The 465,537-nt window shown below is 38.3% G+C and overlaps 6 protein-coding genes and 8 long non-coding RNA genes across 36 annotated transcripts; 7 read left to right on the top strand and 7 right to left on the bottom strand.

Annotated features, from left to right (window-relative positions):
- The first annotated feature begins 1,329 nt into the window (after nucleotides 1-1,329).
- LOC135301881 (uncharacterized) lies at nucleotides 1,330-4,711 on the top strand. The gene is made up of 3 exons (XR_010363617.1): nucleotides 1,330-2,880; nucleotides 3,521-3,562; nucleotides 3,690-4,711. It is a non-coding gene; the product is annotated as an uncharacterized LOC135301881 (long non-coding RNA).
- On the bottom strand, nucleotides 4,043-228,773 carry DOCK4 (dedicator of cytokinesis 4). 5 transcript variants are annotated; one of them, XM_064422379.1, is made up of 54 exons: nucleotides 228,588-228,773; nucleotides 147,346-147,429; nucleotides 146,323-146,363; nucleotides 143,946-144,001; nucleotides 142,219-142,315; nucleotides 140,377-140,525; nucleotides 138,958-139,042; nucleotides 137,152-137,303; nucleotides 116,528-116,609; nucleotides 115,870-115,930; nucleotides 113,857-113,989; nucleotides 112,291-112,379; nucleotides 99,277-99,402; nucleotides 86,190-86,314; nucleotides 84,490-84,652; nucleotides 83,859-83,965; nucleotides 83,170-83,326; nucleotides 77,563-77,660; nucleotides 77,380-77,463; nucleotides 77,183-77,283; nucleotides 76,762-76,843; nucleotides 75,781-75,951; nucleotides 73,937-74,129; nucleotides 70,525-70,652; nucleotides 67,586-67,720; nucleotides 63,547-63,645; nucleotides 57,292-57,386; nucleotides 49,920-49,995; nucleotides 48,287-48,387; nucleotides 47,614-47,672; nucleotides 45,333-45,481; nucleotides 43,687-43,772; nucleotides 38,488-38,514; nucleotides 38,228-38,323; nucleotides 36,979-37,039; nucleotides 35,211-35,304; nucleotides 31,423-31,571; nucleotides 30,324-30,410; nucleotides 28,536-28,640; nucleotides 26,595-26,736; nucleotides 25,815-25,981; nucleotides 24,457-24,543; nucleotides 22,827-23,003; nucleotides 20,793-20,876; nucleotides 18,902-19,021; nucleotides 18,419-18,540; nucleotides 18,029-18,149; nucleotides 17,442-17,523; nucleotides 17,116-17,225; nucleotides 15,806-15,973; nucleotides 13,609-13,681; nucleotides 11,069-11,182; nucleotides 10,095-10,156; nucleotides 4,043-7,126 (listed from the first exon to the last, which is right to left on the bottom strand). In XM_064422379.1, exons 1-54 carry the CDS (start codon nucleotides 228,622-228,624, stop codon nucleotides 6,701-6,703), a joined length of 6,075 nt encoding a protein of 2,024 aa, XP_064278449.1. In that variant the 5' UTR covers nucleotides 228,625-228,773; the 3' UTR covers nucleotides 4,043-6,700. The 5 variants fall into 5 exon arrangements, with proteins under 5 accessions (XP_064278449.1, XP_064278447.1, XP_064278450.1 ...); XM_064422377.1 differs by lacking the exon at nucleotides 228,588-228,773 and adding an exon at nucleotides 162,880-163,030; XM_064422380.1 differs by lacking the exons at nucleotides 15,806-15,973; nucleotides 228,588-228,773 and adding an exon at nucleotides 162,880-163,030.
- LOC135301883 (uncharacterized) lies at nucleotides 113,985-135,783 on the top strand. The gene is made up of 3 exons (XR_010363619.1): nucleotides 113,985-114,147; nucleotides 114,433-114,533; nucleotides 135,305-135,783. It is a non-coding gene; the product is annotated as an uncharacterized LOC135301883 (long non-coding RNA).
- Nucleotides 228,774-228,857: 84 nt separating the features above from the next.
- Nucleotides 228,858-268,051, top strand: ZNF277 (zinc finger protein 277). The gene is made up of 12 exons (XM_064422382.1): nucleotides 228,858-229,033; nucleotides 246,136-246,334; nucleotides 249,468-249,556; nucleotides 251,316-251,398; nucleotides 253,171-253,262; nucleotides 254,649-254,759; nucleotides 256,587-256,719; nucleotides 262,796-262,863; nucleotides 264,041-264,137; nucleotides 264,649-264,691; nucleotides 266,710-266,884; nucleotides 267,693-268,051. The coding sequence occupies exons 1-12, from the start codon at nucleotides 228,991-228,993 to the stop codon at nucleotides 267,883-267,885; spliced, it is 1,326 nt and encodes a 441-aa protein (XP_064278452.1). The 5' UTR covers nucleotides 228,858-228,990; the 3' UTR covers nucleotides 267,886-268,051.
- On the bottom strand, nucleotides 264,180-266,277 carry LOC135301882 (uncharacterized). The gene is made up of 2 exons (XR_010363618.1): nucleotides 265,986-266,277; nucleotides 264,180-264,286 (listed from the first exon to the last, which is right to left on the bottom strand). It is a non-coding gene; the product is annotated as an uncharacterized LOC135301882 (long non-coding RNA).
- A 7,091-nt stretch (nucleotides 268,052-275,142) lies between the features above and the next one.
- LOC135301884 (uncharacterized) lies at nucleotides 275,143-277,859 on the top strand. The gene is made up of 2 exons (XR_010363620.1): nucleotides 275,143-275,305; nucleotides 277,520-277,859. It is a non-coding gene; the product is annotated as an uncharacterized LOC135301884 (long non-coding RNA).
- A 9,326-nt stretch (nucleotides 277,860-287,185) lies between these two features.
- On the bottom strand, nucleotides 287,186-307,701 carry LOC135301878 (uncharacterized). 8 transcript variants are annotated; one of them, XR_010363605.1, is made up of 5 exons: nucleotides 303,830-307,701; nucleotides 303,608-303,746; nucleotides 303,242-303,344; nucleotides 294,795-294,909; nucleotides 287,186-287,200 (listed from the first exon to the last, which is right to left on the bottom strand). It is a non-coding gene; the product is annotated as an uncharacterized LOC135301878 (long non-coding RNA). The 8 variants fall into 8 exon arrangements; XR_010363604.1 differs by lacking the exon at nucleotides 287,186-287,200 and having other exon boundaries at nucleotides 290,343-294,909; nucleotides 303,830-307,693; XR_010363607.1 differs by lacking the exons at nucleotides 287,186-287,200; nucleotides 294,795-294,909 and adding an exon at nucleotides 294,917-295,579 and having other exon boundaries at nucleotides 303,830-307,693.
- Nucleotides 307,702-308,591: 890 nt separating this feature from the next.
- IFRD1 (interferon related developmental regulator 1) lies at nucleotides 308,592-319,944 on the top strand. The gene is made up of 12 exons (XM_064422383.1): nucleotides 308,592-308,926; nucleotides 310,609-310,713; nucleotides 311,690-311,771; nucleotides 312,192-312,316; nucleotides 312,612-312,769; nucleotides 314,037-314,087; nucleotides 314,182-314,360; nucleotides 314,464-314,572; nucleotides 316,527-316,661; nucleotides 317,320-317,448; nucleotides 318,428-318,523; nucleotides 319,292-319,944. The coding sequence occupies exons 1-12, from the start codon at nucleotides 308,881-308,883 to the stop codon at nucleotides 319,379-319,381; spliced, it is 1,305 nt and encodes a 434-aa protein (XP_064278453.1). The 5' UTR covers nucleotides 308,592-308,880; the 3' UTR covers nucleotides 319,382-319,944.
- A 1,311-nt stretch (nucleotides 319,945-321,255) lies between these two features.
- Nucleotides 321,256-330,129, top strand: LSMEM1 (leucine rich single-pass membrane protein 1). The gene is made up of 4 exons (XM_064422385.1): nucleotides 321,256-322,123; nucleotides 324,495-324,626; nucleotides 327,686-327,823; nucleotides 329,488-330,129. Exons 2-4 carry the CDS (start codon nucleotides 324,500-324,502, stop codon nucleotides 329,673-329,675), a joined length of 453 nt encoding a protein of 150 aa, XP_064278455.1. The 5' UTR covers nucleotides 321,256-322,123; nucleotides 324,495-324,499; the 3' UTR covers nucleotides 329,676-330,129.
- LOC135301879 (uncharacterized) lies at nucleotides 327,750-332,311 on the bottom strand. The gene is made up of 3 exons (XR_010363609.1): nucleotides 331,823-332,311; nucleotides 330,376-330,659; nucleotides 327,750-327,970 (listed from the first exon to the last, which is right to left on the bottom strand). It is a non-coding gene; the product is annotated as an uncharacterized LOC135301879 (long non-coding RNA).
- Nucleotides 332,312-336,207: 3,896 nt separating this feature from the next.
- Nucleotides 336,208-373,087, top strand: LOC135301880 (uncharacterized). Of its 7 annotated transcripts, XR_010363614.1 has the most exons (7): nucleotides 336,208-336,710; nucleotides 345,052-345,164; nucleotides 345,342-345,488; nucleotides 348,809-348,876; nucleotides 350,914-351,056; nucleotides 371,120-372,143; nucleotides 372,545-373,087. It is a non-coding gene; the product is annotated as an uncharacterized LOC135301880 (long non-coding RNA). The 7 variants fall into 7 exon arrangements; XR_010363612.1 differs by having other exon boundaries at nucleotides 371,120-373,087; XR_010363616.1 differs by lacking the exons at nucleotides 371,120-372,143; nucleotides 372,545-373,087 and adding an exon at nucleotides 354,044-354,908.
- A 2,817-nt stretch (nucleotides 373,088-375,904) lies between these two features.
- LOC135301292 (uncharacterized) lies at nucleotides 375,905-380,416 on the bottom strand. Of its 2 annotated transcripts, none has more exons than XR_010363032.1 (3): nucleotides 379,219-380,416; nucleotides 378,053-378,285; nucleotides 375,905-376,341 (listed from the first exon to the last, which is right to left on the bottom strand). It is a non-coding gene; the product is annotated as an uncharacterized LOC135301292 (long non-coding RNA). The 2 variants fall into 2 exon arrangements; XR_010363033.1 differs by lacking the exon at nucleotides 379,219-380,416 and adding an exon at nucleotides 378,918-379,198.
- Nucleotides 380,417-387,798: 7,382 nt separating this feature from the next.
- TMEM168 (transmembrane protein 168) lies at nucleotides 387,799-410,782 on the bottom strand. Of its 4 annotated transcripts, XM_064422373.1 has the most exons (6): nucleotides 410,605-410,782; nucleotides 407,315-407,607; nucleotides 406,342-406,486; nucleotides 399,246-399,388; nucleotides 396,561-396,835; nucleotides 387,799-392,367 (listed from the first exon to the last, which is right to left on the bottom strand). In XM_064422373.1, the coding sequence occupies exons 2-6, from the start codon at nucleotides 407,533-407,535 to the stop codon at nucleotides 391,820-391,822; spliced, it is 1,332 nt and encodes a 443-aa protein (XP_064278443.1). In that variant the 5' UTR covers nucleotides 407,536-407,607; nucleotides 410,605-410,782; the 3' UTR covers nucleotides 387,799-391,819. The 4 variants fall into 4 exon arrangements, with proteins under 4 accessions (XP_064278443.1, XP_064278440.1, XP_064278442.1 ...); XM_064422370.1 differs by having other exon boundaries at nucleotides 406,342-407,607; nucleotides 410,605-410,779; XM_064422372.1 differs by lacking the exon at nucleotides 410,605-410,782 and adding an exon at nucleotides 410,159-410,401 and having other exon boundaries at nucleotides 406,342-407,607.
- A 1,377-nt stretch (nucleotides 410,783-412,159) lies between these two features.
- BMT2 (base methyltransferase of 25S rRNA 2 homolog) lies at nucleotides 412,160-442,680 on the bottom strand. 2 transcript variants are annotated; one of them, XM_064422375.1, is made up of 5 exons: nucleotides 442,478-442,680; nucleotides 430,446-430,587; nucleotides 422,264-422,437; nucleotides 418,736-418,850; nucleotides 412,160-415,441 (listed from the first exon to the last, which is right to left on the bottom strand). In XM_064422375.1, exons 1-5 carry the CDS (start codon nucleotides 442,626-442,628, stop codon nucleotides 414,812-414,814), a joined length of 1,212 nt encoding a protein of 403 aa, XP_064278445.1. In that variant the 5' UTR covers nucleotides 442,629-442,680; the 3' UTR covers nucleotides 412,160-414,811. The 2 variants fall into 2 exon arrangements, with proteins under 2 accessions (XP_064278445.1, XP_064278446.1); XM_064422376.1 differs by lacking the exon at nucleotides 442,478-442,680 and adding an exon at nucleotides 442,109-442,145.
- Between the last annotated feature and the right edge of the window lie 22,857 nt (nucleotides 442,681-465,537).

Genomic DNA, 465,537 nt, shown 5'->3' with positions numbered 1-465,537 from the left:
CCAGGTCACTCCCTCTCCTTCAGCTCAGCATGGAATACAAATCTTTCTAATGAGCCCACACAGTGTTGAGGATTTGTCATTCATGCTGTGCCTGGTTTCATGTAGCACAACTGCTGAAACCTTCACTTGCAAGATGGGCTGGTGTTATCTTCAGTAAAAATAGCACTGAACCAGAAAAGGCTCACTGAGAGAATTTTCAAAATCCACCAAGTTTCCCAGTTATCAAGATAAATAAGTGTAGAGTTAGTGAGAATGATAAATAGCAACTTTGTCTTTCAATTCGACATTTTGATTGTTTCTGTGTACTTTACACAGCTGCAGCTGTTGCAGGTAAGACAATTGTGTGCCACACTGTGACTGCTAGTTATGATACTCAGTGTCCCACGAGTACATCACTGCTGCAGCAATACGGACACCAAAGAGAGGGCAGCATTCCATGGTGTCCATCCATGCCCATACCATGCCTGAGGCACATACAGAAGCACTCTTCCCACAGCAAGATGGAGCTCACCCATTTTTTGTCCTTGTGCATAGGTGTGACAGGTCCACAGTGAACTAAATTTAGCCTTTGAAGGTATGAGATCAAGAACTACCTAGAGAATAGAGATGTTTTTCTCTGAACATGGAACCATAGAATGGCCTGGGTTGGAAGGGACCATAATCACCTTGTTACAACCTCCCATGCTGTGGACAGGGACACCTTCCACTAGATCACATTTCTCTAAGCCCCATCCAATCCGGCCTTGAACACTTCCAAGGATAGAGCATCTACAAATTCTCTGAGCAACCTGTTCCAGTACCTCACCACCCTCACAGTAAAGAATTTCTTCCTGACATGTAATCTAAACCTACTCTTTTTCAGTTGGAAGCCATTGCTCCTTGTCCATGACCACCTCTGGTACTGCACTGACCAGCCTTGTCTTATTTCTGCTGTCCTACCCTGTCACAGGGCTGAAGAAAAACAAACAAAACCCTGAAAACCATTTTCTTAGGGTACAAGACAAATATCGTAATTCAAATCTACACAAACACCAGAGAAAACCATTTCCCAGCATTATCTCACACAGAGGGAAAAACCCAGTAAAGCATGTGCTGAAAATACAGTACTTCTCAAAATGCAGCAAAGATTCCAGAAGTCAAAATTGATCTTTATGGCCTGAAAACCAATTTTCTTTTTTTTTTTCTCCCTGCTTGCTCCCCTGTAGCCCCTGTCTGCATGTTCAAAGTAGCAGGTTATGACTTGCTTTGATTTTGCTTGCTTATCATCATGCAGCTCAGGTTTTACAGCTATAAAAAGTCCACTGAATTATAGCTTCAGGGGGATTGACAAGATGTGCTTTAGTTCTGAGACAGAGCTTGGAGGGGGAACTGTAGATGCAGGAAAACTCTCCTTGGCAACATAAAAAGCCTCTGTCCAGTGTGCACAATCTTCTCTTGCTGAACTTAATGGCCTGAGAAGTGCACAGCACAGTAATATTTTGTTGCTTCAACTCCTAATACACTAGCTGAAAAAAAAAGTTTTTATTGATATGTTTTGTTCCTTGTAAAGTGTTTTATGCTCATGTTAGAAAGTTTTATTTTTTTCAGAGGGGACCAAATTCATTAGGTACCAGCTGCTTTCACCCAGCTCCTCTTGGACACATGCCATTTCTAAAACCTTGGTATGAATCTTCAGATTAATTCTACTGGGTGTTGTGTCACATCCTTTATTTACCACAGCACTGTACTTACAAAGGTGAACTGAATATCTCAAAAAGAAGCACAAAGATCAGGCTGCATCAGACTCTGCTCCAGCACACCTGCAGCAAACCTTCCTCTCACAACACAAGGCAAAAAGAGACTGGCATGGGAGTTCAGATAGACAGCTGGCTCTCCAGGGTGCATTCAGAGTATAAGGGCAAATCATTGCACAAGTTACATCCCTTGAATGTAATGTGGCCCAGAGACCCAGAGGAATGATCTCTCAAATCAACTTATGCTTAAAGTGTAGATTCAGCATTTCTTCCCTGTTCCTACCCATGCTCAGCAAGCCTAAAATAAAACTTGCACCCTCCCCCCACCCTGTCTGTCTACCTGGCATTACTTTCTCCATGAAAAGATCAGGAAATAAGGCAAAGGACTCCCATTTACAGGACATGCTGGGACTAAGACTCCCCCTTTAGCAGAGCCTGTTGGACATTACCTACATCCCACCTCCTGATTTTAGTAAATTAGTTTAGTCCCTGTCCTTGAGCTACTGCTCTATCTGTGAACACAAACTCCTACAGGAATAGCTTTATGGGTAAACTTCCCCCTCAGCTTTTGTTCCCAAAACCCTTGCTTATAAGTCCCCCCTGGGAACAGTCGCTGTGCTGCATCCCATTCAGGCTGTGCTTTTGAAATATTCCCCACAGGAAAGGCAGAAGTAGCTCCTCGCTGATGGTCTTTTGAAAAGCAAGAGGAAACACTTCAAGGGAAGTCAGTGAGGTCAACAAAAACCAGCAGCGATAGTAGTCTCTCACAAATAAGCAAGAATGTAATGCAGAAAGTTCTTCTGCAGAATTTTCCAGAAGTAAAATAAATTGGAAGACAGAAGTGGATGTAGTTCCCATAGCAAATCAATGATGTAAAACATTTAAATATTTAACCAAAATTTCAGCAGCTTATGAGCTATCAGGGAAGCTCTTTATTATGAAATTTTGACATTAATTTGCTCCCTAAAATACTGAGATGTTAAATGCAAAATGCACTGCATCAGTTATGCACCAAGGGTTAAGAAAGTAACTGTTTAGCAGAGACTGCTGACCTTCTTTTCCCTTCTTCTAACAGTCTTCCTGGGATGAATATCAGTCAATTAAAGAGGAGATCTGCACTGTGTCCTTAACACAAGTTATAACCTAGGTAAGTTTGCCCATCCCCACTGAAATCTGAGCCTTCAGCCTGTCAAAACAGACACACCAAGTTCCTTATGGAGCAATCATTAAAAAAAAATAAATTAATCTTCTTTCTTCAGCAGCCTTATTTTACCACTCAGGAAGAGTCCCTAACCTCGTGCTTATTGCACATGAGATATGCAGCTCTAAACCTTTCCTATTCCTGAGGTTTGAATAGTTTAGCTGTTTAATTCCCTTTTTTTTTTTTTTTTGGTTACTGTTATCCAAACTAATAATTCTAGTTTCTTCTATGAATTATATGTCAAAAGCTGAATGAAAATGTCAAAGAGAAGGTAAAGACAAAGTTCAAAGTCAGAATCTCAAGGGATCCAGTAGCAACCATCCTTCCACAATATCACACCAGATAGGACTTTGCCCTTTGGCCAGCACGTGTCAGGGCTCTGCCTGAATCATCAGAAATTCTAGCAACCAGCAGAGTTCTGGAGCAAAGATCTGAATCTGTCAGCACCTGGGTTTACTGAGACAATGCTGCTACATGCCTCACTGACCACAGTTACATTCAAAACAAGATGCTTTTCATCATTTATAACTCAGGCACTGACTCTGCCTATCGGTATGTTTTTGCTCTGTCACTGTTCTTTTTGCAGGTGCTATTGGACAATCAGCGAACAGGAAGAATGGTCAGGCAGGTGGGCAAGGTGCCACTTTCATACAGAAGATTTTCACTGGACCCTGGTCCATGTGAGCAGGGCCATAACTGCACTGCCCTGAAACCTTTATTAAGGGGGGCAACTTCAGCTTTTGCGCTTCTTTCAGGGCACAGCAATTGGCCTGACACAGCATCTGACCTGGGACAGAGGTCAGATCATAACTGAGCTCACTCACACTAGAGTGAGCTGTTATGCCATCATGAGAACCGGTCTGAACTGCGTCATTTCAAAGACAGCCAGCTGAGTTTGAGGATGTTTCTCTGGCACCCCAGAGACTCCAGCATCTCAAATATGGTATTTGAATACAAGATTATGTCACCCATTATGCACACATTGGCTAATGTTCAAGCTGTTGAGAAGTAAGAGCAACTTGTTCCCATTGGCCTTCCTGTATGAGCTGCTGAATTACTCACCATCATTTTTACAGAAAGCAGTAAAATTATATTTATGACTACTACATAAAATTCAAACAAGACCTTTATTTACATTAGGTTTTCAAGCAGTGGGTGTTGCAACATACATAACAAAATTTCATACTACATTTTTTATAGGTAATCAGGTTGAAAATCTGATCTACAGAATCAATTTGTCAAAACTGGCTAAGCAGAAAATGTGTTAACTTGGCTTAAGAGTACTCTGTCAATTTTACATAATTTTCTATCGTTCAGAGTATTTCTGATGTCCTGGTTATAAAAACAGAATGTTCATGCAGGTTAATTTACAGTGAACTCTCTAGTAAATTTTGCGTTCTTCACTTGTTCAGAAGAGCATGTCACTACTCTTCCCACCTTGTCTCACAAAGCAATTACGAGTCCAAATAGGGAGAAAACTTGATCAGGAGATTTTTAACAAAAACAACAAAAAAAATAAAAAAGAACTTTCATTTTGTGGCTAACTGAATTAGAATCTCTCATTCTGTAGAAAACAAGTTGTACTGTAAAGATTAAGCAGGTTCTTTTATTTCATATTAACATTACGCAGCAACCAATATGAGTGTCTAGGTAAACAGAGACTTTGTGAAATGTTTTGCTGCAAAGCTGACCAGTAATGCACACAAATGATAAAGTCATCAACTCTGCTTATTGCCAGAAATAAAAAAAAAAGGCTTCAGGAGCAAATAACACTGATTCATACTGTACTGTGCTCAAGCACTAGTAAACAAAATCTATTAAATTACATAGGTGGAAAAAAATCAGAGCAGCTTTGTTATCTTACTTGTGACACCTTATTTAAATTTCAGGCATTACTTCTTTATATCAGCATAAATATGTAGCCTTCTACAGGTTTTATGATGTGGTTACAGACATAAAAATGTTATAGTAGAAAGCAAGAGCTAGTTCAAGGAATTCCAGACTTTCAAATCAGCAAGATACAAAGCTAAAATTCATATGTTCCTTTTCAAGTTATGAATACTTTCACTAAAACATAAATATTTTAACATATATTATTTTTTCTGACATTCAAAATTGTAAAGTCAATATGGCAGAATTATTGTTAAAAGCACATATTTACAAATATTCTTTTTTCCATACATAAAGTATTTGGCATAATTATAACAATCTTACTGCATACACAACTGTTTGCTTCCTTTTCACATAATGGTACACTCCTTATTAAAATTTACCAATTATGTACAAAAATACTTGAACATTTATTATAGAAAACTTCTATAACTACTGTCAACAGCTTGTAACTGCTGAAGGTTTAATTGAGAGAATATAAAAAAGTGGTCACTTTCTTCCAGTTAAACTATCAACAAATCAAACACAGCTAAGATCAAGATGAGCTTCCCAACAAAAGAGGGAGAATATTTTTAACAATATGATTTAAAATGCAGTTCACACATCTGTTCCCAAGCACATTTAAACAGTCAATAAAAGAAAGAGGATACAAAACATACATACAAAAGGTGCATTTTTTTTTTCTTTTCCCTCCACATTCCTATGTCTTGGCATTAGCTTTCCAGAGCTCTTCACATGCCAGTCACTAAAATACAACCTAAGGCCAAACACCATTCTCAACAATAACGATAACGGTGATGAACTCAAGCTAAAAAGCAAATCAAAAGCTTGGCTCCAATGGCTCATACACATCCAAGGAACTGTTCAGAATTTTTGCTAGATTTTTACAAAATTATTAATGACCTTTGCAATTAGCTTTTGAAATATATGGATTGTAAACCAGCCATTTGTATTTTAAAAAATTGGCTCATTTAGTGAATTGTCTTGATAATAGTCAGTACTGACTCTTGTACACAAGTTAAATGAACAATTGAGTTGTACCTATTTCATACACAGATAGTATTTGAGGGTGAACTTTCAAGAACAGCAGAGAGCATTCACTAGAAAACTCCTAGCTTAAAAAAAAACCCCAAAACTAAAACAACAACAAAAAAAATACATTAACTGGAAGAATAAAAGTAAATTGCACCTCAAAAAGAAAACGGATGTGTCAGGTACATACATGAATGGCACAAAACCTTTTCAGGATCACCAGAAAGGTGCTGTATGCTGAATGAAATACCAGTATTTTTCCATCTTAAAAATAACGTAAGCCAAGTGTGTGTTTCAAAAATTCCAAACCACATTCTTACAACAGTCCTCTGCTGTATAACTTGCATTTTATCTCAGTTTTGCCACATACATTTGAAATTACCAACCTGCTCATCAGGTAAGAGAAACAACTTTCAGCCTACTTGCAGAAACATCCTAGTCTACAGACTACTTTGTTAGAAAGCGTGCATTTATCTCTAGTAGTAAAGATCCAGTCAGTATATTCTGCATTTTGTAAGAAGCATTCAGCTAACTCAGATGAGAGTTGTAGGGTTTTAGATTTTTCAAATAAAAATAAAGCACAAATAAAAGCATTTATCAGTATTCACCACCATGAAATTAAAAAAAAAATCCTCTCATTCATGCTTCCTGTAATATCTGGCAACCTAAATTAGTAATTTCATTTCGAATGTGCAACATAATATTAATAAGCATTTTGAAATTACTCAAAAGAAAAGGTGGACAAAATATTAAAGTGCCTAACTAAATGAGTTTTACCATTCTTAAAAAATATTATTTCTTAAACAGTAAAGAATGTGTTGCAATTAAATACAAAAGTGGCTTCTCATAGCTGAGAGACTTTGCGGGGCAGAGGCCTGGGCCGGGGCACCTGCTCAGTCCTCCTGCTGCTGTTTTCCAGGTTGTTTGGCCGAACCAGCTGTGGCTTGGGTGGCAGTGCCGGGGGGTCTGCGGCGGGCGGGATGGAGAGGCTGTGAGGTAGAGGAACGGGGCGCTTCAAAGTCCGCTCATACACGCTGTAAGGTGGTGGGGTTTTGCTTTCTTTTCTCACAGGCTCCTCAGAAATGCTGTAGCTTGGGACAGTCACTGCTGGTTCGCTGCCTTGGCTTTCAAAGCCTGATGTTTCGGATGTGCTACATCGGCTGAGCGAAGAGATGCCGCTGCTGTAACTCCCTGACAGCGCCGGGGAGTTGGATATGAGCCCCGAGGAATGATACTCCACTGGAGACGGTGTGAATGATTGCACAGACCCCTGCTCAAAAGAAAGGGCAGAAGAAGAATTTACCTGGCATATAGGAGGGAGAGTGTTTCTGTGCTCAGACTGAAAACATACACGGATACAGTGCATGTAACTCTGAGCTTTGATAAATAGAAGTGTTTCTGTCCCCGTTTAATCAAGACCTGGTAAGAAACTGATAAAAAGCTCGTTTCAGTAGTGCCTGGGTACACCTTAGCTAGTGGTCATGCCAATAATTCATATAAGTGGAAATAAATTTGTTTTTAAATATTATCTTACTATCATAATACCCTGGAAAAATCTGGAAGTCTTTAGAATGCACCCTTAGTTTTCCCAGCTGGAAGTGAAATGCATCACTGGGCACAGGGCATACATGGGGGTATCCTGCCCCCTAACGCCAAAGCCCAGCCACTGCTGCTACTGCAGGCTCTCGCATCCCAAATTCAGTTTCCAAACCTTTTCCTCACAGCTTTTAGTGCATTGCTGTACAGTGAAAAGTGCACTTACACCATGGCATTGTTTCTGAGGGTACCATAAAACCAGTGTTGGGGGAGTAGCACAAAGTAGGTATCAAGGTAAGAGCCACTGCTGGGTGCCAGCTCCTTTCTCTGCTGTTCCTGCTCCCATTTGGAGCAGCAGCAGAATGGCAGGAGATGACAGCATCACCACCCTTCCTCTCCCCCATCTCCCACGTGTTCCTTAGACATACAAACACAACAGACCATGTGTGCCTCAGGGACAAGGGCACATGGAGGGCACAGGCGGCCAGGGCTGCACTGGCAGCCTCACAGGTCAGTGAGGGATGGTGAGGGATCAGCAGCTGAGGGCCCAAGCAGCAACAACAGTGCTGATGACAAACAAAAGGCATGGACAGTAAAGACCTACCTAAAATCACTGAGCAGTTCTAGTCCAGTGAAGCAACTTCAACTGAAAACTCTGAAAGGTTAGCCCATGCTTTCCAAATTAAAATTTTTTTGCAACATATCTAATTATGACTGGACTCATCTGAGACAATCCCAACTTATTGGTCTCAAGCCTCAGGCTAAAAAAAAGGGATGGAGAAATCAAAATAAAGGCAAATTTCTCACTCCCATTCTTGTTAGACTGGTTGATGCTCAGTTGCTCAGCTTGAGGTGAGAGTGGGAGCCATGCAAAGGATGGGAGTGGAGGAGGAGAGGGGCAGGGGTGTACAGAGCTGGCTGCACTGACTTTATGCTGTTGAGATAATTTTAGTTATCCATCTAGGACTGGATCCACAGAGCACTGAAATCAATGGAGAAAAAAAATCTTCATTTATATCAGTGGGTTTTGTACTAAGATGGTTTTCTCTGGTAGCACACTGTTAGAAGAAAGGCTAAAATCTGAGCCCTGTATATGGCTGTGGAAAAGCAAAGCAAGTTTTATTTAAAGCTCAACACCTGGTGAAGACATTTCAGACTTTCTCAGGAGCCTGTTTAACTACTCATTTCATGTTTCATTCCTCTGTATGTGAGGAAGCTCTAACTGCACTCCTACTCCCACAAACACCCAGGGTCAAGGTCTTCAAATAAATTATGTATTTGGCTCCAGTTCCAAGACCATTGGATACTTGGAGTAAGTGACTATATATAAGATTAGGACCTTTGCTTTTGTCATTTAGAACAATAGCAAATATGTACAGCCTGCACATGTAACTCCTTGGTGCTGGTAAAACAGCATAAACTACTTTTACCAGTAGCAAGTGACAGTCTAGACACCAAAACAGTCTGGAAATTCATGGATGCTCAAAGTGAGATCCAGCAGTTCTCAGAAATTTGGGCCAGCATTCCTCTTCCAAGCAGCAATCCAGACTTTGTGAAATGCTTAAATTCTGTCCAGACCTATAGAAGAAGAATGTTAGGAAGAGCTTCAAACATCCCTAATAATCATCAGTACCGTGTCCATTAAGGATGAAAAGGAAGGGTCACTCATCTTTGGACAAGATCCTAATGTTCTAAAGAGCTTCCTAGTAAGCAATGTGTAATAGGACTGTGGGGCACTCTGATGGCCAGCAGAATTGCTTTGTTATGAATTTGGACCACTGTGCAGACACAAGTAGTAATGTTACACGCTTATGGGAAGGCAAACAGGACCATGAGTGTGGACTTGTAATTAGGGACCTCAAGTAGAAAGGAGATACTTTGGGGTGCTGTTCTCCTCCCCAGGCAATGTGTATCTCTGCAGTATTAATTAGGCATTGGGTTGCTGAGGGGTTACTTTGGCAGGGCTGCTTCCCTCTGTCCTTGCATCTAAGTGCCTGAAACACAAGTTGTGCTCCTTTCTATTTGCTCTCCGTCCATGTTGTTGACTCTTATATTTCTACCTGCAGAATCATCTCTGCTTCAATGGGGTGGCAAAGGCTATCCCCAAGACCAATGACACACACTCTGCCAGCACCAGGGTTTGCCTGGAATAAGCAGGCTATGTGTTTGTGTGCTCCAATGCTGTGGAAAACACAGATTTGCCAGTCAAGTTTTCCAGAAAAAAAAGCAGGTACCGGTATGTGAGTACCAACGCATGCAAACATCTTGAAATAGAAATGAAATGTGCACATTTCAGCCTTAAATTACTTTGGATGTTTAACTACCAGTGCTTATTCACAGCCTATGCTTAATGTGTCCTACTGGCAGGTGTCAAACTACTTGCATCTTCTTACAACTGCCCTGGATCATCCTGCAGAGGAAAATGAGTATTAAAATGATTGAAGCAGGAAATACTCTCTAACAGACCCTCTAATCTAACACCTCAGAATGCTGGAGGAATAAAACGAATAGGTTGCACAACAGGTTTTCCTGGCACCTCCCCTTCTTCCACGTTGGAGACAGAATACTGGTTTTTGTACAGTATATGATAGGAAAAAGAAAACATAATATAATCCCAAATAATGCACATGAAGTATATACCACCTACCCCACAACACATGAGATCTGTCTCACAAAGGTAATTCACTGCAATAAGACAGTACCTTCATTGGTGATCTTCCAGCAGGAGAAGGGGAAATGGAGGCTATGTGTCTTGCTGGTGATGCTGTAATGGTAGAAAGATTTCAGTGCACTTGTGGCATTACAATTTTCACTAAGAAATCTTTTTAAGTGGATAGGAGATGATTCAATACATAAACATTATCTCTAGTTCTCTTGGCTGATGGCTGTAAATAGTTTTAGAAATTTTGTTTATTTTGGTCTGTTCTCTGGATTATCTTGCAGTGCAACCATGTATAAAAAGTTTCTGCATCTGCCTCTTCTGACAAATTTTATATCACTTTAAATTGATTATAATCTACCAAATGATAACAAGTTAAAAAAAGAGTCAGTATAACAACTTTTCCCTTTTTGTTCTTAAGAAATGTATTATGTATTTGTAAGTCAAATAAGGAAAATAGAAAATACATAATATACTTGTATCAAACATTTATCTCCAAATATACTAGAAATATGGCTGGACAAACTTAGAGGCTTAAGTACAATATACAAAATGTTTAGTCACTCCTTTGAGAACAAGTATATTTATAGTATCACTTGAGCAGCCTTTCCTTTAAAAGAAAATTAATCTTTTGAAAGGCAAAATGGTTATAGTAACAGAACTGATATACTTTCATGAATGTTGTGCATTTTCTGGCCAGTAAGATTCTTTGTGGTTAATGATCATTTCTGATTGCTAACCTCCAATTATCATAAAATCAAAAGACTAAATTTGATCATCCTTCCTCACACTAACACTAACTGTCTGAAACTGCTCATTCATTAGTGAAGGGGCAGAGTATTGGAAACTGCAGAGAACATTAAAGAGATGAAAATACCCACAGAGGCAGTTCTACAGCCTTTCATGTAAGAAATAAAATAATAAGCTAACCTGCCCAAGAAGTTAAACATCAAACAGAGTGGAAAGAATCTAAGCCCTCAAGTACTGGAGCTTTATCTGAGAAGTCCATTAACTCACCAGTCTGTGCAGGTCTTGGTGGTACAGGAGGAGATATAAGCTTTCCACTTTCTGATGTGTTTCTGGCTTCCTTCCCACTGTCCAGGCTCCAGCTGCTGGGGGTGGAGTTTACAGCTGGAAGAGAATGAAAAAACTGTCATAGGCATCAACACTTCTATTTCTCTGACTTGCTTTTATCCATGAGTGCAAAAACAGACAGAACTCAAATGCCTAACAACCTGCATGCCTGAAAAGCTCTCCATCTGCACTTGCAAAGCTCTTAAACAGCAGCCATCAATCTCATGGATGCCTGATAGATGCACCTGGCCCTCAGGTCAGTTTGTGACCAGCAGCAGCAGCTGAGATTGCACTCTGGTGCACTGCAAATCCAGCCGCAGAGGGAGATAAACTCATTATATTAAAAGGCTTCAAGCTTATCTTTGCACCAGACTCCTATTTAGAGGTTTCCAGGCAGAAGGGAATAGACTATTCATAAAATGTTCCCATTAACTCATTTTATATACAGAAGGGACTGGAGAAAGAAACTCTCCAAATTCCTACTGACCTCCTTCATAAAGCTTTCTGTGCTAACATTCTTGTGTTGCCTGCATAGACTACAAATCCAGAATTGAAGAAAGCTGGAAAGAAGGGCACAAAATGTAGGAAGTAAAAACTGGAAGAAATGAAAAAAAGCAAAACAGCTGACAGAAAGAAAATAAATTAAGAAATATTATGGACTGAGAAAATTTCTGTACCCTTTGTATTTGTGGTCAAGGATCTCTGCTTGATTATGTAAATTGACTAAAAACTTGACATGCATAAAAGTGGCTGTTTTCTTTGTTACCCTGATCAGATTCTATGATTTTAACTGAATGATCCCATAAGGTCTGGAACATCTTCCTTGATAGAACTGGATTATCTCATGTCATCAAGATGTCACCAATATTGGAAATAAGTTAGACAGAAGAAGAGGGCATTTAACATGGGCAGGTCAAAAGCTAATTTGAAAAATACAACTCTCACTACACATCCTTAAAAATAAAAAAAGGGGTTGAAAATAACCACTTCAAACCTTCCATTTATCTCCCAAATACACCACCAAAAAATCCCCCACCTTAAAAGCCTCAAACCTCTTGCTTTGCCATGACACTTTCCTTCTTGTTTACTTGTTTTAATTGTGAGTAGAGAATCACATGCAAGGACCCTGTGTTTATTTACAAAGATAAAAAGTAAAAGCAAAGTATTGTTGCTAACAGATGGCATCAATTATCACCATTGTAGCAACTCTGAGAGCTCTCAGGACTGCAACCCCACTAAACACCAGACTTATTACAATAAGTACAGTAAAAATGACACTGGTCTCATATCTGAAACAATATTGTTACAGTATAATTACACTTTAGTTGACCCTGGAATCAATGAACACAATAATCTATTTTCTAGAGGATAATTTTGCTTTGTTATTGCCAAAGTATGCAATACAGTATTTGGTTTTTATTGTAAGTTGTCACCCAACAGCATGGCTTTGCCCTTATCCTAAAAATCACATGGCACCAGACCTAGGTACTTCAAATGCCTGAATCTCTTGACAAGCCAATTTCTTTTCTTTTAAGTCATCCAAGCAGTCAGGTTTTTGGACTGCTAAAGCCTTCAGGAGAGAAGGCTGTCATTTTAACAGTTCTGTGATGTACTTGGCTGCATTGGCCAGTGGAAAAGTTTTGCTATTTACATGTTAAATTATTTCATATGTTTTTCAGCCCTGTGAAAAAAATCCACCTGTGTTTTCATAAAAATGTAAACACAAAAATACCTATAAAACCCAGCTGTTATTAAAGAAAATCTGATTTTTGGTCAATACTTACTACAGTATATTATTAAAATAGTTACTTTCTATACATTTATTTTACTGTATCCTTTATTCAGCATACCACAAAGGTACATTTCATAATGAAATGATGGATATTATTGATGTGAAGCACATAATAAAATCATGGCAAACAATTACTATGCTGACAGTATTGGGTTTCCCATGTGCAAAATTGTAAGAGGCAATATTTTTCTAAGGAAATACATATATTTCTCATTTATGGTAGTTAAAATTCCCAAAATGCAAGAAACCACAAATTGCTGTTTTCAGTCCAAGTGTAATCAGAAGCACACCGAGTTATATTTGATAAGCAGGACTTGCCAGTACCAAACTTCAGGACTCTGTCATCTCTTTACCTTCTCTTTGCCCCGTTCTCCAGAAGTTGGCTTTTCCCCACATATGTCTCTCTTGAGAAGCAGAAAGGACAGGTCTCACAGGCAGCCTGATGAAACCTGCTGCTCCATCACCCCCTCCTGCAAACTTCTGGGCCTAAGTTGAGTGCTAAATTCAGTTCTCCCCTTTTGGCAAGGTGTTTTGACACTTAGATTTGTTAGCATAATTTATAGTTGGTTAGAACGTTTTGACGCTTGGAGATGACAGTGTGCACTCAAAAGAACTGCATTCTACAGGAACAAGATGGAGTAATGAAGTTTTCATTCTTCAGAGATTGGCATGTTGTAGGATGTCTGCTTACCTTTGTCGGAGCCGGGCAAATTGGAATCACTTCGTGGCAAAGCACCATCTCCAATATGATTAAACAGCATTCTCTGTAAATTGAGAACAGCATGGTTTACACATAGCTCCTGTTGTATTTCAGTAGCCTTTATGAAAATAAATATATTTTTGTTATTATCCCCCCTCCAGGTCTGCTTAGGAGGCAGAGTGATAAACATCACATAAGAACATAAACAGTTTAATTAAAGTGTGTGCATACAGATAGGGAGTAGACTAATTTTCTGAAAATTGTACACACAGAAATTGGAGGGAGGATTATTATGTACTGAGTTCTGACAGTTTCCAGCACCTTAAAAAAACATAAAAAAGCTCATTCCTAAAGAGATATCTTAATAGATTACTTAAAATAATTGCAATAATTTCATTACAGAATCAGGATCTGAACAAGATAATGTTCAAGTTATGGCTGTTACCTAAGAAAAGCATTGTGTATTGTTTTCCAACCCTGACTTTTTTGGTAGCAATCTTCTTACTTCTCTTGTGGATAAGAGCTGACCCATAAAGCATGTTTGTCTTTAACTTTCTTAAAATCCATTTTGTTTACAAATCAGAGTAAATGTATGAAAAAAAAATCTACCATTGAATTAATTTGGCAGCATTCAAATAATCCATGGGTCACGAGTTCGTCTTGAAAACATACGTAAACAGCATAGAGTTAATCCTAAAAGTAATTCAGACATAATTTCCAGAGGAAATGGGAACAGATAAATGTGGGGTTTTTTATTACTTTTTTTTTTCTTTAAGAGCAAGATCAGATGATCAGTAAAATCCAAATAAGATCCTATTATTGTGTCTCTTGCCAGTGTTCACAGAGCACTGTGCCAGGTTGGTGAGGCACTATGCTGGGGTTCCACGAGATGGCAAACCCAGCTGCAAAGTGATCATCATTGACCTAATATGTTGCAGCTTTGTGTTACAAAGTGAGAAACAAATACTTAAGCTCAATTCAACTTCACTTTAAACATCTCAGAGAATGCTTTTGGTACACTTTGAGCTACAGCAGGTGTGCTGTATGTCATGTGAGAGTCATTCTGGGTCAGGAAATATCTGTTTTCCTGGAATTACCATTAAACTGAGGTGCTAAACCTACGTATGTACTCTGATGTGACAGAGAGTGTGACCATATGTTCCTGCCTGGTCTGATTGAGTGTTCACTGCCTAGTGAGTCTGCAGTGTACTAGGATATGATGGACAAGTGTTGAAGTCCATTTTCTGTTACAAAGGTAAAGAGCAACGGCTGACAAAGCAACTGAAATTGGAGGAGATAAAGAGACAAAAGCTGAATGAAATACAGAGAAACAAAGACATACTAAAGAGAATGAGATATAAAACCATATGGAAGAACAAGAGCAATCACAGGATGTTTAATGACACACAAATAAAAACCCCAAAAATGTAAAATTCAAAAAGCTCAATAGAAAAATAATAGCGCAAAAACTAAGGAGGCTTGTTGACCAGTCAATGATAGTAGCCATTCCTCTTCAGAGTATGGGAAGAGCTGGAGAGACACTGTACAACCATTCAGCCAGAGATCACAAAGCAAGCACAAATGGATGTTGACTCAAAACAGCTGTACATAACCTTGAGCATCAATTTGAATGAAGAAGCAGATGAAGTGCTGCTGTGGTCTTGTTCTGTGAAGTCCATCAAACTTCCTTAAATAAGGTAGCTATGGCTTGAAAGACTTGGAGTTCAGGAATTTGCCTGTGAATCTCACCTCTCCCAGTTGAAACACTAATGTGAAAATTGCTTTCATTGAGCTGTATCTAACAAAGTAATTCATAAATGGGTAGTCCTTTCCTCTCAGTGTGAAGCTCCAATCAACACTGTTGAAGTGGTGTTAGAATGAAAGGAGAAAGGACAAGGAACAGTTTGAGCAGCTACATTTAAATGAGAGTTGCAGGTATCTCTAAGATATCTCCTTACAATTGTCCTGAGGAATTCTTTTCCCCTTCTTTATCAGAAGGCAGAGAATTGGGATGCTGTTTCTGATCACAGTCCATTTTTACTGCCGAGGGAACAGCAGAGAAAGAAATTTCACTTTTCCCCAGAAAGATAATATCCTTATTTACGGTTATAAGGGCAGAAAGAAACCATCAGACCTTCTCATCTTTGAAATACGCTTCACTGTACGAGCAAGGAGATTTTCTACTTACCCTCTCATGGGACACTGAGGGTAGAGACAGATTGGGAGACTTTCCTGCTGGGCGAGTCTCAGAGAGAGCGGAGACTGGGCCTACGAGCTCCTCAGCCTCCCTTATGCAATCTCGGATAGAGTGGGGGATAGAAGTCGCATTCCACTTGGCAAAGCAAGAGTTTGTAGTCTGGGAGCAAAAATGGGATAATTTTTCTTTGCGGCAAACTGTAAAACCGCATTATTTAAAGAGCATCTCCTGATCTTTCCTGTCTGTTGTTTTGGCTCCACTACCACTGATGAAGTGCCCAGATCTATCTGCTCTAAGTAGTTCCTGAGAACTGTCCTTAAGTCTGGCTAAGCCTCAGTATTACTTTTAAGCCCTCAGGTAGTAGCATGAAGATTTAAACTGAAAAGAGATTAAAAATGAAATCAAGAGCCAATTCAATAACCAAAGAAACAAGGGACAAGAAAAGAGCTAATTAGAAACGAATAAATAATTTCTAAAATAAAGAATCCTGGAGCTGTTTTTTATCAGTGGTAAAACTTCTGATAGATATGAGAGTGTTGAAAGCACAGCCTTTAACACTGTATGTATATTCTTATCTTTCTCAGCTTCAGCAAGAGGTGCATTATGTGATGGCAGGGATTAAAACAGCAGCTGTGTTAAAGAAAAGCACTTTGGGAAAATAGGTCCATTAAGAAGAAAAGATGAAATAATGACTCAGTATTGGCCATCTTACCAAGCTCAATGTTGAATTTCAGAATACTCAAAAAATACACATTTCACATAGACCTGTCTAGCAGTATTTAAAGGCAAGAACACACTACATTGTTTTCTCTGGTGTAACAAAATGTCTATAATTTTTTTCTAAAATTATATTGGAAAATAGAAATTGCCACTGTTATTATCTCACAGTGGCTAGGATTAGCTTTCTTAGAAGGAAACAAAGGGGAGCTCAACAAGGACAACTGACATGATAAGAGTTTTTCATTCTTTGTCTTCTTCCCTAGATTGAACAAATGCTTGTTGTTCCACACAAGCAGGCTGTGTCATCTGGTAGGTCTCTGGATCTCTCTCTCACTTCAGTAAGTAAACGTAAAGAAACAGACCTACACCCAAAGAAATTAAGCAGAAACGTGACCCAGCACTATGTACTCTATTCATATCTCTTACATCTAAAATATTTTAGAGTATTTTCTTATAAACCACAAAAAATCCCTTGAGAAGTTACAAGAGTGAACAGGCACCGAATCTGCTCAAAGTTCAACACACATCTTTGTTGTCTTCTTAGGTATTTGTGCTCCAAGGATTCCCAGCAAACTTCTTACCTGGGAAGTTTCCAGAGGAGTCGGATAGATGGCACTGCAGGGCCTCTCTCTGGGAGACAGGCAAGAGTTTTCTCGGGAATGCTTATGTTTGTCAGACAACAGAGGAGAAGCTAGAATATAAATGTCTAGTGGTTAAATTCATGCAGTGAAACTCAAGCCATTTCAATTCTATGGTTATGACAAAAAAATCTTCTGTCTCTAATAATTCAGATTCCCCAAGTAACTGGCTAAATATGATGTCTGACCAGTGACATCATGCAGAAATTCAGCTGTGTAATGTATCAAGAGTCATTTAATATGGTTTACCACAGCAGAGAAGCACTGACCTCTGGCACTGGATGGAGCAGAACTGGTCACGTTAGGTGAAGCAGAATGAGTAGAACTAAGGCTTGAGGTAGATGGACTAGGCTGTGTATAGAAGAGATGTTGTTGTTACCCAATCACATTTACAGGTTTGGAAAACAAAAATTTATAGCATGCTTTTCACCAGAACAAAGAACTTTAACTTAGAGTAGTTTATCAGTAATACATAATAGCAAATCAGTATAAAAAGCATTAATCTAACTACACAAATACTAAATAAATAGAAATGTAATTAATACAGTAAAATAATTACATCGCAATGTGACAACTGGACAGAAAAGTCTATGCACTGTAAGATCACTTTGTATCATAGTCCATTGCTACTTACTACATTTGTAAAAAAATAATGGTCTAATTTAAACAAGAGAAAACAGTTACATTAAAAAATTATTTTTAAGTGAATGAATTTGACATCTCCTTTAAAGATTTGTTTTTTAAAAGAAACATCAGCAATAGTTATGAGATTTCTGAATCAAATAATAGAAGAATTAATTTAGTAAATAGCCTTGTAAGAAAGATTCTGTACAGGTTGAAGAATGACAAATTATACCTGCATGTTAAAAACTTCATCTGAGCTTTCTGACTGCCCAGTGATGTTGCTGACTTCAGCAGAGGCTTGGGATGACAGTGATGAGGAAGAATACCGATTGACAGCTGGGTAACTCAAGGGGCTATTATATGAATAATGAAATAAAAAATGGTTAACTCTAATTGTCAATCATAATTTCTCATGTGAGAACAGCACACGTTTATTAATCTTTAATTGGGGAGGGAATAGAAAGAGAAAGGAGAGAGAATACATATATGAACTATGTATTCAAGTGTATTCAAGGCTGAACACACTTCAGCCAGATCATACAAGAAAGCATGCATAATAGAAGTATTTATGGGCCATCTTCCATGGGTAGCAAAAATATGTCATTACTAATATTTAACTTGCCTGCGTCGTGGTATTACCCTGGCAGCATCAGGGCTCATAGAAACAGGTATGGAATTCCGGCATACACGAGGACTTCCATTTGGGAAATGAACAGGGCTAGCTTGTACACAGGCAGAAAATTCCTGGTGAGTTATTAAAAGAAGATTAATTAAAATTAACATAGTATCATTAAGCATTTCATAATATAAAGATATGTAGACAACTAAACATAAATGTAGTTACATGGTATTTTGGGTCAGCTTCATCATTAATAAGGAAAATATAATGATAGTAAAACATTACTAGTAGTAAAGCGTGATTACTTTTCTCTGCATAGTATGGGAGGTTTATGTTTCTCTTTGCTTTGTGGTACTGCAAAAAGGCTACAAGCTGTAATGGGGACAAACAACCAAAAGATGTCACTGTTTGTTGCTTGGGAAAATGTACCAACCCTTAATGCAGCTGAACAGTCTATTCTATCTGTGCACCTGCTCACGTGAGTACCTGTATTCCTAAGCTTGACTTCATCACAAAGAACTGATCCACCAGCTTTTTGTGCAATGGCCTCATGTCCTGTGGCACCACCTTCTCGTGCACCGCCAAGCCAAATTCTAGAATCTGGGCCTGCAGAAAAAGAAAAAATATTTGTGATCCATTTTCTTTAAGCTCTCATCATCAGTTAGGATACCAATTCAAAAGCAACCCAACAAAATGCACATTGCCTTAAAAACACTTATCTAAATCCCTGAAAGACCTGTAACCAAAAAAGGGCTAGGACCAAAAGCACACAAGAGGATTTACCCCCTCTTCCTGTTCAACTTTCCCAAAGGTTTCACCTACACAAACTAAACTGTAAAATTAAAAAACACTATGGATAACATAGTGAAAAATCTTACTTAATGGCAACTTTACAAAGGAGCAGTTCTAAACCCTAAATAAAAGCCATTTTCTACAAGAACATTTGTAAAAAGCATGAAACAACAGCAATGGTCAAATCCGCCAGAGACTGTAATATATTGGCAATGAAGTCCATGGTCCCTATCCTATTTCAACTTCCCAGAAACCTCCTTAAGTGGTAGCCTGATGTATATCCTTGACACAAGGCAGGACATGCTTCAGAGTTACAGTGCTAAAACTTCAATCTCGCTCAAATTTCGTCACATGAATTCAAAATATTGAATTGGTTACAGGAGGAATCAGATAAACTCAGATTTAAAAACAAAATAGCTAGGGTGTGCTGTAATATCTTTGGATGAGAGCTCCTGGCTGATGTTTTCAGGCAGCCTGTGACCAGGCACACAGCTGTACAGCATCCCTGACCTGGGGTCAGGACTGCAGCACATCCATCCACACACACAGCCGTGCCAGCCCTTCCAAATGCTCCGTGTTAAATCAGCTGTGGGTGCCAGAGAGGGTTGAGCTGCTATTGCTTGGAACCCGTTACAGGAAGCTGTTAACTCCAGTTTTACATTGTAAACATCAGTGAGATTAACTATAGCTTGAAAAAATTAAATTATAATGTCAATTCCTATACATTGTCTCAGTGAAATTAAAGTGAGCTCAGTGAATCTATTCTGATTTATACTATCTGAGGACCTGAAACTTGGCTGATCTGACCAAAAGATCCCACAATGCTGATGAAAAATGAAATTTCCATCTTGCCAAATTCTAGGTTGGCAATAAAATTTGAAACTTCAACATGCTGCCTAGAACAAAAATGGACAAATGGCAGTTTAAAAAGCTGAAATATTAGTAAGATATTTGATTAAAAAATACTCAGCATTTTCAAATGGAAACACTTTATATTTGAGGCTGGTAGGTCATTGGCTTATAAATTAATAGAGAAATAATGCAAAAAAAAAAAGCATAGAATATTCATATGCTTAATTTGATCACTTTGTGTTTCTTTTACTGCCTACCTACTTTGCCAATTACTACTAGATATCTTTCATTGAAGTAAGATTTTGAATGCTTTTGTGCTCTTATAGCAAACTTTGTAGTGAAAATATTTTCTGTAATATTGGTAAAATACAAATATATGCCAAAGGCATCAAATGTTTCAATGAAATAATGTTTATTCTGTCATAGTGATAAACTATTTTGTGCAAATATTTGTATATGAGCATGATAAGATCGGCCTCTCACTCCAACTTTATTTTACACAAACCAGTTTGAAGTGATTAAGTTGATGATGGAAAAGGACTAGGGAAAATATATTAGCATGGCCCAGAAGCCTGCTTGTATAGAAAGTTACTCTCTACTTGGAATCGAACTCAGAAAAAACACTGAAGACCACAGGGCAATTACTAACCTCTGATATTTTTTATTTTATCTAGGGACATTTTTAGCTAGAATAGCTGAACAGACCATCTTGTCAGTCTTTTCCCCACTTTACCTGCTCGAGTGTAAGTTCTCTTAAGCGTGTGATCTTCTCTCCATCTTCTGGATGGTTCAAGATATATTCTTTGACAAAGAACGCCTAAACACAATAAAATGACAAAGTAAAACTAAGTGAGTAAAACCACACCACTTTATTTATTTTTAAAAAAAGTTTCTAGATAACATTTTCAAATTATTTCTAAGTTCCTTTGAACTGCAATAATTGATAATACATATTAAATAGGTAATTAATCATATAGTCATTGGTGGAGACCATAGGCAAAAAATGTAGCCACTAGTGAATGGATAGGTTTAACATTTGAAATATGAAGGTGCTGAATAGAGATAGCATCTTCTCCCTCAGAAAAGAAAAAAAATACAGGAAATAATTTACAGAGGAAAAAGAGGGAAGAAGGAAGACAGAGTCAAGAAGGTAGCAGATGGTCAAAGGACACTTCTTAAAACTTGGAAGTTGCCTGAAGGGAAGGAAGATAATGGTAAAGACATGGTCACTCTTATCTCAAGACCAAATGCTCCAAGAGTGACTGAACTTTGAGTTTCATACAGGGCAGAAGGGAAAAGCAGGTGAAAAGGAAAAGCATTTACAGAAAACAGGATAGCAAGAAAGGTAGAAAATAAGAACTGACAAAACAACAGGTAGACATGTAAAGACTGAAAAATGGACATGCAAAGAGAAGAATTAGAGAGAAATGGAAAAAAAAATTGCTAACAGTTTTGATGTTTACAAAATGAATTGCTGAAAAGTCCTATTTTAATAGTGAGAGACAGAGGGCAGAAGAGAATAAAAACCTGAACACTGTCTAAGAGATCAAGAATTACAGCCAAGGACAATAATAAAGAGCAAGCTAGAACCTTTGATACACTTGTGAAGAATGGAAGCTTTGCAGAGACACTGAGCTAGCTCTGACACTGCTAATTCAAACCAGACATAGTTCTGACATGACTGTATTTCTCCAGGGACTCCCTTCATCGTGCTTCACTATGCTAAACAGTTTTGTTGTTGTTTAAAGGCAGTTAGGAAACAAAAAGTGTTACTGCTTTGCTTCAGTCTCACAATTTTCATAAAACTGCAGTTTTGATTACAGAGTCTAATACTATATTGGACTCAATTTCTTGTAGTTTAATTAACATGCAGTTTTATTATATTTAAATTTAACACTATTGAGTGAACACTGAATCTCTCAGCCTTTGAGACAAGTGGACAGAATGTTATTCAAACTGACATTTTCAAAAGAAAAACCAGCAGACTCACGTATCTCATAAGACTATTAGGAGAAAGAGAAAAATCAAGCTGGGCTGCAAAAAAACCTCAACTCTTTCTTTTTACTGAAGTTTCATAATTCCACAGAATTTTGTATAAATACAGCATCCCAAACATTTAAGGTTTTCCTAAGGTGATTCAGAAATGATAATAATGAGGAACAACGGTTAGAAACAAATCTAGTGTTAGACACTCCTAAATTGTATTTATTTTTTACATGTTTTTCCCTCTCTCCCCCCAAAATAGCTTTTCTTAAAACTTGGAATTCCAAGAGAAACAAGAAGGATCTATAAAATTATAATTCTTTAAGATAATGAACTTCCTGTTGAGAATTTATGTGTATATATATTTATACCCACACACACACACATATATATATATACACACATGCATATAAAAACTAGAAGGTCAGCACAAAAAAGTAAATTTGCTAGTTGGCCAGAAGTATCTCCCATCCCAGAAGAGGAAACATATTATAATAATTTACTTACAATTAACCAGTTAATTGAAAATTTCCAAACAAATCACTGAAGAATGCAGGGTAATTGTGAATTGAGTCATCATTGGAGTAAGTTTATGGTACTATCTGCAGCAAAATGGTTATTTCAATAAACCACATCGTTAACATTACCTAACCCAAAACTGCCATATAGGTATGATTACAGCGATTATTCATACAGCACTTTCTGTCCTTAATTCAGACAGAGGAGCTGCATTTGTACAGGGAAAGAAATCGGATTTTTAATAAGCAGAAAATAAATTGCTTACCTCTTGGTATCTAGCAACTCCACCATTAACTGCTGCATCAATGACCCCGTTTAGACACATTGTGAGAGGGTTAATGTTCTGCATCTGTCGAGTTTGACACTGACTAATCAATGTTCTTAACTGCTGGTTCTTATTTTCTAAAACTTCAATAGCATTCTCAAGGGGACTCATTTCCACCTGAAACATGAGTGAGAGGCATTGCAAACAACTTAATCTTCAGCTGAAAGATGAAACATTTTGCAGGTAGTTTTTGATTTCTTAACATAAACAATATTATTCTATGTCCTAGAGTAGTTTGACAGAGAAAATACTTATCAGCTGGGGGAAAGATTTGATTTTATCATGTAATCAATGATCAAAATAAACAACTGGTACTCTTTTGTAGATTCATTATCTGACCTTGAGAGATGACCCAGCCCTTGCTGCAAAACATTAACATACTTTCAGCCAGTAGTGGAACTCTTAGAACTCAGGATTAAAACATCCTTGGTAATTACCAAAAACAGGCTTGCTGTCAGGGAGCTTAATCAGTTTCAGGGTACAGAGCAGAGCTGAAGTATTGGTGAGCTAGTTTCCCCATCCAAAGTGAAGTCACCAATGAGACTTTATGGAATTTGAATGTAAGCTTTGAGCTAAAATGATGATCAAGTTATAGTCAAAGGCAGCCTTGAGCAGGATGTGCCTCTCAGCTCTCAAGGGTGGGGAAATTCCTTCAACAGGTAGTGTAAATTGCCAGAAAAACCAAATGCTGAGTGTTGGGAAGAGTACAGGCTTGCAGCTGCCTATAATTTACCAAAATATACAAGTGCAAATTCGAGTTATGACCTCATACATGCCCAGGAAAAATTATTACAGTTTACTTTTGGAAATGGTGACTGTAATGGTAAAATGGTTGTAAACTGAATGTCTTCATATCAGTGATCATACTAACCTAGTAAAGACTCAGCAGGAGTCAACTAACAAAATTTCTCATGTCACACACATTTTGATTTTACTAAACTCCACCTTTGGTTTTCTACAGGAGAATGTCAAGATGGTGACATTTTCCTGCTATTATAAAAGAAAAACTCAGCAGAGTTTTAGAGAAAATCAATTGTACTATGGTATCCTTATATTTAATGGCATTATTCTAAGACTATCTTTGACAAGAAGGAACAGAGCTACAGATGCTATGTATACTCCAGGGCTCAGCAATTGACCAATTATTTAGAGATCTTTATAGGAGGAGCAGTCCTCCAAATATATCTAGAATCTATTTAAGGATTTTTAAGTAATAGAACAAGCAATGAAGAAATTTCAGTGTGTCAATAACAGACTGGTACATTTGCTGAATTTTAAGGAAGTAATTTACTGACATTAAATGTTGCCTTTGGGTGTCCCTTATTGTTCTCAACTTCTTTTTCCTCAGCTGTTTAAATAAATCCTAAGGGTGGTTCTTAATAATACTTTTCAAGAGAAGAGAAATCACACAACTCAATATACTTTGTAAATAATTTTGTTGTAGACACCTTGAGACCTTGGTCAAAGAAATTACATACATGTAATAAATCTTAAAGCAATTCATCGAATAACATATGATTAAGGAAGTAAACCAAGCCACAGTAAGTATTGACATGAGTCTCATACTCACCACTTCACGTTTTTCTACTTCAAACCATCGAGATATTCCAGGTAAACTCTGCACCAAGATCAGTGTGGTTCTCTCCACCCAGAGACTCTAAAATATATAAAAGAAATTTATTTCCCTATTTGACTCTGTATCTTCCTTGATTATTAGCAGTTTCTTTTATGAACACCTTCACTAAAGTAACAGTATACATTAAAAAAAAATACTAACATCCAAATTCCTACTGAAAGGTCTATCCCATAAATCAACAGCACTCACTTTTCTCCTTTCTAGGTCTTACTACTAAGCAGTAATTTCTGCTGATTTTTCACTCTTAAATTTTATTATATGTTGTCCACAAACCTCCATTAGTCACTCACAACTGCATTGGTATTTGACTTTTTTTTCCTGATCTAACATCTAAGAAGAACCACAGTTCTGAAGCAGAACAACTTACAGAGCAGAGAGCATGATCAGGTCTCCTTTGTGAAGCCCTATTCAAGATTCCAGAATGCATAGCTGATGGGTACTCAAATATCCTACTGGTAAACACTTTGTGCAAGAGGTTTGTAAAATGACAAATCAACATACAGGATGGAGCTTACACAAAATATATATGTAAGCTGTACAGTTAAAACAAAGCTCAAACATACATCAGAAGACAACAGTGACTCAATTTAACTAATTTATTATCCTTACAGTTTTTTCTTCTAAATTTATAACAAAATTATTATGGGATAACTCTTTTTGTCTGTCTGAATACCAGAATATATTCAGCATCAGGATGTGCTTCTAGTGGTAAGAATTAAAATTACACCAAAAGATGAGTTTTCACTGTGACATTTTTGGTAGAAGGAACAGAAGGGATTTACCTATCAGGGAAGGAACTATTGCTTTTCCCTGAGACTATCTCTAAGTTCAGAGGTAGTTTTTAGTCTTGATATCACAGGAACAGATCATTATGCTGCAGTACAGTCAAAACTGTCTCTTCCTTGCTCTAGAAGGAGATAGCTTTAGGCAATCCTATCCATATCCTAGACTACCTCCTTAAAATTGTTTTTCCATCTGCCTAAGAAACTTTTCTGAGACTGCTCTGTCCAGTTCTGCCTTCTATACATCAGGATGAAAAAAAAAAGAATTTTTTTCAATTTTAGTCACATATACAGCAAGACCTCTGCATCTCCCATATATTTTTGATACTATTTTATTAAAAATAAGAAGGGAAATAGTCAAACCTGAGATACCATCTGCTCTAGAGAATTTGATGTACCACACTCAGCTGAATAATACAAATGCAGATAATATTTCAATAAGACAGCTTTTCTTGATGTTACAAACAAATCCATAGGTTCAATAGATCAGGAAAGGGCATGATACTTTACCTTGAATTCATTTTCCTTGTCCTTGGTCCCTTTGTGAAATGGTCTGTCATATCGGAATCGCCAGATGTGATTTACTTTGTAAAAGCTCTTGATATTATCAGGAATTCCATCTCTCTGCAAAACTTCCTGGTTTTCTGGAATTGGTGTCACTGCATAAATCTGCAAATCTATATGTAAAGTGTTAAGGCTATCCCACTTTATTCAAATTACAAAGCATATTGACTCCTGAAGCATTACAGAAGAAAAATTCTTTAAAAAGTATGCCTCATGAAATGCTTTTATACTGTTAATGGTTTGGGAAAGGAACCAGAGAGATTTTTTGATTGTTCGAGATTTCTTTGTACTGTTTTGTTGAAAATTTCATCCTTATTTTTGAAATAGAGCTACTTACATGAAATAGAATAAAAAGTAAAGGGATTTAATTGAATATATTCTTACATAATATGTCATGCCATACTAACATAATGTTGTATTATAAGAAGTTAAATTACTGTACCTTGAACTGCTACACCATTATCACAGTGGTGATAGTTCTATAGGTATTTTTAGCTAAAGAAATAATGTCAATAACATGTCAAGGAATTCTTAAATAGAACCAAAATTACACAAGGACTTTCTAAACATAATAGAGTGAACTGGGACAAAATGCAGGAAAATTCTCACCTACCATTAATTTCAGTGGAGGCACCATGTGATCGAAATTGGCTATAGGTGTACCTACATTTTTTAAAAGCATAGAAAATGTAAGTGCAGAGTATGGCTTTGTGATTATGTGGATACACTGTGCTTCTGCCTGAAAGATGGTCTCATCTGGCTGATTAGCATGTTGCATAGCAATGGCATGTGGGAACTCATTCAACATTCGCTGCTGGAAGGCCTCCAGCCTTTCATAGTCATGTCCTCGGCAAACAAATTCCTTATTCTGAGAGGAATAAGAAAACAAAAAGCAAAATCAAGTTGCATGAAAATAACTGGGATCCAAAGACACGCACTTAAATATAGATTTTCCAGACAACTTTTCTATAATTTAAAGAAGGGGGATAAAAAGAAACCAAAGGCAAGAATAAAAATAAGGAACATAGAAAGAACAGGTTACTTAGAAGAAGGACATTTTATCATATAAATTATGTTTTATTCAAAAGTCTACAAAAATGTAGTCATTACACTTCAAAATTTAATAAAAATCTGAAGGGAAAAATTTTTCTTAGTGGATCAAAGTATGCAATTAACATGATATATCAGACTGTATAAAATACGTAACAGAAATATAACCCAACAAACAGTTAAGACAATGAAATGGGTTCGAAGTCAATTCCATGAGGAACTAAGAAACTTTGTTTTGATGTTATATAATTCTGAACAAAAACATTGCATAAGAAAATTATAAAGGCATTCAATTTGCCTTTCTCTGTAAATGTTGATCAATTATCAGCCTGGAAAATTAAAATGATTCAGTTTTTACAACACAAAGTAAAAGAATGCTCTTGGCATTGAATTCTGAGAATCGAGACTTTCATGGGAATTGCTACAAAAAAACCCCTGTAACAGTATTATTGTTCAACTACAAATTAAAATGTGAAAGCTTTATTATGAAGTTTAGTCTTTATTTCTTCTAAAGCAAACACAGCCAGATTTACAAACTGCTTTGCCATAAAAAATTTAAATCAAATTTATTACGTCCGTCCTTGTTGGTGTTGCAAGCATAAATATGTGCTGTGTATATTTAACTAGAAAAATTCATATGAAGATGCATGAGCAGTGAAAGACAAGGTTTGAAAGCACTGCACTATTGTGCAACTCTTTCCATTACTTTACTCCATCAGTTAAACTCTTTCTGATTAATATTTTCAAATTGGTTTATACAGAAGTTATATTCAGATGAATATTGGGTAATCTCAAGAACTATCGTCCCATCAGCCTCTTTTTGAGCATTACTTTTAAAAGCGAGAGTTTCATGCTACATTTACCAGTTAGAAATAGTCTTTTTCCCCGCCACTAAGACAAAGACAAATCAGGCTTTTGAGGCCTCCACCACATAGGAGGCTCCTTCATCACTTATTTTAATTACCACAGGAAGGAGAACTTGGATTATGATTGCAGCTGCCCCATGAATATGATTCATTCTGTCCTCTTCCCAAGGTGACAGTCAATGCAGCTAAACTACTGCAGTGGAAGAGGGGAGCAGCATAAACACCACTAACATTTTCAAGGGCACTTCAGTAACTTCAGAAATCCAGATTAATGATCAAGAGTAACAACCTTATTATTTGTTAGCTTTAGTACATTAATAATCAATGAAATTCAGAAAGTGGAATTTCTAAGTCATTAAAAAAAAGGAAACTTGGGAATGTAATTGCTTAAATGCTAAATTGCTGATTATCCCACCACCAATGGATACTACTACTGACAGCCCTTCCCTGAGTACCCACCAGCAGGAACAGAACAGGAGAAAGGGAGCAAACTACCATGAACCATTGTCCTATGGAACAGTGTAGGTGCACAGTTTCCAACATAAACATGAATATTGTGTTTCTGTGGGACTCCAGAAGCCTAGAATTTGTCTTTTCATTAGTCAGGACTTTTTCTTAACCATGAAACATGAAGGTAAAGAATTTCTCACACAGGATAAGAACTTGCATATGGTATGAACAAATTTTAACGGAGTGAAAGTGATTATGAATGACAGCATTACTCTATTCTGTTTATTTTCATTTCACTTACCCTCAGGAAGAATGGGAACTTTTTCCCATAGAAACCAACTCTGAAAAATTCTGGCTCCAAGCGCTGTTGGTCCATAATTTTGTCATAGAGAGATGCTTCCATCATCTGTGTGAGATTGAGAAGAAACGCAATTAGTCTTTTTTGAAAGTGTATTTTTACCATAAGCTGTCACAAAAGGGAGTGTCTTTCACCTCTGGGGTAACAGAATTGCAATAAATCTCTGAGCAACAACTAGGACATCCAGAAGTTTCTGAATGCATCAGATTAAGTAATTATACCTCTTAGGGATCTGAAATTTTCCAAGAATTAAGAAATAAATCCTTTAAAATATGAAGTACCGATATTAAAGGGGTAAAATAGAAAGACAGTTTGAAACATATGACCCAGTAATCTGCTAATCACCCAAACACATGGTAGTAATGTGGTCAGTTAAATCAGCAAAGTCTGATTTCCATATTCAAGGCAGTTGTGTCCAAATCACATCATATTCCAATGATTTAAGCATCAAATATGAGGTCCTTTAGAATGTCCCAATAGCAATTAGCACAATTTTTGATCAATACATCTGGTTTTTATTTCACTCATAACACTGACACAAGGGGATCTTAATGCCAAAGTTCCCTTTTTCTGATGATATTTTCAGCAAAGTTTTCAGGACTGTGGAAAAAGCCAAACACAGTCTTAACCCTATTTTAGGTAACACAGGCAGCTATTTAGTATGCATATGATATCAATAGCTGCCTAATTATACTGCTATAAGAAATCCCCACACCTCCGTTTTTGGATTAACATTGGTGGCACAGATACAGCAAAAGAATATTTCAAACACAAAACACATTCAGTACAATTAATTAAACATGCATAAACTAATCATTTTATTCACATGATGATAGTCTCTTTGCTTTTGCTTATAGGATTCTGCCACTGACATATCAAAATCTATATGGAATAAGCAGATAACAGAGAGTCCTGCCACATTGCATAATTTTGCATAATGTTGTTAAGCAGCTCTGAATTAAAGGGACTTCACTCAGTCCTAGCAGCAAGCATCCTACATGTACAGGAAATTTAAAAGGCGAGTTGTAAAACAAAATTGAATCCATCAGAAGCAGGTAAGAAAAGAAGACTCAATAATTTTGAAAATCCACTATCTGAATAAATGAGAAACAATGTTTAGAGTTCTAAAATGAAAGAAACAATAAGACTGTACCAAGAAAGATTCATTTTACTATGTAATATTAAACAGACAATATTTTTAAGCAGAAAATGAAAAAAAAAGTAAAGTAGTGCATTGCCTGTGTCTTTGCTTGCAATTACAATTGCAAAGACATGCTGCTGCTCCTAGTGAAGGACTGCACACAACACATTTCCTGGCTAAACTGTAGGGAACTAATGAAAGTGAGTTTGTAGTGTTATTTTTCTGCATAAGCATGCACACAAAAAGGGTGCAGTACAGGTAAAAATATTGTAAGAACATTAATTTTATAATAAAATAAAGTAACCTGGTCTAGTGGAAGGTGTCTAGCAGTGGGGTTGGAACTAGATCATCTTTAACGCTTCCAACCCAAACTGATCTGTGAAGATAGGATTTTCTCATTTTTCTTTAAAAAGCTCACACTCCTTTTGTAGAATCCTTATTGTAGAAAAAACCCTCAGGGTAAAAAATAAAAGTGAAAACCAAACCTAAGGATCATTATGTGGGAAATTTAATTTCCTCAGTAATATTTTATAACCTAAATGAAAAAGCATTTGGATTCCTGATTGATGAAAAGTATTCAAGTACATTACCCTCATCTTGCTGAGGTTTCTGTAGTCATAGTAGCTCTCATATTGTTCTGCAATTTTCCTGCATAAGATAATGCCATTTTCCCAACACTGCAAGCAAATAAAAGGTGTTCAGTAATTCAAAGCAACTGTTTGACAATTTGTCATTTATTAGTGGTCTGTTCTATCTATACTAAATCTTGTTGTTACTGAAAATATTTGAACACACTGTCCACTAAACATGCTGATAGCTTCTGAATAATACTGATGAATTCTTTGAAGAATTAAAAATATATTTAGACACTTATTTAATAATTATTCTTTTTGCACCATGCACAAAATGTAAGTCATTGCAACAGCGATGGACAACTCTTTTCACACTACATGAGATGGATTCAACACAGTATGATTTTTACATTTTAAAACTGTACTTTTAATAAATCAAGCTTAATTTTTTTGAGGTTGCACTCTATTTCATTGCACTATGTAAGGTAAACTATATAATATAATATAACTATATAATATGTTTGAAAAACATGATGATCAACATCCATTTGATTACATTTATGAGGCTTACATGGATTTTACACTAGCTACACAAAATTGTAATGCATTGCTTGTCAGTAAGATGAATCAGAGCACTACATGTATATAAAATTTTAGACTGCAGGATAATTACATTTACTTAATTCAGAATAGGCATTTGCAGTAACAACAATGAACTGTGATCTCCCAAAACAAATTTTTAGTTTTTAAGAGATACAACAGGTGTAACATAGTCTTTACAAGAAGGTGCAAACATGGTCTTTACAACCCTCGCTTGGTCACTAAGTGAATTTCATTAGCTTTATAAAGCTCCTTTTCACCACCTTTAAAATGAGGAAAAATGATACCACCTTTTATAAAGTGCTTTGACAGTTACAAAGCCAACTGCTATGCATGTGAAACTTATTCTCATATGTAAGTGGGGGATTTCTAGGATACCACCACAGGATTAGAAGAAATGTACTGCATCACTAAGTTACTGCTTAATCAAGGACAAATACTTCGCCTCAATACAAGAAAAGAGAGCAACCCTGGAAGCAATATCCCAGATCCACTGAGTAAAACAGGACTATTTTACCTTTCCCCTATCAAAGTTTTGAATGATGGTCAGATGGAGACACTCCTTACGCTGCCACTCTGTTTGCATGGGGTAGTTGAGAAACTCCCTGAGCGGCCGATCCGACCACTCCAGCAGCTCGTCGTACAGCAGCAGCGTGTAGGCAGCCTCTGCAAGGCAAATTACAGCATGGCACTTAACTCCAAACACATAAATCAGACAAGCAAAGCACACAGAGATGTGAATGCGTTTCTTGAAAGGCACCTTTCTAATGGGTAATTGATTTATTTTGAGTATTAGGCAGATGGTAGTGGTGGTTTGGACAGAGTTACTATTACAGCTATAACAAAAATAGCTTAAAAAATTTTCACACACTATTTAAAGTGGAGTCACTGGGACACTTCTCCTGGAGTCTGAAAATACAAAGGAGACAGAAATTAAGTAACCATTTCCTGCTTAGCCCCAGTCTTCCTTACTTCTAAGGAGAAACCCTCAATGACTCTGGTGTCTGAAAAAAGGAACAAGGACTGGAGGATGAGGAACATCAGCAGTGAAAGAGGAAAGACAACAAGACTGTGACGCAGTCTAAAAGAGAGGGCTGGGAGGAAAACAGGGAGGCAGATGTGTGCTTAATAGAATCCACTCCTTCCATAGAGAAATAAATTCCTGATAGCTGAGCCTTACCAGCTGGCCATAACAAGCAATTCAGAAGTGCAATGTTTTTCTCTTTTTAATTTTTAAAATTTTATTTAGTTTTTGGTTTGGCAGGAATCAAACCAGTTGTTGGTCTCTACTCAGTGAGCGGTGTAGTAATCTTTACATTAATCAGTATAAATGATCTGGGAATATAAAAATTATTTTTTTTTTACTTTGATTTCAGGAATTCCTGAAATCCCACTAATATAATATAAAATTAATCTTTTTATTGTAAAGTCAGACTTCGGCAAATTACAAAACACCAGAATTACTACTGGGTACAACAATTCAATTTGGCTAACTGAGCATATGTATTATTGATTTCCAAGCTAATATTCACGGTTTTTGTTGCCACTCACAGGACCACTTTGCATGACTGAGTCAGCAGAAAAATAGGCTGTGTTCTGGAGATGTACTTCATTGGAGAACGTTCCCTACTGGACTTATTTTATTGCAGATTTTATAGGTTGTACATAAGGCAAAAAAATAACAATAACGTACTAAAGTACTTTTTGTTCTAAGCTAAGACAAATAACCATATTCTACTTCTGCCTCTGCCATATGAGCTCCAGTAAGACAGGCAACTTAAGCCAAATTTTACAGTATTTTTTCTAACAGTAGTGTTCCTCTGCACATCCAACTAAGATACTGCGGATGAAAAAACATCACTGCAGCAGATATTTGTGTGAGAGAGTGCCTTGAACCCAGTGTTGCAAAATGCTAAGCGTGGTGCAAACTGGTGCTGTGCTGTGACACACCCATGCAAGGAAAACCAGCTCGGGTTCCACAGACAGCCTTAAGTCTGGCATCACACTCAGCAGCTCTCAGGCTGCTTCACTGGTAACCACCTTTGGCATAGTTTCAAGCTACATTTTTGTACTCAAGACATGAAGCACATCTATATGACAGTTTTAAAAATCCATGAAGCTGATAATAAATTATTCAAAATCATAAGGAAGCAAAAGATAGCAGAACATAAGTATTTGCTCAGGATAGCTCATTGTGACCTTTCCTTGGTCTCTAAACTTGGCATCTAAGTCCTTAAGAAAATTTTGTCTGCCATAACAATGTAGTTTTCTTAAATGATAATAAATTTATACAGAAGGTTTCTAAAATAAGAATGACCATACTGGATTAAAAGTCTGAAGGGTTCCTCCACCCAGCATCCTATGTCTGGCAGTGGCCACCACAACAAATAAAATACTAGTACCTCAGGGAGAGGTCTGACTTGCATCAAAGCACTAAGAGATAAATAGGGTTGACTCATGATGTGGAAAATTCAATTTATACAGGAAATATTCAAAGCACTAGATATTTCTAAGGTTGATAGGTAAAAAGTCTCATTACAGATCTCAGGTGACTGAGGGGACACAAGGAATCAGTGCATTCATGTGATTCAGCCTCAAGAGAGGTATAGTTATAGCTGTAACTGAGTGCTTTGTAAATAAAGATTTGAAGCAATGCTTTGTATAAAAATGACTTCTTTTTTAACAGAGCATTTTTAGAAACAGTCCAGTAAATCATACTACAGAAATGAGAGAAAAAACATTTCATCCCTATGTTGCAGCATTAGCAAACTAATGTAGGAATGCTGCTGAAGTATCAGACTTATTTTCCTAATCCCAAATTCTCTAGACCAGCTGATTTACAAAAATCTGTATTCTCTCTCATAAGGCAAGGCAATGGACTACACAAGTCTGTTTTCTAATTATGGGTGTGCGACAAGTCTTATTAAGGCTCTTCCAGCAAAATATTAAAAAAAAAAAAAAGGAAGCAGCGAAAAGCGAAATCTACCACAGTAAAGAGCACAAAAACCACAGATTGATAATAAAAACATAGGAAATAGAACAAAGTCCTAGAAATAAATTTTGAACAAAACACTGTTTAAAAGCAAAACAATTTAAAAAATTAGGTTCATATCACAGTTGAAGATAAACTGGACACATAATAGTACCCACTGCATAAAGGGAACTCAACACTGCTCAAAGAATTACTAAGATCCACTACGCAAAATAATAGCTTGATAGCCAGGTGTGGCGAAGAGACTTCTTGATAATAAAAATTCTCTTGTGATTCACTATTGCCAGGTCATGTGAGAAAACTAAAATCTCTCCTTAACATATTCTGCCATCTAGTCCACATTTAAATCCAGGAACTGCAAAGGGAATGTGGAAATTCCAAGTGAACAATCTTTCTTATGGATAGCAGAAAAGCATAAGGAAAGTTGCTGTGACACCAGGTACCTGTAAGCTGTTTACTGGAGACCCCCAGCCAACTAATCTGCTTCTAAGAAGAATCAAAATCTAGAAATTTTGAACATATGCTATTGCAAACACTGGGCAAAAGATGGAGATATTACAGGGCCAGGAAAATATTCTGGCAAAGATAAGTGTGATTTAAAAGGATATTGATTTTATCTTCTCCAGCACCTATTGATGGCACGTAGTTCCCCACATGAAGGGCGTGTTTAGCTGTATCAACAACAGCCATGCACAATATCTTCTTATTTCTTCATGGAAAAGAACCATCTCTTGTAAAAGAACCATCATGTAAAACCACCCGTAGCACAAAATTAGAGAAATCTTGGACAATAGTACTGCAAATTGGTATGTGAAGATTTAGAAAGACATCATGAAATTCCAATACTTGTCACAGGTTTTAGGGCCTCTACCTCATCATGAGTAAGTGATATGGGTCTTCCTTTCTTTTATTTCTTTTTACAAACCAAAAATGAGGTTCTGAAGCACAGCTGTGTGACAGCACTTCACCAAACAGCCAGGAGCATTACAAAAAAATGTATGGACTCAGATACCACTAAAGGAACTCATAAAAACTTCTTCCAAACTTTACTCCTTTTGGGTGAAAAATGACCATATCACATATTTATTGCTCGTGAGTACCAACAGAAGAAATTTACATTTACAATGTCTCAGCAAATAATAGTGCTGTGGGGCTGAAAAAGAAGCAGTATTTTGAGACATCAATTAGGCAATGAAACTCATCTGTTTCCTGGGTTGTTATGTTCTCCACTGAAGATACAGCTTACAGGGTTGCAAAAGATTGCAAACCATAGACCAGTTCTAAATAAATTTTTCTAGTTTGTATTCAGTTACCTGTGAAGTTTTGTGCTTTCAGATGTAGGTCATAGAGCTTATGAATATAGCGAATATACATCTCTTCCTTGTTCAGTTCAGTCTTGTAAAAATTCTGAAATAAAATTGAATTTTGTAACAAAATGCAGTAGTCAATAAATTTATGATAATGGTTGCAAATAAAAGATTTCAAACATAATATTCTAGAACATGCATAGATTCCATTTCTGAACATATAACTGCTATTTGTTGTTACATGGATGAAATATGGACTGCAATATCATAATTCTTAGTTGAAAACATTCTTTATTGATTTACAAGCCCTAAAGCAAAGTATGAGAAAGTTCCAGGAAGAGGAGCACAGGCCTATAGCACTGTTCAAAAGTACTGCCACATTCACAATGGACATGCAGCTGAAGTCCTCCTGCTAGACATACTAGATGTTCAGAATAATCTGCTTTGGTTAATAAAAATTTATAAGCTAGAAAAGTCTAAGCACTGCTTCTCATTAGCAATTAGCAATTCCTGTTTTATTATTTAAATCACTATTTTAAACTACGCAGTTTTTCTTCTAATGTGCAGTATTCATATTCTGTGCCACTGTTTCCTAAACTGAGTTAATATCAAGGTGAAAACATAAAAAATAAAAACTTTATAGAGAAAATATTTTTAAACTGATTTGAGAAAATGTAGCATTCATTGCCTCTCTGTTGTGCAGGAGTATCGAAAATTTCTTTGAAAATTATTAGGATATGAAATCCACCTTAGTCCATATGAGTCATTGAAAATCCCCTTAAAAAGTAATATGGTGTTTTGGGATTTTAAAATATTTAAATTTTCTTTTTATACAAATCTTGGATGCTTTGCTAATAATAGATTAAAACCTCCTTAGGGATGAAAATAATCCAGGTGCTTTACAGAATTCAGATCATGGCAGATATTTTGACAGCAAGCCAGCTGCTTTACGGCTTCATAGTAAATATCATCCCTATTTAGAGCACTGTTTTCCTACTGAAGAAATCCTTTGTTCTCTTATGTATAACTGCTACTTAGAAGTGATACCAAATTGTTTCACTGACGTAAAAAATGCAAAATTACAAGTCAGCTTATTTTGGTTTTTTCCCCTCTGGCTAAAAATACAGCTTTTTCAAAAGATTCACCATGAAAATGGAAACTTTCCAAGGTTAACAGAAGTCAACAAACTTGTCAGTGGAAACTGGCCTAGAATCAAAATGCATCTTGTAAACAAAAATGACATCTCTTTCATACTATGGTTTAGCACTGCTGGTTTGTGGTAATAATGATAGCATAACAACAGGAGGTCTTGAGCAGCAGTTCTGTCTCTTCTACTGGGAAGAGAATAGTCAGCCTGCAGTATTCACAAGATATCCCACATTTTATATAAGAACCACTTGTATCAGTTATTGGAAGAAAAGAAACAAGAGAAATCATGTAGGTTTTGTTGGGTTTGGGAGAGGAGAAAAGGCATGTTTGTTTCTACAAACTGAGACTAATTAAACTTGAAAAGTAGTTTGATGAAGTTTGTCCATTAGGAAGAGACTTAAAACTGAATAATGCAGTTTTGGAGACCTTTCAGAACTAAGCTATGAAATGCCAAGGAAAACTATCTCCCTACTGTATCAATCTCAGCCCGGAAAAAATAATCAGTGGTCCTAAGTGTAGTGTTACTCTGTCAAATTCCACTCAAATTGCAACAAGAAGGAAAGTATATCCTATTCAAACATGTATTTTCTCAACTGAAATTCAAAAGAGAAAGTATTATACAAACCAAAAGGCTAACAGTGCAGCCAATCTTTTTGCCATCCACTTCTCCCATTTTCATGCAGTCCCTAAAGAAGAAAGTAATGAAAGTCAAAAGAAATGCTGTTTATCCTCTTACAGGGAAGTACACCTCAGAAAACAGACATATTTGACTTGGCAAGCTGACTGAAAGGATTGCATTTAGCTGAACACCTGACCCAAGTAGCTAAGAGATTTCATGACTCCTTTTGTAGTACATTGAATACCTCAATTGTCAAGAAAGTCAATGTTTTCTTTCTGGCTCTGTCATTATTATGTGACCTTCTTTTTTATCACACAGGGAAAAAAGTATAACCATGCTGAAATAAAAGAATAACAGGCAGATATCACCAGATAATCACTAAAATAAATTTAATATAACTTTAAAACATTCTAGCATACATGAGCTAAACAACTGCCCCAAATAACTCTCATAACTAACGGCACACAACTGTTTTGAAAGACTGGGAGTCCTAGAGGTTGTAATCCAGCTGATCCTTGAAGAGAAATAGCAGTGCCATACTTCTAGAAATTAAGAGTTCAGTCTCTTTGTTGATGAGATAGCTTTCTTTTCAAGCTATCGGTGATGACAAGTGCAGTACTAGGTCTCACCACATGTCCCTATGGAATGAGGGAGAAAACCTTACAATTAAGCTCTGGATAGTGCTACAGTTGGTGGCAATAAGCTGAAATGTGAAGCCTCTACACAGGCTCATAGTTGACTGGGAATTGCTTTTAGTCTCGCATTCCTGAAAGAGAGTACATGCTTCTTATTTCTCTCTCCTTTGATCACATGGTACAGTCAGATGTGAGGTGTTCATCCAGAGATCATGTCTTTGTATACACACTTACTGTGCCAGCTGACACTACAACTAAGCATGATTGACACAGTAATGAGAATTTTACATACTGTGTAAAACTGTCAGGTGATTAGTACTGAGCTCTGTGTCTTCAGACAGACTTGAGTCACCAACCCACTGCCAAAAGTTACTACATTTCCTGACAGCAAACTCAAGCACACCACTGGATGTTTTACACCATGGGGAGCCTACTTGGCTGTTTTCATCCTGCCAGTTGCACTTTCCTGCTGACCAAGCAGCTGCTGTCAGAGATCCTGAGCACCTACAGCTGCTGTATCCACGTATCCATGTGCAGTCACCGTTTGAACAAGATAACTGTATTTGTTTCCTAATATTTCAAAGATGACAACCCACCTCTAAATTGTGATAACCACTCACCTGTAGTCCAGGAGCCTCTCCATGAGGCGAGTCACAGTGGCAATTAATGAAACACCACTTTCCCTCCATGTTTCCCGCTCAATTTTCTTCAGCAGACTGAAAAAAAATAAGCCAGAAAAATGTCACTGTTTATTTTTAACTGTTACTATGACAACCTCTCTGCTTTTACCAGTACCTTAATACCTTAGCAACATCTTTGATAGTTATATTTTTTTTACAAACACCCTCCCAAGAAGTGCAATTTGCAAACAATGTCTTACCTAGGATAAGGACCAAAAAGTGGAATTCTAGTCCAGGAAGCATTGACAAAACAAACGATTTTTATATTAGCTGCATCATGTTAAAAATATGTCAAATACCTAATTTTCAGAGCAAATTAATATTCCAAAGACTTAACACAACTCTTCCATAAAATTTATATAGTCACTTCATGCTGATATGTCAGAAAATGAGGAATTTAATGGTGTTCCTAGAAAAGAATATTCATCAGCTCAATATACCTTCTTAATTTTTAAAAATATTTTTCTTTTTCTCCTCTCTTCTCTAATATTTCAATAAGCATGATATTTAAGAACAGAGGAGGAGTTTTAACATGATTCCCCCTCTTCACTTAATATTTCTTTCTGAGAACATACTATCATGCAAATGTACAACTCCATTAGCTTAAAGTGTCATGAGATTATTTTATTAAAAACCGTTGTGTCAATGTAAATGCATACTACACATTGAAGTGGAAAGATTTCAACATGTTAATGTTAGTGGAGCTGTCAGTAAAACTGCACAATATAATTTTCTTCATTATTATTATTCTTCGTATAATTCTGCTACAGGCCTCTGTTTTTCATTGCTTAAGTTTATCAAATATTTATCATTTAGGCATGAGTTTCCACATTTTCTCTATAAGAGTGAGCAAGGAAATATTTATCTACAGAGCTGCATTACTTTTACACTTTGGTACAGGAGCTCAGGTGGATGACATGTCCATGGAGATATTTCAGCAGTCTCCCTGAAAATGTATTCAGTTATGGTTTATTTAGAAAGCTCTGAAAATTCCCACATCCATATCCTTAGAGCTTTCAGGGCACCTCTGAACCTTCTGTCTGTCAGCTCCACTGACCTCCATCTTCCCTGAGCCTGCTCAGTCTCTAAAACCTCCTACGTGCCAACCTCAAACCTGTAACAGCGCTCCGGAACTCCTACATGCCAACTGCACTAGCTGTGCACTCCAGCTCTGCTCCTTACAGGCTCAGGGATGGCACAGATGCAATTCTCCAAGCAAATTTGACCTAAATGAAGCTGTGCTCTTCTGGAACTGAGGAGCAAATACTGATCTTCATCCTGCACTGTTATTCCAATCTTAAATTCACTTCTTCTCTTAAGGAGGCAGTCAGATGTCTTTCTCTCACAATCACAGGCTGACTATCTTTCATTGCTAGCAGGTAAGGCCATCCTTAACCAGAAAATGTTGAACCACTAAGCTGCCACCTCTGTTTTCCATACAGAATACCTTAATTCATTTTTGAACCCCTTATGTTCCTTCTAATAGAAGTTTTTGTGTCTAGTAAGAAATAAGAGTAGAGCCTGTCACATTATTGAACCTTGATCACCACAGGGATTTTTCATTTCTACTTTTTTTTAACCCTGTGCTAAAAAGGAACATTTCAACCTAGATTCAACAAAATAATTACTGATAAGTCTTCTAGAAAAACGATAGAAGTATGACTTCTCTTTCAAAGCAGATTGTTCTTATCTGCATTTGATTTATGCATTTTCTTTAAAATTGCATTGGCATGTTCATTATAAACACACAATTTCTAATAATGATTTCATACATTCAAAGTACTTATACAAACTGACATCAATATAGTCAGTTGAAAAAACGTTAAGACTTGCCTTCTGATGCATGCCTCCCTCTCTCCCTCCACATTTCCAGCACAATGCACAGAACAAACTCAGAATGAAAAAGCTACTCAAATATATTCTGGCTAAATCTAGGTAGAATTGAATCCCTGTTCTTACACATCCCAAAGCATAGCCAAAATGCTTAACTATTTGTACAATAAGCACCAAGGAGGGTTAAACAACAAAGGGAAACTATAAAAATGTTTCTGTCTATCTATGCTAATATAGCCTAACACCTCAACTCATCTGAACAATTATGGTTTGCATTGTTTTGTTTGGTGGGGGGAAAAGGGGGTGTATTTAATTATTTTTAATCTTGGGTACACCAGGAGTAAAAGAATAGTGATCCAGAGGACCAGAGCTCTCCAGGGACAAACAGCAGGCTTAGAAAAATGCTCAGGCTAACTCAATCATGTAGCAGATGGATTTTGTATGTCTAAAGAACAGCATTATTCAAACTTTCAGCTCACAGGCAGCTAATCCTAGAGGGGCTTTAAAACATCTGGGTGCCTCTTTTGGAGTTCAGAGACCTCACTATAGCCAGAGGTTCCCTGAATGAGTCATAAAGGCCCTCAAAAGACTCACTCCAGACAGAGTCTAATGAACTGGGCAGTGCTGAATTCCATCATGCATTTGGAGAAGAAATTAAGATGACTGAAAACAGCAGAGGAAAGGTAGCAGCCATCACTTTTTATATAACAGATTCAAGGCTGAAGAAATCACCCAGAAACTGGCAGAACTCAGTTATAAATCCCTGCTCAGCTGAATGTCAGGTACAATCTCTTCAAAGAGAAGCTTCATTGCCAGGCCCCCAGCAGAACTCATTAGCCCAGGTTTTGTGCTTCAATGGGGCCCCCTAACTTCCAAATCTGAAATGCCTCGTCTTAGGCCAAACTGAAATACAGCCACAGAAGTAATAAACCGCCAGCATCCATCTGATTCAGAAGAAAGACCTACTTGAGCATATACCTTGGCTTCTGAGGGTTTTATTTTAACCACCAACTGTTCAAAAAGATAAAATCATTCTTTTCCCTGTGCTAATTAATTCAGGAATTCAATTGCAGTATTACAGTGTAAATGTAGATCAGAACAGCTTTCATACCATAATTACAACGGATAGCAATTGCAACATCTAGTTTCTCATGATAACAAAATGTTCACTATTTCATGCTTTGCACATCCTTCAAATGACATCAGAAGCTAACCAGTGAATGGTCACATTCAAGTCCCTAGAAAGACATTGATTCAAAACAAACAGCAGTCACCTTCCCTCTACTTTCTCTGTCTTTTTATTTGATATAGATAATTTCATTGCAAGTAAAATTCTAAACACATAATATCTTCGCTATCTCCAGAGATGCTTATAATTTATCCTTGAAAATAGATGTTCAAAGGAAAGATGCAGTGATGCAGTGATTGTCTCGGGGGGGGGAAGCAGCTAATGTGGGAGTGGGAGTTAAGAGATTTAAATTCTTTTTCAATTCAGACAAAATAAACAGCATGACAAAACCTGAAAGTCTCCCACCTGCTGCAGTTCCCAGGCTGTATTCAAAGTAGGTGTGTGCATCCCCTTGGTTCCCACTGATCCTATCAAAAGTAACCACGCCTAATCTTCAGAAAGACCAGGTAATATTGTAGCATTTTCTTTCATTAAAGACTACAAAACCACTGCTTGCTGCAAAACTGTATTACAATTCAAGTTTTGAGTACCTGCTACATCTCTTTTAGGCTTCTCCATCAGCCTAAACAAATCTGTTTTCTTGCACTGTGCAAAGACACCCTAATATTGCTTAGGTTAAATTACCCATGGAAGAAATAAAGAAACCCCAAAAATCTCAGGCTAACCAACCCTGTTTCTTGCAGTCAACTCCACAAACTGTCCATCTGATTTTCATCATTTTTCTTCACATGCCCTAGAACAATATGTCATCCTCCATTTCAGATTAGTATCTTCTACAGGCTCTCCTCTTGAGAGGTGGTAATGCATACAGACAATCAAAGTAAAAAAAAAAAACAAACCTAATCATAAATACTACCTTTTTCATTAGCTGCGAGTGAACTTGAGCACTTATTCTGAAATTTCCCAGAGTTTAGTTTTCACTTCTGTTATACCATGACAGAAACCACAAGTATACTGATGCTGTGAGACATTTTGCAATTTAAATTACCATGACTATGTTTTCAGAATTTAGATTTATAAAAGGTTCTCAGCATTTTTCACTGTACCATGTTTTACATTCCCCAGTTGAAATCTAACTCAAAACCATAAAAAATTAGGAACTGTATTTGATACCAGTATGATTCCTCATAGAACTTTAAGTTATTTCAGTGATAGACACACTGATCTATTTGACATAGGCTTCATTTTATAATTAGAGCTTCTCCTTAAATGACTTAATTTTACAGCTAGAATACTGTATTACTAAAATATTGAAAACATCTTACCTTTTATTATCTTTAGTCAGATTATGAAAATGTCATGAATAATTATAGGAAAGTTCTGCTTAAGCATAGTGTACTGCTGTTCACTATTATTCATTCAATTCCATACTATTCTGCCTAATTTTCACCTTTGCTTCTATACATTATAAATATTTTAAAACTCTATTTTTTTAGCTGGTACAATTACAGATTAATACGTCTTTGCTATTTTCAGACACCAAGACCTGACTCTTGTTCTTTAACCAAAGACAAGAGAGCTGAAAATAATACTTAAAGAAGAAAGACTGATTAAGAAATCATATAAACAGGGAAAAAAAAAATCACGCATTTAGTATAACTGAGGAAAACATAGCAGCTTGGAATCCTGAAGAGGAACAATACATCTCCTACTAAAATAAACGCATCAGAAATAAGTGAAATCTTTCACTTTGGTGGAATTGAGCTCTGAGGAACAACAGAGACAGAGCCCAGTTAGGTATTTTTCACCTGTACTCTGTGACAATCATTTATTTCAGTCAGTGGAACAATTTATGCACAACTTTATGGACTTCAGCATTATCATTAGCTTTTCCTATTAGATTTAAGTGACATGTCATTTATTAAAAAGCACTCAAAGCTTACTCAGTAATTTACCAAAAAAATTTGAAAGAAATAATCTTATCAGAACAAACACAACTGTTTACACCACATTTCAAACAAGAAATCAACAAGTGACATTACTCAGAGGACTACAAGTTTGTAGCAATAGAAAATCACTTTTTAAATGCTTTGTTGAATTGTCATGCCTTGTTTTCAAAATGCTCCGAGGTCTACCTGCACCCTATGCAATTATGAAGCATTCCTCGCTTTTCTGATTTTAAAATTAGTAGGTAGAGAAAGAGAATGTTCTGTGATATAACAGATTTAGCCTTTCCCAATTATAGCTGCATGCAAGAAGTACTGCCAGACTTTACAGATGCTATACAACAACATGAAACATTTTATTCTGCAGATTTTAAGGAAACAAAAAAAACAGATAAAGAAGAAAAGAGCATCACAACTGGCTTAAGCATTACTTCTCTACAATGACACAACCAACCGAACTCAAGGAATTATAAGATAAACATATTACTCACATACTGTTGAAGAGCTCTCGGTATGTTTCATCACCTTTACCTTCTGACATTAGGCTGTCCAGTTTGTCAATCAGCTTTGCTTCCACCTGCAACATATAAGTGTGGTATAAACAGCTTCTTTTTCCTTTAATGAGATTAGAGAAAACAGAGGGAAGATCTGGTTTTATGTAAGAGACTTTGCTAAATGCATATTTTAGAATTATTGGTCAATCATGTGATAAGTCACTTCATCTCTTTGAAGCTGTTATAATTCCCGAGGTTTGTAGGGCTTTCTCTTTTTTTGGGTGGTGGTGGTTGTTGGGTTTTTTTTTTGGAGGGAGGGAGCTAATTTAAATTGAGCAACGTGACTTTAAAACTAGAGGCTGAATAGCATTTGCTGCTGCTAAGGCAGCTATCTATTTATGGAGTCAGAGGAAAAGCACACAGCCCAAATAAATTGCCTGAATTCTCATTGCAAGCCTATAAGCACAAGCTATTTTCTTAGGCTGAAGCAAAAATATAATATTTTTCTACCTGCACCCATTCTTTATAATTTAATATACATAAATGTCTGCACTGTTCAGAATACTTGGGAGCCCAGACTCTCCCAACACTCTTATCTGCCAGTGTATTTCATTAGAAAGCAAATTTTCTGGACTTACATATTAGCTATCAAATAAACTTCATGGTTAAGAAAATCCAGTGGCTAATGATTCCTCCAATGCATGTTTTTAAGTGCATTGATTATAAAAAAATATAGAGCTGATGCTACACTGTATATTTATATTTCAAACCTCCTTTTTATCAGTATTATATATTAACAATCACAAGTCTAGGGGAGAAAGCAAGCTGTAGTAATTATTTTATTACAGAATAAATCTATTACAACTTACACTTAAAATCAAGCTTAAAAGACAGAGTGGATTTTCTTCCTTCTCACTCCTTGTAAACATTTATGTGTAATTTTTAACAATCAGCTTATATATTGATAGTGAAAAGCTACCTACTTACATCACCTGCACTACTCTTGTTTTTAATAGTTTGGTTTGTGTTTTACATGCAACTCCCACCCTAAGCATTATGATTGCCTAGGAGTAATTAAAATACTTCTACTTTCTTTCATTTTGAAGCAGCAGGAAGGAGGGCACTGAGAATGGTTTGAGGCGGTCTGAAAGAATTGAGTGGGAGCTGAGGGAGCAGATGGCACTCTTGGTCGTTCCTTCCTAGCCCATTAAAGAATGTGTTTGAGCAACATGAATACTTGGGATCTTTACAGAAGAACACCTGGTCTTTTTCCATAGTAACCAAAAGGGAAGCTGGTTGAATCCTAGCTAACCAGCAGTCTGTACCACTGTAAAGCAGAGGTGAAAATCCACCAAAACAACCTTGTTGAAAGGTTTGCTACAAACTTTATTGCTACAAACATCAGCAGGCTATGGATTTTATTCCTCATCTCACATAACTAACATGATAGTATTGACTGGTGAATCTTACTAGCCCTGCAAAGAAAAAAAAAGGAAAGCCCTTGTAATCCCTGTACAGCAAACAGAGTTGAGGGTGCCTTCTCCACCCTGAACCACCAGTGGAACTCCAGGTTCAAGTCTGCTAGGAATCTATGAACTGCTTTATATTCAGTCCTGTTTTATAAAGAGCTTCACACAAAGTACCTGTTTAAAGTTGCCACTTCGCCTTTGTTCCCAGTCCATCATGTCATGGAAAATAGGAATCATTACATTCCTCAGGTCCGGCTGAGGGATCAAGGTCACTTCCAGGAAAGGGCCAATCAATGCTGGAATAAAGTGAAGCTTGTGTTCCCCTAAAATGAAAATGAACATAAACTTGAATGTGAATTGGGTGTCCTGTGAGTTGTCAAGCAATCCAAAAGCTGTCTGAAGAATGAAAAAATAGCATTTTAAATGCCTATAGTTTTTTTTTTAATCACACATCTATCACAGCATGGGCTATTTCTTAAGCCCAAAAAGTGAAAGCTATAGACAAAAGAAGAATATAAGGCCAACATAATTTATCAGATTTTATTATGCACTACTGAGTTCAGAAGTGACAGTGGGTTAGCTGTATCTGAAGTTAATCCTCCAGCAAGATAACAAAGACAGACAAAGCACTCTGCACTTCATTTATATTTCACAGAAATAATTTGGTTTCTAAGCTCTGCATCCTTGTGTTTACAAAATGGTTAACTGTCTGGTATTCTGTGCTCATCAAAGAGGTAAGTACTTTGATTTTTACTTATCTTAAGTTTTGCAAATATAGAAATGGAAATATATGACTCAATTGCAGGAAAATGAAAGTATGACCCAGCTGTTCTCAAAACAACTTGCTTTAAAATCAGTTCTAAGACATCTATTATCTCACCACATTCCACTTAAAATTAAGTTATTGTCAGTAAAGCTAGAAATGGCAGAAATGGCATACAGTAAACACTGACCATTCAGTTTCAGTTTTCAACAAGACTTCTGATATCCTCAAAATGAAGGTATTATGAATCAGGTTGCATTGATTTTTCCAAGCTAGGAATTAATTTACATCCAGCCTACCTCTGGATATTCCAGTGGGCATTCAAGCCTGCTTGCTGCTGTGTTCAGTGTCTGAGTTTGAGCAAAGGAAAACAAGAACTCCCTTTTCTGGAAACATCCTAGAATGCTTATCCCTATGAAAGCAAGGTGACTGTACAAGGATCAAGGCTTGGGTTAGGATGACTCTTACTGCCACAAGAACTGTAAAATGCTGATCAGCATAACACCAATTGAAATAAATATCCTAGCATTTAGTTGGAGATATTACCAGATGAGCTCCATCCTGTGTCCCACAGAACTCATCCCTACTGAAAGGCATCATTTGCCTGCATCCCAAGGTTCTACTGAGCAGAGAACAACATGAGTGGGGAGGTGATGCACACTGAGGTGCACGTGCAGGAAGGAGACAGGACCTGGGAGTACATCCTTGATACACCAGTTCTGAAATACCCATCTTGTATCCATGTAATGTAGAGGGATGTCTTAGTGAGTCAGCAATACTAAATATTGCAAAAAAAAAAGTAAAATATGCTACTTTTCAAATGTTAACAAGATATTAATAAGAAAATATTTCTTATTTGGAACATGTCTCTCCAGTACAGGCTGAGTTCAAAGACCAGTTTTTTGCAACTACATATCTTAGTGGGGAAAAGATTGATAGAACTGAAATTACAGTATCTCAAAAATCACTGATGATGGTTGCAGTATCTTTAATAAGCCCTCTGATTAAGTGAATATTGAATAGCTGAAATACAAAGATGACAAACGTAGTGTCCAAAACTTCTACTCACTTTTTATTTTTTTTCCCAAACAACATTCAGCTGCATTTCTCTGACACCCATAATTTCAAACAGTTTGCACAATTATTGCTTAAAAATATAAATGTTTTCCTAAGTTTATATTCAAGCATGTATTTTTTCTATGTTGTCCAATGTCTCATTTATACATTATTCACTGACTTGTTTATGCCTTTATATTTTAGTGCAACTAAGACTTCATAGAAGACTTGATGCAAATCCAAGATCTCAGGAGACCTTCAGAATTAAGACATTTCTTGTCCTTAAACAATTTGACAAAAGGACTAAAAATAAGAACCTAAGTATATTTCAAGGCATAATAATTCTTCCAAAAAGGAGCAGTAATTTGCTTCTTAATTTTCTCTGATGGTATTTTCTCAGTTGTCAGTGAAGAAAAGATGATGGCTCAGTTACAGTATCAAGGCACAGAAAGCTGAGTTTAGCTATAAAGAAGGGAATTATAGATAACAAACTTTTTCCTAAACTTGAATCAAGACTTCATGTCTTGAACATAATTATCAACAACTCATCTATCACTGAGAAGTAAATGTAATAGGCAAAGAACTAATAATTTGCTTTCATTTTAAGAGTTACTGATGATGTGTTTAATCACTTACCTAAATTTTGCCACATACTGAAGATTTCACATCCCATTGTTACCCGCATGTCACCATATCTGCAGTGTATCAAAAAATAAAGCAAGAAAGCGAAAGATAATTTAAGAAAATCAAGTTCATATGCCATTCTGTGTCATTATCAAATGAAATGTCTCATTTGTAGTCCACAAAAAAACCCCAAAACTTTGAAAGTGCTGGTTTCTCCCAAGTGTTTTGCTCCTTTAATTGTACCCAGCTGGATTCCTAAACCCAGGTTTATTTGAACTATTGTCAAAATGCTACACATCACTAACACAGCTGTGAAGCAAAACCTATTTTTGCCATAACATGCTCCAGTTCTCTCTCTGAGAGGAAAGAGTTTTGCTCTAGCTTAAAGAAATACAATTAATTCATACAGACAATAGCATGGCAGAAACACCTGAATAAGTTTGAGTGACTAATGCTTTCACTGGCAATGAATGGCTGTTTTCCTCCCAGTGTCTGAACCAGTTCAGGCACTCACGAAGGTTATTGGCTCTGAAGACCTGTACAAAGAGCCAGAACCAGCTCTTGTTCTAGTCAGTGGACATACCATTATGTATTTTTTTGGGGGGTCCTTTTGCAACCTCTAATGTCTTGCATTTTGAGAAATTTTAAATCTGTTAGTTTTCTACAAGTTGATAGCAATACTTACTTTTCTAAAACCTTTTTCTTCTTGGAAGGTGTGAACATCTCCAGTTGCAGACATAACTGGTTTATAAAAATGACAGCAAGAAAAAAGTAGGAATCCCATATCTACAATAAGCATATGGCATGTGGTTATTTCACTTTCTCAGTACGATCTATGATCACCCAAGATGCAAAATTTCCAATGACAGCCCTTGTTTCAGCCTCAACTGCTAAATTACTCAACCTGCTTTAGACTAAATTTCTTTGACTCAAAATATACTTTTCACCAACCCCAAGATGTTCAGCAGAAATACATCTATTTACATATCCTACATCTTGAAATGCAAAAGTTTCAAAGTTACAGATTAGGTTTTTTCATCCCTCCAAATCAAAAAGCCTAACTTTTGTAAAGTTGCTTTTTTTTAAATAGAAAACTACAAAAGTTATGCCCTTAAGCCCAAAACCCCAAAAATTCTGACACCTCAAAAGCTATCACATAACAGGACTGACATTCTCTGTCAATCACACTTTATCATACTATTTGCAAGTCTCACTTGCTGCAAGCTTCACTGGACAAAACTAAAGTAAGATTTTGTTAATATATTGCAAATATACAGATTTTTTTCTGCTTATGCTTTACGAAATAGATGTTGAATATTCTACTTAGAAGACTTAGAGATAAAATTAAAGTGAAATACTAATTACTATAAACTAATTACAGATGCTTCCTGATTGGAAGTGTAAAGAGAGCCCTATTCCAGACCCTGCAGCTCAGCAGGACAGCAATAACATTGCTAACCATTCTAAAGAACACGGAGGCCTTGTCGACAGGAAATTCTTCTGTCAGTTTTAGCCTCTGAACTTACATAAATTCATAAAGGATAGGCTTCCTCATGTTCACTTAAGTAGATAAATCTGCATTCCTGCCAATCTATCTAACAAGAGTCTGGATTTTCAGAGAAGCATCCACAACCCTGCTGGAAGTCAACAGGAGCTCAGGGTCTTCTCTAGGAAGGACATTCTGCACTTTTCATGATGCAGCAGTTGGACTAACATCTCTTGGTTGGGTAGAATATTCATTCACGTTTGTTTCCATGGAAATGTGTCTTTTCAGACACTTTCCTAGATCTTCTCATCTGAATCCTAAAAGCATAATCTGTAATTCACAATTTATTATAAATGCAGTATCTCACTGTATGTGGTATGCACTAACATCTTTAACTACATTCACCGCGAAGTGTCATAATTTTCTAATTTTAATTATGCAGCATGTTAATTGGTCTGAGACAAATTACAAAAATATAAACTGCATTTTATATAAATCTGCATTGATTAAAAAAATGAAATACTTTTTCTTTCTGCAATAACTGAAAAACCCAGCTAAATAATTTCATTTCTTTTTATGATCCAAAAAAATTGCTACATGAAAATCCTAAATAAGTAGTCTAACAAAGAAGCTCAAATAACAAAATGAAAAATTAGATGAAATTAAAAAAACCTCATTTATAAGATAGTCCTGTATTTAAGAAAAAGCATCTCTGAGCAGTTGAAATTGCAGATTTTTTACATATTCTAGCTATTTAGATGATGGAGCTAAGATTAATAATCACCAATCCACAGGATGATGTAGCAGCTATTAAGTCTATAGTTTACTCTACCTTGTAATCAAAGTTTTCATTTAAGAAGTTTTTACGAAGGGCATCCGAAAGGTACAAGACTGTAGTAATGATCACACTAGGAAGAAAAGAATAAAAACGACAGGAATTTTCATTATGTGGAAATTCATATATAGTACTCAAAGCAGGACAATTTTCCAGCGAAGAAATTGACGTAGTGTGTCTGGTGGCATTAAATACTACATTTTCAACATACCATATAAATACTTAACAACATCTATTGGCAGAAAACATGCCCATTAAGATAATGAGTGCTGAAAGAATGTGCACTGAAAATAGACATTCTATATAGAACATAACTGATCAAGACCAATCATAAACTTTGTTCTGAAAATAATTATGATTTCAGATTTATTATACACCTTATCTTAACAGTATTAATACCTACAGTTGTACAATTTGTTTTCAGCTTTCTTGGTATTGAAAATATGTGCATATAGATCATAAATGCAAAATATCTAGTAAATACCAATATTCAACATTGACACCTGTATGAAGAAAAAGTCGCTTTAATGACAACAGATAAATGCAAAACTGTGTGAGCTCTGAGAGAAGGATTTGCTTCTAAAGATCTCTATGCTGTATGTTGTAAAAAGTCATACATTATCCTACATTTACACCTGCATGAATTATAATAATCTATCTTAAATAAATATATATGACCAATATCCTCTCACAGTGGTTGTCACCACAGTTCAATGATGGCTTTGTTTATTATAGCAACCAACTTTGGTAATGTACAGGAATAGAACATTCTTTGAGATTACTTAAATGCACCTAATTTCAAAGGTTGTTCAAACCTTAAACTAAACTTTGCAGCCCTCTTGTCTTCCAACATATTTAGTCAAACTAGAAATCTATGTAAAGCATTAAATTGTTTTTAAAAATAGTCAGAAGGGAATACTTATGGAGAGGGAAAAAAAGATAAACACAGACTGATCTTTCTGCTGTTATGTATTTTACAACAATCAACTGTTTAAAGATCTTCTGAGAAAAAAGGTTATATCTACACACTTAATTTAATTACCATCTGTCTATTATTAATACATTTAGTTCTTCTTTGAACATCATTCTTGACCAGCATGTTGTTACAATGCTAAAATATGCTTCCCTTTCTATATTTTGGACTTCTTTTTTTAAACTATTTTTTGCAATACATTCAAGACAAAAAGATTTAATAATACCAGCAATATATATATATTTCAAGGTTACAATATTTTTCATTTTTAGAACACTGGAGAATTAAAGTTAGCCAAGCCACCTAGAATATAAACTGTATTTTTCTTCTAGCACTTTGAATAGTTTTCATGTTTATAAATAAAAACTGGCTATGTATAATTTAACATATTAGTAGTTTAAATGTTTACTTCCATCCTTCTACTTTTAAAATTACTGTCCCTGCCAAACTTTACCTTCTGTTTGATGTGCCTGAACACCTGCACCAGCCAGTTCTGAGTCTGCTTCTAGAGCAGGTCTTGAGTCTCTAGTTTCCTATTTATTCCTATTCCATTGCTGAAGTGCATTTTCATATGTATTATTTTCTCAAGGATTACACTCTAACTTTTCTATCCAAGCAGTGTTCCATGCTTAGCACTCATGGGTAAATTAATCCCACTTTTTAACCAATGGAGAGTTACAGCCTGGGTACAGCACTTGCTATTGCAGCATGGAACACAAAGTGAAATGTTAGTAAAATGCAGTATAAGAAAAGTTAATAATCGAGGCATGGGTAAGAACAAAGCCCTGTCATTCTTGTTGTTGTGCATGATTTAATTCAAGGTCCATATGCTTCACAGAATGGAAATAGTTTGTATATTTCAGGAAGACATTCTGGTAGAAAAAGTCAGTTTATCAGAATTTTTGCTATATGAAATTTCCACCTAAGTCCAAAGTAATAAATCCCTGAAAACATTACTCAATAGAAAATTCCACAAGATCCATAACCATACTGCCAAGTTTACATGACATAGTTCTATTTATGTCTGAGACAATTCCTATCTTGCTACATTCCTTCCATGGAAGGTGAAACTGAAGAGAAAAACCTGCTTCAATTTTTATGAAGTGAATAAAGTAGACAAATGCAACTTTTAGAATATTTTTGAAGGATTTTCCTGAGATAACAGAATAATTGCAATGCAAGTATTTCTTCCTATAGGGAACATAGCTCAGGTTTCATTTATTTGGTAAGCCAAAGATATGATATGGACTAGTTGATAAAATGTGGGTCTCTAATATGAGAGGGTATGTTGTAGATAAAAAAAAACTCAAAACACCAGATGCAACACACAAGGTAGAAGACATTGTTTTTGACCCGCCATCTGTTATTCTGAATCTACAACAGTCTAAAATCAGGTAGAACAGAAAACAAGCTAGGGCTGGGGATGCTCATCTACAAAAAAAGCTGAAATGCACAAAGCAGAGGCAGCAGCCAGAGGACAGCTGCCTGATTCAGTACAGTATTCACATTCCAAGTTGATTCCCAGCCAGTGATTGCCAAACAACAACAACATTCATTTGAAATCCATCTGAGTATCAAACTATAAACTACTCAGTTTGTGACAAGACTTGCTTTTCTTCCTCTTACCACCTGCTACATATTTGTTCAGAATGCCTGTTTCACAGGAGAGAACCCTCTACTTTTAACTGCTAAGTTATTCTGGACTCATACACAGGATGCTAACCCAATGTCTGGTAAGGCCATTGTTGATGGAATGGCTTTTCCATCACATTTTCAGAGCAAACCTTTCTGCAATAAGCTGTTTGAAAAATCCAGAAGTTCAACAACTGTTTACTGCCTGGGCTATGCTCTGGCAACTTGGCTTTTGCCTGGGCAGCCAGTGGTAGAAAATGACAGTTTTCCTTTTCCATGCTGATATAGGACAAATGTATAACATGAGCTTCTCATTCCATTCTTTTCTATTTCAGAGTGAAAAAATCCCAAGCAGAGAGGTATTCAAACAGAAAAAAAAATTATTTCATATTTCATAAATAAATGAAATAAATCTTGAATCACGTATATGTGTATGTATCTATTGTTATAGGTTTATGAGCTTATTTATACATGCATGCCTGTGTATATATGCTTTTTGTGAAGGACTGAATGCCACATTCAGTTGCTAGCAACATTTTGCATTACATAAAAGCAAAAACTTGTAGCAACACTATGTATTACATAAAAGCAAGAATTTTTGTTCATTGTAGGAGTCTCAGACTCCCACACCATAGGAGCTAACAGGATTCTTTAGAGCAGCCATTATGATGACACTAATGCTGATTTGATACCTCCCCTTACTGTGTATTCCATTTGAGTTACTTTTCTAATAATAATAGTAATAGTAATAATAATAATGTATTTTAGCCATTACTGAATTTTATAAACAAAAGGATTCTCTGCCTAAAGTACTTATGCCCAACTGTCAATAGATACATTTGTAATTTCAGGGTGAGCAACATATTATGTAAACCTTACTTTACAGATAAATTATTTTACTATTAATAGTACTATTTGTACATCTATTTGCATGCTTATAATATTCAAATTGAGGACTGGATGACCTAACATCTCTACTATTAAGTGGAATGCTAAAAGGCTATACATAGTTAATTACACAGAGATCTTGAAAATTAAAGATTCTTCTATATCAAGAAGCAGAAAATTAGTTCTTTGTGTCTCTGCCTATGATACATAGGCATAGTATATTATGAATATCAAAGATTTGCTCAGCAAGTAGTTGAAGCTCCTTTGCTCCCCAAGTCTGTTTTAATAACACAACATACCTGAAAAGTTCAGCTGAGTCTGTTAACTGCTCTCAAAATATGCCAGGCATATAAAGTATTAGACAAATCTTTCTTCTCCTAACCTTAAGGTAACTGAAGCCAGTGACCATTACACAGGGATTTCCAGTTGAAACTGTGAAAGTTTTCTCCAGAGGAAGCTTCAATTTTAGTCAGGTATATTTTGCTATAAAATTTAGTATTTCTCTCTCGCACTAGGCAACTGATCCAGACATCTTCCTATATTACGTGGTGCTCCCCTGCAGTTACAAAGAGAAGCTAGATACTACCTACTTGATGTAGAAAGAAAGTCCACTTCTAGAATGAAAGAAATTGAAATAATATTTTCCATAGTAAACATAAAGCCATATTTTTCACTTCATTCATGTTAGAAATATTAAACAACCATAAGTAATTATTTTGCTTTCCTGCACGTGTGCTGATTAGCTCAGATATTACAGGGTTATGAAGCTTTAAACAGTTATTTCTGTCTCTTTGCTCAGCTATTAGAAGCTAAGGATGTTTTTTGCAAGTTCTCTTTCCATTACAAAACACAATTTAAAAAATCCATTTCTCTGCTTTAGTGTTAAGTTTGCCTTTTCAAATGTTACTTTATTTATCAAATTTTAAAAGTCAATTGGCAGTTTATAATGCTAGCCATTAACAGTTTCGCACATTAGGCATCAGAATATTCAGAACTATAGATCATACATGTGTTATCTTGAAACATCTTAGTATCTGGACAGTTACAGATTTGACTTCTTGAGCTCATAGTACCTTCTGGTTTTGGTGGGTTTTTTAAATTTCCCAGACAGCATCCAAGTATCAGATGCTACATAATTACTGAAAACATTGCAACTAGAAAGAAGAAAAACCCCTAGGAGCCAGGGGGCAGTAAGATTTTTATATGTAAATATTTTATATTGTAAGAATTATGGCATTTTAAGACTCAGAAATATTTCAGGTAATTTTAGTTCTGCATACATAAGTAAGAGAAAAAAAAAAGTAATTTCTCCCTCAGCAAAAGCTTATTCCTTGATTACATTCTTGCTAAGACTTATTTCTTCCCTAAAGACAGGCTAAATCTCTCTTCCTGTAAATATCAGACAGTCTGAATTCTTATATCAGTCTATGGAGAGGGGGAAAAGCAGTGCTGCTGTTGATGGGATGGCAGTGATGGGTGATGTGATGGCACACACACTGCCTTCAGGTGAGCCACAGTCTCATGAGTGAAAGGCCAGACAGACGAGAAGGCAGCCATGGGATACAGGAAACATAGCACCTGGTTTATTCCTGGGAAGCAGAAGTTTGAAAAGACTCAGACTGTTACTGGATCACTTAATTCTGCTCTTAAAAAGATGGGCTAGACCTTCTAGCTTTTTCTTTTAGAGATGAATGGAGCAGAGAGTTCAAGTAGTTTTGCCTTCAGCTGTGAAGAGTCTCAGATCCCTGGAAGTGCTCTGGCTGATGAAGTGAAACTCAGGAAGAACAGCTCACTTCTCTCTGTGGGGCAAGCAGTGCCCTAATTTTGCATTCTGCCTCTACGATCTTTCCTTTGCATTTAAAGATTTAGGGCTGGAACAATTCTTGCAAAGCTACTACTCTGTGCTTTTGACCACCTTGAGGAGGAAGCTGAAGGAAGGCAGTCACTGCCATTGCACGAGGAAAAGGAAGAAGCTCCCATTCAGAAACAGCTCTGGAAAAACTATTTCTCTGCAGCTGACGAGAGAACAGATTTTCCTTTCTGCTGCCTCAAAAAGGAACAGAATAGAACATAGGAATAACGAGGCTTCAGCCTACATTCAAGTACACCTGGTCAATCCCCTGTCTCATAGCAAACTAGCACTTCCTCTCCATAGGAACAAATTCCTAACCAAGCAATTATTCAAAGCTGAATTGGTAAAGATATGCTTATAGCCCACATGCTTTGTGGGCAGAAGTTCTTATGCAATTGTGTTATCAGGATCAGTTAGCTGGTCTGATGAGCTCCTCGTGGCTAATTCCCACCAGCAGTTATTGTCAGCTTCTGCCTAACTTCTTTCCCTGACAGAACTGGGCATAGACTCACCTCCTAGATGGTCAGAAACAACATGACATGCATTAATATAGGGGGATGTGTGGTGGTTACTGAAATACTGGAGAAGAAAAGTGCTCCTTTTGCAGAACTTGGTATCATCTGAGTATCACCAGCCATGTAATACATGCCAAGGTCGTTCCTAAATCTTAGTTCTATACATGTCAGCTGTTGCAAAGCCATCTGCCAAACCAGCTGTTACTGGAATATATAAAAATTTCTTAGAGTATTTATTTTGTCTAAAAGTTCCTGTTTTTGTTTCCTTCTTTCTTGTGCTTCACTGTTTATTTCTTAAACATAATTACCAAATGCAGGCTGGTACCAGTCATACCTTATTTAATATCATACACAGAAACAAATGATCATATACATTCTTTAATTAATTTTTTTTCCTGGAATTTAAACTTGAAAATATTAGCAGCACTGAAGTAATAAAAATTAACAAAAAATTGTTTCAAGTCATGACAAAGTTTGAACAAGTACTTTGCTTGTTCAAAGCAAGATATTTTGCTTAAATATCCATACACACACATAACAAACACAGATTGTAAACCCAAGTGTTGTTAGATTTAATTGTACCAGTTCTATTGCTACTAGTAGTATGTACAGCACCACAATTAAAATTCTCCTTGAAGCTAGCAGGCACAATGCAGAATAGAACTGAATTTTTATCAGGCATTGCAATATGTATCATGAAGGTTTAAGGCAGTCCTTCATTCTGGATTCCTAGGTCTGCCCAACACAACGCTCCTCCTCTGCTGACACTGATGTTGGTACAACTGTGCTGACTGCTCAGCTGGGTTATCTGATCTAAAGCTAAGACTGCAAAAAGGATAGGTGGTGTTAGAGGTGAAATAAAACTTAATATATTGTTTCAGACCTGTTCTAATTACTTCTCAGAAATGCTGGGAACCCATTTCTTTAAAAATAAGGCGTGAGCAGACAAAGAATGACTGATGGGCTGGTTTCACATGAAAACCTCACTCAGCAGTGCTTAGAGTCTCTTGTCATTGTTGGCTTTTTGCTGTATCTCATTTCCTGATTTGTGATTTTTGTGCTTTTTCTGACAAACGCTAAATTAAAAAACATGCAAAAGCATCTTTAACAATATTACAGTTGAAAATTTCTTCTTGAGAGCAAACAGATCTTTACCAACTCAGAATTTCAAGAAACAGATTTGAAAAGAAGTTCCTCAGAGACTTGTCATTTGTTACTTGGAAAACAAAGCTGTTGATGCTTTGCAGCTCTATTCTGTAAAAGTGTTTTTGAGTTTCCAGTTATATGTGCTTACTAAAATTCAGAACAGAAAGAAGTATATAGATTAGATAAAAAAACTGCTGTATAAAAGAAGTGCAGAGATTTGAAATCTTAAATTAAAATAAATAAAACTGCAGCCAGCATTATTAAAAATACATTTAATTTTTATTACATACATCATATAACTTTATTTTTATTATGATCTGTGCATACTACCTATACATTTTAATAACATTAAAAATGCCTTACTTGTTTGCAACCAAACGCATCACTGTCCAGTCTTTTGGAAACATCTCTGGTCGTATTAGTATCCGAAATACTGTGAAAATCTGCAGCAGGAAATCCTTCGGAAGGAAAAGAAGTAGTCATATGTCTTTGCTGCTTTAAAAAGAGCAGTGAGCTTTAGAAATATTTTAATCAGAGAGAAAAAAAAAATCATTATAGAAATAGCAGAATTGTACTTATTTTCACCATAGATGAACCTCTGAATGCTTTTTTTTTATTACTTCCCAAGAATTTTCAAATAATGATTTAATTCTTTCTTCTTAAAATGATGAAAATAATATAATGTGCCACTTGATTGACAGCAGTGCATAAAAGAAATGTCAAAGATGCATTTGGTTTCCACCCATACACTTCCACAAATGCAATGTTGAGAACAATTTGCAAATCAAAAAAGCACTTTACAAACACCAGAGAGTTCAGAATATCTCCTTAATCATGCCAGGTTTTCATCACTTTCAAGATTCATTCTAAAAGCAGCAGAGAGAGTGTAAGGACAATTTTGTCATTGACTTGACAAAGACCAGTGATTCCAGTAGAGATGCCCAGGCCCCATAAGTGGCAGTGCAGCTGGCTGCTGTGTGCAGGTCACTTACCCTTTCTGCTTCATTTGTTGGATCAAAAAAAACAGTCAACACCTGTGAGCTACTTTGAATGTAGAAAGCACTGGCTGAAAGCTTTTAGCATTATCATCTCCTATGTCATGTAACTCACTAATAAATAATGAAAGTATTCCTCTCAGCACGGTTTTTCAGTTTTTCTTTTCACAAATAAAACTGACAAGGGACCATCTTGATTATGTACAGTACTGCCAGGATTCTTTTAGTACGAAAATCGAGCTGTTGACAACATGAAGAGCATGAGGCAAGTGATAGAAACACACCTAACAGAATCAGTGCAGTACCTGACCTTGAAATGTTTGGTGTTCATTCTGCCCACATCATTTGTAGAGAGTTACCTCGAAACACAGATGAGATGAAGATACAAATAATTTTGAACACCAAAATATATTCTCAAGTGCATTTATCAAAGCGTACATGACAGGCATTGCACAACAGATGTCTTTCATTAGAGAAGCACTGTAAAGGGGGATGAATACAGGCACTGGGTAAGGCAGATGAGATCCCCACATCCACCCACCAGAAAAGATTACATAAAAGAAACAACCTGTTTTCTGAGCAAGATGCCAAAAATTATCTGTATTAAAGAGTATAAATGATACTCACTGCAGATAACGTACTATTTGAATGCAGGTGACCAGTTTTACAGATAAACAAGTACCTACCTCTACAAAACAACATAGTTATGCCAAGCCATTTTTCTGTAGGTTTGCACCTTATACTTAAGTGCCTTTTTATTTTGCAGAGGTTACCTCCCTCCCCTGTGAGTAATCCCACAGCTCTGTGCCATAATCCCAACAATATGGCAATACCTTGAACATTGCTGCATATCGCCTCACAATAACATCCCAGATTCTTTCATACTTCCTTTTTATCTCCTGTCCAGACACAATACATGTTTCTGCCATTAGGGATCTCACCAGTGGACTGCTGAACTGAAGAGGCCAAATGGCTGTTATTGGGAAACCATAAAACCATGCAGTCGTATGAAGATTTAAAACCCAAGGGCTGCATGAGGTGGAAACACAGCACCTCTGAGATATTCCTAATGACTTTTGAACAAGCTAACAGTCAGAAAGGAAGATCATATGTACTTCATTTCTTTGGGTAATAGGCTAGAAGCAGAATACATCTTTTATTCCAAGCAAACTTTAAAACAAAGCAAATGTAGACTCTGGCATTTCATTTTGAATCATTAATACCCGGCTAATTATTTCTAATTTTCATTGAAAAAAATAGAAAATGGTGTCATCAATGTAGCAATATTAGCTGCAAAACATAGATTTAGTAACAGATTTTAACATTTAAAAAACATTTTTGCCGGCAGTATAAGTGAGCTAACATTTGGTTGGTTGAGTACAGATAGCATTAATGTCTCATATGTCTTCTATCTTAAAAGACAAAAAGGAAATGATTTTGTCTTTTACATATTCTAAATACCATCTCTTAATAGTTCTACTTAGTGTACATAAGGTTTAGTCCTATTTTAAGATAATACTAGATATTACCTTATTAGTAGTACTAAACTATAACGTCTAGTACTAATTCCCACCACTTAAACAACTTCACACCTGAAGGATGGGATGCCATCCAGAGGGACCTGGACAAGCTCAAGAAGAGAGCTGGTGGAATGTCATGAGTTTTACAGAACCAAGGGCAAGGTGCTGCAGCTGGGTCAGGGCAACCTGACCTGCAGCACCACAGGCTGGGGGAGGAACAGACCCAGAGCAGCCCTGCCAAGAAGGACTTGGGGTGCATGAGAGGCTGCACATGAGCAGGCAAAGTGCCCTCCCAGCCCAGAAAGACAATTGTATCCTGGGCTGCATCAAGAGCAGCATGGCCAGCTGGTCAAGGGAGGGGATTCTGCCCCTTCTCCAGTCTGGTGAGATACCACCTGGAATGCTACATCCAGCTCATTGGATCTCTTGGGGTACACATGAAGCATTTTCATCTGGGTCAACAGTCCACTTTGAAGGTAACTGCATGATACTCCATTGCTTTGATTCAGACTGTAGGATTATCAGGCTACTGGTATCAAGGTTTTGTAGAGTGTCCAGAGCGCCAAATGCCAATAAGAAAGAGGATAGTTCCACAGTGAGCTGTCAATTCCTGGGCAACTCATCCATCCCTTGGACAGCTCCTTTCCCAGGTCTTCTTTGTTTCACTGCTTTCTTAATTTACATCAGAAGCCACCTAAATTAGTGGCTTTAGAACTACCCCTCTGCCCCAAAACTCATCCTTTCACAAGTTCCATATGTGATGGATGGTCCTGCAGAGCAGGGGAAGGATGGTGGCTGGAACTGATCTTCACACCCCCCATGCCCTCACAAAGCCTGTGCCCAGGGGCCATTACAGAACAGTGGAATAAACTCCACTTGGTATTAGGCTATGGCAGCCACCTTACCCTGCTCAGCCCTTAGAGCTGAAAGACAGGAATGACAGAACTATAAGATTTACACCCATCCTTATGAAATATTATCTTTTTCTTCATCAAATCTCTATTCTGTCATGTTATGTGACATCAAACTGCCAAAGAATAAAAGCTAGGCCTTCTGGTAGGTGCTTACTTTTTTTTGTTTACTTTTAATCTCTTAATTAAAAACCCCAAACATATGGATCAAAGCCACTTTGCTGTGGTCAAAACTGCATTGTGCTAACATATACTGTTTTTGCATTCACTGATCTCTTCCTGTTCATAGACTTCCACTCTTACCTTTTGTCATAAATTACATTTGAGCTTTTCCACAGCAACAAATATTCACCTAGAAGGTTGCCTCTGTTATATAAATTAGTGTAAAATATATTTACTAGCAGTAGAAAGCGTTTTGTGGAAAGAAAAAAGAGCATACCTTTAAAATAATATTGAAAGATAAAAGGAAGCATTTAAAATTACTATCTTGTTAAAGTCAGGGTTTCAAAAAAGTGAGTGAAGTATAGCATCTGGTTCTACCACTCAGCTATGAAACCCCTGTCAGTTCTTTTATACTTCATTTGCATGTTTTCAAATATAAAATGTTTTCCCTATCTTCTGCTTTGAGTGGAAAAAACCTCTAAGAAACCGAAAAAAACAGTCACCATGTCAATTATTTAAGATAAATATATTTACAAAATAAAGAGAATATTTGCATAAGCAACCACTCTTTTAAGGCATCACTTAGATGCATGTCATATAAATATGTATACATGTCATTCCTTCAAAGTCTCCATTCTGCTTCTCTTTGTTTAACAAGCTGGAAACAGGCTTTAGTAAGTTTGGTATACACTGCTAAAAAAAAGAGAACTGCAAAACCTGCTTTCCTTTTTTGCAGGTACCTTCATGAGTCAATTTTTGTTTGGAGTTGTTGTTTGGTGGGGGTATTTTTATTAACTGTATCACAAATGCTGTGCAAACATACATTCATGCAGTACTGACATAGTCACTGAGTATTAGTCTGGAAGAAAGATGAAATGCCATGTTGTAGAAGTGCATAATCATTTAGTATAGATGGTTATTATAAGCAGAGGTAGCTACAGACAAAAAGCAGAGCACAAAGCAATTCAAAAGCCTAGGTTACACTCCCTTGTAAATAAGATAAGGTTTCCCTTAGAAACCTCCTATCAGATCTGTAACTCATAATGTGGCTTCAGGAAGACCCAGCTCACTTTGATACTACTGACTAGAGACAAAATGGGTCATCAGAAATGCAGCAAGCTGATGGTAGTTATCACTGAAGTTCAAATCCCAACTAGCCACTAGATTAACTGAGGATACCATTTTAGCTTCTACAGCATCTCAGGGAAAAAACGTCACTGATATTAACACCTTCTGAATTTTCATTTATCCATACTGATATCATTTCCTAAGATATCTCAAAGCAAAGAAAATTCCACACTTAGCAATCAAAACCAAAAAGGAAAAAGGGAAGTAGCAAGATGGTTTTGATAGCCTAGTCATTCACAATCACCTCATGATTAACAGCAGTGGTGGTCTCGCACACTAGCTCTCATCTTTCCTCTTGCTCTCAGTGATATTTGATATTTCCAAGTGAGGGGGAAAAACAATATATTATTTAAGATTCAGAAGAGAAGGCATGCTGCATTGATGATGATCAGACTGCTACCACTGAATCACTGGTTGAGCTGATCCTGATTTGATGAGATGTGAATGGAAATAAACTCTGGACTTGAGTTCTTAAGACCTCTGTTGTGATAGCTGATGGCACCAGATACAGCTGCTTTCCATATGTCTCTGCCTAATAGTAGGGTATGTACATGGGGGGAATTCAAAGGTGTCAAATCAAACAACATTCAAGCATTAATTCCAGAGATTTTTCATATTCCAAAAGAAAGAAAAGCCTGAATAAACTCAACACTGTTTTTCACAGATATATCAAATGGAAATAAAGCCTGAAACCTCTAGGAATATCTGTTCAGAACTCACGCAAAAGGTAAAATATTTCCACTAAAAATGCCTAGGTTCCACAATATTTACTAAAAATTGCCTAAGGATAGCAACTATGCTAGGTGAAAATAGATGCTGTATGCTTATATAAATATCATTCACCCTATACAACTCCTAAGTAGTGGTCTTGATTTATGATAACTTCTTAGCAGCATTTTCTATCCGTCAAGCTCTATATGACCACCTTACTCAAAGAAAAGGCCCTCACAAAAGATATGCTCTCTTCAGCTCTAAGCAGTTATGAGGAATTTAAGTAAATCTGAAATTGCACCATGACTAGACTCCCCTTTCCAGGGCAGCACTTAAGTATATCAAATGGCAATTAGGGAGTAACACCTAAAATATATTATCACATTAAGACATGATTACTGGCTGAATAATGTGCATAAATGATTACTCAATATTTTTTTCTGTGGATCAAATTTGGTACTATATAACTTTCTAGTGTCCACTAGAGTGGAAATCTTAGTGTATATGTTTATGCAGGGAATCTTAGCTTGAAGAAATTTTTTTTAATCCTGCCCCTCCTCCATCATGGAATTAAATATGTTTTATCTCCAGAAATCCAATAACTCAATTAACAAAACTGGTAGAAGTTGCCTAAAAAGACCTCCACAGCTACTGTTTTATATGATTGAAATGAGCAGACAGACATTATAAGTCTGACACATCCTCCTGCCAATGGACATGCTGCACAGCTAAGAAAAATGAAGAGTTAGTTGATTATGCATTTCTCAAGCTGCATATTTGCTATTGCCATACATAATTTAATGAATGAAAAAAATAAACAAGTATAATAAGCCAAACATAAAATCCCCCAATTGCCTGACAGTAAGAATCGAACAAGAGCAGTGGAACCTTAGACTGACACCATCTTCCAAAGTGTTTTGGTGTCTAAGTTCATGGCTTTAAAGCAAATTTATAATTCCCTGCATCCATATTCTCTCTGCTGTCATTGTGGAAGCAATAACAGCCTTGCCCCACTGTGAGAGTGGACTCAAATTCCCAAGAAAATCTGTGCAATAGTTAGCTAATCCGTAAAACATGTTGCATTGAAATACTGAAGTGATCCATCAAAGTACAGGGATGTCTTAAAGGGAGATAAATCAAAAAGAGAAACAAAAAGGCCTAAGCAAGTGGAAACACAATTCTGTTACTCACCCTCAGATCTTCCTTTGTGTTGAAGCTATCAAGAAGCTGTTGATAATGTCTATCAGTCATTTGTCGCAACAGTGACAATAAACAGGAGACAAATTCCCCCTGTTAGGTAAGCCAAGAGGAGAAATATTATGTTTTCTGCACTTGAGCTTAAACTCTTATAGTATAAGCACTTGAAAATAATTAACAAATGCAAGGGAAATTAATCTACAACTAGGCTTCAACTCCACATTTTGTGAAAATACATTGATTGCACTTCCTTCCCATTTAAGGAAATATTTTTCCCTAAATGGAGTTTATTTGCTTAGAAAAATCTATTTTAATTAGTTCCAGCAGGGCTAAACCAGTAAAATTTTTATTTGTTATTTATTTTCCTTGTATCTGTTTTTAAACAAATTACTTAGATTGCTAAAATTACAACCTCTTTAGTCAACTCAGCTTTGAAACAAATGCAAACAAACATATTTTGCAAGAATTCTGGGAAGAATGCTATTGTTTTCCTTTAGGGAAGAAATGAATGGAATTAGCTGGGAATTATAAACACATTCTGTCTTCTCAAAACCCAAAATTTGTGAAAAACAAAACTCATTTGTAGGACTGAACAAACTTTGAAAATGTTTTGATCAGAAATTTCTTTGGGTTTACAGAAGAATTTCTCATTGAAAGAGCAGAGAACTGCACTGGGTATCTCCAGTGAGCAAACAACCAAGATATTATAGGAAGGAACAGGTTCCCCCATTCACCCTTTCCTGTCTGCTTATTCACTTTTGGACTGGTGAGAAACACTGAATGGTATCAGCCCTGACTGCAGAATTTATGAGGACAGGGAAGAGTCAAAGGTTTGCTTTGCATCCCAATGCTTAGAAAGAACAGTTCTGAAATCTCATAAGCTTGCTAAAAAATGGGAAATATATTTTCACCTGTACTGGGAATGGAGAATGAGACTGAGAGGACAGGTGATAACAATACTTTAAAATGGTGTCTTTCATCTGTTTACCAAGTGAAATTTTGGGAAGATTTCCCTCCATCTTTCATTAAAAACAGAAAATAAGATTAAAAAGAAGTAGTATGTTTTCACAGGAATGGCTGTTCTAGATTTTACATTTGAAGGCCTAATTCATTTTGATTATACCTGGTACACTTGATCATGTGGGGTGATGGCTTCCACTGGCGTAAGGATTCTGAATTTCTTACTTCCCCTTGTTTTACAGTAAACATAGCATTCATAGAAACAATGAATCACAATCTCAAAACAACATCCTAAGGCTACAAAATCTCTTAATATTCATGCTCTGGGCATAAACATAAAGGTTACAGCTGCTGTCTTGTCATATCTGTATATCCAATTGCTAGCTTGAGTTACAATTCCTTCCCTGCCTAGGCATTTTAAGCAGTCCTTTTTAATCACCTTTCTTCTATGTTCCCACATTTCTTTCAACTTATATAGTAGTATATTAAAAATCGCAACCTCTTATAGAGAGCTGTACTATTATAGTTGACAGAGATTAGTGTTATAAAAGTATCAATTTAAGCTAATTGTTAACTGACTTCTAAATCTGAGCTTTTAATTTGAATGTAGGTAGCTATACAGGCTAGTTTTTAAAATAGCAATGCACATTCAGCCTCATTTGTTGAACTCAACATAAAGATCTATGTTGTACAATTTCTACCAGTATTGGCCAAAGATTAACTTTCAAATCATGCACAAAAGCAAATTCCACACACGTAACCTGGCTAAAAAACATTTAGGGTCCAACTCCAGTATCAAAAGTCAAGCCAAGCAGTATACTAAAACCACTTAGGTAGAATCCTTAAGTAATTTTTTGTGTCTTATTTCAGGAGCAGAATTATTAAAAACCATGGAGCTTTTAATTAAATTGCAGCTCATTTAGGTTCTGAGCGACTGAACTCTCAAGATCTAAAATCAATTAAAGTTCATTTTAATTGGACTACTTTCTGCCAATTCTTTATATGGAAATGCATTTTTTCTGAGGGAAGTCCAAAGGTCTAATTCAGTGACAAAACAAAACAAAGCAGAAATTTCACTTTCACCATTGCATTAAATTGCATGTTTGCCAATGCAACATCTGCAACACTGTCACCCTGAAGCTGTGTCTGCTTTGTGCTCAGTTTAAAGCATCACACCCACCTTGCAGGTTACCATTGAACAAGGCTGCTGACTGAAAATCAAATGGTATCCAGCTACCAAAGCTGCTTCAAAGAAATGGTGGAGTCATGGCAGCACAAAGCCCAGTGCTGCCTGATCTGATGCTGTTTCTTGGTGAAGAAAAACAGTGACACATGGGCCTGGGAGACCACACTCAGATGGGTTTGGGATTACTTCCACAAGGAAGACTATGTCTCATTCACAACTATGAGAGAATTTTATTAAGTGTGCTCCCATGGCACATCTCACAAAGAATTTTTTATGACACATGCAGTTTGAAATAATGGCAACATACTGGAACAGACCCTACTGCTGTACTCACATTGAGTACTTTATCATACATGCTCTACAAATAGTTCCAAGAATCTGGCTCCATGTGCTGCCAGAAGCCCATACTGCATGATATTTCTACATAAATGTATATAATTGCCTTATGCTGTGCTGTGAGTCACTTCCACATCAAATATTCTTTGAGAGCTTGCAGTGACAATAACATGGCTTTTCTGATGCATAAAAGGAAATTTTGCAACTTGAAAGCACTTCCAGAGGCTAATTTTTTGATGGTGTAAAAGAATTAGACTGTCATGATGTTTAATAAAAACTTAATCTGCAAGCAAGAGTATACCTCATAACAAGCCAATAAAATCAGAGCTTTGCTACACTAGCAATTTAACACTACCACCTTTCATTCAGCTTAGATTTTCTTGTGGTGGCCTGATATGCCACACAGCATACATTTGCAATTTTGTAATTTAAAGAAAAAAACCTTCCAAACTCTTAGATGCATATTGCTGTTGAACCACAGTGACAAAGCATAATGTTATCTTATAACAGAGCTTGGTCAGCTCCATAAAATACTCCATACACAGTTTGCTATCTGTGGGTCTAGAGTAAAAGGGAAAACAAGCCAAAAAAATGTGGCAACACTTTTTTTTTCCTGCAGCTATTAAATGCTTTTGAAATGTTTGATCTCAGAGGAAATTCTGGTTTGAAAAGCAACCCCTCTATTCATTAACAAAAACTGTTACAGTGTAAACACTGAGCAATTAGTTAATAAATGTATAATGAGATGGTAAATCACTCAGCATAGTATGTTTTCTGCACTAAATTATAACCCCTCACATCTTCTTGGGGTCACATCCCTGGCTATATTAGAACCAATTTGCCTTGAAAAGCAAAGTGAAAACCTTGCTGCAAACAAAGCAAAATAACACTTCCATTTTATTTGATCAATGCTCATCAGACTTTTCTGTAAATGCCTGTATTTCAACCTTCTAATTTCCATGAGTTGTTACAGCAGGTTCACCAAAACATCATTCGCTAATCTTCTAAATCTGTCCTGTATGCTCAGCTTCATGTGACAAAAACAAAGCTCAAATGCTCAGCCCAGAGAACAACAAAATGCCCCTCAAGTAATAAATTTAGATTAGTACAAGTTATCACAGATTCCGCAGGCATCTTTAGAGCTGTTTCATCATGAAAAAATGCATTTTAAGAACTATTATGAATTGATACTCTTCCATTTTCAGGAATTCAAACTGAAGGAGAGTTTCAGAAAGCTATTATATTGCAAACAAAAGGATCATACTGAAATCATTACTAACCTCAAAGTCTCAAAATAAGTGTTATCTTTTCGGCTTGTTTTTTTGCTTTGTTTTGGGTTTTTTGGTTTCAATCTATAAATAAACTTAATGAAAGAAATTACTATTTCCACTAAAAGTTAGTAGAACACAAGAAAGATTTTGTGAATAAAAGAGAGAATGAGGAGGACAATGAAAATCTAACACTGTGAATTACAATACAAAGACAATACATTCACAAGTCTGGTAGTCCAACCAGTGACAATTGTGAGCTCTTTCATTGCAAGAGACTTACAGTCACATCTTGAAACTGGAGGCGCATAGCGGAGCCTGATGGCTGTGGTCGGCTGGTGATCTCCAGGATGGTCCTTAATAGAATGTCTAGCAGACTGTTTACAATCACATCAATTTCTTCCAGGACTGATTTTTCCTTAAATAATAAATAAAACATTTAAGATTTTAAAATAAAAATATGACCGCAAGTATAAGTCCTTTGATGCAGTTTTAGAAACTAATTACAATTTCACTATGAATGCCACATTCAAGAAACAAGGACTAATCTCTAATTCAGATATTATTTAATTCTATTAATTTTTTTCCTAACAGTTTTCCATTAATTGCATCACAGAGGACAGTTACAGGGATGACTTTGAATATGTAAATTTTCAAATTACCATCGCTCTATTTTCACTTGACATTTAGAAGAAAGCAGTAAATAATATACAAAAACTTTTCGGGCAAGATTTTTATAGGTAACACTCATATCTTCTGGGGAAATTGCCAAGAAAAGCTTAAAATCTGAAAAGCAAAATCCTGTTTTACACTTTGAAACCATCACCAGAAATAAGCAGATGGTGCTCAACCTTCAGGACATGCTTCATCAGTAAGGCCCAGCTACGCTGCTTCCCAGCAGCTGAGTAGCACAAACAAATTAGTCATTTATGTGAGCCTGCAACTGCTTGTACACAACATCAAAACAAAGGAATCAAAGTGCTCACTGCCAAAACAGACCGTGAATACCTCAGTTACCAGCATGAAAACACTGGATAAAGTCAAGTTGTAGTTACTTCTTTTTATTCAGATGGAAATATGTTGCCCCTGCTTCAAGACTGTTTTAAGTCTCCACTGCAGCAGAAACCACCATCTTAATCTGAGCAATTTTATCCATTGTTTAACACGATCCTTCTTCACAGAAAGAAACACTTGATAATCAAATGCACACAACCAAGCTAAAACTAAACTGACAAAGAAACAGATCAACTTTGCTGACATTGAGGTGTAGGAGTGATTTGGGTTTTTTCTTTTGTTTAATTTTGCTTCCTAGACACCCTGAAGCATATGATTGGTAACAACACTCAAAATTCCTTTTTGGATTTAAGTTGAATCTAGTGTCAAGCCATGTTCTCTATCACTTCATCTAGCATCAAAGAACTGTTTAACCGGCCTATATGAAAACAGACAGTACACAGCATATTTAGGAACTGCATCCACCATGACAACCCTTCTCTTTACTACTAGAAACTATTTTTGGAATGAGCAATGGCTTTAATTTTCAAAGCTGCCTTACTGCAAATGCACTTGTTCCCTCAATCTCCAAATTATCTTGATTATAACGGAAGGAATGAAATTCTGTACTGGTACCAAGAAACATGTCAAAGTCACCAAGTCGTCAATAATCTCAATTACTCAAAGAACACTAAAATAGAAGCTGCATATCCTGAACATTTTGGAGATTTTTATGTAGATATCCACTTGTAATTGTGCACATCTCCGGCTTGGTGACTCCAAATGGAAGATCTCCTGAAATTCAGACCAAATACTTAAAGTTTTCTCCCAGGCCAAAACCACAGCTCTGCTTTAGTATCTATCACTTTGTCTTGTGATGAGATTTTATACTTATCCAGGAGCAGCTGGAAGGAATATGTTGTTACAGTGCCAAAGGTGCAAGCCACATCCATATCAAATCATTGATGGAGCAACTTCAATTGCTGAAAGTGGTATGAAATGAAGAAGCACATAAAGGAGTTCTCACTAATGCATTACAAGGTAATGTATGCTGGCCTTGTGTTCTAGGGTGAGGTTATGATGCTTGTATCCCCAGTCATGTGTTCTGTTAATGCTGGATATTATGTTCTGTGCCTTCAAGACTGGCTCTGAAGAGCAAGGTTTGTTTTGGTTTGTTATCAGCCTGCTCCCCCATGGCTGGTGGGACAGAGAGACGGGGCAGTCCATAGTGCAGCTTTTGCTTCTTGTCTTTGCTTTTTGCTGCTTGCTTTGCTTTTGCTCCTGCTGCGCTCCTGCTTCGCTTTTGGTTTTTGCTTCTGCTTGTTAGTTAGTTCAGCTAAGCAGTCCACATTTTCTCAGGACTGTTTTTTCCTTTCCTTTTTGGAAGCACTCAAACCTGCTGCGGACTGTGACCTGGGAAACACCAAGAGTTTACATCTGGTCGCTGCAGCAGCCATCCCCAGTGCCGGAGGGAGCAACAACAGAGTGACCACTCCCAGGAGAGACTTTCTGAATTGGACATCCTTTTCAGATTGGTGAAAGTGTTGTCATCTGGTATTGTTCATTTTGTGTGCTGGGGGTGTTTTGCCTGTTAAATAAACAGGTTCTTTCCACTTCTCTCCGAGGAATCCTTCCCGAAGCAGTGGGGAAGGGTTTGCCTTCTGGGAGGGGCTCCCTTTGGAGGTTTTCTCCCAGATTTGCTCTAATCCAGGACACCTTCACATGCATGTATTGCACTAATTACAGGCAATGCTTGGTTTTAATTGCCTTGTATCCTGTTGTCTGTCAGAACCTATCATCACCTTCCCACATATGCAGCTTTCACACATTAATTCACAAACATCAGAAACTGGCCACAAAGTTTATCAACTAGCAACCAAGTGCAATCTCCCTTGCAATACTCACATCAATCTCTTTATCTAGATCAGCCCTGTGTCCCCTAAGAATACACAGCCCACAATAAAAAATGCCCCTAAAGAAAGTAGACATTTCTTTCTTCCCAACACAATGCTCAAGAAGTGCAAAAGCTTGTCAGAACACTATGATCACAATTAAAATACTCATGCATGGAAAGAAAAGGGTCATGTAAAAATCAAAATGGCATGTTTATGCAGATTCATTACACAGAGAACTCCTTAAAATGCTCTTGGGCAAGGTCCAGCTTGTGTCATTAAATGTCACTGAGCCATATAAAGAAGTTCAAGTGGATGTGACATGGTGTTTACTCACTGAGCTGTTCTTCTTGATGAGGCAAAATATGTTGCTAAGGATACGGGCACACATTATAAGGTCCTTCTGCTCTTGTAAATGCATGTGGAGATGATGTAAAACTACTGGAAGAAGAATGCATCGAGAATCTGGAAAAAAAGAAAAATTTCACGAATAAGAGCGTCTCATAGAGTAATTTAATTTTAATACATCTATAACATATGTCTTCAGTCCAAAACTGTTTCTGATAAGCAGAAGCTCTTGCTAGCATTAACAAAAATTTTTGATAAGCAGAAGCTTTTACTTCACAATCATAAGCAAATGTTTGAAGAGTAAACAATATGCTGAAAGTCACTATGTTATATCACGGATGAAGAAAAACACCACTGTGTGGAATATACTACATATAAAATAAATTTTAAGTATTTATTGAACTGTAATCCAAAGTTAATAAAATGCAGAACCAAAACACCTGTATTCATAACAACGAGAAATTATGCTCTGGCGTTCCTGCCACATGACAGGATCCATTTATACACCAGGGTTATGACAGACTTCAGCAGAAACTTAGGTTATTCTACAAAAATGTTCTACTTTACAGACCCGCAGTAGTATTTTCAGATTTCTTTCAGAATTTTTACTTTTCCAGATTCCTCACTCCAACTGAGTATAAGCAACTTAAATGATTGATTTCTACATAAAATAATTTGCCTTTCCACTCTTTCATTTTCTAAACACAGCTCTTTGGTGTTATTTGCAGTCCTGATTTTACTGAAAATTATGCAAGAACATAATTAACATGCTACTTATTTCTGCTTCTTTTTATTACAATCAAACAAAATATTAAATGGGAAGAACCCTAACACACTTGTGATAACACTTTGAACACCTATTCACAACTTGATAAATGGGAAGGATATTACCTGTTTTCATTTTGTTGTTGTTTTAAAATCTTTTCCATAATTAAGAAATTATATTCCCATAGAAATGTACTTGAATAATTTCCACTATTAAAACTTTAATGATTATAAGCTGCATTATAGAAATATATTCATCTACTCCCTTTGTTCATTAATACAATTATATGCTAAAAATTGATTTCTCTAGCTGGAAAATTACTCTTTTAAAACAATTTTGCCATGCAGGTATGGTTTGTGGATTACACTTTCTATAAACACTTTCCCTACCTCAATTATTTCCTCTACTTTTTCTATGAGGAAGAAGATATATTTATTCTGAGATTTTGTTTAATGTTTCTTTCGCTTACTGAAACACAGCACTAATCTTGTTATGCTTTACTATTCCCTTGTTTTCATTGTCTAGTCATCTGTGTACAAATGGCCTTGTCCATATGATTTGTCTTTATTACAATCTATTTACGTATATTCATATTTTTGAAATAAAAGTTTGCTTGCTCTCTTTAAATGGGTGTTTCATGCTTATTATTTATTCAGGTGTACCTCTGTATCTTCCTACTAAAGAAAATAATAAACAAAGGCTGTAAGGCAGTAGGCAAATGACCATCAATCAGCTGAAAACCAGTGGTACAGAAACCCAACACTGGGCAATAAATAGCCTTTCTCCAGTGACTGCTTATTCTGCAAGTGCTTCTGCAGGTTTCCATCAGGCCTGCCATGAGATTCCTATCTGTCTGTAGCACCACAAATGGGGGGAAGTTTCTCAATGAAATCAAGGCAGCATATTCTTTTTCTCTACCTCAGAACCTGGCTTAGCCAAGGGTTGTCCCTGGTGTTCTGAGATGCCAAGTGCACACAGCTGCCACTGACCCATCCACTGCAAGACTTCTGGGGTCCAAGGGCAACTGGGCAGGGAAACTGCCAATGCAGACCTGCAGTTAGAAAAGTGCCGCCTTCTGATCCCCACTGCTAAATCTGCTTATTGATTCCTGCTGGATGAACAAACAGAGCTAATGCCTTCAGCTGAAGCAATAAAGCAGGATTTTTCTATTTGTATAAAAAAAAGACTTAGCCCCTGGATTTCAGAGGTGGCTCCTTTTCCCTGCATTCTCTTAGGCCTTACACGTATTGAATTCTTGACTATCTGGCAATCCATCATCAAGAGACACAATGAAGGGTTCACTGTGTAAACCAGCCTGTGATTCTGTGGCAGGGGTACTGTGCTGGCAAGCAGTGATAGAAAGCTTGATCCAATCACTACTCAACTCCACAACTATCACAGAGCAGTAATAGTAGCTCTTTCACACATTTTGGGTATGAGCATTATTGTTTGGGCCACGGGTCCTCTCTTGCAGCCACAACTCAAATCCCTCAGTCCAGAAGGTCAGAAGAAACCAGGAGCAGCCCTGTGCCAAGGTGTTTCTTCTTCTTCTTTAGATAGCCTCCTGATGAGCCCACACAGCATTCGGCACCTCACCTGAGGTGCCATCTACTCTGTGCACTGCTTACACATAAGTGCAGCATCATGAACTACGTTTTGAAGACCAAAAAACTTGTAAATAGCCAACTCTTACACACAACATGGCCTGAGGCATCTGAGGCAAAACTGAGCATCCTCATCCAACTGCTTCAAGTATCCCATTTTTGCAAAAGCTTCATAAAATGATCAGAAATTCTGTTTTGCCAGACCAAGTGGACTAGCAAAAAGCACCTTACAATGACTTGCATCTATTTATGGGAGGCAATAGTGCCAGTTATTGAAAAACAGCCACTACATATATCACACCTTTAGATATATTCCTTATAAGCCCAGAATCTAAATACATCTCTGTTTTGATTTGTTTAGGAGGAGAGATGTAGTGGTATTACAGAAAAGGAGAGCTGGTTCATTCACCTCTGGAATCACCAAGGACTAGGTGAGGAAGTTTGGAGAATATTTGTCTGAGGTTATTCTTTTTCCTGCTAATTGTCAGCTGCAATGTCAGCCACTAGATATAGAAAAATTAATGAGTGCAAGGAAGGGTGCAACAATCAGAACTCTGAGCCATCACTCACTGTCCTAATTTTTCTTCTATGCAGGAAGTCAAATTAGCTGACTGTTTTAAATGCTAATATTTGCCCTTTACAAATATTATACAGAAAGACAAGAAAAAAAATCATGACACAGAGCTTTTCAAGTATGTGCTTAGCATAATTAGAAAGAGGGCAATCTTAGACTCTGGGCAATCCTTGTGACTTTCCTATGCAACATTAACATTTAATACACAGCACATCTTTCCTCCCTAATTTCCATATAGTGGTAAAGCCTCTGCAGAGACATACTTTTTTCAGTTTAGCATATTTTAAAGAATACTTTCAGAAGGATGATATTAGTTTCAATTACTGTATCTAAACAGATGGTCAAACTTTCAGCCTGCTTGGATAAATTGAACCCTATTGCCTTCAGCACCTGCTGGCCCAGGTACAAAGCACACAGTGTGAGCTCCTCATCTGCAGGCAGCCCAGAGTAACCTTACCTGGGTTAGTGTACAGGTGACTCTCCACAGTTTTCCCAATGCTCTGCAGTTTAACAGCTTGCAGGGACTCATCCCCATGCATGACTGTTGGCAAGCTGCCCAAAGCATCGTGAACCAAATTCGCCACTTCTCTCACATCAAAGAGCTTCAGAAGTTCTGAGTACACTGATGGGAATGAGCTGAGAAACACAGCCTGGAGGAACAGGGTAAAAATGGACAGTCAGAACAGTTTTGACATTTATAGAATTTAATAAACCATAGAAATTTAAGTAACTCTAGAGAAATGCCTGGCTTCCAGGGTAGGTAATAGCTTTAAAAATTATCTTATTTTCAGAATGAATAGCCTCACATTCATTAATGAACTCACACTTGTGACTATTTCCTTCAAGTAATATCTAATGATTGTTAATTTCTCCCAGGACAAAGTGCAAGTTCAACTCTGAACAAAAATATTTATTCTTTAAATACACTTATGCCTCTATGAGAGAAAATTTTTAAAAGGATGTCAGAATCTAGCTGATATGATACAAAAATATTTGTGTGGTTTGGATTACTTTGTTTTAATGTAAGTAGTGCAACAGCCTCTGTATCTTCCATTTTTCAAATACTGAACATTTTTATTTTGGAGTGAGGCAGCACTGGTAGTCTTGGTTCCCTTCAACAATCTTTAAAATGGGTTAGAAAGTCATTGATGAATACAAAAAAAATATACCATAAAAATAAGGAGAACAATGCCAGAGAAAAGAAGCTAAAACAGACATTCCCTTCTCTAAATCCTGCTGATTGTGAAAAGTTACTTACAGACTCACACTGCTGGCCAAATAGGCTAATGTGGGTTAAAAATACTGAAAAAGAACTCTAAATGTATTTGTTTGCATCCTTTTGTTGTCTTTTGACTCCAGCTGGTTACACTATATGAGATGGAAGAACTTCCTTTCTAACTGCATTCTCTCTGATTTGCCATTTTCTTAGTGGAACGGTTTTCTACAGAAATTTGGGGAGCATTAATTCTTAACAGGATCTTAACCATCTCTGTTTACAGAAATGTGGGAAGAAGATGGTATATTTATAAGCATTTAATGTAGAGTGCTGTTTCCTGTGTTTTGCCTCTACAATTCAGCACTAGCCCATTTTTGTAGTCTCAAATGAAATAAAGATATCATCTGAGTATTAAACCATATGGTTCATCAAGACTTAAAAATTTTCTGTAAAGCATGAAAACTCTGATAGTAGTCTTTTGTATGGCTCAAATCCGTCAGTGCGTTGCCTTTTTGTTGCAAAGGTTTCATACCTTCTTGGTGATTTTCATGAGAGCTCCTCACAGCCACAGCACTGACTCCTCCTCTGCACAGCCAACAAACTCCATCTGACATCTCCACCAGCCAACCTGCTCTTTTATAACACCCCTCTTAATTGGATCCAGCTGTGGCCTATTAAGGGCAGGCTTGTTCTTAATGCTTGGTAATTAGCACAGCTGTAACTCCTTAGGGGTGAGATTACCTTCACCACTATCTCTATTCTTTTACATTCTATCTATCCACATCTATCTATCCACATCAGTGTGGTTAAACTTAGCAGTAAAAAGACCAAAACAGATAACTTGTTTTATTTGTATCCATAATGATTATAATTCAAAATAAAATGTCAGCTTTAGGATTATCTATTCAAAGCATATTTAGAAGGTGCTGGTATGAAAATTTCACACTGTAGGATGGAAAGCTGAAAATGCCACTTTGCTCTGGCAAAAATATATTTCCTTTCTGAACAGGCATTTATACTGTTCTTATTTATTCTGAACATTTTTATACTGGGTGTGGAAAATGCCAACAAGCCATAAAACTTACCTGTAGCTGGGACAAAGCACTAGTTCCTTTGCTCTCCTGAGACAGGAAGAAGCGTACTGACATAAGGAGCTCTTGAATACAGCAGCGAAATTCCTCCTCATTTTGTCCGCCAGTAGCAATAGAGAATAATCTTCGAGACTGAACTATGTATTTAAAGATATATTCCTGTGCCTGTAAATGCCAAAATCACAGACAACTCACAAAAATGCACATGCTTATCTCCAAACAGAACACAAGCAATGATTATATCATTCAAATAAAGAGGAGTCTGAAACAGGACCCTGTTAGTTAATTTTGGTAAATTTCTCTATTGAAACACTAATATATTACAAAAAAACCAAAACAAACAAGCAAAAACTCAACACCACTTTCCTTTCCCAACACCTCCTCTCCAAAAAAAGCTTAAATAAAGTTGCAAAACTGTTGGAATGCAAATTCAACATACTGCCCTCTCTTATTGGCAAGACACCAAAGTTCACAGCAGCACAGAAAGGTACCTCACTGATATGTTATTTCCAAATTGTAGCACATGTCCCAAATGGGATTATTGTGTTGCATAACTCAGCCTGATGGCATGTTATGCTCTTCTGATGGTACAAACCAGGGCAACAAGAACAACCACAACCACAATAATTTTTAGAATTCTGCGGTGTCAGGACTGAGCCATTAGGTGAGCCATGCGTGTCTGCCATTTAGATTCATGTAGTGGATGTTAATACCACCAGTGTAATCTATATTTGATTCCTTTGCCTCATTCAGTAAAGAACACAGAGCTCTACAGACGAATGGTAGTGAGCCTCAATGGTCAACTTACTGACAAAAGAGAATAATGAATAAACTGACTGCACTGAAAGTCTGCAGCCCTCTAGAATTAGTACTACAGTTGCATCATTTATATATATTCTGCTTCATTCCCTAAGTTAAACCATGTGTACTGTATGAATACATCATTCAACTATATAATTCAATAATTTTTATTACCTTTAGTACTTCCTGTATGTGATCATGAAGCTCCACCTCAGTGACTCGATCAATATGCCACTTCAGTACTTTTATAAGATCTCTATAATAGCACATCAGAAAATATTACAACACAGAAGTGGGGAAGGGTTAACTTTGCACATAAAATGCAAACCAATAGCTGTCATATGAGAAACACTGGCAAAATAAAAAATAGATCACTAGATTTCACTGATCATCACAGACTCAATAGTACCCTTAGTTTTAAGTCTGCTGAAGAGCACCTAATAGATCTCTGATGAATGGCCAATAATACCAGCATTAAATATGTAGCAGAATGATTTTTAACAGGGATACACCATTTCCTTAACCCAATGATTGATTCTTTTAGTACAGTAAAAACTGTCAGTATTAAGTCAGATAGAAAAAGTACAGACTTCACCTGTATGCAAGTGCCCCTGCAAAGTGACTTTCAATGTAAGTGTCCATTACTGGCTTAAAGTGGTGAAACTTGCTGTCCTGCAGCAAATTTATTATGTGAACCTAAATGTGAGAGAAAAAGAAAAAAAGCCCAACACATTTTTTTTGTTTTACTTGGCTTTTAGCTAGTGTTAAGCATGGTCACAAAATGAAACTTACCAAGCAATCAAATACTTTTGATCCATATTTTTGGGAATTTTCGTCTAAAATCCCAAATAAAGTGTCTAGTGTATCTTGAAGAAACTGATGGGAGAGAATAAGAGTGTTATTAACAAGATACTTCTGTGACATGGAAATACATTATTTCCCTCATATCATCTAAAAGCATGAAAAGGTATATACCTTCACTATTTCTGAACCATCAATTTCTTTTAATTTTGAGAGGCAACCTGCAATTTTGTCTGGGTGGGTTCTCCACTTCAGAAGGTCAAGCATATCTCCTGCAAAAACAAAATGCAAGATGAAAGTTTGAAGCAAAGCAGCATTTCACAATTTAAATTTTACTATTACAGTCCACTCAGCAAAATTTGGCATCATTACATCAAAAGAAAACACATCCAGATTTGCTACAGTATGATGTTCCCAAGAATACATTTTCATTCCATTCCGTAATTGCTCCACCAATACAAACATAAGAACATGGTCCTGGGTCAGTAAAATCACTCTCCTGTGGCCACTCTATCATGCAATCTCATTGAAGGATGCCTTCCAGAGTTACTCTCTGAAAGCTAGAAACAATGTCTTAATTGCTAGCTTGAATGTATTTGAAGCACTCATGTTTCTATGTCTTTTTAGAGATCAAACATGATGCCTCTAAGATCCCACTTGATTAACAAGTAAAAAAATCCCTTCTGGAAAATGAACGATTCTGAGCTAAAAAAATACCTGAGTATGTCCAAACTACCACCTGTTTTAATTTCTTGTCCTTCAGCTTTCTTAACCAAAATGAAAACTACATTACAGATAAGATTACATCATTTTCTACATCATTAGCAAGCTCATACATCTCTTGTAAACATCTGACATGTTCTAGAACTTGAGTGTCTTTTAGATAGACATATTTATGTCAACAATATGATGTTTCTGTTTAACACTATTCAGCTCCCTTGATAAAGAAGAATCCCCAGAAGTGTCCACTAGGATACCCTGCCTTTTCTACCATTAGAGTCAATCTAATTTCTATTCTTTCTTATTAATTATTTAAGTCAAAGTTACAATGCTTTGCTATATCATACTTTGATTTTGTCCCTCTCAACTGATGAGATCTTTCAACAACATATTAGCAGAAAATTGTCTCAGATTTTAATGAAGTTACTCTCATCTCTACATCCTTCCAGTCCTTTAAAACAGAGACAAATCCCAGAGATTTCTTCATATCTAGTAATATTTTCCATCTGCTCAGGAAATTCCTTTTGCTATAGTGCAACCTTCCACTTCCATTTTAACTTTTTTTTGCGTATTTGAAAATTCTTATTTCTAATCTATATGTTTTCTTATGTGCTGCATTGCTGAACTGCTGCATTTCCTCTTGATAGTAAATAAAAAAATTGAAAAGAAAGATTAATAAGTTTATTCTGCCATGATTTGTCTTTGAAAATTCATCTTACAGCACACCTGAATTAGTTACATGTTGATTTTTTCATCCATGATTTCTTGTAAATACTTCATAAAATTCACCGTGGACGGATGGCCCAATGAATGTATCTGTCCTTCCACACATCTTAAATGTAAATTCTACATTTAATAGTCTTTGAAAACACATTATTGCTTCACAGAGGTACTAAAAAGCCCACCTTGCTATAAGATTGAGAATTTCTTGTTCCATACCATTTAATATCCTAAAATAGTTTTGCAAACTTGGCTTGGTTTTTCAGCAGTTTTTCCTTGCTGAACTCAGACACATCTGCAGAGCTCCTTTCAGGAAAGGCTAACCATATTTTTGACTGTTAAATTAAAAAAATTTCAAATCCCTTTTATATTCAAGTTTGCTACTGCCACGCTTCACTGACCAGCTTTTCAGAAATTCTCAATGTCTAGTGGTTTGAAGCAGAAAACCTTAATCACCATCCAACCCTTATATCAGTTTAAGCTAAACTACAGTCTAGGTGATCACTGCCCTGCACTGTGTTAGAAAGAGCCTGGGCTTCTGAAGTGCTCTCAGTAGTTATTAAAGTAAGAGGTTAATAGCAAGTTTTCCTCTTGGTTCAGCATCTTTTTGGCTGCTTTCTACTACAGACTGTTTTCACACTCAAGTAATACTTGAACAACATCCATCTTTGTGTCACCTCTTTCCTGATTTGCTCCAGGGAAGTTCCTCTATCCCACAAAACATGAAGTAATAATTTTTCCTTTATTAACATTAAATAAATCTCCACCTATATTCAAATTTTGCCATAGATGTTAATGGCAAACAACTAACATAAGATTCCACAAATATTTTGCTGCCTTAATTGCTTTTGATGGGCACAGATTGTTTTGATGCATTTTTATGTTACATTTTTGTTTTGCTTCAAGCTGTGCTGGCACAGAAAAATAAGTTCCTTGAGTTGTGCTGAGTGATGAAGAGTCCCACACATGCATCAGAGAAACGTCCCAAAGATCAAGGACAAATGATAGCTCTTATTATTCTTTCTGTCAGGAATTTTTAAGAAACAAGATTTACAAATCCAGTGAATACATTTGTCTTTTGGATAATTAAATGTACTTCCACACTTGAAGCCTCAGCTCAAGCTGACAAGTAGCAAGATTAGCTGAAGCTGTGAGTTCAGAGCAGGAAAAACACTTCTTTACAGGTTTGCTGGAGGAACTTGGTAGAAAATAGTTAACACTCAATATTAGGGATTTGTTGGGGGATTTAAAAAGAAAAATAAAGCAAATGTAAGACACCCACTTCAAAGGACTTATTTCAAGGGAAGTGCTAAGGAGGAAAGACATTCTAAGATAACATTAGCAAATAGCCTAAGTATAAATGACATGAATAGAAAATCTGACATGTGAATAACAAGAGGAACGGATAGCAGTGTGTCATGTAGTAAGAGACATGAGAATATAAAATTGTCCCCAGAAATAGGCCCACTAGGAAATCATAGTTTTGGAAAAGGGCAAAAGTCAGTCATGATAAGTAATTCTGCTGAAGAATAAAGATATTTCCAATGCACTATCTTCAAAATAATCAAGGCCTGTATATTTAAAACAGACTACATCTGACCTATTATTCCTACCAAATAAAACACGTCCCTTCTCAAAGCATGCAATTTAAATCCAAAGAGCTAGGTTTAATAGAAAGTTTAGAATCATGAGTTTAAGGAAGTGGTTTGGGATGATTTCCCATCTCTCTCATATAAGTCCTGAGACGTCAGAAATTGACTTGTTATGACAAATAACAATTGACTTGTTATTACACTTCAGGAGGAAAAGACTGAATTTCAGAACTGGCAGTCAGCATGTCTCTTCCAACAGGCTGCTTCTGTGGTCACCAACACTTCCTCCATAACACGAGTTATTTGGAAAGCTGCCCAGTGCTACTTTTGTTTTATTGATTCACTGTTTTGTTTGGGTTTTTTTTAACGCAGCTAGAAGGATTACGCCTCTGCCATGCTGTATGGTGTGTTGCTCTGCTGCTGAACAGCTACTGACCAGGGATGCCCCAATCAGAGCTGAGAAATTAGTGGATGCCAACAGCTAAAATATTCAGACTTACTGGAAGGATCCTGACTCTCTTGCAACCAACAATCCCTGCTATATGTCAAAAACTGAGAATGTTTTGGTAACTACTCAGTAGAAAAATACTGTGCTCTCACTCTTTTGGGGTTTTATAGAATAATGAAAAATAACTACCCATCTAAGAATATAATAGAAAAAAAGCTAGTAGAGCTTTTGCTAATATTAACTGATTAACTATCCAGGATCAAAAGGAAAAGAGAAGGAAAAACGAAATAAGAGAAAGATTAGATAAGGATGCGTTCTTAGCCATGATGAACGCACACACGCCCTTGGTTAGAAGGTTTCTAAAATTTATTTGGAAATATTCCTAATAACCCCTCCAGAGTAGCCAGGGTAAGGAAGTTATGGATCCCAACAAATAGGAGTCAGCCTCTGTCCCCCAGTCCCCATAATTTAATATGCATGAGAGCTGATGGCATGTGGGAACAATCAATGAGAGAATGACAGCTGAGTAAAATTTCCCAGCAAGTGAGTAAAGCTGCAGCCTAATTCAGTCACGCCCTTTACAAGTCTGGGTTTGGGGTCCTTCCCCACCCCACAGCCAGACAACAGAATAATTTTTAATTCATTTTCAGACTGGACATTGTTGTTTGTAAACAATGGGTGAATCTCTGAGACATTCAGAAAAAATCTCCAAACTTCAAAACAAATCAAAAAATAACCAGCAATTTTCAAAAACACCAATACAAATGTTTACTAAGAAAAAATAAATACACAGATCTTTTTAATCCTGTATTTTTTAACACATAAGCTACATTCTCTCAGGGATAACTGAAGTAATGCTCACATGACCAAATATCCACATGCTTTGCTCTATGTTCATTTTCTGAGCATGCAATAGAATTTGGCAAATTTTTGTTTAAAAGAATCGGGATTTGGAAACTCACCAAGATGAACTTCCCAAAGAAGATCCTTGGAGAAAATATGAGCCTGTCTATTGAAAATATTTCCACCCTCTGAAGTACTGCTGAAATAATTGTTAACTCTTTCAGAGCTGAAAAGGGGATCAATATTATTCAGATATTCTACACCCTCTTACTCAGAATATGGTTAAAAATAGGAGGAAATTTTATGCCCTATGTCACACATCTATTTACAGTAAGTACAAAATAACTCCTGTACTGTAAATAAAAATTAGTATTAGAACCCCAAACAATAGGGCAAGTATTTATCAGTGAGACACTTTTAAGTTCCAGGCAGCACTTTTATGCACGTGTAAGTACCAGTAGATTAATGTAATTTCCTAAATCAAGGCCTTTAACTGAAGCAAATTTAGTCTCTGATTCCCTATTAGCTACCTTTGGGAAAATCTTTCATTAAGTAACTTTCATGACTAAGGTAATTGCTAAGAAAATACAAAATGGGTGTGTGCATGGAAACCAGCCACTTACTGGTTGCACAAAGTTCTATTTTGCACACTTGCTATTGAAGGGTGAAAATTAAGAGCACTATTTCAACTTAAAAAGCTGCTCTAGTTTTTGTTAAACATTCATAACTAATTTTGCAAGCAGTTAGCAATTTCATCACCATACACAGAAGATGGGTAAAGTCACAAATATTCACACACAAGAGAGAGCGAAGTAATAATATAAAATTATGGGGCTACCAAAAATGGTCAGAAACACATTAACAAGCAAATACACAATATTTAGAAATTTTTGGAAAATTGTTCCATAGTTGTTTTTTTTTTAGTTACAGGTAATTCAGTCATGGTAGGTAGACAAGAACCTCAAGAACTTTATACATAACACTGGTTAAGAACTTTACACAGAGCACTGCTGGAGAGTGTAAACACATGTATTTAAATCTGCTGCTCCTTATAGCCAGTGTATAAGACTGTTTTAAGTAGAAAAAATGTTTGTTGGTTTGAAGAGAAACAAACTGCTACAGCCTAAAGCTAACAATAAGTAATTAATAAAAAATCTACAACAAACAGATTAAGAGGTTTTATAAAGCAGCTGGGTTTTAATAGTTGATTCCAGAAGTGCTGCATTTGATTCCAATATCACGGTCATCTAAAAAGCATTCTCAAACTACTTAAAAACAGTGGTTCATCATGATCCATTTGTTCCCATCTGGATATAAAAAAATTATGAAGAAAACCAGTTCACAAAATAGATAGAACATAAGCTATTTTTGAGTACATCCATGCTTGCTTGGCATGGAAAAGACTAGCTATCACACTCATTTCAGCTCATCATGTTTTAAATGTTTTAAATTTCCTACCATTTTGTGTGAGTTTGGTGGAGCAGAGAAAGGATGTAATCCAGAAGGACTCTTTAGTGGTTTTTACTGCTTGGCTGTTGTTTCCTAGGGATATTCCCTTTGAAAAGGGGAGTTTGAGGTAGCGACCAGAATCCTGAAGGTTTGCATTTTCCTCACACTGTGGAAACAAACCAGTTAAAACAACTGTACTGCAGAAAACAATTGACCAAATCTCTAAATTACATGAATCATTGTTTCTCTGTCAGAAACTGAAGCATTTCCACTATGCCTGTTGCAACTTTTGTTTTAGAACATAGCTTTCAAATTTAACAAATTTGCACAGGTTATTAAATTAATAGCTACAAATTTTCATGTTGAAATCTAAACTTTATCTGGGACCACATAAAATCCTATAAACAAAGTGGCAATTCTTATATGTTGAAAGATAATTCCACAAAATTAAAATAACTTACCTTTGTGAAATTCATTGCCACACAATGTGATATAATAGTAAGACTTAGGTAAACCAATGCACTGAAATACATACCTAGATTCAATTGCAACTGTATCAGGAAGGTGAATATTAAACAATCAGCAATGGATATTTTAATGGTGACAAGATTATCACTCTTTCTCAACTTCATGTCTCTGGGCATTTAAAGTAGGGTCCAGTGGAATCATTACAGCTAATGAGTGCTAATTCAAATTACCTTGTGTACAATTAGTTCATGGGTGCCATCTGGCAGAGTCCTCCCATTTTCCTGCATCAGGGGCACGAAAGAAAAGCCAAACAACTTCTTCTCACCCTTTTCTTTTGCTGAAATGCATATATAAATAGCAGCAGTTAAAGATAATAGTGTACTTTTTAGACAAAAAGTACATATGCAACGCAACATAAGAAAGTATACTGGAGCTGCAGCCAGTCAGACAAAGATTATCTTGAATTGCTGTTCCAATTTGTGCATTATCTCCTGTAATGTTCTTTTTTTTAATCTCACTTTAAATCAGTAGGGAATATTCTGAAATAATTTAGTATATATTAACAACAAATAATGTAAGCCACCAAATAGGCAATCTTAGCAACATATAGAAGTTTATCCTCCTCTGTGAAACCTGTTCCTCATGCCTTGGAATGCAGAAGGTGGAACCTGTCAGCAATTTTTACCTCAAAATTATCTCTAAAATGTTTAATAATATTTAAAAAATTTTAGAATTTTGTTAGTAAAAAAAGCATTACAGAGAAAGTTTATGGAGCTGTCTTTTCCCTGAGGCGTTACAGAAACTCGTGTGCTGACTGCAGCAGTAAGGGGAGGACCAGCAGAAGTCATGAGCACCACTCACTGGAGCAGTGCCGGAATTCACAGCGGATGTGAGCTCCTCTGAACTTATCCACAGGAATTGGAAGTTTCAGCAGCTCAGCCCATCTGGGACCATTGTTGTGATAAAGCACAAAAGAATGGTACTCGCTGGCTGGTGGCTCTCCGGAGCCAAATGAGATAAAATCCTAATGAAGAAAAAATATGATTAAGGATAGATTAATTCACTGGTAAAATGTCAACAAGGATTGCTTTTCCAAGGAAGACTGTTTAATGTTTACACTCATATCATAAATGCCCAATGTGGTTCAATGTTCAGTATCTTGTAACCCTCAAAAACAGCAGCACTTTTTTTTTAATATTTGCAATTAGAAAATTAGAAATTGCAAGAATCATTCACATAATTTAGAACAGAAGTGTTTATCAGGGTGTACTGTACTGGGTGATCAGGGAGGCCTAAGCAACAGATGTGTTGTGGATTCCCAGGACACAACATGGTCCTGCCAATGTTATGCCCCAGCAACAAAGAATGGAACTGAGACCAGAACAGCCCAGGCTCGAGATCTTCAGTCATCTAAAACAAGCCTGTAACCCTGGCACTGTGCTGGTATGTCCCAGCATTAGAAAATAAATGTGGATTCTGTGATCAGCAAGAAGCAAAATGTTGGCTGCCTTTACTACACCCATGATGGACTCCCCAGAGCAAGGCAGACAAATGGATTTGTCTAAGGTCCTGATTCAGGAATATCTATTAATTCTCTGTGGGAAAGGTAAGGTGTACCTTTTGCCATGATAATCTCAATATCATGTTCTTGTTTAATATACACACACAGAGAAATATAAATAATGCATGTATAAATAATGCAATGTAATGCATTTAACAAATATTAAATGTATATGTATGTATATAAAATGTATCTATATTGGATGCCATGGATCAATTTGCACAATTTCACTTCAGATACACAAACACACAATTTGAGGCTATTTCTGCAACCTTTCTTCATTGTGCTACCCCACAGCCCATGAAATCATGCAGAACATATGAAAATACTACTTTCAAATTTAAAACAAAACAAAAACCATATACAAATATGTGAGGAAAAGCTTGAATGTGAACAGAAATCTTTTTGTTACAAAAAAATTTTGAGAAATAGTCATGTATTAATAATTAAAATTTAAACCATTGCCTGTTTGTAAGCCATCACCAACAGCATACAATAAAATTTGAAGATGAGAAGGAACATTAATTTATGTTTTTTACTGCTATGTTGTGCTGACTTCTGCAGCAAGAATCCCATATTTATTAAAATCAGACACAAAATTCACCATTATCAAGAAAACTTGTTCTGTGTAACATAAAAATTTGCATACTTCTAAGAAGAATTCTTAGGAAATACAAAAGTTTCCCAAATTTGATCTTGCTTCAACATTTTCCAGCATCTTAATGGAATCATCAGTTATTTGGTTGGCAATTTTATGTGTTTATCCCAATCATGCAATTCACCACAGAAATAAAACAAACATATATTAAGATTTTATATGGACATTTTATAAATGTTTTCAGCAAAGTGGAAACACCTGAATACCTAAAGACAGCAAAAGATAAATATGTCCTTTCCAAAGCATTTTTGTATTCTTCAATCAGTGCCACAAAAGAAGACTTACATATGAAAAAGTGTATCAAAATTAACTACAGCCAAGAAAAACATAAAACAAAGATACCTTTAAAATTTGACCACTGCTGTCCACCACATGCATTGTCACTTCCACATTTCTGGCCACACTTTTCCCTCCTTTCTCAAATTCTCCTCTTTCTACAGTGATATATAAATCATTCCTCATTTCACCTATCAAAAAAACAAACAGAACAATGTGTCCAAAAGTCAGTCCAACTTGCTAACATTGGCTTTCAGTACTTCAGTAGATTTTCATTTTATCACACAAAGGATAGTGCTACACCCACAATTTATCAGTATTTTTGGATTTTAAGCAATAATGGTATTCATAAACCAAGAAAAGCAAAGGTCTTCATCCCTCTCAAAACTCAAAGATTATTTTCCATACTAAACCAGTTCTAGGGGCTTCTACTCAACTGTTTGGTCTGTCTGTCTTTTCATCGCCCCCTCTATCTATACTGAATCTAGCATCTAGCTCCACCTAATTTAATTCTTCTTCTAATCTAAGGCAATGTTAATGTACTTCCTTTCACCTGTAATTGTTACAGTTCTCTGTTTAACTGATTACAACTTTTTTCTGCTTAATCTTAACAGTAAGTGTATTATTTTGCAGAAGGAAAAACCAAGAGGTTGGTGTTTTTCCCATTTGAAGGGCAGTCTTCCCAGATTGTGTTACGATTTGTAATCCAAAAATGTCTCAATATACTTTACATTAACAGGGTGTTCCAAAGCTTATGAGGAAAAAGCACGTTTAGTTATCTTATTTTTTACTTGTTGAAAAGGCTTCTAAGAAATTAGACTCTTCATCAGGACATTTAAACTACAAATCCTATACAGACACTACCAAAGTACCATATGGTATGTACAAGTACTGCTAGCATATCTAAATTTAAATTCTTTGCACATTCATGCAGTATCATGCTAAGTAATCTGTCAGAACACAAACAGATCTTATGGACTAGATCAATAGTAATTTTATTTTAGTTTCAGTTGACACAAACTGCAAAGTTTGATGAAAAGGGGAAAGAGTGGTTGCAGTGGGGACAGGACGGGGGAAAGCAGTGCTGGTGGTGACTGAAGTGCCATGGTAAGGAAGCCCCTGTTCTGTTTAAAGATGCTTGATCTATTTGTGAAGAGTCTAAACTAATTCAGCTCTTAACAAACATTACCAGAACTGCTTTTGAAGCAGCTGAACTTTCCTTGTGAAAGGCAGAACAATGAAGGATGAACAGCATCATAATTAGGAGAATTTTCTAAAATTCTTATTTCTGGACTTTGTTGAAACAGCAATTGAGAATATATGTTTCCATCTAGAGAAATGCAAGTTTAGTGAAAAGGGAAGATCATATTTTAATAAGGCAGATTTTCACTCAGCACTGCTGAAGGTGTGATAGTTTAATATATTTATAGGTGTGCCACTTGTAAGGCAACCATGGGATGTGTACTTGTATTGTGAGTAAAATTAATTATAATATATATAATATAAAAAATTAATGTAGCTTCAATTTCTAGCTTCAGTTTAATTTTCAAGTAGAATTTGACTTGCTTGAACTTTCCACAATACTCTCATGTTTCACATACCTTGCATTTTACTCCATGCAACTCTCCAGTGATTTTCAAGTAACAGAAACAATGATCTTGCTATAGCCATCTAATATTTTTATAATATTATTACATCACTAGATGCAAAATAATTAAATGATTCCTCCAAAGCACCATCTCAATGATAAAAAGAGTTAAAGAAGAAATTGCCATATCACGAATCCCTCAAGACCCGTGCCCATAAACAAGGGGGGAAATTGCTATTGTATTACCTTATTATCCATTAACTCCTGAAACAATCATGGACAGAGGCTAGAATACAGCTAGAGAGAATCAACAGAACAAACACTAAATCGTATTCACTTAAGAGTGTCTGAAGTCAAGAATGAAAGAACTGAATTACTAGTGAGAGCAACCACCAGATCAGCCTCTGGTTCCTGGTGGGAAACAGGTTTAAAATAAGCAAAAAGTGATGGTTATTCAGGTGATAGACTTGTAAGAAAAAACCCAAAAAAACAAAAAAAAAAAAACCACCAAAAAACAAAACAAAACACAAAAAAAAAAAAAAAAACAAACAAAAAAAAGGCGATCTAAAAACAAAACCCAAACACAAACCCAAAGCTTTCCAAAGTATGTTATGAATGTAAGTAATGTAAAAGGATGAAAGGAAAGGATGGAGAAATTGTGGAATAAAAGATCAGCTACCGGATATGAAAACGGCAATCATAAGGACTCAGGAAGTCCCTTGAGTTGAAAATAGCTGGAGGCTGGGAGAGCATACTCACATGTGCATACTCAGCTTTTACAAAATGCCATTTTTCCATCTTCCTTAACAGAAATTCTCACTCCAAAAACTGAGATTGTCTGTTTAAACTAAGTTAGGGCATTCTTTTGTGGCTCCACTTCCCATAAAAAACATTCCAAATCCTCTATAAAGCATTCAAATATCAGCAAATTGCTCAATCTATCTATATTCCTTTAACTGATCTTTCTCATTTATGGTAACTATAATTACACATTTGATTATAAAAATATGTATCATTTTTCTGTGGGATCTTTGCCTTCACCAGTACACCGGACAGATTAAATCAACTCCTTGTCACTAAGGTAATCAATTACAGCCATAAGTAGCACTGAAAGGCCAAGTCCTGCTGAATATCAGAGTTCTGAAGTAGACTTTGCTGAGAACAAATGTATCTCCAGCTAAACCATCTGCATGACTCAAATAATCTTACAGGTGTATGTCTATTGACACTTTACAGTGTCACACTTCACCAAATGTGAGGAATCAACACAAATAGGAAGGGCACATTTCAAACAGCACAGTTCATCAGACTTTAATTACTGGCTGAAAACACACCTACAGAATTAAATCTCTATCACACAAGAGGCTTTAGATGATATAAAAACGCAACACACTAATTCAAGCCCATTTCTGTGCTGAGAAACACAGTGTCTCCTTCTCCAAGGAAGAGAAAACATCCAGTGGCTGTTTTCAGCATGAAGTTTGGTGCAGGAATAAATAACTGAAAACAATATCAAAAATTGTGCTCAGCTTTTGAAGTGACTAACCTGCCTCTACCTATAATGATACTGAGTGGTATGAAAGATGTAGACCACCTGAAAGCATTTGTTTCAAAACAAAGGGCAGCTCATTTCTCCCTGCTCTGATGGAGCATTTCCATTCCCTAGCCCCTGTTATGACAGGTCACTTTCATCTTTCTGAATTTAAGGCATCCAGACTGTGAAATGAACATGCAGAGAGCAACACCCAGTAAGAAACATTCTTAGCCAGAGTCAAAACCCACTGTCAATCAGCTTTGTCTAGGACTGTCAGTTTTCTGGGTAAGAAATGACTATCAAATAGTGACACAGATCAACACAGGTTTGAAATCATTAAACATTTTCTGTGAAGCTAAACCACCTAGGTCTCCTTAGAAGTCAAAGATGCTTCATGTAGGTTATGAGTTGAGTCAACAGAACCTGGAGAAAAGCAAATTAAAGAAGTCTTGTGTCACAATTTTGTGTTATTTGAATGGTTTCACTGCTTAAAAAGCTGCTTATCTTGGTAAAGCTACTTACTAGACACTATTTCAAGAAAAAAATGAGGTTAACATGTTAAAATCAGCATAGATAAGACAGAGGACTATTGTACATTGGGTGTGAGATGGTAAACAACAAAGAAGAAATAAAAAAGTTGGTGTTGGTCCCTATGAAAGTGGGAAGTAATAAGCTGTTTCTTGGAAAAAACAGAACTGTGAGGGTCAAAAACTGTATCTAGGGAAGCTGTTTGTTCTTCTGACAATCATGCAATTGAATGTGTTGAAAAGGACTATATTCTGTCCTAATTACAGAAGTGACCCAATAAACCCAACGCTTTGGGACTTCCTAGTTGCACCCTATGATTTCACCTTTTCACCAAAAGCAGGCTGACAAATTCCTACAAGACCTTCTAATATTAAGTGAGGGTTAAAGCCATATGGAAACTGAAATTCCACAGAATTTAACAACAACAACGTCAAGCTGCAGGGGTGTGAATACAGATATAACATTTTGACATACCACAAGCTTTCTGCATGGACAGCCACTCTGGTATGTGAATTTAATTGTAAATGAAAGGTGTTGAATTGAAATGTCTGAGTTGCTAAATAGAAATGTGTACAGCACAGCATTGCCCCTACCTGCCTCATCATATGGTCCTGCCAATACATTACAGCTTTGATCTGGCAAAATTATCTTGAAAGCACTCTCCATGGGCTAGAACAGGAAAAACCCAACACCTCTTGTCCCAGCTGTAGGTGCTTACCAGGGATATTATAGCTCAAGAATTCTGACCTACAAAGAAGCAAAAGCTTCGTGACTTCAATCCAGCTAGCAATGAATTGCACAAGGGCAGAATGGGGGTGAGGGACAGACACCTGATCAGCATCAATTACATGCAAAAGTCTAATATTAGGAACAGGAGGAAAGGCCAATTAAAGTCAAAAACAACCACAAGAAGACTGCTGGAGGATGCAGTTAATGGGGGTCAGCCTTCCTCAACCTGCCAACTATAAGCTACAACTATTAAATAAGCAGTAAAGAGAAAAGAGCCAGGAGTAATTTCCAGGCTGGAGACAACAATGTATACTCAGGGACCTATTATGCCCACTGCAGAGTTTTATTATGGGATATCCTTCATAACAGGAGCCTCCCCTTGAAGGCTCCCTTTCCTTCATAGGTTGGAGGCTCCATCATCACTATCAAGGAGCTGTGTCTCAAGCACTGGTCTCCTGCTACTCCCAAGTCAGACCTGTGTGTAAAATGCCCCCAGCTCAGAGAGGCTTAACTGCACCCACTGAACCTCAGGTGACAGGAACAACACAGGTAATCACTAGTAAGGAGAAAATAACATCAGTACATGCCTCACGAGAGCCTTTGTATGAATATATAATTTGTACTGCTATTTTTATAGGAATATTTGCACCTAACCTAAGCATCAAAGCAATGATCTTTTGTCACAAAATAGTTTTTAAACTTACACTGGCAAAGCTGTGAGCTGCAACCACAGTATGTATATTATAACAAGACTTTTCTTGTATTTTAAACATATTTAGAACTGCAGTCTCTTGTAGCATATTAATATGCAACAAGGAAGAGATCTTCTTCAAGCAGAAGACAGCTGTCAAAGATCAAAGGTAGTGTCTCTGTTAGAAATGAGAGTTTAGTTTGCCAGTTATCCTCAAAAAGCTTTCTAGTGAAATAAATTTCAATTTGATTGCTTAGTAGGGTAACAAAACACAGCATGACTGTATTTGAACAAGCATCTCTGATAGTTACTGCTGACAACAGCCACTAATTTAAAAATAAGTATACAGACCTCACTAGGAGCTTTTGTTTGGAACTGCTTTTCTGAAAGCTTTGCACAGAACTGTAGGACCTTTGAATTGCAAAAGAGCAAAAAACGTGATTTCATTTAAAGGAAGTTCCTGTTCATCTACACCTATGTAAAATACAAGCTAATGAGATGCTTTATACTCTAAATATATCTTGAACAGCTCTTAAAAAAATTTCATTTGTAGGGACTGAAAAATCTCTGGATGTGGCACAGACAAAATGGTATTAACCCAGAATGTAAATCTTGTGGGTGAAAACATTCTAGAGAAAAGACCCTTTGAATACTACGTAGAATGGGAAAAGGGTTGTGTAGCAACTGCCAGTGGGAGGATATTAAAAAATATATAAACAGCAAAGAAAAAAAAAAAAGCAGCAGAAGGTGATTTTAACTTTTAACTTGAGGAGACTGCTAAGGAAGCTTAGTAAAGTTTCCCATCTCTCCAATTCCCTTCTGGCAGTTGAACTTTGATGATTTCATAGTCCAGCTTCCATGCAATGAGCTGGGAAGTTCAACTAGAGCAAGTTGCTCAGAGCCCTCTCCAATTTGTCCTTAAATGTTGCCAGGGATAGGACATCTACACTCTCTGTGGGCACCCTGAGTTGGCATTTCTACCCTTATAAAAAAACTGGTGTAATGTTTCCTGTTTTACAGTCACTGGGTACTCCATGTGACTGCCACGACTTTTCAAATATCATGGAGAGTGGCTTGGCAACTACATCAGCCAACTCCCTCAGGACCCTGGGCTGCATCTTGCCAGGTCACACAGACTTAAGTATGCTCAGACTCCTCAGGTGGTCACTGTTTTCCTACAGAGGGAGGAACTTTGCTCCCTTCAATCCTTGCCTTGAGATCCACAGATTTGAGAGGCTGAGGAGAGACTTACAGTGAAGACTGGGGCAAAAATATTGTTGAGTACGTCAGCCTTTTCTTTTCATCTGCTGAGACCAATTTACCAGTCATGTTGATCACAAGGAGTATGCTTTTCTTTTCTGGCTAAAATATCTACAGAAGTCCTTGTTTTTGTTTGCTGATTTCAGCTCCAACTTTGCCTTAGCCTTCCTGACCCCATCACTACATAAGTGGGCAACATCCCAATATTCTTCCCAGCACACCCGTTTGTACCTTCACTGTTTCTGCATTTCCCTGTTGTCCTTTAGTTTGACCAGCATGTCTTCACTCAACTATTCTTTTCTCTTGCCTTCCCTTCCTGACTTCTTACACATTCAATTAAAAAAAAATTCAAGTTAAGCAATCTAGGATCATTTGTGAAAATTGTAATACAGAAGAATGTTATCTGAGAGAATGACATTGTTAAGGACAGCAGCTCAGGAAGACACACAGGCATGCTGCATTTCACAAAGAATTTCATCACTGTAGGAAATGAAATCCCATTACTGAAACAATTTTCTTTTTGTTTTGCACTTTAGAAGATACTGAAAGACTGACTGGCTGCTTATCAAGGAATATATTGAGCACTTTTAAAAAGGGGGGCAAATTTCATTGACATGCTTGAAGCTGCCAGTGAACATGTTTGAGTTTTAAAGACTGTGACAAGCACCAGACAGCTGTCTGTTCAGTGCTTTTTCCCCACAGAGCATACCTTCACCTCTCCATCACTGAGGCAAAGAATAACCAAGCAAATTCTGCACACATTTGTGATATTTATGAGTTATATACACACATGACTCAAGAATGAGAAAATGTTTTATTCAGTGCTTAAATATACACTTACAAAAGAAAACCTCAGACTGAGACCTTCAGGGTGACACTTGACCAAGAATTATTTGGGGCAGGTTGTGTGTCTGTATTTAAGTATATAGGGGATAGGCAGAAAAAATTAAGGCAATTTCTACTATTTATATGCTAGCAGATACTTTATATATTATGACTGGTATTCTTGTTTATATATGGGAAACTTAATTAAAACAACTCTGCATATGTTAGATTTTGGGAGCATTGGTCACTTTGGTAACACCACTGCCTTTTTATTATTGGATTAGACTTAGGCATTTAAATGAGAGATGAATAAACTGATTTTTTTTTAGTACTCTCCTCAGTTACTTGACTTTCATTTTTTGACAGAACATTAACTGCATTTTCAGCTTTACTGCAGAAACATTCAACAAGCTCTAAGACGCACCAGAAAACATGCGATTAAGCAAATGAAGTGCCCTTTACAAAGAATTCTCAAACAAATACTTTCAGATTTCAAACGGACTGTACATTTGCCACATAATACCTAATTGTCCTGTGACTTTTTTCTCTTCCTTCTAACAACAAGATGTAAACCAAACTGTTTGAAACAAGTGAGGAATGAAAGACTTGCAAACTTTTTTCAACAGAAAACTTTGATCTGTTGACTTTGTCTAACTTCAAAATAAAGAAAATATTTCCAACAGAATTTTGAAAGACTGTTTAGTTTAATAGACCTAAAGCATTCATTTGTTAGTTTGCCAGTGTTCCTTACCCAGTTTATCAAAGAAAATCTTCCAAGCCATAACTATCATTGCATACACCTCCCATGCATCACTGCTACTTATTCTATACCCAGTAGAAAGCCAGCTTATCCTTCAAATACCATAAACTGCAGAAGACCCTTTCCCCCATTCTTAATTTCCAGAGATTTTAAATCAAGGGAAGTACAATTAAATTCTGGCTTGTCTTCCCTTTCCATAGTTTTCTTCTGTTTTTTTCCTTCCATTTGTAATGAACCAAAAAAATAAGACAGAGGGGATGGAAAGGAGAAGGAAAACAATACACAAGTTCCTTGCACTTGTCTTGTAATCAAATACATCATATCCTTCTTTTCTCTGGTGACTTGTAGAAATGTTAATTCCTTCAACAGCTAAGATTAAAGTTTTTAAAAAGTATTAAAATAGGATTTGAAAAGCAGAGCATAGTCCCCCTAGAGTACTACAGTTCTGTGAAATGTCAAAATGCAGGGTGTGTCTTGACTCCACCATATTGCTCAAACATGTTTAGTGTAACTAATATATCCAATGGCAAAAGTTAAATTTAAACTGTTTGTACTTCACACAGTATAAAGAAAAGTTTGGAAAAATTCACTCCACTGCTCAAGGGAGAAAAATGTTGAAGTGTGTCTGACAGATTTCTTCTCCTAGAATCAACAGCTCTTTACTAACTCCAAGCTCACTGGCAGATACAGACACTTACCGTGATGAGGACAACATATTCCATAGCTTCCTTTATATTTTTGCAGAATCTTTTCCTATGCTTTGAAAGAATGACTGCCCCTAGTCAGAAATCACATAATTGATAATGAACGTTTATCACAAAGATAGCATTTTGTGAGACCATTTGTATAAAAAGACAAAGATTCTATTTCTACTTTTATTTTAAAAAGCTTCTGAAAATAGTAAGAAAAGTTGATGAGTGTGTACTTGGACATGAAAAGACCTTTTAATAATCCAGATGAAAGAATGATTAATACATTCAGTAGCTTTGAAGGACAGGATTTGATGAGATTTGACTGGACCGCAAAAGGACATCTAATGAAGTTAAAAGGTGACAAACATAAAGCAATGCAGATGTAATGGTAAAAAAATTCAGTTACTTTTACAAAATTGAGCATATGAAAGCTTAACATAGGAAACTTAAAAGCATGGCAATATCCCAGGCACCTCGTTTTATCTGCTAAAAGAGCAGAAATTGCAAAAAAGAAAAAGACAATGTTGAAACAAAATACAGCTTTTCATCTTGGACAAACAAGTTTGAAAGAATGAAAGTTCCTCTACAAAAATTAATAGTGCAGCTGCATGTAGAGTTTTTAGCAATGCTATTTGTCAAATTTTTTTCACAGAAATAGAAAGAGACCAAAAAATTCTGGGTTAAGTATTACAAGCCAAGACTTCTCCAGTCAGGACTGACTAGCCCAGCTCTAGACTCCAGTAGAGATACCACACTAAGCTTGTGTACAAGGTAAACACTGGTCAATGTAGAATGATTGTAGGGGTGCACCAATTCTTTAACCTCTTCTAATATTATATGAGTTTAATAATTTGGATAGACAGGAAGAAATATTAACTCTTATCCTTAAATCAAAGCACGTGGTGATCAGCTAGCAGCAGTGGTAATGGCACCAGTTCAGATCATAAGCTGAAAAAACGATAGCTAAGTGATATCCATCTGAGAAAATCTTTTGAGATGTCAGCCAACAGGCCAATTCTTTACACACCAAAGTATATTTTATGGATAAAGGCATTTTGAGCTGCTGTCTCTAAGTCACAGAGCCTTTCAAAATCAAATCCATAGATGTTTTAAGTCAGAATTATCTTGTCCTGTTGCTATACACAAAACTGCATAGAGGAAGTTTCTAGGTAAAATTCCAGAAAGGAAGGCTTGGACCTCACTGAATTGCTTAGTGAAAAAAGTATTCTACAGGAAGACAATGAGATTATTTTAAATTCTTATTCTTATGTATCACACTGAATGGATTTTGTCTTTGAATGTACCAAGCAGTTAAGACAACAACTACCAGTAAACTACCAGCAATAGACTTAGCACTGTTAAGAACAGTATAGCTTAAATGAACGCACAACAAAGGAAGACGTGCACCTAAATGTATGCTTACCACACAAAAGTTCAGTCTATTTACAACTGGGATGCAGAGCAGGCATTCTAGTGAAGCCAGTTAAGTCCTCATTTAGACAAACAGCTGTGCTAGGGTTTATTCCAACTCTAAGAACTGCAGGCAATGCATATTAGTGATCAGGCTTATTTAAAGAATTAGATATTTTCCACAATGGTGCCAAAGAACATGTACATTCATGTGTATAAACATGAGCATGAAGAGCATTGAAGGCATGCACTGATACAGGTGCTCTAAGTCAAATTTGGAAAGAGATTACATAATACTGAGCTACATAAAATAGCAAAAAAGCTGGTAAAAGTATACACAGAAAAAGGTCTTTCACATTTCATTATCTATTACATATGTAAATTTTACTTAGAGTGCTCCTCCAAAGTATACTATGTTTGTAAATCTCAAATGCTGAATTTTATATACTAAGTAATGATGTAGTTGTCAGGAAATGGTGAACACAGCAACTCAGTGCACAAGCACAGATGTCCTTCAAGTTGTACCAAGCTTCCTGAGAATATTGGCTGTATACCTGCAGACAACCACACTAGAATGCTGGAATGGAATTTACCAATGCTTGCATGGAGTCTGCTCTGAAATCCTGGTCAAACCTAGAAAATGCACATTGATTATCTTCACAAGTTGACGCATTCACTGCCTGCCCTTCTTTTGTTGGCTAGAAGAAAGTGAGTTACCTATTTCACAGCCTTTTTGAATCACAGCCATCTACTTTTTTCCATCAATCTACTTCATTTCCTAAAACACTTGGACTTCTTCATTGAGAAATTCCAAGGGTCCTGGATAATGCATTTTGTGGCTTCAGCCTGTCAAGCTGCAGTGACACAAAAAGCATTACTCTATAAAAACATGCACTATTATTGTCAGTTCTGGTTTGGCACGTATGCTGATCCCAGTTACTTTTCACAGCAAAACCTCCTCAGAGAAAAGGATTGGTATGACATAAAAGGAGGGTCAGAGAGAGTTTAAATATACCAGAATAGGAGAGAGACTTAAAATATGGCATTTCTAAGAGAGACACTGCAGTTTAGCAGCATGAAGCATTTCTTACTGAATAATTCAAGAGAGTCTTATTCACAACACTAACCTAAGTGCTAATTAGCCACAGCAACACCCTTTCAACAAAAATATAAAATAAGATCTAATTAATGACCATTTCTAGTGGCAAAAGATGAAGTTCTCTAATTTATCTGTGGGGAAAAAAAACACTAGAAGATAAATAGAATGAAAGGGGAACTTTAAATTAAAAAAGCATTTCAAAAGCTAGGTTGCTGAGGGCATTTCAGGGCCTAGGGCATACTGCTCTGGTTAGTCCTTGAAAGTCATCATTGCAAGACTGAGATGATTATTTCTCTTTAGGAGAAATCCCTTCTATGCCAGTAAACACAGAAGTTGTACATTATTTAAACTCATGCATGCATACAATTGGACTGAGAAAGCAGTATACCAGAACCCATATATTATTTTTTAAACTAAAAGAGTGACAAAGTGAACCTGCATAATCCTTTGAAACTGAGTCAAGAAACCCCTCCAGAAGCTGATTACACTGTACTCTGCTATAACATGTTTCTTGCAGTTTAGTACATCACATTATTTCTCAAGTGGAAAATGAAGGGAAAAGAGATCTATTTATAGAACTTAGCAAATGTGATAACACAGAGCAGCAGGTCACTAAATCACAGATAACTGGGGAAATTATTCCTAATGGGAGTTACAGTGTGCTCAGTAAAACTGCTTCCACTGCTATCTGCCAGACTAGCTACAACACTCATTTTATTCAAATTTCAAATCCAACAGTAAGACAACAAATAAAGCCTAGCTAATAAGCCATAAAATTTCAATTGAATTGCTTCCATTAGGCATATATATATAAACTAACTTCAATTTAAATAGCACCTGACTCATGCATTTCATTATCCTAAATGCTGCAGTCATACTATTTTCATTGTAGTGCTGAAACTGTTTTATTAACTCGCGTTATGTGCATGTTTTAAGTGACCAGTAGTGCTGATCAAGGATGCAGAAGGACAGATGTTTAATTGGCAGTAAGCACACAAGAGTGAATTCTCAGATGTCAAGTTTCAGGCAGAAGTTCAAGAGAAATACATGCCCACAGCTAAAGCTGATCCTCATTACTGAGTTTCAAATGCCTATTTAAGACTTCCCCTATTAGTGAAGTATGAAAGTTTATTTATTCTTGCCTCAGAACCCTGGTTTACTTCTGATTTAGGTCCACAGGAATGCAAAGACAGATTTTTATACGAAGAAGATAGTCCCTATTAAAAATCTGAAAGTCATGAGGATGATTTACGTTTGAGAAAGTCAAGACTGTATGCGTGGACTCAGCTGTAACTAAGATGTGAGCTCCTCCCTGCAACATTTCTCAGCAACAACATAACACCACAATAATGCCAAACTGATCTGCTTGAAAGTATGCTTTTCCTTTAAAGAGACATTTGCTTCCTAACTTTCACCAACCCACTGAACTTTTACAAAATTTCATTTCAGGGATGTACTTATAAATTGTTCTACCATCTTCCCCCCATATTTGCTTCTTCACAATTACACAGACACAATCTTTCCACCTTCCATAGCATTGATTTAAGTATTTGCCTATTTTGTCATATAATATACACAAAATGAAGTCTCTATATTATAATCCATTTCCAGCCATTTCCAGTATTGGAGACACAAACCCCATGAAAGCAGAAGCTGTACAGTACCAGTGAAATTCTGTCTTTATTCAAAATGCTACCAGCTCCTATGAACAAAATGTTCTGCTGGTTATCTTTTTACCTGCATAGAGCTCAGTAGTCTTGCATTCAGTCACCTTCACTTCTATAAAGTGAGGTTCCATCTCCCAAAAAAGGCTGCTATAGCCATAATCTTTTTTGACACTGGCATAGCAACTGTACAACTTAATATAATGGGACCACTGAGACACAGTTTTCTTCTCTCTTTATGAAAAAATGGTAGCATAAAAATCTTGGGTACTGTTTAAGAAGTTTCAGAATACAGCATTCATTTGAAAATCACATAATTTCTCATAAGTTCTTTCTTTTACTGCTTATTGGGATAGTTTTCTCTTTAACTTACCAGGCATTATAATATTGGAAAAACCTAGTTTCCTTGTTATGGATACTCCATGGGTAAATCTGGATGTATACTCCCTCCTAATTTGTTCAATGTCTCCATGAAGCAACTGAAGAGAAACTGCCAGGCCTGAAAATGAAGAGAAAAACAATGAAAAATCACACATTCAAGATTATTGTCAGTACTTCTTAAAAGTGTTATATATTTGCAAGTATATATGCATTCTTGAGAACAGGAAATTCAGAGGAAGCCAACCCCCTTCAATTCTGAAGTGTATTTGTGAAGGGTATCAATATCAAAAAACCAGTAAAGACTTGAAAACCACTACCTATGAAAACATTAGCAAGTTATTACTGATGTGTAACTGAACCATAATGATATGAATGAAAATTATATCAGTAGGGATAGACTAATGTTTTAACTAAAAAGATAACTGGAAAGAGGTCAATCTGGAGAAATTTCAATCAGAGTATTTGCTACCATTTTAATTTTTCACTTCCTTCAACACAATTCTGCCTCTATTGACATGCAAGAAAAAGTGCACATGCATTGTCCTGAGCTATCCACAATCTGAAGAAAAAAATTCTAGTAAGCTAATATAGCATAATCAGTATCCTTAGGAACAGTAATTTCATAATGACTGAAATTACAATTTTTGTTCAACATTTAATCAGATATAATCAGTCACAGTCTTTCTTATGTTTGTATGAAGACATGCAAAATGCAAGGGTGGCCATATAATAATTTTCCAGTTTTTCTTCCTCTACAACCAAGGAAGGATAAATTCTTCTACTATATCTGCAGTATACAAATAAATTGCAAAGAGCATACTTCATTACAGTTGAGATTAACAAAAGCAACAGGCATGCCTTTTGGTTATTTCAAATATAATCCCTGAGGCAAGTGTCAGAATGACACAGCTTATAAAGATTAATCTTCCCTGACCTTCAGCGTTACTACAGCATATCCTGTGTCAACATGCAGATCAAGGAGAAGATAAAAGCAAACTCTTTGTGTACACTCAACAACTGGAGATAAATAGACAACTCAGAAGAAGAGTCATAATGAACTTGAGATTAAACTGGAGCAAATAAAATGCACAACACAGACTGAACAACAAGGTCATCAGTCCTTTTGGCTTTGAAAGAAATTTTCCCTACAACCATATTATTGTTCAACTAAATAAATTTACTTGAAGTCTGGCAGTTCCTAAAATCAGGACTCAAAACTCTGTACTATGTACTGCCAGTCCAGGCTCCTGCAGATCAGATATATAATTACCATGACAACTTTTATATTTTTCCCCTTACCTACACTTACATTTTCTTATTTTGGCAGCTCCAGAGAATGTGATACTCTGACCAAACTTTCCTTCTCATGAAAAAGAGCTCGCCTACACATCTCCAACTGGGTACATAAACAAATCTTATAAGGAAAAGTATTCAGTGAAGTATTTTCTATTTTAAGGACTGTATTTAATGCCATAGATATTAATTATTTTGTAGGGGAATTTGTTCTATGACCTTTAGGAAGAAGTGACAATCATTATTTGGGCAGGTGAGGAAACAAACCACACCATGGCTAGCTGACAGTACAGAAGCTGGGCACAAAGCCATACAGGCAAAATTTAGGCTCTGTTAGAGCAGGTGAAAGGTTTTTCATTGCTGTATGGGAAGAGCTAGGCTGGGTATAGCTCCCTGATAAATATGGATATTTAGCCCACCCCCAATCTTGCTGCTTTTATATTTTAAGAAATTGTTATACATAGGCATGTATAATCATGCCCTCAAATGCCCCCATTGCACTGTTTCCTTGGAAACCTGAAAAACCCATTTGCTATTGTTACAGATCACATCAACCACAACAGCATTAATCAGATATTGCACACCACCTGGTGTAAAGTTATTGTGTTTTCTAAACAAAGGTTGAGGACTCCAAATTCCATTTTCTTTCAGTACAAATTTCACAGACTCCCTTGAAGAATTTTATTTAACTTTAAAATCAGATGTCAAAAAAACCTCATCAATGGCCAAACAGTTTTAACTTGAAAAAAAAAAAAAACAACTATCTGTCAAGGATTTGAAGTACTTGCTCATACAAGGTAAGAAAGATATGGAGGTCTGTATTTCATGGCATTCATTGTTAGAAAATGAGCAGTCCTCCTTATACGTCCAAAAGCATAAAGAAATCTCAGTGAACATACCTGAAACACAGGTTAGTCATTTAACCTATAGTTTAAATGCATCTTTGGAATATAAATGGCATGCATTCCTCAGCTTTTCAGAAAAATGAAGAACACTGGATTACAGATAGCAAAGTTACTTAAAAATGTTATATGGTGTAAAGAGACCAGTACATAGGAAAGAGTGAAAGTCAACCAGAATGGAAACAAAGCAAGGATGCACAGAGAAGGAAATCCGAAGGACCTCCAAAAATCAAGCCTTCAAGTTAACAGTCTTGCCACTGAAGACTCAGCTTCAGTGTCAAACAAAAAGGAATTGACAAGAAGTAGAAGTGATAATTCCAGTGCAATACTAAAGCTGGGATCAGTGAAAAACCACAATTTCCAGGTAAGCATTCAGATTGCTCTGTCAAAGCTCCACTGATTTTGCAAGACACCCAGGCTACCCTCCACTAAGGACATAAAATCATAAGAGGCAAACAGAGGTGTTATACCCATGCTACAGAACAGGTTGCCTGAATTCCTCACGAGTTGTTACATTTGGGATGTTGAGATGGGCAAAAGGAACGTACTGGATATCAAAGGGTTTCCCCTGGAACTGGTTTCACTCTGCTCTCCAGCTCACACTATTTGATGACCAATAACTGGCCACTGGTGAGCTGTTCATAGGCCTCTAATATCATCCTATGCCAGTACTTTCAAAGTGTGTTATGGTCACATGTCTTTACTCTTCTGTGTTCCATTTTAGTCTAAGGCTATAGCTAGTTAACTCTGCACTGAGGAACTACGTCATAGCTATTTGTTAAATACAAAGCATACATACACCACACACGACTGCACAAAACTAAGCAAAAGCTATAATAAGGCAGATAAAATTTATTACTTTGTCATTAGATATATGCTTTTACAAGTCAGAACAAATCTCCTGTCAGAACAATGCAGGGTAAGACAAGGCCAGCCAGCCAAAGCCAGATAGGTAAAGAGGACCTTGTTGTCAGCTAAACACAAAGCCCGTGGCCAGTTGCAAGCTGCACCAATCCCATATCCATGGGTTTATAAAAATGCCATACACTTGCTAAATAAAGTAGACACCCATCATGACTGAGGAACCACGCAAATGTAACAAAAATCATTGGGAAGAGCTACTTTAAAAAATACGGAATAATTCACATTTTGCAAGGGCCTAGAGTTTGTATGCTTATTATTAACTGAGCTACCCAAATATCAAGAAGCACTAAGTAAAGTAATTTAAAACACACTGACACATCCCATTCAGATTTTCAGAAGGGTGCAGATTCAGCTTAAGAGGGACTCCCTCAGGCACATTGCAAAACAAAGTAGATTGAAGAGGAATTCACAAGTTGAAACACATCACCCTTAAACTAAAAGAGAGGTGCTTTAGGCTAAATGTTAGGAAGAAATTCCTTATGGTGAGGGTGGTGAGTCACTGAAAAAAGATGCCTAGAGAAATTGTGGATGTGCCATTCCTGGAAGTGTTCTAATCCAGGTTAAATTGGGCTCTGGGCAACCTGATCTAGTGGGTTGCATCCTTGCCAACAGCTGGGGGACTGCACACAGCAAAATTATTAGTTAAAAAAAAAAATAGAGCATTTTGTGATGGGACAGCTGTTCTCAGACAAAGCAAAATAGAGATCTGCAGCATGTCACCATACACTCCATCTGACTGTGGTTGATAGGACCACTACACCATTTATTACACCTGGGAGCCATCAAAAACTTCATAACTATACATTTTCCATTTCTAGAACATTAGGAGCTAAAACATAACAACAAAAATGATTATCCAGTCTCTGAAGGACTGTGCACATTTTTTTAATAAGGTATGTAGTCTAGCTTTGTCCCCTCAGAAAAAAGCTTCAATTGCCTTCCCAGTGATAATTAAAACCTCTTGTGTTAGCTATTATTCTTTATTTACCCCAGTTTTGAAACCACTCCAACAATAATCTGTAAGGAACTGCAAATAGATATGCTTTTATTTCTTTCACAAGCACATGACATTTCTTACTATTAACTTGTACTAAGTTTCAACACAAGACAGATTATTTTTATTATTCAGATGAAAGACAATGCAGAAAATTGACAATCTGCTGAATAAGCATCCCAGATTTTTGTTAGATTTGTCATTTTACCTTCAAACAGCTTTTGATTAATCTGCATTATTGATTTCTGCACTTAGTTATAAGAAAAGGCATCTGTTCATTATGCTTATAGACCCTTTATTTGCATTTGAGCTTCTGGGGGCAGGGGAAATAATTTACAGTCAGCTTCCATCAACTGGCAGCAGAGAATCCAAGATCATATTAAGAAGAAAATGCCTAGCAGCTGCTCAGAAAACTGATACAGAATGTTATTCAGCAATGTTTGTATTTTAAGGAAAGTAATAAAATAAGGCATCTGTCCAAATAAAGCTGCCTAACTTTTTGAGAGCTTACAGGTGTTTCCTATGGCTGGGTATTACCCTCAGGGCAGAAGCCCAGCGGGGAATGCCGGCGGCCAGGATAGCTCAGCGGAGGGCCAGGATAGCTCAGCGGAGGGCTCAGGCAACCCAGGCAAGCTATAGTGATTTGCAGCTCAGCTCTTTAGTGATTTCAGCTCTTTTAGCTTGGCTGGTGCTGTCGCCCTAGGTATCGCCGCAGCAGCAGACGCAGAGAGAGAGGGAGCAGCGCTGTGTGGGTTCCGCAGGGTTCTTTATTGGGGTCTCCGCGAAGGGTCCAGTGACAGCTCTCCTCTCTCGAGCCGGGCAGGGTTAGGGGTTTTTATACCTTACAGGGGTATTGAAAACTGTCCAATAGTAAGGGTCAGGGGAAAGTGACCTATGGATATACAGGGAGATAAACAGTGTCCAAAAGGCGGAAGAGAGGGGCTTCTAAAGCCTTAGTCATGCTGACTTTGGTATTTCCTAGCTCAGGCCTCTGACCGCCAAGGAGGCCATGCAGGCCCTGTGCCTGCTACAGTTTCTGTTTCCAGTAGTGTTTTAAGTGCGAAGGTAAAAAGGTAAAACCAGTAGGTTTGCACAAACAAATAGTTTACTGATATAATGTGATCTGGGACAAATGGTTGTATAAATCTTGGCCACAGAAAACTCTACACAGAAAATCCCACCAATTACAATGTGGGAATAGAGAGATAAAAAAGTAGAGCTAGATTCAGTCCTTGATTGCCTTTTTGAAGACTTCATTCTGATTAATTTGAATTATCAAATACAACTCTGAACTCCTCTTTCCCTCAGCTTTAAATTCTGGGGTTTAGCTCACTAAAAAAAGAATGCTTGAATGCCATTTCAACACTTTGACAGATTTCTTGGAGCTCTTTTGTCAAGACTTTTGTCAGAAATGCCCTCAAGTGTATAAAGTAGGGATGTTTTTCTTCCCCAAATGGAACAGAAACACTTAAATGCAAATGAGATTTAGCTGTCACAGGAAAATTGGCTTGGAATTTCTTTACATGGTAGATGATAGAAAGGCTAAGTTATTATTATAAGCATCTAGTCTAACTGCCATATAAAGAAAATAAAAATTTCAGAAATATTGTCTGCAGTTCTTGCTTTAGCAAGCCCACTGCTACCCTTTTCTATTAACAAGTCACTGGGCATGCCAGCACCCATTTGCCCAGTACAGTGTTATACTGCAAAGGTGAACCATCTTGCACAAAACTTTTTTAAATTACATTTTTACAAACTAGATGGTTAGCAAGAATATTGTGGAGTGTGCAAAGTACACAATTCTGCAATTACAAGTGGTTTATATTGCTTCTAATGCAGATAACAGACAAAAGGTTCCAAGGAAACACTTGTTTTCTCCTTCATGAAGTGTAGTTCTTCATGCAAACCGAATTGTATTAGAAATTTAGCTATTTGCATTCCAATTATGGGTCTTATTTCAAAGGAAACAGATGTTCAACAGGTACCTGAACAAAATGTTAAAAATCAAATCCCCACCGACATAAGAACCTAGGTAACAATTATAAAGAACTTATAAATATATTCTTTGAAGAAGTTAAAATCATGTGTATGTGTTCTATATTAATTATTTTAAATAGTGTTAAGATTTTGTATTCTTTTAGTAGATGAAATGAAGGAAGTCAACACTATCCAACGAGTAGAAAAAATTTTTGGAAAAGGCTTATAAAAACATAATACAACTCCAAGATAGAAATATGAACCAGCTATTGTTATTATGAGCCTTAGCTAGGAATTTGTGGGTTTAAATTGAGTGTCACTTGAATCACATACAGCAACAGTGTGTCCAGCAGGACCAGGGCAGTGTCTGTTCCCCTGTCCTCAGCATTGGTGAGGCCACACCTCAAATCCTGTGCTCAGGTTTGAGGTATTCACCACAGGAAGGAAACTGAGGTGCTGAAGCGTGTCCAGAGTGGGTGAAGGGTCTTGAGCAAAGTTTTTATGAGAAGCAGCTGGGGGAGCTGGGGTTCTTTAATCTGGAGGAAAGGAAGCTGAGGGAGACCTCATCCCTCTCTACAGCCACCAGAACGGAGGCTGCAGTGAGGTGGGGTCCACCTCTACTCTCAAGTGACAAGTTGCATTGGAAAAGGCTGCCCAGAGAAGTGCTTGGCTCACTATCCCTGGAGTTATTTAAAAGACCCACTTGGCAGTGCTGGGTTAATGGACTCCAAGATTCTTAAAGGCCTTTCTCAGTCTAAATGATTCTATAATTCTATCATTGCAGTACTGACTTGAACAAAAAATCATGGTTTCTACTGAATAGAAGATCTCCCTGGCAGTACCACAATGGGACATTTTTCATTCTTCTCTGAAAACAAGTCTTTTAGCAACACTTAAGAGAACAACATGAATTTAACTCTATTACACCCTTATCTCTTCAGGGCCAAATGATCTTGGAACAACACTTTATGCCCAAAAATTTTTATATGGGTAATTTTTTGGCTTTAGCATTTTTTGAGAACAAAAAAAAAAAAGCCTTAATTCATTGTATACTTAGTGAAGCACATAGGAGCAGTATTCTTAGTTTAAATGTATTTCAAACAGCAGCCTTCAGTGACAACTAATTCTTAAACACATCAAACTGGAATACACATAATCTCCTTGTCACAAAACAAAGATTAAAAATGACAGACTTATAAATTGTTCTAGAACTAGAGTAACTAAGCAAATGCACTTGCTGTTTAAATGTTAGTGATGTGAAGATAAAAAAATACATTTCAAAGCAATACTGACACCTGAGAACCTTGTTGATAAAATACAAACATCAGAAATCTTTTCTGTGATTAATTATATGCCCAGGAGTTACCAAAAAGTTATGTACTTCATTCTGTTTTATCTTCTCAGTGAAGTTCATGTTATCACTCTACTGCTATCATTCCTCCTCATTGCTCCCCAGTCATTGCTCCAGTGAATTCTCCACTGTAAGCCTATGCTTTCTTTCTGGCTAAAACCAATAGCTGTTCCTAGGGAATGCACATTTAGTTTCCCATCTGAGATTTCTTGTGCTGGTTCACAGGAAAAAGCTCTCCTTGCAACAGCTCTGAGTGTGGCAATGCTGTGAGCTGCTGGGGTAGTGTCACGTAAACACAGTCACGTTACTTCTGGTATCTAGAAAATACTTCAAGTTACCACAGCTCTACTCCTTTATTTTAAAATTTATTTATTGTATTTTATATGTATTTTATTTTAATACTATATATATTTTAGTAAAATAAAAATATATTTTAAATGTATATTTTAATATATATATTAATATATATATTTTACATTTTAAAATATTGTTTTAGATGTATTGGTTTTGGGTTTTTTTTATTGTAGACTTATACTGAGCTCACAATTCCCTGCTGCATTTGATCTCCTGTAGCTCTTCATTTCACAAGTCTGAATAAATGATGCTCCCTGATTAAGGGGCCTCTGCAGTCTCTCCCTGCAAGGTAAAAAATTACTCAAACAGGCTTCCTGCCTGTTCCTTCCTTCAAACCAAGGAATTTGCAAGCCAAAGCTTAATTTTTGTGAAAGAGGAAATGAAACAGACAAAGTATTTGTTCCCTTAAATGTCTCATTGTTTGACAGTAACCATGGAGAAATGGTATCATCAGCGTGCCAGCGGGCTGCTGAATGCAGGTAAGCAGAGAAAGCTCCAAAGCACACATCACTGTTTGTAACCAACTGTCTCCATTGTCATACCAGAACTTGCATCTTGTCAGAGGAGTTCATGCAGTGGACTGGTCTACCTCATGTCTTTTCTGTCCAAGCCCTATATGACCACTGAGCCAGACTGAGACTTAGTGGCAAGTGACTGGTATGCTGTGGAAAAAAGTTCCACATATGACATAAAAATAGTTCCCTAAACTGAAGGATGTTCTATGAAACTTACTTTAGATTGGTTGAATTAAAATTAAAATTATTTGCCTTTGAATGAGCAACCTCAATGAACTTCAAAAAAGTTTGATCTGACTTTGAGGTGGGTTCCTCTTTCCGCTGGTGTTGGACCACATAACTTCCTGAGGACTCTTCCAGCCTAACTTACTGTATGATCTGATGAATAATTTCCTCCTTGAGATGACAGATTGCCCTTCCTCATGGTGGTAGTGTCAGCAAACATCTGTTAACACATGGGCTTCAAGTTCTCCAAGCTTCAACCAAGGAATTCTACTTTCAAGCACTCCCATCAATTAAAGTTAATGTATAATTAGCAGTTCTCCCAGTGGAGTTGCAAAGTAAGTTTGTTATTGGTACCACAGAATAAACCACGCTGCACTCAGTATAAATGCAATTGTGTTACATCACTCTTGTCTAGTTCATCAGAACATTCCAAGAGAATGGCACAGGGAAAGACTTTCCCACTACATTACTTATTTTCATGGACTCCACAGGAGTTCAAAGCTACAGAGCATCTAGAGGTGCTTATAATTTCTAACATCAGTAATTTAATCTCTATAGGACATGATAGGATTTTTACTTCCTTTGCTCTCACAACTGAAAAGCACATGTATCCCTTCCTCAGCTTCCAAGAATTATTGCATGAGGCATATGCAACTTTTCAAGACTTTTTATAAGGAAATCCTAATCAGCATTTACAGAAAAGTTTACACTTATTAGGAGCCTAAAGGGAAAAACAGAGTAAAACAATGTCTTGCATCCCCTTACAAGTAACTAATTCAGTCTTCATTTCATAGGCCTGTGAAGAAAAAGAAATTTGTAGTGCATTCATCGACATTTAAATATGATTTTTATCAGGTAACTCACTGGGGAGAACATTCACATATATCATGAGATCCAGACTCAAATCTCTCCTCTGAGAGATCGGTAAGAGGACATGAAGGACATATAGATCACACTTAAGAAAATTATGCACTACTCAGAAGGCTTTAGAGCCACTTCCACTTTCCCCATGGTATCATGAATATTTTCAGATCATATACAAAGTTGAATAGTTGCTGCAGGGAAGTTGGAGAAGCCAAGCAATTAGCATGCTCATCTGGGACATGCAAGACTGACTGAAAATCCTTTTCCAAATCAGATCTCTGATTCTACAGATACAAAAATAGAAATGTGCTATTTTCCTCATAAAATTGATGCAATTAAGTGTGATATCTATGCAGGAATATTAGGTTTTCCACTGCTTTTTGCATTTTAAAACAAAGTAACCAGCTTCTAATTCAAAGAAAAAAATATTACACAAAAATAGATTTTACAGCTAGCTGTGCTCCAGATATTACTGAAATCTGGTTTGTGTAATAATGACATTCCACAAATACCAGAAACCCTATGTAAGAAATAACAAAGCTACTAAATGCAGCAAAGGTTGTACAATTTGGCCTTTGCAATATTCGTTTGATCTCTTACACCAGGCAACCAGGTGTTTTCCAGTAACGTGAGACCTTACACCAGCTGCCAAGACCAGTGGGGAATGGGAATTGCATCCACTACCTGCTACTCCACTCTGTTAGATTGGAAATTCATAGAAAAAACACATTCCAGTTCCCACTTCAGCAAAGGATACTAAATTAGCCATGAGAGTACATCCTTCCTTCCATTCCTGCACCCCTCAGAAGGGGAAAGGGGATGAACATCTGTGTCCTGCTCCTTCTGGGGCTTTATAAACAAATGACAGTCATTTGCCTTTATTTGATCCTTTTTAGACACAAGCTGAGAATAAGATGCAAGAGGATTCTGCACATAAGAGCTGTCATGAGTTGAAGTAGGAAAGGTAAATTTTTGGCAGTGGGGCATTGAGTGGCAAATAAAATGCTATAGTATGTCACTATGCATTTTACATCCAAGACACTCAAAGTACATTTTGAGTTCCTTTTTACATTGCCACAAAAACTGGACATTTTTTTTTTCTTGAAGAATATTATGAACTATCTGATAAACTATTTGAGCAGGGGGACACAATAATTTGTGGGAACTGAAGCATGCAAAATCTCCTGACTTGAAAGAAACTGTACAGGAATACGAACAGGGAACAAGCTTAGAGAACAGACACTAGTTTGAAGCACCTTTGCTGTTGTTTTTACCATGCTTCCTTTCCAAGTCTTTTCTAAGTATTCAAGGTGATTTGGAAAGGGCAAGTGTGATATAAACCAAAAAAATCAAGTTTTCCTACATCTGGCTCATACCTACAACAGTTCCTAAGGGAGAGAAAAGACTCCTCTCTCCTGTAATGCAAGGTGTTATCCTTTTTTGACAACAATAAGGTGGCAGCCAAAGCTAATGAGGCTTCAGAACCAGACACAGAACACTATCACAGAAAAAGACAGCAAATGAAAAATAAAAAGTAGTGTAACAACAATATTTTCCATGAGGTGTCAGCAGAAGTATCTGAACATATTGCAAAAAACCTTGCAAGTGCTTTTTCAGGCTGCTAAGGAGTCACAGGAGAATGAATTTCATGTGTGTGCTATAAATAACCTTCCATAGTTTATCTTTCACTTGCTCGGTGCTCAAAGTGACATTACTGCTCACTTCTTCTTTCTCTCTCCAACCTTCATATCCACTGCTGGAATTCTGTGCTGATCTTCCCTCTTTGCCTCCCTTACCCTGATAATCCTTTTCAAAATGCAACTAATCTTCCATTTGCTACCTTTTGTTTACAGCCTCGTGTAACATGTAAAATAATTAATGTCCCACAATAAATATTCACATAATTAAGAACATTCAAATTTATCCAGTGTCTCCTTAGGACTACACATTTAACTGTGAACTTTAATTTCATGAGAGAAGAATAGGATTAGCAATGTATCACAGAGTAAGCACATATTATATGGACAGTCAGAACGACCAAGAATAAGTTTTTCTTGATGAATAGTATTAACACATTTAAGAAGCCAAACATTAAACTTAGCAATGTATCCTTCTATTTTCAGTACATGATTTTTATACTTATTGTCCAATAAAATCCATGATATTCTAAACCTTAAATATATGTATATATTTGGCTAGATTCTATATGAGAAAATAATCAAATTAGAAATGGTTAAATGTATAACTTCAATCTTGATAAATGAGCTTTTATGTGCTTCTTGGTTATCCTCTTAAGGTAGTTAAACATACATTTTCAAGATAAACATTGTGCTTGAAATCAAGTTAAAGAAGCCTGCAATGTACAATACAGACAGTTAAAGAAGCAAGAACTCTGCTACATGAAAGGCATTACAAATACAATATACTGGAACTTTGAAAATTATATTTTTCTATTTTTCTTTCTATTTTTTTCATATTTCAACTAATTGACATTTCACAGGAAAAACCAACATTTGAATACAGGGACAATAGACTCATAAGCCTCCATTTCAGGTTTCATTTCAAGTTTGATGCCCCCTTTGAATGACAGAATTCAGAAAAAGTTAGCAAGTTGATATTAAAAAAAAAGAAAGCAAAAAATGCAAATTCAACATCTCCTGTGAGTCAAAGCACCATCTCATAATAACAAAGGTCAGTGTGTCCCATTGCTTAAGTCTCACACACAAATTTATCTATGTTCTGAAATTACAACTCTGCATCTTGCTCAGCTGGAATGCAAAGCTACCAGCAGGAATGCAGATTGCACATTCATTTTTTTCTCAAATGTTATATATAATTGTTCTGGTTTTGGCCATGAGGGGTGAGGGCTGGAGCCCTGTGGGCTTGTCTAGGTTGCTATAGCAGCTACATCATGGATGGTGTGGAAGTAAGGAACTCTGGCTTCCAGGAAGGAGAGGTGGGGCTACAGGTCAAGAGAGAGCCTGGAGGGAGGGGAAACTCATCCACCATTGTTGATTGTTGTCCGAGATGAGCATTTGCATGTGAATCACCCACTTTTGTACACTTTCGTTAACAATGTTGCTGCTGCTTCTGGGTTTTTCCTTATCTCATTGCTCTTTCCAGTAAATTGTTTTCATGTCACCTCAGGTTCTCTGCCTTTTGCATATCCCACCAGAGGGGGCAGGAGAGTGGCTCATGGTTTTCTTTTTAGTGTGAGTACTAAACTGGGGAATACCATTCCTAAAACATGACACTAATGTCCATGGCAAAATTTATATTCCTGGTGAAAATGCAAAGCAGAAATGTCAGGCTATGTGGATCAATAATTTGATCAGCTCCAGAACTGAACAGAACTCCAGCAAATTGTAACTCCTCAGCACAGAATAGAAGTTTATGTTATATAGTTCCTTGAAAAAAAAATAGTGATTTTTTAAAATAATTTTTAAAGGTGCAGACGAACAGCAGTATTGTACATTTTAATCTGACTATTTTTACTCTGTCCAAAAATGTTTCTTTCATAGATATTAGTCTTTCTACAATAGAGCTACTTCATTTGCAAACTAAGAAACCCCTAAGAATGCAAACAGAAAGGTGGCAAATTACTCACCTGCATTGGAGCCTGTCAAGTTGTAACGTGCATTCAGCTTTTTAATGATATTTTCATGGATCTGATACCAGTCACTCTCTGTGTTGCACCTAGAAAAATTATAACTTTTAAAATTCTGAAATGGGAACACAAGTTTATCAGACCAGTTTCACAACATATCCCTAAAGAAATTCTCTTTAGCTCAAGAAACAAATAACACAATAGGAGCAAACTGCATATCTCGATGGAAACAGTGCCCTTCCCATTTGAGAGAGGCACCATGAAATACCTGCTTCATGAGGCAAAGGTTACGAGAAAGATAGAAACAACTATGTTGAGGGACTCAGCCATAACCAAGTTCAATTCTGTATAGAACTATCCTTCAGGACTAATCCACACAGAAGTCTGTCTTGTGACACTCTAAAAAAGACACAGGACTCAGAGTTGGTCTTAGTAAACAGAAAAATCTGTGCTATACACTTCAAAGTTATTTAAAAAGGTTGTTATCTTCAGGAGGTAGTGAATGAAAGAGCAAATTCCATTTCAGTATACATTTAGAAAATAGCTGGTTTTCCATAAGGAAAACCTGTGTTCTAATGATCAAAGTGTAGACTTCAGTTAGCTGAGCATTAAATCTGATTTCTAGTGATAATTCTTCCATTGTTTTTGTTATCTTAAAACAAACAGGCAATTTTTAAAAAAACTCAAAATATATTAGGTAGACAAAACTAACAATTTGTTAACCAAGAGTGAACATTTATCTGACTTTAATGTTCTGGGAGTCTAAAAAAGAGCCAGCCCACTTGCCCAGTATGGCACTCAGCTGCTGCTCTGCAGCACTGATTCCAGCAGCTCTAATTCACCACAGAGACAGAGGAAGGACACCCATGCCTTCAAGATTTGAGTGCTACCCCTGAGAAGGGCAGAACTCTCTCATACACATGCCAATATTGTCCCAGGTATATGCAATTAGACCAGACCACTGCACAAAACAGTTCTTACTATAACGTCCAAGATCAGCACGAAATTGCATGCATTGAGTTGCTTGCTACTAGAAAATTGAACTTTCTGCCAATTGCTATCAGCCAACATCCACTATCTAATCAAGCACTTGTTTTTAAACCTACTTTTGATTTTTTATTCTCCAGCATAAACTGCCTTCTATAGTTTTGTTATCCCCATTATGTAGTCGCTTTATTTCACAAAAAGATACTCTGCCTGCTTTTTTTTCTGTAGCTACAAAGTACTTCCACTAGATGCCTTGGTAGCACAAGGCACTTAAATAAGTCCAAAAACCACTTTATGTTGCCATAAAAAGAGAGCTCCAGAATAATGTGAAAAATGCTGATACATACACAAATACCTCAAAGGATGTGGCCCACTATTATCCCACTTTATAAACACACCTGTAGTACCAGCCAAAATTTCCACACTGTGATAAAAAAAAAGGGAAAAAAAGCCAGCTACTGTGCATTTTTGGAAAAGAAAGGAGCTAGAGCTATTTAGTCACACTGCATTTAACACCACTGATTCTGATGCAAATGACTCTAAGGTACTTTCAAAAATTAAGAAAAAAACATTTCTTACATGTAGACTTTTAAGACAAGGTCATCCTTTGAATCTCCTGCCAGCAAATCTGCAATACTGAGGACTGCACAACCAAAGGGCCGTCTATATTGGACATTGCAGGCATTCTTCTTTTCTCCAGCTCCCATTCGTCCTGCCAAACAAAACACATATTTGATGCATAATCCATGGAACTGTGTCTCTCCAAACCACAGAAGGGAGGCAGCAAGCAATCCAGCTCAGACAATGCCAAGCGTGCTCCCATTGGGAACCTACCTGGTCCATCTCTGTGCTGCACTCAGACAGCAAAAGGTACAGCCAGCAAGTCCACTGAGTATGTGGTGATCTCAAATGGCCTCAGACCAGAGGCTCTGCTCATCCTCTCACGACCTTCACTCAGCAAACACCACTTTGTAACACCCAGTCATAGAATCCTCATGACACTATCAAATTAAACTTAGAGTTCAGACATGACAGAGTGTTCAAGGTTTGCTGTCTGGTAAGAATAATATTACCATGGCTGTTGCTACCCATCATTTATGTGAGAGGTGTGATTGAACCACTACAATTTGGTAATCAAATGCTGTTTCCTTATAGGCAACTGGAAAGCAAGGGGATAATTGACCAGTTGCAGAAAAATAAAGAAAAGACAAAACACAGAGAGAAAAGATGACAAAGAACAGGAAAAAAAATTTATGGTAAGGAAAGAAAGAAGGCAGTCAAGGAAAAGAGATTTGAAACAAAATATTTTTATAGCCTTTTCTATTTGATTTAAATACAATTTATCAATCTTCCCACTGTGTTCCTGGCATTTGAAACTGCCCCCTTTCTATCAATTTTATTCAATTGTGCACTAGCAGTTATGTATCTTTCCCACCAAGTCTTAATTTCTGTCAAAAAACCCCCTATGGCTGCAGTTGCTGCAGGGCAAGGTCTCCTCCAAATATCCCTATGCATCACAGCAGCTTGAAGAGTAATTGTTCATTTTCACACCACAAAGCAGATAAATGTTATTTTAATTTTTTAATATTTCAGTGGTTCACATATAAACTTGACTGTGAATATATCTGAAACTTATAAACTTGAAAAATCCTAGTCTTTAATATTTTTTAAACATTTATTCTTCTAACTGTACTTACATCAGAATTCACCATACCTTTTATAAAATCTTGCAAAAAAAAGAACACTGTATTTTGATGAAATATCAAATTAGCATAAAAATGCACAATTATTTTCTCACAGCTGAAAAATAAAGAAACAATTCAGTAACAATTTGTTACATTGTAACAAATTGTTTCTGAACTCAGCATACGTTACAGTGACTATACTTCAAACCAAAATGCCTTTCAAAAATAGGAAGAAAAGTTATATTTAGTACTGCACTGATGCAACTAGAGGCAGTTTACAAAGAAAATAGATCTAAGAGGTCAGAAGTAGACCCAAAGATTATTGCTTCACATCAGTACAGCCCAGAGGACTTCTTAAAACAAGTACACAAACATACTCTTTTCTTCTCCTCCACTTTTTTTTCTAGAGGGCTTGATATCTGTCCATAGCATCAGAGATTAAAATTTTTATGAAATATTGTCCATTTTTTTTCACCTCTCCCCCTTTTTAAAGGAGTCAGGGAGAAAACAAAGTTTATCTGAACAATATCAGATATACATCAGATACAAATGAGGTACACTAAATGTCCATACAAGATTTTCTATGTTCAAAGGATGCTTGAAATTACACTTGAGAACAAGAGTGGACTCCCCAGTGACAACTCCATCATCTTAACACAGTTCATCTTTGACACTTCCATTTTGTTTTGTGATAGTAACAAAGCATCTAAACTCAGTTAGCAGTATACTTGATAAATAACATAAAACAATGCTGAGAAATGCAAGCAAATTTCCAACAAAAACCAGGCATTTTCTTTTCCAAAAGTTTGTTCAAAAATCTAGCTGTTATAGCAAATCCAAAAGCTAGCCCCAAGCAGTTTTCTTTTATTTACTGCCATATGTCTAACAAATAAAACCTTATACCTACCTATTCGGATAATGTGCACAGTGATATAGATGTCCTTCCTGAGTTCACTGCTACCCAAATCCTGCACAAGATCAGAACCTCATTATTCATGGCTCCTGATTAACATGCAACATTTAAAGAGACCTGTACACACTGCTTTCACTGACAGTGAGTTCATTTATGCAACATTAACAAATCCTTTCAACATTGTAAACTGGCAGCCATGCACTCAAAATGAGCATCCTAAAATATCGTGGTTAGAATTTGCTGTAATGTCGCAAAATCAGTGGAAGGGCACAAGAGACTTGCTGTGTGCCTTGAACAGTAGGGCTGCATTCGTGGAATTCCAAATATTCTGGAAGTACAGAGAGTGCTGCACAAACAATTGTTTGGGTGTAAAAAGCACAAGGAGGAAACATAACTGGTCTTTGTTGCAGAGAGAATGAGTGGTACGTATACCTACATGGAAGTTCAATGAGTGTCCACATACTGCCATGAAACATTCAAACTGGGGGTTCACCCATATCCTGCAGCCCCTCAAACCAGCCTGCTGAGTTGATGTTCACTGCAACGTACAAGCTTAGAGAGCAGCTCTGATGCAACCACACAATAACAATTTAATCTAATTTCTATTCTCAACATCCAGCACAAAGAAATATTGAGATCAGGAAGAACTCACCACAAAGAGAGAACAGTGTCTTTCAGGCTTTTCTGGACATTTTGGCAAACCATTTCTATTCAGTCTTAAAAAAAATCTTTCACTGTAAGAAAACAAATATGACAGATATGTTGAACAATACAGCAAAAGTAGATCTCATTTTAATCTTATTTCCAGATGCAACCTTTCTCAAGATAAAAAAAAAAGAAATAATTTCTTTCTGGAAGTCTCAGATGTATGAATGCAAAACAAAAGGGAGACACTAGTGAAGGGTGGTGATTAACTTAATCACCTACGAAAATTACTAAAAACTCAATACAAAATAGAAGACTGATTGTCATTTGGAAGAATGACATTGTACATCGTCGTACACAGAGAAACACAAGCAATAAAATCCATTTATCCTAAAACTAAAATTAGATGTGTAGTAAGTTGGTATTGATTCTTGCTAAACAAATGTCAACATTGCTGTGTTTGTATTCAGCCAATATTTTTTTTCATATGTAGGATGATGATTGTAGGAGACATTTTTCTTACACAACTCTCTTAAAACCTCTTACTACAATACACTGATTTTAGCAGTTTTGTATGAGTCTTGAAAGTTCCAGCAGGGCAAATGTAATTTTTAAAACCCTGTTTTGCAATCTACTGTGGGGTGTTAAATGCTACAGCTGATACAAATATTAATACTGCTAGTATGGAGATGCAGAGAACTCTTATTTCCAAATAGAAGAGGGCATAAGAGCACACTGGAAGAACAATTTTCTTTTTTTATATATATTTCCATTAGATAGCAGAATTTATGGATAAACTCTATGCAAACCTGGCAATTCTTGCATGGCAATATTATGAAAAGCCAGCCTTCCATGTTCTGGATAATTTTTTCTAAGACACAGCCTCATAATAAATGTAACAATCATATTTCTGTAGTGAGAGATGTGGAAGATGGGAAAGGCAAGTAAGTGTTATAGACTTAACTTCACTCTCTCACCCCCAGCCCCAGCTGGCAAGGCACATGAGTCTGGATGTCCTGTAATGCTCAATCAGAAATAAAATTTCATAAGTACACCTAATTTTTTTTCTCAGCTTTATACACATCTTCTGCTTATTCCAGAAGCTAAACATGGTTTACCACTGGTCTACATCAAGCATAGCTTTTCAAAATGCAGCTGGAAAATCACTAGGAATATGTTGGATAAGATCCATCTCAATAGAGACTAATTAAATCTTTATTGCACCAGTATTTGCCTTGTAGAAAATCTGCATTGATCACTCACAGAATCAGTCATTCACATTAAAAGGGACCTCAAAGGGCCTCTACATCCATAGTTCTGCTCAGAGGGGGTCAGCTATCAGGTCAGATTAGCTTGCTCAGAGATTTAGCCAGTTGGGCCATGAAATCTTCCGCTATAGAAACCACAAAGGCTCTCTGGAAAACCCATTCCAGGGTCTGACTGTCCTCAACTTTTTCTTTATATCCAGATGCATACCTAACTTCAGTCTGTATCCCTTGTCCCTCACTGTCCCACCACCAATGTTACTGATCTTCTTGTAGGTAAATGGGGACAAACTTTTTACCGGGGACTGTTGCCATGGGACAAGGGATAATGACTATAAACTAAAAGAGGATTGATCCAGACTAGAAATAAGAAAGAATTTTTTACAATGGCAGTGGTAAAACACTGGAACAAGTTTTCCAGTGAGGTAATAGATGTCCCACCATGGAAATACTCAGTCGGGTTGGACAGGTTCTGACCAGCAAGACTCCAAGGCTATGATCTTGAAGGACTTTTCCAACGTTAATGATTCTTTGATGATGTCTCAGCTTGTTGCAAAGGGGCTGAATTAGATGACCTTTAAAGGTATCTTCTCACCCAAAACATTCTATGTATCTGTGATTATTATGTGATTTAGTTCCCCTCAAAACTATTTCTTCTCCAGTCTGAACAAGATCCACTGCCTCAACCTGACCTCCCAGTGCAGGAGCTCCTGCCCACAAACAACATGAAGCCTTCTGCTGAATTCACTTCAGCTCATTAATGTTGGTCTTGAAGGACCCAAAAGGGTCCTTCATATTAGGTCCATTAATATTGGTCTTGAAGGACCATGGTCTGACCAGGGCTGAGCAGGGGATGATCACTTCCCATAAGCAGCTGGCTGTGTTCCTGTTGACACAACTCAAGATGCTGTAACACTCAAGAGCACACTTCTTGAGAGCTATTTCTGGAGAACTCTTTATGCTTTTTTGTGCCAGCTATCCAGGCTGAACAAGTAAATATTTAAGACTTTCTTAATGAGATTCTTTGAAAACTTTTATGCAATCTTCAACTGTACAGCTTTTTTATGAGACACCATAAAAGGCAGAGCCTAAATAACAGTAGAGTGGCACTCACATGTCAAAGTATGTGAAAATGTTATTTCTTCAACAAAATGCTATTTTTCTCATTCACTTTTTATGATACAGCAAACTTCTGCAGCTTAGGTCTCCATGAGAACAATAAAATTGAGTTTTACAGACTGTTTATGTAATTGTATTTTTACAGAGGAACAAGCTGGTATTTTGCCATTGATTTACAACTGGTTTCAAAATAATTATGCCTTTTCATTTAGAATTTAGCTAATTTGCAATACTGGAAAACACAGTAAAAAAAAATGCAGAGCTTTGTTTATAAGTCTCACACAAAATCACTGTAAATTGAACAATAATTATTAATTATGTTGCCAAAGTAGCTAAAGTTTTAGGAATGCATTATCTGTGGCACCACTCCAAACTGGATACAAATGAAAAAGTCTGTTCCAGAAGTAACAGAGCTTCTGTGCACTTGGTATGTGTCAATAAAATTTGGCCAGTAAAGGGTTGGTCAGTAAAGGGGATTCTGAATTTCACCACTTTATCTTCAGTCTATATAACAATTTGAAAGAAATACGTACATACATATACATCACATCTCACTATGTTTTTGTCTTTAAAACAAATGCTAGGTATGTTGGTTCAAAGAAAAATAGCATTCATAAGCTATCTTCATAATTTACTTATTAACTGGGAAATTGGGAGTGTATTCTGTATTTAATTAAGTTTATATTCCACACAAACAAAGGCACATCTTTTGAAGGCTTTCTATTCACTATCCACTACAATATGAAATTTTCAAGCTCTGCTTATACTCACAGATCATGAGATTATGATTCACAACACAACTAAAAGCCAAAGACTTCTGAGATGCCACAAAGAAATATAGTGATTGCAACAGATATGTAATGGCTATGCAGATCTACTTTCCTCATTTGCATTTGAAATTTTCTTTCACTGAAGCAGAGGACTCAGTGGAAATGAAAAAAGCAAACCAAAAACAACAACGACAACAACAAAAATCATAATCCTTGCTTGGTGCTTTATGATAGCTTTTTTTTTTTCACTAGAAACATACGACAGAACCAGTTACACCTCGGATTAAAATGGTTATCTTTGAACACTTCCAGGGAGCAAATGCAAGCAGTTAGACTTGTGAGATTACAAGACCAAAATGGCAATGTTATATCTACGTACATAGAGCATGGGCATTTATAAACCATTTCAAAGGATTTCTGTAGAGACCAACAGGTTGGAAAAAGTGCAAAGTAAACAGCCTTCATAAAACAAAATAAAGACAGCCTTCCCAAGATCTGAAAGCTTGGCTTCGAACAGCAGTAAAAATCTCAGAAGGTTGAACCTAGAGCCAGTATGCCACTGCACAGCAGTTTTCTCAGCAGGCAGCTACACATACATAGATGCAGCAAATATACACAGCAGTACCACAAAACAGAAATACCTCTTCTTTGTATTAAGACAACTCGGTTTTCGTTTGTACTACAACGAGCTTCCCATGAGCACCAATCTCGCCACTTAAACATGTCATACAGATTTAAACTCAGCTGTCTTCCCACTGAAAATAAGGAAATAACTAATGCTGGAGAGATTAATTTAAGAAGGTCAACAAGGGATTTTTGTACTGTAACTTCTCATGCATTAGCAGAGTAACAACATGTTCCAAATCTGCAGGCTTAACAGATGCATTTTAAAGGAAAATGGCTGAAAACTGTTCTATTTTCATATGTGACCCCTATTTCCTTAGTATTAGCAGGAAAATATTACCAGTCACATGGTACCAGTCTAGACAGATTGCTTGCTCTATGATTTATAAACACACTATCAAAAAAAAAAAAAATCTGGCCAGATTTATACCACATGGCATATTCTTGTGGCAAAACTATGACATCAAATAGTCATAATTCTCAGTAGAGCTCCACTTTCAGACATCTTTATAAATGCTCTCTACTTGAAAATCGGTTTCAGTGATTTCCAAAGTAATAAATGAGGAGCAATAAGAGAATTCTGCTACATAATTCACCACCTCAAGTTTATTACATTCCACAACACGGATTGTCAATGGCTGTTCAGTAGGAACTTGAATCTCAATTGATTTCATTTACAGCTAAAGGCTCAGTGGTTTTGTAAAACCCAGATCAGACACAAAATGTTACCCTCACACTTAGTGGGGAAATACAGAGGAATGTTGTACAACATATCATAAGTTACTGAAAGATCATACAGCCTTCAAGTATATCCTTAACCAGAGAAAAACTGAATGATAAATGTGCCAACATGACTTAGCAGTACCAGCTGATTCACTGTAAGTCAGGTCCTGTATTGCATCTGTTATGCACTTAAAAAAACATTCCCAAATTTCTAACTGTAAAATATAAGACAATAAGCAAAGGGGAATGGAAAAGGAAGAATGAGTACTATAAAAATATCAGCCAATTTCAGATAAAGATCAAAGCAAAAATACTAACAAAAAACCACAAAACAATCTTATTACGGTACATCGAAGCTTATCTGCTATGCTGACAACATGAGGGAAGAAGAAGCAGAAAGCATTCAAAGAATGTTCATAGATTTCTGCAGTGGAGCCCAATTTTCCTTGGCTAGCTGTACAGTTAACAAGGAAAAAAGAAAGCAGAAAAGGGGATTGGAGGAAAAGCAAAACAGATTTACATAGTTAAATCAAGCTCCTGCTCTCATCCTCTTTATTAACTGAAGACAGCCTTGAGAAATTAGATTTTATTACAGATTTTATGAACATAACCTATATTATTTTAGATATTTGCACCTGTATTTGAAATGAAAGATGGCATCACACATTTCTTAAAAGAGTTAGAAAGCAGTAACTTGAAATTACTTTTTATGACGTACCAGGAGCCAGAGGAAGATGACAGTTTAAAAACAGAAAATGTTTTTAGGAATCTATCAGCGTGTATTTACAATTAAAGAAAAAACGTATACCAGAAGCTGAAGCCTTCACTGATCTTAGTCTGCCACCAGGGATAAACATTTTGCATCACAGCATTACCAGTACACAGACCTACAGATCCTTTAAGCTGAATTACAGTCTTGATTATTATCCTAGTCAATGACTGAGCTAACAGCATGGATACAAGAAGATTTGCAGTATCTTTCCCCAAAGATGGAAATTAAACCTGAAGGGAGCAGAAGAAATCGGTAAAGTGAAGGGAAACAATAGCATTTAAGAAAATTCCCCTTCCTCCAACACCTCCTGGCTTTCTACGTATTCAATGTCATTTGGAGGCTTACAAGGAGCACAGATGCATTTTGTGTCAATCCTAACAAGCCTTTTGCTGGTAGCCAGTGTGACTGCAATATGTTCCTCATGAGATGATCTGTAAACCAGCTATATGTGCACACACACACACACACATATACACACACCACTGGTGCTCAATATAGCTCACGGTGACCTGAATCTGGTGCATACATGTCATGGCTGGTTCACATACTCCTACTCCAACACTGCATTTATTTCTGAATGCAGCTAATTGTTTAACCTCCACCAGCCACATGACAGGTCACCTCTTCCATTGTTTTCATCATCAGATTTAAAACAGTTATTTCTCTGTCAGTTTCCAGTTTCTACAACAGAATCAGTAGGAGGGTTACTTGTTAATGCATATGAGTAGCATAACTGATACCACAGGTTTCTCTTGGGTTTGTCTACTTTAAAAATGTGTCAATCTATACCAGCTCAGATCAAAGATCTATATCAGCTAGCACATTTAGTCCAACTACAGCAAGTAGAAAATATTTGAGAAAGAATCTTTAAACAGTTGATAAAAAGGTGGATTTGTTTCACTGAATATGGCTCTTCTTGAGAGGAACTGAGCTATATCATGAAATACAGCTAATTCCTAACACACCCTCACTCCTGGGAGGAATTATAATGTATATAAGGTATAATGAAATGAGGCTTTGTCTACCCATAAAATACAAAACCAAACCTTCTTAGAAGCATTTTCTTGCTAGACTACACTTGTGGCTTTTTTTTAGGAGCTTATTCCTACCATAGCTATCTCATTTTACTTATTCACAACTCCAATTTGTTGTTAAGTCACATCCAGCAGCTCCCATACACAGGCTGAATAGGACAGTCTAGGCTATTAGGCCAAAGAAACACACTTGCTGAAACATCAATTCCTCAAAAAATACTTGAACTAGCCTGAATAAAAATTTTAATTCTCTTGCAATTCAAGAATGGCCAGTATTTAAAGGGCAATTTATCAAAACTGTCTCATTAATGACAATAAATTATACAGCACTGCAAAAAGTCAGATAAAATGAATGACTCATATAAGTGCTGTGGTTTAACCCCAGCTGGGAGCTCAGTCAGCAGCTCACTCCCCTACAGTGGGGTGGGGGACAGAATCAGAAGGGTAGAAGTCACAAAACTTGTGGGTTAATGTAAAGGCAGTCTAGCACATAAAGCAGAAGCCACACACACAAGCAAAGCAAGGAATTCATTCACCACTTCCCATGGGCAGATAGGTATCCAGCCATTCCCAGAAAAACAGGACTCCATGACAGGTAACAGTGAGTGAGGAAGACAAATGCCATTACTCCACTGCCTTTCCTTCTTTTCTGTCCCCAGCATTCTATGCTGAGCATGATGTCCCATGGTGTGAGATATCCATCCCTGTGTTTGGGTCAGCTGAGGTCAGCTATCCTGATTGTATCCCTTTCCAACTCCTTGTGCATCCCCAGCCTCCTCACTGGAAGGGTGAGGAGCAGAAAAGGTCTTAACCTTGTATAAGTTCTGTTCAGAATAGCTAAACCATCTCTGTGCTATCAGCACTGTCCTCAGAACCAATCCAAAATACCAGCTACTGTAAAGAAAATTAACACTACTTCACTCAAAACCAGCACAAAACAGAAACCGAAATACTGAAACTATGAGAACCTCTTACAAAGCAGGATGAAGCATTTTGATCTCCTGGTGTTGTGGGTAACCCAAACTATCATTGCATTCCTGTGGTGGGCACCATCTAGGAAAGCCTCAGATGCCATTTTCCCCTTGTGCCCCTACACGGTCAGCAATGGGGGCCACCATCTCAGGATGGGGAGGCACCTCGCCAGTTTGGGTTCATTCCCCCTTTATTCCCACTTCTTGAGATTTAGCAATTTTGTATCTAGTGAATATTTACTGGGGTTTTGTTTTGCCTGTTGCTGTTCCACTTTTCAGTAAACTGTTATTTTTTCCGCCTTATTGGTGGAAAGGGATTGGTTAAAACTAAGGGGAGGTAACTCATTTTAGAGTGCACACCTCCTTAAATTGTCCTAAACCAAGACACCCAGCAATGAAGGTGAATCTTAATCTGTAGAAAATATCTTCTTAGAGAGGCTACCATAAAGCTAAACATTTGGCAGGATACAATGGTGTCACAAACATTCCTTTCAGACATCTTCTTCCCACTAGATGAATCCTATCTGCTTATACTATTGTTGTTGATGAATATGTAAAACTGAGCTATGAGCAGAATTGGTCAACTGTGAGGGAGTAATAAAATATATATTTGCTACTGATATTGGTAACCCTGCCCATGGCAGGGAGGATGGAACTAGATGATCTTTTTGGTACCCTTCCAATCAAATCCATTCAATGACTGTATAGTATCTGAAAACTAAAAGAAAATAAAATATTAATAAGTACAAAGGAGAAACAGGACAGACCTGTAGAAATACTTGTAACATACAAACCCACTGATTTTGAAATTTCTAATTGGCTCTGCTTTGTTCCTGTGAAGAGTTTCTAAATCCAAAACTGATTTCAGGTCAAAACCTGAAATCAGACTTAGGGAAAGAATAGAAAAGACAAGCAAGCTTGAATACCCATGGGATACCTAAGAGGCTGAATTCCTGTGCTTGATTACGGAATGCTGATTACATTACAGGTCAGTATAATAGCTATAGCAAATGTTTTGCCATGTAAAACAACAAATGACAATGTACTAAACAGGGCACACTGACTGACTGGGCCGGTGCTTCCATGCTCTCACCTCTGGAGGAACTCCACAGCAGGCAGCTCAAGACAGCATTCTCAAGCAAAGAAGCAGAATTCAATTGAGGCACATCCTCCACTTTTCTAGGTTGACTTGGAGCAAGACACAATCTTTTTGCCAATCTCTACTGATAATTCCCACTCTAAAATATCTCCACATCTAGTATCCAGTATTACTACTAAACTACTCCTCCCAAGAAAAAGCTAACAGGCTCTATATGACCTGACTATATTCCTACACATAATAATTTTACTGTGCACAATGAGTAACTGGAAAAAAATTATGCACATTTTCTGAGGGAAAGCTTTTGAAGTTTCTGGAAATTCAGGCTTCTTTTTTAAGGTACTTTTTGTAAGCCAAATTACAGCTGTACTAATACATTCTTGCCTACAAGAGTGGGCAAATTACCATGTATCTTAGAGCTAGTAAAGAAATAATTAAGCCAGCCTATATATTGTGTTTATATAAACATATATCAGTATATAGGATGACATAATTTAAAAAAATAGCAACCACATTCAGAAACGTACATACCAAGTAAGCGATCTAAAGAGGGATTTTTATTCCAAATGCATAAAATTTTGGTACAAGAGTAGTGGCTGCTTTCTCATCAAAGTGACCTTTACATTTCCTTGAGGTGTTTTAACCTTCCTGCTAAAATTAGGACTAACTCTTGAATTCACAGGATGCAAATAAAGCTAGGCTGTTTTTGTTTAATTTTTGCTTCTAAGGAGTAGCAAAGTGACAGAGCAGTAAGTGACTAAACTAGAATGGAGGACTCCTTTAAGAGTCGGCCAGAAAAACCAAGATGCTTAATCTCTCCTGCATCCATGAGGCATACATACATATATATAAATGTATATAAATGTATATATTCATTGATTTTGTGTAATTCGCTGTAGCACAGTTTTAATATTGTGCAAGATTAGATATTTTTGTGAACACAGCACAGGAAATTGAAAACAACACTAAACTACCCTAAGCTGTGATCCACTATGAGTGCAATCATGCTTTTGTGGAAATACTGTAACAGAAAAGTAGCCCTGAGCTAATTCATGGTTCAGGTTCCCATGGGTTGCTCCCTTTATCAGAAATGCTGTTAGTTCCTTTATCTTAAATCCCTGCACTACTGAACAGGCACATCTGCGTGGAAAAAGTCAGGATCCAAGAGGACCTCAAGACAAAAGGCATCCATGGATAATGTGGAGGTATTGGAGCAATAATTTCCAAAGAACAATATGAAATGAAGGTTTAAACACACTAAAAATAGTATTTTATTGGAAATAGGTAGATTATCATCTAATGATAGATTAAAAATTTTAGGAGCACCTGTATTGTGCTCCTAATATAAATAATTCACATTGCTGAAAAAGTACAACAAAGTCCAGTCTGAGCTCTGCCTTTAGTCATAGTTCACACCTCCCAGAAATTCTGTGCTATTGGTACCAGATAATTATGGCTGAGGCACAGTTAAAACATATTCTTAAACAACTCAAAAATACCACATACACTTTTTTCCCCCCAGAATGATACTAATTCTCATAGATAATGTTAGACACAAGCTCCTGTCTTTATGCAGGGTTATTTATTAATAGAGCCCCTGAATTTCCATGACATTCAGAGACGCAATGTGGTGCTGCGTCAACCAAGACTTAAATATCAAACAATCAAATATAGAAAAAGAAACCATATGCAGAAGCAGAAAATCTTAATACCAACTAATGTGCATGCACGTATGCTCATATATAAAAATTTTTTCACCATCTCTCTCCACCTTTTTTACTTGAGATACACTGCACCATTTGAAATCATTTCCAAATCTGGATTTAAAGTGTCCTCATAATTATTTTCCAAACCTAATTTGTTTTCACCTCTGATGTCAGAATAAAATAAAGAAAGAAGAGTCAGAAAAGAAGACGGAAAGTAATAACAGACACACACATCACAGACACCAAGTCAAACATAAACCAGAAATGTGCCCTTGCAGTACAGGAGGACAGTGATATCCTGGGATGCATTAGACAGAGTATTGCCAGCAGGATAAGGGAAGTTATTTCCTTTTCCTCTCTCCTCAGCACTGGTTATACCACACTTGGACATGATTAAGGGACTGGATAAAATGCTCTGACAGCTGGGACTGTTTAGCTTGGAGAAGAGAAAGCTCAGAGGTGATCTTATTAATTAATTGGAATATATCTGAAGAGAGGGTGCAAAGAGGACAGTCAAGCAAATTTCAGTGGTTCCCAGTGAGGCAATGGACATAAACTGAAGCATAGAAGTTCCCAATAAGCACCAGAAAACAAATTCTTTACTGACAGATGGTGTCTGAGCACTGGCACAGGTTGACAAGGGAGGTTGTGAAATCTCCATCCATGGAGATACTTGAGAGCCATCTGGACATGATTCTGGGGAACCAGCTCTAGAGTGGTTAGACCAGATGACTTCTGGACTTTCCTATTAGCTTAACAATTCCATGATATTGTGATTATGTGTAGAGTACCACATACAGGCAGCCCAGACAGACAGCTGGGTCATTTGGGTCTTTATGGAAATATGGTTTTTTACAGTCTTCTCCATCTTCCACCTCTGAAAGTTAGTAACTGCCATGATGCAACATTCTGCCACTGTCTGCTTTCCCAGAAATTCTAAATGACTATAATTAATGAACTATCCCTCACAACAACATGTGGCATGTTTTTTGTGAGCCAGAGGGTCAAGGTTGAAGGTACTGTACCTTTTTATCAACTTCTGTAGCTTTGCAATGAGTACCCACCCCACAGCTTCACAAATATAACCTCCATCTCCGTTGTGGTCTGGAGTTCAACATGACTTAGAAGCAACAAAGAATTTATTTCTGTCTCCTGCATTTAGAGAGCTGATGTCCGGAGTACTGATTCTAAGTAAACTAGATACTGAAAGTCACGTGTAACCTATTTCTGTGCTTAAAATAATATTTAATCTTTGAGCTCCTGTACAAGAGAGATCATAGGGATATATTAGAACAAAGACATCTTGGGTTGTCAGTAGTGAACCTTCAGAGTAGAGAAAATGTATTATTAACTTGATTCAAGGGAATCCAAGCCCTTCCTTGCTGTTGTTAACAGTAATAGTGAGTTGAGTAAACTTAAGAGTGCTGGCTAAAAGTAGGGTTCTTTGAGATGAGCAGTTCTCAGGTTTGAAGATGCTGATGGAGGTTGCCAAATATGTCTTTAAAGATTCTCCTACTATACAAAAATCTTTTCAACATTATTTTGGAATACGGGGGGAAAACTGACAGTATGTTTTTTCAGAAGCTGTTGAAAAAACAGTTGTGTTATGTTGTTTTAAAAACCAGAACACCAAGTAGTGAATATTTTGACTAATTAATGTGGATTTAAGCTTTTGGCAATTGATTTCATTGAATTAAATGAATAACAAAATTGAAATAAGAAATGGATAAAAAGATTTATGATGTGGATGTCACTAAAAGGTGACATTGAGTGTAAAACAAAGGAAGAGTAATCTTATCCTTTGGTATGGTCTGGAGTTTACACAATCATTAAGGATATAATCAAAAGCTCACCAAAAAAAATGCAGTTTGCTTCCACTGGCCTTGTATAAACAGCCTATTCTCTTTGTGCTGTTGAAGAATCTCTTCTCATTTGAGGGCAATATGAGAGTAACAAACAAGGTTGTTCAAGGTGACAGTAAAAGGAGGATTAGCATGCCAACTTATCTCTGCTCCCCACACAGATGGGGCCAGAGGAATCAATCATTTCTGATAAGATGTTCCTATCATATTGACACAGACACAAAGTGGATATCAATGAAAGAAAATCTCAACAGGCTCCATCTTACTCAAGTGCTGCCTTGAAATTTTCCTACTAATAGAACTGTTACTTGGAAAACAAGAACATGATTTAGAATGCTACAGAAGAACTATGGGTCATATTACAGATTTAAGAATTTCTGCAGCAGTATGTTGGCATAAGACAGAAGCACAAACTCTACATAAATGTAAAGGTCAGCAAAGCAAAGCAGGACTGTGAGCAGGAGATGATGCAGCATTTTTATGCATACACATCAATGCCAAGAACAGAGGCCACAGTCTGAACTGAACAAATGTAGGCAGCAGCCTTAACACCTTCCATTCCCTTTTTTCTAATACACTACCCAGTGTTGCTGGTGTTTTCAAAATTCTCCTGAAAAAAGCCCAGGCAAGATCTCTAGATGGTAATGTGCTTAATATATTAATGCAGTCTTATGGCATCTGCATTGGAAAGATAGGAATTTCAGAGGGCATGGGGATAACTTGATTTTTCAAACACAGTCATCTGGTAAATGTTTTCCTTGGACTTTATGGCTTTGGTTTTTTTAGAGCAGCAGAATATTCTTACAGCAACAAATAAAGTTAACACAGCCTCAGTGAATAATGTACATTGTCTAGAAAACAGTTAAGCTCTTATTTTGTCCCTTGCCACTTGTTAAACTGATTCTATTAAAAGCTAATAAGTGAGATCTTTCCAGGATCTGATAAGAAAAAAAAAAAATCAATATATTTTTGATTAAACGATTGGTGTTCCTAGAGCTCCAGTGTAAATGGGCCCCCTGGCTATACTAAGGTCATCACTGTTGAAAAAAATGCTGTATTGAGTAGCTGATATTAGTACATGTGAACAGAAAGCACAGACTGCCATCATTGTCTTTTATTTCTCTGAAAAAGTGCAACTGCAAAATTTATAACTGTGTAACCCTTTTAAGTACTTATCATTGACTTTTTAAGTGTGATCTTACTGCTGAAAGAAAGTTTGTTTCACTACCTTCTGTTTGGGTAAAAGATATCCCCAAAGCCAACAATCATCACCACACTCATACTCTAAATGCTGGGACTCTATAGTCACCTTCATATTCCAAGGAATAGAAAAATTTCTAAAACCTCACATACTACAACTGATTTATAAAGCAGCTAATAAAGAACATCAGAACACAGGACTGTTGTAGTGTGCTGAAATGTTGCAAACTCATTTCCAGTTTTCCTTTGGAGCTGTAACAATGGCCTCTCACCTATTGTTTCTCACATTAAATCAATTGCACTCAGGGCTGTATAATCCCTTTGAACTCTGAAATTGTTTTTGCAATATGATTGTAATAGAAACAATTAAGTCCCTAAGCACAGCTAAATTACTCTGTTTTACAGAACCTTCCCCCATTCAAGCTATGATCCTGTAATATCCATCTTACATGCACTATTTTATGATCTACATGACCAAGTTGAATTAGGTGCTTTTGAAGACAATCTTCTAATCATCTCCACATTTTGTTTCACAAGCTACAGCTATGAGTCCAAACTAGAACATATGCTGCTGCCACTCAGTCCACACAACCACAGATTTAGTCCACAGTAAAATCCTTAAAACATTTGCATGTTAGCATTGGGTCTAGCATGAACTGCTGCTCTACAAACCCACTCCTACTGGCTGGCACTCCTTGCATAAGTAAACAGCAGTCTTAGACTTTCAAACTGTTGATTTCCTGACATCAAAATTAGATTATATAAAAACAAATCTTCAAGGCTCTACACCAAATTGGTAAATCCTTCTGATTTTGCTTTTCTCAAACATTTGTGCAACATGCCAGATTCCAGAACAGATTTTATAAAAGCATTTCTTTAACAACATGAAGTACCAGTACAGATCCAGACAGGGTATGTTTGAGCTCATATACTTTAGGAACAAGTATAAGCTTTAGGAACAGTAAAAGCTCAGCAGTGGTCAGAAAAAAAAGACTGAACTAAAATACAAACAAATGTCATGAGATGTGACCAGGACCTCTTTCAATTTCCAACTAGAGTAACAGCACCTCTCTACAACTGCATATGCTGAAATGCTTCCTTTAGGATTCTATACTAGTGAAATTAGTTCTAAAATTTAAGTGTCATCATTATAGTATTTCACTTTCTTAAAGAACCAAAAATACCCAAGGAACAAGCAAACTGGGCTTCTGACCTTAACAGAAATAAAAGAGGAACAAAAACATATGGTTAGAAGACATAACAGCACATAAACCAAAGAATTTTACTGGAACAAGCCATATGGTTGTACCACGTTAAAGCAGTGCCACTCACAACTTGCTCTACCCCACTCAGGGGCTATTACTGTTCTAGGAAAGAAAACTGCAAAGCAGAAGGAAGGGGAGACAAATGGAACATGATACAAAAACACACCAGGGAAAACTCTAGGAACCACCAGAGGCTGACTTCAGCTGTTTATTGTTAATTTAAGCAATAGCAAAAATCATTCCTAGCAGCTAGTTTAGCCAGAAAATATGAATATATACATATGCATACAGATCAAGTGAAATTAGCATGCACCAATTAAGTAGAAAATGAATGACTTACAACTGTAGCCTTAATAAGCATAAGCATGTCATGACTCAGATTTAACCACTTGACTTAAATACTGACAGTTTTTGTGCTTCCATAGAAGTAGAATATTCACATTCAAAAAAAGCCTTTTAGAGTGAGATGGTACACATTAGATAATTATTTTAATATATGAACAGTCTGGAAAATAATATTTTTTATTATTATTGTTTATTAACACCAAGAAAAAATTCATAGATAAACCTGTACTTTATTATTACCCCAAACTCAATACAACAGGACTGCCATTATTGTGGATGTCAACATATTTAGAAACAGTTATTTTTAACAGCAATTTCCAGCAACAAAAGGACAGTCTGTAGAAAAGTACAATCTCATCCTGTCCCAAACAATGGAAAATTATCCAAAAAGAGTATTTACTTCTAGATTAGTAAAGTTGATAGAAAACCATTCCTATTGCCCAAAGTGGGTGCTGATCTCACTAACTTGGGTGTAAGTGAGGCATAACAGCCCTTACCAATCCAGAGAAATCTTTAGATAGAAGTCTGAAAACAAAAAACCGTGAAGCATCACTGATTTTTTCGGTCACTATCTGATATCAGATTTCTGCTCTGGGGAAGTTGCTAATGCCTTTCAAAATCAGTTTTTCACATCTCATGAAGAGCCTATTATCTAATTCTCTGTACATGTTGGAAAAATTATGAGCATTTATATATGCTGTTAAGGATGAAAAAAATGTTTGAGAGTAGTCTAGCTATAAATATACTTAATTTTTCTTTTATTCATAGAAACAGAGAATGGTTTGGATTGCAGCACACCTTAAAGATCATCTAATGATGATGCATTCAAAACACTAAAGGACTATTAAGACACATTATCAAAACCAGAATAACTGTTAAATGATTTTATGGCTTTAGTTTCCATCTCTTTACTTATTTTAAAAGGTGCTATCCTAAAAATGCACTGGTAGGCCCCACAATGAGAGCACCAATGTTTATGTTTAATTAGGTGAATATTCCTTAACTGTATACATTGACTACCACAACATATCTGTTCTATTTAAACTTTAAAAAAACCCTGAACACATAGAGAAAAACAGTAAATTTGTACATATATATATATTTATCAGTTATTTTTGATCTGAGGACCCTAAATCCTTTGCAAATATTTAAGAAATTCAGTGTGGTTTTTCCTATAGATCGCACTCTTAAGGGCTGCTGTCAAAAACTCAGATAACTAATATTGAGAATTTATATTCTGTATGATTTCAATATCAACTCTTTTTGAACTTGAAGCCTCAAACTTTACTGAGATCTAAAACAGTGAAACAGAAAACAAAAAAGAAATAGGATAGATTCAGATCAAAATTACTTCAGGGTACACTGAGCAGCTCCTTAATCAATACCACCATGGATCCTAAGGAGCTATCCAAAATGTCCTAAAGCAGATGCAGACATTTCACCAGCTGAATTGCTTTCTAGGTTTTGCTGACTGTAACTAGCAACTAGTTACTGGAGGTACAATTCACACAAAGATCTTAAGCTTAGATGTCTTTGAATCTGGATTCCAATCCTAGAGTCCATTGATTCATCATGAAACCTTCTGAAATCAGATAAAAAGGAAAGAATTGGTCTGTCTTAATCTTGGCATCTTACTTGTGACTGCAGAAAGACACATCCATCTACACAGATTCCAGAGGTGATGCTGGTGGTCTGCTCCTCCCCCTGCCATCCACCTGAAGACATACTTGTAATTCATTTCAGCACTAATTCATGTCTAGTGAGGCAAAACTACTCAGAGAAACAAAAGATGATGAAGAGGAGCAAATTCTGAATTTAAATGTAGAGCGCTTTGGGGTTTTTCCAAAATTTATTTTTAAATAAAGAGGAACAAGAGTGCAATGTAGGTGAAGAATAGATTTATATTAGTAGGTGTGGTTTTTTTTCTTTAAGAGAAAAAAAGACCCATGTCCAATTTCTCACACTGCCTTTGAATATTCAAACTTACACTTCCTATCTGCCAGAGAATCTGAACTGTCTCTTAATCCACAGCAATTTACATTAAGATATTTTATAAACTGTAAAAGGAATTAAAATTACTACTGTTCCTCTTCTCATCTGCTTGTCTCTACAAAGACAAACAATCTACATCGCATCATGTTGAATCCACTTCTGCATAGAATAATTACTAAATGTAGTTCCTGTGGCAAAACATATGGATCGCAAGAATTAGAAGTTTTTTGCTGACATTCAGGCGCATAGCTTTCTATTTGATATTTAGTTTTTTTTCTATTTTATACATCTGTAGTCTTTTAACCTGTTCTTAGCATGTAATGATACTATATTTCCTTATTACACACTCAACTGTGGTCCCACTAAGCCAATGCAAGAGCTGTTAATACACTGTGCTTTCTCCTCATACCTTGGTTTGCCTCAGTTAGTACAGTATGATTTTTTTCACAGAATCTATAACTGTACAACAAGAAAAAGTTGCACTATCTTTCATTGCTGGAAGTGGATATTTTCTAAGTCTGATAATTTCTTAATATTGCACAAGAAAACTATAGTTTAAAATGGGTTAGGGACAATCCTATTCTTGTGCTATAATACAAAGCTCAGCTACCAAACCGCACATTCCCTACATTATGAAGTACCTTCCTTTTACCTTACTTTCAAAGGCATGGACTTTTCCACAGGGTTTTTTTATTAGTCTGGACTGGAAATACCATTCCTTTTTAGAGAGACTTTCCTCACATCAGTATCTACAATTGCTATTCTGTTTACTGTGACACTTGAACAAATATTGCTGCTCCAACAGTTGAATGTGTGATTCTGATAGCATAACACCAATTAAAAAAAAAAAGCTGTGGAAAAATATATCCAATCAATTATAGAAGTAAAGAGACAATGTTGCTTCTAGTCCTCCAACAATCTTTTAGAGCTGCTATTTTAATTGCATATACCTGAGGTTAGAAAAAATAAAATAGATTTATTAGAGATAGATATGTTGATAAAGAGAAATCTTACTACTGCAGGTCCACCTGAGATGAAGCTAAGTTAGTTTCAAGAAATTCTATTACTAAATCTGAATTCTTTACTCTGTCCAACTGAACTCTTTAGGAGGCTACAGAGCAGACTTGCTTTATGTCAATTTATGTGAGGTAGACAATGGACACTCTATTATGCATTCAAACAGTCTCATTAAAATAAACAGGATCATCCACCTGAGGAAAGCTTGGTACACATACAGTGCTTGCAAAATTTAACATATAAAGCAGCAAAGTCCAAAGAAATAAAGTAAAAAAAATTCTAATCACATAAGCAATGGTTTGGAGAAATACATTTGAAGTAATTTAGAGGCATATACTCCTATTTTCATCTGTGCTAGTAGCAAGTTTCATCTGTTCTTTTCATTGCAATATTCTACAGGACCAAAAACGATGACTTGGGAAACCAATGGACAAATGACAGATCCTAAGATGTAAGGATCTGTACTACAGTACACACAGCTTTTGGCCAGCACTTCTGCTAGAAATGAGCAGAAGAGTTGGAGCATCCAAGCTCCTCAACGCCTCTGCTGCCCAAAGGCTTTGGCATCATTGCAGGGCAAGGACTGCAGGGGCTGGGGACACTGTCTCCTCTCATGCACCAGCATTCTTCTGAGGGAGATTGATCATGTCAAGCATGCATCAGCAAGGGCCTAAAGATGTCTGAATATCCCACCCACTTGTATAGAATAAAAAATATACATTGTACCATACTGTTGTGCACCACAACCAACCAGCTTTGGTTTAAGTCTGTAACAAACTGGTTAAGTCACTTCCACGTCTAGTCCAGACAGACCATATAAGGATCCATCTTGGACATCTCTGCATTCCAGAGTTCATTCTGTGATATATACCTCGCATTTAATTTGTTCTTGTGAAAGCTCTCTTAGGTTTAGCTTTTCCAGTATGTTGAGAAGTCTCTGTTTGCTTCTTGGGAAGGTTTTTTTGTTGTGTTTGTTGGGGGTTTTTGTGTTACAGTATGGTATGTTTGTTTGAATTGCAGATGGTGCAAACTACCTTCACAAAGCTTATCCTGTCATTCCCCCCATACCGTAGAAGGCAGTTTGGATTTGTAAGAACACATTTCTTCAAGGCTTGCCAGTAATGGGATGAGGAAGTTCACAGCTGCTGAAAACAGACACTGGAGTCAGGAATCAATAGCTAAAGGTCAGATCACAGCAAGCACGTGAGAAACAGCTCTAGAATTTGTGCTTTCATGTAACACGAAATCAAATCCATTTGCTTTCACACCACCACCACTGCCTTGACCTTGTTTTCAGCAATCCATATCACCCCAAATTGTTTTCTGTCAGAGTCTGCAGCTCTCTTGTAAATCTATCACCTGCTGTGGCATTCATTGGAGTGAACACAAACAACATGTCCTGATGCGCATTTAATTCTCAGAAACGACAGGAAACTGAATTTTCGTGACGACTGTCTGAAGCGCAGGCCAGAATGAAATGTCAGTATTTAACAGCTAACACTGCAACACTAGCTGTGTATACATGATCTCACTAACCATAAAAGTTAATGTACTCAATATACTCTTCTTTCAAAGTACTGGTTACTTATTTTGCCTGCACTGCAAAGCACAGACATAATTTTATTGAATTCAGCCCAACTTCCATATAGCTCCCCAAATTCTTATTGCCATATTTAAGACAATAGCTGTGGAAAGGATTCAGGCTGGAGAAGTTCACAGCAAACTGCCTCCTGTGGGAGGGCCCTCCAGGCTGCAGCAGAGGAAGAGTGAAGAGTCCTCCCCTGGAGGAGGAGGGAGTGGCAGAGACAGTGTTTGACCAACTGACCACAGGTCCAATTTCTAGTCCCCTGTACTGCCAGGGTGGACAAAGGAGAGAAAATCAGGAATGAAGCTGAGCACAGGAAGAAGGGAGAAGAGGGAAGGAAGATGTTTGAAGTTTTGGGTTTATTTCTCATTATCCTACTGTGATTGGTAATAAATTAATTTTCCCCATGTCAGGTCTGTTTTATCTGTGACAGTAATTGGTGAGTGATCTCTCCCTGTCCTTATCTTGACCTGTGAGCCTTTTGTTCTATTTTCTGTCCCCTATCCAGATGAGGAGGGGAGTGACAGGGTGACCGTGGCTGGCTGGAGGCCAGGGTCAACCCGCCACACCCATCACCACTGCACAGCCATTTAATGGCTCAGACTTCCTGGCATATTCCTCAAACAGAACTTACTGAGCTCTTGCACTAACTGTACTCTCCTCCTGTACTCATATTTATTAAATGCACAGTGGTTTCACTACTCATCACTCCCATGTGCATTCTGAAAATAGAAGTAGCTACTGAACATTTTAAAAATCAAAGTTTATCAGGTCTCCAACAGAATTTAAACTCTAGGACAGAATGATTTTGACAGTTTCACTGAAGAACCAGCAAAGGCTCCTTTTATGAAAAATATGCTTAAGTCACTGACTAAGGACAGCCCTCCAACCTCATGTACCAAGGAGAATTTCTCTTATAAATATTACAGAGAAAGCAAAAGTTCAAAGTCTTGAATGAACACTGATTAGGTGATTAGGAGAGATGAAAATAGGGATACTGAAAAATGACCATTCTGTACACATACATGTATATATACTTCTATTAAAAAAAAGACAGTTGAAATACATAAACAAGACAGATGCATACATTTTTGTAAACCTTACATGACACTACAAACCATTACACATAACAACTGAATTTCAGAAGGAAGCAAAATATTCTCATGAAAAAAAACACCATGCCCTTATTTCTAAATGTGGAATTTGTTACCTGTATCAAAAGATACAGTATTTATTGTAAAACTTTTGTAAAATCAGTATTTAAATTGAAATCATATGGTACCTGATGGGTCGATTTTCTTTACTATCAAAGAGTGAAAAGATTACTTCCAGTTCCTCTCCCAGATTGGAGCACATTAAACTCTTCATCTGAACAAAGAGATGGTGGCTGCTAGCTGGTACTGGTGTGTCTTTTTTTCGATGGCGATGTTCCATCTAAAAACACCACAAAAACAGTGACCAGTTTGAGTCAATTACAAAATTCTCAAAACAAGAAGAGGTAAAATATGTAATGAGGAACTACTTTCTTATTCCAAATTAGTATTTTTTTTTCAATTTAATACTAGTATTTTTTTCTCTTTTTTTTCTTTTGCATCTGAGAAAGAAAACATAGGGAATTTACTTTCTCAGTGTTACACTTCATCATAGTTATCTCTAGGTGAAAAACAGTAATCTCTAGAAGTTGGTGTTTTTTTACTCTGGAAGTGTGGAGCCACTTTAAAGCTTTGTGCTATAACAACATAGCATTTCTTAGCTGGTTTAAACAGTTAATGATCTGATAGTCCAGTATTCAAACACATTAAAAAATGCTTTTGCAGAAGACTAAATACCAGTATTTTAAACTGGGGAAAAGCAATCATATCTGCATTTTATGATCTCTGGCAAACTGCTTTACACAAGCTAATAAATTGCCTTGCTTTGATGTCACAATTTATACCTGCATTTTAGTCACCCATTAAGAGAAGGACAAGATGAAGTTGTAATACCCCTCTCTTACATTGTAATAAAAATAATTTTAAACAGCAATCTTTCTAAGCTACACAGTCTTCATACTGAGGTTATTTTCCCCCCTTTTTATTTTTCAAAGTACACTCCATCAGTGCCATTATTAGTTTTCTGGGTTATTTTCCCTCTGTATGTTTCTTCTTATGATTAATGGTTCTTCACTGTATTTCATCTAGTGCTTCAACAGGATTCCATAATATTACATATCACTTTGAAATTACTCAAAGGTATACTGATTCTAGCACAAAGAATTTACTATTAGGCTTGACACCACAAGTCAACAATACAAGTAAAATACAACTTAAAGTTATTACAAAAATACATAATTATTTCAGATCCACAAAAATTTGTAGCAATGATGTTTTTGGGGGGTTTGTACTTAAATACAAAAGTTATAATAAATAAAATTCAGCTTAAATACAAGCTTAGTCTAAGCACACAAAGCTCAGAACTGTGTATCTGTAACAGCTGCAGTACTTAAACATGAGCCAAAGCCGATGTAAATGAATTGGCAAGTTTTCTTAGACCTCCCTGGAGATTTAATCAGAATAAGAAATATCAGTGCTGGTTTTAGTAGATCAAGATGGGCTTTTACACCCAAAGGAAAGCTTTCTTATGCAATTTAACTGCTATTTACATTAATATATTAGAAAGTACCAAGAGCCCAGTGCGATTAATTGTGACAATATTATACCATTATTATATTTCCACAAAGCTTATCTAGACAGGCTCATAAGCCAGGTAAAGCTCTAATGATAAAGAGTCCCATAAGCTTTTATTGATTATTAAATTTATATTAACATATTAACATAATTTTAAAGGTATTCAGAAACCAAAACTTTTAACAAATAACATTTAAGCTAAGCATGTGTGCACAGACAAATTTGATAAATCAAAGAATTGCATACAGATGTAGAGATGACATAGCTGTTCAAAAAAATCTTTCCTTATAGTAAAACTCATTACACTATGGAATGCCAATTTATTGGATCTAAAAAGGTACTTTTGCTTAAATAGAAGACTGGCCATCAAACTATCAGTACATAATTCGATAGCAAAAGTACCAAACATTACATTCACCTACCAGCCTGTAGAGTTCTGTAATGCTGATCTCTTCAGGATCCACCATAGCATATTCTTTTCTTGGAACTAAGTCAAGTCCCAGTTGTCTGTATGAGAAATGGAATAACAGTAAGTAGCTTCTACTTTCAAAAGCAACAAATCAGCTCTGCATGTGTTTGTTGTTTATTCCAATAAACAATGGCCACGCTAATTGGTACTCTAGAATTAGTTGACTTTGGTTTTATTTTGATGTATTTTGGCTATAACCACCATTCACATTTGACTCATTCCCTTTCTCCACTTTGCAACATTAATAGAATGTTTTCCCACAATGTTTAAATTTGTTTCACAGAGTGGACAATGTGCAATGGGCATTGTCCTTTGTACTATTGTGAACATTTCAGTGTGACTGCACTAGTACTGTCAATTTGAATAACAACCATGGAAAGGAAGATAAAAAGAAAATCCATCAGATGCCAAAACATCAGCTTATTTTCAGTTTGGAGTGGATGGTATCAAAGATGCTTGCCTGTATCCCCTGAACAAAATAAGGAAATGAGTTTGAATCAACAGGAATAAAATTTATTTCCAGCACAGCAGCAAGTAATAATGTTTAAGGATGCATAAGGACACGAAGGTAATTATGCTGAATTTAGGAAAATTCAAAAGATTATTAAGTTTTTTAAAAATATGTTTTAAAGAGCAGGAACTCTCCATGTCAAAAACCTTCAGAATTAATTCCTTTCAATTACTGCAAAATTCTAAGCAGACAGGTAATCATACACATTTAGTCACAACCCTTTCACTCTGTTAGGTATTTATGCTTTTAGACAGATGTAGAAACCCTGGAAATTCAGTTAATTCTACTACTGAATATTGCTTCCTTTAGTTAGCATTTAACTGCATAAATATATGCTAAAGAAGAGACTTTGGAAACAGCATCTAAAAGCCAGACAGTGTTTTAACCATTTTCTTGCTTAAAAAAAAGAGTAAGATAATATAATTTGTGTAAGCTCATTTCAGTTATGCAGATTAAAGAAAGATGCGCAGTAGCTGGATGTTAGAGATGCCCAAGTAGGAACTAAATTGTGTGACCAAGTTAAAAAAGAAGGAATGTCAATCAACATAGTTTCAGTTAGAAAACAAAATTCTGCTAAATGCATCATTCAGGAATCATGTGTTTTAAACAGATGCAAGATGCTGCTTCAAATATTCCAGTGCTACTGCTATGTAAATTACACTGATATAAAAAAGCAGAATGAAACAATAAGCCACTTTTCACTGTTAAAGCATAGTAGACAGAAAAACAATGAAGGAGAAAGTCCATTGGAAAAAAACATAACACTTGTTAGAAATTTTTTCTTTATTTCAACATTCTACAATCAGCCTAAAGAACCACCTTTACAGTTTTACTACAACGGGTTTATTTCCATCCACTCACTCGTTGCCCCAGTCCAGACGAGCAGTGATGTGCCGCTTGACGTCCTTCATCCGATCGTGGGTGAGGTGGCCAACAAGGACCTGCCTCCGCAGGTCCAGGATTTCGTTCATTATGTGCCACAGCCGGTGAAAGAGATCCCCCTCATTCCTCTGTGGGATAAAAATATCATTGCCTCTGCATCACCTGATAATCAGGACATCAGCTTATAGACTGATAATCCTAATGAATACGTACATGATGAGGAAATTAGGAAAACCCCTTTTTCTCCTTACTTAGTCTTTTATTCCCCATCACACCATGACCATTTTACCTGCACGTGTGTGCATGTAAAATAATTTCAGACCTTGCCACAGACCTTGCTTGTGCACCACAACCATCCCAATATTCCAGTCCAGCTCCTTGTGCCTCTCTCACTTTAACCTAATCTAATGTACATGACAGGTATGACAAAAGGTCAACAAAAAAAATGTTCATGTGCTTCACAACACAGCATTGTTTTATTCCAAGACTATGGTCATTCTGTGCTGTTGTCTCATCTAAACTGAATATATCATCTCTATTTCAAGACTATTTGAACTCATACACAAAAGGGATAGAAAAAAGGGATAGTAGTTCTGAGCATTCAACCTCTGAACCACAGTGTTAATTTAACACAGAATTAATTACCTTGCATTGATATAATTTTACACACTACCACCTAATCATAAATAAATAGTATCACAAAGACAGAATCTTGTCCAGACAGTTCTTCATCTAACTGTGAAGTAGGAGAAATTATGTGACTATGACTGCTTTGAAACCACATCCTCCTACCCTAATTATATACCAGCTATGGACATAACAATTTCCCATAAATGAACCTCTGTTCTGGAAAAATCTTAACTCTTCCTTCACTAATTCCATGAGGTTTTATATTGGTTTTTTGAGAACCTTTAGCTTGAGAAAATTACTACAACCTTCATCTAAGTGATTCATCACACAGTTGAAAAAACACTCCTGTTAAGGTTTGTTCTGCTAATTCTTGCCAAAAACCTTAAGTCCATTTCCCTTTTCCTTCTTCCTATGACTAAAATGCATAAAAATAAAGTTCAGCTACTTCTGCTGCGTAAGTTAAATCTAAAATTCATTTGGAAGTACCATTACTCTCCATCAACAACTTTTATATTCCAAGCACTCTGAAAAATCACAGTTTGATAAATCTGCTCTTTTTACTTCATATTCATTCACTTCATAAGCTCAGTAAAAGGGCATTAATTTATTGTTTGTCTTGACTATTGTTTGTCCAGAAAGGAAGAAAAGGAGGATAATTTTGAACATGCAATAACAAGAGCAGTGAAGAAAAACATTGCCAAAAAGAGAAACGACTGCTGTAACAACAAGAGGGAAATATGAACATTATAACTAAAAGAAAACCAAGGGAAAAAAGGTCACAGAAAGAGCTCTTGAATTAGAAACAAGAGACAAAAAGGACTTTGTAGAAACATTATAGAAAGCTATACTGACAGTATGTTTACACAATTTTCCATCAGACACTAGCATATAGAGCTTTCATTTCTGCAGTCAAAAACCAAAATTTAATAAACAGTAATTCAGGTGCATCTTTGGTCCTGGTATCTGATAAGTTCTACTGTAGTATATTATTATTATTATTCACGTGACTACAAGAGACACACTAATAACACTAGAGTAAGATTTCAAGATATTAATAAAACAATTAAAAAACAAACTGAATGTTTGGGGGTCTTTTTCTGAAATATATGCTTCAACTAAACCAGACCATCTAAACAACAGTTCCTTTTTGAGATTACACTAAATCAAAGCAATATTATTCCGGGTACTTACTACATAGAGTTGTTTCCACATTGTTCCCCAGTCTCTTAGAGTTGATGTCATTTCTGTAATAACAGAATCTTCTGTTGGAATAACCATTTCAAATTGTCTGTAACATGCAGAAGAACACATGATATTGCACAAGCATTACTAATCTCATTGCAGTTACTAATATGTTGACTTCCTATTGCCAACAGTGATGTCTGTCAACCTACATGAGTGCTCCTCCAGACCATGACACTTTTTATTTGTAGATTTATTGAATCCCCATGGAAAAACTTGGGGTGAAAATAGTTTAATCCCCATGCAAAGTCTTGGCCTTAGAGAAGTCAAGGTGAGATTTTTTTACTATGAGATAAGCATATAAAAACCGACTTTCACAGCAGAATAAATCCCATAGTTTCCAAAGGGATCTTGACACTTCAGCTTTTCATGCCTGGATTACTTTTTTCGTGATATCTTGTCTCTCTTACTAAATTAACATAACAATGTGACAGCTCTTAGCCATGATGTGCAGCAGGGAACATGGCCTGAATGGGAAACTAACTAACACAGGAAGTAATGCAACAAAGATTGAAATCCATGCAAATACTGTCATGGTATCCACTAACAAAAATTATTCTGCATTTAAACTTCATTTTAATTTATATTTTGTTTCACTGAACTTTCAGTTTTAGCTACAACTTTAAAAGGAAAAAAGGATCCTAGGGCATGACACACCACATGTGGCTGCAACTTCAAAGAGGATAACAGGGAGCTTAACAGTAACATGGGGACATTTTCACCTGTGACAATGGAACTTGTTATAGTGTTATTACAGTCTTCATCATTATTTCTGCCCATCATGAATAATGGATCTCAAACACATTTATACTCCCAAAACAAAGGTCACATCATGTTCAGGCATCCATCTATTATGAGAAATGTCCTTACCTAAACAGTTTTCAAACTGTTTTGTATCAGTTCTCTACTAATAAGTCCAAATAAAGGATACAATATGAACAATTACAAATTAAGTAAAACTGTGAAAAAAAACTGCTAAGATCACTGACAATTTTTTTTAAGTTAAGCTTTAAATTTTTAAAAGTGATACCATAAAGGCATAAGAAAAAAAAAAAATCAGTGTTTTTTTAAGTCAGACCACTTGAATTCCAAAACAAAATCTAAAACCTAATATTAACCAATGACTCTGGTTTTTATCAACTCTTCTACATGTGAAAAAACATCAGCTGTTGTCAAAAATAAACTCTGGCTCTCCATCACCTGAAAAAAAAAGGAAAATGTTTCTCTACTCATTTAGTTATTTAGCAAAATTTTTTGCCATTAAACTGATATTTTTAATGGGTTTTTTTGTAAAATGGCAACTGGTAGAGCTACTGCCCTCAAACAAGACAGCTAATCTTAGACAGCAGATTAAAATACAGCTTATGTACAGAATAATTTCTTCAAATTAAGGCAATGCCATTTTCAAGCCAAACGTAACATAACTGTTTCCCCTTTTCTCTAGACAATACAGAATGATATTCCCAATTGCATTCAGTGTCTTTTCTGGACACAGCATTCCAATTTTATGACCATGCAGGAGTATCAGGTTAGCTATAGACAACCATTTCAAGTCTGCTAGCAGTAAGCTGAAGATATCCTAGCATAACTAAATTATTTACTTTATAAGCAAAAGGTTTTAGTTACAAATATCTGACCAGGTTTAAATATTTGAAATCAGACCATTTCACACATACCCTTTGTTCTTAACACATGCATTCTTCAAGTGAATGTAGTTAGATGGAAATATGCCCTGAAAAATAAAAAAAAAGTTTAGGTAAAAAGCCCTTTACACGAGTTTGGCATTCCATTTAGTACAATTCAATATGCAAATGCATGCTGAATTCAAAGTCCTCCAAATAATTAACAAAAAATGCACACAAGGAAAGAATGCAATAAATACTCAGTGTAGCTCTAACAGAAACTAAAATGCCATATTCAGTAGAGTTTAAAATCTTCAACACTTCAGAAAATTAAAAGATAAACTCATGTAGAACACACAGAAGATTATTTAAGAGCTCCCTTATGGTAAATGGTTTTATTCATTATTTCCACTTTGGTAAGAAACAGACCAGCTGTGGGGAATACTCTCTTATCAACCACATCTTTAAAATAAGAATTTTCAGACAGGGATTTTTAAAATTAAGCAGAATAAATGAGGATAACAATATTCAATAAAAATAAAGGCAAGTAAACAAAGGAAATCAAATGGAGTCTAATTTGGTGGCTACTCTGCCTGCAGTGCACAGGAAAGTTGTGGTAGGTGCCCATCACAGAGCCTGGTCTGCCAGGAGCAGCCCTTTCCCAGCCCTTTGAGGGCTCCCCCTCAAAATGAGCACTCAGCACTGCTGCAGCAGTCCCACTGCTCTTACAGCACACTGGCCTGCACAAACCAGAACGAGCAAAAGGAAGCAAGTCAGCTCCAAGCCACTGGCTGGGAAGATTATACACTACAGCTCATGCAGTGAGAGAAAATGCATATATGGTCTCTTCATAAAAAGCACAGCTGCATACAGCTTTCCTTTGTGATGATGGTGTCCCGTTTTCTTTCCGCACAACCATTGAGACCTTCAACAAAACCAAATCCGCTCTGGAGAGGCAAGTACCCTTTTAAATGCTCCAACTCCTCTGTGATGCAGAGTAGTTGAGGGGAGCATTTCCAAGGACAGTAGGACATCCATCCCTGCAGGTGCAATAATGTGTCAGGGATGCAGATGCAGCCTTACTGCACACCAGCTGCCACAGATTACTTCTTCCACTGTCAAAGCTAGAAGAATAACAAGGGAAGAGTCTTGACAGAGCAATACCAATAACAAGGAGGAGGTACAAGGTGCTGTTATGATTTTACTTCTGGAGAAACTCCCTTCAAAAATCCAAATCAGAAAGCTGTTTGCATTCTCACTAGGAAAACAGAACATATATCTCATCTTTTCACACATCAAGTCATGTTTAGCAAACCTATTCATAACTTCCATCACACATTTGACAGACCACAAAGCAAGACTGACAGCAAGCATGTGGTGAGAATTGCAACAAGAGACACAGAAGATGCAATAACAAACCACTACTGCTCATTTCTTATAAATCAAATTGTAATATACATCACTGAGGTCAAAGTAGTAAACATCAAATTAGACTCTGTGGCTAAATTTATTGTTTGAATCAACCTTTCGTATAAAGAAAGGAAATTTATGTGATTAGAGACAACAGGCCTTGGCACAAAAGGCCAATGACTTGATATGAGCCCCTAGAAACTTTTCAAAATTATTGTGTATGTGCCTTTTTTGCAGCTGAAGAATCTTGGAAATGAGGACAGAAAAAAAAGAGCAAAGCTTACAATGCAAGTTAAAGGATGAACAGATAATTTAAGATCTTTCTTTCCCATAAAAAACAAAATCTGTACAATCCCAGAGGCAAGACAACAGGAGAGGTTAAGAAAATAGAAAGACAAATAAGACAAGTAAAGCTTAAACATACAACACAACAGACACTGAAATATAAATTTCAGTAACTTTTCATGTCTGAATGCAGAAGAAATAAATCAGTGGAGTCTGGTTTAGAATACTATGCTACTATGGAAAACAAAGACTACACATCAAAGAAAACCAAAATGAACCGTTATTTTACATGGCAACACATATGTTTTATTCAATTGATACTCTGCATGTGGCTCCTATAAACTAGCTGTCTCCACTGGCTGCTCTAAATTAATTCGTAGCTTCAAGAAAAACAGGCACAGTTTAACCAACTTTTCCGACAGTTTTTACAATTTTTATTCTCAGTAGTCTTTTCCCTTCAACTCAGCTTCCTCAAAGTGGAAAATGTAAAATTTGGAAATGAAAGAAAATTCACCACGGCCCTGGATTTGTGAAGTGTATTATCCTAATACATAGAAGCATTTCAAAAGGGTAATCCATGTCCAAATCTAATTAAAGTAGTACCAATAATATACTTAACACTAAGCTATGGTTTTCTTTTAAGAGTAAATATCATACCCTTACAAGCAGATTATTAACTTTTTAAAAGTAAATATGTATTTTTGCCCAAGAATGCAAAACTGCAATTGACCTTTACCTTAAGATTGGGGTTTTTTAAGGCAAATCCTCTGTACCACCCTGTGAAGAAAGCACATTTTGCTTTTTAAAGAGTGCAAATCATTTACATATGTAAAACACATTTCATCTTTCCCTTTTGGACAGATATGACAATTCCATAGTGCCATCAGACTGTATTAATTTAAAAGATTTTTCCACACAGCGAAAGGTATTTAATTTAAACCAGTTCATATTTGGATGACTTCATTCACACAATATCAGGAATTACTCTTTAACCCTAAATGTTTCTAACAATGTAACCGAGGTAAAGTCTGCACTGGACACAAATAGTTTTTTACTAACTCAATACATTTACAAATCACTTCTGGATTTCAGGTTCGACATCTATCAACCACAATGCTATATAAAACTCATAATATACCTGATTCAACAGAATAGATCCTATGCCTTCTAAAAGAACATTTCTAACAAGGTTAACCATACATAATCCTGATACAATATTACAAAAAATATAAACCCTGTATGATCCCAAATGATTAAAAAATTAATGTGTTGATTTTTAGATGTTAGGGAGGCAGATTATGAGAAGAAAATGCAACTTTATTTCTGACACTAGCAACAGACATTTGCTAAAATTATATTTGCATTCTCTAACACAAAACAGAGGAGAATGCTTACACTGCTTTAAGATTTGAAGTTGTGACTTTGAATTAATTTGAAAATGTCTCGATGGCAGCCAGGTTTCCCTCAGAAATACTAAGAAAGCAGAAGAATTATGAGAGACTCCCTTTCTGCTATAACTTTGATCTTCTGTAAATGTTTATTTAACTGACAGAGTTCAAATAAAAATTAACGTACTGTAAATTAATTATTATAGAGATTAGAGCTCACTGGAACTGTGGAAAAAAAAATTAAGAGGCCAAAACGTATTATATTATTGACTTCAAAAATGTGTTACTTTAAGAAAATAAATGAATATTAATGGGGTTCAAACCATCAATACACAAAACTTAATTATCACTGGAATCACCTGTGAACTCACCATCGCACTTCTCTAATATTTGAACAGTGTCTCCAATCTCCAGTGACAGGCCATGTGGGACTGTCCCTCGAAAACCAGCAATTACTGAAAAACATAATATGCTTCAATTATTCCTATTGTTAACAAAACAGTATATTACTATGACAAGTTACAAGTTAGAACAAACAGGCTTACTCAAATTTAATAAGCTGTGAAAAAAGTCAAAAGAAAGAATCATTAAGCCACTTTTATGAGCAGAAAATTCAAAACACAGGACTCAGAAATAAACTTAAACACAGCTTTATGATAGATGAATGGAAAGCTTGTGCTGGAAAACACTATTAGCTAGTATAAGCACCCCAAAGGACAGAAAGCGTTTTATTCCAAATGCTTACACTAACACGCATCAGACCTCAGAATTTTGCAAGCTGAAAGTGCCAATATGTGCCAATATTTTTGTTGCCATCCATACCACTCACACACCATGAAAAGAAAACCTTATTTCACATTTGCTTAATGGATGCTATAGACCCAGCACTCCATATAATCCCAAATGTGAGGAAATGGTTAGGGGGTGGAGACCACTAAAGCATGTTGTTCACTCCAATATATCAAGTGCACACTAAGCTTCCCCTGCAGCTTCACCAAAGCCATTGAAGGGAGGTCATGAGCTCAGGCTGGGACAAGAGCTACAGAAATGGAGATGGAGATAAAACATGCTTCAGAAACAAAATATCCACCAGAGCAGTGATGTTCCCAAATACTTACAATGGCCAAATATTAAGTCTTATATTGTTAATTCTAAAACGATAGACAGCTATTTTTTCACTCTGAATCAAACAGAATACCCAAAAGCCACTCACGGAGCTCACTCCTAACATGTTAGATAGAACAGGATTGAATAGCTGAATTGCTTTCTCTATTTGAAATGCTGAATTAAAATATTGCCTAATTCAGGCCATGAGACCAAGCAAGAGTGCTTTTGATTCTCTGAGCTGTATTCTTCTTTCAGAGCTGAATTTTGAAGTGGAAGAGGAAAACAGCCTATCCACTAGGGCATAATGCACAAAAAGACTTTGTACCCTAACAGCAGTCTTACTGCTGTCAAATATCTACCCATCTAGACAGGAAACCACAAATCTCATAGCAAAAAAAGAAACCCCACTAACTGAGAGGCATGGCAAGGAAACTTCACATATAAAAGCCAAAAGGACATGCATCTATGCAAGGACATATATACGCTCTTGCCTGCTGCTGGAGGTCTACCCTGCCACAAGCAGACACTACACTCAAACACAACATAACCTGTCATCCACCATCTGTGCCTGCCACATTGTTGATCAAAGGCAGCAGGAGAGCTTAGCTGTCAGCAGCCACAGAAACTGAAAATTCATTTGTGAATCTTTGGAAGAAAGTTCCAGATTTTAGGAGTAAACCTACAGGATATGACTTATGCTATAGGACGGCATATTTAAAAATGCACCAAAAGTACTTTTTTGCCAAATCCTTCTTCAAAACTCATTGTATTCCCTCATCATTTCACTCATGAGAAAATCATCACTGTGCTTAACCCACAGACTTTATCCCTGAAAAAATCCTGTGAGATTATATCCCTGGACAGTCCCTAGAAGTATGATACAACATGAGACCAGTATTTGTAGTATTGATCCTCCTCAAGAATGTGTATTGAATCAACTTCTGTTTATCTTGGTGCTACTCCCACTCTTCAAGTTTTTTTACACTGAACTGAATACTGTGAGATATGCAGTATGAAATAAAAAGTTACTTTGGTTCCACACCATGATCAAGTGCACCATTTTTAAAGCATTAGTACAGTGAGAAAGTTTGTCTAACAGCTGAAAAATCCAAGAATTTTTCAATTAATTATTTCACAAAGATCTGAAAATTAAACAGTTTATTAAATATGAAGTAATAAAAATAGGAAGCAAACTCCCTGAATATCAATGTCATGTACGTCTAAATTCTGCTGTGGCACTGGAATGACAGAAGTTACTCTGGTCACCTTTCTAGTTCGAAAGATTCAATATTTCAATACGAAGCCTGCCAAAATAGCATGTACAGCAACTGAAATAAAATTAAGGAATTAACTGAAGAAGTATGCAAAACAAACCAAACCCTCATCTGTTATTACTGTAATGAGATGTCTTATTTTTAAACTCCATGAAATATAAAAGGACAGTAATTTTCTCCTTATGAGCCAATATATCATGTTACATTGTTATGATTTGACTTTTCTGTGACATTCAGGTTTTATTACTTAGATACTACAGACGTTAAAGATCTTTTTCTCTTCTTTTTTTTTTAAGTTTAAAAAAACTTTCAGGACAAAACGAGACTGAAATCTGACACAGTGTAGAAAACAGCTAGAAATCATTTTAGAGCATGTATAGAAGAACAAAATTATACCCTGAAATATCTTCTAGAAAGATGGCCTGCAGAGTACCAGGAAAAGAAAGAAAGAAATGAGGGCATCATCTTTACCTCTAAGCACATTGACCTGATACAGTTGAAAAACACTTCCTGGATTCTTGTGGTGTAAGGTCAGGCTCAAAACAGGTAGCCTGTGGTGTTTAGCAGTGTCAATCAAAGTAAAATAAAGGGAATTGCAGAGCAGCAGAGGATTTAATGAAAAGCACACTATAAACTTACCTCACAAATGTTGACTCAGATAACTTTTTAATAACCAAATCATTCTACTGAACTGGAACTGAGACAGAAGGTGGCCATTACAACAACTGTTATAACAACTGGCAACAACAGTTGAGGGCAGAAGTACCCAACAACTTCTTTCCTCGGTCTTCAACGGCAACTTCATGAGATACACTCCAGAATCCTGAGGGAATTGGCTGATATAGTAACAGACTATTTACAAGAGCATAAGACAATGAGGCATACATACATACATAGCAATAAGACAATGAGGAATGGCTTCAAACTGAAGTAGGGTAAGTTTAGTTTATAATAGAAAAAAATTCTTTACTGAGGGTGGTGAGGCACTGGAACAGGTTGGCCAGAGAAGATGTGGATGTGGACTCCTGTGAACACTTAAGGTTTTGGATGGAGCACCAAGCAACCTGGTCTAGTAAAAATATCCCCACCCACAGCAGGGGAGGTGAAACAAGATGATTTTTAAGGTCCCTTCCACTATGATTTTGTAGATCCTACAGAACTCTACAGAATCTGCAGATTCTACAGAACTCTATGGAACCTGTAGATTCATCTGTTCTATTATTCATGTTTTTTTAGTTTATCTGTGGTGTATATATATATAAGTAGACTACAGGGAGGATAAAAATTAAGGGATGGAAGGAGGTAGCTGCTGTTCCACCAGAGAGGATCCCAGGGTTCAGCTAGGACATGGAGTTCTTAAGCAAGCCATAATATGAATGTCATGTACGAAACGTCTCACCATTTTCTCCAACATTTTTGAGCAAAAGCAGATGCTCCTTAATTCTTTTTTTCTAGTAGCAGTAAGTATATAATTAATCACTCTGCAGTGACCATGGCTTAAGATGTTCCCAACCTAACTTAGGAGCAGTACATATCTATCATGCTCATAGAACTGGACTTTTTTTATATACAGCATTTACTGAACCATATGCATCATATACGTTCCATTTTAATTCTTCTAACAACAATAGCTGTTGTGACTATCACTTTCTCTACATTCAGTGCAAGTGTATACCAGAAACCTTGAAAAGGAAGATGGACAGGAGAAGAAAAATCTACTCAAGAGTACAGTCACTTAGCAGTACCTGCACTCTCTGCAGATGGACAGTCACATGCATGCCCCAGGAAGCTATGTATCAAAACCACATCCAGATATATTTTTTGTCATTGTAGTAGCTGAAGGTCATATAAATGTCCTTTTCAAGCACAGAAACAGTGATTGATGTCCTCTTCAATCACCTCTTGGCCACAAGAGAAACATGGAACTCCACAATAAAAGTTTGCAACAGGATATGTCCTCAGAAATATTTTAGAAGCTGTGTTCAAATACTGCAGCCAGCTGGCATTATTAAACTTTTCTGTCTGCCAAAGGGTGCTCAGAGAATAAAAAAGACAACAGCATGGGATACAAAAAACCTAATCCATTACAGAAGGTGAAATCATACATTAAGAACTGTAGTGATATGCAATATTAAAGGAACTTCAGTTTTGGTTTGGTCCTAAGTTCAGCTTCTCAAAACAAAATTCATCTTTGTGCTCTCACTCAAAATCTCTGGTTGGACGTGCTCATTGTTGGACAGTTTTATATATGAAAGTGCCTGGTAAATGAAAAGATCTGTCCAAGCCCAAGATCCTAACTAAAGCCTAAACTAAGCGGGGGTTTTGGTGCAGCTTCTGCTCATTTAGAGTGTTGAACAGCATTGCTGTTCTAAAAACTGAAACAAGATATTTTCCTGCTTGCAATTAGTGTATACAAGCCTTACCTGCAAGTTAGCATTATAAAGAGGATTTGAGACACCCAGAGCAAGCTGGTTTCAAGGCTGGCTTGACTTTATATTTACAAGATGAAAGTGCCTCCCCACAAAGGGTGCAGACATGACATGGTGCTCAAGATAACCTCATCACAAGTTAGAATTAAGGTCAACACCACAAAAGGAGACACACATTACATTCAGTTCTGGGTTGTGTGGCAGGACAGACATACCCTGCCACATATAAAGGGATGCAAAGAAGTCATATTTACAGCAACTGCTCCACGTTCAAAAATGTTTGACAAAACCATATTTGGGTTTCACATAATAAAAACAGTCCTTCAACTGAAGAGAAGAGTGGGGAAAATATGTGATGTAGTATTGTATTTGCAGGGTTCCCAGATGAAGAAAGGAAATTATGAATCTGACTCCATGTTCTTAGAAGATACTACATTATGATACTAGAATATATTAAAGAATACTATACTAAACTATACTATATTATACTGCACATAAAGAATACAGAAAGGATACTTACAGAAGGCTAAAAAATACTAATGAAAAACTTGTGACTCTCTCTTCAGAGTACGACACAGCTTGAGCCTGATTGGCCATTAAGTCAAAACTATTCACATGAAACCAGTGAAACAATCACTTGTTGCATAAACAATATCTAACCATATTCCAAAGCAGCACAACACAGGAGAAGCAAATGAAATAATATTGTTTTCCTTCTCCTCTGAGGCTTCTCAGCTTCCCAGGAGAGAAATCCTGGGTGAAGGGATTTTTCTAGAAAATATGACTGCTACAATGTAGAAGACCAAAAATTACTTTAATAATTAATTATTGCTGGGCTATATTCCACATGCAAAATACTTGAGTAAAAAATAGACTCTAGTTCAATGCCCAAAGCCATGATGCCCCATTTAAGAGAGGTGGCATACAAAGCACACAGAAATGCGGTAAGTACATACTAGATGATCAGATTTGGAGGGTGGGAACACTGTGTCAGAGAGACTGGCTTTGACAGAGAACAAGATGCTCTCATAGAGAAGGAATTGATTAGCTGGCAATAGGGGTGGTTGGCCCACTTCAAAGTTTTGCTTGGGGTTATATTCTTAAAATGTTTATGCCTGAAATAACTGGAGATCTGCATATAAGAACTAATGAGGCAGACACTGTTGTTCTTTTCCTCCTAACAGATGGCCAGAAGCTATTATTGATTCCAGATATTATCTGCTATAATTGAAATCGGGTCCTCTTGGTAGCAAAAGCAATTTTTAAAGTTTTTATTCTGGACTTAAAAGTGCTTTTCTCTTAAGAGGTTGAGACTTTCAGGAACAACTATTTCAAGGGGTTTTGCTTCTGTTGAACCATTGAAAAAAATCTGTAACAAATGAAATTGGGATGTTTCTAACATTATGAAGTTTTTATATTGGTTAAAACATTCAATACTGTATTTTAACTTGATGACAGAAAACTGAACTTGCTTTTATGCAGATTTTTAGTTTTTTGATGAGTAATGACAGGTATATATTACCTCTGAGGATTCAGTGGTCTTTTTGCAGAAATATAAAAACTATCCTTTGATATGGCCTTATGCATAGTGAATGCAACAGACATCTGGCACTGTGAGCAGCTGCAGAAAGTGCAACATCATCTTCATGACAGCCATTATTCAAAAAGAATAAAAACTGTCAACAACTCTCCTGAGCATACTGTTCGCGAGTTCATGTCTGAAGCTGCTGGCCACTGGCAAACAAAGCAGGCATCCAGTAGTACAACTCAGCATTTTGAGGCACAGGAGTCTCCTGAGCCAGACATGGTATTTCTGTGTTTAACAACCATGGATGTCTTTTTCTTCTATGAATTTTCCAAACTAGAATTTATATGCATCATAATGCCAGTGTGCACAAACTCACAGTAAGCTTTCCAGTTTAAGGATGCTCATGCAACAAAAAGTCTTCATTTCACAGCGCAATTTATTGTGCCCTTTCCCTTAGGAAAGTTTGAATATGAAATCTCTTGTCAGCTTCTCTGCTGTACTTTTTTCAGGATGAAGTCTTTTCCTCCTCAAAAGAAGCTGAAGAACCTTTTCAGGTTTCAAAACAGGCAGGATATTACTAACAGCAGAAATACATGGAGGCATGCAGCTCTCCTAATGCCAAATGGCCAGAGCTGACTGTAAAAGGCCATCACACGCACAGAGCTTTGCCTGCATATGAATTGATCTGGATGGAGCAGAACGATAGCACAGCTACATGCTCGTGCTTCTAACACACGAGTTAATTCGGGCATCTGTTCATAATGCATTGTGCTGCCTACAGCCACCCCAGGAGGCTTGCTGCAAACCAGCAACAAGCTAATAAGACAGAGACAGAAAAGAGAGAGGGAGCGGGGTGGGGAATCGATTTAATCTCCTTTCAATAAACACAATATATACAAATGTTAGTTTCAATAACAGAAGTGATCCTTAAATCTCTTGCAGATTACTGAGGATGAACACTTTCAAATTTATACTGAAATAAAAGAATGTGAGTTTTCTTGTCTGTGTACACCACAATTAAAAAGATCAAGTGCATAGTTCAGATAACGACAGCTTAGTGTGACTTTTTCTCAAGTGCTGGTCACATGCAGCAATCAGTATTCTTAAGAGATGAGAGCTTGCATGGAATTTTCCTAACACAGATTTTTATTGAACAGCTACTCATGAAAATATGTTGAGGCATATAAAAAATAATCAAAAAACTTTGCATCAATGTCCAAGCATTGAAAATACTGTATAAAGTAGAATAGATACAGAAAACTAGTCTGCAGTTGCCTGTAAAACAAAAATCTGGAATTTCTACTGCTAATAGGACTGACTACCTGTACAGATAAGGCAAATACCAAGTCTGAAATACACAAAGGACATGGAGCTGCAGCAGATTGTATTCCCTCCTGTGCCCAGCTCAACATTTGAATTCAGTGTTGTAATCACTTTCAAATCCCTGATTACAACAATGCCAAAAACCATAGGACAATTCTAACACAGATAATCAGTTTTGTGTGAATGTCTGAATGCATGTCAAGCTCTCTTCATCCTGCATCTCAGCTACAGGCAGACACGTTATAATCTCTTTTATGACAGCTTGATCAGTTCTCCCACTACCTGCAAATGATTTTGTTCACTTTTTGCTTTGGGTACCTTAAGTATTATGACTACATATTAAAATAGAACACTAAAAGTAACAAGGGATGATGATACCTATTTGCTGTTGAGAATAGCTGTCCATCTAGAACACCAAAACTGCAATAATTCAGCATGCACCACCAGTGTCCCAGTCCTTGCAGGTATGAGATTTCATTAATTGTTTTCTTTCTTCTATCAAACATCTAGTTAAGCCCTTTATATTCCTTGAAATCCTGCTTGATATATTTTTATGTTTATGTCTTGTCTCTGCTAAGAGCATTTTCTTGACATGCATTAGTTCTGGAAGAAGGAATTTAAAAGGAAAAAGAAAATAAAACAAACATTCTTTGCAAGTCCAGAAAAACTAGTACAATTTAAGAGTTTATGGACAAATGACACAACTCTTCCCATGAACTTGATCAGGAATATCCTTTACAGAGAAGAAATGTTAATGTAAAACCCACCAGAGACATCATGGAAGAAGGCAGGGTGGACTCCATACAAACAGGTTTAGTCTTCATGCATTTAATCAAATTAGGATAAAGGAACAAGTTGGTTCCTTCCAACAACCAGTTGGTTTGACTTTAATTCTTTACTGTAGAGCTAGAGATGCAGTATCAATGCATTAAAACTGCCATGTTAAACAGAAAGGATTAAATGTGAATTTTCTTTTATTACTTGGAAACAGCAATAACTTAAAAATCCAGCTAGTAGAAAGGAGTAAGTGAAAAAAAGTAGGTTATGTTCAGATGACATTATCTGTAAGAACAACCTGTTTTAGCTAAAAATAACAATGTCTTTTATTAAGACTAAGTACTTCCAAAGTTCTAATAATTTTTAAACTTTGTTAAGGGATTGTCTTAATTGTTAATATCATGATCAAGGAAAAGAGTTACAACTATTTACTTGGAGAAGTATTTATGTTTCATTCATAGCCTCTGGGGAAACATTTTCTGAGCAAAATCAAATAAACCAGCAAGGGTTTTCTAACTTCCTGTAAGTGTCAGGTATGATAAAGAAGGGATGATGAGAGAACATAGGCACAAGCTGTATCAGGGGAGTTTCAGGTTACAATTCAAGAGGAATTTCTTCCCAGAAAGGGTTGTTAAACATTGAAAAAGACTGCCCAGGGAGATGTTGGAGTCACCACATCTAGAGGTATTCAAGAGATTACTGGACATGGCACTTACTGCTCTGATCTAGTTCACAGGAGGGTGATTGATAATTGACAAGGAGGTTGGATTTGATAATCTTAGAGCTCTTTTGATAATCTTAGAGCTCTTTTCCAACCAAAATGCTTCTGTGATGTGTCCACAGCACAAGTGTATCATCTGAGGCCTATCAAAGCCAACAAAACTGCAAATGTCAGCTCTCATAGCAACCCCTCAGTACGTTTTGTACTTCATTAAAGCCTACCAAAATCTCCAAAAACTTGAGACACAAAGTTGTACATTGTTTTAAATACAGATCTATGGTGTAATTTGGTATCTGCCAGAGGGTTTGCTGGCTACATGTCATATCCCTACAAAGCCAGCAGAAACTGAAGCAGAAAATTAAAAGCCTCACATGATTATAAACACAGGAGTTACCTTCCAGAAAACCATAAAACTTGTCCAGAATAATGGGATGACAATTATTTCCAAGAAGGCCTTGAATACAAGAGTATGTGTTTACAATTGAATGCTGAATAATAACGTCAGAGCAGTGGGTATGGCACGAAGTCTAATAACTACACATTTCTCTATTCTCCTCTTTCCTCCCGAAAAGCACCATAACACAACATGCTTCTTTGAACTGGGGGGACATAATTTCAGAGCCCTGAATAAACTTTAAGTAGCACCACGCAAACTCAAGTTCAGAAGAGCTGTGGTCTTACAGACTGCAAAAAAAAAAAAGAAACAACCACTGTGCAAGCTGCAAGAATTACTCTTCACAGCTATGAGAGGCACCCAAGAGGAACAAGGGTAGACAACAGTGCAGTAGCTCAAAAACTCCACGTGCTTGCTATCAAAGTCTTTGGTAAATGGGACTGGCTTCCCCTTAAAATTGCACTGTTTGCTCCCATTCAAGTAATAAGTAGCATTCCAGGAAGCCAAGAAAAGCAGAGCATAAATTTTCTTCACTAATACAAGAGACAGGACACCCTTCCTCCACAACAAAGGCGGGTCTGTCAACTGACCACAGAGATGAAACACCTTCCATGTATTGTACACAGTCTTTTATTTCCTTTGGAAGAGCAGGGTTTAATTTTGTATTTGACCTGCCATCAGTGGAAGACAAATAAAACCAAAACAAAACACCAGAAAACTCAAACACACACACAAAACCAAACACAAGTCGTACAAAAAAGTCAACACAGCCTGCAATTTTCAATGGCATTGTTCTTCAGCTTGTCTGGTATTGTATTTCAGATGAGGTTTTGCCTTCTGCTAAGCAGCATTTCTCTGACATTCAACCATATAATTATAAATGTATTTCAAGTACTTCCTTTTACCAATAACACTTCTGACTACTTTGACTTTAGCCTTCATGCAATGTTCTCTATGGCACTTTATAACTAAATAAATTATTCTGCTTTTCTAACCTATGAGCCTTAGCCACATTGCTACTTACAAAGAACACTAATTAAATATAATTTTTTGCTGCACTTCAAAAATTATTGCAATATGGTATTTTACAGAAATAAAACAAAAACCTTACCAATTTATGCAACATGGAAATTGTGCAATTTAGCTAACACAAAATATAAACTGGAATTTTGAGATTCTGTAGCCTGTTCCACAGATCAGACAATTCTCTGTAGATAAAAATATCAAAAAAATCTCCTTAAAGAAAGGAAAATTTCACAAGGTGAGGAAATAAGTGCAACTAAGGAAGACAATTACAAATCACTTACAAGTACCCTGGCATATGCTTTTTTTATCTTAAATGAGGCAGAAATTTCTTGATCCAGTGTAATTGAAAGGTGCATTTCAAATACACTGGAACACAGCTATCAGGACTAGTAAAGAAAAACTACTTCCTCCTGTGAAAATCCTCAGAGACAGCTGAATGCAAGTTTAAACATCCCACTCTGGCTTTAAGCTGGTTTATTAGGTTTAATGGTTGGAAATAACCAGTGCACTTTTCAGCCTGATTTCAACAGCTGAGCCAGCAGAATTCAGTGTATTTAGCCCTGCAGGGTTTCATCACTAATCCATAATCTCTATAAAGTTAAAATTTCAGGGATATTTAAAGAAATCCTACAATTATTTTAAAATGTGAGACCAAATAGAAACAAGTGCATACACTTTTTTCCTTACTCAAAGCTCCAAAAGTACTACCTGGATGTATTTTAAAGAGTTTCTGTGTCAGTGTGCACTTTCAAAAATCCAAGTGTAGGGTCTTCTTGGAAAGTCAGAACCTTTATTTTCTGATCATTCTTGTTTAAGAATAGTACCTATAATTCCAAAATTAAGGGTGAAGAGAGTTTATGTTCAGTTGGCAACTGTTTATAAACGCACAAAAGAACATGAGAAAGATGTATCTGAAAAGTATATGCAACCAATTAAGAAAATGAAGATTGCTGACTAGAGGGCAATCCTGTTTGACGCTATGGGGGAAGGAAATACATGAGCCAACAGTCCTCTTTCAAGGTTTATATTATGATTCATTGATTCATCTGAACTTTTATTCATTTTTTGTTGTTTTTGGTTTTTTGTAAGAGTATTTCAAGAGACAAGATAGTTCCTTTGGTTTTTAACATCTTGGAAGAATCACTAAAAATCCCTGACAGTGTGACAGTTCTAACCTTCCTCTAGAGATTTGGCACAGAAATCTAGGAACACATTCAGATAGCACAAGTGTGGAAAAACATGAAAAACAATGATGTTGTTCTAAAAAATTGGTACTGTGAGACACGCTATCATCTGGAACCATAAAATACTTCCTGAGTGAAACTAATCATGGGTTTGATGAGCAGCTGGGCAGTGCCAGGCAAACCAGAACAGGGATTTCTTGTCTTTAAGTATTAAGGCATTTTTCAACCCTTCTCCAGTTGAAAGAACATACAGGACTCCTTCCTGAAACTTAAAAACAAAAATTCCCTTTTGTACCTAAGAAAAATTGGCAAAGACATGTAAAAAGATTTTTCTGTCAATGTGTCTGGACAGCAGGTGAGGAACAATGCTGAAATAAGCTAACACAAATTAAGAGGATTTGCAATCTATCCACTTGGCCACTGTCCACACACAGTTGCACCAAGCCAGATGCCACGTGCTTGTTTTGCACTGAATCAAGGTACAAAACTCACACAGGGTTAAAGAAAAAGACACAGCCAAGCTTCACTTGAATGTGGCATGGACAAGGCAGGGAATGAAGGGACATGAAAAGTCAAGGCAAGACCTTCAGCAAGGAAGTGCAGAGCTCCTTAGGAGGGACCATTCCCAGGGAGGGACAGCAAACAAACTGCAGCTCCAGGGCTACACTTGGCCACAGTGCCACAGAGAGCCATCACACCACATCACATCACACACACCTGACAATTAATACACTGATTTAAAATCGTCAATTTTCATAAATACTTTGGGGTTTTTCCTACAATTATTAGCCTCCAAACAGAATAACAGACCTCACAGGATTTATCCAGGAGCTAAAGTAAGCACAAGCCAAAACTGCCTTTCCCCCCATGCTTGAAAAGACCTTCTGAAACAAAAATATGAAACTCATGCAGACATGTCTCGATTCAGCTTGGTAGTTTTTCAGTGTTTGTACTCCACCAAGCAGTTCCTGATCTCAACTTCAGCTTCAGTAGCAAAACATGCGTTGAACATTAGCAAATTAGACAAACAGTAGACTGTGAGGTTGTTTTTAAAAGTGAGTGAAACAAGCCCTTAGGACTGATAAGACGAACATTATGTGGCGTGTCTACTATACAGAGAATTCTTCTTTTTAAAGAAAAGACTTTCAAAGGCACTGAAAAAAACCCCCAACATTTGCTGAGAGGGAAACCAAATGGTGAAATGGAATATGGTTAAGCACAAACATATTTAAAAACAGTAACTTTCCTTAGTAATAGCTGACTTTAGAACAACTGTATGATTCAGTATTTCTGCATTATTCTCTTCCCCTCTCTCAAAAACTCTTTTGTCCAAGAACTCTGAATTCTAGTCAAGAGATAGATAGACAGACAGATAGATAGAGTCATCTAGACTGTGCACAAGTTCATGAGACCCAAGGATATTCATCTGTGGGTCCTGATCTTTAAAGCCCATTCCAATCCTTAACATTCTGTGATTCTATGAAATATTGAATCCCTGGAGCACTATACATGAACAAACACTGCTTGGATTTGATCCACATCATAATCCCACTCACTAATTAAAACAATTACAGGTGTGTAAATAATCAACAACAGACCTAGCCTGCAATGGGCTTACTTTTCCTAACAGCAAATTGAAAGGACCAAATCAAAGAAAAATGTTATTTTTCCTTGCAGAAAGAAAGTAGGAGTAAAAAGAGCAGAAAGGGATTTGCAGCACAGTACACAGTTAAACTTGACTAGGAAAAGGAAAGTAAGAGGCACATCAAGGCTTGCAACTTGCTTTTAACTTCCTTTGACAATTTCAACTCACTTATTAAAAATCTGCTATTTATTAACTCTAAAATTACCATCCAAATTAAAAGGAACTCTTTCCACTTCAGTAGGATAGCTTGAAAGGTCAGCCAGCACTGCTGGGCTCAGACTGAATTCATTATTTCCAGCCAGCAGTAATGTTAATGGCTGTGATAATTACAGTCATTGGTGATTTGGTTACTTGTTGTGCCAGAAAGAGATATCATTATGTGACCAACATAATCCTACCTAATCCTTGAAGGCTGGCATATAAACCACAGAGGTGTCACAGAAAGGAAATGAAATATGAGCAAAATCACCCAAGTGTAATGACTTTTCATACTTGTTTTCTAAAATGCATGGAAATTAGATTATTTAATGTTTTCAGTCTCCAAAAAGGATGGGAGATGTCAAGTGAGCCAAAACAGAATATTCTTGCTCAAGTACATGTTGTGGAATTTACAGCCTTTGCATTTCATGGTAAAAGAAGTGAGAAGACGCTATGAATTTTATTTGGGAATACCCTTACCAATGTTTCACCTTTTCTGAAAGTTTATTTTTGTCTTAACTCTGTCATTTCTATTTTGCTATTTCAATTCCTTACCCTCCCTTTGTCATTTTAAGGACTGAAAAAACCACCAACACTGGCACACAGAGTGATCAAGTAGTGATGGACAAATTAGAATTAAATTAAATTGAAGACATCTTTAATTTGTGCCTTTGTAAAAGCAGCACAGTAGTACCTGGGACACAGGATGTGACTTTAGGTGTAAAGACTGGTCACCACTACAAATACTAAACTGATCAATGGAATTACTGTAATAGGGCAAGTACCTGCCAAAGACTAAAATACCATCTTAACCATTTAACCCTCCAACTTGCTTTGCCCAAATTGTTCAGTTTTTGAATGTACTCCATCAGGATGAGGAATTTAGATTAAATATTCAGGGTTGACCTCATTTCATCAAAGTTAGCCCTATTTAAACTTGTCTGGGTAGGACTAGGAAGTGGAATTGGGTGACAGATCAAGGGTTCTCTGAGTTTTCTGGTTTGGGGTAGGTTTTTCTCTTTCAGCAATTCTTAAAATATATCTAATATGTTCCAAAATTATTGAAAAAGAAAAGGTCTCCAGTTTTAGCAATACAAAAGCTAACCCAAAGTATAGCAGAGCAAAAACTGGAACAGTTCAGATAGACTTATTTTATCTTATTCCTTATTAATTTAGGGTAGTAGTAAATGAGAAAAAACTTTCCAGTTTTGTCTCCTCCCTTATTAAACCCTGCTTTCCACCTTTGGAAGCTTTTGCAATTTAGCACTTCATACTTAATTTTTTTTTTTTTAACTACAGAATTGCTATTGAAAAGGAACGAAATATTTATGTTTTTCAAAACTATGAATTATTCATAAACTACAAGACATGACCCATGTAGAATCATATATTCTGATTCCTACTGAAGTAGCTTGAAATAGCAGCACCAGTGGCAAAATAGCCACTATTAAAGTCATAGAATCACTTAGCTTGAAAGGGACACTTAGGATTGAGTCCAAACATAAAATACACTACAATGCATCCATACATACTATGTACTGCACCCATTTCTCAGTAGGCTCATTAACTCCTGCCTACTTAGCACACAAAAGTATCTGATCTTAAATTTGTTATCAAGAAAGTTCTTTCACAGTAATTTTGGTGTCTCTGCACAGCACTATACTCTGCCATACAGTCACAAACACCCCAATGCCAGAGTGGCTATGGTTCATGTAGATTTTACTCTTCTTGCATTTCCAGTGTACCTAAAATGACAAAAATAAAAAGAACTACCAGACTTTGACAAAGCTGTGGTAACAAGAAGTATATTCTGGTAATGACCTGCAACATTTTGGCACAGGACAAATGTTTCCAGTTGAATTTGCCCTGGAATTCACAAGGCTGACACTGGGAGGACAAAACCTGTAGCTGCTGTATTTTGTCTGATATAAGTTAGGAACTTAAAACCATGAAAACTAGACAGTAGTCTCTGACATAATTAAAAATTATAAAAAAACAACCTCAAACAACAAGAGAAAAAACAAGAATCAAAACAACTAAGGAAAATGAAAAAATCAAGGAAAATCAAAATAAAATCAAGGGAAAGGTATCAAGGAATTAATCAGAAGCTTGTGATGAGAAACTGTGTATTATCCCCAGTAAAATAAAGTGGTAACAAACACAAGTGCTGAAACTACTGTATCCTGCAACAGGGAATTCACTGAAATTCCTAATCTCATCATAAGACTCTAAAGTAGGTCACAGCAAGCTTAAAACTTGACAGAAAACAAAGAATAAGAGGTAATAGTATGCAAATCACCTTCTTTGCAAAGTTGAGACTTCTTCCCCCTCCCCCCTTGATTTTGACAAAGCCTCAAATACAAAAGGATCCATTGTCTCTGAAAACAGAAAAATATTTCTGAACACACCATCAAAAAATACTAATGACAAATCATGTGCTTTTAGACCATGTATAATTGATCTAGAATTCCTTCAGTAATTATTTTTCCTTAATTACTGATTTACATCTGGTCAGTGTTATCTTAAATGTTGTGATTAGAAGGTATTAAAAAGACCAGCCACATGAGACAGAAATCCTAGTTGAAAATATACACATGATTATAAAAACCTTCCCCCCCCCAAATTATACTCTCACAGCTCAGGAGAATTTAGTCTTACTTTTGCACAGAAGTATGTTAGAACAAACTTCAATTAAATTATGTTCTTGTCAAAAGTAAAGAGCAAAACAACAGTTATTTATTTTAGAGCAACAATTTTAAACAAATTTAAACATTGTGCAACCAAATTCTTAACATTCAGCACATCCTGAAAATTATATTTTTTGGTAAAACAAAGAAAAATGAACCAAGAATGAAAAAGTCTGCAAAGTGTGGCTTCATTACACTAGAAATTATAATTTTCGTTACTTTATATTCTTAACATTTAGTGACACTTAGTAATTAAGTGATATTTGTCTCCTCCCTATGTCCAACAAGTTAACTTGGACTAAATTTAGGACATCAGAAGCTCAAAACAGTTTTCTTTAGTCCAAGGAAAGGTCAATGCTTGATGGTAAACTTCTCCACTATAAGTAAAATTGTTATAAGCAGCTCCAAAAATCACACTCTTAAATCTGAAAGACATATTCTGATAGACAGCTAAGCAGCTAGAGATTTTGTTTCTAGCTCAAAGTTTCAGATTTCACCCTGAGAATAAAGCATTGCACTCATGATATATTTAGTTAACTGTGAAATGTTACTGTACCAACTCTGCATTCAACACAGCATATCAATCTTATTCTACATTATTATACCCAAAAAATAATCTACCTCCTGCCAAACAATGGTTTTTTCTTTATTTCTTTTCACCCTGTTTTAAAAACAACATTTTCAGACTTCAGTACTTTACACTTAGAGGGCTTTGATAAAAAAAGGACAAAACATAAGTGGTTATAGTAGGGAAAATTATGCTGGATACAATACAGTGACCAGCTGAAACCGTGTGTGTTAAAATTTTAGTTTTGTTCTCTAGATTTTAAGAGGTCCAGTACAATACTTGCATTTATTGTCAATATACAGTCATGTTTTCAAATGTCTGCTTTATAATCAAGGTAGTTGTATGTAAGAAAATCTTTCAAACCCAAATTTTACCTAAGGTGCTGGAATGGAACTTCCTAAATCATTTCATAAGACTTTAAATATTAAGTAAATCAACTGCCACAGTTTGGAGTATCTGTCTATCCTTGCCCAGGTTATATCACAAGTACTTTCCCTATTGCTAAGAGGTTGGTGACATGTCTGCAAACAGACCTTTGGGTGGGCAATGGGAATCGAGGACCATTAAACTTCAATGACTACGTCTGTTGTAAAGGGAAAATACTCCAAGACCGAGTAAATTTTTTAAAATATTAATGCAAATTCTTCTAAACCTTGGTCTCAGGTGAGCCAAGGTGGAGAGATTTGGAAGAAGCCACAAAAGGAAGTGAAAGAATTGAGGAATCTGAAGAAAGGTTCTGCAGGAGAGAGAATGATAGATGCTTATACGAATGAGGTTTCCAAACACTCCAACAAGGTTTCAAACACTCCAGCATCAGAGAAGTTAGAAAACTGAAGCAGGGAGGAAATGTTAAAATATCTCACCTGTGAGAAATGGAACAATTATGTGGGAAATCTTTTGGGAACATATATATTCTTAAATATTGTTAGTATCCTTTCAATAGAACATTTGCTTAGAGAGGCAACTCAGTGCCAACAGAATGGTTATACCAGCATCTTTTCAGGACAGAATTCTGAGAATGTAAGTGGTACATCAAATCAGCAATGGCTCCAGGACCTGCTTTCATGAAAAAGCAGAATGCTGATAACCCACACTAGGCAAGTGCAGCTGAAACACTGGGTGAATCTACCATAACCTAAGAAAAATCTAAGACTGTCATTCTGAAGTGACACCCAGTAATGTCAACACAAGCCTACAGCTCTCACACAGCTGGATTTTGGTATTTATTCAGACAGAAGGTTATCTGCTGCCATAAAGGAAACTGCAAAGGACCTTAAATCAGAAAAGAAAGGAGAGGTGCCGAATTCAGCAATGCTGGGAAAAAAAAAAAGCATTTTGGTTTTGGCTTCTCAGACTTTTTGCCCCAAAGAAAAACAGCAAGTGTTAATGCTGTTCAGGGAGTTTTGGGGGAGTCTTGTTTTGTTGGGTTTTTTTAAAATAATATTATCATTTGCTGTCAGAGAATGAGACTAAGACCAGAAGAATAATTCCATGTAAGCCATTACACAAGGAGCAGATTGTTCTCATTTCTGCATTACATTTCACCTTTGAAATAGCATTACTATTTCAAAGGTGAATGCCCCTTCTGACTAGGCACCAATGTCCCTTCCTATTTCAAAACATTATTTATGTCTCTTATTTAGGCAGAGGCCAAAATAAAATACAGTCACCGTTTCGTATTTGACGCATTTCAGTATGAAGAGATTTGATAGTAATTACTGTGCATGAAAGCCTCAGTGTTGCAATTTATCACGACAAAAGCACAGCAACAAACAAAAAATTGGTGATGAAGGGACACTGCAAAAGGCTGCAACCCCTAGTGGGCAATGAACTTGTTGGTTTACAGCTGCACAAAGCTAAAATTTAATAGAAAGCAACAAACTAACCTAAAGGATCTGTATTTACACAAATAGATGAATTAAGGAGATTAATTAACATTATGATGTGTCAGAGAAAGCAAAGTGTCAAGATGAGAAGGGACAAAAAAATATTTAAAAGGTAAGAAATAATGTTTCTAGAAGAAAACTAATTAGCAGCTAATTTATCACATTGGAACTACCTGCCATCCTGAGGGGGTTTCAGCTAATTTATCACATTGGAACTACCTGCCATCCTGAGGGGGTTTCTGATAAGCTAGAAGGGGAAAACTAGAGAAATCCTCTGCAGCAGATCTAGGGCAGCATTCTAGGTCAGTATGCCGAGAAGCAGCACCACAGAGGGCTGAGCAGAGCGGCTCTGCAGCCTTGCAGCTGCCCCTGCGCATTGCTATGGGCACAAATCCCACCAAGGACTCATCCTCAGAACCCCAGAGACTCATCTTCCCAAAGTGCTGTTTGGGAGGAAAACTTAAGAGATGACGTGAGAAAAGTGAAGGAAAGTTGTAGCTGAGCTCCTCCTCTCCGTGAGCAGGGAAGCGCTTGTGAACCCCAGTGAGTTCCTGCTTTTTGCGCTCCCTGGGGACAGCTGCCCGCGGCTGGGACAAGGCGCCACTGATGGCTTGGCCACCATGGTGAACCTCCTGCCCTCACTTGTCCTCACCCTCAGCAGCCAGCAGGGCCCTTCGTCCTACTTTAACACCAGTGCTGGGACTTGAGAATCTCCTTCCAAAATAAGCAATTAAAAAACAAGGCAAATCAAGTATTTCAGAAAAACAGCCTAGCCTGATTTTAAAGGCTGTTTTAGCATACAAGGAAGTAATAACAGTAACAGAAAATAAAACAACAACCCCCCCATACAACCCAAAAAAGCCCCACACACATTAAAAAATCCCCACAAACCCCAGCAACCAACACAACCCTTCCCACAAGATTTGCATGAGGATCTCAGTTCCAAAAGATGACAATTCATTTCTTCAATTACCTCCCCCACACCCTTTTCTAAGCATGTGTTTAAAAAGTTTGTTACATTACACTATATTTTAAACTCAAGATGACTTAAATTATACTGCCATAAATATAGCTGGCAAAGTTAGGTAACTCCAAACTGCTTTTTTTTCCAAAATGAAAAAAATTGCAGTTTATCCTAGAGATCAGGATAGACATGCCCAAGTAAATTGCAAATATCTACATCCCAGAATAAACATTCCAGCAAAATCTGAAGTAGCAATTACAAAATAATTAACTACATCATTTTAAAGGACAAAAGGACATCAACTAGTATCTACAAAGGTATTTATTAGGCAACAAGCCTTCAGTTAAGACAAGCCCAAATAAATGGTTGCAAGATCTAGAAGGCCCTAGTCAACAGCTCAATATACATAGCACAGGAGTCCAGAGAGAACTGTTTTTTAATGAAAATATATAAAACAAATAAATTAAAATACATTAAAGATATTATTATAAGACAGCTTTAAAAGTTCAAGAGGAAAAAGCAGAAATCTGAAGCAAACTCAGGAGTGGCTGCCCATTAACTTCAATTGAGCTCAAAGTGTTTGCTTATCCTAAAGTTCAGTGTTTGGACAGCTAGTGAAAAACTTGAGTCTCTATAATTAATATTGTTTCATTCATCTGACAGACCTGCTACAAAGCATCATTCTGAGTTACTACACCTGGAACAAACAGAAGGCAGGGTCACAGGTCACAGTCAAAGCAGCCTTTGCAAGATCCAACTACCAAGTAGCAAACTGATAAAGCGTTTAATATTCTTGAATTAGTTTGCTAGTATTTTTTCTTATAACTATTTCTTAGGTACACATGATGGTTTTTGTTGCTGCCCTATTGCAAAGGTTTCATACCTTCTCGGTGGTTTCTCATGGGCAGCTCCTCACAGCACTGACTCCACCTTCTCAGCACAGGCAACAAACTCCATCAACCCTCTCAACCAACCAATCTGCTCTTTTATAATACCCCTCTTAATTGAATACAGCTGTGGCCTATTAAGAGCAGGCTTGTTCTTAATGCTTGATAATTAGTGCAGCTGTAACTCCTTAGGGGCCAGATTACCTTCACCACTGTCTCTATTCTCCTACCTTTTATCTAACCACAATTCCCCCTTTTCTTTTAATTACAAAGTTACTTTGATTCATTGCCCAAATTTGCATTACCTATCATCAGAAACCATTATAAACCATTATATTTCTCTAGAATATTGACAATATCTACATCTGTATAACTTATGCTTATGGAATATCACAGTTTGGTTTTTTTGGGTTTTTTTTTTTGGTGTGTTTTTCTTTTTTTTTCTTTTTTTTTTTTTTTCCTTTCCACATATATCAAACAAACAATCTGTTCAGCACTCGATATGTTATTTCTCATTGTGTCCCCAGCGGCTCACCTGTACCTCAGATGTTGAAATCTGTCAGGTCCAGATCCTGCAGCTTCCCCTGCTGCTCTCAATGCTATGCTGGGCTCCATCTCTGGCTGCACCTTGCCCTGCAGCCCACTCCCAATCACGTCAGGTTACTGTGGAGATAGCCACTATACAGTTTTAGAAGGCTTCTCTTACATGTTGTCTGTGCAGCCCTGACTCTGCCTCTCAGAGCTCCATGTTGCTGTTGTTCCAGTGACTTAACAAACCGTCCCCCGTACTCCTCAGGGGCCATGCTATTGCTGAGGCACCCCTTGCTGCTGTGGCTATGCCAATTGCCATTTCTGTCACACAGCTCATGTCCTGCTGCACACACTACCATTCAGGGGGAACCCAGCACCATCCTGGGTCCTTGATCACGTCGGGGTCAGCAATTGTTGCTACCCTATTGCAAAGGTTTCATACCTTCTCGGTGGTTTCTCACGGGCAGCTCCTCACAGCACTGACTCCACCTTCTCAGCACAGGCAACAAACTCCATCAACCCTCTCGACCAACCAACCTGCTCTTTTATAATACCCCTCTTAACTGAATACAGCTGTGGCCTATTAAGAGCAGGCTTGTTCTTAATGCTTGATAATTAGCACAGCTGTAACTCCTTAGGGGCCAGATTACCTTCACCAGTGTCTCTATTCTCCCACCTTTTAGCTAACCACAGGTTTTGGCTACAGTTTTTCCCCCAGCTGTATTACTTTTGAACAAACATTCTGGGAGCTTGCCAAATAATTTAATGTAAGAGACAGAAACATGAGAATACCATAGGCAAAACAAGTTATTTTGCTTCCTAATTTCCAGCTGTGGCATACTGTTAGTCAATTTAATATTGATACCATACCCAGGACCAGCCTTCCAAGACTGCAGATCTAAGTGAAATAGAGAAAGTGAGCCTCCACACTAATAAAAGAAGTTCACAAGTTACTTGCTTATATCTTGTGCTGGTTTTGACTGGGACAAAGTTAATTTTCTTCATATCAGCTTTTATGGGACAGCGTTTTGGATTAGTGCTGAAAACTGTGTGGATAACATAGGGATGTTTTAGCAATTGCTGAGCAGAGCTTATACAGAATCAAGGCCTTGAGGCTGGGAGTGCACAAGGACTTGGGAGGGGAGAGAGCTGGGGTACACTTGGCATTGCAGCCACTGCTGCCCACATGGTACAGAAGTAAAGCTCCTATAAAATACAACTTTAAATTAGCCTCTTCCTTACTAAACTGACGTAAGTATTGCTGGCAAGTTCCTACTTAAATATCTTACATCCTACTTAAATATCTTACATCTTTACTAGTTACTAGTAAAAGAGGCTGCAGATATTGAGATAACAATCCATTTAATGCTCTAAGGACCAAAAAACTGGGGAATCCCTCACTTAATAACTACCTTATTCATGAAACACGGAGCTCACTGGCTGCACAACAAAGCACTAAGAAATCAAACATAGATATAAACCTGAACTATTTCAATGTATTAAGGATTTGAGGTCTTGAAGTCCTCCAGTTTCTCCAAGAAAATACAGAGATTTGGGATCTGGCAAGACAACACCATTAAGAGTCACTAAGAAGCGTCATAATTGCATGAAATTCAGCAACTGAGATGTATCCTGTAAACCACACAATCCATTCCACACACTGATCTTGACTATCACAAGACCTACACAAACACCTATCACACACACCCACTGAACACACCTTCAGGAATAAATAACATTGAGGTAGAAAGCAAGAGTTCAAAAAGTAGAATATCAGACTGTAGAATTATTATAAACAATTAACAAAGGAACAAAAGTAGACATTGCCTCTTTAAAACACAAAAGTACGTGGAAGTACAAAGGGACTTTCTTCACTTCTTAAAATTTATTAAAGGCTTCTGCAAAACAGCAATGGGGATAAGCATATTAGCTCAAACCTCAAAACTCACTGCATACACAGCACAATCTGTTACAAAACCAGAAATACAGATCAGCAAATGTTTATCTGCAGCTTAAACATACAAATATCAGGTCAGAACAAAAGATTTCTTTTTTAAACAGCTTGACACCTCCTCTCTGATTTTACTAACTATGTCTTGTGTTGATAAGCAGGGTTGCATGCATTTTTTTCCACTTTCCATTCTAGCTTTCTGATGAAAACTTTTTGCTGTTCTAAAGTTCAGTACTTTTTATCTCTTAAAAATGTATGGTTACTCCAAGTTTAATAAGCTATATACCCTCAGAAAGATTTTTATCTGTATTAAATACCGTTACCCCCAAAACAAAGCCTAGACCTCTCATCCACTTTCTGTAGGCCACATTTATCAAGAAAAGCACATTTATTCCTAGAAATGGCCTTTGCTCAGGATTAAAAGCTTGAAAGCAACTATTCTTTATGTTGACAGATTCGTAGGAAAGAAAAAAATAGAAAAGAAAAAATTATATTCATGTAGCAGATTTGCTCACAATTTACTACAGTATGATGAAGATTGCAGGTTACATACTAAATCTGCCTTTTACAAGACCAGTTACAATGATTTCCATAGTGCATTAAACTGTATGAAATCACCTGGGAGCTTATTTGTTATGAAGGACTTTTAAAATCTTTTTAATTTATCCAACGACTTCTTACAAGAAATTCAAATTATTCCTGGAGATGAATGACATTACACGACCTGGTTTCCAATTTATTTTTTTCAATATTTCTGAATAATCTCCAAATTTCATCTTTCATCTCCATCTTTCATCTACACATCTGGGTAACAAAACTGCTTCTTAGTTGCTGGTTAGTTCTTGGCTTATCTATAATTTCATATTGTCCCAATAATAAGACTATAAACAACCATTTTAACTTGATTTCTGACGAGAAACAGATCTGATTCACTGATCAACTCTGCTTCAGTCTATGTTGTGACATTAGAATTCAACACTAGTCTGGCTGAAGGCAAATCACCATGCCAATGGATATCTTCTCCACATTTTTGCCTGTTTTCAAAAGAGCTGAAGAAGCCTACTTGCTTCTGGTAGCATAATCTTTCAAATACACTTCTAACTCATGTTATTCTATCCTCAAACAGAAAAGAACTACAAAATAACCACGGCATATTCCTTTGCTTTCCATTTGTACCAGGCTTTGAGTGTCAAAGAAGCATTATAGTTTTATACATAATGCAACCATTAAAGCATTCTTTGCCTTAGTTTCCTTTTCTGGTTACTTTTTTCATCATCTCTACAAACTTCTATAGAGTAGTGCTTGTGGGAATTTCAAAGGTTATCCATATATCACATCAGTGACACCAGGAGAGGTAGGAGAGAGGAGGTTAAAACAGAAGCTAAAGAGGGAAAAGGTTACAAAGGAGAAGAATGGAGATAGCAAACATGAGACAGATTCCTTCTCCTTTTAAAATTCTAAAATCTTTATATTTGGCTTTTAAAAGGATATAAGGAAAAGCTGTCACAATAAGTCAGTACAGCAGTGCAAGAGGTTGCTCAGAAGGTTGTGCAGTCTCCCAAATATAAGTTTTCAAGGGTACCAACCAGATAGTGTGAGTAACCTGGTCTCATCTCACAAGTGATGCTGCTTCAAGCAGAAACATGGACTAGAGACTTTCTGAGGTCCCTTCCACCCTGAATATGCTATGATTTATTCTGAGTTCCCAAGCTGAATTTGTGAATACATTTCTAAATCATGCATGCAAAGGATAAAAGAAACCTGAAACAAACAAGCAAGTAAATTCTGAAGAACCCTTTTACTATGATTACAGCCTTCCTTCCTGTTGTCATGTTCAGAAGCAACATTAAGGGTAATCTGCTTGATCTTCAAAAAAAGGAAGAAAAAAGTGTTATTCAGTATTCCCATAAAATCCTGTTTCCTTTAAAAGCTATGTTATTGTACATTTTGTACCCAGTTCAGATGAGGCTACAGTGAATATAACTTGTACTTCAATGAAGACAAACTTGTCTAGATAAAGCCTGAAGCTCTTCTGCTCTTCAGAGCAGCCGTTTGCCTGAGCCCTGCTCTCAGAGAGAGAAAGGGGAATTTCTGATGACCCACTAGAACCAACAGCACTCCCAGGTCTTGCTCATGTACATCTATCTTAGTTGTAAACACTGCTGTTAGTGACAGAATTTATATCCAAAATGACAAAGATGTAACAACAGTCTAATTACTGAAGGCCACCTAGGAAATCTTAAAGATATGTCCAAAGCAACACACAACACCTTCCCCTCCATGTAAAATCAAAATACAAATGGTTTGCGGAGGAAAAGAGTTAAAGACAACACACAAGCTATTTGGATCTGCACTTTACTGCACATACTGCAACAAAATACAGACAGACATTACACACCAAAGTAGGAAGATATAAATAAAAATTATAATAATAAATAATGACAAATACATTTTTAGAAAGTATGGTACATCCTGAATTAGCACAAAAGCACAAGCATAAGCACAGTCTTGTTGTGGAAAAAAGTAGTCCCTAAAACCAGAGAAGTGGATTGAAAGTAGAACACTGAATGACAAATTCCCACAAGTAGACCTAGAACCAGACATCTGGACTTCAGGTTTCAATGTTTCATGACAACCAAACAGAACCACCTTTCATCTCACTTTACTGTAGTTAAAAGTGTACTAAAATAAAAATAACAAAAGGAGAGACTGCATCTATTACCTCAAACAGGAGGATGGGAGAAAATGCATTAAAAGAACACCTATCCCTCAAAAACCATCAACAGAACAAAGTATCAAACATATAGAATGCCTAAAAAGCAGAAGGTCCTTCACTTTTGCACTTATAAGCTACATATAAATATATGTATAATTTTGGTAATGGGCCGAATCTTGGAAACTGAGACAGTAAGACAACAAACTTATTCACTATGAGACTGATGAAAAATAGGCCCATTAAGTAATATGTAGCATTCAAGATTGACTCCCTTTAAAACAAACAAACCCAAACATGAAAAACCACTCCAATTCCCAATAACCCCACCACCATCACACAATCATCAAGTTGTATCGATGAAAACATACAAACAAAAATCAACTATGGTAACAAGGTAATTCCCAAAAAGCTGGATTTTGACCAGCTGAACCTGTTTGTATACAAAGAACTGTACATCTTAAATTGCTACAGTTCTCTACAGAGTGGGCTGTTACATTGCCCAGAAGTCAGGCTGGAGGGGGAGAAAAAAAAGCAAGTCTTACTTTCTCTTCTACTCACATTACTCCTCAAGGAATAATTTACATCTTAAGTCTCTATTTTAAGTGAACGATAGTTAGGAAGAAAAGTTATCTATGGGGTCACTAGTGAATTCCTCTAGCAATGAAAAAAATGTACCTTGCAGTACACAACGTTTTATCCAGTCTAATTTAGATACCAGTCAATAGCACTTTCCAGGGATGATTGATTGCATATACCCCATCAGAAAAAGCTGTGCTGTTTAATCCAAATATTGTATATTTAATTTCTAGTCACCAATGACAGGGAAAAATTTCTGTCTGTGAGTTTTGTTCTCTGTAGTATCTTCCTGCTTTGCACTGCCAGCCATCTTCCACCAACTTTCACAATCCCTCAGGTGAAGTTCCCTCATCCCATTTTTTTCCTCTAACTATGTATGCTGACACAGGGCTGATAAAAGCTGCTCAGCTCATGCACCACTTTCCTCTACAGCAGCTCTGTCCAATACTGATTCAATACAGATAATGAATGCAAGGGAAGATTCTACAGACAATAATTTCATGGGACTAAGGAGTCTTGGGGAGACTGGTAACACCAGTTACAAGCAATTATGGGGAGAAAATAGCATGTAAAGTTGGGATAACAAATAGCTCAGGAGCCTTCAGCGACAAGAGAGAAAACCAAACAAAAACGACTGATAAAATAGGGTTTACAAACCTCATAATAAATCCTGAAAAGGCTCATGTAAACATAGTTCAGAGAAATCCTACCCATACCCTCTCCACACCTGTGCATCAACGCTGCTGCAGCTGTGCTGGGATTTCACCAGACTGCTCTTCCCCAAATCAAAGGTATCTGCTGAGCCACAGTTTCAGACCTGCAGCAGACTCTGCTTTCAACTCATTTGACAGGGAAGGTGGATCTCAATTCTTAACTTGCGTTTTTATTGCTGTAGTGTCACTTCTTTCAACTGAATGTTTTCTGCAGGCCCACACACATCAGTGTGTTGTGAGTGGTAGTGTTGGTGTCATTTGTGTGCTTGGTGGCACCTCCTAAGCAAATTATTTCAGAGATGACTGCCACCACATAAACTCCATGCAGCATCTAGTGCTTAGTAGAACTGTAAAATATAAACCAGATAATGAAAGCCCAAATTGTCAGCTTGCTCAAAAAAGAGCCCATGCCCTTGGGATCAAGGTGAGGCATGAGCAGAGTGATAGACTTGTCCAATCCCTATCTCACTTTGAAACAATAAACCTAATTTACTAAGCCTAACTTTCAGAACAAACCCACATGTTTAAACAAGATAGGCAAACTACCTGGCAATATGCAAATTGATCCATTATAGAATTTGCATAAAATCTGAGGGAGAAAAGCTATGAAACATTTGGCACTTATGCTTTAATCCTCATGCTGTCTCCCCTGGCAGGCAGAGAAAAGTCTCTCTTCAAATCACCACAACACTCAGCATTATTAATGGCCACCCGCCTCAGAGACACTTCTGTGGAGAGGGTTTTCATAGCTAACATTAATATCTGTGCAGCAAATCATTTTTATTTCATTTTTCTAGTGCAGTAAGCCCCAATGTACCAATTACAATTGCTTCACAGAATTGCAAGTCTAACATTCCCAGACATTATCTCATAGAAAGAAATAAAAAAGTAAAGACAAGAGAGTGTGGAGTGGAAAGAGATTACTTAACTGCAGTTATATACTTCTGTGAACTGTTACAGCATTTAGCTGAATGGAACCTGAATCTTCAGCTGCTAATAGTCCCTAAATCCACTAAGTAATGAAAGCACTGCTCTTCCTCTTGGTCCTGTCTGAACAAAAACCACAAGCAAAAGACATTCCTAGTATTTATTTTTGCACTACTTAGTCTACCTGGCCCAAAGTTAAAAGAAAAGCCATTCTGATTTCTAACTGCACATCCTTATGTGGACAAACTTGATGGAAAAATTCTCCCTAGGAAGAAATATAAAGTCTACTAAAAAAATTTCCTGTCATGGTAAGTCAAAGAAAAATAAATCAGTGCTTCTCTGAACAGAGAGTGCCTTTCTATCCCCATGACATTAACATCTTAGCAACACAGACTTCTTCAATGTTTAGGGGAGTGTGTGTCACTAAGAAATTCTGTTTTCAGCCATTAAATATATGCAGATCAAGCAAGCTCTCTGTATTCCCAGGGAGCCTCTGCACGTCAGACATGCCTATCATGAAGGCCTGTATTACAGAGAGAGCAATTTAACTTGCCCTGTGCACAATGAAATAAAATCTTCAGTTATTTAAGTCTCCAGAAAACAGAAATGGAATAAACTTCCAAAATACCCAGGAAAACAATAAACACATAAACTGACAGAGCATTGCAAACAAATGCATTGATTACTAACATTTAAACATACTATTTCTAGTAGATATTAGATTGTTTCCTGCAGTTGAAGAATGATAAACAAAATTAATATGGAAAACCTAGTATTGAAATTATTTGGCTACCACTTTATTTCTCAATATTTAAGAAAACTTTGAGACCTCAGGTACTTTTCAGATTTTATTTGGTTTTGGACACTGCATATACACTTGATTCTTTTTCATGTGAAACTTCCCAGAGAAGAGGAGATGAATGCAGTCAATAACTCAGTGTGAGAAACGATCTGCACGACTGAACCCTGTCCCACTTTCCAGCTAAAGTAGGTTAGCTCAGCTGTCAGCAAAACCACTGGGCCCTTTTGGGGAAACTCCTTGGCACACAAAAGGGTCCTCACCTGTCTTCAGCACTTAAAAGCCAAGACAGAATTCCATAAGTTATAGAATTTAAGTTATAGAATTTACTTATTTTAAAATAGTATTTTTAATACTATGACTCATATTGCTATCATTTTATGAAAATACTTGAATAGCATTTTGAAGCATCCTCCTAACCAAGTGTAGTAATATACAATGCCAATGCAAAGACTGAGTTGCACAAAATACATTTACCTTTTAATAATTAATTTCAATAAATGTATTTCAGACACAAAAAGGAAAATTACTTTAAAATCTGGAAATTCTGTTGTATTATTAGAAACCTTTACTAGAGTAGAAAGTTGTCAGCTCTTGGAATGCTGGTGAAGTGTTACCCCACACCAGGTACTGGCAACAACAAGCAGGCACAGCATTAATGAACTGCCCTCAATCTTCACATCTCACCATGACTTAAACACAATTTGCAATTCTGCTCACAAAAAAAACCCCAATCTGAACTAGTACTGACGCTTTTTAAACACAACAGCCTGCAGTCCTGAGCACCATGCCATAGCTGAGCCTCCTTTGAGCAGAGCGATTGGACAAGATGATCTGCAGATATCTTCCAGCCTCTGCTTTCCTATGATTCTGTGATCTTTGAAGAAAGCACAGCTATGAGTCAGCAAGCTGTACACATCTGCACAGATGGGCTCCTTTTACCATTCAAAACCAAGCAAAAAACAGATAAACGTGAGCAACTTTGCTATGAGTGGAATGAACAATAGACATTGAAAGGAAATGGCAGGCCACAGTTTTATTTAATCATGGCATAACAAGAATCCAGGTCAAAGCTACAGCATTCCCAGTATGGTATCTCCTAAGGATACCATTCTTTTGATACAATCAGAGCCCTAGCTAGGGAAAGATGATCTCTTTCTGTTGACATAAGATCTATCAACCTGAAGTACTAACCACAGTCAAATGTACAGCTATCACAGGTTTAAAACTGGAACAAACCCAATTTTCAAGAAAGAATACTTTTTAGACAAACAATAGCTCATCAGTCTCAGTTTCAGTTATTAGGAAAATTTCTTGACCAAGCAAACCTGCGATTAAGTAACTCACAGAATAAGCACAAATTCAGCTACTCTGCCACAAAGAAAGCAAGATAAGTCCTGCAAGTTTTCTTCTTCTGTCCTGAAGGGGTTTGATATCTGAAACATAAGTTGGAAGGCTGCCACTACCAGCCACACTCATCAGTGCTCCTGGGTCTAGCGATGACACCAATGAACTTCATTCTCTCCCTTCCCTAGACCTTTTGTACTGTTACACATGGTCAGCAGTGTTCTGCCTCTTCTAAATGTTTCAAAACCACAGAAAACAAAGTTAGAAACAGCAAGGCAGTGTTCCTGTTGACTGTGGATGGGATATCATGGGGGCTTTTCCAAACCTACTACACTTGAAGCATCAACCAACTTGTTTTGAGAAGCTTTTCATAGAAAGCTGTTATGTTCTCTCTCTTCTTACCACACTAAGGTAGAAAGACAAAGGAGGACAAAAGCAAGTAGTCTGAATAAGTAACTAGAAGCCAGTGGGAGCTTAATATTTTTTAATTCAAGTTAACGTCAAAACCATTTGTTAAGTGCACCCAATTACTGTAGTGTGACGCACCTGCATTTTCAGTGCCTTACTAGCACCAGCTTCCACTGCTTAGCAATGAGTGATAGCAATTCTTACTCCACTTAAGACATTAGATGCTCCTTATACAGCCAATGGCAATTATTAGTTCCAGAATTCTTGAAAACCTTCTTAACAGTAAAAAAGGCTGCTTGTCTTACATCAACCTCTGAATGATAAAAGAGCCTGATTTCAAGCAATAACGTTTGACAATCAGTGAATTCTGAGAACAAAGCATGCATGCTTTCAGACAGTTTTAAAGAACACTACCTAACTGAAAATGAGCATACTGTAAGACTTCTGTACTCCTGTTACATACATATTTGAAAAATATTAGAAAAGCATCAGGTCTTTAACAAACATTTCTACAAATTCAGTATAAACTTTTATAAAATAAAACAGCAAAATATTTCTATTTTGGCCTATATCTTACACATTCCTTCTGCTTTCTCAAACTGGTACCCATTTGCATTCCTTCGCTGTTTAAGCCACTTGAAAAAATAAAGACAAAATTTAAGAACAACTACTGTAGCAACACTAGTCAAAAGAATGTCATGTTCTTGTACCTCCCTTCATCAAAATTCCTGTTGACAGCTGAAGAGGGCAAGTTTAGATAGAGAGATGCCACAGATATTTTTCAACCCTTAAGCTGTTATACCTTACTGCTGCTTCATACCAAAAGGCAGCTGGCAGTCTGGTCTGCTCTCTCTGGCCAGCCAGGTACACTGGAGCTGCTCCCTCACAGACAGCATCATTATCACAGTAACGCTTCACAGCAGATCTTCACACCAAGGCTCTGTGGAAGAGGCTCCCTCCTAATGATCAACTCCTGCTCTTCAGCTCTAGATCAGAAATCTCAGTGCATTTCTCTAACCGCCTCTTTAAGAAGCAAAGAAAGGGTAGTATTGTAACAGAATAAAACAAAAAATTCTTTAGCACAGAAGTTGGAAGACATGCTCAAAACTCCATTACATTAAGTACCACATGTAGCCTAGGTGATGATATGCTATAAAGTAATTTTTAATTTTCAGATGCAAAATAGTAGTTCTCTTCTGGAGGAGGAAGTGGACACATCAGCTGCAACTCTTCTTGGTAGCAGTCATTAAATCCCATGTCTAATCTCAGACTGTTTGCAATTTAGTGCTAAGGTTCCTTTAAAAACCAAAAAGAAAAGGAATCGGAGAAAAAAAAAGAATTTTAAGGGCCTGAAACTAAACCTGTAAACCAGCTGCTCAAACAACTAAGCTCCAGTTCAATTAAATGGATTTTTCAGCTAACTTCTTCTTGCTACTTGGCATTTTGAGTCACAGGAAGATAATTACATTTTTCATTCTGTATAGGACAAGGGAGGAGCTGGTCACAAGAGCTGAGCAGAGGAAATGTCACACTTTAAAAAATAGCAAACAGCATCTAATTTTTGTAGATTGACAGGGATGATTTCACAGACCTCTGCATGAGACCCACAGGTACCCAAAGCCTTAATGAAAATTCAGAAAATCATAGAAAGGGCATTAAAAAAATCTGCATATGTTCTGTAGTGCTATTCTCATTTTTTCCACATCAATCAATTGCTGTCCTTTTCAAGAGAACACTCAGCTAGTTCAAATATCCCATTCACTCTCTACTCAATAAAAATAACATACTCCATAGTTCACTACCATTGATCTGTTGTAGATTAAGTTAACAGTCATTATGCAATTAATGGAAAAACAGATATATTAACATTGGGCTACAGAACAATGATGGCTTCTGATTAGATCTTTGATATAATTCAACAGTTCCATAAATTAAAGTAATTTGTTGTAGAATTAGTATACCTTCACTGGCCTTTAGAGCCAGCAGTGCAGTTTTATGAGAGATGCTTTACAAGCAGCTGAGGGCTTTGTTTACATTATTAATTTACTTCTGTAGTAACACCGTATATGATGCTTTCAATTATGAATTAATGTTTGAAAACAAACAAAAAACCACCCAAGCTTGTCATTCCAAGAACTAAGCCAAGAGCAGCAAGTTGCTTTTGTGTAATTCTGCTGAGTTCTTATTTTGATTTACTGCCTGTACATGGAGATATGTAAAGTGGGATGTACTTCACGTTTTTGATCAGTGTTAATTTCTCCCATGTGCTAGCAGTGCTGCAGCAATTAAATGATCATGACAGCAGCAGTAGCAGCTGGGGCCATGGCAGCAATCTCCTTCCTTTGTTTTCCTCCTCTCCTTCCAGAAAGGCAAGAGGTAAGAGGAAGGAAAAGCCCTTCATTCCCATTTCAAACTGGAGGCTTATGATCCTGTTCATAATGGTTTTGTCCCCAGGAGTCTGCAGCAAAGATCGCTCCAGACCCTCCTCTATAAAACTAAAAGCTCTACTGGGAAGGCAAAATAAGACACAATCTGCAGAGCCAGGGAGTAAATGAATGAAAATGAGAAAAGGTAGTGCAAACAAATGGAAGAGGAGGGAAAATGAGGGCAGTGGAGTCAAAGACTTTTCAATGGGTGTGACTTTTTATTAAAGAAAAAGAAGCCACAAGTGTAACAAAAAGGGACACTGAATACTGCTGACAGCACCCACCAGCTTCTGAAAAACTGCAGATTTCCAAAGCACAATGGCCAGTCACAGGCCACGTGGTCAATGCAAGGCTCCTTTTCAAGTTTCCTCCCCCATTCACAGAAGTCTGGCTCAGTTGGCAAACAACCCCAGAAATCTGTAGTGTGTTGGAATATCAAATATTAGGCAAATGCAAAAGCGTCACTAAGTTGTGTGAGAGAGGGTGAGCTCACTCAAGGAGAAGCTGGTGGTCTTCACAGGACAAGGTCCCCACAGCTCCTGACTGTGTAGCCCCAGAGAGGAACTGAGGAACCCCAGGGACCACAGAGCATCCTCTGTTTTCCCACTCACTGTGATGGGTGTGGCTGGGGAGCTAAAGCATCCTGATCACTTCCTGCCTTTACCGCACAACTCTGGGAACCTTTCAATCCATAATACATATTTAATCCCTATACAATACTATTAAATTTAATATCTCAAACAAGAAATACCAACTTACTAAACATATACACCTCAGGTGAAGAAAAAAAGTAGATCAATTTATGGAAAATAATCTAAAAATAAGAGGCAAGAAGGCCATTGGGAAATATGTCTATTATGCTCAAGTACAATCAATGGATGATTTTCAGAAACTAAATTTACTATGTGTATCTAAACATTTCTTGAATGATTCCCACATTGCAGATTTTGCTTCAGCTTCTTTAAAGCAATAAATTAGTTCAGGTTTGTGGGGGTTTGTTGGCCTTTTTTTTGAGGGTGGGGGTTTTTTTGTTTGTTGGGGGTGTGGTTAAGTTCAGCGACAAAGGAACATCCAGTCTTTATGGCTGCTGTATGTTAGTGCAAGTGCATTGTAGCATTCAAGAAAAGAATGTCTTCTACTATAGCAGGAAGCATCCAGGAGGAAGAAAGAAGCCTGTCCTCAAATCTGACTAAAAGCCTTCCAGAACTCTAAGAACTCAGCCTATTTCAGCTTGAATAAAGTAAAATACTTGTCAAAATGATACACTGATTGTCTAACACAGCAATATCAGTTCTCTGAAACTAATCTCATGTCTGATCTCTATCTTAATTGCTGTCTGAAAATTGAAAAATTAATGGAAATAATTTGTTTTCTTCAAGGATTTATGGGATTTTCAGCCTGATGCTAAAGGAACCCCCTATGTACACTGCTACGCAAATGCACATTGACTGGAAAGTCTCATAAGGCTCAGGGCTATTTATCTACATATACATTGTATTAAGGAATGCTGAGCATACTGTAATAATGCAGTAGGAAGGGCAGAATCACTTCCATTTTCCCTAACTGGTTATGTTACAGGCACATTTTTAATATCTAGCAGAATATAGTAATTAAATTACATTTATGGATATTTTCCATGTGGAACTTGCAAGACTATACAGATTTTCTTTTTGCGCTTACAACACTGAGTAAGGACTAAAAACATCAAGAAAGTTTTGTTTCCAGATGTTTAATTGCAAAAGGAACAAGTGAAAGCCACACCTAGTATGAAAAAGCCTTTACACAAGTATACACACAGAGAGCATGGGATCAAAGTAGAAGTAAACACATTAATGCAGAGTTCCCACATTATTACAATATATTGAAATGAGTGTGTACCCAACCTCCAAGTGCTGAACTACCATTACTGGAATATTACTTCAGGAATTATTTTTCCTTAAAGACTCTATTTAGAAGGTGAAATATATTTTGAGGGTTTTATTCTACACTTCTAGGCCTGTGACCAATAAAAAGTGGCAAAGCAGTTCATGTTAATGGATTCTTAATTAGTCTGGGATGCACAAAAGAAATTTAACATAAGAGCACCTTCTAATTCTAAACTTTAAAGCACCAGAGTGCTTCTCAAACACAGCAGCAGCAATGTGTGTTCCAGTGTCACAGTAAATAGGAAAGCTAGAGATTGAAAATTATACTGTAGAACTCTCTTCTGCAGAAAAATTTTCAAAAAACAAAACATCAAACATAAAAGCAATAACAACAACAAAGCCCAAAATTCCCTACATTTATTTTGCAAGTATTTGCAGCAAATTAAATTGTATAGAATAAGATCTATAAACTTATTGATGTTTTTTAAAATATAGGAAGATTAACAAAAAAAGAAACCCAAAAAACAACAAAGTTTTTCTAGAAAAAAGATCTACCTCTAGTAAATGGAGAACAGTAAGTCCCAGTGTTGCCCCAGAAGCCATCCAAACACAAGTGTCCAAATATGACTGCAGCCACGTGCTGCAGAGCAATCCAGACCTGCCTTGGTCTCCTTGCCATGGACCAGAGGCAGGAGTACAATTCCATGTCACATTTCTGCCCGGGATAAACAGAAGCACCATCTCATTCTATTGATGATCTATTGATTACTTGCAATCATACCAGCATGTTCTAACATAATAAGTTAAAACAAAATTTAGGTTAGCATACAACATATCCATGTCAAATATTGGTACACCAAAATATCACACAAAATAGAACCTTCCTCCACAAGCTGTGCCATTGTACCACTCCACTACAAATCTGAACCACAGCACTCTTTAACGCTCTTTTGTGCTGAAAGTTCTTCTACAGTACCAAGCAGGATGTTTTATTTGCCATGATGCCAGCTTTAACCTCCATCGGTGCTAAAGCAGAGTACTATTATATTTGGCTACACTGTCTCTGAGATCCCTAAGGGAAGTGAAGTATTGGCTGGACAGAGGGATCTGAGTTGATCAGACAAAAATCCCTTCTTTTGGGGTTTCCCCCTTTTAGGGGATTTTGCCTCCCTTTTTGGTGGGTTCTCCAACTCTTTTTGGGGTCTCCCCGCTTTGTTTTGGTGAGTGTCTTCCTGCACCCAGTCTGGGTCCAAGAGACAGAATCAAGAAACATTTCCTCTCTATGAATACAACAAGAAAGAACACAAGTCAGCAAGATGAAAGCATTTTCTTGGTAAGCCTTTCTGAGAGGAACTGGCAAAGACTGGAAAGCTCTAAGAGACAAGAGGACAGCACAGCAGTCGTGTTATAGCTAATCTACTGTGCCAGCACAGCTCAGGGTTGGAACTCCCTCTGCAACAACAGAGTAAGGAAAAACAAAACAGAGTAATGTTGAGTTTTGAATTAGACTGGCAACCTACAGGAGCAAAACAAATTTATATGACAGCCTTCAAAGAAGTCAGGGGGAACTAGTTCAATTAAAACCGGGGGTGGGTTTAAAGACTAGCTCAAAGAATGCAACAGAATTATTTATACTACTGTATTTTGCTTAGCAGGAAATACCCTTTTCCCATTAATTTCTCTCTTTATTTTTCCTCCTTTATATCAGCATGCCAAATTAAGATTTAGCATGTTGAATCAGTTAGAACAGTCTTTGAAAGTGTAGAAATTAAGTTACAAGCAGATATAATTAAGTCTTAACAATTCTGATGATGTTCCAACATAAATAAATTCAACACTCCTTTGCAAGTTGTTTAAATTACATGTGTGCATGCTTGTGTTTATGGCAGCCAGCTCAAAGTTATTATATCCATTTTCAAACAAAAGCTTTATCTAGCATTTAAATATGTTTTGGTAGATCCTTCTTATAATTCCATTTAAGCACAAGTTTACTTATCATTGGCAATCAAGAAAACAAAACTTAAGTGAGCCATTAGTTCAATTGCTCATTGCATCCAATGAAGCTGACTTGAAGCTAGGCATCAACACAAGATCTCTAGAACAGCAATGCAGCCACTAGCAAGTTTAAAGCTAAGGTTCCACCTCTCAACTGTAATTTCACCACTTTTTTTGTACTAAAATTGGAAACATTTTATTCAGTTTATATATCTGGAAATGTTACATTAAGTATTAATGGAATTCATAAAGGCAGGCTGTGCAGGGAGATGGAGAAGAAAAAATAAATTCTTCATACTTTGTGAGAATTGAACTTGAAGGATTTCTGGAGGTTTAACAGAAAGGGACAAGTAGGAAGATGAAAACAGTAAAAGCCGAGGGCAGAGCATAACTAACAGAGACTGGTAGGCATAAACAACTTAAATTTTTTTTTAAGTGTTTTGAATGAAATGTTAGGCTGATGTTATTTAAGGAAATGCAGCCTGAAATGCAGGCTCTGATGTTATTTAAGGAAAATGGACCATTTGGACCATTTTTCCTCAGACTGATGTAACCGAAGTTGAAGTTATTAGAGGGAAAACAGTAGTCTCAATTCTCATCAGCAGGCTTTGAACACCTTAAGAGCTACAGAAAGCAATGTTGGGAACTGCTGATTGCAATTCCAACAACAATTTCAAGCAAAGCTGTGGGCAGGTATTAAAAGTATTCTATGATAATCTTCAAAATGCTACAATAATAAATGGATTATAATTCCTCTGCCATATTTCTTTTTTATTAGGTCAGAAACCTATCTTCTTCTGCAAGCTCAACATCCTATAAACAATAATGATTGTTTTAACATCAAAGAAGTTATATCAACATCTGATATTTATTATGTAAGTAGTAGTCCCAGCCATGCCATTTAATCACCATTCACCTGATAATAATATGTGACATCAAGACATTTTCAGCAGCATTAACAGGTAACCCAATAATTCTGTTTCCTAAGAACTCTTGCACGAGACTGGTAAAACATACTTCAGGAGACAGCTAAAAGCAGATTTGTCACATTTTGAACCATCCTGTCCAGATCTCAAAAGACGAGACAGATGGTGCCTCAAAAGTCTTCAGCACATAAAAACCACTGCTTAATAGCAGTAGCTTTTGAAGCTGTATTTACTTGAAATATTTTTGTTAGTGTTACTTCAGATGCTCCAGACTGAACTAAAGCAGTAAAGCTATTTAATAAAACACATACAATTCTAGGAAAGCATAAGATATCAAGTCAGATGTCTGTATTTCTTAATACTATTTATACAAGTCATCTAGACACAGATGCAAAATAGAACCAAACATTTCTTCCTTTTATAACAAATTTAATCTTGACCCTTTCAATCCAGTTTATGCTGCCAGCCTTGCTAGAGCTTCTCATAGACTAAAAACCATAACCTGAATGAAGTATTAAAGAATTTGGATATTTTAACATCTAGTGGTTTCATTGCAATCTTTCAATCCTCAAACAGTTGCAAACTGCATCAAGCACAAATTCAGACATAAAGAAATGCCATAAAAAAATTAATTGAGTCTTAAGTTTCTATTTGCTGAAGAAAACAGCAAAATGAGTTTATCTGAACACACACACCAAGTACATCAGCTAATGCAGATAACACTGTATGTCTTCACAGAAATACAACAAATTGCTGCATCCAGACTTCCAACTGTAACCAAGAGCTAATTCAGCAGGATTTTTACATCAGCCACATGTGAAAGATTGCATGCTCTAACTATTTGTTTTTAGTGTTCCTTCTGGCTGACATACACATTACTGTTTTGTTTTGCTTCTTATCCATCTTGACAGTAGTGAAGTTCACAGTAGGAACCACAGGCTGGAACAGCAATTCAACAAGCAAATGAGATCCAGATGACTTTCTCTAAATGTTTCATAGTGGTTTATAATATGCCACAAGATTTGTTTTTATGTGCATCATCACATGCAGAGACACAGCTACAGCTGTGATCACAGAAAACAATACCATTCTTAAAAGAATGACCATACTTTACATGGTGTTTCTTTGTTCCTTTCCTCAAAACAAATAATGGCAATACAGCCACATATTTTACTATTGAGACAGTAGCTTAAGTGTTGTCATAGAAAAGTTGGATTTATATTTGTAGTATATTGGGAATTATACCCAATATACTATATCAACTGCTTCCTTTCTAACAAAGGACTGACGATGGCAGAGGCTACAGCTCTCACATAACTGAGAAAGAGAAAACATGCAAATACACATTGATGAGACTGTAATTTGTCATAGAAGAAACTGAAAAGTCTGTTAACTTATAGCTTTTGAAAACTAGATAGCTTTTGAAAAGTTTACTATAATGGAAGAAGTGGCTTTAGTGCTTCCAATCCAGGCTGACTGCTCCCATTAAGCTTCTTACACGTTTAAAAAGAAAATCTTTTAGTGTCAAAAGTGTACCTTCAAAATATACAGAAGCAGCTGGTAAGTGGAAAAAGAAGACCACATCTATACAGCTCTGTCCTAAGTACCTAAATCCTTGCAAAGCCATCTCTCACCAAAAAAGGCCTTTTGCAGGGAATATAAAATAGACCCAGACTGGGGTTTTCCATGTTATCTACCAAGGTTGGAATTGCTGTTTTTCTCCCTAATTCACTCATATTTGTGGTTTCTGTTCCATGTCAAAATCATGTCTCTAAAAGCTGCAATTGAGGATGAAAGGTCAGGGTTACCACACAAACCAAATATCCTTAGATGCTGAGATTTGATGAAATATGATTGAGCCTGTAGGGAAGAAGAATTTGGTCTAAAATATGAGTGCTTCTGATAGTCGACAAAATTAAATACTTTGTGAACAAAACAAGGAGTGGGATGGGAAAGCACAGAGAAAAGAGACAAGAAGGAAAAAACAAAAAAGAGAATTAAAAAAGGCAGTGAATAATGAATTGCTGGAGTAAGTAGAAAATCCTGAAGAGAATGACCTTACAATGGCAGCAACTGGGAAGCAGTGGGCATGAAAGAAAAGAGGCACAGCCAGTGACTACTTCTTACAGGTCTTCTCTTAGTTTTGGCAGGGTTTTTATTTTAAACACTAAGCATCAAAAGACTGGAGGGGGTTTAATACCCGATTTAAATTCATTGCCATAGATGTTTATTAGGATTGCTTTTTAATCACTGAGGTTTCAATAAATGGAGAATGACAAATGACAGGACACAAGTGTTAGTTTAAAGTTTTAATTTGTATTTTGCTCTTAATTTAGCACAGAAGAAGTTTCCTCTTTTAAATTCTAGTTCAAATTCCATGGACATAGTGGGAAGCTCTAACAGGCTCTTGTGGCACAACAGCCATTTACAGAATTTAGAGAATGCAATTCTAGTTCTCTCAGCTTTTAAGACAATTGTGAACAATTATTTTAAAGAAATGGCATCAGTAAGCAAGCCAGAAAAAATAAGGCTGAATTATGTAGGATTCACTATGTAGAACTAAATAGTAAGATGAGACATTTATGATTTCAACATTCTCTCCTTAAATTTTAGAAGAAGGCTGATAGAAAACCTAGAGAACATTTTCAAAGACACAGTCAGCTTTCAAGCATCCTGGTTAGTTTCCCTGTGACAAAGTAATAATGGCAAGGGAGGCAGAGAAGAGTGATCAGAGGCCTGGATTAACAGCTGTATCACTTCTAGTACCAGCATGGATCTGGAAAATTTACTGCCCACTTGGACTATGAAGCTGAGCTAGTTTTATGCAGAACCAGCTCAGGCGTGTTAAGAACATAATCCTTGAATTGTAACTGCTGTGGACTACGGGCTGCAGAATGCCCGAGTTCTCAGGGTCTGCCCAAGCACAGCCAAGGGATGTGAACACCAGGGCACACAAGTTTCAGCACAGCTTTGTTCTCCAGGGCACCGTGACAGGTCCCTGCTGTCCCTGCATGCCTGCTGCACCCATGCAGAGCCTGAGCACTGCAGCAGCACTTGCTGGATTTGAAAGTCACTTCAAGTCCTGTGTAGTTAATGGTGGTGAATAAAACCCATTAAATGTGAGGCAAAAATTGCAGAGTCACTGAGTGTTTCTGTGCTATGTTCCCAGCAGTCCCTAGTTTCTTAGCTTCTTTGGGGTACACCCATTTTACATAGTCCAGTTAAAATAAACAGTTACAGAAACATTTCCAGACTTCACTTAAAGAGGAACAATAGTATTTCAGTGCAAGGTCCAGGGTTAGTCTCCTGAAGGTGGCATCTTTCAGCTGGAGTCACAGCTAATTAGCCCACATCATTTCACAGCCTGCCCTCAACATGTGACAATTACTGCTGTTGGACAACTTTGTTTCCATGGTCATGGGCTACAACACACCGCCTACCTGAAAGATGAAGGAAAAAGTTTTAAGAACATACTTTAACATATTAAAAAATTAAGTTGGAGTTTTTTTAAATTGTTATTTATAATACACTGTCAATAACTTCTTCTGACACTGAGAAAATGTCTTCATCATGACATGCCTGAGATTCATATCGGAAGTTTCAGCTAGAAAGAAAAGTAATATGATTTGATTTTTCATATCCAATATATGAGAAGTCTAACAACAGCTTTCCTTTTCAAGCCTTTCCTATCAGCTGTAGACATGAGCATGTACAAGAATTAGTGTCCAAAGGGCCTAGGCAGAATTAGTTTCCATTAGTCTATATCTATATAAACATAGTGTAACATCTGCTCCAGATTTACACATATCAACAAAGAAGTTGCTTATGCAAATAATGAGAAATAATACATTTGCATTCAGGGAAATATTTCTGTAGTAACTGTTGCTCTTCCATTCAAACGGTGTACTTCAGACACACACTACCAGGTAACAATAAAGCCACAAACTCAAGTATTCATTGTAACACAGTAAGTATTTAAGCAGCTCAACAGTTAACCACACATAGTGGACAGTTTGGATTCCAGAAAGCAGCACAGAGTGAAACAGTTTTGAGGAGAGAGGAAAAAAAAAAAAAGGTGGATTTTCCACAATAAGTTTCTGCTTCTTGCATAGTTCCAAATATTTATGAGGAACAATAAATAGTAATAATTTCTGAGACCGCTCCCAGTGTAGACAGAGCACTCTAGAATATTTGAAGCTAAACAAATCCACCAAGTCCTGCATTAATATTTCAAAGAAGGGGAAGGGACATCATGTACCTACAATGCTAGAAAGCTGAATCAGATTGAAATGTAAATAGTTGCAATTGCATGTCTTTCTTTTAGGGCCTTGCATTTTAAAGTACCTACCACAAATTAAATTTTACTCTAAAAAGATTTTTTTTAAAATCCTTTTTTTGCATGGTTTGCAAAAGACACTCAGCAGAGGCACTCAAACCCAAGCACTTGCTCACAATTGTCTTGGTATGGGCTGTCCATAGGCCTTTTCCTAACAGAAAGTCTGCCCCTGAATTAATGTCATTTTTGATCAGCAAGAGCCCAAATTCTATGACTCTCTAGACAGACTCTAAAGTCCAAATCCTATTTTCGGTGAAGATAAGAATTTGACAGATTTTTAAGTTGGTGACAGAGGGTGATGAATTCCACTTCTTCTGGTGTTCAAAGTCTTCCTTATATTTCAATAGAAGAAGACACACAACTGCAGTCTGCTTGGGAAAGGCTGGGTTAAAAGCTTGGAGATGTTTATACCCACATCAAACCAAGTACATGGTCATAAATATTTCACATTTCTTCAAGGCAAGGTCTCTCTAAAATTATTATTTATTAAATCACATTAAGCAAGTTTTTTCATCAAAATTGAAAAAGCTAGATGAAGAACACTAAGCACTCAGAGTTTTAAATCCATGTACATGCACTGACAGGTTCCATACCCAGATTTCACTACTCCTTAAACAGAGCTGCCCCATCTGCCCAGCAATGTGTCCTGAAAAGCCCCAGCAAGACATCTGGAGGATTTGCTAAACAGTGGTTTAACATACCAGAGATAGTTTCTCATTTTGGGTTTTTTCCAAGTAATTTGACAGCAGTTTTTGAGCCATCCAACAGCCTGAAGGGTGCCTGAGGTGAGGGCTGGCTGTTGGGCAGCCTCAGCCAGGAAAGGCACAGACATGGACAGCTCCAACACACCTGGGCAGGCTGTGGCCAAGGTGGTGGTGACTCGGGAAACCATCTCGGAAAGAGCCAAATGCCTGAGGGAGAGAGGAGAGGGCAACGAGAGAGGAGGAAAGACTGACCCCAGTAAGTGAAGGAATGGGAGGAGTTGCTCCAGACACCTGAGCAGATATTGCCCAGCAGAAGGCCATGCTGAGGCAGGCTGTACCTCTGCAGCCCATGGAGAATCCCCACACTGGAGCAGGCAGACATGTCCTGGATGAAGCTTCTACCCATGGAGAAGCCACACAGGAGCAGGTTGTCTGTAGTCAGGGACAAGGATCCAAACTGGACCAGTTCTTGAAGGACTGTACCCTGGGGGGAACCCGTAATGGAGCGGAGAAAATGTGGAAGGAGCTGTTATGGACTTATTTAGATCCTCAGTTAGCAACTGCCCTGCACTGCTTGGGGAGATACTGGAGTTGGGAATGAAGGAATGAGGCTGAGCCTGGGAAGAAAAGAGGGATGACTGGCAAGAGGTGGTAGAGTTTTTGCTCAGTTTCTCATTACCATACTCAATTTTCATAAGCAATAAAGTATCTTTCTCCAAGTCAACCCTGCTTTGCCTGTAACAGTAATTCTGAAGTGACCTCTGTCTTTGTCTTCATCCAAAAGCTTTCGCATCTTACATTCCTCAGGGCCTGCTTGAGGGAAAGAGTGAGACGCTGGGTAGGCATCCAGCACCCATCCATGGTCAATCCACCACACCAATATATCATTAGTACCAGTTTTCCTGAAATATTAATTCCCCTGTATGACCTACCTGAACCAGTTTTTTAGCTGCTTTCATCTGCTATATACATAGAACAACTAAGATTTTGTTAATATTTTCAAACTGCAGAGAATAACAATTCTGAATTTTAATGGACATCAGACTTAATATGATAGGAAGCTTTATTCAGGGTTACAGGTTAAATTTTTACTTCATGTAAATGTCTCAATGCATCCATCATTTAACCTTTTTATATAACTTAATGTACACCTAATATACTTGAAGAAGCTATTTACTTCAAATTATCTTTTCTTGAATTATTTCTTCATTATGAAAATTATGTTGCAAAGTCAGTTCAGAGAAGTTAGCCATGACTAAATATTCATTTAAATCCTCTTAGCTCAAACTGGTACAGAACTTCATCATAAAGACCAAATCTTTTCTTATACACACATACACCTCCAGTGTAGTTAGACACTCATTTCTTCTCATTGAAAATTACCATTTTCAATGTCTCAGCAATCCTTTACACCAAGCAGTTTTTCAGCCTTTACCCTGCTGTAATCTGGCCAGCACCTTCTGAACATCCCTTGTGCTTGTGGAAACACAAAACAAACACACTCTCAGACAAAGGCAGAGGACATGGGGAAACAGGGATTTTGGGTATGTGTGCATTCACACACACACATCAAGCAAGAGAAAATACTTGTGCAGAAAATTGTTCCATTTAGAAAGACAAACTGCAGAAGGCAGAAGAACACTATATAAAGTGTAAAGTTTGCAGAAGAAAAAGTGTGTGGTTCAGTGTTCCCTTTATTTCTTTAATTTCTGCTTTGAAGCCAAGCTTCTTTCCAATGCATTCCTAATACTTTATTCCTCAATCTAGCGGGACAGCAGGAAGAAGCTCTTTTCATGCTTGAATAAAAGAAATATGTTTACAATTAATGCATTAAGAGGTATTTAGTTCTTTCATAATGTTAATATTGTGACAGAAAATAGAGGAGGTGCTCTTGGATAGACATATATCAAATGTAACAACATTTAGTTCACATTTATAACCAAGCAGACATTTTCTACCAATGGCTGCCTTCAATTCCAAAACAACTATTTTAGGTTTAAAAGAGGTTCCAATGAGGATCAAACCCACTACTTACTGAAGAAATTGATCCAAAACAATAATATGTTGAGGCAATTCCTTAACCTTTTGGAAGTAGCTGTGCATTTATGATTGCTCCTGGTGCACACACATACTGTCCCCCAAGCAGGCAAAGAAAGATCAGCAGGAGGTCCTACAATCTATTTCTAAAGCAACATTGTAGAAACATCAGAAACAACTGAAACATATTGGAAACATTGGAAACAACTGAAAAGCAGTAAATTGCAATGAGCATGCATCATAGGAAGTGTTGTTCCACAGTTGGTCTTTTTGTTTCTTCCTCCTTTTCTACCAGAGCAGTTTCTGTTTAGGGTGTCTTCCAGTTGACACTCGATGTCATCAAGTGTGCAGTAGTGTGGAACACCTATCCTGTTTCTCAAATGAAGCTTTAAGCCAAGGAAAGTCTTTCTGGTATTTTTCAACCTTATAAAGTCATCTTTTAATTTCTAGAGCACAACTGATAACTCTGACATTTCTTTGTAAAAACAGCAGATGTTTCTCATACGTTTCATTCAGCACTTTGATATTTAAAAAAACTAATTATTCCAGAAGTTTATGGAGCATTTTCTTTCCAAAATCTTTATTCAATTATCTTCCCACATCAGATGAAGTATCTTTCCTTTGCATTTTTATTTAGCTCAAGTGTAGTAAGAAACACGTGACTTCAAGCCAGAGTTCTGTCTATATCTCATCAATTCTTTGAATCAATTTCTTTAATTCTTCTCAAGAGCAATTTTTATTAATATGTTCATCTCCAAGTCTTACGTCTCCAGTTAGCCACATTAGAGATTTTAACTCAATTTGCATATGCCAATAATTAGTTTGGCCCTTCCCCCATTCCTGAATAAGCAGAAACTGGTCAGAAGGAACTAAGTTCTGGAATACTTGAAATGAAATTAGTACTCGAGGAGAAAAAAACCAAAACTCTGAGACTGAAACCAAGTATGTCAGAGAACACTCAACCAGATTTCTCAATTATGTCAATGTTGCCCCTTGCACAATGTTCAGAGCTGCTTTGAACTGCACACATTGTTGACTGCTCACCAACTTGCACATCAACAAGGCCACTGACGCTCAAATACACAGCTCATCACCAACATATCTCAGAAAATATAGAAAAAAATTGTTTCATGAATGAGACTGGTAGATTCTAGACAGACAAGGGAGAAAGTGCACAGACATTCTATATTTTAAGCCTCACTAGCATTTTGTGAGCGCTATGACCACTGTGGTAACAGTAACTCCATATTAAGTGAGAAAATTAACATTAAAGGGGACAGAGAGGAGATATCATAGGCATAATGAACTTGAACAATCTTGTTATTTCCTGTACTTCCATGTTAACCCCATTGAAGGAGTAAACAATATCATTTTTCTGAGATTTTCTTTAGACTGTAGCCACTGACTCAGCTGTGGACTGATTTAGTGCTTATCTACACACTCTTTACATCTTGCCTTGTTTCTTCTTCATATGCACATTTATTCTGAATTTACATATTCATATAAACCTTATTGCAAAATCAACCCTGGTAGTGGGAGAATGAGTTCTGTCCCAACAGCTTCAGCCTTTTCAGATTTCAGAGCCTGTCTTCTGCCAGAAACAAAATGAAGACAGTAAAAAATGTTTACAAAAATTGAAGCGATCCACTTTTTTTCTACTTCCCCCCCTTAATAGTTCATTTTCCACAGCCCTTTCAAAAAAAACACAAAGGACTCCAGTGCATATGAACATGGTTACATGTTCCAAAAGGGACAGGCTACATTGATGAAGAAAACAAGAGAAAAATAGTTTCTAAAAATACTTTGGTTTCAAAATGTGCCATGATGGAAAAAAAGGAACCAGCACTGTCAGTATCACTCCCTGTGAGGGAGTAGGCAGACAGAAGAAGTATTTCATAATCATTACAGAAGCTCATTACAGCTGGGGGCTGAGCTGCATGCCCAACCTCCCTGCTCTCCCATGGAACTACATTGAAATGACAGCCCTACAGACACATTCTCTACAGCAAGAAATTCACATTTCACCTGATTTCAAACTAGATTTCTTCAATATGACATCCCACTTCTGAGCTGGGCAAATAACTTACACTTGCAATCCCTCATACCATGACAGGGTTCCATGTCTCTCTCTTCCTAAGGCGAGATGCTCGCCACTACCATTAGGCACAAAACTTCTCACTGAACCTAGTAACACACAGACCCACACATGAACTGGACAAGGAACATGACTGCTACTCAGAGGCTATCAGTAATTGCTGTTTGGAAGATAGTAATTGCAAGTCCTGAAAAACTGTGTTGCTAAAAGCAAGTCCAAACAGCTGCTTCCAGGTCAGTTTTTCCATACAGTCCCACAGGTACAGCACCACCAGGCAGGAAAGGTTACAGGCAGCCAACATGACCACAGACAGACATGCAGTGGGCACTGCAGTGCCCCTGTGGTGCAGCACTGTCTCATGCCCTGCTGACTTCCAAGTAATGCAGCAGTTGCTGCACTCTACCTACAGACATGTTGCCATCTCAGAATATCTGTTCCAGGCAACAATTTTGAATAGCATAATATTCTTCTTGATCCCAGACTTTGGTTTTAGAAAAATAAAGCAACTTGATGACTGACAGGAAGACATATCTTCATGGTTTCCCAGAAGGAACTCTAGAAAGATGGTATTTTTCAAGTACTTTTTGGTCTATTTTCTTGAGCATCTCTTTTGATTTTATTTCACACATGCAGCCACCCAGAAAATAAGGAGTTAAACTAAGGTATAGTGGGTACCTTCATCCCTCTCTTCTCTAAATATTTTCTGAATAGGAAGTTAAACCCATTTTTTCCCTGTTATGGACTGTCTTTTGAAAAGCAAGTAGCCTGAGTTCATATTTAAATTTCATTCTTGAATTTTTAACCTCATATATAAACTCATATACTGAGATTTTGAGGGATGAGCGGATCCAATCATTATCAGGCAAAGATTACCGACATGATTGGTTTAATTTCCCAATACACAGAAACATACAGAGAAGTCCCTTTTCCTAATTGTATCCATGCCTATTCCTGTGACCATAATTAAGTTTTGTTCTGAACAGTGAATTTACACGAAAGCCAAAAGAAATCCCACACTATGCTATCTGCCAATAAAGCATTTTTGCCCATACCCTTAGCCCCCACTAAGCCATGGCAAAGTAACTACTGTCTGGCAAAGCCATGGCAAAGAGTAACTACTGTCTACCACAAAGAAGTAACAGTAGAAAATTGAGTCATGTGAATTTCAGATACCTACCAAACATCCACTGAAATGGTGCCTTGAGTTTGAGTCAGTGAATGAGTCAGATCTGTATATTCTAATGCATCAGCAGGAAAGAGAAAGCCATTATCAGAAAAGAGTTTGTCTAGAGAATGAAGTAGTACCTGAAATAGCATAGTAAATAACTGCTCCAGGTGAACCCCCAAATTCAACACCTGCCACTGCTTAGCACCAATCCAAGTGCCAGCTTTCCTAGCTGTGAGCAAACTCTCTGAAGAGGCAGAAAAAAGTTCAACACTTCCATGTCTTCTACTGAAGTAAACTCATAAAATAAGGAAAATAGTCATAAAGTCACAGCATGCTGTGATTTTTAGCTATGACTGATCTTACCTTGAGGGCAGAAGGAAAATTGCACACATGTAATTCAGTATCTAAATACAGGAAAGCTCATTCCTCTACCCTGGAAAAAAAATCCTTATCTTGCCAGAGGGTAAAAGAAATAGTGGTAAAGTATCTAGAAGTAAGAGAATCCACCTACAGCAACGTATTCCCACTCATAACAGCAGCATGTTTTATCAGTGAAATATGAAAAAAGCAGAAGAGATTTTCTCCAGGGAAATAATCTCCTTTCAAAAGCTTTCTTACCAGTAGCCAGAAAGGGAAAATAATGTCTCTGAGGACTGACAATATGGAGACCACAGCTTCTTAGTTCAGCCAAAGCAGATTTTAGATTGGAGCAGTAGAAATGTATTCCAATGAAGGGGTAGAGAAGGAGTTGTTCCCGTCGAAAAATAAAGTGCCTAAAGAGGCAACATGGTACAGATATACAGTATAATGAACAGCACAGAAAAACTAGGTCAGGAACATCTATTCAACATTTCTCATTAAATTAGAAGTAGACACTGCAACTAAATTAGTACTGGTAACAGAAAAGTCTTTATATAGAAATACTTATTTACACAATAATTATACTAATTACAAGAAACAGAAGGGAAGCACTTAGTAAAACTGCCCCAAAAATTTGGATATTTGCAAGGGTCTTCAACAACATAAGATTCAATATTTAAAATGAGAAGTATTTTGAAAGAACACAAACTCCCAGCTCCAGGTGATAACCACTACCTTGTAACAAGTGAGGAGCCTTTCCCCACTGGCAGGTTCTGTGTCTCCTCCCAAGGAACTCTCTTCACACCTCCCACTGAACAGACCCTGGCTTATTGGAAATTAATCACTCCTTCAATTAAAAATGCAGTTTCCATATACTTAAAAGAAAGTCTACATCATCCATCTGTAAGAAATAATTTTCCATATTAAAACTTTCTTGTGGGCAAAAAAGAAAAAGCTCGTTTGTTTTTTAGCATGTCTGAAATAGAGGTAGTTTTCTTCCAGTCTAATTTTATTTATGGTCAATAATAGTATTAAAAATTATAAAGAATTTTGTCATCTGCACATTCTACCTCAACTTTTCAATTTCCATTTCTTGTCAGCACCTAGGTTTAGAATTTTGTTTTATTTTTTGTGGTGACTTAGCTTTTTTTTTTTCTAATTATACATTATCAAATAGGTGGTGGAGTTCTGGGAGTCACAATAAAAAAAAAGTTGTCAGCTATTCCATTTATGTTCATTTAATAAAAAGTGAACATTGCCACACCTATGTAATTTATTAATTTAATTTCAGTGTGGTTTCATTTACAGCCTGACAAACTTTCAGGGAGACTGAGAAACAGAATAAACACAGCTAAACAAGTCAATCCCTCTAAGTTTTCAGCCTTACATTCTTGATGTTTAGGTCACAAATGGAAGCATTCTGAGTTTTGTACATGTTAACATGTAGAAGTGAAGCAGTCTGCCCGTAAGACTGATGGATAATTACTTTCCTGAGCTCCTACTACACCCTATTTGAACATTCCTGATTTCAGTTAATTTAAAGTGATTTACTGCTGTTCCAATAGCCCAGGAACAGCACACAAAGAAGGTATTGGGAACAGTTCAAAGTGATCACACACAACACTTTACTGAGCTGCAGGAAAATAAGGGGAAGGGATTGTTGCATATGGTAAAGTTACAGTCCTTGTATCAAGCAGAAAAATGGAACAGTTGAAAGATATTTAATTGAGCAGCAGGAATGTTAAAAGAAGAAATTATTTTGGGAGAGTTATGTGCTGAGATTCATTTATTATGCATTACACTAAGCTATCATTTTCATAAAACCAAGAATTACACACCTGAAGTGACACAACTCAAATTGTTCAGTGGCAAAATTTGAAATAAACCCCCAGAAAACTACCTCCTCAGTATGTTTTACTATACATTATATTGCAGTACAGTCATATTAGCCACCATTTTCATGGCTATCAGTTCCATCAGAATTCATAACATGAATTTTTCAATTTCTATATACCAACACACCATGAATAATACCAGCTATCTATCCCACAGATTTCATTCCTTACATTTTTATTGCCTGTCTTGGTCTTTGTCATCTTGCAAAGTGCTTTTTTAATGTTTGTTTTTATACATTAAACACACTCAATTGTCAGAAGAAATAATGAATACTAGAAGAGCTACATTCACAAACAGATACTCAAGAAAAACTGTAAAGGAAGTAAAACAAAAATTCTGCCCTTACTCAAAAGTTTCATCCTCACGGACATCAATTCCATGGTTTCTACAACACAAACAGTAAAAACAGCCCCATAATTCCCAGGTCACCCAATGATTCAGAGAATTTGCCACCTTGAGAAGTGTCATTGAGAACATCTCATTATTGCAGAATTCAGAGTTTGAATGTGTTGGGTTTGACACGGAGACTGAACTTGACAGAGAGCAGTGTGTGTGAATACAAAAGCAAACCTACATTAAAGAAGTTGTATGCTAGGTGATTGCTTAGTCATGGAAACATAAGTGTAATGGGAACAAAAGAGTGAAGTTTCACCCAGAAGAGTCATACAAAAAAAGCAGTGGGCAACTTTCCAAAGGGTCTTAGTCTACAAAGTTACTTATTTTAATTAAGTTTGGCAGCTCTTGAAAAAGCACATCCTAGTTCACACACTTTACATGAAATCATGTATTTAAGTATCCTTTTAGTATTTTCTTCTACTCTGGTATTGTCTTTGCATTATAACATGTCAAAAGATGGAATGTTTTCTTTTACTCAATATTCTAGAAATTGCTCAGTGACAAAACCCAAAAACATCTTCCTTCCAAGAACATCTTCCAGAGCAATTCTTAAAAGGAATAACAAAAAAAGTAAAACCAAGGAGTAATGCTTCCCTCCATATACATTTTCAACTCATTGTCACCACCAGACATTTGATGCTACAAAGAGGACATCAGATCTTTAAGACCAGACCATAAAACACACACATACACACAATTACTACAATTCTAAAAGTAGTTTTAGTGTTCTACATTAGTTCAGTATATGTTATAAACCCAGTAATTTATCTAAATGATAATTTCCACATTTGAAATTAAAGCCTTCTTTGGAAAAAGGCATTTCTCATTTTCAAAGAACAAAATGAAACCTAAATGGCTAGGTAAGACACTGCTTAGTTGTACCCAAGCAGCACATAAAAATCTTTAAACAGGAAAATAATGCCATGTACTTATTTCTAAATTAATTAAAAATTTAGGGACAAAAGCTGTATTAGGAATTCAACTGATCCCAACATACTGACATCCTGACCTATTGAAACTCACCAAAAAACCTAAAATTATAGTGAATATCATAATTCATTACAGAAATAAGCAAGTAGCTTCCAACATAGCTAAATAAGTGTAAAATTAATTGTGATCTTTCCTGTACTGTTCTTATCACTTGACAGTTACTCTTGTTCTTTTCAGACAGGATAGCCCAAGTACTGAAATTTAGTCAAAAACCCTTAACTTTTTTTCCGAAAAGTATTATAAAAGGATTCAAGAATTGTTTTGTTCAAAGACTAAAACTAGGCACAATAAAAATAGAATAGGTAAGTTGGTAAACGGCTTAAATATTATCACCTGAAGTTATATAGTCTTTTAAAGAATCCATCATTCTGTCCATCTCATTTTCCTTTGCCAGCAGAAGCAGATATAGAGAGTGGAGATACACCTTTAAACAGTACATTTATAACTTTTACATGCTGACTTATCAGATTTAGTGAAATTTTAAACACTTAATAGCATACCATTCAAGAAAATGGAAAGATTTATTCTCATCTCCCTCCCTGCTTTATTCTAGTATAAATGTCTGATTTTATATTCTGCATAAAACATATTTGTTTTAACATGAATAAGCATTCAGTCACCGTTCAGGACTCAGCCACCAACACCCTGCAATAGCTGTTTGGCCTTTGTGGAGCCAAGGAAGCATTGCCCAGCCTTAGCCCATCCTGTGAGGAGGTACAGATCTGCCACTCAGCCAAGCCACAGGCACTATTAGTTCAAATTCAGAGATGCATGCTCCCCTCAACCCTGCTTCTTGTGGAGGACTCAGGAAAGACAAAAAAGCTATTGAGCACTGAGAAAATGGTCTGATTCTTCCTCACATTTAAGGGTACACCACAGAAAAATGGAGGCTGGCAGTGAAGACTGACTAGGTCAGGCAGAATGTATTCAGCTAATAAATTTAAATGTGTTTTACCTTGACGTAAGTGACCACATTAAAAATTCTCCCCACCATTCCATTCACCAAACAACAACCAAACAGCTCCAAAGAAGAAAGAAAATTCCCTGTTCTATGCAAAGAAGCATATGTCAATGTCCATGCTCAATTATTTCAAAAAACAAAAAGCCTTAGGGCCATTAATTTTTATCATACAAGGGTAAGTTTACCAGAGAAGAAGCTGAAGTTAATGGAACTGTGGCTGTATTCAGCAGCCAAGCAGTTGACCTCCATTAACTCTGCTACTTCAAAATATGCTTTCAGAAAAAACAATTGCCATGTAAATACAATGGCTCCTTGCTATCCACATACAGCTGGGGTTTGTTCTTGGCTATCATTTCAAAATAACAGACTCCCTGGTAAACATTAATAGGGTGTATCTTATGCAGTGATCAAGTACTTTTGACAGAAGGGAGCTCATCCCTGTGAGTCAGGTTCCATGGCATCACAAATCTTCTCCTGTTGTTCAGACCAAAATAATTCACTTTCTTCTGAGCAAAAGTCAAATTAAAGCCTTGCACTGAAAGTGACTAAGTACACTTAAAATAGGACTGAAGAACAAAGAATCAATCTTTTTTCTCCTTTCACTTTGCCCAAGTATCCTATACTCTAAAGTTAATAAAAAACAGAGAAAACCCTAGATTTAGCAGTTTGTCTCAAAAGAATTACAACTGATCTTGGGAATACAACATATTTTGTCAATTTTTTTTATTAATTATGATTTAACAAACTATCAAATTTCCTTTTTTTTTGGCTGCATGTTGTTTTCAGACATTCCAAAAATATGGATGTCAGTGCATACAGTTACACAAGCTTAGCACCAGGATAAAAATTTTTTCTACTTATACTTTGTAAAAAGAGAAGAGAAGAACACAACTAAAATAGACCAAACGTTGCTTACTATTTTAATTATTTAGCAAGCAGATACTTTCACACACAACTGCATTTCAAAACTCCATGCCACATATTATTTATACTTTATCTCAACCATGACATCCATAAACTCCCTTTCGTACAAAAATATAAAAATTAGGAGTTTAATTTATTACTTTCCTCTGAAACAAAGTTTGTTTAATAGAAACAAAGATATTTGGAAGGAGTAAAATAAATACATACAGTACATGTCAATTAACTGTCTGAAGTATCTTCTAATAGTTCACAATTATAAGGATAGAATTTTTTCCTAGGCTTACAAATGAGTATATAAAGAGATCTGGTGATTTGCTGTGTGTCATAAAACCAAACTGAGGAACAGATAGAAATAGAACACAGTTTCCTTATTCTCACCCCAGGCCCTGTACATTATGGCATAATTACTATGGCTAAAACTATACTGCAAGCAATTTTTGGCTGACAGCAGCCAGACAGTAATTAAAGGACATAAATGAACAATGCAAATCCCACAGTGGAAGTCCCTAAAATACCTTTTTTAATCCCTAAAGAAATTTATTTGGGTTTTATCAAAATTGGAAAGGGCAACTAGAGGTTTTATCTCCATTAAATATTGAAATAAGAAGACTGTGATAAAGACTTAAAGGTTTAAATATTAATCATAAACAATCTGATTCTATTCTATATATATATATATTTTATATATATATATTCTATTCTATACAGTCGCCAGGTGTCCCAAAGCAAGTCTAAGAATCTCCCCCACATCAATTCTATACAAACATTTCATTTGTAGAGGGGAAATACTTCAATCCCATGAAAAACCTGCACATTAAATATTGTACCAATACTTAGACACAGGCACAGACACCCTCACCCTTCCTGGATCTTTGTTTCCGCTACAGTAACATCTGACAGGGTCCTGCCCAAAGTCTTTTCCTCAGACCCGTTCTTTAGGAGCTCAGGGAACAGGTATATGATGCAGCCATGCTCTTAGCCCATCACCCAGCAGAGATGTGAGCATCAGGAAGGAGCAAGCTGTCCAGGGCACTCCTGAAAGCCAGCTCACGTCAGCTAAAGCAGAACTGAAGCAAGCAGCTGGCCCATCACATCTTCTGCACCGTGCCTGCTGGGCTGCAGCAGCTACTGAAGACATTATGTCAAAGATAAAAAGAGATGCTTCCCCCACTTCAACATGAAAGTAATCTTTAAATCACTGTTTATAAATATGAAAAATTTTTGATCCCTTCTGAATCTGATGCTACAAAGGACAGCTTCTTTACTAAGTCTGAATTATTTGCTGTGTGCCCATAGATAAAAAGGCATTGAAATTCATCAGTGACTGGGGTAAAAAATCTGGTCTTTATTTCCTTGTGTGCAATCAGGAATATTAGATGCTCGATGACGCATGCATCACCTTCCATGGACACACTCAAAGCCTGGGGACAAGACAGGGTGGGGAGAAGTATCCCCACCTGCTACCCCCACATGCCTGAAGGCCACCTCTAAAGTCCAAGATCAGACAAGCAGGACCTTCAGGGAGGTTCTGTATCTCTGCTGTGGAAGACATAACCCTGTGCCACAGACCAGGAGCTACAGTTTGGCAAACTCCCCTACAATTGTAAAGGACATTAATTTCTACACAGTAATGCAAATATTCCAGATTTCCTTATCTTTCAGTCATGCCTACATACTTCAACTTATTTATAAATTCAGTAGCTCGCTACTGTGGCAAAGTGAAGATACCTTACTTAAAATACTTTAAACTAACAGTGCTTACTTTACAAAGTTTTCCTTAGTTTTATTCCTACAAATTCAGTGAAGAGACACACAAATGCCCTCAAACAAAGCCCATAAAATTGAAATGACCCAAGAAAATTCAGTGAAAGCACTACTCAATAAAAAAGCCAAAACTGAGCTAAATGACAGCAAAGGAGGAGATTGTAAGAGACTTAATTGCTTCAAACAGTCAAGGGCCACAGAAGAAACAGAAGGGCAATCTCACCTATAACGACTTCTTTTTGTCATTCATTTCTGTATCTTCAGAAAAAGCAGGTAGCCAGTCACGAGAGCAGAAACCTTTTTTCTATATGACAAGTACAACAGAAATGCATACAATGCACAATATTATTGCATAAACACTCTCATTGTAAAGACTTACACAAAAAGTACATAGGCAAGAGGTTTAAGGTTATCTTCATACAGTATTTTTACCATTACTTTTGCTGCAGTTAAATCAGTTCAAGTGTGTACATAAAACACATCCATTTCTGAAACCCTACAATAAGAAGTTAGTTTCCATGGCAACATAGCAACTGTGGGATGCTTTGGGGGGAGGTTATTTGTTTTTAACAGATGGGAAAAAATATAATGCTTGCTGTTCTCCAGCTTCAATTTCATTTCAGATTTGCTAATATTAAGCCTTTAGGCAGAAATCTGTGGTAGGACTTTTTAAAATTTTATATTTTAATTGAACAGTGTAAGGCTTGTTAAAATCAGCTTAATCATGTAGGATGAGACTAAGCAAGAATAGCTATGGCAGATCACTCCTTAGGTACTTGTAATGATGTTTTGAAAAAAATAATTTTAACTAGTTGAAGATGTTCCAGGGCTTGAAATTTATCATTAAGGTATTCCACACTTAATAAAATATATCTATTCCCATTTTGCACAGCATTAGTCATTTATCTTACCTAGTAGAGTTAATATCTTCAAGTGCAGAAGCCTAGGAAGTGATTTATGGTCTATACAGTGCAGATCCTGAAACAAACCTAGTAAGAGCAACACTTCAGGAGTTAGAAGTCAAACAAACACACATGTGCAAGGCACAAACCTACACAACATCCTGCTACAATACAGAGACTAGCCTGGCAGTCAGGAGGAGAGCAGTGGGTAGTGTCTACCTGGACTTCAGTAAGGCCTTTGATGCTATGTCTTGTAAGACTGTCCTAGAGCAGCTGACAAAGTGCAGGATGAGCCAGTGGCAAGGTGGATGAAAGCTGTCTGGATGGCCAGGCCCAGGCCTTGTGGTCAGAGAGGGGTGACCAGTGGCACAAAGTTAGGCTGCTAACTAGAGGTGCACCCCAGGAGTCAACACTACATGGAACCCTGTTCAACACAAGCCAAGCATACTCCCGGCAAGTTGGCTGAGGACACAAAACTGGAGGCAGTGCATCTGGGGGGAGCCTCAACAGGCTGCAGAAATGGGCTGATTGGAACATCCTGAAACTCAGACATGGGAATTGCAAAGCCCTGCGCCTGGGAGAGAGCAAACCCAGGGACCATGATATACAGGGAGTGGCGGCAACTATCTGGAAAGCAGCTTGGTAGAGAAGTATCTGGGAGTCTCAGTGAACACCAAGTTGAACATGCACCAGCAGTGTGCCCTTTTGGGCACAATGGTACCCTGAGCTGCAAGGTATTGCCAGCAAGAGTGGTGATCCTCCCCCTCTATTCAGCACTGGGGGTGGCCACACATGAAACAGATGAAAGTTTACCTATTTCTGAGCTCAACAGGGCAACAGACATGAACACATTGAAAAGCATCCAATAAAAGGTCACAAAGGTGATGAAGGGACTGCAATGAAGAGTTGAAGAAAACTTGCTGCAAAAATGCCAGTAAGCAAGGTGTAGTAACTGTGTGTTTTATCAGCTTTGCATAATTACATGCTTGTAATTCATTGTAATTCATTGAGCACAAAATTTTTTATGACTTGTAATGAAGGAAAGAAAAGAGAAAGTCTGCTGAAGTCCAGCCTATGCTGGCACTTTGTTGCAGAAAGTGGCAGGGGGAAAATACAAACTAATAGAAGCAGAATCCAGCCTCCTTGGGTTGGACTGGACCTTAAAGATCATACAGTTCCAACACCAAGAGCATAGAATGGCATGCCACCCACTAGACCAGGTTGCTCAAAGTCCCTTCCATACGGGCCTTGAACACTTTCAGGGATGGGGAGTCCACAACTTCACTGGCCAGCCTGTTCCAGTGCCTCACTACCTTCTGAGTAAAAAAATTATTTAGACATCTAATCTAAATCTCTTAACACTTTAGGCCATTCCCCCTTTCCCTATCACTGTCTGCTTGAGTAAAAATTCACTCTCCCTCTTTTTTATAAGCCCCTTTTAGGTAGTGGAAGTGACCCCAAAGCCTGAAGTGACCCCAAAGCCTTGTCTTCTCCAGGCTGAACAACCCCAGCTCTCTCTGCCTGTTTTTGTAGGAGAGGTGCTCCAGCCCTCTATCCATATTTATGGCCTCCTCTGGACCCACTCTAACAGGTCTGTCTGGGGCTGAAGACCACAGAGCTGGCTGCAGCCCTTCAGGTGGGGTCTCAGCAGAGCAGAGAAGAACATCTGAATCCCCACCTTTGACCTGCTGCCCACAATGCTTTTGATGCAGCCCGGATGCATTTGGCCTTCTGGGCTCTGAGCACACACTGCTGGTTCATCTCCAGATTTTTAGCCATGAGAATCCCAAGCGCTTCTCTTTTGGGCTGCTCTGAATGTCTTCTCTCAATCTGTACAGGGCAGTAATTTTTCTTCAATTACATCCAATATATTTGCTGAGGTAAATGGATACTTTAAACATTTAAGTTCTACTATGATTCTGGAAAAAAAAGAAAGCAAACATCACTTTGCTGCTAGAGTAGATCAAAAATTTAAGACCATTTCCACCCTTAATAAGAAGGGTTTTAGATTATTTCATTAATCACTGTCTACTCTAAAAGAACAATTTTTCCCTGCAATGAATTTGTAGAAAAAGAGACTGGCATTTATTCCTCCATAAGATAAAGGCACTCTCATATCTTACAGAAATATTGGCACAGATTAATAAATCTAGACAGTATAGATCTTCAACAAGGCTCATCTCTATCACAATTCCTCTTTTTAAAATACAAAGGCCCTACTTCATTTTGTCCATCATTTGAGTCATCATGAGCACAAAAAAGTCCAGTGCAAGAAAAAAATGACTGTACTATATGTACATTGACACAGCAAGAAATGCTAGACACATTGGAAAAAAATTCACTACAACTGGTTTTGAAAACTATCACATAGCTGTTTATTCTCTGTATGGAGAGAAATGGAGACAGTTTAATGATAAAAAAGATCTCCAAGCGCTTCTTCCAGGAGTTTTAGAAGCAGTCATTACTATTAACTGAGAAGCCCGAGTCTTTGTAGCTGGCAGTAATTATTTCTTTTCACTAGCTTGCTTTTATGAGTTAAAGTGTTTTTGATTAACATTGCATTCATTAATATATAAAAAAAAAATCTATTTAGGCAGGAATGAAATTGTCTGCTAATTATGAGAAGCTGCCAATTAAATTATAACACTTCATCAAAACTACTTGTTAAAATAATATATCTACTTGAAGTTACACCAATAATTTTTTTTTTTCCAAGGATCTGGTTTTTACTATACATTTATATCTATGAATTATTAAAAATAATCAATTGCTTATGAAAATAAAAGTATTTGGGACTGTGTCTGTGGAAAAAAGACAAGTCCTTCCCTATTTTTCTCTGGTTTAGGTAAGGTCAAGTATCTTCACTAGTATTACTTCAGGCTGACATTAAAGAACAATATTCACTCCACCACTTCCACACCCAAATGCCTTGAGACTAGCTGAAAACTGTCACAGTCTTTGGCATTATGTGAAACATGGAAAGATGACCACTTCTCACAAGGGTGAGACAGCCCCTTGGAAATCTTTTTTTGTCCTCATGTGGCAGACAGCCTTGAGGCTTGACAAAGGCACTAACCTACTAAACTCCCCGCTAGCCCAGCATAGCAGTCTTCCAAAATTTTACACTGCATGGCACACACAAACCTCAGTCCATATACTTGTGTATTGCCTAGTATGCAGAGAATGCAAATTTAGAATCAATTATTTGGAGTTATAAAAGTGCTTTGACAGATTCAAAGCATTCTCAAGTGCAAGTCTAGAGTTCTCACATCACAACTTGGGAGGTTTGCATTTCCAAATTTATTCTCAGCAATTACCTGGTGCAGACTTATGGTTGTGTTCAAGGGTCCCAGGATGAGGGAAGACATGACAATCCTGACTCCATGTTTCAGAAGGCTGATTTATTACATTATGATATTATATTGAAATGCTATACTAAAACTATACTAAAAGGAATAGAAAGAAAGGATCCATCAGCAGGCTAGAAAGGAAGGAATAACAAAATCTTGTGACTGCTCACAGCCTCGACACAGGTGGCTGTCATTGGTCATCAAGTAAAAACAATTTCACATGCTGGGTAAACAATTCTCCAAATCATATTCTAAAGCAGCAAAACATGGAGAAGCTGAAGCTTCCCAGCTTCTCGGGAGAAAAGATCCTGGCAAAAGGATTTTTCATAAAATATGTCTGTGACACAGCCTCAGGGTATCCACTGCTCGACAGAGCTCAGAAAGCTCTCAAAGTACACTTTACACCAATCCACTAATGTTTTGTGACTGCAGGTAAAAGGAATTCATACTGAAGACAAGTGTGGTCATTTTAAGGCATAAAAACTGGGTCTGAATGGGGGTAGAGACCTCAAGACCACAATAAAGGCCATTATTTCTATCACAATGGAGCCCTGAAGTCCTTCAGCTTGTTAGGTACTAAATATATTTCATGTCAGCTTTTAAGCCACCACTACTGATGTCCTCTAGGAACTCTAAAAACTATGACATGAAAATAATATGCTATACTTAATAATTTGAAGCCTTCTCCATTTTTGTATCAAAGGATATTGCAAACACTTTTCTTAGTACAGGCAGGTATTAGGAAAAACTGTCTTTGTGGCTCCTTTCCACCACCTTCCAAGCTGGTAGCAAGAGGGCCTGAGGGACAAGAGGTACATCTATGTCTCAGCACTTGCCAGGCAATCAGAAACTTAAAAGAAGCAACAGGAGTCTGTCTCCATCAGACCTGGGCTCCTGTCCATGCACCAGAGGGATGAGACTGTGTGGATGAAAAATAACCAAACAGGTTAGAACAAGGAGTCCTGGACAGGCATCTGCCCATTAGTCTGTTCTCACTTCCTCTCCTGAAGCTCTGGCCTGAGATGGTTCTGCTTTTGCAGTTTCAAGCTCTGACTTCCTCAAATCAGTCTCATTGTCTTCTTGTGACCAACTCTCCCCACAGCAACCTGCTGCAAGGCATATAGGAAGAGCTTGGAGAGGAGAGCTGGAAACAAGGACATAAGCTGGGAATCAACTGAAGATGTTAGAAAAGGGCCAAGCACACCTGCTTAGCTCAGGCTGCAAAAGGTGGTAGCAATCCAGGACATCAGCAGAACACAACATGCCTGCACAGAGCACAAACCAGAGCATCCACATGCTCAGCCTGGCAGTGCCAGCTGCACATAATCTCATTCCCACTGTCCTCTACTTTAAAATAGCTAATAATGAGGCTTCTGATAAACCACACACAACAGGTGACATTCCTAATTCAATTATCTTCCCACATCCACGGGCTAAAGCAGAACTAGAAAACACCCAAAGGCAGAAAGCTCTCCTATAGTCATTCCTCACAAATCCTACTTCTGTTGCCCCCAAGTCTTCTCTCTCAAATACTTTCCCTGACAGTTTCAAGCTCCCATTCATACATGTCTGCGCTCTGGCTTCATCCTACCAAATTGAGGTTTTCTTCCACCATTTTTCCTCTTCTCTTTGTTGCTGCTTTGTGTGTCCAAACTATGTGCAGAGTATAACAAAGTAATGGATGTAGCTAATAAAAAAGTCTCAAGGGAGGTGAAACACCTGAACTTCAACAGTGGTGCACTTCAAGGACTCCTTTTATCTATCACTTTGAGAAATAACCGTTTCATGTTAGATATAACTGTTGAGTGTTGCTCAAAACCAACAGACTTTTTGTGTTCCTGTAACTACAGGGAAAAATCTCTCATTTCCAAGTCAAATGGGAGAACTAACAGGTTTTTCATATAAACGCTTAAGGACACAATCTCAGTGCTGTCTGAAACACAGGATACTGTTAGCAACTTAAAAAAACCAAGGAAAATATGAAATTAAAAAATATTTAAAGTAATCTGTTTCTCTTAGAAAAGCAGGTACTTCTGCAGGTGATATATACCTCATTGAGCCTATAAAAGATTTCTAAGATTACTGTAACAAATCTAGAAATATATGGAAGCATCGTTGTCAGGAAATAATTCTGGTCCTGCTGAAAAATGTCAATCCCAATCCTGCATTACTGATACAATCAAAATCTTCATATCAAGTAGAAATATCATCAGGATATAAACACATTTCAAAAATACCTTTGAATAAGTGGTTATTTTTGAAGTCATTCCAATTTTACCTTGTCCTTTCTTCCAGTGCTTGCTCCCCTCCCAGCAGCTGACAAGCTTCTAGTCTAAGTGATAGCAATGGGTAATATAAGTTTGGTTCTTTTTAGGAACTACAGATCTCTCTGTCATGAAGTCTGCCTTTCTTAACAAGGCCTTTCTAAGTCCACACATTACAGAAGCTTAAATACTGACCTAAAATAAATGACCTGACTGCACCATTTCCTTTTTTTTGCAATAAGTATTTCCGAACGCATCAGCCCCTCTTCTCCTCTGAGGTGGGTCAACCCTGGCTGGAGGCCAAGTGCCCACCTAAACCACTCTATCATTCCCCTTCTCAGTTGGACAGTGCAGAGAAAATAAAACAAAGCTTGTAGGTCAGAGTAAGGACAGGGAGAGTTCACACACCAATTACCATCATGGGCAAAACAGACTTGACTGGGAGAAAAATTCATTTAATTTATTACCAATCAAATCAGAATAGGATAACAAGAAACAAAACTAAATCTTAAGCACCTTCCTCCCCATTCTTCCCAGGCTCAATTTCACTCTCAGTTTTCTCTATCCATTCCTCAGCAGCTTATGAGGACTGGGAAAGGAGGCTGCAGTCAGTTCACCACATGTTGTCTCTGCTGTTCCTTCCTCCTCGGGGAGAAGACCCTTACACACTTTCACTGTTCTCTCCTGTGGAAGGGACCCCCATGCTGTGGAGTCCTTCAAAACTTCTCCCGAGGCTGCAGCTCTTCACCAGCTGCTCCAGTGCAGGTCCCTTCCATGGGGTGCAGTCCTTCAGGAACACGCTGCTTCAGCATGGGGCCCCACAGGGCCTCAAGTCCTGCCAGCAAACCTGCTCCAGCACAGAGCTCCAGCTCCTCTCTCCACAGGGCCACAAGTCCTTCCAGGAGCCTGGTGGAGCCATGCTCCCACATGGGGCTCCCACAGGGTCACAGCTGCCTTTGGGCATCCCCCTGCTCTGGCACGGGCTCCTCCATGGGCTGCAGGTGGATCTCTGCTCCACCACGGGGCTCCACGGGCTGCAGGAGGGCAGCCTGACTCACCAGGGGCTGCATGGGAATGCTGTGGCACCTGGGGCAGCCCTTCCTCACTGCCCCTGGAGCCTGCAGATCCCTTCCTCTCGTAATCTCTCTCCTCTCTTTGGCTACAGCTGCTGCCATGCAGCACATTTTCTAGTGTTAAATACATTACCCCAGCAGCACTACCACCAGCACTTGGCCAGTATTGGGTGTGTCTTGGAGCTGCCTGGCATTGGCTCTGTCAGACAAGGCAGCATATCAAAGATCCACCCCTGTACCGCTAGGAAAGCCTGACCACGCAAACCCAATCCATCACACCCTCAACAAAATGTTGGCCATTCACACTGAAGACCGTCTGTCACAGCAAAACTAATTCACTGATGATTTATTCATGCACTGAAGACCCTTCTGGGTCTTGAGAACCAAGACCACTCTTTCTCCAGATTACACAAAAATTATCAGTAGCTCATGTATAGCACATTCACATCATTGTTAATGTGACACAACGAAGTCAGCTGCCAAATCTTCAAGCCAGGATAAGTTCTCTTTCTCCAGTGGCACTGTCTGGAGAATACCAAAGAGAATATTGACTCTGTTTCTTCTTTCTATAACCTAACAAGGTGCGGCATAAAAATGGTCAGATCTCAAACCCAGCTGTTACTACACCTAATTGCTTTTGACATTGATAGCATCTCTTATCCAAATACCTGACTGAAATGGTGAAATAAAATAAGACAAAACAGGCATTGCATCACAGAATTTCCAGATCTGTGCATTTATTTTGAGAAACAAGGCCTTAAATTAGGCACAAAAACATAACTTGGCTTTACGTTGATCACTTGCAATTACAATTGAAAAGAAATGTTTGTTTTTTCTCATTACATTTTTAAACTCTTCCTAGCAGATATGTATTGAAGTCTATCCAGGCTAAAGCCTGAGTAGGGTGAACACACAGCCAGTTAAAGAAGTACATCTCTGGAGAGCTTGGATGCTCTACCAACACTCTAAGATATACCAAGAAAAGCTGTTATTAATTACCTTAATCCAGATACTACTGTTTCAGACTGGCAGTGGCACATTGCTGACATGTAGCAATCCACTACTTGTCTGGACACTATCGTAAACAGAAAAATAATCTGCATTTGGCACAGAAAAACCTCCAACATACAAACAGCTGACAGCATGTGATTTGCACAAAACAATAACAGCAAATGGTTCAAAGAGGTAATATTTTCCTTAACCCATCTTTATAATATACAGTGTTTTACCACTTGAGAAGCAAAATCTCTATAAACAGGATGCACAGAAATCTTCCCCCTGTATCAGATGACACTAAACCAGATATTTATCCCTGCATTTGGTTCAGAGTGCTCACAAGTAACTAAAGAAAATTGTTCCCATGTGTATTGTTTAATTGCACTGTCTAATATGCTGAAAGCAGAATTCTAGATACTAACTGGTAAATGTTGAACTTGTGGTTCAACAAATACTGGTTTGTATTTTGTTGCAGGAATCTTTTGTTGAGTTCTGGTTTCAATTTGCTTTTGGTTCTGGTGGGTTTTTTTGTTTGTTTGTTGGTTTTTTGTACAAAGTTTTATCATGTTGCTTGACTTCTTCCATGGTAGATTCTTTTAAAAAGAAAGGTCAGGAAAGCAAAGAAATGAATGAACACTGTCTGAAGTTCATCTTTGGTACCCAAGAGATAAAAATCAAAAGAGAATATAAATATTTACTGTAGAAAGCTTAAGAGTGGGAGCTCAATTATTCCATTTAGGTTAAATAAATGATCAAAACCAGTAAGATATGCTCAAAGAATTCTTAATATTTCTGTTGAAGCCTCTACGGCATGACAGCTTAGATGAAGTTAAGTTTCTTGACAACATTGACTTGCTTTAACTGGCACCCTCATGACAATCCTCTAGGATGTCAGAGGGACCTGCAGACACTACAATGGCAATCCAGCAAACTTCTCAGCCCCACACCCACACAGAGCTCATGCAGACCCTCGACATCTCACAGTAGAGTCTGCACAACCACATCCTGATGCCAGATCCCCTGATCTTAACACACCAGGTACCTTCTTAAATGGTAGAACATGTAGACTTTCCAACCCGGGCTCTGTGACTCCCAGACCAAAGTTCCCACTCCAGCATTGCCAAATAACAAATCTGTCTAACGAGTAATATTGCCAGATTACAAAAATCACACTCATCCAGACAATGCTACAAGTATGTGCATAGCTGACTATATTTAGATCAGATTCACAGCCAGTGCCTGCTCAGTTCACTCTTTTCTCCTGCCTAAACCAGTGAAAAACAGTCCAGGTAGTCAAGCCACCTTTTGAAAAATGACATCCATTGTAGGCATTACAGAATGCAATGGAAACAAACACCAAAATAAAAGTGAGAGTTCATCAAGCATGTTCACAGCTGCTGCAGTACCTTCCTATTTCACTCTATCCACTCCACTAGACCAAGCCTGTGCCAAATGCAGCCTTCAGATGCAACAGAAAAAAGCAGGAGAACTTTTTTCCACGACAGAAGCATTTTTAAAATGCAAGATAAAAGCAATCCATTGGCATTTATACTGAAACCGGAAGTAATTTATGATTTTTCTTGTTTAAAATTTAATGCACCCAAATCACTGCATCCCAGTTATGTGTCTTGACAAAAATGGGACAAAAACTTTAGAAACCAACAGGAGCATTTAATGGATGAGAAGCCACAGAACAGCCACCCATTTTTCCTTTAGTTTTCATCAACCAACAGCAGACGTAACTCTTAAACTATCTCAGCTATGTCAGATGAAGCAAGTACACAAGCTTTCAGTCAGCAGTGCTAGCCTGCTTTTCAGAGTGCTGCTTTACAACCCAGGCACTGAGGTCATGTAATTTGGATGTAGCCAATGAGCAGATCAGTAGATGTGGGAATGCAACTCGCTACTGAAGATTCTCCAGTCAGCATTCCAGTTACATTGGGCTATTAAGGGATTCCTTCTCAAAAGCATTTACCATTAGGTCTCAAGGATATATTTATGACCAGTGTTTCCTTTTTTCCAGTTTTACATATTAAAAAGACATAAACAAAGACAAATAATTAAAGCTGCCTGTTTCCACAGTTAAAGGAATATCCACACACTCCCACAGCACATCAGCACTACCTGGATGTTTTCCACTGAGGACAGCTACCAAGCTCATGCAGAGCAGGAAAGCTACAGTGAGACTGAGCACAACTACACAGCTGCCACTGAGTCCTGCAATCCAAAGTGTAGGAGCATGGCTGGGGAAAGCAAGCATGGAGGTGCAGAAGGCATCATCCTCTGTTCTTTTCCAACAAGACCACACTTGAATGGCTGATGAAAACTCAAATGACTACAAGAGTCACAAAGACACCCAAGTGGCCTACAGTACAAACCTTATCCTCATAATTTGATTTCTTTTTATGAAAGACAATGAGATGCCAGAAAAGGAACAAAACCTACATTTGCAAAGGGAATGGAAAAACAGAAGCAGGTGGTCAAGTAGCTAAGCTGGCAGAGCATTTGGATGGCAGCCGAATGGCCTGAATTCAGTCTTCAGTAAGGTCACCAGTGTCTTCCACTACACACACAGCTGCATTACTTAAAAATGTACATCATATTTGTGATAAGAAAACAGAAAGCACTTTCAAACACATATTTAGGATTGCAGAAGTGAACTAGGTAAGAACAGACATTTAAAACATTCAACCACAATTATTAATTTATTATGAAACATGTATTGTTTTCAATAAAAAGGCCAACACACAAACACTACAGGCATTCATCACACTTCTGCATTGTTCATAATGACACAGACTCAACTCCTATCACTCCCTGCCACAGCCCTTTGTGATGATATTTTGAGCAGTACTGGTACACATGTACTCACACATGCTTGCCGTGTTTTCTAACTAAGAGTGCCTGCCAGCAGACTGAAGGCTCACTCTACACAGAAGCTTATTAAAATGAAAAATAAATAATTTGAAAGAAAAAAAAAACAAATCCTGCAGTCAACCTTAGTTTAACATAAAAATAAATCACAGTCACTCATCACTTCCTACACTTCTGAACAAATAAGTACTCTTTATCTTACTTAATAAATAGTATTTTTTAGTACACAAGCTCTACTAGTCTGTATTGAAGGTGAAGTGAGGTGACAATAAAGGGAATGCTAGTGTATTGTACAGCAAACAAAGCATTTCTTTTAAAGCCAAGTGAACATGTCATTTAATCAAGATAACTTCCAAGTGGTGAAACCATACTTACAAACTAATTCAAATTTGATTCCCAGCAGACACAGGACACTGACAGAATTCACTGCCTTGGTAAAAAAGCATGAACATTTTACAGATAAGATCTGCAGTGTCTAATTCTTTCAACATCTACCACTGTCTCTGTCATTTGTAGGTCACACAGTGACTGAATCCTCAAGTTGCAGCTGAATGCTGCCTATTCCTAGCAAATCCACCAGCACCTCAGTGGCTAGAGCACATAATACAGCAAACAGCATTACCCCATGAGCTCTCAGTTCTGTCACTTCTTTGGGCACAATTAAGTATTGAGCCAAAAGTTTCCAAGCAGCCTTCTGGAAATGAGAAGCTGTGTATTTTCAGGAAGAGCTCATTCAGATAGCAGGGAGCCCTGAGCCAGAGGACAAGGACTTTTGATTAGCCCAAAGCTCATTAGCAACATTCAAGAATCTCTGAGTCGTTATCTAGCAAACTAAAACCTGCATGACCTATAAACTGAGATAAAGACAACTGATTACACAAAGCTCAGATCTGAGGTCCCTATCTAAAAGCACACAGCTAACATCATTCCAAGAAAATTGAAGCTGAATCAAGTACTGCAAAATCTTGACATGGTCTTGTTTCTGAAGTGTACTTGAGTAAAATCCAGTTAGCACCAGAAGTAATCTTATGTATATGGTTTCCAAACCATAATCCCTGACAAGCACATCATCCAGAAACACTTCCCAGATCCGCTTCCCCCACTGTCTTTATTCTGTAAGTTTTGCAGCAAACCTTAATTACAACTTCCCTACTGGAAAGGCAGAGAGCAGATGCCACAAAACAGGCCATCAGTGGAGCATAAAAAAAGTTTTGTACAAACTTTCCCACACTTTAATATATTTTTCTGCCTTTCACTATAGTCATAACTCCTCTTTACTCTGTGTCTGACTACTAGGTTTTTCCCCGTAAGTTCATTAGTTAAACCTGATAAAACCACATGGCAGTTCTGACCTCTCTGCCCCTGCCTGTCATTTCACTTGCACTCCATAATCCCTCATCCAGTCTCTTCTGAAACTCAGTACCTTCAGGTCTCTACTGGGTCTGCCAAGCCTAAATTTGTAAGCACATGTGTCCAAGTCTCCCTTCATTTCCAATTGATACTGCTACAATAACATGTGTCCATATTTACCAAAAAAGCCCCTCCAAAAAATACAAATAAAATACATACTTAAGGTAAGTGTTTTCAGGTAATATAATTCATGAATTATAGCAGTTCACCTTTGCAAGGTTAACAAGATGAAAGGTTTTTAGGTAAAAACAGTTTGCAATTAACCACAAAACAATTAGCATTAGGTCTTTGTCTATACCTCCACAAGCTGCGCAGATAAATTTCTTTTTCATATTATGAGAAACTTAAGCTAATTTCGCCTGAAATTGACATTGCACAGAAAGTACAAGAATGATCATATTTGGGAGAAGCACATGGGTAAATGAAGCAGGGGGGTGGAAGTTCTGCTTCCAAGTCATTATTGTAGGAGACGTTAGAAGAGCCAAGTGCCAGCAAAGCCTGCCAAGTGCTATTCACCCACTCACGCACAAGTGTATAATGCTGCCTTGAAGAGATCTTGACATGAGATTACAAAGCAAATTCTATGAAATTCTGCTCCATCTCTAAGCTTGGGGAATTCGAGGTATTTAAATCAGGTATGCTACAGTGTTTGTGTGCTGCAACATTTCACAGTAGCAGTGTCAGCGTTTCAGTGCGGTATCTGAAGCCCCAGCATTCCTCTCACCTCCCCAGGGCCCCCGTGACATACCACAGGCTGCAGGAATGCCTCATATGCTCATTGAGTCAACATCCATACAGAACACAAATTTCTTTGTAGCTAGTACAAAATACCTAATACTAGGGAAAAGTAAAAGTATTTTATGAGTGAACTACACACTGATGAATTTCTGCAGGTAAAGTCCTCTGGAGAGGAAGAAAAATGAGTACATCATGGAATTACCCAGTATCCAACCTTTGTAACTAAAAAGAAGCCAAACCAGACCTGCTCAGACAGCTTTCCTATTAAATATAGATCTGAGGAGACCAAGCTATTCCTTTCAAAACCACTTTCATATTTTATCATGAAGTTGTCTGTATCTAATCTTCCATAAAGATATCACCCACCAAACACTTCCTTTTGCAAACCGATAGGGCAGAGTTGTTTAAAAAAAAAAAACAAAAAAAGACAACATGAATACATATGTAAAGGCTAAGGGTTATCTAAACTGCTTTTGCAAAAAGCAATAGGAACACTGATGTCTGATAGCAAATATTTGCCCCTAAAATTTTAAAGGTACTTCAACAAATCAAGACTTCATGAGATAAGTAAATATTGACATTTTCAGACAAGTTACATATTTTAAGATCACACTATAGAACTCTTTATAAACAGAACCCTGGATATGAGCCAAAAACCAATTATCAGACATATGATAGCTCCTTTTCTCTCCTCCTCACCTCCCAGTTCATTGTGATAGGGCTGAACAGCAGAGACACACAAATTCAAAACCTAGTTTGACAACTGGTCAAAAACACACTTTGTAATCAAAGTATCAGAAGCAAGGTGACTGACAATTTGAGGAAACTGAGAAAAAAAAATGCATCCACAGTTTATGTATTGCATTCCAGTTCCTATTCTCATACATTTCTATACATTAAACACACCCACTCCCAGAGGGTGTTTTAGATTTTAAAAATGCATTGAACACAGTAAAAGTCAGTTCATAACTAGACTAATTTAGAAGGGGAGAAGACACTGAAGAAAATGTGTCCAGTATGACACTAGATGTGATGCCCCAGCTTTACAGCTACCATACCAGAAAAGTCATAAGGATGCTGTTTCATATTTAACAGACACTGAGAAGTCTGGTACCCATAGATCATAGCCAAATCAAACAACTCCTCCTGTGCTGAAGGCTCTTGTTATGTATCCAAAGCTTATTTTGGTACAAAACAAACAATGCATAATTAACCAAAGAGTATTTTCTCTAAGCCCGAGTCGTAGTTTTCAGACCTAAAAAACTGACAGACAGAAGTGAGACAAATGAGCTGGGTGACAGAGGAGAAGAGCCAGGAGGGAGCATGACTGTGGCTCAGGCACTCCACTGATGGTTTCCAGGAGAGCTAACACAGAAATGGCCACAGCAAAGAAGAAATGGGAGAAGACTACTAGAGACAGTTGGGAGGAGAAACTGTCAAGGCCCCTTCCTCAAATTTATTCCCCAATCTCTGCTGACTGAAGAGGCAATGGCAACGCTAGAAGAGATGATGCAGTGTAAATACCTCCCTGCCAAAAAAAGTGATTAGTTTTCAGCCAGATCAGCTCTCTCAATTGCGCTTCAGAGAAGCTGTTACAAAGACATAGGGGGAAGCACATGGCCAGAGCTGGGTGAGCCCCACAGCTGGCCTAGCCATGGTCATGCTGGCCCCCAGACAATGATATTGTGCTCAACAAAATCTTGCCACACGCATATAATCAAGACAATATGCTATTCTGAGCTTCCTGGATTACTTTAACATTTGGTAGGATAGACGTGCATATTCATAGCCTATACAAAACCTGCTATTTGTAGCCTGCAGAGTGCTTTTTAAGGTTTTGCATAAGGCACATAAAAACATAAATGGTATTTTACAGATGTCATTAACAAGCCAAACTTATGATGGCTCCACAAACAATAAATCCACTTCATAGACTAACCAAAAGATCCTAACTTGCTTATTTAAGAGTCCATTCAGTACATATCAGCTAAATAGGTTTATTCTGGACCTTTGCCTCTCTGAAAAGAGGCACCTCCTCATCAGTCCAGTCCCTTTCCACTTGGTCACTATTTTGCTGGGGAACTCAAAAAGAGGCAAAGCACACTGATAAACACCACAGATTTCTATCATCTGTAAAACCCTATTTGCACATCAATTACGATGCTGTTAACTGGCTGCTCAAAAAGAGCTAGAGGCAATATTTATCAATATAAATCCAAACATATATTTGTAAGAATCATGATGAAAACCAATGCAATTTTTCTAATGTTGCAGCTGCACTTCTCCTATTTACTAGGTTACATTTTTCAGATTAGATTGGGAAAACAGGGACCAACATAATTTGTGCCTGCTTAACAGATAAAGTGTATCTCAGCCATTAGAACTGGTGCCACTTAATACACCTATTAAATATACATCTTTAGAGGCACTGCTATTCAAGCCCCAGCCAATTTGGCAGAACTGAGTCTTTGCAGAAGTGAAACAAAGGAATGCTTTTCTTTGCATGCAAACACATTAAAGATCGACAATTTTCAGTCTTAAAGGCTTCCTCAAGAATTTTCTGAATGTAAACAAGCAAGAGTACACTTAAGCTTGAAGATACAAAAGCAATAGATTCAGTCCAACACTGAGCAACAGAGAGGCAGAAACAGCAAGACTGACCCTACTCATCCTTCATGGCACCAGGAAGCCAAGACTTTTCATCCATAGAACAAGTTTTGTGTATTGCTTCTTGAAGCACATTATAATTGCTGAGGTTGAGATAAAGCTACTATTCATATTTCTAAAAAAAATAAACCAATAAAACAATTGTGTTTTCTAGAAGCAACCACTGACAGCAGCTTAAAAGAAGTAACACTGCAGGCAATTATGGAATGTGTGATTTCCATGTCACCGTGTCTGCGGCTGGAGAATCCATTACCTCAAATTCCTCAGAATATTGCTTACCATGTTACATTTCCAAACACTAGCTCCAAAGAAGATTAAACTCTAAAACCAATAGCTGTCTCACATGCAAGAACACCACACATTTGCCTGGAAAACCACATATTATTGTGATATTTTACATATTTTCAGTACCTCTTGCAATGCTTTTTTAATTAATTGGTGAAAAGACATTGTCTTTGGATAATTAAATCATTACAAAAAGCCTAACTTGTCTGTTGTCTTTTTCACATACAAGTCTTTTGTCTTCCAATTCAATCTGAAAAAAAATAATCTAAATTAAAGTGATTTAATTGAGCTTTCCAGTAATGGAAACAACCAGAGAATCTGTAATTTGACATGCAAGCTATTACCACTGGCATATTTCACCATGACAAATCTAATAGCAAAATATGTGCAGGCAGATATGTCTGCCCTCACTTCACCTATTTAACCTGGCAAGCAATAGGAATAAGCCCATTTGTTCAACACAGCTGAGAACTTAAAACTAATTGTCCAATGAGAAAAAAGCATTGGTCTTCTTACTCCAAATGAAAAAGAGGATATCAATATCATTTTGGCTTGACTTATAATCAGCTAGTATTTTTTTTTTCTGACAGTGGTAGGTGGAAGAATAGAGGTTACAAACCCAGTAGAGAACTGACACGTACTTCTTACACTGAAACAGAAGAACAGGAATCTTCTGTTTTCCACCTTAGGATTTCCTCTTTTTTTGTCCTAAGTTTTACAGACCAAAAAAAAAGGAAGGAAGCTGGGGGCAGGGGGAGAATGAAGAGGAATAGGGAAGAAACAGATAAGTGAAGAATGTTTAAGAAGTTTCCACTATTAACCATGAATAACAGAGCAGCTCTGCCAACTGTTGTCCATGAAATTGTTTCAGAAATACAGACTCATATTTCTTCTTTATCTGAGTAAGAGGAAACAATCTTAACACCAGAAGGAGCACTTCTAAATCCCATGCAAAGACACAAACTGCATGTTAAGCTCTGTATTCTCTATGTACTGACAGGTCTAGTACAGAGGTGAAGAAAGGAGCCATGCAGCCTAGGAAAACAGATATATTCCTTGAAGATACAAAATATTATTCAACTTTCTTTCTTATCAAAACTACCACTATCACTTACCAAAAAATAGCATTTACAACCTGTGGCCCATCTCTATCCTGCTTAGTTTCAAGCACCATACCTCACAGCTGCACCTAAAAGTCTGAGAGTGCTCCTCATAGTTGTACCTATGGATTACAGTGGTTCATAGCGACATTCAAATCACTCTGAATTTGGTTCTGCTGACATTTAAGTTACCCCATGCTGTATTTTTCTCCAAAAGATAAGATAGTGCATTTAAAACCCAATAGCCATCTTCACACAGGGCTTTTCTCAGAAAAAAAAAAAGTTAATAGTCTTTTATGGGTAACATCACCTACAGAAGTATGAATGCTACCTCATAAAAGTACAACTACTGCACACTTATATAGTCTATAACATAACTCCTGCTTGAACAACAATCAAGCTGTTACCCATTAGGTTTCTATAATAAAAATAATGAAATAAATTTGCACTCAGGCCATGGGACAAAACAAAGCATCAGAAGTACTGGTGTATCCTGTCCCAGTCTGCTCAACATCTTGTACATACTCACCTCATTACACTGCTCAGGAGAAAAGTTAAAATAAGACTTTATGGAGTAATGATTTAATTTCTGCACTATAACCTGTATTTTAAGAGTTGCAAAAGAATAAAACATTATCCTATTATGTAGTAAATTGTTTATAATAATAAAAGAAAATGCCTTGCTCTAAAAACAACACAGGAGAATTCCATAATTTCTATTATGGAGAGGCCCTATTATGCAGTTATGATGTCTTATCCACAGTGTACGTAGATTCTCACTTACTCCATGATAAGTATTCATGAAAGTGCATCAGTATACACCCTTATAGTTAAGGACTCATTTTGCATTTCTAAATAAAACTCAGAAACCATAATTTCAGTACAAACAATAAAATTTTAATCAAGAAAACCCAAGAAATGGATTTCAAAGGGCACCACATTTCTTCTCTACTGCAGAAAGAACTGAACAGATACATGATTTAGCTACTGACTGCATTAGACCAGCCACCACCTCCTTCCAGAGCCTTGAAAGCACAAAAACATATGCTTGAAATCCAATAACACAAAAAGCAGAACTGAAATAAATTTATTCCTCAAACACCTTAAGTGAGTCTAGGTAATTAACAACTCCATTTTCAGTTTTATTACCTCATCTACTAGTGTGGTTTTGTACACAAAAACTATAAAGAAAACAAAATTCTTTGTACTGAGTAAAAACACCTTACTCACTTTTAGTTGAAGTAACTTCAGTAGTTACTATTAAAGTAGATAAATAATTGCATATGAATCCAAAAAAATAAGTTGACTTGGTTCTTTACCTGGAGAATGGTGAAAGATGCAATCAGTATCAGCAAGGGTTTTTTTTCCTACAATAAGACTCGATTTTTTTTTAAATACTGCAAAACTAATTTTTATCCTACTTACTCAAAACAACAAAAAAGAGCAAGCACAATGCATGACAGATTGCAAAATCCAGGCTTGTTTCTTTGTCCCTATAGCAGAGGTGACTTTCACAGCTACACTGTTTGCACCTCTCCTAATTACCCATGAGCATCTGGAAGTTAGATCAGCATTATTTTTAAACAAAACATTTCAGGTGCCCAAAAATGCAAAATTGTCAAGTTACCATATCATCTTTAAACTATATAACTGGGAACAAACCCTGAGTAACCAGAAAAATGCATTATGAAGAGAAACTGCAAGCAGCTGACTTTGGTCTCTTGTCACTGTAAAGATCTGAAAAACACATTCCTTTAAACATACAAATGCAAACTAATGGCAAATCATTATGGCATCAAAGCATCTTTGGTTACTTATCCTGCACTGCTTCTCATAAAAAGATCTGCTTCTGCTAGTGAGTACAGTTCCTAAATTTCATCTCTCAAACCTGTCAAACAGGGTGATTCCAACAGGCACATGAGAGAAGGGAAATTTGGGAGTCAGTGTGGCTGACAAATGGAATAAATAGCATCGAAGAGAAGTGCCATTCAGTAAAGACACATAAGCAGAAATCATCAGCTGACAAATGCAGGATGGAAGAGCGACTGTCTAGACAGCCGTACTCCGGAAAAGGATCTGAAGGATTGATGAGCAGCTCCCGACTGAACGGGAGTCGGCAACGCTCCTGCAGAAGGAACAAACGGCACCCCAGCAATGACAAGCAGACAAGACACATCACCCAAAGCACACACTAAGTTCTCATGCTTTACCTGATAGAGCTTCCCTGCCCAGTTTTGAACATGGATCAATTGGTCATAGATAAGAACATATCATCTACAAGGAAAGAGTGAAATAACTGGAGCTACTTCATACTAGGAAAAAGTCCTGGCAAGTCTTCATATGTGCATAATGATATACTCAAGAGGCAAACTAATCCAGTGTTAAACACTTACTAGGTAGGGAAATTGCTAAGCACTGGCTACAGAAGTAGCAGAAGCTCTGCTACAAGCATTTTAAAAAGCATATTGCAAACATGAAGCAAATATGCTTCAGAAGTGACAGCTAGAGTTGACCTGGACTTGAGAAAGCAGTACAGATTAAATCTCCCAAAACTCTTCCTAAACATTTTTCTATATTTCTATTCATCACCTTCAGGAAAAAAAAATTACAAAGCAATCCTCTGTATTACATAATGGTAGAGACATTTAAGACAAATCAAATGCGTGCAACAAATAAATAAAAGAGAGACGTTTCCCACCAGGTTAGTCACCTGGCTTCCAAATCACTGGGAAGTGGATGATGGTCACCTCAAAGTCATTCTGCCCAGCTCCTTACAAACAGACAGCAAGAAAATGAAGGAAAGCAAAACAAAAGGTTTCTCAATTATGTCCAATTACATGCAAAAAAACCCCCAAAAAACCACAGTAACAAAAGAAATTCCATTAAATTGAAGCAAAACTTTTGCATTTCAACCCTTCTGTGAAGAACCAGGCTCTGATGGATTATTAAGTTTGTTCCCCTGTACTTTCACAGAACCAACGAAGCCAGTTTAAAAAAAAATATCCCCAAAACAACAACAAAAAAAAAAAACCACCACAACACAAAGTCTCTAAAAACCAAAGAAATGGAGTAACACATTTCCCAAGGGTGCAAACTGTCTGCTCAAAGTGCCTTGTCTCAGTCTCTGAATACATTCAAGTGTCACAAATGATCCAAGCAGTCAAATACCCTCCTCAGGATTTTCCGCTATCCCAAAACTCAAATTATAGAGAACTTTAGAGAACAAAACCTACACAGTGAATTACACTCAGAAGTGAGCTGGGAACTCTGGAAAATCATAGAAAACATTGTACCAGGCTGCAAACATGAAACCAAATTTCATTCTGCAGTTTCCTTTCTGGGGTGCAGGTTAGGGAAGCAAAGAGATGAGTCAATGGCAGACACTTGCAGCAGTGCAAAAAGCTGCTGAGCTCTGCATGGTAGGAGTCCAGTAACCAATTATAGCTTCCTCCACAGAGAAGTTAGTGACTCTATCTCATGCTGCCTGAGCGTGCAGAAACAATCACAGATTACATTAGCCTATGTTATTAAAAAAAATACCAAAAGCTCCTTTTCCACAGGCAGAACACATCCTCACCTTTGTGGCTTACATAATTTAATTCACCATTGTTCCACCACATTTTGGATAAATCCAGCCCAGCTAGCAGCCTCACAAGTCCAACAGTGAGAATAGTGGTAAAAAACCCTCAATATAGCAAAAGAGGAAGAAAAAGTGACATCAGTATACAGCTAACCATGAAACAACCACCAGAAATTTTCCTCAGTAGCTTCAGATATATAGAGAATAGGAAAAAATTGGGTCTCTGAAGGGCACTATATAACACGGTAACAAGCCAGCCAGCTCTGAGCTGTCCTTAGGAAATAGTGAAGACATTCAAAACATTGTAAACCCATAAGGAAGTATACAGATTTTTGGAGGCAAGTTTTTAAAATTAGTTTTAAAATCTAGATTTAGCCTTATTCTACCACCTAATTTGTTTAGTCTAAGACTATTCTTATGACCAAAAATTACTTAAGAACCTCAACCTCATGTTCTGTACTTCAACAGAATACAGTCACCATTTTTTTTGTCCAAAAGCTGCAAGTTGAGATAATTCCATTTTTTAAAGACATTGAAAGTTACTGCTTACATAAAAGACTAGAAAAAATACCACCTTTATTTGACTGTCATACTAAATCGATATAAAAGCCTCCATGACAAATGTGTCATGTGTCAAAAATGTTCCTATAGAAAATGTGTGGGTCTTTGTGATCTCAGCTGCAACTGGAGGAATATTTCATAATGGACTCCCACTGCCCCAGTGAGGCAAAGGCAGCACTGGTATCCTGTCAGCCTCATTCCTGGAGCCCCATGGTACCTCACCTCCACTTGCTTTCAAGTGACCAACTATACAGACAGTTACAAGCTATAACTGGAAAGCAAAAATCACCCTTCAACTGCCCCTTAGTTAAATGAACCCACAAATACATAACATTTTGCCCTGCCTCAATAGTTATTTAGACAGCTTCATAGAAGTTTTGGATATAGCTCATTTTCAGTGAATATATTAGTCTAAGACAAAAACACAAAGTGAATTCCACATAGAAATGTGAGGCACAATTAATGGAGAGGAATGGAGGAAATAAGGCTTGATTGAAGAATTTATTTGTACTGTTTGAAGAGGCACACAGGAAAAGCAAATGAAGTGCTTATGTTTAACAAAACATTATACCATGCTATTGACAGAGCTACTGTTGAGCTGAACAAACCAAGTTCATTTACAGTGAAGTTAGCTGCAGTCAAAAAGGAGATTGCAGCATGGAGATAAGGATATCTTTGCTATCTTTCAACAGGACTGCTAGCAAGACTAGTTTGGCTGCAACTCAGAACAGGACACAAGCCAATTGATGTGGCATTTGGCTATGTGCAAGTCAATACTGCCCCTGTGATCAACTAATAGGCCCATCTTCCTCCTTTGAACCTCAGCGTACAACACAAAGCCATCTGAACCTTACACTTCTCCATCTATAAACCAAGAGATGCCAAACTTCATGGCCTCCCCAGAAAGGCACATTTATGGCTTAACCACACTAAAAATATCAATCACTATTTCAGCTTGGCAGAGTTAAACTGGTGTATTTTGCTGTACAGAATAGCTTCAGCATCTGGAATACCATTCTGCTTATAAATTAGGTGATACATTCAGCAACTACTTTTAATTATTCTCCTTAATTAATCTTTCCACCCTAATCCAAAAAATGCCTTCCAGAGAAATGCTGAGAAACTTTGTGCTCAGTGAAAAAGGGTAAATTGCCTATTCTGCAGAAAACATAACTGCACCCTTACAGATTCAGGTAAATCAAAGAAATCAGATGATATGGCAATATGCAGATCTGGTGAGACAAAAAATACCCCAGATATCCTGAATATAGAGGATGAAACAGAACTTCTCTCTTTACTCCAAACAGCAGCTACCAGGTAATTATTTAGTCCTGTAATTTATTTATTACAGCTAAAATTTTCCAGTACCTACCAACCAGTAAGAGTCACTTTTGAAAGCTGCACTTAATGCTTTGCTGCCTGTAGAGCACCCAAAGCTAGGCCATCTTAAATTATTCATTTTAACAAAGCAATTGATTATTGTTCTAAACAATATTGGTCATTGGTTGGACCCTATGATACTGGAGGTCTTTTCCAACCTAGATAAATCTGTGATTTTCTTGGGTTCTGAATTCACATAGATCAGCATACAGTATTTACATAAGTCAACTCCATTTGACATCTACCAGATTTAAATATCATCAACAGCAAAAAATAATCATACCTCTCATACCCATTCAGCAGCATATTTTGTGCTAAATACTCCACATAACTGACCACAGGATCTGTACAATGCCACCACAGCTGAAGGTGTGATTCAAAACATATGCAATTTCAAAGTGAAATACACAAGCTTAATCTTCTGTTCTGAAAACACAGCTATCAAAACCCAGACAAAGCAAGTTCTCAATAATGGAGAAGTATTTCACTTCTAGCATCCTGAGGGATAATACAACATAACTGACAAAATCTGTAGCCTTGGAAATAAAAACACACAACTGTACTACAGAAGTGCAGTAGTGTTTTCCTCATAACAGCATGAATGTCTACCATGAAATGAACAAGCAGTGTGTCTGCCTTATAGTAAATGAACTCTGCGCTAAGCAACGTGCTCAGTGAAAAAAATCAACCAGATATCATCAATAGTTAGCAGGCAGAAGTTAAAAAATTTATAGAAGACTGTGACTTGTATTACCTACCCCTCAAAGTGGGATCAGCCAGGCCGTGCAAGTGAGCAACAGCCACCTGGTCACCAGCAACCCTTCAGTGCAACCAGGTGGCTGCTGTCTGGTTATTCATCCATTTTGGCAGCACAGCAGAAATGTGCAGCACACAGCATGTGCTGCAGAATTCAGACTGAAAATGCAGATGAGGTCTGATGTTGATGCGAGTCCTGAGTCCTTGCATAAAGGATACATATGCTTGGTACAACTACTCGGGATTCTCAAAGGGGTTTCCTAACACACCCATTTTCCCAGAGCAGATAAACATACAAGTATTAAAATAGCTGTTTGCAAATGTAAGAATCCTTTCAGTAAAAAAAGAAAACACATAAGTTGGTCTATGGTGCAAAATACAAGTTTGATTTATGAGGTTCACTTCATATAAAGTTTAAACAATTACACAGCAAGATACAACCCTTCCTCCTGCCTTCCCTCCACGGCTATGTAGTACAATAGCTTACAGGGTAATTGGGTGTGAAGATTTTGCAGACAGCACTCATCATGCAGGTGAGTGAGCACACAGCATAAAAAGCAGTCCAAGAGAAAAATTAATTCCTTTAGGTTAGTATTCCAACATTTTGCAATAGTCATATTGAACTATAGTATCGTTCCCATCCTAGGGGTACAAAAAAACCAATGTGAACAGTGGCTTTTTGTTACTATCTTGAATAGCCTTTGGAAGCCAAATCACAGAAAACCAGGAAATGAATTTAAATAAGAATACGCATCATTTTGGTGACTATATTATATTTGCACAAATAAAGACAATCTTTGTAGTGGACCACATTTTCTGTTTGATCCAAAGGAAGCTCTCTATTGAGAAATTGAACTGTATCCCTTTAGCAGGAGTAAGATTTCAGTGACACCAGCTCTGGTAAGCAAGGCAGAGCTGAAGAGCAATTCACCTCCAAGTACCTCAAAAGGGTTACTAAACGTAAAAAAGCTTATTTAAGGGATAGCTCTTAATTGTTTAGCAACGATGGGATAGTTATTCAAATAGGGGGAACAGTTTAATCTGCTTGTTTTCAGTATAAGAAAGATCGTGATTTTTAGCTCATATATCGGGGGCGGGGGAAGAATGCTTTCAGTTGTGAAATAGCACACTAGGAACAAAAATAAAAATAAACAACAAATAGGCGGAGAGGAGGGCTGCAGCTTGAAATACTTGACTGCTAATATCCAGCATGCCATTCCAGGGAGTCCCAGAGTGGTTTTTAAGCCTCTTGCCCATCCTTGTAAAGAAAGGCGTGTGGCAGGACTAATCAATATCTTGCAACCCAGCTGTGACCTGACAAATAAAGAAGTCAAGGGAAAAAAAATCCCATCGATGATCTGTGTCGTTTAGCATTCGGAAGACGGCCACATCTGGGCTCAACTCCAGATGGGACGGAGCGGCCCCGCGCCCCCGGCTCGCCACAGCGCTGCTATACACACACACAAAGGAGGGCTCCGCGCTCCTCCCGCTTTTCTCCAACATCAACAACTCCGCGTTCAAACGCGACGTAAACACACGGAGAGCTGCCTACTACGCCGGCAGGTCTGCACACAGTTCAGCTACACCCGTGTCAGAGGGGGCTATTGTCCGGGACCAGCGGCCGGCGCTCACCGGGTGTTGGCGTAGGCGGTGCCAAGGAAAATAAAATCACTGCGAGTGTCTCCGCAAGTCAAACCCGCGGGCTTCAGAGCCCTGCGCGGGGCAGAGGGGAACACGCAGGCGAGGCAGCGCGGCTCCCACAAGCGACACTTTGTCTGGCTTCCAGCGAAGCAGCGACAAAACCCCGACGCGCGAACAATGCCCGCGGCCCCGCTGCCGCTCCTTGCCGGGCCGCCGGCGGACACCGTCTCCCACCGGGTCGCCGCTCCCAGCGATGTTTTTAGGCTGCTTTGTTCCCCGTGAAACGTCAGCCTTTTCGCCCAGCGCCGGCGAGGAGAACCGAGCGCCCGCCTCGGAGACTGGGGACCGGCCCCTGCCCCATCCCCTGGCAGCAGCGGGAGACGCCGGAGCCGCGGCTCGGGCATCGGCCGCCCTTTGTTGTGCCCCCGGGGAAGGGGCCGCTCCCCCGTGCCCTGACGGGACCTCGGCTCCCACCGCAGCGCCCACACGCGCAGGGCGCTGCCTTCGCTCCAGCGGGAAACGGCAGCAGCGCCCCGCGGGGCGAGCCCGCTCTGCCCGGGATGCGCTCCCCGCCGGCAGCGCCGCTCCTCGCCCCACGCTGCCCCGCTCGCCTTCTCTTGCACTCACCCACGCCGTACTTCTCGTGCTCCGTGGGTATCCACATGCTCGCGGCGTGCGAGCGCCCGTTCCCCCGCCAGCCCCTCCGCCGGCAGCGGCGGTGGCCAGCAAGCGCGTCCGCTGCCCGGGGCTCCCGCCGCGCTCAGCCGCGGCTGCCCGGCCCCAGCGGCGAAGGCATTGTTCGGGCGGGCGGACTGACTGAGGCGCGCTCGCCGCCAGCCACTTATATTCCCCGTCCCGCTGCACGCCGGGGAACGTAGTGCCTCGATGCGGCCGCGCCCCTCGTCGCCCGCGGCCGCGGGAGAGACTACGAGCCCCGTCTGGCCCCGCGCTCCCCGCCGGGGCGGAGCGGGGCGGAGCGCGGCTGCGGGGGCCGGGCCGGGCCGGGCCGGGCGGGCGGAGCGGCGGCGGCATGGCTGCGGGCCGTGGGGCTGCGGGAGCGGCGGCGCGGGGAGGTGAGTGCGCTGCGGGAGGCGGGGGGGTCTCACACTGCGCTCCCCCACTCCCCTCCGTTCCGCGATCCCGGCTTGGGCGGTGGGACGGGGCTGGCGCAGCCGTCCCTGGGATGGGGAGGGCGGACACGTGTGGAGCAGCCGGCAGCGCCGGGGCCCGGCGCTTGTCGCCCGTCGGAGCGGGGTTCCGCGGAGAGCCCCGTACTCTCCTCCCGCTGGTTACAGGGACGTGAGTCGCCCCGGTCCTACTGATGCCAGTCCTTCCACGTTTGGCACACGGAGCTGTGGGGACAGGGAGTTTCCAACAGCGAGTCGAGGTGGAGAGGGAGTTGATTCCGGCAGCGCGCCAGGGCGGTGGGGCTGATGGTCCGGGGAGCGTTTTGGCTCCTCACATAAATTCGTTTGTCAACGCACACATACACAGAGGTAGTGCAAAGCAGGCAGTGCACAGCGAGGAGCACAAATGGACCGTGGGGAATTACTGCAGGGATAAGCCAGGTGCCGTAAGCAGCAAGAACAGCAGGGTTTGTGTCCTTGTCGAGAAGTCTGTATGTCTGCACCCTCCTGGAAGCAGCTTAGCTAGAGTCACTGTAGATAAACTGCAAGAAGTCCTCAGGCTACACTGGTCATTTTGAAAGAAACCTGAGTGTTTTGAGGCAGGAGCAACAGCTTGCGTTATATTTTCTGGTCCTGTGGAAAGCCACAGACAGAAAAAAGGGAGAAGAAAACCAATGATAATGGTGCTGCTTTAGAGGCCTTACCAGGTACAAGTTGTCTCTAAAATGAGTATGTAGTATGTCTGGTTTTAGAAAAGTGTTCTCCAAAGAAATCAATATTCTGAAGTGGTATCTAGAGATTTTACGGGTTTCTTTGATTTGATCCAAATGAAAAAAAAATAGTTTAATGTTTTCACATTTAAGAGAAGAGAGCAGCTTTCAGTTCAGGTTGACTTTTAACTTCTACTGTCAAGTCATTAATAGAGTGAAGGGCACAATGAAAGGAAGTCATGTGCAAGCAGGCAGTTTCAAACCTAGAGTTAGAGCACTTTTATTCTGTATTTGGGCCTTTGATAGTGAGTTGTCTTTTAAGTGACATTTGTGTTGTTTGTCTAGTACGTGCCCTTATTCCATTCATAAAAGTAATATCAATTTATGCTAGCAGTTAGAGTGCTACTCTTGCCTTATTTCTGTGCTGCAGTATGTTGGCATGAACCTCATACATGAAAAGCCAGACCCCTTTTAGAGCATTTCCACGCTGGTGTAATTGCCCCTGGAAGCAAAGCTGTGCTATTTTAACTCTTGGAAAGAACATGTGTCTGGGTCTGTGCAACTCTTCTACATAGGTCTGTGGACTACTAGAGATTATGAGGTTACCCTGAGGTTTTTTCAGATAACACCTGTAAAGACACTGGCACCAGTTCAAAGAAAAAAAGGACATTTTTTGAGGAAAATGGAAATTCAAAGGCCTGTGCTGTTTTCCTTTTACTGAGCACAAACACTCATTGAAATCACTAATGGACTTTCTCTGTCTTTGCTCCCAAACTCACTTTGAATCCCCTGGCAGATCATTTGGAGTCTCTAGGTAATGAAATATGTAAAAAGTCACTGTTGAAAATCAAAATAATAGATGTCAGGCTAAATTAACTTTTATGACAGCCTATAGACTTTCATGTACATCCTTGTGCTTCATCTCCCCATAAGACAGGTCTGCCAGCATGCTGGCTGGGAGTCATTAAATTTTGTCCCAGCCTTGTAACTGCTGCCTCATGTTAACCATGACTGATTTCAGCATTAACAGATTCCCCTTGGACAAAGGCAAGAGTGCCCAATAGCTCAAACAGCTTTTTCAAAATGATTTGTTTGCAACACAGTTACTTAGGATCAAGAGATCTTAAGAGTATAAATCACATTGTCCATGGGCAAATAAATACCCCACCCTAATATTTTTTATTTCTCTGCCTTTGAACAAAATCTTCATTCATTCAGAGGTTTAACTTCTACAAAACCATTGTCTCTAGCAACATCTTGTACTTGCATGTGCACCTGAAGTGTGTCACTTACTTGGAGGCAGCATATAAGAAAATTAAATAATATCCTATTTCCTGGTTTACCGATTCTATTTAGATGAAAGCCTGTGTTTTTATATTCTAACCCAGGACAGTGTTGCTTTCTAGTTAATTCCATCCAGCAGCCTTCACCAAGTGGCTTTTAATAAGTATATCACTGTCTACAATACAGTTTGTTTATTCTGTGTATCAGCACTTCTTACAGTATCTGTCAAAGGATTTTAAAATGAGTATTTTTTCTGAAAGTGTGTCTTTCATTGTTACATCAGTAGTCTGACATTTATAGTTTCCTACTCAAGACCTTCTTGTGCTCAAGTGCTTTTGAACACCTACTGCTGAGGTGCACCATGTCCAAACACAACATGTTTGATTCCTTCCATGTCTGTCTCAGACCCCATTTTTAAGAATATTCAGTTTACTCTGGAAAACAAAAGTTTGACTGCATGTCTACTTTTTTTTTGTTCTACCTAGAGGGTACTCCAGTGAAAGCTGGAGTATGTTCCTGATAGTACAGCCATTACTTCTTTTGCTCAACTCTTTAAATTCTCTTAAGGATGCTATCGGAGCTGCTCAACACAGTGGACTCTGGAGTGCAGGGTTCTCTCTTTCCTGGTCACTGAAAGGCAGTCCCATGTACTTTCAGACCTAAAAGATTTCTCCATACAGGTTAATGAATGCATTCCTCCTTAGATTTACAAGCATTCCCATGTTCACAGGCCGCTTTGTGTATGGATTCTTAAGTCTGTTTAAGTCCATTTCATAAAGTATACAAAATTCCCCTATCACCTTCTGATCCCATCTACAAACACCCTCAAAAGTACCATAGTACATATGATAGTCACACTTTCCCATCAGTGACAAAAGTTCATCTTGACCCTGTTCTAGTATGTGTGAGTAGTTCCTTTAATGCCATTAGTTCCCATATGGGCAGAGACAACTTACTGTCTTTGTTTTCACCTGCTCATTAACATTTTTGTGCAATCTACCATTGCCTTTGTTATTTGTTTTATACTGAATAGTCCTTAACCTGCTTCCTTATACTACCACTGCTATTCAGATCAGACTGAGTGCTTTACTTCTTTCCTCTCTAAAATACCCACAGCATTCATGGGGGTGAATGGGGAGCTGCTGGCTGCTCTGTCCATGGGTGACAACTCCAGCAAGGTGACAGAGCAGCCATTGCCCCAACACACATCTGCCTCTGCTCATCTCTTCATTCTGGAGGGAGCCTCAGACCTTAGCCTGATGAGCAGCCCATGTGTATCTGCCTGTTTCTGTTTCATGGGTTTAGAGGTTGAAACCCTTCCTTAAAAACCCCCACCTGTTCCAAATGGTCACACATGTGGTTGCATCCTCAGTTGTTTTCCCACAGAGCACTTTCAAGCATCCAGAATACCACCAGTGATCTGTTTCTCAGGTTAAATCTTTGTGTGTAGTAGAGGATTTCAAGACCTGAGGCTTCTACCATAGTACAAAGTTTGGACAGAGAGAGAGGAGGTTCCTTTTACTAGTAGGTATTATAAGCTCTGTAAAGGATGCAGATTAATCATTGTGAACTGAACAATTAGCAATTACACCTGGAGGACAGGTTCACTAATTAATTCTGGACGTGCAACACAGTTTATTTTAAATGATTACCAGAATGGATCTCCTAAAGCAGAATTATTTTAAAATATTTAAAGAGCCTTTTTTGTGATTTTTAATTAAAAATCCAATCTCAAAGTAATTTCAAACATTTACCTGATAAGCAAGTGGATCTTTTGGAGGACTGGAAATTACTAAATTATTGTTGTAAAATCATCTTTTATGTGCTTCTGTGTTTGAAAATTGAAAAGGCAGAATCCTTTCATGTATTGGTTTCAGTAATATTTTAGAGGTTTTAGCCTTCACATCACATTTCTTAGATAAGTGACGATGGGAGAATATACAAGTGAAACTAAATATTTCATTAAACAGGTCATAATGGCTTAATAAAATAAGTGATGGATTGCATTCGTTGGTAATAGAGGTCTGAAGCACCCATGATTCCTGCCATAATTTTACAAATAATTGTGTTGTAAATGTGCAGTGTATTTTACCTGAAGACAAGGGGCATCCCCACACCTCAGCATGACTGCATCATTTCTGTTAGCACAAGGCATAGGCTATGTTGTATTCCCCAAAAATACCCCATAAAGACTTGCTATTTGATTTTCTCTGAATTCAGAAAACTTTCATAACTTAAAAGCAAAGATGAATGGTCTTATCTGTGTATTTCATTCCAGTGTACCAAGCCAATTCTTGCCCTCCCAGTAGCAAGTAAAGGCTTTGATATATGAACAAACTGCATTATATCAGCTCCTCTGTACTCTAACCAGGCTCCTAATTTAGAAGTACGCTGCTGCAGACTGCCTGGTGAGCAGGTACACAGCTCAAATGTGGTAACTTGTGTGCATGTTAAAACCTTCAAGTTCTTTGAAACCTCTGCTCAGTCTTTCTGTTACCTGCAGTGGAGCAAGAATGAGTGGTGTTTCATCAGTCCTCAGACTCATGAAGACCTTTAAACTGTTTCTGTATTGGCAAATATCTGATTCTTGTCCCAAAAAAGTGTTTCTCATCACTTGAACAAATAATACATGTGGACATGCTTTATTTAGAGGTAGAGGTATAGGCTAGAGAGATACTTCAAGTGTTTTGAATGTTCTGAGTGTAACACAGGTGCCAGGATAATTTGTTATGCCTTTGTTCACTGGTTTGTTTTTACTGGGGAGTACTGGTTTTCTGGAAGAGCACCAAAGTTGTAGCTTCTTGTCAGCAATGATGACTGCCACAGGGTCTCCCCATCATTTAAACAGGTCTTAGACTTCACCCTTCAGCCAGCTTTCTTGATGAAAGGATGTAGGGTTTAAACTAGCATATGGCTGTGCATACAAGCAATAGGAAAAGAAGAAAAAAACTTAAGTATTATGAAATTACAAGCATTCACTATTTTAACTTCAGTATAGGGTAAATTTGTCTATCCAGTCTTCATAACCTTTCCCAGCCCTGTGTGCTTCCTTCCACCATGTCCTGCCTTGAAACCTCTGCTAGCACTCTGCAACTTTGTGTGACCATTTATATCCTAACACCACAGTTGTTCCCAGTCTCTCTCTGAGGTTTTTGCTTCACATTCTCATCGACAAACTCCCAGCAGGCTGAATCTGGCAGAAAAGCCTGAAAGCATTTGAATGTCTTTCTGTGGGCTTTTTAAAGTAGTTTTAAATATTGCATCAATAAAAGCCTCACACAATGGAGGAAAGAACATGACATTCAAGGAGCGGGAAGAAAAAAATGTGGTAAGTTTTGTACAACTTTAAAGCAGGTCTGTGCCTCTGAAGAGCTGGGTACATCATCCTGACCAGTGTCTCACTGAAATCAGGGAAATGTGTTTATAAAAGTTTGGTTCTTTGCAGAGTTATTGTCTACAGTACTAAATTACAGTCACTTGAATAGGAAAAGACTAGTGTTCAATGACCTGGTAATTGTTGTATTAAATAATGCATTAGTCAGTACCACTAAAACCACATAATTAGACTGAAATTGAGCTGTGGCATCTCTGCCTATGGCAGGGGGCAGGTTGGAACTAGGTGCTCTCTTTCAGGTCACTTCTGATCCAAACAATAGCAGTATATGTTAACTTTTAATGTTTCCATAGGACATGGTATAGCTGTAGTATCAATATAGTCCAGTCATTGATCCCAAGACCTGATTTTCCAGCAGGTGTTTCCATGATCACTGCTTGTTTGCCATTCTGTCCTAATAGTCTGCTGTGGTAGACGTTTAAGTTAAAAATTGTAGTATGTGTTTTGTCAGTAGCTTCAGTGGTCCACAGGCACATATTTGTTCTTTGTAATACATTTCAACTATGTTTCTTGAAACTTTCCTTTTGATTTTTTTGCCTTGTTTTCACTGGACCTTTCACAGGACACTATCTTCCAAATGGTCCTTTTTTCTAAATTTTGTATATTTTTCTCTGATTTTTAAGACTCACAAGCAGTGGCCAATGTGAAATGGCCCAGCTGTTTCTGTTTGATTCTTGCTCATTGAGATGTCATCCTCCCATTTGTCTTTGGAGACTCTGTACCCAAGGAGTAGCCACTTTCCTTGTGTGGTTGTAGCAGGCTAAACACCTTCTCTTTATCCCTCTGGTATAGAAGCTCTATAACTTGACAAACAGAAGAAAATCTGTTTCAACCTCATGATTTTTTGTGGTATGTTGTGGCTCTGTTCACCTGAACAAATAATAAGGCACAGTAGATAAAGGTGCCACAGTCCCTGCAACTGTACTGCACGGTTTGGCATTTCTGCCCACATGGAGTGCGTGTTCCCACACTGGACAGCCCCTTGGTTTAGACCCGGGCATTTCTGTTAAAGGTTGGGATGCATTTCTCATAAACCCGAGCTCCAAACAAATCCTGTTCACATGCTTTGAAACTGATCTCTAAACCCAGGCAAAGCACAAAGCAGCTGGAGAGTGATGAGGGGCTGCAGGACTGCTGTGTGGGTCAGAGCTGTGCTCAGGTGCAAGAGGAGGGACAGGGCTGGTGGGCAGCTTGGGGAAGCTTGGCACAGCTCCCTCCCTTCCAGAACCTCATGCCAAGTTTGTGGCATGTGCCCCAGGGTCGGCCTGTGAGTCCTATGGTGGAAGTGCACCAGGCTCACAATATAAAACCAGCAGTGGTTGTGAAACAAATGTGTGCAGTTCTAACTGATACTGCTGTCAGAGGAGCATTTTGCTAGCATTTGTCCTGCCAGTGTGCCAGCACCGAATTTTATTGACTCCATAATGCATAAATAAATGAGGAAGAGCTTTTTCTCTAAAGACCAGTATGTAAAAAAACCATCCTGCTGAAGGTTTTAATTTGATTTTGTCTTACATGGAATGAAAACATGCAGTCTGTGCTGTATTTTTATTATTTATTATTACTATACTAATTTAGTGTTCAGGAGCCTGCAGGTATTTTACAGTTAGCAAAATGTTGCCTGAAAAATATAAACAACTTGTATTGCTAATTCAAACATTCTAATTCTGTTTCTTGATAAAGTTAATTTCAATTATTGTATCATCCCTGTCCATGAGCTACATTAGTAGTATCAATAAGCATATATCATACTTAGGAAGTCGAGATCTATATTATATGTTTAATAAATTCATGGAGGACAGTATCACAAAAATATTCATTTCAAACTCTGGTACAAAGTCAAAATAATCTCAGAAATTTTATATGGCTTGCTGTAAAATGTCTCTGGGATCTATGAGACATAATTATTTGAGGCCTGACTTAAAAATACTTTCCTCTCAAAATAATTTTCAAAAATGTATGTGTAAAGAGTAAAAATAGTGGAATATTTGAAGTACAATCAAAGCTTTGTTTTCCTGAATCATTATATCAGGCTGAAGTATGTTGATTCACATCACTGCACACTCTAATGAACTTTCCCTTTGAGCCTCTGTTTTTCCAGTTTGGATACCAGTTTATAGAGGTTTGATTCTAAAAGTAGAAACAACTTATTTTGCTACTTTCCATCTGGAAAAGCTGCAGTTCACTGGGAAAGCAGCAACAGACCACAGAGATTCTAACATCACAGGGCCTCTTCTTCATACAGATTCTTCATTAAGTATAAAATTCACTTAATTCAGCTTTGAAGGCTCTCTGTGTGTCAGGAAGCTCAGTCAGAATATCTGAGAGAGATTTCAGCCTGTTCTGTCAGTATGACACCCACACACACAAGGATGCCAGAAACAAGACCTCTCAGGATGCATTTTGAGGTTAGTTCTAATTTGTATGAGTCTGAAAAAATTTAAGTGCTATTTAAAATAAAAGTTTCACACTATTTGCAGTTGTTTTTTTCACATATTTGCCTTTTTCAAGGAAAGTCTACCAGCAGAAAAGTTGTAAACCCTTCAATGCAAATGTTTTAGTTTGGAGCATGGTAGAAATTCCCATCATAATGATGTGGGGGTGTCAGGAACTGCTAAAGCAGGCTTTATGTTTTTAAGGCAAATCACACAGACTTTCCTTTAGTTACAGAGAGTAAAGCAATTGTTTAAGAAGACCACGAGGCAATTCTTTTAACATCAAAAGGATAAACATGCTTAGAAATTGAATCCTGTTAGAGGAAAAGAACATCTGACAAGAAAAGGAAAATCCTTGTAATAAAGCATTATTGATCACTACTAAATGATCATGATAAAAAGCAGAGAGTAAAGTGATTAACCTGCTTTACATAGCAATGCTGGCATAGATGTTACTAGGCTCAGTACAGTATTTGTTAAAGGCACTGCAAAGATAAATTATAGCAATGAAGTATTACTATCCATATTAAACACATTGTTAAGACCCTTCCTTTCTGGGAGAGCTAAGGTCACAGACACAGAATATGTAAAGTAGACATGCCTTTTTCCAGCTTGCTGCTCTTTGCAGAGGGTTAAGCAGAACAGTGGCAGTGGTAACATACACAAATACTACATTTGCATATACATTTTTTTTTACTTGTGATGCCTTCCATTATGTATTTTTTAATGTTTTCAAATTATGGTCCAGAACACCTTGACACAAAATTGTACACTTTTTTTTTCCTCTTCTTTTTTCCCCCCAGGGAGTTTTCATATGAAAATAGCAGAAATTCAAACAACATTGTTTATACTTTATTCTGATGTCTTTGGTATGCCTTTTTACTAAATAGCAAGTTTAACAAAAAAAAGCTGCTAATTTTTGTTAGATCGATTTGGGTGATAAGTACAAAAGAAGACCCTGGATGGTCCCTTTTGTCCTTCCATTTCAGATTCTTCTTTGGATCTTTTCTTCCTCTTCCTTGTAACTCAACATTCTGAGTTTCAGGCTACGTAATTATTTTGTTAATCTTTCCAGATAATAGTCTAGGGTTTAATCATTGCTTCTAATCCCTTATTTTAGTAGATAATATGGATCTCAGCTCTCCATGTCTACCAAGTCATGTGATCAGACTAAACAAGGAAAGGTAAACAGAAGTGTTGTTTAACAATAGCTATAAGAATTCACAGAAGCTCTAAAAAGTATAATAAAATTATTCAGTATTTAATCTTAAGTAGACAAATATTGTTTCGTATTTGTTACCAAAATATCAAATCCTGAATTTAGTTATCCTAATGTAAGTCTGTGTCATTTACCCAGGAGTGAGACATTATACAGCTCTGGGCTTGCATAGTGCTGTAGTGTGTTAAATATTTATAAATTGCATATTAACATCAGTACTTAAATATTGGTATGAATACACACTAGGGTGTGTGTGTGGGCATGTGTGTCCCTCTGTGTGAGAACAGGAGGTTTGCTCTGGTCTTTACAGATGTGGGGGTTTGTCTGGACTCCAGCAGAAAGACAACAAGCAGTGGCATGTATCTGCTGCTGAACTGGGCAATAATCTAGTCTATTATTTAAACGTGATCTTATTGGCAAGCACATTGGTTTTGTTTTATTAAAATTCCAGCACTTCATATTTTTATTAATCACTTTCCCAGTCCTATTCAGTTGTGTTCTGATGCCTGTGCTGCGGTACCCATAGCAACACTTGTTAATGCTAATGAAACTGCAACATCCTAAGCTCCCCGACAGAGCAGCCCTGTTAAATATGGCTATTAAGCACAGTTGTATTTCTGTTAGTTCCAGCTCCCAGCAGACACCTGCTCTATAGAAACTCTGTTCCGAGTTATTAGGATTCGGTAACTTACAGCTTTTCTTAAAGCTGTCATTTGACTGGAATAAAATTCTCATATTCCTAGACAGCAAATGCTACAGAATATGTACAGTGTCTGTAAAACTGACAAGCTTTTGCTGTAGGATTAAGTGTTCTTTTGAAGTGCTCATTTGCATTCAATGAAAAAACAGGCAGGGTTGAGACTGATTGATCTTGGAGGAAGCTACAGGATGTGTTGTCCCCTAGAGCACATGGACATTTTAACTGAATATCATTCATGGTGTGTTAACAAGCAGAAGTAATAGGTAAATAATTCCTCATGAACTCAGACTTAATTCAACTTAATAGAAGTACTTGAGGGCTTTAATATATCAGGGTAGGAGATGATTATGTACATTGATTCTTCTTTCACTAGGAAAGATATTTGCATATAGTATTGGTGAGGACCATGACAGGGTGTTTTTATTTTCATTATTCTAAGTTTTGGCTTTGAATACTGTTTATTTGGCAAGTCATTAGTCATCCATCTTTTGTGCTCTGGAAAACAAAGGAAAAATCCTGTAATAAGTATAAAATTGCTTCCAAGAATATGACCACAAATTAGGGAATGCTGCTGTGCCAACAAATAGATGCTGCAGTGCCAAGGCTGCAAAACAGGGAAGCTGTCATGCATGTATTTCAAGTGTCAAGCCGATCCTTCTCAATACTCTTACATCACCTCAAAAACAATTGATTCCAAGACAAAGCTTTAAAACTGCTCATTTCCTAAGGAGTTTTAAATGCAGCACTCTTTTGTGCAGAATTACCCATGGGAATACAGGTTGGTTCCCCAATGTACTCTCAGTAGGGGTTTGGTTATTTTGGCAACTAAATGGTTTTGCCATGCAATCGCTGGGAATTTGGGGGAGGCTGCTCAGCCTTTTTGTTTTCTGCTGGGCATCTGTTGGATTGCTAGTGTGGAGTGCCAGGTTTGCTAGGTGTCTTTTGTTTTCCTGTCATTCTTTCTTCCCTTTGTTCTTTGCATGTCTAAAAACCTGTCTTTTGCTCATTATTTGAACTCCTGTATTCACCAGTATGTCTTTGTTGTGTTCATTTTTGTTTTAGGATCATTTCAAATTCTTGTGCTAATCTCCTCATAATATTAACCAGCTGTATTAATGAGATAATAAACCAGATTTGTTGGTAATGAATTGATCCATTCAACTATTGGATTTAATTAGAAAGACACTTAACATTCCAGCAGATGTTCTTATTTTGTTTCATTATCCTTGTGTTACCAACAGTGGGATATTTACATCATAAAGTCCTCAGCCTAAGGCCTTGCTGCTGTGCCGAAGACTACAAGAAATGACAGGAAACCCATAAATATGTCTTAAGCAAATTTCTATTAATTCTTTTTTCATCATTTCAATTCTCAGGCTTTGCAATGCCCTGAATTTTCAAAGTATTCTTCATTTAATAATAAATCTATTAATCTGTTTTAAAATAGTTTGATTTCTTCTTCCCTAGTTAAAAACCCTTACCTCCTTTTCCTCTGGTCTTGTGACTCTCATCCCTTTTCATCTAGTGGCAAAGCTTTCAAAAGAAGGATGTGAGTGCCCTGTCCTCAGCATTTTCTGCAGACCAGTTTATGGAGTTCCTCCCTCAGCTTGCTGGCTGCCTGCTGGGAGAGTCTGCCGCTCCCTGAGCTCTGGCACTTGAGGCACAGCTGCAGGTCGCACCTCAGGGCCAAGCTGTGTGAGTGAAGAGCTCTAACAGTGGGGTTACTTCATTTATCTGAGCCCACAAACCTCCACTATATAGTTAGAGGATGTAGTTCATGCAGCAGTGTTCAGTTTGTCCCCAGGGCTAGTCAGAGCAGGTAGTTCAGGTGTGGAACCGAGTAGAATTGAGCACAAGACTCATTTAGTGTGTATACCCATGCTGATAGCAGTGGATCCTGCAAGCTGAAGCCAGTGCTGAGTGTCCTTGTTAGGAAGCAGTGATAAAATCTTAGTGGCTTCTCTTCCTGTGGGTAATGCCTTTAAAGACACCTCACACACTGTGGCAGGCTTATGCTCAAATTGTATGAGACAGGTGAGGATGTAAAGCTGAGAGGAGAAGGCTGAGAAGGTTCTGTTTCACCTTACTGCTTCTCACTGTGCACCCCTTAGTTTGCTCTTGCCCTTGGTGGACTCTTGTGTCAGCATTTTCAACATTCTTGAGCAAAAAGAAAGGAAGGAATGGTTCTTAATGGTGAAGAGCTGGATTGATTCATCAAAGGATTTGGCAAGCCTGGGAACCCGCAGAAGCAAAGGGCAGTGGTAGATGGTTAGGAGTGGTGGGATAAGGTGGAGAAAGTCAGGATAATGAGACATCCCTGTGCTTCTTGGTGGCAGCAAATGGTTACGCTGGGGACCATCTCTGAAGACCTTGCCTTTCAAAACCCTCATTCAAAAGCCAAATCTTTCCTTCCTTTTCTTTCTGATAATCTGCTGTATTGGCTGTAACATTGCATGGCATATTGCTTTGTGATAATTGCATGTGTGACTGTGCAGGTGGGATACATTGCCTGCTCTGCTGTAGGCTGTGCTGTAACTGTGTGGGTGGAACGTTTACTTAATTGTGCAAACGAACGTTGGTTTGAAGCTTAGAATAATTGTATTCAAAAGTAAAAATGTTCTAGTAAGGAAAATGACTCCATTTTCATCTTGTTGCTTCACTAGCTGTGAAGATTAACTAGTCTATATTATGACAATTCCTAAAATAAAATACAGCCATATAATTTCTATAACAGGCAGCCTTTTTTAATTTACTCTTTTTTTTTCCCCACTGTTGTGATGGTGTGCACAGTCCCTGTGCAGGGATCAGAAATCCATTGTACTGGGTATCCTGTGGATGCTTATAAAAAAAAAAACAGTGCTTGCTCTAGTTTTGAAAGTAAATTGTTTTCTATACCATCTCATTCTCAAATAGTTTTAAAGTATTTATTTTCCCCTAAAGAGCTTGGTATGCTTCTTAGTTTTAGTTTTCAAAGAATGTATTCCTCTGTTCTCTTCATTCTACTAATCTACATTTTTTAGCTCTGAATTAGCTGTTAAGGACCATAGTTTAATCTGTCCTGTTAAAGGTTGAACAACATGGTGTCAGCTGCCAGTTCTGTGGCTGAGAAAGGGATTTTCTTATTTTCTGAGTTCAGAGGGCTTTCTGTGAAGCCTTTGGGATATCTCTTTGCATAGCAGTCATGCTGTTTTTCTTTTAGGCAGAGAAGAAAAACTCAGGGGCGACAACGTGATTCATCCAAAACTTAATGGATGGGTTTTATAAGGCTCTCTTCTCATAGGGAGTCTCATGAGTCCTGTGCTGCTCATCACAGATGCAATAAGGAAGGGTGATATATTTTGCTGGTTATACACTTGTGTATCACTTTTGGGTGATACACTTTTTTTTCCCCAAGTGGTAAACAGTGCTATTCAATGTTAACAAATGCAGAATAACACACAGGAGTGAACACCCAAAGAATTTGACCACTGTCTTGTGCATTAACACCTGATTCACAACTTAGGAGATTGAATCATTGAAGAGAATTCAGTGGTTAATTCAGTGATCCTAAAAACAAGCAAAATACCGGAAATAAAAGGTAAACAGAAGAGAGATTGAAAAAGAAAAAAATCTATGCTGATTTAGAAACATATTTTCTTCCACTCTTGGACATTTTCAAGCTACCTCTTATCACATTACATGAAGGGTAGAGTAGAACTAGCCTCGAGTTGAACCAGGACATCAAGGAATAAAGGAAAAATTTCATAAAATCATTACAAAAATACAAAAAGTTGATGCAAGTTTTTATAGGTGTTAAAAGACCAAGAATTTCAAATAGTGCAGGAATTAGTCAATGGAGAAAAAGAAAGAAAAGCTGCTTATCTGAGGGACTCATATAGCCTTTGACTTAAATTCTCCAGACTCAGACTTCTGGAAGACTATTCTATTTGTGTGATTACTGTTTGTTTGCCCTATTTTTATACCATTCCTAGGTAATTGCTTCTCACCCTTGTCAGCCAGGGCACCAGAGGGGTGTTTAATCTGTCTCTGTGAAGTTATTCTTGTTGCAGTAGATTCTAAGAGAAAATCTTGCTACTTTTCCCTCATTTTCCAATGCCTCTGCATGTAGGCATCTTGGAGTCTGAGAATACATCTGAGAGTTTTTATTTTCCTGTTAGCCCTGAGCTGTGCTGTAGTTAACAGCTTTTATTCAGTACCTGTAGCCACTCTGCTCCAAATATAGAAACAAAATTAGCTGCTTTTGCAGAGATTTCAATATTATGCTTGGATTTATTTGTACTGTTTTGAGGTTTGTGCTACATTAGTCCAGTAAGTGCTATGCTAAAGGCTGTGCATTTGTTCAGCTCTGTGCATTTATTCTCTTGTTCAGTGTTTTTTGTAGCAGATGAGTAAAAAGAGATTTACATGGATTCCTTTTTCCTTCTCCTCTTCTTTTAAGTGCCTTCGAAAGAAATTGCATAAGCTTCTGCATTTGCAAAACTGCTCTGATAGCCTAAAGTTATTCTCTTTTAGTATTAGCTACTCTGGGCAGCAAAAAAACCCTTCACCCCAGTTTATTGCTTTCATCTGCTCATGGCTACAGTTAAAGACTTAGTGGTTCTGTTTTTCCAGCCCAAGCAGTTGCTGTTCACAGGTACCCTTACTAAACAAGGCTCCTTGTCTAAGTTTTGTACCAGTTCCTGCTACACACACCTATCTGTTGAAAGTTGGTTTCTTGAGGCAGATAGGTGCTTATTAATTTGGATTTCTAAAGGTTTAAATAGGTCATTGCAAGAGAGCTATACCAAAAATTAACAAAAAGCAGTGTTGCTGTTTACTGGGTTAAGTTGAACTGGCTGACAGTATCTTCTTAGTTCACTTGGCATCAGCAATTACAAAGGAAATTAAGTTCTACTTTTCTCAGTAATATGGTGTAATGCTTCTTCAAGCAACAGAACTGACTGTGAGAATGGACAAAGCTGGACTCTTGCAGGTACCACCAATTTTGCTTGGGAGATTTGATCCTTTGATCAAATCAATCCTTTGATTTCATCCTCCATTACTCTAGCACATGGTGTAGCCACTGCTGTTCTTAAAATAGGACAAAATTGAACAATTTCTGCAATGCCAGTTTAATAAAGTAATTTCTAAGGGAAGGGAATGGGCTGAAGTGTAGACAAAATTATGAGAATCAAAGTGTTAGATTGTGCACAGCAGCTGCGTTGCTGCAGGTAATCCCATGCTCTGTGTGCTGCCATCTTTCCACAGCGCTTGGTTTTATGGGATAAATTGAATTCAGTGTAACCCAGCCATCAGTCTTCAGTCAAGGCAGTGCCTTTCCAGGAAGTTCTATTTCTCAGAAGTCCTAAGCAGAAGCCTCAGCAGTTGTGCAGGGCATATGTATTGTTCCAGGAGCAGCACAGAGCTGATAAAGCTGTGTTTCCTATGCTTCGATACCCTTTACACCTGTGGCTCCCTGTAGCTCCAGCTTACCCTCAGTCCCCTGGGGTACCCCCACCAGGGAGCCCTTGCCTGTGCTGTGGCTGCTTTGGAGCACTGTGTGCCTGCTCCTGTGCCTGAGCACAGATTTGTCACAGAACTTATAGGTCTGCCTCTGAATGGGATTCTCCAGCCCTTCTTTGGTTATTTCAGAGTCTTGGTAGAAGGTTGGATAGAGCACTGATACATTAACATATTCTCCTAGGAAAAAAAGCTATATTACTGTGATTTTTAAAATTATTTTTCTAATCTTCCATGTGAGCAAGGTGCCAAACTGTCAGATTTAGTATACTTGCCAATGTATAACGTATATATGTGATTTTTGTAGGGTGAAAGTTGCTTCTTCTATCTGGTAAATATTAATTAAGGTTCCTTAACCATGTGTATTTTAAAATTCATGACAAAATAACAGACTTGAAAGAAGGCCTTTTTCTTAATTCTTCAGATTATCTTCAGAAACTGAAGATTCCCTCAGAACATCAGGAGATGGTTTTGCACTGTGAAGTGTCTGAGCACTGGCACAGGCTGCCCAGGGAGGCTGTGGAGTCAAAGCCATTTGCATATGGTCCTGTGTGAGAGTCCTCCTTGACCAGATGACCTCCAGAGGTCCCTTCTAATCTCATCCATTCTGTCATTCTGTGAAATTCTATTTTTCTACGGAAGTTCATGGCACTGCAGGAATCCAGAGACACAGAGTTCATTCTCCTGCTGCACAAGATAACTTCAGGAGTCCAGGGCACCCATGTTTTCAATTTTCAACTTCAACAGGGCAGGAACATGGGGAGCTTTTTTCTGTTTACCTTTTGCTATCCAAAATTTATGTATCTAAAATTGAAGATACGTGTTGAAATTGTCATTTGCTTCCAAGAAAAACCCTAAACCAAGACTGAGGTAGGATTATTTTGGAAAATGAACACCACAATTTGCTTCTGGACAGCTGGAATTTGGTTAGGCTAATGGGGCCAACTGTTTAACTCCCTTGGTCAGTGTGTCTTAATGAATTATACTAAATTATGCCAATGGAAGAGCTTATGAATTTAGACCGGCGTTGTTTAAATGGGAAACACACACATGTAACCCCAGGACAACACGTGGCAGTGACTCACCTCTGTGGGATGTCTCCTGGGGAACCTGTGTCTGGCTGCTACAGTATGGTACAAACATGGCCATTCACCTTTCCACATGAAGCATGGCTGCCCCTTCCTCAACAGTTAAAAAGTGTTCCAATGGGCATTAGCATCTGTGTGGCAGTAGTCTTGATCAAGGATAGTCTTTTGTCGTAGAACAGTAAATTGATTTTAATGGGAAAAAAAAGGCAAAATAAATGCATATCTTCAAGAGGCAGTCAGAAAATTATAGAAGTATTCTGCAATAAATAAAAGTATAATTAGGAAAATTGACATGCAAAACAGTTTGTGCTAATACAGTCTAAATCCTTCCTGATGCTCTGAGCAATGTGGCTCAGGGAGCCACAAAGAGAGTAGCTTCATTCATATCAACAGGTAGATTAGATAGTGAGAAGAAGAAAATTAGGTTTCCCATCATAAAATATCTTTAGTAGTAAGCAGAGCACTTGTGTGAGACTGACTTGGTGTCAGCTGGGAGTTTCATTTGAGAAAGACACCTGAGAGCTGTCCTGTGCTGACCTCCCACTGTCCTTGGAATCAATGCAGTCACCCTGCTTACAAGCACCTTGCTCCTCAAGTGATCCATGCAACAAAACCGAGACTCAAACAGGTTTTACGTGAGAGAGTACTACCTAAAGGTACTCCAAGAGATGTACATTTATTTACTTAGTCAAAATTAATTATTTTTGTTCTTATTTTAGATACCGAGTGCATTTTGGAGCCTCTGTCTCTGCCAGAAAGTCCAGGTGGTGTTGATGCAGTAGAAAGTTCTCCCTATGTGCCTTGTATTTTCTGCAAAGAATGCTATGTCTTAGCAGAACAAAACCAGCTCCTGAAGCACATGATTATTGAACACAAACTCGTTATAGCAGATGTGAAATTAGTGGCAGATTTTAGAAGGTAAGTGTTATGTCATTTAAAATGAGTGTGTATGTGTGCAGGTGTTATTGAAAGCTTTGGAAAAGTCTTTTTAAAAACCTGTCTTTTTAAAAAAGACATTGTGGGAGGATTTTTGCTAACTTTTCTTATGAGCAATTTGCTGCTGGGCTGTAAGGTTGTTTTCCTATTTCCTTCCCTCTCCCTAGTGCCTAGATGTTGCTGGGACTAGGGAGCTCAGTTTTAGACTTCAAGGAAATTCGTGTGTTTGACATTTTTTTATATATCCTAGGGTCTTCTCAGGTCCTGTCACTAATCAACAAGTTGTGTGCAAGCTAGAAAGCTGGTTTTTAGCAAAGCCCATTCCAGACAATCAGCTTTCCTAATCTGGGGTTTTATTTGAGTAGGGCAAAACTATTTCTATCCCTGTACAATGTCCTAAAGCTAAAGTCTTGTACACAGAAGCTGCTCAGTACAGGATCTCTCACATTCTGGGATGAAATTTGTGCTACTTTAAGGACAGTATTCCCCCATCAAAATCACATTTAATCCGTAACTGCACTTTACAGTACAGTGATCTAATACAACTGTGACTCCTTCTACAGCTGTGTCATTGATCATCCCACCAGGGTCACATTTGGCTTTCTCTCTCTTAACTTCCTCCAGTAGCTGGCATGGCCCCAGCTGGCTTGTAACTTCAGAGACAAGGTGCTTGCTTGGCATTTTGCTTTCCACAGTAATGTATGGGCCAGGAGGAAGGCTAGACAGTACCTGCCAGTCTGTAAATAGTTCTGCTGTAGTATTTAAGTGTTAGACGGATAAATTCTCAACTAAAATGATTTTTATAGTAGGTCTTCTGTCACTAGTTACTAAGTCAAAATCAAGACCTTGTGTCTATCAAGACCCAAAAAAAAAAAATAGTACAATATAATTTAGGAAGAGAAATGTAAGCCATATAAATCCTTAATCAAATGTATGAGCTTAACTTTGCTTAAAATTGAAAACTGATGGTAGTTTTTGTTTGCTTTTCTGCTGAAGGCAGGCAGAAGGAGAATGTACTGTTCTTTGGAGATAGTACTAGAATTTTTGGGTAAGTAAAGGAATCAGAGCTGCTCAGTCATGGACCAGCAGTCTAAGCATGCTTGGGGGAATTATTTTGCATTAATAGAAATGTATTTTAAAATCACCCCTTCAAAAAGGGCCCATTTAGATTCTTTTTGCTGCTAATGCCATTGGAAGGTAGCCAAATCTTATAGAAAGTGGCCCCAGGACATGAAATGGTGGAATTGTTGCTCTGAAGTGTGCTTTCTCTAATTTGCTGCATTAGTAAAACAGTCTAATACTATGCACAAAAAAGAGAATATATTCTGAAGTGTTGAACTGAGGTGTGGAAAATACAGGGATCAGCTCTGTAAAGATAGTATTAGTTTTATATTTAGCAATGAGTTACAGGCAGTCTTAGGAATACATTTCTTGACAGAACTGCAAGAAGTGGATAATCCAGAAAAGACCAATGCTAATGGAATTTTTTTTTCTTTTCTTTTTAACTTTGAAGAATAAAGATAAGTTGGCATAAGGGCAGAGGGAAGAGATAAGGGGAATAAGCTTCTGCTTTGTGACTCAATATGATCACTCATTCTGTCTCCCTGGAAGTATCACAAGGCATTGGTTTTATCTGGTCATTGATTATTTGGGTTAAGTCTTATGATATGAAATCCCTGAACTGTAATTTCTGTGACACAGACAGTTATGGGCAGGTGAGTTTGTACCAGTGTTCATTTCTCTCAGTGCAAGGGAGAGACATTTATTAAATCAGCTCTTGAAATCTCTTCATTTGCACATTTATGTCCTAAAAGCTCAAGGATGACTTAGTCTGGAAGAACTACAGTTCTGTTTAGCAGCTCTTTCAATGAGCATTGCAAACAAGGGAGCAGGCAGAGCAAGAACTGAAGACTCACCTCTCACTTAGTGACATCTGATGATGCTGCTGAATGAGCCACAGCCACATGTGCTGGCTTCACTGTGCTCAGCTGGCTGCTGCACCAGAGGTTAGTCCTCTCCGTGTCAGAGTTAGCAGAAAGAAAGATGTGCTGATTCCTTGGCCTCAAATATATTAGGTGAGAATGGTAGAGGCAGTGTGAGCCACTATGGGATGTGATAGCTGTGGCAAGTCAACTTACAGATTGCACAAGTATTAAAAGCTGCAGCTATTTAAAAATGTTCTCATATTAATTATATCTGATTTTTTAATTATCCTTTTCCTAATTTGGTGGCGCAAAATAAGAAGAAATCATTGAATAGCCTTTACCTTACCAACCCTCACATGATTTATATCATACATGAGTATAAATTTAAGCCAGCACTTAAGCATTTTCAGATCATTTTTTATAGTAAGATGCTGAATAATTAGCACAAGAATTTCTTGGTTCCTTTCATCATATAAATGAAGTGATGCTTTCTTCTTGGTTAGACAGTAGCTTCCTAGTTCAGTGGAAATCTAATCTCAGTTGTGTTCTGTTGATGCAGCTGTAATACCAACAAAGATAGTACAGATTGGTTTTAAAGAACTGTAGTTGATGGGTTAAACTTTCAAGATGTGTTTAGGTCTTTTCTTATTCTGTCTGCTGTCTTACCCCCAGGTGTTCAGGGACTTCATTTTTCTGTCTTTCTAGTTGTCTGCCAAGCTACAGCTTTCACTGTAACTCCACAGGAGACCTGCCAAAACCTCACTTTTGTCAAGTTGGTGTTTTTATTGAGTTTCAGCTTCCTGACTGCATCTTGCAGAACACAGAGCACAATATTTTGGGAATTTGAGAATGCTCTGTAATATATATTTACAATAAAGATGCATCTGAGTGGCACTTCTGTCTGTAGATGTGAATAGGTCACAGTGTTTATGCAAAGCTTGGTGCAAATCTGCTTATTGAGTTGTTCACTTTGACAGCATGGTTAAATCCAGTTTAAGTAAAATGAATTAATTTCATAAAATTGAAATTTCATAAAAATGAAAGAAGAAAAAAGGGACACGGGAGTTAAAAAAAGAAACAAAAACACATAAGAATGTACAGCATTAAAAAAAACAAGAGCTAATCAATTTTTTATTAAAAGTTTTTCTGTGTTCCCTTTTTCACTGATCATCTCCTCCTTATTTTTAAAGCTACATCCTGTACTGGAAGAGGAGGTTTGCAGAACAGCCTATCACAGACTTTTGCAGTGTGATAAGAACAAATTCAAAAGCTCCATTAGGTAAGTATGCTGCTTGCTCACTCTCTGATGAGCAGATCATGTGATAATTTCTGGCATATGCTGCTGCTTTGATCAGCCAAGTGTGTCTGACACTAGGGCAGAAAACCACAGAAATAATGTTTAACTCTTAAGCACATACCTAAACTTACCTTTCCCGAGGATTGCAACATGTGCTTCAGCGCTGTGCTGAGTGAGGATGAGATCAATACAGGCTCAGATGTGCTGTGAACTGGGCCTGTTGCAAATCAAGGCCTGGAAGCAGAGCTGCTCACAGGATGCTGGGGAGATGTTGGTACCCACTGCACAACAAATCAGTGACAGTCTTTCCAAAATGATGAGAAACATTCCCAGTGAGCTGCCTTTTCTGACTGCACCCTGCCCACCACCTGCACTGGTGCTGCTAATTCTTCTTGGGGATCAGGGCCACAACCTCCCTTCCTTTCCCCTGCCACAGTGCTCCCTGCCCCAGGAGTGTCAGGAGATGTCATCTTCACAGAAGCCATATGATTGTGCAGTTTGCTGGGCTCCAACACAAGTCTGAAACCTTAGTTCACTCTGCTGCATTGCTATGGTGGCACATTCCATCCCTGGGACACTGTTGACTGTGTGAAGGAAGTCAGAAGTAGCTTTGACTTTCCTTTTCTAACAGAAAAACACAGTTTACCTGAAATAGATAAGAACTTTAGGGCTTTTCTGCATCTTTAATTCTCAATGGAGACCTTAAAAGAGAGGAAATAATGCATACAGTTGGTGTCAGAGATAGTTAGAAAGTGGAAACTGAGTACAAAATGGATGAAAGTAATTTTTTCAGTTATTCAAAGTAATTTTAAGAAAAGTAGCCCTGAAAAACATGAAAATCCTTCCAAAAATCATAATTCTGTTTATCTTATAAACACTTACGCTCAGTTTGAAAACTGCAAATCAAGCACCTGAACAGCAGAATTATGAACTGTCAATGAGCATTTTCCCTCTCTCTCTCCTTCTCTCTCTCCCTCCCTCCTCACCCCTCCCTCCCCCTCTAGAAAATTTTTCTTATCTTAACCCATTATCTTTTGTATTTTCCTACATGCTGAATAATTGTAATCCCTTTGAATAAAATTTGCTGCCTTATTCAATTGGATATGACCATAAATAGTAAAAAGGTTACTAAAGATAAAATATGTGTAAAACACATGAATAGAAGTGTAACTTCGGCAATGTTACAATGTGTGGTACTGAACAGCTGTGTACATCCACAGGTGGAAAAATATTTGATGGTAAAAGGTAATGTGGTAGACCAGAGCAAGGGGAGGATAAACCAAATTATGATAGCTACTGAAAACTGACAGTTACTTAGGGAAATAACTGGTAAGATAAAATTAAAGGTAATTTCATATATTATTACGTGAAAGGTAGTGTTTGTGTATTACATGAAAGTGTAGTACTTAGTGTGTTCCATTAAAGTCTTTCATGCTGACTTTAATCTGTAACCAATGTAAATGCTAATTGTTTTATGTGTCCAGAAGAACCATTACAAAAATGAATAAAGCTGGTAGTGGAGAAAAACTACGCAAGACTTTTGCCTTCATTCTCCAATATAAACATGCACAAATATTTAAACATGTTTCATTAAATTATGAAAAGTAACTGACTTTTATAGGTTAAAAATCACATTCTTACATTGTTAATATATTCTAAAATCTTAGCGAATTATCTGCCAGTAATGTTCAAAGCAGCTGCAACTTCCCATTCCTTACTCACAATTTTAATCTCTTAACAGAGGAACAGGACAATTATTTTCTTTTATGTGATGTTTTACCAGAAGACAGATTACTTCGAGAACAGCTTCAGCAAAAGAGACTGGTAAGAAATTATTGTTTCATTTTTTAAGGTAAGCTCCAAAGGCATGAGGAGTCTGTTGGCAGGTGAGCATTCTTATCTGCTCTGCAAGTAGACATTTCCTCAAACTCTGGAATGAGTGGAGAATTTAACCCAAAGCAAGTGCTAGTTTTCTTTCCAGAGTAATTAAATTAGGAAAGAAAGAAATATGCATCTTTATTACGGTGCAAAATAGTTTGCAGTTATCACTGTTTCAAATACCAGAATTGTATCCTCAGTTTTTACACTGAGGATTTTGTGAAATCAAACGGCAGCTGTAGCTGGGGCTAATGGTGTCACTGCTTTAGTTACAGCAATAAAATCTGTTTATTTTTGCATTTCCTTTTGCTGCAATCTGAGTGTTGACTTGCAAGTTAAATAGATATTTTGCTTTGTAAAGCCTTTTACCTCCAGACAAGTCCAGCAATTAAGAGTGAGCTGGCAAATGGGCTCATGTGAGTTGCGTAGAATAAAGACCAGAACCATACAACTTTTGGTGATTTTTCTGCATCCTTTGAATCCTAACTGCTGTCTCCAACAGCAAGCCCAAACAAGGACAAATGCTGTCTTTAAAATGTGCTGCCTGAAGCATTTCATTCTGCAGTTTTGAAACTCCAGTTTAGGAATATTTCAGGCTGTATTGCAGCAGGGAGCTAGCCAAGGTGGATGTCATGCAGAGACATAATGGTGATTGTGATGTATTGAGAGAGGCCAAGGAATGAGCCTGAAGTAGGTTAGAAAGCACAGCTTGCTGAAATAGCTGACAAGGCTGTGAAATATAAAACAGATACAGTCTTTTGGAAAAACACAGTCTTGACAAAGATTTCGTAGTTGTAAAGCACTACCAGGCAAGGAAGTCCTGGCAGCAAAACTGAGGATACATGGAAGGGCAGTGTCAGTATAAGGCACCTGGGTGTTTTCTTTAAATAAAAAAGTAACATCCCCAGACCTATTTTTTTGAAAATACATCCTACAACAGCACTGACCTTGTCCTGCTGTCATGCATACAGCTGTTCACCCATCATCTGACCAGTAGTTTTAGGTGAAGAGGCTTCTCTTTCTCCCAGTAAGTAAAGACTCCAAAGAGGAGTCTTCACCAAGACTGCAGGCTGTACCAGCTCCCAGGAAGAGCTGTTTGTGTCTCATCCCCAATTTGTCACAATCTTAAGCTGTGACAAGGTTCAGGAGGTTGAAGATATACACTGGAAGGGATGGGGATGTTAGTCCAGTTTGGTGTAATGCAACATCAGGAGTGCTTGTGGTATGTGCCACAGCTTCTTACAGAAACTGCCAGGGCTGTGTCCTGTATGAGGAAAAAGCCCTCTAGGTTGCCTGCAATTAGCCATGCAGGATTGAGTTTGCCATTCCACGGGGGTTAGGTAAACCTGCTCATTGATACCACAGGTAAAGCTGAATCACAGGTAGTAACATTAAACTGATACATTTGATACAAAATTATTTAAATCATTGCATAAATTCTCACTGTGGATTGTATTTATTTCCATGCACCATGTATATAAACTTAAGAGAATTTTACTGGAACTTAACTGGGACACATACTGCCTTTGGAAAAACTTAGAATTTCTGTGAGAATCCACATTCAAAACATACTAACACCTGGTTTGTGCCAGCAGCACATTTGAATTTTATATATCCATTGTTACCAGTAAGGATAAATATGTATAATAAACTTATGTGGTGGAATGCTGTTATGATTATGGTTTTGTCTGAATAGCTGTACCTGTTCCTTTTCATAGAGAGAAATTCTAGAACAGCAACAACAAGAGAGATATGACACAAGTTTTCATAGTACGTGTATGTTCTGTGATCAAGAATTCACAGGAAACAGGTTTGTTTATTGCCCTCTTTGCTTTTGTTTTATTTTTTGATACCTACTCAAGCATCTTTGTTTATGTTTTCAATGTCATTGAACCAGTTAATGCATAATGGTAGGACTCAGAAGGTAGAATTAACTTTAAGGTATAGTTTACATATTTCTTTCAACTGTAGTGGCATTTTAAATAGATCCTGTCCTACTTCTCAAGCTTTTTTTATTTATTCCAGTACAATTATTTCTACTGCACAGTATGCTGGAGTTGGGAACAAATTAATTTTAAAGAGAGACTTTTTTTTTGGCAACTGTTTTAGTGAAAAAGACAGCTGTGTAAGCCATTGTGATGGTTAAATATTTTTTTAACCAGTTATATATTTTCTTGTTTAAAGCTCACCTAACTAGTGTGAATTTGAATATCAAATGAAAAAGAGGAGAGCAAAATTAGAGTGAGAACAGAGGGCTTTACAGCATCAGTCAAGTGCAAGCAAGAATTGTACTGAAGTGCATGCTCCAAAGAAACTTTGTTTACTCAAAGTAAATGAGTTTCAGTTGGAGAGGCTAAATCTGTTTGCTTGGGTAGTTCTGGTAATCTGGAAGGGTAGAAGCACCAGGGGTCATACATCCTGCAGGTCATCCCAATGTTCTGTGAGTGTCCCTCTACTGCCTGGTGACAGTAGAGGAATTTCAACCTCTGCTTCCTCTGCAGTCTTACAGGGAGAGTGGATGTTTGAAAATCATGCCTGGACAATGGTAAAAGCAAGTGTCAACATTTGGATATTTCTTTAGTCCCCAAAAGCAGAAGCTGAGGCATATAGAGAAGTTGGGCACCTAAGGAATTAACCAGTATATCTCTGTCAGAAGAATATCTTATTTAAACATCCATTATGTCTATTTGTGTACACTTTTGAATGCCATTCATGTTGCTGGTGCTGTGTGAAGCAATATTGATGTAAAAGCACATTGCATCCAAGAATTTCTGCTCTGCTAACCAGCAGAGAGAAGTCTGACAAAGGGCTTTTTAGAATGTTTCTCAAGAGAGTTGTTTGAAATGTGATTTGCTTATACAGGGTAATGAACGAGCTTTGCTAACAGTGAGGGTCAAAATAAACTATACTGTAATTTTCATTTAAAGGATTATATTTCATCCATGTGGATGGAGCAGTTGAAATGTTACTGAACGTTCAGCGGAGCTGAAAATTAAAAACTTCCTGTTTCAATAAAATTACATTCTTTATTTCCTAGCAGTGGCAGCAAGACTGTTACTGTTTATTTAACATTGGCTTTTATGCAGTTTTAGAGTATTTTAAATCAGTAATTGAATAATTCTTATGCATTCTTATAATTTGCATTCTTCTATATATGCAAAAATATGTAACATTCTCTTTTGAATGTCTTTTGTAGATCTGTTCTTCTCAATCATATGGCAAGAGAGCATGCCTTTAACATTGGGCTGCCAGATAACATAGTGAACTGCTATGAGTTTTTGGCTGTGTTACAGGGGAAGCTTGACAAGTAAGTCGAGTTTTGTTTGTTTGTTTTCAATCAACTTGGGTTGTATTTCTTCTACCTTGGAAATAGTAGGTACAAATTAATTCCACATTTGTGGCTACTTAAGAAGAAGCAAAGAGAGCATGTAAGTTTATTGAGAGTCCTCTTAGAAGTCTTTTTGTTGTCTTATTGAAAGCTAATTCCTAACAGTTATTAGTATGAAGTCAAGTGCTGTGTTTCAGTTAGGTGTTGCACAGTTTGACATCAGTAATAGCACGTGCCTTTTTCTCATAACTGTTAGCATTACTCTTCTTTCTCATAATGACAAACTTTTTGCTAAAGATCTGTTTAATAGCTGAATACAGAGTCTTTGTTCCAGTCTTCATTTGCCTCCATATACCATTACTGTGGGATGTTTGGTCTCTCCCTTTTGTACTACTTAGAGAGCAAACCCAGAGCAGAAGGGGATGGATACATGTTAACTTTTCCCAGAAATGAAGACACATTAAGAATGCCTTTTATTTTATCGTTGGTGTTGCCTTATGCACTGAATTACCATGCTCATTGATAATTTGCAGCTCTACTGTTTATCAGTAGGACATGAGGCTTTCAGTTAGAGGGAGTTTTCTCAAAGCTGATCCTCTCTGTAGTTAATGCGCATGCTGAAATTGTGTCCAGAGTAGTGAAAGGCCACTCCCCCTACGGCTAAGGATAGACATATTAGCTATGCTAGTAGAATAATACCTGAGAATAAATTACTAGAGGAGAAACATCTTGTTTCAGGCAAATAAGACTACATTATGTATGCTGACAGAAAGCCTTCTGTACTCTTCATGGGAATGCCTTTCGCAAGTAGAACAAACACTTTTCTGTTAGCAGGTGGAGCAAAGCAGATATTAAAATTCAGAGATGTATTCTGGCATCAGACCTATAATTCACCAATCTTGATTTGAAGTCTGCAAACATAGGGAGAACTCAAAACTTCTTGCATGTCTTTAAAGGTGGAATGATACTGAGAATCCTGAATTCCTGCTCCACACAAAACATCTGAGGGGAATCTGGAACCAAAACGGTTTTATGATGCTGATTTAAGGCAGTGCATCTACTTCTGTTTTGTTTGAATTGCTCTGGAAGACATACTGTGGTCAAATTCTCATTTTTTAATGAATGTTTTCACCTTCTCAAGTAGTGTATATATACACCTAAATAATACTTTCCTGTCTATGTGCATATATGCATGTACCTATGTGTATGTATGTCTATCTGTGAATTATATATACTTCTGTGTGTGTGTGGATATGAATTTACAGAATTTTACTTCTTAGGATTTCAAAACTCATTGCCCACCCTCACAAACTTTCATTTACCCTCCCTGTTGAGGTAGAACTATAAAAACTTTCTGTTTAGCTAATTTAAATTGTTTGAAAAGAAAAGTAGTATGTTCACAGTTTGTTTTTTTTTTCAATCTGAATTACAAAGAAACAATTACAGATGGATTGGATGTCAGTATAAGTCCATGCTGAGTTACAGAGCTCACACAGTGAGCAATCAGCAGCCTTTCTGTGCCTACTTTGGGTAATGAGACTTTTCTCCCACTTTGCATATGGGGCAAACAGTCATATTTTTTGCTATCTATATTTTTCATTTTTTGTCATTGTTATTTCTGTTTGATTGACTCTACTGTGATCTAAGATTATCTTGTAATTCTTTTTCAAATAAGCTTTCTGTTTCTTTTAGTTTGCTCTGGTGTGCTTAGGTTAATCTTACTATATCTAACTCCAGCTTATTTAAGTTTATTATTTTGTACTATTCTCATTTTAACATGTTGACCTATTTACCTTTTTATCTTAGCTTGCAGTGTTTATACTGTGAAAAAGTCTTCAGAGACAAAAACACACTTAAAGATCACATGAGAAAGAAGCAGCATCGCAGAATCAATGCCAAAAATAAAGAATATGATAAATTTTATATCATTAATTACTTGGTAAGTAGTTCTGTGAATAATTAGCAAATTGACTAACGAAATACAGACATTATCTAGTTAAAAGTGAATAAATCCAAACTAGTAATTAGTATAAAGGTCAAAAATCAAGTGAAGGATTCTTAAGAAGTATGCTCATTTATGGTGTGATATTCTGGATAATTGTCAAACTAAGCACTAGTAAACATTTTTTGTTGAGATTTGATTTTGAGAGATGCTAGAGTGCAGCTTGAAGAGACACTAATCATCATGTCATTAGTGCTCAGTCTCTGCTTTAAAAACAGAAGGGAAGGTGAGATAGAGCAATTAAGTAAATGGAGGTCTAACTTGAAACAAGTTGGTTTTGAGCTCATTTTGTACAAACCTTAAGCTGGGAGTGCTCTTCAGAGAATAAAATAAATGCAAAGAGGAAGAAAATGAAAGACACAGAGATGAAAGAAAAACAGTTAGTTTTTAGCCTCCAGGTAGGTGTATGTTGCTAAATATTTTTTTATCTCAGACCTCTGAGAGTGTGTGCATGTGTATGTACCAGGTTTTCATTTGCTGCCTTCAACTTATGAATATAGGAGCTGCTTCAAAAGCTGCTATGTTCTGTCCCAGAAATAACTATAGTTCACCTGAAGTAGTCTTCGTGCCTTCTGCATGTGCTAATATCCAGGTTATAAATAGGCATTCTTGACTGTTTTACCTACTCTTTCCTTTTAATTTCTCTCCATGGGTGTTACTTTAATACTGAGAACAAAAAATTGTATGTTTAGTGCTCTACCAAGTCCCTTCTACCGAAGACAGAATGAGTTCCCTTGGTGACATTTTATATTTTTCTTCCAAAGGTCAGTGATCTGAGACCTGGGGGTTTTACTAGATATTCACATTTCACAATGTTGAAAACTGACCTGTATTTGTTGCACAGTGAGGAAAAAGTTGTGAAGCTGTGTAGGGTAGATGTTCTTACATCCTCAACAGAACTGAGCATTTACTTTTCCCTTGGAAGTTAACAGATTTTAATTTCATGTAAATGTTTTAAGTTCTTAATAGTTTATTTCTTCTCTGCTTGTAATGTAATGCTTGTCCTGCATGTAATATTATGTTTTCAGAACTTGGCATCTTTTTAAATTATCTTTTGTCTCTCATTTGTATTCATTGTTCACATTTTAATCTGTTCCGTCTTAGATCAGGAAATTGAGCTAGATGACTATCCAGAATCTCTGAGAACCATGAAGTACTACTTGAGAGGCATGCAGGGAGGTCATAACATGAAGGAGGTCATGAATGCCAACACAATGGCTGTGTCACGTTAATAGGCAGAATATGCCAAAGGAAATATAACAGCAGGGCTAATGTTCACATACCTAACCTCTTTTCTCCAGTTGCTCCAAAACTGGTGGCCTTGCCCATGCCTGTCACCTGAAACACTGTGGTCTGCGTGCTTCCTGACCCACGTGCAGGCAGGGTCTGAGTGGTGCTGCTTGCGTGGCCCCAGACCATGCAGACAGTTCCGCACTCAGGGCCTTGGTCCCTCTGCCTGCAGCTGGGATTCAGGATTGGCAGCCTGAGCCAGCTCAGGTGTTGGTCACTGAGCAGCATCACTCCAACATGCATTCTTTCAGGTTCTTGACATTACAGACAATAGTAAATGTAACTCAGATAAGCTACATCAAACCACCAAAATGTTTTAAATTGGGTAGTGGCTACTGCTTATGAAAGATCTGTGCCAGTACATCTTCTGGGACATACTTGAATGATCACAATCCTTTGTCTGGTTCTACGTGCTCTGCTACAGCCACATTGTCTTTCCACACATTTTCAGTTGTCTACTCTACAGTCTACTCAGGGAACTGTTTCTGCTCAGCCTTTCTGATCCTTCAGACTATAACCACATCAGAATTTCTGACATTTCTTCTTTTAAGGAAAGAATTTTAAAAAAATTAAAAAATTGAAAACAGACTAAAAACTCTGTCCTAAACACTTATAACATAGTTCACAATAAAATGTATGTTTGCACACAGGAAATTTTTAGGAATGTTCGTACATAATTGAAAGTGTTTGCTTTCCAAACAGCCTGTGACAGACCCTTTTTTTCTGCACAGAGACAAAAAGACTAAAAGGAAGAACCTAATTTTCTTCACTAGGAGTTCAGTAGATTGGCCTTTGCATTTTATGGAGGAAATATTCTGTAGAGCACATACATGCTCTACAGTAGATTATATTAAATGTGCTGGGATGGATTTTTTCAAGCTGCATCTATATCCAGTAAATTCTAGATGTTATACAAGATCTGCTTTTTCTAATGACTCAATGTAGTGGCTTTGCTTCCTCTCCCCTAACACCTCACAACTTACCAAAATTATTTTTAATGTGTACTATCAAGATTTACTCATTTTTACCAATGAGTGTTAGAGGTCTGTGCTTCACATTGCTCTAAATGTCCAGAGGATTATACAATTTCAAAGACACAAACATGGTTTACATATCACATCATGGGAAATGATTCCCCAGTGGATTTGGAGGTCTTTTCTCTGTATTGTGTAAGTGTGGATGATTATACCAATCCTATGGAATGGCTTGAAGTGTTAATTCAGAGAGATGAACTGGTACTGGAGTGCAAAGGACTAAGCAACAATGTATCCATGTTATATAGATATAGAATTCATTATTTTTCTTTTAGTAAAAAAAAAAAAAAAAAAAAAACCAACAAACTTCCAACCTAATTTCCTTGTTTGTCTGTGTGTGTTATCCTGTGACCCCATGGCACACCTTGCACAAAGACCCAAGTAAAAATGGAGAGAGAGCTTCATAATCTGTGGTGCCTGCTGGAGGCCATAAAAGAACAGAAGGCAGTATTAATGCTCTCTTATTCCCAGAGGAACTGAGACAAACCCAGACTGACAAGGCCTTCCTTTCTGTACTCACCTGATTGTTACCAGCAGCACTTTTACGTATAGAGTATCCTTTGTAGGAAGCCCAGATGTCCATTTTCAAATTGACTTATGGCATGTGTCTACAGTATGTAGCATCAGTGAATTAATACACTTATAACTAAACTAGGCAGCTGAGAAATGGTACCTTCTACTTACTGGAAAACTTGTTTCATAAAGCCTTCATTTTCCTCAAAAATAAAAAGATGGTTTTTCCTTACTGCCAAGCTCTAGGTTGTCACTATTATGTGTTGGGGGGCAGGGGAAGAATATTTTATTATGGGAGTCACCTTTTACATTTAGCGTCTTTTGATTTGCACGGTGTGTATTTTGTAAAATAGTAAAGGGAAACCCTTCATAAGTTGGTGATGATTCAAGATTTAATAAAATCCCCCAATTGGGGAATGGTTCATATTGAAATTCATCCAACGTGGATTACCTAATGTTGGGGTAAGGCCATCTCTTCTTCCTGATGGACCATCTTGAGTTCTGCAGCAATATGAAACAGATAACATAACTCAGATGATCACAGCAAGGCAGGTGAGAAGAAGGGCAAGAGAATTTCCCCCATTTGCAGGGGAAATAAACATATGTTTGGAGTTTGTGAGCTGCACAGGCCTGGATCTCTATTTGTACGTAGTTTGGGACCTGCTCTTTAGGGAACACTGCTTGAGATACCAGCTGCTGTTTCTAGCTTCTCCCATCTCTGCACTTTTTTCAAGCTGGGGTGTGTTGCCTCAGTGAGGCACACAGACTTTCTTCCTATAGAACTGCACTCAGGTTGCAAATGTAAATTCCCAGTGAGGCATTTCATCTCTGTGCATTTTGACTACATTTTGGAACAGGAAAGAATCAAACGACACACATTTGCATATTCATATTTTTCTATAGCATCATCCTCTCTGTGAGGTATACAGAAAGTGTTTAAAAGAAAAAGTTGTTTTTTCTTGAATATATAGCAAAGCCTTCAGGGTTTTTTTAATTATGCATTTTCTAGTGTTTGAACTATTAACAATGTCAAGTCTCATTTTTCCTATGGTTTTGTTAAGAATTTCTTGGGAATCTCTAGAGATCATTCCTGGCAGCTCTTGCATCTTGGATGAAAAAGCAAAGAAAATTGAATACTTAAAAAAAGGCACCCTTAGTCCCAGATGCCCACCAAGCTGAAGAACTGACAAAGTGTTTAAAAAAATAATAAAATAAAAAAAAAAACCTGAAGGATTTTTAAGAATGTTTCAAAGAACTCTTTTCCACCCAATTGCTCAGATTCAGTCTCTTGGCACTTTCATCACGGTGTTCCTAGTTATCCATTCACCATGCAATTTTCTAGTGATACAAGACCTGGTTAGCTTTCTGCTTTTTCCTTTTTTTTTTTCCTCCTCTGGAGAAAAACAGAGGGAAACAGAGATATCTTACAAGCTCCCTCTCTGTCTTCTTCACAGAAACACCATAAAAAACATCAGCAATAACAAAGCTCAGGCATGTTTTTTCCCTTTCACCTTCAATTAAAAGGTGAAGCTTAAGGCTGCTGTTTTGAACATGCTCTCTTATGCTGATACACTTTGAGCTGGTAAAGGGAAAAATGGTGAGCGTTTGTCTTCATCTTGCAGAGGTTGTGAGCCACTATCTGCTCATTAAGGTGTTAACATTAGCAGACATAGGAAAGGAGTGTGCAGCTGGGGGAACATGTGGTGAGAGGTGTTAATGGCTTCATGATAGCTCACAGTAATGGTGACATTAATGAGTCTCCCCTCTCAGAGAGCTTACACACTGCCATGTAGTATCACTGAATTAATTACAGAATTTTCATTCTGTAATATATGATGACATTATGTTTAGAGCTGCCTAGGGATAATTGTTTATAATTTTCCTGATAGACACTAACAACTTTAAAAATTCTCATTAAATTGTTAAATGATAGATATCTTTTCTTCTTTTTCCAAACACCCATAAAGACAATAATCATGCTTGTTACTAAGGATGTTATTAAGTATATTTATTATAGGAATATTTTCATAAAATCAATTAAAGTATTATCTTTTTATTAGCTTTTTTTTTATGGGGACAGCATCATTAACTATAATCTTTGTGAATCCTCCACAGCCACAAAAGTACGGGTTCAAAAATACTATTTTGATTACTGGTTAGTTTGCTTGGGTTTGTTTTTAAAGACAAGAAGAATCCCAGGAAAGAAAAACACTAGCTAAAGATGACTGCTGGTATTTGAGTAGAGCCCTTCAGCTTTTTATTGCCTGTTATTTATATCTCAGTCATGCTGAGAGTGCTTGCCATTGTGCTGAAGGCTGCACAAATGCATTGTGATATACTTCATGCTGAAGGTCTTTAAGGTAGAAATAAACAACACAAAAAGCAAAAGGAGGAACAGAACACCATGAATAGATGTGCTTACGTTCACGTCTGAGAAGAGGAGGGAAGACAAAGTGGGGTGTATCTCAGAGGTCTGTGCCCTGGCTCTCCCTGCTGTCTGCAGCACTCTGGAGCTGAGCTGACTCCGTGTCCTCGCTGGCACAGCCTCGCCCGAGGCACAGGCACCGACTGCTGCAGCTGAAGCCTCAGCTGGGACAGCTGCAGGGAGCAGCACGTGCTGCTGGAAGAGCAAGGTGGGCAGACTGCATTGAGCAAACTTGAGAAGTGGTAACACACCTGCCTCAGGAACATTTGGGATGGTGATAAACTTGAGACAATGGTAACACACCTGCCTCAGGAACATTTGGGATGGTGATAAACTTGAGACAGTGGTAACACACCTGCCTCAGGAACATTTGGGATGGTGATAAACTTGAGACAGTGGTAACACATCTGCCTCAGGAACATTTGGGATAGTGATAAACTTGAGACAGTGGTAACACACCTGCCTCAGGAACACTTTGGAAGTGTTGCACCACTGGTTTTCTTGAGAACTCTGTGCCAAATCATCTTCCTCTCAGCTACACTGTGGGAAGTGCCCTGTTAAAAGATGAAAATAATCCTTACTTTAAAAATTCTTACTAAAGCAGTGTTGTATGGCTACCTTTTACTCACAGCAATACTGAAATGATCCAAAATAAGATATTGGTTGTGACTTCTGAGATGTTCGTTCGGTTCAGTGACAATGTGTGATGAGAATCGGGAAGTGTTCTTTTCTTTTCTTTTTTTCCCCCCAGGAGTTTGGAAAGTCCTGGGAGGAGGTGCAGTCAGAGGATGACCGGGAATTACTAGATAACCTGGAAGAGTAAGAGTTACTTATGCACCCATTACACAGACTTGCAGGACCATTATTTTTTGAAGTAGTTGCAGGGAAGATGCTGTGTACAGTTAGCACACAGTTTAACTTCATTTAAGCCAATCAAATCAACTCCAAATTGTCCTCATTAAAGCACTTCTCAGCAATGAGAGCTGTAAACTCCATATTTCATCAACAAGCCTGTTTTTTGTTTCTCTAGAGCTCAAACAAGAGCCTTCTGAGTTTGTAGTGATGTAGACAAAATGCATTATTGTTTACTTTTGCACCAGAAAACAGTCAAACAGATTTTGCTCAAACTTAAAAATTAAAAGTAAGCATCAAAAGTGTCAGTGTGAAGAACAAATTGTATTAAAAATTGATAAAAAGGTAATAAGTAGAGATTAAAGGATTTCAAAGGAAGCTTCTCAGCAGTGCTGATTGAGGGCAGCATCCACCTCCTCTGCACTCTTTGCATTCTTATGTGGTCCAGGCCCTCAGATCACTGCAGAGGTGATTTCCTTGGCCATAGAAAATTGAATAAGCAGGAAGTAATTTATGGGTATCAAGGTCCCTGATCTTCCTGGTTCTCTCTGTGACTTGAGGTTAATTTTACTTGACTCTACCTGGTTGCAGTAATAGTTCTATCTCTCAGCAGCATTAGGATTTAAATGAATGTTTTGGCAAAGTATTCTCTGTGTACTTGTCTAAATGTAGCATAAGTAAGTAATTAATATTTCATAAGTAAATAACAGTTAGCTCTGCCTGATGATTATGACTTTGGCTGGTGTATTGAAAGATTAGAAAGGTATGCAAGAATTTTAAAAGACCTTAGAAAAATAAATACTGAAAGCAATATTTAATGACTTGCCAAGCTGGATAGAAATTGAAGTTAGTATTCTGTTTATTAGTGCAGACAGTTTCAAATAGGATTAAATGGCTGTCTGCATAGAAATTACCCAATATTAACCGCTCAGTTTTTCTCAAATTTTTAATTTTTTTAGACTCTACACCAGATTGTAATCATGTATCCAGCTATAAATCCACACTGTCTTTTCCACCCCTTTAAACTATTCAGTTTTTCTAGATTTATTTCTAGTGTTGTGAAAGCAGAATCTGAATTGCCGTTTCTCAAAATGTCTCTTCTCTTGCCACAATGTAATGAATCTTTTTGACTTTTATTCATAAGAGATTGGTCTGACTGGGAAGAGCATCCTGTATGTGCAGTTTGCCTGTTTTGTGAACAACAAGCAGACACCACAGAAAAATTGTATCTTCACATGCAGGTAAGACTTCTTTTAAATAACAGTTTTTTCATCACTCTGGAATTAAAACTTGTGATTGTAAGGTCTTTATTAAGGTCAAATCAGCTGCTGCATTAAAATGTCCTCTTCAGCACAGAACTGAAGCACTGCAAGCACCTCCAGCATCTATTCTTTAAAAAATGTAGAGAAGTCAAGCTTTAGATTAAGAGTATGACTGTCTGTACTTATGGGTGTACAGACTGCTACAGGCAGTAAAGAAATAGCATCTTTGATATCATAGTGGTTTCATGATTTAATATATTTTATGGTTAGCATCTGTGTTTCAGTTTTAATAAACTAATTAACAGTATTAAATATGAATGCAAAAGTTTCTGATGAACCAAAACTTCTGTGGTTTGTTTCATACATTCATGTTTGTGTGTCTATGTGTGTGTGTCTGTGTCAGCCCATGAAAAACTGAGCTGTTTTTAACTTGGAATAGTAGAAGTAGTGGAAATAAGATTTTTTTTTCTTCCCTTTTTTTTTCCTCCAGAAATCACATGGATTTCACTTTCCTAAAATAAAGTCAGAGCATGGTGAGTAAGAGGGGCTGTAATTGTCAGCATTTGCCACTAGTGTGGAGAAAACCACATCATAAGAATAGTGGAAAACAAGTTTATCGGTTTTATTTTTGTAGAGACATTTAACTTTTCCATAATGGAAACTGTTTCTGCCAGCTTACAAAAGCGAGCCAAGAACACTTTATTTTTATGGAACTGTTGCTACTGCCAAGGATGTGTGCTAAATTCTTTAGACCCATTGGATTCTTTTGCAGAGTAGCTTCTACAAATACCTGCTCTGTGAGTTCCAGGTCTGGCTGCTGGAGATTTGGAAGTATTACTATTTTTATTATTGTTGTTGTTGTTATTATTATGCCTGTTTATGCTTGCTTGCAAGCTAGGAGCTTTTTTTGCCCAGTGTTTGCTTTCTGCTGTGGAATAGAATCATTTAGGTTGTGGAAGACCAGCGCTGCCAAGTCCACCACTAAACCATGTCCCTGAGTGCCACATCTACACCTGTTTTGAACACCTCTAGGCATGGTGACTTAACTACCTCTCTGAGCAGCCTGTACCAAGGCTTAACAAGCCTTTGGTGTAGAAATTTTTCTTAATATCCAACTTAAATCTCCCCCTATCACTTGTTACTTGGAAGAAGGGACTGACCCCTACCTGGCCTCCTTTCAGGTGGCTGTAGAGAGTGGTTAAGTCAGTCTGGAGCCTCCTTTTCTCCAGGCTAAACAGGGGGGCAATCCCTGCTGTGGTCCTGCTGGCCACACTATTGCTGATACAGGCCAGGTGCCACTGGCCTTGGCCCCTGGGCACAGCTGGCTCATGTTCAGCTGCTGTCACAGCACCCCAGGTCCTTTTCTGCTGTGCAGCTTCCCCCAGCCTGTAACCCTGCATGGGTTGTGTGACCAGTTGCAGGCCCCAGCACTTTGTCAAACACAATGCACTGACATCCTGACCCAGGCTCATCTCTAACAGGCCTGGTTTATCCCTTACCCCCTTCAAATCTAGTGTGAAACTGTCTCAATGAGCCCTGCTAACTCCTGTGCAAAGACAGGTGTACCCCATCTGTCACCAGCAGGCCTGGGGTCATGTTGACACACCAATGATCCAAATACCCCAAATTCTTCCAGTGACACCAGGCGTTGAACCAGGTATTGATCTCCTGTTTCTTCCCTCATTGTTCCTTGCAACTGGAACACTGCTTGTGCTCCTGATCCCTTAAGCAGTCTTCCCAAGGCCCTGCAGTCTCTCTCGATTGCCCTGGGAATTCTTGTTGCAGCTTCATCACTGCCCACCTGAAAAATCACTAACAGATAATTACCCACGAGGGCAGGAAGGTTTCTCATCACACATGTAACTTGAACCCCAAGGAGGCAGCAGACTTCCCCTAAGGGTGGTCTGGTGGGCATTTTGGCCTTCATTCCCTCCAGGAACCATCTGTGACAATGATCTGTCTTTTCTTCTTTATGGGAGCAGCTTTTTTGCAGGGCACAGGCTGACTTAACCCCAGTGGCACCTGTGTGCTGGGTGAACCATTGTCCCTGTCACTGTTGGGTTCCTCTTGCAGGGGCTCACACCTGTGACACCTGGGGAGGTGGGGCAGTCACAGAGGAGACAGGTCTGCTGGAAGGGACTGCCCTGTCCCTGAAGTCACTGTGCTCAGGCAGGCAGAGGGAGGGCAGGGAATCCTCCAAACCATGCATCCTGTCTGCCTGCTGGGCCTGTCCCAGGGAAGCCAGGGTGCAATGCCAATAGTCAGTCTCTCTCTTCTTTCCCAAGATTCTTCAACCTACTTGTGTCCTCCCGAAGCTCTGTCACTAAGCCTAAAGACAGACTGAGAGGAAGCAAAATGTTTGCAGTTTGCACTAAAAGAAGGGTTGGTTTCCCAGCAGCTAGGAATAAACGCTTATTAATTTGCTAAGATACAGCATGCAGGCAGTGCTGTCTTCACTAAACTCTTATAAATTCTTATGCTTAATCCAATATAGCATTTTTAAATTAAGACTTATGTTGCCCAAGTGCTTGTTCACTACCATCTCTCCCAGGTCTGAACTTCTATCAGCAAGTAAAGCTAGTGAATTTCATCAGAAGAGAAATCCATCATTGTCGTTGTTACAACTGCCAGGAGAAATTTGAATCCAAAGGAGGATTGATAAGTCATATGGAAGAGACCAAACACATTGCATTCCTGCCAGCCAGGTCTACATGGGATCAACCACAGTAAGGGCAAATACATTTCTTCCAGCATTTATACTTTTACCTGATAATTTCTATGAAACAGTAAGTTGAAAGTTCTGGGATTTGCAAATACAACAGTGCCCTGAGCTCCCTAACTCTAGTGGCCCAGATAAAATAATAAGTGGTCTCAGAACTTCTCAGAATTAGAAATCTCTATACAGTCTGAAGATAAAACTAACATAGGTTACTGCTCTTCTAGTTGCATCCAGGCTGTAGTGTTCTTATACATGGGATCTGCTCTTTCAAGACACCATCCTAGAGAAGTTTGTTGATGCAAAATTGTTCTAGAACCAAGTCAAACCCCTTCTTTTGCATGTCTAATGTACATATATGCATCATGTTTACCTAACTTTAGCATCAAAACAAGTTGGTTGTTTACCCATAGTTTTTTCCATGGAAAATAGAGACAGTGTAACAAAACACTGGTTCAGACTCTAAGTAGGCTGCATGGGTCCAGGAAATGATACTCTCTACCAGGTGGTAGAGCACAGGGAGTGTTCTAACTCAAACACCTCAGTTCAGCATTTGTTGAGAGACAAATATGGATCTGCAGTCTATTTTGTAATATCATATGGTTGAAGAAATAGGAGGAAGGGCTCGTCTGTTGTCAGCTCTTCTCTGAAACTCTTCTGCACTGTGCATACCTACACTGTGCAGTCGATTTTTTGGGTGTGCTGTGTACTGTCATTCCAGACAACCAGACTTGCTCATGTTTCCTTTTTTAAATTCTTGTCTCAGCCTCTCAAACAAAATGTGTGTCTGTCTAGTAATCGTTTTTTGTTGCTTTCAGGTATTATTTTCCTACCTATGAAAATGATACACTCCTGTGTACACTGTCAGACAGTGAAGATGCAAAAACTGAGGATCAAAGTGAAGAAGTGCCTGTTGTAAGCGAAGATCTATCCAGTCTAAAAGCTCTCAAACAGAGCAGTGTTTTAAACCAGCTTCTGTGTAAAGAGAACAAGAATCAGGGGAAATTCTGACCTGGAAGTACAGTAGCTGTCCTTTAGTGCTTTTTCTGCAAGACAAAAAAAAAAAAAAAAAAAAAAAAAAAATTGCAATATTATTGGAATACAGTTAAACTCACAGATGTTATCATCATGGGATAAACATTAAAAAGTGAATACTAAATAAATATTTAAGTATTAACTTTGTTGGTATATCTTCCTTTAAATTTTAGCTTCATTTTAAAATTGAATGCTCACTTTTCTGCTAGGCTCTTCAAATACCCTTAGTGTGTTAGTGTTACTTACAAATTTTTCATCTTTTTTTTAATTTTTCCTGAAAGAATCAGAATATGAGTTCTATTTTAAGGCCACCTTGTGAAAGGTGGGAACAACTGAGACAATGTATAAAGCCAGTGAGTAAATCTTGCGTATGTTATTGCTGTTAGAGGGTAGACAGAAAATTAATTCTTGGTCTGGTATGTGAAGGAAATCTTGCTCATTTTTACCTCAGAACTTTGGGAAAATAAAAATAAATCTGTACATCTCTATTATTAATCATCAGTATTTAAGACATATGGTGCCTATTCTGAAAACTAGCTCAGAAACATCAGCGGTAAAGCTCTGCCTGCCCCATGAATATCTGACTGCATGAAAAGTTGCCAATCCAAAGCCTAAAAAAGCATAGGAATAATTTCAATATTGGTTGCATCAAAAATGCAAATAATTTAAAGTAGATTTCTTGTATGGTTATGAACTGAGATGTTAAAGAATGGCTTAGGGAATTGCAGACACATAATCCAAATTAAATCCTAAATATCTCAAGTCCAGAAAAATTGCCATATTTCCTTTTCAAGTTCTCAAAGGGGCAGAAGGTCTTCAGCATATCCAGAAAGAATCTCAATCTTGATAGGGTAAAGCTGCTCAGAGCATAGGTCCTGCTAGGATGATCCAGACTAAGTATTCCTGAAATGTTAAGTAGTTCCAGAATTCAGGTTTAGCTTTCCATAATATGTATAACCTCTTTCAAAAGTGTTGGTACATTCTGTTTTCTTTTTTAGGTCAGTCTTAGAGCACTGGCTGAAAGAATGGAAGGCTAGTCTCAGTGCCCTTCCCTGCCTGAGAAGATTCAAAGCTTTGGCTTTGCCTTTGCACAGCCCCCATTACCTGAAATTCCTTGCTATCAATAAGAGTTGTTGTTCTTGTTTGTCTTTGTGAATTATAAAGCAGTTCCTGGGAGCAGGGGTTAAAGTGCAAAGCTTCAACCATGTTCTGCTAAGCGTCAATGTCCCTCCTAATTCACCCTGCAATCTTATTTGCATCAGGTTCTTTTCATTTGCATTCAACTGGTTTTCTCCTGCCATTACATGTGTGACCTCTAGCACCTCTCTTTGCTTTCTCTTTCATATTTCTTCTTAGGCCTGGGTGCTCTGGAAATAAGTTAGACCAACAGGATACTGAAAATGCACTGAGTGAGACAGATCAGCCACATAACTGCAGAGGGAAACAGAGACAGAAGCAGTATCTGACTCTGTCAAGAGGAAATGGGATAGAAGAAGTGCAGCAGGTGCTGAGAATACAGACAAAAAAAGGGAACAGGTGTAGTCATACGTTTGCATTGGTACAAAAATCTAGGAGGAGCAAGCACAAGCCCAGTATTTTAGAACTAAAATGTCCTGGCCATCTTAAATGAGCTACCATCTGTACTTGCATTTGTAAAATTCTTAATTTCATACAGCAATTGCAATGGCTGTTGCTGTTTTTTTTTGCTCCCTAATTTTCTCCAGGCAGTTATTTTCTTCCTAACTTAGAAATTGATTTCAGTCTTTGCTTTTTAGTCAGATTCGTAGCTGAGGGAATAAGAGTTAATGGGGCTTACATTAGTGATGTGTGTTGAGCAATGGAAAAAATCAGCAAAAGAACTATGGCAGCAGCACACAAATGAGTTTTATGGCAAGCCCATCTCAGGAGGGCACATTAAGGGGAACATAAAATTTTACTGACATATAATAAAGTGAAATTGCAAAACATTTTCTAATCATAAGGAATGTGATGCTGAGTCATTCAAATCCCTACAAAATGAAAACAATGTCAGCAATATGAAATAACTTCTGGTTCTAAGAAATTTGAAAAAGCAATGTTTCAGTGTAGAATTAAGAGACTATCTAAAGAGAAATTGTGTACATAGCACAGACTGGTTGTCTATTTTAGGTAAAGAGCAAAAGGGACTTAGAAACAATTCATAAGCAGTGTGTAACTGTTCACTGAAATATCAGGAACATGAGGAATCAGATTAGGGTTGAGCTTGTTATGAAAAGGCAACAAAGTAGGTTTGAGTCTTTTGTAGGTTCACAGAGAGCGTTGGTTATGGTTTCTAGAGTAAAAATCAAGCAGTTTCATGTGTAGCACAATGATGCTTGTCATTTTGGTGGAGCATACTTATTTGTTCATATAATGCCCACAATTTTCGCTAGGCATTCTTGTCCTCTTATCTGTTTTAAAACTGAAGCTATTTTTTTTGTCACAAATAGAGGACACAGTAATGACTGCATACAGTTATTAGGGGAAAATATGGTCTTCTAAAAAAGAGTATTTTTGGAAGCATTGCAACAAAAATAATATAATAATGCCTTAATTCTTTGAGTGGACAGAGTTCAGGTTGGCAAATACTCTTGAGAGAGTCAGATCAGGGGAATGAGTACTTCTAGTTGGTATGAAAAAATCTATACTAGTTTAACTCCAATGAACATTTCTGATAATAATTCTTCCTAACCTAGACCTGGACTCCTTATACACACTCATTTTTCTGTGTCTAAAGCCATGCTTCGAAGGACCTGGGTTAAAGGAATAAAAATGCTTGTGTCCAGGTGACCAGTAATCCTTCCTGCCCTTTTTACAAATATCTTAATTATGCCTTTGATGCTTCTCCACACTCAGTTTAGTCTGACAATTCTGTGCAGACTTAATCTGACTTAAGGCATTAATGGTTGTTGGCTTCCATGTAAGGCACTGTTTTCTGTTTCTGTCTGCATTTGCCTGGCTGCTGTGAGAGCTGTCAGTGTCTTCTCTTAGCTGGCTAAATGTACCTGATGTGAGAAACACCAGACCAGGTCCCTGAAAAGTCTCTCTGCTGTTGTCCTTTCTCAGTGTCGTCAGTCGGATCTCTACCAGTGAGTGAGGTGTTTGTTACAGTCTCTCTCTCTCCTTCTTCCATTTAACAGAGTGGTTGACCTAAATCTGACATGGGACACTGAACTTGGAGGGGAAGTAAACAAGGTTACCAGTGTCCATTCTCAAGTCCAGAGCAGACAGTGGACACAGGCCTTGGCATAATCTACTGCAAATGAACAGCAGCAAATTCCTGGCTTTGCTCATGACTTGATGCTGTATTAAATGCTCTTGCATTATTTGCATTTTACTTAGATGTATGCAGAGAATCAAAGATACCTGGAGAAAAGCTGTATTTCACATTGGCAACATGAAAAATACTTTGTTTCCCCAGGAGAGAAACAACGTCAGGATGTTTCTGAGTCTTATTTACAGTATAACAACTGAAGCATCTGCTGTTCAAATTATGCCCTCATCTCCCTCTGCCAGGTATGTCAAACTTGGTTAGATAACAGTTGTCACTTGCAAGAGGTAATCTGTAGCCCCAGAAGGACTTACTGCTTCCTTGCAGTAGTCATTAAAATCAGCTACTGTAGAAATACATGCAGCAGTGGTTGCTTGTAAAATTAATCCCTTTTTCATGAGCATTCAAAGTGCTGTTCTTCCAAGTGCAGGGTTGTTTTTTTTTTTCCTTTCTGTAGGAAGTTTTCTCCTACTAAGCTGTGCTCAATTTGACTTCTTCCACCAGGAAGAATTTTTTAGTTGCTTCTTGAATTGGATTTTGCATCTTTTGCCAAACCCTTGCTCATAAAGATCATGCAGACATGATCTACTTTGTCATGCAGACAAAGTAACTATTTTAGTGATTAACATGTAACCCTTTAGTTGAATTCGCATTTGATATTTTAAATCCCTGATAAATTCACTCTCTCCATAAGAAAAGCAGGGGAATTAAGGATATTTACAACTAAAAATACCATCAGGGTTTTTTTCGCTTAAATTTAGATAAAAATAAAAGTGTTTTTCTTCCACAAATGTACCTTTGGACACAATTCTCTCTATCTGGTTTATGATCTTGAGGCTGGAAAGCTGGCTATGTGTAGATTACATATGGGTCTGATGTCTAACCTTGCACTATCATCAGTAAATGTAGGCTGTGGATGCTAGAGCTATTCAGCTCAACCTAAAGAAGTGCCAGTGGCAGATTTCTAGTGTTACTGCTAGAACACTGACATGCTTAAATTGTAATTTTCAATAAAAACAAATGCTTCAAAATCTCACATTAGAGGGGGTCATACAAAGCATTTGGCTATGACATCACGTCTCGTGAGTGTGTAGTAAAATCCCTCAGAATAACTACAGGCAGACTTTTGGTATCACCTCCAGCCACCGCTTCATTGTACGTCAGGAGATTTGCTTTTTATTTCTGTGCTTTTTGGAAATAGCAGAACAATCTAGGAATAAATAATGCAGGAATTGCTAATTGCTCATTAGGGAGTCTGTCTTTGTAAACTGCCTGCACAGCTTTGTAGAGCCAGGTACTACTTTAACCTTTAGGTGGTTTTAAATTTAGGCTTCCAGTTGTACTGAGGTCATTTTTTTACTTTCTGATGCATATCTGTGTCTTCCCACCACTTATGGAAATATTGCTATGGATCATCACAAATATTTGACCTGTTGCAATAAACTGGTTTTTGTTAGAATCTAGGTGAAATGAAAAGCAGATAAGCAAGGATGGAGCTTAGCATTTGTGAAGAAGGATCATGAACGTGTGGCAATGCTTGCCTCCTGTATTTTTACAAACAGTGATTTGCCATGCATTCTTTGACAAATATTGTGTACTTTCTTCTGCCTCAGTTTCCTAAACAGCAAGATTGTGATTATACAATAAGAACTTTTAGGAAGAAAACCACACATAGAAGATAAGATTCCAATGTATGCATGTAGCTTATCTGCATTAGTTGGGCTTTCAAATTTGAAATATTTAGTTCAGAAGGTGACTAGATCACAGTCAAAAGGTTTACTCATTCAGGAAGAAGAAACTTAATATTGGGAGTACATTCCCATAAGGAAACAAATGTTGAACATTTTGAAAATTACTGTTTTTAAAGAAGGGTTAGCTTCCAAATGAGATCTTCAGAATATTTCCGATTTGCCTTCAACTGAAGTTTTCAAGTAGAGAATGTATATTTTGTAGAAGATCCTCTGCTTTTTAGCAATTGATCCATTGCTTTATAAGCAGACTATCTTTAAAATCCTAGCTCTTTAAGAAGGTTTCAAGTGAAGGTTTAGTATTTTTCCCAAAAAGTATACACCTGAGGTAGGTAAGATTTCTCAGATTTGCTTAAGTTTGTTATTGCATGTACTTTGCTTTTCCTTCAGTGTAGGAAAATCTCTGATTAAGACAAGACTTATTTTCACTATTAGAGCTGATACTTGGATATTATCTCCTCAAAATTTGCTGCAATGGTACTTTTGTTCATATTGTCATCTTTACCAAAGGCTTGAGTTTTTTCATTTGCCTTGAGCCACTCAGACAAACAGTTACATTTCAAGTAAGCAATCTGTGAGAGGATTCATGCTGGGATCCATGCTTCAATGCAGCAGTGTGGACCATTTTCCCATTGATGCTGGATTGTCCCTAGGTTTCTTTAAAGATGAAGGAGATGTTATTCCTTCTGCCTCCTAGGCTTTGGTGATACTGGAAAAGTTGTTTAAATGCCCCTAATGACTGATATGAAAACTGTTAGAGGATTCCAATCAATACCTAAAATGAATGTCAAGCAAAGATTTCCTGCTGTTTAGTTTTGTTTCCAGATGGAAAAAAAACCCCCTAACATTCCTTAATATATGTGACAGTGTTTATCTACTAAATTTTTGGGGCTTTGTGCTGATTAAAAACAGTACAGTTCTAGAGTCTGCCCTCTCTTGTTTCTACTGTTTTATTCCTCATCTCTGCCACCATCCCTCCCATTACCCGGGCCACCTCCCACTCCTCAGGGAGTTTTCCTTGCAGTCTTTCATCTGAAAGCTGGACTAAATCTTATGCCAATATTATTCCAAGCTAAGGATTTAGTAGATCTTCATGCATGTGCAGAATGCATCCTGTGCAGACTAATAGCTTTGCAGAGGCAGGGGAAGGGAGATGGGTTAAATGTTTTGGTGTTCTCTAGTCATGAAGTGAAGGGCAAGAATGTACATGGGATAATCTGTATAAAAAGCAGTAGTTAACACTACTTGTCTTGCAAAATGGCTTTTATTAAATCAATAATGATAAAATATGTACTAATCTATTGGACATAATATTTGAGCATAATATAAACAGATGACTGGTGTCATCTGTTATGCAGGCTGTAAATTGATGCTCTGGTAAGAACATATACTACAAACAGTAAAAGAAATCTGGATTTTAGGGTTTTTTTTCTAATTTCAAAGAACCAAATAATATTTTATTTTATGTCTTCCTTTAAGAAGACTATATCCATTCAAGAGATTTGAACTTTTTGTCCAGGTATTTGCTTGCCTGAATTTAGATAGCAATTGAAGTGGTCCTTGATGAGACACATGGTGATAAGGCAGCCATCTGTTTAAAAAGGGGTCCAATAAATCTCATTTTCAGTGACTGCATTAAAATACCCTTTATCTCATTTTATTAATTTATTAATTTTTTTCATTTATTTTTTGTATCACATTATGTGGAACACAGGAGGCTTAGAACCTGGAAACAGAAATTTAAGAAAAGGCAGAAGCCATGTAATAGTGGTACAGCTTGAGATGCAGGATTTCCAAAAATGTCAGAGGCATGCCAATAAATGCATTTTATGCAGAATATGCATAATATGCAGAATAATATAACATCTTGCAAAGTTAAGTTTTTGTTTTGTGAAATTGAACTTTAATTCTCAGGAATGGGAGTCACTGAGAATACTTAGCACACAGAAATTACTAGAAGGCCTATTTAGGAAGTAGATGTAGCTTGTCTACACTTGAATACCAAGGAATAGACAGACCACCAGAAGTAAAACCTCCCAGACCTCATGAATCCTCCCTAGAAATTTTCCTTCCCTTCCCACCCTCCTATTAGTCCTGATGTCTCAAATCTTTGAAGATTTTGAGGGCCCTTGGTTTCCCATGGTTTCTGTGGGAGTTGCCAGGAGCAGTTTTCATATTCAGTCACCCAATGTATTCCCTCCCTTTGCAGGCTGCTGCAGCCAGGAACTGCAATATGTCACACTGTAAGATATTTTTCTAGGGATCAGTGCCTGTTTTTATGACAAAGAGCCACACAAGTACTTGCAAAGGCACCAAGGAAGGCAAAGACACTCATTTTCTCCCCTCCCATGTCCAGCAGGTGAGTGACACCACTTCTGTCCTGTTCTGCAGCCAACTGGCAACTTGCCTTGTCCAAAATACACCTTCTCCTGTGGTGGTGGAAGGTAGTGACCTCCCCATCATCCAAGGACAGCCAGAATAACAAGAAACCCTCCTGATTTCTTCTTCCAAGAGCACTCTGTTTATATTCACCCTTTTCTGTTTTGAGGCAGAACACACATTTTTATCCCTGCCTCATCAGGTGGTGCCAGGGGTTGCAGGCAGATGGTTCACTGTCAGGCTCCAGATTTCTTTAATCCCTCCTTTCTCTTGAGGGCAATAGCTAATATGCCAGCTAAAAACATACCTAGAGCACTATTAACTGACATTTTTTTTTGCCCAATGACTGCTGATATGGAAGTTCTTAAATATGCACAGATTATTTTCAATTAAATATTGAATTTCATTATTATATCCAAGTAAGGTTTTGGGTGCTTTAAAACTGACCTAAGCAAGGTTCAAATTATTGGGTTTTACTCCAGTGACTGTTTGTCTGGATTTTATGCTATTTTCTGAAGCAGGAATTGTCCCTCCAGGCCGACTGCCCTCAGCATGGGGGTTTAGACCTGTGCCCGTTTTGGTGCCACATTCTTCTTGCATCTCTTTTGTGGCAAGACATCCACGAGACTTGACAATGTTTAAGATGAGGCTGCCTGTGCAAAAAATGCTTTAAACATTTTTAGGCAGAGGAAGGTGCCAGACCAAGTCCCCACTCCCTGTGCATCTGTACTAACTAGGCTCTTACATAGCAATTCCTCCCACAGCATGAAAGCAAGCAATGAACACATTTCAATAATTTAAAACCAGGTGAAAACAATCTCCAGGGAAGACTGTGAGCTCCGTATCTCACCTAGATGGTATTTCTGCAGCCCTCATATGCTAGAGACCGTGGATGCAAACACCTTTTCTGCTGGCTCCCTTTGCTGACTTGTTTTAGTGCACTTGTCGCTATGGACTGGGCAGGGAATGCAGATAGCATCTGGGGGTTCTGTATTTTGTGGCAAGGGCAGGTACCTAAGAGTTACTACAAAGCATCTGAGCTGCTCATAAAGGCCTCTGCAGTCCCCCATGTGAGCAGAGTGGAAGAAGGGTGCACCAGCACAGAGACGCTGCGGCACAGCGCGGTGACCTGGGCTCACCTGCTTTGGCTCTCTGGGCCACCACACGCTGAGTTAATAAGCCTCATCCTGGGGCTCGAGGCAGCTTTTTTGTTTCAGTGCTGTTTAACTTCTCCAGGTCCTGCAGGTAGTTGTTGCAAAAGCAAAAAGCACACAACCGCCACAAGTTTGCCATCATTGGATTAACAAGCGGCAGAGGTCCCTCCTGTCCTTTTCTGCGTAGTGTTGCTGTTCTTACTTAAAATTGGTTTTGTCACCAGTGACAGATTGCAAAATGCCTCACCTTTAGAAAGTTGACCACTTTAGGCTCTGCATCTATTACTGTCACTTTGAGAGAAATGTAGAAACATCTGCTTCCATGCAACATGCTACAAACTTCCTATGAAAAAATCAGATGTGATGTTTTGACAGCTAATACTGCTTAGCATGCAAGTCAAGTTCTACCTGAGAAAGGCAAAACCGCTGTCGCTGAAGTAGAAAACTTGAAATGTGCCAGCTTCCTGGGCTGACAGAAATAGTATGGAGCAGGAATATTCAACCCTGTTTGTTACAAGGCACAGACAGCTTAGAAACTTGTGGCATGCACAGAGTCAGACATGAAGGATAGGTGTTTGCTTCTCTTGGTCATTTTGGAAGCAGCCACTGGAGCATCTGGTTGGAAACCACAGACAGAACTCTCAGAAGAAATGAAAGGACTAAGTGTGTCCCAGTTTCTGGTTAATGAGAATTACTGGGTTTTGTGCAAAAAATACATTCAGTCGTATAAAAGTTACGTATAGACTACAATAGGTGAATGGCAGAGGTGAAAGGACAGGAAGAGCTGTGGGGCTGAAAGCCCTGTAGCCAGCTGTGCAGTGCTTCACCTCACCGTTCTTGCTGCATTGCTTTTCTTAATGAAGTAAATGTTCACAGATATACCAATCTGGGTCACTGAACTCAAATCATTCCGCAAGCACTTCAGCCCAGTAATAGTAAAGAAGAGCTCAAATGATTTTGAACCACTGATACAGCTGATGATCTTTCAGTCATTGTTTTCCGTGCATTATTGATTGTCTCTTTTGCTTGTTTGTTCAAAGGGCGTTAAATTGCATTCAGGAGCTGAAAGTTTACATCAGGAGCTGAAAGTTTGTAACACCTGACAATTGGTCTGGAGGCATCTCCTGGCTTCCAGGAGATTAATTTCAGGATGTTAAACATATGCATATTCACTGCTTTTCAGTGATCTGCCAACATCCAGGAGGTAAGATGTGGAATCTGAGCTACCCCCACCCCAATGGTTTCTGCAGGCAGCACATGCAGAGAGTGTATGTAGGGGTTCACCACAAGTGTAGGCTTACTGGGGGAGGCCTTTGGATCTTGTGCCCTCAGCCCTGCTTCCTTTTGTGTCTAGCATTTTTATATTTTGCAATTAATTTCCTGGGAATAAATTCAAGTCTCTCTGACTGTCCAAAAGGTTTTCTTGCAGGAAATCAGTTTGAGGGTTTGAGAATGCTTTCAGCAAATATTTGTATTTGTACTCAGAGTAGCAAATCAAGCACATACATTATTATCTGCTGGTCGTTCTTTTTCCTTCAACAGCCTCATGGAACACTCAGCACCAGCTCATTTTTGTGAGAACACATGTCAGACAGTCTCTCTCCAACTTGCTTGAGTGCAATGCAATTTAACGCAGGTCAGGCAATCTAAGAAGAGCATACAAGGCCAAGCAGCTGCATTTGCTCTTCTGGGAAATTGAAGGGAATTGAAAATTTCTCATTATATTTGTGCCTTTGTATTAGAAAGGCAGTTTATTCCAGCCTCAGAAGTTTGCTACCCAAAACTTCTGTGTTAGCACTTGGCTTTTTTTAGTGAAAGACTGGGGGGAAAAAAGGAAGACAGAAATGCAATTGCATTAGATAAAACTGCAAACAGAGGGACAAAAGCAGCCTAAGTAACATTGTGGTCTTTTCTGGACAGTTTGCAGAAAGATGCTGGACTTCATTTCCCTGTCCCTGTAGTGTCTTCATTTATCAGTATGACTATACTTCCTGTATTGGAGCAATTTATCAAGAAAGTTTTCTTGCAGAGAAAATTTTGAGAGTTTCAAAAACACAAAATCTATTTGTCAGTCTAATCTACTGATAACTTTCTAAAAGGTCTTTTTTTGTATAAAAAGTGGTTAGCCACCTCTTTTAATATAAAGAAGCTTATCTGATACTAATCAGGTTTTCCATATGTACAACTTGGCCAGTATTTTATATCAAGGGATAAATTGGCCAACAAACATAAAGAGAAAATAATAAGTTCTCTTGTCTAAATAACTCACTGAATGTAGTTCACAGGTTGGAAAATAAGATTAATTATAGCTTTTCTTTCTACAATTGAAGAAGAAAAAGATGAATTTATTTATAGGACTGTTTGCTTATGAAAAAAGTATTGAGGGGACTACTACACTAAAGAAAAAAAGGATTTTCTTCTATTTGTTTTGCATATTACCTTCTGGCTAATTTTTTTTTTTGACAAGTATCCTGTGACTCCATGTCAATGCTCTTTGTCCCACACTGATAAGCACCCACATATGCTAAAGAGTTCTGTCGTGGTGCCATGTTCTGAAGGAAAAGACAGGATCTCTGGGGACCACAGCCTAGAAGTGCCCTGTGGGCATGAGCAGTGATTCCCCAGATCTGGTCTGGGAACGATAACTGTCTAATGATTCACTAGGCTCTCATTAAAAAATATTTGGAAGTTTTGCTGTTCCATTTACCAATACAAACAACATTACTACATTCTTGGTCTTGCTTCCCTCTCCTTCTTTCCTCTTGCATCTTAATCCTATTTAAGTCCTGGGCTCTGAGCATCAGAAATACATCCATGTGTATTTGCAGAGTTGCAAAATATCATAAGCACCTTTTCTGCTTTGACTTATGTCTGGTGTAATATAAAAATTTATAATAACATTAGCTCCCAGCTCCTTCTTTCAAGCATCAGGTAGGTGTTTTCTTTCATCCTCCATGGGCAGTTATCATCAATTTATAATTAGGACAGCTACTTCACTGTAGGATTCTATGTAGTTTTCCTGCTGGCATGTAAATAATACTCTGTGAATACTCTCAGAAACCACACCCTTCTCTCCCTGAAGTCCTTCATTAATGTATTGCCCTCATGTTTTCTAAGATAGCCCAATTCTACACTCTTATGCTTAGAGAAGCTGTTGGATTCTCCTAAAGCAGAGACTTGAGGATAGCATAACATGAAGGTCTAACCCTTAAATGCTGGAGTCAAGTGCAAACCTATGCCTTTGTAGGGAAAGTTGTTCTCCGGAATTACTTGGAACTCAATAAGGCACTTGTCATTAAGGCTGTTAATTGGAGAGGGAGGCAAGCACTGTTCCCACAGTTTCCAGCGCTCATGCTTGGGTCCACCTAAGAGCTGAGGCAGCAGTGCTGGTTGTGAGGATGAAAAGCATTTCTAAGCATTACACTGCATTGCTTCGGCTCTTTGAATTAAATATGCTAAAATACTCCAATATAGTGACAGTAGAGCAATACACACCACAGGTATATGGCAATTAGCTTTGGGCAAGAAGGCACTGTGCACTATTATGCAAGAATCCCAGGCACACCCTCAGGATCATGTGGAACCTGCTCTCCATCTTTGCTCACTGTGTGTCTGCTTGCAGCAATTGTTTTAGGATATTATCCTGAAAACCTTCTTCTATTTCCAATACACATTCATTTGCATTCCCATGGGATAATACTCTGCAGTTTTTACTACCTAGATGCTGAATAGCCTCTTCCAAATAGAGGTATTGCTCAACAGAAGCAGAGGAATTTGAATGAAAACCCATAGTCACCCAGTGGGAATGAGGAATCATTTCTAATTTTCTCTCTGCAATCTCTATAGGTCATTGAAATGCAGGTGGTCTTATATGAAACTTCCATTATCTGTGGAGGAAAAATCCTTGCTACTTTACAATAATTGTGCTATTCTGCAAGGAAAGCTGTGAAACCATGGCTATATTTCTAGGCTCTTTAGCCAAACATTTTTTTTCTGATGTGACCTGGCTCTCCTTTGAGTTTAATTTGGAAACCTTTCCAACTCAAAACATATGGGAGTACATCTCTAGCATGAAGCAGTTCAGTAGAGGAACACCACATCCCCTCCACATAAGAGCTTTTGGATATGCTATTATGCCTTGCAGACAGTCCTCTAGCTGTGCCAATTGTTTCATGGTGCCTGCATGTTACAAAAATTGTGCATATTAAAACTGGGATGGCCATTAAAAGATATCTGTGTTAGGGAAAGGCCAAGGTGAGGTCTGCTAGAAGTTTGTGCTGACTAAACATCCTTGCTTTAAATCTTCACTGACAGTAAGAGGGTATCAGAGGCTGTATTTCTGGAGGGCCACTCCAGAAATACAGCCTCTGATCTCTGCCTACAGACAGGGAGGCAGAGGTTAAACCCTAACTTGTCAAGTCCTTTTTAAGAATCATTCATATACTAATCCCATTGAGCAGTCTGCTGTGGTTGGAGACACAAACTGATCCCCAGACATGAGAAAGAGCCCTGATAACTGCCCAGGGCTGCACTCAAAAGTTCATGTACAACAGCAGGGCTCAGTTAAATCCTCAATTACTGTGAATGCCCTGAAAATCTGGCATTTCCAGCTATCAGACATGCAAGTTAGAGGCTCTGCACAGCCTTTTGCAGACTGCTGTTTTGCAAATCAGGCTCTACAAGGCTAGAAGTAAGTCAGGAAAACAAGTGAGGCAAGGGGCAGCCTGGCTGACTGCTTGTGAAACCCTTCTGTTGGAAACAGGCTCCACGCCAGCTTCTTCTTTTCTATGATGTTTCCCTTTCAGGTTTGAGTCCGCTGTCTACCTCTGCCTCTTCTGAAGATTTTTTTTCCTTTGAACATTGCGTTCCTGCTTCACGGGGAAGCAGAGCCATGGGAACACCAGCAAAAAAACCCCAAAAATCCACGTTTGTAGCTCAAGAATCTAGAGTTCAGGCCTCTTACTTCATTTGCTTTTGGATCTTCACACATATTCAAACCCCTTACAACCTCAGTCCCTGCTGGCAGCAGTTGGTTTGCCAGTTCCCAGTTTCTTTGAGTGTTAGAGGTATTGTTAGGGCATCATCTGTATCTGGAAGAGAAGGCAATTACTTTGAAACTTATGTAGCAATTGGGACCTAATTTCATTATAAAGATGGAAAGACATTTTTTCTTTTTTCCTTAAAAAATAGGATCCCAGCTTGATAATGCCTAAGAAAGCTCTGAAACATTTGCAGCGCTGGTTGAAATAGATAAGCCTAAAATAGATTCTCCACAGGCAGTTACAGAAACTTGAATCTGAAATATTGATCAGGTAAACTGTTGGGAAAACATGGTGATTTACAGCTGTGTTACACAGCCTAACCTTGCCCATTCATGCTTCAAGTAACAGCCCAAAACAGCCAAGTGCCCACATTAGTGTTAGAGGGAGGCATGGGGGATTTTTTGGGGGTTTTGGGGTTTTTCTGTTGCTGCATTTTTTTGTTTGTTTGTTTGTTTGTTTGTTTGTTTGTTTAAAGTAACTTTGTCATGTCTCATGCAGTACATTCACACCAGGAAAAGAAAAGGAAATCAAAATCTTTCTTAAGCTAATTCCCCCTCTGGAGAGCATCACACTGTGCCTCTGGCCAGCCCAGACAGAGCCACCCGCCGCTGCCACCTGTCCCCAGCAGCTCCCTGCATCAGGTCATCCTCCTCGTAGCACCAAAGGTTGGGAACCTTTCCAGTCCCTGTCATGGGCTTTTCCACACAGAGCACAAAAGGCCTTGTCCAGGGCTGTACCAAAGCCAAGGCTAGCTTTGAGCTTTCCTTTGTTTTCTCCAGTCTGACACTTCCCAGCTAGCACAGTGGAAGATGCACCATCTGAATCCAGTTGTCTGCAGCCACGGCTGTGTGCTAAGATGCTTGTGTTTTCAGACATCTAATGTAAAAAAAGACTACACATCTTTAGTAGACTACACACCAAAAGAAGTGTCTTTCTTTGTAATTAGTATGCATTTTTTAGCACATTTTCAGGAGTTGAAAACTGCATGGATAGTGGAAGGTACTGCAATTGCCATGAGTGGTAGGTGCACAATTAAGATTTCCCAACAGAGCAATCCCAGGAAGTCATGTCTGGGGAAGAGCTTTGTGAAGATGAGGAGGAGAACATGGTCTTTCATGGCCAAGCAGAGACCACTGCCCCAGCAGCTTCCTCAGTTCAAAGCTGAACCTCAAGGCAAAGGCAGTGCATGAGACAACCTGACCAAAGCACCAGGACTGAGGCTGCTGCAAATTTCTCTGTATCCTGGAGATCTCTGGGAATTTGGCATCAAAACCACATAGACAGTCAAATAAAATAAACACATCATAACTACAGAGACTCAGAGACAGCTCAGATTTAGGTGTGTAAAACCAAGTCTTCTCAGGCTGCAGCAAGGGAGAAGCTGGTCTCATCTCTTCCTTGGTACAAGCTTCAGAAGACAGGACAGTGAAAACTGGTTTAGAACATGTCTGTGTGTCTGCAGAGGTGGTTTCAAATAATTTGCCCTTTGGGTGAACAATTACAAGACAGATCTAATAATCTGTTGTGGTATCTTTAACAATCTAGTTCCTGTGTGTTCTGCTCTTTCAGATGGTCCAGTTTTTTTTTTGTAAAATGAGATATTTTAACCCCGGTAATGGACAGGGTCATACAAACAGCAGATCATGGTTTTCATGTCTGCAGCATCATTTCATTACCACTAAAATTACTAGTAGAATAAATTAAAAGACCATAATCTGCTATTTATCTCCTGACACAAATACTACCTTATGCTGGACAGGCCATTTGAGAAAGCTTAAAATCAATGAAAAAATCTAATCCTCCATGTAAACCCCTGTCACTTGAGTAACTAAACTGCACAAACTGTAATGCTGATGCAAACCCAGAGCAGAATTCAAACCAGCTTTAAATATGTGCAACTCATTCCTTCTGTTCTGCCAAGTCATCATCCAAACAGGAACACACAGACAGACAAAATGATTCATGCAGGAAATCCAGAATACTGTAGAATTTATCTCTCTGCAGTGACAAGATAAAATACATGATAGTTTCATGTATTTTATTTGCAATGGAAATATCTTTCAAGACTCTTCTTCCATGTTTTATCCAGGCTACTTGGTATGTAGCATGAGTGACATACCTTGATACAGACAAGATTTAGCAAATACAGCACAGTGTTTCGTGAATTACGTGTTTCTGCATTACAATCCTTCAGGCTGGAGATGTCAGTGCTGAAGACACTGTTTAGACAAGAGCCAAGTTTACATCAAAGAGAAGAGGAAGAATAAGTAGAAGAAGAAGAAGAAGAAGAAGAAGAAGATACAATATTTCAGCTGGGTACTTGAAGTAGAAGAAGAAGAAAAAGAAAAGATATAATATTTCACTTTGATACTTTTTGGTACCTCACTGGTTTTTTGCCTACCCTCCCTAATCATTTGTATTGTTACTGCAGTCACTCTCTTCCATTGATGGCCTGAAAGTCCCCATCACATTTTTACAGGTTTTGAGTAGAATCCTGCAAAAAGAGGAGATAGAGTGGTTTGTCATCAGCAACTAGGATGCTGCAGGGCTTACTGGGGGTACAGCAGGACAGGGCTGCCCCCTACTTACAAAAGCTGGTGTCTGGTTGCAAGGCATGAAAAAACCACAGGTAATGAAGAAAATGTAACTGCACCTTAAAACTGATATTTGCCAGCCTCTGTGTCTGACTGTGAAATTCAATGCACTCTTATGGAGAAATGAGTGGGTTGCAAGGCAGAGTCTTCCTGGGGGTGCTGCTCTGTGTGCTGGGTTAAAAGTCGAGAGAGAGGGAAGCACTCACTTGCATGGCTACAGCAAAGCAGGGTGTGAGCTGGGCCCTGCTGCTGCCCTTCCCTCTCACCACTGGCAAAAAGGGAGCTGACAAAAGGCTAGGCACACATGCATTATAAAGGACAAAGCAACATGATCTTCTGTTGCCTTAACAAGTTTTGAAAATATTCTGCTCATGTCTCAATGTGGCAGGTTTTTGCAATTAAAATCTCATTTCTTGTGAGGGTAAATTTACACTCTGTATTAGAGATCAAAAGCATAAGAACATAACATGAATGCACCTCAGTAAGACATAAATTAAGCAAAAGTTAAAAGAAAACAGAATGGATTTTAAGTAGCATTTTAATCCACTTCTACTCCATGACTATGTCTTTTGAAGGGTTATTTTGAGAGCACAGAAATAAAAAAGGCACAATATTTTTTAGAAACATTACAAAGGCTTTCAAAAGGTTTTCATAACCTTTTAATCTTTTTAAGTACTTTGGTATTCTGACAATATTCCTCAGTTAAATACCTCCTCAGCATCAAAGATGTCACTGGTGCTCTCAGGAGAATTCTGTGGTACTTCTCCTTCCAACAGCCACCATAGTGTTGCCCACATCTTTGGGCAGATTTTCTACCAAGTCCTGTAGATTTGCCCAGCAGGGGAGAGAGGTATGAGCAACAGGCTTGGCTTTTGTTTGTCTTTTAGCTTTTTGAATAATCAGAATGCCCCATGAGTAATTTTTCCAGGAGGTTTTGGTCTCCCCACTCCTTCTCCCCTTTGATAACTGCCTGGACAATGCTCACTGCTACCTGTACTTACACTATTAAATTTTTTTTAAAATCTTCCTAATACTGCCAATATGGAAGTGCTTAACAGGTTGTTTGTTTTGTCAGTTGTTTTTGGTTTGGTTTTTTTGTTTGTTTTTTTTTTTTTTTTTTCTAAAGTGCTTTTATTTCCCCCTTTGGTCCCACAGCAAGTTTTGCTGACTGTAGTCTATGTTAACAGTAGGGCAAAAAAAATGGTGGGAAAGGTCAGGAACTCCAAGAAATGGAAGGACACAACAGTGACTCTACTAAAAGGCTTCTTTCTACTTCAGGCAGTGCACTGTGACTAAACAAATGGGAAACTGAAGATAAGTTAGAGGAGAAAAGGAAGGAGATTACAAAAATAAAGGCTGTTTCTCCTTGGGGATGATCTCATATCTGAACTCTCACTTCCTTGTCCTTTGTCTTCTGCTTGTTACCAATGTTGACATATGGAAGCCAGGAAGGAAACAGAACAAAACAATTTTAGGGTGATAATGTTATTTGCAAATATCTGAGAATGCTAGTAGGAATCACCATTTTCCTTGTTCATTAAGAGGTTTTCAAAAATATCTCCTTAGTCCAACCTAAAAATGAAGAAGTTTCTGAGGAAGATTGGGTTCTTGTGGTTGTTTAAAAGTAGCAATAAGTACTCATTGCAGAGCAGTCATTTAACTAGGACTGCCTGACACAAAGGAGATGCATTTCAGGCTCTGCCAAGAGCAGGATGGAATCACTGACTTAGGACAGTTTGCTCAGGACTCCACTCCTTCAGCTTGCTTTGGCCGTGGTGGTGGCTGCACCCACGCTGGCTACCCAAGCCTCTCTGTGGGTGTGAGCAGAGACAGAAGGGGGCTGTGCAAGGGGAGGGCTGGGCTTCAGCAGGTGTGCACAACCCAAATGCACCAGCTGCTGGTATAACAGTGGACGAAGATCTCCTCCATGCAGGCTCCCAGAGGTAGCAGTCAGTGTGTGCCAGCCTTGCTGCTCCTACTGCTGGAGGGCTCTTGCTTGCCCCACAAATAATGAGGGGTCCCCTTGCAAATGAAACCCCCAAATTCATGGTATTTCTGCATGTACTTGCAGGGGATTTATAGGTAGCTTTAGCCTTCAGAGTTTGGAAGATGGAAAAAAATTAAAATATCATGGGAGTTAGTTTCTAGATAGCTCACACATAGGCAGGTTGGGCTCTCTGTTCTCCTTGTCAATGGAAAATAAAATACCTCCAGACTGAAAACTAAAGAATCCAGCCATGCCAAGCAGGTTTTGGTATGACCATAAACAGAGAGCAGTGCCTTGACAGAGAGGTTGTCTCTGCTTTTCTGTGGACCCATGCCATTACACAGCAGCCCAAGTTCCTGCTCCCCAGAATGTTGTGATGCAAATGGCAGACATGGGCTTGCAGCATCTCTAATTTTCAGGCAGCAGTATTAGCCAAGCTGGAAGATTGAAATGGCAAGCCATGAGTGAAATTAGTGTATTGTGGTAGAGTAAAAGCATTCAGGCTGACTTCAAGTGCCATGCATAAGTAAGACACCATTCTCTTTCTCCTGCTTAGCAATTCTTTTTCTTTATACTCCATTTACCCGGTATTAAGTATTTATAAGAGATCACTTTAAATCCCCATTGCAGTCAGCATGTGTATGTCAAGACTCATGCCTATTTGCTGAGGCTGTATAGCCAGGGTTTTGGCTGAACAGGTAAAAAGTATACAAGTGCCTTTACAAAATAAGCCATTTTTTCATCTGCCCACTCTTACGTATGCCCAACTCAAATCCATTTACCTAAGAATGCTAGCATGTGCTTCAGAAATAGCTGTTAAGCTGGGGAGAACCAAGTGAATTTCATGTTTTGTAACTGGAAAATTACTTTCTGCCCATATAATAAGCCAATGTATGTGCTGTGTCTGCGAGGCGCAGCGTGCAGTGTGGTACTGCACCCTGTTGGTCTGTGGTGTTATGAAAGCCCAATTGCATTCTCAGTACCATATGAGGCAATTTCTTTTATATTAAACCTTTATTTCAGGCAAGCTGGTTCCAAATGCAACACAGGGACAGGTGGGATAAAAAAAGAAACTCATCCTGGAAGAGTGAGTGTGACCTACAAAAGTGAGAAGAAAAAGTTGTGTTAGAAAAGCAGCTGTGATTGAAGTGCTCTCACTCACTAGTCAGTGCATGGAAGCAACAAAAAATAATCAGCAAGTGAGGAAAAGGATAGCAGGTTTTCATGTTACTCATAGGGAAGCAAGAAGGATGTTTTAAGTCATTAGAAGAGTGACTCAAAACTGTGGCTCACGTGGTTCAGATGTCTACAAAATAGTGAGTTCAGGAGAACAACATTTTGGGAACTTGGTGCCAAAACTCAAATTCCAGAAAAGGTAAGGAAGGATGTGCCTGATTCAGCCTTATTTCCTGAGTACATGACTACTGAACTCATTCTAAGTCAGAAAGATGACATCAAGGTGGCCTCACAGCAGAGGAGGAAGAGCAAGCATCCTGGAAGGGGGCCAAGGCAAAGGACACACGTGCCAAGGGTCTGGCAGGCTGTAGAGGCAGCGTGTACATGCAGTTACAGTGCCATCATGAAGTAGACAGCAGGATTAGGGACATCACATCTTAAAAATCAAGCCAGGCAGAGATGCTCAGAGGCAGATCCTTGGTTATAGGACACTTTCCTGCAGAGAAGCCTTGCCCATGCACCCTGCTGATTATTTGGTCATATGTCCCTGTGCCATTAGCAGTGTTTCACAGCTGAGCCAGGAAACAGTGCATACTCATCAGGCAGCCTTTGCCCAAGCAGCCTGCAAAACTCATCTTGTTGAACCACTGTGTCAGTGTTCACATAAGATGTAACTTCACATATGTCATTGGTCTTAACAGTTCTTCACCCATTCCTACAGGTTACCTGTGTTGTGCCACCACCTTCTGGGAGGGGACTTCCCAGTGAATGCAGAGATGCAGAGATCAGCCAGTGGTTGTCATGTCCTTGCTTGCCCCCCTGCTACTGCCCATCCTCCCATGTTCCAAGAGCTCCTGGCCCAGCCTGGCCTTTTCTTTAATCATTCTTTACCTGAATGACTTACGGTAAAGCTAAATAGGATTGAAATTAAAGGCTAAATAGGATAGAACCAAAGACAAGCAGCTGGTTACACTAGCTTCTGGACTAGCACCTTAAGGGAACAGGTTTTAGGATGTCCATTTGGATGTTCAGATTCTTTTAATAGTTGTTGACAGCAGTATTTTATATCCAGTGTATTGCAACAATATCAGAAACTACATGGAGATAGGATTGGGTTTTTTCTCTTTAAGACACAAGTTTCAGTGATTCTGTCTCATTACTTCCTTGGAATTTAAACTAGGATGCAGTACAAGCTGTACATGCCTAAGCACCCAAGAACCTACTTGTCACTTAAGCACGACTTGAGATGATCTGCTGTGGCGCTGCATTTCAGGTAGGGCTCCTACCAGTACAGCTCTTCTGTAACACACCCAGGTGCTCCTCTCCTCACCTTCGAATGCAAAGCAGCCCTTGCACTGGGCAGCTTCACACAGTGTTTAAACCAGCCAGGAAGAGTGTTTGTGTCAGCAGCTGTGATCTGCTGTTCTCCAAAGGCCAACAGAGCTCAACACAGGCATACAGGCAGGAGCCATGCCTCAAAGGCTGCATGTTTAATTACTAATTTCTATGAGAAACCTCAGCATTTTCTTGCTCTCATTTTCTCTTGCACTTGTGTGTAGTCCCCAGCAGGAGACAGCTTCATCCCAGCAGCCATTTATCACACAGTGAAAGAGAGAGCTGCCACCATGCCAGGCAAGAGGCAAGGAGGGAGGTGAGATCCAAACACCCACCCCAGCTCTGGCTTCATGCACTGAGAGCAACTCGCTTAGGAGCACTGCAAGCAGGACACGAAGAAAGGCAGCACAGTGACGAGGGTGCAGGGTTAGAGCAGCCATCAGAAGCTCCCCACCTTACACAGGGGGAAAGAAAATGCAGTGTGAGAATGACACAGCACATCATTCAGCTCTGGTGAGGTTCACGTGTGCACCACAGCCACACAGGGAAGCAAGTCAGGCTGCAGCCACAGAAATAAAGCCTCTCAGGAGCCCATCTGCCAAGCAGAACTGGCTGAAAGCTGCTGGACACTCCAGGGCTGGCGGGTGCTGCCAGTGGAGGCTGACAAGCAGAGGGGATGGGGACAGCTGGAGAGCAGGCAGAGGGGTGGCCACAGTGCACCAGTGTCTCTGGGCAGCCCCGCGGGCTGCTGAGCTCCCACACCAGCCTGATTCAAACCTACACCTCTTCACCTCTCCAAGGGCAAGGTCCTTGGGTCATTAGACTTGCAAAGTGACAAAAACATGGAGTCTTCCTCCCAGGTGTTATGAATAAAAAGTTATCTATTTTTTTTAGGTTGCAGCGTTAAAAACAAGTCAGACCAGTTGCTGTAAGTTAGTTTCACTGTTAAAGAGGAGTTCTTTAATTACCTGTTAATGGTTGGTGATTAACCATTGTCCCCCTGATGCCTGCCGCTTGCCAGGGAGGGACACCGGCACCCTCCCAAGTACCAGGAGGATGGGAGTGGCATCAGAGCCAGTATGCAGATGAGAAATGCATTGCGCCCTGAATTTTTAGTTTTCACAGGAAAACCCCTAAAATTACGAGCCAACATAGAACTAAGTGACCTAAGTGACGTCTAAGGATGGGAACGTAGTCCAGTACCTGCTTGGATCCTTTTTGCTTCTCATCCTAACCTGAAAAGATGTTGATTAAAGAGACGACCCGGAGTGTTAGACTAAAAAGGTGGAATCTGCTAATTTCCCATGAGGACGGAATCCCCAGCTCTGCCTGCAGACCAGTGGACAAAGCTGCATCACCCTCCTTCTCCGTGCCATGCCTGGGAGCAGTGGCGGCGTGGGCGCAACCCGTCGATTTCTCCCCACCTGAGCTGATTCTTCTTAATAAAGGCATTAAAAAGGAGAAAGATCTCCTGCCCATTTATTTCACCAGGCAATACCCCAGGAGCTACAGCAGGAACCTTCTCCTCCTGCCTGCACCCAGCAGGAACCAGCTGGCATCACAGCTGGAGGCAGAAAGCAAAAGCAGCTATCATTTCCAGGCCCAGCCCAGAGCAGCCAGCAGGATTTTCCTGTGCTGTCTCCCGTGCTTTTGCAGCCCTCAGCCATGTGTCTCTGCTGCCAGGCCATGCCCACCAGGGCACTGACTGCCGTGGCATCCACCTGCCAGCCAGTGCTGGGAAGGGCCAGCACACCCAGAAAGTCCCTTGAGAAGTCCCCCTTGTTCACACTGAACAAAGAGCACATCAGCTCCTCCCACCCTCTCTAATTCATAGTCAGGCAGGACTTTACATCTTCCCATACTATGATCTAGCTTGAGGCAGACCTTGTCCACTCTGCTGGGCTCCCATGCAGGAGATGGGAATTTGCTCAGGGGTCTCCAGCTTCCCCTAGGGCAGTTTTGGTATTCAGAGAGTCTTGAGGGGTAACTTTGCAAGGGCCAACACCAATAATACCATGCAGCTAGATGGCTGAGCCCTTGGCCTTTCTCATGTGATATCTATATCTGCCCTCTTGCCAAACATCACAGTTATTTGGTTCAAACTAAGGGTAACAGCAGGTATCCGAAGTGCATAAAAACAGAAACAAAGCTTCTGGGAAACTCCCTAGCTCCGGTTCATTTCTGCTTTAGCAGGTGCAAACAGCAATATCCTCTGTCGCCTCAGGGCTGGATTACAGGCAGAACATAATGAGTTCTGTGGATTTGAGGAATGGATTAACATGCAAGGAGCAGGCAAGACCTTCAACACAGGAACAGAAGAGTGGAAATGGTGATTCAGCATCATAGCTCTAGCCTACTACTTTTGAAAAAGAGAAATTTTAATTTTCATTTGACAAGCTACCTGAGACAGGCAAATTTGCTAAAGAGCAGTCGTAAATATTGCCATATTTCAAGCCACTGAGAAGAGGCTTACTCTTATCTGTTTACAGTGTTCTTCATATATTCATCTTGATGAGATATTTAAGACTGTCTTTTCTTCATTTGTGAGCTAACCCCTGTCTTTCTGTCCCCCTCGTAACATGTAAGAATATCAATCACTTATCCTACTGCTCAAACTGAAAAGAAAGAAAATTTAACTCTAAGCTCACTCATTATTTTACGGTGTCACTCATCCTCACTCTCCCTTGACAATGAGAATATCAAGGCAAAGTTTCAGCCACTTCATCTTCTTCAGACCCCCTAGAGATATTATGAAAACAGCCCTTCTTGCTTTATTATTTCACTATAACAATGCTGCAGCAGTGCAGCCAGCCAGAGGGTGACCTCCTGTGCTTAGCTTGCAGATTTGCAGGGAAATCTGGAAAACCCCTGGGTTTTTAACAATTCAGAGTTTGTCTCCCTGCATTACACTCACCAGGTGCTTCCCTGGTGGTGCCAGCAGGCTTCGTGTTGCAGGCAGATATTGCTGGGGACCATGCTCCAGGTTTGCTCAGGAATTGTCACTGGGATGGCTGAGAGAGGCACACAGTCCCGGAGGAGTGCTGGCCCAAATCTCCATGACAACAGATTTGGAATTGAGACCTGGCATGCTGAGTGACAGAAGGTCATTGCAGCAAAAAAAACTCCAACCAAAACCAAACCAAACCAAAAAGGTATAGGGTGGGGAAAAGAGCAGTTGGGGGAAGAGATCAAGGGGCATCTTGCAGCATCTTCATCATATTGCAGTTCTGAGTTCATTGGCTCCATGTGCTGGGGCTTTTAAAACAGCGTTGTAAGAAGCAATTGCCATATAGAAAAAAATATTGCTAAGTCCTGTGTATTTCTATCTGTTACTACATTGATTCTTTATGGTAATAGAGAAAACAGAGAGCAAAATATGTTTCTTGCCTTGTGGATCTTGTGATACAAAGTCAGGATGAGAGACAAGAAATCTGGTAGGCAGACAAAAGGAGAGGGTACTGAGTCCAGTTCCTTATGATCCATTTTCCAAAGTAATTAATTTTTAAGTTCTATTTTCAAAGGAATTGGAGTAGTATAATTGCAGTGACTGCCTCTCCTCCTATCTGCCTTCCCACTGTGCAAACACTTCTGAAGCCATCCTGCTATTTTTACCAAATCTGCCAAAGAAGTAGGAGTCTCAAAGATATTTAGTTCCTACGAGGATCAAAAAAATGCAGGTGACTGGTAGAGAGGGCTGAGGAAGTACCCCGGAGGAGGAGAGGAAAGGGTAGCTCAGCCCTCCTCCTGCGGGAGGCACGGCTCCGCTGCGTGAACAGCATGCGCTTGCTGGCACAACGGGCAGCACCCGTGGAGCTCTGAACCCCACAGAGCATATGTTGCCTCTTGGGCTGCCAAAAATATAGAGGCATGAGAGGAAGATAAAGCACCACCACCAGTGAGGAATTAGTGAAAACGTGATGTACAGAAATGAGAGAAAGAGTAAGAGATACAGCAGAAATCTGGACAGTGAGTGCAGAGATGGTGAGCAGGTGACCAGGATGCATGGGAGGATCATTTGAAATGATCTGTAGGAACTCAACTTTGTGCATAGAACAAACACTTGGAATTAACTCTTGCATGTTGATGAAAATGTGTGCCTGGGAAAACTGCTGGGCTGGAAAACATGGCAACACTGGTCCCTTCTTTAGAAGGGGGAGAGGTATAACAGAGTCAACAGCAAAACAGCATTTACCCCATTAGTGCAAAATACCTTCAGGGAAGGGTGAGCCTGTTGTTCACTGAGCCTATTTCCCATTTCCTTGTTGGGGTTAATGCTAAAATTACTGAGCAGTATAAGTGCAGTGGAAACATTTTGGAACGTGCTCTGACCCTCACTTGCACAGCCACTACACTCAAACATGTGTGCTTTCAGCATTCCTCCTGTTCCATATGCACACAGAGAGCTCACTGAAATGCTTTGTTCAGGCTGTGATCCACCTGCAAATGCTCCCAGGCATCTGCCTGTGACAAAGATAGGGGGAGTTTTCCCACAGGTACATCTGCCATTTATAGTGGTAATGGAAAAACAAATAAACGATAAATATTTTATATTTTCTGTGTACCTTCATTCTCATCTGTTCTTTGAGAAAGCAATAAATCTGATGTTCACTGCTGTAAGCAGCCTTGAATCACACCAGACACCCGCCCAGCACCGTGGTTGTCACAGTGCACTTCTTGTGCAGTCCCTGCTCATCCTGTGCCTCCCCATGAATTCTTCATTAGGTCACTTGTCTCTAATGTGTGCTAATTTTTCTTGCCCATCTTCTTATTGTGACACATGAACTAGGAAGGCCATAAGTAGAGCAAAAAGAAGTGCATCCTTGGTTATTTTATTCTGAATAGCAGTAATATCAAAGTAAGCCCAAATTCTGATCATGGTTATTCTTGAGCAGTTTCATGAGAGCCAGTTGTATTTCACATGGCAATTGATAGTGGGATTAAAAATAGATTTACAGGTAAAAATTACTTAGTTCATTGCATGGGGTAGGGATTTCTACAGAACATTTTATCAAGGAATTTTACTTTACTCCACAATGAAAAGAAAATTAGCTCAGCTAAAAGGTTAAGTTTTATATTTCTGAGGTTTATGTTCATTTATAAATTAAAATGTTTGTTAAGCATAAATGACTACGCCCCATAGAGTGATGTGCACTGCCAAAACTTTTTTGATCCCAAAATAATTTTGTCTGATCATATGGAAACCATTCTTAACTCCAGAAACCTGGATGCCATATTGGCAGGTTGCCAGCCAGGGTAAACCAAAGATATTCTGTCCTTGGAGTGGGAAAGGTACATGGTTTGCAGAAGCTCTTAGGAAAAAAACAAAATCAGCATCAGGAAGTATCTTGGCCAAGAGGAACTTGGCAGAGCAGTATTTTAGCTTTGCTGAGGGACTGTGTATGCCCATTGAAACAGTCACATCTGTGGAGGAAGGGCAGAGAACGGGGATACAATGCAGTTTTATGGCAGCACTGCTTAGTCAGGGAAAGGCACTCCAAAGGGAGCTGATGCAGCCAGCTGGCTGGCTGATGAATGGAGTAACGATTGTGGAAGAGATCAAAAAGCTATCGAGCGCTCCATCTCTCCCACAATGAATTTCTGAGGATTAGTGAAGCTTGCAGTTGAAGCATATAGGTGGGATGTCGGGAAACATTGAGTAGTTTTGTGCATCTTTAAATCATTAAAATTTTATTTGAACTCACAAGCAAGCCAAAGCAATGACAAAACTCTAAAAAATCTAAAATACAGCATGAATGAAGGAAATACAGACAGATTACCGTGCTTTTGTTCACAAAAGAAGGGCAGAAATTCAATGTATTTTCTATTGGTATGATGGAATCCCACTGGATTCAGCTGTGCACCTCGGGGAGTTGCTCTCTTTGCAAAGCACAGCAAAGACTGGGTTTTTTTTTTTGCAGTGAAATGTGTTGAGTATGCAGTAAAAACAGCACCTGAAGATATTTATTTATTTATTGCCTACTGTATTTCTTATTTCACCTTTACTGAACTCCAGGAGATTTATTAATTATTCTTTCATTTACCACAGTTACCAAACAACAGCAAATATAGGGACACTGTCAGGTTATCTGTTCCAGAAGTGTTAATCAAAAACATTTCTAACCTTGCACCTCACCTTGAACTTTGATGCATAATTTCAATTGTTAAAGCATTAAGCATTTACCTGCTTAAACCCCAAAATATTCTCTTTTTTCCTACTCTGAAAGAGCTCTTCAAACAGCAGAGAAATTACTTCATCAAAACCATAAAATTGATTGCAGAGTCATTGTGTCAAATGCCTACCAAAACACAGAAAAATACAATTTTTTTCCATATGTTTTCTAATATCATCCTGGATGTTACATTGGTACTACAACAACAAGAAAGGCAATTCCAGGAGCATTGAAATTTCCATCTGGCAGTGGTCCTTTTGGTGTGTATTATCTTTTAAAATGCTTTCCTGGCATCTACCAGCTGCCTTCAGGAAAATTTGTATGCTATTTTAGTATGTTTAATTTCTCTTCCCCGCTAATGTGCCTTTGTTATTGCTGTGTGGAGTTCATTAACTGTGCCAGGAGATGGCAGCAATGGAAACCACTTCATGCCCTCCATTCAGAAACGATCTCTCATGCTGAGCAACAACAACACGATTGTCAACCAACGTTTAAAAATTGTTTTGGAAAACCAAGCAAAGCAGTCCTCACAGTTGTAGACACCAAAAGATATGAAAAAAAAGAGATACAAAACGTGAAAGGAACTATGGGATCCCTTCCCAGGATCTGAAGGTCATTTTTTCACCACGTAAATTCCAAAGGCCACAGATAGATGTCAATAAATAAAACTGTTGGAAGGCATGACTTTCCCAGGCTACCAAGATCAAAAAGGTCTGAAGTAGCTTTAATTCATCTGATCTTCATGGCATGGAAGAGAAAGCATTTGAGTCTACAGCAGAGGAGGGCAGGGGAGAGTCTGCAAAAATATCATAAAGGTCAGAGATGGCGTTTGGAGCTGCTGGACTTTGACCCACGTCTCTGGTTTGGTGAGAAGAGGCACAGAGAACAAGCTGCTTATTTAACTGTTTTTCTAAAACAGGTGAAGGGACATGCAGAGCCAGACAGAACATCTACTTAGGAGAAATGAGTGTTTACACAGGCAAATTACCATACATATTTCCCACAGGACACAAGCATTATTAGACCTGTTACAAACTTTGTCAGCAACCACTGAGGAAAAAAAGAATCTTATTTACCCTTCTAAATACAGACCGGTCTTCAGGGTAATACAGCTGCTGAATTTTCTGGCATGGATGCCTGTGTTACCACAGCCAGGATTTATCATGCATGATAAATGCAAAACTGTCTCAGCCTCAGTTACAAGCCTTTGTTCCAAGCATATTATTTATTTATTGCCCAAAATTAAGAACATATGGGGAAAATGAGCTTCCCCACCATGGGGTAATGTTTGTGTGCCACTGAGCAGAAGGAGTAGTGGAGTTGGGGGCTGTGGCAAAGTCCCAGCTCTGCCCTGGTGCATGCCTTTCAGCACAGCAAGGACAACCACAGGCATGTGTCCCCACAAAGGGTTAGGAGGCAAAGGTTGCTAGTTATGTACTCTCCTGAAAAGGAATTGGAGTGGTGAGAAAAGACACAGCTCTTTGTCACGTTTCTTGTCAAATTTGGGGCTGTAAGTCATCTTGCTGCCTCTGTGAATGAACAGGAACTCCCATCCTGAACAAACATGTGCTTTCAACACCAATGTATCCTCACAGAAAAGTCAGTAACACTAAAAGCTTTGGCTAATTGCTTGTTTTAATGAGACAGATAACACAATAAATCATGTTTATGGAAATCAATCTGTCCTGCATCGCACTCTTTCCATTAGTGAGAAATTAGTTGTGACTACTGGAAACAAATTATATTCTAAGGTTTTATGGGGCTTGCTTGAGTTAAAAAAGGATAATATTGCCAGGAGGAATACATGATTTTTGTAACTACAAGCCACTTCAATCATGGTAGAGACTTCCAAGCAATTTTTCCTTCTGTAAATTAAAGATACACAACCCTCAGGGCAAAGGGAGCTTTATTGAAAGAAAATCTCACTTATACTGCTCAGAGACGTCCCCTGTGCAACCCAGGTCAGTGATTATTTGGATGTAAAGCAAAACTGTCTAAAAGAAATGCAGATCAAAAGAAGTCTCCTTTAGTTATATAAAAACCTGTAATTATGAGGTTAGTTGATTTTCAGAAGAGAAGATCACAACCTCTGGGTTTGTTCATAGTTGAATACACTTTGTGACTAAGAGCACATGAGGAACGTGGACTTTTGCACTTCTAATTGTTCCTGTGGTTAGTTTGTATGAGAAGCACCCTTTCTTAAACACCTCAATTGCAATTATGTCCTATTACTACCTGTGTTAAAAATTTTACTACAAGCCACAGTGAGTATTCATCATACATGGGTCTATAATACTGTATTTCTCTTCCTTATTTCTAGCTCCTCAATTGCATCAAAAGGCAACATGATTTATATTTTCAGCATGTTATCCTACTGGTCTTAGATACTTTTAAATAAAAAATGGAAGGGAAAGTACATGTAGCATTACTGGTATGTTGATCTATAGCACATGTCTCATTCCTCCAGCCCTAATTACATAACATATAAGTAGACTAAGGAGATTTAAAGATATTTTATAATTTTAGGTACAATTAAAATATAAAAATTCTGTGGTACAGGAAGAGGAAAATAATGCCTAACTGCCCTCTGACCAAAAAGGCCTGGAGAGGTATGGTATCACAGAGAAGCATGGAGGTCCTGGACAGCAGCATCCATGAGGGGCATGCTCTGGCTTTTTTGCTCCATCAGCTTTGCCCTGCAGAAGGAGGAAAGGGCATTTGGAGGCTTGTGAGCTCCACCCCTCTCCCTACTTCAGTGTGGATGCTGGCTGCCTTTAATAGTAGCAACACAGAGCATTTCTGTGAGCCTCCTTTAAAAATGAGATGCCCTCTGAAACACCCATTCTTAGAAACAGATTTGTTATACAGACTGGAATAGTGATGGGCTCTCACCAGTGCCATCAGGCAAAAGGGAGCTTTCTCTAGGTTCAGTAGTGAAATCTAACAACAGCAAAAAACAACTACCACCAACCAAAAAACCCACACCAAAAATGACACAAATGGAAAACAACCTGATAGCATGACCTTGTCCTGCCTTGTCACTTGATCAACTTTCATAACCACAGCAGTAATATCTTACACAATACAATACTGCATTGTACTGTATTCTACCTTGCACTATCTTATCTTTTCCATTATAGCCTTGTTCATACTGTTTTCAGTCCTAACCCCAGTGTCTCTGTCCCAGAAACAGCAGGGGGACTAGTGGAGTGGACACACTAGGTGTAAGGACACCCCTTACCAGGCCTGCTCCTGACCCCACCACACATGCAGGCTGATGTCCCAGCCTGGCCTCAGGCTGTCCCCATCCCCACAGAGGTGCCTGATGGCTGGGAGTAGGGCTGCCAAAAAGGCAGTCAAGGTCTGCACAGGGCTTTAGTGCTGATATTTTGGAGATGAGGATGTGGGTTTTAATGACATTACTGGCAGGTGTGGTGAGGTGTTGGCATCAGTCTGACTGGTTTAGGGTGCTGACCTCAAGGCAGAGGAATGCTGCTGGCACTACACACTGTGATTACCACCTCAACCCGGCAGCTCATCTCTGGATACTTCCACTGTGCCTCTGCTCCACTATTCATGACACTCAGCACAGGGCACTTTGAACCCCCTCAGGGATGGGGGTGCAATCCCTCCCTGCTGCTGCCTGCAGGGACAGGCAGCAGAGATGATGGCATAGAGGCCACAGGGGAATCTCTGAGTCTGCAGGCACATTGTCTGTTTGAGAGATGCCACAGCCATGCTCCTTAGTGCGTGATGAGGGTCCAACAGGCACTATGTTCAGTGTTTTTCTCTCTTATATGAAGCAAGCTGGAGGCAGAAGATCTCACCCATGTGGAGTACACATGTGCAAATACTCAACATGAAACTGATGCAGGGACACATCTTTTTCTCTTTTTTTTTTTTTAACAGTTTCCTGTTTCTGCTTCTGTCTTAAGGGTCTTTTGCTGTGAATAATCAGGAAGACAGCATGTTCTTTACCCACAGACCTCAAATGAAATTCAGTATTTCTGACATCAAACATGCGTGTATTTTCCAAAAGTTTCTCTTGGAGATGAATATTTACACAACACTTCTCATGATAAAATTTTGCTTTTTTTAAGCAATCTAAAAAATTGCTCAAATGCCATAGAAAAACCTTGAAAGAATAGGAACATCAGGAGCCCAACAAGACTAAGATTGGGCTCTATCCTCAGGTCTGAAACATGCTTCAGAGTAGATGAGATTTGTGTGGCATATAAGCACATCAGTGCAGTGGGTGTGCCAAGGCACAGACTCAGACCAAGGTGACAAAGCTGGGACATATGGCATAGGCAACTGACGTGGCTGAAGTATTGTGGCTTGTCACGTGTCACTGAGTAGCTGGTTGTGAAAGACACTGTTTAAACAAACTGTTGTGTACATTTCCATGTCAGTACCTGTCTGTCCAGATTCTTAATTTTAAAATGCAGCTCTTAAGCATATTTGAATGAGTCATTATTTTTGGGCAGCATTGACAGTAACTGGAAAACCTAAACATTCTTGCACTGTACATCCCCTGCACTCCACAGATTGCACAGCAGTTTTTTATATGGGTTGCACCCTATTTCTGCGAGCTTTTTTTTTTTTTTTGTTAGAAAGAGCTCTCCAACTCCTGCTGGATACATACTTTCCTCCCCTTGGTGCAAGAGCTCTTCCGTATAGTTTCTCTTTGAGCAAATGGTGACTACTTAGCATTGGCAATTTCATTATTTTAATTTTATACATCACTGCTTGAAAGGGCAATGCAGCTTTTGAGTCCACTCTTTTGGGAGATAAAGCCAGGACCCACAAAAACCCTTCACAGCCATGTCTGCTTATTTATGTTTGCCTGTAATAGGGTCACTGTACAACTTGGCATTCAATCATTTACAGAGTATTGGAAGAATATTACAGACATCCTTGAGCAGGAATTGCCTGGTTCTGAGACCAGTCAACCAGAAAGCAGTAGTTGGAGCCTCCAGTTAGCATGTCCCACACTTCCAACAGCAGCTGGAATAGCCCACCTCTGAAAAAATAAGTTGATGAAATAATTGAGAATATCTCAGTCTTCTCAGTTTAAGTTCCAAGTGTTCAAATAAGTCTGTGAAAGAGAAGAGGAGCAAGATGAAAGAGAGGAGACTCGTGATGGCCATTCTGAGGGAAGAGGACACATAGGACACTGAACCACTTGAGAAAGGAAAAGTGAACCAAGATGCAGGTGGGACACAAGGCCTGGAGTGAGGGAGAGCTTGGAGACAGTGAATACAGAGATGAGAAGGGAGTCACACAGTCATCCTGTGGGGAAGAGAAAGGCAGGAATGCAGAAGTATCTGGGATGTGCCAGGATTTTGATCTTGAGATAACCATAAGGCATACAGCCTGGTACTTCCATGCTTTGACTTTGGTAGAAAAAAAGCCATGTGGCTCCCATCTCTTTTGATACCACAGAAAAAGATCTTCCTTCCTTGGAAATGACCCTGACAATTCTCTCCGTCTTCCTTAATCAGCTCTCTGTAAACCAGCAGCTGAAACAATCTCTTCCCTCCAACAATGAACCACTCTTACTATTTTCAATTTTTAGTGTAAAGAGAAGCATGAAGTCTGCATATGATTCAGAGAGAGGAACATGAGCTTCAGCAGGTCCCTACAGCTTCAGTGTGACTTGCAGTGAGAAATCACCTTTCATATACAAAGCACTTAAACAATAATATTTCAAACAAGCAGCAGTTGCCAATGATGGAATGGAAAAAACTGAAATTACATGGTAGATGGTAACAGCTTTATTGTTAGATTTCCCTCCATTTCAAGAACAGAAATATGAGTAAGAAACATCTTTCAATACTCATTATTTGGCCAGCCTGGCAAACGTATACAAAGGGGTGACTATGCAACACAAAAATGGGGACTTCTGACAGGAATTTCTTGCTCTTCAGAGGAAGCAGCCTAATGCTGCCACTAATTACCAGGACACCAGAAACAAGGGGTTGTTAATGGAACTTAAAATTGCCATGTAAATTGGAAGGTGGTACCTCTATAAAGGACATTTTAAACACTGCCTAGGAAGAATTGACTATGAAGACCAGGGTGACAGAAATAAAGTAAGAATTAATAACCCATGGTTAAAGATCAGGGATTTCAGGATTTAAAAGCATTTCAGGTGTCAGCTAGGGCGATAATGTACTCTACATCATGGGGAAGGAGGAAAGAAATACAATACAAATTTCAGGCCTGTTTAAAATAAACATAATGGCAAACTATTTCAGACAGACAGGGCACTTCCAATTGACAGAGAGATAGAAAAGCGATCAATGACACTTAGGAGAATTCATTTGGAATACTGGTCATCTATGTTCAAGAAAGAAGAATTGCCATGGGAACCAGTGCACAGAAAGAATTCAAGACCAGTCAAGAGAAAAACAACAGCACTGAAGCCCAGATTCATGCTGCCCAACTTCAGGCACTTCACAAAGACACAAAATAGGAGCATAGTCACCAGGGACTCCTGTAGTCAGTGGAAGGAGATGGTCACCTCCAGTCATTCAGCCTACCCAAGTTCTGACTTGGCTTCCAAATTAGATGATTTATTTAAATACTCTAACTACAAAGGGAGCATATTGCTCCAGGGAATATGCATAGCACCCTGAAAAACAGAGGGTCAGAAAGAAAACAGCTGCCCACAGAAGTGTAAACATCACGGAAGAGGTCAAGGTGAGGTTTAGCAGCAAGACAAACTGATATGTGCTAGGTACAAAGAAATTTTTCTGATAACTAGAAGGCTGATCTTTGGAAACAGCTTTCCATATGAAGATGGGGGGAATAAGATACTTGCTAGAATTAAAATGCAGCTGAATGTGTTCATTTAAGAGGTTATATGATGGACATACCTGAAAGAGCAAACATTTGGACTGGCAGATACAAAAAGTTCCTGTCTCATCTGTTTTGCTATGCTGTTTTATTTGGACTTTTTGTTACTGAATACAAATAGGACTAACCCTTTATGCTGGCATAAAAGGGACTTCTTGCACAATTACATGTGTTTTGAAAAGGAATTATTGAAAGGTGTTGCTGCCTTGTCTCTCTCATCTGCATCAAGGGGAAGGACAGAAAAATCTGTTTCCTGGGACCAGAATTGTTCAAGACCAAAACAAAAAACCACAGCTGAGCAACTGACCTACACAGCAAACAGAGCAAAATGCTTGCTGCCCAAGGCAAGGGAGGCCAGCTCTCCTAAGGGATGGGCAAACATGTGGTAAGGTGATGTTCAGGAGGAATAGAAATGCTATCAGCATGCTCCCAGCTGTCACTGGCACAGGCAGCATATGCAGTAGGGTGTACAGCTGATGGCAAGTTAGGGTCTTTCCAGTTTATGGCTGTTGCAGCAATGGAAACTCATTGTCTCATTGAAGTGCTTGAACAGTGCAGTTAAAAGTGCCCCAGCAAATACAAACACAGAGTATCGATCGCAGCTGTGTATTGCCAACAGGGCAGGAGAGCACAGCCAAGGGCCTGGCAAATGGATAGAAGAGGACCTGGGAATGTAAGCATAAAAGGATTTTGGCAGGAGCATTGGTAGAAATGAGACTGGAGCATTGTTTCCTGTTATTTAATCCTTCCTGATTTTCAAAAGAATGACTCTCTCTGCACACTGACAAAAAACAATGTGGCAGAAACAGAGAAATATCAGATTCTCCTACACTGATATTGGCTAACCAGTTGGTCAACAGCATTCTAATATAATAGTAACATGTTCTAAAACAAACAAGATGCATACTCTTGATTACTGTATTGCATGCTGCAGAATGGCTGTATCACAGTCCCCTAATTCTATGCATATTAAATAATATGATAAATAATCTAGAAGGATGGAAGTAATTTTGAATTTTATGTTCCAACCTGAGCCTTCATCTAAAATTACATATATATTTCATTTCAAAACAGCAAAAGGTGGCTGGTTTTCCTGGGTAATTCTTAGCATGAACTTAGTGGTTGATATTAGGAAACACAAAATTTTGCAAAAGAGAACCAAGTGAAGCAAGATACAAACTGACAACACACAAGGGCTTAAGAGCCATGAAATACGTGACCTTACAACAGTTTTACAATAACAATTATATTCATTATTCAAAGTCATTTGTTTGCTACAGCTTGCCCCACAAGAAACAATAAGCTAGAGACAAACATACAGTCACGTATGTTTTTTGTTCAGAAAAATATGTTAATCCTTATTCCAACAAAACCTTATTAGCTATTGCAAAATGTTTGCAAGGGCTTTATGCTTGTCAGAGTCTTATCTTTCTTTTTCCATGGGGGCACAGTTGCTCTGTAATGCTGTTACTGTTAAGGATAATGTTTGTGGTCAGTTGCTATTGGCAGTGACAGTCAAAGTTCAGGCAAGCAAACTTAGACATGAAATTAATAATGGCCAGGGAGCCTAAGTACGCATTGTTTTGTCATGACTTACCAGGAAAAATTCTTATTGAGGCCCAAGAAAGCTTGGCATGAATAAATCATATATATGGAGCGAAGAATCTGCCTCAGAAAATGGAGGTAAATATCAGTACAACCTAGATAAAAAAGACAAAATATCAGGATTAGAAAGGCAGCTGAAACTCCCTGCCAGGAAAGAAAGGGTAGTGTGCCACTGAGAATGTGCTCAGCTGTATAAATACACAGTGTTTCATAAAGTCTACATATACTCTATTACAGAAGTTGTTAAATTAAAAAGGATTGTAAATTTGAGTACAATATACGCCTCCAGCACCATACACATAGTATGAACAGTACCAAGGCTGTGGAGAGGATTTATCTGTGACCACTAGGCACTTACCTGATTTGCAGAGTCATGCCTCTGTCTCAGCAGGCAGACTTTCTAAATCCATCTGCTCACCATAAATAATCAAACTTCATTCCTGACTGCTTTCTTTTCCCTTCAAAATGTCTCCTGTGTGTTCATACACACAGGGCTGCTGAAATTAAGGGAAAAAAAATATGAGCTAGTTTTGTGCCACCTTACTGTTGCAGCTGAGACAAGCACAATACACAGTATTACCACACAATTGCAGAAGGCTTCAAGCATCAGCCCACACAGAGTAACACCACACAACTTCAAAAGGCTTCCAGCAGCTGCCCTTCTTGTTCTTTAGCCCAGCCTTTTATAGCCCTCATGTTCATCCACTGCACCTGTGTGTCCTCTCTACCTTTTCGTGGTTGGTCAGTGCCCCCGGGCACTCCAGGCTCATTGCTGTCAGTGCTGCTCACCTGCTTCTCACAGCTGTGCCCATTGGGGATGAGGCTCAGCCGCAGCCCCATTCCCAATTTCCACAAACTGTGCACCTACACCTTACAGCTTTGGACTTCAGCCACCTAGAGATATCATGAGCTTCCCTCAGTGTCTGACGTTAATCCATCAGTTAAGACAAAAACTCCCTCAGGAACTAATAATAGTAACTCTAGTAGTGAGCCTGCCATCACATTTATTTTATTCTGGACTTGGGGTTCTTGGATGTGCTTAGACCACAACTGATCAGGCTTCCAAAATATAAGCAAGAAGACATGAGGTAAGTAATGTAAATCTGAAAAGACCTCCAACACAGGTGGTGTGTATTTTTTGCTACAGTGTAATACTCCTGAAATATTATATCAGGAACTGCTTAGCCCTCCAATATGTGTTCCAGCATTCAAAGGGAAAAAAGCTGCACCTCTTGGCTACTGCTGCCCACTAAAAATTCATGTCACTTGCAATCCCTATCTCAGAAATAAGAGGAGTTCTGTGAGAACTAATCAGACACACCTGGAACTACATGCATTCATCTGAGCACCTTTCCAATGAAGACCTGACATGAGCTTTCCCTTCTAAGTCTTATTTTTTCTCCCAAGACACAAGACTGGGTGCCCTACCAATGCAAAGGAAGTGAATGAGTTCCTTCTGCCTGCAGAGTCAAGTCAACCCCCAAGCAAGCATTCCACAGTAGCAACTGTAGCCAGAACTGAGGGGGCTGTAATTTATCATAGGCAATTTATTTTCAGCAGTGTGACTACATGTCACTGCTGACAGCATTTGTAGCATTAAGTGTTCCAGAGAGAGGACCATGGCACTGCTTCGAGGCACACACTCTGAAGGCCTGTCAGTCCCGGCAGGTCACTAAAAACACAGGTATTTCACAATATTTTCTCAAGGAATGCCTTAGCATGGCTCCTTTTCCAGGTTTGGATGAGCTTGAGATCCTCTTTTAAGTTCAAAGACAGTCATGTCTTAAGGCTCAGCAGAAAGGAAAAAGAAAATCCAAAGAATTTTGTATGCCAAGATAACAGGAGCATTGTGTCAAAAGAGGAGGAAAATACACCCATTTGAATAAAGGATCTATATTATTCATTCAATTCTGAATTCTTTACAACATTTAGTAGTGTACAGAGAGTATGTTTGACCATGCCTCCACCTGGTCGTAAATTATGATGGTTTACATGTCTTTAAAATAAACCCTGGCACACAAATACTAAGCCACATAAACTGAGTCAGTCACATATGTATGTCCCTCAGCTGGGGTGAAGTTCTTAATGACACCTTTTCTTAGGGGGCTTAGTCAGCACTAAGCTGCCTGTGCTCAAAGGCAGCTCTGTCGTGGTGCAGCTGAGTGACCTTGGATTAGAGTGCTGTGTGAAAAAGAGCTCTAAGAATCGAGGGCCACCTACTTTGCTCAAGAGCTGTGCCTACACTGAAGCACTCTCCCTCAGTCCTTGCCTCAGCTATGTTACAGGTATGGCTGTGCCTGGCCACACACACTGATCCAGACCCTGACCCAACTGAGATGATCTCGGATCCTTCCCATCACTGTGGGCTTGTCTGATGATGACCAGACTGGTGGCTGGTTGGTCCTGGTTATTGTCACTGAACCCGATTCTGACCCTGACTCACTGGCTTGGCTTTTCTGGCTTGACCTCAGATCTCCTTGTCACTGTGTTCACTGGGATGGTTACTGGTGATCTCTACTCTTGGCTGAACTTCTAGCCACCACCAGAATTGCTTTGCTATTCTTGCTTGGGTGCTGTGGTACTTGCTAATAAAGCCACTGTCATGCATGCCTTACTGTCACCCTCCACTCCCAGCTTGCCTTGCTACTCCATAAAACACTAAAGGATGTCACCTCTCACCTACCACTGGTATCATTGGTGCCACTGGGACTGTGACACTCCTGACACCAGTAGTTCTAGCACAAGCCAGACAATAGAAACATGGAATACAGACACCACATGACTCTCCTTTTAGCCAAAGATTTTTGTTAGAAAGCTGTCTTGAGCCAGCTTACTGGCGCCATGCATTCCTGCCAATAGGATAAATCAGGAGAGTGGGCAAGAAGTCAGCAATCAAGACAAAGAGTCTGTTCTGTCACAGACACACAGCAAAACTAAGCAGTGATACACATCTCCTCTTATGTGACCTCACTTAACTCTTGGTCAAATAATGAGGGAATCTCAGTAACCTGGAGACATCATATTTCAAAAGCCCAAGCAAAATGCAAAGTGGTCACAAACCCAAAGTAGTCACAAGTTCTTTGCCACCTTTTGCAATTTATTCTAGTTGTCTAAATCTGGCAACAGCATTTCATATTTTAGCTGTTGATTTTCCCACCTCATCTGCAGCATTCTCTCCTCTCTCTCTGCAGGGCACTAGCTCCACCTCTCCTGGCAGGACCATCTGCAAGTATACACGGGCTATGACACTTAATTCTTCCAGCTCCAGCATGAGGTAGCACTGGTGTCGCACCTGAGCGGCCACACGGACATGCATAGTTTAGCACATTATTCAGACTCACACCTGCAAGGATTTCAGCATTGAACTAAATCCCTGCTGGCAGCCTCAGACAGCAGTTGGGAGACAGGGCTGTAAGCTGGAAGGCAGAAATTTCAATTCTGTTGAGGCCAGTCAGCCTGCACTCCAAAATCAATCTGTATATTACGAAGGTGACCATACAGGAAATTGTCAGGACACATCTGCTCTCACTCGAGTGGTGTTGGCATCTCACACCTCAAATACTCCCACCATACAAGCTTGCTTGGTTCATACTGGGTGTTGCAGTGTGCCCAGTGCTGCTCCCTTGTTCTAATAATGTCTTGTGTACTAAAGAGCAGCTTTTGCCTTCTGCATTTAATTGCCACTCCTTTGCCAGCTTACCTGGAAGGCTGTCCTTTGCTCTAACATTTCATCCTGAGGGAGAAAAACTAGTGCCCTTGAGACATTTACATATTGCCCTGTATAGATGCAGTGCATACTGAGGTCTGTCTCTTCTCTGCTCTTCTTAAACAGGATGCTAAAAGATCTGGCTAAGCCTTTTCAGAGATTTGAGCCTCCCACGCCTGGGGAATTGTTCACCAGGAGTCTCACACTGCACAGCAATGGGAAACATCGGGCTCAGGTACAGCCAGCTACCATTTACTAGAAATAGACACTTCTAGCATTTCCGACCCAGCACGCACAAATGGGTCAGTAACTCCTTTGTTCTTCATGTGGCATATATAGACAATTGTTATGGAAGTTTGCCTTTCTGGAAGTCAGTGTAAATACGCTTTGTACACAACAGAATTCAAACAGCGTAATCACAATTGTGCCTTATGTAACCTTTCAGCAAGTTCTGCAAAACTGCCTTCCCTTCCTCAAACACTGCAGCTCTGATACGGCCTATCAGTGAACACTTGCAAACATTCAGAGCTCAGAACACAAACCAATCTCTGTTCGGTGGACAGGAAAGCTACTGTATTTCCATTAATTAATTTATTTAGTTATTTAGTTGATGTTTAGCAGAGAACATAAAAAAAAATAATTTTGGATTAAAAAATACAAAATAAAAGTCTCTACATTGTAAGATATAATTGACAAAACTCTTTTCTGCATTGGAAGAAAATCTGCTATGAAGAAGATAAAAACAGATATGCAGAATATCTGCATATATAAGTGAGAAAGCACACTGTGGTTCTGGGCTCCTCAGTGCAAGAAAGACAAGGAGCTACTGGAGAGGGTCCAGTGGAGGCCCCCAAAAGTTATTTGGGATCTGGAGCATCTCTTTTATGAGGAGAGACTGCAGCAGCTGGGCCTGTTTAGTCTGGAGACCACAGAGAGGATCACATTAATGCATGTCAGTATTTCAAAGGTGTGTGCCAAAAGGATGGCGCCAGACTCTTTCAGTGCTGCCCAGGGACAGGATGACGAGCAGTGGCACACAAGAAGTTGCCCCTCAACACGAGGAAGAATCTCACAGTGGCAGAGCACAGGCACAGATGCCATGGGAGATCGTGGATTCTCCCTTCTGGGGACATTCAAACCCCACCTGGACACGCTCCTGTGCCACCTGCTCCAGGCGACCCTACCTTGGCAGGGGGTTGCACTGGAGGATCACCAGAGATCCCTTCCAAACCAAACCGCTGTGCGACTTGGTGAACCCTTCCGGCATTCCCCGCCTACACCGCGAGCAGCGCCGGCCCCGCACACCCACAGAGCTGCACATGGCTCAGCCGAGCTTGGCCTTTGCACTGCCAGCCGGGCGGGAGGAGCCGCGGGCAGCTCCGGCCGCTTTGTCCCCGCCCGGGCGCCCTCAGCGCCGCCCCGGGGCTGGGCGCGGGGCCCGCCGCTCCCGGCCTGCACCGCGGCGCGACGCGCGAGCCGCCGCTGACGTCCCAGCCCCGCCACTGGGCAGCGGCGCTCGCGCGTCACGAGCTCGCGCCTCTGAGTCAGCGGCCCACCGTCGCAACGCCCGGCCATTGGCTGCGGCGGCGCGGGGCCCCGCCCCCGCAGCCCTGTGGGGCTATAAAAGCGGCTCCGGCGCCCCCTCCGCGCCTTTAGCCCCGGGTGTCTGAGAGGAGAAAGATGCATCGACTCCGCTCACGGGCCTCCACGGGGATTTCTGCCTTTGCCGCCGGTTCGCCCTCCGCCTGCTCTCGCCAATCACCCCCGCTGCCCCGGCCCGAGAAGTCAGCCTCGCAGAGGCGTTGGAGTAAAAAGCGCTCCTGCTCTTCCATCGGCTGATTGTCGCTGATTCCCGGGCGGGGGGGAGCAGGGAGACCGAGACCCGGAGAGGGGCCGCGGGAGCCGAGCCGAGCGCCGCTGCGACCATGCCCAAGCCTAAGAAGCGGGGGAGCAACCACCAGCGCGGAGCCGGTGAGTGCGGCCGGGCCGGCGGGTGGGGGCGCGGGGTCTAGACGGCGTTTGCCGTGTCCGCGGGCACAGGGCCGCCCTGTCCGGCGGTGCCCGCCCCCCCGCGGCCGGTGCGTGAGCGGCAGGGCGGGCGGGCGCGGCCGCGGGGCTCTCGCTGGCCGGGCCGGGGCCGGGCGGGTGACAGGAGCCGGCCCCGAAACCGCCACCTCACGCCGCTGCGCGCATGCGCCGGGAGCCGGGGCCGGCGGGCGCGGCCGCGCTGGCGCCGCCGGCGGCGACGGGAGCGCCCCGGGACAGCGGCGGCGGCTCGGGCTGCGGGCCCGCCCGCTGCACCCGGCTGCCGTGCCCCGGAAACGCTGCTGTGGCTTTGGGGAAAAAGTCTTTTTTTCTTAGCCTAAAATAAGATATTATAAGATAAAGAAATGCAGGATGCGCGTGTCTGAGGTGCTGATGCTTGGGGCAGAACCGTGGTTTGGTGGGGTGGTGAGAAATTGCGCTTCAAGCTGGCATAGCTGTGTGCAGCATTGGTTTTTAATACCAAAGTTTTCAGGAAGTGAGCAGTTTATAGGGTGTTTTTCTGCAACTGCTGTGATTTTAGTTTGTCAAGGGCTTGGTGTCGTTCTTGCACTTCTGTTGATTCCCTGTTTGACAGCAGCAGCAGCAAGAACGTGGCCATGTGCGAGCTGTGAGCCTCCACGTTTGTTGGCTCCTGCATTGGCTGGTGGGGTTGTTTTGGGTATGGTTAATGATACAAGTGGATACAGCTAAAAGTAGCAAAACTTCCGGAGTGTGACTAACTTCATAGGAAAGCGCTTGGACTCTGATCCAACTGAAAGTTGATTCTGCCTAGATAAAAATAGTTTTTTGGGGTCTTGGTAGTCAGGCAGCCTGCTTGAAGCTGGTAATCCTTGTGTGCAGCTTTCTAAATAATGTAGAAAAAAAACAGCTAGAAGAGCAGAATGCAGTGTTCTGTAAATTTGGGAACTGTTGGAAAAGTAACAGATATGAAAAGGGAGGTGAACACCAGTAAAAATATTACTTTCATCAAAAAGTCTGAAAGCTGCTACACCAAGGCCTTCTTCATTCTGAGAGGGAAAATGTCTATCCCCTGTTGAAGCTTTTAATGTTCCAACTTGTACTTGTAATTCAGTAGTGAAAGAGTTGGACATAGCTGACCCTGCACATACTACCCCTAATCCCATATGTCCTGCATCGAACTGGGTAATGTATGTTTGCCCAGAGGTTTAGGTTACACTGTCTTGAAGTTCCTCAAAATCAAAAAATAAAGACTTTTTGGCAGTTTTTTAAGGTAGTTAATTCTAACAGTTAAATTAACATAGACCTATTTTTAAAGCATAGTCACAGAAAACTGCATTAATATGAAGTTGTAGAAAGATCCTACATTTACAGTAGGAATTCATCCACTATCTAGAGTAGGAATTGGACCAGTATTCTGATATTGGAAGATGAGCCCTTCCTCACTGCTCACAAATGATCTTCCAGAACAGAGCCAACAAAGTCTTCAGAGTAGGTGGAAGTAAAGGAACCAGCAGAGGATGTAAATGTTCTTTCTGTGGTCAGGGAAAGCAAATCTGCTCTGGGAGGGTTCAGTTCTACTTTTGGTGCTCAGTTCTTCCTTTTCTGTATGAGAAATGACCAAACTATTGTATTCATCTTTGTTTAAGGTGGTCAGCCCAGAAACGTGCAGCCTTTTAGTGATGAAGATGCTTCAATTGAAACCATGAGCCACTGCAGTGGCTTCAGTGATCCTGCTAGCTTCACTGAGGACGGTAAATTATTTATTTATATCTATTAACCTTTTAAAAACATAAAACCCAAGCTGATTTAGTAGTTTTAAATAGTAGACTGTAAGTAGCAATAATGAAATAATTACATTATTGCTGCTTACATTGACATGACATTAACAGTGTGATGGCTAATCCAGTGGCTGTTTTTTGTGTTTGGTAAGAATATACTCCAAGTTTCATGAGCCTTGTGAAACTATCAGGCTCTAGTCTATTAGAATAGAAGATCGATATAGAGACAATAAGATATAGAGTGCTGCTATAGAGACCATAAGAATTTTAAGGTGAATTGTAAGACAGGGATTTTCATAACAGGTAGTTGAAGCAGTTAGAACTGCAGAAGAGTTTAAGGTGGGAAAAGTCATATTTGCCTGTTTTGAGCTAGATTTGTGCTTTATCTCCTTTAACATCTTTGCAACCTGGACTCCTCTGTCATTTGTTGAGAGGAGGGGAGCTGAAGGCCAGAAACAGGGGGATAAGCAGGGAGCCATCTTTGGATACATGCCACTCATAGCTGAGCTCCTGTTGCAGAGCTGTCTGAGTTGATGCTGTGTGGGACAGGCTGCTTTGACTCCCTGCATCAGCTGTGAGCACCTCACAGTACTTCAGGGGTAGATGTAGTGGACTGGATGAAAATGTGTTGACAGGATTGGCTGATGGTCATCAGATGGAGAAAATTTATTAACACCTGATTTGCTCTCTCATTGATTCTTGGCATGTGTAAGAAGCAGATCCAGAAACAGCACAAAGGTATCAATAGGCCAGTTTTCATGAAAGTGTTTTAGGGCACACACTGATGCAGTAGGTCTCACACCATTATGCTGCTGTGATATTGAACAATTCTGTAGCTGTTGTCTATATTAAGCTGCTTTCTTCTTAGTGTTAAAAGCATTGTGTTGGAACTACTGTGTCTGCTAATGAAATGTGTATCAGTAGGACTAAATGATTTCTTCTTGAATAGGGCCTGAAGTTGATGAAGAAGCCACTCAAGAAGACTTAGAATACAAGTTGAAGGGATTTATTGATCTTACATTGGACAAGAGGTATAGTCTGCTTTGAAGAAACACATTCACACGTTGTTTTCTTGCTTGATTTTATAAGGAAAATACACATGAAATCGTTTTCTGTGCTCGCTGAGATTTTTACTCTGGGGAGGACTTCTGGATCTAAAAAACCCTTTTTCCTTCTACTGATTTTTTTAGGATGGGTTAGACTTTCCTTTTCTAATACATTGAAGTAGAGTGACTTTCTTTCCAGCCAGCAATACTGCTGTGAACTCTATCCCCAAAAGAAATTTTGCTGTCCTTGAGTAAGGACGCAATTTAGAGCATTTCATTTCTTCATGGTACTTCTGTGGATTACTCTTACTGCTGGGTGTAGGCAAATATAAATCACTGTAAAGCAAGGGCGGAGGTTTAGCTGACATGCTGATTTCACGAGGTGTTCCTTCTCTCTTCTAACAGTGCAAAGACAAGACAAGCAGCCCTTGAAAGTCTGAAAAGTGCATTTTCTTCTAAAATACTATATGAATTTATCATGGAAAGGAGAATGACCCTAACTGATAGCATTGAGCGCTGCATAAAGAAAGGTAATTAACATGCATGCTATTAGAAAGCAATAATCCCTATGAAATAGCACATTGTTTAAAAGATATTAAGATTGTGAGTATTCTCTAGTACTTTGCAGAGTGCTTAATAATTTAGGTAACATTACTTTGTAAATGCAGGTGTCATATTTTAACTGTCCTAGAAAATTAACTGAAATGAGCTTCTGTCTTCTGGTTTCTGAATTTCCACTTGCATGCTTTCAGACTGTTGTGTTTAAAAGATTAAAGGAGGGAGGCAGGGCAGGAGGTGGTTGCTCATCACTGTGTTAATCCCTAGGTAAGAGCGATGAGCAGTGTGCAGCTGCTGGACTGGCGTGTCTTCTGTGCGTGCAGATGGGGTCAGGAATTGAAAGCGAGGAGATTTTTAAGACCCTTGGTCCAGTTCTGAAGAAGATTGTCTGTGATGGAACAGCCAGTATCCAAGCCAGACAGGCTGTAAGTATGAAATGTTTGTTTGCCAGGCAGGGACAGAGGGCTGCTTCTGACCAGCTCACTGTTGTGTAATCCAGGACTAAAGGTTACCACACTGGTGTGTACTCATAATGTTGACATATGCCCTCAATGATGCATAGCAGTTTTCACTGGCTGAAAAAGCTCCACCTGAAAGCTGAACATGATTCTCTTCTTCAGCTGTTGTCAAGTGTCTGAAATCACTGTAGTGCAGCTTCCTTACTGCAATTCTGGGGACTGATGTTGGGGTCCTAGAAAACATTTTCCCACTTTTCCACTGAGTGATATATCCTTCCTTTATTTATTTTATTCTTGAAATTTAATTTCATTCTTAAACAGCACAGGAATGTTACTTAAACATTTACATTTATTTGTGGTAAAATCACATATAGCACGTCTGGAAACTACATAAGCAATACAGCCACTCTACCAAAGGTGTTTGTAAGTTACTTTTCCCTGGTCATCTCATGATGACCAGTATGCACGAAATAGTGGGGGAGGATTGCCCAGAGCACTTGCCAGAAGTTTTACTTTTGCTTAAACTTCAGAAATTTAGCTAATATTTTCCAACTTTTTTTTGTTATGTGGCTGGCTACTCCTAGTCAAGCTATGGCACAACAGATACTGTCAGCTGCGAAAAGGAAGGTAGTGTTAGTTCAACAGCAGTTGAACAAACAAACAAAAGCTATTAAAGTTTGTCCTGTTTAAATGTAGTTTTAAGTCCTGCGTGGTTGGCACAAACATCACTTCCAAATGGTTTTTTTCTTTACTCTTGGTAAGAGAAATTGGGCTAGAATATGGGCATAAGGAACAGACCTGCAGGAGAAGTTAGAAAGTTCCAGGAAGGGCTTTTCAAGGGCAGAATTTTCATGCTATTTAATTGAAATAGTGGTCGGAAGGAGAAAATATTTCCCACAGCTATGAATATATATAATATAATTATCATAGTGAAATTTAAAATCATTGGGTGGAAAGTAGAGCTCTTTCAAGGGCTTTGTAAGCTATTTAAAAATAGTAATACATGGAAAGTGAAGGCTTGTAAGTAGCAAATGCTGTAAAATCATCCTGGGAGTAGATGGGAATTGGGACCTAAGTATTACAAAGAAGGTGAATTAAGGATTGGGGACTTCTAGACTCTAAGGTTTTTATCTCAAGTTTCTGTTGCTCCAGATGTTAAATTTCAAAGGTGCCAGGTTTTAAACTGCAACATTATTGTCAAATACTAACACTTTCTTTTTCTTTTTGTGTCCAGTGTGCAACCTGCTTAGGGATTTGCTGTTTCATTGTGACCGATGACATTACGGTGAGGATGATTGATACCTTTCAAATGTAATAAACTGACAAGATGAAAATGTGTGACTCCTAAACCACTTGCATTGTATTTTTCCCTTTTACAGGAACTGTACTCTACTATGGAATGCCTGGAAAACATCTTCATGAAGGCCTATCAGCGGGATCGAGACACTAATGGTGTATCAAGTACCCATAATACTGTGCTTCACGTCAGTGCTCTCTTAGCATGGACATTGTTGTTGACCATTTGTCCAATGAACGAAGTGAAGAAGAAAATTGAAATGTGAGTATCTTTCTTGGAAAGCAGAATTTGTAATGGCTCTTTATATGCAATGAAACAGTGACAGTAAAATTTAGGTCTTAATGGAATATGACTTGCTCCTTAGGCACTTGCATAAACTTCCAAGTCTGCTGTCTTGTGATGATCTCAACATGAGAATAGCTGCTGGAGAAACATTAGCACTTCTGTTTGAACTGGCACGTGAAACAGATGCTGTAAGTACATGTCAGCAGGTAAACCTTTCATCGGGACAATGATAAGACAAATTACTTAACCTGTGTTGCACCCTGGATCTTAACAAGTAGCAAATAATTCCATGGTTTATGTTCCTTCTAGTGAGTCTGCCCCAGTCTAATTGGGTATAGAAATAATTCACAGCCATAATTTTTTACACTTAATTTCTATATTGCAATACAGGACCAATATAACAAAATGCATCAAATACTACTTAATAGTAACTAGAAATATGGAATGCAAGATTTAAATCTAAGTCCAACACCTGCTTTTAAAATAGAATAAAAAGAAGATACCTCTAGAGATTCCAGAATGAAACAGTATTGTTTACTGTAGCAGGATCACTCATCAGATGCTTATGCAGACAAGTTTGAGTAATTCACAGCCTGCACAATTCTGCTCTCACAGCCAAAAATCTATCATCAGGTAGAAAACATGTTGACTTTAAGTATTGTTTTTTCAGTATTCTTACTTAGGTAACTTGAGAAGAATAACTTGCATGATGGTTTCACAGCATTTGACTATTTTAGTCAGTTAAGAACTGGGCAGTTGTTTTAAGGGGGTGTTTTTTAAAGAATTGGCACAAATTTCACACAGATATCAGTAATACTTCATTTGATAGGATTTCTTGGAGTTTGCTGTTGAATTGGATTAGGTGCAAACTGCTCAATATTAGCTTGTCCACAGCTAAAGCTGCATTTACATTCTTCAATATGCCTTATTAATTTTCAGACTTTTTTCTTGACAGCACTGCAGGAAACAGCCTCCCTCTGCTTACGCATGGCACAGTTGGGGAGAGTTGCCTGAAGGGCTCCCAACCCAATCAAGGCTGCTGCGCTTTGCCAGAATGCTGCCTAAAGTGAAAGGATAACTCCATTTAAGTCAGGAATCATGACACACTAGCACAGCATAATCTGAAACAATGTTAAAGCTTCTTTATAAATGCAAGCAGTGTGGATTTGGGTCTCTTGGCTATGGAAGTCAACTTTGAAAGGAAAAAATAAATGGAAACCACAGCTTGATCCTTTATTTGGTCAAGCCAACTGCAAGTAATTAAAATCTTAAAATGTGTTAGCAAAGAGACTATTCACTATAATGTCTGCTGTTGCATTGAGGAAATGCCCCTTTAATGATTACATATTATTCTCATTGAATCCTTAATCAGTGCAGATTAAAAATACTCAATGTATGTGCTTTTGACCAGTTCTTTTCAGAAAGCTTGCAGTAAGCTCACTCTAGTCAGTTGACATGACAAAACATTCAAATTAAAAAAAAATACAAACCACAAAAACTTGTACGTAAGTTTGCATACATTTTTACTAATCCAGGTGAACTACTGCTGAATTAAGTGCAGTGGAGAAAATATTTATATATATGTAAAGCACATATTAATTAATAAGCTATTTATTACCGTTTACTTAGTATTTTGTTAAGTATTAAAAAAAAAGCTTCCTAATTTCCCATTCCATACAAGACTTACAGCTAAATATTCCATACTGTCAGTCCAGTGGTGTCTCACAGTTTGCCTCCAGCAGCAGGAATTCTGTGATAACACTGAAGTGCCCTCAGCTTGTTGGCAGGAGTAGTTCAGCAGATCTGTTAGGCAGTTTGAGTCCCTTGGAATTACTGAGTAGAGCAGATTGGCAGGTGTATGTGCACACTGATGGAGCTGTGTGGGTCACATGGCTGACTAAACAGACTTTGTTAGTGTCCTTCCTGGTAAACTGGGTGCAGTGACTTAGTTTTTGCTGGTTTCAGTGCTGCAAATGGAACCGCAGAAATGCTCTCTGTCTTTTTAAATAAAGTAAGAGGTTGTAGAGATCTACATGCCCAAAATTTAAAGAGATCCTTTTTTTTTGTGGGGAAAAAGGTTAAGGCCAGAAAATAAACTAAAATCTAAAAAAAAAACCTAAAATATTTTTTCTGGTAACTTAGGATTTCTTTTATGAAGATATGGACCTTCTAACAGAGAAACTAAGAGCTCTGGCTACTGATGGAAACAAGCACCGGGCCAAAGTGGATAAAAGAAAGCAGCGATCCGTCTTCAGAGACGTTCTGCGGGCTGTTGAGGTGATTCTTTTGTCTTAGTCACAATCCAGACCTTCAAAATGCATAGTGTACTATTTAGTGAAAGCAATTTTATTATTAAACAGAATTACTGTTTCGGTGAAGGAAACAGGAAAAAGCTATTTTAAGTGAGATTTTGTTGTCAGATCACATGTGGAATAGAACTGCTTTTTTAGCAATGTTGAACAAAGACTGGGAATAGTTAAACATTGTGGAAGCTAAAGAGAAGGCTTGGCATAATTTGAAGTCACCTTTGGGATTCTGCCTGTAGAAGGATCTGAGTCACCTATTAGTACTTGTTACATTCTATTGTCCCAAATACCTGTATAAGGCAGAGACTGAGGCTTATAGTCTGACTTAAAGGTGACTTCTGCACTTGGAACTGGTTTTCCTGGAGATAAGTCCAATTCTTAAAGTAATTTTAAAGATTAAAGTTGAGTGTTTTTCAAAAAGCTTGGTAATCATGAAGAATATCAGCCTCAAGTTCTACATGAGAATTGACTAGGTGTGCATCTGCTTTATGAACAAATACAATCTTTAGCATATGCACACTGTTATTTGAAAGGTTTTGGTGTGCCAAATTCATCAGTCAAAATAAAGCTCACTGAGCTGTACAAAGTACTGTTTAAAGTTATAGATGTTTCCTTTGATTTTTGCATAGGAGCGTGACTTCCCTACAGAGATGGTGAAGTTTGGACCCGAGCGCATGTATATTGACTGCTGGGTTAAAAAGCAAACTTACGAGACGTTCAAGGAGATTCTGGGGTCGGGGATGCAATACCATTTGCAGGTGAGCTGCTCTTTGACACTTGCCCAGACTTTTCCTCTCTGTCTGTCTTCTTTGATGGAATTCAGTCTGAATTACAAAATCCTGAGTAGAACTTAGTGAAGTGATGAGCCTTGCATTTGAGGTGTTAAAGACAGCACTTAAAAATTAATTACAGTGAGCTGAAGCTGTCTGGGTAAGCTGCATCGGAGTTGTAGCCTGGTTATACTAGCATAGTAATTGACTTCTCCAAGAAGTAAAAAATTTAAGCTGAATGTTTTTAGCTTCAGGGTTTTCCCTGAATCCTTATGCTTCTTTCAGCAGAGTGGTGTAGTTGTCTGGCTGCTATAAAGCTGCATGCCTTCACCCTTCCTGTTCAAGCCTGTAAAAGAAAGGGAAAGTTTTAGTCAAAAATAATGAACACAACTTGCAGCACCACACAATGGTGACAGCATTCCAGAAGAGAAGGCATACTTTATCTCTGTTCTGGGAACTTGTTTACTAGTCATCTGTTTACATATGTAACAGAAGCAGCAGCTGTAGGTTAAGAATATATGCTCCCAAATTGCTGTGATAATCATGGGGTTAAAATCTTCAGTCCTGTGTTAATTGAATTTCTGTGTGACTGAGGGAGTTCAAGCATGTAGCAGGTTTTTCAGATTTTTCAAGTACTACTTTCACAGACCAATATTTTAAAACTGGTGTGTTGTGAAAGCATACAGGTCTGTTCAGCTGCCTGATTTTGTGTAGAACAGAACAGTGTCTCATTTGCTGGGGCAAAAATATCAAAGGAGGCAGGAGGAGCTGTCTGTCTTCTCAAGGTGGCTGTTTTTGCTTTTAGCCTTATTCTGGTTGAAGGAGGAAGTGTTCTTGACTTAATTGCAAAAGACAGCAAAAGAAATATTAGGGTTTCTTACTGGAATACTTGATATTTCACAGTAGTCAACTTAAGAGACTTGATAATTAGAGAGGAAACTAATAATTTGGTGTGTTTCTTGTTTAGTCAAATGACTTTCTTCGGAATGTGTTTGAGCTTGGTCCACCAGTAATGCTGGATGCTGCAACTCTTAAAACAATGAAGATATCCCGTTTTGAAAGGGTAGGTTATTGCACCCTAATGAATTTTCTTTGCTTCCCACTTTAATTACTCCTGCACTTCAGAAGTTGTCATTGTTACACTGTAGTTCTAAGAGTGCCTCATATTGTCCTCAATGAAACTCAGCCTTACTTGTATGCATCTGTGAACTCTTGAATTTTCCACTGGGCATGTCTGCTTCTATATTTTTTCCAAGGGGTCTGAAGGTTGATGTGGTTGCTGATGGGTACTAGGTTCATGCTCCACACATGTGAAACTTGGTCTCTTCTGAGAGATACATGTCTTTTGGGGAGGCACCTACAGGAAACTGTGGAAACTGAGTCTTTATAAAGACAGTGTCCCAAACTCTGCAATGTGAAATGGGCTCTAGGAGATTGACCTTATTCTGTTGATAGTGAAGGCATTAATCCTGCATATAATTTGGGAAATGGTGCAGTCCAGTTTAATCTTGCAGTCAAGTTTAATCTGGGGGTAAATATAACCTACGTGCTATCTGCTTGATGTTAAAGACTGACTAACTTCCAGAACTACTCATAGTTCAGCTTTTCTTATATAGGCCAAGTTTCTTTCAAATATATCTCTGTCTATATATGTATACACCCAGAGATTAACCTTCGGTGCAAAGATAGTATACTGTAAATTTCAGAAGGCGTACCAGTTTACTTCAAAGATTAATAAAATTGTATTTTCATTTGTTTTGTAACATGAAAAATCTTGGGTATAAGTCTTATGACAATATATGTAATTATTTTTTCTTTTTTTGTTTTGTAGCACTTGTACAACTCTGCAGCATTCAAGGCTCGGACAAAGGCTAGAAGTAAATGTCGTGATAAAAGAGCAGATGTGGGGGAATTTTTTTAGATTCCCTTTTCAATGGGGTTCAATTTTCATAATTCAAATAAATTTGTAACATTTAAATGAATTTTTTAACTTCTGTAGTCAGTTTGCAGTTGTGCATGGGTTTGTTACATAGTCTGTAAATATAATGCATGTTGTTGCTTAGTTTCGTATACATTGTATATAGATGGATGTAACATTTGGTGCAGGGACACATTATAATACTATACATTAGCCCCCCCACTAGCTCCAAAGAGTCAATTATGCTGTAACTGATATATTGAATAGGGTGGATAATTAGTCAAATGCTGTGTGTCAGATTGGATTCTTTATATCAAGGTCAAGTCGTTGACTAAGTGTTCTGGTAAGAATATGAGAAGATGACCATGTTTGTGTGAAATTATTTTAGTAACTTTTTAAAACTCCAGTGACAGACAAGAAATCTCTATGTAAGTATAACTTTATCCTGACAGGGACTATGAAGTTCAGTAACTTCCACTGACAAATACTTGCCTCCATGTAAAATAAAAGCAAGATTGTGTTCTGAAATTGAATATTTAATTTTTGGAATAAAGATGTTTCTCATGGCCTGCTCTCTGTGTAAAAGTAATTACTCCATCAATTAAAAGCTCTAACACTGGCAAAACCTTAACCTTGAAAGGGATGAGTTTATTTGCTGGTTCAAACATGTGCTTGGGGTATTCTCAGTGTGTTAGTAGATACTACATCCAAGTCTACCTTTCTGTGTTTCAAAGGTGTCTTATACTTGCGTGCACAACTACCTAATCTTGATTTGTTGTTGCTTCTCTAATGGTCAAAAATTTTCTAGTTTTGGTGCTGCAAAACATGTTGTCCTTTATCTTAGAGGAACCATTCTGGCTTCCCTGTGTTCATAATGTTGAAAACTCTTCTAACCTCAATTTCTGGTTCTATAGGACTGAAATGAGCCAGTAGCTGAGAACTGACTTAAGAATTGGGGGGTGGGGGGGGGGGTGGTGTTAGGTAATAAAGACACTAAAACCTGGATAGCTGGGGCTTCTGAACCTGAAGATCTGTAAAAGTGCTTGTTTAAATAAACATTCTTAAAATGTTTGTCACCAGATGAAGTAAACATTGCATTGAAAACAACCCCGCCCCCTGAAGACTGGTGCCTGCTCTGATAAGGGAAAGTTGGGTTTGGGGTGGAATGGGGTTTTTTTTTTCGTCTCCAAGCTTCTGATTACAGCTGAAGGTATTCCAGAAAGTCAATGAATACTAATGAGTTGTACTTTCTACTTTAACCTAGTTTTGTTCCCCCTCAAATAAATCCACTATGTAAGGACTTGTTTGTCTTGCAAAACTGATCACTTGGACTGCACAAAACCTTGAACAGAAAACTGTGCTGATAGAACATGTCATTGTCATACAAGTGGAGAAAAAACTGATCCTTGATCAAGATGAAGCTGTGTGCCTGTACTTGCCTGGCCAAAAGCCATTCCCTTTGAGCAAAACTGTTTCTTTGAGCCTGCTGCTGTCTCCTGCAGCTTCTGCTGAGTCACCTTTGGTGTCCTTTGCCAGGCACTTTTGATGGCTTCCTGTCCAGCCTTTCTGCAGCACCTCCTGGCAGGGGCCCGAGCAGGTACTTGCCCTTTTCCCTGCTACGCTGTAGCTGCCACCTGCAGTGACCACCTGGCTTCCAGGGCTGTCGCAAAGGTGGCTCTGCTGCAGCCCTGCAGACATCCCTGGGTCATTCTCTTACAGTTATTTTGGTGTCAGGAGTTTTTAGAATGTCATACTGATGGGGTTTTTTTCCTTTTTTTTTTTCTTTTTTTTTTTCTGGCTTTCACATCCTTATTTGGAGGGAGGACTTCCAGGAGACTCCTGCAGAAAGGGAGCAATTCTGAGCAGCAGAAAGTGTGTCAGCTTAGGGTGGGAAATATGAGTCAGGTGATTTATTTTCTTGTTTCCTGGGAGATAAATATGTTTATGGGCAGTTTAAAGGGATTCAGAATTTTAGACATGTGATGGATTCGTGGTTTTGAGCTGCAGTCCCTCTGTCATCTGCCTGTCAATACAATGTGCTGTAACACTGCCTTCTGCAATGTCAGCAAAGAAAAAAGTGATCAAAAGATCTGTCAGCAAAGAAGCAATTACACTACTCACCACCAGATCATCAGAACTTAATCTTTGAACAGCTAAGGATGCCAGACAAATTAGTCCACCCCATAATACTGTCCCACTTGAATTCATAAAGTGTATGGCAGAAGGAGGAAAGGCCCTGGTTATTCTAGTCTATGAGTTTAAAATACTCATGGCTGCAATACTGTAGATATGAGTGTGCTGCATAGCAAGCTGGTTACTCATAGCTACAGTGTTGTAGATACGACACTTCTGCATAGCAAATGCGTTTTAGACAAGCACTAAAGCCAAGAAGTTTGGCACTAACCAAAAGATTAATGAAATACTGATCATCAGTAACAACCCTCATTCTCCATGATGAGATATTATCATGATTCCAATATAATTAAAAAGAGCTGTATGTGCTGATTTCTGGTTTAGCAGATCAATATTGCAAAGCGAGTATAGTGAGTGAGTGGCCAAGCTGAACTCTAAATATAGACTGCGAGGGGCAGTCTGTTTCACAGCTATCTTCATGGGTACTGCAGGACTCGGCAGGCTCCTATGGGACTAAAAGTAGAGAGAGGAACTGCAGAACAACTTTTCTTCACATGATTTTCATTGGCTGATTTCTTCCATACTGGCACATTACCTGAATGCAATTATGTTGTAAGTAATGTTTCATTCTCACATATTTTAACCTTTTAGATTTTATTTTTTTGGGGGTTTTTTGGGTGTTGTTTTTTTTTTTTACCACAACAACTTAGGAAGAAATTAAAAGTTGTATTAGGGAAAAAAGTCTTTGGGCAAGGTTAAAGTACAAGAAAAAGTGAATCCAAAGATCCTAATGTTTAGATTGATTTGTTGGGAAAATAATCAATACTTTTGTCCAGTGACAATCACGTTTGTATCCTTTCTCCTTTGACACGTCAATGGAATCAAACAAATGTAATATAAACTTTTTTGAATCAATAATGGTAATCTTCACTGTGCAAATACTTAATAAGTGCAGAAACATAGAATTCATAATACTAATGAATCAAAGATAGTCACATTTATTACACCTCAAGCTGTTAAGAAGAGTCTTCCCTAAAGCTGCGGGGAGTATTAATCAAAAGAGAGAAACAACTGCTCTTCAGAAGCTAAAAATAACCAGCAGCATTTGTGCATGAAGTGGTAACTTTTGGCACACCGTTCAAACACAGGGCTCCATAATGATTGTGCTGGCTGAGGGTGTGCATGTGGGGAGACAGCAGAGCAGAGCCAGCGCTGCTGGGGCCGTGGCTCACAGACTGTTGTGCTGCCTGGTGCCATGTCATGCTCTAGAGGAAGGACAGTGGCACAGCCCTCTGCCCTGCAGTTACTGCTGCACACCTAAGATCATACACTAGGCAAGCTTAACTCCTACCATGCCAGTTTTTCTACATTTTCTTTGTACTTTGAAGCAACACTTATGAACAGAGAAAAAAGTAAGTTGTGATCTTTTCTTACGGGCTGTTAAAAAGAAATATGAAAGTATCCTTATAGTCCTGTCAGTCTCTACTAGCAGGAGAAAACGCCCTTGTCAGGATTGCTTTCAGTGCTTAGTCTTCAGACTTAACTGAGGCTCATTGAGTGTCTACTTTGCAGTGTGCTCAGGTTTGGGGGAATTATAGCCATCTTCTGCATTTGGTTTGATGAGGGAAGGAGTGAGGATTTTCTGCAAATAACTAGGGTTCAAATTTTAGGTTTTTAATTTAGTGGTTTTTTAGGAATCTGGTCACACTGTGTTCTGTATTCCTTGGAGAGGAAGAGAAGGCTCAGAAGCATGTCAAGAGGACAGTTAACCCATCTAGGATTCAAAAATCACCCTTAGGTGCTTAACACATGTCATCAAGGGAGGTTTGCATCCCACAAAGTGCTGATTTATGTTGGCAGATAAAATTGAACTTGGGAGCTTTATAAAACACTGAACAGGTAAGACACATTCTAATCCAAATTTAATCTGTGAGGGCACCCTCCTTATACTCACTAGCAAAAAAACATACATAAAGACAGTGATTCCAAGGTGAGAAAGGAATATCTTAGAATAAGAAGGATATTACCTGGAGGAATATATTTTTCTTCAATAATTATGGAGGGAGTTTTCAGTGACAATTGTAGACAAACATGCCTACTTAGAGTGCCTGCATTTGTTTATGGCTAGAAGTGTAGTTTGTTTCTGGAAGACATTTTTGCAATCAGAGTCATGTAAAAAAAAAGCAAAAGACTGATAATGAATAATGTATAATACATAGAAGCCGCCTCCCTAGGTATTGGTTCTTCTTTCAAAACTGTATTTATGTTAAGAATCATTCACTGAGTTCATGCATCCAGACTCTGCAGAGAAACTGTTTTTACTAATTGAACTTCATCCAGTGCCTTTTTTAAAGCAAGAGGTACTAGTCTGAAGAAAAAGCTTTTAAAATTTGTCCGAAGTATGAAGTAGACTAATTTTTTTTCACAAATAATAGATTCACAATGATATTCTAAGGTTTATAAACAGACACATACTCTTGTTGCTTATCTCCTACATTCATACCTGCTTTCTCTGTTTTATCACTCAATTATTTCATGCTGAAAGAAGAGGACCTGAGTGACATCCTTCCTGGAAGTGTTAGTGAAGGTTTGGCTTTCACTGTGGTCAGAATCTCACACCACCTCTTATCAAGTACTCATCAAATCAAGGGATAATATACTAAATGGGTACCATTCAGATCAATGCTGGAGCCAGTCAAATTGACTATTCTCTTTCTCTCTTTCCCCATACACACACGTATGTGCACAAACACAATCCAAAAATAAAATGTTTTAATAATCAAGGATTTCCAAGAATAAACAAGTGCTATGTATTGAGCTGTCCTTGCCTTCAAGATCTAGTAAGTGTTCTGGTCCTTCAAATCTCTGTATTTTGAGGGTCATTTAGGCTGCTCAGTATTTCCTTAGAACAGGATACCAACTGTTACAAGTTATTTCCCACAGCCATATGTTAATTTACCTTTTAAATTATTGTTTATTTTAGAGACAATGGAGAAGCCTTCTTTGGAATTTAACCTGCCTGATAGTCATGAAGAAGGAAAACTTTATGTGGTTGATTCCCTAAACAACCTAAACAAGCTAAATGTTTGTCCAGATGAATCCCAACATTCACTAGGTATGTATGATAGGTGATCTGTGGATTTCTGTACAGGCAATCCATATTTAGTGTCACTGATGTCAACAGCCTAATAGGCCAATAGGTATGCCAAGCTCTGTACAGAAAAATGTAAAAAAAAAAGTTTCAAAATGGCATCATTTAATGATTTAGCTGTCCCTGCTGAGTATTTCTGCTTTAGGTTCCTGAAAATCCGTGCATTTAGTTAGGGATTTGCTTTCAAACCTGAACTTATCTTCTATTTCAGTTGGGATTTATGATGTGATCTCTTGCAGGATAATGTCTCTAGTAATGCCCGATATACACCTATTATATAAATAGCCTTATAGCTTTTCCCAAGCACTAAAATTCATACATGGCAATAGAAGCACCTGAGAATTTCTGTTCATTCCTTTAAGATGCATTGCCTAAGAACTCAAACCAGATACCTGAAACACCCTGTGAAGCATTTCTTTAAGCATTTTACTTTCTGCACTTTCTTTACTCACAGTTTCAGTTATGGCTCCCACATTTCCACTGGTTTGATAAGGCTTTTGCCTTGGATTTCTCACAGCAACAAGAATATTTTTATCCAGAGATAGTTACAATTTGAGTTCTTTGTGACCTGAAAATATCTTAAAACCTGGAGCTCTTCAGCAGCATTCCACATAACAATGTGTCTGCTTTTATTTCCCTTATTGTAATGGTAAATTTGAGTGAAGAAATTTATAGATCAACAGCTATGTTAAAATGTGGCCATACTTAATCATGCTTCTAATTATGGGTCTTAAATATTTTCTCATTACTTCTGTTTCCAAGTCCCCTAACTTTTCCTAATCCTACCTACTAGAGTAGTGCTGGTTTCCACATTTAACGCAAACATTTTAGACATAAAGTACTAATTTCTCATAAGCAGATTATCTTGATATTGTCACTTCTACACATGGAAAATGAGACAATGGCATATATAAATTTTAATTTTAAGAAACTCCTTTCAGTGTGACTGTTTTGCTTTCTTTTGCAATTTTATTGGACAGCATTATATACTTTTCATGTAAATATACAAGGTTCTGTGAAAACATATATGATTCTCTGGAATAATCACATGCATGTCCCTCCCTACATTTCAGCAGTAAAAAATGGTAGCTTAATAAGTACTTTATTCATAAATTTGTAAAATCCTTTGGTTCCTTCTAGGATTATTTTTTCAATGTAGCTTTTAAGCTTGGAGAATCTGTAGATATCTCATCCTGTCAGCTAACTTACTCAGCAGCATAAAACTCTGGTTCTCTTGCCAGAAAATCAGAGATATGTCAAAAGCTGTTTAAAATGCATATGCTGTTCGGTTGCTTCAGTAGAAGCCATGCAGTAATTTCATGTTTTAGATGATAAAATGTTCTCACTGCTTGCAGTTGGACAAGAATGTGTGCTCACCCATTCCTCACAACACTGCAGCCTGGCATGTTCAGCCTGATGAAATAGTAAGAAGTACTCATTAGGCAGAGCGAGCTCAGACCAATTTTGAGACCACTATTGATAACTTAGGATACTTGGCAGGCAGCAGAAGCAGGTCCTGCCCATCCCTATTATTCTTATTAGAAAGGGATATTGGTGCAGACACTTATTATATGGTGTATTTGTTATGAATGCTAAGGGAATAAGAATAGAACCTCAAAGGAGAAATAGGAAAATATTTCAGCTTACTCACGGACAGGAGTGTGTTAAACACAAAATAAAGAAAAACAGAGATATTCCCATAGATCTACCAGCTCAGTGGATTGCTCAGCCCTAGGTAGGGTCATTATTAAAGTCCTGTAATGGCATATGCAGCCTTTCTTCAGCTTTATCACTACAGGCTCAGTTGAAAAGACCTCAGAGATTTCCACCAACTAAAACAAGAACATGACCTAGAAATACATTTTTCACAGATGCACACACTACTCTCCATTTCAGAATGGCAAGAGAGCAATTACAGAAGGATAAATTACAGTAATTTGCACTTAATTTTAGTACGTATGAGACTGACACCAAAGTGAAATTACATTAGCTTCCTCCTCCCTCCAAAACAGAAAATAAACCCAAATCTTTGTAAGTTATTACAGTAGTATACAAACATAAGATTAAACAAAACTGGGTCAAGTGTAAATTTTTTGCATTCGCATTAATTTCCTCATGGTGTTCACTTGACTTGTTATCTTTGGGGCTTACTGCCACCTCACATTGATTGCAACTGTTTTTATGAGAGAAACTACTGAATTTCCCTATATATGCAACACATTCTTTAAAAAGCAATGAACTGGCTTGTTGAGCTGATTCAAGGTTAGCATTGAAAGAGCATTTCTTTTTCCCCTCATTCTTCCTGTGTTTAAAGGACAACGTCTGTAGTCTATGTAAGAGTCTGCTCCATTCCTGACAATTGGGAGGATAGGCGCCTCATTTTTTGAGGCACCAACAAATGTAATGAAACCAACAAATCCTAAAGATGAAAAATATTGAAAACATTTGTTTTAAGACAAACAGCCAAGACCTAGATTAATTCTATCCAACATTAGGGGTTTAAATGAGGTGTTTATTTTGGGAGATTAATCATCCCAGGGATACTTCTCATTAAAAAGAAAAAGAAGCATATCTAGAGGATGAATGTGTATGATGAATCTGTTCCTTGGTTTTCAATATGAATTTCGCTTTCTTCCCTTTTGAAAAGATTAAATTCAATCAAGCACTTATAAATCTGCCTGAAGAAAACTTCATTGCAACCTTTGTACATGTAAAACAGCTGTAAAACTCTGAACTGTAAAACAGGTCAACTTCAACAAAACACTATTTCAACACAGAAACATTTTTGTTGAATGTGTTCTAACAGCTATAACAGATGTATAATTTTTTTATATTTCCAAATTCAAGCTGAGTTCATAAAGTTGATTTCTTCCCCTTTCATGAAATATCACAGGAAATAAACCTGCTGGCCAAATATACAATGTATTCTGCATCACTTCATGATGCCAGAAGCATTTTGTCATGCTTATCCTAACCAACCTTAAAAAAACTGTATCACCAAATGGTTTGTCATCTCTTAACAGATGAGGAAGAGAACACTGGTGGTACTGCAGAAAGTACAGCAGGGAGCCATGCAAGAAACCAGCGTTTGTTCTTCGTCACCTTTATTCTTACTTTGACCGTCAGTTTGGCACTTGTTTCATTTGTAATATTCTTAATATGTAAGTGAACCAAAGAGTAGTTCTTGAAAATGTAGGGTCAATTGGAAAAATAACTTTGCTGAAACGTGTCGTGCTACCTTGTGACATGCTACTCCAGTATTTGCACGGTCAAAGGCTTTGGCTGGTTCAGGGCACTGGGTCGTGGTCCTGGGGGCAGAAGCACAAGCAAACAACACTCTCTCAGGGCTAAAAGGCACAGCTTTATTCTTAGTGCTAAGGATTTGTGAGCTTCAACAGCTGTGAAAAATTTATCTCAGCAGCATTATACTCTGTTGCTAAAAATGCTGGCTGAGAATGAAATTAAAATTTAAAGGTAATTGTACGGCAGTGAGATACTTTGGCAACGTGCCTTCCATCTCTTTCCAGATAAAACTCAGTATTGGGGTCACTCCACTGAAACTGGAATTCCACCCAGGCAAACACTTAAATCAGGCTACCTGAAAGAAGACCTGACCCTTTGTCATCAAAGTACTGCCTGGAAATTGATTTGGAACTAAGAAAGTCTTAAGCATAAGAAAAAGAATTAAGACATTTATCAAGATTTTCATGTAGCATTGAGTCTATAGACACAATTACTGTTCCAGTTTTTTAGGACTGATCAGGCATGCTTAGCTGAAGACATAGCTGGTTAATGGAACCCTTGTCATCTTGGGGTTTTCTTAGCTAATAATATTGAATAGAATCTGATGTGCATTATTTCAATTTACAAGACTACTTTGAAAGAATTTGAACCCATATGAAATCAAGGTTTCTTATATCCTGTAGTAGGGAATTTGATGAAATGTAGCAAATTGATTTTTCTTTTAGGCCGGGAGATCCTAACCCTTGATTGAATTTTCTTACAGGCACTCAAAGAAATATCAGACAGGAACATAAAGTAGATTTTAAGTAACATGATTCTAACATGGAGCTGCTAAAAGTAGAGCCTTGGTATAGAAAAATTAGAATTGGGTTGCTCTAGTGGAAAAATTATAAACTAAAGTGAAAAAATTTCTTACAAGAATTAAAGCAGTTTGCTTGCACTCAGGTTGGTGGAGGCCTGGGTTTTTCAAACTGATTTCCAGTGATGTTTCAGTTTATGTTAAAATGTTTTATTAGATACATATAGATATAGTGTGTTCTATAATCTGAGATGTTTGCAAACCACATGCATAGATTCATTTAGCATTGCTACTATTACGCTCAAGCTTCAAAACTCATGGGTAAATTTTTAACTGCAGAAGGCCAAAAGAAAAATAGCTCCAAGTGTGCATATTGGCATGCCAGAGGAGGCTGGTCCCGAAATGCCAGTATTTGCAAGAATTTTTCTTTTATTTAAAATAAAATAGATGCACATACCTCAAATTGGATCTTGAAGCCCCTAAAGAAGATATTTCCCTGTTGATACTAATGGTTATCCTCCTGAAAACTGCAAAAATTATCTGAGCCATATATGATTTTATTACTCTGCACTAAACTAAAAGAAGAATCCAGCAAATAAGCAAAAAATAATGTACTGAGCAGGTAAACCCCCCAGATGTATAACTTCTTATTATTAGGTTCTGTAGTTGTTTTCCTGTTTAATATTTTTAGTCATCATTATTCCTCACAGGAATACAAGTGAGGGTAGTGATGCCCTTGACTTAAATGCTGCCAATTTAATGTGGTACATTCTCCTTTTCAAGTTCAAACTAGAAATGAAGTGGACCAAATATCAAGCAGACTACTATCTGAAAAGAAGAACATAGAAGAGCTGAAGAAACTTAACAGTATTATATTAAAGCATCTGAATCAATCCAGAATTAAGGAAAAGCCTTCTGATCTTCGTGATTACCTCTTTACCCATGCTGAGATCAAAGTCCCTGGAGAATAAATCTCCTTTGGAAAGAAATTCAGCATATTCATAATTCAGACATGTTCACATATGGCACACAAGTTGCTGAAACATGGTTGCTGATACATTGCTGGAAAAGCCAGCTGAATGAAAAATATTAGCAATTAGTATTTTACCCTGTTTTATGTGGACATAGATTTGTAATACTAAGCCCATAGGATTCACAATAAACCATGGATTGTCAGTCTGGGGCAAACTTCCAGATTCCCTGTGCATTGTAAATCACAAGGGTAAGGGCCTAGTTTTACTTTAAATGTAAGTGAATGATCACAGAAAACCACGAGTTCTATTCACATGATTTCAGCATGACCTTGTTCACTTAATCATTCTTCTGTAACCTTTGTACAAGCTTTCTGTTTGTTTCTATTACTATTTGTATTTAAGGATAACTTCAGATTTCATAACTTATAAATAAATCAATTTCTGGTCTAGAGTTTTGTGGTTTTCCCTTCTGTGCATCTAAATATATTGATATACTACTCATTGTGTGAAAAAAGCACCCAAACTTGAATAACAACAAACCCTTTGATAATATGCCATAATCAGGCCAAATTTGTATTGACAGACTGAGTGTCCTGTTGCCTTACATGGAAAATGTGTTTAGAGGACTCAGTCTGGTAATGTCACAGCGTCATCACAGCCACTCTATCTCATAGCAATGTCAATACACTGTACTCACAATTTGCAGGTGAAGCCCAAGTGTTTTTACAAAGTGATGTGGGGAAAATACTACATGTCCTTGTACTCCTCCCCATAGTTTCTGCTGGTCACCATCAGAGAAGGGCCAGATGGAATACAGTTGGAACCTTCATGGTTTTAATGTCGAGCAATACCTCAGAGGCTGAAAGGAGCTTGAAAGCTCTCATTCCCATCCAATTTTTTCTTATATCTTCTGGACAGCTAGCACTGCAGTCTTCTTTTCAGACTTCATAATAGGCCTTTCTGTGATAACTACTTCATTGTCTGCAACAAAGGGAAGAACTAAGTCCAGGAGAATTTCTTGGTATCACTCTACCTGGATTTGCCCACAATTCTATTCCTGCTATTACGAGTGCTTTGCTTTAACCTATGTTTTACATCACCTTCTATTTGCTGATTTTTATTTTCCTAATGTATTACTGTCAAGTTATTCACATGAAAATGGTGAAGATTGGTTTCTAGAGTTCATTACTCCTGTGTTACCCAGATGCAATTTTATTTGTCTCCTCTGGACATCACAAGTGTTTTTTACAAAGTAAAAATCTCTAATACAGCTCTAATGTAGCTCTAATACAGCTATCAAAAAATGAAAAAATAAGTGTAGGAAACTTGTAAGGAAAGGAACCCTGAAATTCTAAGGAATTACATCTTTCTGTAACTGTAACTGTAAGCCGTTACATTTTTCTGTAACTGCTAATAAATTATAAAAGAAAAGGTATCTTAAGACTAAAATCATGACACTTGCAGTGTTGCTTCCCTGTTCTTCTCTGAGCTGTCATCTGCTTTTTAGTGACAGTATTAATTTCTCATCTCTCCCACTTCCATTGTAGCTACTGTAACTGCTCTCAAGATCTGCCTTGCATTGACACACATCCATACTTGTGAGCCAGAAAGAAACACTAGTATTTGGCACTTAGTGTATCTCAAATGTGGATTTGTCACATCCCTCATTGCAACAGCAGTTATTAGAGCAGTCTGTGGTCCTCTAAAACTGATACAAAGAGCCAATAGATTTTTTTTTTCTGGTATGAGACTGTGAAAAAAAAAAGTGTGCTAGAGCAACAGTCTCCAAATCTATGAAAGTTTCCTCATCTCTCTGATGTTGTCCTCAATTATTCTTAATCTGGCTTTTCAATCAGTACTCATAATAAATCCAATTTTTCTGTCTCTGCTATTGATTAGATGTGTTGTTGTTTCATTCCATGGTTTCATCCTGCAAGGTGGTGAGTGATCTCAACTGCCCCAGTCTTATGACTAGCTGAGTCATAAGAATGTACAGACATGCTCAGTATCATACAGGACTGAGGCCTCAAATGATCCTTTTCATATTTAATTGCTTCTTCACTTTCAGTGATCAGCAATTAAGATCAGTGACTGAAGAGGTGCAAAGGTCAAGTGCTGGTCCTGCTAGTGATGCTAAAACACACCTAATGTTGGGAAATACTTGCAGACGCACAGGGTGTGGGATAGCAGTGACTAAGGCTGCCCTTGGCTTCTCAGCGCAAGTTAACAATATTTAACAATATCCATTTACTGGAACTGCTATCCATTTACTGCAGTCAGAACTGCTTCTCTATGACATCAGTGCAAGGGCTGAGAGCAGAGTACCACAATCCTTCCTTCAACACTTTCTGGAGGACTCCCTACAATCTCATTTAGGGGAACTTTTCTGTCTAATCTACTGACAGTTAAATAATCCCAAATAAACCAATACTTCACTGAAAATCTCCTACAAATCTGACCCTGAAGAGAATTTCAGCCCAGTTCATAGGCCCATAATCCTTATCTCAAATAAACAGCTAAGTAAACTCCACATTCCAGCTGCATGTGATGTAACCTCTGTGCTGCACATGGATGTTTTGATATCTCCTGCAGACATGGGTAAGATCTCTGTTCCAGTATAGCTGCAAATCTCAAGGGCCTTTGCAATGTCTGGTGTTACAAGACATTGTAAGAGAGGAAGATGATCTGACAGCTTCATCTTACAGTAGTCACAGCTGTTCTTGGTAGTACTGCTTCTTCCCCTTTTCTCTTATTTGCAGGCTGTAGAGGTATCTAGCTAAAGTAATTCATTCACCTTCCAGTAATTCCACTGTAAATGAAAAGAGTGCAGATAGATTTCACAACATGCCACTGACACTCACCTGCTGCAATTATCATTGCTGAAATGACAACACGGTTTCAGGAAATTTTCTGCTAAATAAACCTGGACAATGCTAGATAAGTGCTGGTAAGCAAAGAAGAAAAAAAAATGGAGTATTTAACCAATAATATACCTCCACCTCCCATCAAAGGCATCACCATGCCAATCCCTGAAGGGCTGGCTGAATCTTTAGTTTGTTAGGTAATATCAGTAGACAAAATACTTTCTTGCCTTGGTTAGCTTGCTGATAAATTCACTCCTTTGTTCCAGATATCCACATCAGCCCTTGTTCTTGTTAACTTCAAACCAGCAGACAGTATCTGACTAGAGAATATTGTCTGACAATATCTGTGGAGAAACTGTCAGAGAATATGCATTACTAAATAGTAGAGGGTTACCTGGGACAGGCATTTTCTTGCCTTGCCTGAGGTTGTGTTACCTTGAGAATATCAGCATGTACTTGTCCTTGTACTGCTCTAGAATGAAACAGCTCAACCTCAACATCTGCAAACAGCATGTAAGAACTGAGGGCAAAATATCCTTTATAGGCACCTGGCCAGGTCAAGGGTTACATAAATCTGAACTGTGGGAACCTTCAACTAAAAATGAGGCACAGACAATAAAGAGGGATTCCGAGAGACAATCAAATCCGTCCCTCTGCGTGACAGCAGCATTCAATTTACTCCAACAATTCATAACAGAGGCTTGTCTATTTACATTGTAAAATATTCAAATAATGGACTGTCCACAGGCCTCCCCTTTTAATATTCAGCTAAATGAATATGGTTAAATCTATTTTTCCTGAAATCTAAGTAAAATTTTCCCTGGTGAAATTTAAGCCCATTATCAATTAACCAATTCCTTGTGAACATGAAAAATAGTCTGCATCTTCCACTTTTTCATTTATTTGATATTATACTAACTGCAAAGAAATGGTTAAAACCTTAAGAAAGTTTGGGTTTTTTTTTTTTCCCTCTGAGATACCTGGAATTTTAATCTAAGATTTATTCTTAGTATGAGTTCAGTTCATGTGTTTTGTTCACTGGTAACAATACAAAGCTGCACATGGGTTATAAAAAACAATAATGACAATGTGCGAACTCTGAATGTGGAAAAAGAGAAAGCACCAGAAGTGGCAAAAGCATTGTCACAAGTTTGTTAGACCACACGCTCTCGAAGGTGATGTGTTGTGTGCTGCACACAATCCAAACTCTTCAGGAACCCCAAATATAGTCAAGCTATTTGAAAAATTAGCAGAGTGCAATAATGTTGAACAAAGACAAGAACTATTGTCATAACAAAGTATGAAGAACAAAATCCCACTTCATCTGGTTTTGAAGTCTTTGAAGATCAAATATTTACTTTTGTTTTATCAAAGCATAGTCTTGTAAAATTACACAAGACCGCCTACAAATATGAATTTTCATGTCTAAAATTCCAAGTTTTCTTATTAATTTCACCCTGTCTGACTGAGGTTTTTGTTCTTGAGATACAGAAACCCCACTGGAAATTGTAGCAAAGCAATGTGCTCCGTGCAAGCTTTACTGTTTTAAAAATATCTATTTTGACAAACAAAAATGCAACTAGTTCTAATTAGAACTCTGATAAAGAAAAGCCTTGATTAAAAAAAATGCCAAGTAGCAACTAAAAAATAGATTTATGATTTGGCCAGTAACTGAAAATCATTTGTCCGAGAAGATGCTTATCTTGGTCTTCATATTGGCAGCTACTATAATTATCTTGGAGATGTTGGTGAATAATGAAAGTTGGATCAAAATCTTAGATCTCAGCTCAGAGCTACTGGGATAAAGGGGATTGTTATTTTCAATTAAGAAAAAAAAAAGCACCTTCAGTCCATTACATGTTACTGTTCTTATTTTCCTGACAGATTAACAAGAATACTAAGATTTAAAGGCAGGGATGAAGGGGGTGAGTGTACTGTCACTTCCTCTGGGGTACATAAGAAATAATAACGCTGAGGCCAAAGAACTTAGTCCTATTCAAAACCCAATGAATCTTAGAATTTAAGAAAAGGCTTTTGTAGACTCTGTTTCCGATCCTTTCTCTGGTTTCTGGGCCACACTTCAGTGATCGAAATGCTCTCCACGATTCAGTGATGAGCCAGCAAAACCCCTGAATGGTAATGAGAACCTTGCAGCAGAAACAGCCACAGCACAGTGCTGCTGCTAATTTGTCACTGCGAGGCAAACCGCATTACACACAAGGGTGAAAGGACAATTTGAAAATCGATTGCCTGCCAATTTAAATATCTATTAATTATTATGGGTTTGCTTTTGAGTTCTGCACTGCTCATTTAATCTTAATATCTTCTTCATCACATAACTGACTTTGGAAAACAGTGTCTGTCTACAAGGTGACATGAAATGCTGAAACTCCCAGACAAAACTGGGAGTTTCTCCAGTTTTTCACTCCTCAGCAAAAGCTCATGGATAATTCATTAAGTTCCCATTTTTAGGGTGGATTTTTTGTTTTGTTTTGTTGTTTTTTGGTTTTTTTTTTTTTTTAGGGTTTTTGGTTTTTTAAAATCTTAAATTTTTTTTTAAGATTTAGTTTTTTTCTTAAGGCAACATTGAAACATTTTTTTCAGAAGAAGTCTCCCTGAGTACTCAAAATTTTATGGGTGGATATTCATCATGAATTAAGGTGAAAGGACAATGGGTAAGGGTTCAAACTGAAGAGAGAAAACTTAGGTTAGATATACAGAAGAAATCCTTTACTGTGAGGGTGTTGAGGCAAAGGAACACGTTGCCCAGGGAAGTTGTGGATGCCCCATCCCTGACAGAGTTCAAGGCTAGGATGGAAGGAGTATTGAGCAACCTGGTCAAGTGGTAGGTGTTTCTGTTCATGGCAGGCTGTTGGAACGAGATGATCTGTAAAATCCCTTCCAACCCAATCCGTGCTATGATTCTATATGTAGGTAATAACAAAAATATTTTTAGCTAGTTTTTAACAGAACATACGGCGTGGATTCTGTCTTTTCATGCATTCAGATTGGTGTGCTTGAGCTGCTATTTTGATCTGAAATAGCTTTTAGTTTGCACTTCTTGCTTGGATATGATGAATCAATAGGTCCTAGTGTTTAGGAGCTGGCTTGAGACTACATTCAGCTTCATGGAAAAATCTGCAGCAAGAGAATTCCCAGCTATGGGCACCGAGTCAGCTCTCGGAAGTGCACAGGGAGTGAATGGAATCCAGGCAATTGATTCAGCATCTATAAATAAATACTGATGGACTTATTTAAGGCCTTCTTCTCGAGGAGGGGTGGTACTGACAACACATCGAGATAAACTGATAAAAGAGGAAAACCTCCGGAATTTGAAAGCTCTTCCCTAACGCTGTTCACATTTTTTTGTGAACAAGAAGCAGCCTCCAGCCTGCGCAGGTGCTTCGGGCCTCTGTTCAGCAGGCAGCTGTGCCGGGAGGCGGCCGGCTCGGGCATTCCCGGGGCAGCGCTGGCAACAGCCGCGCTCCGAGCCAGCAGGGCCTGCAGGCCATGCCCGGCGGGGCGGGGAGCCCCGGGATACCGAGGCACTGCCTTGGCACCGCCTTGGCTCCACCCTGGCACCGCCTTGGCCCCGCCTTGGCAAGGGCGGTGTGTGGAGGCGGGCCGGGCCCGGCGGCTGTGGTGGGAGCCGGGGCGCGGGTGGGGCTGAGGAGCCAGGCGTCCTCAGGGCCTCTCGCCTTTTTAACTCTCCCCCCCGCAACTCCCCGCCACCAGCACTAATGCCTTTTTAATGAATTTTGAGATGCCTGTTGCTGTTTGATGGGAGTTGTCAAGTCATGTACTGACCAGGCTTGCAGATGGAGAAAGAGCAAGAAGGGTCGGCAAAAGCGCAGCTGGTCAAAAACACTACCTTGAGGAGAGAGAAATATGATCTAGTACACGTGTGATGTATGCCGTAAACATGAACTAATGTCAGTATGCCTTTTGGTATCTGCAATCCAATCTCTGCTGACTCCATTACCCGAGGCCAGTGAAGCTACTCTGCTGTGGGCTGCAGCGGTGCACCCAGGGGGTCATGATCAAATCAAGTCTAAAAAGAAATTAGACAAGCAAGTGACCTTTGAAATGTGCCCAAGCCTTTCAGAATTCCCCTTCACGGGCAGGAGGGAAGGAAGGAAAGGAAGCAAGCAAGCAAGAAAGCAGGCAGGTGAGGCTGGAAGATGAAGCTGGACAGAGGGATCATGTCCGACGATCCTGGAAAACATGAACCTCTCAAATGTATTCTTTGGCCATGTGTGGGGTACTCCTGGGGTAGGGACTGTCATAGGAGGTGACTTATCCCATTTTAGAGGTGGGGAATGGGCATTACTGGGGCAGTGAAGCTTGTTGTGTGCATGGGGAAGGTCTGTGCTGGCCCCTAGGGGTGTGTGAAATGCAGCCCTGTCTGGGAGTGGGCAAAGCAGGAGCCCTGTGCTCAGCCCGTGGCATTGGCCAGGCCTGGGAGATGGGGTTATGTTTCTGAAAGGTGGTTAACTTGGATCTGTACCAGTCTATTCAGCTTCATTTTTTCTTTCTTTAGATTTGTGATAAAATGACATTTTGCCAGTGACCGGAATGGCCATTCACATGCTGATGGAGAATGTACTGCTAAGCCTGTTACACAGTCATAGAGGCACACACTTTAACATATGCATTTAGGCATATGCATTAATTTGGAGGAGATGGAGGCCCTCTGGAAAATTATCATAATACAAGGGACAATTTTATATCCATGATCTCTTCACTCATTTTGAGACGCAGAATTTCTTATGCCACTTAAAGAACCCTTCCCAGTACACTATAGGGCTAGTAATGATGAATCCAGTTCCTTCTATAAATGTCCTCCACTATGCTTTATGGACCCTTGCTACATTTCCCTGTCTATAAGAATCTGAGATTTGTAGTTTGAACTTCCATCATCCTACTGAAATCTGTCTCAATATGATATTATTATACGATACTTACCAAAGTAGCCAACAAACTGCCTCTTTCTGCTCTTGAAAGAAGTGGTTAAACACTACAGAGTGAACTGGGTCTGTTCAAAATGGGCCAGTCCTCTCATTTCTGAGAGACTGCAGTCTCCTCTGTATTCAGATTTCCTCCTAGGGGACCTCTGGTCTGGGCTCAGTCCTCACTGGATCACTGCCATCTGAGTGATTTCTGTGTTCTGAGCAATTGAAACCCGTTGCAGATTAAAATATTTCAAGACAAACTCTTGCTTGTCTGCTTAAAGCTGTCATAAGGAATTGCCACTACTATTTATAGTCCATTTAGCTATCCATCTTGGCCAAAAGTGAAACATCTTATTTGTAAGAGATTTCATGATGATTCTGTGCATCTCAGTGCAGAGCTCTTTTTCCATTTAAAGGACAGCAGTCTTCACATTTTTGCAGCCACAAAAGTATTACAGTGTAATTGGAAGGAACACTTACCCTTCCCAAACTGTTGATACAGTCTTCTATCCTTTACTTAGGAATAGCAAGTACTAATACCATTACTTGGCATGAAATAACTATTTGGAAAACTTTCCATCCAGGTTCTCCTTGCCAGCTCCAGGTGTCCTTGACAAGTAAAAAGTCTTTTATGGTAGTTTCCAACAATTTATGTTGCATAGCTTACTTCTAGTTCTTTGTTAGATATTTAAAAAAGCAATGGGGTTTCTCATTTCTAATTAAGTTGCCTCCTCCTGGGGGATTCTTTTATGAGCATCACAGACTGTACTCCTCACCTGCTGTTAATTTCTTGCCAGTTATTCATGCACTGTATTTTTTTGTTCCTACTGCAAAAAATCATACGAAAGTCACAGAATCACAGAATGGGTCAGGTTTGAAGCAGCCACAGAGGGTCACCTGATCCAAGCTCCCTGCTCAAGCAGGGTCATCCCTGAGCACATGGCACAGGATTGAATCCAGATGGTTCTGGAATATCTCCGGTTAGGGAGACTCCACAGCCTCTCTGGACAGCCTGCTCCAGAGCTCGGTCATCCACACAGTAAAGAAGTTCTTCCTCATATTGAGGTGGAACTTTCTCTCCATCAGGTTCTACCCATTGCCTCTTGTCCCATTGCCTGGCACCACAGAGCAGAGCCTGGTCCATCCTCTTGACACCCTTCCATCAGACACAAACATTGATAAGGTCCCCTCTCAGTTATATCTTCTCAACACTGAGCAGGCCCAGCTCCCCCAGCTCTCCTTGTAAGAGTGATGCTTCAGTCCCTTACTCACCTCTGTAGCCCTCCCCTGGACCCCAGGAGCTCCATGTCTGCAGAACTGGACACAGCACTCCAGATGAGGCCTCACTAGGGCTGAGTAAGGAGTAGGTTTACCTTCCTTGGCAGTGCTTTTCCGAATGCTCCCCAGGACACCAGGGCACACTGCTGGCTCAGGGACAGCTTGCTGTCCACAGGACCCCCAGCTCCTTCTCCACAGAGCTGCTCCCCAGCAGGTCAGCCTGTGCTGGTGCCTGGGGTTGTTCTTCCCCAGGTGCAGTCCTAACTGCTGACACTTCTACTTTAAACATTTTCTTTCTCAAATGTCTTTTTCCATGTAAATGGTACATGGTTAGTAGTTGTCACTGAGAGCTATGTTTAAATGCTCTGTAATTTGAGAGCTGTAGCCTTCACCTAGGAAATAAGAAGCAATAGCTGAAACCTCCTTACAGCTACCACAGGATAGCTGAGCCTCTTGTTGAGCCAGTGGACAAAGTGGAAGAGGGGACAATAACACTGTCACTGCCCTTCTTGTCCTATGTAAACCATGATTCATCAGAAGTGCTCTAAACACCTGAGCAGACTGGGTACTGCAGGACAGAGTGGTGCACAAACAGCTCATTTCTGAATTGTGAACTAGATGCTAACAGACCTCTACTGCCAGGAGAGACTATTAAGATGCTCAGGAAAGTTTTCTGCTGCGAAGGTGTGTTTTCTTATTTCCAAAGTTACATGACAAATTAGCTGGAGTTTTGAAGATCTCAATTTTGAACATAGATGAATGAAGTGACAGCTAGAAATAAGGTGCTGGCAAAAAGCTGCATGATGATAAGATTCAAATAATCATTATCAGGATAAGCTAAATAGTGTGAGGCATCTAGTGATAATCAGATAATGGCATTGTTTGGTTTAGTTTGGTTTGGTTTGGTTTTGTGGTTGTTTTTTGTTGGTGTTGGTTTTTTATTTTGTTTTTGTTTGTGGGGTTTTTTTGGGGGGGTTTGTTGTTTTGAGTTTCCCAGGGAAAACAGAAGGAAAAATCCTATGAGAATCAATGGTCACAGGATTTTTCAGAGTCATTATTCTCTCTGTATGATGTAAAAGAAAGAGAACTTCTTAACCCTATTACTCTTACTGCTAATCAAAGCTGGATCTGAAAACTAATTTTTTCTCTTCTAAGGCCAAAGGAAGCATCCTGCTCACTTTGGAAAAGGTGGGAAGGAAGAGGATACTCTATAGTGCGCAAGACTTTCCTGGCAATAAATAGGAAGAGGGGATAATAGCAATTGCATTTGCCTTTTATAAACCTTCTCCTTTCTGCAAGTTTCCCCTGACTTGATTTGGAATTTCAGTCTTGGTACCTAAAACACAGAGCATCCTGACACAGATGGTTTTCTGAATGAATGCAGTGGGTTTTGGCATAGCTTGCATTTGAGAACACACCTGAGTGGGGATGAGGGGTCCCTGTGAAGCAGAGGAAGGGAAACAGTGACATTCATTCGCAGATCTTCCTCAATTTTAAGTTTTCAGTTTTCCTTTCACATTAAAATCACTGAATTGAAAACACAGACATACAATTTCTCTATATTGAGATGTATTTTTTGTGGAGTATGACACCTTCATGACGAGTTTTATACAGCTTGGTACATTCACCCGTTCGTGAAAAGAAGAGAAATACATTGATAATAAGTGCTGGTAAAAGCGGCTTACAATGGGAAGGTTTAAAACAGGCATTAGGGGGAAATCTGAGCAAAGCTTTTTAGGAGACAGTACATTCTTTTCCCACTAGGTGGTGGAAATCTGCCACCATCCAGAGCTTTAAAAAACAGGAAAAAACACACATAATTATGAAGGGCAGGCTGAATTAAGATAGAAAATAACTGTAATAACAGCTTATGATGTATCGATTAAAATGAGTTCTCTGCCTGTCGACGAGACAGTCATAGAAAATCATTCTTAATGTTATCCCCGACACAAAGGCAAAAATGTCAGTTAGGGAGGTTTTCTGATGTCTTAGAAAAGGAAATGAAAGGATAATTTAATCTAAATGAATTCTCTCTCCCTCTACAGAAGGACTGTCATCTGTGATTTCAGACCATAGGAACTCAGGAAACAAAACTCTCATGCATTTATTTATCTTCAACTGCCAAAATATATTTTTTAATTAGCAATTTTAATTAACATGCATCATAGAGCTCTCACAGCTCAGGACTGCTGCCATGTAACACTGTTTCTAAAGGTATCCTCATGGTGGCAGGCAAACAATCAATTATTTAACAACAGATTTGAAAATCACACCATTTTGTGTTGATTCATGGCTGGAACAGCAGAGACAAAGCACGTGCTCTGGTGCTAACATCACAGAAGGAACAAGGCTTTGGTAACTCTTCTAGTACAGCACCAACAGACAACTGTTTCTCAATTTACTCCATGCATTTTCCTTCAAAGCTACACCCAAGCCATACCTGACATGATTTATATTTTAAGATGGAAGCAACTATCAGAGTTTTCAAAGCCATTGAGGATGTACTGTTTTCACTGAAATTCATGGCTCTTATTCAGCAACACATCCCAGAGGTGAGTGAAGTCATCAACACACCGTTTAGGAAAAAAACCCAAAGGATGAGATACCCTCAGCTACTGAGATGCAGCTAATGAGTGCTCTTTTGGTCCTGCCAGTGAGGGCCATACTGGCTTTGCTTCTCCATGGCATTCCAGAGAACATGATTTTGCTATTTGATCTCTGTCCTTGTCCTGTCTGTCTGATCTCTGAGCAGCCTCCATGTTCCACGGGTACCCACTGATGTGTGCAGTGGCTGTGGTTCTTGCTCTTACCTCCAAAGAGGTCCTGCATTCCTAAATATGACCAACACCATTTTCCCTGCCATCTTCTGAAATTCCTGTCTCTGCACTGTTCTTCCATGCTGCTCTCCTTTACTCCCAGGGTCAGACTGTGATTTCTGGCTCATGCAGGGATGTTGCAAGCAGGGACTATGTGCAGAACTAGACTCGCCTCACACCCAGTAAATAACCTTGTAGCCAGAGAGTGCCAGTCCTTCTGTCCACACACTGGTGTGCCAGGATACCTGGCTACATTTCCTACCTGACTGCCAGATATGAGCCATGTAGTGCTCGTATCTGTGAGTGTACAGTGGTTATTCTGAAAGTAGTGTAGCATACTCCTCAGTGAATCCACCATTCATGGACTTGGGTGGTTAATGAAGCTGACCTACTTTTTCTGAGAGGTCTTTAGGTTTGGTTTGTTCTTTTTCTTTGGGGGGGGTGGGGGTGTGGGATAAATATTGTGTTGCTGCTCAACTGAGGTCTAACCCAAGTGTGCTGGCTACATATACACTAAAATGGCATGCCCAGGTCAGACCTGAAATGCAGTGCTATAGTGATGAATGCAGCAAATCTCCATTAGTTAGCAAAACTTAGGTGTGATCATAACCTTTCTCTTATTAATTAAAGTTGGGGCTTTTTTTCCCAGTGTTTTTCATGGACCACTGATAGCCACAGCAAATAATAGTATGTTGAAAATTCTAATAAAGGAGTTGGATATATCCCCTTTTAAATTGATTTCTGGGTTGTCATTCAAAAAGTTATGTTTTTTTAACAACTCCAGATGGCCTTGTTTTCTGTTCTGCCTAAATATAGGGAGAGGAATTTCTGCATTCCACAGATACTCTCTAATAGTTTCCAGAAATCTATTATTCATTAAATATTGCACCTAATTTTAGGTATCTCATTTTGCAATGTTATCCTTCACCCTCAAAAATGTAGTATCAGTTACATAAAGGTTATTTTAGAAGCTCCCATTACATAGGATCACATTAGCAATCCAAACCATTTCTTCTCTATGTGGTGACTTCCAGCCAGGACAATGTTATTAAAATGCAGGAGTTACAGTACTTTTCTTCAACTTTATTTGGAGGAGAGACAGCTTCTTTGGAGTACCTAACAGCATCCTGGTAGTATGTATGGGAAATGTGTCAGGGAGAGTGAGCCAGACCCTACAATGCAATCCATGGCAGAATGATGGGAGACAAGGAGCATAAAGTGCAGGGAGAGAGGTTCTGACTGGATATACAGTGTAATTTTTTCATGAGGACAGTCAGGCACTGTTATGGACTTCTTAGAAAGGTTGCACTGTCTCAGCCTTGGAGTTTTTCAAGAACTGTCTAGATAAATCCTTAAGGAACTTGCTCTGAGCTTACAGGTGATGACCCTGCTTTGAGAAGAACTCTGGACTACAGACCTCCTGAGACATCTTCCAATCCTAATTATCCTATTATTTTGTTTGTTCATGATTGTTGACATTATTAATTCCTAGATGTACCACAAAACAGCTGTTCAGTGCAGTAGTCTTCAGTCTGATCCATCACTGAGAGGTAACACCATTGCCAGTAACTCTGGTGGCCCAAGGTCAGTTTGCCAGGATGAAATATTCCCAAGAGATTGTGGATCACTGGATTCAACAAGGCATCAGATGATTTATTGGAAAGTCTTCTTAGGGATTTCTCTAGCATCAGCACTGTAACTCTGAAGAGAGATAAGCACAACAGCAATCTGAAGAAATTGGGTTTTTTATCCATTCTTGTATGTCTGGTGTGATTTGGTAGATCCCAACATAAAGTAATTGCTCAAACTATTGACAGGTGAATGTGTTCTCTTTCCCTGTGTGTTTTTAGTGTAAGCTTTTTGTGTTAGGTGTTGGGGTTTTTATCTTGTATTTTGACTAGAACAAAGCAAATTCAAATTCAGGTGGTCTTAGGAATCATAATAAACAAAATGAATGATATTCAAGACAGAAACATGTACAACACATCCACGCATCAGTGGTAATTGGAAGATGATGTAATTCCCTTAGTGCAGGAAGGAGAAAGAGAGCAAGGTAAGCAAGATGCTTGGAGGACAGAGCACTTCATATATTAGAGTACTATGAAGCCAATCCCTCTGGCTGGCTGCTTCAGAGCTGTGATTTTTGTAATTCATACCACTATGGCAAAAGAGGAATTTCAGAGCTGTGAACTGGAGAGACAACCAAAGGACAGGTAGAAAGTGAGAAGGAGCCTTGATGGAGGAATAATTGTACTCTCCTAATTCCTATATTGTAAATGACTGTCCATGTGTGAAAAGAAAAAGAGTAATACCTGTTTAAATAAGAGTATGAATATGGAATTGAAGAGAAAAGTATGAAATTATTCAATAATAATAATAATAATAATAGTAGTAGTAGTAGTAGTAGTAGTAGTAGTAGTAGTACAATTGTATAATTTGTGTGCATGCTTGTGTTTTCTGAGCGGCTGACCAGAGTGTTTTGTGCATGAGTGGAACTAGTAGAAATCTATATGTATCTGTGAAGAGCATTGTGACAATTTGGGAGAAACAGAAATTACATTTAAAAAGTGAAAAAGTATCTATTAGTAATCTTACATGTGGATAAGGGAGCTATGCTGGTGCACCAACAGCTCCCCTTATAGGATTTTCTGACTTCTGAATGCCTGAAATAGGAATCCAAATATTCTTTTGCCATAAGTTTTTTATAATACACACAGAAATATGCATGTGTATTGACATGTCCAAATGCACACATGCAAACTGTACTAAATTCACATACAACTAAGTGCATGAAATAAAAAATTTTAAAAAATGTCATTGCTCCTCTAAAATGCTTTAGTTCTTACAGATGCAGTTGCAAAAATGGATTGAAAAAATCCAGAAATATATGGTCATACAGATATAACATTTCATCTTAACATGTACTTTTTTAGGAAAAATGATCACATTTCATCTTAATTTAAAAAATACTTCTATGCAATGGGGACAATTTTACACTAGTCTGGAAGATTGCTTGGTAAGCAGGAGACAAATTCCAAGTGTTAAGTGTCATGTCTGACACTGAAATGATGGGAAATTGCAGACTGAACATGTTATAGGAGGAATTTTCCTATATTTCAAGGTCCAGAATCACATAAATCTTTTATACAGCTCCCTAAATTTATGATTAAAAGAAATTGTTTCACCTACTCTTGTACTGAAAATTTCCTCTCTTCCAATTTCTACAATTTTTCTTTCTACCGTGAAGCTGATATGAAGAATTTGTTTTCAATTTAATAGCCATCCTGATCTTAATTTATGGTAGAAATAAAGAGAGAAACCTGTACCCACAGAAAAACCTGTACCCACAAAGTCTTGCTGTCTGTACCCACAGACAGCAAGAGTACTTTGACCTGTTCACAGGTTTCCTGTCCTGTTCTATGAAGACAAATACTAACAATAATTTGAAATATTTTTTGTACAGATTGCTGTCATGTGTAAGGTCACAGCCACCAGCCATCACACAAAGCTAGGACAGCCATGACTACTGATACCAGTGGCTTAAAGAGTAGAGTGCAAGATTGCATCAAGCCTTCTGTAAGTTTCTTTGGTCGTGACAACTATCTTCTTTTTCTTTGTTACATCCAAGTCAGAAAAAAACTTCTACTAATCTGATAACTGAGAAAAACTTCTACTCTTCCTTCCTGTAATATTTTTCCTGTATGGATAATACATATGAGAGTTTTGCCACTGACTTCCATGATTTTCACCCAGTTGTGGCTAGAACTAGGTGCAGATATGGACCTGGAAGCTCTTGGAAACTTGCCAAGTGGCTGAAGCTGTATCTGTCTTCCTGTGGCTCCTGGGGATGTTAGTTCTGCCTGAAATGCTATGTTCTCTAAATGATGACGAAAATGTCAGGTGAGACAATGTACATAAAAACTCCTCAACTCCTTGTTAAGGATTATGGACCAATAGCTGGATCTTTCATATCCTGTTAGCAATGCTCCAGATTGCTTATTGTACATATTTTTTCAGTCTTGTGTTCTGAATTTATGTATGAAATATTCACTCTTGGTATGAAGTGCCCAGTTTCACAACAAGGACGGAGAATGTCTCTCAGTGCAGATCACTGTAGCCCTGTAGAGACATCACTCATTTGTAGAGGCAGCACTCAGCTTTGTGTGGGCTCTGGCACTCCGAAGCCAAAGAGCCAAAGAGGTGAATTTGGGTTTGCCTGCTCCTCGTTCCCTGAGGAGTGCAGAGGGGCAGGGGAGCCCCGGGAGGGGCTGTAGGGGGAGAGCACTGCCCAGTGCCACAGCTCCCCTGGCTCCTGCAGCAGCAGCAGGGAGGGAGGGAGCGAGGTTTCCAGGCTTACCCCATAAAATTCTGCCCTCAGATCCGCCAAGGGAAAGGATGGATGAATCCTGTTCTGGACCACTATCCAGAATTTACAGTTTCTTAAGATGCCCCATGGCATGAGAACTGTAAAAAAGAACAGTGTTAGAGGGAAAGAGATAAAAAAAGGTCCAGCAGCAAAGGTGAAATGAAGAATATGACTGTATTACTGGGACACAGGCATGTGAAACAGAGGAGCAGAGCAATTTCAGTGCAGCTCAAATTGTTTTATGCACTGTCAGCTCTCATGTTGGATATTAACATCATTCACTCCTTAGAAGAAAACTGGTATAAACAGCAGGTTCATCATGTGAACAGACTTAAACCAAACTTTTACAGTACTTTCTCAGTGCACCTGCTGATCTGATAAAATATTTTGCAAGAGCTTCAAGTCCTGAAAGATCTCCAATCACTTTTGATGTGATTTTTGGGAAAGTTTTGATAATAAAAAATATTTTGATTGTATAAATAAAATCATTCTTCAGATCTGAAGCTTGAACCTTTGCTCATTTTCTGCTGTTTTGAAACCCAGAGCATGTTAAAAATACATTAAAATGCTCAGTGCTGAAAAGAATATTTTAGCATTCTGAAATCTCACTTGGGACTGTAGTTTCAAGCTTCCATTTTATTGATATCTTGACAGAAATTGTTTCATAAAGATTTTTGAAGGTTTGAAATGTCCAGATCGATATATGACTGTAAATTTACTATATATATATATAATATATATAGGAAGCTCTGGAAATAATATCAAGTACTGTTAATCAAATCTAAAAAAAAAGAAATCAAGGCAGGCTGAGATTGATTCTACTTTTTCAAATCTACTTTTTAAAAAGTGGTATTTTGGTATTATGGGATTTTTATCCAAAATTGCATTATACTTTATTGGCTAAAAATGATGAAGTGTAGTTATATTAGAATGGGTTGTTGAGTCAGTCACAGTATGTGAACTGTTACAAAAGAGAGAAAATGGGCATGAAGAACAACTTAGCTGCAGGTTATTGCTTTACAATGTTTTACCATCTATGACTTTTTATGTAGAAGTAACCTAGGAGCTCAATCACTTTAAGCCTAGAAATGCCTTTTGAATTTTAAACAACAAACAAATGAAAAGAGCTGATTCAGTTTTATATTTTTATTATTTCTCCATGCCAACTATCTCTAATCTGGCAGTTTGAAGGATCTAAAAATGTCATGCATAGCAAACATCCTGAGCGACCTCAGGCTGAATACAAATGGCACAGTTTAATTGAAATTCCATTTTTGGTATCAATTCCTGCTTCCTGAAAAATGTTGTGAGGAAAAGGCTGTCCTTACATTGCAAAGCTTCTTCCTTTTTGATGCATCCTCTGACTTCAGTGGCAATTAGGTGGCAACTGTCCAGGCCAAAGTTGTTATTCCTCAAACCCTTCCACTGAGCACAGTTTGTGCAGAGCAGCAGAGGAGATGCCTGTGGAGTTACAATAAGAAGGGTCCATGATGATGTGTCAAGTAACAGGCTCTATTCACTTTGCAGCAGCAACATCCAGTGTAATTCTATTTTTATGTGCAGAATTACTGGAGTTGCACTGAAACAAAAGTAACAGGTGTGAACTGGGCTTTGTGGTTTTAGTGTGTCTATGAAATTCCTAGATTTGAACAGAGAGGCTACAGCCAAAAGAGATCACTGTCTGTTAAGGAATGGTGCTGTGTTTGTTTTACTTTAGAACATTTGGGAAAGGCATAATTATGTGTAATACAAAATAAAGCTTTTTTTTTTTCACTGTTCTGTGTAAGCTGTAGTCATTTGGTCAGTACAAATGGATGTTGATTGTTACCACTTCATGCTCACACCATGCAGGTCACCTTGGGCAATGCTGAGGTGGAAAGTGCAATGTGAGTAACATAAACTACACTTGGGCTAGATAGAAGAGAATGTCCTACGACAGAGGAAATATCTCCATATTACAATATATGAGTTTGAGGTTCAGTTGTGCCATTCTTCCTCAGGACAGCATTGACTTAATCACATTTTTTCTAAGCAAGGAGAATAGAATACAACACTTCTGTATTTTATATTATTTATTTATAATATTTTATATTATTTTCTGTATTTTATTGGACACATAATCAGTAATCTGAGGAGCTAATCCCTGGTCATTTCCAATGTCCTTTAAGTATCTCTCTTCAAAGAACAAGGATATTCAGGAAAAATATGATATTTTTCTGGTAGAGGTCTTCAGTGTTTAATCACATTAGGAAATCCATTAAAATACATGGTCATCTTAGCAGATACACAGATAACAGCTGCCGTCCCTCACACTTCTCTGAGCTGTGTGAGAAAACTGTAATTCTATCTAGTAGCAATTAATGGTGATTATGCTGATGCTTATTCTATTTAGAGTTACATTCTGTTTCCAATAAAATCTTTCTGAAGCTGCAGAATTAGAAACTCCTTCTTCTATTTGTATGTAAGCATTAATTTTCTGTGGTTATATTTAGTATTGTTTGTGAATTTTAGTAATGATAAAGTTGTAGGAATGCTTGAGAAATTGGTACTCTTTTGAATTTCTTTTAAGTTACTTATTTTTAAACATGAAAAACAGTTGTGGCTTCAAAGTATATCCATAAATCAGGTTAAACATTCCCGTGTTTGTAATTCTAGAGAACAAAGCAGTCACTAGTTTGTCTGTGATGAGCAAATCTGCATGGGGATTAGAAGAAAACAGTTTTCAGTAAAAACACCAACCTCTTTAATAATAAAAAATGGGTGTCACTATATTGAATGAATTTGCAGATATTTCTAACTCTGATTATAATATTAAATTAATTTTTTTTTCTTTCCTCTGAATGTCAACCTACAGATGTCAAGTTACATTCTGAAAACAATACAGCTCTAAATTAGACAAGCATACAAGAACTACAGGAATAAGTAAGTGTTAATTAGAGATAATCAGCATCAAGTGATGTCCAGGGCATGTCCCAAGTAGGTTAGATTCCCTCATCTCCACGGTTTTTGAGGGGCACATTAGATCAGCCCAGGATCAGCCTGAGTAGATGTGGCAGACCAAAGTTGGATAGCAGAGCACTGTAGCTTTAACTTTAGATACACCCCTGAGGTGTCCAGTGACATGTATCTGGCACAGAAATAGGAAAACAAAAAGCTCTGGCAACATTACTTTGAAGCAGTGCTTAAGAATCTTTCCTCTTTTGCTCTGCTAGAAAAGAAGTACCTACCATGTTGGAAAGGATTTGATCCAGTTGTCCTGGCTCAGCTTCCCAGGATGGTGTAGTGAAATAAATCCCCTTTTGGTCTGAATCCCCTTTTTGGTCTATTGCAGCAATTTTGAATTTCTTTTGTTTGCTGGGCCTTTTGGATACGTACCCAAATTGTTCAGAAATATCTTTTTAGTCCCCTGCTTCAGACAAATTCATTTGCCTGTTTGGCTGCTTGCACTGGCAGATTGTCCCTTAACTGAAAACATGTAGGACAGTCTCCTACTAACTGAAATGCTTTTTGGGTTTCATTTTACCTTGCCTGTGTCCTTCTGAGCATTGATACAGGGAAGAAGAGGACAGGGCTCACGTTTAGAGATTCAGTACAAAGCACGTGGTAATGTTGAATGTTTCTGGTCTATTGCATTTGTGGGGTGCCCTCGTGCCAGGAAGGAAAGATGAATCTCACTCCATGTTCTCAGAAGGCTAATGTGTTATTTTATGATACTATATTATATTAAAGAATACTAAACTATAGTATACTAAAGAATACAGAAAGAATACTTACAGAAGCCTAAAAAGGTAATAAAGAAGCTCCTGACTCTCTCCAGAGTCCAGACACAGCCTGAGCCTGATTGGCCATTGAGTCAAAACAACTCACATGAAACCAATGAAATGTCACCTGTGGATAAACCATCTCCAATCACATTCCAAAGCAGCAAAACACAGGAGAAGCAAATGAGATAAGAATTTATTTCCTTTTTCTCTAAGACTTCTCAGCTTCCCAGGAGAAAAGGGATTTTCAGAAAATATGAATGTTACACTGGTCCTCATCTAGAAGATGAGGATCCATACACACCTGGGTAGCTCAGAAGGCAGAGTTAGAAAGCAGCATTTGTGCTCAGATATCAGAAGAGGCTGCAGATATTGGATCTGCTACCAGAGGAGCAGTTAATATTGAGGGAGGTTTGCTAGACCAGGTGCTCCAGCACTGAAAACCAATCAATAACAGAAAAAAAGGCTGTAGTTATCTTAGGCTTTCTGTCCTGCTTTGTACATGCTTGTTTTGGTTTATCTTCACAAAACAAAATTAGATTTCAATAGCAATAACTGCAACTGCAGTTGCAATCCTTGTAACTTTTCCTTATTGCCCTTTGAATAGGATAACCACTGCCCTCTAAAAGGCAACTGAAAAGAACGCATGCAATTAATGCTTAATACTTTCAGTTCTTAGTGCTTTCATTTTTCCCTTTTACTGTCTGTGCTTTGATAAAGAGAACAAAAGGTTTTTAATGGTAGTTGACAGTAAGCAGGCTTCAGTAGCAGAACTGACAGATTATAAGCAACTATTGAATTTCATATTGTGACAGAGCTGTGTTAACAGTTTTAATCCTCAAAGTCTGTGCACTGCATCAAAATAATTCCAGCAGCTTTACAGGACAATTCTGTTAATTTCCAGTATTGAAGGGAATTCTGGTCTGTGGAGATCAGTAATATTCTGATTGTATCTGACTATCCTCAAACTTTTTAAGTGCTTTGTCACCAAGCAGGCTCTGCAGTCTTGTGCTCCTCTGCTCCCAATACACCCCACCACCACAGCAGTACTGTTGCAGGAAGAACAGGCATTGAGATAGGCAATGCAGGGAAAGGTGACATCTTTTTTCAACAGACTGGAATACCTGGAATACCTGAAAGTGCTACAACTTAATCTGGAAAAGTCTGAGTTCTGATCTGAGGAAATTTCAATTGACAGGTATGACAACCTTTTAGAAAATCTGAGTATCCACCAATAGGTTTTACAGTGAAGATCTCCTACACTTTTAACCGGCACAGAGAGGAACTTCATCCTGGAGCTCTGCAATGACACTCTTTTCTTGGCATGGAGAAGAAGCCTGGGTAGGTGTTCCACATCCCCTGGGTGTGCCTAACACAGGGAAGTATTCCATCTCCTACCTTGTGCTGACTTGGCAGTGGTGGTCAGAACATTCATCAAGTCATCCCACAGGCAGCATAGAGGAAATGCCTGTCTCTGGGTCCCTAAATGGTGGGAGCTTCTGAGTTCTATCAAAATTAAGACATATCTCAGCCTGCCCAGAAATAGGCATTCAGGTATGCAGGAGACATTATTGTAGGAAACCTTATACTTAAAATCCTGGATCTACTATGGCAGCTTGGCAGTGATATTGAGAAAAGAAGTCGTTATACATCCTCCTGGCCGTCAGCTTTAACCATAGAGCAGTTTTTCTGTTTTTAAATATCTCTGCAAAATATTGAAATAAATAGAGGACAGTATTGTTCAAAGATTAATTTGCTGCTGAGATTGTTTATGCAAACTATATCTTCTGCTGAGTAGTTTAATGTTCTAGTGACTCATATTGCAATTACATGTTTCCCCTTAGTTAGATGACAGTAATTAGCTCTGCTACAGGAAATTGCCTAAATGGAAAATTTTATGTAAGCTTCCTGCGAATTTATGGAATATATAATGAAAATGGTTTTTCTATGCAGCTGAAATATATAAAGCTTCTCTTTCATCCCAATTTTGCACTGTTTTAAACCTCTTGATTTCAGAAAAGTTATGCATGGTTTACCCAAAAATGGCTTTTGTGTCCTAATGAGAACAGAATCAGGTTACTGCTTCTGTATCAGAATTGGTAATGAGGCAACATGTTGCTTTCTTTGCACTTAAAAAAAAAAATGTTAACACAGTTGCTTGTGCCTTGGTGGAGTATAAGCTTTAGCAAATATAGAGTCTGATCTACCATTTCTACCTGGGATCTCATCTGTTTAGCCCATGGAAGATTTTCTTGTGCATTTACTTGTCCTAGACTTATATATAGCTATTAAAGTATTTTTTAAGATCTTAACTTTTACTTGTGAACAAACATATATATATATATATATATATATATATATATATATACACACATTTCTAACCACATCCTTGAAAGGACAAGAAAAAACACACACAGTTCAGTACTGGTAGAGCTGAGCAATTTATCCTGATATGGAACACACAAAGATTTTAAAAGAATTTTAATAACATAAATTATTGTAATTTACTTTTTTAACTAAGGTCTAGTCACAATATTTTTTTTCTAATTGTGGGAACTCTGTGTCTTTGTTATACTCTGTTTAATGCAACATAAAAGCAGTCTTAATAAAGTCAGATTTAATTACATTTCAGTCAGGAAGCAACTCATGGATTTATTTTCATATCCTAAAAGCATTGAAACTGTGGAAAAAAAAAAAGAAAAAAGGAATACAGATTTGAGGAATAAGTGTTGCATCTTATTTGTTTTAAAAAAGGAATTGGTTAGATTCCTGTTTTATGAAAAAGAAAGTAAGTGTGGTGACCAGTGCAAGCAGAGTACAAATTCTGGTGCCACCAGTATAATTGGTGGATGCAGAAAGGCTAAAGTCCTCAGTCTAATACCTAATTAAAACTTCTGCAAAGGAGTTAAAAATGTAGACATGGCTACAGAAAGCACAGGGTAATGCCTGGAGCATCAGGTCAAAAGCAAAAGAAGCCATGTCGTTTTATCATGGATCCTGCTGTGGACTCTGGGTCGGTGCAGAGAAAGATAAAACACACTGATGTGGGCTCTGTTTGCTGGTTACCTCTGCTACTTCTTTCGTGTTCCTAATGCCTATCCATTCTACATAACTGCAAGAGAGAAATTCCCTTTATTTTCTGTCTTAACCATTTCTAGAATGTGCCATGGAAAATACATTTTGAATCTCATCTGAGCATTACCTTGGTGCTTCCTGCACTGCTAATCAAGCCCTGTGTTTGTTTGCATTCAGTAAACTCATTTTAAAGCTATTGTGGATTATATCTTAGCTCAAAATTCTCACATTCTATTAGAAAAAAAGAAGAACATAGACTTATGCTAGCAGCAATCATATTTTAGCACCAGATGAATTTCCATAATCTGAAATGGTGAAAGGTCCCAAGTGCTCAGAGTCGTGAAGTTCCACTGTATGTGTCCTTTTAAGACATTTCCTGGGATTTAATTTTTATTAAAGTGAATTGTTGTTGTTCCTATTTTAATAAAGACCTACTGCTGGAAATCGTCTAATGCAAAATCTAAGTCTGACTCTGCTAGAGTGGAAGGTGTTTTCTGTATGATGTATCTGTCAAAAAGGATAGCAGTCTAACTTACTGTTTTTTGAGGAAGAAATGACAACATGAAAATGTGGTCCCCAGATGTGCTTTGAGCCTTTATTTAGTAAATCTAACTTTACTAATTGCATTTCTTCTGCAAAGCTTGCTACCTACATGTTTTTCTGTATTTAGTCCAAGGCCACAGTTTTGATAAAGCTAACCCAATTGTGAGAGCACAATTCTATTTAGTTCTTAGCAGAATGTCTTTTTGCAGGTTACCATACGATTTATTACAATGTTGATGTTTCTTGTTCTGGAATAACTAAAGTTGTTCAGAGACAGATTCTAAATTCATCTAAATTCTGCTTGGGAAACAGCATGAAATATAGCCAGAGAGTCTTCTTAAGTACATCTACCAAACCCTGTCTGTGAGGAGACACAGAGCCTACCTATTGTTTTGATAATTTATTACTAGCCCCATAAATTAATATATTTAAAAAGACTCTAGGTACTGCTTAAAAGGATTTTCTGGGATACCTATTTTATACACAATGTCATCTGTGGAGCTTCCTATATTTTAAGTAATTTTGGGGGACTAACAGTATTAAACTTCAGGCATTTAAAAGCAGGAATTCTAAAAGGAGAAAACTAACATTTTTAAAGTTATGAAAGTAAGTTATGTGTTGATTACTCTTGAAAGAGCATCTAGACCTCTGAATGTCTGGTTTACTGGCTGCATCTATCCTCACCATCCATCCTTTTTTCTGTTGCACAGCCCAAGTGTGATATTGCAGCTTGGTGAGAGATTAAATGATTTATGAGAAGAAAAGGATTCAGTGAAAGCAGACCTACAAACATAACCTCACTGATGAAAACAATAGTGATAATGATCAGTGAATTGCAGCAGAAATTGTGAGTGTACTGAAAAGACAGACAGCTTTTCTCCTGGGAGAATGGGTTTCTTAAAACAACAGTGACTGCTCCAGTGGGGGATAGCAGGTGTAGAATTGGCTTGGTTAGGCCTGAGTGTTACCAATCTCATATTACAAAATATTGTAATAATGGAAGACAGAGATTGTGTGGGAAAGAAAGAGAGAAGGAGAAAAAGAGAAAAAGAGAGAAAAGAAAGAAGGACATTAAGCTAGCTTTATGTGACTCGTCTTTCCTGAGGATAAAAAATAAGTGGAATTAGCTTAGAGAATTTGGGATCATTCCTGTTCAGCATTTCAACATTTAGAAAACTAGTTTATTGACAGTGAAGGACAACAATTTTTTTGATAATGACAAAGATATAATTCCAGAAGTAATACACTTTTTGGTGTTCTAGTGGTTCATCTGCAATTGAAAGTCATTTATAAGATTTGGGACCATGCCAAAACAGACTTTTGGGTAAAACTGTGTTTTAGATTATAAATGCTTAGGAATAAAATATTGGAGTGCTGAATATTTATTACTACTGCTGCTCATGCCTGAATGCTTAATTTTCTTTTTGAGTGCCAGAAAAAGACAACCATCTTCAAAAAATGCATTTTCTCCTGTGATTTAGACCTCCAGAGATTTAAACTGCACTATAATCCTGGTCCCCAAGTGGACAGGCTGATCTTCTGTAAAAGCATGTCACTGAATTTCTACCCTTTCCAAGCATTTGCCTCTATAAAACTTGTGCATTGATCCTTTTACTTACACAGATCTTTTCCAGAACAGATGTGTGCTATAAACAAGCAGATACTCCATGCAGGATGTTGGAATTGAAATGATTTTTGCTTCTTTATGCTTGCCAACACTGAATTGAGAATTATGGCTTGAATAACTCACACATTTGTTTTGTGGTGTTTTATTTGGATTCACTTACCTCCTGAAAGATAGGTTGTTCTTAAGGAATGGCAGTCTCTCATCTTCAAAATTTTAATGGAATGAGGAGAGGAGAGGAGAGGAGAGGAGAGGAGAGGAGAGGAGAGGAGAGGAGAGGAGAGGAGAGGAGAGGAGAGGAGAGGAGAGGAGAGGAGAGGAGAGGAGAGGAGAGGAGAGGAGAGGAGAGGAGAGGAGAGGAGAGGAGAGGAGAGGAGAGGAGAGGAGAGGAGAGGAGAGGAGAGGAGAGGAGAGGAGAGGAGAGGAGAGGAGAGGAGAGGAGAGGAGAGGAGAGGAGAGGAGAGGAGAGGAGAGGGACATAGGGGCAAAGAGGGTACTAAGAGAAAAGGTTTGTGCATCATTGTAGATTTTCCTCTCAGAGACCTCATGCTTTTTGAGAAAGTCTAGTAGAGATAATCTTCCTTAGGCAGACATTACAGCTTCAAGAAGAATTCTGAATACCTAAAATTCTGAGAGACTTCTTTCTGTCTGAACCTTGTTAATCTAGGTGACAATACAGACCTAAAATGACCAAGCAGGGGTTCTCAGAATTTTGAGGTGAAGATTAGTTTTAAGAGAGACAATCTTGTGATGAAATGTCATTAGGAAAATGATAGTAGAGATGTGTAATGAAGAAAGAATGTTGTACATTACTAAAAATTTACCTGGAAATGGCACCTAGAAGTAAGGAAGAATAAGAATTCAGGAGACTGAGTGCATTCATGAGCTCATGGCTGATCAGAGTTTGAAATTTCTCTCTAGTGCCTTGATATGATAGCAGTCTGAAATGGCAGATAACCAAGCTCATAAAAAATAGACAAATGGATCATTACACTTGACCTAAATTTTGAGTATTTAGTGCTTTGGAATCTGATCTACAAGTAATCTAATATGATCCACATCTGATTAGATACCATGCTTTGGAGAGACAAGAGCTTTTTTACAATGTAGCATTATGAAATTCAGTCTGAAATTTGGCATATTGTTTTCCAGTCTTACACACTTCAAGAAGAAAAAAAGATCTCCAGAACCAGGAACTGACCTCAAAGGAAGGAGGTGTAGTGGGAGATAACTGCTATCCTGATGTTTCTGAGTCACTTTTTAACTGGAATGCAATGCCATAATATATATATTTTTAACCTGCTGTCTAAGCAATAGTTTTTTACATTTTCTGCTAGTTTCATCTAATTGTGCTGAACTATTTTCACCCTCTAATAACCACTGCAGTGAGTGTGGCTAAAACAGTTAATCTTTCATTTTTCATTGGAGAAAATAGCCAGTACTGGAGGTGGGTGGTTAATGTTTTCTCCAGAAGACTCTATATGGTATAATAATAATGATGCTGTTCACCATCTAACCTATTACTAGGTTCTGACACAGAGCTGGGGTGCAGGGGGATGCAATTGGGACTGAGGTAAGGGGATGAAGTTGAGGAGACCTGCTAGAAGGTATGGGAGAAAATATATCTGCATTTTAAAAATATGTGATTGATATCTGTGATTAAAGTTCTAATTTATGGAAAATTGCATATTGCTTGCTGCTCTTAGCTAAGCAAGGCAGGTTTTATGAAGGATTTTCTGCTTCTGCTGCCCAGTAAGCTATGAATATTTGCTTTGGAGAAAGACCTTGGTGCTTAACTCTTAGATATTGGCCTGTGATATATTTTTCACTGTTCTGTCTTTAAAAAGAGAATGATGCTGTGGAGAAAATATGCAGCCTAATTATTTTCCAAGAGGATATAACAAAAGTATTTAATGATGTGGAATGTCTATTTATTTCACCATGCAGTTTGAGACATTGTCTTTGAGCTGAAAAACTCCTGAGTCAGCTTGGGCTTTTTCTCTGTGTCCTTATGCACTGGAACTCCTGGAATGGCTGGGACAGTGACAGCACTAACAGTGTAATATTACTTGTTCAAAAACACAAACACCTGCCAGTGGAAAGTTTTCTGTAAAGGGTTCTCAGATTTGCAACCTGATTCTTTCTCTCACTATCAGGAGAGAAAAATACCAACATCCCTTTAGGGGAGCAAAATACCAGCATCCACTGATAATTAATGCTGGCAAGAAAGGATTATTAGTTCAGTACTAGGCTTTTGCTACTTGATAATGGGATTAGGTATAAATATATCCTGTTATGTGATTCCTTTGCTGTAAGACAAAGAAGCCTAGAACCTACAATTGTACCTTTAATGTCCTCCAGTTCTGATTAACAAAGCATGCTCAGAGCAGCTCTGTGGGAACACAATGTCTCTGCACAGATGGCCTTTGCCTCTGACAGCATTTCCATGTGTGGAAAAAGGAAATCTAAAAATGTCAAATTTTCTCTTTTTTGTCACAGAAAGTGAAAGATTAAGTTCATTCTGTATTGTCAGATGAAAGCTGTGATAGCATTTTCCCTGCTCTTGCATTTATGTTTCATACTGAAAATAAACATCATGTTCACCACACTCCAGACCAGACTTCCATAAATCAATAGAACATGTTTTGTGAACCTATTTTGAAAACTGACAAGTGGTGGAAGGTGTTTATATTTTTAAAGTAAAAGCATATAATGCTTAATATTGGATTACACAGTACAGCATCTCTCAAAATGATGTAGGTACTGTTTTTCAGTTTTTTAAAATTAGCCATCTACTCTCTCTGCTATGAGTTGTAATCTTTTAGTCTATTTTATATGACAGAAGCAGTTATTCAGTGTATTAAGATTTAATAGGAAAACATGATGATCCACAGAGAGGAGCACAAGGCATTATTATGCTGTTTTTTAGACAGAATATGAATGAGCTTATTTTTTTCCTAGTAGATTCTCTGTTGTATTCAATGTCAAAGGCATGATTCTCTTAATTCTTCATGGAGAGGAAGAGGAACAATGTTGCATACAGCCAGAGATGCTCAAACTTTAGTTGAACTACGGGATCAAGTGTAGGACTTTAAATATTTGATTTTGTAAGTAAAAGCATTCTATAATTTTTAGAATTTTTTTAATTTTAAAAAACATTTTACTCTCATTTTTATAAAATTTTTCTTGTTTTTTTTGTGGCTATATTTTTAGTAATTGTATATCTTCATAGCACAACAATTTGCTTGATCTGAGAGAGAGATTAGGGGCTGGCAGTAAGGCTCAGTAAGAGTTTAGGTAATTAAGCATAAGCTTGTGTTTCTTAAAGAGGATGCCAGCACATGGGCTGCTGCATGCCTGCAGAGGTGGCCAGAACCATGCAGGTGTTGTAGCTCCTTGCCCAACTGCAGCCTCAGCCTAACCAGGACTGGAGCTTTCCCCGCTCCATTCCCAAGGAAGGCTGATTCCAGAAGGCTGTGTAATACAGCACTTAGTGCGCGTGAAGCTGGCTGTGGCTGTGTTTTGAGGCACAGATAAAATCTGTTTGGCAGCTGAGACCTATTCTGTGTCTCCCTCCAAATTGAGGTATGCAAGGTTCTAAAATTTTAGCTCCCATCTCAAAAAAAGAGAGAAAAGGTACAGTTGCCTGTGGGTTACTGTATGTGTCTTTGTTTTGTTCATTGAAACTGCAGACATCTAGAGAAAAATTCAAACTCCCTGAGAGATCAGATAATTGCAACTGTAGAAAAGCCTCTGAAGTTGAGATCTGACAGGTGATGCTCCAGATTTTTTCCCTCTGCACCTAGGATTCTTCCTTTATATCTAATTATGTGAACTAAAATACAGAAAATATAAACATGAGCTTTAGTTGCAATGAATAGAGCCTTAAGATCTCCTTTCATAAAAGCTTTTCTAGCCATCAGTTCATAAGACTCACGCTCAACCCCTCTCCTCTGGTGCTAGTTTTGTGAATTTGTTGCACATTTATATTGGTTCAAGAGGGGTGAAAAGAGCACCCCTGCCACTGCCCTTGTGGATACACAGACTTTAGTGCCTATATTCTCCTTCTGGATTTACTTGAAATCTCACCAGATAACTTTAATTAAAAATCACTTACAGATTCATCCGCTATCGGCAAGTTAGAAATGGAACAATCAAAATTTTCTCCTTGTTTATATAAGGTAGCTGATTTTTTTTCTCCCTAAATTTCTGTTCTTGGAATAAAATGTATGTCTAATGTTTCTCCCCTTCACTTGGAAATGAGAGTTTAAGCCATATAGTTTCTTAAATGCTGGGAGCATCAATCACAGAATGGAGCAGAAATCATGGAATGTTCGCTTGCTTGTTTCCCTTTGTTCTCTGTGGGAACAATATGAATGGAGTAGACAAACGATAATTCAAAGAGTCTTTTCAGTAGCCTGAAGTAAAGCTCAGGTCTCAGGGTCTCTGCTAACCATGCTATAACTTTTAAAATTTTTTTTAACCTAATCGCCTGTTCAGTCACAGGGGTATAAAATGGGCTGTCATTACTGTCTACCTTTTTTGCTCCAAGGAAAATTTTTTCTGTGTTTCACAGCACCTGTTTCTACATTACAATTTGGAGAAATATGACTATCCTACAGATCCCATCTTTGGTAAAAGCAAAAGCATTTTCATCTTTAAAGGTAGCTGCTGTAAAACTGTTCACTTTTATATAACTCTATTTGAACTGCCTCTTTTGTGGATAATTCTAGCACCTATGAACAGCAAAATAACAGCTGTGATGAAGGTTATTTTTCATACAATGTCATTTTGTTATGAGTTAGGACTTATATGTATTCTACAGCCCGAGTTTAAAAGGACTTCTATTTTGTCATTTCAGTAGTATGATTCTGAACCTAGATGGGCTAATAGTTTCAACCTGGCTTGTTGTGTACTACACTTGCTGCTCTGGCCAGCTGAAGAAAATGTAATTTATATTGTTCTTGGGATTAGAGCCTGCAATTCATTGGGGACTGAGAGATGTTGGTCTACTATTCTGCTCAGAATAGGGCCTGATGGAGAGGGCACTACTTAAGAAAATGGAAGATGTGGTCTGAAAGGGGGTTTCCATATTGGTCTTTCACACACTACTGTCCTGCTTTCACTAGTAAAGATATCTCACTGTGATTTAAAAAGAAGAAGAATAGCAAGCCCTGCTCTGTTCTTGGTAATAGCATTTATAGGTACCAGCTCTTGAGGGAATGCCTTAGCCTCTGCTGTCTCTGTGGATGAAAGCTAGTTCAGGAACAGGAACTCTGCAAAGGTAATAGGATATTGGATTTCCTAATCTGCATTTAATCTTTCTTGTCAGTTTTAGATACTCTGTTGCTTACAGGATGGTATGGCTAAACGGAAGCAGCTGCTGCAAGTCCAGACAGTTCTGCTTTTTTCACCCCTGCTGCCTTCTTTAATCTGTGTGCCACAGCGTCCCTCAGCTGGCACTGGTGTGTGCCTGCTCCTGCAGAGAAACAGTTCCACCTTGCTGCCAGGCTGGTTCCATGAGCTGCCTTACCATGGCATCAGACAAATGGCAGCTTTGGCTCAGGTGCTCAGCCTGGGGAAGGCAGTGGGACTGCTGCCTCTTTTGGCAGCAGGTACATACAAGAGCCCTTTGATGTGTTCCCAAATTTCCCTTTTGTGCAAAGGGGGTTTTGAAGTACGTTTCTGCCATGCCAAACTCTAATTTGAACTATCCAGACTAGAGACAACTGCAGCAGTCATATATTTAATGAGAAAGTGCAGAACCTCTTGCATTATCCAGATATCTTACCCAGGATGGTTCTCTGTGAAAAGCACTGACACACCTGGATGTGTCACAGCCTCTGCAGTAGCTCTGATGTGCCCAGGGTACAGCACATTGACAGAGACTAAATATGGACAAGGGCAAGAGACCTTATGCATTCATGACTTGTCAGAGCTAATGAATATGCAGAAAATAAATAAACAGGAATAATTTCCTTGCTAAGACTTGTTTTGTTGGGTTTTTTAATGTGGCAGCTCTTTGTTGTAGGAGTGTGCAGCTGCACTTGGGAAAACCATGGCAGGCTGATGCTTAACCATACAACATGTACATGACTCAGGAGAAAATAGGTTAGAAAAAAACCCCAGAATAATGTTATTTCTCTCTATCCTTCTAATCTCTTGCCATCCTCACTGTAGAGAAATACTTTTAGAGAAACATTTTAAAAGTAAAACAAAGAGAATAATTTTGAGGAGTTTATGATTAAACAATTGTAATCCACTGCAGCAATCTAAACTTTTTAAATATACCCTATGTCCTTTAAAATACTCAGACATTTAAATTATTTCTTATGTGCTCTTAATTTCTTGTTTTAATGAAAGCCAGAAGCCAGGAATCACAGAACCCACAGATAACACTGAAAATTTGTATTTTCCAAGGAATAGTGCCATGCTTATAAATGGATTTTGCTTTTAAAACTTGTTTGGGAAAAAATTAAAATCCTACTATGAAAAGACTGGGATAAATGTTATATCTGTTTAACGCACCTGATTTACCTGGTTTCTTCCTAAGGAAGGTGACATGATCAGCTGACCAACACTGCATGATGTTCTTTGTATGACCATTATTAGTCTTGTGCTGTGCTTTCATTTTTCTCAGGATGGGGCAGTGCCAAGCTGAAACAGGCACAAGTCTTAGTGCTGTTCAGAAGGACACCCTTTTTCAAGCCAAATCTTTAACCCAATTTCAGAAGGCAATTGTGCAGAAGGAAGGAACTCCAATTTCCCCCACTACTGGCTGATACCAACCAACACTCAATTAATTTGTTATCCCCTTCTGTCTGATCTGCTCTAGTGCCCCTCCATTTATCTCTTACATTAGGTCTGGAATTACCTCTTCAGTGGTCCCTTTTTTTGCTGTTCATAATACTATTTTTTTACAAGCCTGAAGTAAATAATATTTTTTGTGTGGCTTGGTACTGTGCTAAGTTTGCAACATTTAAATTAACATGTCAGATTTACAAACCAACTCCTTTTTTTCCAAAGATTTTGTAATGTGAGATAATAATTTAGTTCTTACATCAGCAGCAAATTTCATTGTTCTAGCTAATGAGTGAAGGGTTATGTTTTCAGCTGCTGTGAAGTGGCATATTTCCATTCAATCCCATAAAGCAGAGGGCTTTACAGAGACCAAGTGTCTGTCCTAAGACTGACACCACCTGAAAGCATCTTAGAGGAGGCATTTGAAGCAGACAGATGTTTAGATATAAAGGCTGCACAGGAAAAAGATTAAAAGTAGTTTTCATTGGGGTAAAGAAAACTTAGGATTAAAACTGCAAAAACTAGTTATGATTCTGATCACTTAGCTGTAGCTTCACAGAAATGGAATCACCATAAAGAGGCTTTGGATGAACTCACTAAAGCAATAGAAGTTTCATCTATCTAAAGGTACATCTGCAGCAGGATTTATGGTATATTCATTGCATAATAGCCTGCTTTTTGTGGGGAGAAGAACATCCTGGGTTTAGTGAGCTGCTACATTTTCAATCAGTGAGTGTATCAGAAAAGTGTTTTTTTAAATATTTGTTGTCATGTTTCAGTCTTGTAGTTTTTTATTACACTCAATTTATTCTACAGTGATTGGAATTTGTGTCTTAGAATATAGCTACTGTACAGCAAAATTAGATCAGTGAATATAATAAACAATGCTGCATCTAGAGGCTCAGGTCAGACTGAGCTACAAGTAATCCATCTTCTGAATGTATTAAATTATGCTTGCACATAGCATTAAGCATATTAAAAATTGAATTGTGAGATTTTTAAAAAAGAAAATGAGGTATTTTAGTGACTAATGGAAAAGAGAGACTTAAGTTCCCTGTTTTTTTACCCACATAATTATTATCATTAGGTTTTATCCTTAGTGGTCATTTTCTGAATTCATGGGTTACCTTTTGATCCCTGCAATGCGCCTGGAATTTTTAAAATGATGCATTTATAAATCTTTGTCTGCCACTAATGTCAGGTTGATCTTACAAGAGTCTGAGAGTGCTTAAAAATACTGTACAAGTACTGGGGGCACTCACTCCTTTCTGGGATTGAGTATTTTCAGTGAAATGATGTATTTTCTTTTTGTGATCAGTCTACTAACATCAATAGAATTACACATGTGGAAATGGATTCCTGTTTTCATTTTCAGGCATTATCTGGGATGCTTTTACAGTTATTGATTAAACACACTTAAAGCAGTAGCACTGCCTTTGTACTTCTGTAATCTTATTAACTTTTTTTTTCAAATTTTTTTCCCCTCCAAGGGAGTAAATTGATTTATATGAGCATGCTGTTAATATTATAACTACTTGTCTAGCCCCTTGGGTTCTAATGTTTTTTAAACACAGTGCAATTATGGGAAACATTATATTGGAATGACAATATAAATCATCCCCATAGGAGTCTGAGCAGTCTGGGGAGTTAATCGCAGAGAGCCCTGCTGAGGTAAATAAGAGCAGTAATTTGAAATAAATAAAAGACCAGTGGTGCTAATGTGGGTGTCTCCAGAATATCATTAAGTTTGTAATGGAATTGTTTACTTGCTGTAATGAGACTCATGTAGTGTAATGCTGCTGCTTAAATGATAACTTCATAGTTCATGATCCTGTCTCTTTCCTTCAGAGGTTGGCCATGTTTCCACATCTGTCCTCCAAACTCCAGCACTTGGCTGGAAAGCACATGTGAAATGTGTTGAGACCCTCTAGAACTCTGACTAAATTTAGTGGACATATATTGAAGTTCAGGTTCAAAAATTTGCCAACGTGGATAATATATTTTTTAAAATTTTTCTGTTTCTTACCATAATCAGAGTGTTAGAAAAGATATGGAAATTTGGTAATGAAAATAGTTTCATTTGCTGGTCATCCATATTCAGTAGTGATGGTGTTTGGGTGCAAAAGGGGTCTTACACTGCTTTGTGCTTGAGCACAGTGTGAATTTGGCAGCTGGGCAGCCTGATGGTCTTCTCTTGCAGTAGCTTCTTCACCAGTACTTAATTCCCATTTACACTTCCCATTTATACTCCAAGTTATTCTCCCTTCCTTGACATGCAGGGAAAGTAAAGTATGAGTTTAAAATGCAAAATGAAAACAGTTAATCTGAAAAATGGGAAAGAAGCAAAACATGATGCCAATGGCACTGTATACTTGAACTCTGCAAACCCTGTAAGTAATCATGGTACAAATAATACCATGCTTCATTTAAGACCATGAAAACGTATAGGAATTTTAGTTTTGCTTCTCATGCTCTGTTTAAAAAAAATGAAAACATAAGGTGAAATTAGGCTTTAGTTCAGGCAATTTTCTAAGGTGCTGTATATTCTGAACATAGCATAATGATCATGTATTATTCTGCTTTCCAAAAAGTGCCTTTCCAATAGAGTTTGTCCTTGCTCTGGAGACAGAAGATGTGGAAATGTAAGGTCCACCTATAAAAAACTTTTCAGTGGAACTGTTGAGATTCATAGTGCCAGTGCTGTATGAAGACCCCTTAGGTTTGTAAGACTTGGTCAGGCAATAGGCTGGTCTTCAAAGATTAACACTTGATCAACACTGACATCATGTGTATTAAAGCTGCCTGGGTGGACTCCTTGTTATTATTAATCCCTCAAGGAGTCAGGAGTGATGGTTTTTGGAGTCTGGTATCTATAGCTTCTCCACATGCTCAAGATTACTCAAGGAATCATCACTGTGTTGTTATAACTTTAATCCCGTGTGGTTGATAGTCTAGGTAAAATTTCATTTCTAGTCCCTTAGAAGGCCTTTCAACTGTCCAAGAAAAGTTACCAGTTTTTTGATAAGGAGGACTCCTCTAGTCCTAAAAAGGCATATTTCTCTGCTAAGTGAGAACTCATTTGATTGTATAGAGAGTAAAGAGCCTATCTGAAATGACCAGTCAGAAAAATCTTTGATCTCTTATGGTTTTTCTTGTTGGTCACTAGAAGTTTTCCTGCATTACAGCTCAGTCGGCATTTAGGTGATCCAAATAGCCGTCACAAAATATGAATATCAGAAGAAGTACCCCAAAATGAATACTGCATAAGACAGATCATCCACTTGGTATTTTTTTATGAGATGATTCAACCTCACAAGGGAATATGTATTTATTACTGCAAACATTATATGAATGCTGGCCAGAGTGGTATCCTTCAAGAGGGGGGTGATTGACTTCTTTTTCTTCTTGGAACAGATCCTTGATGATGCTGAATTTCATCTTCTGGTTATCTGTTTTTTCCTGAAAGCTTAATACATTTATGTTGTCTTTCTTTGCCCCTTAAACTCCTAAGGATTCTTATCTCAGTAATCCTCTAGTTGTAGTTTTACCTTTCTTGTCTTGCCTGGCTTCACTCTGCAGATCCTCTCACTGCTCTTTCTCACATTGCAGTTTGCTCAGTGCTTAGAGCTGAGGTTACACACGGGGCTGTATTGGAGCTGGGCTTTAGAGCTGGAGTGCTTAGGGAGAGATAGAATTAAATACCAGTGCATTTATAGTCATTAACATTTTCCATACATATCAGTGTGCTAACATTCTCAACTCTACTCCCTACACACCATAGCTCTGATGCACTGAAGATTTTATTACACACTTTTTCAAGGGATGTGTTTTTGAATCATAAAACATGCTCCACTAAAATATTTAAATCCTTCCATATTTTTGAGAAAGCCTGGGTTTTTTTTCAGTGTAGCATTAAGGAGAAAGCATGCAACTGAATCACTTCTGCATTAAAAAGTGCAGCCTCTTAAGTGCAGCACTCCAACCAGATATCCAGACAACACTGCTGTTTTAAGAGGCTATCAGATGTGGAGACAATGAAGGAACAGGGTGAAACATCAGGAGCCTATTCCCAAAGGCCTATTTCTTTTCCCCTAGAAATTTCTGTTCTGTTATTTTTATTGAGAAACATTTCCAGGTAAATATAGAAGTACGTAGTGCTTTTATGGAAAATAAAGCAGAGTTCTACTTAGCACCTACACAAAGTGTGGGCTGGGAATTTTTTTGATTGGTGTAGTTTTTTTACTAACATTACTATAATTTTATTATTGTTATTATTGGAATTTTTTTCTTTGTTTATTTTGTTTGTTTTTTTTTTTTAAATAGACTTGCTATATGGAAAGAATGGACAGGTGGGAAATTAAAGGCTTATAGCTGGATTTTCAGGACAGGTGGATTACATTTCCTAATCAATCTGTAAAATATAGTAAGTGTAAAACTTTACAAATAAAATCACTGCAGGCAAATTACCAAGTTTTGACTTTCAAAATCTGACATAGATCTTGGCATCTAAATTAATGCTTTTCAGGGATACTTACCAGAAATAATGAATTGCTAATTAGAAGGGATAGAGTTTTTTCTTAGCTCAATTGCAGAGAAAGATTTTTTTTTTCCTTGAATGTGTCAAATTGATTAAACTGAATGAAAACAGTTAAAGAATAATAACATCTTTTAGTTAGAAGCATGAGGAAGAAGTACTATAACCAGAGGGAAGGTTCAAAGCAGATTTTTTTTCCAAATACAGAGTATATTTGCATGTGTAGGTCAAAGGGTGAAATAACAGAGGAAAAAATGTAAACTAATTGAAGTGCAAATGTAAATTCATTTCTGGTTGTTGTTTCTCTGAAGATTGTTTTGTGTTAGTTTATCTAAGCACTAACATTCAGGTAAGAGGAGGTTTTTGTTTTCATGAGCCTAAAATAGGCTTATCAAAATTTGCTGTTCCGAAGGAGAAAACAGCAGAATGACATAAGCAGTTTTATACAATTCCTTTCCTGAAATTTCCTCCACATTTTGCCATCATGAAATATAAAAGAGAGTGAGGCTTTGTGCCATAATAACCCATGCCAGTATTTTCAGGTCAACAGATAGCTGTGTAGATATTAGGGGTCATTTTGTCTGGGAACCCAGACAAAATTCAAAATAGCTTTGATGTACCTGTGTTGGCATTTTTTAGTGTCCAGTATTAATGTACAAGTGAGGCCATTTTTAGAAAATTTTGATGCCACCATTTTGGTAACCCCTTTCAGGTACTTCCTGTAGGCTGCAGCCAGTTTCTCTCAGCCTTCCTCTCCTCCTTGTCAGCCTAAACAAGGCTTTTCCCCCCAACCTCTCTTCCCAACCCATGTGTCCTCTGCCTCATGAGCGCTCTCGTGTACCTTTTCCAGTTATCTTCATTTTCTGCACAAGCCAGGTGGAACAAAGCTAGATCCACTATTCCACATGTGCCTCACCAAGGCCAGGGAGATGTTGCCACTTCTGCAGTTTGGTGTCCGTACTCCCCAAACATGTGCATTTTTTGCTTTCTATGAGTGCACTCTTATGGCTTGTGTACAGCCTGAGACCCACCATGATGACTCCAGAAGCTTTTCAGCAGGGTTGCTCTTTAGTCAGTTGGATTCCAGTTTGTCATGATGTCTCTGAGTTCTCTATCTCAGGTGCTGAATGGACTTTGGTTTGATCCCCAATGTCTCGTCAAACTGAAAGTGATATTTTTGAGAAGATAATTTTGCACTTAGTGTCTGTAATAATGTAGAATTAATATGGTGTGGTACTTGAAAATTTGAAGTAATCTAGTGGCAAATAACTTTGTAGTAAGCATTTCCAAACAAAATCTTTGGCCAGAATTTTTCTCTAGGCTGTAATAATTTTATTGCAGTAGAATCTGGGAAGGTTCCGCCTGCAGAAATGGTGTAATGTAGTGATGAACAACACATGCTTTAACTCTAACTTTCTTTTGTCTAAGCTTGAAGATGCTATGCTTGAATTAGCCTTCAGTGTAATTTTATATCAGAGATGATGGAGCTTATAAGAAATTTTGAAAAGAGCTGAATTGACTGAAGGGGTCCCAGGGTGAGATGCAGATTGATTAATTGTGACAGATGTTTGCAGATCCTTCAAGTTATTCTATATAAAATAAGCACATCTATATTCAGATTTGCAAATTAAATCTCTGTTCATTTCACATGGGTTTGACTACTTGGGAAGAAGGAGAGGAGAATAATAGTAACCTCCCTTTTTTTCTTTTGGAAATGTAACAATGTTGATTGAGTTACACCTTTACTGCTATGAAATGCTGTTTACCAGCTGGTAGGATGGTATGCCTAAGACTTTGCCTATTGCTCCTTTGTAGCCTGGTTACAACTTCACAAACTCATAGAAGCAAACCCACAGCTGTTTAAGCCCATCAAATAAGTGATTTACAAGAAAAGCCATAATCAGTAGTATCAAGTATCTTGTCAATTATATTAGCAACATAAAATTAAAATGATGAATATCTGACAAGAGACTTTTTTAAGATACCACATTTGCATAATGTTTGTCTTTTCAAACTATAGAAAGCAACAAGACATCACAGAAGAGATATATCCATTATTCATGAATTTAAATAATCTGACTAGCATGTGGAATATAAGACTGAATTACATTTAAAATTGTTAGAGTGGTTTTTTTTTAAATATGGGCAATTATTGTTTGTTGTTTATTTAACTAATCCTGTTTCTTCAGTCTGATTCATTATATGCATCTGCAGTTAGAGAATTACATATCTTTTTATTAACTTCAGTAAAATTGACACCTTATATGACTCAGACTGCTGAAAGTAAACAATTCAGGCTGAATTGTCCTGTCACATCTGCTAGACAGATTAGACATAAACATCAGTCATGACAATTCAGATTTACTGTAGTGCATGTGGCTTCTCCCTGTACTATAAGCATGGATGTTGACTGAGCTGCTTTTCAGAAATACAAGGGTTTCAAAGGCAAAAGTAATTAGGAAGAAGAGTAATGTTATTCTATTGCTCCATCTTAGTTCTGCAGGCAAGAACTGTTTCTTTGGTTTGCAGTCTGACCTGTTTCTCAGTGCAGGAATAGTGACAAGACCTAATGATCTGTGGAGGAGACATAAACAAGCTCAGTAGGTATGGACCTGCTTACCCAGACCGCAAATGCAACAACTACATGAAAAAAATAATGCCTGAAATTTGGTTAGCTCAAAATGCTTGAATCTCTGTGGGTATTTTCTCTCTTTGCAGTGAAAAATTGCAATGAAGCAACTCTGTTCTGTCAGAGCAACAGCTCTAAAGTTGCAACTTGCATCTCTGAAATGCAGATGAGATTGTGTTGCATCAATTCTGAAGCTCCATCAATTCCCTCTCACAGCTGCCCCAGTGAGATGTTAGAACATCTCTTACTCTGTTCAGGCTTTTTATATACAAGTCTTATGTGTCTCACCTCAAACAAGATCCTTTTTTATTTCTGACCCTACAGCTTTATATTCTTAAAACATAATGGTGTACTTTGCAGACTGTTATCTAGTAACAGTCACACTGTAACTGGTAGTGGTAGTCTGAGATTGTAAGGAAAGAAATGTTTATAGGTATAGGCAATATCTGTTAATTATTTTATTAGGTAGAACGTTCTGTAGAGCAATGAAGACTTTTCTGACATTGGTCTGAGCAAAACCAGGGATGCTGATAAAAGTGTGGATAAATACATAGTTAAAGGAGGAAAATATAATGATGATTAACATAAATTTATGGAAAATGGCATTGTTAGTTGCAAAACAGATTATTTCTAAACAATTTAATATTTTTATATCCTACCAAAGATAATTTTTAATCTTTGCTTTTACTGTTAATTAACTTTCTCATTGACCAAGCTCAATTTGATCTAGGAAAATGCAGAGATTCTAACCAGTGACATGATCACAGGTCTTAAAGACAACCTGGATAGGACAGAATCCTTTGGAACTCACTTTAGCTTTGTGGCCTGTTACAAACAGATTAGAGGTCAAGATTTTTATATCTAATACTGTTTAAATGTATATCTTACTGTAATAAATACTATTATGAAACAACCCTGTTCCATTATAATTTGAACTGCTTCTGTTATATTCACTAATAGAAGAAATTTTTTTTTTCCCCACAAATCTCTAACTTGAATAGCAGTTTTGTAGCTGCTGTCTGCTGATCTCATTATCCATGAAGAAACATACTTGAAAAAGAAAGAATAGGTATTTACTTTACAGAAATGAAGATGATTCACTATGGATTCCATGGCTAAAACAGTTTTCTGTTGCAATCCTCTATAGTATTATATAATGCAAGAGAAACAGGACTGCTCCAACATGAGGCACAAAGACATTTTGAATTCAGCTGGGGTTCCTCATGACTGCTGCAAATCAAAGAAAATTCAATGACAAGCACTTGGGGTTTATTACATTGGAATGGAAAACCTTAATGATTATATTTATAAAAAATACTGTATGTTATTTCTTGTACTTCTGAGAACAAGTGGGCAGAAACTTTCCTCGTTTGTATCATTATTTCTTGTGGGCAGAAACTTTCCTCCTTTGTATCATTATTTCTTGTCTCTCTACAGTATTTTTATTCTTCTCTGGTTCCAATTATTACAATCCTTTGGTTGTCTTCTCATACAGGCGTCCTTCCCAACTTTGTTTTCCAATTGTTTTCCTGCCTGTCTTTGCATGTTCATGTTCTTTGTGCTCTTTCACTTAGTGAGTCAAGATTAGTCTTATAGGGGACTAGCTCAGTGAGAGATAAAAAAAGTTGAAATACACTCTTCTCTCAGCATCTCTTTTGTTTCTAAGACTGCATTGATAACTGTCACACTGAACTGCACTGTTAATGTCAAGATTTCTTTTTGGTAAGATGTAAAGTTAGTTTAGAACTCACATTGCTCCCTCCTGCACACATTACTTTGCATTTGCCAAGGCTTAATGCAATCTGTTTGACGTGCAGACTTACTCTGACTCTCTGGGGTCCTCTGCTCCTCCTCCCCTTAACCTGCACTAACATGAGATTTCATTCTGCATTTCTCAGTTTACAAGAAATGAAGGCTGGAGCTCTTATTTTAAAGCAGGTTTAATGTTTCTGTAGGAAGTACGCTTATCTTTCATTTACTCTGTTTTGTAAAATCAAGTGGTTTTTCCAAGACTATATGTAGATTTTGGGCACTGATAAATGCTCATAACTTTACGTTTACTTAACAAAGTAATTTTCCCTGAAAGTAAGAAATTGATGTACTTCAGAATGCTCTTAGAAATGCATCAAGGAAAAAAAAAATCATACTTTTTCAAAATGTCAAGTGTTTGAATTCATGTCTCAGGCCTCTCATTTCAGATCTTGGAGAAGTGTTTCTGATCCTCCCTTTCCCTGAAGAGGATTTGAACTCACAGGACAAAACTCCTGAAGAAGGGAATTTTTCCTCATTGAAGGAGTGCTTGGAATCTCTACTCAAAATTGTTCCACTTAAAAATGGAATACTTAAATATTTTTTGGTCTATAAGGACAGAATGTGTTTTATAAGGCAAGGCTTTGAGCTTAATATCCTTTGATTGGATTGTTTCACTGTCCTCTGTATTTCCTGCACTGGTGGAAATGTGGGGGTCTCTTGTTTTGACTGGCATTGCTGGATTTAAGTACATGTGCTTGATTTAAATTCCACTTCAGACACCTACATTCTCTATGAAACAGGAGTTTAATGATTTCTGACATAGGCAACAGCTGAATGAGCGTTTAGGAATTTAAATTCTGAGCCTCAGCACTGAAGACACATAGTGGAGGTACTGAAATTCTACAATTCCACACATGTCATGGTTTTTGGGCCTGTTTATAAACTTATATTTTTTTTTTCAATTTAGCTCAAGCATGTGATTTAATTAATTAGCTTTAGATATTTTCATTCTTCTACCTAACTTCAACTTTGAGACAGCTTTTGTGAACTCATATTCTCTCAGCATATAACGCCTCATATTTCAGATTTCCTGTCTCATTTCTATTTAAATCAGTGGCTATAGGAATAGGAATGTTCCCATGTTTTGTTTGAATTATAAGAATTTTTTTCTCTGATGTTAAAGAAGGAAAAAATTCCTTTGAACTCTTTTGGACCATTTGGGGCTTGCTGGCTTTCAAAGCTCTTAGAGCACTTGATTAAATGTTACTAGATTTACTCTTAGAAGCATCATTCTCTAACAGGAAGTATTTGTTATCTCACCATGGAATATGCTTCCTGCAGTTCAGGGTTAGGTAATAAATACTCCATTAATCTCATCATGCCTCTGTTTTCATTTAGATCCATCTGGTTAAAAATGAAAGGGGAGAATATGTTGACATGTGTGTGGTACAGTGCCAGCAGTCAGCTCAAGTAAGATGATCATAGAGCATTTTAAAAGAAAAAAATTCTGGATTATTGGCATGGATAATCTGGTGAAGATTTTAAGATTTTTTTTTTTAATACTGTAGAATTGTAGCACTCTAAATAATTGCACTTTTTGAGTCTAGCCATTACCAGGAAAATAAAACAAGTTTCCTGCAGTAATATGTATCAGTTTTTGTTCTGGGCTGGGAATATTTTATGCTTACTCACACACCAGTTTTAAATGAAATTTAATTAACCTAATTCCTTAAAAAATTGAGGATTTAGCCTGTGACATATTCATACTCTTGCAAAAGTAATGGTACAACTTATAACTCAAGTAAGGTGGAATGTCAAAAGTTCTTCTGAAATTTCTCAGTACCAAATGGTTTTAAACATTTTCTATTTAGAAATTGAAGTGTCTGCTTTATACTCCTGATTCAACATGAGCTGAATGGGTTTCTGAAGCTCTTACACCTTGTTCCTGGAGTGGGAAGATCTCTGTTTCACCAGAAAATCCTTCCCTGGCTGAGACTGAAGGCAGTGTGACCGTGTGAGAGGGCTTCGCTGAGATCTTCCTGTGTAGCATTTGCAAGACATGTCACGCCCTAACTCACATCTCTATCAACATTTGCACTCCTAAAATGAGATGACTGCCTGGGAGAACAGACTGGGGTGCTACAGAGCTGGGAGCAGTCAGCATCCTCTGGGAGGTGCTAGTGCTTTACATTATTCCCAGACTGTATGTTGTGGGACCTATCCTCCTCAGGAGGCACTGAATGCTGTTTATTCACGCACAATCTGGGGAAGCCGAGCAGTCTTGAAAAATTGGTCTCAAAAGCATTATACTCGTTATATCCAAAGCATTAAAAAATTATAATTTTCTCTTTTTACTTCACTTCCATTTGTGGCATTGTTACAGTATTTAGAATTGCTGCTAATAAAAAAAATAAGCCAAAGCAGAATGTTTGCAAATTTCCCTTTTTGGTAGAAAATGGAAGATTTTAACCAAAACTTCCAGAATCTTTAACTGAATTTAACTGTTCCTGTGACATGGATATCCATCTATGATGACAGTAGTCAAGAAAATCATCCCACTCACTTATTTTTATCCAAACCTAGATGCACATACTTCATTTTTAATAGGCAAAGTTATGCTCATAATGCAGTAAAATCATGATCCTCTATTCATTCAGAGAACAAGTAATGTAAACAAAACAGATTTACAAAGGCTGCATCACACTTTTCTTGTCAATATATCACATGCTTAGTGGCTATTTAAAGTTTGCTAAAAATAAATATTATTGTAGCACCAGACTATTTTATTTTAATTTTCTCAGTGTAAATAACTCAGATAACTATTTTGGCTACTCAGTGACCTCCTTCTGTACACTCCTTGCTCTTGCTCTGGAGATCTCTGTCTGCTCCAGATGGAATATATCCCTGACATTATAAAGCTTCTATTGTCCTTTCTTCACAGACTAGAAATCAGTTTTCTTTATGTGGCAAACCTGTAGTAAATGACAAATAAAAGAATCAAAGGTTAAATTAAATTTTGGCATAGCTATCTTTTCCATGCTTTTGCGAATACTCATAAAAAATTAACAGACCTCAAATAATTTCAGGTATTTAGCTTCTTTTAAAGCAGCAGTAAAATTTATAGTAAAAGGATTTTATCTCAGTACTATTAAGTTTCAGGCTTTAATTTGTAGCATCACAATGGTCTTGGATATCACAATGAGAAGTTAAATGTGGCTGCCTTAAGCATTCCACCAGGATATGTCCTGAAGGTGCACACACAACCTTGTACTCATCCTCACCTGTCCCAGACGGGATCCCAGAAATACAGATGGGAATTTTTAAACTACATTGAAACAATTTTAGACAGAATCCCAAGTCAGCCTGCACTCGTTTTGAAAATGCAGCCAGAGAAGGGTATCTTAACACAGTAGGTCCGTGCTAGGTTTGTTTAGAATAAGAAGGTAAAATTTCATGTCTAATTTATTTCAACTGATGGTATTTGAATTCTTAACTTTAGCCACCAAAACACGTGACCTAGTTTTCAGAGATTCTGCAGGCACGAGAAAACATCTTTAAAATGCATTAATCTTTTTTTGGTCAGTATAATCCAGTTTGTTGCTGTAATGCAGAGACTTGTCACGCTCCTGTTTTTTACGTTGCTTCTTCCTTTATTGTGGCCTCAGCTGTGTCTGTTCCAGCAACTGAAGGATTGCATTTCATGGGTAATATCTGTAAATCTTTGACATTTTAGCAGCTGTTGCAGAGGCACACCTGAAGCAGAGCATCTTAACCTTCCAAGAGGTTAAGTCACCATAATAGGTAATCTGTGTATTCATGAATAAGTTTTCAACTTCATCTGCAGATCACATTACAGTGCTGACTGCTAGAATGAAGCTGGCATGCCCTTCAAATGCAAAGAGTGGTTTTTTTGGAAGTCTATATCACATACATGTACTCAAGACGAGCTTGAAATCTAGCATGTCCTGTACTTAGGTGGAATGGCACTTGTGAATACAGGCAGCAGTTCTCAGATTCATTTTCCATTTCATAAAACAGGACTTTTTAGTGCTAGTGAGTGAAGGTCCCATCTTTTGTGAAAATGGGAACTGAAAATCATTAATTTATTTATATCCCAAATATTCTTAGTTACTCAACACTTATCCTAGCCAGAGCAAAACACCTTGTGCAGTTCTGAGGGACTTGCATGTAGAGCTTAATTCTCTCTTTAGATATTGGAGGAGGTCTCTTGGGTCAATAAAATGTGGCCTTGTGAAGTTTCCATTTGACAATGACACAGAGTGGTCACTGAACTGCAACACCATCCGGCTTATGTAACGTTCATGCTTCTCATGGACAGAAATAATTCAAAGTGCTGAAATTAGAAAGAACTGTTGGAGGAAACTGTCTGTCTCTCTCTTCCTTTTACTTAAAGGAAATACCCGATGAAATATCTGTTTTATATGAGTTACAAGTCAGATAATTCAAAAAGAAACTACCTGTTAATGTTTCCCATGGGCAGAGTCTACAGGATCAAACACTGGGGAAGAGAAAACCTGGGGTTGCAATGAAGAGAAAGACAAATTATGGGAAAAGGTTAAGTGTTGGGACAACTCTGGGAGAATGACCAGGTGTGTAAAACTGGAGAAATAGGAGGAACTGGATTTGTAGGGAATAGAGGTCTGTTGCCTCTTCCTGTGTACCAGGATCTTGGAAGAACCAAGATCATGAGCCTGTGAACCTGGTGTCCTTCTGTGAGACCTGACACTAGACCTCTTACCTTAGCTCACCCTCTGATCACCTCGGTCTCCACGTCCCAGACTCTGCCTTGAGCAAGCTGAGGAAGGCATTAGACACCACAAAGCAACCTTCAACTTTTGCCAGCTACTTTTTGTTTTGTCAGTAAAGAATAATGCTGGCAGGCTCCAGCTTCCTGCTTCCTTTGCAGGTGCTCAGCACAGCAGCAGCCAGCTGGGTGGGGGGCAGAGGGCAGGGGGCTGCTGCTGAGTTCTGGGGGCTGCTCTGGGCTCTCCTGAGCTGGGCCTTTGATACTGCATTACCCACTCTGTAAAATCTGAGGGTACCTGCTTTGCTTTGGTGAAGTCTTTCCACTAGATACCATTAACAACCACACAAATGTCCCTTGAAGATTACTTTACAAAACAATTCAAGAAAGTGGTATATAGAATGAATGTTTAAAAATATCTATTTTCCTGTGACACTGCAACATTTTGGATGAGATGACAAATCCAAAGGAAAAGATGTCTTCACAAGGGTATTTATTTCACATTAAGTTCAGCTACTGCTCATAAAAGAAGCCACAGTGAACTAAAAATGCAAACCAAATGGAGTGTGCTGACTGCCAAGACAGTGTTTGTTCCTTGGTTTGTTTTGAAGTTACTTTCAATTCACTGCTTCTTGATGTAGTACAGCAAAGATAAGCCTTAATGCATGGCAGCCCTTCTGTTGTGCTTCACAACAGGATCAAGTAGTCCTTTTGCCTTCAGGCCTTATCCAGCTGTGGAGAAAACTGTGGGCACTTTTACCTGCACATCATGGGCTTCAGCAGCAGCAGAATACAACAGTGGTACTCCAGCATTGGGTCAGCCAGCAAGGGTCAGACTTCTGTGACTTTGGGGAAGAAGAGAAGGTTCCAAACAGACTTGTGAAGTATCCCATGAAGGGGTACCTGAACCAAAAGGCATCTGGGTTAGCCCATTTTATTAACCAGAGAGGTAAAACAAAATTGAAGAATCTCCAAAGAACAAGCAGCAGGCTTCATGAGTAGCAAAATCAAAAAGAAATCAGTTACCTGCAGATTTGAATCTCCTAGCTGGACCCTCTGATGATTTGATGACACTGGCCATGTTTTACACTACGGCAACAGGATATTCAGGATGTAACCAGCACCCAAAGTTCCCCTCCATCCCCTCTGCATTCTACTTCCTGTAGGAACCTAACATCTCTAACTCAATAAAACAATTTCAAGTGTCGTTGCCATAGGAAGCTGGGCAAACTCCAGATGTCCAGCATTTTATTGTTGTTTTGACAAACTAGGTGGTATTTCATCAGAGAACAGCCCACAGTGAGCCTCTCTCAGCTGCTGACAAAGCCAGACCCTCAGAGCTTCTTGTGCACAGGGCTGATGAGAGAGAGGACCAAGATCAGACTGCATCATCACCCAACCTACCTGCCCCAAGAGTGTTTTTATTATGTCACTTGCTAGATTTAGCAAGTGAAAGCAATTTTATGGATCAACCTAGAAACAAAGAGACTTTTAAAGGAGTTTGATTCACTTTTTTCATTAGGTTGTTGAGATGACACCTATGACAGATGACTCAGAATTATGCCACAGTGATAGAGCATTTAATTGCCTAACAAGGCAATTCTACAAGGGAATCCTACAGAGGTTATTGTAACTGGTGAATGAGCTTTGTACCTATCTGCAGGATATACTGAAGGTACACCTGTAACACTGCCAGGCAGCATTCCCTTCTCATCTGCTCTGCTACATCAAGATATATCCTTTCATGCCAGCAGCATTCTGTGAGGGAATCAATCTGCCTGTGTCTCACTGAGTTTCCATTTGTCTTGAACAAGTACATCTGTGCTTTCTAACACTAGATACAGTCTGCAAGTGGAAACCACCAACAATTGTTAGCTTATTTCCTGCAGACATTCAAAGCATGAAATTTCTTCCATGGCCTTCCCAAGTACTCCCCTGCCAACATCCTCTGAAAGCTCTTCTTCCCTTTCCTGCTGCAGGGATGGGAGCTATTTCTGCTGATGGTCAGCTTTTCTTGATCAATGGCCCACAACAAAAATTCATCCACCTGCCCCCACTGGCCATATGCCACAGGAGCACACAGAGGACTCCTGACCATATGGTGGTTTGCTTGTGGAAAACAAAGTGGGGAAGTAAATTTTCTTTCCTGTCTAGGGAAGATACAAACTTCTCTTAACTAAGGGTGTGGAACACTGTATCTTTTAGTCATCCAAATAAGAAGTTGATGTTAGTCTGCCTGCTTTTCACAGTAATGCAACATGAGCCAATTTTCAAGCACAATTTTCTCCTTTGCAATTTTGAACAAGGCAAGAGGAATCTAAGGAGGAAGAGATTGAACACCACATAGTAAGTAGCTAAAGTCCAGTGGTGGGCCACGAAGTAGATAAGGAGACTGGGACAACTCTTCTATGGGGACAGGCTAAGGAAGCTGGGGCTGTTCAGCCTGGAGAAGGTTGCATGGACACCTCACAGCACCTTCCAATACCTGAAGGGGACCTACAGGGAAGCTAGAGAAGGACTCTTATCAGGAGCTGAAGTAATAGGACAGGGAATAATGGGATCCCACTGAAAGAGGGGAAATTGAGATTAGAAATATATGAAAGAAATTCTTTACTGTGAGAGTGCTGAGGCACTGGAACAGGTCACCCGGAGTAGTAGTGGATGCCCCATTCCTGGCAGTGTTCAAGGCCATGCTGGATGGATCACTGACAACCTGGTCTGGTGAGAGGCACCGCTGTTCACAGCAGAGGAACTGGAACTAGATGATCTTTAAGGTCCCCTTCAACCCAAGCCACTCCATGATTCCAAGCTGTTGACAGCAAATGTTTTCAAGGTTGTTTTCAGGATCTTGCAAGGTAGGAAAGAAAAAGAGGGCTTAGACATCTTACAACTGAAGAAAATCTCACCATAAACAAATAGGCTTAGAAAAACAAGATGAGTGAGCATCACTGCTTCATTTTCTAAAATGAAAAAGGATTTTTCATCCGTATAATTGAAAAAAGTTCTATAAAAACATAACTTTCAGCCAAAGAAGTTGTCTTCTCATATTCAGCAATTTTCATGAAATATCTAAAGTATTTTAAAGACTCCCTGAAGTTTTCATAAAATATAGATGCCAGTGTATAATGAAAATAATTAAAATCTCACTGAAATATGTTCTAAGTTGGACATACTCCAAGACAACACATGCCCAGTTTTCATGAAATTGTATGCTGCATTTCATGAATTCTTCAGACCCCATATTTTACAATATTCATTATGTTTCATAGCAATATTAATGACATTTAATAGCAATGTGCATACGACATTAAAGAATAAAAAAACCCCATAAAAGCCACAAGCTTAATAAGTCACAGTAATATAAATTATCTCCCAATCTGCAAGAAAACAGACATCTTCCTTCATTTTTCTTATATTTTGTTAAAGGCAGACTAGCAACATTTTGTAGTAGATTCACAAAATAAATCTTAAATTCTCACCAGCTGTTCATAGGCTGGCCATTCAGAATTACAGAAAGCATGAAGACAGCACTGCTGCAGCTTCACTGGAATTTATTTAAAATTATTAATTATTAAAAATAATCCCTTTTCATCATAGCAGGGATCTGAAAGCCTTGATCAGAGACAGCATAAAGTTCTTATGGAGACAGCAACTTTCTAGCTGGTCACAATTCTACCTTTATACCTTCAAGTATATAACCTTAGCACTAAAGTCTGTTAAATAGAAGTCCCCACCTTACAACTTGCCTTCTGGTTATCTAAATTCATACTTCATCCTTACCTTGCAGCTAATTAGACATTAAGTCATCAGCCACTCAGGACAAGGCTTTGTTGATCAGGGAAGTGGAGGATAAGGTGGGTCTTTAGAGGGAAAGTTGTCCATTATAGCAATTAATGAAGCTGAGGGAAGAAGCAGGTGCTTTACAGCACAGGGCATTAATGCTCACAAACATATCACTGCACTAAGCAACCCTTTGGAGTAAGGGACTCCACTAAAACACAGACACAATGGAACAGCAAGGAGGAGTAAACAATGTTCTTTAATGCTTCCACTCTTTTGAAATCATATCATGTCCTGCCTGCACCACCTGAATTTTCTTTACATCAGCAGAGGCCAGTCCCACCCCCAGGCAGCAAGTAACCTGCTCAGGGCCAAGTGCTGGCTGATGAGCACAAGTAGCAGGTTTCTGGGTGGTGTGAGTGACTGGCTTTTGCAGAGCTCAGGAGCCAGGTATTGATGTGCTGCTTCCCCAGGTTTGCTGGCTTTTTATTATATCTCTAGAAACACGATCTGTCCCATTAGGAGGCTCTTCAGTTGGGACAGGTGTAAGGAAACACACCCAGCCTGCATACTAAGAAATTGTTTCTCCCTCATTTTGTCCTTTTTTCTCTCTTTTAAATGTTTAGTTATACTCAGCTGTCAATGCCTGTGGATAGCAATACAGTACAAAACATATCAGTTAATGTGTGCAACTACTCATGAGTAACAATACTCTACCTGTAATGTTAAAACACGGAGGCAGTACACTTTGCTGCTGCAGGGATGTGTTGTATTTGCTGGGCAATGGGGAGAGACATTGGGATTCTTTCTGGAGTTTATTCTGTTACTTAGGGAAAGTCTTCTAATGGCAGTTTTGTAAGAACCTAGCTTAGAACTTGTCTCACTATGACTAAATAAATAGAGATAAAGAAGTGTTTTGGTTTAATTGTTTGGTTACTCCTTAGAGGAAAATACTTGTCAGGAGAGGCCTTAAAGTATTCTATTCTCATTCCTACCAGGCCAGTGAGTGGCCATCTTCAGCTTCTTCACAGGCAAAAAGCATTTGGGCTGAGCAGTTTTCAGGATATTTCATGTAAGCACCTGGAGCAACTGAATCCCACCGTTTTTCTCTTGTCTGTGTAGGAATGAGAGGTGTTATGTTGGCATTTGTGATTCAGACTCCAGCACTGACCACTTTCTCTATCAGTCACAGAACTGCTTCAATATATAAATATTTAATAGTAGTGTTAAATATTTCCAGACATGACAAAGCTGAAGTGACCTGCTTTTTTAGTGTGTGTAGTGGCTGAGAGAGACAATTCACATGCTTACTACTTGGAGAAGGGTAGAACAAACTGACAATCACATGCAGGAAAAAGAAGAGTTGGCATACAGTGCCAGTAATGCCTGGAAAACACAAAACACTGCTGACAGTAGGATGTTCCTGTGAAGCCATTTGGTGCCAGCTCATTAGAGTGCTTTGGCAAGGATATTTGGCATAAAATAGATCTTATTTAGAATTAGGGATTCTACTGCCTTGCTCTTGGCATGAAATTAACTTGTAAATTAAGCTGTCTTGTAATATAATGACATTGCCTGGTATCATGAATCATTTTAGAATTAGAGAAATTGATCTGAATAAGAAATTAAGGATTGCTAAGAAGTGGAGAAACACATACAGCTGACATTGAGGGCTGGTAGGCATAGGCCAGTGAAGAATGCATTGCTCACTGCCCCAGCACTGCAGAGCTGCTTCTAAGCCTGTGGTCAGCACCTGGGTCCTGGTTTGCAAATGTTTTCACTTCCCCCAGGGGTTGCTTCAGCAATTATCCTTTCCTCAGATTCAATTTCTTTAAAAACTTTTCTTCTTCATTGGATGTCTCAGGTGGGTTAATATTAAAATTTTATACTTGCCAGCGGCTTACTTTTCAATTAGCAAAAGTTTGAAAAGTCTGGGTTAGGGTAGAAGAAGTTTTAAATACAGGGAGAAGGGGCTGGGCAGGTGATACCTCTCTAAATGCTTGATGAAGTAGAGAGCTCTGTTCTTGTTTTCCATATTCTGTACAGGGCAAAACCCCCACGGGGATGGTTGTGCTCTTTTGGAGTAACTCTCTAAGTATAAGTTTGGCTCATTTCCCAAAGCAAATTCAATACTTAAAAATCACCCCCAACAAAAACCATGAAAAAGAAGCCTGAAACAGTCTTTGGAGTTACTGTCCTTCTTACGATAAATTGATATGTGCTCAGTCTGATCAGCTCTTTTCTCTCAACATTCTTCAAACTCACAAAATTACAAGTGGAGAGAACTTTCTTGGTGTTTCCTGGCAAATATTTTCTCTCAGATCAAAGGCACCACCCAGTCCTCTGAAGAAAGCTAAGTCAGGGAGCACTACAGCACTTTTCCTCCAGCCTGAGAATATGGAAACATAGTATGTTTTTCTGCATGTGTTGTGCTTTAGCATTCATGAGTATCTTTGTGAAGGCAAGTTTTGAGTCACGTGCTGTGTCATACTACAGGGAAGAAGAATATCAATTATACAGCATGCTTAATCATGAGAGGAAATAGACGTGACTAACTGAATATACAAATGCTAATTCAAAATAAAATTATGAGCTCTTCCTGATGTGCAAAATGCCACTGGTGAAAAACATTTTAGTATCTTAGTGCTGGACTTCAGAAGAGTGTGGTTTATGAAGGGAAAAGAGAAAAATGTAATTTAATTTCTTCTTGCATTGTATTATTCTTGTTGGTATTTTTCTGGTTTGGAAAAGTATAGCTGATATGAAGCTTTTAAAGCATATTTTGACATTTAAAATGCAGCTTCCCGTGCTTGCATTCATGCATGGTTTCCTGAGATGAAGGCTGGTAAGTAAATACTCACTGCTAGTTTCCCTGTGAGCACCACGAGGCTGTACAGGATGGGATTTTGTTGTACACAAGTACAAGCTGCTTCTGGAATTTTACACCCCCTTGCCCTACTAAAGCAACAACTGTTTGGCAAGGAGACAGGAACTTTCTTTTCTACCCCAAACTTGGTATTTACAGCTTATCCCCGGAGGTGTGGGTGGTCACAGTTCACTTCCTGAGGCTGCTCAGTGAGAGCAGCACCTCCCTCCTGCTGTCACAGTAGGCTGGTGGAGCACCTTCCCCAGTCCTCACGGCTGCCCCACCCAGGAAGGTGACGTGCTCTACTCAGGAGCATCACACTCTCCCGAGTGGGGAAACCTTATCCCAAGAATCTTAAAATACTGTTGAATTTAGCTGGAGTGTTGGCAATCAAGGCCAGTTTCCAATGCCCTCCATGAGTACTGGAACCTATTACTGAGTTAAATAGCAAAGTCTCTTGCCCCTCTTAGCAGCTCTTGTACAGAGCTTGTGTTTGGAGGTCTTATCTAATCATATCTACAACCTTGAGCTTTATAAGCAGATTGTGTCCAGCTGACTCTGGAGGCGAGGTGCCCACCAAAAGCCACTCTATTCAGGGTTCATCAACTTTGTCCTGCCTTGCTGATGTCCTCGGGGACCCTTGCACACCTTGCCTTCCTGAAATGCTTGGTGTGGGCAGCACTGCACCATCAAATCATGTGCTGATAGCAGCTGGGGGCTCTGGGACAGGTCCCCCCTTCTCCTGGAGGGGAGGAAATGGCCAGCAGTGCTTCTCCACAGGGCAGCTCTTCTCTAGCCCTGAAGGTGCAGCCTTGTGTGCAATGCATGTGAGGCTGTACACAGCTCAGGTCCAGGAAGAGGATGTTGCTGTACACTATGGAAACCCAAATGGAGGGCTGAAAGTGGAGTTGAATTTCTTTGGTGTCAAAATAACATTTGGTGGAAAAGTGCTAGCTGGGTCCTACTACATATCCCACAAAATCAGGGGATTTTGAAGTATGTTATGTCTCCTTTTGACTTGTCAATAAATAATCCAGTGTTTCTTAGACAGTACAACCTGCAGGCAGAAGCATTGACGTGGGTGTCCAGAGCTTTACAGATACAGAATTCTTGCATGACAGCACTGGGATGCTTCACACAGCCGCCTGCAAGCTCAGTGGTTACTCTGCTGGTGCCATTCTCATTATGGTTTTGTCTGAGTAGGGTTTGGGGTAAATCTGTGATAACTTGAATAAGAGCTGTATCTAAGCCATGCATTCAGACTGGGGATTTCTGCTGTGGGAAATATTACCACATAAATAAATGAGAATTGAAAGATGGATGAACTGGAATGAGCTGTCAACTGACATCTCTCTGACTGGTTTTGACTTATTTTCTTTTTGTGGTCTAAAGTTGAGTGGCTCATAAATTCTGAAGACATAAAAACTCTAACTAACTCAACTAAAACCATCCTAGGTTCACTGGAAATACAAAGAGCAGTAACTAACTAAAAAACAAGAGACAGAAGGGAATGAGTTCTCTCCTCAAAGTGCTGCTTTTGGGTATTTACTTCAGTTTTAACATTAGAGATTAAACCAGCACACAGACACATTTTGGGTATTTAGGGTCACAAAGTGACTGCCCTACAACCTCATATGGGCCTAGAGATGAAAACATTTTACTGATGGATCTTAAAGATCCTGGGATCCCCAAACAGATACCTGCTAGTGCATCTCAGTTGTGAGGTGACACGTGGTAGAGACCATTTGGCAAGCACCAAGCAGTGTGCTGGTCTTGGGGGCTGTTTCATCCTTTGCTCACTGTGGAGACAGGAGGGCAGCAGGCTTTCTAGGGGGAAGGACAATGTAAACTGAGAGCAGCTGCACTGGAACTGGTCAGAGCCCCATCCAGCCCAGCACCATGTTTCTCAGAGCAACCAAAACAGGATGAGCTTTAAGAATGGTTCAAACAGTCCTGATCTTAGGTTACCAGCTTTGTGTCTCAGAGCCCAGGGTACAGTTCCCATGAATCTGTCCCAGATCTCTCAAATCAATACAAGCATCTGCACCATCCTCTGGCAGGATTCGTAATTTAATTCTATTAAGGTTATTTAGTGAACAGCTGGGTAAAAAAGTTGGAAAATGAACAATAGGAACAACACTCCAGCTGCAACTTGACATCCAGCATCATACAATGACCAACAAAACTTCTCTCCAGGGTGTGCATAAGTGAGAGCTGTTTACTTTTCTCTGGCAACAGTTCATTGTGCAATTGTAAGTAGCAACATCCCAGCTGCCATAAATTTCTTTTGTTTCCTCAAAAGAGCCACAGGGCACCTGACACACAGCAATGAATTGCAGAAAAGTACTAGTGTTTCTGATGGTTTGGGTTCTGGTATTTTTTGCCCCCTTCACAGAAATTGTCTCTAAATAACACAGTTTTGTAATATCCAAGTGGCATTTTGGAGCAGATGTTCAGGAGCCCCACACTTACCAAACTTAAGTCTAGCATCCCTGAATTGCTTGCTCCAAAGTGAAGATGCCTGAAAGACTCTCTACATCTATTACAAGTCTCCAACAGCTAATCCTGATCTTTATGTACACATTTTTGTACATCCAAGAGCAGGCTGGTCCAAAAACTTTCTTCTTGTCTGTGGGTGGTACCAACCTGTTCTGGCTTGTTCAGATAAGGGCAAGCTCCTGAGTGGCCCCGGCCCACTGTGTCCTTTCATATTTGTAGCTGAGGTAGGCTGCACGTCCACCATCTGAATCCTTCCTGGTACTCATCTTAGTATTATACAGCTTTATCTCTTTTTACACACCTATGCCAAACAAGCAGCAATAACAAAATACTTAAACTGCCTAATTAGAGCAGTCTTGTGGTGTGTCTGGATGCAAGACAAGGAGGATGCTGTTCCTTTATAGGGCTCTCTTCCCAGCCCTGCCTTCTGTCCTTCTCCAGTGCACATGCCTTGTCCATGTATGCCAGCACTGTATTCTGTCTCCATTCATCAAATCTCTTACCACAACATGCTCAGTCTTTAAACAATTTAGTTTAGTGAGCAATTTTTCTTATTAGAAACCTGGTTCTAATTCAGGCTGGAAAGTACCACGTTTCCTCATCCAGAGAAACATCTGGAGATTTACCTGAGAGTAAATTGAAACAGAGGCATAAACCTGGCTAAAGTGGTTTGAGCTACCTTCCTCACAAGCCATGGCAGAAGATGGAGCCTCCTTAAGTGCTGCAGCAGACATTTCATGCACAAACATCACTGGGGGAATGTGCCCAAGATCAGGTAACATCCACTACATTGCCTTGTACTGTAAAAGCCCCACTGCTCAGCCAGCTGTAGCTGTGCAGCCGTACCTCTTTCAGGCACTGTATTCCACAGATAATAATTTTTAGAAGCCATCTTCAGAATGTTAAATGGTGCCAGGACATGAGCCCAGAATGGAAATTTGCCTGTCCATCTTGTCAGTTTATTAGGATGGGCCATGTAATACTTCAGGTGTGAGGTACACAGGTTGCCTCCAAAAGAAACTAAACTGATCAGTCCTGAAGCCTTTCTAGGTCCATGATTCCCGTTCTGCTGGCCACAGCACTGAACAAGACCCATCTGATAATACTACTTTTTCTCTTGGCTTTTTGTTTTCTTGATTCTCAACTTCCTTTTCTTTGGCCCCTTCCTTTCTTCCTAAGAAAAGAAGTAAGCTTTGTCTAAGGATAAAAATCTGTCTACTCTTTTGCAAGGCAGAAGAAATCTTCAGGGCTTTCAGCTATAAAAATCTAATTTGTCAGTTTCTCCCCCCTCCCTTCCCCATCTCTCTTAATGGATCTCTTATGCATTTATAATGTATTCAGTACCACAGTATCTAGGGACCTTATAAAGAATTTATAGAGCAAACATTTTTTTTTGCAAAAAGTTTCTACTTCTCTTCTGGCTATTGCCAATCTGAATCTGTTCTCTTTGATTTGCATAGGAAGCCAAGTTGCCTGTTTTATACTCTTGACACAGACTATCTTAGAGTATTCTGGCTTTGCATTTGGGATAGTAAAGCCAGGTTCACTGGGATTTGTTTTAGCAGTTATTAACTACAGAACTGTCTGTAATAAGCAGAGCTGGCTGCTTTTGTCCATCAGCATCAGCACTGCCACGTCCTTAGCTCTGTGCAGAGTGGTTTCTGAGGTAAGAGCCCAAAATGTTTCACTACACCTTGAAGTGACTATATAATTACTCCATAGAGAAAATAATTCCATGCTGGCAAGGAGTGAAATTTTAAATTTCTGTGTCACTAGCTGGAGCTAGTAAGGAGCTGGATGCTGCAGGCACCTCTAGGGAATATCTTCCTCCTCAGTATCCTAAAGATTTCAACTGCTGCTTGCAGGATGATCAACCCCTCACAAATATCTAAGGTGTGTGCCTATGATTGTGTGAGGAAGTCAAACTCCTTCAAGGCCTGAGAATGTAAAGGTGAGCTCTGTAATACTGAGGGCCTCTACTGATCCAGCTTTCTAGTCTCTATTATAATCCAACAGTAACAGTTTGATTTTGACTTCACAAAGCCAACAGACACCAGCTGAGGGCAGAGCTGGTGCAGCAGGTAACACTGATCAATGCCTTGGTGCCTTTCTTGCTCCAAATCAATGGCTGAAATTTTTGCTACACCTGTTTTCCAATAATAATGTATCTGTGTAACAATACCTAAGGAGAAACATTCTTTCAACATTGACAGAGCTATTTGTTTTTATGTCCTATGTAACCAAAAACAATTAGCAAAACTCCCAAACCCTATGCCATGGATGGAGACATATCTTGGGTTGTCTGACTCCATCCAAAGAGCCTTATAATTATCTGCAGGGCAGCAGCGAGGGTGAGCTGTGCTGTTCTCTAGGGTTAGATCTGGATTTGTGACTGAACAGAAAGGATTTACACAAGTTCAGTAAGAAAAGAACACTGATTAGGAAACTGCAAGATTAATGAATTAAATCACACAGTACAACAGCCAAAATTAAACTCCTTCTGTTAAAAAAATGCCAACCAACCAAAAGGTGCCACTAAATCACCCTTGTACTCAGCCAGCCAACGTGCCAGAAGAACTGGCCATGCCTTCTCGGCAGCTCTGGATTAGCACTGAGATACCCACCACCCTTATCACTGCACCACTCTGCTCCACTGCCCACCAAAGTCTTCACTTAACAAGTCCAGGCTTAAGAATGCTGGGACTGTCCCATGAACACCAAGTGCAGGAACCTCCCCAGCAATTTCTGTGAGAAACAGATTTGTCCTCCTCACCATTCTGCAGCAAAAGTTTCCTTCTACTTCCTCTCCCAGGCTTGATCTCACACAGGAACCCTCCACGAACTTGATCTTACTGGAGATAAGAAATTTGACTAACTACAAGTACTCATGTAAAGGAAGTCTTCAATTATATCTCTATAAAATTATGCCTTCAAGTATAAACAGCATTTTTACTAGCTTGTTGAATAAGTGATAAAAAGACAAGGTGAAAGGCATTAATAATTTAAGTTAGTATTTCTCATTTCTACTAAATTATTAAAATAAAAATATTCCTGGAGTATTTTCAAAATACTCTATTTTCTGTAAACTCTGTTGCAATTTCTAGTTATAAAAAATCTCCTGTGAAGCAAGCTGTATAGCAAACCTCATGTAATTCAAAAGGGAGCACAGAAATCTGGAAAGTGATCAAGACATAAACAAAAAAATGAAATGGAAATGAGCATCCAAACCAGCAAAATGTATTTAAGTAGTATCACAAATACACTCAAAAAATCTATTTACATATCTAAAAACCGTGTATTCAGTAAAAATCCTCCCACAAAAGGTATTTATAAACAAGAAAATTGATCTGATTTTGTTGTCTACTGCTGGCAACAGAGGTGCTTTACCGCTAACAAAGCATTAACTATGCTTTTACAAAATACACAAAATTATTTTGGGAAAAACTTGAACTTAAGACTGGAAAACAACTACAAGGCATACAAAGCATAAGGAACTGCAAATACATCACTCTAGTAGTGCAAAAATGAAGAATAATGGCTTTTTTCCACCCCTCCCCCCCCAATACTTGTTCAGAGAAAAATACCACTGTGAATATGCAATTTGAACCCCTTTAAAAGATTTACATTTGTAGGACTCAGTGCATTTGCATGTTTCAGCAAGGCTGGTGCTATACAGAAGGTAAATGAAACAAAGTCAACATAAAATCATGCTGGGACACAAGTTTATAACAAACTTTATAGCAAAATGTCTGAATATACAGTACAGAAACAAACCTTGCAAAAATGTTTCTCTCTATCCAGAAATTTGTACACGTTACCACTAAACAACATGTACGTAACTGATAGCATATGCAACATTCTTTGGAATTAGATTGAAATTTCCTTCAAGCCCTGTCTTTCATACAGGAATAGCAGAAGGATAACTCCTCACTTGGATTACAGGAGCTCCCAGTGTTTGTCCCTCAGGCACATGTCTGAGGCTGGGCAGAAACCTGTGGAGAGATATAAGCACCAGGAGCTGGAGAAAAATTCCACCTGGGAATGTGGGTCACTGTAGGATGCCTTGATAGAAGTCAGTGCAGAAGTGAAGAACTGATGAAGTTGAATTCCTCATCATCCATAGCCCTGGTTTGATAGTGTTTGAAACATGACAGTCTCTTTGTCCAAAAAGGCCTCATAATTGTAACAGCTGTAAACATTTCTTTTAAAGTTAGCATTTTCACCATGCCTTTGCAGTAACAAAATCAGAAGTAGGAACATCTTAGCTCATGTTAGAACTGCTTCAAATTCAGAAAACCAGCGGTCTATAATTGAGAAAATAGAAACAAATCTGCAAGCACAATTAATTTTGCAAATAGTATTTTTGCTCTCTTTTTCAGCTCTTTATCTGCCTTTCAGCAAACAGCTAAATAACACCCAGTCTATCCTAGGAAAAAAAATCTTACTTTTTGTAAGCTGGAAACCATTTAACATCCAGAGGAAAAACAGCAGGAAAAACTGTTGCATTTATTCTGCCCAGAGCTAAGTCCATCACTGCACTACATAGCAGATTCCTGTTCACAGATCCAGGAGAGGTCAGGAATAATCCCACATTTTCTTGTTCCCTTTCATGTACAAAAAGAAAGATACAGATGATGTCCATAAAAATATAATAGCAGCAGGTAGAACCTTACCCATTAACATCTGTCAATTATAATTAGTGGCAAGTGTTATGGTTGATATTTAAAGCTTTTTCAGAACAGAAAGGATTAACTTCTTGACTTCAAATATTCAAAATGTTTACAGGGTTACTATGAGGTATTTATGGGGACTTTACTAAAAATTTCTAAGGCTTAAACTCTAACAGTTTATGATGCAATCAGGAGAACTTCTACAGAAAGAGAAGTCAGAACAATGGTGATTTTACAAACCAAATGTAAAGGAGTCTTTATGCATCTATACTCAAGAGCTGATGACCAGGAATGGAAGACAGTGACTTCTGCAGAAGGCAGTTCTGCTTTTCTGCAACCTGATGGATCCTTGCTCAACCCAACTTCAAGTATCCAGTTTATGTGCTTGAACAAGGAGCTTAGGTACCCAGCTCAGGCTCCAGAGGATAGCTAAGAGGTGCTCTAAGGTTACATAAGGGATTTGTCTGCTCAACCTTTGGCACAGGAAAGCAAAACAACAACAACAACAAAAAAGTAATGCCCCCAATCACAGGAAAAGTCATCCTAGAACAGAGACCAAACCAGTCTTCCTCTGGAAATATTTACTTCTTGCTAATGAGCAGTGGAGCACTTCAGGTCACTAGCATGGATTCAGGTATCTGGTTGTTGAACACATGAATTTAAATGAGATGACTCCTACCTCTGGCTCCCACATCAGGAGCTTAAGTTGGATACCTGAAGTAAGGTGGTGTGAGAACCCTCTGTCCTTAGCAACAACTGCCACCCCTTGATTCCCTGACAGAGCTGCAATCACAGCATTTACTCAGAGAAGACCCAAAGGCAATTAGTCTTCATAGGATATAATTTATCTCTTATTTCTTTACCCCCTTCCCACATTATTGAAGGGGATGGAGACAGGGAAAGCAGTGTGGGAAGCAGTGCCCTGTTAAACAACATTGTGTAATACATCCCAATGAAGAAACTTAGTGGCTGCCTCTTGTAGGTCTGAGAAAATCACCATTCTGAAGTTGGTGGGTACTAATTGCTTTGGCTGTTGTAGCTCTCATTATTTATTTTGGGAGCTACTGATGGGTATCAGTGTTAGCAGATTCTCTAACTTGGCTGGCTAAAAAGCTCAAATGGCATTAGAAAAAAGCCATGATGGCAAAGACTTAAAGAGCTACATACTATTTGCCTGTATTTAAATTTAAAAAATATTAATAAGTTATATTTTAAACAAATATCAGCTACTCTCTAACACTTTTATTAAAATACTGATGGAAACAGAAAAAAGTAAACTGTACGTCTACTGAATTGCACAAACATATGCAAATAAACCACCACAAATTGCACTGTTTTAGCCACTTACTTGTTTCAACCCTAATTTTCTGTACTTGAGAAAATGACAAAAACATAAAAAAGCTATGCACCTTTTATGACTGAAGGAAAGGATTTCTAGAGTCCCATCCAGCTCTGGAAGGATTAAAATCAGGACCTTGTGGGTAGGAGAAAAGACTTAAGGAATACTGAGTATTTCCTCTTCTCCTAAGGGAATAATCCATTCAAACAAACTTTGCTTATGGTTTTAATAGATAATGAACTCTCTGGTCCAACTCTGTACTCAGAACTTCACAGAATCAAGATCTTAGGCACACCAAGGACTTCAGAGAAACATGGAAGGAAGTACACTTGCATTCCCATTTTTTATCTGAGGATTATTTTCTTTGTTAAATTCCTTGGGTTTTGTTTTGCTTTGTTTTTTTCAGAGTAGGTTTTCAAAATACAAACTAGTAAGAGCCTGGAAAACTCAGAATCACCTAACACGTGAGGAAAAAATGTTCACTGAAGTTTTTATTCCATAAATAAATTAACTTCTGGGAACGTATGCTCAAAGATCACCAGCAAGATATTTAATGTTGAATGTAACACTGAATATTTTTAAAACTCACTTCAAAACACACTGTCTGAGAAGTATCAGAGCATTAGAGGGTTGTCTGATTTCTTTGTTTTCCATGGCAAATTTCCACTGATGGCAGCAGAGAACTGAGGCAGGGCACAAGATGTAAAAGCAAATAGAACTAAAGCTTTTTGGTAGCTACTTACATACAGTAGCTATATATTCTGGGGTTTTTTTTTGGCTCAGCGATCCCACCACATAATTTCAAGCACATGTAAATTGACTGGAGTATTAGCTTGGTTCCTTTCCTGTATTTAACTGTACAGTGAACATAAATCAGATCAGCATTGTGTAACATTCACAGAAGCTCCTGTCCATCAAACTGGTGTCTCTAAACAAAGGCTGCCTTAAGTAAGACATATGAACATGGGATCTGCTCCAAAATGTATGGTCATATTAAATAAGTATCTTACGTATGTACATATAACAAAATTCAAAATATCATAGCTCTATCCTCTTCTGTTTAAGACTGCAATTTCTAACTGTTGCATATACTGCAGCTGCTCAAAAAGCTGAATAAAGTGAGTAGAGCAGACTTTTTCAGAGAAAAATAGTAATAGAAAAAGTTTTAAGTATGGTGCAGTGAGAAAGTTCACAAAGCTCTCACTTCACTTTCTCTTTGGTTGCTGATTAGGATTTGACGAGTTTGAAGCCCTGTCCTGTATCCAGCACTGTGGGAAGAAACCATCTCATTTTCAATCTTTTTAAGCACCTAAAGCACGCTTTACAGACCCAGAAGAGATTGAGACCACAAAACCAGTTTGCCAGATGTACTAATGGGTAGGTGACGCGTGGGAAGTACATCATCCAGTGTTTGGCAACATCACTTCCCGTTGGCAAGTGCAAAGTGTAGTCGCTCCAGTGCTTTGAGACACCATACATGGCCTTCACCGTGCGGCCCTTCTCCGACCAGCTGATGCTGCTGTCAGGGTTACAGTTGTACTCAACCCACTGCCTGGTGAAGTCACCAAGCTGTGGAGGGTCTGCTTCCTCGATGTCTACAACTCTGGCCATTTCTGCTCCTTGCACAGCAACATACTGGTCATTTACTTTTTTTACTTCTTTAACCCAAGGCTGAGAGTTCTCACAGTCTAAAACAATGATCAGTCGAGAACAAAAAGTGCCGTTCTTTTCTCTCCACCACTCCAACAGCGTGTCAAGTCGTAAAGCATCACCCCCTGCCACAAGGAAAAAAGGATTTAGTATCAGGATGAAGAAACAGAAACTTCTGCAGAACTTTAACTGTTTTCACTGGTTCTAAGAATCCCTTCCTTTAACAATTTGGACAGATGCTTTCAATTAATCCTTTCTGTCTGTAAGTGTTGCATATCTCCATAGAGCTAATAACTAACTTGCTGTGGCAGACAAAGCCATTAACTTACCCTTGATTAGAAAGAAAACCCACCAACAATAACAAAAAAGGAATTCCTTTACAGAGTGAAAGAAATTATAGTCAATTGATGAAATCTGGAAAATACAGATAAACAGGGAAAAAATCGGAAATAAAGTTTATTTTGTATTAAATCTTAATAACTTTAGGAACAGGAATAGGAAACTTTTTAAATATGTTTTTATGAATATTACAAAAAGGCCCCTCTAAGAGAAGAAGGAAATACATTTTCAAATGGTGGGAATCAAAGCAAGCACAAAAATTCACATGACCAGGAATGAAGACATTCTCTCTATAGAGACAGATGTTTTCAGAGCTTCAAGAAAACTGGTATCAATTTACAACTCAATGAAACAAAAATCTCATTGGAATTTTTCCACAATATTTTTTTCCTGTCAGGTCAGAAGACTCTTGCAACTAGTGTCCAACTTTTCATGCTCTGTCTCAGCTCCTGTTCCAACAGCACTTTGAAAGAGGAGATTGTAATTAAACCTGAAATATTATCCATAGTGGGAAGTCTTTCTGCTTAAGTGTACTGGATGCTGCAGGATCTATGTAGCTTTAAAAGGCACACTACTTACTCAGGTACCTAAGGACAACATCTTGCAAACAACTCTCCATTGTCTCCCAAGTGATACTAAAGTAAAGAACTGGTATGCCTCAGTTCTGGCTAGTTGAAGCTATGATACAGGTTTACAACAAAACCACTCAAGTTTCAAAACATCAACTTAAAAAAATGAAGAAGAAGAAAGGTATTTAAAATAAGTGAATAAGTGAAAAATCCAGAATGATTTTTCACTAGCGAATATAATTAAGCAGTGTTAAAAAAGTTGTTAGCTGCATGTTTCAGCATGTTACAGTTCTACCTATAAGTGGTGACAGAAAAGTGCTTCAAATTAATATCTCAGAATTAAAGCATTGTGCATACTATTGTAGTTAAAGAAAAGCAAAATTACAGAGCTGCACATTTCTCCAGGAATATGAAAATCCGGCAAATTCTGCATCAGAGAAAATCTCTAGGATACAAACCTAAAGTAATGACTTGTCTTGGCACATGATCCTCAAATTGCAGTAGTTATTTACAGCACAGACTTATACAGAAGTAGTTTTCCTTTTCTAGGTACCTCTTCCGTGTGAATTATCTTTAAGAATTTCTTTATTTGTTCACATTTTAAAGGCTTATAAATAAACTTTAATGAAGTGTAGCTATGTAGAGGTGCAGGTGATTTCAAAACAGCATTGGATAGAATCACTCAAAGAAAACCATCTCATCCTTCACAGATACAATCAAACACAGGCTTAGCTTCCAACCCTATGGACACTTGGGCTTATCACCCAGCACAAGGTTTGGGCTCCAAGCTGTGTAAGAAGTGCAGGTGTCTGGCCACCTCTGGCTCTCTGGCAGGTTTAGCAGGACAACAGATACGCCAGCAGTTTCAGGAACAGAGAGAAAGATTTATTAGCCCAGCTCATGCCTTTGCCTTCATTCAGACAAATGAAGGCAGGTCATTTGACTGCTCATACTTCATGCATGACTAGTTAACAGTTTCTTTTATACACCACTGTGCTGAATCTCAGCTTCCAACAACAGAGAAACATCATTACTGAATTAATTAATTCAGTAAGCCTCATTTGCAATATGTCATTACAAAGCAAAGACTACACTGCTACTACTGTGCTGTACCATGGCATAAGCCAGCAATGTGAAACTACTTCTTTAATCAGATTTTTTTTTTTCATTGTTGTCATCTCTTTTCATCCTCTTTACAGGTCAGAGGATAGTACACATTGCTGGAACTGATGGCCAAGGTTCCATCTGTCACAAAACACCAGTGTCCAATACATGGGGCACAAGTACAGCCTTTATATTTTCAGTTTATACTTTCAAGGTACATGTGGGAGCAGTGATACCTGGAAGGAAGATGATATTACATTCCATCATTTAACTAAAATGAACCACACAAAAAGCATGCAAGACCTATGACAACTGCCTATTCTCCTTTATGTGACTATACACATATCCATGTCGAAGCTGAAGAAGTGTTTGGACAGAGAATTGAAAAGGAGCTTTGTGAGCAAGTTGAACACCACCGTATTTACACAACTGTATCTTTCAGCACTCAAGTTTTAACAGTTACCTTGGCCTTTCTCCTAAAGGCTAGATATCAATTTAGGTTACAGCTACCTACAAGCTACAGCGAGACCTGCACTCCTCAGTCACACTCCAGGGTGGCTAGATGTAGTAAGCCAGGACCCGGGTGGAAGCTCTCCAATTTTTACAGCAACATTTGGCCCTATGCATGCATGAAAGCTGACTTTGTCTATGCTGCTGGCTGGAGCACAGGTGGGAGGTGGAATTTTGCTGATAGTCTGCTCCACACAAGGTGTGGACACACTCAGCAATTGCACAGGGTGGCAGCTGCCCTTATGGACAAACCACCCCCTTCTCAGAGAAGTTAAATGGCCACACTACATACACTGTAGCTCACCACTTGCACTAAGCTCATAGTAAAAGCTGTGGCTTTTTAAAATCACTGATACAGATAAAGCCCTTGAGAAAAAACACACATTGCTCTTCAGCAGCTCTAAAGGTTCAGGGATGGAACTGCACCAAAACAGGTACAGAGCCTCCAGATGGAAACTGACCCGTGCCTGAACACCCACCTCAGCATGAGCACACAACGAAGGGCATGCCCTACTGAAGGGCACATGCACCTGGAGAAACACTGCTGACAAAGAACCAGGAGCTCACAGACAAAGTGCTATCCAAGAGAATTAATTCTATCCCAGGAAGAAAAAAGTTACAAATTTTCAATGTATTTACTATGAGATTCCTGTTCTGTACACAGTGACCTCAGCTCCCTACAGCAGCAGAGCAAGGTTAAACCTTGCAATGATTTGACAATTTCATTAAGTTTCCCAAACAAATGGGCCAAGAAAGGGGGAAATGGTGAAGTCTATGCCAAGCATATGACAAGGCATTAAACTGGCACTTTAAATAGAGGTTTACAATCTTGAGGCTACACTATGCCCACAATCGCTCCCCAAGTCCACAGTGTCAGCAAATCATACCTTTTTTTATGATACAAGGTTTGTTACATGTTTGAAGACCTGTTTTTGTAGTATGGATAATGTATCTGCCTCCTGTTTCTTTTACTGATTCTTTTACAAAAAAAAGCAAAGCACATCCTAAAGACATACATGCAGTCCTTTGTGACAGTCTAACTGACACAGTGTCACAGAACACTCTGTAATTCAGTCTGTCATTTCCAAGGAATGAGAAAAGATTATGCTTGTTCATTAGTGTGAACAAGTGACAAATATTCCTCAGTGAACAAATATTCCTCAAAATCCAGGGAAAAATTTGTCTTTAGAGCAGGAGTGTGTAATTTCCACTTTTAGTTCCATGCGGGGGAAAAAGGCAATCTTTAAAGTTAACTTGTTGAATACAAAAACCATGTGCGAGGAAAATCAGGGGAATATGAAACTGTGTTTGAACTTGAAAGAATACATTTTGAGTCAATAATACTAGACAATTTTGAGAATAAGTGTAAGATTAGTCAGCTGTAAAAGGATTTTTATCAAAGTTGGTAAATGCTAAAATGACATAAAAGTTCATAAAGTAACACACCTGACTGCCATGCAACCCAAGAGAAGGAAAGAGCTACCTCTTAACAATAACTTACCTGCATACCAAAGGCGATTCTGCATTTCTCCATTCTCTCCACTAGCAGAGGTAGTCAGCAGTCATGCTCTGTAATACTACTACCTTTTCCTTTCCTCCCTCCCTGCCAGGAAGTTGTATAAAATTGTTCTCCAAAGACTGATGGTTCTTTGCCATTCTGAACAATCCGGTAGTAAGTACATTCAAAACTTCAAAGTTTTGCAATACAGCATGATTTTCTACAGAATTAATGAATTGACTTGGAAAGGTTTCAATAACCAAAACAATTAACAAAGAAAAATCCCCAGATCACTTACCTGCCAGTGCCCATTCACCAGTGCCATGTGAGTGACCACTGTAATACAGAATGTAGGTATCGTGTCTGGGTCCGTCTGCAGTCCGAAGCTCAAGGAAAGACTTGATCTTGGAGTGAAGGGTATCAAAGGTCAGCCCGCTTGTAGAGTAGTCACAACCATATGTCTCAATCATGTGATAAGCAAAAAATCTTTGGATGGCATTAAGCATGCCAGTAGACCTCAGATTTAACTCCTGGACGTGGTCAGGTGGAAGAAGAGTTGGCTGGCCATCAGGGCTAAAGAGAAGGAGAACAGCTAATGGTTATGGCTGACAATTATTTCATGCTTAGTGGACTTCTAGTAGCTGGTGATTTTTTCCCCTGTGCATATTTTGTGTGCTATGAGGTAGCACTGTTCCAAACTCTAATTTACTTTAAATTTACAGTTTATAAACAAGTCAAATTACTGCATTTGAGTGAGGGACCACTATCTCCCTCCTGTCACACTTCAATTCCAGGCATAGTCCTCACTCGGCCCTGTGCTATTCCTGTAACTGAGAGACAGAGGGAGAGAAGGAAGCTGTGACAGGAAGAAGGGAGGCTCCAACCATTTAATAAAGTCCCACTGAGGAGCACTGCCTTCAGACAGGCACTTTTTCATGAACAGCTGGGAAAAAGTGCAGAGAAAATGAGTACTAATTTGCACAAACCATAAGGCAAACTACTTTCCAATAATGGATGAAAGAGAAATCCACACACACACTTCACTCAGATATTCTGAAATATAGAACTCACACAAATATAGTAATACTTCCTTGTCTGTGCTGTTCAGATGCTGTTCTTTCAGCATAAGAAATGTGTTTCAGATAACAGTATTCACAGCTTAGAAAATCAAAGTTTTAAGAAAGTTACAAACTAGACCTGAAACAAACCATGTATGTGTATTTATGTCTATATAGATATGAATACACATATATAAGAAAAATAAAAAAGAGTCCCTGGGTTCCAAAATGAATTTTATTTGTATTGTTATCTGTACTTTATATAAAATAGAAATAATTATATAATAAATAAAATCAAACATATACAGTATCTAAAATATCAAATAAAAAGACACTTTTTATTTTAGGACTACACAGCTATTCATTAATCATAATAATAGGAAATTTGGGCTTGCAAGACACCCAGTTAGGGGAGTGCTCTGCAGAATGTATTTTCAGAAAGAGAAAAGCATTCATCACTCTTCAGCTGATGTAATAAGGGTAATGATAAGGAACATGACTGACAGCTGGGCCAAATTGCCCTCATTTATGCTCAGTTACAGACACAGAGAAGTTTTGTGAGTGAAAATATGGAGGTAAGTCTTACTCTACTAATACAAAACATGACATTATGCTTTTTTTCCCCTATATATGTATGTATGTGTGTATTCTTCATGTATTTTGTTTGTAAGTCACTGTGTAAAGCGACCTAGTCTCCTTATTGGTCTAGCTAACTAAATTTTGTACCTTCTTACCTGCCTAGGGCTTTTATGAAAATTAATATTCCACTGGTATAGCTACATTGAATACCTTATCATTACTGCTTGTCTCAGCAAGTGAATACTGGGTCCATCACTGAAACAGTCAAGCTCTGTTAATAAGGAAGTTTAGTCCTGTCAGGTCCTAAACAGTTGCTTAAGAGTGTCTCATTTACTCAAAATTAGAGGGAACTGCCTGTGCCAGAATAATATAATACAATGAAAGAATTAAATTGTTACCATGGAAACAAAATAAATTTATTTTTATTGTCATGTAAATTTTGAAAATCTGTTTTTCAAATCTATAATAATGGACCAGGCTTTTTAAGGGAGAACAGTGAAAGACTATGGTAGATCAGAAGCTCAGAAAATTTGTTTTTTACAATATTTAAGATACAGTTATCTAAGATAAGCATACTATCTTTGGTTTCTTTGATATTAAGTGCTTTCTTATCCATTAAATCCATTACACATACTGAAGCTGTGAAGTTTTCATATATTAGGCAGTTGTATTTTGAAGCCTCTCATTTCAACTTACTACTCTATTTCTCTTGTGATTTGAAGAGATAATTTATATAGGTCTTGTTTATCATTTACAAAAAAAATGTGCACACACTGATTTTAATTTTATGGCAAAAGCAACATTTGCAAGTTTAAAGCTTCTAAGAAAAACACACAAATGGGCAAATAGTAATAGTACAATCCCTTTACAATCATTCATTTCTCACATGGTAACATTTATGTTGGAAAAAAAACCTGCTTCAAATTCTCAACACCAATACCTGACATGTAGTCCATTTGCAAATCTAATTTTAATGAAATTTAAATGTAGACACTACCTCATTTAATTGAATTCAAAATTATTTTGAACTGATCTGTTTGGTTTATTAAATCTCCTCATGTAAGATACCTGGTCTCAATCAAATGCCCCAATCCTCCCTTGTGTGAGAGATGGGCTGTGAAATATGCTGGTCTGTATTCATCAGCTTTCTAAAAGCAAATTACCTAGACAGAAAGGTGCAGTTACTCATTCTAGGGGGAGAAAGAGGAGAAATAAAAAAATCTGCCTATTATTTGAATTTGTATTTAATTGTTGAAAAAGCAAGCAACAGTACTGCATTGCCTCCATAAGCAAACAACACACAGTGTTTTTACACACAGTGAAGCTGAACTGGACAGTAACCATACCTGCAAAAGTTGGTGGGAATCACAACAGCATACCCAACACACGTTCCTCCCAAGCAGTTTCCCAGTTCATGGAAAAGCCCATGAGCCATGGATTCCAAAGGTAGAACAATCAGAAATGCACTCATGAAGATCCCATTGGTTGGCTAAAAACAAAGTGAAGAGATTTAGGCATTGTATGAAAATCCCTTTGTTTGATCCCACATAACTGGGCCCTGAAACATACAAATATTACTGGCAATGTATATTTATTTTTTCACATATTACATGGTGAATTACTGTAAAGACAAGTGAAAAGCTTGGGGAGAAGGTGGTTGGTAAGAAAGGATCACTCTTTTGAAAGGAATGCATTTGAAAACGCTGCCAGCACAATATTTAGCTGTAAAAACTGATCATGTCTTAGTTTATCAAAGGAGGCAAGAAAATCAAATGCCACAAAACAATTGTGTGCATAAAATAAGAAGATCTGTAAGATCTGCAGGGTCAGGCCTTAATCAGTGAGGTAGAGCACAGATATTATGTATCTGGTGGAGTTTTCTAGCTAAATCAATTTCAAGACTTAGAGACTTAGTTTTCCAACTGCAGATTCCAGAAGGGTAATGCGTTTTAAGTTACAAAAAAAGGAGTATTTTTGTGACAAGTTCAGCTTTTACACCACATATAAATATATTTTCTTGGACTTTGCTAGAGCAAACTATTCCTATATTGTATTAGTGTTTTGATCACAGTGAACATATTGCAAAATAAAAAATACATTTGCCTGTAAAAACCAGAAGCACCATAATATCCTAAATAATTATCAAACTATTATATTATTATTAACTATATAATCAAATAACTATTAAATAATTAATAAACCATTACAATATTGCTTTATATGAATTTTATTGTAGTCTTATTACAACAATGCCATCTTGTTCTAAATACTCCCTGTACTCCCAATCCCCTAAACACATGCAATTAATTAAACCCACAGCATTCTACTGCAACACAAATGGAAATTATCACAAACACTCACTCTAACTCCTAAAAAATATTTACATTTAATTATTGAAAATGCTCCTACTTATATGAAGATACTGGCAAAGAAAATTCCCAAGTACTTGTGAAATAAGGGTCTCATACAGAAACACAAAGGATCATTTCGATGATCCATCTTGCCCTGTATCCTGTTTGGAATTTGTGCCAAATATTACAACAGGAATGGGAAATAAGCTCTGTAGTGTTATGAATCAACTTGGCTCCATCTGAGGTTCCAGCTGTGTGGTCTTTTAGTGGCTGTATTATGCTGTGGAATAGGAAAATGTTGGATATTTTATATTTGTAGACATCCATATAATGTAAAGACGCTGGTACTTGCTGTCAGCACTTTTTCAACAGTTTTGATTTAGAAGAAATATGTCAAAAATGTAAACATGCCTAATGATTATTAGAACAAATCTATAGTAGGATAATAAAATATCTTAATCCAGCACTGCAAAAAAATGACCAGTAGCATTTTAAAATACCTAAACAATTAGATCTTCAAAGAGCAAAAACTATCTGATTTAGTTATTGCAGTAAAACTGAAGACAGGTTCCTCCCTTAAGATAAACAGCTAAAATTCCAGATGGAAACTGTCAGTGCTTTATTAAATCCCAAAGATTTGATGACTGGTCCTTAATGGAGCAGATGGCCATGGATGCACAGGCAGAGCAGAAAGGGATTTTGTTCTTTCATGTGTTCTACCCATTTTCATTGTTTTCGATTGCACTAGCAACGTGAACCTGCAGTACATCCCTGAACTCCAAGTGCCCATTGATTCCAGACAGACTGCTCAAAAAGCAAACTGAAGACAGGGACCATCTAGGCAATCCTACTGAAAAAAAACATGAGAAATCATTTTATCTCTTAATCTTTGGGGAGGTTTTTCAGGTTTTTTTTTGCCTTTGTCTGTCTTGTTCTAAAGGAATTAACAAATTACACAGAAAAGGTGAACAAAAAAAATCCACTTCTAGCCTCTGATGACTGAACTAACATACAATAAAAGCACTCTTACCTTTTTTTCTTTTACTACTAGTGAATTTCACTAGTAGTAGTATCTTTCCACTTTCTGTTTATTTGAGAACTGTTTCTTGTTAAGTGTAACAGTAAGAACACCAGAAGAATTTAGAGGTATTTTACAGCCAAGATGTCATTTTATACTCATGGATATAACAACTTCTATCCCAAAGAATAACCACTGTTTGAAGCAGAATAACTCTGGAACTGTATTTAATTATGGATGTGTGACTGAAGAAAAAACCTCCAAATGCATAAAATGTTAGTTTAAATTGGAAGCCAATCACAAAGACCTATAGAAGAGCTCTTCTGTTTAAAACATAAATGAAACACTAAACATATGTCAACTGAGATGGTCACAGGATCACCGAATGGTTGGGGTTGGAAGGAGCCTCAGGAAATTGTCTGGTCCAACCCACTGCTCACACAGCAGGGTGCCTGGGATTATATCTAACAGACCAATAACTGAGAAAGCTTACAAAGATGCCTTTGTGCATTTCCAAGCAAATACTGTTCTGTTTTCCTTTATCCAAACTGAGTATTCACCTGTTTTTATACACAGACACACAAAGATACACAAAACCCCCCCAAACAAAAGAAGTAAAATAGAAGAACGCCGTCTATGACAGAGAAGGCTCAGGAGAAAAATGGTAACATGCTAACTAATCTACAAACATTCGATAAATAGCTTATTTCAAATGAGGACAAGATACGTATATTACAGGCAGAAAAAAGCTTAATGACAACATTTGTAAAGCTACAAAGTACATCAGCTACCAGAGGAAACAGTAACAAGTTACTGAATAGACAGTCTATGGAGATCAATAAAAAATCCTTTACCTCTGACTATTCCAACAGCAGTGGGAAAATCTAGTAAAAAAGAGTTTGCAGAAAAAAGTTGTCACAATCACTGGCAGATAGATTTACTGTGCTGTGTTTCCCATCCCTGACTCCTGTTCTAGCCATGGGAAAGCCTGTGCTTTTATCTATGTGCATTTGTTCCAGCAAAACCACAAGCAGTTATCAGATTAAAAGCATGCTAAAAACTCTGATGTTTTTAAATTCAAAAATGTGAATCCTGAAACTAATGAAAATTTGACAGCAAGCTAAACACGTAATAGACTCTTTAGACTAACAATGAACACTTTCTCTTGTCACCAGAGATCCCCTTCAGGACTGAGGAGCTCTCAAAGTGGGGGTGACAGCAGCAAGGTGCTGCCACCGTGGATTTCAGCAGGCAACCTGAGGTAGCCCTCGGGATGGGACTGGAGAGGGAGAGCCAAGGAGGGCTGAGCACACACCGAAGAGAGCAAGACAGGCAGCAAAAGTACACATGATAGAGGGTGAGTCTGAGAAGAAATGGTGAGCAGTGAGCAACGGGGACTTAGGATGCAGCTTAAGAGATGATGGAACAGTAGGAAATGAGGGAATAAAGGTATTAGAAAAAAAACCCAACAGAAAAGTCTTTGTAATAACAGCAAAGCACAGGTATTGAAGGCAAATCAGCAAGAAGAGGAAAAACTGTCACTGACACAAAGAAAGGGGGGAACTAAACATGACCAGAGAGACAGATGAAAAAAGGCAGGAGTGGCATGAATATTTGAGAAAATATGGAAAAAGGCCAGAGGATGGAGCAGAGACTCTGGGGGAAAAAAAGAAACAACAAAAAATAGCTCCAAACAAGCAAAGCCTAAGGAGGACTGGATTAAAAATACAAGCCAGGAAGAAAAGCAGGGGTAAAGAGAAGGAGAAAGACTGGATATGATTTGCAGTTATTTAACCTGTGATGTTAATGTAAGTATGTCTAAGTAAATATAGATGTTGCATAGAGGCAAGCACACCAGAATAAGAACTACAAAATCATTAACTCTCCCTCAAACAGGAGAGTACTCATACATACAGTAAACTTATTTTGTTTCCTATAAATAGTTAAAGTTAAATGCTACTGTCCATTTAAGTATGATTACTCAAGCATGTAAGGCATACTATTATTTTACTAACCCATAAAATTCGCTAAAACCAAGAATAATGTACTGAATAATGTACTTAATTCCATTACTTTACCAGCTCTAACATAGCTAATTTTTCTCTTGGTAGTACTAAATACAAGCCTTCCAGGGACAATAATTCTCTTTGGCTACTAATTCAGAAAAGCTGTAGTTACCTTGGCATAGAGTACTTAACAAAATTTGATTTTAAGTTTTTGAGATAAAGAGTGCCCCAAACCTTTATAGATCTTTGTCTGAAAATTACAAGCTCTTCATCTGCAAATTTTTCATCATTTTATTGGATTCTTGAAGAAGTAATATCTGAGTAATTTGCATGACTTCTTCTGGATCTTGTGCAATCCAAGGGCCTAATTACAACCAGGCACATGATTAATTGCTGAAATAAGCTGGTGCTAAAGAATCTATGGATTTGACTGAAATTACTCACACAAATGTAAAGGCAGGTCCTGACCATTTCCTGCAGTTTCTGCAAAGAAAATGTCTACATTTTTACCAACAGGACAAGACATCTTTCCTCTGCAGCTATAACAAGGATTACTCAGAAGCAGACCATGTCCCAGCTGAAATGCTCCACTGAAAGAAGAGCTGTTACTCCATTTTTTAAGGCACCTAACTTTAATACATTACTTTTACAGCTCTGCCCAAGCAAATACCCAAGTACCATGAACAGAGACTTTAAATCCTTGTCTTATTACAAGGGCTATATTCCCCTTAAAGAAAGGTCCTTGACTGACAGGAATTTTAGCCTCAACAGCTCCATGTCAGTAAGAAAACCACTGTCCCTGCTACAGCAAGTTAATTCACCTCACTTTAAAAACCCTTCCACAAAAGGAGATTTGATATTTTTCTGGCAATTTTAATAAAATAGGATACTTCTAGACACCAATTAACAGACAGCTGGTGCTTTAGGTCTTGACTTTTCATACACATGAGATTCATATGAAGCACAGATATTAGAGGTATTAGAAATGTTAAGAGGGCATACATAATGTGCCTGCAAAACATTTTCCATGAAAGGGACCCCCCCCCCACCTTCCCACCACTCAATTTCTGGCTATAAATGAGATTTTTTTATAAGCTATTGCTAATTATTTATAGCTGACTGTAAGGAAGCACCTTTCCAAGGCTCAGATTTTTAGCAATTCTATTCATAGGAGGTCAAATGGCAGACCACAAAGTGATTTCAAGCCACCTCTCTTATCAAATGCACTATCATTAAACAAGCTTTCAGTAGTGAGGAAAGGTATAAACAAAAAATGCTTCATCTTCCAAGTCACTTTCAACAGATTTCAAATACAATTCACACATACTGAAATAACCACAGAAATCCTCAACTAATGTTGTAAAGACTGAAAATTCTTACATCTTACATATGCAAAAAATGTTTTAAGTAATCTTTAGAAGAGCAAACACATTTTCAGGAACTGGAGACCAAGGAATACTTGGCATTCCTAAGAAACTCTAAGGAAAAATATGTTAAAATGTAAATGTAAAGTGTAAAAATATTCCTTAATATAAGAATGTATGAATGGCTGTATTAATCTGCTCCAAAGGCCCATCCAGAAGAATGTCTGGTCTCCAAAGAGGCCAAATGCATGTCCAGTAAAGATGTTAGGACAGACAAAAACATGTTTCCTGAGTACTATAACCACTAGTGGCTCAAGAACTCCCTGAGCCAGATGTGGCTTCCAGATAGTACACAGAGATCCTAGAGAATTTTGTAAGCTTCCTCCTGAGCCTCTTCCATCATGGGCACCACACACGGCATGCCATGCTACACAGCCCCAGAGCTCAGCACCAAATGAAGAACTGTTCCTACCTACCTGGCTCCAACCTGCTACTTGCCAACTTGATTCCCCTCAACTTTTGCACTGAACTGATTGCTTATTGTTTATTATCTCTGCTTTTTTGGGTCTGTTTCCTTCTGCCCTTTCTGCAAGTCCAAACACGACAGCTGTGAGTGCTGATAATCTTCCAAAAAAAAAAGCAAAACTACCCAGTGTTCCTTGCAGGCTTGTCTGTTAGCTTCCCATGCTCTTCATACAAAAAACAAAACCCCACATAGTCACAAAGAAACTTTAATTTATCTTCCACTAATTTCTTTAATACCATTCATGCACAAGGTTATTTAATCTGAGAAAATCTGCAGGATTAGAAATTCCACAGGAGTGGGCAGGAAATTGTTCTGGAAACAGTACAAAGACACATCTGTAAACCCAACCTACTGTAAAAGGATATTTTATATACATTAATATATGTTTGTAATTTATATAAGAGGTGAATGGACACAAAATTAATTGTTATTGTGGTTTATATCAACTTGAAACAGAAAAGAAACTCTGAATGCCCTGCTGCAACTATGACAACACACCATGTGTCTTAACTTGGGTGCTGAACAAACATTTTGAAAGAAATGTATGCTTGCTGCTAAAGAAAAAACAACATCCTTAACCCACAAATGGAAAGAAAAGTCAAAGGACACTGTGTGATTTTAATGACCGGTCTTTCAGATATCATATCCTGGGGTGCATAATCAGATTTGAAAGTGAGACACTTAAAGCTCACGTTATACCAACGACTTATCAGTTTATCAGCTGACCTCTGATTCCATGTAATTGATTAAATGCAAAGCTAAATTACTCAAAATTACATTATTTAAAACAGTCCACAACAAAAGCTCTAGATTTAGTGAGCATTACTAGGGTTTAACACAGTGATTTATTCTGAAAACAAATTTTATGGCACAATGAATTTAAAACAAAACAATTTACCACATAGGTAAATGCAAAATACTTTGCTCACCTCTTTTGCCCTGGAAGCACTTACCTTTTCCCATGCTGCCAACACAAGGAAGCTGGTAAGTTGCACTTGCTTTAACAGGTCACTAGGCAGCTCAAAGTGTTAAGTGCAAAGCCCATGACAGTGAAACCACGCATCCCAACTTTGAATTGCCAACCCACAGCACACCACCAAATTTTAGGAATTTTAGGGACCCAGCAATTGTCAGATTATTGTCAAGAGGCGATCAAGATAAAGAGATTATTATTTACCTGCCAAGAGACTGCTCCCAAAACTGCAGTTGCAACAAGGCTGAAAAATACCAGCTGTTCTGAGATCAAGCAGAAGTGACGCATTCCTTTAGATGCCATGACTCTGTCCAGGCTGTTGTTTTCTGCTCGGTGAGTGTAGTACACCCTGTGGCAGTCATTGAGTTTTGTGTGAAATCCCCAAAGAGTTATAAAAAAAATCACATGACAGATCATCCAAAAAATTCCAAAAACAGAAAAACCAGGTATCACAAAATACCAGAGCCCCAAATCACGTAGTTTAAAGGCTGCAAGAATGAAAAAGATTAGTTCAATGACTCCAACTGAGATGACAGAAAGCCGCCTGCAAATTTTACCCCGGTACAGGTAGGGCTTCCATCGCTCAGTAACTGAAAGTCCACTGAAGTAAACGTCCAGAAGGGGATCTGAAATGAGGCAGCTGAAGAAACACGCCAAGGCAAAAGGGTTTGTGGGGATTTGCAGTGATGGAAAAAAGACTAGGGATGCAATGGCTCCAAAAATTGCCAAATTTGGAATTGCCAAAAAAGACTTCATTCGTAAGTCAATAATCAACATGGCCAAAGCCAAGACCAACAGAATAATACTTACAGATTTTTCTACCAGCATAGTTGTGCTGGCAATTGCAAATCCAACTAGCTCCAAAAACTCAACTGTTGTCAGCAGAGTTGGTCGATGATGGACACAACCACAAATCCTCTCAACTAAAGCACATAATATCCTTAAAACAATGGCAGACAGAAGTAAATATTTTGTAGCTTCTTCTTTCACATCCATTTTGAACGCAGAATTATTGAGAAAACAGAGAAGGCCAAGCAAAAAACCAAACCAAAGATTGGAGAGACTCAAACTTGCTGTTTCCATTGAAAAATAGTAGTACAGTATGCTGGCAATTCCAAGAACAAAGAGCCCCAGAATAAATATTACCAAAATCAGTGCATCTGCAGTTTTTTCCCACCTGACATAAAGGCCCATGCAAATGGCAACCAGCAGGTTGATTCGGGCAAGATAGCCAAGGTATCTGACTGATGAGTGCATGTTCACTTCTCTGTTTGCTTCTTCTAGCCTTGTCATTGCTGCATAGAGACAGTGACTAACACAGTACCGCAGTGACCTGCACATGTAAACTGTGGGCAGGGCTTTCACCCACTTGATTGACAGAAAATATTCAGGTTTCATCCAGTGAACACAATGTAATTGCTGCCTTCTGTAATATCATTTCAGTAACAGTGGCCCAGAACCCTTGAAGTCCTGGAAGAGAATGAAGAAAAGTTTTAGTAGCAAATCATTCCTTATAAACATATAGTGTTGTATCGTGTTTTTTGTTTTATTAGTAGGTTTATGGTTTGATTTGTGATTTGGTGGTTTTCCTTGGGACTGTTTTCCTTTTGTCTCCGCCTTTTCCCAGTTATTTAGTCAGCTAGTTTCTAGTTTCTGTTTCTCCAAACTTTAGCTGTTTATTGAAACAGCTTTTCCTCCCTTAGAATGCTATTGGTTCATGGCTGTTATCTCCGCCTAGGATTTTTACTCCCAACTCTCCTGATTTGTTGAAAGTTGTGCCTACCCCTGACCTTCCCCCACATATAAGTCTTTGTTTGCCCCTTGATCGGGGTCCCAGGAGAGGAAAAGGGGAAGTTTACCATCAAATAAAGTTTCCCTGGGACCCGTGTGTGCTGCCCGTGTTTTATATTGTGCTGAAACAATTGACAACTGGGATTCACCGGAGCTCCAGGGGGAAATGGCTGCCCCCCCCCTCTTGTCACCAGCCAGCCGGGGAAGCGGCAATATAGAACATAAATATGACCCATCCCATCTCACAAAGAAGTTTAGTATCTAAAGCAAAAAAAAAAAACACATTAGAAAGACCAATTAAGTATGAAAACCAATATAAAATGGGCTCTGCATAAACCTTATTTCATAACTTGAATGAGAGGAGAACAAATCCTGGCCTGGGCAGTTTTGCACAAAACTCATCTATTAGGTATCTTATATTAGATATCTATGGATATCCAAAGCCCTTGTATGATGGCCACTTGCTTCTAGAACATTTCATAATTATTTTAAAACACTATTTTATTTCACCATTACATTTGGTAACTTCTCACTTTCTATCAAATCTTTTCAGCATTCTTTGCAAGACTTCCTTTTAGCAGTCAAATAAGGATATGATTTACAAAATGAACTTCCCACTCAGTTAATGAGCCTAACCCAGAGTAAAATATAATATCTCCATTTCACAAAAGGAGAGTGGCCACACAGATATAACAACTGATTTGGCATGATTTTCAGAGATTTCTCCTAATGTAAAATTAAAACCTTCATTTGCATTCCTTCAAGCCAGTTTCCCCCCCTCCCTCCTCCAAAAACAAGAAAACAAACAAGATAATCACGATAAATATTATATGTAGAACACAAGCACCTCCTACTTAGATCCATTTAACTGATGAGATTTTCTTTTTAATATAGTTGCAAACAGTATTTTAAGGGGCATTTTGTAATGTTATGGGCAGAGTTTCCAACACATAAAAAGACTTATAGCCTCTATAATTTTTTAAGTAATTAACTAATTGCTCATCTTACAGAGACTTCTGAAGAGTTACTGGTATGACAGATAAACCAGCGTGCCAAGAACACTCAGTGCTGGGTTGTAGCTTCCTGCTTTTATTTATATTGCTGGGGGAAGTGTTAAGAGACACCTTGACTCAAATGCAAAATTTAGGCTCTTGCTTTTTAAATTCTCACTTTTTTAAACCAGTGGACAACAAATGCTGAAGTGAATTGACTGACTTGCCCTTAAGTTTTGGCAGATTTGAAGACTGACACGCAGTGTAAAACCAGCTTCAGTAATTGCTGCAGAGGAAGACAAGGTCTAAGAAATCCTGTTGTTTAAATTACTTATTTGATAACACATGTTTTCAAACTATGCTATATACCCAACAACAATGCAGATTGTTTTCTGTGGGGTCGTTAACAGCAGCAACCTCCCTTCTAGGCAAACAAGGAGCCACTGTGACAGACCACAACTCCCGCTGGGTCAGCTCGTGTGGAGTTTTGCTGCCAGCACAGCAGGAGAAACATGAAGAGGAACTCCTCTGCTCCTCCCCTGCCAGGTGCTGGGGTGGGGGAACAAATGGGGCAACAGGTCTGTTCCTACTGCAAAGACACAAAATCTACTTGTGCACAAATAGTAAAAAAGGATTTGCACAATGACAGCTCAATCTGTGAATGCAATCTCTTCTTCCTGACCCCACCTTCCAGATGATTGGCAAAATGTGCACTCCTAAACCACACTATTAAATATTAGCATTTTTCAACCAAAATGCATGGTCGACTTTTTGTGAAGAGGAAAAGGTGCATTTTCATGATTAATGTATTCCATCACACAGCTACTGCCAAACAAAAACACAACAGCAATTCAATTTTAAAGAGAAATATCAATAACTGATTTGTTCTCTAAAACACAGCTGTTTGCAAGTAATTTCTGCCAATACTTTGTTTATACAAGGACTGTTCAAAGTCCTGGGGAGGGGGCAGAGCTGCTGTGTTTGTTTTAAACTAATGGCTTTAAGGTTTCAGGCTGGACACGACTTACAGATCTCAGCAAATCACATTCAGATTCCAAACAGAATGTGGACGTCCACTTTTAAGTGTCTGCCAACTTTTGCAAATATAATTTCAAGGAAAACCTGGAGCCTCATTAACATTTAGAGACCAAACTATCTAAAAGCACCCTTATATGTAAAGAAACACTACTCTCAGTGCAGTTTTAACTCGTTTAAGAAAGTTGAATAAACAATCAAACCCCAAAACTGGTTCAGCAGTTAAGCCCAAGTGGGATCTATCTAAAACAGTGAATCCACTTTCCATCGTCTTTACTCTTCCAGTTTAGCACTTTTCTTCTTTTTAAAGCAATTCTGCAAGAATTTTTTTTTTAAACAAAAAGTCCCATTTAGCTAATACACAACCACACCAGGCCCAACCCCGCGGTGAAGGGCAGGTTAGTTTCCCGATGCGAGCACCGCTCCCGCAGGGGGATGGCGGCCCCGGGGGAAGGGCGCGCTCCCGGCTGGAGCCCCGGCTGCGGGGCCGGCCCGCCCGGGGAAGGTCAGTGCCGGCACCGGGCTCCCTCGGCAGCCGCCCCGCGTCCCCCGGCGGAGCCCGCCCGGCCGCGCTCGGTGCGAGCCCGCGGCTTCCCCGCCCGGCCCGGCCCGGCCCGGCCCGGCCCGGCCCGGCTCGGCCCGCTCTCACCTCACCCGGCGGCCCGGAACCTTCCCGCCCCCCGCGCCGGCCGCCGCCATGTCGAGGCCGAGCGCGGCGCTTCCCGCTACGGGCCGCGCCGAGGCTCAAACACCGCCACGGCGCGGCCTGGTACAATTATGAAAAAGCCCAAGCAAGCAAGCAAGAGCCCCAACCAAACCCATAAACACTGCTGCTTAGGCATGGAAGCGGGAAAACTGAGTTTAAAGCAGGACTGCAAGGCAGACTGAGCCCTCCCCATGCTGCGGTGCGGCGTGCCTCGGGCGCTTCCCCGGCCTCGGAGCGCGTTCCTCCGCACTCGGTGCTGGAAGTGCACATTCTGAACCGGCTCTCGCTGCCAGGCGAGCGGAGAGCGGGAAGGGTCTGGATCAGTCACCCCACGCCCTGGCCGAGAGGCAAAACAAGAGGAGTTCGGGTGACCGTGCTGCTCAGGTGCTCTTTGAACTGCTGGGCTGCTGCGAGACAAAGCCTTTGTTCCTGTAATCCACCACAACCAGCAGCCCCTGCCCCCTGTCAAGAAGCACTAGGGCAGCCTAAACATCTAAGCTTGACCCTCTACTGTTCGTGACTCAATCATTCACATTCACAAGAACCTCAGACATCCCTCAGATTATTACACCTCTCAAAATATTAGACAAAACTGGCCCAAAGGCCTAAAAGTTACACGGTTAAAAACAACAACAAACAAAACCATTGAACCCCCCCAAAGAAACAAACAAAAGCCTAACAAAACAAAAAAATCTACAAGCGAAGAGGCTTTCCTTTAACAAGCACTGCAGTAGAAAGCTCAGTTGCCTTCTAAGGGTCACATGCTCCAGATGTTTGGCCAGCATTATGGACCACAGTTAATTGGTACAGTATTGACCCAACCATGATCCTGCTATACTCCTCGAGCAACTTACGGAAACTTGTTCTCGAATGTTTTACTTGAAGGGTAAAATAACGCAACTAAGTTTCGTGCAAGTTTGTGAAATGAACACTTTCTAAAAAGACAACTTGCTCTTCTACAGGCTGAAAACAATTCAGGGAAACAGAAAGAGGAGGAAAAATGAGCAGAAAGGAGCCTTGCATTTTCAGTTCTTTGGATTTCTTTTCCCACTGCCATCCTCTTCCCAACACCTCCAGTATTCAGAATCACAATGTAGAAAAATACAGTAATGATATCAAAGGGGAAACATACAATGGGAGCTGTAAAAGTATTTCAGTGAGACAGAAAAGAAATTAAGAGCATACAGAGATAGATGAGAGGAAGTGCTTTAGAAAGTGGTCAAATCTAAGTGGGCAGGCAAAGCAACATAGTAACAGAATCGACTGGAGGAACGAAAAAATCCCTTCTGAAAAGCAAAGGTCACAACTGAGATGTAGAAGCTGAAACTGAAGTACCAAATTTAACATCCTTATCAGTTATAAATCAAACCCAAGACAACTATTCTCCTTGAAAATAAAGAAAATAGCTTTGCATTGATTTCAATGGATTTCAGCATAGAGAGACTGCACAGAAAGAAAAAAAAGACAATAGCTCCATCCCAAAGAATTTTAAAAAATGTTTTTGGTTTTTCAGATTTTTTTTAATAAATGTGCTTTGTTCACAAAAGTAGTGACATAAAAGACAACATAGATGCCAACACGTTTTCTTCCTTTTCTTCTCCAGCACTTTGCACACTCATAATTTTCAAATATTTCATAACCTAGAAATAATATTCTTGCACCAAAGCCAAATATACAATAACTCCTGTTACCACCACTTTATTATTAAGGGAGATGTAAGTATTTATGTAAATCACACTTTCCTCCTTCACCACAATCTATTGTCCCTTGTGAAAAAAAAACAATACAAACCAAACCAAAAAAGAAAAAAAAAACCCACAAAAACCAAATAACCAATAAAGCCACTTTGGGCATTCAGAATGATCAGCAAGAAAACCAAGCTGTTATGAATCTCAGGTCCCTAAACCACAGTGTTGTCACCAACCTCCCAAAAAGGATTACACTTTAAATCTTAGTATTTAAGCTATTTTGGGGGATAAATCTTGTTCTGAATTGCATTTCTTTGTGTATGAATCACAAACCAATTTACAGTAATCAATGCCAACACATGTTTGATGGTGTACTCGTTTCTAAATTGAATATCAGTTATAGTATTATGTATACTTTGAAGAATGCACATATTAACCTCCCATAAACAGCTGAAATTTACAGCAGCAGTATTTTAACATGAACACTGCTGGAACCAGTGGTTAATTGGGAAGAAAGGCTTTCAATGACAAACATTTTAATGAAAATACTGACTAAAAGCCAATTTTGAAGCCATTGTATATTTCATTAGAGAAGTATTCTTTTTAACAAAAAATAGCAAGTGAACCATGACTCTTGTATGTCTAACCTTAATTCTTTTCTCTTTTTACATACCAGAATATTGTTTGGTTTGTGTAACTCTGTAACTCAGAGTGAATAACAAATTTGAATTAGGAATTTGGGAATGCTTTAAAGTTAAGAGACACAAAAAAGCTTATGTCAGAGAATACAGCACCACAGTCCAGATCACATCTGAGTGCAAGCTGGACCAACGCGATTACTCTATGTAGGAAATACTATAAAAGAAAAACAGGTAGGACAAACTGTGACACATTCAGTGCAAAACTTCAACGGAAGGAGTAAGTTTCATTTTTGTAGCAAGCACTGTAAAATCCACACTACAACTTCAATTTATCTAGCAACTTTCATATTATAAATACAACGTGGCAGTTTAACGTAAAATATTTCATCTTGTATGATATTTCATCATAATAACCTGTGAAACTGTATTAGTATTTTTTTACCAATTTTCAGAAGTGTGAAATAAATCATGATCTGGCACCTAGTTCTAATCATTTACTACTAGGCACCTAAATATAGATTTAAGAGCCTAATAACCAAATCTGAAAATTCTGGCCACTATTTTAAATGGAGGAAAATCTAAATTAAACTAAAAATGAATCCTCTTTTTTTAACCACTGAACAGAATTGATTTTTCCTGCAAAAACTCACAGATGCATTACCCAAGTTAAAAACTTAAGAGATGTAAAAATACATGTTTAATCTCTTTGCTGTGCAGACCAGTTTTCAGTTGCTATGGAGTTTTTATTTAACTGAACAGAAGTCAGTTGGGTCCTAATAAGCAAACAAAAAGCATGTGTTAAATTAATGTGTGTGGTCTGAATTACATGGTTTTATGCAAACGTGTATCTTTGAAAAACTTGTACAGTTATGTTCCTTCTTAGAAAATCAGTTCGTAGTCACTGGCTAACTTAAATCTACAAATAAGGACAATCCATGAAAAAGTTGTTTCTTTTTAAAATGCATAAATAATTTACTTAAAACATGACAAAACCCACTTTGTCCCCCAAAAAAACACAGTTGGAAAAGAATACAGAACACCATAGTTGGGGAAATACTGATATACATTAGTGCTTGTATATTCATAAAACTGCAAAACATATTCCAGCTTTGAAGTGAAACATAATTGTCTAGACGTACCATACTCCTCTGGGGGAAAAGCCTCTTCAGAAACTGCTATTTATGTAATGAAATTACACAGTATGTAGAACTATGGATGAATATATTCCAGTGTTTTGGTGTCACATCACAAGGGCTGCAATAAACATAAAATCAAATGTGCAAGCATTATTGTTTCTCCAGCCACAGCTTAACCAGAGTGAAACAAATTTTGGAAGAAAAAAAGTTTTGTTCCATAATTAAGAAAGGACATTTGTAACCAAGTGTCTTAACCTATCTGCACATTGAATTAAAGTGCAAATTATTTCTTCCTACATATACTTCTCAGAAGCCCACCAACTCCAGTGCCTTAAGCTCAACCACATTGAGTTAAAATACTGAAACAACATTTAACAAATTAAATAGAATTCACACTTCACAGCACTAAAGAAACGAATGGTACCTTTCTGGAAAAAAAATAGTGATACAAATCTAAAGAAAGTAACAGCAATTTATGCTATGACATGAGTCATTTGCATAAAACTTGTATTTTTTCACTTTCATACAAGAATAAATTTTAAAATTCAAAAGTAGAAAAAAATAGCAAACTCTGTAAACCTTTGCATTTTCTTTATGCAAACCATTTTTCTGTGTTGAGCCCATGTTAGTATAGCAAAATTAGTTAAGCGAGAGGTTTGACTGAAAGGGCATTTCAACAACTACATTAACTTAGAAGCAATATAGGATCCTCTAGCTCATAGAAAGGAATAGAACTAGACTGGCTTTCTCCAGAGTCTGAGTCATAGGGAGCATCAGGAAGCTCCATGAAACCGTAAGCTAGCTGTTCATCTTCTGTGTCTGACCGAATATAGCAGGCAGTGGTGGAATACTCCTCATCCTCTATACTGTTGAAATCCTGTGGGATATACAACATCCCCGGGTAGTTCCTGCTAACTAAGTCACTTGTTGTTTGCAGGGAAGTTTTCCTAAATGCCATCAGGTGCATGTGAGAAAACTTGGAATACTTGAAGCGTTTAAAACCCAAGGACTCGATGGCAATTTTCCAGCTTTTCATCATCATAGCCCGGCGATTCTGATGAGATGAATCAGGAGTTATTACAAGCAATAAGCCATTTAATACGAGAAGTTCATGTGCCTTCTTGCAGCATATCCATCGTTGATAGGGTGATGGAAAGTAAGAAAGGAGGAGTGAGAAAACGACAACATGGAACAGTTCTCCAGGTAGAGAATCAATGGGATTTTTCAGTTGCTTAAGAAAGGCATCTATAGCATCTTGTGCCAGTTGAAGAGGTTGCTGAATTTGAAGATTTAGGAAGTCACATTTGTATACGCTCTGGGGGAGAAAACCAAACATCAAGGTTATTTTAAAGAGCAAATACAACCAAAATCCACAGAAAAATAAATTATTCACTTAAAACTGATTGTTCAGAGTGACGTGATAACTTTAAGAGTAAACTTTACTAACTTTACTTCAAGAGCTAAGAAGTTAATGGTCATACACATACAGTTTAAAAAAAACCAATTTAGTCTGCAAGTATTTCTGAGTAGAGAAGAAACACAAATTAGTAATGCAGAAATAATGTTAAAGACAATTTCAGGACTTAGGAATGTTTCAAGTGGAATCTGTAATCAGCTTTAGGACAAAAATGCTGCTAAACTGGAATCTGCCACTGAACTTTTGATATACAAGTCTAGAACTAATGTTTAAGTCCTCAGAGACACTAAAACAACAGTTATCAATGCATCCACTGACATTTAAGAACACAAACCTACTTATGAGGATAATTTGCAGATATTTCACAGAATATTCTGAGTTGGAAGGGACTCTCAAGTGTCGAGATATATATTCTAATTTTTAACTCCAAGTACCCTTCCACCTCTTTTTTTTTTTTTTTTTGGTCTCAGGCTATATTACTCCAAGACAGCATCTGCTACACACCCTGGTCTCAGTTTCCATCCTCATAGCTTCTAATAATGCATATTTCCCGCAGTGTACTTTCCACCAGGACACCAGGAAGTGATGCATGCTGCTTAACTAAAGAAAATATTAATCTTTTCTGGGTAAGCAGTTTCCCTCTCAAAACCCAAAACCCATCAATGGAAATATATTTCCATATTCAACGATTTGCATTCTGTATGTGAAACAGAGATTCTAAACATTTTGAAGACATTTATCCTTTAGTTACATAACTAATATTTCAGTTCATTTCCTTGTATTTCCACAATTGCATCCTTCTTACTCCTCCAACTAAACTGAAGTATTACTCACCTACTTAGTCTGTATCCAAAGCATTTCTATATAAAGGTGGATAATATTTTTTATTAAGGAAAGAACTATTTAACTCTCTGATCAACATTACTTAAGAAACTGGCTTTGTAAGAAGCCTCTGTGCTCCCATTTGTTTTAAAAGGTACTTTAGGATCTTACCTAAAAAATCTGCTAAATCAGAAATTTTTACCAGTTTATTTTATTTTCAGCTTATACCACAACTTCTCAAAATAATCTTTTCAAGTCAGGAAATGACATTAACTACCATAACAAACCTCTGGTTGTTATTCCGCAATCCTTAAATCAACCCAGGCAACTTCTGGCCTTAAAATATAAGTTTATTCAGAAGTCATGGCGCTGATGCAGCTCAAAGAAGAGTCATCTTCAGTACATCAGGGCTCATTAATTCTGTTTTGGAGGTAGGACTAAGTTTATTCTAGCAGATGCATTTGACTGCTCAAACTGTACTCCCTTGTCCCTCCAAGAACACTTGCTAGCCAGGCTTCAAGGTGTCCTGAACAATCCAAAGCATCTAAGACAATCAAAGATATTGGTGAGCCTGAGACAGGCCTCAGAGTAAGCATGTACATAACCACATGCACATTAGCACTCTGGGAGTTCCTACCATGAAGCTGTGGTAGTGACCATGTCAGACAACCAGAAATCAATTATCTTATTGTTCCCTTCTACGGGGGAGAATCTAAAGAACTAGTTAGTACATAGAAATTGCATAGGTTCCTCCATTAAATCCACAAACGTTACTTTTTTCAGGACTTTTCCCAAAAGAAGTTTTGGTCACTGTACATTTAAATTGATTTTCATGAGAAGAAATGCAGCTTTCTGAGGAAAGCAGAACAACAGATTAGTAGACAGAAAAATATTAACTAGGCATACTCAAAAATTAATGTTTAGGTTCAACTCATGTAATGCTAGGTACCTAGGCTGCCACTATAGTCCCTGGAGAATTAGTCAATACATAGTGACCCAATTCACCTCACCATCAAAGAACAGCAGATATTTAGGTTTGATTATTTTTTAATAGATCTTCACTGACTGTAATTATAACTTAGAATCTGAAATGTAGACAAAACAGTGAGGAACTATGTATCATAGCTAGAAATTCACTTGCCTTGTATTACCATTTTAAATGCCACAGGCTGCCATTTCAGTGGCATGTGTCTTTTTTACCTCCTGTGTCATGCCCAACAGCCCTACACAGTCCTACAGCCTCCAAAGCTGTGGAAAGTGATCATGATGCCTGTGCTTCAAATTAGGCAAGACAAAATCTACTCAAAGTTTGTGTTTTAGACAGAACTAACATTGAATTGCTTTTGAAAGCAATTTATCAGGCTCAAATTTTTAAAGAATACCTTTCAGTATTCAGCATCAGTATCCCAGCATATATGCAAAAATACAAATTAGGTGTTAATGGACTAAACATGGTAACAACAACAAACTACCAGACATTTAGCAAGTAAATCACACTGCAGCAAATAAGAGAACATTACTTTCCAGTTAACTGTATTGTTTCACCTGTACACTTCTATTCACCTCCCCACTTGTGAAGGGGGTTATCTTAGGCCACAGATTTTAACTGAGCCTGATTTTTAACTGTAAGTAGTCAAGGTGTGTATAGACAATCCCTTTTCTGTTTTCTGTCAGAAATGTATTTCTGTGTCTTTTTTAAACATTTTTATTCTACTTTATCCTTCTGTGTGGTTGATAAATGCAAGTTAGTGCTGACAGAAGTTGGGTCAGGAGCAAAAGACAAAAAGATTATATGATTACAGCAGAATTAAGGCATTTGAGAGCCTTACTGCCTAGAGAAAATGAAGCAATTTACCCCAAATATGCTGATAAATTTGTCCTCTGGATTTTGAAAGCTCAAAAATATTTCTAGCAATAAACAGAAATGCTCCCTTTATAGCGCACTTCTGAATACTAATCTCCCCAGAAAAACTCACCGAATACAGTCACCCATCATTTCCTTCTGTCAGTGAATGCAGCTTCTGAGAGGCTCTTGTCTAAGCACAAGCTTACTTAATTGTTATTTATACCTTTTAAGATGCAAGGACTCATCTGAAATACCATTAAAAGATGGCTACTAAAATGTTCAAGGTTTTCAAGATCAATAATGCCATTATAAAGGCATGGCTCTGTGAAAATAATTGTATTTTTAAAAGAAAACACAACTAGGACTTCAGAGCTTGTTCATGGAAAAGGATGTAGTATTTAGTTCCTACTAAAAGAGATGTTTAAAAAGCATATAAGTATCAAACATCCTCTTTTACAGTTATTTTGAGGCATTCCACAAATCTGAGGATCAAGTTTATATTAAATACAGCAAACACTACATACCTCAACAGCTGGAACAATGTCTATGCCAACTGTCAGAAATTCTTCAAACTTCAGAAATGGATTAAAGCAGCTACCAACATCAAGTAATCTGATCTTTCCCAAGGAGTGAAGGAACCTAAGAAGAGGCAAGAATTAAGTTTTATCAAATGTAACTTTTAAAGCTATTCTGAGTCACAATTTCAGGTAACTAACACAGAAGATTCTCACAGAACACCAGTGACTGATAGAGGTGAATGCCTTACTTCAATTGCTGGGTTACCTAAAGAACCAAGCTCCATCAATAAAAGCAAGTGGCCCTCAAGCAGAAGAGTTTTGTTCAGAGCAGCTGTAATACTATAAACTTGTGCAATTGTAGTAAGTAAATAAAATGGCAAATTGTTTGTCTACTAGACAGGCTTTCTCATATTGTTTTGTGTTTCTCACTTAATTTTCTGAAGTATTTACTGATTTTGAAGTCACACTAGATGCCAGTTAAAATTCATGAGATGAAATGGGAAACAGAGAACAACTACATAAATTGCATCATTTACAGGGCTGTAATCTAGAAAAATTCTATGATGATGTGTAATGTCTTAGAATATCCAAAATCCAATAACAGAGGCAAACAAAGTCACAGCTGTCACAGGGACTTCACAGAGATGAGAATGCCAATAACCTTCCAGAAAGAAAATGTTTTTTGCTTCATGTTTCTGTAGCCAAAACCAATTGGCATCTCCAAATACAACTTGTCATTTTTCTGGGAAAGGCTCGGCCCTGAAGAAACAGATAATTGCAAAAAACTTTCAGAAACAGAGGTGCAGGGCCAATGGAGTAAAACCAAGCCATGGCTGTACTCATAGCAAAAACAAAGCAGAAAGGAAAGAAAAGCCTCTAAGCAGCAGTAAGAGATCCAGGCTCTCTGGGCTCCTTCTAGACTCCCAGTAACCTACCAGAGAGGATGTTGGAAAAAGCAAGAGAAAATGTCTTGCTGCATTCAGCAAAATAATGGCAAGTTTAAACATTTTGTTTCTACATGGAACAAAAGACATCCAGGGCACACTTCTCTCAAAATACCACTATGACCAAGGCAAACAGTGCAACAATTACCTTTAAGTTAAAGCTATAAACATTACCAAGCTGCCCTGTAAGTCAATCAGTACTGAGTGAGTTTTCAGAATGAAGATGAAAGTCACAATTCTTCCAGACTTGGAACAGGAATTTGGATATTTTGTAGGCAGATCCTAGTAGCCATAAATCACAAACATGGACTGAAGTCATATCAGAGATCTTTTCCCACATAAGGGTAATCGGAGGTTTCTCAGACTTGTATATCTCCTTGTCTCAGACTTGTAGTCTCTCCTTGCAAATGGAGACACTAATGGAAGATCCTTCCTCACCCAAAGACAAAAATGTGCCTGTACGAATGCTTACATTCTATATGAGAGTCTAATATGGTAATAACAAATCAATGGACACATGGGACCACAGGAAGCATAACAAGGGGAAACAGGATGCTACAGTTCAGAGAATATTTCCCATAAAAAAGTGAGCACCTCTAGAGATCTAAACACGTTCCTTTTAAGATGTTCAGTGAAATACTTATTAAAATTAAGCAGCAAATCCCAGAAACCTCTAATTTCCAGGACAGCCACTTCACCTATGGTACTGTGAAAAAAAAAAAATCACTGTGATGTATTCTGTCTTCCTATTTACAAAAGCTACCTTATTTATATATATTTATACATTACTTGAGAGAGGATTATATGTGGGATGAACAGAATTATTGTCTTTACACCTACCAGAGTAAAACAAAGAGTCACTGGCTTAGTCATACCGATAGACAAACCCACACTCCTGTAGTGTTACATGACCAGAATGAAGTGACAGTCTTTAAACACTGTGTGTAGGTTCCCCCATATCCACTGTCCCAACTTTGAGACTTCACTGCTAGATCATTGTAGACATGATAAAGCATTTCAGGAGAGATCTCTGCTTTTTGTAACACACTATCCATTTTCTTTCTGATAAACTCTGTAATTTCTTCTGTAAGGCATCAAGGAAAAAAAAAAACAACGTAATTTCGATTTCTCTGGGCAGTAACTTAGACCAGTTATGCCTTGTTGTTCACAGTCTATATGGCTACTAAGAACTTACAATCATTGGTAGCTTACTCAGGTAAATATTATAAAACCTGCCTTTGCCAGGTATGTCTTTTGAGGTAAGTATATTTTTAAACTTCTGAGAATTAAAATAAAAATCATCAGCACTCACTATACTAACAAATACTCTATAAATAATTTATAAAACTTTGCTATTAACTCCTTTCTGTACACATTAGAACTAAAGGGAGGGCTACAAACAATTGGTAGCAAGAAGGCAGGTGAAGTTAGCTCTGCAACAGCCACTGTCAGCTGCAGAAAGTATGAAGACAGAGATCGAAGAGAGACCAAAGAGGTGCAAAGAGAGAACCAATGCTTTATCCTGACAATGCCTCCCACTGGCAGACAGCTTTAAAGTGAATATGATCATCAAACCTATTGATTTAAACAAACATGAGAGACACAAAAGACACCAGCTCCTAAGGACAGACACACCTACTAATAACATTAGTAACACATCATTCTTTCCTTAACTTATACTACACCTAGCTTCAAATAAGTGCTGATCACAGCAGACATGCTACAATAAAGGAAAAAAAACTTCTTTACACAATAGAAAAAACACTGTTGCAGGAAGTTCAAAGAACTAATCTATAAAGAATATGAAACAAGTCATAAGTGTAACTTATATAGATTCTATGCTTATGCACTAATTATTTCACTGTACTTGCAAAGTATGATTTTTTTTTTCCATCGTACATGGAATAGTCACAATCATGACATGTTATTTAGGAAAAAAAATGGAGGGTGGGACTTAAGAAATAATAAAGTTAGTCTTGGATGCCAAAAATAAAATTCTTGCTTGAGTGAAGGTCACAAACAAAATTAAAACTGTTGTTTGGAAAATACTTCAAGGATACGACAAGTTCTGCAGAGCCAGTCATCAGAAAGCTAGCACATTAAAAGTTAAGGGTTGTAATTCCAAATTGCTTTTGAAGTGTGTAATTGGAATCAAGAGTTTCTCTGCAATTATTTATGAAGAGAAAGTTTTAACTACTCTGATATTTACATTTGCCACTTAGTACTTACATAAGCAATTGACTTTTCAACAGTGCTGAACAGCCATTAGATTCTAACTTAATTAACATCTCCCTTATTTCACCTCAAGGTTTAATATAAATTGCATTGCACACCAATGACATACTAAAGTGAAATTGCTTTAGCACTAAAATGAAGATGACTAAGTTGTCATTCTCAAGCATTTTTTTATGGCATTCACCAAAATATACTACAACATAAACAGCTCTTGAAATGTATATATTCACATGTAAATTGCCTTTCTTAACTATTAAAAGTACATCAGACTGATCTAACATGTTCTGGGAAAAAAAACCATCAGAGTAAATTTTAACACTTAAAGGGGAAAAAAGTCAAAACAAGTAAAACTTACTCTTCTGTCACAGCTTCGTGATTTGTCAAGCCAAAGTTTGGCAAAGGATCTTCAATCTTGGGAGTCTGAGGAATATTTAAAGCTGGAGTGGTTTTAGAAGCAAGAAGTGCTCTTTTTTCATCTTTCTCGAGTGCTTTTCTTTTTCCACCATTCTGAAAATATTCTCGGCATACACTGAAAAGACAAAAAGAAAAATTCCCCAGGAAAACTGAATGCTCTTGTTAGTCACTACTACAGCTAAGATACATACCAGAGGGTTAAGTGATACAAGTGCTGTCAGCTTTTAAACAAATATCGGTTTTATTTCAACTTTGGTAAATCAGCTTTAAAAAAGATGTGATACATCCAATAGTATGAGTGGTGGGTTGGTGGGGATTTTTTTCCCCCCCAAATTATGCCATAAGTCACAGCTGAGTCAATACATTTAATTTTTTTTAATCTGGATAGATTTTTAGAGTAAGACAGCAGAAGTCTTGTCAGAACATCATCAGAACGTAAACTTCAGCTCAGTTCTCCACTATAATGGAAAGAGTTATCAACTAGCTCCCTGTCAACACAAGGTTTTGAAATGTGTGTCTTGCTGGCACATAAACTAGGGGAAAAGAAACCTAATTCAGATTTATGCACAAACTTACATTTTAATTGAGTTTGACTGGGCATTATTTTAAGTAACAGACAGTAGCTCTATCATTGTCAAAGACTTATTTTAGCTTTCAGTTTTTCCCCATATTTACTTATTTTTCTTCTGGGAACTAGAACAAAATAATCATACTTGAACAGAAATATTTGCCAGTTCAAAGAAGTTAATGTTACAAAAGAAGTTAAATAGCACTTGTGTTCTTCAATCAGCAGTCAGCATTAGTGTATGAGAAGCAAGCACTGTGTTTGAGAATAACTGAATTTCATCCACAAAATATAACTAGGACTGGAAAAAAAATTGTTGCTGTGAAATTAAAAACCTGGATTCACCCGGCACAATTCAGTTTAATTAAATTTGCCATCCAAGTATTTGCACGGAAATTTCAACGGAAATAACACTTGTTTGAATGTTTTCTGAACAACTCATTTTTAAGATGCTTTCTTGAAATTCACTCCATTTTCCTCTAACAAAACTGCAGAGGTTTGAAGGAACATTCCACAAAAAATAAATTCAAGTGTAGTTTAATAATATATTATACAAAGCATGAACAAGATAATGACACTTCACATCACAGATTTAAGGATGGACATGCTGTATAATGGTGCATGTAAATCACAAATAGTGACAAAGACTTGGAATAGACAGGGCTTGTCTAAGGTTTGGTGATATTTTAGGCATCAAATATACCCAGCCTCTTCATCACATAAGACATGAAGGACAACAAAAAAATGTCATTGGAGTGGCACTGAGTTTCTTAGATGGAAACATACACAAACAGGTACAGATAGAAATAACTTTACCCCAAGATACGCAGGAAAGAAGCGCCTTGAGTCAGAAATTCTGTGTAATCACAGAATAGGTCAGGTTAGAAGGGACCTCAGAGGGTCATCTGATCCAAGCTACCTGCTCAAGTAGTGTCAGCCCAGAGCACATGGCACAGGATTGTGTCACGAGGATTCTGGAATATTTTCAGTGAGGAAGACTCCACCTCTCTGTGCAGTCTGTTCCAGTGCTCAGTCAGCTGCACAGTAGCAGAGTAGAGAACTTTTTCCTCTGTTTTAGGGGGAACTTCCTGTGTATCAGTTCCTCCCTGTTGCCTTTTGTCCCACTGGCTGCCATGACCAAGCAGAGCCTGGATCCATCCTCCTGACACCCTCTCCTCAGATACTGATAGACATTGATGAGGTCCCCTCTCAGTTGTCTCTTCTTGAGATTGAACTGGCCCAAATCCCTCAGCCTTTTCTCATAAGACAGATGCTTCAGTCTAGGCTGCAATACTATCAGACATACAGACTGCAAAATTATAGCAGCGCCACCCATTACAGACTGCACGTATGGAAAGACAACAATTCTAAACCTAACTAAGTGTAACAAGCCAGTCAACATAGCATGAAAAAAGATTTTAGAAAGATCAATAAACAAATGAGAACTCCAGAAAAAACCACTAGCATTGCTGCTGGCATACTCATTTAAGTGTATTTTACACATTGTATTATTTATTTATAAGCATATGATCAATTTAAAACTATTTAGTTCTGTGTATCAATTAGTCAAAGAAATGAAACTTGGAAAGAAAAATCTTTTTTGTCCATTTATCAGCTACTGCACCACTTCGTTAGCACCCTCAAGTCTCTATTTTTATTCTAAGTCTTTTTTTCTTGTTATGTATCTTAAAACACCTAGAATCAACAGCAGTTCAAGTAGTGTTGCACTGCCATGTAAGACATGAGAGAATTCTCAGCCTTGGAAGAATGTTTTCTTGTTCTTCTCAACTATTCATGTTATCAACCTTTAACTCCCTAGAAGCTGGTATGTTACCCAGTCCAACACTTAATGAGCACAGGAGAACCACCTACTTGTAAAGCGTGAATTCCTCTTGCCACAGCCATTTCTTCCTCATTCTTGGTACTGATGCAAATAAGTGTTTCTTCCATCTTTCTACCCCCACCCATTTCAACTGAGCTCTCGTAATTCTATATTCTTCACAACAGACCTTCTTCATTTGCATATAATACAGTACCAAGTCAACCACAAAGAGAAGCATCTCCTACTTCTTCATTTTCCCTGGTGGAAAACTGGCCAATGCCACAGGAAGGCCCAATAATGGATACAATTCTTCACATTCAGATCCCAGGCTCTGCATACTGGTGCAGTACCACAGGTTACCAAAAAACCCTAGCCAAATCCACCCAATCCAAACAAAAAAACCCCTCATATCACACTGCACTTCATAGCCACTGAGGGTTATTTATCTTCCCTTTATGCTTTTCTGATGTTACAGTCATCCTGGCATGATTACTACATGTTGCCCTTTTGGCTCCCAAGCTCTCAGAGGAGTTGCCTATATACTCCCTCTGTAGAAGTGCCCTTCACAATTCCTGTGGGGTAACAGCAAGCACATGGGCACTCACTACACTGGTAGTTAGCAGAAATAATGTACTCTGGAGTTTACCCCAAGGTAACGTGTTGATGTAGCCAGATGTTTAACTTCAGAGCCATTAAAGCCATAATTCATCACCCCGGTTTTGAGTCTGCAGTTATATAAGACTCTACATTTAACAACTGTCTCAAGTAAGAAACAGAGCATCTCAATTATCTACAAAGCGAAAATTAAGGAATCTATTTTATAATTCTAAAAACTGACTCGGCTCCATTTTTAACTGACAAACATTCACTCCGATGACACAATATTAGCTCTGAATAACTGTGCAATGTAAATGCTATCTGAGCTGACACTTGCTACTGCTCACACAAACTGCGAAATAAATATTTCAGGTCTAAACCGTTTCAGTTTCCCAGATGAGAGACAGGTTAGGTTTCTGGGTGAAATGTGAAGTTAATGTCTTTGCTTTAAAAAAAATCAAAAAATCAAATCTTTGTATTTCCTCAGTGAAACTTATTTTCCATATTTCAACTCTCAAACAATAAATAACCTGTTCCAATTGACCCCCCTGCTCTGTCTGCCATTTGGGTTGGACACATAAAGGAAGTCTCAGAAAAAGCCAATATGAATACATATGATTTTGTTAATCAAACATTCAACCGGCCATTGACCAGGAGCCCCAGGCTGCTTTCCAGTATTTCATTCCCCAGTCCATCCTTACATCCAGGGTTGCCCCATCCCAGGTGCAGAATTTGGCACTTTGTTAAAATTCATTCAATTGGTGATTCCCCAGCCCTCTAATGTATTGAGGTTTTCCTGGAGAGCCTGTCTGCCTTCAAGGGAGCTAACAGCTCCTCACAATTTAGTATCATCAGCAAACAATGTGTTAAGCAGCAAAAAGTTAAGACTATCATATAAATGTGAATATTGGACATTGTCCTTTCCCATTTTAAACGGTTCTCCTCCTGCTGTTTCTGCCACTTTCCTCAGTTCCATTCTCCTTGCAGTGAATTGCTCGACTAATTGCAATCATCAAAAAAACCTGCAAAACAGTGTGGAAGGGACCTGCAAACACTCGTGCACTTAATCTTCCAATTAAACAGGATCAGCTTTCCAGTTCTAGCAGAGATCTGTTATTCTCAAAGATCCTCCAACAGATTACTTAGCCTTCTCTTCTTTTGACTAGACAGCTCCAGTTTCTAGAAAAGAACACCAAGGCTTTTGTGGAAAAAATAGAAGGTTTTTGATAATTCCTTTATCTTGGAGTTGAGCTGCTGTTTGTTATTTTTTAAATGCAGTGGCCAAGGTGATATTTTGGCTAAGAGCAATGCTAAATTAAGTCAGAGTAGTACTTTACGTATCTTGTGGACAATCTCATTAACACACTTAAGTATGATATTTGCCTCTATTGCAAAAGCATCCCATGACTACTTCATATTCAGTTTATGACCTGCTTCAGAATCCAAATAGTCCTTTGAAAGACTGACACAATGAATTATTCCCTGGCCTTTATTTGTAGAGCTGATATTTAATATAGTAGATAATGTCTAGTAGAGTTTATAACTGCAGTAATTTTAATTCTGCTCTCAGAGTGACAGTTCCTCTCTCTTTGGTCTCATTTCCAAATTTAATAAATACACTTCACTCTAGCAGACTGCTAATAAAAGTATTAATTAGTTATGGATACAGAGATGAACTCTGACAGAATCCTTCTCAGTAAATCACATTTTTAAGATAAGCTTCTCACATCTATTCTCTGTAAATGCTTCCAAACAGTTCTGTATTCACCTGTCATTAATTTTATCAGAACTGTATTTCTTTACTCATTAAACAGTCAAAAGACTTTTTAAAAAAAATGCAGGTTTAGATAGTGTTTTGTCATGATAATTAGAAGAGAAGATTTTATTTTTTGCTCTTTAAAAAAACAGTCAAGTCAACACAAGTCTTAACACTGAGGCAAAAGCAACAGAAAGAAGCAAACCTGCTGGTCTGGCTTATTCTGTTCTAACTAGAACCAGAAAGGCTGGCATTCATTGTGTGTACAAAGGCTCACCAGCCTATCTATGCCAGCAAAAAACAAAGAGTTACAACAATTATTCAGGGTAAACACTATCTTAAACTGTTTTTTTAAAGTTTTGTCTTGTAGTATAAATGAAAGAGAAACAGAAGTGTTAATTGGCAAATACCACTTGCTACACGTTTTCAGTTTTCTAAGTGTATACAAAGGAAGGGAGGAACAGTTGAGTGTCGCCCCAGCTTTTTACACTACCACACAGGGGATCATAAACCTGGATCTGAAAGCAGATAAAGTTTTAATCCTTCTTCTCCCATCCCTCTCCCCACTTAACAGTTCTGTAATGTGTTCCTGAAACAATAAACAAAATTGGCTCTATACAACTCAGCACATGGCCATCAGCACAGTCCATCAGGTAGTGCTTTCCATTTTTTACAGTTTCTGGAGTCTGGATATATGTTCTTTAAATCAACACTAATGAAGTAAAACAGTAAGTTTTGTCATCTCATTTAAGAGGTAATATCAGATTTTTTCCAGTGTCTTCAATAAAAAGGCTTTTGAAAGAAAAACAAAATTGTTATTCTTGATCCTGAGAAGTATGCATAGCTTCTCTAGTGGTTATTCTACACTATCTGATTTATTTTATCAGTTCCTAGGAGAATACAAGGAAAATGAAGGAAAGAACAAAACCCACAAAGTCTTTTGTACTTTTTTTTTTTCCTTTTAACTGATGGAAAAAACACTTCTCAGTTTCAGATCACTGAAAAGATTGTCCTTCAAATTAAAACAAAACTCAGTCTCTTCTTTCTTCAGGAGGAATACACTGGTGGTTCCAATCTATTTTCAGCACTCCACTCACAAATTAAAATTCATCTAATATGAAACAGCTACCTTCCTGCTGTCATGGTAACACAGTAGTAAGCATTGAGCAAAAGCTTTCACGTAAGTCTCGTGCCAAGTTCTCTTGCATGCAATTCTGCACCCAGACACCAGGAGGAGTAACAACAATGGGAGCAGCCACCTGTCTGGCACACCTCTTGGCCCCGTGAGAAGGAACAAAAAATTGCAGAACGCAGTCAATCTGATACGTTCTGGTATTTAGCAATCCAGGTCTCGGTATAATCCGAGAAGTTAAAAGTACTCTCTCTTTTTCTACGAATGTAACAACTCCCAATCCCTTGACTTTGACAAAGCATTTTAGCATCTCTTAGTGGATGGATTCTTTTCCTAGTATGAGCTCAGGCTGCAAAGCCCAAACTGGACATTTATTCAATGTTTACTCTGTAAATCATCTATAACAGTAACCAAGCAGGAGCCCCAAAACCTTCTATATACAAGTCATTACTGTACACAAGAAGCATTATCCTGTCCTACAGGATAACAGACAAATTTGCCACAAGCTACAGGATTTTGCTTAGCTGAAATAAAAGTAAGAACACACAGCTCTATTTAAAATGTTTCACATACTAGTCAACAATCAAATTCTAAGAAAATACCAAGCAATGTTCCATGGAATCTGCCCTGGGTCCAGTACAACTATTTTTTTCACAGATAACCTGAACTGTGGAACAGTCAGTTTCAGTTGCTCACAACTGATCTGAGAGTGATGCCAAATCAGGGCAGGGTGGGAGGAAGATGCTGCAAGAAATTGCAGTATTAGAATTCAATATGATTCAAGGGAGTGTATGGTAGTAAAGAGAAATATAAGCATCAGCATTTCCACAGAGGTAACAAACAGCACAAATACAAGTAAACAACTAGTAACTCCAGGAAGCCTGTAACACAGAATAGGCAGCAGGGGATCACAAAGGAGCGAAAGTCAATGTTGTGCCAATTACCAAAAAACAATACAAGCACACAAACAAAAGAACAAAACCAACAAAAAAAAAGCCAAGCAAGACCCAAAACCAACAAAATATCAAACCCCCACCAAACAAAGTCAATAGCATAAACAAGAGTTTATTACAACCTCAATAAAATCTACTTGATTTATCCCTGACAAAGCCATTGAACCGCTCAGTCTATTTTGGGCTTAGTTCTTTATAACTGAGACACCTCTCATGTAATTGGGATATAGATATACAAAGCATGTCCAGAAAGACGTCTATAAAGAAGGTTAACTATGACTTTTTTTTTTTTTCTAAGCTAAAGAATAAAACATTGGTAAGTAAAAGAATGATTTTCAAATATTTAATAGTTTATGTCAGGGAAAAAACCTCAGCTTATTATTACTTGCTCCATTTCCAGAAGCCACAGAAGAGCTCAAGCTGCCACCAAGATCAACTGTTTCACAGTCAATTCCCTCTTCTCTTTTTTGTTTTATGGGCTCAAGAGAATTTAAATTTAGCAATACCACATCTACTGCTCTTCGCTCAGCACTTTGCAACACTCACCTGCAGGACCTACAGATTGCAGGACCTACTTGGCACACAAGATTACTTTCTGGTTTTCTGAAGTCATTCCATTCCCAATGGCAAGACCACTCTCTTCCCATTTAAATCTCAACAGCATTTTGCTTTATTCTGCTGTACAGACTCCGTGGTATGTCTTGGATGCCAACTGCATGCAGGAATTCTGAATGACCAACATCTCTCCTCTTTTTACTATTTATTTTCCTCAGGGACTGAAATAGTTTAGCACCTCATTTCATGACTTTACAGTTCAGATAGCCCACCAAAAACTAGATGTTTATGACTAATAGGAATTTTAGAGTTTCAAACACGTTTAAAACAAGTTTCACAGGTGTAAATCTGTCACAGGAGATTAAGAACTGAAAATTAAACACCAGAGATCTGCATGTAGAGATCAAACACTACAGCATGTACAAATCAACCCAAAGCCCTGAAAATTAAACTTCATTTACACTCACTGCATTTATTCAGCTTAGGTTCAGAAGCATGGAAAATTACTTCATAGGTTGGTTGTTGAAAATCAAAAAGGATCACCTAATAACAAAACACTTCATAAGCTATTTCCTTAGTAAGCTGGAATGCTAAGAAGATATTTCTTTAAGAAAGCAATAAATTATTAATATGCTATAAGACAAATGTTAAATATTGGCAAAAAGTAAAAAACAATTAAGCTTTGTATTATAAATAACTGTAAGTAAAAGCATGCAATTGCATGTTTCAAATACATTATTTACCTGCAACACCATTCAATTCGGCCTTCCCCTTCACAAGTTTTTGCCCAGTGATTATCTGCAAGGTTTTTCATTGCCACAGCATATTCACACAGAGTTTCCTCATCCTCACAGTGCTCACGCCAGATCTTATCAAAGTCTCCCACTAAACAAAACAAAACAAAAAAATTGCACATCAGATACAAAGTCTCTCATTATCTCCATCGCAAAATCCCCGTCCAGTTTAAAAGTTACATAAGGCACCAAGAGCTTATTTTACCTGCACATAACAAAAACAAGTTCTTCTTTCTGTAGTCATAAACACAAAATTCCAAGTTTTGGGGCAGGAAGGGGCTGTTGGGTACTTGAGAAACTAGAAATATCAGTACATGGATTTTGTTCCATTTATTCTGTGAAATTAAAGTCCCTGGGAAGTTTTGCTTTCTGGTCTCTGTGAATGAGCATTTAACACAATGTTTAAGAAATGAAAGATTTAAAGGTTTCTTGCTAGCATTCATATCCATGGCAAGTACTGTAGATGACATTACATGAAAAAGCCATGAAAGTTAAACCCACAGTATAGATTTCTTTGGGTATACTGAAGAAGAAATTCAATCTCTCATTGATTGCTGTCTAATCTAGCCAGGTCCAGTAAATTAGCTTCTAGGAATAGTACTGAAGAATCAAACCAACTATGATCAGGAAATCTCAGACAAACTCCTCCGCTGGTCTCTAGGGACAGACTTATTTCCATGCTCCTCACCTTGCTGAAAAGAAGTCTTGCAGGTTAAGTTCTGGCTCTTCAAAGTAATTAAACATGCTGATTTTCCTCCTTTGCTGTAGTATCTACTTCTCCTAGCTTGCTTTACAAAATGTACTGCTAAACAAAACCAAGATAAATGCTAGTCATGGCTAGCCCCATTCCCTATACAGCATGCAAACCCTTGGTGTACCTTACTGAAAGGATATTTCTGCCCTAAGAAAGATGCTTTCCTGGTATGACGTTCACTGATTACTTTTGTGTTTCTTAACCACAAATGTGTGCACATATCTAGAATATATGCCAATCTGCAGAATAAAAAATATTACTGATTTTGAACTTACAAGCCAATACAGCTTAAAGTAACTTTTCAAGAACACACCTATATTTTAAGCTTGAACTTGGACAAACAACACACTTTTCAGAATATGGTTCCATCTTGTAGCATCTTTGTATGAGAAGGAAATATTTTGAAAATATATCAGCCATAAGCTAATAATAAATGTCTGTTAAAGCCTGAAAGTAGCTTACAGTATGACCTATCCTCAAGCCAGTAAGAGATTGCTGTTTCTAACACGCTTATAGCAATTTCTTTGATGTACTTTGTTTCAATTAGCAATAAATCAAGGACTTTTTCCAGCGACAACCTTTTTATTTTTTCCCTCCTATGCAAAGCAACAACAGTCCTCACCTCATTTGTCCTCCGCTTACAGAAAGACTGGCTCTGATGGACAAGTACAGATGTATACTTAAAAGATTTAAATCAACCATCCAGGTTACTCCCTACTTAGGTTTGGTTTAGGGATGTCATAGCAATTTTCAGAAATAAGCATCTAGTACACTTGTACAATCATCAAAGTGAGTCATGTTTAAAATTAGGTGTTTATACTCCCTAGTCTGAGATGGCATTTGAGATGGAAGGGAGTGGCTGCAATTTAATGTTATCAAAATGGGGAAGCTGTGCAAGAAATTTTGTATTCTACTTGCTATTCAACAAGCATATATGAAAAAGTTGTTACACTGTACAGAAAATAAAAGGTATAATACTGAACGACATCCCTCATTATTTTCCAAATGATCCGAGTTCAGAGAGGTGTGCTTTATGAGAAATGGTACTAGTAAGGTCACCAGCCGACCACCAGAGCAAACACCCAAGTTGCACCCAACCCACAGGGGGTTCTGCTAAAACTTGCGGGGCACTTTTCCAGATCTTTCAGGAGAGCCTTGTGTAGAAACAAACATGCAGAACAGGACATACGCTACTGACAAAAGAGAGCAGAAAATGGCCACAACGGTGACCTACCAGCACAGGGGACAAAACAAACACAACTCCTAGCAATCGAAGCACTAGCAAAAATTTGAAGTGATTCTCAATAGCAAATGAATTCTGGTGCAGCTTAGACAAAGTGTTGAAGTTTCTCCAACACAATACACTGAGTCCTACTGCATGCTCCAGACAGCTGTGAAATGCTTCAATGACTCACAGTTGCTAAAGATTTGTTTGAATACGTGGCCGACTGCAAAGGTAAAAAGTAAATGAATGAACACTTACTGAAGAAAAATATCACAAATGAAAAATCAGAAGTTTATTACTGTTCTTTTATTTCAATACTTCACCTGGTCTATCCTGAAGCAATTATTCTATTTTCAAATACCCCTTTTCCTTAAAGCTTAAGAAATAAGAGAGATGGGAAAGAAGAAATATGCAAAGACCAGATGTTCTTAACTAGCCACCCTTAGTAACAGCAAAGTAGTGATGCCTTCTAAGAGCGAATCCTGCACTCACAGCAGCTGCTCTGATTTCCTTCCAAACAAATCACAGATTTGCACGAGTCCCTGGAAGTCGGATGAGGGTTAAAAGCTTCAGTCTTCAACTGAGACATACAGCAACAGACCAGAGCTGACTACCAGCACACTGGGATGTGAACTTTGGGTTACAACAGAGCTGCCTATAAGAGTAACAGCTTCTTGGCTCTAAGCTGACAAGAAAATTGAATTATACAGACCATGAGGAGAGAGATGCAGAACAAAATCGAAAAATTCATCACAAAGTAATTCTGTCATACATCCTATATTAAGTAAATTCTGTGAGCACTTCTGGTTTATTTTCATTTTCCAATACCGAGATACAGAAATTGTCTACACGGGACAGATGCAGCCCTGCTTTTGTATGAGGAGCACTGAAAGAGAAGAAGACAGATGAAACAAGGAGAGGATAAACTACCTGCTTAAAAGAAAAAAAAAAAAAAATTCCTCATAAAATGTATAACTAAGCTTAAAGTTCATGATGTTCATGCAGCTGGGCAAACTACAGGAAGAAAATCCATGACAAATTCCATATTCAAAGATGAGATTTCTAACTCAGGAGCTCCTAGACCACAAAATCACTAAAATACAGAATGGTAAGCAAGCACAGTGATACTCCAGCAGCATTTTTCACTTATTCTTGTCTAAGCATCTGCTGTTGACCCACTGTCAATACTGATTTTGATACGATGTCCATTTCTCTGCTTTTTCATGGATATAAGCTCCAAACAACTGCAGATAATGGGTCATCTTAAGGCACTGGTACCATTGTGCAGGGCCTTTCAAAGGGTCCGGTATCTAACTGCTTGCTGAGCAAGCAGCATGGCAGTGTATTGTTTTGCTATGGTTTTTCCTCCCCCATACTTAAAATAGTGAGCTTTGAGAAGACACAAACAGGCACACCAGATATAGGAACTTTAAATCCAGAATCATGCTCCAATACAGAGATGAAAATACAAACAGTCCTTCCTATATGTTGAGATTTTGAGATAGTGACTACAACAAGTCTTGAAGCATGCAATTTCAAACTGATATCCAGAACACAGAAAAGTTACGCATCAATTTTTTCAATCAGTATATGACTGAAATTCACTGTGCACTAATTTTTCAAGAAATACATTATAATCCAGGTGCAATTAATTCTATACTCTAGAGTTAAACATTTATTTATGAATCAATAAATGTTTTGCTTATGTAACCAAACAGGCAGTAAAATATGTAGGAACATTTCATGACAAAACTAGTAGTTACTAGAGAAATAAGATACATAAAGTCTTCTATTAAGCAAGCAGTTTGTGGTATGTAAATCTAATAGAATAAAAAGAAGAGTCTCGGATCTCTGACCACATCCTAAAATTAATATTTGATTTTGTGTATTGAAACTTTTCATACTCATGACCATACGATAACATAAAGTTGAAGGCATTAAACACTTCTACTCTACACTTACTGATTACCTTTTATGCAATTTAAAACTTCTTCTGAGTGCTGAACCTTCAGAGATCTTCACAGGCCTAAGATCTCCATCAAGGAGCCAGATATGCCACTGTCCAGCTGAAAAGTGTCATTGGCAAAACTAGCTCAAAATTGCAGTTTCACACACCTCTCAAAGCACTATACCCACATTATTTCAAAATTAATTAATGCTTGCTCTATTTCATTCAGAATTAGCTAGAAAATAAATAACCCACTCTTCACCTTGAAGGTTAACTATTCCCTTAAAAACAAAAAAGGTCAAAGCCCACTGCTTCCTAGAATTCTGTCACTGAACAAATGACTGATCGACTTGTTCTTCGTAACACAGACTTCACAGTAACAACAATCCAATACTACTTACCTAGAACAGATGAATCCTTCTAAGTAATTTCCACCCACATTAATATTGCCCACAGAACAGCCATGTCATAACCCTGAACTCAACCACGGACGTATCAGCAGTTGCTGAATACTGTCACACAGAGAACAGGTCAGGCATGTAGAAGTTATTTTTAAATGACACTAATTACAAGATAATTTTAATTGTGGGTAACAGCAATAGAGCAAATGTTAGCTGTAGATTTTAACAACCAAAAATATTTTTAAAATACAAGAATCATTCAAAATTAGTAAGAACTCCCCTAGCTCTGCATTTATTTACAAGTCCTTATCAGAGATTCTCAGAACACCATGAGAAAAGATCAGGTTTGCCATTCTTGGTGAGACAAACCTACACCATAATTCTTATCTCCAAGTAGTCTGTTATTAAGAAAAAAAAAATGCAGCTTTCTTCCATCCCATTAAAAAATTACTTTACTTTAAAAAGTAATTTATTTATACAGTGTTAAATTGAACTGTCATTTAAGATATGCTTATAAAATAAACAAAAAAAATTAGGCAGTCTTTCTTCAACTTCTGACAGAACAAATCATGTCAACTGGTATTTTAAGAAAACAATTTTTTCTTTTTGCAAAAAGTTGTAAGAGATAGAGCTCAGTTCTGCTAAAGGCAGTATTTTTCATTTTGTAATGGGATGAAACCAAAAACAACTATTTGAATAATTCTGTTTTATCAAGCTACACAATAGTTATCACATAGAGTTACAAAAGTACTATCTGCACCTACAAGAAGAGATTCGTAATTATTATTTTCCATAAGTCTACTGGTGCTCTTTGGAAAAACAGCACAGTCATCTCTGACGATCTCAAAACTAACTACAGATTACTTCATCCATCACCAAACAAGCTCTTGCATATCAAAAGTTAACTGGCGCTGATACTGTCCATTTAAGTCTTAGGTACGAGTAATGCAGGTCTAGATCTTAAGCAACAACTTCTTCCAAAAAAAGAAATTAAAAAATAGTATTAATAATCTAAAAAAACCCCTAAAAATCCCAGAAACAAATAAACGAAAAACGCCACCCATCAAAACAAACCCAAAAAAACATTTGAGAAAAAGGGTAATTATTTCCTTCTGGGGAAGTAAAATTTTCTCGATTTAAGGCAGCTTTAATTGGAAAAACCACAACAAAACCAAAATCAACCAAACAAAAATGACAACAAAAAACATCCCTACAAAAACCCCCAAAAATGCCCCAATCCACCCCCAGTGTTTAAGGGTTTGAGTCCTCTGCATACTGGTAGATAACTTAGTAGTGTAGAAAACCAGACTCAATCCTCTCCTTTTTCAATACCTTCATTTAACAATGACTTCCTATTTTCTTCTCTACCAGAACTTTGGCTCTGGTAGAAGAGAAAATAACTTCAATATACATAATAATAACAAAAGGTAAAACCAAAACAGACATGTCAATATTTGCACATTATTAACACTACCTTAATAAAAATTACTAAATTTTGTTCATGGTAAAAAGGAAACCTATTGCCACAATTAACAAGTGTCCATGACAATGCTGGATAACTTCAGATGACCAGCTGCTAGCCATAGCAATCCCTAACAATATTTTTGAGGGGTTTTTTTTGTTTGTTGATGGCACTACACTGCACAATGAAAAGAACTGATCTCATTCTCAGTCTCTTAAGATCACCTCTCACTTGCTGGAAACAGTAAACTAGCTTCTATAACACACTAAACAGTAAATGAGGAAAGCAGTCCTACACTGTTCACTAGGCTAAAACTGAAATAAGATCCCTAGTAATATCTGACAAAATTTCCTCAATAAGAATGTCAATTGAGATTTACCTGTACTACTAATGTATGGATGCTGTAGCAATTATAAGAAAAATTAATTACATGAGGAATATCAGCAAATATTATGACATTAATAATTTTCATTGTATTAATGATAAACTTACTGAACATCTTTCTTACTAAAAGCATATTCAGCATTCCTTGAAAATGACATTAGGTATATTTGGCTTCTCTGTTTTCCAATTTTACATGTCTATATACAGAACATGAACTTCAACTTGGACAAAGTTCAAGCAGTTAGAGTTAATATTTTCCTTCTCATGTCTGACCAGTATTTGCTTCACATTTCTTAGGAGTTACATCCTAAGAGGTAATTTCAGAATAAAATATTTTTTTTAAAAATCAAAGAGAATCTAACTTTCTCTATCTCAGTATCTTCCAACTTACATGGCAAGGATTCATTTGACCAAATGTGGATTTCTACATCTGGTCTCTCAGGTGAACTTCCTATCCATTTACACAAAATGGACTCTGAGGGCCCAACTGACTGACATTTCAGCATCTACTGGGGGTCAGCTTAGATCACTCTGAAGAATAATTTGTGTCTCTGATCTGCTATAAATCTCTGATGGCCAACACAGAAACAGCATGTATGTGATAGTTTAAGTAATTACTGCCCTCAGGTGTTGGATCTAGTCTTTTGGAAACTTCATTCCTCTCCTCTTTCCCAAACCTGACTTTCTGGGATGGACTATGTGCTGTACCTTAACACAACCAACACAGACATGAACATGTCAACAGAAACCACTGATTTTGGTAATTTTTGCAAATGCAGGAGCTAAACTTATGCTGATGCATAGGTACAGATTTTGTTATGCTGACCCTGCAAAAGGAGCACCATCTTCCCTGCCAGGGCAGCAAAGGAGCAGGGAAGGTGTTTGTTCAGTGTACAAGCCCATGCTGTAGCCAGTACATTTTCAAATTTACAGGCTCACGAAATGATAGCAATAATTAAATCCCCCAAAATGTAAATCTTATGTGATTTCTAATGAAAGCCTTGTTGCAAAACTGTGGTGCACAAACTGTAAGGGCAATCATACCTTAACGCTCATGTCATAAACCAGAATCAGTTTTCTTTTTAATTAAGTAAAATTTAGTTTCTATTGATGGAAAATTCAAGAGTTAGTATTACAAAATGTCTTCCTGTTTCAAGAAATTATTGCAAGTAAAACACAAATTAATATCTTGAAAACTTTGGTTTATTTCTACTGTAAATCAGTCATATTTAACAAAAAGGAGTAACAACTGTTAATTTATCGTGTAGAGTTCAATGACAAAGTTTTTCCTGTCCTGTGAAAAATGACACCATTTCAAAATGTTTCCTGTTTCACATTAGGAAGAACTTAGGCTCTCTCACGGTTTTTCACAAAAAACCTGAGACAGAGAGACCATGAAACAACTGAGTTCAGAACAACCCTTCTGTCTAAATGTCTAAACCACTTACCTACTTGAGTTACTTATTATCGTCAGGCGGGGTAAATTTTCCCTGATTTTCTGAAAAAACCTTTAAAATAGTTCCTTTTCTTTGATGTTTCAACAAATATTTATTTTAAAGAATCAAACTGCCACCTAGAAATGTTTTTGTCAGTTGCTGTGATGTGGTAACTAGTAACAGGACAAACAACATTTCTGCGTGATTCTCTAAGCCTCAGTAGCCTTAGCAGGCATATGTTAGGAGAAATGCACTGTTTTAGTGAACACACAGGAAAACATGTCATAAAATACCTCTACAGATACCTCAGCAATTTTTTCCACTTGTACTTATTACAGAATTTTAAGGGAAAAGTAGTCTTGTAATTCACTTTTCAGACTATACATAAAACCATCTGTAATTGAGAGTCGTGCTACAGAGAAAATGTTTACTTGATAAATACAACTCTGCATGACTACAAAAGTAATAAACAAGTGAGAGAAAAACAGGATGCCTTTGTGTCAGGGGAAGGGATTTTTATCCCTTTAGTAAAAAATTAGTTACTACAAGCAATTGGAAGCAAACAAACATACATCACATAGCAGATGTTCAGGAGATCTTGCATAGTTCCTTAGGACCCCTAAATCAGCTTTTACAGGTCTGTCTGTCAGGCTCGACACACATCAGCCTACCTACATGCAGCATATGAAACATTCATACATCTATGCAACCCATACAACATGCTCCAGCCCATGGCTGCAGGTGCCCAAAAGATGCAGAGAGGAAAGCTTTGTTACCTTTGGTAACAAGCAACAGAAGCAACAGGAAGCGACTCAATTAAACACTGTTTTTGCCCCATCTTCACGTAGTAACAGAAATACACACATTATGGAAAATCCTAATTTCTGTACTTTCTAAATGCTTGTGTCAAGCATCCAGAACCACTGTGAAATTTCTGGTAAGTGAATAACTCACTACTTGAGAGCAGTTTCAGCTTTTGGATTTTACTGTGGTGTGTAAAATAATTAAGATTAAATTACTCTGTTTGAACAGGAAGCAGGAATAAAATTAAAAAATCCCATGAGCTTTATACCAATGAGAGACTCCTAAGTGAACATGTTACATCTCAGAGCTATTCTCACTTAACATTTTCTTTATTATGAGAAAGTTTATAGGCTAACCTCAGGAATGATGTTTATTTTTAGGAACTACTATATTAGTACTCTATCACTACCTAAAAGTAGCCTGAAACAACTTCTTAATGGTTAGCTGATTTAGTTAACACATTCACTCAGTGTGGACAAGAACCAATCACTTTAATTTAAAACCTACACTCATTTGCTAAACTTCATTAAGTAATTTCAAAGTATCACACAGAATACTACTGCAGGACCCACAGTAGAAAAAAAAAAGCAGCCTACAATTTCAAAAGACCAAATCTGCCACGGCATTTATGATGACATGCTTCTCTTTATTTTCTTATTAACAACAGAGGGAGGAAGAAAAGGGAAGGGGAAGAAAAGGAAATAAAGAAAAATAAAAAGGAGAAAAAAATTGCAATACTCCCACTATAAGTCATACTGGTAATATTCAAACAATAGAAAAGATAAGTACTAGTCACACAGCAAAAAACCTAAAATTGTTGAAGAAAACAAAAAAATGCACTTCAGTGCAAACTTAAAAGTGTTTCAGCTGCATAATTTAAAAGGTGGTAAATGCTTTTCATGAATGGCATGGGGCTATGATATGACATGAGGCACAGTACAGAACTACATATAAAATCCATGCACCATACTCACAAGTATAAGTGATCCAGTAAGTGCAGAAATTAAAAAAATTGCCAAGGTTCAGCTTTGATTAATCTCCAGTTTTTCACCAGGAAAAAAACCCCCAAAATCGAACCCTTTACATGCCATGATGACTAAACTTTATTCTAGTAATTCCCTAGTAACTGCAAAAAATTTTCTGCAACGCTTCCCTAGTTAAGAAATATTGCTCTTGCACTTCTGACAAGTATGCAACTTCTTCAAAAACATGCTGGCTTGCAATTTTGAAGCATATTGTCACTTACTGGCTCATCTTCAAAAACGAAGGGAATCATTGCAGAAAATGAAATTTCAACAATGGTGCAGTTATAAGCAACTCAATACTGGCTTGCCTGTTACAACTGCCCATTAAAACACAAATCTTGATAGCGTCAGCAAGTCAAATGAATTAGCAAAGGAATCAGCTTATTAAAATCAAGTCCAAATAAAATCTATCAACTCACATCTCAGTATACCAAGGATGCATCTATTTCCTTTCAACACTTCCAACAGAAGACAGTAACTTAGAATCATATTACAATACAAAGGGCTTTCTTAGACTTATCTACCCTGTACAAAATAATTACATATATATATATAAAAATATATATAGCTTTCAGGACAATGAACATGATTTTTCATCTACCAACAAAATTAACAGGGGATTCTACTTTGGCTTCTACAGACAAAGCACTGAAGTCCATGCAACAGCAATTCTAGTACTGTTTGCTTATTTAGACAAAATGGAAACTAGCTTCATAGAACTCTCATAAAACATGAGAGGAGACAAAGTAGAAGAAAAGAGAAAAAAAGACAATAAAAGATTGCAGAATAATGTTTGTGTTTCATATGGGGGTGAGAATACTGAATTGTGGAGTCAAGAGGCTTTCCCTGTGTAAAAAGCTGTAAACATAAAAGCAAGGATGAAGGGATTTTGCTCTTTAACAAATTGTCTACTTTAATTTTGTCAGGATAACATACTTGCCAGTCAGCATCATCAAGTATTAGAAAAAAAGAATTCCAAGAAAAGACCTTTCAGAGATCAAGCATGTCCTGGTATTACAATTTCAGAATGACATGAAAGGCATTTAAGAAGGAGATTCTCTAATCTATCTCTAGAAGCAAAGGCAGATGTAGAAAAGACTGCAAAACTAAAATTCTTAAGCTGAAAGAACCTAACATAGCTGAAGTACTACTGGCTACTAAGTGTAGTAACTTGTAAAGACCACCTAATATGGGATGAGTAGGTAATGGGTACAGCATTTCTTGTTGAATAGATGTGATGAATTGTTTGGTTTTAACTCAATGAAATGGTTTATAACCCTCAATGAAACGACATATCATGTTGCTACTTTGGAGTGACTAGAAAAATCACTGTAAAGTTTTCACTAATGTCTGATTTACAATCCATAGGAAGTAAATGAAAATGCTGTTGGCTCTTTCACTTAACCAGCTACACACAACTTACCCTTGAGCACACATTTGCTTTTTGCTAAGAAATAGGCTTACAAAAACTTCCTCCTTATTTAGGCTCTCATCTAAAAAAAAATAAATCAGTTGCTACAGAGATTGCCCACTTAAAAAAATAAAAAGTTAACAAAGCCAGTCCTTGTCTGTCTTAATCTACAGGCGCTCTGAAATAACACAGAAACATGTACTGCTAAAAGCTCGACTCTTTTGCCAGGACTGGAATGTTTAAATATACTATGTTCATTCTCCCAACATTGAGTGAAGGGAGATCCTCCCTTAAGTTTTGCCTCATCAAGGCCAAAATAAACAGCGACTTTTGATCAGTATCTAGATAGGTCGGTATTTGTGCCCAAATCCCATGAACTGGCTCCAGGGGAGATTTTGGGAGTCCACAAGGCAGTACGACCTTGTTTCTTGAACAGAAGTGTCATATGCAAACACAGAGGAGAGGCGAGAACTTGTGCCTACAAGACGAAGAGCTCCCATTTCATGCGTGTGTTCCTTTGGAGGTGAGCTGCAGGCACACTAAAAGAATGGATGGATGAATTTTCTGTGACCTGTGCTAGCATTTCAGGAAGGTTTTAAAATATTCCAATACCACCCACAAAAACCTTGCATAAGGGCATTAATACTGACGACAAAGTAGATTTTTCAAAGACTACGAGTAATTACAAGAGCTTTACCCCAGCCCCTTCAGTGAGCGCTCCTGCCTGAACTAGTGCGGGAGGCACAAATAATTCACAAAGACCTGTGCCTTTCCAGATCACCATTCAATCTCTTTTGGCATTCATCATCCTCAAGCTCGCAGATCCTCAGCTTGGAAAACACTGCCGCACGGCCGGGAAGCTCCCTCCTCGGCCAGGAAAGGGGCTCCGCCGCCCGCAGCTCCAGGCAAGCGGCACAACCCCGCAGACCCCCGCGCTGCCCTCGGCGGGGCTGCGGGCAGCGGCGACCCCGCTCTCCCGGGGAGGAGCAGGAAGCGAGCGCGGAGCTGCTCCCGGCCGCCCTCCCCCGGCACCGGGCCGGCCCGCCGCCCCCCGCCCGCGGGGGCACCCCGATCCCGGCCGGCCAGGGCAGCGGGGCGGCCCGGCCGGGGCGGCCCCCTCCCCCGCGTTACCTTCCCGGTACTTCTTGCGCAGCCGCCGGTGGACGCTCTTCACCACCCCCGACAGCTTCTCCTGCTCCAGCTTCCGCTCCTGCTCCGGGGGTGGCGGCGGGGCGGCGGCGGCCCCTCCGGGCCGGGGCCGGGGCTGCGGAGCGGCCTCCATGGTGTTCCCGCTGCTCGCCGCGCACCGCCCGGCCCAGGGGGAGGCGCGCGCCGTGCCGGGGCCGCGCCGGGCGGGCATGCGCGCGCCGCCCCCGCCGCGCGGGCAGCCGGGACATGGAGTCCGCGCGCGCGCCCGCCGCCCCGGGGCCGCGCCCCGGCGCTCCCGGGACAGCGCGGCCGCGGCCCGGCGTGCGGGACGGCTACTGCCGAATGAACTTCCCGTGCGCGCGTCGGGAGCGGGTCACTCCGCGGTGCTCAGCCAAACAGTGAGGCGGAAAACACAGCGGTGTCCGGGGCAGCGCGGCTTCCCCCGTAGCCGGTGTGCGTTAGCGCAGCTGACGGCCTTCCCCAGAGACCCCCTGAGAGAGCCGGCCGGAGTCCTGGCGCGGCGGGGCAAAACCCAATCCCCGCCTACAAACGAAGGACCTTGCGGAAAAAACCCGAATTCAGAACATACCCGAGCAAACCTGGGCAGCTTGGTGGCCGTGGTGTGAAGAACACAAGTTTTGTTCAGCTTTTTTTATGTGTTCGTGGAGCTGCTGGGCCCTTTCCCTGCGCAGCCCAGTTTCTGGCATGCATTTGGGTGGAAAATGCACTGCCGGAGCAGGAGCAGCACCTGCAGCCAGCAAAACTGCCCTCACAGGCGGCACTTCTGCCTGCAGCCCTCCGTGCCCGGCCGCAGCTTCCCCCACATCCCAAGGGCTTCAGTTCTCTCTTAGTAATTGCTGGAAATAGACAAACCATTCCTTACCAGATGATGGCAGGGAAATAAGCCATGAAGCTGCTTGTTTGACATGGCCAGAAGCCGCTAATTGTCTTCTTTGAAGATGTTAAAAAACATTAAGGGGGTAGTTGTGCTACAATTAAATCTGTGACAAATCTGACAGTAGGTAGGGCTGAGATTTCATCCTGACGAGAAGTCTGTGACGCACGACTTTGTGCAGTGGGATGTATAACTGGTTCTTATCAGCACCATGATGGTCCTGCCAGAAAAAAATTTCAGCTAATCAGAAAACACAGTGGTTTTCTGCTTTTCTGATAAAATTCTTTTGAAGGTGCAATTATCAAGGCGAAACTCTAATGTCCAAAGAGAAGGTTTTCATTGTTAGTGACTGCAAATTCATCCCTTGTTCGCTCACTCTGAGTGAAGTTTGGAAATGCTGACCTCACCCGTCACCTTGAAGTGCCTATGTAATGCTCAAAGGTCCAACTTTTTCTGTGCTGATATTTTTTAGAGAGTGTTTAAAAAACTTCACTGTATTTTGGACCTTTTATCCCTATGTGTTATGTATTTTATTGTAAGAGTATTTCCATTTTGTTGGGTGGGGTTTTTTTTTCCTGAAAATAGAGGAGACTAATGGAAGGAGAATTTAAATTTTTGCTACTAACATCAACAGTAAGAAGGAAAAAAATCAATGTAGTGACTGAGTTTTTCCTTTAGTTACATTTTCCTTCCTAAGTTGTGAAACTAAGTGGCCGTGTGTTAATGAAAAAAACATACCACTCTATATTAATTTTACTTTGACTTTGAAAACATCCAAAAGTAATTTTCTAATGTGAATTATTGTATTCCATACCAAACTAGTTCAGGAACTTAAATCTGAATGAGAAATAAAACCTTATACTGGGGTTAATTATATCTTTCTGAAATATTTTTATTTCTAGTTTTATATGCAAGTCCACCTAAGAAGGATTAAGACGGTGTAAAAAGAGATTACAGTGATAATTACTGGGACAGGGAGCCTACATGGTGGTTAATGTTCTTTTTATTTTTGCATTGTGTAGGATCTGGGGAAGCACAGGCTGAGGAGGAAAAGCATGAGCCAGTCTTCTGTGTGTGGCATCACACATGAGCACTGAGGGAGGCATCTCAGAAGAGTAGGAGTATCAGAGTGACAGAAGAGAGATGGAGGCATTTGGAGGATGCCTGAAAAATACTGCTGTGGCATCAACACTCCCAGTCATGAGCCTCCAGGCTTGGAAGTGTAGATTACACAGTCAAAATATGAGTGTGATTTGGAGAATTGGAAATCTAATTGTAGAATTGGAAAACTTGGGTGAAATTATACTTATGTGAAATATGCTCTCTCAGAATAATAAGTTACTATTTGAATTATGTTATCACTGTTGTTTTTCAGTTCTCAGGGTTGCTTTTTAAAACTAGTAAAGTTTAAATACAAAGTAGTTTTAAGTTATCACTATGAATTAACACAGAAGTTTAGTTCAAATAAGCAAATAAGGAGCATTTATCACATGTCAAGTCTTTCCAGCTGTGACAATTAAAGAATATTTGATGAAGAGGCATTATAGTCACAAGACACACAGATATTTTCCCTGGAAAATGTGATGGGAGCTGGGTCCCAGTGACAGGCTTCAAATGTAAAATGATTGAAGGAGGTGCTTCCCCAGAGCACTGCATGGAGATATGGGTGGGCAAAGGAGTGGGCAATTAAAGCAGGACTGGTTCTCTAAGGCCTGGTAGAACTGATGTCCCAGTGCTCTGTCAGGGTGGAGAACAAAACATATGTGATCTATACATTTCTTGAACACATTACAGGAAGACTCAAGGAACAAATTAAGATTAATATAAATGTATTTGTCCCTGAGGCATAAGAATAGAATGAGCAGTAAGGATGCATGCACTTATTCCAAGGGGATAAAAACAATAAACTACTTGTGTCCTGATAGGGGTGATGGAGTTTCTGGGAAAGAATGGTTTTGAGCAGCTGGACTTACTACCTTGAATGTAGAAAATGGATTAATGATCCTCTAGGTATTAGTTACTTTCTAAATAAATTAATTAATTTAAAAAGCCAATTTAGGGAAAACTAGTTTATTTTGACATTTCTGAAGTATTTTAATGCCCATCACTTTTCATGAATAGCATTGGACTCAAAAGTCTGGGTTCACAGACGGGGAGGACGAATAATGACAGCACTTTCCAGTACTTGTGTGGCTGGAACATTCACAGAGGATGTGGGAAAACCAGTTCACATCTCTACTCTGCCCTCAGGGATCTGAACCCACATCTTCACCATGAGATTATATGAAATGGAAGTGCTCTCCCTTCCTGAGGGAAGGGTGAAAGTAGCCTATATTTTCAGTCTTTCTCCCAGTGAAATTGTGGAGGAAAAGTAACATAAAAACTTTGTGAGTTGCAAATCAGCAATGCTTTGTTTCCATCTTTTCAGTGGCAGTTTTTACAATCAAGTCTTCCCAGCCTCTTAATTTCTTCTATCTTAAGGATGCTAATTGTTTGAAAAAGAACCAAAAAAGGACATCAAAGAGAAGAATCTGTCCAGTGTGATGACATCATCGTAATAGTCTCTAATGCAATGTAATCTGCAAAAATATTACAGAAAGCATGTAATTGTTTTAATGGAACACTGAAACATGGTGGTGATGTAAAAGGAATAAAATGTTCTTTGTTAGATGTGGAAAAGATTTTGCTATATGTATCTGAATGGCAGACAAACAGGCAGCAGTAGAATGTTTGGGTTGAAATTAAGATTTTCTTCTTCATTAACTATGGAGTCTTATAAGCCATGAAAATGACATAATTTGGTTAAAAAAGTGGGAGTTAGATCCCTGAATTTGCACTGATGCTGTTATTTAGAGTTGGTCCATTATTGCATTCTCCAGACTACACACTGCAGTAATTTAGTAATTAAGGTTACATAGTAATTAAAACTGCTACCCCATAACAATAATTTTATAACTACAGACCTTGGATTCCATTTCTGGGGACTGACACCTTTAAAAGTATGTACACACCAGTAGTCCCTTTACTTAGTACCCTGTTTATTTTACTGGCTTTGGTTTGCATCTGAAGTCCTAATATTTATATAAATAAACAGTTTGCTTTTGGAAAGCAGAGGATTTTTCTACTGCTGGACAAATTAAAGTTGCTCCTCAAGTGCATAGAGACACCCAGCTTGTAGAAGGATTAAAATACTTCACAAATAGGGGCTTGTTGTGGAATTTAATTAACTATCTTTAAGATCATGAGAATTAGATACTGATACAAGATTTTATTGATTGAAATAGTGTCTTTTACTTGCTAGCTTGTGTTGCAAAATGGCAGGAATAGTTTTAACAGCAGCCAGCATTTCTGATAAACAGTACATTCTCTACCTCCATTCTGGCCAGCAGGTACTGTCTGTGTCTGTCCAGAAAGTAGCTGTGTCAGCTCCAGAAAGGAGCTGTTTCTTTTGACACAGGAGGGAAAAGTTAAGAATTTGTAAGTCCCTTCAGACTATCACTTGTGTAATAGTAAAGTGGGAGTTAAATTTCTAGTAGTTAAATGGAACTACTGAAATATTTACTGAAAAGCAGCAAAGCACTTTATACCTCAATTATCCTGGATGTTATGTGCATGAGTAGAAAGTAAAACAAGCCTTTAATGCTGAGAACAGACAATGCACTTTCTAATAATTGCTATAGTCATTGCAACCTCTTTGCAACGTGAGTATCACAAACATACTTAATAATCTAGTAACAAAGATCATTAAATATAAACATAATTTTTTGAAAATCAATCCTAAATTCCCTTAAAAATCTATTGGTGTTTTAAAATAGATTTTAGTCTGAGCACATTCCTGTGTTATTTGGAATGTATGAATTATTCAATAATCAGAGTCAATATCATGATAGCTTTAGCAAAGACTACTAGCCACTCTTTCTAGATCGAGTTTCTTAGCTGATTTCTTGCTGCCATGAAGGATTAACTCATAAAATCACTTCGATTTAGCAAGAGATGTCAAAACATCCAGCAGGTCTAACTGGTTTTCTTCCAATGTCATTCAAAATAGTATGTGGTTTTAGCAGTGGTTCATGTTTCTGTCAGCTGCTATCTATAAACTTGCAGTATAATCAATTCAGACACAGTAAATTTAGAGTGGTTGGTACTAGTACAAAAACTTTTATGTTTGATTATTTGTGCATCTGCAAAACCTAATAGGCCTAAAGACTAAGACTAGATAGTCTAAAGTCAATTTTCAGGATTAAATTTCCAGCCTTCCTGTATGGGTCAAGTGTGTATAATTTTATAACCTCTCAACAGCAATATAGGTGTACAGTAGGTCATTTTCAACTTGGGAAATACTGCAGTTTCCTGTAATCTTGTACTGCAGGTATGATAGCCTGACTCATAAACTAAGGTGACCTCAAAGACTGATTGGAGTAGTGTATGCTAAAAATTTACCCAGAGAAAGGCTAAGGTGCATGTGAATTTTTGAGTTAGGAAAAGGAATAAATTTATGAGGAATTATCTATTTCTGTGATGCTGTGTATAGGTCATGGTATGCTGTGTCATTTCATTTTTCTCCTTCTTTCCCCTCCTAAGTCCTGAGAGGGCGTGGGAGAAGGTATTTTAGGTATCTTTAGATATGACCTATAAAAGAAATACATCTCTAGAATGAATAAAGTGTTCTTGTCTGTTCCAATGGTTGCCCAACTCCTTTTAATCTCTCCTGCCTCTTGAATACTGTCATGTGGCTTATTTGGGACTCTACTGAACTTCAAGTCAATTTTCTGCTAAGCAGATGAGAGAACAACAACAAAGTCTATTCATACAACATCAAACGGAGCTTTATCTTCAGGACAACATATTGCAGGCAGCATGATACACTTCAGGAAGAGCGAGGAATGCCAAAGCTCTGGCTTGTCCTGCACACAGGGTATTTGGTTTGTGCACAGATCATGTGTTAGGTTGGTTAAGTCAGGCCTCAGTGACAGCAGTATCTAAGATGTTATCAATTAAAAAAATTAAAATAAAATAAAAATAAATAAAATAAAATAAAAATAAAATTAAAAAATGAAAAGGGCTAGTATTCTCTTCATCATTTTGAAGGAGTCTAAAGAATGGTGGTAGGAAAAATGAAGTCATTAATATTAACACTGCTTCAGAAATTTTGACTGGAAGTACACATAGGTTTGCAGTAATTTTCCTATATGAGCACCACAGATAAATATTATCTGTTTGAAGTTTCTTTTTACTTCTCCAGAACATCTAATAAAACAACTGTGACACAAATACCATGAAGTGAGCATCCTCCACACTAGATTTTCTGAAAATTTTATCTCCCTTACTATGGCTTAAGAATGATCTGATAGCAGCTGCACTGAGTCCTCACATTTGCTGTTTCACGTGTTGCTTGAAACAGATTGCATGTGATACTCTTTGTCAGAAAAGTTTTCAAGCCAGTGCAAACGCTCCTTAGAAATGTTGATGACTTCATTACAGGGAGATGTTATAAAAAATACTTCAAGTCTGTTTTGGCTACTCACTTCTCTGCAGTGGTCGCCAAGGAGAAAGCTTCATTTTGAAGCCATTATGACAACATACTACAAAACAGATACAATTATAACATGGGAGGTAATATAAGAAGGTTGTAAGAACCAGAGACAGCCCTCCTGATTGCTGAAACATGGCAGGTGGATTTTTGCTGAATGACTCCTTTAAATCCAGGATAAATAGTTGTCAGCTACCAGGACGTATTCTCAGCAGGAACATAAATTCATATTATAAAGTTATAGTATTTGCCTCTTTTGGAGCCTAACATGATCAGCAAAATGCAGCCTGTGGCTTATCACACAGCCTGACAGGTACTTGAAGTATTGATGTCCTTGCCTTTTTAGAAGGTAGAATAGTCTCCTGGAGGCTTTTCTACGTAAATAGAAACAGTATTTTCTTAGGAGACATAGAAATAATTCTTTTTTGGAAGCAGTAAAAAAAGTAATTGTGGCCAATTTTCTGAAATAACTTGTGAGCTTTCAAGCTCTGTTTGTACTCATAAAGGTGAATTTTACCATCATTACCTAAAAGGTCCCTGAACCAGAACTAGAAGCACAACCAAAAATCTATTTTAAAAATAATATTGAAGCCAGTCTTTTTATTAACTTCTTTTTCTTTTTCTTTTTCTTTTTCTTTTTCTTTTTCTTTTTCTTTTTCTTTTTCTTTCTTTTTCTTTTTCTTTCTTTTCACTCCTGTGTGAACAGGTGGGAAGAAATTTTTGGTTTAAAAATATTGCAGACTGTACATTCCTTCGGTAAAAGGCTGCATCCATTTTTTTTTTAACCATTCAGATTGAAGTCTAAAGACTAACAGATATATCAGAATATCTGTCTGACCTTATGGTTGATGGAGGGTTGTCCATGTGAGTAATTATTTTTACACAACTAGGTATTTCAAAAGAAGTTGCCTGTGTGGGACAAATAGAATTATATTGGCCTGTGGAGGCTCATTGAAAGAAGAAAGAAGGCTCTTTCATAAGAAAGAAGCATCTCAAATGAGATGTGAAAGACATTAGATTTGGTATGGACACCGGTCATATTTAGGTCATGTTTGGTGAGTACCCTGAGGGCACTCGTATTTTCACCTTGTCCTCAGATCTAGCATGAGGCATCCTATGAATCCTTGTTGACAGGTTTTTTTTCAGGTTATCTACAAGTATCATTTATTCTATGGTCTTGACATTCCTTAGGTTGCCTAGGATTACCTAGGACAAAAATGCATTCTTAGTTGTGATTTCTGCCTAAAGTCTTTCCTTAATTTTAGTATGTAATTTGTGGTGGTCCAGCCGTTACTTCATGAATAATGGAGGGAAATCTCTGAATGAGAGACAATGTGTCCAGCTGTGAGCAGCAGCTCCTGTAGCCACCCCCGTGTAAGCTGCAGGGGACAGAGCGGTGAGACAAACAGGACAAATGGCTGTTGTACTTCAAATTCATACCTGACTTGTTAGTTTTGCAATAGCTGTTTCATGCAGATGGTCACGAATGGGACCTTAGCCAATTTTCTTTTGCTGGAAGAAATGTTTGCTTCTGGGGATTGAATGGGTTTGCCAACATTAGCTTTTAAGAGCGCTACATAAATGTTTCTATGGTATGAATTGCCCTTGCCTGTGAATCTCCTACACTAGATGTTCTTTAAGTTATATTACTTAAGGCCTTTGGAGAACAGGACCTAGACTTCTTTCTGAAGAAGCTTAGCTGGAAATTACAAAGTAGGGATTTTTCTAACACACCCTAAAGGTATTAGGAACGTGTAATCTTTGGGCGATTGGGAAGGAAAACAGAAGCTGATCCTGTTATTATTTTGAATTGTACTCCTACAATTCCTCTTTTATCCTGGAAAAGAGAAATACCAAACAAGGATGAGCTTTTAAAGCTCTCCGTTGCTGAGACTTCATTGCTAGTATTTCCTTTTTGCAATCTGATCTACTTTGTGAGATTTTGAATCTATGAAGAGTGGGACTTTACAAAATGCCCGTGTTACTGTTATAGGGTAAGAGACATCCAAAAGACCTAACTAATCTTCACTGAGTCACATTTCTAATGGAATTTTATTTTAAACAAAGTATCTTCTAAATTCTCTCCACTCTGGGATATATGCTCAGTGACTATAATACTTGTTCTGATATATAGAGTTACCAGATCATCTGTGAGTGTTTCTGAAACTCCTCTTCCTGAAGAACCCGGAACCTAAATGAAGGTGACAAGCAAATGACTATAGTTTGAAGTCTTCTTTTGCTACTGGAGATTGCTGAATTCACATGTGCTTGCTGGGTCTTGGAGATGACTGACATTAGCAGCCACCATTTCTGACAGCAGGTGCTTATCTGGTCTAAATTTGAATCTCTTAAACCCAGTGGCAAGACTTGGGTCAATATGCTTAGTAAGTGACTTGTGATTGCTGCATATACTAAAATATATACCAATATAGTAGTATACTAATTGCATAATTAATTATTAATTGTAACAATAATAAATTATTATTATAATCAATGATATATTAATTATTAATTATATAATATACTAATGTACTATATACTAATTATACTAATACTATACATATAATACATATATATAGATATATACACTCTGCATATAATCTTTTTTACAACAGTTTTGCAAACAGTTGGCTCCAGACTAATGTAATCAGTCTTTTTCTAGCACAAAACCGGTAATGGCCATTAGATCACATGCTGGCATCTGCTGTGTAAACGTGTAAATTTTGATTGATAAATAGGCAAAATAGCTTCACAGTTTTGGAAAAGGCTGCAATTCTGATTGCAGGAATAGTAATCAGTGTGTTCAGAAGAACTATGATTTCACTTAAGTCCTTCACTGTTTCTTATGTGGTTTTGTAATTTCACATCAGTAGAAGTAAGTGTGAATTTATTTATAAACATACTTATAGACATGTGTCCGTAAATAAGAAGACCAGAAGATATTGCAATCAGAAGAAATTTGTAAACTGAATAAAACAAACAAAAAATACAAAGCTAATTTTTCAATCTTATATACAAATTATTGGCACTTTACACTGTTTTCACCTTTCCTGCAATTTTGTTTAATGTGGTCATGAGTGCCACAAGAGCAACTTACCATAAATCAGGTTTTTGGTCTTGATACTCTACAATAATTTCTGACTCCCAATTTGGTATTTTAATTGCAAATAGTACTTCATTTTTGAAGAGTGCATAGTTTTAAATGTTAACTTTAGCCAAGTATTATTTTAAAAAACCAAAGTTTACAATGGACCTTGTACATGATTGGAAGTGACCTAATGAATCACAGAAGAACAGCAAAAATTAAAACTTAAATTAAATATCTGTCTTTCTAGATTTCACCAGACTGACTTTAAATTTATAGAAGTGAATATAATACTTATGAGAATGTAGTTTGAGAAAGACTTTTTTCATTTATACTGATGAAGCTGAATTGCAGTACTTGCAGATCTCCTGTAAGTAAAAACTGTAGAATTCTTACCAGCATATGGAAAGTGACCAAATAAATACAGTAGAGACAGAAAACACATTATAAGCTTTTTCTAAAGCTTATAATGTTTTTAAAATAACAAGAGATATTGTAAGAGTGGTCTGCAATCAGAAAAAAAGAGTTGCAAACTGTTTTCTAATATGCTGTAAAAGTTTAAGAAATAGAAACTAAGAGAAGGAAAGATCCCATGCCAGGAATGCTATTCAATCCAGTCATCCAGATGTGGTCAATTAGACAACATAGCAAGGGCAAACAGATCAATGGTTCTATCTTCAAATGAAAACATATGTGTTTATTTACCAACATCTGCATCTTTATGATAAACATTAACTCCTTTCATGTCAATTAAAATTCAAAGTCTTGTTGGTGTTGCCTCTTTTTTTCCTTAAACAATTAGTTTTGTATTCACTTATTTTGCCCTTACCTGACCTTGAACAGAGACTGGCTGCCAGAAAGTAGGCAACTGCTGATATCATGCAGCTTTCCTTAGAACTTCCTCTAGGAAGTTCACAGAGTTCATTCTCTTTCATGCCAGAGTCACAGATTCAGATCTATCCTAAATGGAATTAAAAATAATTAATTTCTTATTAGTGGTTTTTAGTAGCTTCGTATCTGTCAGGGACAGTTTCTAATGGACAAATGCCTGCATGGCAGCTGGGTCACTAATGGTGTCTGCAGGCTGCTCTAGGAGTGGTGAAGAGAGACACTGTGTTCAGTAGGACTAATTCACCACAGTCACAGGAGAGCCTGGGATATGTGTGTTGTTCTCAGCATCCATAGATCATCCTACTTATGTGCAGCGCTGAAGTTTGCTGCTCTTAAAACTGAACTGAAGTAGACTTGAAGTAGGGAGTTAGCCTAAGTGAGGAAGGGACTTCTTAGGAAGGACTGTTTAAGCACAGAGTAAAAGCACCTCTCTTTACAAAATATTTTATTCTTTAATATAAAGGAGGGGATCCTCAGGAAAGAGGAAAGTGTGCTGCCACTTCCTGAGCCATTTCCAGAATGTGGGAAGGAAGGATCCATTTCAGGGTGTGAACCTAAAAGCTTCCACCAGCCTTGCTTTGAATATCAACAGTCACTTTGGTCTTTCTGTTGGTGAATTCATCCGGGAAACTTCCAGTCATAAAGCCTGCACAATGTAGAGATGGTTGTGTTTACCCTTGAGTTGTGCAAAGCAGGCCAAATATGTTCTTGTTCTGCCTGGTGTGCAAGAAGTAACACACTGTGTGCAGTAAAGACTAGAAAACACAGCTTTGTCATTCTTAAGCTTGAGAAATTGTGGAAATGCTTCTTAAATTATACTTCTTGTGAAACATCTTGTTTGAAAACAAATAACTGATATTATTGGTCTTTATGAAGATATTGTCTACAGTAAACTCACCCTCCTACCACCTTCTCCCCAGAATGTAAGGACTGTGTTGTTTATTTACCCAGGGGAAGAAAATCAGCTGGATCCACAGCTGCACTGAAGAAGACGTCACAGCCCTACTGCTCATTGCTTTTACATATATATGAAAACATCCTATTTTTTGCGTGGAGAAGCAAGACACTGGTATGGTGGTGTCTGAGCTATGTTGACTAAAAGCCAGCACCCATGGATGATGGTCTAATGAAATACAATTAAACTGTGTGTGTCTAGTAAATGTAATAGCAAGTTTAGCTGATACACAAGTGCATCAGTTCTTGAAAACACAAGTAGAAATTAAAACCCAAATCTTTACAGCAAGACCTTTTCTTCCTGTTACTCTGGAAGAGTGTGAATGTGAGCAGCTTTCTCCACGTATATAAGCACTTGAAAATGCATGACACTTTCAGGGAAATGTGCCATCAGTGCCTCAGTGATTGTGTGCAATTACATTATATAGTAGCTGGACAAAAACGAATTAAGTACAAAATCATACTCAAATGCTGTGTCCTGCTTCCTACAAGCAACCACTGCCTTTGTTACTAGGTTTGGTTTGTAAGTTAGAAGTCACAAGGAAAGTTGCAAATTTTGGTGGGGAATTCAGCTGCTAGAGAAGTATGAGAACACACATAATATATTTTTCTGGCTTGAAGTAGGCAGGTGTAAAAGGATCCAAAGGCACTTTGAGTTCTGGGAAGAAAAGTCTTGGGAGAGACTCAGCATGCTGCAATTCAGAGCAGCTGTGGGAGATGAGAATGCTGGAATTATCTCAACCTGCTTTCTCGTCACTGGTTTTTAGCTGCTTTGCAAAGTCTAAGTTTCAGCGGTTGCTGTCCTCAGCTGTCCTTGGCATTATGTCTTATTGACGAAACTTCTAGCAAGAAGCCAAACTCCCTCTTTCTGTCTGCAGTACATGGCTCAGGTCAGGGCTCAAAGGCGAATTCACTCAATGCTGACAGGAGCAGTATGCAAAGAGTTCATTACTTGCTGTGAGTCACCCACTCAAGCTGCCAGAGAGAAAAAGATCTTTTGTATTTTCTGCCTTCTCCTGGCTCTTGTTGCTGTTGTGAGACAGGAAAAACAAAGCATCCTTTGACTCTGTTTTTATTTTTAGTTTAATTTGCTCCTCTTGCCGTATTCAGTATTTGACATCTGTAAAGAACTGGGATACAATTGACTTTCCTACCACTTTCACAAACAGACCAGATTCCCAGGAGTGTTTGGAAAGAACCTGTGGATGCCATCTACCCCATCTCCTGCTTGAAGCAGGACTTATCCTGAACTAAATCAGATCAGCCATGGATTTGTCTAGCCATGTCTGGAAAACTTCCAGGGATGAGGATCCTTTGCCTTTCTCAGCATGTGCAGTATAACATGAGTAGAAACAAGCTGACCATGGTGTTTCCTTTTTCACAGACTTGCTGCTTGGTAGGATTGCAATCAGCAGAAGAGAGACTGCCTTTCCAATCAGGAAGCTAAATTTGCAGCAGTTATCCTTGTTGATAAAAAGTAAATCGTATTGTAAACTGGGGTTTATTTTCTTGATTTTTATGAAGCATCAACTTTTAGAATCATGTCAACTAAAAATGTCATCTTACTCTGCTTTATATGTAGGTTTGTGATGTTGTTGATTACAGAAATACAATATAAAATATAACTTCAGCATACTCCAAATTTATTAATGTACTGCCCTTGCCAAGCCGAAGAAAATGGTCCACTTGGTACCAAGCAGGAATTTTCCAACTGTGTGGATCTTGGAGGGAAACCAGAGATGGTAACGAAATGTTTAGGACAGGAGTTGGTAATGAAAAGGTGCCAGGGCAAAGGACAATCATGCAGTAGTTCTTATTTCTGCTCTGAGGTGTTAAGAATGGCAGGATTGTGGCAGGTGCTTGGAGGAACACTTGACCTATCCCTGGTAGGACTGGAGCCTCTTGCTCAGGTTTTTTTAATGTTCTTCTATATTTCCTCTCAACAAAGAGGAAAATAGCAAACTATTTTAATAGCAAAAACCCACAGCAAAGGTTTTCTGAGAAGTAATTATAACAGGATTACTGTGTGGTGGGAGTAAATGTGCTTATTTGCAGTGTGACTAGAGAAGATGGTGTTGGGAGAGTAGAGTAATATTCTGTTGGATTATCTGAATTCCCAAAATTCTGGGTAAGTTTGGTTATTTTTACTAAAGGCAAGTTCCTTAATCATAAGTTGCAGAAATGCAGAGGAAGACCTGAGGGTGATGGAGAGCAAATGAGACAGGACTTCACAATGTGATGAAGTTGCAAAAAATTAGTACTGAACCAGATATATAAATAGAATATGACTTTTAAAGACAGAAAAATAATTCTGCTTCATGAAACTTTGCTTACACGTAGGAATACTGTGCCCAGGCTTAAAAATAATTTTGAAATTTGCTGGAATCCTGGACAGCTGACAGTAATCCTGAGGTTTTGGGGAATCATTCCTATGGAATTAAAAAGGAATTTAAGTCTAAAGAGAAAAAGCTGAAGTTTCACTCTGGTTCCTTAACCTGGAATAACCTATGATATTTCAGTCATGTGAGACTTTTGCTGATGGAAAACAAAGAGAATGTCCTGAAATTAAAACAACTGTCCCACTATTTAAATCTAAATGAGCTTTGGCGATTTTCCCCTCTTTCAAGAGTGGTTTTATGTACCATTTTAGGTCCGTGAAGTATTTTCTGCATCACAGAAAATTGTCACAGATGCATCAAAATCAAGATGGTAGTAGGCACTAAACTCCCCCATATCAGCTTGTCTGCCAGCAGATCTTAAAAATACAAGTTATTCTTTTCCATAATTTTACAACATATGAGTTACTACTACTGAGCAAACCTAAATGAAGAATGCATATTTCTTTCCATCTATATGCATATTTCTTTCCATTTCCATATAGCCATGCATAGAGGTAGCAGTATATCAGTCCTGAAATGTGCTTTACCTAAAAACACAGGTCTAGAACTAAGTATTAGGAGATGGGTAGAATACTAAAGAGCAATATATTTGCTAGCTTGAGGTATTAGCAATTTGCTTAGGGTAGTAAGACGTTAACATCATGAATTAAAACCAGGCAAACACCTGATCATGTAATTAGGAGCTGCCAGACTGAATGCATCTACTAACTCCAAACAGCTTCAAAATTTTCACAGGTTTTCATGAGTTTTCACTGTTTACAGTGGTTTTAGTATGTAATGCATAAAAATACTGCATCTGCCTATAACATGAGACCAAAAATAATCCCCCAAAACCTAAGCTACATATTTGTCAAATTGCTTTACAAGTAATTTAGGAAAAGCAAACCTTTACCTAGTCTGATTTTATATCTCTAATATATCTTCTGGAAATAAAAGCATCATGGATGCCAAATACCAACATGAGTGAACAAGTACAGGTTATGTGGCTACTGCCAAGAAAAATATACAGTCTTTAAATTGCATGCTCTAGTAACAGAGTTTTGCTCCAAATTCCAACAGAAGGAGCTGAAAAAAAATTGATAAGTAAAACTGGAAGTAAAAAATTTTGGAAGTAAAAATCTGGAAGTAAAAATCTTTGCTTCTAGGCCTAAGTACTTAGTAAATAATAATCTCTTATTAAATACCCAATGGGAGAATTAAAAACTCTGTTTTTGTGAGAAGTCTCTATGTAAGAAAAGGACAACATTGAAAAGCTGAACAAAGTTTCAATTACTAACTTCTTTTGAGGAGGATATTTTTCCTAAGAAAAGAAATATTTTGATTTTTTCAATTATGATTGAACATAATCAATCATAAGCTTTCTTTTATCTTATTTATAAAGAGAAGTAGCATTTTTGTCAGATGCATTCAAACTCTACTAACATCCTTTTCCCAGCATTTCCTCTATTGCACACAAGCTACAACAAAGGCAGGGATAATATCATGAAAGATATTATTATTGGTGATACAAGTGGGAGCTTGCAGAAAGTAAGAATCTTGTTGCTGTTTGGTATTTTGTGTCCTTGAGGTGCCTCTTCATCCCTGCTGATGGCTGAATCCCAGACAGGGGAGTTGTTCTCCTGACTTCTTCAGTGCTGTCAAAAATACATCTCATCAAGTAGAGAAATTTCCATGGGCATGTGACCTATCTTACCTTCACAGTTTTACTTCTCTCCACTAAATAAATCCATTAGGCTCAAGGTCACCCTTCTCTTCTTTAAGGTGCTTAAAGACATTTTATGGTATGCATCTGGGTTAAGACAGCAGCTGTCAACTCGGGTACAAAGAATCTGACTATCACAACAGAAAAGGCAGGAGATGAGGTAGCACTTTCCTGGACACTGATCCAGGATCACTTCTGATCTCATTACTCTTTGTGCTAGACAGAAGAGGAACTTGAGGCCTGCCTTCATGTATAAAAACTCATGGACCTGATTATGAATGAACACATATGCAACTTTTATTGCAAAATATAGGATGGACACTGTAAATGACAGATGCTGTGGTTTGTGTTTTGGTTTTTTGTTGTTGTTGTTGTTTTGTGTGTGTGTGTGTTTGTTTGTTGTTGTTTTTTTTCCTTTTGTCTTATGATTTGAAAGAATGGCACAAAAAATGACATAAAAACTTGAATGGTGCTGCATAGCCAGGCCCACTGTTAGTTCCAGTTGTCTTTTTTACAAGGCATGGTCCAAGGGAGAAGCAAAGGTTCTATGCAGACATAAACATATAAATATCTGCTAGGTATGTGGATGCATCTTTCTTCCCCTTCACTGTGCATTTTAATCGTGGCCTTGTGACCTAGGAGGCCAGTTCAGAGGAGGACTTCAAGGTTCAGTTTCTTGGGTTTTATGCCTTTTCATATGGATATTTTTTCTGAACAATATCTTCATGGTAGTTCCTTGTCCTTTGGCATAAATAATTTGCCAATATTTGGAAGCTCATGTGGCTTCCTTCAGTAATTAGCAGATTTTGATAATTCTTGGTAATTATTTTTTGCAACTCTGTTTGCTTAATTCCCTAACACAGCATACAATTAGACTTCCACAAGCAACTTTTTAACTTATGGTAGCCAAGTATGACTTTCCAACTGGTTCAGTACAATATCAAGCCCTGCATTTGCTCCCGCTGAACAACATTTGTGCTGTGTGCTGGGCTGCTTTCAGGGTTTTGGTTTTCCTCAGCCTCTAACAATGCAGAGCTAAAAACATCTATGCCTCTACCTATTGCCTGGCAATCAACTGAGAAATCAGAGAAGCCTTTTGACTGAACTGGCTTAACTGCTTACAATACTGACTTTAACCTTAGGCAGGAGTTTCTGTTTCAGGTGTCATCATTCATGGGAATATTTAATTACTCCTTCCTTCATCTGAATGAAAGGTACTTCCCAGACTTGTGTGAGTAATGGATATTGTTGTGGGGCAAGCATAAAATCAGATTTAAAATTGTTTGGATTGACTCCACATTAATGTATCATTCTGACTAGGAATGAGACTGTAATCTTGGAATTACAGTTGTTTTAATTAAAAAAAAACATTAAAACTATTCACTTAAACCAATTGCAATTCTTTCAAGATTTGCCTTTCCTCTTGTAATTTCTGATCTCTAAAAATGTCTTCTGTCTCTACTGTTCAGTATGTCAATTTACTTTAAAGGTATTGGTAAATTAGCAGTCCTTCTTATGAATGCTAAAATGAGACTTCTAGGGATCATAGTTTGAAAGTGTCTTTTTCTACCTGACATTGATTTTCAAATCCATTTTTTTGAGGGGGATTTATTTTCAGATTCCTTCTTTCAATGGTTGCTCTCCCTAAATGCAGAAAAAGCAGTCAAATTCTCTTTCCCAGAGCATCACCTAAATGCAAATATCCTCATGTTTTCTTTTACTTGAATTTGTCTACTTATATTAATGGCTCATCTTCTCTTAACACATGCTTGGATTTCCTGACTCTGTTCAATATCAAATGACTGCAGTAACTTCTTGACCATTGTTAATTTCTGCCCCAATCCTCAACCTATTACTCTTTCACATATGTATGTGGTAAAGCTCTTCATAATCCTCTTTCCCGTTTGCCCAGCATTACTAATGTGGATTCTGTTTTTTTTTAGTTCTTGCTCTTCCTGCAGTCCTTGAAATTTGCTTCTTGGAATATAGCTGTTTACATTCTGAAAATAGATCTTTTCATGTTATGCCAAGAAAACAGTGATCGTTGGATTAGTTCATCAGAAAGGTGGATTCTCCCTTGCTTGAAATCTTTGATTCCAGGATCATAAAATTGTAGCCTGTGTAACCTTGAAGGTTTATGCTAGGTTTGACTCATGATCGGGAAAAAATATGCAGTTGGAGAATCCATATCTGCTGATAACTTTCACAGATTTTCAGGGAAAGATGTGAGGTTTAGATGTTTTAGTAGACTAGACTAGATAGTCACTCATACATCTAAGGCCTATGATGATACAATTATGTTTGCTGTTTTCAGTTGATCTGTCAGTGGGGCCTTGGAGCTTTTCTGATCTGCAGGTGGACTCCTTGTGTTTTGCTTTTTGAAGCTTTCCATTGTTTCTATTTGTGTAAATGGTATAGTGATATTCTCTGAAGATATGATCTGGTACCTTTATTATGCAGTAAGCAAGACTGTGTGACTTTGCATGCTAAATTCTGTATAATCTTAATGTACTCTATAAAAAACCTCATAATCTAAAAAGAATTGAGATGTATAACATTGATGTATAATTCATGCACTCATTTGTGGAGAGTGCAATATGCACATGCTAGCGGTTTCCTCTGGGGCCTGCAAACTGAATGGAAAATTGTTTTGACTTATGTTCAATGTAGTGTATAGTTTAGTAATTTTCCAAGATAAATCTTAATTGTTGGAGGAAGAGGTGAGTTACTATTTGAAGTAGAAAGTAGGACAACAAAATCTATGTCATGTCAAAGTCATTAGTCCAATCAGAATACGAACAAAGAGGAGGGACCTTGGAAGTGCTAACCTTGTCAATCATAAAGGAGAACAACCACAAAACTGAGATTAATCACACAGTGATTATTTAAATGTTATGAATGTCTTCTATTATCAAGTGTTTTCAACTCATAGGAGTGGTGTCTGACAAAATAGACCAGGAATTCAAATGGATGATTGGTTGGGAATAAGAGAATAAAATCATTATGTATTGAAATCATATTCATTTACTCTTCATATTTGTGAGACTAATGGGAAAAGCATATACCAGTCCTGTTCTAGAACTTATTTCCCCTGGGATTTTTAGCAAGGAGGATGTCTATATTATCCATATTTGATTAACCAGATCTTGTGATTTCAAAAGTACATTAGGAATGAATACAAAGTGTTAACAGGAAGAACCAAGAGTATTGTGGGAAAGCCATTTGTAAATGTTTGGGGAGCTTTTTATTTCTGTTCTTTTTATTTGTGCTGGTTTTGTTGTTGTTGTTTGGTTTTGGTGTTCTTTTATTTAATTGGCATATGTTGACTTTCCTCAACATTTTGGGTTTTTTTAAAATTTGCAATTTTCCCTCTGAAAAGGTTTTTTGCCTTTTTTACTTAAATTTTCATACTTTTTTTTTCCTTATCCACTTCCTGTCTTTCCCGTCCTCTCTAGCTACATTACCTTGAGAAGTCCTTGTCTCTGTAGCTTCATCTCTTTGAGGTCAGGCATGACCTTTCTTACCTTTCTATTGCTCAGTGTTTGTAACAATTTAGAAATGCTTATTTCCACTATGATTCACATGTTATTCATCTAATGTTCAAGTCATTTATTGGAGTATGACAAGGGTTTACACTGTTACATTGTTCTGTAAGTATTACATCATCCCAATGTGGGCAGATATCTCCTCCTGTAGCTGAGGACTCTGGAACAGGAATTTCATTCCTTCAGTCAGCAGCAGAGTCCAGTTGGAGCTGGTCTTGGCACGTATCTCTCCTTCACTGAACTAATTATTACTGTTTATTCCTTTAGACTGAGCCATGTACTGGTCAGAGTAGAGGTCACATATACTTGCAAATGGCTCCTGCATCTTTAGCAAGGAGCATGTGGTAGCACTAACAGCCTTAGAAATGTCAAAATGTTTTCAAGTTGCCTCCAAATAACAGAGGAGTTATAGCTCTAAACTGCCTGGCTACATGGAAGAAAACTAAAATGAATTTTTCAGAGAACTCTTTGTCTGTTAAGTACAGAACATTATGAGAAGATCTGTGAACACACCTGAAGTAAATTTTAACATTTCTAGCAATTCCAAAGCAGGAGAGTAACTGGACATCAAAGGTCAGCTCTGAAATGAGCAGTCTGGCTTGGGCAGGCTTAGGGACACCAAGCTCCTCTTGTGTGAGCTTGGGTGAGCTGTGCTACCATCAGGCACATCAGCCAGGTTTCTTACACTGTAACAGAGTGCTAAAGAATACTTCTCAGTGCTTTGGAGCCAACATCTCTGGGGAGGTTTTGTCCCACTTTTGCTTCTCTTGTCATTATGGGGCGTGTGAGTTTAACCACTACAATAAGCAAAGTCATGAAGTTTAAGAAATCAGGTCCCCTCTGTACACACTTCTATGGGGCTTCTTTTGACCACAGGCTTTCTTCCTCCTGCTCATGACAGCATTGGCAGCATAAAACTACTGGTATTAGATAAATACATTAATATGGTGCATTAATTTTAATGAGATGATCAGTTTAGGCCACTATATGACTACCATAACTTGGATGAATTCAGAGATCTGAACGTCTTTGCTGGAGTCCTGTCTGGGGTAGTTACTGTGCCCATGGTAGGCTGAAGCCAGAGCTGTGCTGGCTCATGTCCAGCTGTGTCAGCTCTTCCAGAACTGCATCCTATGTGCTTCTGCCACTGGGATAAGCATGAGGGGAGTGAATGCAAATCTCCCTGCCTGTAAAAGCAGGCACAGCCTGAGTGAGTTCTCAGCTGGACTAATTGTCCATTACAAACACACTTTGACACTGGTTCAAAAGCCCAGTTTTCCTCTGAAGGGGAGCATCTGAGCATCTGAGTACACTCCTTTTGTGTAAGGAAACAATGGATGGTAAAAAACAGGTATTTCATAGCTGGAGGTACCTTAAAACTATATTATTCTGTGAACAAAAATTCAGCCCCTGTTCCATGAAGTAAACAGTTCATGTGTAAGCTAAAGCACAGCACAAAAATAAAATAAATAATAATAATAATAAAAAAAAAATTAAAATAGTAGTAAGGAGCACAAGCTGGCAGTGAGCATACTGGACAATGGTGTAACTGCCAGCCAAACCTACTGCCTGCCCAGGTTCTGTGGGCATTGCTGTGAAGGAGAAGTTTTAGGAGGTTTCAGAAGACTGCAGGCTTTTATACTGATGTGCACTTGACTGAGGAGTAAAATATCAGCAGACTTTTGGAAGACTTGGCAGACTTTTATAATAAAATCCACTTGTACATGAGTGAAGCATGGGGGAAAAAGCAAGCAATGACAACCTTAGACATAGCTGCTCAAAAACTGCTTATGAAGTTAAGGAAGGGGGAGGAAGTAAACCCTAGGCACAGTGGTAAAGCAGAGAGTTCAAGAGTTTAGCATAAAAAGAGTGCTGAAAAGGAGAAGAGCAGGTATTTAATCATCACTTGTTGTCTGTGCCCATCACAAATCCTACAGATATACTGGGGACAGTTTTGTGCCCTATGGCACAGCAGTGGTGCAGTGGGCAGGTGGTGAAGAGCTGCATTTCTTCCCTTTCTTCTTCCTTTTCCTCCTCTTCCACCTTCTCTTCCTCTTTCTCCTCTTTCTCCTCCTCCTCCTCCTCTGTGCTCTCCACAGCCAGGGCTCAACCATCTCTAGGCTCTGTTCCCACCATGACTTTGCTTTTTTCTCCCCACAGAGCCAATATGACAGTCCAACCAACTGGAGTGGCTTTGGCAATGTATTTTCCCACTGTTTGCAGCTCCACCTCCAACAGCAGTTGTCAGACACTCTCTTGCCCCTTTTCTGATCCCTCACACACCCCTGCAGAGTGCTATGAAATACTGTCAAGCAGAATAGTACTTTAAACCGACTTTACCCAGACATAGTGACTGTGCAGAAGTCACTAAAGTCCACAAAAGCAGAGAACAAGTACACAGTGTTCTGAAAAGTAATTAGTCACTGTATGTGAAATACCAGTGAAGCCTTAAAGGGAGAAACTGCTAAATGAATCAGTCTTGAAAAAGTACATCCATTTAATCAAGTGAATTTAAAATCAATTTGGCTCATCTGGCACAAATCTGTAGTGTAGGTTTCTATCAATCCTTTTAACCCTTGTGTATATCAATTTTGCTTGTGTCAGTAAGTTACTGATGGTGTGCAGATATAATAAGGGCTTAACACCCACAAATTAGGTGCTCCAGTGCCCGAATTCTAAGTGCATGGAGTAAATTGCAATCATATATTCAGGCATCCAAGCTCCTCGTACAGGCAACAGGAAGAATTAAGTGCCTGAGATGGGGTTTGAAGCAGCCCTTGTGCAACAGGAATCTCCTCTGAGTTAGTGATGGGGGATGTTGAGTACAGAGCTATGTCTGAACTTTTTGGAGTTTTAATGCCTAGCCTCAAAAAAGAGGTTGTGAGCCTGTATCAAGGACTCCAACCCATTTTTGGGTGTCTGCAAACACACATAATTTTAGAAGCCTTGCCTTCTGTCTGGTTGTGCTTCCCACATTCTGCATAACAGCTGAGCAGATGGAGCAGTTACCCAGAGAAGGGGAGCAAGCCCAGGGCATCAGCTTTCTCAGCCTGGAAGGCTGCACTGGTTACTGCCTGTTTCACCAGGAGAGGCACCTCCTGCCCCCTCTGCAGCTGTGGGATACCAGGGAGCAGGGAGCACAGCCATGCTGTGTTTGGAGAGCAGATAGCTGCAAGTCTAGGGTGGTAACACAGAGGTGGGGATTTCCCCCAAAGCAAGAAGATTCTTGCTCCATAGAAAGTCACAGGATTTTAGCTAATAAACATATACCAACATGCAACATATCATGTTTTCAGGGAACAGGATGGCTGCTTGGAGGGACCTGCCTCTCCCAGTGTATGGCACTGATGATTCTGTGCCTTATCCTGAGCTCCCTTTAGAAGCAAGGCACTAAGGATTCATTTTTAAATGACCAAAATTTGCTTAGACTGAGGTCTTGCCTATGCAGATGTTTAGAGCTGCTCTTTTTTTACGCCTCCTTCACGTTCATTTTGTGTTTTCATATGTAAGGTAAAGCCCTGCTTCTGCATTCAAGGGGCAAGGAGGGAGGATGTGCAGAAGAGGAAAGGAAAGGCAGATTGCTGAAATAAGGCTCAGGATTGCCTCTACTTGGCCCCTTGTGCTTCATGTGTGTCTGAAGCAGTGTTTTCTGGGGAAGAACCAGGACTGAAGGGAAAAATGCACAAGGTCAGCCTCATAGTGCACCTAGAAGATCTGCACAATTTCTGTGTGAAATTGTGGATGAGAAATTCAAGTGCCAAGTGGAGAGGTTTATAGACTAAACAACGAGGCATCATTTTGCCTTCAGTGATTATTGAAAGCATATGCTATTTGATGTCAACAAAGCAATCCTAATGCTGTTTTCATCAGCCTCATGGAGAATTTTGCTTAGAGACCTCCTGGAGAGTGCTGGGTTAGGTTAATGTCTAATTGAGTTACCTGAGTCTAATTCTGTTGTAATTGCCTGGGGGAAGTAGAAGGGGATGGTTATCAATTAAGATTTTAATGTTATTAATTTAAGAGAGTTAGAAGGGCATATGT

Source organism: Passer domesticus, chromosome 5 (assembly GCF_036417665.1).
Source record: "Passer domesticus isolate bPasDom1 chromosome 5, bPasDom1.hap1, whole genome shotgun sequence".
Lineage (NCBI taxonomy): Eukaryota > Metazoa > Chordata > Aves > Passeriformes > Passeridae > Passer > Passer domesticus.
Note: the sequence above shows the minus strand (reverse complement) of the source record. Positions and strands in the feature narration are given on the sequence as shown.

What these genes read in the sequence shown, in the direction of transcription:
- DOCK4 (XM_064422377.1), bottom strand. Translation starts at nt 162,991, where the DNA reads ATGGTGTGTTCAGAAATATTTTTCTGTTTTCAGAGACAATGGATCCTT. An exon ending in TGTGCACATTATCCGAATAG is followed by an intron (nt 113,990 to 115,869) that starts GTAGGTATAAGG and finishes TTTGTTTGGCAG; the next exon opens with GACGAATGGGAGCTGGAGAA. An exon ending in CTTTCAGGCAGAAGCACAGT is followed by an intron (nt 25,982 to 26,594) that starts GTATCCACATAA and finishes CTTTACATATAG; the next exon opens with ATTTGCAGATTTATGCAGTG.
- ZNF277 (XM_064422382.1), top strand. Translation starts at nt 228,991, where the DNA reads ATGGCTGCGGGCCGTGGGGCTGCGGGAGCGGCGGCGCGGGGAG. An exon ending in TTAGTGGCAGATTTTAGAAG is followed by an intron (nt 246,335 to 249,467) that starts GTAAGTGTTATG and finishes TTATTTTTAAAG; the next exon opens with CTACATCCTGTACTGGAAGA. An exon ending in AATTGTATCTTCACATGCAG is followed by an intron (nt 264,138 to 264,648) that starts GTAAGACTTCTT and finishes TTTTTCCTCCAG; the next exon opens with AAATCACATGGATTTCACTT.
- IFRD1 (XM_064422383.1), top strand. Translation starts at nt 308,881, where the DNA reads ATGCCCAAGCCTAAGAAGCGGGGGAGCAACCACCAGCGCGGAGCCG. An exon ending in TGGCACGTGAAACAGATGCT is followed by an intron (nt 314,573 to 316,526) that starts GTAAGTACATGT and finishes CTGGTAACTTAG; the next exon opens with GATTTCTTTTATGAAGATAT. An exon ending in ACGTTCTGCGGGCTGTTGAG is followed by an intron (nt 316,662 to 317,319) that starts GTGATTCTTTTG and finishes ATTTTTGCATAG; the next exon opens with GAGCGTGACTTCCCTACAGA.
- LSMEM1 (XM_064422385.1), top strand. Translation starts at nt 324,500, where the DNA reads ATGGAGAAGCCTTCTTTGGAATTTAACCTGCCTGATAGTCATGAAGAA. An exon ending in TGAATCCCAACATTCACTAG is followed by an intron (nt 324,627 to 327,685) that starts GTATGTATGATA and finishes ATCTCTTAACAG; the next exon opens with ATGAGGAAGAGAACACTGGT. An exon ending in ATTTGTAATATTCTTAATAT is followed by an intron (nt 327,824 to 329,487) that starts GTAAGTGAACCA and finishes CTCCTTTTCAAG; the next exon opens with TTCAAACTAGAAATGAAGTG.
- TMEM168 (XM_064422370.1), bottom strand. Translation starts at nt 407,535, where the DNA reads ATGAAACCTGAATATTTTCTGTCAATCAAGTGGGTGAAAGCCCTGCCC. An exon ending in ATTCCCACCAACTTTTGCAG is followed by an intron (nt 396,836 to 399,245) that starts GTATGGTTACTG and finishes CCTTCTCTTTAG; the next exon opens with CCCTGATGGCCAGCCAACTC. An exon ending in TGGTGAATGGGCACTGGCAG is followed by an intron (nt 392,368 to 396,560) that starts GTAAGTGATCTG and finishes TCCTTGTGGCAG; the next exon opens with GGGGTGATGCTTTACGACTT.
- BMT2 (XM_064422375.1), bottom strand. Translation starts at nt 442,628, where the DNA reads ATGGAGGCCGCTCCGCAGCCCCGGCCCCGGCCCGGAGGGGCCGCCGCC. An exon ending in GCGCAAGAAGTACCGGGAAG is followed by an intron (nt 430,588 to 442,477) that starts GTAACGCGGGGG and finishes TGTTTTGTTTAG; the next exon opens with TGGGAGACTTTGATAAGATC. An exon ending in ACATTGTTCCAGCTGTTGAG is followed by an intron (nt 415,442 to 418,735) that starts GTATGTAGTGTT and finishes TTTCTCCCCCAG; the next exon opens with AGCGTATACAAATGTGACTT.